Here is a 529855-nt window from a genome sequence, read left to right on the forward strand (position 1 = left end):
AAGTGAGACTGTTCCACCCCACCCCACCCTCCACCCGCTTCGGTCATGAGCATCCAAGGTGTCTTTTCTTTTTAGAGACAGGGTGTCATTCTGTCACCTAGGCTGGAGTACAGTGGTATGATCATAGCTCACTGAAGCCTCGAACTCCTGGCTCAAGCCATCCTCCCACCTCAGCCTCCTGAGTAGCTGGAACCACAGGCACACACCACCATGCCTGTCTCAGGTGCCATTTCTTGAAGCATCTTCCACCTGGGTCTGAGCCTTGCTCCTGGAGTTATCCTTTGGCCAGGGCTGCTGGCACCTGAAGCCACCCTGACCCCTAAACATCCCCCAGACACACTAGTCCTGGCTCTCTCATTCTTCACGATGTCCATCAGGGCAGAGACCAGCCAATGGGAGGTCAGACCCTCCCTCCTCCAGACTCAGCGACATGTATGGGCTATAATTATGTGCCTCTTCACAGATTGTATCTTTTTTCATTTTTGTGTCCCTTAGGATAGGAATTTCTAGCTCTACTTAATAGAAGAGTGTGGGGCCAGTCATAATGGCTCACGCCTGTAATCTCAGCACTTTAAGAGGCCAAGGTAGGCGAATCACTTGAGGTCAGGAGTTCAAGACTAACCAGGCCAACATAGTGAAACCCTGTCTCTATTAAAAATACAAAAATTATCCAGGCTTGGTGGTAGGTACATGTAATTCCAGCTACTTGGGAGGTTGAGGCAGGAGAATTGCTTGAACCTGGGAGGCAGAGGTTGCAGTGAGCCGAGATTGTACCACTGCACTCCAGCCTGGGTGACAGAGCAAGACTCCAACTCAAAATAAATAAATAAAGATGAGTGTGGTAGGCAGAATAAAGTCCCCCAGAGAAGCACACAGCCTGACCCCTGAGACCTGTGAGTGTTTCCCTCTGTGGCAAAAGAAGCTTTGAAGATGAGACTAAGTTAAAGATCTTGAGATAAAGATATTATTCTGGATTATCATAGCGGCCTCTGAATGCAACCACAAGTCTTCTTATAAGCAGGAGGCAGAGGGAGATTTGACAGGAAAGAAGGCGATGAAACAAGGCGCTGCTTTGCTGGCTTTGAAGATGGGGCGAGTGGTCACCAATCAAGGAATGCAAGGAATCCATCATTAGAACCTGGCAAAGGCAAGGAAATGAGTTCTCCCAGAGCCTCCGTGGGATCCTGGTCCCACCAACATCTTGGTTTTAGCCTGATGAAATTGATTTCGCACTTCTGACTTCCAGAATGCTAAGAGAATAAATGAGTGTTGTTTTAAGTCAACAAGTTTCTGGTGATATATTACAGAGGCAATAGGAAGGTAATAAAATGAGGAAACAGAAACATTTAATGACTTGCTTCAAGTCACCCAGCAAGTCAGTGGAGCTGGAATTCACACTCTGACTTTTGGATTTTAAGCCTCATATTCTTTCTGTTATACCATATACCACGCTGCTTCTGAGACTCGGCAGCAATTGAGAGTGTAATAATTGGGGAACAGATAGAATAGGTAAGCAGTGTGTCTGTGTGTGTGTGTGTGTGTGTGTGTGTGTGTGCGCGTGTTAGCAGAGGAAGAGAAAAGGGTAAGAAAGAGAACATGTCATTGACTTGTATTTCTCTCTCAAACTATCCAATGGGAAATTGAGAAACGCCAAATACAAATTATAAAAAGGTATTAAGCTCAACGTTCTGCCTCTGTTTTCTCTGGCCATAGTGCAGTGGGTCAAGTGTTCACCTAGAGTACTGGTCTTACAGGAAGGCATGAAAGAAAACAAATGGGTTGGGCATACTGGCTCACATCTGTAATCCCAGCACTTTGGGAGGCCAAGGAGGGCAGATCACTTGAGATCAGGAGTTCGAGACCAGCTTGGCCAATATGGTGAAACCCCACCTCTACTAAAAATACAAAAATTAGCTGGGAGTGATGGCACATACCCGTAGTCCTAGCTACTCAGGAGGCTGAGACAGGAGAATTGCTTGAATCTTGGAGGTGGTGGTTGCAGTGAGCCAAGATCATACCATTGCACTCCAGCCTGGGAGACAGAGTGAGACTCCATCTCTCAAAACACAAACAACAAAAATTAAAAAATGACTGTCCCTTGTGAGCCTTATCAAATAACAGAAAGCATATAGAATAGATACAAGTCAGGGCTCCGGTCCTGAAGGCTGGGGTTCAATGTCTGCATTTCCTAAAGGAAATCTAGGGCAAGCACATCTCTAATGGACAGGGGTCACTTTTGTGCCAGAGATCAGCCTTGAACTCTTGCTTACTTGGTACATGTTGCATTTTCTCCATTTTTAGCTCCTCAAACCCCTAGAATGGTAAACTGGGAAGGCACCTCACTTAACAAGGAATCTGGGGCCCAGAGAGATTAGGGGTGGTTCAGATGCTACTGGTTATGACCACAATCTGATGGGTCATCATTACTTGAAGGAGAGAGCGGAGCTTCGCTTAACTTCCTTAAAGCTCTCAATGAAAGAACCACAAGTGTCTGTCCCTTTGTTAAGAAAGCAATTGATCATGAAATCCTCCCTGTTGCTGAACTATTCAATGCTTTTTTACATATGAAAACTCCACTCTGGTTAGTTACTGCTTGGACATGATGCCATAGCATTATCTGAGAGGTCACAACACATTTCATGTCCCTGGTCAGAAATAGAAAAACAGAAGCACAAGACCCCGAGTCAGAAGATGACAGCATGCCAGAACTTAGTGTCACCAAGCGTTACTTTCTGTTTTGGGAACCTTTAATGTACCATCCAACAAACACTGGGAAATGTAAGTTGGAAAGGTCCCGCTATTGATTAAATTCCCTCATTGTCTTCCAAAGCTCTCCCCCAAAACTGAAATCCCCTTATCAGCTCTCATAAGAACAATAGAAGGAAACAAGCATTTTCTAAGCCTTTGTTCCTTCTCCTGCCTAACCTCCCAACTCAATCTTCACCCCTGGTTTTAAAGCCACTAACACCTCTACTGCTCCCAGGACTTCTCTCTAGCTGGGACGCCCATCAGCTGCTTTAATTAGAGGACGTAGTGAAGAGCTGTCTGAAGCCCACTTTGGGGAATCAATGTGGAATCAACGTAGAAGATTCTTGATGTCCACGTAGCCATCCTCCACCTAAACAGGGTCCTGCCAACATCATTGTACTGCCTAGCTCACGACAGCACAGTGACAACATGTGCTGGTGATATCTTTCAGGACTTGCACTGGACAAGTCCTCATAGATGTTGAACTCATATTGGACAATAAAGCAGGAGTGTAAACAGCATGGCAGAGGCCATCTAGAGCTACCAGAAATTCTCATTCTCTGAATCAGGGGACTTCGCTTATTTTGTTAATAACATCTGCTGGCAGAGAACTCCCAGGCCAGGGAAGCAGTGGGACTCCCTACAGGAAGGGAAGTCACCGGCAACTAACCATGCATGGTTTAATCTTCACAGTGGCCTTAGACATCATCTTCTACAATCACATCTACATCCTCCCCTTTCTGTTTCAAGTTGTTCTCTTGGGAAACTGTTCACATTTTGAGGAGCTGAAAACATACTACCTTAAATCAGACTAATGTTGAGATTTCCGGGTTTACTTTGAGGAATCCACTGATGGTGACTTGTTTAAAATTCTGCAGCTATTCTATTAGGTCCAATTCGACAGATAGTTACTGAGTGATTGCTGTAGCCAGTTTTTGGTGAGGTGGGAGTCTTCGGGTTGTCTCGGACCTCATGGAGTTCCCTGTCTATCTGGGAAGACAAAGTTAAGAAATAATGAGCGTTGTAAAGTACACTATAAATAGCAAGGAGATGTTAGTCTAGAGGGCCAGCTGCTGCTGTTGCCACTGCAGCAAATTGAAGCCAGAAAGAGAACCAGAGGAAATGCAGAAAATGTGCCTGGAAAAAAATAATAATAATAGCATGGTGGCCACCCACAATGGTGATCAAGGTTTTTTCCAAGTTCTAATGAAACATCTATTCATTTTTATTTTGTGAGATTCAAGCAGTAATGGCTGGGTATATAAAGAATTTCCTGTAGATTAATATGAAACTGGAAGGAGTTGATAGACTTCAGCAGTGATTTGGGCTATTAATCCAAGCCAGTCATTCATTAACCCTCAGGAAGTTTTCTGTGCCAAAGTCATTATTATTATTATACACTAAACCTCAAGCCCCAAATGGGTGTATGGCTACTTTTCTCTCCAGGATCCTGAGTGTTTGAGTCAGCCAGGGAGCCTGAATCATTTCCTGAATTCCTTTCTGGTTCATGGGGAGTTAGATTTTGTACAATGCACTTGCTGCCAAGGGAACCCAGCAGAGAGCCCTTTTGAGAGGTAACTAGCACTCTTGCTTTTTTACATGAGGTCCTAACTCGCTATGGCAGATGTATCCCAATTTTTGTTTTTCTATACTTCTCTAGTATAAATTTTAGCTGGCAACATGGCTGCTGGGCCAAAGACTACATTTCCCAGCCTCCCTTGCAGTAGCTACGGTCATGTGACTGGGTAAAGGCCGCAGAAATTATGCAGGTCACATCTTAATCTTGCCCTCAAAAAATTGATAGTATCACCAACCCCCATAACCAGTCCCTTTCCCCGTTTCCACTGCTGGAGGAGAGAACAAGAACCCAGGCGTCTCCTTAGACACAGAGATGGAAAGCGTGTATTAAGGATCTTGAGCTGCCCCAGGTCAGGGCCTGCTGACCTCCAGACTGTGACATGGGAACATCAACTTCTCTCTTGGTAAGTCACTGTATTTTGGAGTCTCTTTGTTACAGCAGCTAAGACTGTACTCCTACAAACAGTGTGCCTACCAAGCAAACCTGTGGCCCCAGCTCAGGGACCCTTCCATATTACATGTTGACGTATCAAGGCAGTGGCTTTTTTTTTTCTTTGAAACGGCCTCAGGCTGGAGTTCAGTAGCACAATCTTGGCTCATTGCAACCTCTGCTTCCCAGGTTCAAGTGATCCTCCCACCTCAGCCTCCCAAGTAGCTGAGATTACATGCAAATGTCAACCATGCCCAGGTAATTTTTTTCATATTTTTGTAGAGATGGGTGTCTCAAACTCCTGAGTTCTAGTGATCCAACTGCTTCAGCTTCCCAAAGTGCTGGGACTACAAGCATGAGCCACCATGCCCGGCTGCCAGTGGCTCTTTTTAATATTGTCTCATTTAACTATCCCAATAGTCCTGTGTGGTTGTTATTATTGCCGTACTATTTTAAAGATGAGAAAACTGTGGTAGAAATATATCAAAAAACTTGCTCAAGATTCCACAAGCAAGTAGACGATAGAGTGAAGATCCCAACCCAGCAGCGTAACTCCCTGTTACCTCTTCCCTGTCTTGCCATTTCCCTGTCAGAGGACATGGTCACATCAACATTCCCTTTGAGGTCCAGATAAATACGTATCCCGGGTTAAACAAATTCTAGAAAATAGTCTAACTTGGCTCTGCGTGGGTGTAATCCACCAGTCTTACTTTTCTAAAGGCAACATCGATCGGTCACCCTCAAAAGCTCTACCAGGTGGTTCAATAGTTGAGCAGCTCCACACTGATTGAATTCCTATTGTGTTCCCAGGCATTAAGTTTGACACTGGGGACATAAAAATGGATAACACATGGTCCTGGATCTCAAAGAACCAGCCGCCTGATGGAAAATAAAAGAGAGAGAGAGACTTAAATGGATGATTTCAGCATAATGAATGTGACAGGTGATAAGATAAGGCAATGCATCTGGTATCACTGCTTTTCCAAGGCTTCTAAAGAGGTAAAAAATTATCCAGTGGGTATTTGAAGGAGAAAGTAAATAAAAGAAAATCTACCGAGACCTGGGCTATTTGGTTATACATGTTATTTTATCTAATCCTTACCATAAAACTAAGAGGGGTGTAATTTTATCTCTGTTTTATAAATGGGGAAAGTGAAGGGCAACCAGACCTACATTCCCAAGTTCCTACGCTCCACAGGAGAGGCAGCATTGAAATCTAGGTTAGCCTGAGTCCAGAGACCACTTTTTACCAACTGTTCCCAAAATGAAAAAGAAGTTGATCCTCTCTCTTGGGAAATTTTTCTTTCCTTGAGCCTTTGACTGGAACACACAACACCTGGAATTATGAAAACAGCCAAGAGAAAGTACTGGTTCATTATGACATGGTGCTTTCTACCAGTCTCAGGGAAAGTGTCTCTTATCGGCACGGAAAGAAAAGCAAGATTAGAGGCAATTACTGTTTCTTTTTCCTGTTTTGTGGGGAGCTGCTTCTCCCCAACGCTGACGGTATTGATTCTGGGGGGTTCAGTCACAGTGTCTGGCCCCTCAAGTTCTGGCTAATCAGTCCCCCATCCCTCCTGCTAACTCAAAAGCCCAAGGGAGGGGTATGTGTCCAAGTAAGGCCAGCCTGAGCTCATCATGCAACTGCTGGAAGAAGAGAGAAGCTCCTTTTGCCCTTCTGGGCATCAAGCCAGGGAGGCCTGGAGGTGAGGCAGTGTGTTCAATCACAGAAAGAATCAATCATTCATTCAATCAATCAATTTTCCTGAAGTCCTAAGCTGGCTTGGGTTCAGTTTCTTTTACTTGCCAATGAAACCATCCTAGTACTGTGGGAAAGGTCTGAGTACCAAAAGCAAGCTCACAATGTAATTTCAGTACTTACATTTCTTATGTTTATTTCTGATTTTATATATTATATACTTTATGTATACAATATTCATATATGAAGTACTATGATTTTACATATAGAATATTATATTTATATATTTGTGTATTTACATATAGAATATTATATTTATATATTTGTGTATTTATTATATTTATTATATATTCTATTTTTACCTGTTTCTTGTATTTGTTATTTCAGTGCATAGAGTTTTGACTGGGCATGGTGCCTCCCACTTGTAGTCCCAGCACTTTGGGAGGCCAGGGTGGGAGTATCTCTTGAGGCCAGGAGCTCAAGACCAGCTTGGGCAACACAGTAAGACCCTTAGCTCTACAAAAAATTGTAAAAGTTAGCACAGTGGCATGCACCTGTAGTCCCAGGTATTCCAGAGGATACCTTGAGGCCAGAAGTGCAAAGCTGCAGGAGTGCACCACCACACTCCAGCCTGGGAAACAGAGTAAGACCCTGTCTCAAAACAAACAAACAAACAAACAAAAGCTTAAGAGTTTTCTAAGTTCTGAGAATTTCAGGCACCCCACCATTTTCAAATGAAACCACAAAGACAAACGCTAAAGTTAAATATTTGGAATCACCATCTTTTTATGTGGCTCCTCTGGCAGAGGTTTTTCATGCATTTCTTAACTAAGGTCTGGTCCTCATTTTTATTTGGAAGTTGCCAAGGATGCAGACAGTAACTTCTGGCTTAGTCACCAGCCCCACTCTATGAGATGTCAGCTATGCATATTTAAAGAGTTGTTAAATTTATGTTTCCACCTGAATTGCCATCTTTGTCTAAGAAAACCCATGCTATGATAAACTACTTCCATTTTTTCTTCTTCTAAAAGGTATTACTCAAAATGGATGTCCCCAGGATTTCACAGTTTTCTAGACTCTATGACCAAAAGTGGGACTATTTTTCCATCTCTATACGGGGGGCCTGGGCTGAAGTGTAAGCAGGTTTGGGGGTGCCTACTTGGGTGTCGTTAGGGCTTTGGGGTTCCTGCCTCACTCCAGAGCCTTAACATCTGCTTCCTGGGGTCTAAGAGTTCTTGACCATGGAGCAACCTCAGTTAGAGATGCCTTCAGAATGTAATTCTGCCTGCAAGAGGGGACACATGAATAACTCCACAGTAAGAAACAAATAGCTGAGAGCCAATTCTTTCTAATTCTGCAAGGAGAAAGAGTGAAGTGAGAAAAGGTGGGCAGAGGCTGCCTGATCCTGGAAGAAGCAGCCCACGAATGGGGAGTGAGGAGGAGGGATTCTGAAGGAGGAGGTCGAGAGTACAGGAGCTGCCCTCACATCTCAGCCCGGCCAGCCATGGCATAATCCTGCCTGTGGCTTCTACTAGCCACGTGACCTCAGGCAATGCCTTAACTTCTCAGAATCCTCGTCTGGTAGTGGAGACAATCAAACCTACATCACAGGGTGTTGTCTTCCTGAAATCTCTCAAATCAATGGAGGGCTTACCATCAGGGGACAGAAATTTAATCCCTAAGAATATCAGGTAAATATTTGTTGAATGTTAGTCAATGAATGAATGAATGAATGCATGAATAAATAAATAATCACCCCTCCCTCCATTCAGTCAACCAGTCAGCAACCTCCTATCTCACCACATTCTACATTTGAAAACCACCACATTCTACATTCATTCAATAGATTACTTATTGAATGCCTACTATGTACCTGGAAGTCAGAACCCACTCCATAATTTGCCAGGTCTAGCATAAAATGAAAGAGGAGAGTCTTGTCCACAACTTATTAAGGATTTCAAAAAATAAAGAGAGGAGGGCAGGTAGCTGGCCACACTGTCAGCATTTTAGGAGCCAGGGACACAATGGTGACAAGTAAGCAAGCACTCCTACCCTCGTGGAGTTTACATTCTAGCAAGAAGAGATAGACAATAAAACAAATCATTTCGTTTATACAAGAGATATAAATAAATATATCAAAAAAATATAGAGAATGTTAGAGAGTGATTAGTACTAGTGGGGAAATGAATGAGGAAAATGGATAAGGGAGCAGAGGGGTTTTAATGATTCATTGATTTTAATGAGGATGGCCAGAAAGGCTTCACTGAGAAGGAGAATCTGAGTGAGAACTGAAAGAGACAAGGAAGGAGCTGAGCAGATGTCTGGGGAAAGGCTTCCCGACAAAGGGAAGAGAGAGTGCAAAGGCTCTGCCAGGAGCATGCCAGGTATGTCCAAGGAAGAGCACGGGGCTCGGAGTAGCACAAGATAAAGTCAAAGAGGTAGAAGGTCTGGAGGACTCAATCCAACGCTCCTGCAATGATGCAAGTGACATGCAGGGTGGCCTGACGCAGAGTGAGACAGGGAGGTGGTGAGAAGTGAGCAGATTCTGGATGTCTCTGGAAGGCAAGGCCAAAGGATTTGCCAACACACTGAATATGGTGTGTAGGCAATAGAGAGGGGTCAAGAATCGCTCCAAGGTTGGGGGACTGAAGAAAGCCCAAAGAAGAATGAAGCTGCTGCCGCTGGCTGAGAGGAGGTGGTGGTGAGAGGAGCAGCTTTGGGGGCATCACAGGAGATCAGTTTGGGGCACTTTAAGCCTGATGCCTCTCAGTGGTTCAAGTAGAGGTACCGAGGAGACAGAGATAGGAATTTTGGAGTTGGGGGTGGGGACGTCCAAGCAGGAGGTACAAATCTGGGTGTCATCAACAGCAATGCAAGACATTAAAGGTGTCAACCTAAATAATGACAGAGAGAGATGGAATCTCCACAGAAAGAGCTTATTTGGGAATTGCAGGGGATTACAACCAAGGGAACATGTGCTATAATGAATCATAGACGTATCCAAAGAGATTGGGGCTAAAGAAAACTTTTAAAGACAAAAAAAAAAAAAAAAAGGAGAATTTCACATAAGCTGTTTGGAAACAGAGACCACTGATGACAGGAGTTGGCAATGTCTCATTGGTGGAGCTGCCATTGTTGGGCAATTGGCCTTGAGCAAATGGCTTACCTCAAATCCTGCATATTTGAGGAGTTCCTGGCATAGTCCCTGTCATAAGCATATGTGCAGGGATTCCTTGTGACAAGTCCCGTCACAGGCATGTATGCACGTAGGCTTGTTCTTCATGGCCTCCGCCTCCATTTTGTTAGGGTTTGACATTAGTGACTCCATTCTGATATTGATAACCTCCACAAAGGAAAGGACCCCCAGGATCTGCACTCCACCTGGAGAGATGAGACACAAACAGAGGCTTTCTAGCAGTACCAGGCAGTCACAAATGAGTGCAGGCAAAGAGCTAAAAGCAGGCATCAGAAAACGGACTCTGAATGTAGGGAGTGGCACGGGCCAGACCTAGAGGAACGGGGGCAGGCTGTCCAAGAAGAAGCCACAGAAAGAGCTGAGCCTGAGCAGCTGAGCTCAGTGGACCCCAGGGGATCTCACAGAATTCACCTGTCCATTCTACCTGCAGAATAACCTTCAAATCAACCTGTTTCTCTCCAACGCTACTCCAGCAGCCCAGGTTCTTCTGCTGTTGCTGAGACGACCACAGGTGGGCTCCCTTCTACTCTCACTCCCTCCCGAGGCTTCCTCTTCACAGGAGCACCTGTTCTTAGAATGTAAATCACATCTCATCACTCCTTAGTTTAAAACCCACTCATGGTTTCCATAGGCTTAGCATTCTGGCCAAGGAAAATCATGTGAAAACTTTTCAAGGAAGTAGGGCTCCAACGAGCTGTTGAAAATTCATTGGCAGGTGACACTAAGCTTTATTATTCAAGGCAAAAGGAATCATGGAAACCAGTGTTTCTCAAGCTTCTTTTGTCCAAAACCCACAATAATAAATATGTCTATACCCACACACTGAAACAATCATTATCCTGACTATACGCAATTCACTTTTTTAAAAATGCGATTTGTGGAAAGTAGAAAAGTTCCTTTTAAAGTTTCCTTTCTTGTTAAAGAATAAGTGTGCTAATAACTTTGTTAAGCCCTATCCTGTGTAGCTGTTAAACATTCTATGTCCTTGTACTTTAACCAAGATATCTGTGCTGGATAGGCATGTCCCAGGTCTCCAATTGCTTTTACCTGTTTAAAAAAGTTTTAAGTTGTTAGCCAATCAGGTTTTAGTTTAGATTGTGAGGTCTGACTCCAGCCAATGGAGATCAGACTCAGCAGTAAGGACAACCCCAAATGTGTAAGGGATAAATTTTTGTTTTTCCTTTGTTCATTGTACTTTCATGGCACAATGGCTAGCAAGGGTAACCTTCCTGCAGTCCAGGAAGTAAAAATTGTATTGCTGAAAAATCCTTTGTCTCAGTGCTAATTTTTCTTTGCAGCACTGAGCATCTATTTCCAACATCTATTTTCAACACTATTCTATTCTGTTCTTTTCAATTCTGTTAAATTGCAATCCATTCTATTCTGTTGTATATCATTTCATTACAATTTTTTAATGCTGGTCACAATAAACTCAATTGATTTTGCCAGCCATTAATGTGTTGCAATCTTTGTTTTGTTGGTAGTAAAAGGCCAGGAATTAGGATGACCTACAGTGGAATGAGTGACCCAGCCAGGTAAATCAGTCTAGCTAATAACAGCTCGTGTTCATGGAACAATTCCTGTGTGCCAAGCATTTTGCCATTACTTAGATACAATATTACATTTATTCCTCAAAATAAACCCTTAGGTAATGTTATACTTATTTTACAGTTGAAGTTTTCTGAGGTTTAAGAAAGTTAAAGTCCTTTGGACATGATCACCAGGTAAGAAGTAGAATTTGAGTTTAGGTAGTTTGATTCCAGATCCTAAGCTCTGGCCCCACATCAGTCTAGTCATAAGGGACTAGAGAGAAAAAGATGAGACATCAGTTTGGAGCCAGGCATCTAAAGATCTTATATGCCCATCTAAAGGGCATTGATATTTTTTCTTTTATTTTTAGTTGATATGCAATAATTGTGCCTATTTATGGAACACAGAGTGATATTTTGTTACATGTATACAATGTATAATGATCAAATCAGGGTAATTAGCACTTCCATCACCTCGAACATTTATCATTTCTTTGTGTTATGGACAATCAAAATCCTCTCTTTTAGGCCAGGCTCAGTGACTCACATCTGTAATTATAGCACTTTGGGAGATCGAGGTAGGTAGAATGCCTCAGCTCAGGAATTCAAGACACCAGTCTGGCCAACATGGCAAAACCCCATCTCTACCAAAAATACAAAAAGTTAGCCAGGCATGATGGTGCATGCCTGTAATCCCAGCTACAGAGGCATGCGAATCTGAGGTACAAGAGGCTGAGACACAAGAATCACTACAGAGTGGCCAGGCATGGTGGCTCACATCTATAATCTCAGCACTTTGGGAGGCCGAAGTGGGTGGATCATGAGGTCAGGAGATCGAGACCATCCTGACCAACATGGCGAAACCCCATCTATACTAAAAACAAAAATTAGCGGGTATGGTGGCAAGTGTCTATGGTCCCAGCTACTCGGGAGGCCGAGGCAGGGGAATCGCTTGAACCCGGGAGGTGGAGATTGCAGTGAGCCAAGATTGGACCACTGCACTTCAGCCTCGTGACAGAGCAGGACTCCAGCTAAAAAAAAGAATCACTACAGAGCTACAGAGGCATGAGAGGCTGAGGCACAAGAATTGCTTAACCTCAGGAGGCAGGGGTTGCAGTGAGCTGAGATCGCTCCACTTCACTCCAGCCTGAGTGACAGAGTAAGACTCTGTTTCCAAAAAAAAATTCTCTCTTCCAGCTTTTTGAACATGTATATTTAATTATCATTAAGCATATTCACCCTAAAGTGCTATAGAACACTAGAACTTATCCCTCCCATCTTGCTGTCACTTATATCCATTAACCATTCTTTATTTCCTCCCCTAGAGAACTAGAATATTTACGTAAAAAATCATCCAACCACCTTTTATTATTGTTATGAATATTTCAAACATATAATAGCAAGTAACAAAATTAATTCACAGGTATCTACCACTTGTTTCTATTATTTCATCATATTTGCTTTATATGATTTCCTTTTTTAACCTATGCCATATTTAAATTAGCTCTTTGTAGACAGCTTATATTTGAGTCTTCTTTTTTATCCAATCTGACAATCTCTGTTTTTTAAGTGGTATGTTTAGATCGTTTACATTTAATGTAATTATTGATATGGATGAATTTACGTCTATGATTGTATTATGTGGTTTCTGTTTGTCCTCTATGTGTTTTGGTTCTGTTCCATTGTTCCTGTCTTCTTTTGAATTACTTGTTGTTAGCATTTCATTTTAATGTATCTGTTGGCTTTTTTGGCAATATCTCTTTCAATCTCTCTCTCTCTCTCTCTCTCTCTCTCTCTCTCTCTCTCTCTCTCCCCCTCTCTGTGTGTGTGTGTGTGTATAATTGTTCTAGATGTCGCAATATGTATTTCTAGTCTTTTCCAGTCTACTTCAAGTTACTATTTTACAAATTCAAAGTAAAATGTAGGAGCCTGACAAACCCTCCCCCTTTATGTTATAGTTTTCATGTTTATATACATGGAGAACCTTACCAATGTTATGATTTTTGCCTTCAACAGCCATAAATATTTACAGAATTTAAGAGGATAAAAATAGTCTATTTTATTTAGCCCAGTGTTTACCATTTCTGTTGCTCTTCCTTCATTACTGAAGTTTCAAGTTTCCCTCTGGTATCATTTACCTTCAGCCTGTAAGACTCTCTTTGGCATTTATTTTAGAGCAGGTTTAATATCAAAGAATTATCTTACTTTTTCTTAATCTGAGAATGTCTTTATTTTACCATCATTCCTGAAGAATATTTTTTTTTAGATGGAGTTGTGCTCTGTTGCCTAAGGCTGGAGTGCAGTGGTGCAATCTTGTCTCACTATAACCTCCAGCTCCCGGGTTCAAGTGATTCTCCTGCCTCAGCCTCCCGAGTAGCTGGGACTACAGCCACATGCCACCACACCAAGTTAATTTTTGTATTTTTAGTAGAGATAGAGTTTCACCATATTGGTCAGGCTAGAAGCTGGTCTTGAACTCCTGGTCTTGATCCTCCTGCCTTAGCCTCCCAAAGTGCTGGGATTATAGGCATGAGTCACCACACCCAGCCTGAAGGATAGTTTTCCTGAATATAGAATTCTGAGTTTAAAGCTTTTTCTTTAAGCACTTTAAAAATGTTATTCCACTGTCTTCTGGCCTCCATGGTTTCTGGTGAAAAATACTCAGTTCCCCTATATATAATGAGTTAATTATTTCTAGCTGCTTTCAAGATTTTTCCACTGTATCTGGTTTTCAACAGTGTGTGATGTGTCTGGACATAATTTCCTTACAGTTTATTCTGTTTGAGACTTACCAAGCTTCTTAAATCAACAAATTTATGTTTTTCCCAAATGTAAGACATTTTCAGCTATTAATTCTTCAAATACGTGTTTATTTTTTTCTAATCCAATCTCTTTTCTCTTTTCTTTTGGTGCTGCAAGAACAAGAATGTCAGACCTTTTGGTCTTGTACCACAGGCCACTGAGATTCTATTTTTTTCAATTATATTTTTCTCTCTGTCCTTTTGACCAGATAATTTTTATAGATTAATCTTCAAGTTCACTGAATCCTCTGCCATCTCCATTCTGCTATTAAACCCATTCAATTAATTTTTCTTTTCAGATATTATAATTTTCCTTTTCAGAAGTTGTATTGTATTCTTTTAATCGTTTCTATTTCTTTGCCAAACACTTCTTTCTTTCCATCTGAAGGTGTTTACCTCATGGGCTTGGTTACAACAGCTGAAGTATTTGTCTGATAACTTCAGCATCTGGTACCTCTCAAGATAAACATAATTGCCTTTTCCTGTGAAAAATAATCACATTTTCCTGCTTCTTTATGTGTCAAGTAAGTTTGGATTGTATCCTGAACATTTCTAATATTATTGCATGAAACTCTAGATTATGCTTTTAAAATTTCTAAGCATGTTGGTTTCGTTTTGTTTAGCAGACCACCAACCCTAATTGTGTTCAGATGACGGGTTCTGTCCTGCCTTCTGTTTGCAGGGTTCTATTGTCAGGTCAGTTGTGGAAACCTTTGCAGTGCTGTTTTTAGGTCTGTTTTAGGTATATGCAACTTCAGACCGAACCCAAGATTTGTGTTGGTCCATACACAGAATTAAGGAATCCCTCTTCTCCAGCATTTGCCCTACTCCACGGGCCCCCAGTCCCCAGGACATGGACTGGTAGAGGTCCATGGCCTGTTAGGAACAGGCCACACAGCAGAAGGTGAGCTGTGGCAAGCAAGCAAAGCTTCATCTGTATTTACAGACATCCTCACTCACATTACTTCCTGATCCCTGCCACCTGCCAGATAAGCACAGCCATCAGATTCGTAGAGGAGCACAAGCCCTATTGTGAACTGTGCATGTAGGGGATCTAGTTCACTGCTCCTTATAAGAATCTAATTCCTGATGATCTGTCACTGTCTCCCATAACGCCCAGATGGGACTGTCTAGCCGCAAGAAAACAAGCTCAGGGCTCCCACTGATTCTACCTTATGATGAGTTGAGTAATTATTTCATTATATGTTACAATGTAATAACAATAGAAATAAAAGGGAACTATAAAATGTAATGCACTTGAATCATACTGAAACCAACCCCCTACCCCAGTCCATGGAAAAATTGTCTTCCATGAAACCAGTCCCTAGTGCCAAAAAGGTTGGGGACTGCTGCCCTATGATCTAGGTCCCAGGGATCCATTTTCTCAGTCCTCTAGTCAGAAAGACAGGGTTTCTCTCAGGAATTTAGGTCCACAACTAGGCTGCCCTCAGATCAAAATTGGGAAATAAAAGAGGGGGAAAATGAGAAACAGTTCATTCTTCCAGTTTGACTCCCTTCCTCAGTCTGATTATTATGACTTTTTCAAGTCTTAAGTAGTTTCTGCTTTTAAAAGTTTTAGTTGTAATCAGTGGGAGAGAGAGAGGCTGAGAAGTTAGACTCCTTCTAGACCAGGACAGGAAGCTCACCTTTTATTTAAGGTTGTCTTAAGCACCACGGATACCATAGAGGCCCCTAACATGCCCTCCCCCATCCCCTTTTCCTCCTTCCAACAGCAGAAATACCTACATCCTGAATTTAGGGTCTATTGTTCCCATGTATTTTATGGTTTTCTTTGTTTGTTTGTTTGTTTGTTTGTTTGTTTGAGACGGAGTCTCGCCCTGTTGCCAGGCTGGAGTGCAGTGGTGCGACCTTGGCTCAATGCAACCTCTGCCTCCTAGGTTCAAGTGATTCTCCTGCCTCAGCCTCCCAAGTAGCTGAGACTACAGGCACGCACTACCATGCCCACCTCATTTTTGTATTTTTTAGTAGAGATGGGGTTTCACCATGTTGGCCGGGCTGGTCTCGATCTCTTGACCTTGTGACTTGCCCACCTCGGCCTCCCAAAGTGCTGGGATTACAGGCATGAGCCACTGCACACAGCTGTTTTATGGTTTCTATGAAGATAATATCCACGAATATGATACAGTATAGTTTTATAAGTTTTTAAGCTTTACATAAATAGCTTCATGATATAAATATCTAGTACATGGTCAAAATCTGTACATTTTCTGTATCTGCTTAGAAATAATGTATATTCTCTAATTCTTTCAGCGGGGGGCATTGTTGTTGTTTGAGATGAAGTCTCGCTCAGTCACCCAGGCTGGAGCACAGTGTCACGATCTTGGCTCACTGCAATCTCCACCTCCCAGGTTCAAGTGATTCTCATACTTCAGCCTCCCGAGTAGCTGAGATGACAGGTGCCCACCCCCACACCCAGCTAATTTTTGTATTTTTAGTAAAGATGGAGTTTTGCCACGTTGGCCAGGCTGGTCTCAAACTCCTGACCTCAAGAGACCTGCCTGCCTTGAGCTCCCAAAGTTCTGGGATTACAGATGTGAACCACCACACCTGACCTAGTTTCTGATAGTTGGGTGTAAAATTATAAATGTAATTATTGTTCAAGCTTCATATATTGTTTATATGTTCTATAATCATACTAATTTTCTGTCTTCTTGGTTTATCAATGACTATGAGAGGTGTGTTAAAAGCTCTCACTATGAGGATGGACTGGTCTATTTTTCCTCCTAATAGATTTTTGCTGTATATGTTTTAAGATGATCTTGTTAGGTACAATGGAGGTGAATGTATCTTAATGAACAGTTCCTTTTATCATATGTAGTGACTATTTTTCTCTTTAAAGTGCTTTATACTCGTATTAAAAAGTCCATTTTGTCTGTTATTACTATAGCTGAACTAGCTTTCTTTTGATTAGTATTCCCCCGATATGTATTTTCAACCTTTCTGTATCACTCCCATAAACAAGACGCCTACTAGAATACTAGATTGTGTGTGCATGTGTGTGTGTGTTTAACCTATTCTAACAATCTTTTTTTTTTTTTTTTTTTTTTTTTTGAGACGGGGTCTCACTGTGGTGCTCAGGCTGGCCTCAAGCTCCTAGGCTCAGGCAGTCCTCCCACACTATCCTCCCAAGTAGCTGGAACTTCAGGCCATGAGCCGCCATGCCTAGCTTCTGTCTTTTAACTGAATAATTTATTCTATTTATATGTATTATGATTACTCATATGTTTAGGTTTATTACCATTGCTTTATTTCATCCTTCCTATTTACTCTGTCTTTTCTTTGTTTCTTTTCTCTTTTTCTCTTTCTTTTGGTTTGAGTTTTACTGATTTCCCCTTTGTCCTCTAAATTATACATATATATCTTTTAAATTCTGCTCAAGACTAATCAGACTTGATTTTTAGGATTTCAGTCTTAAATCAATTCTAAAAAATTTTTAGCTACTTTCACTTTGACTGCTGCCTCTTCCCCATTATCTATCTTTTTTTTTTTTGAGGTAGAGTCTCGCTCTGTCACCCAGGCTGAAGTGCAATGGCGCTATCTCAGCTCACTGCAACCTCCCCCTCCCACGTTCAAAATGATTCTCCTGTATCAGCCTCCTGAGTAGCTGGGATTATAGGCTCCCACCACCACACCTAGCTAATTTATATATATATATATGTATATATATATATATATATATATATATATATATATGTGTGTGTGTGTGTGTGTGTGTGTGTGTGTATTTATATATATATATATATATATATATATATATATATATTTTTTTTTTTTTTTTTTTTTTTTTGGGTAGAGATGGGGTTTCACCATGTTGCCCAGGCTGGTCTTGAACTCCTGACCACAAGCGACCCACTCGTCTCAGCCTCCCAATATGTTAGGATTATAGGCACCAGCCACCACACCCAGCCCCATTATCTATCTTCTTACATTCTGGAAACCCCATTACATGTATATTAGAGTTTCTTATACTGTCCTATTTGTCTCTTAATCTCTCTTTCATATTTTCCATCTCTTAATCTCTCTAAGCTGCTTTCTATGAAATTTCCTCTACTCTACCTTCCAATTTCCTAATTCTCCTTCAGCTGTCTCTAATCTGTCCATTGAATTTTTAATTTTAATGACTATATACTTTTCATTTTTATTAATATTATTAGATTCTTTTTCAAATCTGCCTCCTCAGTAGTCTTACTCTCTTTATCAATTTTCAATTCCTTTGTAAGTCTTTAATCATATTAAATATATGTATTTCATAGTATATTTGACAGTTCTGTTATCCTAAGTTCTTGAAATATTATCTGACAGTTGCTTTGTCTGCTAACTCTTGCTTATGATGAATTTATTTCTCATATGTTTTGGAATTGGATTGTGAACTCATGTTTAGAAGGACTCTGTTTGTAGCAATCTTGAACTGCCATTGAGGGCATGCTCCTCCAGATAATTTTTTATTGCTTCTGACAGTCATTGCAGGGATACCATCACTGCTTGATACCACTTCTATATTAATGTTTTGTCTTAAGAATTCCCAGGCCAAATGGGTAATATGCATTTGAACCTTGAACCTACATGAAGAATTTACAGTATGTTATGTACTGAATGTTTATGTCCCTCCAAAATTTATATGTTGAAGCCCTAACCCCCAACATAATATATTTGAAAATTGGCTTTGGGGAAGTAATTAAGGTTACATGAGACCATGAAGGTGGGCCTTTCATGATGAGATTAGTGCCCTTATGTGAAGAGACACCGGGGATCTTGCTCACTTGATATCTCTCCTTTCATACCCACAAAGAAGAGATCATGTGAACACATAGCAAGATGGTGGCTACCTAAAAGAAGAACTCTCTTCTACACCAGAAAGAATGCTCACTAAGAACAAAATTGGCTGGTACCTTGATTTTGAACTTCCCAACCTCCAGAACTGTGAGAAATAAATTTCTGTTATTTAAGCTACCCAGTCTATACTATTTTGTTATGGCAGCCTGAACAGACTAATACATAGCAGCATCCAAAAAAATCACAAACCTAGGTATTAACATAATGGAAGTTGTACAAGAGCTCTATCATTCAATTTTGGAAAATTCAACATTATAAAACCATACGCTCTCTACAGTCTAGCATATCTAGAATTTCAGTGTCATTCTAATAAAAATCCCAGCAAGTTTATTGTGAATTTGCATGGAAATTGATGAGCTGATTCTAAATTGTGTATGGAAATGTAAAGGGCCAAAAAGAACTAAGACAATGTTGAAGAAGAACAAAGTTGGAAGACTTTCCCTATTTGATATCAAGACTCATTATAAAATGAAATAATGGTATACAGTAAGATAATGTCACAAAGATAAACAAATAGAACAATGGAGCAGAATTCAGAATCCAGAAACTGACTATGGATACACTGTCACTCGATTCACAGCAAGGATGACAATGCAACACAATAAGAGGGATAATATTATTTTGATAGTAATAGTGTTGGGTTCATTGGCTATCTAGACGTAAAAAAAATTAATATCAGTCTCTATATTTTTTAAAACTATATATACAAAAAAAAGAATTCGAGATGGATTGCAGTTCTAAATTTGAAAAATATAAAAAGAAAGCCTCTAAAAGAAATCATAGGAACATACATGATTTTGGACTAGGCAAATATTTCTTAAATAAGTCACACAAAGTGATAACTATTAAAAACATAAGAGAATTGACCTTTAATAAAATCAAGGACACCTGCTTATCAAAAGCGTTATTAAGAGAGTGAGTCCAGGCTTGGTGGCTCATGCCTGTTATCCCAGCACTTTGGGAGGCCAAGGCAGGTGGATCACCTAAGGTCAGGAGTTTGAGACCAGCCTGGCCAACATAGTGAAACCCCATCTCTACTAAAAATACAAAAAAATTAACTAGGCATGGTAGTGGGCATCCCAGCTACTTGGGAGGCCGAGGCAGGAGAATCACTTGAACCCAGGAGGCAGAGGTTGCAGTGAGTCAAGATCTCACCATTGGACTCCAGCCTGGGCAACACAGTGAGACTCTGTCTCAAAGAAGAATAATTGAAAAAAAAAAGTGAAAAGGCAAGCTAAAGAATGGGAGAAGATATTTGCAATATATTTATGGTCACAAGAATTTCAAGTATATAAAGAAATATAAATAAGTAAGAAAAATACAGATGACCCACTAGAAAAAAATGAGCAAAATACTTGAACAGACACTTTATAAGCACATGTGTCAAATTCCCACAATACATAGGAGAAAGTACCCTCTCGTTCATCAGCCTAGAAATGCAAATCCAACCAGAGTGATTAAAATAAGCCTAAGGAAAAAACAGCACAAATTGCTGGGGCGGATGCAGAGTAATTAGAATGCTCCTACATTGTTGTCATTGCAGTTGGATTTTTTTTTTTTTTTTAAGGCAGGGTCTCACTTTGTTGCCTAGGCTGGAGTGCATTGGCACAATCACAGCTCACTGCAGACTCCATCTCCTGGACTCAAGTGATCCTCCTATCTCAGCTTTCCCCATAGCTGGAAGTACAGGTGCACACCACCAAACCTAGCTAACATTTTAATTTTTTGTAGAGATGGGGTTTCACTATATTACCCAGGATGGTCTCAAACTCCTGGCCTCAAGCGATCCTCCTACCTTGGCTTCCCAAAGTATTGGGATTACAGGTGTGAGCCACAGTGTCTGGCCCATATGCTAAATAATTCTAATTATTTAAAACGAACAACCACTTTGAAAAACTGTTCAGCAGTATTCTCCAAATCTGAGTTTATACATAATTTTTCTCTTAAATATTTGTCCAACATAAATATCTTATGTTCAACAAAAATTCACACACCAGAATGTTCTAAGCAGCACTATTCACCAATATCCAAAAACTCAGAGCCACACAAATGTCCTACATGAACTTTCAAACCCTGGTTACCAAAACCAGCTGGAACACCCCCATCCCTAAAGGATACACCATATTAGTCACGTACTTGAAGCTCTGACTTCCAGTTCCCTCTTCATTTGGCCCCTAGAGATTTGCTTTACTTTCTTATGAGCTCAGTTTTGCACTGAAGAGGCTGCATGTGACTGTTCATTCAGCATGTCAGGAGGTTTTGCAGCACAAGTCACATAGTTCCTGATATGCCTCATCATCTTTCCACGGCCCCATCTAGCTGTGAAGATTATTCCTGGCCCTGGTTTTGCAGACTAAAGATAACATGTGTCGTAAAGGGGAGAGAGCAGAGAGGAAAAGAGAAGATACTTTCACTGAACACCCAAGGGTTAGGGGAGCATGGTTGGGGTGGTGTCTCTTCCCTAGTTCGTCTGCTGAGAGGCTGCAGTGAACCCTGTCCAGGTCCCACTGGAGAACCCATGCCCTGCCTGGAAATCAGCACCCTGGCTGTCCTAAGAGCCCATCTCCAGTTCAATGAGGTTGACAACTATTTCTGGAGCCTCCCATCACCCAGCTGAGCAGCCGTCCACCTCCACCAGGTCTCTGGGTTGCTTTGGGTAGGGCTGGAATCCAGGCTGTCAGACACTCCTGGCTGAGATGTGCTGAGAGGGTTGATCCTGGAGAGTCCCTCCCACCTTCTGCTTTGCGCCTGGCTCCAGGCCCTTCAAGGTCACACCTCTCTCTGACAGAGGAACCCATTTGATCACCAGGTGCTGCTTGCACTTCTTGTGTCCTAATTTTCAAATAGCCCATGAAGCCCCAGGCTACATGTTAACAGGAAGGGAAAATGAGGGCTGTGCGTGGTCCCAGAGTCCGGAATGACAAGTTTTCTGCTGACCACTTCTTTGTGGTTAAGTAAAAAGGCTTTCACATTTGGGGATAGAACTGAGGTTCCTTAGGAGCTACTGTCATCTTCAACCTGTGGCTAAGGAACAAGGGCTGGTGAACAGAGAGATGCTCAGGTCATAACAACAAAAAGAGGTGACAGTTATGAAGTATCCTACATGCCAAGCACAGTACCTAGAGCTTTGCATGGGTTAGCTCATTTAATTCTCCAAACCACCCTAAAGATGTAGATAGACACACACATATATATGTTATAAATAAATACAGGCTGGGTGCTGTGGCTCATGCTTGTAATCCCAGCACTTTGGGAGGCTGAGGCAGGCAGATAACGAGGTCAGGAGTTCAAGACCAGCCTGGCCAACATGGTGAAACCCTGTCTCTACCAGAAAAAAAAAAATACAGAAAATTACCTGGGTGTGGTGGTGCATGCCTGTAATCCCAGCTACTCAGGAGGCTGAGGCAGAAGAATCGCTTGAACCCAGGAGGCGGAGGTTACAGTGAGCTGAGATCACACCACTGCACTCCAGCCTGGGCAACAGAGCGAGACTCTGTTTCAAAATAAATAAGTAAATATTGTAAATTAATGCATAATTATGTATTATATATAACCCCATTTGTGATGATTATAATCATATATAATTACATATACACATATGTTATAAATAAGTATATAATTATATATATTATATATATAATTCCCATTTTTCTGATGAGCCACTGAGACTGCAAGAGGTATGTGACTTGCTCCAAGTGACACAGTTAAGTGACAGAGCCAGGACTGAGCCCCAGAAAATCTGGCTCATGTCCTTGACCACGGTTCTAGACGTGAGTCTTTTGTCCCTGATCCCAGACTCCACATCACCTCTAGTGCATGCCGGATGCTGCTCCTGGTGGACCCTGTCCACGCTTCCTGCTTTGGTGTCTCAGTGGACCCTTCAGTGGGTGTCTCAGCAGGAGGAGCTCACAGGACGCCTCCTTGGCAGGATCTGCAAGAGCCCCTCCTCATTTCCCGCTTCTTGTCCACCAAGGTGACCCTCTCCCTTTCCTTGTAGCTGGAGTCTCCTGCATGCCTTGGCCTTTCTGACTCCTTCCTGTTGACTTTGCCCAGCAGCTACTACAACTATTCTCACGTGGCTCTGACCCACACAAACCTAGACCAATCCCCCTGCTCCCCTCTCTGCCTCCTAAAGAGCGGGGTCCCCAGCTGGACCATAAGGACACGGCTGCCTCGGGCTGAGAGGCAATGGCATGCATTCCACAGGCAATAACCATCTTCAGTGGTTGTGGTTTAAAACTCAGAATAAGAAAGTCACCTTCAAAGAAGGCATGCCGCACATTTCCTGTTTAGGAGCTCAGTCTAGACTAGATGAGGGGCTCACGCCTGTAGTCCCAACACTGGGACACTGAAGCCCAACCCTACCCTGGAGGCTCACCTCTGTGCAGCCTTCCGCCACCCACCCGGAGCCCGCCCTGATTCTCCGCAGGGAGAGTGAGGAATGACAGTTCCCGTCCCTGCTAGGCGGAACCAGATGACATCTTAAAGGCCCTTCCTACAGGGACTCACTCCATCCTGGTAATATCTGTCATTGAATAAGCACCATGGCCCCCCATAGAGGTGAATGACCACATTCGGCCATCCCAGCAACCCGGCCAGACTCTTACTGTGAACATCCTTTTCATAAATGGGGACAGTCACTTGCCAAGATGCCAAAGCGAGTTGGGGGAAGAGAAAGGGTTTGGGTCCAGGTCTGTCAAACCCGAAGGCTGCCCCTGGGACTTCCCCAGCTCGCAAAGCCGGCTGCCTCTTGACAGGAAGTGAGAGGGACAGATAGATGGTGCTCTGGTGGCGTCCTGCCGGGAAGAATGGCCACTTCCAGAGCAACAATGCCACAGCAACAGGCCTTGACAACAGCGGCCTCCCCCCGTGAGCCACAGGGCCCTCTCACCTCTGAAAATCCCCTCCCTCTTCTGCACACGTCCCTACACACAAACACTACCTCGTCACCCAGGAGACCACAGAACAAAGGGAAGGAGAGAGAGGGACAAAATGGGGCATAAATAAGATTCTGGACGGGCAGACAGGAAGAAAACACTTAAAGGCAGAGCACACCGGGATGTAGCAGAAAGGAATATTTGATGCACCGGCTTTTAAGTGAAGCCGACACTCCTGACGTGGGGAGTGAACACAAATGAGTCTGTGTTTTCAACCGCATCGCAGGCACTGCCTTACAACCCCAAACAGTATCCGCGCTTCAGGGGCTGCACTGCGCTGTTTTACACACAGAGTCACCTGGCACAGCTCCTGTCCCTGAGAGGCAAATGAACGTTCTCATGGGAGGAGGAGGAGGTCGAGAGAGGCGAGGGGGAGGGGAGCAAGTGTACTCTGCAGGCCACACTCAGGCGCTGCCATTGCTGGGCACGATGGGCGCTGCCAGCGCGGTTGCTTAGCAACCCAACACCCTTCCAGAAAATCCAGCAGCCTCGCTGGCTTGCAGAAGCAGGCAGGGCTGGTTCAGCATGGCATTGGGCATGGAAAGATAATAATAGGGGTTTTTTTTTTTTCCAGTTATTAATAATCATTCTTCCTGATTTCCCATACAGATCGACATACCTGAGGGGACCCAGAGTCATCCACAACACTGGGGCTGGAAAAAGCCCAGGGTTTTTAAATTGCCTCCCAATCGGCCTCGGAGAGTAGTGGAATTTTACTGGCTGGTCCCATGACGCTCCTTCCAGCCCCGGCCCTCGCCACAACACAAAGGCAGAGCTCCGCGGTGACTCACCAGCATACCTTCGGATCGCTGTTTGTCAGCCCATGTCATGAGTCATGGTTTCTTCAGCCTGCTTTTTTCTGCAAACTGAAACACTTGACATTTTAGAATAGGGTTGGGGGGAGGCTTTTCTTTCTCTTTTCCTTTCTTTTCTTTTTCTTTTTTTCTTTTTTTTTTTTTTTTTAAGCCACTCTGTGGCTTTGTGTGCAAGTGCGGGGGCGTGTGGGAAGAGGTGAGTAATGGATGCACGAACAGGTAAACATGAGCGAGGTTCTCCACGCCGTCAGCCGCCTGGCAACCATCAGTGCTCGAGGAAGCTGTCATTTGGGTCGTGGAGGAATGGGAAGGCCCCTGGGCTATACATCTTGGGAGAGACCAGGCGCTGGACAGCATTCCGCCCTCTGTCCATGGCATGCCAGCAGTGTGACGCTCCCTCTATTCCCACACACAAAGAGGTCGGCTTCATTTTGTGCAGCGTGATAACAGCTTTCAGAAAAATCCGGCAGGAGTTACAAGAAACCAAGCAAACTGCGATGTAAGATGAGAAAAGAGATGTGGAATTGCCACACAGAAACTGTGCCGGGCCAGACAGTTGTTGGTGGGTCCCTGGCTTTGGATTCTGATTCTGACATAAATTGGGTGGCTGATTAGCTCCTGCTTATTTGCATGGCTCAGCACAGGTTTCCTCCCCTCCATGAAGCCCTCAGCCTCTCACATGTATTCACTTAGACAGCACAGCCTTCCCCCAGAGTGTGAACCCCTCAAAGTCAGGCATTATTTTATAAATCTCTACATAGTATCAACCCAGCACATATCGAATACATACTAGATGTTCAGTCATACTCCCTGTCTGTATGGAGAGATGGAGAAACGAAAATTAACTAAATCCAATTAATGTTTTGGAATCCTTATTGGTTCCCATGCTTTACAGGATGGATTCGATCGGCCCTGTCCAGTCCCGGAAAAGGAATGAAGACCTAGGAATGGATGCATCAGAAAATGTTTTGAAGGCTACACAATTCGAAATGCCATGATGCTATAAAGCATTCTTAGAAAAGGAACTCATTGGCTGGGTGCGGTGGTTCATGCCTATAATCCTAGCACTTTGGGAGGCCGAGGTGAGTGGATCACCTGAGGTCAGGAGTTCGAGACCAGCCTGGCCAATAGGGTGAAACCCCATCTCTACTAAAAATACAAAAATTCACTGGCGAGGTGGCAGGCACCTGTAATTCCAGCTACTCGGGAGGCTGAAGCAGGAGAATTGCTTGAACCCAAGAAGCAGAAGTTGCAGTGAGCGGAGATGGCGCCACTGCACTCCAGCCTGGATGACAGAGTGAGACCCTGTCTCAAAAAAAAAAAAGAAAGAAAGAAAGAAAGAAAGAGAAAAGGTAATAATTATCCAAAGTCTCCCCACAGTCAGGGACGAGGACCAATTCTATACATAGGTAAATTAGGGAAGAAGAAAGTTAGAACTAATACAAAATACTTCCCCTGTCAGATTGGGGTAATGTCTGAAATCTCCACAATGTTTGTTCCTTTAGGTTAAGATATTGAAGATTCGTGTCAAAGTGTCAATGTTCTCTAGCCACAGCAATGTCTTAATCCATTATTAACCTCAAGGTGCATTTGCTAAATTTATTAAATCCGCACCCAGAGTGTAAGAGACCTAGGATTGAGACTTCAAGCATGTAATTATGTTTTTACTTTGTATTATGGAAATGTCCAAACGTGTACAAAACTTGGAGTAATAGTATAATCAAGCCCTGTGTGCTCATCAGCTAGCTTCAACGATCGTCATCCGACCACCAACCACGTTTTGTCTACTTCCCCCCAGCACACACACACACTGGATTATTTTGAAACAAATCCAAAACCTCACAGCATTTCATTCTTATATATTTTGCAGTATGTAATTCTAAAATATAAAGACTTACTTTTTGTTTTTTTAGAGACAAGGATTCATCATGTTGCTCAGGCTGGTCTGGAGCTCCTGGCCTCAAGTAATCCTCCCACGTAGCTGGAATTACAGTCCTGAGCCACCACACCCAGCTAAAAACATAAAGACTTTTTAAAAATATAACCACAATACCAGTATCATACAAAAAAACAAACAAACAAACAACAATAACAAAAAAAAAAACAACAATTTTTTTTTTTTGTGGAGTCTTGTTCTTCTCTTTTCTTTTTCTTTTTATTTATTTGTTTGTTTGATTGATTATTTATTTATTTATTTATTTATTTATTTATTTATTTATTTTGAGATGGCGTTCACTCTGTTGCCCAGGCTAGAGTGCAGCGGCACAATCTTGGCTCATTGCAACCTCCACCTCCCGGGTTCAAGCGATTCTCCTGCCTCAGTCCCCCAAATAGGTGAGACTACAGGCGTGCACCACCATGCCTGGCTAATTTTTGTTATTTTTAATAGAGACAGGGTATCACCCTGTTGGCCAGGCTGGTCTCAAATTCCTGACCTCAGGTGATTCACCTGCCTCTGCATCCCATAGTACTGGGATTATAAGCGTGAACTACCACTTCCACCCAACAATTTCTTAATATCATCAAATATCTGGTTGGTAGTCAGCATTCAAATATCCCTGTTAAAATAGTTCAGGGGTTGGTTCCAAGTCTTTGCTATTGTGAAGAGTGCTACAGTAAACATACGTGTGCATGTGTCTTTACAATAGAATGATTTACACTCCTTTGGGTATATAACAGTAATCGGATTGCTGGGTCAAATGGTATTTCTATTTCTAGATCCTTGAAGAATCGCCACACTGTATTCTACAATGGTTGAATTAATTTACACTCCCACAACAGTATAAAAGCATTCCTATTTCTCTACATCCTCACCAGCATCTGTTGTCTCCTGATTTTCTAATGATCACCATTCTAACTGGTGTGATGTGGTATCTCAATGTGGTTTTGATTTGCATTTCTCTAATGACCAGGTATGGATGCAGCAAACCATTACCATGGCATGTGTATACCTGTGTAACAAACCTACATGATCTGCACATGTACCCCAGTACTTACAGCATGATAAATAAATTTTTTAAAATAAATAAAATAAAATAGTTCAGGGGTTCTTTTTAAATGAATGAACTTGAATTGTTAGAGCAGATTTAGGTTCACAGCAAAATTGGGCAGCAAGCACAGCTTCCATATGTTCCCTGTCCCCAGGTATGTACTATCTCCCCCGTCATGGATGTCCCCCACCAGAGGAAGACCTTTGTTACAATCAATGAACCTTCAGCGACACATCATTATCGCCCAATGTCCATAGTTTACATTGGAGTTCTTTCTTGGTGTTGTATACTCCATGGGTTTGGACAAATGTATCATGACATGGATCAACTATTACATCTTACAGAATAGTTTCAGTACCCTAAAAACCCTCCGTGTTCTTCCTGTTGATTCTGTCCTCCCTCCAGCCCCTGACAACCACTGATCTCCATCATTTTGCCTTTTCCAAATGTCATATAGTTGGAATCATATCGTATGTAGCCTTTTCAGATGGGTTATTTCACTTAGTAATCTACATTTAAGTTTCCTCCATGTCTTTTCATGGCTTGACAGCTCATTTCCATTTAGTACTGGTTAATATTCCACTGTCCAGATATACCACAGTGTGTTTATCCGTTCCCCTACGGGAGGACATCTTGGTTGCTTCCAGATTTTGACAATTATGAATAAAGCAGATATAAAATCCTGTGTAGGTTTCTGCGTGGATATGTTTTCAACTCATTTGGATAAATACCAAGGAGTGTAATTGCTGGATAATGATGTAAGAGTATGTTAGTTTTGTAAGAAACTGCCAAAGTGTCTTCCAAAGTGTCTGTATCATTTTGCATTCTCAGCAGCAAAGAATGAGAGTTCTTGTTGTTCCAGTTCCTCATCAGCATTTGGTGTTGCGAGTGTTTGGATTTTGGCCCTTGTAATAGGCATGTAGTTGTATCCTTTGTCATTTTTATTTGCAATTCCCTAACAACAAATGATGTTCACTATCTTTTCAGATGCTTATTTGCCATCTGTGTGTCTTCTTTGGTGACGTGTCTGTTCAGATCTTTTGCTCATTTTTTGAGTGAACTTCTCTTTTTTTTTTTTTTTTTTTTTTAGACAAGGTCTTGTTCTGTTGCCCAGGCTGAAGTGCATGCAGTGGTGTGATCTCAGCTCATTGCAACCTCCGCCACCTAGGCTCAAACAATCCTCCCACCTCAACCTTCTGAGTAGCTGAGACTACAGGTGCACATTACCATGATTTGGAGGGTTTTGTTTGTTTGTTTGTTAGGTAGAGATGGGGTTTCACCACACTGCCTAGGTTGGTCTCGAATGCCTGGACTCAAGTGATCCACCTGCCTTGGCCTCCCAAAGTGATGGGATTACAGGTGTAAGTCACTGCACCTGGCCTGGACTGTTCCTTTTCTTATTGTTAAGCTTCAATAGTACACTGTTGAGGTTAAAGTGGTCAGATTCGGAACATGGCCAGGGCTGGTCTTAAGAGTATGACCAGGGATGGCTGGGCGCGGTGGCTCAAGCCTGTAATCCCAGCACTTTGGGAGGCCAAGGCGGGTGGATCACGAGGTCGAGAGATCGAGACCATCCTGGTCAACATGGTGAAACCCCGTCTCTACTAAAAATACAAAAAATTAGCTGGGCATGGTGGCGCGTGCCTGTAATCCCAGTTACTCAGGAGGCTGAGGCAGGAGAATTGCTTGAACCCAGGAGGCGGAGGTTGCGGTGAGCCGAGATCACGCCATTGCACTCCAGCCTGGGTAACAAGAGCGAAACTCTGTCTCAAAAAAAAAAAAGAGTATGCCCAGGGAAAAACAAGACACGGATTTCGAATTTCACCTGTTTCACCATTTTGTTTTCCTGTTTCACAGTTGTTGATAGTAATTCATGCATGAGGCAGGACACAGATGTGGAATTCAGAATATGGATTTCTCTTCCTATCAGCCAGTGTCACATACTAGCTTTCCCCAGCTGTTATAAAATAACAAAGAGCTGGGTTTTCTTAACCTGAAGGTAGCAGGACTTGATTATTTAATCCCATTGTCAGCTCTGCCTGATCATAGATAAGCTAGATATCTTTGTCTGAGCCTCAGTTTTCTTGTAAAATGGACATAATAATAGAACCTTCCTCATAGAGCTCTTGAGAGATTTAAAGAGAATAACGTATGTAAAGCACTTAGGAAAGCTCTTGGCAGGGCACACTCATAATGAAGATGAACTATTATATTGTTACTTCCCAGTCTCCTTGGAAACCAAAGCTGTGGGCAAGCTGATGCTTGATGAAGATCCTAATGACCCATCATGGCATCTCCTCTGCTTGACAAAACACTAAATCTGAAATGTTTCAAGCTAGTATTCTTGATAGGTTTCAGACCACTGGCATTCAAATCATACCAAACAATTATTTAAAATGTGGATCACCGGCTGGGGGCGGTGGCTCATGCCTGTAATCCCATAACTTTGGGAGGCTGAGGCAAACTAATCGCTTGAGGTCAGGAGTTCGAGACCAGCTGGGCCAACAAGGTGAGATCCCATCTCTATTAAAAATACAAAAATTAGCCGGGCACGGTGGCTCAAGCTTGTAATCCCAGCACTTTGGGAGGCCGAGGCGGGTGGATCACGAGATCAAGAGATCGAGACCATCCTGGTCAACATGGTGAAACCCCGTCTCTACTAAAAATACAAAAAAAATAGCTAGGCGTGGTGGCGCATGCCTGTAATCCCAGCTACTCAGGAGGCTGAGGCAGGAGAATCGCCTGAATCCAGGAAGCGGAAGTTGTGGTGAGCCGAGATCATGCCACTGCACTCCAGCCTGGGCGACTCTGTCTCAAAAGGAAAAATGTGGATCACTAAGCCCTGGGCAATTCTTAAGAGCACTGACATTTGAAAACTTCAGCCTTAAACTTGTCTTACTGGTTGTGGAATAACTGACCCAACCAGAGAGAAACTGTGGTGCCCAAAAGTGACGAGTAGCAGAGAGGACCCAGAACCTGGGATCATGAGGCTAGCAGTGGACCCTCGCCACTTGTGGGATGCAATTAATACGAACTCACTCATGGGACCACAGCTAGCTCAATACATTCCATTAAACTGATTAATGTACAATGTCACTTGTATTATTATTCCAATTCCAAGAACCTAAATATAGAATTCCTACTTGGTGCTTCCAAAAGAAGACCATGTGGTCTAGTGATTTCCATAACAAAGGACGTCACTCATGAGAGTCTCATCCATTCATTCATTACCAAATATTTATTGAGTGTCTGTTCTTTGCCAGGCACCAAGCTGGCAACAAAACAGGGAACAAAGTAGCCACATCTCCTACCCTCTTGAGTAGAGGGCTCTGAAATAGCCACAGACAAAGAAGGGATGGGAGAAATTTAAAACAAAGCTTACAAAATCCAAAAACTAGCAAAGGACCTTAATGGGTACAAGCTCCAATTTCCTCAGTAGAACTGGTGAGGAGGCACAGAGGAGATGAAGCAACCCCACACCCAGCTCAAGCCGGCAGCTAGGAAGGCACCTGCCCCTCAGTTCTCAGCACTCTTCTTATCCTGTTTGTTTTGCAAAGCAGCAAAACAAACAGGGAGTTGCCCTTTCTCTGGGTCACTGGAATGCTCTCTCGAGTTGACAGCAGCAAAATTGTTCCCACTTAACGCAGTCCTATTAAATTTTAACTCTGTATTTTAAGTTAAAGCCATGTTATAAAGCAGTATGCAGAGTGGAATCTCATTTTTGTAAAGAATATGTATGCGGCGTTGTATGTGCATAGAAAAATGCCTGTGTACATGAAAGATTATCAGTAGACTGCCCCTGGGGGCTAGGATTACGAGGGCTTTCAATTTTCTTCTTTATCTTCTTGGAACTGTCTCAGAATTTTCTAAATCTCCAATGAACACAGATCATAGTACTTCTGTGAGAAATTAAAAGATTGTTTCAAAAATAATGTTCGTTTTTTTTTTTTTTTTTGAAGTCAATGTGCTTTGCCTTCTTGACACTAAATCTAGTCTCATGAGAAGTTTCAAGAATCTTCTTGTCCAGATCACACCCAAAAGGTAAACTCAGGAGAAACGCGGCACCAAATAGTGACCTATTGCCAGAACTCCTCTAAGATATTCTCTTTTGTTTTTTTGGTTTTTTGTTTTGTTTTTGAGACAGAGTCTCACCCTCACCAGGCTGGAGTGTTGTGGTGCGATCTCGGCTCACTGCAACCTCCGACTCCCTGGTTCAAGCGATTCTCCTGCCTCAGCCTCCCGAGTAGCTGAGATTACAGGCACACACCACCGCACCCAGCTAGTTATTTTGGTATTTTTAGTAAGAGACAGGGTTTCACCATGTTGGCCAGGATGGTCTCAATCTTCTGACCTCGTGATCTGCCTGCCTCTGCCTCCCAAAGGGCTGGGATTACAGGTGTGAGCCACCGTACCCAGCCTCCTCTAAGATATTCATAGGTGTATCCAGGTAAAGACTAGTTCTGGTTGTAAATGGAATCAACTGATCTACAAATATTCCCAGACCCCTAACACGTACAAGCGAAAGCACTGTGCCCTGTGTCCGGAGGTCGGAGGCGTGATCCTGGTCTCCAAGAAACTTGCAGTTTGGCAACAAAGACATAAACATAGACAAAGTGAATGAACAATACGTTCCCGGAAGTGTGATATCGGGACACATGCTGTGTGCTGGAGTGGCAAAGGGAGTTTGTTTAGGGAGCCATGAGAGCCAAGAAGTGGGCAGGAGGTGAAGGAGGCTCCTGGGGTCTGGACCTGAAGGCAGTGGGGAGCCACTGTGGTTTTTATCAGCAGGGCAGTGACATGATGAGATCTATATTTCAGGAAGATTAGGTCAGTGGAATGTACAATCCTACTGGAGCAGGAAGAGACTAAAGAGAGGGAGGAAAACAGTTGCAATAAAGGCCCAGTGAAAAGAACACTGGGCGTCAGGTCCAGCTCAGCCACCAGGAAGGCCACTCCAAACATGTCACTTCTACTGCCTGGCACCAGCTGCCGCCCCTGACAGGCGAGAGAGTTGGGCTAGAATCTTTAAGGTCCTTGTCAACTGCCAAAATTCTTTGGTTCCATGATCCAGGTAGGAGTGCGAAAGGCCTGAACCAGTGTGCTGACCATGGTGAGGGCAGGAAGGGTTTTATTCCAGCAAATGCCTCACTGAGGGAGCCGTTAAATCATCTTCAACACAGTCCCCAATAAAATGAAATCAGGGTTTCTTTCTCTTCCTCTTATTTTAACCCCATGGGAGGCTTTGCAGCATTTTCTTTTTACTTTTTAAAAAAAATTGAGATGTAGTTTACACATTATAAAATTTGCCCTCTGAAAGTACACAATTTAGTGGTTTTGGTATAGTCACAAAGTTGTGCAACTGTCACCACTAATTCCAGAATATTTATCACCCCAAAAAGAAATGCTGTACCCATTAGCAGTCACTTCCCTTCTCCCTTCCCCAGACAGTGGCAACCACTCATCTGCTTTCTGTCTCAATGGGTTTGTTTATTTGTTGACAAGTCATATAAATGGAATCATACAAGTAGCCTTTTGTGTCTGGCTTCTGTTACTCAGCATCATCTTTTCAAGGTGGTACATGTGTCAGTACTTCATTCCTTTTTATGGCTGAATAATATTCCATTGTATGGATATGCCACAGTTTGTTTTTCAATGCATCCATTGATAAACACATGAGGGGTTTCCACTTCTTTTCAAGTGCAGTGAATCTTATTCTCTGGTTTACTAGTAGAAAGCTGTCACATGAGCTTCCACTATTTGAATTTTTTTTTAAGTAGAATTTCAGGGTGAAGGAGGCTGTGGTCACCTATGGACAGAACAATCCTGTCTTCATCTGCACTAATATTCATTCTGCTAAGTCTAACCACAGATACTACAGGGGTAACTGAAACATTCGTACCTCCAAAAGAATGTGTGACTTTAAGTGAAAATTGTTGAGCACCAAAGCCCATTCCATGGATTTTAAAATGCCACAGGATTAGGGGGTAATCTTTAGCTTTTATGTTCTGCCAGTGAGAGGGCATTGAGTTTGTGGATGCCCAGGCACGACAGAAGCCAAGTCTCAGCTTATGTGTGACTCGCTTTTCATTCTGTAAACAGCATACTCAGACCCTGGCTTATCAGAGTCTCAGCTTGACTTCTTTTCCCACAGTCCAAGCTGTTAATTTCCTCGCTGTAGTTTTAGGCGTTAGAAAAACATGAACTATCACAGAACTGCGATCACAACGTGATTCTAGACGACCTTGCCTTTTCCTGAATCCAACTAAGTCAAAAATAAGGCCAATAGCCGGGCGCGGTGGCTCACGCCTGTAATCCCAGCACTTTGGGAGGCCGAGGCGGGTGGATCACGAGGTCAAGAGATCGAGACCATCCTGGTCAACATGGTGAAACCCCGTCTCTACTAAAAATACAAAAAATTAGCTGGGCATGGTGGCGCGTGCCTGTAATCCCAGCTACTCAGGAGGCCGAGGCAGGAGAATTGCCTGAACCCAGGAGGCGGAGGTTGCGGTGAGCCGAGATCGCGCCATTGCACTCCAGCCTGGGTAACAAGAGCGAAACTCCGTCTCAAAAAAAAAAAATAAGGCCAATAAAACAGTTATACAGTTGACATAAAACCTCTGAGTTCAGACTTTTCTAAATGGGGTGGGGGGGGTGGAATCCAACTCAGCTGTGTGTCTTCTTCTAGACGTGTAATATAATTTTTTTTTTTTCTTTTGAGACAGAGTCTCGCTCTGTTGCTGGGCTGGAGTTCAGTGCTGTGATCTTGGCTCACTGCAAATCCCACCCCCCGGGTTCAAGCGATTCTCCTGCCTCAGTCTCCCAAATAGCTGCAATTTTAGGTGTGTACCACCACGCCTGGCTAACTTTTGTATTTTTAGTACAGATGGGGTTTTGCCATGTCGGCCAGGCTGGTCTTGAACTCCTGACCTCAGGAGTGCTGGGATTACAGATGTGAGCCACCATACCTGGCCTATAATTTTAAAATATATATACCAGCAAAAAGAGTAGAGAGTCTTAACTAAAAGCTTTGTCACACACACACACACACACACACACACGCACACACAGAGTTTGCTAGGTGCATGTGCCAAAAAGAGTAATGAGTTCCATGGTCTCTTGTTATGTAATTGAAAAGATTTAACCATTAAAACCATCAGAATTTGCCAGGCACTGTGGGGAGGAGGGAATAGAGAGTGGTCGCTAATGGGTACGAAGTTCCTTTGGGGCTGACGAAAACGTTCTAGAACTAGATAGCGGTGATGTTGGTACAACCTCATGAATATACTGAAAACCACTGAAATGTACACTTTAAAAGGGTACAGAAATTTTATGGTATCTACCATACCATAAAATTAAAAACAATTTTGAATAATTTGAAAAGTGAAATAATAATGACACATCACAGTATGGTTCAAAGAAAAACTTCAGCCGAATTAAATGTAAAGGAGTTTAATTGAGCAATGAACAAATGTGCGAATCGGGCAGCCCTCAGGATCACAGCAGATTCAGAGACTCCAGGGATGTCTCAGGTCGGAACAAATTTATGGACAAAAAAGCAGGAAGTGATGTACGGAAATCGGAGGTGAGACAGCAAAACAGCTGGGTTGGCGACAGCTCCCCGCTTGCCTTATTTGAACACAATGTGAACACTCAGCAGTGTAGGAATGGTTGAAGTATGGCTGCTGGGATTGGCCAAGATATGCAGCAGTTGCTACAGGTGCATATCCTAAATGAGGGTTTCAATCTTGTCCACCTATTAAGTTAGGTTGCAGTTCATCCGCAAGGACTCAAATATGGAAGTAGGAAGTCCGGGGCTGGGCGCGGTGACTCACGCCTGGAATCCCAGCACTTTGGGAGGCCAAGGCGGGCAGATTACTTGAAGTCAGGAGCTTGTGACCGGCCTGGGCAACATGGTGAAACCCCAATTCTACTAAAAATATAAAAGTTAGCTGGGTGTGATGGTGGGCACCTGTAATCCCAGCTACTCAGGAGGCTGAGGCAGGAGAATCTCTTGAACCCAGAAGGCGGAGACTACAGTAAGCCAAGATTGTGCCACTGCACTCCAGCCTGGGCAACAGAGTGAGACTGTCCAGCAAATCCCCCAAAAAAAGAAGTAGGGAGTCCTTCTCAGGCCATATCCATATTTAGTTTGCCTTAACAGTATTTTTTAAAGAATTAGAAAACATGCCTGGGGTGAGGTAGAGGAGAAGCTCTCTTTCAAAACATTTTGCTACTGAGCGAAAACTAGAGTCAATTTCCCTGTCCTGTCGCTTCTACCCAGATTGGCTGCAGCCTTCCCCTAGCTGTTCCCACTGCAGGGCTCTGGCATCCCCAAAGCCCCAGCTTTCTCTGGTTCAATGGACACCCCAGTCCACACACTGCAGTGGAAGCTCTCTTAACTGCTTTGCCCGCAAGGATGTGTGTTTTGAGAGAACGCTGCCTGGCTCCCAACGTGATTTGGAAATACGCTGCTGGCTGTGTTTTATGCATTTTATCAAGTGTTTTTAACTTTGTACTAGCTGGGACCATGAAGGGCACAGTTTTAGAAGGTCGAAGTTAAATAATAATGTCACAACAGAAAATGTTCAGCAGGGGCCGAGCAGCAATACGGACAACAGTCAGTATTCTTGAACCCTGGAGGCAGCCGCACAGCCAGAGTTCGCACAGTGGCTGCTGGTAGAGTTCAGGGTTGGGTAACACAGCAGTTAAGCCCCGAGTCTTTGGGGACAAGCTAACTGATTGGCCATGTAGTCTTGAGCAAGATCATTCACCTCTCTAAAGCTCAGTTTCCTCATCTGTAAAGTGGGGATGATTTTACCCGTAGGTATCCTATAGGTTTTAGGAGGACTACATGAGTAAATGAACATAAAGTGCTTAGACAGTGCTAAGTAGATGCTGCTGTGAGAATTATTAAGACTTCCTGAACTGTTGTTTTCTTACTTTCTGGAAGGAAGGAAGAAAGGAAGGAAGGAGGGAGGGAGGGAGGGAAGGAAGTGTGTCTGCCACATCTAACAACCTTCAAGGATGCTGGCAACTTCCTAGCTGGGTATATTTTGATTGTCATCTCACTTAGACATGTCACATTTAAACTCAGGCATTTTGGCTAAGGGGCATGGGTCCAGGGACATTCTGGGGAAACTTAGCTGAGATTCCAGGATGAAACCAACAAACCAGGTCTTCACATTCTGCCACTGTTCATTGTCTTTAGGCTTTAAGCAATTTAAGCCCCATTCACAGGTTCTCAGAGATCGGTGCCAGATAGCTCAGAATCACATGAGGAGCTGGTTGAAAATAGGAAATTCCTGGCCCCACCCAGGACTACCTCACCGAGTGTCTCGGGGGAGAATCTGCATTTCGACACACTTCTTGTTGCCTCTTTTGTGAGCTGGAGAATAAAAACTACAGCACTTGAGCCAAACACAGCGGCTCATGCCTGTAATCCCAGCACTTTGGGAAGCTGAGGTGGGAGAACGGCTTGAGCCCAGGGGTTCAAGTCCAGCCTGGACAACTTGGCAAGACCCCATCTCTACAAGGCGTAAAAAAATTAGCCAGATGTGGTGGTGCACACCTGTGGTCCCAGATACTTGGGAGGTTGAGAAGGGAGGATCACTTGAGTCTGGGAGGTTGAGGCTGCAGTGAGCTGTGATCGCACCACTGTACGCCAGCCGGGGTGACAGAGCAGACTCTGACTCAAAAAAAAAAGAGGGTGGGGTAAAAAGAACTGCAGCACGTGGCTGCTTCATTTATTCATTCACGATTTTTGGTTAGCTTTTGAAAGTTTATTTTTCAATTTTATTTAGTCTTTTTTTTTCTACTTATAAAGAAAAAAAAGTCTTCAGCTTGCGGTGCGCCTGGCACTGAGTTTTATGCACCTGCGCTGCAGAGGTCAGTTTCTCACGTCCAAGCGCTGCAATTCTTTCCGCCCTCTTTTATTTTTTGAGTCAGGCTCTGCTGTGTCACCCAGGCTGGAGTACAATGGTGCGATCACAGCTCACTGCAGCCTCAACCTCCCGAACCCAAGTGATCCTCCCACCTCAACCTCCCGAGTATCTGGGACCACAGGTGTGCACCACCGCAACTGGCTAATTTTTCTATTTCTTGTAGAGATGGGTCTTGCCGTGTTGTCCCGTCTGGTCTTGAACACCTGGGCTCAAGCAAGGCTAAATAAAATTGAAAAATAAACTTTCAAAGGCTAACCAAAAATTACGAATCGATAAATGAGGCAGCCACGTGTATCTCATTTCTTCTTTGCTGCTCCTCACCGTGTTGTCCCTGAAGGGGAAACCATTAATATTTATTGAGGGGATTCTTCCTCAGTACAAAAGTAACGTGACTGATGCTTAAAACTCCAAAAACACAGAGAAACACTAAAGAAAAGACAAACAGGCTGAGCGTGGTGGCTCACACCTGCAATCCCGGCACTTTGGAGGCTGAGGCAGGAGGACTACTTGAGGTCAGGAGTTGGAGACCAGCCTGGCCAACATGGAGAAACCCATCTCTACTAAAATTACCGAAGATTAGCTGGGTGTGGCGGTGCCCACCTGTAATCCTAACTACTTGGGAGGCTAGGGCAGGAGAATCGCTTGAACCTGGGAGACGGAGGTTGCAGGGAGCTGGTATGACATCACCGCATTCCAGCCTGAGTGCCACAGCATGACTCCTCAAAAAAAAAAAAAAAAAAAAATACGTTAAATAAGGGGATCATATATAATTGTTAGCTTCAGGGATACTTTAGAATAATGTGTTTAAAACTGTTTCATCTGGAGACTTAATGTATAGCAGAGTGACTATAGATGATAACAATGTATAGTACACTTGAGATTTGCCAACAGAGTAGATCGTAAGTATTCTCACCATACACACGCATGCACAAAAAGGTAGCTACGGGAGGTGAGGAATGTGTTCATTAAGTTGATTGTGGTAAACATCTTGCATTGTTTATATATATCGTCATTATATTCTACACCTTAAATATATTCGATTTTACTTGTCAATTATACCTCAATAAAGCAAGGGGCAATATAAATAATTTTTTTTATTTCACAGGCAAAAGTTTTTTAAAAAACAGTTTCAAAGCTGAGTCCACAGTGTGGATTTTACTTATACAAAATATTTCTGCAAAATGTATCCTGTCATTTGGTTCACTCCAGTCCCATCCCAGAAATCTGTCATACTTTCAGTTCAGGACCCACAGACTCATTGCAACTGGTCAGCTGTCGCTGCCACCATGAGGGAAGGTCCCAAGTCATCAAAGGGGACACTCTGTCCCTATGGTGACCTGTAACCTTCCTTTGGAGTGTCTTCATGTTATTATGAAACATAGCTAAGGCCAGGCGTGGTGGCTCATGCTTGTAATCCCAGCATTGTGGGAGGCCAATGCCAGTGGATCACCTGAGGTGATCCTGACCAACATGGTGAAAACCCGTTTCTACTAAAAATGAAACAATTAGCTAGGTGTGGTGGCCATGCCTGTAATCCCAGCTACTCCGGAGGCTGAGGCACCAGAATTGCATGAATCCAGAAGGTGGAAGTTGCAGTGAGCTGAGATTGTGCCTCTGCACTCCACCCTGGGCAACAGAGTAAACACTTGTCTCAAAAAAAAAAAAAAAAAAAGACAAATAATAATCATCATCGCTCAGAGGCAGCCGCTGTCAACAGTTTTTGAGGTTCTTTATTGCCCTTTGTATAATGTGTATAAATACACGATTATTTCACAAAAACTTCATTCACACACTGGCTACTCTTTTTTGAATATGAGCCTGCTCTTTTTTTCTTTTTTTAACTTAGCAAGGCATTATGAATTTTGTCTCAGGTCAACAAATTCTTCTTCACCATAGTTTTAAACAGCAGCATAGCGTTCCACCGTAAGTATGCTCGGATATTTAATCCCTGTTCAATCACTGAATATTCAAGCTCAACAATTAACTAAAAATAAAATAAGGCAGGGCACAGTGGCTCACGCCTGTAACCCCAGCACTTTGGAAGGCTGAGGTGGGTGGGTCACCTGAGGTCAGGAGTTTGAGACCAGCCTGGTCAACATGGTGAAACCCCGTCTCTACTGGGCGTGGTGGTGGGCGCCTATACTCACGGCTACTCAGGAGGCGGAGACATGAGAATCACTTGAACCTGGGAGGTGGAGGTTGCAGTGGGCCAAAACCATGCTACTGCACTGCAGCTTGAGTGACAGAGTAAGACTCTGTCTCTAAAAAAAAATAGTAAAATAAAATAGACACGACAGACTCTAATTCATAGGCTTCGGTGGGCATGTGTTGTTTTTTGTTTGTTTGTTTGTTTTTGTTTGTTTGTTTTTGAGACTGAGTCTCACTCTGTTGCCACGCTGAAGTGCAGTGGCGTGATCTTGGCTCACTGCAATCTCAGCCTCCTGGGTTCAAGCGATTCTCCTGCCTCAGCTTCCCGAGTAGCTGGGATGACAGGAGCCCACCACCATGCCCAGCTAATTTTTGTATTTTTAGTAGCGACAGGGGTTTCACCATGTTGGCCAGGATGGTCTCGATCTCTTGACCTCGTGTTTTACCTGCCTCAGCCTCCTAAAGTGCTGGGATTATAGGTGTGTAGCCAGGATTGATGGCTACCGTGAAAGACTACTTATGTAATATTCTCAGGAAACCTTTGGAATTGGAATACAAAAAAGGAAAATTTCCAGGCCTGAGGGCATCAGCAAATCTGGATTACATAAACCCTGTTAATTCCAGGGTGAGCAGCGCTGTCACACATCACAAAAGGAAAGACCACTCACTGCTCCTGCTGTCCTTGTCACAAGTGGACTGACTTGATCCAATGCCCCTAAGATGGTGCCAACTACATTTCTGATGAGCAATCACTTTGAGAACTGTACCGTGCGGCTCTGCCAACTGGAATGACTTCTTTTTATCACTTTATTCTCTCTTTCATTGCTTTATTTAGTTGCCAAGCTGTGATGGGAGTTTGCTGTGTCTTTGGGGCTCAGGTGTACCAGGAATTCCTACAAATTAAAAAATATATTCAAGAAAGCTCAGAGTTTGTGAAATTATATGCAATTTAGCTTGATATTAGTCTAATGCCCATCTTGGTTCTTCTTCAATGTATAGCAAAGAAAAGGTGACTCTTGTCAGTTAAAATTGGCTCAGGCCAGGAACAGCGGCACACATCTATAATCCCAGCACTTTGGGAGGCTGAGGCAGGCAGATCACTTGAGATCACCTGGCCAACATGTCAAAACCTCGTCTCTACAAAAAATACAAAAATTAGCTGGGTGTGGTGATGTGAGCCTGTGGTCCCAGCTACATGAGAGGCTGAGGTGGGAGGATGGCTTGAGCCCAGGAGGCAGAGGTTTCAGTGAGCTGAGATCACGCCACTGCACTCCAGCCTGAGCTCAAAAAAAGAAAAACGTTAACATTGATTCAAAGGGACTTGGTGACAGTTCCTTACAGGGTCTGTCTTGGTTGCCTCATTATTCCCTACAATTTCTATCATGATCTCAAATAAGCCACGCATGTTTGTTTAGAGTTCATGCCTGCATGAATGAGCGAATAAATGAAGGCATGAGCTGGGAGATGGCTTTCTACCCCATTTCAAGCTATACAATATAGACGGTCTGAATTACTCTGCTGTCCTACAGATTTGGCCTCGGCTTCCAAAGACCACCCCAGTCATAGCCCCCTGATTCCTTGAAAACTCAAAATAGCCCATGCTTTTATCCAACCCTACAGTTCTATCCACAGAACCATAAAGCCACAGAAATGTGCTACCAGCCCAGTCTCCCCCAGGAGGCGCCTCGCAAAATGAAAAGCATGGCATTCTTTACCATTTTCAGGTCGAGTGGCCATCTGCAAGGTCGCACAAATTCATTGGCTACAGAAACTGTGGCTGCTTTTAAACCCTGGGCCAGAAAAAGCCTCCTTCATTCTCCATTCGCCTCGTCTACACTTCTCCCAGCCTCTCCGTGGGGTCAGCAGTGAACACTTCCCTGTACCAAATTTCACTGCCCCAAACAGAACGCGACCCTGATTCACCAGGCTCCGCAAAGCGAGTGTTCTTTTCCATGCGTTCTTTATGGATAAAAAGAAGCAAAATGATTCCTCTGTCACCAAGTTTTGTCAGCGGTTATTGGGGTGGTGCGTCTCACCGTGGCGTCCAGGAAGATCACATTCTCTCTGGGGCATTTCGAAATCAGACTGCACCACTCTCTGAGTCCTGCCTTCTGGGAGAACTTTCTGACATCTGAATGCGTTTCCTTGCCTTGACTTTTACTTTCGCTTTTGCTCCAGCTAAATAATTACATAAAGAAAAAAATGTATGATTTCTTTTCTTTAACCATCTCATTTCCTTTTTCACACTGAACTCCTACAAAGTGTAGGCCCTTCTCGCATTTTTGTGTGGACCAAACATAAACACTCTTTTTTATGACATAATTCATGTTCAACGCTTGCTTGCTTGCCAATATGCCCTGATTGCTGATTGTTCTTAAATCACTAGTCTGCCTTCCCTTGTAAATCCCCGGGTGAGAACCCACTTCTGACTTGCCTCACTGCGGTCCCCTGCAGGTGCCTCCAAAATGGGGCTGGTGTTGACAATAACCATTGCCCAGCTTTTAGGAAGCGATGATGGAGCTCTGTTGTAGTGCCTGAGCCACAGCTCAAGACGGGAATGAAACAAAGCCTTAACATTCCATAGTGGCAGTCCAGGTGCAATGGCTCATGCCTGTAATCCCAGCACTTTGGGAGGCTGAGGCAGGCAGATCGCTTGAGGCTAGGAGTTCGAGACCAGCACAGCCAACATGGTGAAATCCCCTCTCTACTAAAAAATACAAAAAAATTAGCCGGATGTAGTGGCACGTGTCTGTAGTCCTAGCTACTCTGGAGGCATAGGTAGGAGAAGCTCTTGAACCCAGGAGGCAGAGGTTGCAGTGAGCTGAGATCATGCCTCTGCACTCACTCTAGCGTGGGGGCAGAGCGAAACTCCATCTCAAAAAAAAAAAAAATCCATAATGAATGATCCATGTTTGCATTCATCTTGCCTCTATCGAAAGACAAAATACTGCATTTAGAGGGGACTGCATCCTGGGGTTGAAAGTAACAGCTCTAGTTTGTGTGTGCTGACTCCATCTCCACACTGTGTTAAATGTTTTGTAGGCATTGCATAATTTACATGATATCTACCATCACTATCTCCATTCTCCAGGTGAGGAAACTGAGGCATGGAGGTTAGTGACTTGCCCAAGGCACACAGCTGGTGAAGGGAAGGGCTGGGATTCCAACCCAGGCCCTGGGGCTGTAGAACCTGCTGCCTCTGCAGGAACAGCAGGATCATAACAGACCCCAGGGACCCAGGCCCCCAGGCCCCAAGGCTTGGCTGCAGCTGGAACTACAGAGTGCTTCACGACATCAAAAAAGGGCACCGAGCAGGTCCAGCTGACTATTCCTACATTCATTACTCATCTCAATGTACAATCTATGTTTTGATTAAAATCAACGAACAGAAGAATGTTCTGCTGCTTCTCATTTGTTCGTTCCTACTGTCATGAGCATCTTCCTCAACAAAGCACCCATCTAGTGTCATAACTTCTCCCTGAACTGCCCTATCCCCAAAAGAAAAAGGACTTTGAAGGCTGGGCGCGATGGCTCATGTCTGTAATCCCAGCACTTTGGGAGATCGAGGCAGGCAGATCACAAGTTCCAGAGTTCAAGACCAGCCTGACCAACATGGTAAAATCCCGTCTCTACTAAAAATACAATAATTAGCTGGGTGTGGTGGTGCATGCCTGTAATCCCAGCAACTCAGGAGGCTGAGGCAGGAGAATCATTTGAACTCGGGAGACGGAGGTCGCAGTGAGCCGAGGTCATACTACTGCACTCCAGCCTGGGTGGCAGAGCAAGACTCCATCTCAAAAAGAAAGAAACAGAAGGAAAAGGGACTTTGATAACACAGTTACAGGTCTGCTCCAACCCAGCAGCTCTTCTCTGTGAAGCCTGTGGAGCAAATATCAAAACCTGGGCGAGATGACCCCAACCTGGGTTGCTATGGGAAGTCTGAGGAGTTGGGTGGGCAGGAGCTGTGGAGCTGAAACATTAGGACAGGTTTGTTTCTAGGGTTTCTAAGGGTAGAAACTACTAGAAGGTTTGCAGCCAGGGAACAAGAAACTACCACCATCTGGGCCCCCAAACACCAGGAGCCAGGATTAGAGCATTTGGCAAGGGACCCTTTCATTTGCAAACCTCACAAATACTCTGATTCTTTCTTGCATGTAAGCGAGCACAACAAGGTTTGGAGGTTTCCTTCTCCGAGGTTTGCAGAAGGAAAGCTCTAGAAGGAAATTCATCCCGATGCCAGAGGCGTCCTCACACTGTGAGGTGATGGCGCCCCCTAGTGTGGAGACGAGCCTTCAGCACCTGGACCAAACCGGGAGCGCTGACCTTGAGCGCGAAGCAGGTGGTGGCTTCAAGATGGGCGTGGCTGGCAGTGGGGAGAGGCCTGCCCGCGGTATGTGATCTGTTCCCACGGCTTGGGGTCCTCCTTCTGTCGCCTTCCAGATACAGGAGGTCTATACTGCAGACCCTCCTAAAGCAGCTTTCTCTAAAGATGCAAAAACACAACCAAGCTGTTTTTGATGTGCTATTTGCTGTTTTTCTCTGCAGCAGATGCACCAGATCCTAATGATAAGCAGTTTAAAATATGGACGCAGTACCTGGAGTTCCGTTGTCCATTTCCGTCAACACTTTTTTTGTTGAAAGTCTGATCAGTACCAGCCCAGCGAACTCGGCAGATTGGCATGACTCCCCTAAAGCCCCCTTTGGTGAGGAAGTGCTACGGACCCTTGCTGAAAGCGGTCAAGAGCACGTTCACATCCTTTGGGTTTAAACAGAAAGATTAGTTACATGTAAAAAGCCCATGACCCCAAGACAACAAATGGCTTTGGTCTGCTGGAAAGGATTCATGCACAGTTTTTAAAAATGAACTCAGAAAAGAACAAAAAGAAAGACAAAATTGAAGCAGAATTCACTCCAAGATAAATACTTGAATAATGCAAACATGTCTCAGGTCCTTCGGTGTAACAAAATGTATAGGGGCCAGGCATGGTGGCTCACATCTGTAGTCCCAGCTACTCTGGAGGCTGAGGCAGGAGGATTGCTTCAGCCCAGGGAGGTTGAGGCTGCAAGTAAGCTGTGATGGTGCCACTGCACTCCAGCCTGAGGGATGGAGCAAGATCCTGACTTTAAAAAAAAAAAAAGAAAAAGAAATGTACAGGGAAATTGTTATTACCACCCTTTGCCCTGAACGGATGCCATCCTTATGTGAATTCTGTAGCGCTAAAGAAAATTCCCCCAGGCTGGAGGAGTGTACGTTGAAGCTAATCTTTGGAAGGAATTTAGGAGGTATTCTGATCCAATTCCTTAGTCTTTCGTGGATCTCCTTAACTGGAAGCAATTACCTTTCCTGTCAGAAGTTTTTATCAGAAACCACAGCAGGTGCATCTCCCCTTAAAGAGTCGTAGTAATTAATAAGTGACAGGATCGTGTCATCCTTTTATTCTCATTATAATACTGGCACGTGCACATTGTAGAAAAATACAGAATGTGGTGTTCAATTTTCTCCTCATGTCATTAAGTATTTTTTATGTCATTAAATACTTTTTGAAAAATGTCTTTTTTTTTTTTTTTTTTTTAGACAGGGTCCCATTCTGTTGCTCAGGCTGGAGTGCAGTGGCACAATCACAGCTCACTGCTGCCTTGACCTCCCAGGCTCAAGCAATCCTCCCTCCTTAGCCTCCTGAGTAGCTGGAACTACAGGCATGTGCCACCATTCCTGGCTAATTTTTTTATATTTTTGTAGAGACAAGGTCTCACTATGTTGCCCAGGCTGATCTAGAACTCCTGGGCTCAAGTAATCCTCCTGCCTCGACCTCCCAAAGCACCAAGATTACAGATTTAAGCCACTGCACCCAAGCCTGAAAACCTCATTTTAGTGGCTACATAATATACCATTTGAAAAGCCATTTTCTTATGTTCAGACATGTATTTCTAGTCTTTTGCTGTTTTAAAGTTGAGTGTGGTGAGCATTTTGCAAATTACTATTAGTCCAGATTTCTGACTAATATAGATTGGAAGGGTTCTTTCTGGGTTAAAGAGAAAGTCACTTTTGGCTGAGTATGGTGGCTCATGCCTGTTATCCCAGCACATTGGGAGGTGGAGGGGGGAATATCGCTTAAGCCTAGGATTTCAAAACCAGCCTGGGCAACATAGCAAGACCCTCATCTCTACAAAAAGATACCAGAATTAGCCAGAGGCATCGTGGTGCATGCCTATAGCCCCAGCTACTAGGGAGGCTGAGATGGGAATATACCTGAGCCTGGGAGGTTGAGGCTGTAGTGAGCCATTATTGCGCCACTGCACTGCAGCCTGGGTGACAGAGTGAGACCATTACATACACAAAAAAAGTTCAAGTCAGTTTTGTTTTAAATGAAGTATAAATATGCTTATAAGCATGAATGCATAATTCATATGTAACTTTGATTGCATTAAAGAAAGTACAATACATATATTCTTCCAGTACAGGCCAGAGTGCAATGGCACAATCTAGGCTCACTGCAATCTCAGCCTCCCAGGTTCAAATGATTCTCCTGTCTCAGCCTCCCAAGTAGCTGGGATTACAGGCATGCACCACCACCCCTGGCTACTTTTTGTATTTTCAGTAGAGACAGGGTTTCACCATATTGATTAGTCTGGACTTGAACTCCTGACCTCAAGCAATTCGCCTGCCTCAGCCTCCCAAAGTGCTGGGATTATAGGCGTGAGCCTTTAAGTCACTTTTTTAAAAGCATGCACAGTTGAGAGTCTGATGCCACCACGCTGCTCATTTTTACCACTGCATATGGTTTCTTCGTAGAGAAAATAAAACAGCCAGAAATATTTGTTTCGAGTTGAAGGTCGGTGTAAACAAAAACATTGAGATTCAACATCTGAGTTTTGCCCTGTGGTCTTGGGGAAGTACCCTTGACTCCATTGGCCTCAACTACTTAAATATTAAACTAACTCATTTTTAAATGATTTGAGTTTGTGCAGAGAGAAAGCACCATAACCGCAGAGTGCTAAAGTCTCTTCCCTTCTTTTTCTTTTCTTTCTTTCTTTTTTTTTTTTGAGACATGGTCTCACTCTGCCACCCAGGCTGGAGCACAGGGGTGCAATCTTGGCTCATTGCAAACTCCATCCCTCAGGATTCAAGTGATTCTCCCACTTCAGCCTCCCAAGTATCTGGGACCACAGGCATACAGCCAGCTAATTTGGGGCGGGGGGGTACAGGTATTTCTTGTAAAGATGGGGTTTCACCATGTTGCCCAGGCTGGTCTCAAACTCCTGAGCTCAAGGGATCCAGCCCCCTCAGCCTCACAAAATACTGAGATTGCAGGTGTGAGCCACAGTGCCCAGCCTCTTCCCTTCTTCTATGGGATACAATTCTTTGTCCCTTTCCAAATGCTCTGTTCATGCAGAGCAGAGGGTGTGGCAGTGTCATGGCTGGAAAGTTTCTGCCAGCTCCCTCCACATGGGAGTTTGTACCTGGCACCCTGGCCTGACATGGCAGTGATTTGCCTACAGGTGCTCAGAAATCCAAGAGCAGGCAGGAGGGAGGTGTGGATGCAGGGGCATCGGCTTCAGGGCTTCTGTGTTTCTCCCTTTGCCCACACCATTATAATACACTGGCATCCAAATCCCATCCCAGAAGCACATCCTGAGTGACTCACTATTCATTTAACCATGGAGATGGAAAGAGATTGGACTTGGTGCAGGTGCCTGGGTTTGAGATGCAAATTGCCATTTCCTAGACAAGCTGCCTAAGCAGGATCTGAAACGTTTTCACCATCTATAAAATGGGGGAATACCAAGCCCATCTACATCTTGAGTCATCCTAAAACTCAAAATAAAAATGGAACCATATATGTGCAGCCACTTAACAAATCATAAAATTAGAATGACCATAAACTACTATTTTGGAGATGTGCAAGGGGCAGGAAATTATTCTAGATATGAAAAAAAGTGTATCTAAACATGCTTAGACAATTCAGAATTGTTTAAAATGTCAAAAAGTAGGAGGGCAGGGCACCAGTCACGGTGGCTCACACCTGTAATCCCAGCACTTTGAGAGACCAACGTGGATGGATCACTTGAAGTCAGGAGTTTGAAACCAGGCTGGGCATTTTTCTGCTTCTGTGCAACCTTGCAGTTTACTTATAATTGATTTTGGGTTTTTTTCTTTTTTGCTCTTTAAAATTAGTTTTTGATGCAGTTTTTCAACTTTCTCTCACCAAGTTGTGCCAGTTTTGGAAATCTATTTCAAAATTTTTCTAGACATGAAAAAAAAGATGCTTAGAAGATTCAGAATTGTTTAAAACGGCAAAAAAAAAAAAAAAAAAGAAAAAAGAAAAAAAGATGGAGGGTGCCAATCGAGGTGGCTCACAGCTGTAATCCCAGCACTTTGGGAGGCCAAGGGGAGGATTGCTGGAGCTGAGGAGGTCAAGACCAGCCTGGGCAACATGGCAAAAACCTGTGTCTATAAAATACAAAATTAGCTGGGCGTAGCTGTGTGCACATATAGTCCCAGCCACTCAGGAGGCTGAGGTGGGAGGATCGCTTGAGCCTGGGAGGTTGAGGCTGTAGTGAGCCATGATTGTGCCACTGCATTTTAGCCTGAGCAACAGAATGAGACTCTTTCTCAAAAAATAAGCAACTAAATAAAATAAAATGGCAAAAAAAAAAAAAAAAAAAAAAAACGGAAACCATCTGAATTATGTTCAGAGTCTGGATTTTCCCAAGTGTATTTGACCTTAGAACTTTTGATTTGCGTTACATCTGTTAACACCCACACTTCAGAAAACACAGATTTTGCAGTTTAATTTCTCAAAGAATATGAAGTTTATGAAGCACTGTGTCTTGTACCCTGTTGTAGCTTCAGAAAATAGAACAGCTGACTGCACATAATAGCTGCTCACTAAATTGTGTTAAATAATGTATCGAATACTTTTCATTAGGCTTATTTGAAAATAGTCTCTGAAAATAGTTTGCAAAGTAGAGTGAAACAAGGGTTTTCATGTGCTGCTATGGAAAGTATAAATTGGTTAAAACTTTTGAAAAGCAGCTTGGCCTCATGTATCAGAGGATCTCAGCCAATTCTGGAAATCCATTTGGAAATTTTCTTAAATATGAAAAAAAAAATGACTGGGCATGGTGGTGTGCACCGGTAGTCTCAGCTACTTGGGAGGCTGATGCAGGAGGATTGCCTTAGTCCAGTAGCTCTCAGCTGTAGTGCACTATGCCGATCAGGTGTCCATGCTAAGTTACGCATCAATGTGGTGACGTCCCAGGAGCAGGGGACCACCAGGTTGCCTAAGGAGCGGTGAATCAGCCCAGGTTAGAAACGGAGTAGGTCAAAACTCCCATGCTTAGGCCAGACATTGTAGCTCACACTGGTAATCCCAGCACTTTGGGAGGTCGAAGAGGGCAGATCACCTGAGGCCAGGAGTTCAAGACCAGCCTGGCCAACACGGCAAAACCCCATCTCTACTAAAAATACAAAAAACTAGCTGGATGTGGTGGCAGGCACCTGTAATCCCAGCTACTCTAGAGGCTGAGGTAGAAGAACAGCTTTAACCCAGGAGGCAGAGGCTGCAGTGAGCCGAGATTGCACCGCTGCATTCCATCCTGGGAGACAGAGCAAGACTCCACCTCAAAAATTAAAAATAAAATAAAATTCCCATGCTGATTATTAGTGGGACTCATGCCTGTGAATAGCCACTGTACTCCAGACTAGGCACCATAGCTGACAGACATCATCTCTTTTTTTTTTTAAAAAAAAAGGGAGGGGGCTGGGCGTGGTGGCTCACACCTGTAATCCCAGCACCTCGGGAGGCCAAGGCGGTGGGATTACAGGTGTGAGCCTGAGATCAGGAGTTGGAGACCAACCTGGCCAATCTGGTGAAACCCCATCTCTACTAAAAATGCAAAAAAAATTACCCGGGCATGGTGGCACGTGTCTGTAATCCCCCAGCTACTTGGGAGGTTGAGGCAGGAGAACCACTTGAACCCAGGAGGCAGAGGTTGCAGTGCGCCAAGATTGCACCATTGCACTCCAGTCTGGGCATCAAGAGCAAAACTCTGTCTCAAAAAAGAAAGAAAGAAAACAAATGTATGTCTAAATATGCTTACAAGATTCAGTATTGTTTAAAATGGCAAAAAAAAAAAAAAGAAAACCATCTAAATTATGTTCAAAAATCATAGAAAATTAAGTTGCAGAGTACTCATTTGATGGACTACCCTGCAGGCATTAAAATGACACTTAGAAACTTAGATTTTGGAAATACGCTTATAAGCATGAATGCATAACTCATATGTAATTTTGCGTCATTTTTTTCTTGCATTAACGAAAAAGGCAAAACACCAAATTGTATAAAGATTGTGAATCGTTATGTGTAATAAAAGCAAACAAAATGAAGAACTAACATAACCGGGTGTGGGGGTGTGCACTTGTAGTCCCAGCTACTCCAGAAGCTGAGATGGGAAGACTGCTTGAGCCCAGGAGTTGGAGACAAGCCTGGGCAACATAGTGAGACCCTCATCTCTTAAAAAAAATTTATTAGCCAGACTCGGTAGCAGGTGTCTATATGGCCGAGCTACTGGGGAGGCTAAGGTAGGAGGATCACTCGCACCTAGGAGGTCAAGGTTGCAGTGAGTCATGTTCACACGACTGCACTCCAGCCTAATGGTTTTGTTTTGTTTTGTTTTTTTCTCAAAAAAAAAAAAAAACACACACTAAATGAATGAGTACCATTCTGTCAGGCAATTGTTCTAAATAGTTTACATATATGCTTTTTTATTTCTCCTAACGACCTATAGGCAGACACTATTATAATACTCATTTTATCGATAAGACAACTAAGCACAGAGAAGTTATATAATTGAGCCAAGGTCATGGAACTGATTGGGATTTAGGCCAGGGTAGTTCAGGCTACAGTCTAAGCAAATATTGAGAAACAAGACACCAAAATATTTACGACAGTTGCCTCTGAGTAGAAGAAAAGAGGACAATTACATTCTTCGTCTTTTCCACATTTTAAAAAGTTTTTAATGGGGCAGGTGTGGTGGCTCACACCTGTAATTCCAGCACTTTGGGAATTACAAGACAGGGCGGGGCAGAATCACTTGCTTCCGCTGCCTCTCCAACTCTCCAACCCAGATGCAGAAGTTGCAGTGAGTTGAAATCACGCTGCTGCACTCCAGCATGGGTGACAAAGCGAGACCTTGTCTAAAAAAATTTTAAAAAAAATTAACAATGAGAAAACTGCTCTCTAAAAGAGCAAAATAGTGAATTAATGTGTTTCTTTAATAAATCTGAGCAGAAAATTTTTTTTTAAAGTTGATTACAGAAGCCCCACTATTACAACCAGGAATACTGACCCTTGCTCTGCCAGCCAGTCTCCTCTCTGACAGAGGGGAAAATTCAATGGAGTTTGAATTCTAGAGAATAGGTTGAAGATAGGTTGTTTTTATGCATGCAGAGAAACTATCCAAGGCTGATTTCCAGTTCTCAATTTCAATATCAAATTTGCTCAAACCCCAGCTCTCCGATTTTAGGCTTGATGCTCAGATAGTCACTCTGCCCTCGCCATAATCAAGAATCTAGTCACCAGAATCCCACATACCCTCACCAACCAGCGGCTCAGTTCTATACTCAGGTGAGACGAGGGGGAAAGGAGCAGAATGGAAGGCCGCAGAGATTGTTGCTTTTGCTTGGCCAAACTTTAGTAAGGCTTCTTGTTATATGTAAAATTTTCTGTTCCACAAAAGAAGTAGCACTCGAATATAAATTTCCTCAGCAAGGCAATTTACTTCTATAGAAGCATGCGGTTTTCACAGAAGGAACAATGTCCAGCACACACCTGGACAGGGAGGGGAAGGGGTACTTATTCCTGATGGAGGTCACCACTGCTGCTGTGTCATTCCCTTGTTGCCTAGGGTTAGATCGCACAGTCTAGCCTAACTCCAATTGGCTATTTTAAAAGGAGCAGGGGTACAAGCTGGAGTGGCAGGTGGGTAGTTTGATGGGAAGAATGGTTACAGGCCAGAGGTCAAAGCAGGTGACCGGACTGAGTTGGGACAGAGCAGGGGACCAGGGGAGCAGATGTGAACTAGTGATTAGAACTGGTGGAAATGTTTGTTTACTGAAACTCCAAGGGAGTCAAACTTTAAAATGGAGAATTAAAGAATAAGAGAGCTGAACACACTGACACACTGATTCTTTGAAGAGAAACTTAGGGTTCACTATATCTAACATTCTGAACCTTCTCGTAGGCCTATCTATGCACCTCCTTGTAAAAATCCAGTTTTACCAAAACTGCTAAGTCACTTTAGCCAGAACCCCCAATTCCTGATAACTGATCATCCTGGATATCTGATCAGGGTCCTCATCTTTCACCATCCCCCAGGTGATGTCTGATCACCCTGGCCTGTCTTCTACAAGATTCCTTTAGGTCTGTTTAGCCAGAATCCCCCTTACACTTGTTTCCTCTTGGTAATTTTATATCCACTGACCTTCCCACTGCTTCTTGGCCATTATGGGAATTTATGAGGAGTTGAGCTCAATCTGTCTACTAACTCCAAGACTCAGTTGCACTGGCCCTATATCCATCGCTATGGTCCTGAATAAAGTCTTCCTTACCAACAAGCACCATTGAATAATGTTTTACTTAACAGTGGGCAGTCATGGCCCAGGTAAGAGGGACGTGATGGCTGCTCCTGGAGGGGCAAGGCTCCTGGGGGCTTTTTGTTTTGGTTTGGTTTTGTCTTTGTGTGCAACATGAGAAAAAGCCATTGATGCAGGCTTTAGCATGTTATGAAGGAAGTGTAAAGAAGCCAGTGACGCTGGTAATAACCGTGAAACTGAACAAATGCAACCATATTTACCTAACCGTAAATTTTAAAACTGGGGACAGCAAATCCATTCTACAGCGAGGGCCGCTTAGCCAGTAAGGATTTCATTTTCAGGTGCAGTCGAAGCCCTCTGGCTCCACCCCTAGGGTCTAGCCCTTACCACTGCTAAGAACTACAACTCCCAGCCGGAGAGAGGTCTCTGCGCATGCCGCCTGACGCCCTAAGACCTACACTTCCCAGAGAACCTAGCGGTTACGCTAACGTGCGCGTGCGCCCTTGTGCACCTCTCGCTTCCCACTCTGGTTTGACCTACAGCCGCCCGGGAGAAGATGGCCGCCCCAACAGTGCCCGGGCTCTCCCGGCAGGTGAGCGAAAGGTGGTCCGGAGCGCCAGTGGGAGGATCCCTCCTGGGGTGACCGGTACCAGACCCTCAGCGCGAGGGTGCGATGCTTCGGCTGGGGAAGTCTGGCAGTCTTGAAGGTTGCGGGGCTCGGCGACTGGAGGCGGCTCAGGGCGACCCAGTGTTTGTCCCCCGGGATGCTTACGGGGCAGTAGGTGCAGGGCTACTTGTGCCGTGACCTTGGCGTCCTCCGAGCACAGCCCTGGGAACTGCTAGCCTGAGAGGCGCCGGAGAGAGGGTCTGCGCTTCGCTGGATTCCTGGGAAGTGGCACGGCCTATTCCCTAAATCGGCTTTCTTTGCCATTGTGGTAAAACTTGTCAAGAGATCACTAGTAATGCTAAGGAATATTCGTAAAACACATTTCACAGTTTTGTAAAGAAAATGAGGCCGAAAAGTTTAAATGAGTCTTTGGCTGCTCAGCCAGTAAGAGGTAGAATTGCGATTTGAACCCACGGAGTCACCCAGAAGATGGAGTTTGAAAAAATTTTATGCTCTTTATACTGCATCTCGCCATGGTGCTTTACATATCATGACCCTTTCCTTGCATCTTAGGTAAATTTTATGTAAGCGTTAAAAAGTCTTCATCCTCACAAGCAGTTTTGATAAAACACATTCTATAGCTGAAAGTATTTGAAGGTGACCTGTGATCTGTGACCTGTGCGCTTGCAGTTGATTTTTAAACTGTGAATTTCAGCTCTGTCTTCTGATGAGCAGGAGACCATCTCTCAGATCTAGGGCGTCTTGCCAGATCAAACTCTGCGGCAGTACTCAAAAACTTTATCTTTATTTTCAGATAGCATTTGGATTCCGAGGAAGGTACATCTGTTGCAAATTATCTGCCTAAGGGTGTTGTAATAGAAACGCCAAATTTTTCGTTAAAGATTTTTGAAACATCCACTCCTTGGAAGTTAGTGTTTATCATACAGGTGCACTAGTCTCGGCCCATTCCTAGCAAACTAGGAGGTTAGTGGGGAGGTGATTTCCCAAGCAACTGGAGATAATCCTCACTGGGTAAGTTTACTCCTTAGTAATAAAAAGTAGCTCATCCTCTTGTAATATGTGATGGTACAAAGAGACAAAACTAATGATTTTAAGGTCATTTTAAAAGTTGTTTTGTTGTTACTCAGTTAAATGCAGAAATCCTTCAAGTAATCTTGTTTGATCTATTTTTCTTTATTGCTTTGAAGGTGCGATACTTCAGTACATCTGTGGTCAGACCATTTGCCAAGCTTGTGAGGGTATGTTAATTTATGTTCTTCTGTAATTATAAAGCACATGAAGGTGTGAGTCAAACAGCAGTACAGTTAGGGCATGGATTTTTGGGTAGTTACTATCTAAACGTTTTTGCACATCTTGGTTCCCAGAATGTGAGGTATGCGTAGGGTAGAGAAAGGAATGACGTTGAGTACTTGCTTTGTGACAAGTCTATGTGTAATCTTTAACTATGAGAACTTTTTTTTTAATTGTTTGTTTTTCCATTATCCCTCTAAAATAGGCAAGCTAGCATTTACTTACTCTTTTAATGAAAGAAACAGGTTTAACAAAGTGGCATACCCAAGTTACCACAGAAAGTTATTATAGGAGTTGATACTAAAATCTAGATACCGGACCAGGTGCGCTGGCTCACTCCTGTAATCCCAACACTTTGGGAGGCCGAGGCAGGCAAATCATGAGGTCAGGAGTTCAAGACCAGCCTGACTGACAAGGTGAAACCCCATCTCTACTAAAAATGCAAAAAAATTAGCTAGGCATGGTAGCAGGCGCTTATAATCCCAGCTACTTGAGAGGCAGGAGAATTGCTTGAACCCAGGAGGCAGAGATTGCAGTGAGCCAAAATCACACCACTGCACTCCAGCCCAAGCAACAGTGTGAGACTCCATCTAAAAAAAAAAAAATCAAGGTACCTTGGTTTCTAATGTAATTCTGTTGCAAATCTCCATGTTCCATTCTTGTAAGGACTATTCATACTCTTTACACCCTTTCTCTCCACTAAGCCCCCAAGGAGGCTCACTATTTCTGAGAGTTGCCGGTCCCTTTCTTTTCAAACCAGTAGTCCAGTTGCCCCAGATAAAGAAGACTATTACTGACACATAGTAAATGAAGTACCCCAGGAGGCCTCCAGAAATGACACATGGCTAACAGCTGGTAGCAGCCCTGTTGGAACATGAAGTCTGACTCCATTTCTGTGGGTTATTTGGAAATTCTTTATTTGATTAAAGACAGTTCATGTGTGATAGAGAATTGATTCAACTGTCAGCGAGCAGGAACTTCTCAAAGATGTGCTGGGCCATCTAGCCTACCCACACTTTACCCCTACCAAATCAACAGTTAGCCAATCCTCCCCTTGGAAAAAGATAATATGAGATCTATGTTCTTAATGAACCCACATCAGGTGAAATTTAGGAAAATAATTATTATGTCCTGTCATTACCAGCCCCAAATCTCTCAAATTAAATGATCGAAATCATCTTATCCTTCATGTGAGAGCTTAAAATGTCATAACAGTGTTAGGGAGTAACTGGTCTTCCCATTTTACAAAAGGGGAAACTGAGGCCCTGGGAAAATATACCTAGGGTTACTCAGCTTAGTCTTAAAGCTGGACTGGAACTAAATCTTTCTTATCTAAGCCTGAGCTTTCCCACTACAACCATACAACACCACTAAGAACATGTAGTCATACATCAGTGGTAGAAAAAAAGCCTACAGTTTATTGTGAAAAATAATGCAAGCATTAGGTTTTTTTGTGAATTGTTAAAGGGCTCTGTTAAATTGAACATCAATGGGGAGGCTATGTAAGGGAAAATGTATAGTGTTGATATGAAATGTATAAAAGTATACTTATATGTTTCATAAACACCTGTTTTCCTAGATCTAGCATGCTCAAAACTGTCTTATCAGTGTTCACAATCTACCATACTTGAAACTAAATAGTTACTGAGTTCAAAGGAAACATAAGCTCATCTGAAAATTAAAGTGCAAGTAATGATAAAGGTAGGTAAACCTGGAAGGGACTTTAGAGACTGCCTACTTCAGCCCCTTATTTTACAGTTGAGGAATTGGAGGCTCAAAGATTGAGTGACCTGACCAAGGAAACATCCCTAATTTACTTGCAAATTACTGTTTAGGACAGCTGTTGGAAGACATATTTAAACTGTTTGTGTTAAAGAGATATATTTTTTAAAATATGATTTTGAATTCTGCTCTTTAGTGTATACTATTGTCTTAACTGTTTTTCCTTTTTCCTTCCTCTCCTATCCCACCTTTTTTTTAAAGCCTCCTGTTCAGGTATACGGTGTTGAAGGTCGCTATGCCACGGCTCTTTATTCTGCTGCATCAAAACAGAAAAAGCTGGAGCAAGTAGAAAAGGAGTTGTTGAGAGTAGCAGTAAGTAGCTTTCCTATTCATTACATATTAAGTTCCTCTTTGTGTGTTTTTTCCTTTCATTATTTGACCATGACTCCCTAATGAGGTATCCTACAAGAAAAAGAACTGGGAAAAAGCAATGTAAACATGTTTTTAGTAATAATATTGAGTGTTTATTATTCTGAAACTTATATCGAAAGAACAAACAGATACATAGTATTAGGAACCAAGATTTAGGGCTAAGAAAAGATAGAAATATAAAAATAAAAGATGATAATTTAGGAAAATCGCTATTTCAGAAGAGAATTTAAAAGCCACCTTTAAAAATCTATGATTATGGCTTGGGTCTTTAGAATATATTGTGATTTGGTTTTACTGAGAATTTGTTTTCATGAAACCTTTCTCTCGGGTTCTAAATACCATATTCTATGCTTATTGAATCAGAAGAGTCTCCAGTATGTCTTACAAGTTTTCATTTGGTAGAGATGCCTTTGCAGTTGCCAGAACCCCAGAAGTAACCATGTAGACCTTTTCATTATTTCGGTAAATTTTATTCCCAAAATGTGAGGGAAGAATGACAGGGTGAAGCACGCTGGGCAGCAGCATTGATAAAGGGGCGTGGGCTTCCCATGGTAACAGAGGACTCGGAGGCAAAGACTGTGTGGCTGCTGCAGGATGTTTTTTACTTTTCTTTTTTTTCACGTGCAAAGCAGAATAAATAAACTGTATTAACAGAGGCCTGCGTTGTAACTGAATAGGAGAATGTCTGCTTTTGTTTTCACTGAATTTTCTAGTTAACAACTTTCTACACGTTCTGTTGCTTCCCTCTTTGATTTTCTAGCTGCCACCACTGGCAATATGGTCTGCATTAGAAAAGGTGAGGGATATAGTCTAGCATATAGTCTCTTCAGAGAAATTTTGCTTCTTTCTTGCTTTTAAGATTCTTGATTCTTGGCCAGGCGCGGTGGCACACGCCTATAATCCTAGCACTTTGGGAAGCCAAGGCGGGTGGATTGCCTGAGCTCAGGAGTTCAAGATCAGCCTGGGCAACATGGAGAAACCCTTTCTCTACTAAAATACAAAATATTAGCCGGGCATGGCGATGTGCACCTGTAATCCCAGCTACTTGGGAGGCTGAGGCAGGAGAATTGCTGGAACCCGGGAGGCAGAGGTTGCAGTGAGCTGAGATCACACCACTGCACGCTAGCTTGGGCGATAGAGCAAGACTTTGTCTGAAGAGAGAAAAAAAAAAGATACTTCATTCTTTAATTCATATATCTGTAAGTTTTTACTGTTTATGTTCTATATTTGTCATTGTATATATATTCAATAAGTATTACTATTCTGTACTGTTTATATTTTATTCATTTTTCACTTGAGCATCTGTTGGAACTTTCATCTTCACAGACAGAATAATTTTAGCTCCATATTCCTTCCTTTAACCATTTATCTCTGCTTAGCTGGTGAGATAAACTCTTAATAATTCTCACAGAGCCCAGGGGGTCCAGCCCTATTGTTGGGGACATTTGAGGGAAGGGCCTGCAGGAGCAGTTGGGGTCTCACAGGCATTTTTGGAGGTGATGGTTATTGTCTGCTGCTTGTTGGTGTGCCCATTTTAAACGCAAATAGTCGGGTTTACGATGGAGAGAATGAGTTGGATTGCGGACATTAGAATGGAGTTTGTCTGAAGCCTGAAAGTCAAGACGTGGAGAAAACGGGAGGCAATTACCTTAAGACTCTTTTATAAATGAAAATCAGCAATGTTTTGGCACTAAGAGGGAAGGATAATACAAGCCTCATACTAACCGTCCTCTGGACGATGCAGGAGACACAGATAAACATAAAAAACTAGGTAACCTACATTCCAGAATGCTTTAAATCTATATATGCCTGCATTTTTTTATGGAAAAACGTCATTTCTATGGGGTCACTCAAGTGGAAATGTTAGCATGGGATGATAATATCTGACCAGTATCCTGGGTCAGAGACAGTTAGGATTCTGGCCAGGAGCCTGGGAGGAGGTGCTAGGAGAGTAATTGAAAGGCATAGAGGGGTGAGTTAACTGAAGGTGCTTGACTGGAAACTGCCATTGCTGGTTTGTGGGAACCTGGAATAACATGTTGGAAGCGGCACTTGGTCACTGAATTCAGACATTTGTGACAACGAAACGAGAAGGGGGTTGTTCCCCGTGATGGTTATGCTCCTGTTTTTTTGTCCACTCTGCCTCTCAGACCCTTCGGGGTTGCTGTGGCAGCATCAGAGCTCTCGCAGAATCTGCTGGGTTCCCTGGAGCCCTGTAAGAGGCAGGGCCCCTCCGCGGGAACGGTGAGGAGGCCTCTGCAGTCAGAGCACATTTTTTAGGTCTGCACTCTAGAAACAGCACTGCTAGAAAAGCCAGACTGTTACTCTCTTAAATACGTTAAAATATGCAGTCAAATGAAGTTTTGTCCTGGTTAGTGTTTTATAAATCTTTCTTGAAAAGCAAAAAAATTTAAGAAACTTCACATTTTTAAACTTTTTTGAGGAACATCATTCTATCCTTATAAAATCCTGGTGTAGTCAAGTGTATTCTGAAAGGCAGTCAAAAAATTATTTGATTATCACCTTTTTTTCATATATTCTTTGGCAGTGCCAATTTCATTCATAAGAAAGTGTGTGCATGGCCGGGCACAGTGGCTCATGCCTGTAATCCCAGCACTTTGGGAGGCTGAGGTGGTGGATCACTTAAGGTCAGGAGTTCAAGACCAACCTGGCCAACATGGCAAAACCCCATCTCTACTAAAAATACAAAAATTAGCCAGGCATGGTGGCACGCACCTGTATTCCCAGTTACTCGGAGGGCTGAGGCAAGAGAATCACTTGAACCTAGGAGGCAGAGGTTGCAGTGAGCCAGGATTTCCCCACTGCACTCCAGCCTGGGCAACAAAGTGACACTTTGTCTCCAAAAAAGAAAGTATGTGCATGACACATCCTTCATTTGTGCTCTGAAAAATTTAAGAAATTATTTTTTGAAACTTTCAGCAAATCCTGAAGGAACCCAAAGTGGCTGCTTCTGTTTTGAATCCCTATGTGAAGCATTCCGTTAAAGTGAAAAGCCTAAGTGACATCGTAGCAAAAGAGAGGTTCTCTCCCCTCACGACCAACCTGATCAGTGAGTATGAGAACTTCTTCGTTTGAGGTGTCTTGAAACCGTGATTGGAAATGTGGTCCATGGACCGTGGGCATCAGTATCACTTGGGAGCCTGTTGGCAGTGAAGCATCCCAGGCCTCACAGCAACCTGCTGAATCGGAGTCTGCATCTTAACCAGCTCCTTAAGTGAATTGTTTGCACGTTAAAGTGTGAGGGGCACTGTCTAAAGGATACTGGGACCTAAGCATGTCTAATTGAATATTCAGTAGTTTCAGCCATGGAGGCGGCCAATGTGATACCTACCAAGAAAGCCACAGGTTTGTGGCCTGTGGCTGTACCTTGATCCTTAGAAACATTTGCATTCTCAGATACATTTGGACTGCTTTTCTTTTTCTTTTTCCTTTTTTTCTTTTTTTTTTTTTTTAAGACGCAGTCTTTTTCACTCAGGCTGGAGTGCAGGGGCACAGTCTCAGCTCAGTGTAGCCTCAATCTCCCAGGCTCAAGCCATCTTCCCACCTCAGCCTCCCTAGTAGCTGGGAATACAGCACACACCACCACGCCCAGCTAATTTTTTGTATTTTTTGTAGAGATGGGGTTTCTCCATGTCACCCAGCCTGGTCTTGAACTCCTGGGCTCAAGCCATCTGCCTGCCTTGGCTTCCCAAAGTGCTGGGATTACAGGCGTGAGCCGCTCCGCAGCTGGGGTTGCTTCTCAGATCCTCATAGCCAGCTCAAAAGTTCCAGAGAAAGTGTATTCATGTTACCATCTTTGAATTTGTAGCCAACGTTATAATCTGTAACCTAAATATGAAAATCAGATTGCAAGCTAAGTATAAGAAGTCTGTTGCAGATCTGTATGGGTGAGAACTCCCCTTACCTACTAATTTGAATCCTTGTCAGTATGGTCTCTTCAAAAATTAAATTAAATTAAATTAAATTGGATATGCATTTTAAATAACAAGTTGTATCTTCTCCATTCATTCTTTTTTTTTCTTTTAATTTAGACTGGTGGTGTCCCTCTCTTGTCACCCAGGCTGGAGTGCAGTGGCACAGTCTCGCCTCACTGCAACGTCTGCCTACTGGGCTTAAGTGCTCCTTCTGCCTCAGCCTCCTGAGTAGCTGGGACTATAGGCATGTGCCACCACACCCACCTAATTTTTGTGGGTCTTTTTGTAGAGACAGGGTTTCACCGTGTTACCCAGGCTGGTCTCAAACTCCTGGACTCAAGGGATCTGCCCACCTCAGCCTCCCAAAGTTCTGGGATTACAGGCATGAGCCACTACACTCAGCCTCCATTCACATTCTTAAAGGACATTGAATATACTATGACTTTTAAGAGACGAGATCTTACTCTGTCACCCATGCTGGGGTCAAGCAATCTTCCTGCCTCAGCTGCCTGAGTGGCTGGGGCTATAGACACGTACCACCAAGCCCTAATGTTTTTTGTAGAGACAGGGTCTCACTATGTTGGCCGGTCTTGAACTCATGGCCTCAAGCAATCCTCACACCTCAGCTTCCAGTAGTTGCGATTATAGGCATGCACCACTCAATATGGTGTTCTAAGGCCAGAAATCTAAGTTTGTGTTTGGGGTTAAGTATACAGCTTCACGAATAACTTGTTCAAGTGAGTTTCATGTTACTGAGACACCTTCACTTCGCCAGATTTGCTTGCTGAAAATGGTCGCTTAAACAATACCCAAGGAATTGTTTCTGCCTTTTCTACCATGATGAGTGTCCACCGCGGAGAGGTGCCTTGCACAGTGACCACTGCATCTGTAAGTAACGGGTTGTTGCTGCTGTGTTTGCCCTGATGTTACGTGCGTCGCCTTTTGCAGAAAAGGGAAAAAACAAGGTAAAATCAGGAAATTGGGAAAAGTAACTTGTCAGCTGAGATGTTTGCTTCATTTTTATATCAGCTTCTGTAACCCTTTGCTTTTGAAACGTCAGCATATATCTTACCAGTGCTTCTGTAACCAGAAGCATGAGGCCTGGGTTAAATGTAACAACATAAAAATGTGTTAGAAAAGAGTAGTTTAGACTTACCACTTGAAGTAGTTTACTGAAAGTGCAATGGTACAACCTCGGCTCACTGAAATCTCTGCCTCCTGGGTTCAAGTAATTCTCCTGCCTCAGCCTCCCGAGTAGCTGGGATTACAGGTGCCTACCACCACACCAGGCTAATTTTTTTTTCTTTGAGACAGAGTCTCACTCTGTCACCCAGGCTGGAGTGCCATGGCGTGATCTCAGCTCACTGCAGCCTCTGCCTCCCAGGTTAAAGCAAGTCTTCTGCCTCAGTCTCCTGAAAAACTGGGATTACAGATGCGCGCCACCATACCCAGCTAATTTTATTTATTTTATTTTATTTTATTTTATTTTGAGAAGGAGTCTTGCTCTGTCACCAGTCTGGAGCGCAGTGGTGTGATCTCGGCCCACTGCACCTTCTGCCTCCTGGGTACAAGCGATTCTCCTGCCTTAGCCTCCCAAAGAGCTGGGATTACAGGCACGCACCACCACGCCCAGGTAATTTTTGTATTTTAGTAGAGATGGGGTTTCACCATATTGGCCAGGTTGGTCTCAGTCTCCTGACCTGGTGATCCACCCATCTCAGCCTCCCAAAGTGCTGGGATTACAGGCGTGAGCCAAGGCACCCAACCAATTTTTATATTTTCAGTAGAGACGGTTTCACCATGTTGGTCAAGCTGGTCTCGAACTCCTGACCTCAGGCGATCTGCCCGCCTCAGCCTTCCAAAGTGCTGGGATTATAGGCAGGAGCCACCACACCCAGCCTGAGTTTATTTTTTTGAGACAGAGTCTCACCTTGTCAGCCAGGCTGGAGTGCAGTGGCACAGTCACACCTCACTGCAGCCTCAACCTCCTGGGCTCAGGTGATCCTCCTGCCTCAGCCTCCTGAGTAGCTGGGACTACAGGTATACCCCCACCACACCCAGCTAATTGTTTGGTATTTTTGTAGAGGTGAGATTTTGCTGTGTTCCCCAGGCTTGTCTCAAACTTCTGGGCTCAAGTGATCCACCTGCCTTGGCCACCTACAGTGCTGGGAGTAGAGGTGTAAGCTGCCACACCCGGCCTGAAACTAGAGTTACTAATCTTTCCTCTTTTGTGGTGGCAAATGGGAAGGAATAGAGCAGATGGGCCTTTGTATCTTTTTGACTTGATAGAGTGGGCTATAATGGGCTACCGTTTATTGAACCCTACTCTATGCTGAGTACTTCATTATTTTATACACTATCAAAAGATTCATGTGAGATAGAAGTGTAATTATCCCCATTTTACAGATGAGGAAACTGAATGCAGGGAAATGAAGTCGCTTACCCAAGGTCATTATGAGGTAGGACTAGAATTTGAACACAGGCCTCTTAGAAGTCCATATTCCTTACGCTACACTGCATTGCTCCCTAGAATTACTTTTGTTGTTGTCTTAAATATGTGTTTTCTTCCCTGTGTAGCTCAGTCAAATGTAACATAGCCCACTCTACAGGAAAACAGGAGAGTGTGGTAGATGTACTTGGGATTCATCGCATCTGACCTCATCTAGATTAATAATTCTGTCATTGGCTGGGTGCAGTGGCTCACGCCTATAAATCCCAGCACTTGGGAGGCCAAGGCAGGTGAATCACAAGGTCAAGAGATTGAGACCATAGGTGAAGCCCCATCTCTACCAAAATACAAAAATTGGCCAGGTATGGTGGCTTGCACCTGTAATCCCAGCTACTCAGGAGGCTGAGGCAAGAGAACTGCTTGAACCCAGGAGGCAGAGGTTGCAGTGAGCCGAGATAATGCCACTGCAATCCAGCCTGGCAACAAAGCAAGACCCTGTCTCAAAAAAAAAAAAGTAGTTCTAGCATTGAAAGGACACTCTGCCTTTCCAGTTAGCACCGTTTCAAGGAGAACCATCCTAGTACATCATACTTATTTGCACACTTGTAGGTCAGTAGTTGGTGCCCCCAAAACATGTACCTGGCTACAGTCATTTTAGCTCAGACATAGGCAGGGCTCCCTCTGTGGCCGCACTGGGGATCCCTAACAGTGTGGCACAGGTTAGGCATTCACTTGCCCCCCGGTCAGCCATCGGGAAGTGCTGGTGCAGGACATTCTTCAGTGCATACAAGGACATGATTTTCTTTTTTTTTTTTTTTTTTTTTGAGACTGAGTCTCACTCTCCACCCAGGCTGGAGTGCAGTGGCACAGTCTTGGCTCACTACAACCTCCACCTCCCAGGTTCAAGTGATTCTTATGCCTCAGCCTCCCGGGTAGCTGGGATTTTAGGCACCCTCCTCCATGCCCAGCTAATTTTTTATATTTTCAGTAGAGATGAGGTTTCACCACATTGGCCAGGCTGGTCTCAAACTCTTGACCTCAAACCATCCACCTGCCTCGGCCTCCCAAAGTGCTGGGACCACAGACATGAGCCACCGCACCCGGCCAGAAGGACATGGTTTTCTTTTAAAGGATGCTTATTTTTGCAAAAGATCTTAGAACCAACTGTTACTAATGCTTTTGATGTTGATACCACTGGGTGTATAAGTCTGTACTGTATGGAAAAAATTACACCTTACTGAGTGACAAGGAGCACAGGCTTTAGAAATACACAGACCAATTTCAAATATTGGGGTTAGTCCTCACTTGCTGATGTGACCTCAGGTGAGTTTCCTAACTGCTCTGATCCTCGGTTCCCTCATCTGTAAAATGGGAATCATAACCGCTGGCTCCCGGGGTTGCCCACATTAAGGGAGATAGTAGGTGTGAAATGCCTGGCGTAGTCAGGCACCTGGCAGTTGGTACATGTCTCGGTGGAGGGTGTGTATGTTTCAGAATTCCGTAACCTTGCAGTCTCAGCAAATACTGTTTTGAACTTGAATAGACTTTGGCCGTCACCACCCCATGCCAAAAAAAAAGGATATTGTTAGATCTTTACAAAGAAACAAAATTTTTTTGCTAAAAAATTTCTTTAGGCTCTTGGAGGAGAGGAGGTAGGATTTATGACAAGTTAAAAAAGGTCTTTGCAGCAGGGCATGGTGGCTTGGGCTTGTAATCCCAGCGTTTTGGGAGACTCAACTGGGTGGATCACTTGAGGCCAGGAGTTCAAGACCAGCCTGGCCAACATGGTAAAACCCTGTTTCTACTAAAAGTATAAAAATTAGCCAGGTGTGGTGGCATGCGCCTGTAATCCCAGCTACTTGGAAGGCTGAGGCAGAAGAATCACTTGAACCCGGGAGCCAGAGGCTGCAGTGAGCCGAGATCTCACCACTGTATTCTAGCCTGGGTAACAGAGCAAGACTCGGTCTCCAAAAAAAACAGGGGATGGGAGGTAGAGGGGGCACCTTTGCTTCAACAGCTTTTTTTCATTTTCACCATTATACTACCAGCTAACCAGGAGTAGCAGTTGGGGCTGAGAGGAAAATGCAGTCTGGACATTGAGGGTGCTTGCTCTAAAGTGGATTATGGAGCTGAGCTGAAAAGCCAGCTGCTCCAGGTTCTCTCCCTGGGGTTCAGAGGGTGGAGTTGGCCTGCCAGAGCTCCAGGGAACCGTGGGTGCAGGGAGATGACAGCCAGTGGAGCTCAAGAAACATAAAGATGTAAAACCAGGTGAAAATGGCAACTTTTCACCCAAGGACATGATAGGGACATGTCGTGAGCCTGGGGCTGCACCCAGGAGGGGCCTTATCCTCCTGCATTGATGGGGCTGCATCTTCAAACATTATCGACTTTAGAGCTTTTCCTCCTTCGTTCGACGTTGTTCTGCTAGGACACGGAGCAGAGACAGGGAGTGGCGTTTAGGGGCCGTCCATGAACCACCGAGTGGGAGCTGCCCGGGTGATGCTGTGAGGCAGGACCTTCCCGTGCCCCCTGAACCACCAGCGCAAACAGGGAATGCGTGCTGCTGTGCCGCTCCACGAGGGTCCCGGGTAGCTGGTGGAGGAGCTCACAGGCCTGTCTTGGTGATGTGGGCCTGGTGTGTTTTTACCATGGAAGTTTCTATTTTGCTTTATCTAAATTGAAAGGATGGTTTTTGTCTTTCAGCCTTTAGAAGAAGCCACACTCTCTGAATTAAAAACAGTCCTGAAGAGCTTCCTAAGTCAAGGCCAGATACTGAAATTGGAGGTTAAGGTGGGTTTTAAATTATTTATGGTATGTTTCCTCAGGTTATTTTAAATTTAAAATGGCTACAGAAAGTATTAATGAAATATTAGATCTGATTCTGTACTAATTTTTTTGTAGTTAAAATTTTGTATTTATTTTAAATGTCAATGATTACCTGACTCCATGCAGTGTTACTTTTGCCTTTTCCTAGGTGTGATTATAACATCTCACATTTGTGTGGCACATTTAGCCTTTCAAAGCACTTTTTCATGCGTCTCATTTGATTAGTGTGTTTCCACATTTCCAATCTCTTTTCCTTTGTAGACTGATCCGTCAATCATGGGTGGAATGATTGTGCGCATTGGAGAGAAATATGTTGACATGTCTGCCAAGACCAAGATTCAGAAGCTGAGCAAGGCTATGCGGGAGGTTATCTGAAAGTGGTGTTCTTCTGCCATCAGTGAAAATTCTTAAACTTGGAGCAACAATAAAAAGCTTCCAGAACAGACCATCGTATGTTCACTATCTTTTAAAGTCGAATGTCGAAGGGTTTGCTTTTATGTCTTTCTTTTGGTATCCCCTGAGTATAAAGGTCAAAAAGCCCTTTTGGCCTAGAGAATTTGAGTAGACTATTTTTAGGAATGGATTATTTAGACATGGCACCTAGCACATGGTCACTCAGCAAAGTCTGTCTGGTACTGCCTGCCGAAATCCCATGTTTTCAATGGATTGCTCAGAACTCCTGGTTCCTGCTAGATCGTCGGATCTGTGCTCGCTCCGCCAGTCCAACAGGGAGGCCTCTTTCTAATAAAATAACCTTAGGCCTGACATGAACACACCTTGTCGTAGGCTGCTCTGTAGCTTTCAGGGCCATTTCATATACCTCTTAAGCTTCATGACAGCCTTGTCATACGGGTGGGACAGACATCAGCCCACTTTACAAATGAGGAAAGCGATTGAGGGTCTCAGAGTCACCTGTGTAGACAGCTGGTCGCCAGGCTCTGGAGCCCCTGTTTGTCCCACTGTACGACTGACAGCACGCCCTGACACATTGCTGGAGCAAACAGGCAAAGGTCATCGTAGGTAGGTCCCCTGCCCCTTCCCGTTTTGTCCCTAAGATGTTCCCAATTCTCCTCTTAACCAAAACCAGTTCCCCGGTCAGCTCTCCGCCTACATTTTACCTTTTGGCCTCTAGAGAAAGTAGGAGTTCCCCAGACAACAGCCCACTCAGGCACCTGTTGCCTAGTCACCCTCCAGGAGCTTTGGGCCAACAAACCAATTCTCTTCCCAGAACTGGCCCTGGTTGGGCAGGGACAGGACCATTGCAGCAAGGAAGTGCTAAGGAGCAATTATATGGCCCAAGGCTACTCCCTGCATTCTAGTGCTGGGACCAGCATGCCCTCCACGTGGCACAATACTCCTGGCTCTCGTGCTGGGCTTCAATTCCAGCTTCCTCCTGGCAAAGCTTTTACTACATCACCTAACATAACCAGCAGAGACACTATGTGGCCCCTCAACTTCTCCAGGAACCAGGAGTGCTGAGGCTGCTGGTTGGCCTGAAGTCCGTTCACCTACCTTTTGGGTGGGCCTAGTGCTATCAGCTAAAGACTGTTTTTGAACCTCTGGTAGTACCTTAATGTGATGCTGAGTTGTAGCGAATGGGAGACGAGAGGAAGTGATGTGTGCCTTCCTGGACTGCCCTCATGTCCCTCTGGCTAGATGCAGACAAGATGGCAAGCCATGCCAAGGGCAAAGCCACCCTGCCAGGTCTGACCGCTGCCCTGAGCGGTTAAACATAATGAAGAAATAGACCTCTCACCGAAGCCACGGGACATTGAGCTCCGTCTCCGCAGCTGAGTGCAACCTAGCCACAACCACGTTGCAGGTTCCACCGACGCTGCCTGCTCCTGCCTGCAGTGAGGCCGGCTCTGCACAAGGTGGCGTCATACACAGTCAGCTCCTGCAGACACATGACCGCCAGTGGACAAACTGTCTGCTAGAGCCTCATGCTGCTGAGTCCGCCCAAATCTTTCAAACTCAGCAGCCTTCCTGTTGATCAAATATATAATCTTGGGGAATGATGAGGCGCTTCCTATGTCGCCTTACAGGGTCACCAGAGAGAACCCAGAGATCTGTGTACAATGATCTGTTTTGTTTTGTTTTTTGAGACAGCCTCTGTCACCCAGGCTGGAGTGTGGGGGCGCGACCACGGCTCACTGGGACCTCAACCTCACCCTGGGCTCAAGCCATCCTCCTGCCTCAGCCTCCCGAGTAGCTGGAACTACAGGCGGTACCACCACAGCCAGCTAGTTTTAGTATTTTTAGTAGAGATGGAGTCTTGCCATGATGCTCAGACTGGTTTTTAACTCTGAGGCTCAAGAAATCCACTGGCCTTGGCCTCCCAAAGTGCTGGAATTATAGGCATGAGCCGCTGTACCCAGGCTACAATTATTTTCTTCACAATTTTTTTTTAAATCACAATGAAATTTTTTTGTTTTTTGGGGTTTTTTTGTTTGTTTTTTATTTTTTGGTTTTGAGACAGAGTCTCGTACTGTTGCCCAGGCTGGAGTGCAATGGTGCGATCTCGGCTCACTGCAACCTCCACCTCCCGAGTTCAAGCGATTCTCCTGCCTCAGCCTCCTGAGTAGCTGGGACTACACGGCGCATGCCACCACTTCCAGCTAATTTTTTGTATTTTTTTAGTACAGACGGGTTTCACTATGTTGGCCAGGCTGGTTTCGAACTCCTGACCTCATGATCCGCCCCCGCCTCAGCCTCCCAAAGTGTTGGGATTACAGGCGTGAGCCACTGTGCCCAGCCAAGGTGAAAGTTTTACTGTACCTTGTCTATGACATGTTTTTGATGCAAATTAGCTATTAAATAATACAAGAAGCCAGGCACGGCCTGGGCAACAGAGCAAGACTCCATCTCATAAATAAATACATAAATAGTAAAAGAGTATTTAAAATGCACACACACAGAAATGATACAGAAATGAAGTACATCGCCAGGCGCGGTGGCTCAAGCCTGTAATCCCAGCACTTTGGGAGGCCGAGGCGGGTGGATCATGAGGTCAAGAGATCAAGACCATCCTGATCAACATAGTGAAACCCCGTCTCTACTAAAAATACAAAAAAAATAGCTGGGCGTGGTGGCACATGCCTGTAATCCCAGCTACTCAGGAGGCTGAGGCAGGAGAATTGCCTGAGCCCAGGAGGCGGAGGTTGCAGTGAGCCGAGATGGTGCCATTGCACTCCAGCCTGGGTAACAGGAGTGAAACTCCGTCTCAAAAAAAAAAAAAAGAAATGAAGTACATCAAAACTTTAACCTTTATTTTTGTGTAGAAAAACATCTCCATTAAGTGAGTTTATTTCTTTTTTCTTTCCTTGCTGAATTTTCTGCATTAACAAGTATTAACTTCTGTAATGAGAAGAAAAATTAAATATTTGAGAATAAATATTCCTTAATTATGCTGGCTACTAACCATGGTTAAATAGTTATTAATTACATGTTTTCTACTGGTGATTCAACCTATTCTCTATGCTATGTGAGTGGGGCTTCATCAGACTCAGAGAGAACTAGGTATAGTTTGGGAAAGTTAATTATTGCATTTGTTTTTAATAGCATTTAGCTTTTATTTTTAGGACAGGCTCTCACTCTGTCACCCAGACTGGAGTGCAGTGGCCCAATCATGGCTTACTGCAGCCTTGACCTCCTGGACTCAGGAGAACCTCCTGCCTCAGCCTCCCGAGTAGCTGGGACCACAAGCATGTGCCACCATGCCTGGCTAATTTTTTATTTTTTGTAGAGACAAGGTCTCGCTATGTTGCTCAGGCTGGTCTTGAACTTCTGGTTGCAGGTGATCCTGCCTCAGCCTCCCAAAGCACTGGGATTACAGGTGTGAGCCACCATGTCCAGCCTTAACTTATTTTTAAAACAACCAAGAAAATGGCATAAGATTTTTATGTTTTTCAAAAATGGGACATACTAGTTTCAAAAAGGCAAAGACACACTGCTTTAGGGTCAATTTTTTAAAATGTGCTATGTAACAATTCAGCTAGTGTCCAAGTCAGCTAGAGAATTTAAAGGACTTATTTATAGTCAGTTAAATTAGTGATGAAATAGGTAGGAACGGCCTTAAAACCAGAACAGGAAGAAACAACCAAATAAAATTTAGTGTTGGGTTTTATGGAACTCAGAATTACAAATCACCCAAGTTCTGAACATGTGGAGTTACATGTGGTGTTAGAAATTTCTTCCTGGAGGCCGGGCGCGGTGGCTCAAGCCTGTAATCCCAGCACTTTGGGAGGCCGAGGCGGGTGGATCACGAGGTGAAGAGATCGAGACCATCCTGGTCAACATGGTGAAACCCCGTCTCTACTAAAAATACTAAAAATTAGCTGGGCATGGTGGCACGTGCCTGTAATCTCAGCTACTCAGGAGGCTGAGGCAGGAGAATTGCCTGAACCCAGGAGGCGGAGGTTGCGGTGAGCCGAGATCGCGCCATTGCACTCCAGCCTGGGTAACAAGAGCGAAACTCCGTCTCAAAAAAAAAAAAAAAAAAAGAAAAAAGAAATTTCTTCCTGGAAATCCAGTGTCCCATCCAGTGTCCCTTCTGAATGTCCTTTTTTGTGTGTGTGTGTGTGTGTGTGTGTTTAAGAGGGAGTTTTGCTCTTGTTGCCCAAGCTGGAGAGCAATGGCACAATCTTGGCTCACACAACTTCTGCTTTCTGGGTTCAAGCAATTCTCCTGCCTCAGCCCCCCAAGTAGCTGGGATTACAGGCACCACCACACCTGGCTAATTTTTGTTATTTTTAGTAGAGACAGGGTTTCTCCATGTTGACCAGCCTGGTCTTGAACTCCTGCCCTCAGGTGATCTGCCCGCCTTGGCCTCCCAAAGTGTTGGGATTACAGGCATGAGCCACCACGCCCAGCTCAACGTCTTTATAAGAAAATCAGCTTTTTGCGCCACCTCCCCAACCCCACCCATAGAATTTCTTATGCTGTGCAACACAGAACTTCTATTCTCAGAAATACTTTGTATAGAGAAATCTATTTCTGCGGCGTTAGCTAACATTTATCTGAAGAAGCCATAGGAGAGTTGAAAGGGTTGCTGGTTGGTTTTGTTTTCTAGGTTTATTTTTGCACAATTTTCCTTGCACAGCTACAATCTTATCTGTGGAAAGAGGAAGAGACAGCATTTGCAGGGCTATTCGCTTCCTGTGCTCTCAGAAAAGAGTGAGGCAGAAAGAACCCCAAATAATCCACCATCACAGGCTGGCTTTTCTCATTTTATTCATGAACTATTTGAATTTAAACCACACAGGTCAAAATGACCAAAGAGTTGTTTTTTGTTTCTGTTTTTGTTTTTTTGTAGAGATTGTTCTTTTTAGGTTCAAGATACACAGGAATAGCAATTTGTACTGATGTTGCTACTGGTTTAAAGAAAGATCTCAGTTACCATCATCTGAATCGGTAAAATTAACGTTTCACACATAATAAGTTGCCAAAGGAACACTCAAACAGCAAAAAGGAACCTCAGCTTCTTTCAAACAAACAAACAAAAAAAGAAAATGTTTTGGCCCTGCTTCATCAACCCCTTACACAAATACATACGTCTACAATTTACAAGAGTGTCTAGTAATTCTTAGAATTCCATTAACATTACATATCAGACAATATAGTCTCTCTTTTATGGAAAATTAAACAGTACCATTATTTGGCAACAGAAGTATATTACAATCAACAGCACATCCATCGAGGGGCGGGCCTGGTCCTACCCCTGGGCAGGGCTGCAAGGGGAGCAACATGCCACCAGCATTGGGGCCCCCTTGCCACCAGAAGCACAAAGAGCTCACGTTCTGATGGATTACATTCTTTAAGCAGGCAAAGGCTCCTGGAAGGGTTCGCCAGCACTCCTGGGCAGGGAGGATGCCATGTTCTAGCTTTTTTTGTCCCCAGACTTTTTTGAAACAACCAGGGCCCAAGGGCCAGTTGACTGGCTGACTTATTCCCACTCACAGCCCTCTTGCCACCCCAGCCAGAGGGCATCGTTCTAAGGAAGGAGAGTCAGGGCGTATTTGGGGTGGGTGGACCAGAGCTCCTCTGCTGGCATGCCTTAGGTGGCCTTTCAAGGCTGCGCCTGAACAAAGACATCTCTAAACAGCTCCATCTTTAGGAATAAAGCCAGTTATGGACCACATGGACAGTGCCTCTAAGCGATTTGCAGATTATTCATACACCTCAGTAGACCCCAGGAAGCTTCCAGAAATCACAGCTTCCCACATTCCTGAAGTCAGGAGCCTTACACAGGCCTCTCACAAGAGACTTCAGTTGCTGGTTGACAGCATTAAGATGCATGCAACCTGTTAAAGAAATGTCGAAAACCTAACACATTCTTCAGATGTCATTTCAGACCACAGGCCCTCAACTTTCCAACGATGGTGATCACCCCCAAAAGCAATGTGCTCAGATCACTGAAACCAGCTCTTTTTGTCACTGCAGAATTCCAGGCTGCCAGGGGAGGCTGGACTCCTGGGAATGCTCCCTCCTGAAATCACTTCTGAACGCCTCTCTCAGGGGTTTAGACATTAGGTTTCATGGAATCCTCCTTGGGTGGCCTACAGGGACACTTCTGGTGGCCAAGTACAGAAAGTCTGTGTGCCAGACACAGCCTGGACTCCTGATCCTTTTCTGGGAAGAGAGAGGGGAGAAAAGCATCCTCCCGCTGGGGTCTCCATGGGAACACGGGCATCCAGAAGCCTGCCCCAGAACAGCTTAACCCAGAAACCTAAACCATCCATTCACCCACCCGGCTGTGCAACAGTTGGAGACGGAGAGGATGCGTCAGGAAATTTCATGGAATACACAAATGCTAATTAGGGATAAACTGACTCAATCCAGACAGAGAAGTAGAAAGGGTGACCTGGAAGTCAGAGAGTAGCCCCTCTAGTGGGATAGCTGGGTCAGCCCCAGATTCCTAACAAATCCGCTAGAACCCAAGGCAGACTGTGTGGCATGTGGATCTGATAAAAAAACAGGCTCCCGACTCTCTCATCCTTCCTGACCCAGTGCCCTCTCCAATATGTGATCTGCATAAATCCATTTTAAATGCAACTTACCAAGGCCTCCTGCAAGGCCATGGTTACAGAATACTTTTCATTTGATCACATCACCAGCCATTACACTGAAATTTATCCTATTTCCTGCAGGAAAATGAAATGACTCCTTTGAATTTCTAACATATACAACTTGGATTTTTTAAATATATATATATAAGAAATTTAGTTGAGTTGAACCCAAGTAATCTAATTAAGCATTTTCTACTCTTGGAATAGGTTTTAAATTTTTTTTCTATAGTTTTATCCACTTAAATTAGATTCCTAAAATACTCTCATATACATACAGAAAAATAATCTCTCAATGACAAATCACATTTTACAATAACAAGTTAAATATTTTTGACTATAGAATCTGTGTTAGTTTATGCAACATTTAACAGCATAGCCTCTTACATACCGTATATACATTTAGTCATGGCCATTCCATAAACATACAGCAGAGATTTCATGATGAACATGAAATGAATACCCTTTTTCCCTTTATGTAGTGGGAGTTCGCATTTTTCTTAGCTGGAAACAGCACAAAGTGTAGAAAACTGGAAACTGTGAGCTGATTATCAACCACAGGACGATTGCATTGCAGTTTCTCCTCTGTAAACAGGTATTTACACATAAGTTCACCACCTATACATGTGAGGGTACAAGTCTGACGGAACTAAGGCAATACAACGTGGGGGGCGGGAGCCAACTCCCCTATCTATGCAGGCGGCCAAGGGATAAGAAGCGGCCGTAGAGGGCACAGACTCCGGCTTGCGGGGCTACAGCAGACAAGATCTGAGGTTGATTTCACAGTTCAAAGATACTTGGGCCATTGGCCGTGTATGCTTTAAATGCAGGTCTACAATTAGGTAGCATTAACATAGATCTTGCTAAAATATCTACTTTCCGTCACAGTGAGTGTTTAGCAGATGACACTTTAAGGATGTTGATTTATAAAATGTACCTCAAATGTTCATTCATTAAAACTAATGCTGATGCGCTATTAATGAAATGCCCCTGGAGAACACTCTCAGAACTTCCCGTAGTCCGGAAGATTGCATGACACATGAAAACAAAGCTATAATGTGTTACGTCATTCAAGGTGACTCGATCACATCCAGGTCAGACGAGTCTGCAATTTCTGTTCGACCTTCTGTCAACGTTTTTACTTAGTAAATATAATCCCCTACAGAATCAGGAAACATAAGATTATTGCTCAATGTGTATGGAGATGGAGACCTATTTGCAAAAAAAGCAAGCCGAACTACAAAAGTTTTGGGGCATCCAGCCCAGGGCAAGTAAAAGCTAATGAAAGAAAGCAACAACAGGAATCCCAGCTCCTTGGTCAACTGCCTCCCCGGGCCACAGTATTCTAGAACTTGAGGCTACTTACACGGAGGGTTCTTTTCTCTCCTACCTTCCCCTATTTAAAAGCCATGCATGGGCTCCTAAGGGGAGAGTCTGGCTGGGAAGTCGCAGCCTCTCTGAAGCAGGTCCCTCCCAGACACCAGCAGACCAGATCACGTGGCCCAGCTGGGCAGGGAGGCGCTGGTTCCTGGAACTCCCCTTCTCTCCAGGGGGTGAAGCCTGGAGGAGCAAGCGTCCAGGGACAACGAGCACTTCTATGACCCTCCCTGCTTCTCTCTGAAGGCAGAAGGTTGGAAAAGGCTTGCAGTCCTCCCAGAAAAGGGGAGAGAGGCTACCTGTGGATGACGAAGGCCCACCGGAAGGGTTTTATTTCCAATCACTGAGCTCAACGGTAAAGGCTCACAGCTGCTTGATGCCCTGTGGCACACCCTGAACTGGGAGCCCAGCACGCCTGCCACCACCGGCAACCCCCTCTCCAGCCTTGGGGGGCAGCTGTGAACTAGAGGCTCGGTTCTGCACCCTCTAGCTAGTCCAGGCCATTTGTGCTTTTAGGAAATAAATGCAGACATTTAGAAAAGTATATCCACCCAGCTCACCACAGCCTGTGGGGAGACCTTTCAAAGTAAGAAGACCTAAGACAGAGCCCACCTGCCTCGGGAACCAGCCGAGAACAGCATGGTCAGGGCTGGCCTCATGAGTGTGTGGCCTGGCAGCCACACGGGGCCATGCACTCAGAAGGGACCTGAGCTTGGCTTCATGCTCTCCTGTCACTGTCTAGAAATACTGTATCATCTGAACAAGGGGCGTCGAATTTTCTTTTGCGCTCTATCCACAAACCACACGACTAGTCCTAAGCAGGACAGGACAGTGGCGCAAAGGGTTTTCTGTTTCCCTGTCCAAGCCACAGAGCCATGCATCCCCTCAAGCGTGCCTATGCACGCACGCACTCACACACACATGCGCGCGCACACATACATGCACACACAGACGCACACATGCATGCACACATGCAAACATGCACACACAAACATACACCGTGCATGTACACACATACACAAACACGCAGGGACACACAAACGCACACATGCAAACATACACGCACAATCACACACACAAGCACCCTACACACATACATGTGCAAACATGCCCACACATACACGCACAAACACGCACACACACACAAACACATGCACAAATGCGCACAAAACACCCAACACGCACAAACGCGCACACACAAACACGCACACACATGCACCCACACAAACACGGGCGCACACACCACGCACTGAGCGGCTGCATCTCACCAACAAAAATCCCCTTCCATCTAAAGTTCCAGAGGTCAAATTCTGCAAGTAGAGACTAATCCCGTCCAAGTAGAGCGCACCAGAACTCCTAGAACCCTTGTCAGGCGACGGGGCCTTCTCCGGTTCACTGCCTTGCAGCCCACCCAGCGGACAGACACCGAAACAGATGCAGAAGAGTGGGAAGGCTGAGGACCTCCGTGCAGCTCCCGCCCCAGCGGCAGGGAAGAGCAAGGTCTCACTGGAAACCCCTGGCGCGGCAGACTTGAACCCCAGGCCCGCCACGAGCTTCCTTCCCACCCAGCGTTCGGTCTCTGCCAGGCCCGCATTCCTAGCTCTGAGTCAGTTTTCCTGTCTTCCCCTCCGCCCCACATCACCTTCTGCGATCTACAAGAGCAACTCCTGGCAGCTGCGGTAGTTGGAGCCGGCACCTTGAAATCCGCCAGTGAAAACAGCCAGTTTCCTCCTCCTCCAGGGAGACCCTCCATCCCCGGCGGTGACAGTGCACAGAACGTCAGCCGCTGCTCCTCACCCAGAGCTGCTCCTCACCCAGAACCTTTCTTGGGTTCCTGTCTGCCCGAGGCCCCCATTCTGTTTACAGAAAGGAATGTCAGGTAATAAGAGATTTGAGTGAAAAAAAAAGAGAAATGCAAAGGCGAAGAGAAGCAGTGGCAAAGGAATGTTATTCTTTCAAAAGACAAAAGTACAAAGCCAGAGCTTCTGGAAGAAGAAAATATGCATTCTTACCACTGCCTAAAAAGAAACCTTAGTTTCTGGTTAATCCTCAGGAAATATCGGAGAAACGCTGTTTTGTTTGTTTTTTTTTTTCAAGGCTGACAAAATAAGTCCACTTTTGAACACAGCTTTATTTGGTGGGCTTTGAACACTAAAATATTCATACTAGGCAGATGATACTAACAATATAGGCTGGCATAGAAAATAGAACCGAATCCTATTAAAACACAACTCACAAAACGCCCCTGACGTCCAGTAGGGGAAACTGATCCTGAAATATGACAAGCACACATAGTGTCAAAAACATTATGATGTGGTTGTAATATGGTTCCCCCAGGGCCAGGGTAAAGAGGCTTCCTTTGAATGAAGGAACTGACAGAGGCTACACAGAACTAAAGAAGTTACTGGAAGGTCGATATGAACTTCTTAAAATAAGTGTCGGATGTTATTTTAATGACTTCAAGTTAGTTTGCCATTAAGGGCATAGGCAAAAACCGCAATTACTTTTGCACCAACCTAATGCAATTAAGCTTGGAATGCCACCAAGGCAGACCCATCCGAGCTGGCTCTCAGCTTCTTGGAGGGTGTCCTGGACGAGGATGGGGACTCCCTAAATGAACAGTACATTAACTATTAAGATGTTTCTGAGAGATCACAACCCAGAGATGGATTGTCTCGTGTGCTGGTGTCTGGGATTTAATGCTCCCAAGACAGACAGCTGTTAGATGTTTTCTTTCATGTGGACTAAGCTTCCATGCCTATCAGGAACTGATTTTTTTTTTCCTCTGGCTGCTACTGATATAAAGTTATGTATCTTAGTGGATCTTGATGACCTGCAGACATATCCTGGATCTTACACAGCACAGGATGAGGAAACAGGAGTTCTAGAACTTTCCTCTAGCTCAAATAAACAACTGCTTTCCAAGTACCAAGAAGCAGGATCCTTACTCAGAAAGAGGAAGCTGTAGGGCGTCATTAAGTCGAGCAGCCAATTACTTCCTCCGAGTCAGATCTAACAAGAAGAGGTCTGCATTCATTTTTTTTTTTTTTTTTTTGTTTTTTTTGTGAAGGAGTCTCTCTCTGTCACTCAGGTTAGAGTGCAGTGGCACAATCTCGGCTCACTGCAACCTCTGCCTCCTGAGTTCAAGCGATTCTCCTGTATCAGCCTCCCGAGTAGCTGGGATTACAGATGCCTGTCGCCATGCCCAGCTAATTTTTGCATTTTTAATAGAGATGGTGTTTTGCCATGTTGGCCAGGCTGGTCTCAAACTCCAACTCCTGACCTCAGTTAATCTGCCTGCCTTGGCCCTCCAAAGTGTTGAGATTACAGACGTGAGCCTCCGTGCCTGGCCAGTCTGCATTATTTCTTTGAAGAACCCCGCACAAAGCAATGGTTATTGATCGGGACCATTCAAAATAGAATAAAAATATCCAAGGGCTTGAGGGAAATATTCCCTCTAGAAGGCGGGCCCTGGGCTACTGCAAGCCAGGAAGTACAAGCCACTGTAACAAGGAGAGAAGGTACCGAACCATGTCTTTTTTCAGAGACCAGGCTGGCAGGCACGTGGGAGTGGCAGGGGGTGCAAACTGCAAACTGGCCTCAGACTGCTTCTCCTGGAATGGGCTGACCTGTGGGTCCCCTAGAAGGAGGAAGTTGCAGGGAATACATTCTTTGGCCCCCAGGATGGCTCTAATCAGGCTCCTCTTAAGTTCGTAAAATCACCGGGCAGAAGAGCTGGAGGGAGCTGCCCCACGAGTGGCAGCTGTGCTTTCTTTGCACCCTCAGTCTTTTCTGCTGCTTTACAGTCTCCTCTCCGGAGTGCAGCCTGACGGACAAGGAGAGCCCACCTTCCTCTAGAAGGGGCCCAGGCAGGTAGGCAATTACACTGCAGTTGGGAAAAAAAAAAGCAAGAAAAGAAAATGGCCCTATTTTATCAAGCACTGAACGTCCCTAAAAGGAACGGAGGGTCTGTGTGCAGGAGGCTGCTAGGTCCACGTTTTGGTTCCCGTGTGGCAATTCCTGACCCTACCTCACTAGTGCAGGTTAGGGCTGTTCTAGGAAAGTACCTGCCACTTATGTTCAATACAAGCCTGTTTCTGTCCCTGAGATCTGTCCAGAACATAGGCTGGCCTACCAATCCTCGTCTGAGCTCAGCCTCCCCAGAAATGGATTCATCTTCTGTGTCATTTGAACGAATGAACTGTAAACAAAGAGAAACACAAGCATTTGGTCTCACTGGGCCACTCCAGGGAAAAGAGAGGAATGCATTTCCTAACTAGACACTAAGCAGCCCCTGGGCCATTCCTGGAAGGGGAATCTCTAGCAGGCATTTCAGCACCCCAGGGTGCAAAGAGTAGGAGGCGTTAGTTTTCCCTGATGCCTCTTCTGGTGGCTCAGACTATGCTATCTGAGGGCTTGTCATGCCACTGGTTTCTAGGGCTACCGGTTATGCTTCAGCCTGGTGTGAGCTTAAGCTCTTATATCTAGAAGCAAAACAAAGCCATCCAGGTGCATTTGTTTTCATCTCACCTTCCAGCATAGGATGCTCTAAACTCGTAAACAAGCTCTCTGGACCAAGCAGACCCACTGCTAATTTCACACTCACTTCGAGCCCGAAAGGACCCTGTTATATCCAAAGTACCCCAGATGTTCATGTAAAAGTGCTAGTGTCTCCTATAAAGCACATCACTAACCTTGAAAAGGAGCGGAGAATTGAGAAATCAAGTCAAATCAAATCAAATCAAACCATATTTTATGTTTCCCATGGAAATTCTTAAAGTTGTTACACATACAAAACACAATTTCTTCTTACCAATCAAAAAGGCCCAATCAACTAGAAAAAAACGACTTGCAGGAGATAGAGAAGTCTTTTTCTGCCTACGCAAAGTACTGGCCTTTTCTAAAACATACTCCAGGAGCCCCACCTTTCCAGTAAAGCCAGAAGTGCCTCGTCCATTTCTCCCTTTATCTTCAGCCCCATCAGATTCTAGAACATCCTCGCTCTGTGTGGTCAGTGGCTTTACGGTTGTCCTAGCCAGTTGCCGGAGAGACAGCCAGCCTGCTCAGCCTTGGAAGGCAGCCCTGCTCCTTAGTCCTTCCCTGCTGGTGCCAGCACCTGATCCCTCTGCCACCCAGAGTACACCCCCGGAGGACAAGGTCACCGAGATAAGACATAATGTGGGTGGTCAGTTCACTCATTTTCTGATGGGATTTTTTTTCCCCCAGTTAAATTCAGGTCTACTCTAGATGAAATCAGTTACTTTCACACACTTAGGTCATACTTTAGGTTGTTTAAAGAGCAAAGAAGAAAAAAAATGCCTTCTCTTACATGAATGTTCTTTGGGCACAGAGCTTTTTCCTCTGCTGTCAGAGGACAGGGACATATTATCCAAACAAAGAAGGAAATCTGGCTCTAGCTTCTCAAGCATTCCTGGTGACCTGTACTGAGAAAGGTCCCTCTTTCCACATTATACCAGGCCCGGATCTGAATGAACCACACCTTCAGGCTGTAATGGTCACAGCAAACCTGGTTCCAGGAGATTATGCTGTCCCTCTACCTGCCAGGATGATGCCAGCAGCCAGAGAGGCCCCGCCCCAGAGGGACCAGGATGTGGACTCTCCCTTCTGGAGAGCTGCTGAAGAAGGCGCAGCCCAAAAAGTCCCGGGGTAGTTCAGTTCCCGGAGATGACTGAGGGTCGCTGCGTAAGCCTATGACCAGGACAGCCCCTTCATGGGCTGAAGGACATCAGTGTGTGCAGGAGGAGCTAGCAGTTTGGCTCACAGCAGAGGGACGCTTGCAGGGGTATCTAAAAGACTGGGATCAGGATGCCAGGATGCGGTGGCCTAGAGAACTCCTATATCTAGAAAACAGAGCTAAGAGACAGACTCCTTGTTGGCAAGGGGCATTTAATTTCTATGAAATATAGCCCAGATGATCAAGAAGGTAGAGGTGAAGGAACAGTGAGACCCGAGGGTTTGAGAGTCCATGCATCGCCCATGTTCCTCCATCCCCTTGACATACTGCACGAGTCACAGCTGGATGCGAGGGCCAGCCAGACTCATCCATAAGTATGACTGGTCACATTACAAAGTACACCAGTAAATACAAGGACACGGATCCAGAACTTGCTACACAGCAGGAGCATCTCAAGAATGCTCAACAGAGTCACTTGAGGAAAAAGAGTCACATATTGCTTTCTCATGCTACATTAATTCCAATAATAGGATACTAGGAGTGGGTGACCTGGGACCTAAAAGGACTGTTTGTCATTGTGCATACCACACGCTACCTACATGAACAATGATGACCAACACTAACACACAAATAAAGTCAATGAAGAACAGACCGGACAGAAAACAAGAAGAGATTGGAATGGTGACCGCACTACCCCATTTACACATTCGATACTTTTTTTCTATCATGGTAACATGTCTTTCATAAATACACTGAACAAACTGTATTGGTTATAGAGATAGGAAAGCATGAGTTGCATGTCTGTTTATAGATTTTAAAGTTTCTTAACAACATCAAAAAATATAAACAAAGTATCTTAACCATGTTTTCTGCTGGGAAATGGTAAACAAATGCATGCCTGAAGTTTAATTTGGTCTCTAACATGTTCAGTTGAAAGTTTCTAACTAAAGGGTATATCTGCTTGTTTCAAAAAATACGTATGTCTGTTGTTCTTGATACAAAATTCTACACTATCTTCAATAAATAAATAATAAAGTATTTCTTTAAAGTATGAAATGTAAACTTTGTTTTCCTTTCCAACACACACTTTTTAAAAATTGCTTGAAATATGACCAGGCTGTCATGGGAATTAGAACACTACACATACAGTTCCCAGCAGAGGGGGTACTCTGCCACGAAGCTGATGGTAACTTGGAAAGCACTTTTACAACCCTAATTAAAGTCTAAGGACGGACAATTAAAGAGAACACCATCTACTGCAGGAAAGCTAGACTCCAGTACCTACAGAACATGCAAAGAACATTTCATGACCACAACAAACTAGGATTATGAGAACATGAACGTGCGAACAAAATACGGCCCCCACTTTTCATTAGCAAATCAAGTCACTATCTAACTATCCAGACTATCTCCTGGCATTTCAGGGAAAAAAAAAAAAAATTAAAGAACTCAAACCAAACAGCTCGGCACGTGGTCGTACATTCCTGCCTCTCGCAACAAGCACACTGCTGCGAGGCTGGGGCGGACGGGGTGGAGGGTGGGAAAGTGTCTTAGATCTTCGTCCCAGGATCTGTGGGGCTTGCATGCTCCTAGGGTCTTTCCCCCACCGCATAATGGTTGTCTTCATTTTCTTCCCCAACCTCTAGCTTGACATTTTCCCTTTTCACGCCTTGGGGATCATGGCTTCTGGGGAACGTACCAAAGACAGCTGTTGAAATTTCCCACAACCGTCAGGATTCAGCACATTCAAGCACAGAACAGGTCACCAGCAACTACTGCTGCAGGAAATATCACAGGGCCTCCGAGCCAAAAGAGATTTTTTTCCAACATGGCTGCAGACCGAGACCGTTGTCAAGTGACCTGCAGTGACCTGCAGTGACCTGATCCAGTGCAGGGTGACTTTCTAGATAATGACTTTCTGTGACCATAGTCCAAACATGCTGGCAATCAGAACCGAATCCACACAACGATACACCGGTGTGTTTTCACTGACATATATTAATATGAGGTCTAGAGGGGAAGGAACGGCTGTAACGGCCGGCGCACATGCTGGAACCTTCCATAGACCAGCTCTTCAAAGAGCTAAGCCAGGGCCTGATCAGACCGTCTCACCGAGTGATCAGCTCCAGGCAGCATTTCCCCGTGGGAGAGATGGGATTCTGAAGCAATGACAGGACCGTCATCAGTTTCTAAACGCACACCAAGGACTGGACATTGTAGGCCAAGAAGTCTGCTTGGGGACTGGTAGATGTAAGAAATTAGGAGGGTTATATGAGTTCTCCAAAAATATAGACACTGCATTTATAAATCTATTTTATGGTAACCAGACCCATCCCTCAAGCCCAGGAAGGGGCTAGACTCCCAACTGCACTCTGGTGAGGCCTATGGGATTTCAGCGACCCTAGAAGCCGTAATGAGCCCTGTAGTGAGGACAAAGGAAAACACAGCTGAGTTTCATAAAACAGGAAATTGTTTTGGGGCAGGGAGGATTGTCGAGAATTATTCCTAGGAGCTTTGAGGGTCCTGTCTTTGCCGTCCCATATCCCTGTGACTGAACACCAAACGGTGGTTTCTTAGGAAAGGAACACTATTTTCAGACAGCATGTGCTGCCGTGGGCTGGGACCCTGCTGAGCACATCGAGCCTGCTGCCTACGGCTCATCAAACAACTGCAGGTCCAAGCGGACCACAATCTCTCCCGTGGGGACTTCATGCAGGAGAAGACACTTGGTAACGGGACCCTTGGAGCCCTGGTCTTTCTTGATGTCCGCCACGCGGATCTCCGTCCGGCCCAAAAAATCTGAAAAGAGAACAAACAGACCCTGCTGAGAGAGACCGTTCCCTCTCTTCGAGGCATACGTCTGGCACATTGGGACCTCCTGATGAACTGTTAGAATCTCCCTTCCTCTCTGGGCTCTGATGTAAACCAACACTAGGATTTCCAACTTACTCCCCAGTCGAGTGGGTTGACTTAAAGCCTCTGTTATTAAATCTACACCAAATAAATAGGAAGAGGGCCAACTACTCAGCATCGTGTAGCTGCGATCTGTCTCTTTGAGTGGCTCACAACCCCACTCATTCACTGGAAATTTGTGTCCGAGTGCATGCATTCATCCATCGTGCAGCTGGGGTCTGTGAGACAGACCCCAGCAACAAGGCCTTGCTTTGTCACCTAGGCTGGAGTGTAGTGGCACCATCACAGCTCACTGCAGCCTCCACCTCCCAGGCTCAAGCGATCCTCCTGCCTCAGCCTCCCAAGTACCTGGAACTACAAGTTCCATGTACTACCATGCCTGGCTACATTTTGTATTTTTGTAGAGACAAGGTCCCATTATGTTGCCCAGGCTGGTCTTAGACTACTGGGCTCAAGTGATCCTCCTGCCTCAGCCTCCCAAAGTGTTGGGATTCCAGGCCTGCACCACCATGCCCAGGGGTGATTTTTAGTGGGTTGAGGGAGAGACAGGTAGTTTCTTGGAATCACTGGGCCAAGACTATCCTTTTCCCGGCCCAAGCAGAAAGAGAAGGCTGGTTGAAGAAATGATTCATCCAACACAACTGCATCCATTTGCCTACTTAATAACTGCCACAGAAATGCCACCCAAAGGGACCTGGCCAATTCTGAGGCTCCTGCTGTGGGCTAACATTCTTGTTCCATTAGCCAGTTTCAAACATTGCCAGCATGGCTTTTTTGCCAAGGACTGAAGAACTATGCTGAGGCTCTTAAATACACCCCTCTCCACAGTCACTTGCTTTAGAAAGCAAAAGATGGTAGTGTTTGCCGAGGGCAGCTGGCACAATTCTAGACCAAGCACACTCTGTCCACATGTGATGAGATGCCTCCAGAAGACATCTCCAGGGGAGACAGAGCCTCGTCTTGTGCCAGCCAGCCTCATCTCTTGGGAGGGAAACCCCAGGAATCCTGGCACCAAGTCCCCAGGTACGAAAACATGAACCCGCACAAACTAGCACCAGGGAAGAAGGAATCACCGGGGGGTCGCATTCCACTCACCATCTGGTGAGAACTGGTCCCTCTCAAACACAGTGATGCAGAGGACTTCCTGCTCCAGGTCTCGGATGAAAAACTGGCAGTTGGAGTTCCATTTGGGGTTCAGAGTGTCCTGGATTGTCTTAGTGATGTGGCATTGGGAACCCATGGTCACCTCACAGTACGGGTTGCTCTTCCCTGAAGGGAACAAAAGCCTTTACCCGATGGAAATTCCACCTCATTTTGATCCCCACTCTTTTTTTTTTTTCTTTTTTTTAGATGGAGTCTTGATCCGTTGCCCAGGCTGGAGAGCAGTGGTACGATCTTAGCTCACCACAACCTTCACCTCCTGGGCTCAAGTGATTCTCCTGCCTCAGCCTCCTGAATAGCTAGCGTTATAGGTGCCTGCCACCACGCCCGGCTGTTTTTTTATTTTTAGTAGAGACGGAGTTCTGCCACGTTGGCCATGCTGGTCTTGCACTCCTGACCTCAGGTGATCCACCTGCCTTCGCCTTCCAAAGTGCTGGGATTACAGGTGTGAGCCATCACACCCAGCCAACCCCCCTCTTATTAACTACCACGTTTAGTAAGTGGCAGTTATTTCACCTGGATTTCAATGGAGACTCCAGGTGAAAACCCCCAGAAGTCAGGTTCATCCTTAAACTAAGAACAAATAATTACTTAAGTGGGCTTTGAAACTAGGCCCTTCCTGTCTCCTCACTTTGGCCTTATTCTGCGTCACAGCCACTGTGAATGCCGCCACTCAGATCCCTCAGAGAAGCAGAATGGTAGGAAGGATTTTAAAAAACACAAAACCTCTAGGTCTTTAACAAGTGCTAGTTAAACCAATTCTGGAAGGAGATCGGGGAGTACAGAAATAGCACTTTTGATTTGAAGCTGGGTGGGGGTGTGGGGAACGCAGACCCAACTTCCAACCCTAAAGCAGGAGCCCGGACCAACTCAGAGCCTTACCATGTGATCGACAGGGTTTCAACTCAATGCCTTCAACCACGTTCACCATCAACCTTCCAATGCCTGTTGCCCTCTGGGAACGGACTACGACCGCAGGAAAAACACAAAACGCTTCATTTGCGCATGCAATGCCTTTCCCATCTCTGTGAGCCTCACAATTCATGTCATGTACCTCTCCCTACTCAAAAGTAATTCTCCCCTCCTCTCCTTAAACTCTGGCTTCCTTTCTCCTGGCATTTGCCCTCCATCCCCCATCCGCATCTCACCCCAAGCTCGCTTTCATCTCATCTCACGCCCCTCCTCTAGGTCCAGGGGAATCTTCTATTCTGAGGATTCTCAGCCCAGCCAAATGGCCCTCCCTCCTGCCCAGCTGTGCGGGACACCCCGCAGGGCCATGCATTACCCAGGTACGCTTTCTCCCGCTTCTTTTTCTCAGTCTCTATGTAGAGTTCAGAAGCAGCTTTGATTTTCTGCACCCAGGCAGTCCTTGGACAGAAAAAGACAGAAAGTTGCCAAACAGAAACTCAGGAAAAGGGCTTCAGGTCTGTTCAAACACTGTTGCCAGGACTCTGTTTTCTTTGTTCATTTGATTTTAACAACAAAGGCTCGGGAAAGAGAATCTGATTTTATGTCACGTGACGTTAATACTTACTCCTGCCATCAACAGTAAAGTCATGAAGGCCATTTCCACGGATGACCTCAAGACCTGAATTCACGTTCCCGGGGAAGAAAATACGTGATAGATGCTGTCTTGGAGGCCACATCAGGACGCAACTCCTCTTCCTTCCTTACTGAAGGCCAGCGCATATTTGCCTAACCCAAGCCAGAAGGATCTTGCTTATGAAATCACCCAAAGAAAGAACAAAAGCCACTTCCCAGATTGGGAACCACTTCACATGAAAGAGCAGAATGCCCCGGAGGGAGGCATTTGTGGCTGCTGTTTTCTTCTTCATTTTTTCTGAGAACCATATGCACAAAAGCTTTAGCCAATTTTCTTGCTTGGTGCAAATGTTCTTTGGAATGATGCTGGCCTTGTGTCAAGTTCACCCTTCAGAAAATGATCGGTTTCATCTGGCTCCAGGGCAGAGTCTTGAAGACAGATTGAAGCAAAATACCCAGAGCCCTAGGTTCCAGAATCCCCATTTTAGTGAGCCAAGGTGAGGAAGGGTTTGGGTTTGGGTGGTCCTATTAACTCCGAAATCGCTTTCCTATTGGTTTCTGCCACCTGGGAAGCCAGGGGAAACTTGAGATGCTCCATTTACCTCAAAGAATGCTAAATGTTTCAAAAAGAAAAAACAAACTGCTTTGTGCAGTGGCTCATGCCTGTAGTCCCAGCATTTTGGCATTTTGGGAGGCCAAGGCAGGTGGATCCCTTGAGCCCAGGAGTTTAAGACCAGCCTAGGCAACATGGCGAGACCCCAGCTCCACACACACACACACACAAATACAAAAAATTAGCCAGGCTTGGTAGCACATGCCTGTAGTCCCAGCTACCTGGGAGGCTAGGGTGGGAGGATTACCTGAGCCCAGGAGGTCGAGGCTGCAGTGAGCTATGACTATACCACTACACCCAGCCTGGGTGACAGAGTCAGACCCTGCCTTAAAAAAAAAAAACTCAAGCAAAATTAGTTTCAATCCATGTTATTTTGCAAAGTGCATGCCATGTGTCAGACTTTTGAGAGGCTGTAGAAAAAAGTAATAGCCCCATCCCCACTGCCAGCCAGAGGTTATGGCGTTGCCACTTGGGAAACATTGGCACCTGCCGATTAATCACATGCCCCTTGTGTCTCCCAGAGCCAGGGGGCCCTGGGGCCCAGTGCTGAGGAGGGGCAGGTCTTACCTTTCATTTATGCTTTCTGCCCGGAGGGTATAGACTCGGTCAATGTGGGAAATGTGGAAGATGGGCTCATCTCCAGAAGGATCCGTGGGTAATTTTACTAGAACCTCATTTAGGAAAATAGGCTGGAAAGTAACACACAGGCATTACAGAGCGAGGCTGGGGGTCTGCATGCCCTGGGAAACCATGAGTATGTAAGCACGCTTATGCGAACATGTTCTAGTAAACAAGACTGCAAGTCAGCCTGTGTGTGCATGCTCGTGCGTGTGTTTCAGTAACCTAGACTAAGCATGTGTGCGTGTTTGTGGGTGTGTTCCAGTAAACCAGACTAAGGGGGTGGGGTGTGTTTTCCAGTAAAGAATCCCAGAGGCCAGGCTCGGGGGCTCAGACCTGTTATCCCAGCACTTTGGGAGGCTGAGGTGAGCAGATCACGAGGTCAGGAGTTCAAGACCAGCCTGGCCAACATGGTGAAACCCCATCTCTACTAAAAACACGAAAAAATTAGCCAGGCAAGTTGGCGCAAACATGTAATCCCAGCTACTTAGGAGGAGAATCACTTAAACCTGGGAGGTAGAGGTTGCAGTGAGCCGAGATCATGCCACAACATTCCAGCCTGGCGACAGAGCAAGATTTCATCTCAAAAAAAAAAAAAAAAAAAAAAAAAAAAAAAAAAAAAAAAAATCCCAGAATAATGATTTTGTATTAATATCAACTTTCATGTATTACAAATTATAAGTATGGGTCCTCCCCCATTTTGCAGGTATTTTTTAAGTCCTTCGAAATAAGATCTAGCTGGTGTCTGCTTTTCCCAGAGTGTCCTAAACAGCTGTCTTCATCCACCTTACATCAAGCGAGTCCCTCCAAAGATTTTCACATGAAGTTACTAGTAACTAAACACATAGCTCTTTTCTCCCCAAAATAAAGCTAACTGCTGCTTCTGAGAAAATTCTTCTATAAAAACACTCCCATGCAGACAAATTTAGAAAAACAATGTCCCATGACACGAAGACACACAGAGACATACACGATGAGCGGACCGTATACACAGCTGAGGGGCATTCTTCACTCAGCAACCATTTAGAGAGGCTTTGCTGGAGGGGGAGGGCTCAGACGTTTCAAGCTACCTAGAGAAGTCTGGTGGGGGACTGAGGACTATTTGGAGGTGACAGTGGGCCCTGGGTGCTGTTTTGTATCTCTTCTCCCGAACTTTTTCTTTTTCTTTTTCTTTTTTTTTGAGACAGAGTTTCACTCCATCACCAGGCACCAGGCTGGAGTGCAGTGGCGCAACCTCAGCTCACTGCAACCTCCACCTCCGGGGTTCAAGCAATTCTCCTGCCTCAGCCTCCCGAGTAGCTGAGACTACAGGCGTGCACCACCACGCCCAGCTAATTTTTTTTTTTTTTTTTTTTTTTTTTGAGACGGAGTTTCGCTCTTGTCACCCAGGCTGGAGTGCAATGGCGCGATCTCGGCTCACCGCAACCTCCGCCTCCTGGGTTCAGGCAATTCTCCTGCCTCAGCCTCCTAAGTAGCTGGGATTACAGGCACGCACCACGATGCCCAGCTAGTTTTTCGTATTTTTAGTAGAGACGGGGTTTCACCATGTTGACCAGGATGGTCTCGATCTCTCGACCTCGTGATCCACCCGCCTCGGCCTCCCAAAGTGCTGGGATTACAGGCTTGAGCCACCGTGCCCGGCCAATTTTTTTATATTTTTAGTAGAGACAGGGTTTCACCATGTTGGCCAGGATCCTGCACTTTTTCACACCTGCCTCATCTGTACCCAAGACTTCGCTCCTACAGGCTAAGGCATGCCTTTGTCACGTCCCACGGGACCACAGCAGCCACTTGGCAGCCAATATATGTTCTGCCGATAGCACTGAGTGTGGGAGAAACTGCGGCGGGAGCTGGATTGTCCCCCACTCCGGTTACCCTAAATCGCAGCTCAGCTCCTGGCCTCCTTCTCCACGCCACAGCCCCTGACCCTGCTAAAACTCTAGCTCCTTTTTGGAAACTTCTTCCTCCCTAAACATGTCCACTCCGATAAGGCGATCTAGAATCCAACTTACTGTTTTGTACATTTTATACTGCAGGTTTGATTTGGGGCTGAAGACTTTGTCGGTGCCAGATGACCCCAAGGGCTTGGTGATCTGAGTCAGCAGGAGGAAGTCGTTGAAAAGGAAACCGTACAGCTCCTTGTTGCTCTTGGCCTTGTAGAGCTTCCCACTGTGCAGAAATTTGCGTGGCCCCAAGCAATTGGTCACAGAATTGAACACAAGTTGCTGAGAAAGGAAAACATAACCCAAAGTGTAACCGTTTTGTTTCTGCGCATCTGAGAGCACGGGCTCTGTCGGCATCAGAGGCCAGGCCCCAGCACACTCGGATCTTAGGCAAAAGTCAAGGACGGCTTTGAAGACTTTGGAGCCAAGAAATCAAAGTCAGACCAAGGCACTGTTCAGGGATTTCTGAGTATCAGAAAGAGTCTCAATGATCATTTCTGAGGCTTTTCCTCTAGGGGTATGCTAGTGTCTTAGGGGGGAATTGGTGTTTTTCTCCTTTTCTTTTTTTGAGACAGGGTCTCGCTATGTTGACCAGGCTGGAGTGCCGTGGCGTGATTATAGTTCAGGCAGCCTTGACCTCCCAGGCTCAAGCAATTCTCCCATCTCAGCTCCCTAACCCATGCCTGGCTAATTAAAAAAAAAAAAAATTGGGGGGTCTCGCTGTCCCAACTGGTCTTGAACTTCTGGCCTCAAGCGATCCTTCCACCTCAGGCTCTCAAAATACTGGGATCACAGGTGTGAGCCACTGAGCCTGGCTGCTTCTCTTTTTTATCTCCTGGGGAAATGAGGGAGCAGAAAGAAAAGTGCCCAGCTGGCTCCCACCTTGGGGAACTCCCTGTTCCACGCAGGGTCCGTGCAGGAAGCAACTCCAAGGGGAAGACCCCACACAGGTTCAGACAGTCCTTTGCGCTTCTGGAAAGCAGCAGGAACCCCCTCTCCAATTCCGTGGACAGATGCTACCTTTCAAGGCCCAACTGCAGTCCCGGCCTCTGGCACGTGTGTGACTGCAGAAATCAGTGGCGTTTAGCGACCTCTCAGTGCCAAACAGAACAGGTGCTATAGCGTGCAAACGAAATGTCACCCGACTCACCTGCTTAGCAAACAGGAAGGGAGCAGCTCCCTCCCTCCACTTACTACCCCTCAGAGACACTGCAGGCACAGAAGTGCGGCTCTAACATCTCTCTGGGGTCTGTGACCTCACCCCAGTAGGTTCTGAAGGGGCAGGGGGTACTGAGGTGGAGATGAACCCACACAGGCCCCCCCACCCCCGCTTTTTTTGAGATAGAGTCTTACTCTGTCAACCAGGCTGGAGCGCGATGGCGCGATCTCGGCTCACTGCAACCTCCGCCTCCTGGGTTCAAGTGATTCTCCTGTCTCAGCCTCCAGAGTAGCTGGGATTACAGGCGCTAGCGACTGCATTGGCATTTCTGCCTGGCAGTGCAGGGGCTGCTTGGGTCCCTTGTCTTCAGGATCAAGTCAATATTCCTTTGCATGACCCACAGGCCTCCTCAGCCCCACGGCCCATCATTCCTCTATATTCCTCCCCAGTGCCCTGCTCAGAATCTCAGAATAGTCCTCCACTCCTAATGCCCTGCCCCAATCTTTTTTTTTTTTTTTTTTAAGATAGGGTCTTGCTCTGTTGCCCAGGTCAGAGTGCAGTGGTGCAATCATGGTTCACTGCAGCCTCAAACTCCTGGGCTCAAGCAATCCTCTGCCTCAGCCTCCCAAGTGGCTGAGACTACAGGTTCATGCCACCACACCTGGTTAACTTTCTAAACATTTTTTTGAAGAGACAGGGTCTCACTATGTTGCCCAGGCTGGTCTTGAACTTCTGGCTTCAAGGGATCCTCCCACCTTGGCCTCTCAAAGTGCTGGGATCACAGGCCTGAGCCATGGTACCTGGCCTGTCTCCGAGGCTTCCTCCCCCAACTCCCAGTCAACCATCACCTCCAAGGCCCCCGAGAGTCCCCCATATAACTGTCCCTTGCTCCCATTACATGTCCCCACAGCACATGGCACCCAGCTCTGCCTCCTCACCCCTCACATCTTGTTGTAAATGTTGGTTTAGCCCCAGCTTCCTCCTGGACCATAAGCTCCTTGAGAGTGGGGGTCACATCTTATTTGTTTTTATGTCCTAGGGTTCAGTACTGAGCTGTGGCACATGGGTGGATACTCACTAAGTGCTTATTGAATGAATAAGCCTCCCTGTCCACCTTCAGTTGGTGTGGGATAAGCAAAAGTGTGGAAACAGAACTGTGGAAACTGAAGGGACAGCTGTGGGCTCGCATTTTTCACCCACCCTTTGACCTTGGTGTAGTGAAGGAAACAGGTTTTGAAAATGTGTGGTTTATCAGGCAGAAGTCACACAAGTTTACAACCACAATTCACACAAGGGGTGTGATGCCCAAACCCCTCTAAACTTAGTTTTGGATGATCACAATGACAATCCTCCCAGAAGGAGGACAATTTCAGACAACAAAGATGCCCGCAGGTAGGCCAGGTATGGTGGCCTGTATTCCCAGCACTTTGGGAGGCTGAGGTGGGCAGATCTTCTGAGGTCAGTAGTTCAAGACCAGCCTGGCCAACATGGTGAACCCCCATCTCTACTAAAAATACAAAAATTAGCCAGGAATGGTGGTGCATGCATGTAATCCCAGCTACTCAGGAGCTGAGGCAGAATTGCTTGAACCCAGGAGGCAGAGGTTGCAGGGAGCCAAGACTGCGCACTGCACTCCAGCCTGGGCAACAGAGAAAAATTTTTAAAAAAAAGATGCCCACAGGTAAAGTTCAAGGAACATTTAGTTCACAGTCAAAAATTATAATACATACAAGAAACAAGGTAAGTTTAGCAAGAGCTGGCAGAAACAACAGATAAAACAATAAGACCCATAACTTCAGGCTATGGGTTATGTATCTATCTATATCTATATCTATTTGTTTGTTGTTTTAAGACAAGGTCTACTCTATTGCCCAGGCTAGAGTGCAGTAGCATGATCATAGCTCACTGCAGCCTTGAACTCCTGGGCTCAAACAATCCTCCCACCTCAAGTATCAATCACCACACCCAACCAATTTTTTTTTGTATAGACAGAGTCTCACTCTGTTGCCCACGGTGGTCTTGAACTCAAACTATCCTCCTGCCTCCACTTCCCAAAGCACTGGGATTACAGGAGAGAGCCACTGAACCCGGTCAGGAATATCTATGTTTAAAATGTGTTAAGAAATAAAAAGCCCAGGCATAGTGGCTCACACCTGTAATTCCAGCACTTTGGGAGGCCAAGGTGGGTGGATCACAAAGTCAAGAGATTGAGACCATCCTGGCCAACATGGTGAAACGCTGTCTCTATTAAAAAATACAAAAATTAGCTGGGCATGGTGGCGCACACCTGTAGTCCCAGCTACTTGGGAGGCTGAGGCAGGAGAATTGCTCGAACCCAGGAGGCAGAGGATGCGGTGAGCCGAGATTGCGCCACTGCACTGCAGCCTGGCACCTGGCGACAAAGCAAGATTCTGTCTCAAAAATAAAAATAAAAATAAATAAATAAATAAATAAATAAATAAATAAGAAGCATTAACATTGGAGCAAAAAAACAAGATACAAGAAAGAAAGCAGCACAGCTGGGTGTGGTGGCGTGCACCTGTGGTCGCAGCTACTTGGGATGCTGAACTGGAAGGATCCCTTGAGCCTAGGAGATCCAGGCTTCAGTGATTGCGCCACTGTACTCCAGCAGCCTGGGGGACAGAGCAAGACCCTCCTGTCTCAAAAAGAAGGAAGAAGGGAAGGAAGGAAGGAAAGGAGGGAGGGAGGGAAAAAAGGAAGGATACCAGAAGACAGAGAAAATAAATAGAACTTCTGACAATGGGAAATGATATAATTTAAATTAAAAACTCAGTGGATGGCCAGGAGAGGTGGCTCATGCTTGTTATCCCAGCACTCTGGGAGGATCACCTGAGACCAGGAGTTTGAGACCAGCCTGAACAACATGGTGAAACCCCGTCTCTACTAAAAATATAAAAATTATCCAGGCATGGTGGCGTGTGCCTATAATCCGAGCTACTCAGGAGGCTGAGGCAGGAGAATCTCTTGAACCCAGGAAGTGGAGGTTGCAATGAGTCAAGCTCTCGCCACTGCACTCCAGCCTGGGTGACAGAGTGAGACTCCTTCTCAAATAAAATACATAAATAAATAAATACAAACTCAGTGGATGGATGAAACAGATGAGAAGCAGCTAGAGGGAGGTGAGGGCGCTATCAGCTGGAGAGGGGGGTTCATGCTTTTCCTTGTCCTCCTCCAGGCTGGTGGCCGAGGCTCAGCCGGGGGAGGCCGGGGTCCGGCCTGAGGGCAGCTACCTCAGACAGGCCTTCACACTGCACGTGGGCCTGGATCCACTCCAGCCGGTCCGAGTTCTCCTTCTCCCGCACCCCTTCGTTCACCTGGGAGCAGAGCTCTTCCGCCTTCTCCAGGGCGTGCTTCAAGTGGCTGTGGTCCGGGTGGTTTTCAGGGGTGTTCTCCAGGATCTACACAGGAAAACAAAAGCAACCACCTCCTTTCAGGCAATGTGGGTGCGCTTGTGATCTGGAGTCCTGCAGGACGAGGCCCAGTGGGGCAGGGCACCATCCTCTCATGAACGGTGCCCACTAGAGCAACTGCAGCTCTGAGCACCCACATGGCAATCACGTGGCAGATGACAGCCACTCTTTTTTGGCTCTAGTGGGTGGCCCTGCGGAGCAGTGGATGGTCCCACCCCTGAGGCCTTAGCCCAGCCACACTCCCGCAATGTCCAGGGCAAGCTGTGTGATCTGTCCTGCAAAATGCTAACATCATAGGGTGGACCGTGGGCCACACGCACGCAGACTCACAGGATCACAGCATGTACCTATAACCATGGAGCCAGGGGGGACCTTAGAATTCCTCTTTGAAAACGTTTACTGTTTCACAGAGGAAGAAACGAGTTCCCGAGACCAGGAGCAAAGCCCAGGCATCCTAGCCCCAGTTCCACACTGCTTTCCCACCTGTCCACTCACCTGGGGGAACTTAAAATACAATTCTGGCATTTGATGTGCAGAGTGTTCCATCAACCCACTGATGAGGGTCAAAGAGCCAACAGGTGCCCTTGGGGGGGCAGGACAGGGACAGCGCTGTCTCTGTTTAGCGTGCAGCCTTGGGCATACGAGGAGTGGTGGCTGCAGCAAGGGTGAGGGCACCCGCACAGAGAATGGCTCTTTTCTCGGCCCACACACCTCTGGAACCACATGCAGATGGGTGCATCAGAGCAAGAGTGTGATTTTCTAAGCAGACCATTCGAGTTGGGGGTTAAGAGTGCCAGCTCTGGAGCTGGACCTCCTGAATTTAAATCCCTGCCCCACCGCAGACCAGCCATGATTTGGGCTGGTCACATAAATGTTCTTTGTTTTTGTGATTGTTGTTTTTGTTTTTTTGAGATGGAGTTTTAGTCTCATTGCCCAGGCTGGAGTGCAGTGGTACAGTCTCAGCTCACTGAGACTCTACCTGCTGCGTTCAAGCAATTCTCCTGCCTCAGCCTCCCAAATAGCGGGGATTACAGGCACCCACCACCATGCCCAGCTAATTTTTGTATTTTTAGTAGAGACAGGTTTCACCATGTTGACCAGGGTGGTCTCGAACTCCTGACCTCAGGTGATCCACCTGCCTCGGCCTCCCAAAGTGCTGGAATTACAGGTGTGAGCCACTGCACCCAGTCATAAATCTTCTTTTTTGTCTTGCTCTGTCACCCAGGCAGGAGTGCAGTGGCACAATCTTGGCTCACTGCAATCTCTGCCTCCCAGGTTCAAGCAATCCTCCTGCCGCAGCTTCCTGAGTAGCTGGGACGTCTCTACTAAAAATACAAAAATTAGCCACCACGCCTGGCAGCTAACTTTAGTAGAGATGGGGATTTTGCCATGTTGACCAGACTGATCTCAAACTCCTGGCCTCAAGTGATCTGCCCACCTCAGCCTCCCAAAATGCTGGATTAGAGGCGTGAGCCACCACCACGCCTGGCCCACATAAATATTCTGAGGCTCAGGTTCCTCCCATGAGAATTGGGGAGGTTAATAGCTTCCTTTATAAGGTTGTGCGGAGGACTAAGTGACTTGATACACATGGACCTCTTGGCAAAGCACCTGGCCCTTAGAAAGTGCTTAATAAGCAGGAGTGATTACCATCAGATCTGCAATGGACTTGAAAACAGTCACCACCCTGTGCTGGAGAATGAAGAAAGACCCTAAGCCACCTTTGAAATATCCCAGGAGAATGCTGAGGACATATTTGCCCAAGCCTTGTCCATGTACAAATAATATAAAAGGCCCAGACGCTGAATAGTATCTCATCCCAGAGGCATACCGTGCTTTAAAGTCCTAAGTAGGTGCGCAAATGGAGAAAAACACTAACTGTTTTCTATGTCCTGTGTGTCCACAAATCAATTCCAAGCAACAACCCCAACCTCTGGCACCAATCCTGACTGTACCTTAGAATCCATTTGGAAAATCTGAAGCCTCATCCATGACTAAACCGAAATCCCTGGGGGTGAAACTCAGGCTTAGGGATTTTCTAGAGCTTCCCAGATGTTCTAATATGCAGCCAAGTCTGAGAATGACTACTCTAGGCTAGGAACCCACCCAGCTGGCTTGAGGAAATTCCTTTGTTTTGTTTAGTTTCAAAATCCAAACAGGGTTATCAATTTTTCTAATTATAAAATATTAGACAATGCACAAAATTTAGAAAATTCAAAAAGTTATGAAGAACCTCATCTGAAGAGAACCTCTGTCTAGGTGTTAATTAATATACTCTGCCTACATACATACATACATACACAATTTTTTAAAAATAAAAATTGCTTTGGGAGGCTGAGGTGGGTGGATCACCTGAGGTCTGGAGTTTGAGACCACCCTGGCCAACGTGGTGAAACTCCATCTCTACTAAAAATACACAATTTAGTCAAGCATGGTGGCACACACTTTTAGTCTCAGCTACTCAGGAGGCTGAGGCAGGAGAATCTCTTAAACCCAGATGGTGGACGTTGCAGTGAGCCAAGATCGTGCCACTGCACTCCAGGCTGGGTAGAGTGAGACTCTGTCTCAAAAAAATAAAAAAAATAAAAAGTGGATCATACTACTATTTTGTACACCATACTATTTTTCACACTGCTTTATAGTACAAAGTTCCAAATCCATTTCATACATACTATCATATTTTAGGGTTTTATAATATATCATTATTGGGGCAGACTCCAGTAATGGGCACCTCACTGAACACAATGCATTTAAATAGTTCCCTTACCATAAAACTTTATGTTGTTTCCAACTTCTCAATATTTCTCAAATTAATTCCTTAGAATAAATTCCTAGAGATGGAATTGCTGAGCCAAAGAGAAATTATAGTTGGATCTATACATCGCCTTCCAAAAAAAGGCTGTATCAATTTAACTTCCATCCAGATCCTTGCCAACACTGGGGAACTACAATCTTTTCAACATACGCCCATCTGGCAAGATTCATCAAAGTATCATACATGCCCATTTGGCAAATCAAAGTATTTTCTTCTTTTGTTATATATTTTCATTTATTGCCTGTGAGTTTGAACTTTTTATACATTTAGTACGTAAGTGTTCTCAGTGATAAAGCTAACATTTATATACTGCCTAGTATAAGCCACTTTGCATATGTCAACTCAGCTAATTCTCACATCACTATGCAGTAGGTACTACCAGTATCCCTATTTTACAGACTAGAAACTGAGGCCCAGAGAGGTTATGGAACTTATCGCACACAGCGGTAAGTACCAAGATTCAAATCCAGCCAGCCCAGCTCCAGGCTATGTGCACTTCACTGCTATTACACTACACTGCCTCTCAGCAACTTCTATATTCTTTTTTTTTTTTTTTTTGAGGCAGAGTTTCACTCCGTCACCCAGGCTGGAGTGCAGTGGCTCAATCATAGCTCACTGCAGCCTGACCTTCCAGACTCAAGTGATTCTCCCACCTCAGCCTCCCCTCCTGACATATACCACCATGCCTGGCTAGTTTTTTTTATTTTTATTTTTTGTAGAGATGGGGGTTCACCATGTTGCCCAGGCTGGTATTCAACTCTTGGGCTCAGGCAATCCTTCTGCCTCAGCCTCCCAAAGTGCCAGGACTACAGACGTGAGCCGTCATGCCTGGCCTTTGCCTGTTCTTCTATTAGAGTATTTGTGGTTGTGGTAAGGGTGCTTGATATAGCTACAGATATCTACTTACATTTTAGTAGCTATGCATGTACAGTTAAAAGTATGTTTACCCAGTTTATGCCTGTCATTTGTCTTTTTCTTTTCTTTTTTATTCTTTCTGTCACCGAGGGTGGAGTGCAGTGGCATGATCATAGCTCACTGTAGCCCCAAACTCCTGGGCTCAAGGATCTTCCTGCCTCAGCCTCTAGAGTAGCTGGGACTACACATACATCCCACCATGCCTGGCTGAGCTTTTAGAAAATGTTGTAGAGATAAGGGGGTCTCACTATGTTTCCCAGGCTGGTCTTGCACTCCTGGCCTCAAGCGATCCTCCCACACGGCCTCCCAAAGTGCTGGGATTACAGGCATGTGTTACCATACCCAGCTTGTCATTTGCCTTTAAACTTTGCTCAGTATATTTTGTTGTGAGAAGTTTTTAAGAAAAATTTTAATGCAAATAACATATTAACATATTCTTGGTATGCAAGATTCAATCACTACAGAAATATGTACAGCAAATGTAAAAATTTCCTTCATTTCCCTACCCCTGAGGTAACCACTGCCAACAGACTGAAGGGCATTCCTTCAGATGCCCTTTATATATTTAACAGTTGCATGTAAAGTTTTTCCCCTCCTTTTGCAAAATGCATCATACCATAGAATTGTTTAGTGAGTTTAGTGTTGCTTTTTTCACATAACAGCATTTTCTCAGTGTCTTTCCATGCTGATATATACAGTAGAAGTTGCCCTGTACCTTTTTAAATATTTTCATAGTACAGATCTACCATATTTATTTAACTATTCCCATTAATGAACATCTAGGTTGTTCCCAGAATAAAAGATAGGGGTTTGTTTGTTTGTTTGTTTGTTTGTTTGTTTGTTTGTTTTGAGATAGAATCCTACTCTGTTACCCAGGCTGGAGTGCTGGAGTCTGATCTCAGCTCATTGAAACCTCTGCTTCCTGGGTTGAAGATATTCTCCCGTCTCAGCCTCCCAAGTAGCTGGGATTACAGGTATGCACCATGTAAGGAACATGGCTGTGCTGCAGCCAGGCAGACATAGGTTGAAGTAAACATCCTGCATGACTCAGCGGGATTGGAGTGCAAGTGCACAATTCCATGCATTATATATTCACAGCTTTGTAGCCATAACATGGGAGGCTCATCACCTGGCTCCAAGCCACTATTATGTGTGAGGTGTATAAAGGCAACACTGACACTGTGAAAAAGCTGCTGAATAAAGCCATGTCCCATCTACCTGCTGTCTCTCGAGTGTTCTTTCAGCTCCCTGCCCTATGTCCACACATTCCCCTTGGACCTCAGCTGGGGCTCGATCCTGACACACCATTACTCCCGGCTAATTTTTTCCATGTTTTTAGTCCAGACAGGGTCTCAGCATGTTGGCCAGGCTGGTCTTGAATGCCTGACCTCAAGTGATCCACCTGTCTCAGTCTCCCAAAGTGCTGGGATTACAGGTGTGAGCCACCACACTCCGCCGAAAGTTTGGTTATTTTTTTAGGTTTCTGTGATCTAAATCCTTTAAGTTTCTGTCTTTGAGACCATGCTAAGAATTTTTCCACATCAGTATCATAAAAATATTTAGTCTTAGTACTTTGGCGGATTTCATATGTATCTCATAGATGACCACTTTTCAATTCTTTTCTTAGTTCAGCTGATTTTCAGTTTATTCTTCTGGGTGCTCTGGAAGTACTCAATAGTGTTTCTGCAAATAATGATATTTCCCTTTTTTCCCCCCTCTTTTTAATATTTATGCTGTTCAGTCCTTTTCTTGTTTTAGTTTTTCTCCCATTGGCTAGATCTAGAACACCTATTTTAAAAGCTTGTTTTCCGCTTCAATTTGTAATTAAACATTGGGAGAAAAAAGAGAAGTACTGAGTTAATTAAACAGTAACTGTGGTGTTGGAAGAGAGAAAACAGTAGGTTGAAAGCTTATTTTGAAACTAATTATTTAATTCAGCCAAAGATTCACAGTGTATTTTGTGGAGTTAGCTGGGGCTGGAAAGAGGAGATGGCTTATGTGGGAGGGAGATTTGTCACATGTAAGAAGATGGAGCAAATAAGGAAACACAATGAGGATACTGAGAGCCGGGCTCTTCACAGAGCAGGGAGTTACAAACGCAGAAAGGGGAAGGCTGGAATCGATTCTGCAGTACTAGATTAGAATAGGAGGTATCGGTGTGAATTCATGAGTTCTAATATACATGGATAGATGGATCTAGAAATAAATATAAATATATGTGTATATACATTGGCACATGTAAATATGTGTGCATGAAAAGACATTCATATATTTCCCGGCTCTGCCACTGAGAGGAACACAAAGCAAAAACACCCCAACAACAATGAGCACACCAGTGCCCACATTTGAGTTTCTAAATACCATTCTCTATTAAAAGGAACCAGATCTAAAACCTCTTTCCAGGAGCTACACTCCCTGTGGTTTTATGAGCATAGGCTCAGAGGACTTCTAAGTCTGTTCACTTGTTTTACAGGTGGAGACACTGAAACCTTAATTTGGTTCTTTGTTTTTTTCTTTTGGTATTGGCTTTCTCAAAGTGACAGGAGAAGAACAGTCATCTAATATCAACACAGTGCCTGATATGGTTTGGCTGTGTCTCTACCCAAATCTCATCTTGAATTGTAGTTCCCATAATTCCCACATGTTGTAGGAGAGAACAGGTGGAGATAATTGAATCATTGGAGTGGTTTCCCATCCTGTTACTGTGATAGTGAATGAGTTTTCATGAGATCTTCTGGTTTTATAAGGGGTTTCCCCCTTCGCTGGGCTACGATTCTTCTCCTTCCTGCCATGATGTGAAGAAGGATGTGTTTGCTTCCCCTTCCATCACGATTGTAAGTTTCCTTACAATCAGGCATCCCCAGCCATGTAGAACTGAGTCAATTAAACCTCTTTCCTTATTAATTACCCAGTCTTGGGCAGTCCTTTATAGCAGTGTGAGAATGGGCTAATAGTGTCTCACAATGGCCTTCTGAAGACAGGTTATGGGCATTACGTTTCTTTCTCTTTCCTGCTAAGAAAATCAAGGCCTAGAGGCACTGGGCCTATCTTTGAGAAAGAATCAGCCAGGCACTGTGGCTCACACCTATAATTCTGTAATCCCAGCACTTCGAGAGGCAGAGACAGGCAGATCACCTGAGGTTGGGAGTTTAAGGCCAGCTCGACCAACATGGAGAAACCCTGTCTCTACTAAAAATATAAAATTAGCCGGGTGTGGTGGTGCATGCCTATAATCCCAACTATTTGGGAGACTGAGGCAGGAGAATGGCTTGAACCCAGGAGGTGGAGGTTGCAGTGAGCCAAGATTGTGCCATTGCACTCCAGCCTGAGTGACAAGAGCAAAACCTCATCTTAGAAAGAAAGAAAGAAAGAAAGAATCAAGGGAGAAAGGCAGAGACCACAGACTGTTTCTGTGATTCCATGTTATTTTCTTTTAGAAAAAAATAAAAATAAAAAAATTAAGGACTAAGGGCTCATTTCCTGACTTACAAGGTAGAAGTCACTTGGTCCTTGGTCACACGTCTGAAGACTGTGCAGTATTAGCTCTCGTGGGTTTTTTGTTTTTGTTCTTTTTTTTTTTTTTTTTTTTTTTTGAGACGGAGTTTCGCTCTTGTTACCCAGGCTGGAGTGCAATGGCGCGATCTCGGCTCACCGCAACCTCTGCCTCCTGGGCTCAGGCAATTCTCCTGCCTCAGCCTCCTGAGTAGCTGGGATTACAGGCACGTGCCACCATGCCCAGCTAATTTTTTTTTGTATTTTTAGTAGAGACGGGGTTTCACCATGTTGACCAGGATGGTCTCGATCTCTCGACCTTGTGATCCACCCGCCTCGGCCTCCCAAAGTGCTGGGATTACAGGCTTGAGCCACCGCGCCCGGCCTTGTTATTTTTTGAGACAGAGTCTTGCTCTGTCACCCAGGCTGGAGTGCAGTGGCACAATTTCAGCTCACTGCAATCTCTGCCTCCTGGGTTCAAGAGATTCTCCTGCCTCAGCCTCCTGCATAGCTGGGACTACAGGCGTGTGCCACCATGCCCAGCTAATTTTTTGTGTTTTTAATAGAGATGGGGTTTCACCGTGTGAGCCAGAATGGTCTCGATCTCCTGACCTCATGATCCCCTCTCCTCGGCCTCCCAAAGTGCTGTTTTTTGTTTGTTTGTTTTTAGAGAGAGGCAGGGTCTCGTTATGCTGCCCAGGCTGAGCTTAAACTCCTGGGCTCAAGCGATCGGCCCACCTTGGCCTCCTGAGTGCTGGGATTACAGGCGTGAGCCACCGAGCCCCGCCAGCTCTTTGTGTGGTAAACCAGCTTTTCTGTCTGAGTTACCAGGCAGACCTCTGACGACACCTTGTTGTCTTGTGCTTTCTACATGACAGCTACCAGTATGTTTGCTGGGAAACTCATCCATGGCCCACCCCCTTCAATGTAGAGAAAGCATTCCCCTGCTTGAAAAGGCAAGATGGGTACTTACATTTTTAATGATCAGTGGGTATCTTGTTACCCGTTGCATAGGCTTCAGTATAAAACTAGAGAGTGGCATCCCTTTACACCGAGGGTCCATTGCCAATCTCTGAAATAAGAGATGTTTTTAAATGTACTTAAGAAACTTGCAAAATCCAAAGTTAGTGACATCAATGCTAACGTCAGTGAGGACTCCCCACCCGTTACGTTATCTCATTTATCTGGACGACAACTGAGAGACCTGGGGGTGGAAGGGCCCGACTAGTTACCCTGTCCAGGATGACACACTTTCCAGATGGAGAATGGAGCTCCATTCTCCAGATGTGACTCAGCCAGCAGGGTGAAGCCCTGCATGCCGGACCCAGCATACCTTCCACAGGATGCGTGGTTCCTTACACACAGAGATGAGATTCTGGCTTTAATATTTCATCTGGATGTCTGCAAAAACTTTATAACATTCCCAGGAACAAGAGTCACGAGACTGTACAGTTAGAGGAAAAATTCTCCTTACATCCTAGAGCTGCTGGAAGGGCTGAATCTCATCGTCTATTTTCAGGTGGAGCCTGCACGTGGAGCCTCTGGGAGTCCCAGGTAGGGCTGAGAGAGAGAAGCTGATACATTAGGGGTCAAGACTCCAGTCTCAGGGTCTGGTGACTTTGCTGTCAAAGTCTGTGGTCCAGTTTAATGCCTTAGAAATGGGCAGCTGCATTGACTGGAGCCCTGAGACCTGATAACTGTCAGCACAGGGACCTGCTCCAGCTGTGGACACCATGATTCCAGGAACACCTCACAGCTGGCAATGATGTCCCACATTCCTGCTGGGATGAGGCGGGGAGAGATGAAGAGGAGAGGGCCAGGGAGGGACGAGGAGGCCCCTGCCCTGGGCTGGTGTCAGCACTTCCCTGAAGTTCAAGTGCATCCAACAATGAACTCATCTTGCCCAGGCCCAGAAAGAGCCCAGCCCTTGGCTGAAACCCCAGGCGGTCCATGGCGCCCAGCAGCCCAGCATCTGCTCTCCCACCTCCATCCACCCAAGGCCTCCTTCTTAGCAATCTTTCTCCCCTTGGAATGGCCTCAGAGTGCCCGGTGCCTTGGCTGGCAAGTCTAGGCATTTGACGCTGAGACACACCACGAGGGGCAGAGACAACAAGCCCACGTGAGGCCCTGACCAAGAAGGAGCCACGCTTGTACCTCACCACAGTGATTCCACAAGCACTATCCTAGGGCAGGTGAGTGTGGCCTGTCCCCAAAATGCATGAGATCCAAAGATACGCCTGTTGTTATTATTTTGCTGTTTACTCATCAAAAGGCACCTGTTTCATAGAAGGGATTTTATGCTCTTCCTACTTTTGTTCTCCAGGAGAGATGGGAGCTGTTTGAATGGCCCAGCATGGCCAGCAGAGATCCACCCTGAGCAAGGCCAAGTCCCGGAGCTGCAGGTCTTCCAGGAGCATCCGCGTTACCTCCCCAAACATCCCTTGGTGGACACCCTACTCTCCAGATGCCTGCTACCCCCAAGGAAGAGGGCCTGACATCCCACACTGACTCTCACAGGCTGCCTAGGCTGGAGCCTATCAAGCAGAACCAACTGGGAAAGGAATGAAGGCGCCACCGGGAATCCTGGCCATTCCCTCTGCAGGTGAAGGGCAGAGACCGGCAATGAACTGAAGATGTGGCGATTAAACACAAGAGGAAATCTGAGACCTGCCTGGGCCTTGCAAATGAAATGAGATTTAAATATGCATCCAAATAACACCACTAGCATCTGGAAAACAGATCCCTTGAAGACACTTCAAGCTTCTGAGCCCAGGGCTCGCCCCTCCTCTCCAAGCCCACCCCATCGGTGACAGCCACACTTGCCGGGGAGTGCCAGTCCACTACGGCGCAGGCAAGACCCCAGACCCTGTTGGCCTTGAGCGGGAATGTGCTTGCAGACTTTTGAACTAGCCCTTCACACGTCCAGCTGCCCAGCGATCGCCACTCTGGGGCCCAGTTTCTGCACAGCCTGGATCCTTACTTTGACAAACTCCTTGAAGTCTGGGGCCTCGTCCGTCTTCTGCTGGATCAGGGCAGCCCCGTTGAGCTGGCGGCTGCAGAAGCGGATGTAGGGCTGCATGTGCGGCAGCTGCGCGCTCAGGATGTCACCAATCATCTTCACGGGCATCTTCTCCCCGGACATCTTCTTGCGGACTCTCAGCGCTCTGCACGGAAACACGGGAGGTGAGCCCCCCGCCTTCACGCTGCCTGACAGCAGCACGGCACACTTCTAGGTTGCACAGAAACAGAATGTGTGTGAGGGGCACAGACTCAAGGGCCGCTACAGGATCTATGTGGGAGACGAGGAATGGAGACAGAAACGAGTCTAGGGCTACAGAGAGGTAGCATCAGGGCATTTTTCTTTGGCATTTTTCTGTTTGCTACAATTTTTGTTTTCTTGGAGTTTTTTCTTGAACAACCCAGACAGGTCCCCTGTGTCAATGTCTCGCTATGCAGATTATCGGTGGTGAAAGCCCCTGGCCAGTGTGGCCTGAGCACCCACCCTATTTCCAGGAGGCGCTTCTGCCCAACAGAAGTTGCTACTGCCGGAGGATGGGAAGGCGGTTTGGGACTAAAAACCTACGGACGGCAAGACAACTGCCTTGGCAAAATAATCCCACTAGATTCGGCACAAGCCAGGCATCAATGACCGTTAACTATTCCTGTCGTTCACTGCTTCATTGCTGGAGCTAAGTTAACTGAATTAAGAGAAGTTCAGAAAAGAGATCTATTATTATGACAATGGGCCAATGGACCCCCCCCCCCAAAAAAAAAAATGTATATCCTGGAATCCAGGAGAGGTGCTAATAGGACTGGGAAGTGTTTGTTCTGGAAGACGGGCACAGCACTGAGCTTATACACGGTAAGGACAGCAATGTACTACATGGCAGGACCACAACATGAGGCCATGAGCGTGTTCGGCTCTCCTCGTTGTGATCATGGGTGGATGGATGGGTAGATGGAACAAAATGGTGTGACCTACGGTTTTAACACGAGGCTGGGAGGCTGTCCCTATTTAATTCCTTTGGCTGCCTCCATGGTCATGCAGGAGACGCCTTCGAGGTATGGGGCGGGCTATCAAATTCCAAGGAATCTCTGTAATATTTATAATAGGCTTTAAATACTTCAGATCACTTTCTTTTCTTTCTCCCACATTTTGGCTACAATAAAATCCCTTGGACTGGCAAGCCAGGGAGAGAAACTTAGGGACCCTAAATGATGGGGTGTGAGCAGTCAGCAATTCTATCCGAAGTGGATTCCCTAACCGGCTGCCCAGCACCGGCTGCCTGGGATGTGGGGAGCGGTGGCAGCTTGGTGTTCTCAGAATGGCCCAAGGGCCACTGCCCCATTGAGGGGTTGGTGTGAAATACCCCAACAATGCAGAAATGTGCTCAAGGGTGATGTCGACATTAATTTGAGGGATGAGAGCCCTGAATAGCCGTGTTAGAAATTTGCCATGAATGGAAACAGGAAGAAATTCCATCATTTTCCTATGAGGAGTAGTTTTTTTTTTTAACAAGGGAGTAAAAAGTACTTTCACCCTTTCCTTCTCCTGTTTTGCTTTGTTTGAGACAGAGTCTTATTCTGTGGCCCAGGCTGGAGTACAGTGGTGCAATCCCAGCTCACTGCAACCTCTGCCTCAGTCTCCCGAGTGACTGGAACTACAGGCACCTGCCACCACACCCTGCTAATTTTTGTATTTTTAGTAGAGATAAGGTTTTGCCATGTTGGCCAGGCTGGTCTCGAACTCCTGACCTCAAGTGATCCACCTGCCTTGGCCTTCCAAAGTACTGGGATTACATGTGTGCGCCACCATCCCGGCCTGCTTTTTCTTAAAGGATGAGGGAGACAAGAAAAAAGGAAAAGAAGAAAGATCGTCCACAGACAGTGATTGTCTTGAGGGATTAGTTCCTGGGTTCTGCACACCCACACTTGTAGACTGGAGTTGCCCAACCCGAAGACGGGCCTAAAATTAAGGCCTGATTCACTATGGACTAGGCACCTATTAGGCTCAGCTGTGGGTCTTGATTCAGGATGATCTACTGCATAGGCCAGGCGTCCCCAAACTTTTTACACAGGAGGCCAGTTCACTGTCCCTCAGACCGTTGGAGGGCCGCCACATACTGTGCTCCTCACACTGACCACCAATGAAAGAGGTGCCCCTTCCTGAAGTGCGGCGGGGGGCCGGATAAATGGCCTCAGGGGGCCACATGCGGCCCGCGGGCCGTAGTTTGGGGACACCTGGCATAGGCAAAGACTTATGAGGACTGGAGGGTGTCACAGGCCCAGGGGTCACGTGACTCAGCTGCTGCAGCCACCCCAAGAGTACTCTGCCTTGTGGTGAGCTGATCGGCATTCTCCTAGAAAGATTTAGAGATGAGAGGCCTTGAACTGACTGCAAAAGGCAATCGACTGGCTAATGAACGTTTCAAAGACCATTCAGTGTTTGCTGACACATGAGTGTCCCTAAGCCTCTGAAGTCTGCAGACCACGTGGACAGTCATGGTGCTAGCCTGTGTGAATGCTTCCTATGTGTCAAACACAGCTTTAGATATAGTATTACCCCCACTTCCTGTAGGGGAAACTGAGGCACACAGAAATTGAATGATCTGACCAAAGTCACTGAGCTAATAGGTGGCAGAGGTAACCCAAGAACCCAGGTCTGACTCCAGAGCCAACAGTTGGGACCACAGCCTCAGAGTCCCCAACCCACCTCCTGCCACAGCTGCCCCCCTATCTTCCCAGATGCAGCTGCCCTGCCCCTCCCATCTCACCCTCAGGCCTTTCCCTGCTGGCCCCAGCCTCAGCCTCTGTACTTCCCGCCCCGCTGGGCTTCCCGCCTCTGCCCCATGCCCTCTCTCCTTCCGTCTTCTCATTCTCCCAGACCCACGTCCTTTTCTTCTTCTTTTCCACCGTCTGTCTTTACCACCCAAAACTGATTTTTATTTTTTATTTTTCCTTCATTTTCTGCTTAAACAAGATCAAATGGAATCCATTTTTCTTTAGTTAAAAAGAAGATTCGTCAACTCTGTTAGATACAGTGAACTCCAAGTTTCTCTTCAAAGAGTCAGCGTGTCAGTGTGTTCAGCTCTCTTATTCTTTAATTCTCTATTTTAAAGTTTAACTTCCTTGTAGTTCCAGTAAACAACCTTCTCCACCAGTTCTAATCAGTAGTTCACATCTATTCCCCTGGCCCCCGGCTCTGTCCTGACTCATCCCCATCACCTGCTCCAGTCACCTGCTCCGGTCGCCTTCTTTGACCTAGGTGACCCCTGGCTACCTGCTCTGACCCACCCGTAACTGTCCTTCCTGCCAAAACCACCCACCCCGCCATTCCAGCTTGGACCCCTGCTCTCTTTAAAATAGCCAGTCGGGATTAGTCTAGCTCATGCGGTCTAACCCTCGCCAATAGAGGAACGGCACAGCAGCAGGGACGACCCCCATCAGGCATAAGTACCCCTTTTCCTCCCTTGTCCAAATGTACGGTCCTCCACTGCTTCATCTGTAGCCGCACCCTTCTATAGAAGGAGACTGCCTTGCCGAAAGGATTCATCTTCGAGTGCTATTTCTTTTGCAGCATTGAAATTTTACTTATAACAAATATTTAAGACAACCCCTTTGTTGGGACAAGCTCTCTTTTTTCTTTTCTTTTCTATTTTTCCAGCAAGGAAACAGGAAAGGCTCTTGATAAAAAAAACAGTTCACCAAATCTGGGTTGGCCACTCACCTCACTTCTGCTTCCCTTCTGCTATCATTTCTTTTTTTCTTTTTTCTTTTCTTTTTTTTTTTTTTTTTTTTTTTTTTTTTTTTTGGTGACGCAGCCTTGCTCTGTTGCCTAAGCTGGAGTGCAGTGGTGAGATCTTGGCTCACTGCAGCCTCTGTCTCCTGGGTTCAAGCATCTCCTGCCTCAGACTCCTGAGTAGTTTGTATTACAGGCATGCACCACCATGCCCGGCTAATTTTTTTTTTTTTTTTTTTTTGAGACAGAGTCTCCTCTGTCACCCAGGCTGGAGTGCAGTGGTGCCATTTCAGCTCACTGAAACCTCCACCTCCCAGGTTCAAGTGATGCTCCTGCCTCGGCCTCCCGAGTAGTTGGATCTACAGGTACGTGCCACCACACCCAGACAATTTTTTGTATTTTTAGTAGAGACGAGGTTTCACCATGTTAGCTAGGATGGTCTCGATCTCCTGACCTTATGATCTGCCCACCTTGGCCTCCCAAAGTGCTGGGATTACAGGTGTGAGCCACCACGCCCGGCCTTTTTGTTTGTTTGTTTGTCTTTTTAGTAGAGACGAGGTTTTGCCATATTAACCAAGCTGGTCACCTTCTCCTGACCTCATATGATCTGACTGCTTCAGCCTCCCAAAGTGCTGGGATTACAAGCTAATGCCACCGTGCCCGGCCCTTCTGCTATCATTTCTGACAGCTGCCCTGAGGGGCCTGCTCCAGGCTCTGGATATAAAAAGGTTCTAGATCTTTCTGTCCTACCTTGTCTATGAAAGGCACATTTCTCAGCTCTCAGCTTCCTTGTAAGAGAGGCAGCCATTTGCTCTAACCCTCAATGAGGCATCATTAGTAGGAAGTCCATGGGTCCCAGTTAGCCCTTTTTATTTTCATTTTATTTATTTATGGTTGACTTGCTTGATGACTGCCATGCCCCTTGGCACACCCCAAATACAAGAGGTACAGGATCAGGAGTAGCAGGCATGTGGCTGCTCGCTGGTGTCGTTCCAGCCTTAATGTCTCCTTATCCTCAAACGCCTCCCTCTCTCGGCTGCCAGGACCCTCGAGCTCCCCTCACCACAGTCATTCCTTGGCATGAAGAAATTCTGTCCACGCAGCCACACAAATACAGCACAATGGTCATTGTCCAGTTTGCCATGTGGGTGTTTACAATTCTTTCACATTTTCTGTATGTTTGAGATTTTTTTTCTAGTGAAATGTAGAAAGGAAGAAAAAGAAATCAGGTCCGCAGAAGGCTCCGGTTAAATACAGGATTTTATCTGGAGGATGAAGACATGAGCCAGTGAGTCCAAACTAGCTAATCCGGGAATAAGAAGAATGGGGGTAGAGAACAGGGGCGTTGGGGTGGAAAAGTCCCGGCCGCTCTTGTGCACAATAGCGCCCTGATCGACATTGTGCCCCTGGGACACCCAGTCTTTTGCTCTCAGAATAACCCTGTGCAGTAGGCGGGACAGGCACCGTAACTGCCATCTTAATACCCAATTAAGATTGTGTTTTTAGCAGAGATGGGGTTTTAGGCTGGTCTTGAACTCCCAACTTCAGGTGATCTGCCGGCCTTGGCCTCCCAAAGTGCTGGGATTATAGGCATGAGCCACTGTAATTTCCGTTCTGGGACCTAGGCATCATCCATAGAGCAGCTACCCTCCTGTGTGACTTCAGAGAAATCACTCAGCCTCTCTGATCTTCACTGCTTCAGCCGTCACAGGCCTGTCCCTCCCACCTCCGAGACGGTGGAGCAAGTCAGAGCTCACAGAAAGCAGCGGCACGCAGGCGCAGCCCCGGCACAGCTCAAGAAAGGGGCTGCTGCTTCCCTGACGAGGGTTGAAAGACAACGGAAAGGGGTGCGGAGCTGGAGCCAGCACCAGCTTCCCTCCGGCCAACCCTGGAGTCGGGGAAGCCCTCTCTAAAGGGGACTTGGGAATCTCAGACACATCTCCCGACTCCCCCAGTCCTCACGGAGAGCTGCCTCCCAAAAAAAGGTTTTAATTTACAGGTATATTTTCTTTTCTTTTCTTTTTTTGAGACAGGGTTTCACTCCTGTGGCCCAAGCTGGAGTCCAGTGGTGCGATCTCAGCTACAACCCCTGCCTCGAAGGTTCAAGAGATTCTCTTGCCTCAGCCTCCCTAATAGCTGGGACTACAGGTGCGCACCACCACACACAGCTGATTTTTGTATTTTCAATAGAGACTGGGTTTCACCATGTTGCCCAGGTTGGTCTCAAACTCCTGGCCTCAAGTGATTCTCCCGCCTTGGCCTCCCAAAGCACTGGGATTATAGGCGTGAGCCACCACACCCAGCTATCATCTGTGTAGACGAGAACACTGAGGCCCAGGGATCAAAGGGACCTGCCTGATGACACACAGCCACAGTCAAGAGCGGATGTGAGCCCAAGGGTCTGACACCAGACCTAAGTTGGAAAGGCTTCCACAGCACCAGGAGGCCAGTGGAGTCCAGACCTTCTCTAAAAGCCTGCCTGGGGTCACCTTGGATTATTCATCTTCTAGAGTTCCAGGCCAGCAGACACTAGGCCCCTTTCCTTACGTCCACCTCTCCACACCCCCTCTCACCATCCCTTCATCCACTCCCAAACACACACTCAAGAAAGTAGGGACCTTAAATTACTTTATACGAACAATGCAGAGACCACATTGAGGAAATGGTGGCTTCCCAATGACACACACGAAGATCAGGAACAGAGGCAAGGTTCTGGAAGCCTGCGCTCCATCCTCCGGCCGAGGAAGTGGGTGGGAGGAAGCCTCCCTCCCAGCAGGGAGTATCGCACCCTGGAGGCTGTGGCTTCGTCTGTGTTCTAGCGAGTGATATTACAATGATAGCCAGGTGGATTCCGATTTTGGTTTTTGACTTTTTTTTTTTTTTTTTTTAGACTTAGTCTTGCTCTGTCATCCAGGCTGGAGTGCAGTGGCATGATCTAGACTCACCGCAACCTCTGCCTCCCAAGTTCAAGAAATTCTCCCACCTCAGCCTCCTGCATAGCTGGGATTACAGGCATGCACCCCCACACCTGGCTAATTTTTGTATTTTTAGTAGAGATGGGACTTCACCATGTTGGTCAGGCTGGTCTCAAACTCCTGACCTTGTGATCTGCCTGCCTCAACCTCCCAAAGTGCTGGGATTACAGGTGTGAGCCACCGCACCCGGCCTGTCCCCCATCCTTTCTTTTTAAGAATTGGAAGAGACATTTGTGATGATCAAATCCAACCCCTTCATTTTACAGACAGGAAAACTAAGGCTCAAAAAGGAAAGGCAGTAAGTCAGAATCCAAACCCAGGTCTCTTGACTCCTGGCCCTCCAGCTGCCTCTGCAAACTAAGGTTGGAAGAAAATACAAACAGTCCCGGGCCCGCTTCCCGGAGTGATCCTGAGAAACTGCTGACGTTAGGCAGGGAACAGTTCCACGCCTTTCCATCTGCAGGGCCAAGAGTGCCTCAAAAGTCCAATATTCCCCCACGGGATCCCGCGTCCTGGGGAAGGCGTGGAGAAGCCTGCCCTGTGCCCCAGGATGAAGCCAGCACCACCAGGAGCCAGCCTCAGCCTAGCCCTGGACATTCATCACCACAGAAATTCACTCCACAGCAGGCTCTGGGGTGCCTGGGCGACCTACTCTTGCAATGAGAGTTTCAGGGTGCATTTCCAGAAAGCATGAAGGCACAAAAGGGCGATGGTGCTTGTGAGTGGCAATGAGCAGAAAGAAACACAGGGCGCATGCAGGAAGGACACACAGACCCACAGAGGTGCTAGTGCGTGGGAGCCGAGGAGGCCAAGCCAGGCTGGGGATTAGAGGAGAGGCTTACTTCAGTAGTTTGATATTACACATAATCAGCTCCTTCCAGTTCACAAAAATCATAGCAACCTCTTTTTCTGTCAGCAGCTCAGACTCCATCAGGGGTTTTTGAAAGATCTACAGATGCAGAAAACGAAGCAGTTCAGAAAGCAGTTAGTTTGAAACTCATAGGCGCACACACCCATCGGATGAGAGCAGGAGAGGGCTCCGGTGTCCGCGCCTCGGCTGAGAGGCCCTGAGGTGACCGCCCACTTTCCTGCAGTCTCTGAAGCAGATGGCCCCTCCTCTGACCCGGGGAGGGGGCTGGAGGACGGTCCCCAGCAGGGCCTGCATTGTTTTACAGGGGAAGGAGGCCAGCTGAAGTCTCCAGGGGACAGGTCCTAACTCCACCAGACAAGCAGGGAGACCAGTACCAAGTCACACTCGCAGGCAAGGTGGTCTCACTGCCCACTGGGAGGAGATGGCCCCGTGAGAAAAGCGGGGCTTAAAGATGCCCGTGGCTGTGGGCACTCCCTTCAACCTGGGCATTCCCAGAGGAGCAGCCCAGGCGGCGGGCCCTCTAATAAGTCTGTGGCCACCTCGGTGACTGACTCCATTGCCGTGTCCTCAGCCTCCTGGGCTGACCCTAGACAGAGCCAGCACTTGTGGGCACACCATAAAGGGGGAGGTGCCGCCCTTCTCCTGGGGTCTGTAAAATAAATGAGCCCCTCCCAAACTCTGTGTGGTTGGGCAACTGGCAGTAAATCACAGATCTCAGTAGAACCCCGTGTGGTAGAGCCCCCACCTGCAAGGAGGTCATTTTCTCCCACGGGAGGCAGGAGGCGCTTCTGAAGGCTCTTCAGGGATGGGGACAGCCCATCTTCAACAGAAACTTGGCTGTGTGGCGGCTGGTCCCTGGGAGCCCTATTCCACAGGAGTCCGTGAGCTGATGTTGAACCCAGCATCCACCAGGGCAACCACATACGGTGGTGCATTCTGTGCACTGCACAAAGGGGCCACGTCTAAGGGGGGCCACTTGCATCCTGAACATCCTGAACTGTATATTTCATAACAGTCAAATGCCTTGAGAAAAGGGCACCTTTTGAATTTGCGCCAATGCTTCCTAAGTGTTAACGGTGGTCTCATGGCCACCAACCCACCCTGTACTCCTCCAGCAGCGGCGAGTCCTGCTGTGTCTCTCCCGGATGTCAAGACTATCAGACAAGATGGTTTCAAAACCACCTGGTGTTGTGGTGGTGGGTGTTTTTATACTATCACAGCACTGTTCACACTGCAGGCCCATCCCTACAAATCCGTCTCCTAATACGGCAGCTTCCCACGGATGGGACGAAAAGGCCTGCTGAGAAGCAGGAGTGTGACCGGCCCTGCATCTCCCCGTAGTTCTGTTTGTTTCTTTTTGAGACAGAGTCTTGCTCTGTCGCCCAGGTTAGAGGGCAGTGGCACGACCTCAGCTCACCACACCCTCTGCCTCCCGGGTTCAAGAGATTCTCCTGCCTCAGTCTCCTGAGTAGCTGGGATTACAGGCACATGCCATCATGCCTGGCTAATTTTTGTATTTTTAGTAGACACGGGGTTTTACCATGCTGGTCAGGCTGGTCTCAAACTCCTGACCTTGTGATCCACCCGCTTTGGCCTCCCAAAATGCTGGGATTACAGGCATGAGCCACAGCACCTGGCCCTCCCCATAGTTCTGGAAGGGGTGGCCAGGACCCTTCTGGGAGGACAGATAAGATGAGGCATCACCTCAGGTTGGGGGTTTTGTGGGGGTCTGGGAGGAAACGTTGGCATTCTCGGTGACAGATTTGTAATAAGTGGCAGGAATGACTCGAGACAGCAGCCAGATGGCCGCCATTTTCAGATGCCAACACTGTGGGCTGGGGCCATGTGGCAGGCTCCATGGCACCCCCTCCTTAGTAGCTGAGCTTCGACTGCTCTGAGTAGAGTGTGGACTGCAGACTGTCAGTCCACATGACTCCATCCATCAACTGCTCGGGGACTCACCTGCCCTTGGTGTAAACGATCTCTGTCCCTCCATGAGAATGACTCAATGTCGGCCATAAATAAGCACCGAATCATCTCTGGGGTCAGAATCTCCTACAGCATTTGCTGTCCAGATGCTCCCCACACATCAGAAAGTGTCTTGGGCTCAGAATCAGGACACAGTGGTCCTTGACGGAGCCCTCCGCCCTCCCTCCTTCCCTCCCTCCCTCCTTGCCCCCTGCCGTGCCCCGTGCCCCGTGCCCCACCAGCTCTCTTACCTCTGTGACCAGCTGCAGGTCATTCACATAGTTCTCCTCCGTGACAATGAGCTCGTGGATGTATCCTTGTCGTTTTCTTTCAGTTGGGGTCAACATATCCAAGAGATGTAAGTCTGAACACCCTGGAAAACACAACCATTTGGGAGAATTTAGTGCTAGTCCAGAGAAGCTCATATGACTTCAGATGGAAGATCCTCGAGGCTGCCGGGCCCAAAGCCTCCCTGCAGTCCAGCGGGCCGTGGGCTGAAGTGCGTCTTCCCTAATCATATGGGGAAGCCGTAAACCCCGGTACCTGTGAATGCTACCTTATTTGGAAATAGGGTCTTTATTTAAATAGGTCACATATAATCAAATTCAGATAAAATCATCACAGGGTGGGGGGCTGATGCAATATGACCACCGTCCTTATGAGAAGAAGACACGGAGACAGAGAGGCAGAACCTGGAGAGATGTGTCTCCGACCAAGACACACCCAAGCCTTCAGAGTGAGTTTGGCGCCTGACAACCTTCATTTTACACTTCAGGCCTCCAGAAACATGTGGCAATACGTCCCTGTTGTTTCAAGTCCTCCGGTTTGTGGTCGTTTGTTAGGGCAGCCCCAGAAACTGACTCAGGCAGCACACTCCTGCTTCATCCGAAACACTGAAATAATGTGAAGACAAGCCACACAGCGGCGATCGGCCAAAACTCCCAGGGGCTCACACCATGTCAGGTGGCGAACTGCGTTGAACGCTCAAGTATTATTACACTAGAACTATCCCCATTTTACAGATGAGGACGCTGAGGTGTACACAGGGTGACTCGCCCCAGTTCTCTCAGCTTGGAAGTAGTGATGGCAAGAGCTGAACCCCGAGACTTGGACTGCAGAGACGTGCCGAGGCTGTGGGTTACCTATGTCCAGGTTGGTTTGTGGAGGACGAGGTGGCTGTGCGGAGGCTCTGATGGTCCTGGTGGCCAGGCAGACACAAGGTGCATCCAGACGGCGCTGGGCACACTCTCCTGGACAGGGCTGCTGCTGGGCCTTGGGGCAGCCGAGCTTGCTGCAGACAGGAAATTCCCTTCCACTGCAGAGAGCCTCGCACGTTCCACCACAGAGGTCAAGGCTGCCCGAGGGGAAGGGCTACCCTGCTGCCCTGAAATGGTGCCTGCACTGGAAGTGGGGCTCACTCATGGCTCTGCTCACTTAGCTTGTTATTTGGGGTTTTGTTTGAATGTCTGAGCCTCTTACCCCAGACACACTGGAATGAGGGGTGGGATGCTTGGTTCTTCGGAGCATCCCCTGTGCGGGCCTGGGCCCACCTCTCCCTTTTATCAGAGGTTCTTTATTAACTCACAGAAGCCAGACTTGAAAGATAGATGGGGAGGTAACCCAAATGCAGGTGAGAGGGTCCAGGCTGAGTCCCCTTTACTTCTTTTTCCCATCCCCTCTGTTCCCCTCAAGGGGGCGTAAGGGAGCACAGTGCAAAAACCCTTGCTGGGGACCAGTGGTTGTCCCCAGGCTGGCAGCATCAGCATCACCAGGAGCTCGCCAGAGAGTCCCGTGCTGAAGTGACTCTGGAGTTGGGGGCTGGGTATCAGTGATTTAACAAGCTCTACAGGGGATTTTTGTTTGTAGGCGCACTAATATTCAAGAAGCCTGTTCTGGACTACCAGGGGTTCCTCGAGTTTCCAACTTCCCTTGAGGAAGTTGTCTGGGGTCGTGACTGACCTAGCCTATATGCTAAAAGCTGCTGCAAACTGTACGATCCCTTTGGGGCAAATGGTATCAGAGATTTCTTGGCAAATGCTTTGCTGCTTTAGAGGTTAACTCTTGGATTGTGGTGCTTCCAGCTCTTGCTTTTGTCCCTTCTCTGGGCCAACTGTCCTTTCTGGATTCTGTAGCTTCTTTTGCTGGGCCGGGAACATCCCAGGACCAGCAGGAGGATGCTGGAAAAGCAGCAGAAATGAGCCATCATTATATTAGCACCCTCAACCTCACTTACTGTTCCCTGCCCAAGGTCAAGCAGAATTCCCCAGGGCTGCAAGGTGAGCTCATGCCTTTGCACAGGGCTGCAGGTGTGCCTGAGCTCGCACCTTTGCACAGGGCTGCAGGTGGGCCTGAGCTCGCGCCTTTGCACGGGGCTGCAGGTGGGCCTGAGCTCGCGCCTTTGCACAGGGCTGCAGGTGGGCCTGAGCTTGAACCTTTGCACAGGGCTGCAGATGGGCCTGAGCTCGCGCCTTTGCACAGGGTTACAGGTGTGTCTGAGCTTTCACCACCCTCTGCTCAGCCGCAGGTTTGACCCAACTGTTTTTCCTGTCTCAGGGCATAGATTGTCTTTTATTGAAACAGCTGCGCCAACAATGAACGCTCAGGAAGGAGGCGGGCCACGGGGCTCCCTCATTCAGTACAGCTGTATGCTGTGTGAGCTTGGTTTTGTGGGAAGCTGAGTGATGTTTCTGAGTTCTTTGACTTTTATTGGAAAGGTCACCCAAGAAACACTTGAGTTTGAGGGGAAACATATCTTGTTCCTGCCCTCTTTTTCCCCCACTCTCCTGTGAGTGAGTGAAAGGACCCAGGCCTCAGGCCATTCCTTGTGAAACGGCTGAATGCAGCCCTTGCATTAGGCAACTTGGATGCCCTCTCACTGAAGCAAAGCCCCTGGAGCGGTCAGGACGTTCCCTTCTGCGGGGAGATTACAATATTGGCACAGAGCATTAGCTCTAAAAGTCACTGCACAAACACAGGGCAGTGACATTTGCCGCCACACAAACATCAGGCCAGTAGTGGCCACTGATTGGGCCAGTTTTCCAAATGTCCCTTTGAGAATGCCCCACAGTTCCCTTGAAGAATCTGAGGGATGTTATGGGTTCTTGGCTGCAGCAAATACACGTGTACAACACACACATTTAGGGCACACTTTTATCGGGGTCACAGGCCCACTTCAAGACTGTTCATAGATTTCAATCATTCATTGGGCAAATATTTACTGATGTCCTACTGTGAGTCTAGCACAAACCACTCAAGGTGCTGGGGATTCAGGACTGAGCAGGAGAGGCTCCTGCCTTCTGGGGTACAGCTAAGAACCTTAGGGTCCAGTGGTCCTCAACAGGGGGTGGTATTGCCCCACCCTCCGCTGAAGGTGGTACTGCTCCCCACCATGTTGAGATCGGTACTGTCCCCAAGGCCGACCTCAATGTGGTGAGGTTTGAGGGTTGTACTGCACCCCACTCCAGCCCCAGGGCTGAAAGTGTTCTTGTCACAGTGGAATATAGCAGGCTGGTCAGGACTGCTGAATGATCCACAACATGCAGGACACAGAACTGCCCACCCCAAATGCCAACAGAGGTGCACCCTGTTAAGAAACACTGGCATTACTTGAAACTGACAACCCGACCAGAGTTACGGGCTGCAGCACGGAGGTACGAGGGGCCAGCAGACATGCATCGAATGATGAGGAATCAGAAGAAAGGATCTATGAGGAAAGGTCGTGGCTGGCTTTGGGTTTCAGAGGTTCTTCTGTGTCTTCAAGTTTTTCACGGTGTAGGTTGTGAAGAAGCTCAGAGCCAGAGCAACAGCAGAAGCTTCAGGGCAAATTTGGGCCACCTGGCCGGGCATGGTGGCTCACAGCTGGAATCCCAGCACTCTGGAAGACCCAGGCGGGCGGATCATCTGAGGTCAGGGGTTTGAGACTAGCCTGACCAACATGGTGAAACCCCATCTCTACTAAAAATAGAAAAAATTAGCTGGGCATGGTGGCAGGCACCTGTAATCCCACCTACTCAAGAGGCTGAGACAGGAGAATCACTTGAACCTGGGAGGTGGAGGTTGCAGTGAGTGAGCCAAGATCGTGCCACTGCACTCCAGCTAGGCATCAGAGCAAGACCGTGTCTCAAAAAAAGAAAAAACAATTGGGTCATTTGTCCAAGATTCCTAGGAGTCCGGGGCCAGCTGGGGACAAGCTGGAGGAGCTACTGTGTGGCCTCCGGATCCAGGTAGCATTGGCCTCTGGCCCAAACATTTTGCAAGGCCCAAGTCAGAGCTGATGGAGCTTGGAGGTCAGGGGAAGCATTGGGCAAGTCTGGGCTGCTTGCACCCCAAATTCCCCCCCTTGCAGGTCCACCTACCAGCCTGCCTGAAGACAGGGGGATGGCCCCGATGGCCTCTGCAGAACGCAATGAAAAGCAAAGGTTTTGTGGGGATTCTTCTCTACATTATGTGCCAACGATGTTGGCTTGGAATCATCTTGGTAGCCATCAAATTGACCCACGGGAGGCTGTTTTAAAACTTCTTGCTGGTGAATGCCAGACCAAGAGAACAATTAAAGACTTGAAATAGGCACTTTGAACTCAATAATAACCTCCTTTGAAAATTTAATATTTAGAAAAACAAGTGAGTTTTAAAATTCCGTTATTCAAAGCAGGGTAAATGGAAAAGACATTTCAAATAAAAGCGTTTTCTTTAGGGGCGGAGGGACGTGGCCGTTCTCTCCTTTGGGTCCTGAGATAAATATGGTTTCTGGCCCCCTTTCCCAGGGAAAAACGAGAGGAGAAAGCACAGCAAATGGTTTTCCATGAACATCTCAGTGTGACGGAGGGATTCTCAAAACTAACTGAAATCCACACACAGCTGAAATAATATTGCAAATGACTTGAGGCGGTTACAAATAATCCCCCATTACAGCCCACATAAAATTCCTAATCTATGTGCCATCCCTTAGAATGCTGTGTAGTTAGACACATTTACGAAATGGAGAGACATGTGATGGCCTCTGGAAGGATTTTTTGAGTCTAGGCCCTGGAGAAAAGCATGGGGGAAAAAATCTTATCAATAAAAGGTCATCTTGCTTCCCTCAACTGATATTCATATGAACAGCATTATTTCAAGAACTTGTTTTATTGCAGAAGCAATACAGAAACACATGCTGATTATAAAATTTCAAGGGCTACAGAGCATTTAGGGTAAAAAGTGCACCTCACCCCTCTCCGTACCTCCAATTATTGTACCTTTCCCAGCAAGGAGCAGAATGTTGAAAACCAAGCCAGCCCCCACAGCAAGTTGCCCATTGAGCAAAGCAAATACACAGACCTTGTTCCTGTATGAAAGGGGCCAAAATATATAATAAGCTGTTCCATAAATAAGTATTAAGTTCCTCTGAAGTCCAAGAGACACAGAAATAAGCAAGATACTGTCCTTGTCCTCAAGGAAACTCACAACCTTGGGGGAGATGCAATAGGAAAATTTAATTTAAAATATTAATAGCAAGCAGCTGGGCTTGGTGGCTTATGCCTGTAATCTCAGTACTTTGGAAGGCAGAGGTGGGTGGATTTCTTGAGCCCAGGAGTTTATGGCCAGCCTGGGCAACATAGTGAGACTCCATAGCTACAAAAAATTTCAAAATTAGCCATGCATGGTGGTACGTGCCTATAGTCCCAGCTACTCAGGAGGCTGAGGCAGGAGGATTACCTGAGCCCAGGAGGTGGAGGCTGCAGTGAGCTCTGATCACGCCACTGCACTCCAGCCTGGGCAACAGCAAGAATCCGTCTCAAAAAAAAAAAAAAGAAAGAAAGACAGAAATGAGAGAAAAAAAAAAAAGAAATTAAACAGCAAGCGTTAAAAGAAGAGCCCAGGCTAGGCACAGGCAGCACTTTGGGAGGCTGAAGCAGGTGGACCACTTCAGGTCAGGCGTTCCAGATCAGCCTGGTCAACATGGTGAAACCTCGTCTCTACTAAAAATACAAAAATTAGCTGAGTGTGGTGGTGAGTGCCTGCAATACCAGCTACTTGGAAGGCTGAGGCAGGAGAATCCATTGAACCTAAGAGGTGGAAGTTGCAGTGAGCCAAGATCACACCACTGCACTCCAGCCTGGGTGACAGGGTGAGACTCTGTCTCAAAAAAAAAAAAGAGAGAGAGAGAGAGATCCCGTGGGCTATGCTGATGGTGGAGACAGTAGGACCTCAGAAAGGAGCAATTCATGCTGAGGGGAGGCTTCCTCAAGGGTCCCGCCTGAGGCTGGGTCTCCAAATGGCTGGGAGGTCAAGGCCATATATAAACGAGTATAGGAACCATCAAGAGCAAGCCTTCACCCAGGCGCCAGGTCAGCGCAGAGACACTGCGGGAGATAGGTGGGAAGGAGGGAAGAGCCAGATGATGGGGTGACAGGGATGGTGATGCCGGAATAAGAGTTCAGAAACAACATGCGGGAGGACCAGGAGAGAGCAATAAGCAAGCTCGGGAGATGGCTTTCATCTCTAAGGGAAAGGGTCTACCAGCGTCTCTGGGGACGCTCAGCCCAAATCCTCTGGCTAAATGGCCCTGAATCAGCAGGATCTCTGCTACTTGGGCTCCTGGAGGTCTCATCTATACTGCAGGCTTCTCCCCACGGCCTGAGTCTCTCCTTCCAGGTGAGCCCATGCTCCTGAGGGCTGCACTGGATTCTTGTGGGAAAATCAATCTAACTGCACTCCCTTCAATGTCCGGGGCCTCTCCTGTAGGTGTGGGGCGGCCTATCATGTAGGAAAAGCAGATGAAGCCACGTGGCTATGACGTGAAGAAAGTTCTCTGGCCAAACACTCTGTCCCTTTTCCTGCAGCTGATGTCTGAAACCCCAGCGTTATCCAAGCCACGAAGTTGTGTACTCTTGCCGTGAACCAGCAGCCACGCTCGGCCCTGGGGTTCTGAGAGGGAGGCAGGCCAGGTCCTTGTCCTTTGGGAGCCTGCTGGTTGCTAGACTTGGATCTAGCAATCTGGGCCAAATTGGATCCTTGCTGGGTTGCAGGCACTTCGCAAAGGGCATCACCAGAAGCGGTTATAAGTCCTTGAGACCGTGGACTTGCAAATCCTCAAGATGTGATTTTTATGGGGGTCTGGAGAAGCCAGTGGGCACAGAGGTGGGAGGGGAAGGAATGTCCTCGTTGGCACCAGAGACCCTCGTGGGTCCAGCAGAGCTCAGGCATCCCACCTCAGCCTGTCCTGGTGACCCACCATGCCCCACGTAGGTGAATCCTCGGGAGGCTTCCACTCAGATGTAACCCAGAAGCTTAAATGTGACCACGTAATTCCAAATAAGCTTTGTTTTCTTCCGAGGAGGGGAATCCAGTCCACATGGGTTGCCAGGCAGTTCAGTGATTGCTGAGGAGTGATGAAGATAAAATTCTTCTCAGGGATAAATCATCTCTTAATTTTCCACAAATATGCACATTTCAGGGAGTGAAAGGGCCTATCATTTCATGGCCTTATAATGGGCACTGGAATTCCTGGCATAGCGTTACCTCCCCATGGTATGCATGCTTCAGCTCATTCCAGGTCCCTTTTATGTCCCAGCCTGGGTTTTCTTTCTTCCTGACTGACGTCTCCCACTGTGCCCTCTCCTGTAGTATTCTAGGTGTCCTGAGTAGCTCCTGTTAATAACTTTTTGGGTACAAAGGCAGATTGATTTGTTATAATGAAAGTACAAATACATTGTTACTGGAATATGAAGGAGGAGTCTGCTGTTTTTTTATTTTTATTTTTAATTTTTGTGGGTACATCGTAGGTGTATATATTTATGGGGCACGTGAGCTATTTTGATATAGGTATGCAATGCATAATAATCACATCATGGAGAAGGGGGTATCTGTCCTCTGAAGCATTTATCCTTTGTGTTACAAATAATCCAATTACAATCTTTTAGTTATTTTTAAATGTACAATTAAATTACTATTGACTATAGTTCCTCTGCTGTGCTATCAAACACTAGGTCTTCTTTTTTTTTTTTTTTTTTTTGAGACAGAGTCTTGTTCTGTTGCTCAAGCTGGAGTGCAGTGGCACGATCTTGGCTCACTGCAGCCTCCACCTCCGGATCAAGCAATTCTCCTGCCTCAGCCTTCCGAGTAGCTGGGATTACAGGCATGCACCACCAGGCCCGGCTAATTTTTGTATTTTTAATAGAGATGGGGTTTCACTATGTTAGCCAGGCTGGTCTCAAACTCCTAGCCTCAAGTGATCCATCTGCCTTGGCCTCCCAAAGTGTTGGGATTATGGACGTGAGCCATTGCGCTTGTGCCCAGCCAAATACTAGATTTTTTTTTTTTTTTTTTTTTGGTAGACAGAGTCTCACTCTGTTGCCCAGGCTAGCGTGCAGTGGCACAATCTCAGCTCACTGCAACTTCCACCTCCTAAGTTCAAGTAATTCTCCTGTCTCAGCATCCTGAGTAGCTGAGACCACAGGCACATGCTACCATGCCCAGCTGCTTTTTGTATTTTTAGTGGAATCAGGGTTTCACCATGTTGGCCAGGCTGGTCTCGAATTCCTAACCTTAGGTGATCAGCCTGTCTTGGCCTCCCAAAATGCTAGGACTACAGGTGTGAACTGCTGTGCCTGGCCAAATACTAGGTCTTATTCAAGGGGCCTGTCATTTGGTAAGAGGGATTTGAAAATATTTAGCAGAGGAGGAGGAATCTGAGTTGGACTTCAGCAGGCTAAATATATTTTATATATAGAGAGGGGTGGGGACATGCAATGGTGAGGAATTCAAATGGAGGGAGGAAGAATGGGAGTAAATAGAATTCAGAGTCGGGGTGTGGAGACCTGGGAGCAGCTGCGGAGGAGGGAAGCAGGCTCTGTGTGATGGCAAGTCATGGGCGTTAATGTGGAATGCCACTCGAACTCACAATGCTGGGTGCTGCGCATGTGCGAACTCATTGAATCCTCACCAGGAATCCTATGTGGTAGCTACACTGTTGTTATCCCCCATTGAGCAGACGAGAAAACTGAGGCACGGGGAGGGTAAGTCAGTTGATAAATGGCAGGAGTCTGACCCCAGAGCTCAATGCTCTTCCCTGAGACCTCTTCCTTCTCGCTCAGTCTGCTCAGGCGGCCAAAACAAAGACCACAGACCCAGCAACTAAAACATGTATTTTCTCACAGTTCTAAAGATACAAGGTCCAAGATCAAGGTGACAAAGTCCAAGATCAAGGCTGGTTCCTCCCGTGGGCTCTCTCCTTGGCAGGGTCTGTCCTCTGTGTATGCAAATCTTCAGCGAATGTGTGTCCATATTTCCCTTCTTATTAAGGGCACCCATCAGATGGAATCAGAGCTCACCCTAACAGCCTCATGTTCACTTCAGCACCTCTTTAAAGAATTTATCTACAAACAAAGTCACATTCAGATATCCTGGGAGTCAGGGCCCCAACATGTGAATCTGACGGCACGGTGCAGCCCTAACTGGTGGGCAAGTTCAGTCGAGGAGGCTCTGGCTGCAGAGCTGGGAAGGTCTTGGCTGGATTTCAGGGGATCAGTGTGCCAGCTGTGTGTGGCATGGTTGGGGCTGTGGCCCTGGAATCTGGCCACACACTAGGGTCACTCAAGGAGTTTTTTAAAATCTCAGTGTCCCTGCTGACCAACTAAACTAGACTGGGTAGAGTGGGGCCCAGGCACCTGCTGCCTGCAAAGCTCCCACGTGGTTCCAATGTGCAGCCAGGAGATCAGAGGAAAGATGGCCTGGAAATTAAGACACCTGGCACGAAAGGGAGCAGAATTTGGAAATTGATCTGTCCAGGCCCAGAGAGCATGAAAGCTGCCACAACTGTGGAGCTGAACCCAGCCCATGGCAGGCCACTCAAGCCATCATTCAAGAGGCTTGATGGCTGTAACCACAGAACACCATCTCTCTGAGGCCATCGGTGATGAGCCAGAGACCATCTGACACTCTGCTCTTGGGGCCCCCTGAAGCTGCACCTCAGGCCACACTGCCACCACTCACCTCCAGCCCTAGGGCTGTGGCTTCAAAGACCACTCTCTCTGCTCAATGCCCTCATTTTATGAATGGAACAGCAGATCCCAGAGATGTATGGTGACCTTCCCCATCAAGAAGCAAATCTTTGCTGGTGATACGTCAGGAAATGGAATCATGAGGAAACCACCAGCTTTTCAAAGGGCAGGCCTGAGGGTGGGCGATACGCTTTTCTCTCTCAGTAGATTCCTGCAAGATCAGGCTGAGAGGATGTGCCTGTCCTTGGAACCCAGGGCCGGCGGGGGCTGGCAGTGGCCAGTCTAGGTCAAGGCAACCAGGCCTTCTCTGAAAATGACCCTTGGCTGACCTGTCCCTGGACAGCCCCAGCCCACGGGAAGCTCTGGAGGCCAGACCAGCTCTGAACTGTCTAGAGGGGCAGGTGAACTCATCTCAATGGAACTTTCTTCAGAAGGGTCTACCCACACACAGCCTGTTCCCTGGGGCTGGTCTCTCCTAACTCAGCAAACTGATCCTGTAGAGACTCAAGAGGCAACCTCAGCCATGATATTTCCTGCTTATTCACAGCGGCTGCATAGATCCGCAGGGGCCCCGCTCTTGTGGGGCTTCCGTTCTGGTGGGGGAGACAGAAAAGCAAGTACATACATAAACAGACAACACTGAAGACGGTTATAGGAACGATGAAGAGCAATCCTTACGCTTCATAAGCTCACTTCTGGTTTCAGGGTCTCTTCATGAGAATTTATTTTGTAAACAATGCCGCCCCGTCTGCCATACCCTTTCCTCCTGGGGAGGGAAAGCCAAGCACAGGTTTTGTGTTGGGTTCCAGGCAACATGCAGCAGAGAGCATGAACACTGATGTGTCCTGCCTCGCGCAGCCTAGCTGGGGAGGAAGGACCAAGCCTGTGGAACAGGCAGGTAGAAGGGCAACCCAGGACTGTCTGCCACGGCGCTTCCTGAGCAGCTGGCAAGTGAGGCACCAGGGGGGTATGCGCGTGTGGGAGGTGGGCCCTGCCCTCTGCTTTGTAATCAGGGGGAGGCTGGGAGCCCTGCAGTAAGTCAGCTCTGCAAGGAAAGGAACTATCGCTGCTCATTAGTGTTGTTACCATGGAGGTTTTAATGGGGATGTAACAAACCACAAGATTTGGGCCCTGCCTCCACGGAGCTCACAGTCTAACTGGGGAGGTAAGAGTATCTGTGTATTATCGTATCAGCCTTTCTATTTAGTCATCTTTCTGTGTGATAAGGAATTCAGGAAAGAGCTGAGTTGTTACAAGCTAATGGAGCAGGAGAGGTGGCAGAGAAATCAGGAGAGGTGAAGGCAGGTGGGCAGGAGAGGCAGGGAGGTGGGGCAAAGGCATCTGCAGCTGGGGCATACCTGTGGCTTTAATGAGACTCAAGAATCCTGGGGTGGTGGTGGAGGCTGACACAATGGAGGGAAGGTTCTGGGTTGGTAAGACTGGACAGCAGAGTGGGGCTAGATGATGAAGGAAGTCCCTGGACCCAAGCACCGCCTCCCTATTGGACAGGTGGGCACATAAGAGCCCTGGGAAGTAGTCGAGGGGTTGAGTCATGCAGTCTCTGAGGCTGGGGGAGCTCCTTGCCCACACTGCCTGCCTGCACCCCCATCACTTCCTGCTGACATGGGCCCAGGAGGCCACAGTGGGCCCCAGGTGTGGGTTCTGGCTCTCTCTGCGGAGGGACTTCCATGATGAAAATGGATCTTTCCATAAAGTGGTTTGGGGGGGGGCGGTCAAAGGAGGTGTTTGCAACAGGCCCATTTGGAAAGCCCTGGGGGCCACAAAAGCCTGACTTTCATGACGGGTCAGAACGATGATTCAAAGGTGGCAGAGAAAGAACACTGAGCGGACTCTTGGAGAGCAGCTGTTACCAGCCAGTCCAGGTTCCCCTCTGCAAGCACAGGAAGAGTGCATGGGTTAGGGAAGGCGTTCTCAAGGAGGTGACAACAGAGCCGTGCTAAAATTCAGCACAAATAGGAATCAATGAGGAGAGGGAAGGCAAGAGGGCTGGAGAAAAGGGAAGATCAGGCAGGGCTTGAAGACCAAGTAGATTTGGGTCTTTTATCGTGGAGGACTGGGAAGCCCCTGGATGATTTTCTTGCTCCATTACCCAGGCTAGAGTGCAATGGCACAATCTCAGCTCACTGCAACCTCCGCCTCCTGGGTTCAAGCAATTCTTCTGCCTCAGCCTCCTGAGTAGCTGGAACTACAGATGCACACCATCACGCCTGGCTGATTTTTGTATTTTTAGTAGAGCCAGAATTTCACCATATTGGCCAGGCTGATCTTGAACTCCTGACCTCATGATCCTCTGCCTTGGGTTCCCAAAGTGCTGGGATTACAGGTATGAGCCAATGCACCTGCCCCACCCCCTAGATGATTTTAAGCAGAAGAAGCAATGCTTTTAGAATAGCTCTCTGCCTGTAGTGTGGGGGAAGCTGGAAGGAGAGAGTGGGTGCAGCCAGACCAGGTGGAAAACTCAGCCCTCCTTCTGCGAGGGGCAGAGCAGCTCCTTCAGCCCTGGCCTTTGCACTTGCTGTCCCTTGGGCTGAGAAAGCTCCTCCCATTGATCTTTGCACGTGCCTCCTCTGCAACCAGGCCTCCATCCCCGTGTCACCTCTTCAGAGGGCCTTCCTGGCCCCCAGTCACACTCTGTGCCACCTTATCCTTCACTAGCTGGAACCACCACTCAGTTCTCTGCTGCTCGTTGGCTGCTCCTGAAAACTCCAGGCATCTCCTCAGCTTGTATTCTGCTGAGCACGGCCCCATCACCAGGCTGGTTCCATATACCTCGGCCACAACTCTCAGGAGGCAGTGGGAGAGGGAAACAGAGTGGGCTGGGCCCCTCCTGGGCTCCCAGGCCACACAGCAGGAGACGGGGAAGGAAGACAGGATGCAGGAGGGAAGGGGAGGCAGAGAGGACCGGCGGATGTACTTCTATCCCTAGAGGATGGGATGGAGCAAGGCATCCTACTGGATTCCAAGTCAGTGGAGGCTGTTACTGAGGATTCGGCCGTGTGGGGCTTTGGCACGGGGCCTCAGGACTCCAAGGTAACGCTGCAGAGAGGAAAGAGGCATCCCTGGCCTGGTCCCCTCTGCTGGAGGCCTGACAAACAGAGCGGAACCGCGGGGTCTGGATCTTGAGAGGCATCTCGGGGTGCACGCGGTGGGCAGGGAGGGAGTTAAGCATGCCGGGGGCAGTTGGTCTGGAAACGGCATCGGGGGGCAGCACCCCCCGGCAGCCCATGTCCCTTATCTAAGCTGGATGATGGCTTTAAAAATCCAGCAGCCGGCATATCTAGGGGGCTGAACGTTCCATTCTTTGCTGGCAAGAGAACACAAGGCCACAGAATGCCGTGATGAGAAATAAAGGACCCAGTGACTCAATGCATTTGTGACAGGTTTATTGTGGAGCGCTGCATGGGCCTGCCAACACAGTCCAGACGTGACATTTAAAAGCCCTGCACATTCCATTTTCCCTGGTGGCCTCCCCACCGTCGACCGTGTGAAACACAGGCAGCTTGTCCACATCAACCAAGAGTCGGCTGAGTAGGCTCTGGTCTTTCGTCCAGAGAACGTCTCTGCGCATTTGAGGAGAGCAGTGAAGGTGTTTAAAAAGCCACTTGCTTCCACCGGTGGACCTCCTGCTAACGGAGCAGGGGGGCCAGGGTTTGTGCACAGATTGGTGGGGCCAGTCTTGCAATGAGACATCTGAAAGTTTTTAGGGAAGCTGTCCAATTTTTTTTCTCTGAAATTCCTAATCTATAAAATCCATGTTTAAAAAGTCTTTTTTTTTTTTTTTTTTTTGTAGATGGTTTCCCCCACTGCCGCCAGGCTGGAGTGCAGTGGCTCCATCTTGGCTCACTGCAACCTCCGCCTCCCGGGTTCAAGTGATTCTCCTGGCTCAGCTTCCCAAGTAGCTGGGACTACAGGTGTGTGCCACCACGCCCAGCTAATTTTTGTATTTTTAGTAGAAACGGGGGTTTCACCACGTTGGCCAGGATGGTCTCGATCTCTTGACCTCATGATCTACCTGCCTTGGCCTCCCAAAGTGCTAGGATTACAGGTGTGAGTCACCAGGCCCGGCCTCTAAAATGTCTTAAAAATGCACATAACCTACCTGCTGTTTTGGTTTAATGAAATAAGCCACTTGATTGGATCTCGTGATGCTCACTGACCAGGCACAAATGCCTTTCTCTCCAATAAAAGCAAGAGCAACAAAGCTATTATTCTCTACTAGATGTCATCATTATCTCTCCATATGTAAATGAGGAAACTGAAGCAATTACAGAACTCATCCAAGATCACACCACTAGTAAGCGGCAGAGCTGGGATTTGAACTCGTGCTCTGAGCCACCATCATGGATTGCTGCTTAGCCTCCATAAGGTCCCCGGATGCAGTTATGTTGATGCCCCCTCTGAATCACTGTCTTCCTATAGGAAAGTGGTTTACAGGAAAACAGAATGTTGCAAAATTATGAGAGGAATGGAGTAAGGTATTAGGCTGAACTTGCAGAGAAGCCGTGTTGTTATATACAGCTCCATGTTTTTCCGGAGGCAAGGAATGAAAATTGAAAAGCTACAGCAACATATGTTCTTACGTTTGGCTCAGACTGAGGGTGTCTTAGGCAAGCCTGAGCCTTTGGCAAACTCCCCCAGTGGAGGCGAGAAAGACAAAGGGCTGAGGTGGGTCAGCATTGAGCTTGCGGGTTGAAAATGTGTTGGAATCCTTACCAATGGCTCCAAACTCCCATGGCAACCCCAGCAGTGAGGGAATCGCATGAGGGAAGAGGGGCCCCTTCCCCATCTTTCCAAAGATGTAGCCACTGGTTCTGTGGAGGTGGGAGCTCTGGAGCTGTGGACACGTGTGCATATATCTGTGCATCAAATGGTACACCTAGAACAAGGATTTGCTAGAGACTTTGAAAAGCTGACTTGAGGGCCGGACGTGGTGGCTCAGGCCTGTAATTGCAGCACAGGCGAATCATGAGGTCAGGAGTTCGAGACTAGCCTGGTCAACCTGGTGAAACCCTGTCTCTTCTAAAAATACAAAAATCCGCCAGGTGTGGTTGTCCGTGCCCGTAATCCCAGCTACTCGGGAGGCTGAGGAAGAATTGCTTGAACCGGGGAGGCGGAGGTTGCAGGGCAACGGAGTGAGACTCTGTCTTAAAAAGAAAAAAAAAAGAAAAGCCGACTTGAGAACATCACTGTTTCCCAAGACCCTCAGTGCCCTCAGCTCCAGGTGCCGGCCTTGTGCTCAGTGTTCTCTAAGATACAGACTTCACTGAATAATCCTCAGAGCATAGCTCTGCACTCCACCCCCAGCCCAGGCTTTTCCCCACTTTCTGGGTAGGGCCTGGGAAGCAACGCAGTGGGTCAGCGTGCAAGAGTGTGTGGTGACAGGTATCAGAAGGGGAGAGGACAGCATGGGAAACATGAGGGGAAAGCAGGGGCATCGGGGGTTTCTCCTCACTAAGGGAAACAGCTTTCTTGATGAAAAATGGCAGATCAAAAGTGTTCTCCTCTCTCCTGGGTCAGAGTTCAGAGAAACTGTAACAAGAGAAGGAACTGTTCAGCTCTTAAAGACATGATAGGCTGCGTCAAAATAAGGAACGTTTCTTTTGAGGCTTGCAACATCAGTCAGAAGCGATGTGCCAAGCAGATTGGAAATAGCAGCTGGCAGCCTCTGCCAGGATCTTCTATAGAACAGTATCTATCTATCTGTCTTCTGGCTGTACCCTGAACTCACCATTTGGCTTACTGTTACTAAGCTACAGATGAAGGCATTTAAGTTACCTGAAAGTTGCTGCTCACTGCCCCCTCTCTCTTACATACACACACACACACACACACACACACACACACACACGACATCATAAAACAGTAACATGGTAGCTGGCTGCTTCTAAGAGGTAGTATGCCCAACAGCAATGTGCATGGACACTGTGTGTGTGTGTGTATATATATATATCTTACAGCTGATGCTCTTTTATTTTTCTTTTTTTTGAGACAGAGTTTCACTCTTGTTGCCCAGGCTGGAGTGCAATGGTACGATCTTGGCTCACTGCAACCTCCGCTTCCCAGATTCAAGCAATTCTCCTGCCTCAGCCTCCCAAGTAGCTGGGATTACAGGCATGCACCACCATGCCCAGCTAATTTTGTATTTTTAGTAGAGACAGGGTTTCTCCATGTTGGTCAGGCTGGTCTCTAACTCCTGACCTCAGGCAATCTACCCGCCTCAGCCTCTCAAAGTGCTGGGATTACAGGCGTAAGCCACCATGCCCAGGCCAGGTGCTCACTTTTTATTAAAAAAAAAACATTTTTGTGAATCAGGTCACACAACTTAAAAATGCCTGGGGAGGCATTTACTTTAAAGAATAGACTTTTCCTAAGAGGCTATGGAACCCTCTGAAAGGGAATAGCTATCTAGACATCAGGACACACTTTGGAAGCCTGGATTTTCCTATGTGGGGTTTTCTCAAAGAAGGGCCCCAGAGAACTCTGGCTGAAGCGAACCATTCACATAAGACTCCTGTGATCTTGGACTGCATCATGTTTCCCTATCCTACCAAACCCAAAACACCAGGCATTTCAAAGGAGCTATTTTTCCTTGCATTTTTGGGACCATTGGCATCCAATGCCGTTTCCATATTATCTTGGGTATTTTTGGAACTAAAGACAATGAATAGGATTAATGAAGCAGGACTGTGATTTCCTGTGCCCGTTCCCCAACTGTTACCTGGGTGGGTGCTGCCCCTGCTCTGTGCTGGAGTAGAGACGTGGCCCAGATAATGGTCCCTGGTCCTCAACCTCCTTCTTAGAACAAATGAGCAAGACTCCAGGAGCAGCCCCTTCAAGGGCACTGTTGCTTTTGGGAAGCTCACATCTAAAGGAAAAGGAAACTAGAGAGACAGCATGGTCTTGTGGGTGATGTGGAATGTGTCGTAAGCTGAGACTAGTGTTTTCTATAGGGCTACTTTATTTCACTCACTCACTCATATAGTGCTACTTTATTTCACTCACTCACTCAATAGGTTGTTTTTTTTTAACCTAACCTACCATGTGCCATGTGATGATACATTATACTAGTTTGAATCATACAGATTGCTGTTTTTATAGGTAAGAATTGACAATTTCATATGGTTAAATCTAGTATTTGGAGGGTTTTCCGAAGCTAGTGTTAGGTTTTCTTCTGATGGCATCAATGAAGGCATAGATAACTCAATCATTGCTATTTGCTATGGTGGCCTAGGTCTGCCCGGGTTTCCTTCCAGGAACAGGACAGATACCAGTTTCTACCATGCATGTAATGGTGTGGTATTTTGTGACTTAACACAGGGCTGCGTTACTGCTTTAGATCAGCTTCTCCCAGATGCCTCTTTTTTTTTTTTTGAAAGAAAGTCTCGCTGTTACCCAGGCTGGGGTGCAGTGTAACGATCTTGGCTCACTGCAACCTCCGCCTCCTGGGTTCAAGTGATTCTCCTGCCTCAGCCTCCCGAGTAGCTGGGATTACAGATGCCCACCATCACTCTGGGCTAATTTTTGGATTTTTAGTAGAGACGGGGTTTCACCATGTTGGCCAGGCTGGTCTCAAACTCCTAACTTTAGGTGACCCACTGCCTCACCCTCCCAAAGTACTGGGATTACAAGTGTGAGCCACTGTGCCTGGCCCCAGATGCCCTTTTCTACAGAGGCAGTCTGAGGCCTGGGCCACTTGGGGAGCCCAACCACCACACTCCCCAACTCTGCAAGCCCTGCTCTGCAGTGTGGAGAGGCAGCCTGCCAGAGGAGAGTGATCTGTAAGTGCATAATGAGGACAATCTCGTTCGAACCCCATCTTGTCTAATGCCATTGCAGCAAAGTACCAAAGTTCACTTGCAAATATATTTACATAGACCAATATGAAATTAAATGATTTAATAATCAGTTAAAAAGAAACAAAACAGGCTAGGCATGGTGGCTCATGCCTGTAATCCCAGCACTTTGGGAGGAAAAGGTGGGTGGATCACCTGAGATCAGGAGTTCAAGACCAGCCTGGCCAACATGGCGAAACCCCATCTCTACTAAAAATGCAAAAATTAGGCCGGGCATGGTGGGTCACGCCTGTAATCCCAGCACTTTGGGAGGCGGGCAGAACACCTGAGGTCAGAAATTCCAGACCAGCCTGGCCAACATGGTGAAACCTGTCTCTACCAAAAATACAAAAATTAGCCGGACGTGGTGGTACATGCCTATAATCCCAGCTACTCAGGAGGCTGAGGCAGGAAAATCACTTGAACCTGGGAGGTGGAGGTTGCAGTGAGCTGAGATCGCACCACTGCACTCCAGCCTGGTGACAGCGAGACTCTGTCTCAAAAAATAAGAATAAAAAACAAATAGCTAAAGAACAACAAATAAACCAAAACCTGACACCTTTAGACTCTGGGGCCAAAGGAGATACCTAGTATCCCTTCACTAATTTATTAGAAGAAAGATGTTTTCTTTCCCTTGTACTCAATTTTTTGTTGACCAGATTCTCTGTGAATATGACTAGTTTAATCTAGTACCAAAGAGCAGAGTACGGGAGATAATAAAAAAGAATAAGATTCTGAAATATAAAACCAAGGTTTTGAGATACTTTTGATGCTACAGATATATGAGCTTATTAAGTGATTAAATTTATTCACAGGAGTTTCTGGAGCAGCCTTTCTGGTGGTGAATAACCAGGTGAACATTAACCACAGTGGCCACTGGGGTGAGACTTGCACTTCGCAACCTCAGCTCTGGCGACAGCTGGGGCCAGATCATTCTCTGTTGTGGGGGACTGTCCTGTAGGATGATGAGCAGCATCCCTGACTCAACCCATGAGTACCAGCAGCACTCCCACTGGCTGAGAATCATGGGGTCCAATGGATACTCTAAAACCAAATGCAAACGGAATGATGTGTGAGGGAAAAGCGCAGCTTCCTGGGGAACAACCTGTGTCAGCTTCGCAAAGCCGGAAGCAAGCATAGAGGAACGGCGCACAGTGAGGGCGCGAGGCCTCTGAGTGAATGAGGTGGAATGTTATGGAGTAGTACCCACCTTGACAACTGCATCCCTTCCAGCCAAACTCAAGACTGGACAACCAACACTGGCTTACACAGCTGAAGGGGTCCTGGGGAAGAGATGGGGCTTGCAGACTCAACCGTTGCTTGCAAAGGGGGTGGCCTGGGGGACAGTGAGAAGGATCTCTCCACCCACCTCTGGGCCTTGGCATTCCTGACAGCTCCATCCATCTACAATAGCCATGCCTCTTCCCTCGCTCCAGCTGGCGCCTTACTCCTCAGGGCTCAGCTCAAACAGCACTCTCCCCACTCCCACCACAATGTTCTCTGATCCTTTCCCTGCGGCCGCCCTCCCTGGGCCCCGCCAGTCTGCTCAGTGGTGCCTGCCATCCAAACTTCTCATGCAGAACTTGTCACCTTGTCACACACATACCGTGTATATGTATGTGGATTGCAGGAGTTTGGTTTTCTGTTTGTTCCTCCCATGAAACTATGAACTCCATGAAGACAGAGATCCTGTTTCCATGGAGTGCCACGTTCCTCCCAGAAGCCAATGGGGCACCCAACACATGGTAGACATCCCCCCAAAATATCTGCTGAATTGATGAAGGAAACCACTTTTCCACAGAATGGCAGGAGAGCTCCAGTAAGTGAAGTTCATGAGGATGGAATCAAGCATGCAGTCATTGCAGCAAACAATGTAGCATCAATGTGTAAGCTGGTGTATTTCTGCCAAGTGTGCCAGGCGAAAGCTGATCCCAGACAACAGTGTGGGACATGTGCAAGGTTCTGTCTTTACCCACGTATTTTTGGGGGTGTTCACCAGTACAGTATGATACATCTTTTGGACAAATAAGTTTGTACCCTGAGCTGAATCACACACCCTCAATGTGTCAACAACTTACATCAAAAGCCTGGTGAGACAGTTAACGACTAAACTGGGTGGTAGAGTTCAATGCTTTGAAACTTGTATTATAAGGAATGATCATTTGCATATTGATCAGGGAGGGTGGAGAGCAAGGGGAGAGGGAGACTGCTCAACAAAGACTCGTGAGCCTCTGAGTATGTCTGTATTTCAAAGCACACACGATTGACACGGGGCAGCAGGCCACTGCTGACATCTAGTCTGCTTGGTTCCTCACCACCACTGCCAGCTTCCAACATCAAGAACACAGAGACATTTCCGTCTAACTTTTATATGAAGAATTTAATTATCTATACACGTAACTAATTCAAAAGGTTGTATTACAGTTGTTAAAGCCGCAGGTTTATATATTTATATATTTTACATTCATATCCGTGAAAATACTGAAGCGCAACCGAACGAGGAGGAGCGGTCCTCGCTCTCTGCACCGTGTGAAGGGAGAACCTCTACACGACCGCCAGTGCAGTCTCCCGAGAGCGCCGGGCAAACGCGAGGGGAGTGCGTGTTACACAGTCTTTAGGAGGATAGCTAGATTGTGCTTGAGGCTCCCCCTACCCCATTTTCTGCGCTGTGAGCAGCAGGCATTTTTATTGAGAGCTTCCAGCTAGTGTTTAAAAGACAAACAGGGCTTCGGCTACAGCATATCCAACACACAAACAGACCATGAGCTCCATTTCATATTAATCTGTAGAAATTCCACAGTCTAGTTAAAAAATGTAAACATTGGAAATTAATTGCAAGGAGACTTCTATACATTCTTTCTTGTCAAGAAAATTACTTGTTCAAAATAGGTCATTCCATGAAAAATAATTGGAATAAAACTTCCTGTAACAGAGACTAAAAAGAGATTGTGGATGCCGTCGATCGTAACGACCTCAACGGCGTTGTCTACTGATTTTATGCTATGCAAACACGCAAAATTAAAAACCCCAAACAAAACACCAACTCAACCAGATAAATCTGAGACCAAACAAAAACAGAGTGCTTTCTCATGTGGCTACAAGGTCACTGTGCAAAATAAACTTAAATGCAATATGATTAGAGCATCGTACAAGGTAATAGCTTTGCCATGGAAAGAACTAATTTCTTATGTACAGGATGTATTACATGCTCAACAAGGTACAACTGATACACACAAACAAGCACAAACACCTTCGCTTTAATTGGGCTCATTCTATATGTCTTTAAAACAGAGATACTGAACTCCTCTGCACTTCTATAGTAAGGGGGAAAAGCCCCAAACTACACAGTTTAGTTGGTAACACTGGACAAAATAAAAAAAATACATCAAGTCTCAGATTTATGGACATTTGGAACAATTTTTAATAGCACATGCAGCATTCCTTGATAGTGGGTCTTTTTGCAAAACCAAAATAGCAAAGAAGTCATTTATTTTGTTTATTAAAAGGCTAAAATATATATTTAAAAATAATTTTAAAACTATTGAAAGCACCTGTGCAAAGGTGGGGGAAAGTCAATTTGAGTAACTAGGAAAGCCACAAAAGGACCCACTACCCTGTGTGTTTTTGTAATTTTTGCTCCTATCTCTGCAAGTAATAACTCAAACATTGCGATCACATGCAACTAAGGTAAAATGAGGTAAACTGCTCTGCAGTGAGTTCTTCTACTCAGAAGGCAGTAGGTGATCATGCTGGAAGTCACATGATCAAGGCTGCATCTCCCATCATCCCTCTGGGCAGTGATATGGGATAGTGGGTCTCTTTGAGGACTTTCAAGCCTGAGGGGGGGATGGACAACATATGATTCCTAGAAAAAGGAGGAAAACAACACATAAGCAAAACAAAACAATGAGCAAAATTCAAGCTAGGAAAATGAGTCAGGCATGTAAACAGCATGGTGCCAAAATGATTTAAAAAAAAAAAAAAAAAAAAGGAAAAAGGAGGGAGGGGAGGGAGGGGACATGCTACAGAAGGAATGAAAATTAAAGAAAAAAAAAACCCACAAGATAAACTCTTGCATTACAGAAGGTCTTCAAAGAGACGATTGCGAATGCAGCAATGGTCTAGCTTTAAGTTCTGCAAACAAAGCTCAGCAGAATCAGAGCAATGCTGCATGTTTTACCGGAAGATACCAGAGAGGCGAGGCAACAGAGCCACCAGGGCACTTACATTGCTGGCTTGGGTCCGTGTCTGTGGTCAGCTTCACATAATTGGATGGGAAGAGCCCCACTTGTCCATTGACTTCTCCTTTCCACCAGTCGGGGTCCTCCTTGTTAAGGACATTGATGATCTGGCCCTTGTTGAAGGCCAGCTCGTCGTCATTCTGCGCGATGTAGTCATACATCCCAATCACCTGGCACACTGCAGGAGACAGGGCTGGGTGAGTGGCAGCACACTTGCCGGAGAAAGCGCAACAGGCACCACGCAGCCATTCAACATTCCCAGCTACTATTTCTATCCTTTCAGAAAAGGATGACAGTAGGTGGAACTGTTCTATCAGGCTTTTACAGTGTGGGCAATAGAGGAAGACAAAGAATTAAAAACCAAGACAACAGCAAAACGTTCACACTAAGCCTTTAGCTTTTTTTTTTTTTTTTTTTTTTTTTTGAGACAGAGCCTTGCTCAGTCGTCTAGGCTGGAGTGCAGCAGCGCAACCTTGGCTCACTGCAACCTCCGCCTCCCACGATTTAAGTGATTCTCCTGCCTCAGCCTCCCGAGTAGCTGGGACTATAGGCACATGCCACCAAGCCCAGTTAATTTTTTGTATTTTTAGTAGAAATGTGGTTTGATATGTTAGCCAGGATGGTTTCAATCTCCTGACCTCGTGATCTGCCTGCCTTGGCCTCCCAAAGTGCTGGGATTATAGACATGAGCTACCACGCCTGGCCAAGTCTTTAGTTTTTATAATATCATCCTCTTTTTCATGTTTACTTGTCAGCAGAAAATGTACAGTGCTAATTGAGGGCTTCCGTTTTGAGTGCAGTGGAACTCCTTTCTACTGCTGACTCCAGACAGTCTGGCCTATAACCCCATCCCATCTTCCGCTGCACAGGATAGCTGTGTATCATGGGGAATTTACTATATCATCTTTCTTTTTTGGTTTAAAGTGGAAGGTAATTTATTAGGTCAAATTATCTCTGACCTCCAAGAATTCCAAATCTTAGTGAAAATGAAAACCAGTGTTTTTTTAAATTTATTTGAGACACAGCCTTGCTCTGTTGCCCAGGCTGGAGTGCAGTGGTGTGATCTCGGCTCACTGCAACCTCCGCTTCCGGGGTTCAAGTGATTCTCCTGCCTTGCCCTCTCAAGTAGCTGGGATTACAGGCATGAGCCAACACACTTGACTAATTTTTGCATTTTTAGTAGAAATGGGGTTTCAACATTTTGGCCAGGCTGGTTTGGAACTACTGGCCTCAAGAGATCTGTCCGCCTCGACCTCCTAAAGTACTGGGATTACAGGTACAAGACACCACACCCGGCCTAAAACCAATGTTTTAAAAGACTGTTCTGCTATATCTTTGCATCTCAAAATGATGTCTTGAAAGAAATCTCCACCCTCAAGAACAATTTTACTTTGCCGGTTTTCTCTCAAGCCTCTGGAGGTAAAATGGTTCTCATTCTTTGGCACTTCTACTTCAGATGAGTCTGCACCATCAGGTCACAGTCCCTATTAATCTTTCTTAACCAACCTATATATATAGGTTTAGGCTTTTCAAATTCTCCAGCAAATTCAATCATTTCAGCAAATGATTTCACATGTCCTGAGGAAGGAGCTGTACACGAAGTGGAGGGTACTGACACATCTCCCCGGGGGACAGCAGACCCTGTGAGAACCAAACTCCTCAGCCTGCACGAGGCCACAGCTCAAGCAAAGAGGCCCAGTGGGGACTGGGGCTCATCACAAAGTTTGCCCATCCCTTAGTTGCTTGAGAAGTCTGCCAGGTTTCAATCTTATCTCACCGGGTACATATAACACAGACATTAAACCATAAGGTATTGAAACAAAAATTCTACGCTTTCTACAAAAGCCAACCAAGAATGGTTTGAAGACCTAATGCAGAAATCTGCTCCCCGACCTCACCTCTCTCAGATCTTACTGAAGCATCTAACTTGGTTCCTTCATTCAGAAAATAGCCTACTAGGCCGACTGCTGTGCTCTGTTCTTTTCCAGTCCTCCAGGAAAGTGCGCATAATATCCTGCCCACCCAGAGAAGTCCCTCTCTGCCCATAGTGAATGTCACAGGGGAGCTATTTTAGTCACATCACAGCCCCCAACCCCCGAGGTCCCCAGCTCCATCTCCTGACCTACTGAGACCCCAGCCATTTATTTTTGGGTGTCACTTTCTGTGGCCTCACCCCCTAGCCTAAACCCCAATTTAAATGGCTGGAAGGAAATCAAGAGGAAAATCTGGCCTTAATGCCACAGCATTCATGACTCCTGCAGGAAGAGCATTCCAACAAGGGTTCTGTTGTATCCAGCACAGAAAAGCCACTTAGATATTTGGTCCTTTCGAAAGACATATTCCATATCACATTAGTTGGTGTCAGTCCAAGCAAGTACAAGAAGTGCTTTAAAGCACATGTGAAAAACAACCTAAGATATTTAAAGAGAAAATCAAGTGGAAAAACTCAAGTGACATGCAGACCATTTTCCAGTTAGACACTGGAAATGCCTTACCTGCTGCTAATGCTGTTGACTTAGGTGGCTCTGTTGGAGTGATTTTGCTCGTCCCAGGGCTTAGAAGTTTTACATAATTAGCTGGGAACCAGCCTATTTGGCGCTTTTTCCCACGGGCCTAGTAAGAAAATAATTATATCAAACATTTTTAAAGGTTCATCTTTTGTAATAGATTTCACTTTGTAACAAAGCACTTATGTGAAGCTCACATATAACTGAAAAACAAATGACACTAACAGTAAAATCTACGGATTACTAGGTCACAGATGTAAAACACCACAGCTAAAATTCAAACTGTGGCAGTCATTGGTCAGCAAAGCCCAGAATGCTTTTGCGTGCTCTAGACTGTGTGGATCACAAAATCGGGATATGCCATGGATTGTCTAGGATAGGAAATTCTGCTCATGTAATGCCAGCACTCAGCTGTTTATTTCAGGTAATGTAAACATCATGGTTAATGCCAACACTGTATATGGGTTTTAGGAATAATAATATAATAATAATAATAATAATAATGGCCATCAATACTCAACTGAGTACTTTTTGTAAGCCAGGCCCTGTGCATTTATGCACACAATTCCAGAAGGATTATTATAATAATACTATTATTATTCTAATTTCCAAATGAAAAGTTGAGTGACAGCCCCAAGGACACAGGCAATTAGTGGCAAGCCAAGATGCACTCATGTGTCTGTACTCTCCTTTATGGGTAATTTACATCCTTAGATGCAAGATGACATACATGCAGTGTAACACAGAACACAAGGAGACTAAACATTATTTTCACAAACGTGTAGGCCCATGTGATGGGTAAAGCCACATTTTTCAACGTCATTCCTTTCTCATTTAATTCAATCTGATTCAACATAAGACTCATCTATGGAGTGTTTCTGTGCTATGTGGTTAGAGAGGGACAGTAGATGACATGGGGAGTTTATAACGAAGTTGGTGAGGTAGGGCTTGCAGTTATGACACAATCCCATGAAAAGACTCAGGTTAGGGATCATGAGGTGGGCTTTGACTACCCTTCTGTACACCACCAAGAAAAGAGAACCCAAAACTTCTTGTGCATATACACGCATGCATGTGTACACACACACACACACACACACACACCACACACACACACACACACACACGTCTAGAAACAAGGCTCTGATCAAAACAGCTACCTCTGGTAACAAGGGTGGGAGGGAGACATATCTATCCCCTTGTACCATTTGAATTTTAAACCATGTGACTATAATTACCTGTTCCCAAAATACAGAAATAAAACTAAAAGAAAACTTCTATCACATCACCTCTGCCCTCCTACCTGCCAATTTCTCAAGGACAACTCTGGGTCACTTTTAGAACACAGGGCAGGTTTCCGTTTCCTTGAGGTCTGATAGATTTCATGCCCTTGGCTCAAGGACTACAGCTTTTATGTTCACAGTGAACCTGCTGATGACTGAAGCCATCTGTTTACAGGTTTCCACATGCTTATCTACCAAGTGTACCATCATTCAGCTCGCAGTGACACCACTCTTTCCCACACTCCTGCAGCTGCATGAGGGCAGAACACAGACCTCACTGGTGTTTCTTCATTTCTGGATCCACACTGAGAGTCACTCTGGTGACAGCACCAGGAACTTTCTCAGGCCGTGGCAACTCAGCCACCTTATCGTAGATCCTAAGAACCATTCAAACTCTCACTTAAGCACAGTGCTAGAGGTGTGGGGACTGGAAAATATGGTTGCTGTCTCCAACGGGCTTGTCAGCTACATGTAGAAATAAGAAATGTGCACGAAAAGCAAAGTATATAAAATACTAAAGAGTGGTGCAGGCATGGCACCACCACTGGAGCTCAGGGGAGGGAGACGGTGCTTCTGGTTGGGATGGTCACAGAGAGCTTCCAGAAGTGGTATCTGCAGCTCTTGTGGAATTGCAGAGGTAGGAGTCAGTTGGTTCCTGGGGAGAAATGTCATGAACAAGGGCAGTGAGGCACAAGAACAGGGGGTGCTGTTGTTTCAAAGGCTGGAGTAGAGACGTCATTGCTCAGTGCTAAGACGTGAGGCTGCACTGGGGAGAGGGGCCCCGCAGGCGAGGAGGAAAGGCAATGGGAGTCTCCCAGGTCTCCAAAACAGGACGGGAACATGCTGATGGCAGGGCCAATGGGTGACACAGCACAACTCTAAGCAAGAAGTGGGACCTGAGGGTCTAAGGAGGCCTCTCCCTCCCCAGCACAGGAGCAGGCATGCTGACAAAAAGGAGTGGATTTCTAGGGCTTCAGAGGTCAGATTCCTGAACCAGTGAGTAGTATCTGGCCAGCACTTCCAGAAAGGACGTTTATGGGCGTCCACCAGCGAGCTCCCCAGGGGAAGATCTGACTTTGGCTACACTTCAGGTTGCGCCTTCTATTCTGGCCAAGACGTGTTTCTTACATGTTCAGCTCTCTAGTGCGGCTCTTCCTGTCCTGGCCTCAGGCTTGCCTCCACAGAGTGGACAGGGGACTGTGTGAGACCCAAGGCCTTCCCAAGCAGGGCCTTCCTCCTTCCTGCTCCTGCTGTTCCAGCTCCCCATTCCTCAGCACCCCAAGGGTCTGTCTTCTGAGGCTAGCCCACTGTACAGCAATGGTTTCCTGCCTCTCTTCTCCCTCAAACTTACCTAGTTCCACATGGTCCTGCTCATGGGCAAACACCAGCTGATTTGGGAAGTCAGTCTACAGGCCCACTAATGGGCACCAAAGGGTTCCCACAGGCCCCTTCCTCACAAAGCATTCCAGAAATCATTCCTTCCTATATCCGGCCCAGCCTTACTGAAGCCCCCTGTGTTACGCAGCAGAAACCTACATTCAACAAAGGCTAGACAGACCGATGGCTGCAGGGAAATTTAGCCCTTCCACAGGCCCCAGGCAGGCAACCAGGGAGCAAGCCCCATCCTTCACTGAGCTATGAAGTGGGTGCCCAGGTGCCCGCCTGGCTGTTTGAGGTTCATCTTTCCTTTGGATTGGGGAGGATGTGGGGAGGAAGACACGTTCGCTGTACAGAAATCGGCTGGCTTACCTCTCAAGTAACTGCTATGCAACTTCTTAAAGGCAATTTTTAATTTAGAAATGATTTCAAACTCACAAAAAAGTGGCAAGAAAAGCACACAGAACACCCGTAGGCCCTTTACCCGAATTCACCTACTGTCAACACTCAATGCCAGCTGCTCCCTCATCTGTGTGCTTTCTCTCTCCCTCCCCACTCCCTCCTCTGTAAGCTCTTTTTCTGAATCATCTGATTGCAAGTTGCTTACATCTTAACTCTTTACCCCTAAATACTTCAACATGTATCTCCTAAAAATAAGAATATTCTCTTATATGACCACAGTACAGTAATCACTTTCAGTAAATTTAACAGTGGCACGACAATTTTGTCTAATCTAAGTGTCCATAACTTGATTTTGCCCGTTATCCCAATAATGTCCTTTCCAGCGTGGTTTCCTTTCACACAGGACTGAGTCTATACTGCAGTCAGTCCTCGTGCCTCTTTTTTTTTTTGAGACGGAGTTTCGCTCTTGTTACCCAGGCTGGAGTGCAATGGCGCGATCTCGGCTCACCGCAACCTCCGCCTCCTGGGCTCAGGCAATTCTCCTGCCTCAGCTTCCTGAGTAGCTGGGATTACAGGCACGCGCCACCACGCCCAGCTAATTTTTTGTATTTTTAGTAGAGACGGGGTTTCACCACGTTGACCAGGATGGTCTCGATCTCTCGACCTCGTGATCCACCCGCCTCGGCCTCCCAAAGTGCTGGGATTACAGGCTTGAGCCACCGTGCCCGGCCCCCCCTCGTGCCTCTTTAGTCCCCTTTCGACAGGTTTTGTCTTTTATGATCCTGACATTTTTTAATGTCCCACCCTGTACAGCTGCACACACATGACGTCCACGGATCTCCCCGCTGCTGATCATTCTGATCACCTGATTCAGGTGCTGTCGTAGTTCTCCACTCAATAATGACTGTGTTTCCCTGAAAATCACAAGCAATCTGTGGGGGTCACTTCAAGACCATGCACATTTTCTGCTCCTACTGAAAATTTCCTGTAGATTTGGCATCCATCAATGATTCTAACAAGTTTTACCATGAGAGCTGTGTAACAGTAATCTTTTTAAAGCATCTTTGTCTCTGGAAATGAGACTTATAGTAGGTATCTGGAATGGTAAAATGTATTAACAAGAAGATATGATTAATACACACACACACACGCACACACACACGCATGCACATACATGCACACAGGGGAACTAAAAACACTATAATGTATGGCTGTGGCTTTGAATGCAAAGAAACCTGCCACTGTGCCACACCTTCTAATACCACTGATGAAAAGCTCCACTCTCTAATGCCAAGACACTTAAGGATGATGCTATGCAGGCATCCCTTGTCATATGAGTTCTCAGTCTGCCAAGAGTAACTCTCTCAACTCAGGAATGGAACAGATATGTTTTCATATGAGATCCTAGCTCTCAGAAATCTGTTATCGGCTGCCTGAAGCTTAGGAACTAAACAAATACAGAAAATGTGGCATCTCTTATTACCCAAATACAGAATTTAGGCAGTGAGGGGTGATTTGTACTTTATAATAAAATTGAGATTTTGCATATTGAAACTTGGATAGAGAACTGTAAATAAGTAGAAAAGACACTAACTTGCAGCTCTCCTTCCCACCATCCACCTGGGTTCTTTTTTCGGATCAAAATCAGCTGACCAGGGGCAAGAGTGAGCTGCTCGGGGCCGGTGGCGGTGTATGAGGCAATAACCTGGGCAATTTCTGAAAAACAAGATCAAACATTGCGGTGCGCTGTTAGAGTCAGCAGGAGAAAAGGCCAAGAAGATGCAGGCGCCTCCCAGGTTCACAGATGAACATCATCAAAACCAATGTATTGGGCTGGATTTCTACCCAAAGAGTAAGGCTCCCTGAATCACGCCTTTTCCCAGAGCTATCAGGCAGACACAGCATTCAAGAGCTTGGCTGATCCTCAAGCCCTCAGTGGGCAGCAGGCTCCCTGGTCATCTCACGAAACTTACTTACCAACTTCCCTCCATAAGGTCTGCTCCTTGCCCACTCCTGGCACCTTCTGTCATATCCTTCCCATAATTACTTCAAATGCCCTGAGGCTAAGGGCGGGGCCTCATTCGCCACCCACCCCAGCACAGTAGCACTCAATGACTAAACTGCGAAAGTGACTAAAGGACTCAATAGCTTTTCCAGCTGCCAAGTACAGTAGAAAGAGAAAGGCTATTTTTCTCCGAAACTGCTGGGAGCCTGGCAGGAGCTTATTTCTATGTTGTTGCTACAGATTCTCACTCCCAATAACACAGCCGCCTTCTTTATGGCTCACATGTTAACAGTGATCCCTGAGTATCAGGTGCGAACTGTGACAGGGCAAATTTCTTTCTTTTTATTTCATGTTATAGGAGGGACCTGGAGTTAAGAAGGGAATTTTATGCAAAACCAATGCAGCACAGGGAAAAAAATGTAAACAGTTCTGTACCTTTCCTTAATGTTAAAAGTCCCATGGGAAAAATTCCAGCAGTACCACAAACCAGGCTCTGAAACACACACTTCCCTTTGCCCAGGAGATTTTGAGTATGAAAAGACAGAATCCTTCTCTGCCTGAGTTCTGGCACATCTGCAGCTACTGCCTTCTGAACTTCTAGAAGCAATACAGAACAAACTGTTCTACTCCTCTACCCTTGCTCTCCAAGTGTGGTTTGTGAAAGAAAGGAGAAAAGAAGGAAAGGAGGACAGAAAATAAAATGAAGAAAGAGGGAATGAAGTAAAGAATGGAAAGGAAGAACGCAAAAAGGTCCCATGTTCTGACGGGATTTTCTACTTCTCCACTCACTCCAGGGAATGAGTAAGACTCTGGCCCTTAAGCAAGCCGCTCTCATCCCGTATGTTATCAGGGGTCCGCCATCAGGACAGAAGCACTCGGGAGATCACACTGCAGGCCTGGCTCTGCCTGATGCTTTGGAAAGCTTGGGGCAAGCAAGAAAAGGCCAGAGCACAGTCTACTGCCCCAGCTTAGGCTCTGACTGAGAGCTCCAGCTGGGAGGCCTACGCTGGGATGAGGACTCTCCTGCAACACACCAAAGACTAGCTCTTGACTCCAAGAGTTTATGATTTGGAGAAAGACCAAACTAGTGCCCTATTTGGCACTGGATGTTCTTGCTCCTCATGGGACCTGGCATATGCAGCCAGCGATCTGCCCCAACATTATCTGCAGTCTTTCGTATTCTTTCTTGCTAGTTTCAGTACAAAGTAAAGCCTACCTGCGCATCATCTATGAAATATCTGGACCCTCTGGAATGACAAACGTCCAAAACTTAGAAAACTTGCAGTTAAGACAGAGATTTGATGGGGTGGTCCAATGTATCCCCATACACTGATTGTATTTATCTGACTAAAATAAAATCCTAGACTATGTGAAACCTCTCTTCCTTTTTCTTGCCATGTAAGTCCAGTTGGAGCTGAGCACCAGACAGACAAGCAAATCCATCGCTTGGCATTTCAGTAACTGTTTCAACCTATAATTTCCTAAGGATATGTTAGCAAAAAAGCTCCAATGACCTAGACCAGGAAGACATGCCATAGAAACCTTATTATTTCACATCCGCTTCTTTCTTCTCTTTTTTGTGCTACTATTTATAGCACATGTGATTTTATTGAAATCAACTAAAACGCTTTGGATTCAGAGGTGTGACTATAATTTTGAACCTTCAATGTGTACCGAGGAGAACCATCTGATGGTTTCTAAATTAATGGGACCTACACTCAGATAATATCTGTTGCTCCTCTAATCTTCTCCACTGTTTTGTGTCCTGGGAATGCATTGTTTGGAAATGAAAAGGGGCTAACCAAGCCTAACAGGAAGACTGAGAAGCAGCTGAGCCCAGAATCCTACAGCTCCATGTATTATAACTTCTCAGCATCTCGCCTGAATTCTTTCTTTCTTTTTTTTTTTATTCGGATGGAGTCTTGTTCTGCTGCCCGGCTGGAGTGCAGTGGTGCAACCTCGGCTCACTGCCACCTTGACCCCCTGAGTTCAAGCGATTCTCCTGCCTCAGCCTCCCGAGTAGCTGCGATTACAGATGTATGCCACTATGCCTGGCTAATTTTTGTTTTTGGTAGAGACTGGGATTCCCCATGTTGGCCAGGCTGGTCATGAGGACTCTCCTCCAACGCACCAAAGACCAGCTCTTGATTCCAAGAGTTTACGGTTTGGAGAAAATGATCCACCTGCCTTGGCCTCCAAAATTGCTGGGATTACAGGCGTGAACCACTGTGCCTGGCCTCACCTGAATTATTTCTCGACAGCCCAAGAGAACACTCTGTCAGGTAACGGCTCCACTCCTTACATGTGAAGTAACAGACAAATCTCATAACCAAGTAAAATTATTAATGGATTCCAAGGAGAGGACTTACTCTCCGCACTCTCAGGAAAGATTCTTTTTATTTTAGGATCTATTCCTAATTGACAAAGATGGGGAGCAACTATCAATTACATTCAAAACATTGAAAAGTAAGCATCAGGATTTGTAACTTACCAGGTTTTTTTCCTAAACTCCCTGTTTTCCCAGCAGTTCCAGAGCCCTTAAAACAGAGCAAAAGGTCTCATTTGCATGCTGAAGTTTTGATCATGCAGCTTAAAAAACGATTAATGATGATACAAACCCACTTGAGCCCCGAAGCCCCGCTTTTCATTCTGGGAAAACATAGCACTGCATCACCTGACACAAGGATATAGATCAGGAAAACATGGGACAAAGTAAGTACTTCCAAACACGTGGCTTTTACTCATTTCTGTAAGAGGAAGAAACAGCAGAGTATGGGGCCCTGTAAGAGCCCAGAGGGCTCCAGTATTGACCATGCCGAGCGCAGGCATTTCTTGGACCTGGTCGAATCTAACAGGCATCTCCAAACTAGGAAGACTGTTAGTCTGCATCCTAAACACTAAGCTCGGGCTTGTTACCATGTGGTTAATTATGACATATTTCACACATAAAAAATAGAGGGAATAGAACTCATGAGCCTACCACCCAGATTTAACACATTAAAATATTAACATTTTGCTATATTTGCTTTAGGAGCTTTCTTCTTTAAAAAACTAACACAGTACAGGGAGGGACAACTGGAACCGCTCTCTTCCCCCATCCTATTCACCCCTCTCTATCCAAAGAGGCAGTGGCTTTCCTGTGTGGCCTTTCCACCCAATTTCACAGTGTTTATACACTGAAATTTCTCTATCAATGCATAGAGGCAGAGCATATTTCTTCCCAACTATCAAGAGTTTAAAAAGTGCTCTGGGGTTGAATTCCTCTCTGGGATACTCATGGAATTTTAAACCAGCCGAGTAAGCCAAGAACAGAGACCACGAGAGGGAGGACAGGAGCCAGAATGGAATCTGTTGTTACAAAGTGCTTTATTCTAAATTAATTTATGCTCGAGTCTATCTTGCAGTAAATTAAGTATTCCAATTAAAACAAAACAAAAGGCTTAATAAACTAAACATGAGTTACTGAAAGAATAAAAATATGCCATTTATCTACCAGGAACACAACTTACAGTCTCTTTATTTTGCTTACTGAAATTTAAGAACCATTTAGCAGGAAAAGTTTAGGTTAAATTTTTAATTGATTCTGCTTTCTTTATTAACAAACAAAGTTATACAATGGCAATCTCTCGCTGTTTTTTAATAGGCTGCGTATCAAAAAAAGGAATGACAATGAAACAAGATTCCAGTGGCCAGTTACATGCCTAGTACAGGCTTAGAATCTACTCCCTACATTCCATAAAAAGAACAAAGCAATTGGCAGTACTCAACAGTCGAGTTCAAGTAGTTTCAATGTACTCTCTTTGTAAAACCACAGCCAGCCCAGCGAGCTGGGATGGATCCAGAAGGCCATGTTCTGTCCTCTGTGTACCTGTAAAGCCTCCCAGACTGTGTGCCCCAGACCTGCCCATACAGAGAAGGGAAGCAGCATGGGACAATCCTCCCCATGCCTAGACTTCAATTCTGGTATCTGAAGCTGGGTCTGGTGTTAAGTTTGGTCGAATATTTTGCTTTTACACTGAATTCTGTATCCAACTATGACAAAAGAGCCAAGTTTTTAGATTTTTTTCATTATTGAATAGTATAGCTAAATGTGTATATAATCTTTTTAGTACTGCTAGTTCTTCTGTGGCTAATAATTTAAGACTGTGGTTAAGAAAGTACCTTACAACTCCACTTACCTTAAAAAAAAAAATCACTGTATGTTTTTCTAAAGTTTACCTTGGATGGTTTTATTAAAGTAGAAAACTGTAATTTCTTAAAATATGTTCCAAGTAATGGCTTTTATATTTTAATTGATCCAAAAGATAAGGTCACTTTGAGTTTTTATGCATGGTAGTAGACACTGAGTTGGTTTTTAGTGTTTTACTCAACTCCCCTGAAATATCATCTGTATGACTCTCACTGGACTCAACGTGCTAGCCTGGAGAAGAACTTAATTCTGTCTCCAGGTCTGAAAAGTCCAATATGCCAGCTGTCTCACGGGGCAAAATTATTTTCTCCCAGACTTCTGCCAAATTCTCCAAGGGTGGGCAGACTTATGTAAATCCATCCATTGGAATTCCACCTAGCTGTTCTCAAGGCCGCGGCAAGAAAAACCAAAAAGCAAAACAATGCCACCCCTTAAAAAAACAAAATCCAATCAAACAAAATCATTTCTGGGAGCTGCAGGAGAGGTTAGCAGGCCGAGGGCAGGACTACTGGAGCAGTACACCAGGCCCAGCCTCGCCCCCAGAGCAGCTCCGAGCTCATGGAAGAGCCCAGGATACACCACTGGCATTTGAAATAGAGAACTTTGTCCACCTGCTTACTCCTGAGAAAGTAACCCCTACAGGTTCCCTGCCAGCCTTTTCTCTATCAGTACCTAGGAGGTATGAGGAGAAAAAGAAAGTAACTATGAATTGACTGTCAATGCTTAAAAAAAAAAAAAAAAAAAAGTCAATTCTTGTTGGTTTTTTAAAATGTGCATTGGATCTGTTAAATGACTACATTTATACCTGAAACTTTCCACTAATGTGCAAGGGGCTCCGACAAGACAGACTCCCATACTCTGTGGTAGGTCCACCCCACCATCCCATTAAACTTGCACTGTCTTGAGACCATAGTTTATGCGATCAAATTTTTAGGGCTCTATTTAACAACAGTAGGAACATTTCCAATTTATATGGATAACGGCACTTAAATTCAGTCCTGATCAACGGAGATTCTAAGTCCTAGCCAAAGTGTACCCATCTCTTAGATCTTGTCTTTCTACTGTATGGGCAAAAATAGAAATTCTAAAAACTTTCTAATATCCAATATTCTGGGGCCAGTATCACCAGATACTTCTATTTATACAGGCAAAATTGCTATCTTTCTTGGGGCATTTAAAAATCAATGACCATAATTATCTAATCAAGAAAGTTTACTCCAAAGCATAAGTCAATTACATGCAGAAACAGAGATTAATACTGAACATTATCTTCCCAGCTGATTAGGATCAGCCCCGTCACACTCAGCTTCCACTTAGCCCTGATGTGTTCTGCTTGAGGGAGGCCAGTGCTTACCCTACAGCGCCAAATGACAAGATCAAACAATGACAGGTCACACTGGATTTACTGTCACATTCCAGAACTTAGCAAAACACAACGAAGCTCCACTGTCAAATATCATGTGACTCCCCGCAAAGAGAATCGCCACACAGAAAGGGAGATGAAACAGTTAATGTGGGTTTACCTCTGAATCTTTAAGCCTCACATAGTTAGAAGGGAAGACTCCGGACTTGTCGCCCACTGTTCCTGTCCACCAGTCACCATCTTTCTTGGTAACCAAAATCACATCCCCTTGCTGAAAGGTTAAATCTCCTTGCTCAGAACTCTCGTAAGTGTACATGGCAATAAATTCTGGTGGGGAGAAATATTGAGATACGGAGAGAGCTTGATTGTTTAAAGAAATCCCAGATAGCTTTGCAAAAGCAAGTTTATGAATAAGGAAGTTAGGACAAGATCCATTCAAGAGAAGGGCTAGTTGCAGATTAAATACAGAGCTGCAGAATGCCCAGGGCTCCATATTCCCCCAGTGTATATAAAAGTTCAGTAGCTGCAGACAGGGAGACAATTCCTGGGAAGACCCAGGTATAGGAACAAAAAACCCGACTGCACGTTTACTAACACCTATTTATAAGTGATCTACCATTTGGCACCATGATTTCTTATTGAATGAAAATGGTTTTATATTTAGTTTTAATTAACAGTTACATAGTACCTACTCTGTGCTGAACACTGGGTCAGATGCATTCATAAGCAGCCTCTTGGTAAGCATATTAAGTATCTGTATTTCGGTTTTGAAGGTACCACATCACAGTTTTAGAAAATTGTTAGATAGGATATATTCTCCATGTAAATTAAACAAGACATACTTTTCATTATTCAACTGCCCAAAAACTTATGTCCTATATAGAATATGATAGGAAGCTGTTAGAACACAAAATGAGTTACACATATTATTTAGTTAAAAATGGGCATCTAGTTGTCATTTAAGGGCACAAACAGGTAGAGAGGACTGATAATAAAAGAAATGCCTATCCAATCCCAGAAAGCCTTTCAACAAGTTAAAAAGAAAAATCAGTTTATCACATTTTATTATTCATGTAATTTAGTCTTAAAAGATAACAACTAGTGTTCTTTCATGTCTTGAATTTGAAGGGTGTACATTACAGAAGAAACTTTCCTTTTTGATTATATGAAGAACTTTGCATCACTCTTGGTTGATTTTATTAAGGCTTAGAACCGAATCACACTCTCAGAAAGCTCACCAGACACAAAATCCTAGATGGAGGTTCTAAGTAAAGATTTACAGAAAGATGCACATGTTTCTTATTTCTACTTTTTCTCCATTTTATCCTAGGCCTTTGTATGTATTTTTTTAAAGCAACAGAAAAAAATCACCATTTACCCAAAAAGTTCATTTTTATAATGGACAATGTATATTTCTCTCTAAATGATATTCCTTTAATGTCAAGCCTTGAGTTGAGTAGGAGGCTGGAATTTTGTATGGAGAACTCCTCCAGTTAATTATCAGAGCCTCTGCAGGAGGTACGAATGAAAACTAAAACAGACAAAAACACAAAAACCTCTAACCCCTGTGCTCACATGGGTAGCCCCCGGAGCAACAAGGGGCCTCCTTCAGCGCCACTGTTGACCTGTCAGCCCCGAGGCCAGCAGCAATTGCTGGTGGAGAGCGCTGGGCCCCATGGCAGACACAGGTCATTCAAACATCCCAGGGAAAACAGAAGACTCTCTGTCTTTAGCTCCGAGGCGCTCGTAACACATACCTCCACAGTGAAAATTGGAAAAATGATTTCCCACACAAGGAAATCAAAGTTTGGTGGCTTTAATAGGGTCATTCTTTTTTCATTAATAGATTCATTTTTCTGATTTCTCCATACTCTGACCCTTCCCTTTTGATTTTGCTCCCTGTTACTGTTCTTTAGATCACATTTGGCCATTTAAGATGGGATTCTCGGCAATCAATACTTTCCCCAGTGATTCCTCAACTTCAAAGTCACTTTCTTTAAAATGGATCCAAATTTTGAAGTAACTTTCCAAATGCTTAAGAAACTTTAGAAACGTGAACTCTGGCTGAACTTGGTACTGCAGTATAAAATATGAAACATAAAGGAGACTGGAAAGACTGAGGCTGGCCTTGCCCTGCTTTGCACTAAGGCATCTGCGAGTGGCTTTAGGGGGACAATGAAACCCAGAGATGTGATGATGTATAGGCAGAGGTTCCTCTTCAGCTACCCTTCTCATGAGACATTTCACAGAAGGCACTGGCCATCCCCAAGCCAACATTTTAAGAGCGACCCCAACCGATCATGTATTTTATCTGGTTTACAGTTTACTTTAAATTTGATTATATTCAATGTGGTATTAATAAGAGGCTCATTAATATATGTAAATAGCTTTTCTCAGAATTTCTAAGGCTAATGTCCTCCCAACCCTTCACAAAGCCAGTAACCTTTCCAAATATTTCTAATACCTAAGTCATTTCAAAATGGCTGTAATAAATACAAACTAAGATCGGAATTTAACTCTATTCTGTTAACCAATTTTAAGTATATGTGTGGTTCATTTGTGACCTATTTATTGAGGCCTCAGTACATGTTTCAAAACAAATAAATAAACATTCCTCCACACTACTATTGGATGAGGATGCTCATACTTTATGTGGCTTTATCAGTAATCCAGGGAATGAAGCAAAAATAAAATAAAAGCAGTAGACATTTACTGTGCTTTGTTCTAAAAGCCTTCTGCATGTTATCTCTTTATCCTTGTAATAATTTCCTATCTCAAGGGGTAGTTATCATGCCCAATTTACAAACAAGGAAGCTAAGGCATAAACAAAATAGTATGGTTACTAGATGGGAGAGTCAAGATAAAAACTCCAGCCCTCCACTGAGTCTTGACTGGATATCATACACTGAAGTTTTTTTGGTGCACTGTGTTTAAAGGAGCTTTTTGCCTTGTTACTCTACCAGTGCATAATAAAGTCATTAAGACAATGAGAATGTATAAAGGGAACTCTGCTAATCATCGTTTTCATGGTAATAGTAAAAATTAGGTCCTCGATTTGTTTATAGTGATAAGGTTTTATAGCTATGCTATGAGCTAAAAAAAAATTTTACTTTTAAAAATCCTCTTGAAAAAAGAACACTGTTATTGTGAGTCTGAAATGCCATTATGCCTTAATCCTTGCTGTCTCCACCTAAAACAGCTGTTTTAATAATTCTATTTTTCATTAGGCAAGGTTTCTAAGGAATGCAACAATCTCATTATGGCAAACAAATTAAATAAAACTTTCTATTCTCATGTAATGTATTCAAGGAATTCATAAAGAATTATGATAGAACTGGTTAGTTACGGCATCAGTTAACACTGCTCAGACATTTACACAGAAAACCCATCTAACTCAAGGAGTACTCTCCAGTTACGATATGATGATGACTGTATTGAATATAAAAAAGACATAAGATTTTTACCATGAGGGTCTGAATTATATAGGTTTTGGTCAGTTGGCATCTATATAATATTTAAGATTATGTCACTAAGCGGAGATTGGGAAAGAAAGCAATTATTTGCGTAATAAATGCTCAAAATGATTTTTTTAGGCCTAAATTGTCTGGTTTGGTTGTTTTCATAGAGCAAAGAAACTGAGTTTCAGTTTCATTTGGGACAGTACAGATGGCATTCATGTCACTGTGAGAACTCTACTGGTCTGTGCAGTTTTAAGATGAAATACTTATCTATATAAGTCAGATGAGACTAGACTATGTTAGGTGAAGCAATGACCACAATTTAGCTACAGAGAGGCTCGGAAAACTTGATTCTTAGTAAACTGAATGGGTCTCTTTTAAAAGTCAAAGGGCTCATAATAAAATATAATTAGAAAATTCAGTTTTTGATGATTAATATGTCTGACAGTATTTTCCATAAAGTATTCTGATTTTGTAAAAAGATAAACTTTTGTTTTTCTTTAGTTTAATATATTGGTCATAAGTGTAGTCTATCTTAAGATAAAATTCAATCTCATTTCAAACATTTACACAATGTCCTTGATCCTTTTGCAGAACATAATACAACTCAGACCCTCACCTTCTCCTGAAAAGGTCGGCTTGGCTGCTGGAGAGGCTACTCGCTTTAGACTAGCTGGACTCTCTGAAGAACCAGACTCCACGCTGCAACAAGGGAAGAAGAGAGTATTTTATTTTTTGTCTTAAAATAAAATAGTACAAATGACACTGATTTTTCTGTTAAAACTGTTTGAATTTTAAAACTATAAATAATCCACAGCTGAAATAGTTGTACTTAGCTAGGTTAAAAACACATAACAAGGTACTACAGAAGCATGACTCTAAGCTTGCATTCTTCTTCTTCTTAAGAGATAGGGTCTTGCTATGTTGCCCAGGCTGGAGTGCAGTGGCTATTCACAGGCGCAATCCCACTACTGATCAGCACAGGAGTTTTGACCTGCTCCATTTCCTACCTGAGCCATTCACCTCTCCTTAGGCAACCTGGTGGTCCCTTGCTCCCTGGAGGTCACCATATTGATGCCAAACTTAGTGTGGACACCCGATCAGCAGAGCGCACTACAGCCCAGAACTCCTAGGCTCAAGCGATCCTTCCACCTCAGCCTCCCGAGTAGCTGGGACTACAGACACGCGCCACTGTGCCCAGCGCTCGCATTCTTAATTTTCAGCACTTTGCTATACTGGACACACAGCCTATGTACTAGTTTATTTCAAGGGATGATTGATTGAGAGATGCTCATTGAATAATTTTGCTATTTTCATCTTCCGAAAGCTCATAATTTGTTTTGAACATCAATATGGTTAAAGGAATTAAACAACAACCTTAAGGTTCCATGCTGTAAGAACCTAATGAAAAAGACAATTAAGTCCTTCTGATCATTTCCCCAAATGCTTTGGGTTTCTAAATATTCACATATATCTGGTACAGTGCTGATAATAAGCATAAAGAGAGTCATAATCTCCAACTAATGCACAAGAGTGTTCCAGGTATCAGAGCTGAATTCCTTCTTGTGTAAGGCAATGAAAAACAAGACACATAGGTTTCCATAAGGGTAGAAAAAATGCGCTTAATCTGTAAGAGGCTCCCTTTTTGTACTCCGTATTTTCAAACTTTTGCAGTTAAAAGATCTAGAAGACAAACTAATCCTGTAACTCCTGTGAATCTTAACTAGCGCAAACAGTAATTTAATGCCTAATACTGTTTTCATTAAATACAAGCAGATAAATACAAAAATACCTTGTAGATTTCCTTATGGGCCCTGAAATGAGTTTGACGTAAGACTTGGGGAACCAACCCTTCTGACCTTGAACTTCTCCAAACCACCACATGTCTTGCTGTTCCAGGACGGTGATGACATCATTTTTGTTAAAATTTAAATGGTTGTCTTTTTTGGCTCTCCAAGGATACAGGGCTTGAGCTTGTAGACCCTCCACCTTTTCACCCTTGTGTGGAATAACATAAAAGACCTCTTGTTATGTTGTGGTTTGTTATCAATTAGGGCAGACGTGAACATGGCACCTCTCCAACAAGCACAGGCCAGACAAGCACACACGGTCACAAACGGCCCTGAGGCAGCACAGCAGGAGTGCTGGATGCTTCACTGTTTCCCAACAATTGTTTACTTCCAAAAGTGGAGGCAAAAACCTGCCAGTCTCTTCACAAAGTCATTGTCTGACCATCTAGAACTCTCTATTTCAACAAGCCAGGCGGTCACAATTATTCTGTTGCATCTGGCTATGTGCCTTTTATATTTTGGTTCTATTTTCACTGTCAAGTTGCCCAGGACACCTCCACATTTCCAATCTGACTGGTATTTTTAGTGGAGGATTAACACTGGAGCAGAAATTTTATGAGTTTTCATGAGATCATTAACTGGCATTTTAGTTTAGGTGGACAAGGGAAATAGGCCCTGTGCTGGATTATGCTTGTTTTAGTTCCTTTTTAGAGAAAACAGGGATTTGGTTAGCATAAATTCATTGTAATTGCCATTTATTGTACATCTACATGCACTGCCCCATGAGACCACAAAAATGAAAAAAAACAGTCTCTGCTTCCCCCAAATAATTTAGGGAAAAGCACTTTATTAACCATAAAATTCTATAAAGATGGACAGTATGGTATCATTAGCAAGTAACTCACAAATAATGGGGAAGAAAGAGTTAAAAACAACCAAATATACCATCTGGCAGAATGAAATGTACTAAAAAGGAGTTCCTACTATTCATTGCAGGAATGAAGAGAAAAGAGGGATGAATTCTGCCTGGGGCCATAAGGGTAAATTTCACAGAAGGGTCAGCATCTGAGATGGGCCATGAAGGATGAGAAGGACTTTGACAGCTAGGGCTTCGGAGGAAGGATACTCCAGGCCGAGGGCACAGCATGGGCAAAGGCCTCGAGGTGGAACACTGCAGGGGATCCGGGAAGAGAAGCACAATCCGGGGCTGCGTGTGGCCTAGTCTCATGGAGGGGTGGAGGAGGAGGTCAGGCTGGAAAGGCAGGGTGAGGCATTTATTATCTTTTAAGAAGCTACAGCATTAAACCATTACAATATCTTAAAGCATTTAGTAAAAAAAATGAAACGTCAACTCTCAATCACATATGTGAATAGAAAAGAACAAAGGATAATGCCTAGAGATAAATACTTCTGAACCAATTTGTACTTGCCTTTTAAGTTATTTCTATTAGCTGACATTAAGTTATGATTCTGTCTGATAAACAGAGAATTTACAACAGGTCAATTAGTTTTAGCATCTATGTGCTAACCTCTAATCCTGGTCTTCATGTGAGCTTGCCCTCTTAAACTCACAACATCCCTATCCTATTTCCTTCCATTTAGCTGTACATTCACTCCTTGAAGTCCCTCAGAGCTGAGGAGGTTTCCCTGGATTTCGAACACCCACTAAGACTGTATATTCCTGACCTTGGATTTTTCCCTCTCGCAGCGGCCTGCTGCCTGCATAGCTCCTCATCCCACAGCCCGTCTGCACTGTCTAATCCTCTTGGCCACTTCACTGATTTCTCTAAGCATGGACCCCAGGGTCAGCCTTTCAACTGTGCCCTCACTGGTACTTCAGAATCTCTCCCGAGAAATCTTCCCCATGTCTGCTTTGTCAACCTTTTCACACTGATGGGACCTAATGATCCCAGCCTGGGCTGGATGTGGACTCTGGGTATGAATCCCAGGTCTGTCGCTTACTAATTTTCTGACTTTGGCAACTGTTTAATCTCTCTCAATCTCCATTTCTACATCTGTAAAGTAGAGATGATACTTTCCCCAAAAACCTATTAAAGTTTAGCAATCCCATGGTAATATAAGATGTGTGTAGGTGGGGAGGGGAAGAAGTTTAGTAAGATCCATGCACAGTATTGCTATGATAGAAATAACAGTAGTGAACTATATTACTATTATTATTCCTAGTCCCAAGCTGTGAAGTATTGCTAGAGAAAGCTGAGGCAATGTGCAATGACCTACGACAGACTCAGGTTAAAATAAGCCTGGCAATTCTTAATTCTTTTGTTTTTTTCTTTTCTTTTTTTGAGATGGAGTCTTGCTCTGTCACCCAGAACGGAGTGCAGTGGTGCAATCTCAGCTCACCGCAACCTCCACTTCCTGGGTTCAAGTGATTCTCCTGCCTCACCCTCCTACCAGAGTAGCTGGGATTACAGGTGCCTACCACCACACCCAGCTGATTCTTGTATTTTTTTTTTTTTTTTTTCTCAGTAGAGACGAGCTTTCACCATGTTGGCCAGGCTGGTCACAAACTCCTGATCTCAGGTGATCTGCTCGCCTCCCAAAGTGCTGCCATAACAGGCATGAGCCACCACACCAGCCCAATTCTTCATTGTTGTCAGATCCCTCATGTGCCTGCTCCCAAACCTCTTCTATGCTCCACAGCCGCCTGGGGCTCCCTCCTCACTGAGAACAGTATCATGCAGCCCAGCCTCGACATCTTTCTTGGCTTTATGTTCTCCAATCTCTCTTCACCCTTCCTCACCCAGAAGAAAGCGACTCTTGTCTTTTCTGTGCCTTTACCATTGTCTGCCTTGTACCAATTATATCTTCTGATAATTCACTTTTCTATATCCATCTCCACTGGCAACATGGCTGGTTCTTGCTTTCCCAGACCGCTCCACGCTGCTCCTTCTCTGTCCTTTTGCAGACCTTTCCACTTCCTTGCTGCTCGTTTCCTTTTACGCCCCAGCAGTGTGGTTTCATCCTTCTCCTTCTCAGGTCACAAAGCTCTAGCTGTCACAATGAATGGTCTCTTCTTTGCCCTGACCACAATACTTAATATTAACATAAGCAACCTCCCCTTCCCCACCTCCACTTTCTGGAACAACCTCCCTACCCTGTCACTGAGTCACTGTTAACTAAGCATGTGACATGTGCTAAATGCTGAGCTGGGACAGATGCAAAGGAAAGTACCATTTCCTGCTGAGTAGCTCCTGTTCTTCTTCCAGGCTACAGAACACACACGTGCCTGTGGATTTGCTATTTTCTCCCTGTATTCTCTCTCCTTGGACGACCTCACACATTTCCTGAGATCTGATAAGGTTCTCTATGAGAATGGCTTCAATCTATAATCCCAGTCTCGCCCTCTCTTCCACCCTCCAGATTGATGTTCCAACAGCCTGCCAGACAGGGTCCCACAATCACCTTCAACTCAACACATCTAAAACCCAACTCTCCCTTTAACTACACATTCATTTCACTCTCTGCCTTCCTCCTTTCTTTTAAAGTGGACCATTTTCCTCGATTCCAGTCCTCTTCCCTTTCCTTCGGCTCCCACAGGCATTGTGACTCCAACCTCTTCACTCTCCTCTGCAGTCTCTCGCACGTGCTCTCCTCTTCTGCTTCCACCAGCACCTCCCTACTTGGTGACCATCAACTCGGCTGGGTCCAGGCCTGCCCTGGGTCGCAGCTAGGTGACAGCAGCAGCCCCGACTGGTGGCACTGCCTGCCGGCCCCCCACTCTAATCTTCCTACATACCACACTTCCAGATGGATCTTCCTAGAGCCTGTGTTTCATCTGGGTGTGGATCAGAAACGATCCTGGAGCCCCCAGTGCCTCCCAGATGGGCACTTGCTGTTTGGCTTGATTATTTCCAGAAATTTCATTATTTTATCGTTATTGTATGAAGCAAAAGAGAACGATTCAGAATAACTACCTTTGTCCTTTCAGCATTATTCTTTCTGAGGAGAGCATTTCAGAGCTTCCCATTAACCTTTACTCGGTCTACCTTTTCTAATAAAAACTCAATGGTCTAGACAAACGGAGTGGGCCATGATTTTCCTTAAACAGATTCTGACTGTCTGCCTTAAACCCTTTCTCCCAGAATTTTCTGTCTGATATGCTGGCCCTCTCCATTTTCTAGTAAGATCTTACCCACTGGTCAAGATGCAGCTCAAATGCCACTTCAGCAATAAAGCTTCCTTGATCAACCCAGGCAGGAGAAGTCAACTATGCCCCACCCCCACACCCAAACTCCCAACTATTCACAGCAGATTTCTGGCTCCTGAACTGGATTCCCATACTGACAGCCAACCCAGACACATATAATGAGGCTTGCTTCTAAATGACACTGCCAACAAGCATTTGCTGAAGTCGCTGGCACTAGATAGCATGCTAAGTCTTCACACTCTCACTGGCTGCCTTTACCTGGCCTAGCACAGGAGATGGGGAGGAACCAGTGGCTGTGGCTGGAGTAAAGGCGGACCTCTGCCTTAGCTGGCCGGCACTTGGAACGGTGAGAGAGGGCTGGGTTGCCCATGCATCCCAGTTATCCGTTTCTGGTTTCTCATTTGCGCTGGTGGGCCACCTGGAGGGAAAAGCACAACACCATGAATAGCAAGCACTCTCTAATATGCCAGCTTTTTACCCACAGTATAGTGCCAAAAAAAAAAAAAAGAGAGAGAGAGAAAGAAAGATGGCAAGCGAAGAGCCTGTGCAACACAAACCCACTATATTTATGTGGCTTTCTACAGTTAAAGAACAAGGAGGAGGCTAAGCACAATGGCTCATGCCTATAATCCCAGCACTGTGGGAGGCCAAGGTGGGCGGGTCACCTGAAGTCAAGAGTTCGAGACCAGCTAGGCCAACATGGTGAAACCCCGTCTCTACTAAAAATACAAAAATTAGCTGGGCATGGTGGTGAATGCCTGTAGTCTCAGCTACTCAGGAAGCTGAGGCAGGAGAATCACTTGAACCTGGGAGGTAGACATTGCAGGGTGCCAAGATCACACAACTGCACTCCAGACTGGGTAACAGACTGAGACTCTTATCTCGGGGTTAAAAAAAAAAAAGAAGAAGAAGAAGCAGCAGCAGAACAAAGAGGAGAGAAAAAGGCATTAGGCTTAGGTTTGAGTCTGAGCTTCACATATTAGTAATAACCCCCTCAGGCAAATTATAATACATTTTCTCAATTTTGATTTCCTCAGTGATAAAATAGGAACAATACTGTGCCACTTAAGATTAGATGTGAGGGTCACATGAAATAGTGACTAGGGAAACACTCTGTAACTGTAAAGCACCAGAGAAATATCCTCACGTGATCATTATCAGTTGTAATAACAATAGTTAAATGAGAAAAAAGAAGCTACATGTCACCTACAGAGCGGGAGCTTCTCAACACCACTTCTCTGACCCATGCATACTATAGTAAGCACCTGGTCACATGCCTGGATGCCATGCAATTACATGTGGCATCCTGACAGCAACCAGTTGTCCTGGATGTTGGGGACAGTTCTAGTTTTGTGATTTTAATAATTTTAGATAAACAGGCTGGGCATGGTGGTTGATACCTCTAATCCCAGAGCTTTGGGAGGCCAAGGCGGGAGAATCACTTGAGTTTGGGAGTTCAAGACCAGTCTGAGAAACATATTGAGACCTAATCACTACAAATAATTTAAAAATTAGCTGGGCATGGCAGCATGAACCTGTAGTCCCAGCTATTTGGGAGGCTGGGGCAGGAGGACTGCTTGAGCCCAGGAGGTCAAGGCTGTTGTTGTGAGCCATGGTTGTGCTACTGCACTCCAGCCTGGGTGATGAAGTGAGACCCTGTCTCAAAATAATAATAAATAATTTTAGATAAACATATCTGTGTGAGTGCAGATCTAAAGGTAATTTACTTGTTACATCTTTGTAAGATATACAAACAAATCTGAAAATCAAAGTAATTCCTGATTTTTTATTTAGAAAATAAGATGCCCAAAATTATAGCAAGAGAACTGCATACCATACATTTATTGAGGAAGAGTCATTCTGATTTGATCCATAGCAAAAAAAAAAAAAAAAAAAAAAAAATCCTGTAAAGTATGCTATTACCTGTAGTCTTCTATTTTAGCCTAAGCTTTAGTTTTCGGAACTTTTCAGTCGAGATCAAAAGAGGAAGGGAAAGCTTCAATTTGGAAGTCAAGCTAATGGAAGGTTATTGGTTTTTTTAAAAGCAGAGATTAGATGGGGGGGAACCTTCTTTAGCACCTTCACCTTATTTCACGTAAAAATAAAGTATGAAAAACTTGCTATTCCTTACATCCTTCCCTCCACTTCCTCCTGCCCTGGGTAATTATTCTTTCTTCCCTCTATTTGTTCCATCTGATCCTTCTCCAGCAATACATCCAGATTCCTTGCCTTTGATTTGTTTCTTCTGAAAGATGATTAGACTTGAAAAAAAACTTCAAATACTTCTTATTCAAATCACTCATACTTGGGTCCTAGTATAAAATATTTTTAGACAATTGCTCATCTAGGTCATGGCCCTATAAACTGGAAGTCTGGACAGCGATTTCATCTATCATTTCAAACCTCTGCTTACACGCAGTTTTTAAAATGCCACTTCCTGATGAACCAGGGCACAGAACTAACCGTGGCCAAGCGCAAACACTTCTTCATTCTACTGTACATTTGTGTAAGATTAATGAAAGTGGAAAGCTTTAAAGGAAACAGCTTTCTATCTTATTCAGAACCACATGACTGAATTCAATTTTTGCTTCTGCCTGGCAAGAAAAAGTGCTATTTGCATGCAGGAAATGACTCTCAAAATTTGCTGACTGACATGGATGTCAAAACAGATTATCAGGAAACTATATTTCTCCATTCCTCTACAAGAGTGATAGATACAAATACAATATTGAACAAAACAAGATCATAGGCAAATATTTTGTAAAAGCCAGCTCCCTTTCATAGAGGGACAACCCAAGACTATGAAAATACTTAGAGGGGGAAAAAAAGATGATCAAATTGGGATTTCAAAAATCACCAGGAAGAGCCCACTAACACGTACGTGGTGCTGAAGTCGGCCCAGTTATTGGGGGTCGTGGAGGGTTCTGAAGAGGTTATTGCCAAAGGGGCAGGGGTCTCACGCAAGGCCAGTTTGGGGGCAGGGGCAGATGCTGAATCAGTCACTGGTTTCACTGGAGCAGGAACCTCATTTTCTGGGATTTTCTCTGCATAGTTTGCAGGGAACCATCCTGTCTTTCCTTTTAATTCTCCTCCAAGCCATCCGGGTTCTCCAGTTTGGCTTTCATCCACCTGTGGAAAAAGTCAAAACTTCAATTTAAGTGGAACTAAATCAACCCCTGAATAGACCCAGCACCCTGCTACAGCAAAGTCCCAAGCCTCTGCCCTCTTTAGACTGACATATGGCATAGGAATTTCTTCATTTTAGTCCAGGTGTCTGGGAAAAGAGTCTCCAAGCAGTAATGCTGAAAAAAATGCACTATAATTCAAGTTCTTACTCTCTGTACTTTTTTGAAAAGCCTTTCCCCATGCTTTCCTAATAATGGCAGTTGAGACAAAGTGCCTGGAGTCCTCAGGCATGTAATTTAAATGTTTTGATTTGGGAAGTGACCTGACAGGCTTCATCACTCAGAAAGTCACGTAATTATTAAAAATAATTTGACTTGGGTTTATTATTTCAAGTTGAAAGAAAAGGGTTCAATCAATATAAATTCAGTACTCTGAAAACCTCCAATAACTAAGTAGTATTTATTCAGTATAGGGACAAGGAAGATTTAAAAAGAACAAGGATTTGCTTCCATGGGAAGCAACGCTGACTGCTGCTGTGTTTAGTCATTTAAAAGCTCCACAGACACATGATGAGAAAATTAAGGATGTCATTATTCGCAGCAATAATCAATTGTATTAAGTAGTTTTTTTTTGCACAAATTTAACTTGCATATTCTACAAAAGTGCACATGAGAATACAGAATCATACTGTTCAAAAATTTCACAGAGGCTATCACACCAAATGCTTTTAAGCTTTGCATTTTAATTCTGACTCAAATGGATCATCCAAAATGGCCAAAACGATTCTATTTTTCTTTATAAGTTGCCCCTACTATCTGATGAGCAACAGGAGAATGACTTTGGAGGACAATCACATTTGCTATTAGAAAACTTATTTTCAGCCGGGCGCAGTGGTTCATGCCTGTAATCCCAGCACTTTGGGAAGCTGAGGCAGGTGGATCACCTGAGGTCAAGAGTTTGAGACCAGCCTGGGCAACATAGCGAAACCCTGTCTCTACTAAAAATAAATAAATAAATAAATATATAAGAAAGTTAGCCAGGTTTGGTGGCAGGTGCCTGTAATCCCAGCTACTTGGGAGGATGAGGCAGGAGAATCGCTTGAACCCAGAAGGTAGAGGTTGCAGTGAGCTGAGATTGCACCACTGCACTCCAGCCTGGGCGACAACGAGACTCCATCTCAAAACAAAACAAAAAGCTTATTTTCATTACTATAATTTTTATAAGGATCTTATCTTATGAAACCATATATCTTATTTTTATGCCTTCATATGCTGCCTAAGGAGTAAAACATCAAACACTTCATTGGACATTAAAGTTGCTGTTTAGAATTCAGACATGGGTAGGCAGGGTGATACACAACAATGATTTTGGAAAAATCTGACAAAAATATCAGTTGTCTAACCCATTCAAGTATTCAGTAAAAACTAATTAAAAATAAAGCAAAAAATGATTACATTAAACAAACATCTATCCGTATGTTCTAAGTGGAGAGTAAGTAACAGGGTTCAATATTTATTAGCTTATTTGAATAAAAAAATCCTTGGGGCAGAGGTGGAGAAAACAGAATACAAGGCAAGATTTACTACTGAATTCTACCTGTTATTTACAAAATAGTCAGCAAGTAGGTGATGCCTACTTGCTCCACTTTAGGGAATTTATTGTCACATATAAGAGCAATGTTTAAAGCTGAGAATTCTCCAAACAACCGAAAAAGGAGTTCCCTCGGATAAAATGCAGTAGCACTTCCAAAGGTTGAATTTCTGGCTTGACAGTTCTGTCATTCCCACTCACACTTACACCCACTGAACACACTAGCCACTTTCCAGTCATTGTTTTGTTCGTACTGTTCTTTTTCTGGGCAGTCCCAACTGTTTCTCTAGATGAGGACTTAAGATAAATTCTCCCCCATTTGGATCTTCTTTTATGCTAAACTAAAATGGCTAGATGCTGGTGATACACTCTAACTTTAGAACTGCTCCACACTAGAAACATAGCTGTCTCTATCCAAGCCAGGTCCTGCCAGGCGTCTTAGTAGACTCAGTAGTCAAGATCAGTCACCTTGGTTCTAGGACCAAAGGTGCTGTCAGGCAGGAGTGGGTTAGGAGCTTGAGCCAAACACACGATTACTTAGTATCAAGACTGCAAAGTGTAACCATCAAGAATAGGGCTCTGCAGTTGACCATCTCAATTTAAGTGCTAGTTCTACAATCTATTAACTGGTTGACTTTGGGCAAGTTTAATCTCTTGACAACTCAGTTTCTTCATCTGTAAAATGGGGATAATAAAAATACCTGACTTTTATATAATGCTCATTGTGACAATGGACAAATATTTACACCAATGCCTGACATACAAGAAGTGTTAAGATTTTTTTTTTTTTTTTTTTTTTTTTTTTTTTTGGAGTTGGAGTCTCACTCTTGTCACCCAGGCTGGAGTGCAGTGGCACGATCTCGGCTCACTGCAACCTCTGCCTCCTGGGTTCAAGCAATTCTCCTGCCTCAGCCACCCAAGTAGCTGGGATTACAGGCACCTGCCACCACACCCGGCTCATTTTTGTATTTTTAGTAGAGACAGAGTTTTACCATGTTGGCCAGGCTGGTCTCAAACTCCTGACCTCAGGTGATCTGCCCATCTTGGCCTCCCAAAGTGCTGGGATTACAGACACCTGACATCACGCCCAGCTAATTTTTATGTTTTTAGTAGAGATGGGGTTTCACCATGTTGGCCAGGCTGGTCCTGAACTCCTGACCTTAGGTGATCTGCCCGCCTTGGCCTCCCAAAGTGCTGGGATTACAGACACCCACTGCCACACCTAGCTGGATTTTTTTTTTTAAGTCATTTCTCTTGTTGTCCAGCTCTGATTTTGTGCTGTAGTTCTCTTACTTGGGCTTCTGTCCTGTTCTAAAAGCCTCGTTTGACTTTACCTTCACTCGAGGTAACAATCTGTTTCTTTGCACAGGAGTGCCCTGCTCCTTCTAGGTTGACCTTGCCATAGCAATCCATTCGGGGCTCAAGTCAATCCCTTGACTGACGGGAACTCCTACCCATCTGCTCATTTTGAACCTCCTCAAAGGTCAGCTGCTTTGCTAAATTATGTCCCCTGATCTATTGTCACTCCCTTGAAACAATGGGTCATGGCTGGTTAATAAGACTTTTAGGTCAGGTGTGGTGGCTCACTCCTGTAATTCCAGCACTTTGGTAGGCCGAGGTGGGCAACAAGATGAAACCCTGTCTCTAAGACAAATACAAAAATTAGTCGGGTGTGGTGGTGCATGCCTGTAATCCCAGCTACTCAGAAGGCTGAGGCAGGAGAATAGCTTGAACCTGGGAGGCGGAGGTTAGAGTGAGCCAAGTTCGCACCACTGCACTCCAGCCTGGGTGATAGAGCCAGTCCCCGTGTCAAAGAAAAAAAAAAAAAAAGATAAAAAGACTTTCGGTGGACATCTGGAATGGGATCTGAAACCCTGCAGAAATGTCCTCCCCCTCCAGTAAACTGATAACACCAGCCTGTCCCCACATATGATAGAACGCATGCTGGTGCAGTGTAAACTTAAGAGTGAAGGAGGGGCCATATCAACCTCTTATCTCTACAAGCAAGAGCTTCTACCATCCCCAAGGCCAACAGTGAAATCAGTATTTCACTTTTAAGCAAAGAAATCCACTGGTCTCAAACCCCCCCCCCCAAAACAATAGTCTCAATTAGTTTAATTTACTCTTATAAGAATATGTTAATTTTAATAAATTATTACATTTTAAGATTCAGGGGATGTAAAAGACATTCATTCTTAACACCTAAATTAAATTAACCACTTAGAAAGAGCACAAAAGTCAGCATATGAAAATGAGAAATATTTCTTCCTGGATTTGGAAAACTATCCAAAATGCCAATCCAATTTTGGAAAACATAAGATTATGGCAGACCAAGAAGTAGGAACACAAACGGCTTTGTAATATGACTGGTTCCAATGTGGACTTTTACACAATGTACAATTTACCCACTGGGGGCTATACAGGAGATTTTATTATCAACAATTTTGGTTTCAATACAATTTCATTTATCAGTCACACTGTAACACCCGAGTGTATTTGGGAGTAATTCTAGTGAAACATCATTAAAGTGAAGTACAAACACCAGATACTGTTCACATTTCTGGGACTATGTTACAGAGCTAGTCTACAAAATGTTAGCAATTACACACTGCATACTGCAGCTCACTGATGCAACAGTCAAATACACACAGCAGCCACTGCAGGTTCGAGTCCATTTGGCTAAAGCCTGACAATATTAAACTTCTTTTCTCAATTTTTATATGTTCAATGGCTGCTGTCTTCATTAGGTAAGATTATTATTTCTAAAATCTCTGACCTTGTCACAAAGGAGGGAAGGAGAAATTCCTTTTTCCCTCAAAGATAACATGATAAACAAGTGTAGCAAACAGGTTTAGCCTGTGTATTCAGACCAGCTGACAGTGGCTGCATAGGATGTGTTGAGGAGTGCAGGTAGCAAAACATTTTTCATGGATTTGTTGGTTTTGAAATGTAAGATTTCTCCCCAGATTCCTAGATAAGGATATTAAAACTTTTTCTAAAGCTCCAACCTGGAGGCTGGCAAATTTTTCCTCTGTTCCAACTACTCAAATCTGCCATGATAGCACAAAAGCAGCTGTGTAGACAATATTTGAATGAAGGAGCCCGGCCATGTTCCAATAAAACTTTATTACAAAACAGGCAGTAATTGAGCTGGATTTAAGCCAACCCTGTAATCACGTGTATACTGGTCCCTCAAAACTGCAGTGACATTACGGCCAATCATTACTAAATGAGTTCTGTTCAGATGTTTAATCTATGGAAATCTATGGCAGGTAGAGGAAAAAGGTATTGCTGGCTACATTTTTTAAAATGTCTGTCAAGAGAAGAAAAGGAAAAAGTAAGAGTTAAAAATTGTTACAAGAGTAACACTAAGACAATTTCCAGAATGAACTGACTGGCTAATGACTGATAACTACTAAAGAAGTCCATTCCTTTTTGGATGTTTTTGTGAGGATATTTTCTAGAACTGATTTAGGATTAGTCCTGACAGGAAAAAAGAGAATAGGTTAGATTAGTGGTTCCCGAAATTGACTCTTAACACAGGCGTCCCCAAACTGCGGCCCCCTGAGGCCATTTATCCAGCCCCCCGCCGCACTTCAGGAAGGGGCACCTCTTTCATTGGTGGTCAGTGAGAGGAGCACAGTATGTGGCGGCCCTCTAACAGTCTGAGGGACAGTGAACTGGCCGCCTGTGTAAAAAGTTTGGGGACGCCTGCCCAAACAGAACCACCTGGCCAGGCTTTCAAATAGTGTATATGCAGTAAAGTTCCCAGAATCTCTGGGGGTGAGCCCTGGGATGGGTTATTTTTTGGAAGCTCCCTCAGCAATCTGGATGTGTTCAGGCCTGCATCCATCCAAGGAGAAGCATTTAAACCAAGCTTGTCCAAACTACAGCCCACAGGCTACATGTGACCCCGGACAGCTTTTAATGCAGCTCAACACAAATTCGTAAACTTTCTTAAAACATTATGAGATTTTTTGGTGATTTTTTTTAAAGCTCATGAGCTAGTGTTAGTGCATTTTATGTGTGATCCAAGACCAATCTTCTTGCAATGTGGCCCAGGAAAGCCAAAAGATTGCACACTCCTGAATTAGATGCTCAGCCTGTGTCCTCAAGATCTCAACAAAACAGCAGTGAGCCTAGGTCTTCTCGTTTCTTATACTCTACTAACATGTTACAGATGTCAAATTTGATTTTCACCCCCCAAGTATTGGAACTTCCCAATCAAGAGAGGCCATATATTTTCTAAGCATCTAAGCCTTAGTCATCAAGGTCAAATTCAATCTCGCTATAGAGATATTCTCTATATCTCTATATCATCGCTTTACACTGATTCCTCTCTTTTAAATTTCTAGCAGAGTTAGTGAATATTTATTGAGAACTTCATCGAATATTGGCCTTTTCATGTGTTTCTCTAGATTTTTTCTAAAAAGATCTTAAGCATATGAATGACAGACATGATAATTTTCTATGAACAACAACACTGAAAATAATGCTATATACAAGATATCACATTAAATTTTTGTTAACCATGAGAAGTTATATTTTTGGATAGAACCAAGCTAAGTTTTTCTAAAAGCAAAATATTTTGAAGGCTTAGACTGCCTACATTAAAAAAGAAAACACCATTACACTGTTGGACTTTAAAAATCTAACATATTATAGTAAGGTATATCCCAAAGAACTTTGAGGAATTTGAGAATCTGATGACTGTGCCCACAAAAGTAAAAGCGAACCCCTGATTTTTCAACCTAGAGATACTGAAAGTAACGTTCTACTACATGTTGCATGCTCATCTTCTGTTAATTGCAAAACTCACAAAATTTAAAAGATGCAAACCTGTTGCTATTAGATGTCAATATCTATCTTTTTGTATTAATTGTTACCCTCACAAAGATAACACAGCTGGAATGGCACTTGGAGTATCAAAATGCATTTTGTAGCACAAAATCAAAACACTGCTATCCCTTCCTCAAGCCAATGAATGATGCCTAGTAGTACACTTTACATTTCATTACATGTTTGGGAGGTCTGAGATAAAATAAACACCATTACAGTCCTGGGTAGATATTCTCTGCTATACTTGTCCTTGAAGTTGAATTTATGTTTAGTGTTTTATTAAAAATTACAACTTAGATACATTTATTGAAAATAATATAGAAGTCTATAAAATTCAACATGAAAGTCCCTTCTTTACTGTCCAGTGGCAACCACTGTTAACAGCTGGATACACTATATTTCAAAATTATTAACTATACATAAACACATAAATACATATATAGTTTTATTTCTAACCAAAATGCAATTATGCTGCACACATTTGTCTGCTTTTTTGATGGAAAACTTATTTGTATATGTGATCTATATAAGTTTTAATCTTCAGTATTTTTTTAGCTATATCATAATTTATTTAAACCATCCCTTTACTGATGGACACTGGGTTGTTTATTTGCTTTTACCAACACCACTGCAGTGAACATCTATGTACACACATGTTTGTGCATGTGCCCAAAAGAGGAAGGAGAGGGATGAGAGGAAGGAGAAAAATATTTCTGGGGCAGAGGGAATGAGAATTTTAAATCTAAACAGGCACCGCCAAACTGCCTTCCAAATCACTTAACCAACTTATACAACCATGCTAACAATGTACATTATATCCACTGTCCTACACTCTTGACAAAGCTGGATATTACTGGACTGTTAAACTTGCTCATTTGATAAAGGAACAATGCTATTTTGTTTTTTAACTTGCATTTTTCTGATCACCCAAGACGCTAAGCATCTTTTCATGTGTTTTTTAAATAACTGAATTTTTATTTCATCTGTGAACATGCCTTCCCACCCTCTGCCAATTGTTTAAGGCTTGTGGGCCTCATTCAAAGTTAACTGTCTGGAGTCTTTATGTAACAGGGGTAACCCTTTATGTAACTCTTGGTCTCATATATTTTGAAATATAGACATTTTAATTTTTGTATATTGTCAACTGTCCATTTTTGCGTCTTACGACTTCAGTTTTTATAGCTTAAAAGGCCTTTCTTAGCCAGAAAATTATTCCAAAAGTCTCCTCAAAAAATTTTTTTCCCAGAATTTTATCTTTTATGCTTAATCTACTTGGAACTCCTTTTGGTCTATGGCCTGAGATGGAGACTTGACCTAATCCCTGACCAAACACAGAGCATTCAAGTTAGTCCTTAAAAGGAATCCAGCAAAAAGAAACCCAGTACATAAACTGAGAAGACTTACTTTTTTAAAAAAAGACACAACCTACTACACAGACTCAAACACATTTTTACTGCCACGACAACACCCAGAGATATGTGTACTTACACAGAATTCAAGTGACTTAAAAGAACAAAACATTGAATCAGATGCAGACTTCCTGACAGTTAGGCAACACTTACCCATTCCCCTTTAACCTCCACCAGGAAAGCAAAGGTTTGAAAGCAAGGCAAAATATATGTTTAATGACATGCTTTACTCTTACAGCATATCTAAACTCTACGCATCTCATCAAGCTGGTGGTTAACTAGCCAATTTTAGGAAAAGGTTTCAATAGGCCTAGGATTACAGGTAAAGCCCAAATATGTTCCCATAAAACAGCAACGCTTTCTCATTAAGATATAGATCACCTGTAACATTTCCTTATCATAACATTTCATAACATTCCCTTATTTTAAGAAAAGAGCAAGCTGCTCCTCTGCACCTTGTGTTCCAACAATATCCAGTTCCAGAAATATTAGCCTGTTTTTCTTTAAGCATTAAAAAAAATTGTCATGAGGTCCTCACTGATGTGACATTGTATTTTCAGAAATTTTCGATTCCTATTATACGGTGTTTATATATTTTATAATTAATCTGCTTTACAGGAGACACTACTTCAAATATGAGGAAGTATGAGTAAAGTAGCTTCAGGCTATTAGAAACCATGGTGTAGGAAAGAGCAGGTGGTGAAGTCAGAAGAAAGCTGACAAACACACCCTACTGGCTCAAATTACCGTGTGTGTGTACAGAGTGGCGTGCCCAAACTACCAGTTCTTTCTGTAAAGAATGAGTAAGGCTGGCACCCAGCATGTTTAAGACATTCAGTAACTGTGTGTTGAATGAAGCCACAGAGTATATTTGAAGAAGTTTTTTATTATTGTTAAGGTGATTTTAACTTTTAAAGATTTGGAAACTGGGCAACATAGGGAGACCCTGTCTCTACAAAAAATAAAAAAAGAAAAATTAGCTGGGTATGGTGGCACATGCCTCTGAGCTACTCAAGAGGCTGAGGCAGGAGGATCACTTGAGCCTGGGAGGTGGAGGTTGCAGTGAGCCACGATCATGCCACTGTACTCCAGCCTAGGTGACAGAGTGAGACCCTATCTCAAAAACAAAACAAAACAATTAAAGAAAAAATAATTTGGGACCTTTGGCCTTGCTTCTTCTAGCCCATGGTAATTACAGAGAAAGCAGCTATTAGAGAAAGAAAAAAAGAGGACAGAGGGATTGATTTATCTAAGTACCAAACATATTGTTCTTTCCATGTATTTTAGCCTATTAAAGATCCATCCTATACACAGAGATATGAAGTGTACACGGCAAGATGAATGCATGAGTAATATTATAATGACCTGTACAACACCCTTTATACTTCAAAGACATACAGTCCTTGGGCAAAAAATATGTTTGTCTCAATTGTTAACTTTCATAGTTCTTTAAAAATTCTAGGCCAGGCGTGGTGGCTCATGCCTGTAATTTCAGCACTTTGGGAGGCTGAGGTAGGAGGATCCTTTGAGCCCAGGAATTCAAGACCAGCCAGGGCAACACAGAGAAACCCTGACTCTACAAAAAACACAAATATTAGCTGGGCATGGTGGCGCATGCCGGTGCTTCCAGCACTTGGGAGGATGAGGTGAGAGGATCGCTTTGCTTGAGCCCAGGAGGCAGACGTTGCAGTGAGCTATTACCGTGCTACTGCACTCCAGGCTGGGTGACAGAGCGAGAACCTGTGTCAACAACAACAACGAAATCTAAATTATCTTTTAAAGTAATGCTAAGAGTAATGCAAAGCTGACTATTTCTAAGACTCTAAAGTGAGTAACAAGAACAAGGAACTATTATTTTCTTTTAGAAAATAATTTAGATCAACCATGTTATCTAATTTTCTTTCTTAAACTGGTTCCTATAGTTTTAGTCACATCATAAGATTATTATTACAGTTAAAGGAAAGAAACAGTAACAGCAAAATTCTAACTATCTTCTGTTACAGAGTAGGAAAGCAGATTAACTGTATAATTCATTACTCTTTTTACATAATTCAAAGTTTGCATAATTAAAGGGAAAAAAGATGATTTGATGAAAGATACAAAAGTTATCATTGCAATTATGAGAATGATGATAGAGTGTTTTGCACTTATAACTATTTCTTAAAGATTCCTGGCCTCCTCCCACCTTGGAGGATCCGTGTGTGTGTGTGTGTGTGTGTGTGTGTGTGTGTGTGTGTGTATGTGTGTGTGTGTGTGTGTATACACATATATAATTGTATATACATCATATATAAAATATATTATATATTTATAATCATAGTATATAAGTAGTAATCTAAACTCTGAAATTATCATTTATAGATTTTAAAATAAGAACACTTTGTCTTTACCAACTCAATTTTAAAGTAATGTTAGAATACGTTTTTTTAAATACCACTTTTCATTTTAATAGAAAAGAAAAAAGATTGAGCTTCTATTATACTTTAAAAATCTAGATGCTGGATTACTGGGTTTCATACTCACTGACAATCTCACAATTGTCTAATAAAGTGCAAAAAGAGGACAGAGGCTAATCTTCAACAGAAACGACCCTCTCAGTGGAGTCTTTCTTACCATGACTATGTCTCCTGGCTGGATAGTGATTTCATCATGGCTTCTGGATTCAAAGGGGTACAGGGCTCGGTAATATACCACTTTTACATTTTCCTGTGCAGAAATGGTAAGTGGACCTTTTTCTGTTCAAAAAAAGGTGGGGGGACAAAAATAAATAATTACAGAGAACACAAATGTATGACAATAAGCCAAACAACTAACATCTCCTGTACTGCCTATCTCAACCTCTGAACTGTTTCCCTTCATTCAAGGAATTTATGAAACACACACTGAATGCCAAAGGGAAGCCAAATCTGACATCAGCAACTCAAACCCAGAAAGTTCATTAGTGACTCTCTCTAAAACAGAGGTCATTCCAAGGCTGAGTGCAGCAAGGCTGCCTAAAGGTCCCTTGTCTCTGCCTCTTGGCTTGGGCTCTAGCAGTCCAGATCTGTAAAGCATCAATACCCCCCTTCTCCCTACCCAGCGTGTTGAGTACAATGCAGCAGTTAGGATATGACCCAAAATCTGAATCAGCCAAGAAGCAAATTTGTTTGCGAGGGAACAGAGGCACCAGTTTCCATACTGAAACATGAAAATGCAGATGTTTTAGGCTCTTAACATGGTCATATAAAACCTAAGTGCTGATTTCAGTTATACTGATAATCCCCGATGAAGAAAGTCTTCTCTACATTTCCTGGGGAAATAATGAGTCTAAGGATGAACTCTAGATGAAAATAATTCAGATTTTAAATAAAATAAAATTTTAAAAAATGCACATGAGCAGAGGTTATTTCGGATTCTGGTTAGCAACAACTAATAACAGACCTCTGGGCATTTTTACTCAAGAGCTACAAGTATGTTGACATATACCTATCTTATCTGAAAAGCAATGAGGAGAAAGTATTATCTCCATATGATTTTGAACTGTATGATATGCAAGATTTCCTACTGACTGAAAGGGAAAAGTAAATCCTCGTTTTATAATAGGATGACACATAAAGAACTTAAACTAATTGCCTAAGATCAACAGTGAAATTATTTTCAGATTAAAAAAAACTATCAAAAAATAAATTTGCCCCTCCTATGACATGGTTGCTACTGTGTAGATCTGATGACCTGCCAGTCTTTCCCCTGGACTATGTGCATCTGAAGGCAGTAAGGCACCTAATGCAACTCCATACTTCACGCCCATCTCTGCCCACTATGCAGCTGGGAACCACTAAACCTTTATAGAATAGCTTGAGTGTTTTTCCTTTCTTTTTGTTGTGTATACTGCAGCACTAAAAAAGCACACCGATGACCAAGCAAAATTGGTATAATTTACCACACAAAGAAAAAGCAATGACTTGCTTCTGCTGAGTATTATTTGCAAAACTGTACAATCACACAACCACACAAGAATCTTAAAATACATTCTGGCTTACATCCGGTATTATAAAGGATAGCTTTTTCTAGCTATTCCAATTAGATCAGTCTTTCATTTATCTCTTTTCTTGGTCTTCCATTTATTTATTTATTTTTTAAGGCAAATTAGGCCAGGTGTGGTGGCTCAGGCTTGTAATTTCAGTACTCTGGAAGACCAAGGTGGGAAGACTGCCTGAGGCTAGGAGTTCAAGACCAACTTGGGCAACAAAGTGAGACTGCATCTCTTTTTTTTATTTTCTTCTGGAGAATATACCAAGTAAGAGATCCCATCTCTTAAAAAAAAAAAAAAATTAGCTGGGCATGGTGGTGCACGCCTATAGTCCCAACTACTTGGGGGGCTAAGGCAGGAGGATTGCTTGAACCCAAGAGTTTGAGGCTGCAGTGAGCTATGACTGTGTCACTGCACTCTAGCCTCAGTGCCAAGAGTGAGACCCTGTCTCAAAGAAAAAAGAAAACTTAAAAAAAAGAGAGGGAAATTATATTCAAAGGGCAAAACATTGACACTTTTCAAAAAATAAAAGCAGTTTTATGCAATGCAGACCAAAGACAGTGAATCCCACATCAGTGGAGGCAAGAGTGGAAGGTGCCACCTTCTGTTGCAGAAACAGCTCAGAAATTCCAGGGAGGGAAATAACAAGCCAGAGAAACAGCAGGTTCTTTTTGCAGCATAGGTTAAGACCAATGGAACTTCGCGTCACTTTTGTTAACTCCGTGGATGTCAGTGTATTGTGGGCCAGAGGCTGGCATGGTGGTGGGAGAATTACAAGATCTCAAATGACCCTGGGGAAAGAAGAGCTGCCATGCTCAAAATAAGAGACTGATGTTCTCATCTGTTAATGTAGCCAAGGCAGGTTCTGACAAGATATAGGCATTTCTCAGGAGGATCTGGGAGAGAAGACGACTTATTTTCTACAATTGTTTTTGGCTTCTAATACCTGCAGTGGACCAGGGTGTCTGGACAGCTGGCTTAGCTGGTTCTTGATGCTGATGGAAAAGCCGACCCAGCTTGTCTTGTGCTTCCTGTTTGCATTTGTCCTCGCCATCCTTCTTTTTGACACTCTCTTCCCTTTTCAGTTTTTCTTCCTCGTGGAGTTTTCTTGGTCGCTGATGCTCATCCTCCTGCTGCACATGCTCCAGCCACTGCTTGTCCCTTTCCTGAGCTCGTCTGCCAACAAACACGCTTAATTACAGCAAGGAAGCAACCCTAAGTTAACACTACTGTTGCCTCTTTTCACAAAAAAAAGCTCCATCCAGTAAATGAGATGGTAAACATCAATGAAACTTATTCTTCAGATGGGCAACTGAATTAGGGCTCCAATTCTGAGTGAGAAGAAATCACATTATTTAGGAAAACACAGAGAAAATTTCTGATGTATTTTACCAAGTGGTTGCAAGAATAAGAAAAATACTTCTTAATAATAAAGCTGGTATTAAACTGCCAAAACAAACAAACAAGGCCATAAAACAGAGAGAACATAACTTCTATAAAAATAAACTACACCCAACACTGTAAATGAAAATATCACTTAAAATTAGTCCATGATCAATCAGATCACTAACATTTCCCCCCAGCTAAGGGCACAACACATTTATATCACACACATTGCTCCCAAAACCTGAAGCTGAAAGCAAGAAACGGTTTTATTGATTTCAACTACTTTGATTGTGTTTTTCAAAGTAGCTACCACAAAATATGTAATTGGAATTAAACCTAGGCCTTGAGATTTTTGATGGCCTCAACCTGAAACCCACAGTAAAAGACTGAGAATGATTTTTCTCATTCCTTAATACTTTATAAAGGCAGAAAATATTTAAATGAAATTAATATGTAAAACCAAATGACATAACTAGCTCTTCATATATTAACTCCTTTAACCTGCCAATCAGGTAGGTAGGTCCTAGTATTACTCCCATTTACAAATGAGGAAGCCGGGGCAGAGATACTACATGACTCGTCCATGTCACACAGCCATATGTGCCTGGTCCCAGAGTCTCCGCCCTGAACTGCCGTCCTGTGACAAGGCTGATGCACACAGGTCACTGGCTGGAATTAGGAACCTACCATGGAAACTAATTTAAACAAACTACTTTTATTCTCCATTGTCAAAAAATTACATTGATTTATACTCTGTATAAATGTGAAATTTTAATGCAGAAGTCTTTTAAACTTAAATCTTAAACATTTTATTTGCAACTTGTAAAATGTCTTTTAAGAAAGCATTAAAACATTTTTTGGAGGGATAGGACGTTGCTATTCATGACAACAAAAAACCATAATAAAATTATTTCATATTTTCTACCAATAAAGGTCACCATACATAGTGTATAACCATTGAATTTCTGAAGTTAATTTGTAGTACTTTTTATCTATATAATTGGAATATATTACATATTGTATTTTTATTATACTACTTTCTGTATTATGCTATTTTATCTATTTTTCTATATTTTATGTTTATTTCTACTCTGTGGGAACATAGCAGTTCAGTATAGTGTGAATAATAAAAACATTTTATAAACTGTGGAGGTAAGAAAAGGATGGAGTTAATCAATATATCCAAAGAGGAGATCTTTAGTCTGACCCCCAACAAAACCATAAAACAATCCTGTAAATTGGTCTGAGAGCCCAGATACCTCCCCACTGGCACTAAAAAACAAAAATACAAACGAAATAAACAGAAGACTCTGTATATCCATAAGAAAGTATTCACAGCTCTGGGCAGGTTAACTGAACTCAGCCTACTACAGTCAATGACTTGCCTCAAGTATCTGTTTCTTCATCTTTTTAATCAAATTTCAATTACCAACTTTTATAATCTATAGCCTGTCATTGGGACATTTGGTCATTTTTGTTTTGTGGAGTCTAAAATTAACTGACATTTAAAAGGCAAATACCCAGTAACAAAATCAGACAAAAAATTCTACAATTTACTACAGAAAGTTACACATAAAAATAAAAATATCACAAACACGAATCTTCAAACAAAAACAGGTCTGTATCCGATGCACTAAGCAGCAGTGGCAAAATTTCCCCTTTTGTACTAAAGTTTAATTTGCAATTGAAAAACAGAAGGGAAACAGAGGGACCCACGTTGACCCTGCCAGAGAAGCCCTGTGTGGGGCGCTAGCTCAGTGGCTTGGATTTCAAACCAGGCATTCCCACCCGTTACTAAAAGGCTGTGAACTGGAAAGGTTATTTTGGCCATTCGCATGCAAATGAGCACACCAAGTGTCCCAATTTCCTCGTATAATTCCATTTATCCACATAGTAGTAGCTTGAGGGAGCTCTGGGAACTAACCAAAAACTTCAGGGGGTACTGATATACGCAAAGATTTAGATATACACGTGTCTGTGTTTGCACTCACACTTCACATGCACACGAAAGACTGAAGGTTCTTTCTGATGCAGTAACTACTTGGAGAAGCCAGGCAAAGAATAGCAAATCCTCAAAGTTCCTTCCAGATGTGCGCATAAACCACAGAAGACTCACCTTTGGGCTTCTTCTTTTTGTTTTTCTAATTCTATGATCTTTCGCTCTTGTTCTTTCTGTTTCAGTCGTTCTGCCTCCAGGGACTTTTGCTTCTGGAGTTGCTGCTTACTATGTATTTCTCTTAGTTCCTACAAATAATCAAGAAACATTTCATGTAGCAACATGAGTGACAGGTACATCAACTGTTTATCAGCATGCAACATTTCATAGTGGGAAGCCTAGGACACTTAGGAGGTCATGTTTAGAGTTGGAAAAAGTCAACTTGGAAAACTAAAATCACACCACATTTTGACATGACTGATTTCCAAAGGCCACTCAAGATTACATTCTAGTAAGCCATACACATTATACCATTTTCCATGATCTGCTCTAGAAGCAACCTGCTAGAAAAGGGCAGCAGAGGAGCTATACTGCTAAAGGCTCAGCAAGTATAATGGAATATAACCAGTTCCGAGACATGGCGATGATCATGATAATGCTGATTATCAATCAACACCAACCTCTACTGGCTTTGAAAATACACACACCTCTTCATTCACTACTCTCCATTCAAACCTCACCTCCTCCTTTCACTAAGCTGCCTTAGATCAAACGAACATCTTTTTGCTCCCTGATTTCAATTCTTGCCCCCAGGGTCATTTTTCTTCAAATTACACCTCTTCCAGAGCATCTTTTCCAACTAAATCTATGCTTCAAGTTGCTAACTGCCCCAAACTCAACCAGCAATCAGGCTGAAAGTAAAATGATGATGACTACCTTGGATCCAATTTCCTCACTTGAAACTAGCTGCAGGAATAGCAGTAATTTCCTTAGCAGGCTACTGAAAATAAATTGCATTCTATATTTAAAGTACTCGAGTCAGAAGTTTAAACACCTGAAAATATGAAGAACAAGGAAACGTCTGCTGAGGAAGAAACTCTTTGATTCCATAGGAGTCAAATGGTCACCAATAGACTGAGTCACTGAAATTCATCTTACTTCTTTTCCCTTTCCCTAAGTTCCTGTTCCACATGCCAGGTCTGCTGCCATAGGGAACAGTCCAATTTGTGCTTTACAAAGGTACCTTTTCCTGCTGTGTCCTACCTGGATGTTCCCAGCGTCATCTGCCAGGGTCCCCACTGAAACCCCTTCCTCCCTTCTTTTCCCTCCTCCCGACTCCCTTCCTTTCCCTCTTTCTTCCCTTCTTCTGCCTTTTCCCCTTCTCCTTTTCCTCCAGTGCCTCCTTCTTCCTAATTCCACCCCCCCAATCTCTCTTTATCTCATTTTTCCCTTTTAAAGTCTTACTTGGGCCAACAATAAATCAGATGAGTCAAAGTGCCCAGTAGAGCCAAGGTATCTTTCCAGTTGATTTCTCAGTCTAACTGGGGCTGGTCCTCCCAGTAGCTGGCCCAGGGATCTCTATAGGGAGATTTAAGGACTAAGATTTGCCCTGTCTTCTATCACCTTTCTCACTGGCAATACTAGACGGGCAAGTTTCTTCCAGGCCCTAAAACTCCTACCTTTAGATTCATTCGAGATTCAATAACAAAGATAGAGCGTTTGTCTGTAGAAGGTCAGTGTTAAAATGAACTTGTAGGCCGGGCGCAGTGGCTCAAGCCTGTAATCCCAGCACTTTGGGAGGCTGAGGCGGGTGGATCACGAGGTTAAGAGATCGAGACCATCCTGGTCAACATGGTGAAACCCCGTCTCTACTAAAAATACTAAAAATTAGCTGGGCATGGTGGTGCATGCCTGTAATCCCAGCTACTAGGAGGCTGAGGCAGGAGAATTGCCTGAACCCAGGAGGCGGAGATTGCGGTGAGCCGAGATCGCGCCATTGCACTCCAGCCTGGGTAACAAGAGTGAAACTCCGTCTCAAAAAAAAAAAAAAAAAAAGAACTTGTTATTGGAAAATAATCCTAAGGATTAGGCTAACCCTTTCTTACTTATTTTGCTAAGGTTGAAGTTAAAATGCATATACAGGCTGGGCACAGTGGCTCATGCCTGTAATCCCAGCACTTTGGGAGGCCGAGGCAGGTGGATCATCTGAGATCAGGAGTTTGAGACCAGCGTGACCAACATGAGGAAACCCTGTCTCCTCTAAAAATACAAAATTAGCCAGGCATGGTGGCACATGCCTGTAATCTCAGCTACTTGGGAGGCTGAGGCTAAGACTGGAAAGCAATGATGAAGCCTCACAGTGATTGGTAAGTGCTAACTGACATCAAAAAATCAACCCTAGGGAGAAAGAAATCCATTTTTCATCATCTTTCTCACTGCCATATCAAGGGATGTAAAACTTAATTTTAATGTGCTAAAAAAATCAGCAGTATTGGTGTTCATAGTAACCTGGAATCAAGAACAAATAGTAATCAGTAATAACATGAATGAAAATTTCATTTTCAATTCTATCACATTCTTAAATAGGTTCAGTAAAAATAATTTACAGCAAAAGACTATACTTAAAAGGTACAGAACTAGGAATCAAGAAACCAGGATTCTAATCTCAAGTCCTTGACATGAGCTGGCAGATGAATCAGAATAGATGACCTTTAGGTGTTCTTCTAGTTTTGGGATCTGTTAGATCTTAGATGTTGTTCATCACATAAGTATTTATTTATTTCAGTGTCTGTTTTATTTAGAATTTTATTCTTAACTGCAAGAATAAGTGAAAAAAGCATAACCAAAATAACCCTGAGCTGAAATTAAATACGGAAGAGTAAGAAATGATGGAAGAAAATGACATTTTAGTTTGATGTTCAGAAATCTGATTATATATTTTTAAAAGTCCTTATTTCATCAGGAAAAATATATGCATAAGTAGAGTGATATTCAAAATATTCAACAACAGGTACTGAACAACCAGAATGGACACTGGCCATGAGGTATCAACATACTATAATAGATAGCCTGTAAGTACAAATAAAGATTTTTCATTTTTCCCCAAGAATTACACTGCACAGTTCCTTTCTATACTAGGCTCTTGTAACTGTATATGGATTTGCAGATCATTGATTACCAGATGGAAGTAAAGCTAGTAATACATTAGGAGGCACTATAAAATTGAAAAGCTTATAAGAAAAAGTGATTTTGAAGAATCTACAGAAAAAAATCCTACCTATGACACAGTTTCGAAAATAATTTTTCAATGTATCAAATACATGAAAAAAGATACTTAAAAATTTTTAAACACACTTGTTTTCAAGTATAGCTGCATTATGGGATGGGTTGAACCAATCTTTGGAACTGATTATATAATTGCAGCTTCAAGTATCTCCAAGAAGTGGAGCTTGCAGGAACCATAAATAAGTTAACAGAAGGCGCTGGCACTTTATGATCCAGATTTCAAGATGGCAAAGTTTTTCTATCATTTCTTCACCCAAGTCGAACACTGCTGAGATACACAGTTGTAAGGAAATCAATGTGCTTGCCCATTGGCAGGCATTCTGGGTCTTCTCTTTTCTTGGATTTAGGAATTTACTATGGCATGAATCAAAATAAGCAGAACAAGCATGATTTCTAAGTTGATAAGCTTTTTAAAAAGTTGAACTTCCAAGAAGGTAATCTACAGAATGAAGGAATAATACTCTAAAAAATGAGTGAATGACTCTTCTTCCTTTGCCACAACCAAGTCCTTAGAGAACACCCAATCTTTTCACATAGGGGCGTAGATGGCTACACTATTCTCTCATTCTTTCAACACTGTTAAAGAGACTTAAGTACAATTATAGTTATTAAGAAGTATCCTTTTAATCCTTCCAGAAAAAAAAATAATTCAAAGTGACAAACAAATATGATGTCATTAAATTCTTTATCTAGGAAATGAGCAAACTATTCAGGGAAATGGCTAAGGAAAATTTTACCACATTGTAAGTATCAACTTTTCCTGGTAGGCAACTTGATTAAAATGACCCTCAAATTCTATTAAATCCACGTGGAATTTGTCACAGTTATTTCACTATTGTAACAGAAAGAAACAAATGAGAAATTACCATGAATCAAAAGTTAGTATCTCACTTGGTTCTTCCTAAAATTAATTGATTTTTTTTCTAAAATGAACAAGTCTATAAAAACATGTTTCTTGCCTGGATAATAATCTAGCAATATAGTATGGAGTGTATAACTTTGTTGATTTTTCTTCTATAAATTCTATTCAAGTGTATGATATGTTTTACACTAGGTACAGTATGTAATTTGATATTATCTTCTAATAAAACATAGTTACAGTACTTTCTTAATAAATAAGAAATTCGGTAGTCAAGAAGTTTTAGCTGCATGTAACAAATAAATACTTATGTGGGAAAAAATTAAAACTATAAAATGTGTAGTATATTACTAAACATATATATATTAATGTTTTTTTTTTAAGTAAAAAACAAAATATGCAAAATTATGATGATACAGAGCAGAGTTTCTTAACCAGGTTCTGTGAATAAGCTTCAGCCCTGTGGATGCTATGTAGCATGCAGACTTGGGGTATATGGGCATTTTTTCTGGTAGAGAAATCTCACAACAGCTTTTATTAGTCTCAAGGGGTCTTTGATCAAACCCAGCTTATGAATCACAATAAAAAATTATTAGCATATCAAGATTCTGTTTTGTGTTAGTTAAGATAAATGAAAATCAACTTGCTTTTAATTTTCTTCCCTAGACCAAAGAGGGGAAAGTCACTTACTTCCCCTAAAGAGCTAAGATATTTGAACCATAAAATATCTTTGGACATGCTAGGCACAGAGCCAAAGTATTTCAAAAGCAGTATGTCTGAGAAACTGAATACCCAAGAAGATCCAACTATTTTTCCCCTGAGAAATGTGGCTCAAGTTTACTGAAGATGGCTGTTCTACCGCTATGTTGAAAGGCACAGAATCACTTGATTTAATAACTGACTGTTTCTCCTTCATCTGGTCTTAGACACACTTAAAAATAGGTGTATTATGTCAAACAATATTACTTGAAATACAAAGTAGCATGCACCTGAACATTTTGTATAGCGTTCCTTTTCACAAACATTACTTTGCATAAATGTTTATGAAGAGAAAAACAATTAACTAGCAACATGGGCCTATGAAAGGATACTAGCAGTTAATAGAAATTTATTTGCTGATTTAGATATTTAACTTTTTTGAAGGATTATTTTGCTTTTGGTTCACCTCAGGTTGTCTCTTGGAAATGAGAGACAAAAACAAGCATACCTTAATTACTTAAAATTCATGAACTTAACACCATAAATCAAGATAAAATTGTTTAGTTCACATAGAATATTTATAATAATCTTCATACTGTTAATATTAAATTGACCTCATGAAAAAACTGATGTAGCTACCAGCATCAGAAATTTCAGGTGTTTATCTATAACATATCCATAAAAAGTCTGAAGCAGAAGTGCTTTTCTGTAAATAAACATTATTTCACACCAAGGGATGATAATATGTAGTACACAATATCAAAATTTATAAAAGGTCTTTGGAGTTTTAAAATACAATAACGTTTCCAAATTAAGTGGTTTTGAAACAAATCAAGAGCTATTAAAGAAAGCCAGTTAACAAACCCCATGAGGTGAGAACTGCGTCTGTATGGAAAATTTTGAGTAACAATTTCAGAACACAGAAACTATACTCAAATCAAGGTAAACTGACAGTCCATTTATCACAAAGTTATATATTCAGTCATTTAAAAATTTTATTTATTTACAGACGGGGTCTCACTGCGTTGTCCAGACTGGAGTATAGTGGATATTCACAGACAAAATCATAGCCTCAAACTTCTGGCTTCAAATGATCTTCCCACGTTGGCCTCCTGAGGTATATGCCATTGTACCAGGCTATGTTTATTCATTCTTTTTTTTTTTTTTTGAGACGGAGTTTTGCTCTTGTTACCCAGGCTGGAGTGCAATGGTGTGATCTCGGCTCACCGCAACCTCCGCCTCCTGGGTTCAGGCAATTCTCCTGCCTCAGCCTCCCAAGTAGCTGGGATTACAGGCACGCGCCACCACGCCCAGCTAATTTTTTGTATTTTTTTTTAGTAGAGATGGGGTTTCACCATGTTGACCAGGATGGTCTCAATCTCTCGACCTCGTGATCCACCCGCCTCGGCCTCCCAAAGTGCTGGGATTATAGGCTTGAGCCACCGTGCCCGGCCTATTCATTCTTGATGTACTAAAAGTGAGAGGACTATACAGAAAGAGACATACTGATTGGTTATTTATTTATTTTTTGAGATGGAGGCTCACTCTGTTGCCCAGGCTAGAGTGCAGGGGCGTGATCTTGGCTCACTGCAACCTCTGTCTCCCAGGTTCAAGTGATTCTCCTGCCTCAGCCTCTTGAGTAGCTGGGATTACAGGCGTATGCCACCACACCCAGCTAATTTTTGCATTTTTAGTAGAGATGGGGTTTTGCCATGTTGGACAGGTGGTCTCAAACTCCTGACCTCAAGTGATCCACCCACCTTGGCTTCCCAAAGTGCTGGGATTACAGGCATGAGCCACAGTGCCTAGCCTGATTAGTTATTTGAATTCTGAAATGGGGTATGCTAATGTTTGAAAACATGTTCAAATATTTAAATTTGAAATAAGTATTTAACAAAATAATAAGCATATTTCCCATGGCACAAAATGGTAGTCAACGTATCACAAGTGCCAAGGGATAGTGGAGCAGGATGTGTGTGTGGAAGGAGGTCGGGAGAAGAGCTAGAAGCTCCTATCCTCTCTGAAATAGGAATAGGTAATTAGACACCCTCTACCATGAGGCTCTGGGAAGTACCCTTGGGAAGTATTACCAGAAAGAGAAAACTGATTACAGTTTGTCCTGAAAATCTCAATTTCCCTCAAAGTGTCTGCTTTAGTCACAAGCAACATTCCATTGAGAGAAGTATTTTTTCAAAAGAAAGGGTTCTTCTTAACTCTTTCCGAAATCACCTTTTATTAAATTTTGATGACTTCAGAAAGAAGAAAACCCAACATTATAACTAAAATACTCAATCAAGCAGCCTACTGGTATGGCACAGAATCTGACAGAATGAGAGTTAGAGGATTTTATTACTTCTAGACAGAAGAGGTCTTTTCCAAAGAATCATACAGGTAAAAATAAAATTTTAGCTTGAACAAAATGAAAGAAGCAAACATTATTCTACCAATTATGAGAAAGCAACATTGCTACCTGAATCCATACTGATTTATCTCGCTGTCTCTGTGCCTCCTCTTTCCAAGTGTTTCTCCTTCCCTTACTGTTTCCCTTCACAAGCATTCTTTTTACTGACTTCTTACTCTGTTCTGCAGTTCTTTCTCCAGCTCTTTTCCTTTCTCCCCTGGTTGCTAAACATTTTGCCTTTCACTGCCTTCATAATGAATGAGCCTCCCATGAAAGCAAGTGTCTGAAACCAAGAGTATAAAGGCTTTAGTTAAGCAAGGAACCTCATTTACTACAACTGGCCTTCTCATTTCAACATCAATTCAGTTCTTAGGAGCAATTTTTAGAATAGGTAGCATTATGGGGAGAATTTATATTTCTAAAAGCCCCTTGTGTCCAATTTAAGAAGCCCGAATTTCCCAAGTATACTAAGGAATATAAATCTTACTTGTAAATTAGTCCTAAATACTCAAATTTTCTAAGATATAAAGTGTTATACACATTTGGAATAGCATACTGACCACAGTATGTCCCCCATGATGGAAATATGCACATGACCCAAAAAATAACTGAACACTTTCACATTTGCAGATAAGGAGCAAATTCAATGATCTAAAATGCTTGTTAAAAAGACAAGACTACAGTATACAGTACCTTGTCCAGCTTGTAATTCAGTTTACACCACCATACACAACACACACACACACACACACACACACACACACACACACACAACTTGTCAACAGGAAAGAATCAATCATACTCTATGATTAATAATAACTAATCATTAACGTTTACAAAGAAGGCTTAGTACTTCATGGTAAATGCTATCTTAAGACACTGAGCACTCATCTGCGCAGGGGAAACTGAAGCACAGAGCTGGAGATGGTTCATCATTCTTAGTCTGAGAAAGATGTGCATTGCCTGAGTAGGGCATAGAGACCTTTAGAAAGAAGTCTAAGTGGATGACGCAGCCCAGGAGAACTGCCAGGCACTGCAACACTGCCTCCTCCATTGCCACTGACTGGAAGAAAGAAATGCTCAAATGTAAACAGCCATTCACATTAGGACTTGTCCAGTACACACTGACTAGACAGGAACCAACAAGTACTCAACTTTCCAACATAAAACATAAAATCTAGCCTCACTGAGTGTTGGATTCTCTTTATTTGACCTCTTAGAGGAGCCTAGAAAACTACAAGCTGTACTCTGTACTGCTGCTCCATGTTAGAGCTAAGACATTAAAATACGAAACATTAGGCCATCAGTGCCAAGAAAAACTGCTACAGTAACTACTGACATTGCTAAGATCGAGGTAAAATCAGGTGCTACTGTCCAAAAAGTCCTGGCAGTAATGTTGTTTGAATCATAATTTTATACCTATAGGTAAGCACCGTGTGTAAGAAAAACAACTAGCCTTTTGGTACATAGAATCTCCAAAAAAGTTGGGAGTTTTATCTGTAAACTGAATTAAAAGAAAAAGTCATAGATAATAATTTTAAATTGTTTTTTCTAGAACATGGATTTGAGAAGACTACTTATTTCTTAATTCTTACTAAGATATTTGTTATATATAGAACACATTTTAAAAGCCGAAATCTATGGTAAATAAATTTTATCCACTGAATTAAAACTATTTTAAGACATACTAATTCATGCTAGCAATAATCACTAATAAAATTAATTATTCCTGGTTAATTCACTGGTTAAGTATTTCATTTGATCATCAAAACCCTAAAATTTATCATGCATATCAAGGACAGTCTAAGTACAAAGGCTGCCAATGGGGGAATTGGTAGCACAAGAGCTTCAGCATCTCAGGGTGCTATCATAAGATTCCTGTTTCCTTTCTCAAGTAATTATTGGTTTGGGGTGGTAAATAAATAGATATTTACATCTTAAGATCTTTTTTGTAATACATAAATGTGACACCTACAAGGTAAATATCTATTAAAATGCATGGAAAAACAGCCTTTTTGAAAACAAAAATGAGCCTTCAACTTTCATGGATTAGGGAGAAACTTAAAGGTCCATGACTTCGAATGTGGAGCCATTTAACAGAAGACCACAATTATAAGCATGCTTTATGCTTTCAGTAAGTTGCTTCCTATATGAAACAAATACCTGTTAACCTGACTACCATTAACTCTTTCCTCTTTGTCTTGAGAATTTCTATCCTTGCTTATCAGATTTTGGATAGGGAAGGAAGGAATTTAATTTTTCCTGAACTGAAGAAACGGGGAGAAACCCACAAAAGACAAACTAATCTGAGCAAGATATTCTGGAAGAAAGAACTCAATCAGATTGTTAAAAGAAAAGGGAAGTATAATCGTATTTAGTTTTTCCACTAAATACGCTTCTTATACTTCCTACTCACTGCCTTGTAACTCAGAATCTCGGTTGAATCAGGGTATGATTATTCCCTGTATTACCTTTATACTTAAGAAACTGGACATGTCTCTGAAAGTGCATCAAAGTAAGTGGATGACTTTTGCAATTTACCCGAAATAATGAGAATTGGTTTTTGCTAAGTTATCCTTATTTGTGGAGCCAGACATTTAGTATCCTGATCAACTAAGTCAAAAATTCTGTACTCTATAAGGTACTTCTACAGTGTTACTGTACTAATCTATAATGAGGGAATTGCATTTCCTTCTTCCAGGTGAACAATCTACATGGGCATGAAATACAAAAGAACATGAAGCCCTAATTTCTTTTCTGTACTCTCCAGCTGGCTTCCTTTAGGGATAGGTTTAGGATACAGAAAATTCACACCATCAGGTTAGTTGTGTGAAATGACATATCCCAGAAGGTAGAAGTAATTTTTGCATCATCACTGTCGATGCTCTAAAGGCACTGCTGATCAAGAGGGGCACTGAAGAAATCCCAAGCATCAAGAGGCTGGCTCTTCCTGGTCTAACTCCTCATCCAAGAAAGCACAGTTGCTAATAGACACATGCTCTAAAGTCAGAAAAAAAGTACTTCATTTTCCAGTGTGGCTACAACAAAGAAAAGTGGGCAAGTGACAATTAAGAGATTAAATGATAAATCCATCTCTGAGTTGTTGCAATCAAATTCTGAGACTTTTGATTCTCTGATTTAACTGTTTGTTTTGGCTTTACCAGGTTTGAGAGGAACAGTAGAAATAATAACCATAACACAACATATTCACTAAGTCCTCCAAATGCATGTTAAATAACAAAACAATAGAGTTACACTGGCCTGTGATTTGGGGTGTGTGTGTGTGTGTGTGTGTCTGTGTGTATTTTTTTTTTTTTTTTTTTGGAGACAGGGTGTCACTCTGTTGCCCAGGCTGGAATGCAGTGGCACAATCATGGCTCACTGCAGCCTGGACCTCCTGGATTCAAGTGATTCTTCCACCTCAGCTTCCCAGGTCGCTGGGACTACAGGTATACACAACCATACCTGACAAATTTTTTTTTTGGAGAGGCAGGGTTTCACCATTTTGCCCAGGCTGGTCTCGAATTCCTGAGTTCAAGTGATCCATCTGCCTCTCAAAGTGCTAGGACTACAGGCACGTACCACCGTACCTGGCCTGACCTGTGATTTTTAAACTCATATTAATTTAAATTTAAAGCTAATAAGAGAAAGTCAAAATTAAAATTAAAAAAAAAAAACAGAAGAAATATTCTTATTTAAAAATAAGTACATTTGGAAAAACGCTAGTGGAAAAGTGGGCTAAAATTAGCCTTTATTTAAGAAACTCTGTGACCCTGAAAGCAGCCATATAGTCAATTAAACACAGTAGGAGTGACTCGCCCCATAGTAAGGCTGTTCTCTTTAGTAATGGCAACAGCAATTCAATCACCAAAGTTATTTAATCTACAGATCTAGACATTTATCAAAAGTCTCTCACTAGAGTATCATTTTCTAGTACCTGAACCTTGTTCTGAGGAGTCAAATTTCTAAAAAAAGAATCTTAATGTGAAGGCACAAATCTGGACTACTGCCTGGGTTCAGAAGATAGCTTAATATTTAACAGTTTATATTCCAAGAGACTATTAAAAAACACTGTAGGCTACGCAACAGTGCTATTTTTTTTTCCTTATAAAAGAGACAAGTGACAATGAAAGTTAATATGAGCATTTTAATTGTACTTATTCTTTTTTTTTTTTTAATTGTACTTATTCTTGAAATGGTTAACTTACAGCTATACTTCCAATACTGACATACCACATAATCATTTATGCATGAATACAGAACATATATAGTGTACATACATACGCACACAGTGTAAGCATAAATGCAAAGTGAAGAAAAACACTAAGCTGGCTCAAATAATATTTCCCCTTAAGAGCTATTTCTTGAAATTGTACAATTAAGAAAAGATCATTATCTAATATTCTGAAAGAACAGCACAAATACCTCAAACTCAGATGTCTAGACAATTTGGCCTAGAATCTCAATCCAAAGATCAACTATTATAAAAGTTTCAAATATGCTTTCTAATTTTTAATTTTGTTTTTAGAATTAAAGAACAGGAGTTTTACTTCTTCCTACTGCCAAAAGCTGAATTGGACAGAGTCAAGTATAAAAAATTTTAAGTTAGGAAAGGAAAACAAATATTTGGAGAGGAAAAAAGTGAAACATCCAATTTCTTATAAGAATATAATTAATAAAAATGCTAATATCTATATACATCTAAAGTAGTATATAATTGTTTATAAGAAATGAACTGCTTGTGTTCTGATTTTATTATGAGAATTAACATTCTTAAGATGATACAGTTGTAAAGTTAAATCAGAAACACCAAATATGAAAGAGGCTATGATCTAACCATTTTACATTTCCTCAGAATTTTGGCATTTTCCCAATTTTACCGTGCAAATGTGACAAAACCATACACCACTTCTGCCACGGAGACAAAAGCAATTACTCCACTAAAACAGTAAGATTTAAAAATGCGAGGTAACAAAATAAAGATCTACATTTAAGCACAATCTTAAAGATAAGAAGTGGCAGAAAAATTCTTAGTTTTAAAAAAGAAAACAATTCCTTTTAGTAGTATTCAAAGAACATAAGAAAGATAAAGCTTTTAGAATCAACTTGATGTGATTATAAACAACAAAAGAATGGAAATGTGTCAAAATATGATTCAAGTTAAAACAGATGTCATGCTGGGGCCACTCAGTCAGCCCTAATTTATAAATGCCAAATTCCTTTTTACATTTTCAAGGAGAAAAGTGCAATTTAGATTGTATAATGTTCATCCATAAATGTGAAGGCTTTCACAATGGTATAATAAATTTTTCTGCCTGGAATTAAACAGCAGCTAATCATTTGGACAGTTAAAAAAAATTAAAGGGTAAAACATGCATATAGGCACACACAGAATAGTTACCTTCAGCTGATTATTGAAAATATCAATCTCCTGTAGTTTTGATCTAGTTTCTTTCTCCACTTCATCCAGTTGGTCTCGCAGCTGCTGCCGAGCTATTTCTTTTGCTTCTAAGGCTCTTTTAAGTGTAACAAGTGAATCTCCTATTTTATAAAAACATTGCAAAGATAATAAAACTTTAATTTGCAGCGAGGAAAATTTTTTTTTTTAATGTTTTCATTTCACTTAAGGAAATTCTTGCTGTTTAAAAAAAAAGGCTAGGCGCAGTGGCCTATAATCCCAGCACTTTGGGAGGCTGAAGTGGGCGGATCACCTGAGGTCAGGAGTTTGAGACCAGCCTGGCCAACATAGTGAAACTCTATCTCTACTAAAAATATAAAAATTAGCTGAGTGTGGTGGCACACACCTGTAGCCCCCAGTTACTTTGAGGCTGAGGCAGGAGAATCTTGAACCAAGGAGGGAGAGGTTACAGTGAACAGAGGTCATGCCACTGCACTTCAGCCTGGGCGACAGAGTGAGACTTCGTCTCAAAAAAAAAAAAAAAAGGGAAAAGAAAAAGAAAAAGTCAGCTTTAAAAATAAAACACCTACTGTGCAAACTGTTCTGCTGAACTTGTTTTAATTGGTCATTGAGTATCTGTTTTTCTGGAATAAGTCTTCCAAGCATTTGCTGAGATTCCTGGGAGGGAAGGAGGAAAACAGTAATGAATGACAGGGAAGGCTACCATGTCTACATTAAGATCCAGGCAGAGCTCAAATCAGTTTTCACAGTCCTCAAAGACTCATCCCAAATCCTGTATGGTAGACCTGCATTTAATCGTTAGTTAAGCGTGGCGCCTATATTGTTTGCCAAATGCATTTCCCTAAAATAAAGTAAGATAGTTACGGCTTCCCTGATATTTCTTATATTTTTGTTGACTTACTAGGTATTTATGAGCTTTAAAAAATGTACATTAGGTACCACTCCACAGAGATAAATTCAAGTAATGAGCTTCCAATAGCACTGGGATCAAATGCAAATGCAGTGATCCTACTGTTTGTAAACAAACTCAGTGGTTTAAATAGGAGTTATCCTACTACTCTATTCTGAACTTTGATACTTACTAAGGCTGAACTTAGGTTTATCGTATACATGAAGTTGGAAAGAAATAAAAGATTTTTAACAACTAGAATCTTAGCTGCTGTATATATTTTTTCCACCACACTGGATGGAATTTTAAATGGGTACACAAAAGTTTTGAAGCAACCACTTTTTAATTGACACAGGAAAAAAGTTAAGCCACTGCACAGGCTGTTTGGAATTTTTGAGGTTAACTTGCCAAGCACAGTATTTGCTTAAATTTAGCCAAAAATATCCTGTAGAGTTTCTGTACATTTCAGTAAAATGGTAGCTATAATAAGGAATATCTGACTTTTATTTTTACCTTGATAAAAAAATGAGTTCTATGTATTGACTTTTTGTTTGAAAAACTAAAAATGCCTTAATTAAAATTTTTTATCAGAAGCTAAAAACCAGGCTCTTTTGGAATAACCACCTTAAGATACAGACTGGCTTGTGAGGAATAAATCTCTGTAATGCATGTAATGTAAATGGTAGAAAGAGTTAACGCAATACCAAGAATTTAGAAGCATCTTCTCCTATGAATAATTCATACCAGAGAAAAAAAATTGTGACAAAACAGAATACACAAAATCAGATCTGACTTATCTCCAAAGCAAGTAACAGCTAATCCCTGCACAGAAAGGGAACCAATACCTCATTACCTACTACGTACCTTTCTTTCTTCAGAAAATGTTTTATTTTTCACTTCACTATGTTTTTGGAAACATTGATTTTTATTATGTTATCAATAAGCAAACATTCTAAGCATCAATCTTAAATAATAAAACTTGTACTTGGTCACATAGTATTAGGTAGGTGATAATACTTAGATAAACCATGGCCTTCGCCCTTAAATTTTCCAGGGAAGCATTTTATGAAACTTTACCTCAAGTGTTAATGAAAGACACATAAAGAGAGTTAACATATAGAAAAATAGACTTAGGCCGAGGTGGGCAGATCACGTGAAGTCAGGAGTTCAAGACCAGCCTGGTCAACATGGTGAAAGCCCATCTCTACAAAAAGTACAAAATTAGCCAGGTGTAGTGGCACTTGCCTGTAATCCCAGCTACTCAGGAGGCTGAGGCAGGAGAATAACTTGAACTTGGGAGGTGGAGGTTGCAGTGAGCTGAGATCCTACCACTGCACTCCAGCCTAGGCAACAGTGAGACTTTGCCTCAAAAAAAAAGAAGGAAAGGGAAAGGGAAAGGGAGAAAGAAAGAAAGAACAGACAGAAGAAAGAAAGAAAGGAAGAAGAGAAGAGAAGAAAAACATACTTCAAAAAGGTGTATGCATTTTATAGTATGTTAAAACAATTTCCAATAATCAACTTCTGGTACTTTTTATTTTCCAAATCTCAAACTTCAACTTTATAAGGACTTTCTTAGGACGTTAAAGCACATGAAATAATAACTGAACAAAAATAAAAGGAAAATAGACAAATCGACAATGACCAGAATTTCAACATTCTCTCAGTAACTAATAAAAGTAGTCACAAAATCAGTCAAGACAGAGGAGACTTGAAGACCACCATGAATCAACTTGATCTGACACTTGGGGGACACTGTACCTAATTACAACAGAGTACATATTTTTTTCAAGTGCCCATAGAACATTCCCAAAGACAGATCATATGCTGAGCCATAAACCTCAATAAATGTGAAAGATTTAGAAGAAATTACAAAGAAAAATTTTAAAAGATTTTGAATTGAATAAGTATGAAAATGCAACATATTAAAAATAGGTGGGATATGACAATGTCAGTATTTAGAAGGAAATGTAAAGCTTAAAATGTTTGTATCAAAAATGAAGAAAGGTCCAAAATCAATTATCTAAACTTCCTTCTTAGGAAGCTTGAGAAAAGAAAATTAAACCCCAAATAAGTAAATGGAAGAAACAAGAGAAAAAGAACATAAACAGGAAACAGTCATACCACAGAAAAAAAATCAATAAAGCTAAGAGCTTATTAAAAATAAATAAATAAAGCCAATAACTTATTTTTTAAAAATCGATAAACTCCAGGTAGACTGATCAAGAAAAGGAGGAGAAGGAGAGAGAGAATAGGAGAAAGAGAAGAAGGGGTTGTAGGGAAGAAGGAAGAGGAGGAGGAAGGAAGCACGGAGACAGCGCGAGATGGCACAAATTACCATTATCAGCAATGAAAGAAGGGGCATCTCTACAGATACCTCAGACTTGCACAGAATAAGAGGACATTATACAAATAAATTTAATAATTTCGGTGATATAAACAAATTCATTGACAGATACAAATAAAACAGATTCGGCCGGGCGCAGTGGCTCACACCTGTAATCCCAGCACTTTGGGAGGTCGAGGCGGGCAGATCACAAGGTTGAGAGATTGAGACCATCCTGGCCAATGTGGTGAAACACTGTCTCTACTAAAAAAAAAACAAAAATTAGCTGGGCATGGTGGCATGAGCCTGTAGTCCCAGCTACTCAGGAGGCTGAGGCAGGAGAATTGCTTGAACCTGAGAGGCGGAGGTTGCAGCGAGCCAAGATCGAGCCACTGCACTCCAGCCTGGCAACAGAGGGAGACTCCGTCTCTCAAAAAACAAAACAAAACAAAACAAAAAAGATTCAAAGAAAAGAAGAAAATCAGAATAGTCCTACACCTACTGAATAAATTTTTTTTCTTTTTTCTTCACAGCAATATCTAGACTATTGAATAAATTTTATAATTAAGTCTTACCACAAAGAATACAGGCCCAGAAGGCTTCACTGGTGAATGCCACCAAAATTTAAGAAGAAATGCTAATTCAACACAAACATTTTTAGAAAATAGAGGAGGAAGGAATACTTTCCAACTCATTTTCTGAAGCCAGCATTACCCTGATATCAAAACTAAACAAGGATATTACAAGAAAACAAAAAACCATTATCTCTATTGAACTCAAATAACAAGATCCTTAATAATATAGTAGGAAATGGAATGTGGTAAAATATTTTAATAAAGGGTAATATAGCATGACCAAGTGTAGTTTATCCCAAGAATGGATGGCTGATTTAACATTCAAATTGTAATCCATGTAAATCATTGTATAAACAAAATAAGAAAGAAAAAACACATACTTATCACAACAGGTGCAGGAAAAAACATATGATCTAATTCAATACCTGTTCATTATAAAAACCCTCAGCAAAAAGGGAAGTCTATTAACCTGATAAAAGGTGTTTACAAGAACCCTGGTTAAAACCATACTCAATGGTGAGATGGCTTTCCTTCAGAGGAGGAACGAGGCTCTTCCCACTTGAGAGAAGTTCAACTGATAACTGAATAAATATGTTCAGCTGATTTTCAACAAACTACCAAGGTAACTCAATGGGAGAAAAGCCAGTGTTTCTAATAAATGGTGCTAGAGCGACTGAGTATCAGTACGTAAAAAAAATACAGTATGGGAGGTTCTGGTCGACAAAGACACATTAGGAAAGTTAGGCAATCACAGATATAAGGTCAATATACAACAATAAATTCTACTTCCATTTACTGGCACCAAACAACTGAAAACTAAAATAAAAATATGCAATATAAAATAGCATCAAAAGCCATAAAACACTTAGGGATAAACTTCACAAAGTATCTGTAAGAGTTGGACACAAAACAATGCTGAAAGAAATTTATAACAACCTAAATAGAGATTTATGCCATAGATTTACTATTGCTAAGATATCAGATCTTCCCAAAATGATTTATAAATTCAATGGAATTCCAACAAAATTCCAAGCATTTTTGTAAAAACGGATAAGCTGATTCTAAAACTTATATGGAAATGTTAAAGACCTAGAATAACTAACTGAAAACAATTCTGAAAAAGAAGAGTAACAGAGAATTCATATCACTTGAATTCAACCATTAGGTATCAACAGAGTGAGAGAAAGGTAAAGGACAGATAGCTCAAAAGAACAGAACAGAGTCCAGAATAGACCATTATAAATATATTCAACTGATTTTCAACAAGCTACCAAGGTAACTCAATGGGAGAAATGCCAGTGTTTTTAATAAACGGTGCTAGAACAACTAACAGTATGTAAAAAAATAAAACTCAACCATTACCTTATACTACATGCAAAAATCAACTTGAAATGGCTCACGGACCTAAACATAAGATATAACTATGAAACTTAAAAGACAAAATTTATAAAAACTTATAAAACTTATTTTTTAAATTAAAAAAGTAAAAACTTCTGGAAGAAAATAAAATATTTGCAATCATGGGGTAGTCAAAGATTTCTCATAGAACATAAAAAGCATAAACACCGATAGAAAAAAAAATGGTAAACTGAGTTTATCAAAATTTAAAACTTCTGCCCTTTAAAAAATACCATTACAAAAATTAAACTTAAGCCACAGATTGGGAGAAAATATTTGCAAAATATGTACCTGACAAACGACTTGTTAAGAATATAAAAAAAACTTTTACAAGTAAATAATTAGACAAATAGCCCAATAAAAAATGGGCAAAAGCTTTGTTCAGACTCTTCAACAAAGATATATATACAGTAAAAGATACTCGCCAATAAACATGTAAGATAATGCCCAACATCATTAGCCTTCAGGAAAACACAAATTAATAATCAAAATGTAAAATGGTATAAACTCTTTGCAAACAGTCTGACAGCACTTTCTTTTCATTTTTCTCTTTTTTTCCTCTTCTCTCTCTGTCTCCCCCTCCCTCCCTTTTTTTTTTTTTGGACAGGGTCTTGTTCTGTGGCCCAGGTTGTCAGTGGCTCAATCATAGCTCACTGCAGCCTCAATCTCCTAGGCTCAAGTGGTTCTCCTGCCTCAGATGTCCGAGTAGCTGGTATTACAGGTGAATGCCCCCATGCCAGCTAATTTTTAATTTTTTTTTTGTAGAAATGGGGTCTCACTATGTTGCCCAGGCTAATCTCAAACTTATGCACTCAAGTGATCCTCCTACCTTGGCCTCTCAAAGTATGAGGATTACAGGTGTGAGCTACTGCACTCAGCTTGACAGTTCCTTATGGGGTTAAGTATACACTTATAAGACACAGTAGTTCCGCTCCTAAAAGTTTACCCAAGAGTAATAAACCATTTCCACATAAAGACTTGTACATAAATGCTCACTGCAGTTTTATTCATAAAAGTTCCACACTGGAAAAACTTGAATATCAACCAATAGGTGAATGGACATATAAGGAAATACTACTCAGTGATGAAAAGAAACAAAGGAGTCATTTACTCAAAAACACGGATACATCTCAAAAACATCATGCTGAGAAAAAGAAGCCTGACATGAAAAGGTCACAAACAAATACGATAATCTGAAGACAATATTTACATGAATTTGATGCCCCTATAGTTCAGCACTTGATACCAAACCAAGTGATATTATAACAACTTTGGATAGGCCTTGAAATTTAGAACTACTACTAATAATACTCTGTGTGTCTCCAACTATTTACTATACATATAGCTCTCATTTGACCCCCTAAAATACGTAAGTATACTTATTTATTGTAATTATCACAGTAAAGCCAAAGTGCTGTTGGTGGACTACAGGTTCTGTGTGATCCAGCTCCAGGCTGCTCTAGTAAGTAGTATCCTGGCATCTCAAGAGTCCTGCTATGGCCTCAGGACTTTGGCACTCCTATTTCCCTGCCTAGATCTTGCTCTGCCAGATAGCCACATGGCTTAGCCTATCATTAATTTCAAGTCTCTGCTCAAATGTCACCATCCAGAAAGATCTGTCTTGACTACCTTAGTTAAAACCACAACCTTTTCTATCCCCAGGACTCTCTATTCCCTTCCCTACTCACTCTCCGTAGTACTTTTCATCTTCTAATACAGTACATGCTTTATTTTGTTAATCTCTGTTCCTCCTGCAAACAGAGGGTAAGCTCCCAGAAGGCAGAGTGTCTGTCCCTGCTGTTCACTGCTATAGCCTCAGAAGCTGCGAGAGCACCTGGCTTGCAGCAGTGCTCAGTAAACCTTCGCTGAGTTTGTCTCTTTGACAGGCTAAGTTTCACACAAGGACCCTGTCTACCTCATTTTTGCTTCCCAGTGCCTAGTACAAGATAGTTGCTTAATGTTTACTGAATAAATAAATCAAATGAATTAGAGAAAAGTATGTCAGTTAAATAGCTTTTGAAAAGAGGCATATTTCCTCACCTGTAGTTGTTGCTGTAGATGGGTGATTTCGGCAATTCTCAACTCTCTAGATTTGTTTGTGCTCTCAATTTCTTGCCTCTGGGTGGTCAATCGACATCTGATATCTTGAAGTTTCCCTTCTAGTTGATGCTTTTTATCATTCTTTAACAAATGATAGATAATAAAAATTATTACTGTTTTTAATGGTTCCATCTTAGTATATTTCCAAAGTATAACCAAACTTCACTCACTAGAGCTTCTAGTTCAAATTCCAAAGTCTTTTTCTTTGCTTTCAGTACAACTATGTCCTCTTGTTCTTTGTTTCTTTGATTTAGTAGCTCTTGCCTTCGATTCCGTTCCCACTCAAGTTGTCGTTGCCTTTCAAGTTCCCGTTTTGCAGCCTGTGACATTTACAAAGAGACAAATTATTAATTTTTCAGTTCTTACATTACACAATGTCTCTTCAGAAAAGTGGCATCTAGTAAGTCTTTCCTTTTAGGGATGAAATGTTAAACACTGTAAGAAATCACATTACAAAGCCAAAAATAATTTATAAAAATGCAGTATTCCTTCTATGGAAATAAATGGAATATATAGAACTAGCTATTATATTTACATAAGAAGAGAACTGACAGAATCATTTTTCCATTAGAATTCCATTCTTTATGTCTTCAAGAATGCTTGATGTGCTAACTAAAAGTTCTCCTTCTTATTTACTGACACACCAAGAAGGAAAATTTCACCTAGTAAAATCAAACTAAAACACACCTGAACAAAAACAAACAAGACTTGATTTTATTCCACCAAAGGAGAAATTATTACTTAATTCATTTTAAAAGTCTGTGACTCCCCTCTTCATAATTATTCATTTCCTTTTTACCACAAAAGCTTTAGCTCTCTCCAACACCAACTCTGAGGATTGTTAGGTAGAGTACATATCAGAGCACCTGACAGTCTTATCAGAATTGCCTCTGACTCATGGATCTTCCAACTACACCTGGCAATGTACACCTGGTAAATGTCTATTAATAATTTTGAATAAATACTCTAGAATATCTTTTTGTTGAATGTTGAAGAAAAGTTTGCCTATCTTTGCTTGTTCATTCTGAAAATTAAAATTTTGTTAGTATCTGTCTGAACAAAGGGGAGTTAATGGCTAAAAGTTTTCTTTCTTTTGAGACAGGGTCTTGCTCCGTTACCCAGGCTAGGATGCACTGGCTTCCAACTCCTGGCCTCAAGTGATCTTTCCTCCTTATTCTCCCAAAGTGCTGGAACTACAGGCTTGAGGCATGGCACTCAGGTTATTTTTTTACAACGAAAAATTCCTCATTTTTAATTTCATTCACATGAGAGACCCATGTGTTGCTTCTGCAGTAACATACTAAAACTGGAAAGAGAGAGAAGATTGGCTTAGCCCCTTTCCAGGTATGAGGCTAAATTTATGAAGCCTTCCACAGAAAATAGGATGCCTCAGAAATATTTTTAAAAGAGTTTAAAAAGAAGGTTGCAGAACAATGTAATTGGTATGACACAATTACAGTGGTGTTTAAAAAATTATACAAACTGGCTGGGCATGGTGGCTCATGCCTGTAATCCAGGACTTTGGGAGGCCAAGGTGGGCAGATCACAAGGTCAGGAGCCCAGCCTGGTCAACATGGTGAAACCCCATCTCTACTAAAAATACACACAAACACACACACACACACACACACACACACACACACACACACACACACAAATTAGCCAGGTGTGGTGGCGTGCGCCTGTAATCCCAGCTACTTGGGAGGCTGAGGCAGGAGAATCGCTTGAACCTAGGAGGTGGAGGTTGCAGTGAGCTGATACTGTCCCACTGCACTCCAGCCTGGGCGAAAGTGCAAGACTCTGTCTCAAAAAATATATATATGTATACACATAATCCTTACACTCGCCACCATAAAAACATTTATATATTTTTATTTTTTTAATTTTTTTATTTTTTGAGACAGCATTTCGCTCGTTACCCAGGCTGGAGTGCAATGGTGTGATCTCGGCTCACTGCAACCTCCGCCTCCTGGGTTCAGGCAATTCTCCTGCCTCAGCTTCCTTAGAAGCTGGGATTACAGGCACGCACCACCATGCCCAGCTAATTTTTTATATATATATATTTTTTAGTAGAGACAGGTTTCACGATGTTGACCAAGATGGTCTCGATCTCTTGACCTCGTGATCCATCCGCCTCAGCCTCCCAAAGTGCTGGGATTACAGGCTTGAGCCACGGCACCCGGCCCTATATTTTTATATAGATTTATACAGAAAAAACAGTCCGGAAAAACACCGTTAACAGTGGTTTGTTACAAAACTGTATCATCAAAAACTTGTACATTAATGTTCATAACAGCATTGTTTGTAATAGCCACAACGACCATCAACTGATGAATTAAAACACGTGAATTAAATGGTATATCCACATAATGAAATATTACTCAGCCACAAACAGGAATAAAGGACTGATTCATTTTACAACGTAGATGAACCTTGAAAACATTATGCTAAGTGAAAGTCAGAAGCAAAAGGCCACATATTGATGACTCCTTTTATAAAAAAATGTCCTGAATAGGTAAATCTAGAAAGATAGAAAGTAAATTAATTTTAGACAAGAGCTGGAGGGAGAAAGAAATGGGGAGTAGCTGCTTAATGGGTAAAAGCTGGGGTGATGAAAATGTTCTGGAATTAGACCAGGACAATGGTTGCATAACTTTGGGAATACACTAAAACCACTGAATTATAAAAAGAAAGACAAAGATGGCATGAATAGATCACTTGGATAATTCTGAAAGGGGGTGATCACACACTAACTCAGGGTGGCTCCACTCTGGCCTGCTTACCTCTCGCCTCTCAATTTCCTTCCTCCTCTCCTCCTCTCTCTGCCGTTCTAGCTCCCGCTGCTTTTCCAGTTGCTTCTCCAGCTCCAGTTGTCTTTTGCGCTCTTGCTCTTGGCGCTCACGTTCTTTCCTCTCCTGCTCCGCCCTCTCCAGCTGAGCCAGGCGCTCCTGCTCTTTGCGCTGCTGCTCCAGGAGAGCTTGCCTTCGTTTCTCCAGTTCCAGGTTGCCACGTTCAAAGTTCTCCCGCTTCTTATCTTCAAACGTTACTTCAGACAGGGAACAGAGCAACTATGAAAACTCATGATCTTCAACACACTCTTTTCAAAGGAAAACTCACTAGTGTATTTGAAACATGTAGTACAAACCCAGGCCCAGAAATCTCTAAGCTTCTGTGCCCTTGTTAATGAGCACAACGAAAATGCCCTTTGCACAACCTCTCTGCTTACATCCTCTCTCCTCCATGCCAAACACTGTTTCTAAAAGATCCTTCCCTAGCAGTTCTGTATCACCACCCAGACTCCTTTCTTTCCCTGTTACTCCATCCTTTCCCTTCTTCCCATGAGCTTGCCCTAGCAATTAACCCCCACTCTCTTGGACCATGAGTCTCTGCCTCTCTCCCTCCTTCCCATTGCCTTACAACGGTGCTGATGAATCCTCTAATCTAACACAATTTCTCAAAGCAGAGCAAAAAGTGAGTGTTCCGCTTTTCAAACTGAAGAACAAGCTATGCCCTGATCCTTATGGAGATCACAGTCAGTCAACAATTTTTTCTAACTCATTATTCAGTTTCCTTCTTTGACACATCAATTATAAATTTAGAATAATTACTCAGTTCTATCATTTTTTTCTCTAATACTTTGTTTATGTCCATTTTATTTCTTCATTTTCTATAATCCCATCATTACTATCCTCAGCAGTGTCTATTTCATTTCCATGTTGGCCTCACGCAATCCTCCTTGGTACCAATCCCAACCAGGAGAGCGCTCATTGCTGGCCTGTGCAGGATGCCAAGCCTTGGGACATGTCTATCTAGGAACCATCGCTTCTCACTCTGCCTTGAGACCTGTAGCTGTGAGCATCCTTCTTTGGCTTCTTCCCACATTCCTGTTTGGACTTCACTGCTTTTGACAGACTTTCTTCACGTACTGTAGTCAGTGATTAGAGATCAAAGAGCACAAGTATGTTTTGGTTTTCTTGCTCCTATACGTTTGGTGATTTCAGAGGAGGCAATATCCTGTACTCTGATATCTTAAAATTCAAAGTCCCAGCCAGGTGCAGTGACTCACACCTGTAATCCCAGTACTCTGGGAAGCCAAGTCGAGCAAATCACTTGAGGTCTGGAGTTTGATACCAGCCTGGCCAACATGGTAAAACCCCGTATCTACTAAAAATACAAAAAAATTAGCCGGGCTTGGTGACAGGCACCTATAATCCCAGCTACTTGGGAGGCTGAGGCAGGAGAATTGCTTGAACCCAGGAGGCTGACGTTGCGGTGAGCTGAGATCATACCACTGCACTCCAGTCTGGGTGAGAAAAGCAGACTCCATCTCAAAAGAAAAAAATTCAAAGTCCCTCTACCACAGAAAGGGATGATGTAATGATACATGCTGCAAAGTAGATGAATCTTAAAAATATTGTGCCAAGTGAAAGAAGTCAGACATAAAAGGTCATATATGCTTCCGTTTGTATGAAATATCCACAATAGGTAAATCCCAGAAAGCAGATTGGTGGTTGCCAGGGGCTGGAGGGATGAAAGGATGGGGAGCGATGGATATGGAGTTTTATTTCGGGGTAAGTATCCTGGGAAAAGATAGAGGTTGTGGCTGCAAGACACTGTGAGTGCACGAAATGCCACTGTTAGGAACTGAATGTTTGTGTCCCCCCACCAAAATTCATACATTGAAGCCCTAATTACCCTAATGTGATATTTGGAGATGGAGCCTTTGTAGGGTTAAGATTAGTAGTAAGGGTGGGGGCCCTTATGATGAATTAATATCCTTATAAAAAGATGGGGTCAGAGATGCGGAGGGGGGAGAGACAGAGAGACAGAGAGAGAGAGAGAGAAAGAGAGAGAGAGATATCTGTCTCTTTCTGCATACACAAACCAAGGAAAAGCCATGTAAGCAAAAGAAGTGAAAGGCTGCTGTCTGCATGTAGGAAGAGGGCCCTCACCAGGAACCAAATCTGTATACCTTGATCTTGGACTTTCAACCTCCAGAATGGTAAGAGATAAATTCCCACTGTTTAAGCCACTAGTCTATGTTATTTTCTTATGGCAGTCCAAGCAGATTAAGACAGCCACTGAACTGTACATTTTATATTATGTAAATTTCATCTCAATTTTAAAAACTCTCCAAGTCTCTATACATCTTTTTAATTCCAGCATCTGGCGATATTCCTAGTACGTAGGAGGCATATAATAAACGGCTGTTGAAAGAATTAATGCACAAATGAAATCTCTGATAATGTTGCTTCCTGTTCAAAATTTTAAATGAATGTCTACTAAAAACAGAAAAGGAAAATTCTGCATTCCAAGCATTCCTGTCCTATCTGCCATTGAGACTTCATTCGTATTGTTATAAAAACCTGAAATATTCCTCACTTCCACTTGTGGTGACTCTACTCATCTTCAAGTCTCAACTCAACTGTGACCTCTTCCACAGACATTTAATTCCTCATGTCTTTCCCACTCTACACCAACCAACCATAAGTGAGATCTGTTGTGCATCTGTAACACTCTCCAGGAATTCATCCCACTCAAGTACTGCTTAAGTGACTGCTTACATGAGTGTCTTAAATCCTCTGATATATTTTAATGTTTCTAGAGAGTATGAACCACGTATTATTAACATGTAGAGTCTTTGCTCAACACGCAGCCTTGCACGTAGAATACGTGCAATAAGTATTTCATCATTGAACAGAAGGTAATTTAGTTTAGACAGTAAACTGGGACAGCAAGTGTTCTTACCAGACCAATTAACTGCTGAAAATGACACCGACAAAGTATTTATCATGAAAACACTCCATAATAAATTTCATTTGCTTCTTAGTTATCTTTATAATCTCATTAATAATTCATAGCCACCTTAGACTATTTTAATAGTATGTTGGATTTATCATTGTAAATGAGGACTATTTAAAATAGGTTCAGGCCAGGTGCAGTGACTCTCGCCTGTAATCCCAACCCTTTGGGAAGCCGAGGTGGGTGGATCCCTTGAGTTCAGGAGTTCGAAACCAGCTTGGCCAAATGATGAAACCCTGTCTCTACTGGAAATACAAAAATTAGCCAGGCATGGTGACACATTCCTGTAATCCCAACTACTCCAGAGGCTGAGGCAGGAGAATCACTTGAACATGGGAGATGGAGGATGCAGTGAGCCTGGACTGCGCCACTGCACTCTTGACAAAGTGAGACTCCATCTCAAAAAAATAAAATAAATTAAATTAAATAGGTTCAATAAATTAAATTTAAAATAGGATCCTGTGATTAAGGAGTTTCCAATTCTCTTATAACAACACGAGAAAGTAACAGTAGGTGATTTCACTTTCTATTTCTGCACTGATGGTATTAAGCAATCACCTTAATACTCATCAATTTTTGATGCTGTATACTCTATGGATATGATTTACATAATTTTTGTTTAGCAGTTTATAATCAGATTTCAAGTTAAAAGTTAGAACAATAGTGCATTAGCAGAGTGCATAATGTTCTTATTTCTCTATCCAGACCCACATCCAAAAGCTCAATTAACAATGTCTCTGACTAAGGTCAGTTAAGGAACAAGGTAAAAATGTCAAAAGCTAAATTTACGTTTACCTCTATCTTTGTCTTAGAGATAGGAAATCTCTCATTTAGTTTAATCTAAATGATTTAACTCAATATAAAGGTTGCCTTACCAGGTAATTTCTTTTCTAATTGTTGCTGTTCATCTTCTAAAACTGGTTCCTCTGGTAGCCTCTGATCTACAGATGTTGAGCTTATGACAGATATACCACTGCCAGATCGAACTCTTCTGCAATTGCGGGGAAAAAGAAAAAGATAAATGGATTCACATTTTTCTTTGTCTGGGTGGAGTTGGACAAATTATAAAGAAGAATTTTTAAAGATTTTACCATACCATGGAGCAAACTTCATTTATAGTAAGGAAAAGATAAAGATTTTGTCTTCTCTATTTACAAAGAGCTTTTTAATGAATATTTGAATGTCACCAGACTCTGAGTGCCAAGCTTGTTTAAGAATCACCAGCAAAATTGGGATAATTCCAAAGGATGAAAGTAGTTAATACTCATAAAGTGGTAAGAACAATGCCTGGGACAGGATGAGCACTAAGCAGGAGCTGCTATTTCCACTGGCCTCTCAAGTGACCTTAAGCTCCTCCAAGGGAACTGCAGCAGCTCAGCTCGCTGGGAGCGACTCTCTTCCCTTTCCAGTCTCTCCGTTTCATCCCTTAAGAAACACATGCCATGCCTGTACTTTATAGTTCATAAAACAAATCACTTCGTTTACTAACTTTTTTCACTTTAAACTTTTAACTTTGCTGTGTTTAAACAGTCTCCCAATCCTTTTTATGCATTTACTATCAGCTTGTAATGCTGCAGTTGTGGGATTTCACAGGTAAAATGCCTCATCTACCTGTTGCTTCCTACACAGTCACAGTTTCCTCAGCTTGCTCCTAAACGTGTATGCTGACAGTAATGGCTCTATTTGTTTTCATCTAAAGGGGGTTTTGGCCAGGTGCAGGGGCTCACACCTATAATCCCAGCACTTTGGGAGGCCAAGGCGGGCAGACACCTGTAATCCCAGCTACTCAGGAGGCTGAGGCAGGAGAATTGCTTGAACCCAGGAGGTGGAGGTTGTGGTGAGCAGAGACTGCACCAATGTACTCTAGCCTGGGCAACCAGAGCAAAACTCCACCTCAAAAAAAATTTAAAATAAAGGGGATTTTGCCCCAGTCTTTCCTGCAGCTTGAGGACTCAGGACAGAAATCCTAATCTTTGTTTTTTTCATTCTTCTTCATACTTCTAAGATCTCATATTCAGTTTTATGTTCAAAGCCAGGAGACAGAACTGTCCTGGACAGTGTGTGCGTGCATGCATGGTTGTTAAGTGGGGATGCCAGTCATAATACTGGACCTCAGGAGACTCTCTTGACATCTTTACTGAGACTGTGTCTCAGTCCAGGATAATTTTCTTTAATTGCCTTCCTGATTATAATTTCTACATTGCTAGCAGCTTTTGTTACTACTTAAATGTGTAGGATTCACAGGTGTGATCTCCTTGTTTTATTCTCTATGCATAGGCTCATGCAGTTTCTCTTTCACTGCTGGCATCTGTTGCAAAAATTTCTGGTAAGCATTGATGATACAGGCTGGTACAAAATTGATGTTTTATTTCACTGTTTCACTAATATACAAGCACTATGAAGAACAGGATGGGCCCAAGATTAACACAGACCTAGATAAGAGTCTCTAGAATTCAGATATTTAGTTTCCTTGTCAAGGATGAAAATTAGGTAAGATACATAGTCAAGCCAAGTTTGGAATTCATATACTCTGCACACAATTTCTTATTAGAGCCAATGTTCCTTACCTAAAGGAAGGTGGAATGTATTCTGGAGGCAGGACAGGTGGCAGTGGTTGGCCAGACATAGCTACATCAATGAGGTGCATAGCCAGGATAAATTCTTCTGCTGTAAGTTTTCCATCTTGATCAATGTCAGAAAGATTCCTATTCAACAAAAAGTTCATTGTAATCCACTTTCATGAAAATTCATGCTTTTTACTATTCATGAATGATTTTAAAAGTTCTGTTTTCTTATTCTGACCACAGGCCAACTGAGTCTCTCTGTCCCTCAGTTTATCAAAATAGTACCTATTTCATACTGTTGCAAAGATAAAATTACACATAGTTGGAAGAGTGTTCCTCATTCAACAAATGCTATGATTATAATGATACTCTTTCTCAACCTTTGCAAATCCTTTTAAAATATAACACACTCATATTCCAGGTATCTTTTTTAAGAGATGAGCTCTCACTCTGTTACCCAGGCTGACGTGCAATGACATAATCATAGTTCACTGCAGCCTCAAACTCTGGGCTTAAGTGATCCTCCTGCCTCAGCCTCCTAAATAGTGGGATCACAAGGGGTGTGCCACCATGCCTAGCTAATTTTTAAATATTTTGTAGAGATGGGGGGGTCTCACTGTGTTGCCCAGGCTGGTCTTTATCTCCTGGCCTCAAGTGAAACTACCAAAGCGCTGGGATTACAGGCATGAGCCACCACACCCAGTTCTATATGTTGTTAAATGCTCTGCTCTAGACCAGGAAATGACAAACTAGCAGTAAAGGGTCAGCAAATATTTTATGGTTTATAAGACATACAATCTCTATCAAAATGAATTCTGTCATTTTGGCAGAAAAGCAGCCATAGACAACATGTAAATGAATGGGCATGGCTGTTTGTACAATAAAAACTTCCTTCCCAAAAACAGATGAAGGCCAGATTCAGCCCACTGGGCGTAGCTGGTCACCTGTTAATCTAGGCCTACAGGGTGGATCTTTATGAACTCCAGCCACAGAGTCAAAGTGTTTCCTCTTCCTCAATCTCACGGTTCAATTTTCATCATTCTTCATAATGAACTTGCCCAAGTAGCTAATTATAGTAAACATTTTCCTAGCAAGTCCAAGAATGTCATTTTAATTAATAATTTCTAGACAATCAAAAGAAGATACATGACAACACATCCGTTTCCTAAAATGTCAACAGAACAAATCCAATGGGAAACTGGCTTTGCCAATGCCAACAATTAAGAAACCTTCTTAATTCTGAAATTTCTTTAGGTGCTATAAACTTTTTTTATTGTTATAATTTCCATAAAGTAGCATGCACACTTTCTAGGGTATAATTCTGAGAGTTCTGACAAACACGAACCACAACATACACAAATAGTGTCCACTCTACCTAAAAGTCCAGGTCTCTTTGTAGCAACTCCCTCCTTTGTGCCCAGCCCCTGGCACTGCTGATCTCTTTTTCATTCCTCTAGTTTTGCCCTTTCCAGATGCCAGGCACCCATTTTTAAAAAGAAAAGAAATGCAAATGAAATAAAATGAAACCCCTGCCCACTTTTCCTTATTCTCTGTGCCTGGATGTGTCCCACCGTTAGCCAGTCCTAGGTAAACCAGATAGAAGGTGGCTGAAATTCTTACTTGTTCTTCACCACACTTGCCTAAATTATGATTATAAGCATTTAATTGTAATCCTAGCACTTTGGGAAGCGAGGCAGGAGGATCACAAGGTCAAGAGATCAAGACCACCTGGCCAACACTATTTCTACTAAAAATAAAAAAATTAGCTAGGTGTGGTGGTGCACACCTATAGTCCCAGCTACTCAGGAGGCTGAGGCAGGAGAATGGCTTGAACTTGGGAGGCAGAGGTGCAGTGAGCCGAGATCATGTCACTGCACTCCAGCCTGGTGACAGAGTGAGACTCTGTTCCAAAAAAACAAAACAAAACAAAAAAAAACACCTTTTTAAGTGTGTAGAAGCAGAATATAACATTATAACAGGAGAAGCCTCAAGTGTTTTTCTCAAAGGAGTTAAGTTATAAATGAGAAATTTAAAATAAACATTTCAATATAATCTGGTATCATGAGAAGAACCTAATAAATTGTCAATCAACCTCCATTAATGTTAGCTCTCAAATTTATATTTCAGAGGGCCCTAGAACACTGTTGAATACCCTGATTTAAAGAGCTCTGGGTGTGTCAGAGATATAAGGTATTTATTAATTGGTCTAGTCTGCCACCAAAGGCAAGCTCTTTCATACAAAAGGAAGCTGCATTAGAGCTTTATCATTTGTGGAACAACCATATCAATGTGTCCTGCAAAAATATGACAAACTTTGCAGTGAGCATTGTAGACAAAGTTTATTTTCCAGGGGCAATCAACAACACATAGCTATAAGATGCACACTTCTTAAGAACCCATTCTAGTTAACATTTAAATGTAAGGAAGCCTGTAGGACCGAGGTAATGCTCATCGATAGCTATTCAAAATCATTACATAATAGAGACATTATGTGCCTCTGCAGAAAGTACACAGAGACCTCTCTGGCACAGTCTTGTCAAAAACAAAACAAAAACAAAAAAAAATCAAATCTGATCTACAGTTCTCAACCAGGGATGATTTTGTACCCCAAGGGACATCTGTCAAAGTCCGGAGACATTTCTGATTGTCATGCTGGGTGCAGAGCTCATGCTACTGGCATCTAGCATCTAGTGAGCTGTGGCCGGAGATGCTACAGGACATCCTTCCACAACAAAGATTTATCGGGCCCAAAATGTCAACGGTGCTGGGGTTGAGAAACTTTGCTCTAGATCTAATTACAAATTTACAGGAAATACAGAAACAAATCAGATAATCCCACAGCAATGTAATCTTCAAAAGTTAAGCCATTAAGAAACTACAGGACGAATGATCTGGTTTGTTTTTAATGGAGGTTTTTTTTTTTGGGGGGGGGGGTGGCATGGGGGACTTGGGAAAAGAAACGGAGAACAAGGGGAAATTTATAGATTAAAGGAGACATAAAAGATGGAACAATCAAGTATTGCAAAGTACAGGCTTATTTCAGTCCTGATATGAACAAATAAACTATAAAAACATTTTGAGGCAACCTAAGAAATCTGAACATTACCTGATTAACTTAATGATGACTACTAAATAATTTAGGTGAGCTATTGGTATTATGGCTATGCTAAAAAGAAAATTAGTCGGGCATGGTGGCTCACACCTGTAATCCCAGCACTTTGGGAGGCTGAGGCAGGTAGAGGTCACGAGTTCAAGATGACCCTGGCCAATATGGTGAAACCCTGTCTCTACCAAAAATACAAAATTTAGTCAGGCGTGGTGGTGCATGCCTGTAATCCCAGATACTAAGGAGTCTGAGGCATAGCTTGAACCTTGGAGGTGGAGGTTGCAGTGAGCTGAGATGGTGCCACTGTATTCCAGCCTGCGTGAAAAAGTGGGACTCCATCTCAAAAATACATATATAAATAAAAAATTAAAAAAAGAGAAAATCCTTCTCTTTGGAAGATACAAGCTAATATATTTGCAGAAGATCTGGCTTAAGATTATCAAAGAAAGAAGGAAGAGGCAAGATTGGTTATGAGTTGAGAATTGTTAAGTTGTACTATCACTTCTTCAGAATTTGTTGTATTAATCTGCTTTTATATTTTTCAAAATCGAGAGGGGGAAATGGTATTATGAAGAGGTAATCATTACAACCCATTGAAAATTAGGCAAATTCTATATATTCCCACAAGAAAATGGTATTAATCTAAAAACCCATGAGGCCGCACCAATCTGAGTAGGTTTCCACTTTATCCAAACCAAAGAACTTTTCATTCCTTACCATATTGAAGCCAGCTGAGCCTGTGGTAAACTTGATTGCATAAGAATAGTTCTTGCTTGGGGACCTAAACAGGAACCAGGAAAAGGACATACAGATGAGTCAGCAAATACTCACTGTGCAGGAGGACCAGGGTTCTTCAGCCTATACGGACTACTACATGACCTCATGCAATCACAGTGCTTTAAATAACATTTGCTATTACCACAGGGCTTTGTAAAATGGAAGTTAAACCCCAAAGAAAGGGGAGAAACCCAGAGCACCGCATCTGACACACACTCAATACATTTTTGTTAAATGGATGTTTGATAAAGAATGACTGTGAAAGATTTAGTTTCCAAATATAACCTGACCTTTTGTCCAGATCAGGCATCCCCAAACTTTTTACACAGGGGGCCAGTTCACTGTCCCTCAGACCGTTGGAGGGCCGCCACATACTGTGCTCCTCTCACTGACCACCAATGAAGAGGTGCCCCTTCCTGAAGTGCGGTGGGGGGCCGGATAAATGGCCTCAGGGGGCCGCATGCGGCCCCCAGGCCGTAGTTTGGGGACACCTGGTCCAGATCATCATCTTTATTTGTATTGGGCTTTATTTACAAAGTTGAAACTTATTCTCTTTAACATCTTTTGCCACTGCTACCATTTGCTGCCTCTGTCCTGCTCAACTTGAGGCAAATTCAGAATAGAGGAGGAAGAGACCTCAGAGAGCTCTCTGGGAAATGGTTTCACCAGACTTAAAGAGAGAGAGAGAGGAAAAAAAAAAAAAAGATTGCACAAATGGCTGATACCCAGGATTAGAATACATTTCCAGCCGGGTGTGGTTGCTTACGCCTGTAATGCCAGGTTTTGGGAGGCTCAGGCAGGCAGATCACTTGAGCTCAGGAGTTCATGATCAGATGGCAAAACCCCATCTCCACCAAAAATACAAAAAATTAGCTGGTGTGAGCCTGTGGTAGCAGCTAACCAGGAGGCTGAGGTAGGAGGATCACTTGTGCCCCAGAGGCAGAGGCTGCAGTGAGCTGAGATGTCACTGCACTCCATCCTGGGCAAGAGTGATACACTATCTTAATTAAAAACAACAACGACAAAAACACATTTCCTATGTTAGCCAAGAAAAAAAAAAAGAAAGAATTTCTGGAATTTCAACTCTTCTCTCAAAATAAGCTCTCATTTGCACAGTAGGAGATTCTGTTTAAATAAACTAGTGTCAGGGAGGGAGAGATAAATATGTGTCCCTTTCCAGCACTGCCTTTCAGGGTGCGGTCCTAGGAAGACTGATGGACAGAGGAATGGAACCTGTGGCAATTTTGTTGGGAAGATTCTGACGTATATGCTTCTGCTTTCTGCTATTTCATTTTTCAAATGTCACCTCATCAAAAAACAAAAAAGTGGAGTGATTTTGCATGGCCAGCAGTAGAGGTTAGGGAACCAACAAGCTGTGGGCTCTAGTCCTGGCTTAGTCTAGACTGCTGAGTGACTGGGGAAGGTAGTCTGGAACCCAGTTTGCTCATTTCAGATATGCAGGTCTATGATCCATTGGGGCAGTGGGCTTAGCACCATGTTAGCAAATGAAAGGTGCTCCAATGGCAGGTAACATTACTGACAATAGTATAATTTTTATTTACATATAATATCCTGGCAGAAAACCACACATATGAATAGATACATGTGGATATATACATGTGCACATATACACAGCTGAATTAATTTTCCAAATTGAAAATACTCAAACACTATGGAGGTCATGAAAGACAATATAATCACACCCCAGATACCCCTCTTTGCATCTCTTTTAGTATCACCTAGCACCAAGGTAGCCTAACTTCTACCTGGATAGTTTGTCTGCTGTTCCACCTGGCTTATCTTGCTCAATATATTTTCGTGTATCGTTGTAGAACATTAATCTTCACTGCTATGTAGTATATCATTGTGTCATTACATCCCAATTTATTGTCCATTCTGTTTTCTTTCTTTTTTGTTTGAGATGGAGTCTTGCTCTGTTATCCAGTTCTGGAGTATAGTGGTGCCATCTTGGCTCACTGCAACCTCTACCACCTGGATTCAAGTGATTCTCCTGTCTCAGTCTCCTGCGTAGCTGGGACTACAGGCATGCACCACCATACCCAGCTAATTTTTGTATTTCTTTTTTTTTCAGCAGAGATGGGGTTTCCCCATGTTGGCCAGGCTGGTCTCCAACTCCTGACCTCAAGTGATCTACCCACCTTGGCCTCCCAAAGTGCTGGGACTACAGGTATGACCCACCATGCCTGGCCTGTTCAGTCTACTGTTGGCAAGCATTCAGGTAGTTTTCAATTAGGGATACTATTAATAGTGAGCATTCTAACTTTTGGTGAAAATATAAACACATTCCTGCTGGATGTGTGTGTGGATGTGAGCATGTGTGTATTGGGAGCATCTAAGAATAAAAAACAATCTACTGAATTAATATGAACATTGTAAAGACTGTGGTATAATGGAATGAGCAAAGTTCAGGAATGACTTTCTTTAGTCTGTAACATTGTAGCTAGACTGTTGGTAACAAAGTAGAATTAACAAAGCTTTAGTGCAGGCGTCCCCAAACTTTTTACACAGGGGGCCAGTTCACTGTCCCTCAGACCGTTGGAGGGCTGCCACATACTGTGCTCCTCTCACTGACCACCAATGAAAGAGGTGCTCCTTCCTGAAGTGCAGCGGGGGGTGGGGGGGGGGGGGAGGCTGGATAAATGGCCTCAGGGGGCCGCATGCAGCCCCCAGGCCGTAGTTTGGGGACACCTGCTTTAGTGGATGACTTAATTTACACTTGTAACAACTGCCCTTACTCCAGAACAATATAAAAGAAAGTTAATATTTTATCTATTCCACATAAAAAGCCTAACAAAAAATATGAAGAACTAGCTATACACCTGGATATCAGGAGACTTGGATTCTAGTCCTGACTCCCTAATGGCATTAACAAAACTACTTTAGCTCTTTAAAATGAAGTTCTTCCATCTATCAAATAAAGAAAACAATCTACAACAGAGATTGGCAAACTATAGCCCTTAGGCCAGATCTGGCCCACTGCCTTGTTTTCATAGACAGAGTTTTATTAAAACAGCTATACCTATTCATTTAAGGCTGTTGTCATGCTACAATGGCAAAGCTGAATAGTTGCAGCAGAGAACATATGACCTACAAGCCTAAAATATTTATTGTGCTGTTCTTCACAGAAAACATTTGCTGATCCCCACACTAAAGATCACAATTATCTCTTGTAATTCTAATATTTGTCTATATAAGTACTAAATCAATGTTGCAAAACATAAAAAACAGATCAGCAACAGCTAAGATAGCATCTTGGTACATCTGGGCAACATACAGTTGAGCTTGGAGTGCACAGAACTTCTATGGAAACCTATGTACATAAAGGGCTATTGGTTTTGGAATACTGGCTTATAAGGAAACATGAGAATAAAACCAGAAATCCCAAGAACACAAACTCCAATTCTGGCATCCATGTTTGGGCAGGGAAGTATGGCTGGAAAGGAGAGAGTGACAACATGAAATGAGCTTTCTTTGAAACAATGACTAAGACCTTAGCTCTTCTGATTAATAAATTAATTACCAAATAGCATATTTATTGTTTCAGAATGCAACAATAAAATAACCTTTGAGAAGAGGGGGTAGCATTAACAGGACTACCAAAGTTCTAGAGCTTCTTACATAACCTTAATTAAAGAATGGGCCAGGCGCGGTGGCTCACGCCTGTAATCCCAGCACTTTGGGAGGCCGAGGCAGGTGGATCACGAGGTTAAGAGAGCGAGACCATTCTGGTCAACATGGTGAAACCCCGTCTCTACTAAAAATACAAAACATTAGCTGGGCATGGTGGCGTGTGCCTGTAATCCCAGCTACTCAGGAGGCTGAGGCAGGAGAATTGCCTGAACCCAGGAGACGGAGGTTGCGGTGAGCCAAGATGGCACCATTGCACTCCAGCCTGGGTAACAAGAGCAAAACTCCGTCTCAAAAAAAAAAAAAAAAAAAAAAAAGAATGAGCCTTGTCTATTTTATAAGGCTGGGTCTTTAAAGGGCATGCAACAGTATACCTATCAAACTGTAAAGGAAGAACAGAATGTCCAACAGGATGCATTAGCCAAATCGACCCAGATAGTCAGTGAGGTAAATAGTGCGACTGCTAAGGCCAGGTGTAGTGGCTCACACCTATAATCCCACCACTCCGGGAGGCAGAGGTGGGCAGATTAGTTGAGCTCAGGAGTTCAAGATCAGCCTCGGCAACATGACAAAACCCCATTTCCACAAAAAATTAACTAGGCATGCTGGCACATGCCTATCATCTCAGCTACTTGGGAGGCTGAAGTGGGAGGATCCCCCAAGCCTTGGGAAGTCAAGGCAGCAGTGAACCGTGATCATGCCACTGCACTCCAGCCTCAGCACCTGTAACAATCCCAGCACTTTGGGAGGCCAAGGTGGTAGGACTCCTTGAGGTTAGGAGTTCAAAACCAGCCTGGACAACATAGCAAGATCCCACCTCTCTTTTTTTTAAATTAGCCGGCTGTGGTGGTGCATGCATGTCTGTAGTCCCTGCTACTCAGGAGGCTAAGGTGAGTGGATTGCTTGAGCCCAGGAGTTCAAGGCTGCAGTGGGCTACTATCACACCATAACACTCCAGTCTGGGTGACAAAGCAAGTCTCTGTCACAAAAAAAGAAAAAAAGAAGTGCTTTTTAGTTCTTAAAAACAAAAACACACACACACAAAAAGTAAGAAGGATGACAAACAAGAGATTACAAATATAAATTATGTATTTCACTTGGGCCACATTATACACTGAAACCTTTTCTCAACTTTCTTGCTATTTTGCTGCTTCTTCTGCTGAACGAACTGCTTCGGGGATTCCGACTTCAAAAAATTATCTGTATAACTGTGATCAAGACAATGACCTTTATTTTTTATTTTTATTTTTATTTTTATTTTTTTGAGACAGAGTTTCGCTCTTGTTACGCAGGCTGGAGTGCAATGGCGCGATCTCGGCTCACCGCAACCTCTGCCTCCTGGGTTCAGGCAATTCTCCTGCCTCAGCCTCCTGAGTAGCTGGGATTACAGGCATGCGCCACCATGCCCAGCTAATGTTTTGTATTTTTAGTAGAGACGGGGTTTCACCATGTTGACCAGGATGGTCTCGATCTCTTGACCTCGTGATCCACCCGCCTCGGCCTCCCAAAGTGCTGGGATTACAGGTTTGAGCCACTGTGCCTGGCCGACCTTTATATTCTATCCACCTCAACAAATCAGCTGTTTCCATCAACAGTCTAATTTAGTGTAAAACATACTTTACACTGATTCCTAAGTACATAAAGGGAAAATGAATTAAATTTCCTTTGTTTATTCCCATTTTACAATTCACTATAATAAATTATTCTACTTGACATGACTATACAAAGGTCTGGTTCAAAAGTAAAGTTCCCACCTTAAATTCTTGCTGGATCAAAGTAGCAATAAGTATCAGATGTTAAACAATATCAAAATCTGCTTTCTTTCCAGTATATTTCAAATTTTACTTTCTGCCTCAGATATTTAAAAGTTCTAAATGTTCAAGTGCCTGGGTCATTATATTTGGAATGGAGATACTGCATTTCATTCATAAAACACACATCCTACCAAGAAAGAGAAAATTTCTCAATCAATGTCTCAATTGAATACTATTTTAATCAACTCACAGCAAACATCAACATTTTCAAGAAATATTTTCAGATTCATTGGCGATGTTCTGGGTTTGTATGGAACACTGGTTTGTCAAACAAACCATGTAAAACAGTACTTAAAAATATACTATTAAATATACCTGTAGTGGGCCAGGCACAATGGCTCACACCTGTAATCCCAGCACTTTTGGAGACTGAGGTGGGTGGATCACCTGAGGTTAGGAGTTTGAGACCAGCGTGACCAACATGGTGAAACCCTGTCTCTACTAAAAACAAAATCAGCCAGGCGTGGTGGCTCACGCCTGTAATCCCAGCACTTTGGGAGGCCGAGGCGGGTGGATCACGAGGTCAAGAGATCGAGACCATCCTGGTCAACATGGTGAAACCCTGTCTCTACTAAAAATACAAAAAGTAGCTGGGCATGGTGGCGCATGACTGTAATCCCAGCTACTCAGGAGGCTGAGGCAGGAGAATTGCCTGAACCCAGGAGGTGGAGGTTGCGGTGAGCCGTGATCATGCCATTGCACTCCAGCCTGGGTAACAAGAGCAAAACTCCGTCTCAAAAAAAAAAAAAAAAAGAAAAAAGAAAAAACACAAAATCAGCCAGGCATGGTGGTGCATGCCTGTAATCCCAGTTACTTGGGAGGCTGGGGCAGGACACTCATTTGAACATGGGAGGTGGAGGCTGCAGTGAGCTAAGATTTTGCCATTGCACTCCAGCCTGGGCAACAAGAGTGAAAATCCATCTTAAAAAAAAAAAATACAGTTTCTGCATTAGCTAGGCTGGTTTTTCATACCATGTATAACAGTGCCAGCTACTGTTTTATGAGGAAGTATGAAACATCAAGAATCTCTGTGTATTTACTATTCACCCATTCAAACATGAATACATGCTTACTTGAGGTGACTGCTGAGATCCTTAAAGAGGCCAGGGTTCAAGATTAGATTAGAAACCTTCAAAATCTCATCCAACTCTGGCATTTTAAGATATAAGATACAATTTTTCTTTTGGAAATAAAAATTGCAATTTTAAGATTTAGCAAGAAAAAAATAGTACGAATCAGTTCTTAAAAGTGTTTTGGATTATAATCCTCTCCTCACCCTACCCACCATCCAGGAAACCTATTTTTTTCCCTTCCTTTCATATTTGTTAGATGGCAGTTAGTTTTATCCTTTAACATTTAATATTCATATCAGAAGTTTCTATTTTCTTTTATTAAAGTTATGCTTTTCTTTATAACTTTCTTTTTGTGTGTTTAAGATGGAATCTCACTCTGTTGCCCAGGCTGGAGTGCGTGATCTCGGCTCACCGCCACCTCCACCTCTCAGGTTCAAGCGATTCTCCTGCCTCAGCCTCCCAAGTAACTGGAATTACAGGTGCCTGTCACTACATCCAGCTAATTTTTGTATTTTTTGTAGAGATGAGGTTTCACCATGTTGGCCGGGCTGGTCTCAAACTCCTGACCTCAGGTTTTCCATCCACCTTGGCCTCCCAAAGTGCTGGGATTACAGGCATAAGCCACCATGCTCAGCCTTCTTTATAACTTTCTAGCAAGTATTTAATCCTTCATGAGAAAAATTTTGAACAGTATGCTAAAATGCCTGTCTACCCTTCCAATGTAGATAACACAATCATTCTTCTTTTAAAAAAATCCACTGAGATTGTCTAAGTTAATTCTGGCCTTTTATATTACTAGTTACTAGATAAACAAATATCCAAAGTGGTGAGTCCTAGCTAGGCAGGGACAGAGCCATGTTCCCAACTCCCTGCTTTTACCCTGCCTGCTGCCTCCAACTCTGACCTGGTGAACACACAGCTTCAAGTTTGTCAGGTTCAATGCTGGACTTCAGAAGTTGAAGCTGGCTTTTGTTCAAAGAAGTGTTTCTTTGCTAGTGCCCTGATTTGCATATCAGTAGCTTTCAGTGTACAGGAGGATTCCTGGTCTATGTTCCATTTTACCACGAAGCAATGGGGCATGAGAAAATGATATAACTATGTAAGGAGCTATCAGTGGCTAAGGACACGAGATAACAGACAATGAAAACACTGCTAAGAAATAAGCACATAAACATTTGAAAAATACCCATGACCCAATATCTAGAAATAGTTTGCACTGAAAACAAAGATCATATTTCACAAATTTTTATTTGTAAATACCTGTTAAGTGTCCACTCATAGTTTTGTCATGACTATTGAATAACTGCCTGTATTTCAGTCTTGATGACTGAGGAACAGCCCATTCTGCCACTGGAGGGACACTGTGGGGAAAAGAAAAAGGAGAGAAAGAGGATTATCCATAAGGAGTAGTCTCATAAAGTTTCCTAAAGACAGTAAACTAAGAACTTATCTAGATAACCATATCTAACTTTAACATTTTATTCATTTTATTATCATTATTTCTGACTTTTTTTTTTTTTGCTGTATTTCCCATTTTTAAGGTCACAAATATTTCTCTCAAAATAGGTAATTATTTTTCCAGAATCATGGATAAACACAATAGACCAAGCAGCTGTTTCAAGTTGTATATATAATTTAATAATTTAAAGATTCTATAAAAGTATGAAAAACCTCTTGTAACTGAGGCAATATAATCATATCCAGGCTATTCTAATTTCTAAAATACGTCTTTTTTGGTTAAAAAGCAATGCTAGCCGGGCGCGGTGGCTTACACCTGTAATCCCAGCACTTTGGGAGGCCGAGACGGGTGGATCACGAGGTCAAGAGATCGAGACCATCCTGGTCAACATGGTGAAACCCCGTCTCTACTAAAAATACAAAAATTAGCTGGGCATGGTGGCACATGCCTGCAGTCCCAGCTACTCGGGAGGCTGAGGCAGGAGAATTGCTTGAACCCAGGAGAAGGAGGTTGCAGTGAGCTGAGATCGTGCCATTGCACTCCAGCCTGGGTAACAACAGTGAAACTCTGTCTTAAAAAAAAAAAAAAAAAGCAATGCTAAAAGTAAACCAGTAACTGTCCTTAAAGGTACTAATTCTCTAAAACTGTTGAACTTTCTATACATGAATATATAGGACCCATTTCTTAATGAAGTGAAATTACTCCATTCTGATAAGTTTAAATTCTGACCCACTGGACAGTTTCCCAGAGACAGGGCAGAACATTTCCAGGGTCACGACACATAAGCAGAGTGGTAATGGACAGAGCTTCACTTTCTAGACTACGATCCAGTACTAATCTCTCCTTGCCAATGTGCCACAATCCTGACCTGGCCTAAGGACACATCTGCCACTAGTTAGTCTGGGTCTACACTCCCTTAGTGATTAGTTCCTCAGATGCCAATGTCCACACAAATATCACGTTGGTACCAATAGCTTGTTAAGCCTCCAATGTCTAAATTAAACACAATGACTGAGCTGACAGTAAAAATGGCATTTCCCTTCCAGGACAAATTACAACTAATGCTCCGTTTGCAATTTCCATTCATTTCAACAAAAATATCTATTTCAAACATGTAAAAGCAAAATCTTACTTAGCTGTGTTATCTAGGCACTTATACCTATTATATATAGTTCAAGAATAGGAAATAACTCCCAAACAAGTACTTATATAAATTCACCTTTTTTCCATTTTTATGAATTTCTTTTTTTTTTTTTTTTTTTGAGACGGAGTTTCGCTCTTGTTACCCAGGCTGGAGTGCAATGGCGCGATCTCGGCTCACCGCAACCTCCGCCTCCTGGGTTCAGGCAATTCTCCTGCCTCAGCCTCCTGAGTAGCTGGGATTACAGGCATGTGCCACCATGCCCAGCTCATTTTTTGTATTTTTAGTAGAGACGGGGTTTCACCATGTTGACCAGGATGGTCTCGATCTCTCGACCTCGTGATCCACCCGCCTCGGCCTCCCAAAGTGCTGGGATTACAGGCTTGAGCCACCACGCCCGGCCCATTTTTATGAATTTCTTAATAAAAAAACACTTACCATGATTTATTCTGCTGTGGGTACTTCTGCACCAACTCTCTCATGTTAAACTAACTAGTATTTTTGCTGATTCCAACTCCTGCCTATTTGTCAAGAAGCTAACTATCTAGCTCCTACATGCCAGGAATGTTGGGTGTTACACACAGAAGTTGTTCCAGATTACACTTATCACATCAGAGTTTTCTGCCAAATTCCTGAGAATTTAAATAGACTAAAAACTCATTACGATGTACCCAAAAGTTCAATATTGCATTGCAAAAATTGGCCAGAAATATGTTATTAAAAAGGTGACTATTAACATAAAAAAAAGTTTTTTTAATAGCACTAACGTGCCTAATACTGACTGTGTATTCATTCTAATTTCACAAATCAATAAGCCAAGATTTCAAAATCTCTTCTGCAAAGTCATAGTAAACTCAAAACTACAGCATGGTATGGGAGACATTTTTTTTAAAAAAAGGAACTTAGTGTAAGATGATACAGGTTTAAATATCAGGTCAACCATGCACTAAGCTGTAAACTATGGGTGAGGACTAGAGCTTCTCTGGGTACGCTTCCTCAAGTATGATTTTGAGACATTATCTACTGCACAGGTCGTTGTGGGGCTGAACAGGATTAATAATATGCTGGGAAAGTAGATGTCCAATACATATTCAAGCATCTTAAGAGTAAAACCTCAATTAAACGGAACACAAATAAATACCTGTATCCTACAATTAAATTAAGATTTTTTTTTTTTTTTTTTTGGAGACGGAGTTTCGCTCTTGTTACCCAGGCTGGAGTGCAATGGCACGATCTCGGCTCACCACAACCTCCACCTCCTGGGTTCAGGCAATTCTCCTGCCTCAGCCTCCTGAGTAGCTGGGATTACAGGCACACATCCCCATGCCCAGCTAATTTTTTGTATTTTTAGTAGAGACAGGGTTTCACCTTGTTGACCAGGATGGTCTCGATCTCTTGACCTCGTGATCCACCCGCCTTGGCCTCCCAAAGTGCTGGGATTACAGGCTTGAGCCACCGCGCCCGGCCCTAAATTAAGATTTTTAAAGAAAACTTGCATAGTTAAGAATATATGCCTTAAAATCAGACATAACTCAGTTTGACTCAGCTCTGTCATTTATGAGTTATGTTCTGTTGGATGAGTTACATAATGTTTCTGAGCTTGTCCCTCATCTATAACAGAGAGTAACAGAATCATCTCATGGGGAAGAATGAGTTAATGTATATAAAGCTTTTGGCACAGTGCTTTTCAGTTTATGGATTTTCTTTAAATCATTTTTAAAAGCTAATAAATTCATCACTAAATTATATTCAACATGCTCTTCTCTTGAAAGTGGGAAAATGGTCCAGGCATGGTGGCTCACACCTGTAATCCCAGCACTTTGACAGGCTAAGGGTGGGCCAAGGTCAGGAGTTCAAGACCGGCCTGACCAACATGGTGAAACCCCATCTCTAGTAAAAATACAAAAATGAACCAGATGTGGTGGCGGGCACCTGTAATCCCAGCTACTCAGGAGGCTGAGGCAGGAGAACTGCTGGAACCCAGGAGGCAGAGGTTGCAGTGAGCCGAGATCATGCCACTGCATTCCAGCCTGGGTGACAGAGCAAGACTCCATCTCTCAAAGAAAAAAGGGAAAATGGGGAAATGACTTGATTCACTTAGTTTCTAATGAGAGGACTGATGCAAGAAAAGATAAATTCCAAAAACTTTTTTTTAAAGGCAGGGTCAGGATCTTGCTCAGTCACTCAAGCAAGAGTACAGTGGCCTGATCACAGCTTACTGCACCCTTGATCACCCTGGCTTTAGCCATCCTCCCATCTCATTGAAAAAAAAATTTTTTTGGCCGAGCGCAGTGGCTCAAGACTGTAATCCCAGCACTTTGGGAGGCCAAGACGGTTGGATCATGAGGTCAAGAGATCGAGACCATCCTGGTCAACATGGTGAAACCCCGTCTCTACTAAAAATAGAAAAAATCAGCTGGGCATGGTGGCGCGTGCCTGTAATCCCAGCTACTCAGGAGGCTGAGGCAGGAGAATTGCCTGAACCCGGGAGGCAGAGGTTGCGGTGAGCCGAGATCGCGTCATTGCACTCCAGCCTGGGTAACAAGAGCAAAACTCCGTCTCAATTAAAAAAAAAAAATTTTTTTTTTTTTTTTGAGACAGAGCCTCGCCAGGCGCCAGGCTGGAGTGCAGTGGCGTGATCTCGGCTTACCGCAACCTCTGCCTCCCGGGTTCAAGCAATTCTCCTGCCTCAGCCTCCCGAGTAGCTGGGACTACAGGCGCACGCCACCACATCCAGCTAATTTTTGTATTTTTCAGTAGAGATGGGATTTCACCATGTTGGCCAGGATGGTCTTCATCTCTTAACCTCGTGATCCGCCTGCCTCGGCCTCCCAAAGTACTGGGATTACAGGCGTGAGCCACGGCGCCTGGCCGATTCATTTTTAAATTTTTGTATAGACAAGGTCTCCCTATGCTGCCCAGGCAGATCTCAAACTCATGGGCTCCAGCTATCCTCCTTCCGTGGCCTCTCAAAGTGCTGGCATTATAAGCGTGAGCCAACATGCCCGGCCTAAAAGTTTTGAGACAGCTTAAAAGAGATTTTAATTTCTCATTTTAGTATAGCAGTATACAAGGCCAAAAAATATGAGTAAAATAAAATAAAAATATGAAAGGTAACCATCGAAACAAAGGTTGGCCAAAACATAAGCAATAAGATCATGTCAATTTTAATAAAATTGAGCCACGCATTTGATTAATGTGAATTGTCTACTATCTGGATAATTTATTTCATAATAAATGGTCTTTAATAGGATTTTACTAATTACCCATATAAACTCCATAGGATTATCTGATAAAGAATTAAAAATATGGCCAACTATGACTCCAATCTTCATATAAAAATTTTACACATAAACTTGTAAATCATAAATATATAAAGTAGTTCATTTGCTTTTCTTCTCTTACACCCAGATTTTTAAATTTTACTGTTTTTAAACATTTTATTACTATCCATTTGCTATACTCTTTTAAAAAAAAATACATAAAGCCTTTAAGGAAATGTTATGTCCTTGATTTCTCTCATCTCTGCAATAAATTAATGATAAAAGCTAGTGACACTATCCAGAAATTAAGAAAATTATTACTAGCACTCTACAAAAGCCTGCAAAAAAGAAGATAACAACAACACAAAGAATATAGATGATTCTTGGTCAAATTTATTATTTAATCAGGTAATGGATTTAACCAAACCTCCCATTTAAAAACAGGCAAACTTACCTGGCCACGTCAAATGACTGTGCCTTTTGTAACTTAGTGTTTAGTTGTGACCCTGGACCAGATCTACTAAAGGAAGAACTCTTTGGCAATGTGGCTGCTGTAAAAATAAATGTTGAATAATTTTAACTCTACAAAGATAAGAAATTGTCCCCAATTTACAAAAATTAAAATGCACAGTCAACAAATCTGAAGCAGAAATAACTCCCCTTTTCTTGCCAGTCGAGACTGAAAATGAGCTTTTCCCTCCATAATCTCTGTCATCCTGCCAAAAAGGTTTCCAGATTTTACTTGTTCTACTGAAAAATCACCTTACTACTAGTAACACTGGTTTCCATAAAATTTTATTCTTTATTAAACATTTAGCATCACATTTTATAGGACCTGTTCCAATAGTTAAAGAGGTAACAGCTTAAATATATAAAGTGGCATTTTCTTAACTGCAGTGAAGGAGCTGAAGTATTAGTTCCTCAGAGGAACTAATGTAAGAGCCGAGAAGTCACATGTAGTCTTGGCCAGATAATATGTGATGGTAGGGAAGGTCAGCTTTTGTGTCTGATTCTCACTGGGGTTGGTTAGTTGTGTATCAGAAAAAAAACAGTCTATGCCTTAGCCACATTCCCCCACCCTTGCCTGATGGCAAATGGCTTGCAACATTTGCCATTAACCACAAAAGAATAGAAGGCTCAAGAGTGTGGATTTGCTGATACCCTGGAAAAGCAACTGCATATACTTTCTGGGCTACCATGATGTCTACTGTCATGGTCATAAATGCAAGATGAACTACAAGTGGCAAGAAAAATTTAAAAAGAGGGTACATTTAGTTTCTTTGGCCATAACTTAAAGATATATTCTGAAATATGGAAATGTTTCAAGTATGATGCTAAAACCCATGTCATCAATACTGAATTTACTTAGATGTAGTCAAAGTACTTTAAAAATAATACTTTCCATATTGATATGAATTAAGATGTTAGACCAAGGCTATCTACATCTACAGTTTTATGCTTTATTTTAACTAAAGGAAAAAAGACTAAATGAAGTCTCAAAGTGAAATTAATTAAACCAGAAACTCTTAAATCCTTTCCTTCAATTAAGCAAGCATGTAATACCAAGAAATAGTATGAAGGAAGTGTTCTTTTTTATTCTTTCCCACCACCCCCAACATAACTCTATTCCTAGGGGATTGGCTTGCTTATTAGCAATTCATAGTGGACAAAGAAAAGTAGCAACTGATACATAAAAATAGAAAATATTTTCAAATACAGTTCAACTTCAATTGCTCTTCTCAGCCCTTGAAAGGAAATTACATTTGTGGCTTTCACTGCTGAGCTCACCTTTGTCCACAGTGGTACCCAGAAATCTGTAATTCTCTTCAACTCTCTCCACACTAACATATCCCATTTAAAACAGTGAAAAAAATGTGAAATTAAGTGAAAAAAATAAAGACATTTTCCTCTGGACTAAAGTATCATTTAAATATAACCAGAAAATGAAGAGAAAAGATTTTAATAATGAACAGTAAAATACAAGTAGTAAAAATTCAGCCAATGGTTTCAGCAGGTCACATACCAGGATGAGCAAATGCAGGCAGAGGTTGTATAACAGGGGGAGCCCCGTTAGCCAGAGGGGGCACAGCTGCTGTAGGAACAGAAGATACTAGGGGTGGAGACATTCCAACAACTGGAATGGATCCCATTGGCACTGGAGCAACAGCTGTAAGCGGTGGCATGCTGGCAATACCTCCCATACCTATGAAGAAAAAAAGGCCCAACATAGTTCACATTCAATCACACTTCAACATTCAACAGTAATTAACCCAGCACTGCTTACAGAAGAAAATCACTTTCTAGCTGTAATGTATTCCAATTAAAATAAGGCTTCAAATTAATCATTTTAAAGAGTATGAAAAATTATGTCAAGGATCACATCAAAAGGACTCAAGACTCAACCTGAAGACAAATGAAACAAGATGAGAATCAAAAAGAATAATAACTGCAGTGGACTTAACAGGTCAAATATAATTAAATCCATGAGTTCAAAATGATATTTAAAAATAAACAAAATCCTGCCTGGTGCAGTGGCTCACACCTGTAATCCCAGCACTTTGGGAGGCCGAGGCGGGCAGATCACAAGGTCAGGAGTTCGAGACCATCCTGGCTAACACGGTGAAACCCTGTCTCCGCGGATCACGAGGTCAAGAGATTGAGACCATCCTGGTCAACATGGTGAAACCCCGTCTCTACTAAAATTACAAAAAATTAGCTGGGCATCGTGGCGCGTGCCTGTAATCCCAGCTACTCAGGAGGCTGAGGCAGGAGAATTGCCTGAACCCAGGAGGCGGAGGTTGCGGTGAGCCGAGATCGCGCCATTGCACTCCAGCCTGGGTAACAAGAGCGAAACTCCGTCTCAAAAAAAAAAAAAAAAAATGTTTTAAAGTAGCCAGGTGTGGTGATGCATGCCTATAATCCCAGCTACTCTGGAGGCTGAGGCAGGAGAATCCCTTGAATCTAGGAGGAAGAGGTTACAGTGAGCCAAGATCACGCCAGTGTACTCTAGCCTGGGCTACCGAGCAAGACTCCATCTCCCAAAAAACCCCCAAAAAACAAAAACCCTAACTGGTCAAAAAAGGAGGATGCTAAGACAATCAATTTATTATTACTTTGAAAACCAGTAAATAAAAGGTAGAAAAATCAAACTGCAATCTGCCTTTCCTATATTTACTATACCAGGGTAACCAGATGTTTGACGGGGAAAGCAACTTTATTTACTTACTTACTTATTTTCTTTTTTCTTTTCCTTTTTCTTTTTCTTTTCTTTCTTTTTTTTTTTTTTGGAGACAGAGTCTCTCTCTGTCACCCAGGCTAGAGTGCAGTGGCGGGATCTTGGCTCACTGCAGCCTCCACCTCCCGGGTTCAAGTGACTCTCCAGCCTCAGCCTCCCAAGTAACTGGGATTACAGATGCCTGCCACCATGCCCAGCTATTTTTATATTTTCAGTAGAGACAGGGTTTCACCATGTTGGCCAGGCTGGTCTTGAACTCCTGACCTCAGTTAATCCACTCTCCCTGGCCTCCCAAAGTACTGGGATTACAGGCATGAGCCACCATGCCTGGCCCTGGAAGCATCTTTATATAAAAATATTCTAGCCAATAAAGAAGAAATGATAAAACAAAAATAAATGATTCCAGCTGGGCACAGTAGCTTATGTCTGTAATCTCACTACTTTGGAAGGCCAAGGCAGGAGGATCTCTGGAGGGCGGGCATCTAAGAACAGACTGGGTAACATAGCAAAATTCCACCTCTACAAAAACTTTTAAAAATTAGCCAGGCATGGTGGTACACACCTATAGTCCTAGCTACATGGAAGGCTGAGGTGGAAGGATCATTTATGCCCAAGAGGTTGAGACTAAAGTGAGCCACAATCACACCACAGTACTCCAGACTGGGCAACACAGTGATAACCCCTGTCTCAAAAAAAAAAAAAAAAAAAAAAGTAAAAATCTTCCTTTCTCTTTTATTTCTCTGTCCCAACTTTAATACCTTCTTTCACATTGAGTAAATAAATTTTGGTGTTTAAATGCCCCCTACTATTTTTAAAAAATATTTTTGTTTGAGACAGGATCTCACTCTATTGCCCAGGCTAGAGTGAAATGGCACAATCACCTTCACCTTCTGGGCTGAAGCAACCATCCCAGCTCAGTCTCCCAAGTTGCCAGGACCACAGGTATGTATCCCTACACCCAGCTTTTACATATACATACATACATACATATATATATATATATATATATATATATATATATATATATATATAAATTATATATTATTTATTTATTTATATTTATATTTATTTATTTGGTAGAGATGAGGTCTTGCTATGTTGCTAGGTCTGATCTCGAACTTCTAGGCTCAAGTGATCATCCTGCCTCAGCTTCCCAAAGTGCTGGAATTACAGGTGCTGAGTCACAACACCTTTTACTATTTTTTTAAAAGTAATTTTCTTTTCAACCTGAGAAAGCTAATTGAAAAAATTAATTATTACTACATAATAGTAATTAAAACATTTCTTTTTTTTTCCTTTTATTATTACAGATAATGTCTCACTCTCACCCAGGCTGGAGAACAGTCCTGTGATCACAGCTCACTGTAAACTTCAACTCCTAGCTCAAGGGATTCTTTGCCTCAGCCTCCCAAGTAGCTGGTACTACAAACATGCACTACCACACTCAGCTAATTTTTATTTTTTTAGAAACAGGGTCTTGCTATGTTACTCAGTCTGGTCTCAGACTCTTGGCCTCAAACCTTCCACAGTGCTGGGATTACAGGGGTAAGCCACTGTATCCATGCAAAAGTAATATTCTATGTGGTTGTTGGAGGGATTAAAATCTCCAAATTAAATTTATCATAATCAACTTCTAATGGCAGAATACAGAAACTTTACACAAATATAGCTCAATTTTCTTTTTCCTCTTCTATGCTATTACTGTCACACACAATATAATCTTATATGTTATAAGCTCAATAGTTATTACTTTATACAATCTTATATCTTTTACACTTGAGAGAAAAGAAGAAAAATAGATTCACATGGTCTTTTTAATTAACCTACTCGTATACTATGCTCTTTATTTCTTTCCATATATTAAAGTTACCACCTTTTGTCATTTCATTTCATCCTGAACATCTTCCTTTAGTATTTCTTCTAAGGTAGGTCTACTAGCAATAAATTCTCTGAGTCTTTATTTGAAAGGGTCATTATTTCACCTTCATTTTTAAAGGATAGTTTTGCTGAATATAGAATTTTGGGCTGACTTTTTTTTCTTGCAACATTTTGAATATTCCACTGCCTCTGGCCTCCATTATTTTCAATTATTTTCAAGTCTGCTGTTATTAGTATCCATGCCCCCCTATCCATGATGAGTTGCTTTTCTCTTACTGCTTCCAAGGTTTTATCCCTGTGTTCAGCTTTTGTAGTTTATATGTCTGGGTGTAGATCTCTCTGTATTTACCCTACTTGAGGTGCGCTGAGCTTTAGACTGTGTGGACTATTGCTTTTGACCAAATGTGGTATTTGGCTTTCATTCTTCAAATATTTTTTCTGTGCCTTTCTCTCATGATCCTCCGCCTAAGACTCCCATGATATGCGTATTGGTGAACTTGGTCATGTTCCACAAGTCTCTGAAACTTTGTTATTTCTTTTCAATCTTTATGTTCTATGTTCTTCAGATTGAATAATTTCTATTGATTGATCTTCAGCTTCACTGACTCTGTCTTCTACTATCTTGAATCTGCTATTCAGACCCTATGGTACATTTTTCACTTTAGTTATTGAACTTTATGGGTTTTTTTTTTTGTTTGTTTTTTGTTTTTTTTTGAGATAGAGTTTTGCTTTTGTTGCCCAGTCTGGAGTGCAATGGCACAATCTTGGCGCTCACTGCAACCTCTGCCTCTTGGGTTCAAGTGATTCTACTGCCTCAGCCTCCCAAGTAGCTAGGATTACAGGCATAAACTACTAAGTATTTTGTATTTTTAGTAAAGATGGGGTTTCTCCATGTTGGTCAGACTGGTCTCAAACTCCCGACCTCAGGTGATCTGCCCACCTTGGCCTCCCAAAGTGCTGGAATTACAGGCGTGAGTCACCACAGCTGGCCTTTGTTTACGTTGTGAGACGAGACCTTGCTCTGACATCCAGGCTGGAGTGCAGTGACGTGATTTTGGCTCACTGCAGCCCCTACCTCCTAGGTTCAAGCGATTCTCTTGCCTCAGCCTCCTGAGTAGCTGGGATTACAGGCCCAGCTAATTTTTGTATTTTTAGTAGAGACGGGGTTTCGCCATGTTGGCTAGGCTGGTCTCCAACTCCTAACCTCAGGTGATCCATCCACCTCAGCCTCCCAAAAAGCTGGAATTACAAGCATGCCCCTGTGGCCAGCCTTAGCTTTGAACTTTTCAAGTCAGTTATTGTACTTTTCTAGAATTTCAGTTTTCCTCTTTTTGTTATTTCTATTGTTTTTTGGAGAGTGTCTGTTTGTTGATTCATCTTCATGCTTTCCTTTAGTTCTTCAGTTCTTTGAACATAATTGCTGCTTTGAAGCCTTTGTCTGCTAAGTGAATCAACGGCTGGATCAGAGATAGTTTCTCTTGACTGCTTCTTTTCTTGAGGATGAGGTAATACTTCCCTATAATTTTTTTAATGTCTCAAATTTAGTTGAAAATGGACATTCAGATAATATATTGCAGGTACTCTGCAATATACTCTGGCTCTGATTTTCCCTATGAAGGTTGTTGTTTCCATCTTTATTTAGTAACTTGCAAGGCTAAATTGGAAAACTATCTTCCCATGTTGTATAACTCCTGATGGATCTGCTCAGTTGTGTTGTTAAAATTTTCTTTTTAATTTTTAAGCCTGGCTTTTTAGGGATTGCACCTGCATCTTTGTAGCATAGCAATCAGCCAATGACAGGACAGAAGTTGTGCTCAAACACCTCAAGTCAGTCAGGCTTCCTTTCTCTGCCAATCTGTCAGCACAAAAATGCATTCAAAATTCAGACCATTTTAAAGCCCGCCCAAACTTTTACATTTCATAGGGCCTTTCTGCATATTTTCTATTCATGCACACAGTCTGAAAAGCTAATCAGGAGTCTGCAGATGATTTGGGCCCACCCTGGTCTGAGCGGCACATGTGCACAGCCTCAGCCAAGAACATACTTACCGGTACCATGACCACAAGTTCAGACTAACAGAGGTGTTGGCCCTACCTATTCCTCTGTGGCCAAAATTGTCATTTCCACTGACGAAGTTGCTGGGCACAGGCATGACTTCCCACTCCCAAAGCAAGTAAGCCCCGTTCAATCAAAGTAGTAAGACTGCTAGTATTTGCAACCTGCCCCTCCATGTTGCCAAGCTGAAGTGCTGGGGGATAGAAAAATGCCCAGGAAAGAATGCCACAGACTTGTGCTGCTCACACTGTTCATACGTGAAGCTCAGCAGCTTTTAAGGTATAAATGATTCTCAGACATTATATACCTTTGGCTGATTTCCAGAGCACTGAAATGGTTATTCTGTCAATTCTGTCCTGTCTTATAGCTGCCCCTGAGGGAAGAATTTGCTCAACTCAGGCATGGTTCGAAATCACACTGCTAAAAGGTCCTTTAATCTATAGGCCCCTCTCCATCCTTTTCATTTCCTTTTCTGTTGAAAGACCCAGGCCATGTGACATGTGGGATTTCCCAGTCTGAATGTTGCTGACTGCATTCTCATGGTGCAGTTCAACATTTCCCTCTATCTTCTGTATTTCCTGCAAATAGGCAGTTACATCCAAACACTGGATCAAGCTGAGGTTGGGTCTCTTTGGCAAGACTATAGGAAGCACACAAAATGTAGCTGTCTTTTTGTGATCTTGGCAGTCATTGATGCTTAATGCCTATATTTATTCATTTACAGGGAGTTGAAAATAGTAATGTTCTAATTCTACCATGTCTTTGTCATTTACTAGCCGCAATACTTTTATTAAGAGGTGCTTCTGGCTGGGCGCGGTGGCTCAAGCCTGTAATCCCAGCACTTTGGGAGGCCGAGGCGGGTGGATCACGAGGTCGAGAGATCGAGACCATCCTGGTTAACATAGTGAAACCCCGTCTCTACTAAAAATACAAAAAACTAGCTGGGCGTGGTGGCGTGTGCCTGTAATCCCAGCTACTCAGGAGGCTGAGGCAGGAGAATTGCTTGAACCCAGGAGGCGGAGGTTGCGGTGAGCCGAGATCGCGCCATTGCACTCCAGCCTGGGTAACAAGAGCAAAACTCCGTCCCCCCCAAAAAAAAAAAAAAAAAAAAAAAAAGAGGTGCTTCTAATGAGGGTATATTAGCTGGCTATTCACTTGTACAGCCCATATAGGAAAGGTATAATAAATGCTTGATTCTTTCCCTTAGCCTGTTTTCAAGATAATGAAGTCATTTATTAAGATCTTCCTAAGGTAAGTTACTCTTCTTAAATACATATCTTATTGAGTCATAAATTTATAAATATTTATTGAGTTTTAATTCATGGCACATTATCATTCTTGAAATTCAAACTGTCCTCTTTGGCCAATCAAGTCTCTTTGGGTTAGCTTCTGAGAATTTCTGATATCTTCCTACTACTCTTTGATAGCTTCCTTGCTGACCAGTATTACAAGATGAGTCCTTCAAGCTCTTCAGGCACATTTCATATCTAGACCTGGATTCAGCCATTTCTCTAGGAAATTCTGGTTTCTTTTAGTGAGGAATGATATTTCAAGTTCGCAGTCTGGGCGCTAAGGATGCTCAATGCTGATTATTGTTTCTAGTTTTTTCAGTGAACAGAACCAGGAGACAAACACATGAACAGATAGATAAAGAGAATGGGGCTGTGGTGACAGAGGCCTTCTAAGTTCATATTAATATTTTTGATTTGAAAATTCAAATCCAAGTCTATACAGCTTTTTCTTTACATTTGATACTCTCTATTACATTTGTATTTCCTTTCTTTCACAGCAAAAATACAGATTTTTCAAAGATATAGAAAATGACAGAATTAGACTATTCCATAATTACTCATTTGTTTATATCACATATCTCAGACAACAGTTTCAGAATAACAATACTAATACTAATTTCTGAAAGCATTAAATCATTTTATTTTGCATGCAGTCCTGTCCCTCTTAAAGTTTTATTGTATCCATGTTGTCAGTGCATGGGAATTACATCCAATACTCTCTCCTCCTCAGCCTTCATTCAGTCTTAGGTCTACAGCTAACTATATATTTAGTGCTCACCACCAGTCCTTATGCTGACCTATCTCTGGCTGTTTCAAGCACATTCTCTAATAGATTCCTTGAGAAAGGCTCATGTTAGTATACCCTGAGTCCTTATAAATTGATAACAGTTTGTCTGTTTTTTCTACTTGAAAGTCAGTTTCTCTGGACATAAAATTCTTGGCTTATTCTTTCTCTGAAAATTCTAAATATGTTACTCCATTTTCTTCTAGCAGAAAGCACTGCTGTCGAAAAATCTAAAGATAATCTAATTCTCCCCCTTGTAAGTCATATGCTTTCTTTTTCTACATGCCTATATACTTTTTCCTTTAACTGGAATATATCTTAGTGTTGGACTTTTCAGACTGATATTCTTGGCCACATGATATCCTTTTAAATATAGTTGAGAATCTCTTATTTTAAGAAAGTTGTCTTGAATTCATTTTTATCATTTGTTGTATTCCCTTGGTCTAGCTTTCTTCCACAGGGACTCCTACTGCCCATACATTCAATCTTCTTTATCTTAAATATGTGTTACTGCTTCTCAAAGTTCTTTTTATATCTTTTTCATTTCCTTTTATTTATTTATTTGTTTTGGAGACAGAGTCTCACTCTATCCCCCAAGCTGGAGTGCAGTGGCGTGATCTTGGCTCACTGTAACCTCTGCCTCTCAGGTTCAAGCAATTCTCCTGCCTCAGCCGCTCGAATAGCTGGGATTACAGGCGCCTGCCACCATGCCCAGCTAATTTTTGTATCTTTAGTAGAGATGGAGTTTCACCGCGTTGGCCAGGCTAGTCTTGAACTCCTGACGTCAGGTGATCCACCCACCTCAGCCTCCTAAAGTGCTGGGATTACAGGCATGAACCATTGTGCCTGGCCTCATTTCCTTCTAATTTAAAATTATTTCCTCTTATTAATTTCTATTTTTCTTCAGTTAGTATCCCTTGTGTTGCTTTTAGTTGCATTCTCATTTCTTGAATGAATTTTTCTTTTATTTCTCATTCTTTGTCACCTTATTTCTGAGACTTAAAAATTCTGATTCAAGTCTTGTACCATTTTCTTGTTCTCTTTGAGCTGCTTTTAAACTAGTGATTTACTGGTTGCTTTTACTGTCCACAGGGGTGTTATTTCTCCCTTTATTCTCCTTTTTTCTAATAATAACTTCGTGTTGTTTGACATTGCTCGACACTTTCTGCAGTGGATTTGACCTTGCTTGATACTTTCTGTTGCTCTTTCTTATGTGAGCCTTACTTCCTAGGAATTCCAGTCTCCGTCCTCCTCCCCTGCTTTTCTCTGGAACTTTTCTTTCCTTTGTATCCATGTCCCTCTACTGCTCAATTTTGATTCCACTCCCAGTCATTTCTCCTGAGTACGAAGCCATGTCCCAAATGGAAGGCTTGTTGGGCCAGTCTTGAGAGTTCATAGAGGCTGGACTGCTCCAAATCTCTCAGGTCCTTTGTACTCACTCAGTACTGCAGAGAGCATAACCTTTTCCCATTTCTATTGCTAGCTGCTCTCAGACTGGTTAGTTGAAATTTCTTGCAATACCTGTTAGCTATTTTGGGGTTTTTCTATTCTCAAGTGCACCAGATACCCGAATTCTTCCCTCTTCCTCCTGCACTCTTACAAATGTACTCAATTCTGTTCTGTTTGTATTTCTTTTTTAACTAAGAGCATGTATTACCTTTATAAGATCTAAAAAATAGAGCCGGGTGCAGTGGTTCATACCTGTAATCCCAGCACTTTGCGGGGCAGACGCGGGTGGATCACCAGGTCAGGAGTTTGAGACCAGCCTGGCCAACATGGTGAAATCTCATCTCTACTCAAAATACAAAAATTAGCCTGGTGTGGTGGCATGTGCCTGTAATCCCAGCTACTGGGAAGACTGAGGCAGGAGAATTGCTTGAATCCAGGAAGCAGACGTTGCAGTGACCTGAGATTGCACCACTGCACTCCAGCATGGAAGACACAGCAAGACTCCATCTCAAAAAAAAAAAGATTATTAAAAATAGTGTTGTTGAGTACAGTGGTCATCCCTGGGTAATAGAATAGTAATTTTTACTTTTTAAGTCTTTTTGCATTGTTGACGTACAATTAGCATCTATTACTTATACAATAAGAAAATCAGACTACTTTCATTTTTAAAAACAATGTTTATAAGACACTGAAAATCCAACAAAGAGAAGGAAAAAAAATCTAACTTGGGCTTTATTTTATTTTATTTTATTTTTTTGGAGACGGAGTTTCGCTCTTGTTACCCAGGCTGGAGTGCAATGGCGCGATCTCGGCTCACCGCAACCTCCGCCTCCTGGGTTCAGGCAATTCTCCTGCCTCAGCCTCCTGAGTAGCTGGGATTACAGGCACGTGCCATCATGCCCAGCTAATTTTTTGTATTTTTAGTAGAGACGGGGTTTCACCATGTTGACCGGGATGGTCTCGATCTCTTGACCTTGTGATCCACCCGCCTCGGCTTCCCAAAGTGCTGGGATTACAGGCGTGAGCCACCGCACCCAGCCTAACTTGGGCTTTATCGAGTAAAAGTTTATTAATCACAGTCATCTAGATGTGTGGTTTACAGTTCACATACATACTATCAAGCACATTACCCCACATCTCATTTGGAATCTGATTAACTTTACATATCCACACATAGCAATATGTATCAGGTAGACCTTGTCAGTTTTAGAATTCCAAAATTTTCTAGATTATTTGATAACTATATTTTTAATGTGTTTTTCTTTTAGAAAATTTTTTGTTTTTCTTTTGATAACTATATTGAATTATACTCCAAATCATGGTTTTTGTTTATGTAAGAATGTCAAATTACTCAAGCAATAACTAAGAACAGACAGAAACAAACTAAAAAGTTTTCATGAGCTATTATTCAGACTTTCAAAAGGCTTAACACAGCATATTGTACAACCAGTTAACCTTCAAGATACTTCCCCGCCGCTGTGTTGCAGACTCCTAACCTAAAAGGAGGCTAACCTCAACAAGACACTGAGGAAAAAGACAATTTAAAAAATACTGTTTAATCACCAGATTGGTAAAAAAGACCTTTTAAGCTTCCAAATTTGTTAAAATCTTCTCTTACATAATAATTTTTCCATTTTACGGAAATGGGAAAATTTCTTATCTATCTATCTATCTATCTATCTATCTATCTATCTATCTACATTTAAAAAAAAAAAAGGAAATAAGATCTCACTATGTTGCCCAGGCTGGTCTTGAATTAGAAGCCTCAAGCAATCCTCTGGCCTCAGCCTCCCAAAATGCTGTGATTATAGGTGTGAGCCACTGTGCCTGGCCTACTGTGCTTTAAAAAGTCACTGCAAAAAGACTATCATCCTTTTGACAACTGACTACCTTTTCTGAATGAATAACTTTCTAAATAAATATATCTACCAGAAACTGTATTATGGCTGCCATCACCACTTACTGTAATAAGTCCGCATTCTTGGAATTCTCTCCCCTCTTCCAAGCCTCCAATCAGGCTTTTGACCACATCACTCTACTGAAACTGCTTGTCAAGGTCACTGACAAGCTCATCATATGAAATCTAATCACAACTGTTTTGCCATATTCTTACTCAGTCTCTCAAAAGCAGCTCAAACAACGGAGACTCTCTCCTTCTTGGAACACTTCTTCTTGGAAGTAGGACTACAACCTTCTGCCATTTCACTCTTGTTAGTTTGGTTTCTGGCTCCTTCCCTTTTGCCTGGTCTTTAAATGTCACATCACACCAAGGCCTGGGTCTACACCATCTGCTCCATATAGCTAAGCTTCCCCCTAAGATATCCTCTCCATATCCAAACTGCCCTAGAGCTGACTGATCCTTCCTCTGAGCTCCAGTCATCCCTGTCTCCTTAACATCCCAATTTGGAAATCTAATAGAACGTTCAAAATCACCAAAATGCTTAATTTCTCCTCTAAAACCATTCCTCTTCCTGTTATTCCCATCTCAGTATGCAGTTATGCCATCCATCTAGTTATTCATGCGAAAAGCCTTAATTCTCTTTTTTCATTTCTTATTTCCAATCTATTGACAAGTCCTTTTTACTTTTTCTCCAAAACACAGGCTCTAATGAATCTAATCTGTCCTCCACATTGATTTTTCACCACCAGATATAAATCACCGTTACTTCTTGCCCATGGCAAAAGCCTCCTAACTGATCTCCAGGATTCCATTCTTGTCCCCCTACATTCCAGTCTTCAGATAACACAGCTAAGTCCTATCAACCATGTCACTCTTCTACTTAAACACACTGTTCCTTGCTTGCTTGCTTTTCCTTATGGTCTACCCATGCTTCAGCTACAATGTCCCTCGCACACCTTCCAAACCCCAAGCTGGTTTTTGCCTTAGGACTTTTACAATGGCAGTTCCTTTAGCCTGAAAAGCCTTTCCCCTGGGTCTTCACGTGGCTCTCATCATCTACATCAGATCACTCATCTGCTCAAATATTCTTCCCTGGCCATCCTGTTCCACTGCTTGCTCGCCTGCTCGCGCTCTCTCCTCCCACCTGTTACCCTGTTTCAGTGAACTGACTGCACTTATTCTGACCCAAAAGTATTTATTTCCTTGCTCCCTACAATTTGAAAATAAGATCCACAAAGAAGAATCACTTGAACCCGGGAGGTGAAGGTTGCAGTGAGCCAAGACTGCACCACTGCACTCCAACCTGTGCAAAACGAATGAGACTGCATCTCAAAAATAAATAAATAAAAAGAATGTCTGGCACAGTGGCTCACACCTATAATTCCAGTACTTTGGGAGGCTGAAGAGATCAGATCACAAGGTCAGGAAATCGGGCCCATCCTAGCTAACATGGTGAAACCCTGTCTATACTAAAAATAAAAAAAAAAAGCCAGGCATGGTGGCACACACCTGTAGTCCCAGCTACTCGGGAGGCTGAGGCAGGAGAATCACTTGAACCTGGGAGGCAGAGGTTGCTGTGAGCCAGTATCAGCCACTGCACTCCAGCCTGGGTGACAGAGCAAGACTGTCTCAAAAGAAAAAACAAAAAACAAGAAAAGAAAGTAACATCCATCACAACGGTAGGAACCATGAGGTCTTGCTGGCCAGCATGTTCCAGCAACTAGGACACACAGTAGGGGCTTACAAAACACCAGTTTAATCCAATAATACCATGTACTCTGGCAAAACAAAAACCAAGCAAAAGAAAAATAGACTTCTCCTGTGTAAGTTGGGTCCAGAACCAAAGAAGAATTATGCTGAATGCAAACACAAATGGTGAAAGAAAGTACCACGTCTACTCACAGAATTTCCTAGAATACAAAATTCTACTTTGAGTGCCCTCAGGCAAGTCACTGTATCACTGCACCCCATTTCTCTCTCTTCTCTATGGGGGAGTTGAACAAAATTATTGTTCAGACCCCAGCCTGAGCCTTAATTCAACCAGTGTTAACAACTACATTAAAAATAGGTGAGACTGGGTGCTGTGTTTTATGCTGTATTCTCAAGATGGGAGGATTACTTGAGATTAGAAGTTGGAGGCCAGTATGGGCAACACAGCAGGACTGTATCTACAAAAAAAATTTTTTTAATTAGTTCAGTATGGCGGTGCATGACTGTAGTTCCAGCTACACAGGAGGCTGAAGCAGGAGAAACGCTTGAGCCTAGGAATTAGAGGCTGCAGTGAGCTATGATCATGCTACTGCACTCCAGTCGGGGCAACGTAGTAAGATCTGTCGCAAAACAAAACCAAACACATGCACTCAAGGAACTCTGCAAGAGTGACACGCCATGTTACCCAGTTGGTTTGGTGATAATGAAGGCAGGGAGACAGTAATTTTAAAAAACCTAAAGCCTTTCGATAAACTGTAGCTTTGGACAGGTTCTACCTCCTTTGTTACAAATAAAGCCTTAAGCAAAATGTTTAATTTTTTAGAATCCCAGTTCCCTCATTTATATAACAGGGCTAATAAATTCTGCATACATTTGAGGGATATCATTGTGATCAAATAAAATATTATATGTGAAGGCACATACTATATGTAAGGGCAAGGAAATGCAGAGTCAAGTTTTTGTTTTGTTTTTTGAGATAGGGTCTGGCTCTGCCACCCAGGTTGGAGTGCAGTAGCACAATCTCAGCTCACTGCAATCTCCACCTCTTGGGCTCAAGCCATCCTCCTCTCCCAGTCTTCCAAGCAGCTAGTACTACAGGCGAACACCACCATACCCGGCTAATCTTTTTATTTTTTTGTAGAGATGGGGTTTTGCCATGTTGCCCAGCTTGGTCTCAAACTCTGTAACTCAAGCGATCTACCCACCTCGGCCTCTCAAAGGGCTGAGATTATACGTGTGAGCCACCGCACCTGACCAATAATTTTAAATATTAATGAGAAAACAGGCCGAGTGTGGTGGCTCATGCCTGTAATCCCAGCACTTTAGGAGGCTGAGGCAGGTGGATCACCTGAGGTCACAAGTTCAAGACCAGCCTGAACAACATGGTGAAACCCTATCTCTACTAAAAATACAAAAATTAGCTGGGTGTGGTGGCATGCACCTGAAGTCCCAGCTACTCGGGAGGCTGAGACAGGAGAATTGCTTGAACCCAGGAGGTAGAGGTTGCACTGAGCCGAGATCATGTCACTGTACTCCAGCCTGGCAACTGAGCAAGACTCTGTCACAAGAAAAAAATAATAACAATAGTAATAAATTATTTTATTCTCAAATGGCTGAATGAACTGTAAAAAATATATGTATATTGCCCTAGATTGAGCTGAGAAGTGGAACTAGCAAACACTAGCAAAGACTAGATCTTTGAGTAAACTTGGGCAAACTTGATCAGGATCATGTACTAGTAACTTCTCCTATGTCCTGATATCCTTCATGGTTTAGCCTCTTCAAAATCATTTATGGAGAACATCGATGTGATGAGAACGAGGTGAGGAAAGACAGGAAGTCTGGAGGAAGAGCAATGGGCTGCTTAGCAGATTATTAGAGCAGAAATTCTGGCAGATTTCCCTTCCTAACAGTAGCAGGTTACTTAATGACTGTCAAACCTCAGCAGGAAGGTCACTACCTCCTGAAACTAAATCAGCAATAGCTCCATAGTTGGAATTCTGATGGCAGAGTGGAATAAGAGGAAATAAATTAAATGTTATAGGAAAAATTACTAACCCCCGGTTTGAGAGAAAAAGAAGAAATGGGATGCCTCCAGTCATCTGACCTTTTCTCCACTATGAGATTTCTTCTTGCAGCATTGGAAGAAAGCCAATAGAAAACCAAACACCGTTTTTTTTGTTTGTTTGTTTGTTTGTTTTGTTTTGTTTTTAAGACAGGGTATCACTTTGTCACCCAGGCTGGGATGCAGTAGTGTGATCTTGGCTCACTGCACACTTGACCTCTTGTGCTCACGTGATCCTCCAGCCTCAGCTTCCCAAGTAGCTGAGACTACAGGCACATGCCGCATTGCCTGGTTAATTTTTAAATTTTCAATAGAGACAACAACTTGTTATGTTGCCAGGCTGGTCTCTAACACCTGGGCTCAAGCAATCCTCCTGCCTTGGCCTCCCAAAGTGTTAGGATTACAGGCATGAGCCACTGTGTTCAGCCCCAAACACCCTTTAGCTGTTTTAACACCTGGGTCCTGACCAAAGATTGGCTACAGAGGCCTTCAGAGATTTAGAGCAAGTTCCACTTAAATTAGCTGGTTAACTAAAGGCTAAACACTGTGAGCAGACACTGGACAAGATAAACAATGGCCCCAGACATGTAGAGGCTGATGCAGTGTTCACATCTGCTCTTCTTACCTTTGCTAATACATGGATTTTTCTTTCTTTTCTCAAACCACAATTTGCCTCAAGATCTTCCCCAAACCCTTTCCCTTACAAAAACCAGCCTTGTGGCTAAATCTTACTCAAAGAAAGGCAATACATTGTTTTTCATAGGAAACCTAATAAGTAAAACTAGAGTATTTCTGTATCTTAACTTATCATAGTATCTGAGACACCCTGAATTACTGTTGACTGCCCCCTTCCAAATCTATTTCACTTTATCATTTATCACCAGCTGTCTGAGGATGAAGAGAGGAAAAGAAACTCTAGCCACAATTTTCATGTTTTGTTTTAAACTGTTAAAGAACCTCCCCATGAAGATGTTAGATTTGATTACTGTGATGTCCAATCAATCTAAATAATTAAAGTCCAGAATGAGAACAGAAAGCAGAACTGTTGATCTCAGTCAACTAATTAACCAATTAACTTATTTTAAAAAATACCTGTTTAAAAGATAATTTTTTATGGAATTACGTTTGTTTGTTTGAGACAGAGTCTTGCTCTGTCGCCCAGGCTGGAGTACAGTGACGCGATCTTGGCTCAGTGCAGCTTCCATCTCCCGGGTTCGAGCGATTCTCCTGCCTCGGCCTCCTGAGTATCTGGGACACACACCACCATACCCAGCTAATTTTTTATATTTAGTAGAGATGGGGTTTCGTCATGTTGGTGAAAGTGCTGGGATTACAGGCATGAGCCACCATGCCCAGCTGGAATTATGTTTTTAATCAGGATAAAAATGTTTATTTTTCCTCTATTCCATTTTGTTCTAAGAATTTAATGTGACCAAGTGACTCAATACTGTGATTCAAAATATATATTTCTAGATACCATAATCCAAAGAAATTGTTTATGCACAAGGAGAAACAGACATTATGGAAACTGAAAACCAAAAGAAGTATGCAACAACCTGAAAGAGCAACAGAAGAGCAGGAAAAAAAAAAAAAAAAAAAACAGAAGCTACAGCAGCGGACTGCAAGCTTGTTCCTTTTCCCCTGACTGACAGCCTGCACCTCTGCTTTCATTATGATTACTTTACATGCTAGGGTTCAAATGTGAACATGCTCCTTCTCCTCAGCACTATCTTCCTGCACAGGGCCATCATTTTTTCAGACAGAATTACCTCCTAGATTTTCAGAATGTTATAAACTATGATGGGAAAAAAAGGAAAACATTTATTTTTAAAATATATAACAAAATGCACAAAACCAATTCATTTTCAGACTTACCAAATGCTGGTGCACTAGAAATAGCAACTGGTTGCTGTTTCATGACAGGGGGAAGTGCAGAGGGTAGCTGATATCCCTGTAGCTTGAGTTTTATAAGTTTCATAGCTATGGAAAACTCCACTTGATCCATTCTTCCATCATTATTCATGTCAGCTAGTGCCCTGCAAACCGACAGCATGGACTGAGAACAACTGTGACCATAAAAGAACCTTTCCAAAACCACCACTCCCACCAAGCGAAAACAAAATAATTAGCACCCTTACCCCTAGGGAGAACAACAGAAAACATTAACTGTTTACCAAGCTTCAGGGAATAGCCTGTAAATACTGGCAAAGTTTTATATAAACATAAAATATCTTTCACTCTGCTACTTTACCAGGTAACTTTCAGCCCCAGTGTGAGGATTTGTTCTTTAGACATCGAAAGGGGTTTCTTTCTGAAGTGATGAAAACATTCTACAGTTAGATGATAGTGACTGTTGCACAACTCTGAATAAACTGAAACCAATGAATTTGACACTTTAAATGACTAAATTTTATTATATGAATTCTTTCAGAATAAAGCTATTAGAAAAGAAAAAGATTTAGAAACAGAGAATGTTACTGCTAGAGATACTTAGATTGTAGTAACTTCTCTATGGAGTTCTGAAAACCTCAGCGTGGGAACACGACATGACCTACCTATGCTATGCTAGGGTTACTAAACTATAATGCTACTATACCTCTAAAGCTCTTGAAACTAACTTTTCTTTAGAATTGTGCTCCATATCACTCAACAATATTGTAACTCAGCTTACAAAATGTGTTTGCTATTTGAAATGGTGCTCAAATATACGTGGTCCAAGTACAACCCATAATGAGCTTTAATGTAAAGTATTTTCTTTCAAAGAAGAGTAAGCAAAAGGACTCACTTCTTGGCCTTTTGCTAAGATCAAGTGTAGAAGGCCAAGCAAAAGAAATGAAAGTTTGTCCTTGTAAATGGAAATGACATTATGTCAAACTGTGCATATTCATGATTTAACCTCTTCTGCATAAAAAAGCCTTATTCGGATTTTATTTCTTTTAATCTAGATGGTAAAAGCATAAGGATTTATTTTTTTTAATCAATGTTACAAAAAATGTATTTGAAAGATCTAAAGACAACAGTTCATTTAAAATACCATGACTAGCCGTTTTTTAGACTGAGCCATATCCAGATAGTGTTCACAAAAAAAATTAAGTTACACAGAATTTCATCATGCATAGCCAGAGTTAAAGAAAGAAAATGTGAGGGTGGGCAGGGGAATAGCAAAAAAAAAAAAAAAAAAAAGAGAAAGAATGAATGAATGAATGAAAGAAAACCTAACACAATAAAAAGCATGGCATAAGAAAAAGATAAAAAATCTCTAAAAGTGATCAAGACTATAAAAGTCGGCACAATCATTCAGAAAATAAAGATCATAAAGCAGGAAATGGAGCCCTGTGGTTCCGGAAACCTTTTTGCCTGCTGGGAGTTCTCCACTTCGGTAGTCAAGGGCCCTTCAGCAAACCATGCCAGTGGAAATTGAATTCCTCTCAATACTTGTGAACCTGAGCATCACTTTTCATTTTGTTGTTATTTGAATTGCCATGTCTATGAACGGTTTATTCAAATCCTTTGCCAAATTTTCTATATACTGCATGTCTTTTTGTTGTCAATTTATAAAAGCTCACAGAGTATCACAAATTAACTGTTTATCTGCAGATGGCTGAAAGATATTTAAAAATTCATTTTGTTGATTTATGTATATTTACAGCATAGAAATTCTATATTTTCCTATGTAAAATATTCTTTCTTCATATGATTAGATGGTTTTTAGTCCTTGATTTTCTAACATTATACTATTTTATTACATTTTAATCCTTAAACCAATAATTGTGTGGGATGGGGGAATTATCCCAGGGTTCAACCGTATTTCTTCATGTATTCCTAGCTTTTCCAGTAACAGTTATTAATTAATCCATCTTCTTGTCACTGAACTAAAATAAATTTTTATCATGTATTAAATATTCCTATGAAGTGGGAACTATTTCTGGATTATCTGTTCTGACTGACGATTTCCAGGTCAACATTACAATGATCTACCTGATTTATACTGGCTCTCTGGTATACTGTGATTTAAGGTCTGGGAAAGTTTTTTTTTTTCTTGGTTATTCACGGATGTTTATTTTCCTATGAACTTTTAGATAATTTTATCTATTATACAAACAGCCTTAACCGGGATCCAAAAACTGCCCCAGAAGGGGATTTTTGGAGAGTTGATTAAACCAAAAATGCTTTTGCAGCAATAATTTTCCTAACCAAAGAAAAGAGACTCTTTCCATTTGTTCAAATATACTAATATTTCCTTTAATAAAATTGTATCACTTTTTTCATATAAGTAATATACTTTTCTTGCTAAATGTATTCTGAAGAATTTTATCATTTTTGCCAGAATTTTAGATGAAACATTCACCATTTCCATTTTTTAGGTGCTTATTTCAAGCACAGAGAACATTTTTTATTTCAAAAAATTATTTAGGCTGTATTTAGTTATCCTACCAGACTCCTAGGAGTCTTATTAATTTTTAAAACTAAAATCTCTTGGGTTTACTAAGCATACAATCACATAACTAGAAAAAAATGAACATTATCTTTCTTTTCCAATATTTAAGCCAATCTTTTTATTTATTTATTTATTTATTTTTTGAGACAGCCTCACTCTGTCAACAAGGCTGGAAGGCAGTGGCTCGATCTTTGCTCACTGCAACCTCTACCTCTGGGTTCAAGTGATTCTTCTGCCTCAGCCTCCAGAGTAGCTGACATTACAGGCGCCCACCACCACACCCAGCTAATTTTTGTATTTTTAGTACAGACGGGGTTTCACCATGTTGACCAGGCTGGTCTCCAGCTCCTGACCTTATCGTCGGCCAGCCTTGGCCTCCCAAAGTGCTGGGATTACAGGTGTGAGCCACTGCACCCAGCTAGGCCAATCTTTTTTATTGATCTTATTGCCTCTAAGGCATTACTGAATGCCTTCTTGCTCAGTTCTGAATTTAAATGAAATAGATTTACTAGAATTAATAGTTTAATAGATTTCATTGTTTTGAATGACATCCAATAGTGATTTCTGGAAAGTAATGTAAACTAAAAACAAAATTCCAAGCCCCCCAAGCATCTGAATGGACCCTTCATCTCAGCCAAAGGCATCCCAACGTTAACATAAAAATCTAGTTTACACCATGATGTGAAGGGGGAATAGTACATGCCTGATTATACCTTCCTCTCTTTGGGAATTCAGGCCCAGCTGACCAGCATTAGCATTAACACAGGCCTTAAGAATGATAAAACAGGCTCTTAAAGTCTGATAAGAAACATTTACAACCTACTTTCTCTGAAGTCTACTACCTGGAGGCTTCAACCACAAAACTTTGTTCTCCAAAATCGCTTATGATAACCCAGACATTTCTTTCTATTGAATCCAGCTCTTCGGATAATAACTCTTTCAGGCAGTGGCTCATGCTTGTAATTCCAGCACTTTGGGAGGCCAAGGCGGATCACTGGAGGTTGGGAGTTCAAGACCAGCCTGACCAAAATGGAGAAACCCCAACTCTACTAAAAATACAAAACTTAGCCAGGTGTGGTGGTGCATGCCTACACTCCCAGCTACTCAGGAGGCTGAGGCAGGAGAATTACTTAAACCTGGGACGCAGAGGTTGTGGTAAGCCACGATCGAGCCATTGCACTCCAGCCCAGGCAACAAGAGCCAAACTCCATCTCAAAAGTAAAAAATTAAACACACACACACACACACACACAAATTCTTTCAATGAAATGCCAATAAAAAAATCTTGAATCCACCTATGACCTGGAAGCCTTGTTTCCAAGTGTCCCATTGTTCCAGACCAAAATAATGTACATTTTACATGTATTGATTGATGTTTCATGTCTCCCTAAAATGTGTAAAACCACATTGTATACTGACCACCCTGGGCAAATGTTCTCAAGATCTCCTGAGGGCTGTGTTACAGGCTATCGGTCATTCACAGCTGGCTCAGAATAAATCTTTTCAAGTATTTTACAGTTTGACTCTTTTCATCAATAGCAATCTCAGATATTTAAGTAGTTTCTACTTATTAGAAACGGTTACTGTATTTTTCATCAGGTGCCTAATCTGTAATTGCCGATCTGATTACAAGTTTTCTGCTTCCTTTTAGATGCGGAAATAATGACTAGTAGTGTTGATAGACTTTCTAGATTCTGAACCAATCTTGCACCTCTGGCATAAAGTTGGTCATGGTGTATTCTTTTCATACATTGTGGAATTCTATTTGCTAAGATTTTTATTTTTTATTTTTTGCATTTATGTTCATAATTGAAACTGGTTTCTGGTTGCTTTATTTTTGTACTACCTTTCAGGTTTTATAAAGGAAATTAAATAAAATGAAATGGTGAACTTCCTTCTTTGCTAAGTATTTTTTCAAAGACATTCAATTATTTAAAATGGTTTGGGGCAATAGTTCCCATTAACCAAAATCAACATCAACATGCATACTAAAACCAATCAGCCAGGCAGGTCCCCTCCCCCTATTCCCCACAACACTGCCCAATATGGTCTCTGGTGAGAAACAGGAATATCCAATGTGATATAATGAGCAGATTATCGGAGAAGACTTTAGGTAATGGCTTAATTAGACTCTAAAGGCTTCCTACAGAAGTGTTTCCATGGGTGAGAAGAAACGTAATCATGAGGTTCTAGGGACTTGACTTTAAACCACACACCACAATCCCAACATTTAGTTGAGAATGTCATGATACTCAAAACATGCTTTTCTCAATTAATGTTATGGAAATATGGCAGTTACAGCTGGGAGTGGTGGCTTATGCCTGTAATCCCCAGTACTCTGGGAAGCTGAGGCAGGCGGATCATGAGGTCAGGAGATTGAGATCATCCTGGCTAACATGGTGAAACCCTGTCTCTACTCAATATACAAAAAATTAGCCAGGCATGGATGCAGTGGCTTACACCTGTAATCCTAGCACTTTGGGAAGCTGAGGTGGGTGGATCACCTGAGGTCAAGAGTTTGAGACCAACCTGACCAACATGGTGAAACCCCGTCTCTACTAAAAATACAAAAATTAGCTGGGCTTGGTAGTGGGCACCTGTAATCCCAGCTACTCAAGGGGCTGAGACAGAAGAATCGCTTGAACCTGGGAGATAGAGGTGGTGGTGAGGCAAGATTGCAGTGAACCCAAATCGTGCCACCGCCCAGCCTGGGTGACAGAGCAAGACTTTGTCTCAAAAAAAAAGTAATCCAGAGGCTGTTTGGAGACTAGAATCTACAGGGGCAAATGTGAAAGAGAGAATCCAGTCCAGATACTTGAACAGTGGGCCCAGGTGAGATGACAGGTTAGGATAGTAACAGTAGAGACAGAAAGAAGTGGCCAGATTAGGGGTAAGGTCTGTAAATGGAGTCATGCTGATGGACTGGGTGTGCAGGGTGAAGAAAAGAGAGAAATCAAGTGTAGTTACCAGGTGTTGGTTTGGGGAGCCAGATAGATAGTTGCTATCTCAGTTCAATGCCATAAATTTGAGATGATAAAGACTTAGGAATGAGGGATGGAGGAGAGGGGATCAAGAGTCCAGGACACCTTCTTCTTCTTCTTCTTTTTTTTTTTTTTTTGTATGAGTTTAGCAAATTGATCTTGTTGGGACTGAAGGCCCTTCTGACACATACTCAGAAGTGTCTTAAAAGAGTACAAACTATTAATGTATGGCTGTTTGCCCTGACCCACCCATTCTGAACCAGATCATAGAGTTGATCTAATCCTTGCCTTCATGTATCTGGCTCCCTTCTTTCCTCTCAGGGCCTATTTCCAGGTAGTGTTCCCTCACTCCCCCTTTTCTTTCCATTTCTGCAGCCCTCCATCTCAGATTTCAAAGCCCTCATCCAGTCTCTTTCCCCCTATCTGTCTTTCCTTCCTGTATATTCTGGCTCCTGTCTATTCCCTCTGCTTTTATTCTCCTCCCTTGCACTTCAATTGCCAAAAGGATATCTGCCAACCTCCTTCCAGCTCCTTATTAATAAGACAATTTCTAGGAAGATGTATCATCTTTGGCCATGGTTGTAATTTGGCATTACACACACTAACTTGACTCCATCCTCTAAGAATTCAGATTTTCTTATATTAATTGGAAGTCAGCTAGGAGAGACAAGAAGTCCCCAAAGCATTAACAGATTACAGTTCAAAAGCTCACAAATTAGTTAACTGGAATACAGTTTCAAACATAATAAAGGTTTCTAACATATACTACCCACCCATCAGTTCATATCACTCAAATATTTGAAACAAAGTCCAGAATAAAGTAAGTAAAGCTCAGAGACAGAAACTAGACATAGTTCCCAATTCTCAATCCAAACCTCTCTTCTTTGCTGGGTACAGTGGCTAATGCCTATAATCCCAGCATTCTGGGAGACTGAGGCGGGCAGACTGCTTGAGTCTAGGAGTTCAAGACCAGTCTCTCGGCAACATGGCAAAACCCCATCTCTACGTTAAAAAAATTAGCTGGGTGTAGTGGTGCATGCTGGTAGTCTTAGCTACTCAGGAGGGTGAGGTGGGAGGATTGTTTGAGCCCAGAAGGTTGAGGGTGCAGTGAGCTATGATCACACCACTGCACTCCAGCCTGGGTGACAGAGTAAGATCTTGTCTCAAAAACAAACGAAAAATTATCTTCTTCCCCAGATGACTGATACAGGACTGCCTAAAACTTCAGAGTGAAACTCACTCCTCTCTCTACCAAAAGGAATAAGGACTTACCCTGAGACCCTACCAGAAAAATCACAGAAAAACACAAGATTAGCATAGGGGTTACAGGGGGCTGCTTCTTTAGATCAGCTACTCTTACTTGAAATTTTAAAAACCTAGGCTTGGCCAGATGCGGTGGCTCACGCCTGTAATCCCAGTACTTTGGGAGGCTGAGGCGGACAGATCACTTGAGGTCAGGAGTTCGAGACCAGCCTGGCCAACATGGTGAAACCCCATCTCTACTAAAAATACAAAAATTAGGTGGGCATGGTGGTGGGTGCCTGTAATCCCAGCTACTTGGGAGGCCGAGGCAGGAGAATCACTTGAACCTGGGAGGCAGAGGTTGCAGTGAGCCGAGATAGTGCCACTGTACTACAGCCTGGGTGACAGAGCAAGACTCTGTCTCAAAACAAACAAACAAAACAAACAACAACAACAAAAAAAACTCCTAGGCTTTAAGAGATCAAGTACTGCCTAGGGTTACTATGTGAATAAATATCAATCAGCTCAGTTCAAAGACAGATCTTGTTAAACTCATACTTTGCACTGCATTATCTCATCATCTGGGCAGGCTATCAGTGGTTCATGAAATTTCCAACGACGTTTCAAAGATATTTCTTTTGGGAAAAGAGATTTATGACATTTTTTGATAGTAAAATATGCCATCACAAACTTATTTAGCAAAATGTCAGACAAAAATCAAAGACAAAAAAAATACTTTTTTGATTCAATCTAAGACTGCCAAATTACCATCTTTAATGAAAATGGTCACTATAAAAACCTGACTTTAGGCCACTAAGGTAAAAATAGTTTCGAAAGTTAAGACAACTACAACTGTTTTTAGAAAAGTTAAGACAATTGTTTTTACTTTTTAGAGACAGGGTCTTGCTCTGTCACCCAGGCTAGGAGGCACAATCATAGCTGACTGCAGCCTCAAACTCCAGGGCTCAAGCCATCTTCCCACTTCAGCCTGCCTAGCAGCTAAGACTACAGGCATGCACCACCATGCCCAGTTAACTCAAAATAATTATTTTTCGTAAAGATGAGGGCTCGTTATGTTGCCCAGGTTGGTCTCAAACACCTGGGCTCAAGCAATCCTCCTACCTTGGCCTCCCAAAGAGCTGAGATTACACCCAGCCAAATGTTACTTTTTTCAGTTAAGACAGTTGTCATTTCCAGGCATGGTGGTCACACCTATAATCCCAGCACTTTGGGAGGTAAGGCAGGAGGATGGCTTGAGTCCAGGAGTTCGAGACCAGCATGGGCAACACAGCAAGATCCCATCTCTTAACAGTCCCTGGCCTGTAGTAGAAATCTGATAAATAATGTTTTAATGTTGAAAGAATAAATGAATTTTCAAAAATTGAGAATGCGACATAAAAGCATAATCCAGTAGAGGAAGTGAAATATGGGAAAGAAGGTTCCAGTGAGAGGTCCTGATGGTGTGAAACATGATCATGTATGAGATGCAAAACAGAGGAAGCTTACTACAACTCACACAGGTGCCACAGGTCTCTTGCGTCTAAAACCTTGACGTTTAACTGACAGAACAGCACTTCTGTGCTCACTTGTGCATGACTTCTTACTTATGGGCTGTTTCTCCATCTGAGACTTTTACTTTACTAAAATATAATTCCAAAATCGCTTGGCTATCTGAGTTTTCTAGCTCTAATAGATCAGAAGTTAGAATCAGAATGGCTTCATAGGAGCAAGCACACTAGGTTTAAAGAGACAGTCTAACAGCCAATATGCTGACAACCAGGAAAAAGAAAATAAAGCAGACCCAAAAAAAGCACAGGGATCTGGTATCATTTCATTTCATTTCAAATATATCCAAATACACACACACATATATATATCCCATGAAAGTTCTGCTATTTCAGGACAGAGTTACTGATTTTCATGATGACATTTCATCAAGAAAAGCTTAGATTGTGTTCTGTAGACTCTGCTTAAAAGAAACAAAAAGCTCTGTCAACCTTTATTAATTCCCATAAGATTATAAATTAAAAGGCTTGGTCACTTAAGAGGACAAAGTAATTAGCTGAAAAATTTAGTTATGTGGAATACCCAGTCCCTGGAGATGATACCTTTTGGGGCTTTATTTTGAGGGCCTATTATGTGCCATGAGCCACAGTAAGCCCTTGGTTTTTCTGCTAATCTTCTCAACAACTCTCACAAAACTATATGCATTCCTATTTTCTAGATTAGAAAACTGAGGTCAAAGAGAGTAACTGTATCTCCAAAGCAGAGACACTGAAAATGGTACAGCTGGGATTCAAACTCAGGTGTACGACTAGAAATCATGTGCTCTTTCTTTATAGCAAGCTGCCTTCATATCGCTTACTTAGGGAAGTGAAGTATTAAGCACACTTAGTGAAAAAATGAGGCATCTTACAGGACAACAGAAGTCAGCATGGCTCTCCAAAGCCATGATCCTAGAATCCAAAACTGTATTTGCTACCGTTTTTATTATACTCTCTGTATTTTCTGTGGCTTAAGAGATTGAATGTCTATTTGCAATAGTCAAAGAATTCAACATTATCTATTGATATTACGTATTCACCATGCACTAACTCTCAAATATTTCCTTTACCTTTTATTCTTCAATGAAATATAAAAAATCATTCCAGTATAAAGCAAGAAATGTGGGCCATCCAAATAAATATGGGTGATATGGATGAAGCCAAAAACTAGTGAGAGAACACCAAAATTTAGATGTCTTTGTGGAAATTTAACTATTTGACAGTGTTGTCATTCAAATGTCACCATTTTGTTTTAGTTCCATATTAGAAAGACACTTTTCAGACATAATTTTCTGGTAAGAAGTAACAAGGTATTTCAGGCTAGAGATATATGTTCTCCTTTTATAACATAAGAAATCATACTACCAAAAAGAACTAAACAATATTTTATTTTGCCACCTGCTTATGTAAAATTCCAACTTACCATATCTGTGCTAAAACAGGTTGAGGTAACCCAGATTGAAAAAAAAAGTTTCTAGCTTGATCACCTGTAAATTAAATAGAAAATTAAAGTTTCAGAAAAAAAAAAAAAAAAAAAAAAAGCTGACAGAAATCCTCTAATAGCAAAATTACAAAATTTAAAAAGAGGCTGGTTATATTATAAATACAGACTTGAGTGTGTTATAAAACTCCAAGGATAAGCCCATAGGCAACGGTAAAAGAATCCAACAGCACTGACTTTAGAATTTAACACTTTAAAAAATCATCTCAAAAAGGGCCTACCATTTGCTGGCATAGATTTTCCACTTTAATTAATCTGCTATTAACTAAGATATTAACAGCTACCCATTGTGCAAAAGCACATTTACAGGAATCCTTAGGAAACTGATGAACCATACTTTCACTTCATTGCCATTCCCAATACCTATACTTCAAATTCTGGGTACTTCTGATATAATTATGAAGAATAAGTAAAAATGACTAAGAATTACACCTGAGGTCAGGTGTTCAAGACCAGCCCGGCCAACACGGTAAGACCCTATCTCTATTAAAAATACAAAAAATTAGCTGGGCATAGTAGCGGGTGCCTGTAATCCCAGCTAATCAGGAGGCTGAGGCAGAAGAATCACTTGAACCCAGAAGGTGAAGGTTGCAGTGAGCCAAGATCACACCACTGCACTTCAGCCTAGACAACAAGAGCGAAACTCCATCTCAAAACAAAAACAAAAACAAAAACAAAAAAAATAAAGAATCACATCCATTATGAACAGGTAATAAAAGAGAATAACGGTACAAACACACACACAAAAAACCAATTCCCCAGGCAATAAAGATCCTATTTTTTCTAAAGTGAATTCTTAAAAAACAATCAAACAAGAAAATTAGTTTGTTTATTTATTTTTTTTGAGACGGAGTTTCGCTCCTGTTACCCAGGCTGGAGTGCAATGGCGCGATCTCGGCTCACCGCAGCCTCCGCCTCCTGGGTTCAGGCAATTCTCCTGCCTCAGCCTCCAAAGTAGCTGAGATTACAGGCACCTGCCACCACACCCAGCTAATTTTTTATTTTAAGTAGTGGCGGGGTTTCACCATGTTTGCCAGGCTGGTTTGGAACTCCTGACCTCAAGTGATCTGCCTGCCTCAGCCTCCCAAAGTGCTGGGATTAGAGGTGTGAGCCACTGGTCCCTTGCTCTTAATCAGTTTCCACAAATTATATGCACAAAACAAGTGGTTTGACATGCACCAAAAATTGCAAACAAAGTATGAATCCATCATGTGTAAAACAACTGTAAAAAGACAGGCTGCTCAAGGTTAAGGCAAAATAGGTAAATGTCTCTCCTTGGTTATATTTGCCCACCTTGGCTTTATATAACAGTTTCCACAGACATCTGCACTACTGATAAGTAAGAATGATAAAATGCTGACTCTGATTACCAGTAATAAATCCAGATATTGGCTTTAAACTATGGAACTGCTGATCATGCTTCGCTCTTTCCTCTACAGTTATGGCCCAGATATCCAGGCTGCCTAAAATCCAAAGAAAAGACAAACAAATTATTCAGTGAGAAAAGGAAAACAAAATGCTCTCACACACTATTTCCACAGCACTTCAAGATTCTGTCAATGTATTATAAAGGCCTGATAAATTCACATCTGCTTGTCCTTGGAAGTTTTGCATATAAAGTTAGAAAATTAAGTATAAAACAGGACACAAAATGTAAGAAACAGAAAGAGAGAGAGAGAATGAGAGAGAAAGAAAAGAAGAGGCACACATTCCTTTTTTTAGAAACTTGTCCTATAATCCCATAGTTAGCAAGATTATAGCAAATTAATCATTTACTTACATAAACCCAAGCAACAGAATAAATTAACCTAAACTTAAAACTGCACTCTCAAGTGCCTTAAATGCCACAGGCAAAAAGCTATGAAAGAAGAAGTTGAGTGTGATTAATATCCATAAAAATCTTTTGGGGAGTGATTAAAATAATAGATTGTGGTGATGGTTGCACAATTCTATAAATTAACTAAAAATTATCATACAGTTAAAGCTAGCAAATTTTATGGAATATAAATTACATTTCACTAAAGCTGTTTTAAAAACTGGGTATCTCAGTGAGCAGGAAGCAGAGTTAAAAAAAAAAGTGGGGGTGGGGGATGTCCTGATATGAAATAATAGCCAAAAAGAATGGGTTTTAGGTTTTCCTTCAGTTTCAGCTCTTAGACTTACTAGATGTCCACTTACGACCAAGATCTTGCTGACTTTAGTCCTAGGTCTTCTCAAACTGACTAAAATAATTCTAGATTATATACAGGGAAAACTTTCAAAAGCTCGGACACTTTCCACAAAACTGGGAATACATGATATGTATGTTTCACACAAGATGTGAATGTGCCCAGCACACAAGCAAAAACGTCCAAACATTGCATCTCTCCTCTCTACAGGGTCTGGTATGACACTGACAGATACAGTAGGAACCTAGAACAGTATTTACTGTGGGGATGAAGTGGTGTCCAAGACGGAGATGACCCCCTCCCTCACAGGCCTCACAGTTCTAAAATTTCTAGAAGAAATTTTTACTGCCCTGTCAGAATTCATCCCTAGAACTATAAACAAAAACCAAAAATTGCAGTTATTAAGAAGGGGAACAAAAATAAAACAGAATAACTAATAATTTCGAAAAGTTTACAGATCTCTGTACCAGAATCGCATTGAGACTTTTACTCTCTTCAATGATGAGATTAGACAGCTTTCAAGAGTAACCCATTAATATGGATTTTTAATAGGTATTTTTAATTAGTATTTTTGTTTAAAAAATAACTTAAAAAAAATTTGGCTATAAGCAAGAACATTTAACAATTTCTTAGTGACCTTAGAAAAAATTACCCAAAAAACACATTTTATGCAGTCTGATATGTTTCAAACTTTAGTTTATCTAACTAGAGTAAAACCAAAAAAAAAATGTCAAGCTTCAAATCCAGGCTTTGAAAAAGTGTAAATGACCCCATCACTTCAACAAATAACTTGCTGATAAAAAAACAGAGGAGTGGGGGCAAATTCACTAAGAGACTTGGGAAAAATATGACCTAATTTCAATGGTTATACCTTATTTGGGTCCCAATTTAAACAAACAAACCATCACAAGAAATGTCTCAAGACTATCGAGGAAATGTATAAAGACTATAAGGTACAGACTAGATATAGCAAGCATTTTACAGGTGTGATAATATGGTATTGCAAAACCTTTTTTTGTTTTTTGAGATGGAGTCTTGGCTCTGTTGCCCAGGCTGGAGTGCAGTGGCACGATCTCAGCTCACTGCAACCTCCACCTCCCAGGTTCAAGCGATTCTCCTGCCTCAGCCTCTCAGGTAGCTGGGACTACAAGCACCCACCACCATGCCCGGCTAATTTTTGTATTTTTAGTAGAGACGGGGTTTCACCATGTTGGCCAGGCTGGTCTTGAACTCCTGACCTCAGGTGATCCACCCACCTCAGCCTCCCAAAGTACTGGGATTACATGCGTGAGCCACCTCGCTCAGCCCAGTATTATAAATTTTTGTAGGTGTTATAATGGTACTGAAGTTACATCTTTAAACATTTTCTTATCTTTTAGGTACACATACTAAAATATTTATAGATGAAATGATATGATGCCTGGGAGATGCTCCAAAAGAATCCAGATGAAACAATATTGGGCATGAGTTGATAATTAATGAAACTATATGATGGAATATATGAAGGCTGCTTATATTATTTTTTCTACTTTTAATTTTAAATTTGCCATAATATCAAGTTTTTAAAATCTGGTTCCAAAGTACATTAAAAAAGGAAATTTCTGAAAACTTACCACCAAAAGGTGTTGGAAACTGAGCCATGGTTCTGTTACTTTTACCTTGCTAATCGACGCCTGTAATTGAAATGCAACATTTAAGTTTATGAAAACTTTATTCCTGTATAATCATAAACACACCAACATGCTGTCTTAAATGGTCAGAAGACAAATACTAGAGTTAGAGCATAGCTCTACAATTAAGGAATTCATTCATTTGTGTGTTACTTTTTAAATATACAGTTGTCCCTCATTATCCTAGGAAGACTGGTTCTAAGACCTCCTATGGATAAAACAAAAATCCATAGATCCTCAAGTCCCTGATATAAAATGGCACAGTATTTGCATATAAACTAAGCACATCCTCTTGTATACTTTAATCTCTAGATTACTTACAATACTTAATATAATATAAATGCTATGTAAACAACTGTTATACTATATTGCTTAAAAGTCTGTACATATTTAGTACAAACACAATTTTTTCCCCCGTATGTTTTCAATCTGTTGTAGGTTAAACCCTGAACTTCGTGTAACCCATGGATACAGAGGGCTGACTGTGCCTTTTTCTTAACCATCTATAAATACCAGTGCATCTAGTTGATGGTTATAATCACAGCTTCTTTTCATTGAGCACTTAGTACATGCTACACATTTTACTAGGTAATTTATAGGTCTTATCTCTTCTACTCTTCATCACAGCCCTGTGAGAAAGGTTACCATTATTACCATCCCCATATCATGGATCAGGAAAATGAAAATCAGAGAGGGTAAGTGATTACAGCAATCCCATTCATTTGGTGACCAAAGGCTGTGGAATTAGCAGGACTCCGCAGTGTTTTTAAAGACTGTAAACAACACATATTCCACTAACACCTGTCCCAGAATACCAAACACAAATCTAATGCTCCAAAAATCTCCATCAGGTATTATTTATTCATGAACAGCCAATGTGAAAAAAAGCCAGTCCTTTCTCCAGCTAAAAACAAAAATCTAGATTTAGTGAATATTTTCCCCTATGTTTAATTTAATTTTGACAGAGTAAATGCACAGTTAAAAATGAATACTAGCTGGGCACAGTGGCTCACATCTGTAATCCCAGCACTTTCAGAGACTGAGTTGGGCAGATTATTTGAGTCCAGGAGTTCAGGATCAGCCTGGGCATCATGGCAAAACCCTGTTACTACTAAAAATACAAAAAGTGGTTGCACAAGCCTGTAGTCCCAGCTACTCAGGAGGCAGAGGTGGCAGAATAACCTGAGCTCAGGAGATCAAGGCTGCAGTGAGCTGAGACGGTGGTGTCACTGTACTCCAGCTTGAGCAATGGAAGTGAGACTCTGCCTCAAAAAACAAACAAACGAAAAAGAATAAATAATGAGTACTAAATATTGACAGATATAAAATCTTAGACAAATTTAGATTTTTTTTAAATGAGTCTCTTGCCCTAATATACCACAATTTCATCTTTCAATCTGTCCACAGAAGTTCTTTCCCCCATCACATTTTTAAATTTCTAAAAGCACTTTCTTGTTCTCTATGCCTACTCTGTTCTTTTTTTTTTTTAAATGGCACTTTAATTTCCTCTGATTATTTTATTTTGCTTTCAGTTTTCTTCTGTTTCTTGGATCATTAGATTCCTCTAGGTTCCTTTTTTTGTTCATTGGCTCACTAACTGGTTTGAGTCTCTTTCCCCACCCCACCCCCTTTTTTTTTTGAGACAGAGTCTCGCTCTGTTGCCCAGGCTGGATTGCAATGGCATAATCTCGGCTCACTGCAACCCCCACCTCCCAGGTTCAAGCAGTTCTCCTGCCTCAGCCTCCTGAGCTGGGATTACAGGCACCTGCCACCACGCCTGGCTAATTTTTCTATTTTCAGTAGAGACAGGTTTTCACCATGTTGGTCAGGCTGGTCTTGAACTCCTGACCTCATGCTTACCTGCCTCGGCCATCTCTTTCACTTTTAAGGCTTTCCTCATATATCTAGTGATCCCTGGATGCATCTCCATATTTAACAATGAGGCACTAAAAGACTGCCCAAGCTCAGTGTGAGTGTCAGGTTTGTTGACTAATGGGCTTCTATGTAAAATCTTCAGGTATACTGAGTCACCTTTTGATTGGGAGACCTCCAGATGTTCAGTATGCGGAGATTCTTTCACAGAAGCTGTTAAGTTTTGCCAGATAGAAAGAACTGTTGGGTGAGATGTGAAGGGATCAACTCACCTGAGTGCTGCCTTGGGGAGCAGTGAAGAAGGGAAAAAGAGGTAGGACCCTACACTTCAGTGTGCAGTCCTGTACAGGATCACTTGACCTTCAATCCCATACTTCACCTAGTCTGGAGCACTTCTGGTTCTGGTGCTCCTCACATTTCCCCAGCAAACAGGGGATTGAAATCTGTACCCATCTGCTGAGGTATAGAAGAGGAAGGCCTAGAAGATCTAGATATGGACTTTTAAGGAATTGCCACTGTGAGCTGTAAAACTGACTTCTGCCTTTTGGAATATAGGGAGCCTCCAAGTACAGGAATTCCCTCAAGCTATCCCTGGGGCATGTTGATTTACATCTCTGTAATTGACCTCTGTAGGTCCTCAGGTGGTATCTTCCCCTGTGAACTCAGTTACTACTCCCTCCATTCACTTTCAGGTTTTGTAGAAATTGTTAAAATCTTTGGTCATTGTCTCCTTTACTATTATCTTTCTCCTTATGAATTAAGATTTGTTTATGTATTTTATTATTTTATTTTATTTTTTTGAGACAGAGTCTTGCTCTGTTGCCCAGGCGGGAGTGCAGTGGCACAATCTTGGCTCACTGCAACTTCCACCTCTTGGGTTCAAGTGATTCTCCTGCCTCTGCCTCCCAAGTGACTGGGATTAGAGGTGCCACCCCCCTATCTGCTTAGCTATGAATTAACATTTTAAGCTTCCTTTGAGATTATTGCAGACTTCAGGGAAGGAAATGAGAAAACAAGTACGGGACCGTAGTTAACCAGAGGTCTGGAAATCTAGTTGTGAACTGGACTACTACTACTCACTGTAGATTCCCTTTAGAAACTGCAGCTGCCCTTCATTTCCTCCTCAGTTTCTCAGTCAATATATTATATAAGCAATCTTGATAATTTTCTTAAAAATTTTTCATGTGTTTTATCTCACTTAATCCTCACAATGTTCTTTTGGAATCAACATGTCATACATCTTTTTGAAGAGCTTCTCAAAAAAGGTAAGTTCTGGATTTTAAATGCATAGTAAAACAGATACTCAACATATGAGAATATATTCTTTTCATTCAGTTTTTTTGTTTTGTTTTGATTTTAGAGATGGAGTTTCGCCATGTTGCCCAGGCTGGTCTTGAACTCCTGAGCTCAGGCAATCCACCCGCCTCGGACTCCCAAAGTGCTAGGATTACAGGTGTGAGCCACCGCGCTCACCCCATTCAGTTTTACTTTCAGTTTTTACTTTGCTGGAAAATAAGGAGGTAATTGGTTTCTCTTCTTTGTAACCAGCTACTTTACCACATTTTCTTATTAGTGCCAATAGTCTCACATATAGATCTAGATTTCCTAGATCTGTATCTTCTGAAAACAAAGAATTTAGCCTTACACTACTAGCCCAAAGCAATAACACTAAACTATACAAAACAGTTAGTTGTGATAGCAATAATTTTTATACTACCTTAAGATTTTCACTGTGATAGTTTTGGTATTTCATATTTTAATAGGTTGGTTTGTTGTTATATTTTAGTAAAGATTATTTACCATGTTTATGTAGTTTCCTTCTATTCCTACTTTTTATAATTTTATTAAGAAATGGCGGCTAATTTTTTTCTGAAGTTTTCTTTAAACATCTAATGAGATAATAATGAATTTCTCCTTTACTTACATTCTGAATTATAATAATATATGTGCTAATATTAAATTATCCTAGAATTTGTACAATAGACCTAATTCATATATGTATGTTATTCCTGAACTACACAACTAGGTTTGATTTGCTAATATTTTCTTTAAACCTTTTGGCTAAGAAAATGTTATATATAATACTGTGCAACAAATGGCAAAGCCAGAGGAAATTCATGCATTTCTACCTCCCTATAAATCTCGAAAATTATCTTCAGAAGCAATTATTATTATTATTATTATTTTGAGACGGAGTTTCGCTCTCGTTACCCAGGCTGGAGTGCAATGGCGCGATCTCAGCTCACTGCAACCTCCGCCTCCCGGGTTCAGGCAATTCTCCTGCCTCAGCCTCCTGCATAGCTGGGATTACAGGCACGCGCCACCACCAGAAACAATGATTGTATGAAGTCAGCATTAGCTTAATACTAAACTATGATACTGGAGGCATTAAAAAGAGACCATTTTTACTTACAGATATACATATAATGTAACTATAATATTTGAGGACAATGAGAAGTAGGCAAAAGTAGGAAGATCTTGGAGGCTAGTAAACCATTTCTGTTTTGTAGTCTTTTCTCTACAACTCTGCCCCACGGGTGGGTCCCAGTTAGGGAGCCAGGGAGCAACACAGTGAAGCACAGGTGCAGAGACTAAAACTCCAACAGAAACACAGTCTTTGTGGTTAAAGGAACTAATAAAAAAGGCCCGTTTGGGCTATAAAGTGTGGAAAACCAGAGAGGAAAAAGCTCTGGAGGAAACAGGGACCTCTCATTGTGTGAATGAACTCCCACTAGCCTCAGGCTCACACCTGAGCTATAGATATGCAGGGCAGACTCAAAGTAACACAGCAATTTTCTTGAAAACTGAACTAAGAAAGGAGCTCATGTCCACAGACAGCACAGAGAATCTGTAGTCTGGTATATAACCAAGGTAGATCTAACCACGTTAGATACCTGCTGAAATAAACAGCATTCTGCAGAGGATTACAACAGCACACAACACCTATACAACATGAAACTCACTATGTTCAGGATATAATCCAAAACCACTGCACATACAAAGAAGTAGGAAAATCTGACAAATGCTAAAAAAACAACAACAACAAACTGCAATCAACAGATGCCAACTCTAAGACAATAAAAATGTTGAAATTATCAAAGACTCTAGAACAGCTATTACCCCTGTTTTCCATGAGGCAAACACAAACACAAATTAATGGAAAGATACAAGTTATCAGCAGAGAAAGAAAAACTAGTTTAAAAATAATTAAATGAAAAATTTATAGAGAAACTTAGATCTTTAAGAATCAAGGCAGAGCAAAAGAAAGGGTAAACATCTGAGTAAATATAAAATTATTTTTCCTATTAAGCTCTTTAAAATATGTGGACTTTTGAAAGCAAATATTGTAACATTGTGTAGCAGGGTTTCAACATAAATATAACACATATGACAACTATAACAATGTCTGTGGGGGGAGAGTAAAGGGACTTATATGGCTGCAAGCCTTCTACATTCTACATAAAGCGATAAAATAATAACTCTTAAGTTGATTATAAAAGGTTAAATATATTTAGCACCTGGAGCAACTACTTACACACACACACACACACACAAACACACACACACACACACACACCCCTCACAGAAAAAGATATGGCCAGAAAGGTAAGAGACAAATGAAAATGGAATGTTAAAACTTCAAAGATGTTAAGAAAAAAGAAACAGAAAAGAAAAAAAAAAAAAAAAAAAAAAACAGAAAGAACAAACAAAACCAATAATAGTAAGATGGCAGGTCTAAAATTCCAACAACCAATAATTACATTAAATGCTAATATTCTAAACAATACAGAAAAAAAACTTGGAAAAAGAATGTAAACCAAAAGTAAGTAGAAGAAAGGAAATAACAAAGATATGGCAGGATGTGTGTGTGTGTGTGTGTGTGTGTGTGTGTGTGTGTATATATATCTATAAAGACAATAGAGACAATTACAAAATCAAACTCTGCTTCTTTGAAAAAATTTTTACAAACCTCAAGCTAGACACAGAGAGAGAAAAAAAATAATAGAAATAAGGGGCATCCCCATCAATCCTACAAACATTTAAAAAATAAGCAATAGTAAAAATAGCCTTATGCCAACAAATTTGACAATGTAGATAAAAGAAACAGACTTATTGGAAAATAAAGCTTACTAAAATTGATATGAGAATCTGAATATCCCTTATTTATTTAAAAACACTAATTTTATAATTAAAAACCATCCCTGGCTGGGTACGGTGGCTCACACCTATAATCCCAGCACTGTGGGAGGCTGAGACGGGCGGATCTCAAGGTCAAGAGACAGATCAAGACCATCCTGGCCAACATGGTGAAACCCCATCTCTACTAAAATACAAAAATTAGCTGGGTGTGGTAGCGCAAACCCGTAGTCCCAGCTACTCAGGAGGCTGAAGCAGGAGAATCGATTGACCTGGGAGGCAGAGGATGCACTGAGCCAAGATTCCGCCACCGTACTCCAGCCTGGCAACAGAGTGAGACAACCTTCCCCAAAAAGAAAGCCACAGTTTGTTTCACTGGTGAGTCCTTTCAAAGAAGAAATAATACAAAAATTATGCAAAGTTTCTCAAACAAAAAGGAGATCACTGCCCACCTCACTTTTTGAGGTCATACAACTGTAACACCAAAACCTCACAGACATTATAAATAAATAAATACATAAATAATAGAACAAGATCCCTAAAGAATATAGATACAAAAATCATCACAAAAATTAAAAATTGAATGCTTTTATATAAAAATGATACTAAAATATAACCAAGTAGTTTATCCTAGAAATGCAAGGTTAGTTTAAACATCTGGAAACCAATTAATGTAACATACCATATTATCAGAATAAAGCAGAAAGCCCATCTGATCATGTCAATAGATTTTTTTTTAAAGCTTTTGACAAAAACTCAACATCCACTCATGATTTAAAAAAAAAAAAAAAACCTCAGTAAACTAGAATTAGTCGGAAACTTCTACAAACAGATACAGGGCATCCATGAAAAACCTACATCTAACATCACAGTTAAAGACTGAATTTTTCAACCTGAGATCAGGAAGAAGGCAAGGATACCTGGTTTTACCATTTCTTTTTTTTTTTTTTTTTTGATACAGAGTCTCACTCTTCCCTAGGCTGGAGTGCAGTGGCGTAATCTTGGCTCACTGCAATCTCCGCCTCCCGGGTTCAAGCAATTCTCCTGCCTCAGCCTCCTGAGCAGCTGGGACTACAGGCACACGCCACCACGCCCAGCTAATTTTTTGTATTTTTAGTAGAGACAGGGTTTCACCATGTTGGCCAGGATGGTCTCGATCTCTTGACCTCGTGATCCGCCCACCTCGGCCTCCCAAAGTGCTGGGATTACAGGCTTGAGCCACCACACCCGGCCTGGTTTTACCATTTCTATTCAACATTGATGTGCAGGAAAGTTATAAGGCAAGAATAACTACAGACAAAAAATAGGCATAAAGATTGGAAAAGAAAAATTACCATCTCCTTATTTATAGATATCACTGTTTATATAGAAAATCCCAGAGAATCTAGAAAACAATGACTATAATCCATAAGTGAATTTAACAAAACTACAGGATAAAAGGTTAATGTATTAAAATCAGCTGAATTCTTAAATACTAGCAAGCAATAAATTGGAAAGTAAGTAGAATTAAGAAAAACAACTGTTTTATAATAGCATCAAAAATGTAAAATTTCTAAGTGTAAATTTAATAAAAGACAGGCCGGGTGCAGTGGTTCAAGCCTATAATCCCAGCACCCTGAGAGGCCAAGGCAGTGAATCACCTGAGATCAGGAGTTCGAGACCAGCCTGACCAACACGGTGAAACCCCGTCAATACTGAAAATACAAAATCGGCCAGGCATGTAATTCCAGCTACTGGGGAGGCTGAGGGATGAAAATCACTTGAATCCAGCCTGTGCAACAAGAGTGAAACTCCATCTCAAAACAAAAACAAAAACGAATTACAAAAAAACCCCACATACAAGGCTTCTACACTTAGAACTCAAAATATTGCTAAGAAAACTTAAAGAAGATCTAAGTAAATGGTACTAAGTTCATGGGTTGGAAGATTAAATATTGTAAAAACGGCCCTTCTCTCCAAGTCTGTATATTCAATGCAACCCCAATCAAAATTGCAGCAGCCTTTCTGGCAGAAATTGGCAAGCTGGCATTAAAGACCTAGAATAACCAGAGCAGATTTTTAAAAGAACAAAGTTGAAAGATTTATCCCGATTTCAAGATTTACTATAAAACAACAGTAGTCAAGGCCTTTTGGGATTGGTGTAAAGTGACAGATCAATAAAACAGAAGAGTTCAGAAACAGACCTACATGTTTGGTTAACTGATTTTTGGCAAAGTTGTAAAGACAAATCACTAGAGGAAAAGTCTTTCAACAAAGTGGATCAACTGGATATCCACAGGTAGAGAGAAAAACATACACTGACACTTTACATAATACACAAAAATTAATTCAAAAAGGGTCCCAGGCCTAAATGTAAAACTATCTATGCTTCATATAAAAATCTAAAAAGATGGGAGAATATCTTCCTGAACTTAGACTAGACAATTTCTCAAAACACAAAGAAGCATGATTTATAAAAGAAAAATTAGTAAACTGGGCTTCAAAGTAAAAAAAAAAAAAAGTTCTTCAAAAGATAACCATTATGAAAACAAAAAAGCAAACCACAGAAAGAAAACACTTGTAATACATACATTAGATAAAGGACTTGTATCCACAATATATAAAGAACTCCTGGCCGGGCACGGTGGCTCACACCTGTAATCCGAGGTGGGTGGATCACGAGGTCAAGAGATCAAGACCATCCTGGTCAACATGGTGAAAGCCTGTCTCTACTAAAAATACAAAAAATTAGCTGGGCATGGTAGCGCGTGCCTGTAATCCCAGCTACTTGGGAGGCTGAGGCAGGAGAATTGCCTGAACCCAGGAGGCGGAGGTTGCGGTGAGCCGAGATCGCGCCATTGCACTCCAGCCTGGGTAACAAGAGTGAAACTCCGTCTCAAAAAAAAAAAAAAAAAAAAAAGAACTCCTACAATTTAAAAATAAAACAGCTCAGTGAGGAAATGGCTAAAACGTAAAATAACTTCTAGAAATGGCCAATAAACCATGAAAAGACATTCAACATTATTAAACATAAGGAAAATGCAAACTAAAATCACCTGACATGCCACTGTATTTCCACAAGAATGGTTAATGAGAAAAAATGACCATATCTAGTGTTGGTAAGGATGTGGAACAGCTCTACACATTGCTGGTAGGAATGTAAAATCATACAAACTTTTAAAAATATAGTTTTCTTAAAACATTACACAGCTACCATTCCACCCACCGACTCTACTTCTAGGTATTTAGCTAAGAGAAATGAAAATTTATGTTCACACAAAGATTTCTACACAAATATTTATATCAAGCTTTATTTTTAAGAGCTAAAAACTGAAACCCAATTGTCAATAAACTGATCAATGAATAAATAAATGGTGATCTATCCATACAATGAAATGCTACTTAGCAATAAAAAGGAACCAACTATTACACATGCAACAACATGCATGAATCTCCAAATTATTATGCTAAGTGAGAAAAGTCAGGTTTAAAAAGTATGTGTGATTCCACTTTCAGAGAAATTCTAGAAAATGTAAACTAATTATGGTGACAAAAACCCCCTTGCCTGAAGAAAGGAGGAGAGGAAAGGATATAACACAGAGAGCAGGCTCTTGGGAATGATATTTCAGATATATGCTTATGTCAAAACTAACCAAACTGTACACTTTAAATACATGCATTTTAAATGCAGTGGCTCACATCTGTAATCCCGGTGCTTTGGGATGTCAAGGTGGGAGCATCACTTTAGGCCACAAGTTCAGGACTACCCTGGACAACATAGATAGACCCCACCCCCCCTTCAAGAAATAAAAAATAAATTGAAAAAGCATAAAAACAAGTATATGCATTTAGTACACTTCAATTACATATTAATAGAGTTGAAAGGAGGGCCACAAGCCACAAAGAAAACACTAAGAGTCAAAAGTACAGCATCCCTAACAGTTCACTGCAAACTAGAATATCTATGTTGGTGGAATTCACATCTCTCCTCCAAGATAGGTAGTAATTCTTGATACGCCTCAACAAAGATTTTATCTTTTAAAAAGTATCTCAAATTTGGCCAGGTGTGGTGGCTCATGCCTGCAATCCTAGCCTGCCCATACGATGAAGCCCCAGCACTACCAAAAATATAAAAATTAGCTGGGAATGGTTGCAGTGAGCCAAGATCACACCACTGTATTCCAGCCTGGGTGACAGGGCAAGACTCCGTCTAAAAAAAACAAAAAACTCAAATGTAGGCTCAAGTTAAAAACTGAAATGAAGCTGGGCACAGTGGCTCACACCTGTAATCCCAGCTACTCAGGAGGCTGAGGCAGGAGGATCGCTTGAATGAAGGAGGCAGAGGTTGCAGTGAACCGAAGCCACTGCACTCCAGCCTGCAAGACAGAGCAAGACTCCATCTCAAAAAAAAAAAAAAGTTTTTCTTAATGAAGCGGGGTAGTGTGAAGCACTGTCTATGTCGAAACCAAAATGCTTTACTGGAAAATATGAATTCCTCATTTTACGTTCAATATATCCAATATTTTTTTAAATGAATGTCTTTTATTAAAATTCTAAGATCAGTGATTTTCCAAATACTTTTATTACCAAGTAACAAATGCATGTAACAGCTATACTCTGATTTTAAATTCATATATGTGGGGGAAATGTCAGGAAAGTATAGAATATGAGGTATTCTTTAAAATGCCATCAATTAAAAACTTGGCAAGGCATGGTGGCTCATGCCTGTAATCCAAGCACTTTGGGAGGCTGAGACGGGCAAATAACTTGAGGTCAGGAGTTCCAGACCAGCCTGGCCAGTATGGCGAAATCCCTTCTCTACTAAAAATACAAAAATTAGCCAGCATGGTGGCACCTCTCTGTAATCCCAGCTACTTGGGAGGCTGAAGAAGAGAATCACTTGAACCCAGGAGGCGGAGGTTGCAGTGAGCTGAGATCGCACCACTGCACTCCAGCCTGGGCGACAGTTAAGTATATGAACAAAATTCAAATATAAAAGATGACATGAAACTTCACAGACATCAGTGTTTGATTTGTATGAGTAAATATACATACTTCAAGAGGCAAGTTATAAAGTCGTCCAATATGAGGCTTTCAGAAAAAAAGTAAAACTGCTTTTACTGCCATTAACTCACTAAATATATAGTCAAAATGAAACATCAATGTAGAATAGGAGAAATGAACTTCAGTGCCTCAATTTCTAAAGTAAGAGCATTTGACTATTTTATTAAGGTCTTTCCATTTAAATTTCTGGAATATATTTGAGATTTAGCAAAATTTTCAAATGTTAAGAGAACTGAAAATATGTAGTAAAGTTTTAACTTTTGAGTGGGAGCACCAGCACATTAAATATTTTTCACATTCTTCTCATTTATGATCAGATTATCATTTCTATTTAGAGCTTATTTTAAAATAAACCTTAATATCTTTTCTACATCTTACTAATTTACTCAGAAAAAACTTTTATTTCCAATGTACAGTACAAAGCTATATTGATCCAATATAAAAACAACAGGCTGGTTCAGTCATTTTTATCTCCTCATTAAAGCATTTTAAGATTGTCTTAACAACTGATTTCGAGGTCCTTATCTCATTCAAAGGACAACTTAGCCTTACTCCCAGAATCAAAGATAATAGTCTACAATAACATTAGGCCAAAATAATGAAGTCAACTTTGGTGACGATTTTACTGGCATGATCCTTAATAATAATAGTTTATAATAACTAATGGAAAGTTTAAGTGCTTATAAGTACAACTGACCTGTATTATCTAATTTAATCCTATTAACCCTATAGGTTAAATAATATTAGTATTCCCTCTTACAGATATGGAAACTAAAGCACAGTTTACACAGTTTATTAAACAATGGAAGAGAGAGTCAATCTGAATTCAGAGCCCATATCATAACCTCATACGTTTAGGAATAAGAACTTCACCAAAGAAGCACGAAGTAGTTAGCCTGGTAAACTAACCAGGGTGAAGCTGAGGGTGAGGGGGACACTGTTCCATGTAATAAAGGCACTGGAAAATGAAAGAAGAAAGAGAAACCAATTTTTTTTTAATGTCATAGCAGATCACAGAAACAGAATGGGGGAATTAAGATTAATATAGAGCTGACACGTAAATCCAATGAGCTTCTACTTCTTACAAAAAGGAAAAGCTTTCTGAAGTGTGAAGATTTACCATGTAGAAGCTGGAAGTCACATATTTTTAAAAAATCTAACAGAAAGCCTAGAGCAGTTAAGAAAAGAAAAAGGTGAATGAAATTAGTTCTATCCCTATGAGGGGACCTCAGTAGCATAAGGTAGGTCACCTACACTGAAAACAAATACAGAAGCATATCTAGAGAAAAGCAAGGAAAAGCATTCTTCTCTCTGAGGTGCCTGGCCCTGTGGCCTAGGAAGCAAGGAAGCAGAAGGGTTACCCCAGGAGTGTGGGAAGCTCAGCCCCAGGCGGAGACAGCACCTCAGGGCTAAGGGCCTAGAGTTCTTCCAGGGAGGAGACAACACAGCAAGAAGGGCAGCACCAAGTAGGCAAATAGGCATGGTCCCATTTACTAGTTGCCATTTCTTCCCCCTGAAATACTTCTAGTTTACAACAGTGCCTAAATCACGATTGCTCACACTTTCCCCATTTAATGAAAAAGGTTATAGGTGACCACTGTGGGTAATTTAGAAAACTGAAAAGATAGGAAAAAAAAAAAAAAAATCCATGATTCCACTATCCGAAGGCAACCTCTATTAACAGCTTGGTATTTATATTTCCTTTTAGTCTCTTCCCAATGAAAGTAAATTGTTTCCTTCTTTTGCACACTTTACACAAAATACACGCTTTCAGCAAGTTATTCAAACCTTTATAAAAATATTGCTCAACCTAGATATTTTATTGAGACTCCTTATTTAGGTCCCCCCACCCAAAAAAAAAAAAAAAAATAGAAAAACAGAGAATAAATACTAAGCAATGAAAAAAACAGGTAAAGAGTTTCTTCAAGTTTGGGTACTTTTAGAATTCTTAAACCAAAGCTAGAATATGTTTGAGAAGTCTTTAATCTTTCTTCATTTCAGCTTCAGAAAAAAGAGCTAATTACACCAAGTCAAAAGAAAAAATACTGATGATCCTTAATTTTGGTATTTACATTAAAATCCCTAATGTTGATATAGATAAGTAGAAGACCTCTAATAAACGTGTATTTATAAAACAGAATGACCATCCTTAAAACAATATTTATTAAAACGTCATTTTGCATGATAAAAAAGTATACTGGCCAGGTGTGGTGGCTCACGCCTATAATCTCAGCACTTTGGGAGACTGAGTCATGCAGATCATGAGGTCAGGAGTTAAAGACTAGCCTGACCAACATGGTGAAACCCATTTCTACTAAAAATACAAAAATTAGCTGGGCGTGGTGGCACTTGCCTGTAATCCCAGCTACTCAGGAAACTGAGGCAGGAGAATCACTTGAACCAGGGAGGTGGAGGTTGCAATGAGTGGAGATCACGCCAGAGCACTCCAGCCTGGGCAAAAGAGTGAGACTCCACCTCAAAAAAAAAAAAAAAAAAAGTATACTGAAACAAATTTGTTATTTCAGTTACAAAGTTTTGCTATCATAAATACTGAAAGATTATTCAGAAAATATGCAACAATTCCAAAAAAATTAAAATAAAAACAAAATATACACAATTAGGGATTCTAGGTTCTAGCATATAAATAATAAGTTTAGTAGTTAAAAAGGCAAAATTTAACCACGTGGAATAAAATTTCTAAAGTCTAAATTACTGGCATAATTTTAACTTCATATCAAATAATTAAACAGTAGTTGGTCTTTTAAAACAAGTACATCTTGTGCTGTTCTTTCAACTTTCCTGAATGTTGGAAAATTTTCAAATTTTCTTTGACTGGGCATAGTGGCTCACGTCTTCATCCCAGCACTTAGGGAAGACAAGACAGGCAAATCACCTGAGGTCAGGATGTGAAGACCAGCCTGGCCAACATGGCGAAACCCAGTCTCTAATAAAAATACAAAACTTAGCCTTGTGTGGTGGTCAGTGCCTTGTAGTCCCAGCTACTCGGGAGGCTGAGGCAGGAGAATCGCTTGAACCCAGAAGGCAGAGGCTGCAGTGAGCCAAGATTGCACCACTGCACTCCAGCCTGGGCAACAGAGAGAGACTCCATCTCAAAAAAAAAAAAAAGTTAAAAATCTGAAAATTTTTTTTCTATTTTTTTTTTAAGAGGCTGGAGTGCAATGTCGCAATCTCAGCTCATTGCAGTCTCCACCTCCCTCGGGCAAGCCATTCTCCTGACTCAGCCTCTCAAGTAACTGGGATTACAGGTGTGTGCCACCACGCTTGGCTAATTTTTTTTTAAAAGAAGAGACAGGGTTTCACCATGTTGGCCAGGCTGGTCCCAAACTCCTGGCCACTAAAATGGTCCACCCACCTATGCCTCTTAAAGTGCTGTGATTACAGGCGTGAGTCACCATGCCCAGCCAAATTTTGTAAAAATTAAAGGGAGAAAAGGGATGTTAAAAATAACAAGTATGCAAGATGAAATAAGGTAATTCAAACGTATTTACAGGCCAGGCACAGTGGCTCACACCCGCAATCCCACACTTGTGAAGGCCAAAGCGGTAGACCACTTGAGTCCAGATCAATTTCCCACAATGGTCACAGAAGTTCAAGGCCAGCCTGGGTGATGTGGCAAAATCCCACCTCTACAAAAAATACAAAAATACTAGCTGGATGTGGTGGCACGTGCCTATAGTCCCAGCTACTCAAGAGGCTGAGGTGAGAGGATTGCTTGAAGCCGGGCCTAAGCAAGCCCAATCTATTTTTAAATGTTCCATTATATACAAAATGCCCTTTCTACCAACAGTAGGTTCTTAACTATTGAGACCAGCTATGCTTTGGTTGTGACTCCAGCAGTATGGATTGGTGGCACTGCATGAGCCAAGATCATACCACGGTACATCAGTCTGGGCAAAAGAGTGAGACCGCATCTCAAAAAAAAAAAAAAAAATCACAGGAAAAAGAATCTTCTACATGTACTACTAATATGTAGTCCAGATAATCAGCAGATTTCTAAAACACCAAAATAGGCTAATCTAGGCTTAATGACCTAAAGACTAAAAGGTGATTAGGAACATACATCATCTGTTTTTCACTTAATTATTAACCATTCCCTCACAAAAACCTTATAATCCTCTTATATAAATGAATAAACTGGGCCCAAACAATTAGTGACAGGCAAAGTTTACAGGAGGGGAGAGTGGAGGCCCAGGCTGTTCAGCGTAAGATGCCACCAATCCATGCTGCTGGAGTCACAACCAAAGCACGCCTGCTCTCAGTAGTTAAGAACCTACTATTGGTAGAAAGGGTGTTTTGTATATAATGGAACATTTATAAATGGATTAGGCTTGCTTTCTCCCTCCTATTGTCCTTAAAGTCACAGTGTTTCAGCAGCTCCCAACTGTGAACAACTACATCTGTCTCCCTCCCCACCAAAGTAAGACAAGATGGCTAGAAGGTATTAGAGGCCAGAGGAGTAAGGACAGCAGAGACCTGTTCATCCTCATACTTAAACAATTCAGGGCCAGGCGCATTGGTTCACCTGAGGTCAGGAATTCAAGATCAACCTGGCCAATATGGCAAAACCCCATCTCTACTAAAAATACAAAAATTAGCCAGGCATGGTGGCAGACACCTGCAATCTCAGCTACTTGGGAGCCTGAGGCAGGAGAATCGCTTGAACCCAGAAGGCGGAGGTTGCAGTGAGCTGAGATCATGCCATTGCACTCCAGCATGAGTGACAGCAAGACTCTGTCTCAAAAAAAAAAAAAAAAAAAATTCAGGCAGGGTGGGTGGCCCAGACCTGTAATTCCAGCACTTTGGGAGGTTGAGGCAGGAGGATCTCTTGAGGCCAGGAATTCAAGACCAGCTTGGGCAACATAGCAAGATGCTGTCGCTACAAAAAGCAAATTTAAAAATTGGTTGTGGTGGTGCATGCCTATATAGTCCCAGCTACTTGGGGAAGCTGAAGCAGGAAAATCCTTTGGCTCCAGGAGTTCCAGGTTGTAGTGACCTATAATGGCACCACTGCACTGCAGTCTGGGCAGCAGAGTCAGACCCTGTCTCTAAAAGAATTAAACTCCTTTTGGGCTTACCTATTTATTCTATAATTTTCTGAGACAGGATCTGGCTCTGTCACCCAGGCTGGAGAGCAGTGGTGCAATATCAGTTCGCTGCAATCTCCACCTCCTGGGCTTAGGCCATCTTACCTCAGCCTCCCAAGTACAGCTGGGATTATGGGTGTGTGCCACCACACCTGGCTAATTTTTTGTATTTTTATAGAGTCGGGGTTTCACCACGTTGCCCAGACTGGCCTTGAACTCCTAAGCTCAAACAATCCACCTACCTCGGCCTCCCAAAATGCTGGGATTACAGGCATGAGCCAACTGTGCCCAGCCGGTTGGACTTGCATTTTAAAAGGCCTGTTTATAAACCCACTTCATGGTGTCCCTTCCCAATCTTCAGACTCATTTATTTGAAATAGATTTTTATTATGGTACTAAGGTAATAAATTAATTCATCTTTTATAAAGAAATATTTTTAAAATTTTGTTTTAAAGTTGCTCAAAAGGTTGAATTTCAGCTTGAAGAAACTATAGGATAGTAAGATATAGGATACAAGAGTAAAACTGGTAGAAATGTGGCATCAATGAAATATTGAGGGGAAAGAAATGTCCAAATGTGGGAGAAAAATAAAAATGGGCATATTTTAAATATCTCGAAGGATATAAAAGCATTCTCAGGAACATAAAAAATTTTCAATATACTCTACCCATATCAAATATTATCTGATATTTGAGAGTTGTTAGTATTTGATTTTGGGTATTAATCTGTTTCTGATCTAGAATAAAAATTAAATCACAAAAAAATACTGTCTCTGCATATTTCCCTTTTAGAGGCTTTGCATCTATAAAAATTCAAAATTGGAAAATATTAAAGAAAAATACAAGGAAATCTTTCTCTTTTTAAAATAATCTGCAATGAATGAATACAACCAGAAGAGCCTATGTCCCTGTTCTATAAGTGAGTCTTATACCAGATTCCCTTCTTGAGATGACTCTGAGCAGGAAATAAATGAAAAGGAGAAAGTTGCCCTGTAAGATTACACATAAAGGCAAGAGGTACACAAAGCTCTATTGAAATACAGAGAAAAGGTACTGAAAGCCAGACAAAAAATGGACAAAGGAACTGACAAATCCCAAACATATAGCCAACCTGATCAATGCCCTATTGTCACGTCTGAAGCCCTGAGCCTCAAATATGGCTTCTGTATGTGCTATTTGAAGTAGAAGAACAAGATGACCTAAAAGGGATATGCAGCTTGTTCACAAGTAATATTTTAAAACTGCATGAAGGATAAAGAAGCTGATAAAAGTGAGAATCTTATTACTAAAACTGAAAAGGTTAGACATTGTCCACATTCTCTCTGACAAACTATCATGATCACTCAAGTTGTCCTCTAAAGAGGGAAAAGACATTCCTCCCAGAATTTCTGTTGTTAGGGGGAGTGGCAGCAGGGGATGGGAGGTGAAAAGGGGACGCTCAGGAACGGCCAGTGTTCAGCAATCACTGTCAGGTACAGCTGTCAGCACATCACTTGGCATTTCGGACGATTTGTCCCTTTACTACTGCTGTAGTTTCCACAAAGAGAAATGTCTGGGTATCTAACCTAGAGAGCTTCAAAAGGCAGATTTTAACCTCAGATCTTCTAAATCATCCTACTTTAATATTGAGAGGAGGAGAGAATTCATCAGGGAGCTAATAAAACCAAAACCTAGCTACAACATAAAGATGAAAAATAAGGAACAGCAATGAGAGGCAGGAAAGGAATTCCTGTTTAAGAGATAAATGAAATGAATAGTTCCATCTTCGAAGCTCTTTTTTTTTCCACTTCCAGACCACCAACTAACTGCAAAGTAACATCTGAAAATGTTTATCCATAGTTTAATGTTAACCATTATTACCCATAGTTTGTCTATTTGTTTGGAAAAATCAGATTGCAGAGCCCTACAGCTGCAGATAGGAGAGCCATTCATAAAGCTTCAATAAAGTGAAGGACTTTATTTCTTCTAGAAGTTTCTATTTTCTACTGGGCCATCAAGAATAAAACATTATATCAAGTTTCTGAAAGCTGAAAAAGTAATTCCTGGGAAAAAACATAACTCAAAACTAAATAGCAAACAATACTTTTAAGAACCACTGATAGAAGTTAAGACTGTTTTGGCCAGGCACAGTGGCTCATGCCTGCAATAGCAGCACTTTGGGAGGCTGAGGCAGGTGGATCACTGGAGGTCAGGAGCTTGAGACCAACCTGACCAACATGGTGAAACCCCATCTCAACTAAAAATACAAAAATTAGCTGAGTGTGGTGGCAGGCACCTGTAGTCCCAGCTACTCAGGAGGCTGAGGCAAGAGAATTGCTTGAACCCGGGAGACAGAGGTTGCAGTGAGCCTGAGATGGTGCCACAAAACTCCAGCCTGGGCAACAAAAGCAAGACTCCATCTTAAGAGAGTGTTTCAAATCAAAATTTTATATTAAATCTAAGTTATGGAATAGTTTCAAATTGACAGTCAAATTAATGAGATTATATATGTTTAAACTATTTTCAACTCACATACTTTCCAGTACCCTCTCAAATATAAATTAATAAATGATGAAAAAAGTTAAAATTTCACAAGTAATTGCAAACACTTATTTTGGCACAAGAAAAAATGTAAAACCAAGTCAAAGGAGAATAAAATGTTGTCATCTGTGTAATGTAGATATATATAGTCACTGAAGAAGAGACAATCTAGGCTGGGCACAGTGGCTCACACCTGTAATCCCAGCACTTTGGAAGGCTGAGGCAGGCAGATCACCTGAGGTCAAGAGTTTGAGATCAGTCTGGCCAACATGGTGAAACCTCATCTCTACTAAAAATATAAAAAAAAAAAAAAAAAAAAAAAAATCCTACCTGGGTGTGGTGGCGCATGCCTCAGGAGGCCGAGGCAGGAGAATCACTTCAATCAGGGAGCCAGAGGTTGCAGTGAGCAGAGATCACACGACTGCACTGCAGCCTGGGCAACAGAAAGAGACTCCGTCTCCAAAAATAAAATAAAATAAAATAAAATAATAAATCTGAAAATTGTCTTCCAAAACTTCCAAATAAAAACTGAAGTTTCAACACATTGCAAACTCTTACATAAAGGAAAACATTAAAATAAATAAACTTCCATGTTGTAGCATAAGAACTGAAATCACACTTAGTCTTAAGATAGCACAGTGTACTAATTTACTACTTTCACTTTTATCTCTGGTAATTAAATTGCATACCTCTAAATACAGCCAGCAACCAAGTTTCATATTATCAGCTCATCTGCACGAACAGTGGTTAAAGATAGGCAGAGAAAAGTTTGAGACATATATGGCCCTTCAGCTTTAGGAAAGAAGAAGCTACATAGAAAGCACTAATTGTGTTAAGTAACACTGCAACACTGAAAAGGGCAAGAAAGTAGAAAAGCCTACTGCCAGATTTTTAAGTCTGCTTCAACAAAATAGTGCAACAGCTGCAAAAGGATGAATTAAACATGGGCTGAAAGACAGTAGTAAAAGAAATGAAATATGCATATACTGTATAAAAACCATGCGCCAGTAACTATAAAATACGTTTAAACATATTCATCAAAATTAAATTAGCTACATGTAAGCCTTGATAACAAGTAAGTAACTGAGAATCCAGTGAATACTTCACATGTCTGACATCTTCACAGCTGTAGTACCACAATGGACAGCAAAGACAATAAGACTTTACTGTCCAATACAACTGACTCCTTTTTCCAGTTAGTTAGTGGAAAACTCAATGGAGAGATGTTTTAATCACTTACAGTCTTTGCTAAGGACTATTAAGTATTTGCCCAATCAGGAGATCAAGGCAATCTGCACAGGTACATATTGATAAATCTGATCCGCATATACATGCGGACTGCCTCCTGCTACAGCTGAAGATTATTTACCAGTGTGTAAAGAATGGGAGAAGTTCAAGGAAAAAAAAAAAAAAAGCCTTACTGCAACATCAGTGAAAAGTCACTGGGCATCCCCAATGAGCGCAAAGGACAATGCAGTCATTAACAGAAAGCAACTGTGCTCTGCTAAGTGACCTAAGGGACTTCCATGCACAAGATTTATCACTACCAGAAGTTTTAGAACTAAAAACCATTCAATAACATTAGCATCACTAAAACACACTAAATAGACTGCAGCCAACAGAAGGGCATCAGACAGATGACTCAAATATTTAATCTCACTTCACTTGATTGAGGTGCACTGAAATATATCCAAGCCTGAGAAATGGGAGAAAAGCTGAAAAGAATCCTGTTGCCAGTCATCTTTCCTGGGGATTCCGCTCCATTTCTTTACATGGATCTGGCTGCACCATTAAAGTACAAAAATGGAAGTTTCCATTAAAAAATCACAAACACACTACAATCCAAAATAAAAGAAAAAGAAGAAAATCCTAGATTTCCTCAATTTCTTATTTTCTTCAGAAAGGTTCCCCTTCTACTCATAATATTAAAAACTTTCTAAAGGCCCACTTATACTCAAAATGTGTTTGGTTTATAATCTAATTTATCCAGAATTCCAGTTTATGGATGGTCTGCACATTCAAATTTGACTGTGTTTTAGTTTCACTCTTGCAAAATCCAGCAGAGTATTAAGCTTTAAAGTTCCAAATAACATGGAGAAGATTTTGAAAAGATAAAATTGTTATTGAAGAAAAGTTTAGGCATTCAATATGTATTTCACTAACATTTCCCTAACAAAGCTTTTCCTATTTCCTTGACATTCTAACTTTTAAAATGGATTTTTTTTTTTTTTTTTTTTGCGACAGAGTCTCGCTCTTTTGCCCAGGCTGGAGTGCAGTGGCATGATCTAGGCTCACTGCAAACTCCACCTTCCAGGTTCGCAACCTCCACCTCCCAGGTTCAAGTGATTCTCCTGCCTCAGCCTCCCAAGTAGCCAGGGTTATATGTGCATGTCACCACACACGGCTGATTTTTGTATTTTTAGTAGAGAGAGGGTTTCACCATGTTGGCCAGGCTGATCTCGAACTCCTGACCTCAGGTGATCCACCCACTTCGGCCTCCCAAAGTGCTGGGATTACAAACGTGAGCCACACACCCCACCTAAAATGGATCTTAAAAAGTTTTTGTCGGCCGGGCATGGTGGCTCAAGCCTGTTATCCCAGCACTTTGGGAGGCCGAGGTGGGTGGATCACGAGGTCGAGAGATCGAGACCATCCTGGTCAACATGGTGAAACCCCGTCTCTACTAAAAATACAAAAAATTAGCTGGGCATGGTGGCGCGTGCCTGTAATCCCAGCTACTCAGGAGGCTGAGGCAGGAGAATTGCCTGAACCCAGGAGGCGGAGGTTGCCGTGAGCCGAGATCACGCCATTGCACTCCAGCCTGGGTAACAAGAGCGAAACTCTGCCTCAAAAAAAAAAAAAAAAGTTTTTGTCAAAGGGAAATTTTACTTAAAGCCAGTTTACTTCAGGTCAACCTAGATCAGAAAGTTTACCACAAGGAAAGAAGTAAGGCCTCAAAACAAATTAGTTTAATGCAGATTTCTAATATTAATACCATCAGAGCAAAGAGACCCTGTCTCACATCGATGGTGGAAGGGCAAACTGTTACAACTCCTTTGGAAAGCATCTCACGGGATAAGTATCAAGAGTAGAAAAAATGTGGCTGGGTGCAGTGGCTCCTGCCTGTAATCCCAGCACTTTGGGGAGCCAAGGCAGAAGGAATGCTGGAGGCCAGAAGTTTGAGACTAGCCTGGGCAAGATGGTAAGATTCTGTCTCTACAAATAAAAATAATTAATTAAAAAATCAGCTGGGGATGATGGCATACATCCACAGGCCTAGGAACTACTCAGGCAGGAGGAGTTGAGGCTAGGAGTTGAGGCTGCAGAGAACTATGACTGCACCACTGCATTGCAGCCTGAGTGAAAGACCCTGTCTCTCTTTTTGTTTGTTTTTTTGAGACAGTCTCACCATCACCCAGGTTGGAGTGCAAGGTGCGATCTCGGCTCAGTGCAACCTCCGCCTCCCAGGTTCATGCAATTCTCCTGTTTCAGCCTCCAGAGTCGCTGGAATTACAGGTGCTACCACCATGCCCAGCTAATTTTTATATTTTTAGTAGAGAAGGGATTTCACCATGTTGGCCAATTTCTAACTACTGAATTCAGGTGATCCGCCCGCCTTGGTATCCCAAAGTGCTGGGATTAAGGCGTGAGCCACAGTTTCTGGCCAGACACTATCTCTTAAAAAATGGAAAACAAATTTAAAAAAAAAGGAAAAATGTTTTTTCCAGTTTACCCAATAACTCAACTCCTGCAAATCTGCCATAAGAAAATAATCCAATATACAAAGATATATATCCAAAGGCATTCATCATGACTTTATTTTTAACAATTAAAAACTGAAATAATCTTAACTGTTCAAGAGTATAGGAATAGTTAGGTGAATTATGATCTACCCAGCCAGGCATGGTGGCTCACACCTATAATCCCAGCACTTTGGGTGCCCAAAGTGGGAGCACTCCTTGAGCCCAGGAGTTTCACACCAGCCCAGGCAGTAAAGTGTTTTTTTTTTTTTAATAAATAATAACAAAAATAAAACCAAAACATTAGCTAGGTATGGTGGCACATGCCTGTAGTTCCAGCTACTTGGGAGGCCAAGGTGGAAGGATCGCTTAAGCCCAGGAATTGGAGGCTGCAGTGAGCTAATGATTGTCTCCAAAAAAGATATAACCACACAATGAAATATATGACAATTAAAACTATAGAACTTCATATGAGGTATTTGTCCACCATGATTTTTTTAAGACACAGAAAGAAAATAGATCAAAAACTGGTAAGTTGAATAAGGTGCTGTAAATATTCTCACTTATATCTAAAACTCCTACTATGATACAGTTACTCCTTTCGCATACATTGTATCAGATAAGATAAACCTGTAGCCTTCCACAGGACTGTGAAAGCTCAGACAAAAAAGCTACAAACCCTGACTAAGAGAGTAAGAAATCACTGCAGAATAGAAGTGTGTATTATTTAAATTAGAAGTACTATAAAGACACAAGTGGGAACAGCATTGTAGGCAAAAAAATTGCAAGAAGGGTATAAGCAAAACACTCTATGAAAATACAAAATGTAACCAAGACTAGTCCTGAAGAGAAGAGCAGCTATGTTTCTGTTCTAATTTTTATTTTTCTAAGAAAACTGAATAAAAATCACATAAAAAATTGTCATACTTCACATATTACCATTTAGAAAACAGCTGATTCATAAAGTTTACAGGGTTCACCTATATTTGAAGAGTTTTCACAGAAATAGATTACTGGGCTGGGCGAGGTGGCTCACGCCTATAATCCCAGCACTTTGGGAGGCAGAGACAGGTGGATCATGTGATGTCAGGAGTTCGAGACAAGCCTGGCCAATATAGTGAAACCCCGTCTCTACTAAAACTATAAAAATTAGCCAGAGTGTGGTGGCACATGCCTGTAATTCCAGCTACTCAGGAGGTTGAGGCAGGAGAATCACTTGAACCTGGGAGGCAGAGGTTGCAGTAAGCCAAGGTCATGCCACTGCACTCCAGCCTGGATGACAGAGCAAAAACGCCATCTCCAAAAAAGTAGATTACTGACAATGTTTAAAATTATCTTTTGGCTGGGCGCAGTGGCTCATGCCTGTTATCCAAGCACTTTGGGAAGCCAAGGTGGGTGGATCACAAGGTCCGGAGATCAAGACCATCCTGTACAACATGGTGAAACCCTGGCTTTACTAAATACAAAAAATAAGCCGGGCATGGCAGTATGTGCCCATAATCCCAGCTACTCAGGAAGCTGAGGCGGGGAATCACTTGAACCAGGGAGGCAGAGATTGCATGAGCCAAGATCACACCACTGCACTCCAGCCTGGGCAACAGAGTGAGACTTCGTCTCAAAACAAAACAAAACAAAACATCTTTTATGTTCAAACATCTGAAATCCTAATTTTCGTATTTCCTTCCTTCTGTGACTATATTTAATGGGTGAGATTCCATTAAATATAGAAAGGTTTAGTCAAATTTAGAAATTTGACGTAAGTTATTCTGTTGTATAAAGAAACTAAAAATGTATATAAATGAGATACTTACACATCTATTTCAAATTTCAAGAAAGCTACTATAAATGTAAATGTTACCCAGTGCTGTAACCTGAGTATGTTGCTCCAGTAGAAATCACAGGCTGACAGCACTGAGGGCAGCAATACCAGGAGTCATTTTAAAGCAGAGGCAAACTCCCACTGATGCTCACAGCAGGTGAGCAAAAGCGAATTGAGTCATCACAAGCAGGGTCCAGATGATCAACAGTTTAAAGTTATCAAACAGAAAGCATGCCAGCTAAAATCCCGGTAGGGTACTTACTAGTATGGATCTTGTGAGTTGCTTAGCCTCTTTCTAAGCTTTAGATTCTTTGTCTATAAATGTATTAATAGCACCTAAGTCAAAAGTCTACTAACAGTAACAAAGACCCTCTCCTTACCAAACTCAGGCTCCTCTGAGCCCTCCTCAACTAAGCCACAACCTCCTTCAATCCCCTCCTGTCTTCAGCCTGCCTAGCTCAGTTTTACAAAGAATCCTGCTAAGTCAGTTTAGTGAGAATCACCCCATCTGAGATACCTGATCACCTTTGATATTTGATCAAATTTCTTACCCCACCTTTGATGTGTAAATTCTAGGCCTGCCTTTGGCAAGAATCTTGTTAGGTCAGTGCCATGGGCTGAATGTGTCCTCTCAAAATATATACTTTGAAGCAACAGCCTGCAAGGTCATGGTATTTGGAGAGCGAGACTTTGGGAGATAAAGTCATGAGAATGGAGTCTTCGTGAATGGGATTGGTACCCTTATAAGAACAGACACCAGAGAGATGATCTCTCTTTCTGTCAGCAGGAAGATGACTATCAGCACACCACAAAGAGGGCCCTCACCAGGAACTAAAAATCTGTCAGCATCTTGATCTGATACTTACCAGCCTCCAGAACCATGAGAAATAAATTTCGATTTTTTAAGGCATCCAGTCCATGGTAGGTTGCTACAGCAGCCCAAGAGAACTAAGACAGTTTTATAAGAATCTCCTGACCTCAGTGTCTTTCAGCAATTTTCCATCCACTGACCATACTCTGCTACTTGACTATATATCTCCAGTTGTACTTGCTGGATTCATAATTGAGCTGGATCTCTCCCCACCATTTCAACAGTCTTGAATAAAGTCTTCCTATTTTAACAAGCATCAGAGTAATTTTTTAACAAGGATAATTAAATGAGTTTTAACGTAAGTAAAACACTTACTTAGAAGTGTCCTAGGTAGAGTAAAAAGTTTAAAAATGTTTTTTTCAGTCACCATCATCATCTAGTAAATGTAACAAATTAATGTGTGTTACATTGCTCAGCATAAATCAATATTGACTGTTTATTATATGACAGTTACTGTGATGAACGTAAAGGTCCAAAAAAAGACACAGGTCCTACCTCAAAGAGCTCAACAGGAACAGAAAAGTAAACAATTCTGGCACAGTGTGTTTCATACAACAACACAGAGCAGGCCAAAGGACAAAGGAAGCAGAGAAGAGAAACTGATTAACTGAGCATGCAGGAAAGGCCACCAGTCTACAAAGAATGAAGAGAAGGTCACACAACTGCTTTCCAGGTGAGAGCAATTACTCAGGAGGGATCAAACAATCCCAAGGGCAAGGATGTGGGAGTAGCAGCAGAACTTGCCCATGGCCCCACTGGCCCACTGGGATGATGGAGCCACTGAAAGATTTTCAGCAGAAATGAGCCTTTTATTTATTTGCCTTTTATTTATTCATTTATTGAGATGGAGTCTTGCTCTGTCACCCAGGCTGGAGTGCAATGGTACGATCTCAGCTCGCTGCAACCTGTCTCCCAGGTTCTTCTACCTCAGCCTCCCGAGTAGCTGGAATTAGAGGCACCTGCCACCATGCCCGGCTAATTTTTGTTTATGAGACAGAATCTTGCTCTGTCGCCCAGGCTAGAGTGCAGCATCGTGATCTTGGCTCACTACAACCTCCACTTCCCTAGTTCAAGCGATTCTCCTGCCTCACCCTCCTGAATAGCTGGGACTACAGGCATGCACCACCACAGCCAGCTAGTACTTTTGGTAGAGATGAGGTTTCATCATGTTGGCTAGACTGGTCTGAAACTTCTGACCTCAAGTGATCCGCCTGCCTCAGCCTCCCAAAGTGCAATTAAGAGTGTGAGCCACTGCACCCAGGCTTACTTTTTAGAGACAGGCCCTTGATACCAGGCTGGAGTACAGTGATGAGATCATAGTTCACTGCAGTCTCAAACTCCTGAGCAGAAGCGATCCTCCCACATTAGCCTCTAGGGTAGCTGGGACTAGAGGTATGTGTCACTAGCCTACTAATTTTTATTTATTGTTATTTTTTGTAGAAACAGGATCTTGCTACCAGGCTGGCCTAAAACTCCTGGCCTCAAGTGATCCTCCCACCTCAGCTCCCAAAAGTGCTGGGATTACAGGCATGGGCCACTGCACCAGGCTCAGATTTACCTTTTAGAATGCTCCCTCTGGGGCTACATAGATACTGCATTTGGGAAGGTGACGGCTTAAACCTGAAAAGAGACACATTATGTAACTGTCAAGAGACTGTAGACACTGTTCATCAACAAGTTCAAAACTGAAAAAAGAGCCTGGGCGCAGTGGCACTCCAGCCCGGGCAACAAGAAACACTGTCTCAAAAAAAAAAAAAATTGAAAAGAGAAAAATTGAGCACTGGTAATTTGTAGAAACATACCAAAGGAATGATATTCTAAATCAGTAAGTCTATATTAGGCAATCCTGAATATTCGATTTACTATAGAATTTCTACAGATTAATAACTATGGAGATTAACTAAGACTAATGAACTGGTCGGGCACAATGGCTCACGCCTTAATCCCAGCACTCTGGGAGGCCAAGGTGGGTGGATCACCTGACGTCAGGTGTTCAAGACCTGGCTGGCCAACATGGTGAAACCCCATCTCTACTAAAAGTACAAAAATTAGCCGGGCACAGTATTGGGTACCTGTAATCCCAGCAACTAGGAAGGCTGAGACAGGAGAACTGCTTGAACCTAGGAGGCACAGGTTGCAGTGAACCGAGATCGTGCCATCGCACTCCAGCCTGGGTGACGAAAGCGAAACTCCAGCTCAAAAAAAAGGACTAGTAAACTATTCTTAGAGAACTGAATTTATCCTTTGAAGAACACTACCCAAGCTCCCTCTCTGTCTTCCCCCTTTCTTGCCATTCTAAACTTGGACCACAGGTCCTGTTTGGACCCGAGAATGGTCTCAGTGGATTTTTTTCTGTTGTTCTCTCTGAATGCTCTAAGCCTAGAACTAGATCTATTGGAAACTAATGTTCACTGTTTGTCAGACAAGACTGGTCCCCTGAGAGCAAGAACTGTATTCCCAGCATCTCTTAAACATGGTTTGGCCTATAAAAGGCACACAAACCATGTGTATTCAATGAACATATTTTAGAATTAATAAATTAAGTGCTGAGTAGTCCCTGTGATCACCCTTCCATCTTCAATGGTCACTTGGTCCTCATCTACATAAACTCAGAACTAAACAAGGAGTCTTTTCAATTCAGATTCCTGCTAAAGTGTAGTCCTACAAATGTTTGGGAATAAATTTTAATTCCCCAAAGAGACAAACACTAAAACAAAGAAGAAATAATTATTTTGATCTTGATCCCACATATGTACCAAGAAATACAACATAAATGAGCCCTTAGTTTCCTAAACTTCATGGTATTCTATTAGCCATGTAAGTTTCAAGTCAGTACCAGCATTCTAATAGAAATACATGAAATAACAGTTCAACTAAGAAGGCTAATGCTTAAACACATGCCTTTTCAAGAAAAACAAAAAGCAATCAAAACAGTGATGATTTTTTTGGAAACTTTATATTGTAAAATAGGCAAAGCAGCTTTTTGAAATCTTAGATTTTGGAAGCCACAATCAAAATTCTTGGGAGGTTCCTCTATCTGTACAAAGCACGTTTTCCTAGAAACAGTCTTTGTATATTCAGCCTGAAAAATCAAACAAACTCAGCTTAACATCAAAAGATTTCTTGTTTATTTTGTTTACTCAGTCTCAAAGTATGTATGACTCTTTGTTAAGGAACTTTGAAAGGCAAGGGGATTGTCGATGAATGCCAATTCAAGTTGTATGATATGACGGCCATTTTCAAACACCCCAGAAGCTATGAACAACTGTCCCTAACTATGTATTTGGAATGCTGTCCTGAGAATGTAATTTCATTTGTTCCTGAACCCTGGTTCATTTAAACTTAGCATGTTTGAGTAGGTCAACTTAACATAGACCACCTGAGATAAAGAGGAATGCTGTTCCCTAAAAAACTACCACCCAAATCCTTAGGCCTTCAGATAGTCTTATTATGTAAAATTCATGCTGATAACCATCCTAATTTGGCTAGAATTTTTTTTTTTTTTTTTTTGAGGCAGAGTTTTGCTCTTGTCTCCCAGGCAATGGCACGATCTTGGCTCACTGCAACCTCTACCTCACGGGTTCGAGCAATTCTCTTGCCTCAGTCTCCCAAGTAGCTGGGATTAAAGGTACAGACCACCATGCCAGATAATTTTTGTATTTTTAGTAAAGACAGGGTTTCACTATATTGGCCAGGCTAGTCTCAAAACTCCTGACCTCAGGTGATCTGCCCGCCTCGGCCTCCCAAAGTGCAGGCATTATATATAGGCATGAGCTACCATGCCCAGCGGAAGCTTGAAAATTCTTTCACTATTAGTTATCAGGTTGTCCAAAAGAAAAAGACCATTCTGTAAAATAGATATGAAGCATGTCCAAATTGTGTTGAAATATCAACCACATTGCCCAATGACAAACAAAACCACCCGAACCAGATAAAGAGAACGATTTCATCCATAAACACATAATGGGAATGCAGAAAAACTGAGGAGTCTGTAGCTCCAGTCTCAGATCTGTTCACACATTCATTCTACAGTTCTCTAATTTATGCCAGGTAACATGAAGGACCTCATTTTGACTTTATTAGATGGCACCAATCTTCCCTGGAGTCGTTAGACAAGTAGATCATCCATCTTGAAATGTGAGATATAAAATGGAAGGGGGAAATGAGACAAAAATTGAGCTCAAGACAGCCAGGCAATAGATGGACTGATTCAGACTGGCCAGTCACACAGAGAGTGAAATGTGTCACTGTAAACAGTAACTCTACCCTGAAAGTGGAGAGGCCAGACAGATACACAGGCAAGCACTTAGCACAGTTCAATTACCTTGCCATTAACTTACCCATCAGCCAGACTCATCACTTGCACTAAAAATAGGACATAAACGCTTTTCTAGCATTCCAGCTATAAAAACCTTAAGAACAAATTTCAAAACATTTATCAGAAAAATATACCAGGAAAGGAGAAAAAACAATATATATATTTCTAGTGCCAAAAACACAAATTGAGAAAAATGACAACATAACACCTTGCTTTTATATAGCACCTATCTGTAAAGAAGCTTAAATACTTTTGCAAATTAAAAAAAAAAATCTAATTATAGTAATTCTAACAACATTCCTATGAAATACGGAACGTAAATATATAATTACTTATGTTTAGCTATTGAAGAAAAGTAGACACATATTTCCCACTCACTGCTAATGAATGACATTCCTGATCTAGCTCAGTCCAGCACTTTCAAGCATACCATGGACCCAAGTCATCAATTTACCTTCCAAGTTGTAATAAAGCAAAACATAAACGTGAACCCCACAGTTTTCTATGTTTAAGAACTAAACTCTAAAGAATGCACAAACAAGTACGGCAAAATTGGCTTCAGCTTTAGAAGGAAAGTAAGTATTCAGTCTGATGAATTTACTTTTTTTGGAAGTAAAATTGAGAAACAGTTATTATGATTATCATTAAAACCACTTGAAATGTAGAAATTATAGGAAGAATGAAAACTCAATTTCCCACACTCACCCATAATAACTGACAGCTTTATGCCTCCCTTAAAGGACAAAAGGAATTCAGTTTAAAGTGCAAGGTCAAAGTATTCAAAAAAACACGCTGGCCTGAGAAACTAAGAGGTTTAACAACAAAGAATGAGTCAACCAATACTCGCAGATCTTGAGTACTAGGGGAAAAAAAATTCTTAAATTTCCTTTAAAAATTTCTTTTTTTTATTAAGACTCAAAAAGGAATTAATTTGTCCCACTGACAACTAGGAAAAAGGATCACCTCTGAGTGTTTTTAAGAGCTATTATGAGGTAGTTTTAAAAGTTGGTTTATCATTACAGTGTTAAAGGGGTACTACCTAAATATACCCAATACATCTAATGCCTTTCAAAGCCAACTCTTGGTGAAATAATTCTTTCTTTCCTTCAATACTATTTAGATAAGGCACCACCAAAGCAGTACATGATGACTGAACCTGAACTTGCTACAGGAATTTCCAAACAGATAGGAACTTGCAAATATGTCCCTAATTAAAAAGACAAGGGAAACTTGAAGAAAGTCTCTGATTCCCTGAACATTGAGTATCCAGTGAAAACATAAACTCCTTTCTTAAAACACACAATCTTCAATGCAGACACTGTCTCCTTAAAATTTTATTCAGCCCTTAGCACCTCTGCCAAGAGTAAATGGCTCCTACTGTCATTATCAAGAGTAACTTGCTTTAATAAAAGGAAGTGATGTCTAGAATTTACTTCAAAATAATCTGAAGCGGAGGGTGGAAAGGTGGAAACAAGATTAGCTGAGAGTTAACAGTTACAGTAGCGGGGTAATGGATACTACTCTCCTTTCTCTTGTAGATGTTGGAATTTTTAGATGTTGAAATTTTTCATAATAAAAGGTTAGAGAGAAAGAAAACAAAGCTAGTTTTAGAAAGTAAATCCTTCTTTGCTTGCCAATTTCTTTGAGAGTTACTTAAAAAGAATTAACAAGGACTATAATGCAGCAATTTAATCTCTTAAATTCTTTAAAAGTTATAGAACAATTACAATTCTCTTCAGTTCTGTAGTTCACACAAGTGGAAGAAGCTGAATTAGGAAATTACCTGACTCTAGATTCGTTTTCTCTTTTATATATCATGAGAATTAAACCTGATTTAAAAGAATAACTGATCATTTTATCCTTCATCGTAATAACAGATCCTCTTTCTGAGATAATTAAAGGAAATTATAAGTACCCTAGAAAAACTGTTTCTACCCCCAAAATACGGGCTTTAAGTAAAGCTTAACAAATTTTTAACTATTTCTTATATCAGTTTCTACAAGCTAAACTTAGATTAAATTAACTTTTAAACATATTAACTTAACCATAATAAATGTTCTCATAAATCATGCTATTCCACATTTTAAAAATTTCATTCTTTTGGATTATGCTAAGAATTACAACATAAAAGAAACCAACCCCTTGACTGTCTTTTAGTGTGAATTGGTACTCAGATGAGTGCCATCAAGATCAATTTAGTCTCCAGCAATGAGTTCAGACATTTGACAATTAAGATTAATGTCTGACCTGTGAGCTGACCTTAGTGGTCACCTTCCTTAAAGCAGATGCATGGCAGATTAGACAAGTAGTCATATGGAAACAAAGTTATTACTTCTTTAAGAAGTTATCGGCATTCTACTTACACAGAATTAACCAAAATGCTTCAACAGAACAGGAAAAATAAAAATAAAACATAGCATGGGAAACAAAGATTAATTCACAGGGTTCACATGAGTTTCTAACAGATGTTACATGGTGGGTTCATTCTGCTCCTTTTTTCCCTTTCCTCTGTTTTACTGGTGGCTTTACTTAGAGGTATCTGCTTCAATAGCAAACAGGCACATTATTTAAGTTCTCATTCTTGCACACATTCCTAACCTGCTTGGCAGAGTGGGTATTTCTAAAACAGATAGCAACTACAAATATTAAAATAGAGAAATTCATCAAAATGCAAATAAAAACTGGTCACTGAGCTCTCTCAGTCTACATTTAGTATTTCAAATATTTGGAAATTGCATTAAGTACAAGAGTTATTCAAAAGAGTTTAAAAGAGTTTAATAAATAGTTAATCATGTCATCTATATCCTGATCAGATCTCTGTAAACTGGACACAAAAGGTACCTTTTAGTAACATATTTATAAGGAATTTAATCTGTTAATTGCAGGAGACAAACCAGATCTCAGATCTATACTGAGAAAAACAAATATGTCACACATTCACCTCAGCAGCGTGGATTTCCAGTACTGTGAAGAGCCAGATGACTTAAGACTCAGCCACGTTTCCACAGCTTGGAGAAAGATGATTAATGATGCCAAACAACAAAGCATGAGGAACTTGTACAATGGCTTGCTTACACAAGATCAGCTGCTAGCTAAAAAATGCTTCAACCTTTGATAAACAGGGCCCTTAAGGGACAGGTTTAAGCAGGGGCTTGGTTCCTGAATGACTCATATTAAGCTTATCTAGTACATCGGTCACAAAAAGATAGTAAGACTAACATCAACTTATTATCAAGCTCTTGACTTTTAGATCATTCAAATGACTACAAATCCCAAAATACAAGAAGATTATCTCTGAGCAAAAGAAAGAGGGGAAAAAAAAAGTCAGAGCCTGATTTCCCAGGAGCTGATTATTCAGTCTGAGAATCTCCAAGGCACCTTATTATCTCAAGCCAGCTGTCTACCCTTCATCATTCTGGTCCCTTTCACTCTTGCCATGTTGGGAGGGAAGAGAAGAAGAGTGTAACTTTTCAGTTAAGTGAATATAGTTCATATATTTGGAGGAGGAAATTCGAGAACAAGAAAAGAAAACAAGGGTTAATTTAAAATTAATCTTATAAAATACTTGTCTATTTCATCTATGACCTTTACAGATTATTGACTGGCAACATTACAAGTTAAGCAATAGATACAACTTAAAGTACAAAAGTAAGTGATCCTAGTGTGACAATAAACATAAACAATGTTCAGACACTATTAAAAAAAAAAAAAAAGAGGCCAGGCACAGTGGCTCAAGCCTGTAATCCCAGCACTTTGGGAGGCCAAGGTGAGTGGATCATCCTGGTCAGGAGTTTGAGATCAGCCTGGCCAACATGGCGAAACCCCATCTCTACTAAAAATACAAAAATTAGCCAAGAGTGGTGGCGGGCATCTCCAGCTACTTGAGAGGCTGACGCACGAGCATCGCTTGAACTCAGGAGGCAGAGGTCACAGTGAGCCAAGATTGCGCCATGGCACTCTAGCCTGGGCAACAGAGTCAGACTCCATCTCAAAAATACAAAAGAAAAAGGAAAGGAAAAAGAAAAGGAAAGGAAGAAAGGAAAGAAAGAAGAAAGAAAGGAAGGAAGGAAGGGAGGGAGGGAGGGAGGGAGGGAGGGAGGGAGGGGAAAGAAAGAAAAGGAAAAGGAAAGAAAGAAAGAAAATACACAGGAGGACATATAATAAAACACTAGTAGTTGTCCTGTGTAGCCAAATAGAACATGACCTCTACTTGCTTGTATTTAATGCATATTTTATATTTTTCCTGTATTTTTTCTTTTTAAAGCACATGATCTTTTGGTATGGTGAAATGACCCCCAAGAAAGCACTTTTCATTTTAAATATAAAAGGTGCTATTATGGGTACTGCTCTATAAAACTGGTTCCAAGCTAAGCAAAGCCACAGCATATCATATGAAGAGAATCTGTTTACTTTCTTTCTTTTTTTTTTTTTTTTTTGAGACAGAGTCTCACTCTGTCATCCAGGCTGGAGTGCAATGGCGTAATCTCAGCTCACTGCAACCTCTGCCTCCCAGGTTCAAGTGATTCTCCTGCCTCAGAATCCATTTACTTTCTTGTTATTGTTAGAAATCTTTGTTCAGTAATTCAACAAACATTTATTAAGCAGCTACCATGCATTAGATCCACTGTCTGCAGAGATGCCAGATAAGACATAACTAGTAAACTCTCATTCTCATAATGCTCGATAGCATAGGCTGCAGGCTGCAGAGCTCCCTGCCTGCCCCAACCTCTCAGCTTCAATAACCCTCAAAGAAACCTGGGAAACCTTTTTAAATATCACTGCATCCAAACACATAGTACTATTATCCAAATATTTGCTGCTCTTCCTTATCAGATCCTTTCCTATCTGCCTGTCCCTGAGGGGAAATATTTTTTCGCTCACTGAGGCACTGCATGACCATGTGACTTGCTTTTGGCCAAGGAAGTGTGAGCAGAAATGGCACATGCCACTTTTGAGGTTCTCCCATGGCATGAAGCCCACAGAGGGCCTTAACGTGAGAAACAAACTTTTGTTGTTGTAAACTACTGAGACTTGGAGACTGTTACCTCAATGTAATTTAGCAAAACCTGATTAATTCATATACCCCTGACTAAATTTTGATACATTAGAGAACATTAAATAACCTGTGACCAAGGGTACAAATAATTAATCTCTTTTCTAGCTGTGCCCACTCTAGTTTACAACTTAATGTTGTAAGTGGTAGAGGAGAATAATTTGGTCCGCAAACCGTGCAGTCATTAACTTACTGATTGCTTTGCTGTGTTTTTTCTCCAAAAGTCTAGGTAGGACCTTGCTGACCTTGAGACATTCAGAAACTTCCATAAAAAAAAAACGCAGAAAATATGGCACCAGGCCAGGTGCAGCAGCTCACACTTGCAATCCCAGCACTTTGACAGGCTAAGGCAGGTGGATCACTTTAGGTCAGGAGTTCGAGGCCAGCCTGGCCAACACAGTGAAACCCTGTCTCTATAAAAACACAAAAATTAGCCGGCTGTAGAGGTGTGTGCCTGTAGTCCCAGCTACTCGAGAGGCTAAGGTATGAGAATTACTTGAACTCAGCAGGCAGAGGTTGCAGTGAGTGATTGTACCACTACACTTCAGCCTGGGCAACAGAGTGAGACCCTGTCTAAAAAAAAGAAAGAAAATATGACACCAATGAAAACATTCCTAAGCACTATCCTTAGAGAAAGAACAAAAACAAAAAGAAAATATTCCACAGGACACAAGAAAACAAATGTCCAGAGGAACAAAACCCACTGCTTCCCTTTGAAATAAATTAACTAGAAGCTCAGCTTCTGAGTAGCTCAGGTTACAGGCGCTCGCCACCACACCAGGCTAATTTTTTGTATTTTAGTAGAGACAGGATTCTACCATGTTGGCTACCCATCATACTGGCCAGGATGGTCTTGATCTCCTGACCTTGTGATCCCCACCACCACCTCGGCCTCCCAAAGTGCTGGGATTACAGGCATGAACTACCGTGCCTAGCCGGAAGTTATTTTTCTTCATTAGAAGATATTTGCTTTAGAAACAATAAAATGCAAAAGAACACTGTATCTATTACATAGGAATAAGGTGTTATGAAAAATAGAGCAGGCCATGCTAACTGGAAATGCACCTAAAATAAAAAGATAAAGGATGACTAAGGATCAAAACACACAAAAAGGAAGGACTGCCTAATTTAACAAGCATTTCAAGGCAAAAACTGTAAACATGATAAAAAATAAATTTTATTTTCATAAAACATATAAACCACAATGAAAGCAATGGTTGTAAAACTTTGTACTCCCAATAACATCACCTGAAAATACACAAGCAAAACCTAAAGGCAATTTCTTGGTATTTACTAGTTAAAATGCAGAAAGCAATAACTTAAAATACAACTGAGATGTGTTTCTTTTTCTTTTTTTTTTTTGACATGGAGTCTTGCACTGTTGCCTGAGCTGAAGTTTAGTGGAACAATCTCGGCTCACTGCAACCTCTGCCTCCTGGATTCAAGCGATTCTCATGCCTCAGCCTCCTGAGGAGCTGGGATTACAGATGCCCACCACCACACCCAGCTAATTTTTTGTTTTAGTAGATAAGGGGTTTCACCATGTTGGTCAGGATTGTCTTGCACTCTGATCTCATGATTCGCCCACCTGGGCCTCCCACAACTGAGATGTGTTTCTAATTAACTGAGTAGCCAAAACTAAAATACTGAAACTGTCCTAGAACAGATGTCACAAAGTCAACAAATATCTGGGGAGCAGCAAGCTGTACACATCAGAGTACACATACAGTGAAGAGTTGCAATGGAAGCACAGACATCATCAACTGGAGTGTTTACAGTGTCACAGGGAATAAGAGAACACAAATGCTACCTCTGTGTGCATCTATATATATATATCTATATATATATATATATATAGATATATATATATAGATGCACACACACACACACACACACACACACATCAAGGGGAATAACACACCTAAAACATAAATATTTACATAAGGTTATACAAATGGTTTGGCCTGTGATTCAGGAAGCACTCTTTAAGAAGGGTAAATATAAGATGATGTAATCTCATAATCTTTCCAATTATAGGATAAAACAATCTATGGTATGCAATTCAACATGTAAAGGAAAAGTACTCTTGGGTGGAACTGTTAAAAATCATTAAGGCCGGGCGCGGTGGCTCAAGCCTGTGATCCCAGCACTTTGGGAGGCCGAGGCGGGTGGATCACGAGGTCAGGAGATCGAGACCATCCTGGTCAACACGGTGAAACCCCGTCTCTACTAAAAATACAAAAATTAGCTGGGCATGGTGGCGCACGCCTGTAGTCCCAGCTACTAGGGAGGCTGAGGCAGGAGAATTGCTTGAACTCAGGAGGCGGAGGCTGCGGTGAGCCGAGATCGCGCCATTGCACTCCAGCCTGGGTAACAAGAGCGAAACTCCGTCTCAAAAAAAAAAAAAAAATCATTATGCTAAGCTATATTCATGCTTATTCCTTCAGGTTAAAAATCAGGAACCATACCACCAATATATCACAAAATAGATGGAACACTCTGACAGAATGTCAAATTAAAATATTTGCTTCCGTGAAACCCTTTCTCTACTAAAAATACAGATATTAGCTGGGTGTCGTGGCGCATGCCTGTAATCCCAGCTACTCGGGCAGCTGAAGCAGGAGAATCACTTGAATCCGGGAGGGAGAGCCTGCAGTGATTGCGCCACTGCATTCCAGTCAGGATGACAGAGGGAGACTCGGACTCAAAAAAATAAAAAATAAAAACTTTAGGCCAGGCGCGGTGGCTCAAGCCTGTAATCCCAGCACTTTGGGAGGCTGAGGCGGGTGGATCACGAGGCCAAGAGATCGAGACCATCCTGGTCAACATGGTGAAACCCCGTCTCTACTAAAAATACAAAAAATTAGCTGGGCATGGTGGCGTGTGCCTGTAATCCCAGCTACTCAGGAGGCTGAGGAAGGAGAATTGCCTGAACCCAGGAGGCGGAGGTTGCGGTGAGCCGAGATCGCGCCATTGCACTCCAGCCTGGGTAACAAGAGCGAAACTCTGTCTCAAAAAAAAAAATAAAAATAAAAATAAAAAAATAAAAACTTTGTTTCCTCATATATCCTTAGAATAAATCCTTATCTTCTAAGAAAATCGTTTTCAGACTTTTGTCAACCAAGAAAACTTTCTGTAAACAAAACCTCCCACCAAAACTCAAGATATAAAAGCTGAACTTCTGTGAATAAAGTGTGAATGGAGGCCGTGGGGTGGGAGCAGTTCCACAAATGGTCACGTGTTACCTACCACCAAATGACATAAGCCAAGCATGGGGCCAAGTGCTAGGGATTCAGAAGTGAAGAGAACGTCCTCCGGGAGCTTACATTTTCAAACGGGAAGACAGCTAACAAACAAATAAAGATGATTATTTCATATACAGAACCCCACTCTAAAGAAAATAAACAAGGGTAACAAGATAGACGGTGACTAGGGCGGGTGTTTGGGGATTCTTCATGTGCCTCAGGGTTTCTCTCTGAGAAGACATCAGAGGTAGTTTCTGGTTAGTTCTAGAAGAGGTTTAGCCAGTATAAAGACCAAAAGAAAGAAAAGAACCTGTCCAAAGGACAGAAAGAGGCAAGTCTGGCTAGTGCAAAGTAGACAAGAGGAGTGCAGAAGGAAGAAACCGGAGAAGCACAGAGGCCAAATTGCATAAGAAGGCTTGGATTTTGTTTTAAGTGTAATGGGAAGTCTTTGAAAGTTTTTTGTTTTTTTTTTTTTTTGAGACGGAGTTTCGCTCTTGTTACCCAGGCTGGAGTGCAATGGCGCGATCTCGGCTCACCGCAACCTCCGCCTCCTGGGTTCAGGCAATTCTCCTGCCTCAGCCTCCTGAGTAGCTGGGACTACAGGCATGCGCCACCATGCCCAGCTAATTTTTTGTATTTCTAGTAGAGACGGGGTTTCACCACGTTGACCAGGATGGTCTTGATCTCTTGACCTCGTGATCCACCTGCCTCGGCCTCCCAAAGTGCTGGGATTACAGGCATGAGCCACCACGCCCGGCCTGAAAGGTTTTAATCAAGGGAATAACATGATCTTATTTACACTGTAGAAGCTACTGTGTGAAACAGATTGCAGGGAAAGACAAAGTGTACCAAGAAAACGTCCAGGAGACCACAACAGACACCCACATGAGAGACGGTGGTGGCCTAGACTAATGTTTTCACAGGGGAAATGATTAGGAGTGGTCAAATTCAGGATATATTTTAGAAAGTCTACAAGACTTCATAATGGAGTAGATACAAGGTGGTGGAACAGAGCAGAATCAAAGATAGCTTTGAAGTTTCTGGCCTGCCTAACTGGGTGTTTGATAGCACCACTTACTAAGATGAGAAAGGACTGGGGTGTGCACATTAGGGTGGGGACAGTATCAAGAATTCTGCTTTGGGCTGGTGGCTCAAGCCTGTAAATCTCAGCACTTTGGGAGGCCAACACAAATGGATCACTTGACACCAGGAGTTTGAGAGCAGCCAACATGAAAAAACCTTGTCTCTACTAAAAATACAAAAATTAGCTGGACATGGTGGCGGCACACAACTGTAATCCTAGCTACTTGGGAGGCTGAGGCAAGAGAATCCTTTGAACCAAGGAGGTGAGGGTTGCAGTGAGCCACTGTACTCCAGCCTGGGTGATAAGTGAGACTCTGCCTTTAAAAAAAATAATAATAATAATTCTTCTTTGGCTATATTAATTTTGAACAGCTTATTATTAGATGCCCAAGAAGACCTGCCTACTAGACAGCTGCCCATCTAAGCCTGTAGTTCTCGAGAGAAGTTGGAGCTGGAAATACCCATACACTTGCTCAGCTCTCCCCTCTCGCAACCTCCACTTCCATGGCAAACTCTTTAAGCCCTCTCAGAATTCCCAATGCTCCTTGGAACAGTGTGACACTTAGTGGCTTTTTCTAACTTGATACTTAAATTTGCCTAATGTTTGCACAGTGCAACCAAAGTAATTAAATATTTTAAAATGTAAATTACATTTGGCCACACTAAAATAAATTTATTTCCCTACATCAAAAAAAACTACAGATGGTTTAAAGACCCTAGTGAAGAAATGATGAAAGTGTGGCAGAGGCCAGGCATGGTGCCTCACGCCTATACTCCCAACACTTTGGGAGGCTGAAGTAGGAGGTTCACTTGAGTCCAGGAGTTGAAGACCAGCCTGGGAAACTTGGCAAAACTCCACCTTTAAAAACATTTTTTAAAAAAGAAAAAGAGTGGTAGAAGAAAATGCAGGTTAACATTTGTAAAATATTGAAGTGACAGAGGATATTCTCATTTGACACCATGAGCAGAAATCCTTAAAAATGGAAAATCATAGTGGATGGCATTTCTATGAAACACTTAAACACTTATATGAAAGAAAAAAAATTCCACAAGTTATTTTAAAAGCAAATGAAAATTTGGAAACAAATATCTGAAGCATATGACATAAGGAATTAACGTCCCTAAGTATGAAGAGTTCATATAAATCAAGAAAAAAGATTAACCCCAAAAGAAAATGTGACAAGAGCAGAAATTCAAAAGAAGAACTGACACATGAAAAGAAGTGCTAACCTTCTTATCAGTAAAAGAAGTGAATGAAAAGATACATTTTCATCTATCAGGCTGGCAGTTACTAAACTGGCAATGAGCATAGACTTGAGGTCTGGGTACAGGTGTGGAGCTATTAGTGGAAACAGAAAATCTCTATTCCCTTCCTGGAGATCCGGTAATACATATCAAGACTTCTACATGCCCTTCGACCTACATAATTCGCGTCAGGAAATTCGTTCTAGTGGAGAAATGAGAAATGGGAGTAGCTGGTGGCTGAAAAGCATTAGGTACAAATATGTTTTCCAGAGTATGATACTCTATGCCTTAAAAAGATGCTTCAGAATTACATCTAATGATATAATGAGCATACACTACTTGGATGATAAAAACTTTATTTCATGGCAAAACAAAAACGAAAGTCTTACACATAAAAGAGATACTGAATGGACATTGCCAAAAAGTCAGAAGATACTTTGGGGAAATTTTTCCTCTTTTAAAATAGAAATGTATCTGTATTTATGACACTTTCCATTATGAACATGCATTACTCTTATAATAAAAAAGGTACAATCGACTTTTGAAAATTAAATTATTTCCAAATCTCTTTTCCTATCTTAATTTTAAGGAGCACTGCAACTATCATACAATATTTTCAAAAGTTGATGTCTATTTTCCTTCTTTTCAGATTCCAAAACCAGTTTTTCTTTACTGCTTTATCTTCGGAGAGCACAAAGGGATCCTGTTCCCAAACACACTGGGCCCCATTTCTCCTCCATATTATTACTTTTAGTTGTCTTCCACACTTTAGCCCAGTAGTTTTCAAAGTCTGGTCCCCAGACTAACAGCACCAGCATTAATGGGGAACTTGTTAGAAATGCCAACTGCTGGATCCCGTCCCAGGTCCAGTGAATGCATGCTACATTTGAGAACCACTGTTTCACAGCCTATACGCTGTGGGCCTTCAGAATCCAAACTCTCTTGAAAAGTCAAATTGTATTTCAAAGTAATTTTCAATAGTAACACATTAAACCATTCAAAGACACTGAGCTGCTAAATCTCTAACAGCTGAAAAACTTTTGAAAGAAAAGAATCCACAGTAAAAGAAAATCGTACCTGTAGAGATGCCTCAAAGGTACCAGTGAGTCCTAGAGACATGGCGAGCCTTCAACAGTTCTGAGGTAAATACACCTGGCTGCCTCAAGGAACACATTAAATGCAAACTCATTTAATTACATATGTCAAAGGCAGAGCTATACAATCAAACATTCAACCAGATTCCTGAGTAATAACAGCATTCAAGCCCGATCTAGAAGAAATACAACAATCAAGTGTGCTGAAAACTTCAGAAAGTTTATCCTGAACTAATAAATAATCCCATTTGGGGAAAGATGTACCAAAGTTTGATGCAATAATTAACATAGCTGTTCACCTCAGATGGAGGTTTAACCATGGTAAACATAAAACGAAGTTTATTCACAGTCCAACACCAATAACAAATTTTCTGCCACATTTGTTTGTTCAAATAAACTAATGAACCGGGTCCTCAGCTGGTGCTGTGTGATGAAAAGGTGACATCCTGGCTGCTCTTGAGAAGCCTGCAGTCCAGTTAGAAATGAGCTGAGGACAAAGAGCTGGGATTACCTCCACTGTGTGTACATATACACAGTGAAATGGTTACTACAGTCAGAACTAATGTTATCTCCTCACATAGCTCTGTGTGTGTGTGTGTGTGTGTGTGTGTGTGTGTGTATGTGTGTGTGTAAGGGCACTTGAAATCTACTCTCAGCACATTTCCCAATACAATAATATTAGCCAGAGTCATCATGCTACATATGAGATCTCTAGTTTTATTCATCCTAGGTAACTGCAGCTTTGTACCCTTTGACCTACATCTCCCACTTATGCTGCCCCTGATAACCACTGGGCCACTCTGTTCTTAGGTATTTGGCTTTATTTCAGATTCCATATATAAGTGAGATCTTGCAATATTTTTCTTTTCTTTCTCTAGTTTATTTCACTTAGCACCATGCCCTCCAGTTTCATCTATGTTGTCACAAACGGAAGAATCACCTTTTTTATGGCTGAATAATATTCCACTGTAGGTATATGCCCCAATTTCTTTATTCATCTGGCAACAGACACTTATTAAATGGCTTCCATATCTTGTCTACTGGGAATAATCCCACAAGGAACATGGGACTAGAGATATCTTCCCAAGGTGCTGATTTCATTTCCTTTGGGTATATACCAGAAAACGGATTGCTGGGTCATAGAGTAGTTCTATTTTTAATGTTCTGAGGAATTTCCATATTGTTTTCCATAACTGCTTTTCTATTTTTTTTTTTTTTTTAGATGGAGTTTCATTCACTCTTGTTGCCCAGGCTGGAGTGCAATGTTGCAATCTCAGCTCACCGCAATCTGCCTCCCGGGTTCAAGCAATTCTCCTGCCACAGCCTCCCAAGTAGCTGGGATTACAGGCATGTGCCACCATGCCTGGCTAATCTTGTATTTTTAGTAGAGACAGAGTTTCTCCATGTTGGTCAGACTGGTCTCAAACCCCCAACCTGAGGTGATCCACCCGCCTTGGCCTCCCAAAGTGCTAGGATTGCAGGCATGAACCACTGCACCCGGCCTCCATAACTGCTTTACACCAATTTACATTCCCACCAACAGTGGATAAGGGTTCCCTTTTCTCCATATCCTGACCAATTCTTATTATCTCAGTCTTTTTTATAATGGCCATCCTAACACGTTGGAGGTGATATCTCATCATGGTTTCATTTGTACTTCCCTACGTAGCACCAGTTTTAATATTAAGAGAAATATGAGTATACATTGTTTGCATCTTACATGAGATTGTTCTAATTATATTATCAAATCAAGATTAAAATGGTTTTGTTATTATTTTTAAAAAGAAGTGAATTAGGCAAAATTAAGTAGTATCAGGACAATTTCTTTTTAAATTTTTAAATGATCCCATTTTTGAATGGAAAAAAACTACAGAAGAAGAAAAAAGGACAAGATGGATATACAACAAAACATTAACAGTAATATTCGGTGGTGAGTCAAGTAATTAATTATTATTATAAGTTATTTTTAAAATGATCACCCAACTTAAAAAAAAAAAACAGCCAAAATTCCATTTATCAGTAGTTCTTAACAGATATGTATCATTCCCTAATGGATGTCTGAAAACCTGTGGGGTATTTTTGCTGGGCTCATTCGTCGGGAGGCACTGCTGGCATTTATTTAACAGGCTGTGCAGAACAGTCCCATATGAGGAATTGTCCCATGTGACTTTTGAATGTTTCTCTAGATATTCAAAATAAGTGTAGGTGTAGGAGAAAACCCCATGTATAATAATCTGAACCTAAAACTAAATTCCATTTCATATAGAATTATGAGACTTTCTGGAAGTTTTATTACACATTCAATTTGCTAGGAATATAATCACCATATAAATCAAAAGACTGTTTTGTGTTTTACCAAAAGTTGCTTACAATTTTAGAGAAAATGTCACTAACTCTAAAGCCCTTCTTGATATCTGAGTCACCAAGTAATGTACCTCTACCAGTATGCATTTGCAGCCACTGCATTCTCAGTGAGCACCTGATCTAGTGAGCAGCTGCTCCTAGTGTAGAGACAGCACTGACACACTGAACTACTATCATATTAGTATGTTACTTTCATTTTTTTCTTTATAAAAAAAGTAGGGCATTACATTGGTGTTTTTGAAATTATGTGTGTCGGTAGGTTGCATGAATTTATTTGAATTCTGATGAACTCTGATGAATATATATCATAGAATAAAGGAAGCATTACCAAAGACTTACTACAAAAAAAGAGTGTTGTTGTCTGATAGGGTTGAGACCTGGATGACTCAGGGCATGTATGCACTGGATGAGAAACCCGCTGCCTTTTCTTCAGCCAGACATGAAGGAGGTCAGCAATGCAAAAGTCAACCACAGCCATTCTCCTGACTACATTTTGTTGTTGTTTTGAAAAAATCGATTTTCATTAAAAAGCTATGTATGCTAACTTGAAATGGGTTTACTTTTCATTTTAAATAAACTAATAACTAAATAATAAGTTAGGAAATAAATAATTTCTCAGACTTTGTTTTGTTTTCTGAGACGGTGTCTTGCTCTATAATGCAGGCTAGAGTGTCATGATGCAATCACGACTCACTGCAGCCTCCAACTCCTGAGCTGAAGCAATCCTCCCACCTTAGCCTCCTAAATAACTGGAACCACAGACACATGTCAACACCCCTGGCTAATTTTTTTACTTTTTGGTAGAGGCAAGGTTTCACTATGTTGTCCAAGCTGGTTTTGTACTCCTGGAATCAAGTGATTCTATCACCTGGGCTTCTCAAATTATTGGGATTACAGGCATGAGCCACTGTGCCTGGCCTCTCAGTTTTAATCAAAAAGTTTGACGACTACTGCTCTAATGGAAAAAGATATGGACAGAGGGCAAAATTGGCTGGACAGAGACCAGGTGTGAGGCTAGGGCAGCACCTGAGTGAGAGTGAGGGAAGTTCCAGAACTCAGCCAGATCAATAGTGCACAATGAAAACAGAAGTTTAAGGGGGAGAAGGGAATGCAGAATAAAGTATAAGCTTCCAGGTTGGGCACATGAATAGATAATGAAGCCACTCAGAGAGATCTCAACACCAACACATGTTATTTTCTGAGATTAAAAAAAAAGACATTAAAAAGTTTTCTACCCACAAACATATAAAAACTTAAATGAAAAAAGTATTGGCACAATGACCCTTTTTCATGCAGATATAATACCAATTTGGGCCAGGCATGATGGCTCACGCCTGTAATCAATCCCAGCACTTTGGGAGGTTGAGATGGGTTGATCACTTGAGGCCAGGAGTTCGAGAACAGCCTGGCCAACGTGATAAAACCCCATCTCTACTAAAAATACAAAAATTAGCTGGATGTGGTGGTGCAGACCTGTAATCCCAGCTACTCGCTGTAATCCCAGCTACTTGGGTGGCTGAGGCATGAGAATTGCTTGAACCCAGGAGGTGGAGATTGCAGTGAGCAGAGATCACACCATCAAACTCCAGCCTGGGCAACAGAGAAAGACTGTCTCAAAAAATAATAAAATAGCCGGGCGCGGTGGCTCAAGCCTGTAATCCCAGCACTTTGGGAGGCCGAGGCGGGTGGATCACGACGTCAAGAGATCGAGACCATCCCGGTCAACTTGGTGAAACCCCGTCTCTACTAAAAATACAAAAAATTAGCTGGGCATGGTGGCGTGTGCCTGTAATCTCAGCTACTCAGGAGGCTGAGGCAGGAGAATTGCCTGAACCCAGGAGGCGGAGGTTGCGGTGAGCCGAGATCGCACCATTGCACTCCAGCCTGGGTAACAAGAGTGAAACTCCGTCTCAAAAAAAAAAAATAAATAAATAAAAATAATAATAATAAAATAAAATAAAATAAAATACCTTCTCTTTCTGCTTCTGGAATACATAAACCAGAATGTTTGGAAGGAGTTTTGAACCTGTGGCCTCCACAGGTGGAAAGGAGCCCTGAAGGAGGGCATGCACGTGCCACAACCCCTTCAGCCGCCTAGGCATCTCTACAATCCCATACAAATTTTCAAGTATTCAGCTTCAAAAACCTTTTAGGTCAGAGGTATTCAAAGTAGCAGGAAGGAAGGGCCATCTACTGCCCTTTCACACATTTCCCTGGAATTCCTGTGCCAAGTGCTAGGTCACTCAACCTGGCAAAGCTCTAAGCTTGTACTGTTCCACTGGGAAGGTTTGGGGCTGCTATGCACAGAGAACTAAGGACAGTGACAGATGTGGCCATAGAGTAAAGAAAATCTCTTGGGCCAGGCGCGGTGGCTCAAGCCTGTAATCCCAGCACTTTGGGAGGCCGAGGCGGGTGGATCACGAGGTTGAAAGATCAAGACCATCCTGGTCAACATGGTGAAACCCTGTCTCTACTAAAAATACAAAAAAACTAGCTGGGCGTGGTGGCGCATGCCTGTAATCCCAGCTACTTAGGAGGCTGAGGCAGGAGAACTGCCTGAGACCAGGAGGCGGAGGTTGCGGTGAGCCGAGATCGCGCCATTGCACTCCAGCCCGGGTAACAAGAGCGAAACTCTGTCTCAAAAAAAAAAAAAAAAAGAAAAGAAAAGAAAACCTCTTGAGGTAAGAGCCTTTAACTGAAAGTACAAGTGGAGAGAAAGTACCAGAAGGCCTAATTTTTAATACCAATGAGGCTGCTCCTTCATCCAATGCCTGGAGAGCATCCCTAGTCCCCATCACTGCTTCCTATTTTACCCCAGCAAGGGTCATGGACCTACAAAGGGATCTGCAGTAGTAAGACTGAAAATAAGAAGAGCAAAAGGGAAGTAGGCAGGGACATCCTTCAGCCCCAATGCAGATCTCTTGGCAACACTCCCCGTTTCTAGCTGTGGCTGGAGGCACTGGCTTACTCCTCATGGCAGAGAGCCCATTCTAACCTCAGTGATGACACGCCTTGGGAGGGCCCACACCACAGTGATGTGACCCTCTTAAGGAGGTTGACAAATTGTGTTTTAGTAACATGAATCCTAAAGACTCCAATTTGTACCACTTATCTTTTGAATACCATCTCCCTCTTCAACTTTTTCTTTCATTTCTAGTTGGTAGTAAAAACCCTCAGAAAAGTTCAAACGCAGTAAGTGCTAGACTCAAGTAAAGAGGTCAGGAGAAAACTGTGATAATGCATCTTGCTCCAAAGGGCTTCAGAAGGGGAAGAGACCCTATTATTAAAGCCATAAGTGGAGCCAATCTCTAGAAAGGAAAGGTCCAATTTTCAAACTGTACCAGAAATATCCTAGGCAGGTCTGGCCCCTATAGCGGCCCATCCTCCTAACCTTGCTCCCTGTCTCTCCTCTAACCATCTGCTTGTTGGAGGCCCTGCCTTAGGCACCAGAACCCAACCCGCCTCACAATCACTGCCACCACTATCAGTGCAGTACTACAATGCCAGCCTCCCAAATGGGAACTTCACACATACATTCCCAGGGAGCTATTATTAAACAATGTACATAAGGAGAGGTATTATATAGATATAGATCACATACTGGGAACAGGGCAGACTCAGGAAACAGACTTTGTGGATCCAAACACTAGATCTGCCACTTACTAGCTGTCGGATAAGTTACTTAACCATTTTGTACCCTGGCTATAAAATCCAAGTATCAGTACCTATTCTGCAGAGATACTGGATTAGAAAATAGAAAACTATAGACTTAACCAATACCTGACATCCTCTTTTTAAACCAGAAACCTACCATGTCCCAAAAAGAACACTTTGGTTCCAAATCTAGCAACCTCTGAGCAATAAAGACAATAAAAGCTAAGCAGCCAAAAGAGTCATCTGGCTTACAATTTATTTTCCTTCTATTTTCAAAAATACATAATACAGGTAGTTCATTTTTTTTTTTTTATTGGCACATATATTTTTACTAAGACATTTTGTTCTCAAACTTTTTGGCCTCAGGACTCTTTTATACACTTAAAAATCATTGAGGATCCCAAAAAGCTAACTTTAGAGAATTGTAAAAAAAAAAAAAGACATATACAAGTATTTAAACCAATAGCCAATAAAGAGATTACACTGTCATATATTATACAGTGTTTAGAAAACTACACTGTACACTTGTGGAGACAAAGAGTAAAAAAAAGCAAATAGGCTGAGTGTGGTGGCTTATGCCTGTAATCTCAGAATTTGGGAGGCCAAGGTGGGAAGGGTGAATCACTTGAGCCCAGGAGTTAGAGACCAGCACAAGCAATGTGTGGCAAAACCCATCTCTATGAAAAATTTAAAAAACTACCTGGGCATGGTGACATGTAAAACAATGCCTCCCTGTAGTACCAGCTTGGGTGGCTGAGAGGCAGGAGGATCACTTATACCCAGAAATTAAAGGCTGCAGTGAGTTGATTGCACCACTGCACTCTAGGCTGGCGACAGAGCAAAACCCCATCTCAAAAAATAAAAATAAATAAAATAAAATTGTAAAAAGCAATTAACTCTCAACTATTATTATGAAAATAATCTGAACCTGTAAACCCTTTGAAAAGGTCATAAGGAGCCCAAGGGCTCCATACTACACTTTAAGAACATTTGCACAAAGTGAAGACATATTTAAAACTCTCAAGGCTTACATTTTTTTCCCTTTTCTAGATTTACAAGAGAATAAAACAACTATGATACATTTCATTGAACTATATATAAACCGCAAATAATCTTATCCTAAAATTACAATAAAATGTTTTAAGAAAGCAATTTGGCAAAATAACAACCAAGGTAAACCCAAAATACATGCCATGTCAAATTGTTTTCTTTTAATTGCAGCATAATACAAATAACATAAAATTTACCATTTTACCAGTTTTAAAGTATGCAATTCAGTGACATCTCATACAGTCATGCTGTACAACCACCACCATATCTAATTCCAGAACATTTTCATCACTCCAAAAAGAAATCACATGCTCTGCCCCAAACAACTATTCATCTCCTTACTGTTTCCATAGATTTGCCTATTCTGGGTATTTCATATAAATGGAACCATATAGGCCAGGCAAAGTGGCTTACGCCTGTATTCCCAGCATTTTGGGAGGCCAAGGCAGGTAGATCACTTGTGATCAGGAGTTTGAGACCAGCATGTTCTCTACTAAAAATACAAAAAAAAATCAGCTGGAGCCGGACGTAGTGGCTCATGTCTGTAATCCCAGCACTTGGGAGGCCGAGGCGGGTGGATCACAAGGTCAAGAGATCGAGACCATCCTGGCCAATATTGTGAAACCCCGCCTCTACTAAAAATACAAAAATTAGCCAGGCATTTGGCATGCACCTGTAGTCCCAGCTACTCAGAAGGCTGAGGCGGAAGAATTGCTTGAACCCGGGAGGAAGAGGTTGCAGTGAGCCAAGACTGCACTACTGTGCTCCAGCCTAGCAACAGAGCAAGACTCCGTCTCAAAAAAAAAAAAAAAAAAAAAAAAATCAGCTGGGCATGGCAGCGGGCGCCTGTAACCCCAGCTACTCGGGAGGCTGAGGCATGAGAATCGCTTGAGAGGTTGCAGTGAGCTGACATCATGCCACTGCACTCCAGCCTGCGCAATGAAGTGAGACTCAGTCCCAAAAAAAGGAAGAAAAAGGAACCATAAAGTATATTGCCTGCTGTGTCTAGCTTCTTTCACTTAGCATGTTTTCAAGGTACACCTATATTATACATGTTTTCATGTTTATTGTACATGTTTTCAAGGTATATCTATACTGTACCATGTATTATTAGTTTCTTTTTATGGCTGAATCATATTCCACTATATGAATATACCACATTGTCCACTGATGCACAAAAGTTGATGGACATTTGGGTCGTTTCTACCTTTTGGTTATTGTAACTAATGCTGCTATGAACGATTATGTACAAGTTTTTGTTTGAACACCTGTTTTCTTTTGGTATATAGCTAGGAATGGAATTGCTAAGCCATATAACTCTGTATTTATCTAACTGAGGAGCTGAAAAATTATTTTTACACAGCAGTGGCAACATGTTACATTCACATCAACAATGTATGGAGGATTCCAGTTTTTTCAAATCCTTACCAACACTTACTTTCCTTTTTTTTAAAAAAATAGTAGTCATATTAATGGTTGTAAAGTGGTTATCTCATAGTTTTGATTTCCACTTCCCTAATGTCTAACAATTTTGAGTATCTATCTGTTCATGTACTGGTTGGCCATTTGATATTTTCTTTGGAAAAATTTCTACTCATGTCTTTGCCCACTTTTTAATGAGATTATCTTGCATTATGTGTAATGTTTTTTCGTATAAGTAGATGACAGCGATTTAAGCCTATCATACATCTCTTCCTCTCATCTCTTCAAAGCTTAAAACAAATGACGAAGCCTCTAGATGATGGAAAGAGCGACTGAGAAATTAAGAGAGGTCATAATCAACTGGCAACAAAAGTATACATAATAACTTCATTTTTTGTCTTAAATTATAAATTCCAGGCTTGGATCACAGATAATAATAATAGTCATTTCTTATACACTGTTTACTATTTAGTGAGGCACTGTGCTACCTGTTTTAGCAACCTCACAACAATCTTATGACATAGGAACTGTGATCGACCCCATTCTATAGATGAGGAAACTGTGGCACAGAACAGTTAAATAGCTGGCCTATGGTTACACAGTTAGTAACTGTTATTTGTCCCCATCAAATCTCAGGTTGAAATTTGGTCCCTATTGCAGCAGTGTATGGAGGTGGAGCTTAATGGGAGGTGTTTTCAGGTCATGGGGTGGATCCTTCATGAATAGATTAAGGTCCTCCTAATGAGTGAGTGAGTTCTCACTCTTAGTTCTCACAGGAGCTGGCTGTTGAGAACCTGCCACTTCTCTCACCACGTGACCTCTGCACTCTTTAGCTCCCCTAAGCACAGCAGTGGCACCATGTTACATTCACACCAACAATGTCTGAGGATTCTAGTTTCTTCACATCCATATCACACTCAGAAGTCCACACTGAGTGGAAGCAACCTGAGGACCTCACCAGATGCCCAATCTTGACTTTCCTAGCCATCAGAATCATGGCCCAAATAAACCCTTTTTCTTTATAAATTACCCAGCCTCAGGTATTCTGTTACAGCAACACAAAGTGGGCTAAGATAATACCTGAGCAGCTTGGCTCTAGAATCCCTTTGCTTATGCTGCCTGCCTCTCAACCATGAAATAACAAGCCTTGTCCAGCTGCCTCACTGAGGAATTTTTAAGAAAATGCTGGCCGGGCGCGGTGGCTCAAGTCTGTAATCACAGCACTTTGGGAGGCCGAGGCGGGTGGATCACAAAGTCTACAGATCAAGACCATTCTGGTCAACATGGTGAAACCCCATCTCTACTAAAAATACAAAACATTAGCTGGGCATGGTGGTGCATACCTGTAATCCCAGCTACTCAGGAGGTTGAGGCAGGAGAATTGCCTGAACCCAGGAGGCGGAGGTTGCGGTCAGCCAAGATCGCGCCATTGTACTCCAGCCTGGGTAACAAGAATGAAACTCCATCTCAAAAAAAAAAAAAAAAAAAAAAAAGACAATGCTAGTAGCTACATCGCTGATAAATCACTTGCAAGTTCCAATCCCCACTGTCTACAAAATCTTTTAAGCAACTCTTGGTTTTAGAATTTGCTTTTAAATTGGGTTAGATACGTCACAAAGAAGTAAACCCAGGCTGGGCGTGGTGGCTCAAGCCTGTAATCCCAGCACTTTGGGAGCCTGAGGCGGGTAGATCACGAGGTCAAGAGATCGAGACCATCCTGGTCAACATGGTGAAACCCTGTCTCTACTAAAAATACAAAAATTAGCTGGGCATGGTGGCGCGTGCCTGTAATCCCAGCTACTCAGGAGGCTGAGGCAGGAGAATTGCCTGAACCCAGGAGGCGGAGGCTGTGGTGAGCCGAGATCGCGCCATTGCACTCCAGCCTGGGTAACAAGAGTGAAACTCCGTCTCAAAAAAAAAAAAAAAACAAAAAAAAGAAGTAAGCCCAATATCAGATGGGTGAATGTCATTTTATCATCCTGATTCAGATCTTTTCTACCATTTTTGAACCTGACAAAACAATATTCAGGATATTGAACAGTCTATTACCAAGAGCATCTGAATTACATCTTGACTGTAATCATAAAAGGTTGTTACAGTTGCCAGCAAAGCTAAAGCCTAACAGCCCATCTAACTAAAGCCTATAATTTACACTATAATTTTTTAACAGCTAATGGCTTTGTAAACTAAATCCAAAAAAAAAATCTCATAAGAAGAAATTTGAAAGGTAATGTATCTCATAATATAACCAGTATGAACATCACGTTACAGTTTACATATCTCATTTCTGAGCAGTAATTACAGGCATAACTTCCTGGTATATCCAGCAATTGCTACAACTGCCTGAAGAGTTATGAGACATTAGAATTTGAAGGAACTTCAGTACATATCCAAAACAGGGCTTTACAAATAATTCCTGCTCCTTCTAGAACTGCAAGGTAGACTAATGTCTGAGATATGTCTATACTGATAAAAGCTCATTTATACCAAATCTTATTTTATAATGTTATAATTCTAAGGTCTTTTAGGCTGACTGATGGCGCCATGGATGTCATGGCGACCACCATGACCTGCACGGTACACCTCTGGATGTCCTCCTGGAATTAGAAAATCTGAAGTAACTGGAAGACCATCAAAAGAGGAAGAATGAAGAATGATCAACCCTTGCAGCACTTAATTAACTTGAGACATTCTTCTATTGTTCCTTATTCCCACCTCAATTGATAAGGGAATTGGACTTTGTAACCGACCTTGGTCAACCTCCTGACTCCAGACCCTACAACCTCCTCCCAGCTTGCAAGAAACCGCCCTAAACTGTAACTTCGGTAACTCTTTCGACTGCCTGTCTCAAACCCTGTAAAACCAACTCCTATCCCCAATGCCCTTCACTGACTCTCTTTTCGGACTCAGCCTGCCTGCACTTGGGTGAATAAACAGCCCTGTTACTCACACAAAGCCTGTTTGGAGGAATCTCTTCAGTCAGTGTGTGTGTTTTAACAGTAATACTCTTATTTATGTGGTAAATCAATAATTTTTTATTTAAGTTTAGCTACTCACTATGCCATTTATATTTTCTTTTCCTTTTTTTTTTTTTTTTCCCTCTTGAAATTGAGTCTCACTCTGTCACCAAGGCTGGAATGCAATGGCATGATCTCAGATAACTGCAACCTCCGCCTCCCAGGTTTCTCCTGCCTCAGCCTCCTAAGTAGCTGGGATTACAGGCACGTGCCACCATGTCTGGTTAATTTTTGTATTTTTAGTGGAGATGGGGTATCACCATGTTGACCAAGCTGGTCTCGAACTCCTGACCTCAGGTAATCCACCTGCCTCAACCTCCCAAAGTGCTGCAATTACAGGCATGAGCCACCACACCTAGTCATCATTATGTTTTCATTACTACAAATGGCAGCAAATTTGAGATCCTCATCTGTAACATAAGGATCTTGCTATTCAGCTCATAAAATTGTAAAAAAACAAATTTTAGATGGCATATGTGAAAGACCTACAGAATCCCTGAAACATGACAGGCACTCAGTACTCATTCCTGTGTACATGCAGAAGCATGTGTGGCATGAGGGGCAGTGTGGGTCAAATAATACCAGAAAGTATATTCTATATGAGCCAAGTGTAACTCCAACCTGTCCTTTATGTAAAGGCTATTTAACTGATGAACTCAGCAGCATAAAACCCAGTACCTAGATAGTCCCAAGAAACCTTCCTGATTAGGCAAATGGGTATCATTCAAATACCTGTATGACTAGGTACTCATTAGGCACTTATGTGGTACACCAAACAATAACGTCCAAGAAAATCGCTGTGCAATCATTTGAGTTGTGAGCTAAACTAGCCTTTTTTTTTTTTTTAATGGAATTCAATTTTTATTTGGTAAAACAACAACAAAAAACTATGATTATTCAGATTTGGGTATTTGGCACAATGTCTCAAAAATGAAGAAAGCCTGATGCTGTAAGAAAAACAACTGATGCGGCCGGGCGCGGTGGCTCAAGCCTGTAATCCCAGCACTTTGGGAGGCCGAGGCGGGTGGATCACAAGGTCAAGAGATGGAGACCATCTTGGTCAACATGGTGAAACCCCGTCTCTACTAAAAATACAAAAAAAATAGCTGGGCATGGTGGTGCGTGCCTGTAATCCCAGCTACTCAGGAGGCTGAGGCAGGAGAATTGCCTGAACCCAGGAGGCGGAGGTTGCGGTGAGCCGAGATCGCGCCATTGCACTCCAGCCTGGGTAACAAGAACAAAACTCGTCTCAAAAAAAAAAAAAAAACAACTGATGGTACTTGCTCTTAATGATAAAATTTGAGTTCGGGTGAAAATTAGAATTTTGGAAAACCTGTTTCTGCCATTATGAGCTAAAATGCTTCTCAACATTTAAAGAATTTTCTAATAAGATGGGTGGTGATAATAAATGTGATTATGTGATATTATTTAATAAAATGTGTTAACATTTTAAGATCTATGTAACTCAGTGACCCAAGATTCTCCAAATGATCAATACCTGATGTTACAAAATCAAACAGGGTTAAAGTAGCCATTCAAAGTAGAGGATGAATCAACAGATTTTATCGTAACAGAGGAAGAAAAGTTCATTTATATGACTTCAGACTCTACAATGCAACCAATCCTTAAGAAACTACCCAGTGTCAGGCCGGGCGCGGTGGCTCAAGCCTGTAATCCCAGCACTTTGGGAGGCCAAGGCAGGCAGATCACCTGAAGTCAGGAGTTCGAGACCAGCCTGACCAATATGGAGAAAGCCCGTCTCTACTAAAAATACAAAAATTAGCCAGACATGGTGGCACATGCCTATAATTCCAGCTATCTGGGAGGCTGAGGCAGGAGAACCACCTGAACCCAGGAGGCAGAGGTTGTGGTGAGTCAAGATCATGCCATTGCATTCCAGCCTGGGCAACAAGAGTGAAACTCTGTCTCAAAAAAAAAAAAAAAAAGAATCTGGCTCTGTTGCCCAGGCTGAAATGATGCACTGGCACAATTATAGGTCACTATAACCTCAAATTCCTAGGCTCAAGCAATCCTCCTGCCTCGGCCTCCCTAGTACCTGAGTCTACTACAAGAGTACACCACCATGCCCAGCTAATTCTTAAAATTTGAATAGATATGGGAGTCTCACTTTGTTGCCTAGGATGGTCTCAAACTCCTGGCCTTGAACAACTCCCTCACCTTTGCCTCTCAAAGTGCTGGGATTACAGGCAAGGGCCACTGAGCCCTGCCTATATATGCGGATTTAACTGTGTTGGATGGGGATCAATACCCCAACCCCTCCGTTGTTCAAAGATCAACCATACACTTTATGATGTTTGCACAATGACAAAATCACCTATCAGAACATCATCATTACATGATGCAGGATTAGAACCCTGAAAAAAAGACACAGCTCCAGGTAGAGACAGATAATAGAGTGAAATGATTTTCGTGGAAGACAATGAAAGGTCAAAAGAGGGTATAAAAGCCCTAGCAACATTTTAAGGATAAGAAGCCCTCAAGGGGGATTGGAAAGTTATAAGCAGGGAGGGAGGGAAGGAGGGAAGGAAGGAGGGAGGGAGGGAAGGAGGGAAGGAAGGAAGGAAGGAAGGAAGGAAACGAAGGAAAGAAGGAAAGGAAGGAAGGAAATTAAAAGGGTGACAAGCATTCACTGCTGTTTTGGAAGTTCCATGCCAATAAACAAATACAAGTTATGGTGGCTCATGCCTATAATCTCAGCGCTTTGGGATGCTGAGACAGGAGAATTGCTTGAGCCCAGGAGTTCAAGACCAGCTCGGGCAGTACAGCAAGACATCATCTCAAAAAAAAGAAAGAAATGCAAGTTAAAAATAAATTATAACCTCTAGGAATGAAAACGGTCTTTTATAAACATGATGGTCTATATGAAAAACCCAAGAGAATTTTTTAAAAAGCATAAAAGACTTAGAAGGTTGAGATTCTGTCTTGGTTCAAGGCTACATACCTAGAGCAATGCCAGGCACATACAGCGTATGCTCAAACATTCACTGAACAACTAACTAAACTCAGAACTTCCCAGTCACAGTCGGAAGCGGGCTCACAGCTGTCATCCCAGCACTTTGGGAGGCCAAAGAGGGCAGATCATCTGAGGTCAGGAGTTTGATATCGGCCTGGTCAACATGGCAAAACCCCATCTCTACTGAAAATATAAAATTTAGCCAGGTATGTGACACACACCTGCAGTCCCAGCTACTCAGGAGGCTGAGGCAGGAGAATCACTTGAATTGGAGAGGTGGAGGTTGCAGTGAGCCAAGATCATGCCCCTGTGCTCCAGCCTGGGCAACAAAACAAGATTCTGTCTCAAAAAAAAAAAAAACACAAAAGGGCTGGGGGGGTGGTTCATGCCTGTAATACCAGCACTTTGGGAGGCAGAGGCAGGCCAACATAGTGAAACCTCATCTCTACTAAAATACAAAATTAGCTGGGCATGGTGGTGCACACCCGTAGTTCCAGTTACTCAGGAAGCTGAGGCAGGAGAATTGCTTGAAACGGGGAGGTGGAGGTTGCAGTGAGCTGAGATCGCACCACTGCACTCCAGCCTGGTACCTGGTGAAAAAGGGAGACTCTTAAAAAACAAAAGAAAAGAAAAAAAACACACACACACACAAAAGAACTTCCCGGCCGGGCACAATGGCTCACATCTGTAATTCCAGCACTTTGGGAGGCCAGAGCAGGTGGATCATGAGGTCAGGAGTTCAAGACCAGCCTGGCCAAGATGGTGAAACCCCGTCTCTACTAAAAATACAAAAATTAGCCAGGTGTGGTGGTGGGCACCTGTAATCCCAGTTACTCAGGAGGCTGAGGCAGAGAACTGCTTGAATCCAGGAGGTAGAGGCTGCAGTGAGCCACAATCATACCACAGCACTCTAGCCTGAGCAACAGAGACTCCGTCTAAAAAAAAAAAAAAAAAAAAAAAAAGAACTTTCCAATCACAGTACTTAAAATGGATTATAGTTGTGCCAAAGATACTGATGTCCTCAGTTTTGGGGAATGATACCTACAACTGGTACTAATTATTTCTACGAATACAGTATTAAAATTATCTGATAGCACAAATATTGAGAAGCATTGAATGCAAGACCAAAACACTGCTGGAACTTAAAGAGTTCCAGCAAGATAGGCTAGTTACCAAATAAATTTGAATAAGGCCAATAGGCATTTAATAATCATTCACATTCATTGACAATACAGAAAATAACGCAAGTTAAAACAAATAAAATCGGCTACCATGTTTTTGGAGACAGTTTTACCCAGTCTTGGTAAAAGAACAGGAAACAGGTACCTTTTACATGATAGGAGGAATCTATCTGAAGGCAGTATGCTGCCAAGGCTTTGCAAACATCTTTTGGTCCAAGAATTTTACCTGTCTTCATTAAAAAGCAAAAAGACAAAGAATCTACAGGTCCAGCAATAAGTGACTGATTACATACATGATAATGTAGCAAAAAAGGCTGGAAATTAAGTGACAAACACAGGCTGTAAAACTGTATGTACCTGAGGTTACAAACTGGCAAGGCAACACAGACTGAATTCAGCCCTCAGATATGCTCTAACCCCCAGTGTGTTAACGAAACAAAGTGTAGCCCACATAAAAATCAAAGATTTCATATTAAATCCACATTCTCTTAAATAACTAGAAGGTGTAGTAACACCAGGACACATCCTTCCAGAACCACAAAGGTCTGGGTTGACGGCCCTGGACTGTCCTTCTGATAAGACTGCTTTCATGGTCCCTAACAGGCCTTCAAGTCTTCTAGGCTGAGCAGCTTCACACCAGGCACCTGCTGGGTAATTTGAGCATGTTGACCTTCACAGGGTATTAACAGTCATTATCACTGGATGGTAAGATCTTGGTAGGCTTTGTCTTCTTTCCTTACACCCGTTTTCAAAAGTTTTCTTCAATAAACATGTATTCCTTTTGTAGTAGGAAAAAACATGTTATTTTTTAAATTACCAAATCACAACTGTAATATCACTTCATCTTCCAAGATCAAAACAACTAAAGATAACAGATAATGACTGTGGTTTAAAACTAATTGAACTAAGAAGTAATGTAAGGTTACAATTACTGCAGGATTTCCCTCCCTTTGTTACTAATTAAAACTCCAGATTGGACAGACAACAGCAGCTTTTTACAAAATAGATCTTTCCCAAAGAGAACAAACAGTTTCTATAGACAAAGCATAAGCCAACTATTTTAAGGATTCATTTCCATACATTTACGACTTCTCTCATTAAGAAAAGGAAACAGAAAAATCTCTATCAGAAATCTATATTCATAACCTCAATTTGTTTATAAAGCTAAATAATTATTTCACACTGCTTTTTTCATTTCATCAATAATAATAGTAATTTTATGGGGTTCTCTTTTCCTCAAAGAACTCCAGAACGTTTATACAAATTACCATTCACCTCAAACATCCCTGAGACCTCACAAACTAAACCATATTATCCTCCTCACAAAGATAAAGTAGAAGGCTAGGCAGAAACATCAACATCCATAGACAGTTGGATGTGGAGTCAATGCAATGCTCCTCTCTATCCCTCCTCCAATCCACTCCCACATGATATCCAGAGGGAGCTTTTTAAACAAAAGCACATCATGGGACTCCTCTGCTTGAAACTTACAGTAGCTTCCTACTCCCCAGATATTCTGAATCAAGTCCCAGGTGGACCTCTCTTTCACTCCTCACCTGTCTCTCTTGTCCCCAGCACTAGCTCAGAGCCCTCTGGCCTCCAGTCTTGAAGGGCCTCAAATACTCCTTTATTTATTTATTTATTTTGATATGGAGTCTTGCTCTGTTGCCAGGCTGAAGTGCAGTGGCTCGATCTCGGCTCACTAAAACCTCGGCCTCCCGGGTTCAAGCGATTCTCCTGCCTCAGCCTCTCAAATAGCTGGGACTAAAGGCCCATGCTACCACCCCCAGCTAATTTTCATATTTTTAGTAGAGACGGGGTTTCACCATGTTGGCCAGGATGGTTTCAATCTCTTGACCTCACGATCCCACTGCCTTGGCCTCCCAAAGTGCTGGGACTACAGGCATAAGCCACCACACTCCTTTATTTAATAAACCAACAAATAACCCTTGCATGTCTGCCAGACAGCAGGCACTGCTCTAGGGCTAGGGGCTAATCCCCTGGACAACAGTGATATACTCCCTGCCCTCACAGAGCTAACATCCTGGTAACCCTAATACCAAGTTTCTTCCTCCTCTAATCATTTAAATAATAACAATTGTAATAACTGTATCTCAAGGGGTCTAAAAATAAGCAGTGCTACCTGTAACATAGACCTATTTTCATCTAATGACTGTCTTTAATTTTAGCTCTTTATATTAAGCACAGGAAAGAGGAGAAATAGAGGCAGAGGAAACTACTATTCATTGAAATCTGCAATATACCAAGAATGGCACTCATTTTGTTGTCAATTTTTCAAGGTTTCTCTTGTTACTAGCTATATAGCTTTTATTCATCAGTGGCCAAAATCCAATACCCCAATTCTGCAAGAATGGGGCAGCTGAGTTTCAAATAACTTCAGAAACTGAAAGACAACTTGGTTTTAAAATCTACTATCTTAAGTTCACAGCAGAAATGAATTGGTTTTTATAAAACACTGGATTCACAATGGATGCTCTTATAAATAATACACTGGAATGATGTATGTGTTTACACAACATTTTGTCTGTGCTAGAAGAATAAAACTGCTCAGGAAATTTGCCTTGCAGAGAAGTAATTAGCCCTACACACACAGACACACACAAGCACACAAAACGAATGGCTCCAATGGCACCTTATTTCAGTGTTTCTATGGGAAGAGTCAGTGTCTTTCTAAACTAGGTAGGTTAAAGCCTGGCACATCAGTCGACCTCTTCCACATCCATAAACCATATCCGTGTCTTGCAAATGCATGCCACCAGACACCAGAACGATTTGCAGACATAATGCAAGGAGGAACAGGTCAAATGCTGACCAGTGCAACAGAGGAGCAAAAGCACTGTCCTCTTGTATTAAAGAGAGGATATTTAATTTTAACCACCAAGGGTAAAACTCTGACCACTTGCTATGTTGCTATGACCTTGTTCTTTTCTTCTTTCTTTTTCTTTTTCTTTTTTTTTTTTTTTTGAGACAGAGGTTTGCTCTACCGCCAAGGGTGGAGTGCAATGGCATACCAGCTCACTGCAACCTCTGCCTCCCGGGTTCAAGCAGTTCTCCTGCCTCAGCCTCCTGAATAGCTGGGTTACAGGCACATACTACTATGCCCAAGTGTAAGACACCGCATCTGGCCAGACCTAGTTATTTTCACATTCAGATTTAGTTGAATCCAAAACTCTGCCACATCCCTCAGTTCAACTCCTGGCTCCACCACTCAACAAAGAGCCAAGCACACTACCACAGGGCTTCAGCAGCCCCTACACCACAATAGGGTTTGGTGACCAACAATAACAACAATAGGTTTTGGTGACCAACTGAAAACTGAGCTAGGCAGCACAGAAAAACTCAGTCCAGTGAGCTGAAGCCGAAACAATTTCACCAATGTTCTCTCTGGGCCGTAAGCTAATAAAGCAAGCTACCTATTGTTAATTTTACTAGAAAAACACTGAAAGAGCAGTGATGAATTCAAATAGATGAACTTGCTTAAAATTCACTTTCTTGGCTGGTGCAGTGGCTCACACCTATAATCCCAGCACTTTTGGGGGCATAGGCAGCCAGATCGCAAGATGAGGAGTTCAAGACCAGCCTGACCAACATGGTAAAACCCGTCTTTACTAAAAATACAAAAATTAGCTGGGCATGGTGGTGGGCAACTGTAATCCCAGCTACTCAGGAGGCCGAGGTAGGAGATTCATTTTAACCTGAGAGGCGGAGGTTCCAGCGAGCCAAGACTGTGCCACTACACTCCAGCCTGGGTGACATAGCAAGACTCCATCTCAAACAAACAAACAAACAAACAAACAAACAAAACTACTATAGAGCCATAAAACGGAGTATTATTTGGTTACTAAAATTGTTATAATTGACAATATACATAGGGAAAGACACTCATGACAGCATGTTAAACAGAAAAAAAGCAGGTTACAACAATATGTAGGGCAGGATCCCACTTTTGTTGCCAGAAGTTGTGTATGAATAGCCACATGCACCCACACAGAAGTATTTGAAGAAATATATATATGCAGGTAGTAGACTTAACAGGGTTGTTTGTTTTGTTTTGTTTTTGAGACGGAGTCTGGCTCTGTCACCAGGCTGGAGTGTAGTGGCACAATCTCGGCTCACTGTAACCTTCACCTCCCAGATTCAAGCCATTCTCCTGCCTCAGCCTCCCCAGTAGCTGGGACCATAGGCATGTGCTACCATACCCAGCTAATTTTTGTATTTTTAGTAGAGGCAGGGTTTCACCACGTTGGCCAGGATGGTCTCTGCCTCTTTTCTTCAGGATCCGCCCGCCTCAGCTTCCCGAAGTGCTAGGATTACAGGTGTGAGCCACCGCGCCTGGCCAACTGATGGGTATTTTATAGTTTTCTACCTTTTATTTTTCTGTATTTCAATTTTTCTACCACAAAACATACAATTATCTTTTCAAATATAAAGAATATTTGTTGCTTATCATAAACTGCATTATTTCAACCTAAAAGTGATCATGAGGTTTAATATTTATTTTCAAAACTTAGAGTTACTCATATATATTTGGTAGTTTATTAAATACTTTTAATGTTTAGTCTAGTCATTCAATTAAAAAATTATACAGGCTGGGCATGGTGGCTCACACCTATAATCCCAGTACTTTGGGAGGCCAAGGTGGGTGGATCATGAGGTCAGGAGTTCAAGACCAGCCTGGCCAACATGCTGAAACCGTTTCTACTAAAAATACAAAAAATTAGCCGGGCATGGTGGTATGTGCATATAATCCCAGCTACTTGGGAGGCTGAGGCAGGAGAATCACTTGAACCCAGGAGGAAGAGGTTGCAGTAAGTCAAAATCGCTCCACAGCACTCCCGCTTGGTCAGCAGAGTGAGAATCCATCTCAAAAAAAAAAAAGAAAAAAATTATACATAGTACCAAAAAGTTAGCAAAATAAACATTTTCCTTTTTCTTTTCTTTTTTTTTTTTTTTTTTTTTGAGATAAGGCCTTGCTGTGTCACCCAGGCTGGAGTGCAGTGGCGCAATCATAGCTCACTGCAGCCTTGATCTCCTGGGTTCAAGTGATTCTCCCACCTCAGCCTCCGAAGTAGCTGGGACTACAGGCACACATCACCAAAGAAACTTCTTTTTTAAGCAACAGATTTCTACTTAACTACCATAAAGTACAGTAATACAACACTTAAATGGGTTAGCTTTTGAGTCTTATATATTTTTATACATCCCAATTCTTTATCTTCACTATAACTACCATTTATTAAGTGGATGTGTCTCAAAAACTTGTGTAAGTAAGCACTTAGAAATAGCTGAACTTTATTATTACTATTCCTATTTTCGGCTGAGAAATGAGGCATTGAGAGGTTAGATCAAACTCAGCAACTATGTGTAGTCAAACACAATATTCTCCAGAGTCTGCGCTTTTAACTACATAATATCTATGGTGCCCTGTGAACTCTTGAAAATAAGGGGTAAAGGTCAAATTTTATTAACATGAAAAGTGACACTGGAAAACATAACAACTTTCTGTATTTGTTAGAAACCAATTTTTATAGCAGCATGTTGGAATTATGGTTTATAAAATGGTATTTCAATATAAGACAATATACCAAATGTAAGTATAACTTAAGATGTACAACTACACTGTGACTTCGATTTACATTTGGAGTCTCTAAGCAAATGCTTTGCTATGAATCTTCTTTCTGGCTAATTGCCTTGAGCACACTACCCCTGGGAAAGGTCTCTCCTTTCTAAACTAACCAAACTTACAGGAGTCACTGGGGTATGGTGCTTGTGGCTCCTAATTTAAAAAATAAGTGACTACTAAGTTATAGATTAATTTGACAAGTAAACTTTTAAAAGATTGGCCTGGCCAGGTGCAATGGCTCACACCTGTAATCCCAGCACTTTGGGAGGCCAAAGCAGGTGGATCAGAAGTTCAGTCAGGATTTCAAAGCGTGAGGTTAGGAGTTCAAGACCAGTCTGGCCAAAATGGTGAAACCCAGTCTCTACTAAACATACAAAAAAATTAGCCGGGAATGGTGGTGGGCATCTGTAATCCCAGCTACCTGGGAAGCTGAAGCAGAGAATTGCTTGAACCCGGAAGGTGAAGGTTGCAGTGAGCTGAGATCATGCCACTGCATTCCAGCCTGGGCAACAGAGTGACATTCCACCTCAAAAACACCAAACAAACAAACAAACCAAAACGATTGGCCTCACTGCAATGTAGTTCATGTATTCACTCAACAAACATTTAATTGATTCTGCCAGGCACTGTTTTAGGCCCTAGTGGTAAAGTGGTGAACCAAAGTCTCTGCCTTCTGAAAGGTACATGACAAGTACAATTATGCAGCTGAAGGTCATGGTCAATTGTTTTTTATTAGCAGCCTAAGGTATAAAACTTAACCTGCCTCTTGAAAAACTTTCTATCCGGGCCAGGCGCAGTGGCTCACACCTGTAATCGCAGCACACTGGGAGGCCAAGGCAGGCGGGTCACGTGGTCAAGAGATCGAGACCATCCTGGCCAACATGGTGAAACCCCCGTCTCTACTAAAAATACAAAAATTAGCTGGGCATGGTGGCACACACCTGTAGTCCCAGCTACTCGGGAGGCTGAGGCAGGAGAACTGCTTGAACCTGGGAGGCAGAGGTTGCAGTGACCCGAGATCACGCCACTGCACTCCAGCTTGGTGCCTGGCAACAGAGCGAGACTCTGTCTCAAAAAAAAAAAAAAAAAGAAAGAAAAGAAAAACTTTCTATCCACTTCAGGAGCTGGTCTCAGGACATGCTCAGCAAGAAGGAAGCCATTGGTTTCCAACTTCCCTATGCAGGAGAAATTCCTGGAGAAAGCATTAAAAGTACCAACACCAGGGTCCCACATCCAGCTGTCTGATTCTGAGGTGAGGTGACAGAGACCTGTATTTATTTTTATGTTATTTATTTACTTACTTTTTGGACACAGGCTCTCTGTTGTCTAGGCTATAGTGCAGTAGGACAATCGTGGCTCACTGCAGCCTCGATCTCCTGGGCTCAAGTGAACCAGATCCTCCCACCCCAGCCTCTAGAAGAGCTGGGAATATAGGCACAAGTCACTATGCCCAGCGTATTTTTTTTTTTATTTTATTTTTTTAGAGGCAAGGTTTCTCTATGTCGTCCAAGGTGGTCTCAAATTCCTGGGCCCAAGCTAGCCTCCTATTTCAGTCTCCCAAAGTGTTGGGATTCCAGGCTTGAGCTACCATGCCCAAAACCTATATTTTTAACAAGTGCCTCCATTAACGCTGATGTAAATGATCGGTGGTCCACACTTCGAGAAACCCAACCAGTAAGTGGAGCCATTCAGGAGGAAGTGATCATTTAGAAGGCAATAGCTCTATGGCAGAATAATCTGAGGTGTGTAATATAACCCCAACTCTCATGTCATTAATTCTCTACAACTCACAAATTTTAGCAAATTTAAAAGACGATTTAGAATGGGGAATTTAGACGAGGCACAGTGGCTCATCCCTGTAATCCTAGCTTTTTGGGAGGCCTAGTAACAAGGTGGGAGAATCCTTTAAGGCAGGCTTTTTAGACCAGCCTGAGCAACATAGAGAGACCATGTCTCTAGAAACAAATTTAAAAACTACCTGGGCATGGTGACATGCACCTGTGGTCCCAGATACACCAGAAGCTGAGACAGGAAGATCACTGGAGCCCAGAGGCTGCAGTGTGCCATGATTGCGCCACTACACTCCAGCCTGAGTGACACAGCCAGACCCTGTCTTAAAAAAATAAAAAATAAAGTAAATCAGTTTACCCTCAGCTCCTCCTTAATCTCTTATAGGAGCTTTGATAGATTGTCCCAATCTAAGCATTTGGGGAAAAGATAAACTTGAGCAGAAGTTCTACTACCAATATTAAAGATAAGCTTTAAGAAAAAGAAAATTGCTAGTCAGCTGTCAAGAAAAAAAAAAAATGCCAAGAAAGACAAACATTTCACAGAACTAACTTGCTACCCTATTTTATGCCCTATTTCACAATGCTTAGTATCTGAGCAATCCACAGGGTTCCAAAGTACATTAAAAATTTGTTCATTTCCTCTCTTACTCAGGCAGAATAATAATGGAGATTTCTGAAGGTACCATGTGCCTCAGCAATTTCAACAGATACATTCTTAGATACAGAAATATCATTTCTTAAAAAAGATCATACTATCAGAAATTATCTTTACTGGATTACTTAAAGGTGTCTGAAGTAATTTTTAACACCATCATCAAATTAGTGTCCCTCACTCCTTAATTTATATGACTTAAAAGTCCCTGGATTCTTTACAAATCCACCTGCAGAAAGGATTTTTCTTTCATATGCATGTATTTTTTAATGCTTTTACTTACAAGGAAGCTCCCATCAAAATAATGTTTCCAGCAAACCAGTAAAAGAAATTTTAAACAGAAACGTATTTTGTTCTCAAAGATAAAGTAAGAAATAATAACTACGAAGGGTGTTTAAGCTTCTGCACTCTCAGCCTTAAAGTCATCTAAAAATAAAGATATCCCAAAAAATACATTCCACCTATTCATATTTTGGGGGTTTGGAGTGGCACCACGCAAACCAGCTGGCCTGCTGGGTCCTGGCCCCAGTTCCTGCCCTCACATCCTGTCCGCCACATAATCCATGAGATCTCTGTGCCTTTCTCTTCATCCGTTCCACGGGATTAGCAAAACTGCCTCCCCGCTGACAGAACTGAGAATTTCTAGCGGCACATTCGTTCGCATGGGATTTGCTGTTATTATCCACCCTCTCATTGGGCCTGTTTTTATTATCTGTACGTTTTGATCAAGAGGGAACAGCAAGAGAAGAATGCCAACAGACAGGCACAAAGAAACGCATCTGGCCGGAGCCTGCATATATTTAAATTTCCAGGTTGCTGCTGCCCTCAGAATAGCACTGATGATGGCAAAGTTCTAGAGGAAACTTTCATATTGAAGAGGCTATAAAAATCTCCATCGCCTCCAACTCCACAGAGAAGCCGCTAATCTATTTCTTCCAAAGCAAAGCCTTCTTGAGTCTGAATCACAACAAAAGATTGCCCATAGGAAATGTAACCTCCGAAGTTGTTTTCTAATCCCAAAGCAAGCAGAAGCGCACGAAGGCGCGGCCGACTCCTCGCCGGTTTCCTTTTCTTGGGAATTCTGACGGCATTCCCTCGTGCAAGCAAGCGGCCGCAATTGTGCCTTGGGTCCACACCACAAAACCGTGTCGGTGCGTAAGAAGGGAAGGGACGCGGCGGACCCGGGGACGCGCTCACAGGGCGCAGGAGCCGCTCTCCGTTAAATGCCTTCAGGGGCGGCCCCGCGGCGCGCCCTGGGGCCGAACGGCATTGCCTGCCCTTCACTGACCCAGGATTCTGCAGGCTCGCGAGCGAGGGGCCGAGGAAGGAGCCGGGGCTCCAGGCAGAGGCGGCGCCGCTCCCGCCAGCGCGGGTCCCCGGGAGGCCAGCGGGAGGCGAGGCCGGGCCGCCCCTCGCCGGTGGCCGAGGGCAGCGAGGTCAGCCCGGGAAGGAGCGGCGGCCTGGGGTCTCCGCGGGAGGAGAGAGCCCGCTCGGCGACGGGGCCGCGGCGCCCATTCATCCCCACGCCGGTCCCGCGGCCGCCACGCCACCGCCCGCCGCGGCCCCCGGCCTCCCGGTGCTGGTCCTCCCGCCGGCCCGCCGCCGCCCCGAGGACGGGAAGGACGAGGCGGAGGGGCGGCCGCCGCCGTCTCCCGGGCGCACGGCGAGGGGCGAAGGCCGGCCAGGGGGCACAAGCGCCGGGCGCAAGACGAACGCCCCGGGCGGCCATCGCGCTGACCCCCGCGCCGACCCCCGCCCCCGCCGCCGCCCGCGGTCCAGGCCGCCACCGTGCAGCCCGCTCCTCACCTCATCTCCGGGCGGGTCCGCGCTGCCGCCCCAGGAACAAATCAGTGCCGCTCACGCGCCGCGAGGAGGGGACGCAGGAGCCGCAGCCCCGCAAATCATCCCCGCCCGCCTCTCCGTCCGTCCCGGAGCCCGCTCGGGGTTCTTCCTCGCGAGCCGCCGTACTACGGAGCAACCAAGCTGCGCTCCCTCCCCTGGCGCCTCCACTCCTCTCTACCTCCTTCGCTCCCTCGCTCCCGCCTATCTCCTCATCTCCCCTCCGCTGCCTCCCCCGCCCCCATCTACCCCCGGCTCCGCCCACAAGTGGGTGGGAAAACCTCCTGCCAATCGGAAGAAGAGGTTCGCACCTTCTCACCGCCCCCTACCGCTGGCCCCGCCCACCGAGCAAACCCAAGGAGGGAGAGCCAAAGAAATGTAAGACAACAGAGTGACAAGCCAAATGAGCCAATCAGCAGGCGTTGAGAGGGGAGCGAGATTAGCACTCCTCTCCCCCCGACGTAGGCGTAACCGGAGATTTCTTGTATGATGTTGCCCTATCGTGGTTTATGGAGATTTTGCTCCATGATTTCCGTGCATCTGCTCGTTTCCGTGAGAGACGCTAGATAGGATGCACTTAACTAACTTAATTGTTGGAGGTTTTAAAAGAGAGAATAATGTGGAAAGGAAAAGAGAGGCGAAGCACAACCCTAAGCGGTTGGCAGGGGCTGTGGTTGGAATGAGGAAGGGTGTGGTCTTCAGTTAGAATTTGCATGAAACGGAACCCATCCAGGCGATTCCAACTTCGCCCATTTATTGGTAGCCCTTGAGGCGGTGCCTCGCCTCTTCCCCCGCCCCCGAGCGGAACCTGCCGGGAGTTGTAGTTTCGAGACCGGTTGCCATGGCGTCCTCGACAGCCTCCCGTGTCCGACCCCGCCCTTCAGGAGTGACGAACGACCTGACCAATGGGAGCGGGGGGCGGGCTCTCTGCGGAAGGACTTGAAGGTGGCGGTGGCGAAGGTGCAGGCCGTTGGGGCGGCTAAGAGACAGGTGAGCCCCAGGAAACGCGTTCTGTGTCTTGAGAAACGGGGCTTTAAGCGAAAGGTGGAGAGATGCCCCACGGAACCGTGCAGCCCTGGGGAGGATGGTGGTTCGCGTCGAACCCCAACCGGAGACTCGTTCGGGCCCAGGCCTAGCTTAGCTGAGGTCGCTGAGGGGCGGGTAAGACTAGATTTGAGGGATAGTTTCCTGGACTTTGACGGGTTTTGACTGTAGGTCTTATCTCAGTTTGCATCTCCCTCTACTTTTATGGAGACAGAGGTCTGGGATTGCCCTTCCACTTAATCTCCCAGGTTGAGTCTTTCTCTACTGTTGCTTGTTTCTAGAATTTGAGTGTCTTTTTCTTCCTCTGTTACTTCTCAGCCACTTCTTTCTTCCTCATCCCTTTGCTGTATTCGGAAAGCAGTTAGTAGTTATTTGCTGTATGTGGCTTTCGAGCCAGATCTGCCCTCTTCATTCCGCTAAACAGCGGAATAATCTGGAGCGAGATGTAAGCATTGCCTTGGAATAGGTCTGGGTACAAGCCCGAACATCTGCGTTTCTAGGAAGCTCCCAGGTGCGACTGTCCGCGTTATGAGCATCAAGGTTTTACCTAAACTCTGTACAGTACAAATATACTGCGAGCCCCTTATGTCATTTTAAGTTTCAGGGTAGCTACATTTAAAAAGTGAAAAGAAACTCGTGAAATTAATTTTAATTATATTCTTCATTTAGCCCAGTATATCCGAGACATTACCATTTCATCGCTTCTTCAAATATTTTAAAATTGAGATTTTACGTTCTTCGTATTAAATCTTTGAAATCTGATGTGTATTTTCCACTTCCAGCACATCTCAATTCCAACTAGACACAGTTGGAATGCTCAATAGCCACCTGTGTTAGTGGCTGCTACCGTAGCCCACTGCAGAAATTAAAAGGTGTGAAAAGTAAGGTTGCATTGACCAAAACCCTTTGCAACTCTGTGAGATGGGCTTCAGAACTGCTTTAGAGATTCTCTGTAATAGAAATATCCCCAATTTACAGAAATAATAGTTAAAATAGTCAGCATTTCTGAAAGTATGATGTTGCCCTGAGTGCTTTGCATGTACTATTTAATACTTACGGCAACCCTTTGAGATAACTGCTATTATTATCTAAGATATGGGATCTTGGGCCCAGAAAGGTTAAAATTAAGTAACCCAAGGTCATACAGCTGATAATTAGGAGAGCCAGGTTTCAAACTCGAGGCAGTTATGACTTCTAAATCTGACCCAGCAGCCACTGAATTTTACACTGCCGTGTAAAATTACTACTTTTTATTACTAATTTCCCTTCATTGATGCCTCTGTTCCAGCTTATAGCAGGGGATAAGATGTTTAGATTTGAAACTGAGAGAGTTTCCCATACAAGATCAAGCTGCCAGCCTTGTGCAGTGAAATATCTCTAAGATAGCTATACTCTTTTTGTAGACCCAGTGAGTAGTAATACACTGAGCTCAGGAGAGTTTTAAGAGTAGAAGAGCAAAAAATACACATATGAGGCAGGGCGTGGTGGCTCACACGCGTAATCACAGCACTTTGGGAGGCCAAGGCAGGTGGATCACTTGAGGCCCGGAGTGCAAAACCAGCCTGACTAACATGGTAAAACCCTGTCTCTACTAAAAATACAAAAGTTAGCTGGGCATGGTGGTGCACACTTATAATCCCAGCTATTAAGGAGGCTGAGGCAGGAGAATTGCTTGAACATGGGAGGCAGAGCTTACAATGAGCCGAGATCGTGGCCACTACACTCTAGCCTTGGCAACACCCTGTCTCAAAAAACAAACAAACAAACAAAAAAACGCATATCTACATATGCTAAAATATGGTATTTTACAAAAAAATTTCTTCCATTTTATACATAGTAAAGACACGAAATTTTCTCTTAATTTTTGAATTAGTAAATATTTAATAATCAAAGTTAGAATTCATATTTTTCATTTGAAGCAAGAAGTGGTTTCTCCACCATCCTCTAGTGAACTGGAAAATTAAGCATTTACAAGCTTTGGTAATGTTAGTAGGTGAAAAAGAAAATCAGTTAAATGGATTGCAGGGGAGCTAGTAACTGCCCTGTGGTAGAGTTGTGGAAGGATCCTTCAGTTGGTTATTTTGGTCATCACCAGGGACCTCCACCTGCCTTGTCCCAGAGTGACATGCTTAAGCCAGTGTAAAGGGAAGATTCATTCATCACACTATTTGCTCCCTTGTTCCTCAAGTAGTACATTATGGGAAAATATGATGCTCATTCAAAAACATAAATGAAAGTTAAGTTTCTGTTGTTCTGGATCATACTATATTAAGTAACCCTACATTGTATAGTAACTGGACCATAGATTTTCAGCTCTTTGGGATAATGACCATCCCATGTCTCCAGCCCCCAAAGATATGGGTGGGGAATTGCTCATGTAAGAAACCCTGGACTCTTAAGTGAAAATGCAGTCTGAAAATCAACAGATAATAAAATAAAGCCCTCATGTGGGTAGGGACATCATCAGAAATTCTTTTTTTTTTTTTTTTTTTTGAGATGGAGTCTTGCTCTGTTGCCCAGGCTGGAGTGCAGTGGCACGATCTCAGTTCACTGCAACCTCCACCTCCCAGGTTCAAGCAGTACTCTGTCTCAGCTTCCCAAATAGCTGGGATTACAGACACCCACCACCACACCCAGGTAATTTTTATATTTTTAGTAAGGACCCATACCTGGCTAATTTTTGTATTTTTAGTAAGGACAGGGTTTCACCGTCTTGGCCAGGCTGGTCTTGAACTCCTTACTTTGTGATCCACCTGCCTTGGCCTCCCTAAGTGCTGGGATTACAGGTGTGAGCCACCGTCCCCGGCCAAATTCTTTTGAAATCCAAGAGTTCTTTGTTGAGAGCCACTGTGCTAGCTAGGCAAAAAAGAAACAACTTCCTTTTCTGCTTCTTTATCTATCTTTAGATCTCAGGTTGCATAAGATGTAGACATTATGCCACACATGTATAAATTCAATTGAATATATATCAAGATTGTCACAATTAGAAGATAATTTAATGGTCATCTGATACACCTGTCCCACTCAATTGATGCTTAAATCTCCTTTATAAAGCCACTGTAATATGTACTCAGCCTCTGTTTCAGTTCCTCTAGTGGTAGAGACCACCTAATGTTGTGCATTCTCCACTTAGTTTTAAATTATAGTGCCTAAAGTTCTTATATTATCAGCTGGAATTGCTTTCCAAGGTTTAGCCAGGTATAAGCCACTGTCACAGTGTCTCCTATGCCCGTCTATATAATAGGCACAAAAGAGCACTGTAGTTGTACATAGCAAAACACCTGTGGACTCTTTGCTTGTGCAAAGTGTCCTTTGAGTATACAGATTCTAGAGACTGTTTTGCCTGTGCAAGTTAGAGATGTCCTCAACTGTTATGACCATGCATTCACTACACTCTTTAAGAAACAAACCTGACCCATTAGGACTACCATCCTCCATACCCTGCAGAGTACAGTATTTGAGCCAAACCTCCAGCTAGTTGCTTTGATTATACTGACTATATTCTTTTTAGCCAAGTATTTGGGCACATTTCTTTTTCCAATGTGTAGATTTGTATGAAAAGTCTCATAGATTAATGCAAACATTGTCGAAATGTAATATTAATTCACCTCTTCCCAATGATCTGAAATATAATTGAAGATTTCCCCCTAACAATCCAGCTAGTATTATAATGCTGTGCACAGGTCCTAACAATGGATAGGGAATCGGGTACTGGATACTCAGACATCCCAAGAGAGCCTGGGATGGTGACCAGGTTGAGCATACAGGGCCACATTGCAGAGTTGACTTCATCTGTTTTTCTGTTGTCTAGCTGCTTGACAATATATCTTTGCTTTCCTTAAAAGAAAAATGAGGCCAGGCGTGGTGGCTCACGCCTGTAATCGCAGCACTTTTGGAGGCTGAGGCAGGTCAATCACCTGAGGTCAGGAGTTTGAGACCAGCCTGACCAACAAGGAGAAACCCCATCTCTACTAAAAATACAACAAATTAGCGAGGTGTGGTGGCGCATGCCTGTAATCCCAGCTACTCAGGAAGTTGGGGCAAGAGAAACGCTTGAACCCAGGAGGCAGAGTTGCAGTGAGCCAAGATCGCACCATTGCTCTCCAGCCTGAGCAACAAGAGTGAAACTCCATCTCAAAACAAAAACAGGTTTGTTAGAAACATTATAGCTGAACTCTGAGCCTGAAGTGGCCATAGTATTACAAAGTTTGTGTTGGGGATTAATAAAAATTTGAGCATGTAAGAAGAGGAATTTGGACTTCCAGGAATTAAATTAGCCATAGGGGAATGGATGGGTTGAATGAGGAAGAAAAATGAAAGCATTTGTCAGCCTGTCGCCATAGCCCAAGCCTGAGGCATTGAGGTATTCGCACATCACCAGTGTGAAGGTGATGGGATGGATCTAAGGTATTCCTGATGACTGGAGAGTACAGCAAATTCTTATTTGGGGGGAAAGATGAGTCCAGCTTTGTGTCTGTTGAATTTCAGGTTGGTCTGATGCTCAGATCACTTTTGGCCTGAAAGTGTAGGTAAGGAATGATATGTAGAGGTTTTTTTTTTTTTTTTTTTTTTTTGAGACGGAGTTTCGCTCTTGTTACCCAGGCTGGAGTGCAATGGCGCGATCTCGGCTCACCGCAACCTCCGCCTCCTGGGTTCAGGCAATTCTCCTGCCTCAGCCTCCTGAGGAGCTGGGATTACAGGCACGTGCCACCATGCCCAGCTAATTTTTTGTATTTTTAGTAGAGACGGGGTTTCACCATGTTGACCGGGATGGTCTCGATCTCTTGACCTCGTGATCCACCCGCCTCGGCCTCCCAAAGTGCTGGGATTACAGGCTTGAGCCACTGTGCCCGGCTGTAGAGGTTTTATTTACAATTATTAATAGATAAGCTTCTTGGGGGGATTGAGTGTAACGGAAGAGCAAGTGGAGTTCGTGTTGCTATTATAAGAAGGATGAAACCATTTGAAATTACTTCCCATTGATTTTTTAGAAACCCCTTAGCAGATCAATACCTTTATTAACTACTTTCCTGAAGTGTTTGTAGTCAGGTGTTTAATTTATGCAAAGTTCTCATTCTGCTTTTGCTAAAAACTATTTAAAATTGGTATTATCTTCTTAATTTTTGTTTCTGCAGATTTTTAGTAAGTTTACTGTGTGGCCATTATAAAAATTTATAGTACTACTAGCACAATCCTCAGTTTGTGTATTAATTCAAATATTTAAAAATTCTCATATACCTGTAAAAATATAAATCCTTATGCTTTTATTTATTTATTTATTTAATAAGATAGGGTTTCACCATGATGGCCAATCTGGTCTTGAACTCCTGACCTCAGGTGATCCACCCACCTTGGCCTCCCAAAGTGTCAGGATTACAGGCGTGAGTCACCGCGCCTGGCCTATTTATTTATTTTTTTTTTAGAGATGGCATTTCACCAGGTTGGCCAGACTGGTCTTGAACTCCTGACCTCGTGATCCACCTGCCTCAGCCTCCCAAAGTGCTGGGATTACAGGCGTGTGCCACCGCACCCGGCCCCTATCCTTATACTTTTCACAGGCTACATCAGCCTGTTTAATAAACAGGTTTATTAAAAAGTTTTATATTTTTAAGAGACAGGGTTTTGCTCTGTTTCAAGGCTGGAATACAGTGGTGATCATAGCTCACAGCAGCCTCCAACGCCTAGATAGGACTACAGGTGAGCATCACTACACCAGGCTTATTTATTTATTTATTTTATTTTAAGAGACAGGGTCTTGCTTTGTTGCCCAGACTTTCGAACTCCTGGGCTCAAGCAGTCCTCCTGCCTCAGCCTCCCAAAGTGTTGGGATGACAGGTATGAGCCACCACCCCTGGCCAAAAAGCTTTATAATGTACTCTTTTGAATCGTAAAATTGATAGTGGAACTTACAGTTTTGAAGTTACATGACTTTTCTTAGAAATTTCATAAATATTATATATATTGTACTTATTTATTGAGACGGAGTCTCACTCTGTCGCCAGGCTGGAGTGCAGTGGCATGCTCTCGGCTCACTGCAACCTCTGCCTCCCAGGTTCAAGCGATTTCCTGCCTCGGACTCCCAAGTAGCTGGGACTATAGGCACACACCACCGCCCCCAGCTAATTTTTGTATATTTAATAGAGACAGGGTTTCACCATGTTGGCCAGGATGGTCTCGATCTCTTGACCTTGTGATCCACCTGCCTCCGCCTCCCAAAGTGCTGGGATTACAGGCATGAACCAACACACCTAGCCTATATATTTTTATTTTTATTTTTATTTTATACAATGTTTTATTCTTTATGTCCTATGTGCAAATGTCTTTTAAGTCAATACAAATTTTATTAAATAACATGAGACTGACAGAGTGTGAGACCAAAAACAAAAAATAAAATGAAATCAAATTTTATTGAATAATAGAGTAAGTGTTTTATATAATCTGCCTAGGAAACCATGTGGGCCTTCAGTACCATTCGTTCTACCATTTTCTTAGTACTAGGAACTCAGTATTCCTTTTTTGGACTCGCAAGACAAGTATTTCCTCAATTTTCTTCTGGCTGCTTTTGTAAAAAACACCTCTTTTTTTACTTTGTAATTTTATGGATATTTTTGTTCCCATACAATTTTTAATTGGACCAACAAAACACTACTTTTTTCCACTAACCAGGGCAATTTTCTCCTAACTTAAAAAAACTATGTAGCATGATGTGACTAAAAATATTGCCATTATTATATATAGGCAATATTTTTATATTATATATTATATATTAGGAAATACTAGGGGTGCAAACAGGTAGTTATCTTCCAGGGTCTTTGAAACTGGGCACAGTCTAAGGTCCACGTGACTGCTTATCTGGGTGATATGCCATGTAATTCAAGATTCAAAGGGCAGAGAAAACAGCACCTTCCAGTATCACAAAGCAAGATGCTTTGAAATCAAGGTGTTGATATGTGATTGTTTCACTTCTCAAAAAGGCAATTCTAGTAACTCCAGACTGAGTAGGAACAGAGATTTTTTTTATTTAATAATAATGGATATAGATTTTCACAGGTTGGGAAAGCCCACTAGTTAGTAAATAAATAAAGCAAGGTTTTGTTAATATGTAATGAAATCTGGAAGCATGGAACAGATGCAGTGATTGTCACTGGGGATGATTCCGGAGAGGGGGTAGAACTTGGACTTTATTTACTTAGCAGAATCGGTGAAGTACAGCATTCTGTCAGAGAACAGGCCATACCTGGGAGCTCTGAGACAGGGGGTAACCATATGAGATGAAGTCATACTGACTAGATAGGCAGAGGGTATGTGCTTGGATGTTGTGGAGCAGTAAGGTAGAGTAGGGAAAGTGAGTATGCATTTTAGAGAGCCTTCAAAAGTGGGCAAAAGAGATTAGATTTAATGCTGGAGGGAATACGTAACTGCTGTAACTATGCTTGGGTTCTCCCCAGCCCCAAACAAAAACATTGACACAAATAAAGACCTTTTGCAACCAAAGGGTTAGAATTAATCATTTGACCTAGCTTAATCCTGCTTTTATATACTTCATTGATACATGCTACATACATAATTCCTATATATATCTTAAATGTGTACTCATTTCTGTTAGTTCCAGCATCGGATTATCACATCTGAGAAACCAGCAATCATTGTTCAACTACACTCTGTAAAAACTCTTTACATGTTTAGATCCAAGTAGATCCACTAGCATTCAACACAGAGGGCTGGCTTTATGGGCATGTGGCCTATGCAGTCTCACTGACCTCACACAGAAGAGATGTGCTTGATTTCATGCTCTGCTATCTTGAAATTTTGATAATTTCTAGACAAGGCTTTCCACATTTTCATTTTGCACTAGGCCCTGCAAATTATGTATCCAGAACTATCAACAAGTACTTAGTAATGATCTTAAAAATATTCCACTTTGACTGATATATCTAATGTTAGCAGCTCAGTAGGAAATGATTAAATGCCATGGTTAGGAGTAGTGACTTTGGATTCAGTAGCACCTGGTTTATATCCCAGTTCTGGCCCAGCTGGTGCTGTGAGACATCAACTATGTGCTTAAGCTAAGATTCATTTTCCTCATTCATAGAATAAATGAAATAATAGTACTTTCACCAAAAAGTATATACAAGGATGTTTTTTAGCAGAACCATTCATAAGAGCCCCAAACTGGAAACACTTCAAGTGCCTATTTATAGGGGAATGGATAAATAGCAATTTGTTTATACAGTGGAGTACTATATAACAATGTGAATGAACGGACTACAACTACAAGCAACAGCATGAGTGAGACTCACAAACCTAATATAGAAAGAAAGAAAAGACATTAAAGCGTATAAGTTTATTTATATGAAGTTCAGAAGCAGACAAAAATCTGTGCTGTTAAAATTTAGGATATTGGGTCTCCTTAGGAGGAGAGGGGGACACAGGGAACTTGTGGAGGTCTCGTGATAATGTGTCCTCTGCTATGACATGGGCATAGCCACACTAAAATTCAACAAGTTATATGCTGTGGGACTTGTGCACTTTCCTGTATTTTATACTTCTATAAAATTTGCATTTAAAAAAATAGTCTTACTGTACAATTGCTCTGAAAATTAAAGGAACAATTTGTAATCCTTAGAGATGCTTCAAGAAATTCACAATATAAATTTAAATACTCCCAATAAATAATTTATAGACTGAAACAGAAGAATTAGGGCCACAATTTCAACCAGTGTATTGGCTGTTCACTTTGTCATTTTTTATGATCTTTAAGACTTTGAAAGCCTTTGGTAAACATTGGTAATTAAAGGAAAATTTAATAAAAGGTAAATAAAATTGAGCTTCTCTGTCCATCATAAGGTTTCTTGTAAGTAATCTTTTTTTATTGTATAGGAAAGTAAAATGAAGCATGTTTGCCTTTGTAGTAAAAGGTTGAACTGTAAACCCATTCTCAGTAAGACAGGTACCCAGAAGTTGTTGCATATTCTCTTATTTGATCACTTTGTGAAAGATTTTTTAAATTTACTTATTTGAAGTCTACATTTATAGTTGTCATTTTATCCTTTGCCAGCACTGTTTTTCCATTTTTGCTTTCATTTATTCTGGAAGACTTGTTATTTTATTTCATGTATATATGTTTATTTTTAGGTCACTATGAAAGGCTTATATTTCCAGCAGAGTTCCACAGATGAAGAAATAACATTTGTATTTCAAGAAAGGGTAAGAAAAAATGTTTAATCATTAAAGTAAACGAGATAGTGTATCTTTATATGCCATAAACCCACTTGTAAATGACATGTTATTTTGAGTGGGACTTAATGAACAAAAATTACTTAAACGAAACTCCTCAAATTACAATACTTTCCTTTAAATTCTATGTGAAAATGGTGGTTCATATTGTAGTGTAACAAAAATTTTTTGTTTCATTTTGTTTTTAATTGACACATAATTGTATATATTATTGGGCACAGTGTGATATTTTGATTCATGTATAAATATGTAATGATCTAATCAGGGTAATTAGCATATCCATCACTAAAATACTTGCCATTTTGTTGTGTCATTCAAAATATTCTCTTCTAGCTATTTTGAAATATGCAGTACATTGTTAACTATAGTCAGTCTACCATACAATAGAAGACCAGAACCTATTCCTCCCATCTATCTGTAACTTTGTACCTGTTGACCAACCTCTCTCCCAGCTCCCACCCCTTTAATCTCCCCAGCCTCTGGTAACCATTATTGGAATTTCTACATCTATGAAATCAACTTTTTTAGATTCCACATTTGAGTGACATCATGTAGTATTTGTTTTTCTGTGCTTATTTCACTTAGCACAATGTTCTCTAGATTCATTCACATTTTCACAAATGACAGGATTTTATTTTTTTTATGGCTGAATAGTATTCCATTGGGTATATATACCACATTTTCTTTATCCATTCATTTGTTGATGGACACATAGGTTGATTCCATATCTTGGCTATTGTGAATAGTGCTGCAGTAAACATAGATGTATAGATATCATTTTGACATATTTCTTTCATTTCCTTTGGATGGATGTATACCCAGGAGAGGGATTGATGGATTACATGATAGTTCTGTTTTTTTTTTAAGTTGAGACAGAGTCTCACTCTGCCGCCCAGGCTGGAGTACAGTGGTGCGGATCTCAGCTCACTGCAACCTCTGCCTCCCAGGTTCAAGTGATTCTCCTGCCTCAGCCTCCCGAGTAGTTGGGATTACAGGCGTGCACCAGCATATCTGGCTCATTTTTGTATTTTTAGTAGAGACAGGGTTTCTCTGTGTTGGCCAGCCTGGTCTCAAACCCCTGACCTCAGGTGATCCACCTGCCTTAGCCTCCCAAAGTGCTAGGAATACAGGCGTGAGCCACCACACCCAACCTGGTAGTTCTATTTTTAATTTTTTTTTTTTTTTTTTTTTTTTTTTTTTTGAGACGGAGTTTTGCTCTTGTTACCCAGGCTGGAGTGCAATGGCGCGATCTCGGCTCACTGCAACCTCCTCCTCCTGGGTTCAGGCAATTCTCCTGCCTCAGCCTCCTGAGTAGCTCTGATTACAGGCATGTGCCACCATGCCCAGCTACTTTTTTTTGTATTTTTAGTAGAGACGGGGTTTCACCATATTGACCAGGACGGTCTCAATCTCTTGACCTCGTGATCCACCCGCCTCGGCCTCCCAAAGTGCTGGGATTACAGGCTTGAGCCACCGCGCCCGGCCTATTTTTAATTTTTTGAGGAGCATCCATATTTTTGTCTATAATGGCTATACTAATTTACATGACCACCAGTGGTGTGTAAGAGTTCCCATTCTCCACATCCTCACCAACATTTGTTATTTTTTGTCTTTTTGATAATAGCCATTCTAATGGGGATCAGGGGATATCTTCTTGTGGGTTTGATTTCTATTTCACTGATGGCCATGGTCGAGTGCCATTTATCCCAGGGATGCAAGGATAATTCAACATTAGCAAATTGATAATATGTGATATATCACATTAACAGAATGAAGGACAAAAACTCTCTATCATCTCTATAGATACAGAAAAACCATATAATAAAATTCAGCATCTCTTCATGATAAAAACCCTACAAAAATTAGGTATAGAATGAATAGACCTAAATACGTATATTAGGTATATTCAATAAAATAAAAGCCATGTAAAACAAACATGCAGCTAACAACATACTAAACAGGAAAAAGTTGGAAGCTTTTCTTCTAAAATCTGGAACAAGACAAAGATGCCCACTTTCACTACTTCTTTTCAACATAGTACTGGAAGTCCTAGTCAGAGCAGTTAGGCAATAGAAAGAAAGAAAGAGCATTCAAATTGGAAAGAAGAAAGTCAAACCATCCCTGTTTGCAGATGACGTGATCTTATGTATAGAAAACCACAGAATCCACCAAAAAACTATTGGAACTAATTAACAAATGCAGTGAAGTTGCAGGATACAAAATAAAAAATCAGTAGCCATTCTTTTTTGTTGTTGCTATTGTTTTGTTTTTTTGAGACAGGGTCTTGTTCTGTTTCCCGCACTGGAGTACAGTGATGCAGTCTGGGCTCACTGCACCCTCCCCCGCCACCAGCTCCCACCCTAGGCTCCTGAGTAACAGGGATTATGGGCATGAGCCCCTATACCTGTCGAACTAACTTTTTTTTTTTTTTTGGTAGAGGCAGGTTTTGCCACATTGCCCAGGCTGGTCTCGAATTCCTGGGCTCAAGCTATCCTTTTGCCTCTGCCTCCCAAAGTGCTGGAATTATAGGCGTGAGCCACCATGCGCAGCCAAATAGCAGTTCTCTATACCAACAGCAAATTATCTGAAAAGGAAATTGAAAGGGTAGGCACCTGTAATTCCAGCACTTTGGGAGACCAAGTGTGGAAGGACTTGAGCCCAAGAGTTCAAGATTGGCCTGGGCAATACAGGGAGACCTCATTTCTATAAAAAATTTTTTTTTTAGTTAGCCAGGCATGGTGACTCATACTTGTAGTCCCAGCTACTTGGGAGGCTAAGATGGAAAGATCACTTGAGCCCAGGAGGTCAAGGCTATAGTGAGCTGTGATCTTGACACTGCTCTTCAGCCTGAGCAACAGAGCAAGACCATGTCTAAAAAAAAAAAAGAAAGAAAGAAATTAAGAAGGCAATCCCATTTATAATAGCTACAAAAAATAAAATACCCAGGAATAAATTTAACCAAGGAAGTAAAATACCTCTACAATGAAAACTATAAAGTATTGATGGAATAAATTGAAGAGAACAGTAATAAGTAGAAAAATAGTCTATGTTCATTCATTGGAAGAATTAATATTATTAAAATGTCCTTTCTATCCAAAGCATCTACAGACTTGATTCAATCTCTATCAAAATGCCAGTGGCATTTTTCACAGAAACAGAAAAATAATCCTAAAAATCGTATGGAACCACAAAAACTCTTTAAATAGCGAAAGCCATCTTGACCAAAATAATAAAGCTATAGGCATTACACTACCTTACATTAAAAAATATTTTTAAAAGAAATTGCTGCAAGAGTTTTTAGTTCTTCAAGTTGGTGGTATAAAAGGCATTAGGAAGACAGAACAAAATAGTCATACATGTTGCAAAAGTAACCCAGTTTATTCTGAATACCACAGTAATGCAAATTTTCAGAAAGTAGCCTTGTCTCAGAAAAGACCTTGTCTCATATGTGAAATGGAAAAGGTAGAAAAATATTGTTTTCCATACAAATTTCAGAGATGGCCAAAGTTACCTCATTTACTAAGTTTTCAGTGATTGCTAGTTTTTTATTACTTTAAGCATTGGTAGTAGAATTTTCATATACAGTATTGATGATTATTAGAAAGATTTGTGAGCGGTGGCTCAAGCCTGTAATCCCAGCACTTTGGGAGGCTGAGGCGGGTGGATCACGAGGTCAAGAGATCAAGACCAACCTGGTCAACATGGTGAAACCCCATCTCTACTAAAAATACAAAAAATTAGCTGGGCATGGTGGCACGTGCCTGTAATCCCAGCTACTCAGGAGGCTGAGGCAGGAGAATTGCCTGAACCCAGGAGGCGGAGGTTGTGAGCCGAGATCGCGCCATTGCACTCCAGCCTGGGTAACAAGAGCGAAACTCCGTCTCAAAAAAAAAAAAAAAAAAAAAAAAATTTGTGGCAAGCCAAAAACATTCTTTATAAATTTAGGGATTAAAAGTAAGTGCTATATGTAAAACAGTATTTCATAATAATAATGGGAGTTTGGATCATGAACACAATCCAGTTTTCTTTCTTGTCTTTCATTAACTCTTAAAACATTTGAGCTGGGCACAGTGGTGCACGTCTGTAATCCCAGCACTTTGGGAGACTGAAACAGGAGGATCACTTGAGCCCAGGAGTTTAAGACCAGCCTGGGCAATAAAATGAGGCACCCATTTCTTTCTTTTTTTTTTTTTTTTTAATTAAAACCGGGGAAAGCGAGAACGCAGTCCCCCACAACCGCAAATTATGCAGTCGAGTTTCCCACATTTGGGGAAATCGCAGGGGTCAGCACATCCAGAGTGCAATGGATAAGCCTCGCCCTGGGAAAACCACCTTTGTGATCATGGTATCCCCCCTGAGACACCTATTTCTACTAAAAAATAAATTAGCTAGGCTTGGCAGCACCCACCTGTGTATGTCAAGACTGCAGTGAGCTCTTTGCACCGCTGCACTCCAGCCTTGGTGATAGAGCAAGACCCTGTCTCAAAAAGACAAAAACAGTTAGGCCAGGAGTCTATGTTTCAGAAAGCTTGGCTTCTATCATTGATCAGGAAGAGGTCTGCGGTTGATTAGCTCTTGGGAAGAAACATCTCCAGGTTTACACTATCATGAATAAAATTCACAAACTCATCAATATTATTGAACATCTTCCATCTTCATATTGTTACCAAGTTTTGTCAAATCTGAGATTTAAAAAGATGTGCTAGATTGTGTTCATGACAAACAAAACACAGTAATCCCTTTGATACATCATAGGAAGGGCTATAAAAATGGCTATCCTTGGTCAGCTTTTGATCTAATCTTGGGCATATCAGGGGCAGAGGACACTGATTTAATTACTAGTACCAGGAACAGTTGTTTAGAGGAGGTGATATTTAATAATACAGGTAGATAACATTGAATGTCTGAAATGTCTGAATTTGGACTCTTTCAGCCTTTTAATTTCTTTTTTTCTTTTCTTTTTTTTTTTTTTGAGACAGGCTCTAACTCTGTCACTCAGGCTGAAGTGCAGTGGCACAGTTATCAACTCACTGCAACCTCCACCTCTTGAGTTCAAGTGATTCTCCTGGCTCAGCCTCCCAAGTAGCTGGGACTACAGGTGTACGGCACCTTGCCCAGCTATTTTCTGTATTTTTAGTAGAGACAGTTTTCACCATGTTGGCCAAGCTGGTCTCAAACTCCTGACCTCAAGTGATCTACTTGCCTTGGCCTCCCAAAGTGCTGAGATTACAGGCATGAGACACCGTGCCTGGCCTTGTCTTTGAATTTCCATCTAGAAGTGGAATCTGAAGGATAATTAGGTTCAATTGCATATGTTGACCCCAGAATCCCATGGTGCATGATGAAATGTCCAAGGCACATGTTAAAGAAGAGTTTAATAAAGGACTATATAGAATTTCACTGGCTGGCTTGGCGCAGTGGCTCATGCCTGTAATCCCAGCACTTTGGGAAGCCAAGATGGGCAGATCAGGATTAAAGCATGAGACATAGTGCCCAGGCTTAAATTTTCTTAATGCTTTATAAGTGGCTATTCTTGGCCAGCTTTTGATCTAATCTTGGGCATATCACGGGTAGAGGAGACTAATTTAATTATTTAAATTAGGAGTTTAAGGTCAGGAGTTCAAGACCAACCTGGGCAACATGGCAAAATTCACCTCTACTAAAAATACAAAAATAATTAGCCAGGCATAGTGACTCATGCCTGTAATCCTAGCTACTCAGGAGGCTGAGGCAGGAGAATCACTTGAACCCAGGAGGCAGAACTTGCAGTAGCTGAGATCGCACCACTCCACTCTAGCCTGGGTGACAGAGAGAGACTCTATCTCAAGGAAAAAAATAAATAAATAAAAAATAATTTCACTGGCTCACTGGCTGGGCACAATGGCTCACATCTGTAATTACAGCACTTTGGGAGGCCGAGACAGGAGGATTATTTTAGCCCAGGAGTTTGAGACCAACCTGGGCAACTCAGCAAGACACCATCTCTATTTTTTTTTATTATATTTTTAAAAAAGAATTTCACGGCTGGGCATGGTGGCTCACGCCCGTAATCCAAGCACTTTGGAGGCCAAGGCGGGCGGATCACCTGAAGTCGGGAGTTCAAGACCGGCCTGACCAACATGGTGAAACCCCGTCTTTAAAAAAAAAAAAAATGAATAAATAAAGAATTTCACTTACAGCGTTAAGAAAATTTAAGGGGTAGGCACTGTGTCTTATGACTTTAACCCTAGCACTTTGGGAGGCTGAGGCAGGAGGATTGCTTGAGCCCAGGACTTAGAGACCAGCCTGGGCAACGTAGCAGTATCCCATTCCTACAAAAAAATTAAAAATCAGCTGGGTGTGGCGGTGCATGCCTGTAACCCCAGCTACTCAGAAGGCTGAGGCAGGAGCATTGCTTAAGCCCTGGAGGTGGAGGCTGCAGTAAGCTGTTATCACTCCACTGCACTCCAGCCTGGAGACAGAATGAGAACCTGTCTCAAAACAAAATGAACAAACAAATTCTAATAATTAGTAAAGGCTATATGTTATGTGTATATGTGTTTAAGGATATCCCTGTAAATGTGAAGATCTGATGTTCTGAGATTATTTAGGTTGAAATAAAGGAGTACAGTATTTGCTGCTTTACTTTCTTATCCTAACTTTATTGTCTACACATATATCCATATTGTTTTCTGAGTGCTTTTTAAAATACATATTCTAAAGGTTTTTTTAAAATTGTACCCCCATATTTTATTTATTTTGTATTATGTATTTTTCTATAATTCATTGTAATTGTTAAAATTTGCTATGAGATTTGGGGTCTGTTTAATTATATGTGAAAATGTTCACAGCATTAAGACCTGTTCTCATAGGAATGTGTAAAATAACATTATTTTATTATCATTTGGTTCTAGGAAAATCTTCTCATTACAGAGGACAACTTTGTGAAACTTCAAGTTAAAGCTTGCGCTCTGAGCCAGATAAATACAAAGGTATTGGTGCTTTTATTATGGCCCAAAGTAAAATGAAAATTTCTTAGTGTATTTATTGTATATATATATATATATATATATATATATATATATATACACACATATATATATACACACATATATATACACATATATATATACACATATATATATATATACACATATATACACATATATATATACACATATATATATACACATATATATATATAAAAAATGATAACTGACCTCCAAATGTGAAAAATTTATTATCTTCATTTTTATTAATTTTTTAAATTTGAGGCAGAGTTTCGCTCTTGTCGCCCAGGCTGGAATGCAGTGGTGTGACCTCTGCCCACTGCACTGTCCACTTCCTGGTTTCAAGCAATACTCCTGTCTAAGCCTCCCGAGTAACTGGAATTACAGGGTTGCGCCACCACACCCAGCTAATTTTTGTATTTTTTTTTTCAGTAGAAACAGGGTTTCACTGTGTTGGCCAGGCTGGTCTCAAACTCTTGACCTCAGGTGATCCGCCCATCTCGGCCTTTCAAAGTGCTGGGATTCCAGGTGTGAGCCACCGTGCCCGGCCTATCATCTTTAGAAGAATAGAACAGCTAGGGGAAAAAATGTAGTATGCTTTTGCATATTTCCATGTAAGAGACATTATTAGTCTGATTTAAGTTATGTATTTTATATGAAAATATAAATATTTTATAAGAAAATAGAAATATTTAATGTAAATATTTTATAATATTTTATAAACTCCTTTACACTGCAAAAACTGAGTTTATAATTAACAAAGCCGATTATTAAGGAAGAAATAAATAATAAAATAGAAACTAGAAACCTAATCAGTTTATTAGCTACCAATTAATTAATTGGTAGCTAATATTAATTAGTAGCTAATAACAGAGATATTAATTTCTAATTAGTATCATTAGTTATGGTTCACATTCTTCTTGTCATTTCTTTTTGTCTCGCTTTCTCATAAACATACATCTCTATCTCACACTACCCTGCAGTAATCTTTCATTATTGACCATGAAATACATAGAACGTTTTCAGTGGTAAATAAACTGTGGTTAAATATGCCGTGATAAATTGAACAGGTCCATTTACTCTGTTTGTTTAAGATTAATGCCATAGTTTATATGACTCGTAACTTACTGGATTATAATGTCATCATAATTTTTAGGAACCTAAAAGTCCTCTTTGATAAAGTCACACTTAGGAAATTACAGACCAGGTATAGGCTTTCATTGGGCAACTCTGTAACATGAGCATGCCTTGAGAAAGCCATTAGTGGAATTCTCTGAAGTCTTTTCACAGGAATACTAGTTCTAGACCTTGTCTTCAGATTTTTGTCTTCAGATGTTTTTATTAAAACTGAAAGATCCATTAAAATCCAAGTCTAGGAAATAATTTCCTTATCTAACAGAAATAAATGGTAAATTATGATAAAATCAATTGAATGAAATATTACACATCTGTTAAGCATAATGGTTATGAAAACTGTGTAGATAATGTAAGAAAATGCTTGCCGGGCATAGTGACTCATGCCTGTAATCCCAGCACCTTGGGAGACCAAGGAGGGCAATCACAAGGTCAGGAGTTGGAAACCAGCCTGACCAACATGGTGAAACCCCGTCTCTACTAAAAATACAAAAATGAGCTGGGTGTGGTGGCGCACACCTATAATCCCAGCTACTCAGGAGTCTGAGGCAGGAGAATCACTTGAACCCAGGAGGCGGAGGTTGCAGCGAGCCGAGATTATGCCACTGCACTCCGGCCTGGGCAACAGAGAAAGACTCTCAAAAAAGGAAAAGAAAAAAAAACTTCGTATGGTAAGTGAAGGAGCCCAGATGCAATTGCCAAAACCATGGCTATAACTCCATACAAATGTGCATAAAAGAAACACTGTAAAGCATCCAGTACTTCTATAAGAATGTGATATGGGGCCAGGGGTATGGCTCACGCCTGTAATCCCAGCACTTTGGGAGGCCGATGCAGGTGGATCATGAGGTAAGAAGTTCAAGACCAACCTGGCCGACATAGTGAAACCCCATCTCTACTAAAACTACAAGAAATTAGCCGGGCATGGTGGTGGGTGCCTGTAATCCCAGCTGCTCAGGAGGCTAGGCAGGAGAATCCCTTGAACCCAGGAGACGGAGGTTGCAGTGAGCCGAGATTAGACCACTGCACTCCAGCCTGGGTGGCAGCTCAAGACTCCATCTCAAAAAAAAAAAAAAAAAAAAGAATGTCATATGAACATCTTAGGAGAAGTATAATGTTCCACATTGAAAAAGAAACTTCTGACAAGTATACATACAGGAGATCACAAAATTGAAAAATATAGAAGATAATTATTTCAATTTTTTTTTTACTTACTGTTCTTAAAATACTGTGGTATCTACAAATACATTCAGCATCTCTAGTGTTCAAGAGCTTAAACCACAGGCTTATCTTAGTACACCCTGTTACTTTAAAAGACAGTACTTATAATTAATTTGGTCACAATCTAATAAAATATCAATCTCTTAAAAATTTAGCTTTAACCAAAATAAACTCCATTCACCATGAATCTGAAATTCTATGGCAGATTACCTGTTTGTATCCATCACATCTTCTCATCCACTCCCTAACCCAAGGCTTTTGAGACTCAGGTGATTTTAAAGGGTATAGGATTGGAGAATCCTTTGTTCTCATTGGCCATACCCCTTTATTCAACACTGTTCCTTCCAGACTACTCTCTCCTCACCTGAATAAGATGACTGATAAATAGTGTTAAGCAAACCAAGAAATGTTTTGGCCATAATTTCCCTTCATACTTGGCAGAGTAAAGATGTTAAACAATGGATGTAAATGGTAATTTGAATAATACTGTTCATTCCTAAGTCCTGCATATCAACTAAAGCCTCAGCATATTCTTGGTTTTGTACCCTTTAGAGAAACCTATTTTGTGAAGTTATTTGCTTTGTCTGAATTCCAAAAATTGAACCCATATTTGCTCTTTCTGTGATTTGACTTTTGCTCTCACTTTCCTCATACATGATAGAGTCCAGGATTTCTTCTGACAGTAGTATGTTAACAGCCTTTGTCATGATTTAGCTTCTGGCAGAAATGAAGATGGAAAAGGATTTCTTTCCTGTTGGGAGAGAAATCGCTGGAATTGTATTAGATGGTAAGTATACAGATGGGAGTATCCGTATTTATTTTCTAAGGTAAAAGAAATTAAATGGTAGCTAATTGGTTTACTGGTACATAAAATTATACACACCCTTTCAAATTTAAATTTATACAAATATGTTGTCCTTTTTATTTATTTTTTTCACAAATAAGACTTTTTATTTGCCACTATTATAAGTCTGCACTTTAAACAGATTCTTGGACTGGTGGTTCATACCCATCAGCTCGTTCAACTTTAGCCCTTGTCTCATCGCCAGTAGCTTTTCCAGAACTACTGCCTTTACCATGAAGCTCCATGAGTTTTCCCAGTTCAAACCTGGGCTGCTTCTGCATTTTTGCTTTTCTAACAAAGACATTATGGAGAGGATAAATAGATTGGCAAGCTATTTCTATGTCTTTTCCAGTGCTGTCTGAAATCAGTTTACTTACCACTTCTTTCATGTCATTTGTCTGCACCTCTCGGGTCATGATTCCCATCATCATCTTCCAGATTTGGCAGACCTGCTGGTGCTGAGCATAAAAGGTGTCTTGTATCTGATCGTTGTGTTTTTTAGTAAGACCAACACAGAACAGACGAAGCAAGTAACCATCAGTAGTCTTGACATCAACATGAGCTTCAGTCATTGTCTGCCGTTTTTTTGACCATGGAACACATTTTGTCATGGATAAGATCCATGCCATGGAAGTTAGTCTGGCAGTTTTTGCCCTGAACATCTTCAGTAATCAGCTTGAATTTCCTAAATGCAACTTCATCATTCTGCAGATCAGCAAGAATAACTTCAAACACATGACCCTTGAGGCCATCACATGCAATTTTGGTTCCATGGGTCCTGGTGACTAGTGTCTTTCCAATATTTCTTATATTGAACATAGTGGATGCTTTCACATCATACCAAGCTTCCTTAGAAAATGGATCAACCACTTTCTTCCTGGCTCCCTTTTTGCCACCTTTTGTAAGGCGCTTGTTCTTGCCAACCACCATGGTGCTACTCAGAGAGCCAAAAGGCCTTTTTTATTTTTATTTTTTTTGAGAGATAGGGTCTCTCTATGTTGCCTAGCCTGATACTATAGTTACAGCCTTAACTCCTGGGCTCAAGCCATCCTACTCCCTCAGCTTCCCCAGTAGCTGCGTTTACAGCAAACTTGTCCAACCAGCATGTGGCCCAGGACAGCTTTGAAGGCAGCCCAACACAAATTTGTAAATTTTCTTAAATATTATGTGATTTTTTTTTTTTTTAGCTCATCAGCTATCATTAGTGTTAGCATATTTTATGTGTTGCTCATGTGGCCCAGGGAAGCCAAAAGATTGGACACCCCAGGTCTACAGGTACACAACATTATACCTGCCTTTATCTGGCTTCTTTTTTTTCCCTTCAAGGCAGAGCCTCACTCTATCACCCAGGCTGGAGTGCAGTGGCACAGTCTCCACTCACTGCAACCTCCACCTCCCGGGTTGAAGCGATTGTACCTCAGCCTCCCAAGTAGCTGGGATTACAGACACTCGTTACCACGCCTGGCTAATTTTTGTATTTTTTGGTAGAGATGGGGTTTCATCATGTTGGCCAGACTGATCTCAAACTCCTGACCTCAAGTGATCTGCCCACACCAGCCTCCCAAAGTGCTGGGATTACAGACATGAGCCACTGTGCCTGCGCTTTTTTTTTTTTTAATTGAAAAGAAAAATAGGAGTTAGTTGGTATTTTATACCTGAAGAGCTTATTACAGCTTAGTAAATATTTAGGGGTTATATATTTAAATCCACAAGTAATCATATATTGAAGAGAATGACCAATATTGTCTTTTTGTGATGAAATAATTATCATAATATACAGAACAGTAAGCCTTATATCAAGTATTTGATACAGTTTGTTTCTAAATATGCCTGTACTTAATATTCACAACAGGTGGTTCATGATTAATGTGTTTGCTCTTACCTTCTATGTGAATGAATAAATGTGTTAAGGTATGTTAGACTATATTTGAGTTTTACCTGTGGTTTTAACATATAATATATTTGATACTCTATATTATCTTCCTACTTAGCTAAATGATAATTGTTTCCTTTTTTGCAGACTGTAAAAAAATAAATATAATAACTAGATGATCATTTATTCATTCTACATTTAAGGAGCAATTGCTGAGTGCTTATGATATAAGTGAAATGAAGTTCTTGCCTTTGAAAGTTCACTCTCTAGGGCAGAGACAAATATACACGTGAGCAGATTATTATGAAAGCTCCAAAGAAAGCCGCTTAACTCAGCCAGAAAAAACAGGAAAGGCATCTTGGAGTAAGATGTCCAAATAATAAGGGGCAGGCAGGTGGAGAATCACACCCAGGAGGGAGGATATTATGAGCAAAGACAACGAAGCAAGTGAAAATTGGATGTATATAAGAATTACAAAGAGTTTGGTATTGTTAGAGCAAAATAAAGGCCTGGGCAGGCGTCAAGGGCATGGTAGTTGGTAGCAGAGAAACATTTTGTCAAGAAAATTCTCCTGGGCTGGGCGTGGTGGCTCACACCTGTAATCCCAGCACTTTGGGAAGCAGAGGTGAAGAGGATCGCTTGAGCCCAGGAATTTGAGACAACAGAGCAAGACCCTGCCTCAAAAAAAAAAAAAAAAAATTCTCCTTCAAATATTGCAGAATAAAAGATATTGCACAAAATACTTTAATGGTGATATTGAACACTAATTCCTACCTTCCAAAAATGAAGCAGGCGGATAGGCAAGGGCCCTTTGACCCTTATTTATCAGATTGTATTTTAGGGAGATCATTAGAGTAACTGTATGAAGGAAGAGTAGATGTGAGGCAAACAAGTGTCTATAGGCAAGAGGACTTGTTGGGTTGTGGACCAGGAGGCAAAGAGACCAAAGTCCATAACCTTGACAGTGTTGGCAGAGGTGGAAAAGAGGGACTGATTTAAGACATATTGAGGAAGTAAAGTCAGCAGGACCTAGTAATTCATTGGAACTGGGAAATTAGAAACAGATCAGAACCAGGAATGGCTTATAGAATTCTGGTTCAGGCTTGAATTGGTATCAACATTGGATAAAGGAAGGTGATCCGATTTGGAGGAATATGATGAGTTCAGATTTATACTTGTTGAGTTCAAGGTACTTATGTGACATCTCACTGGCAATATCTAGTAAGCAATTAAATGAGTTAAAGCTCAAGGATGAGAGCATATATTTGAAAAATATTGGCATGTAGGTTGTGTTTGAAATAATAGAGTTAATGAGTTCTCCAAGGGAGAGAATTGAAAAGGAGGAGAGATGTAAACAAAGAACCCTTGGGAATGCAGTGTTTGAGGCTCAATTAAAAGAGGAGTATGAAAGAAACCAAGAAAAAAAGAGTCAGAGTGAAGGAGGACAGGGATCAGCAGTAGAAGGGAAAGAGAGAAGTACAGTGAATCAGAAGCCAAAAGGACTGGGGGATGATGGCACAGGAGGGAGCAAAGAAGAAGCAAACTGCAAAAGGAAGTCTTGAAAGTGGAAATACCAGACTTCGAATTACTTGCTAGTGGCAACAAATGCATTCTGGGGTCATACTGATGTCAGAGCCAGTCGAAGGGGCCACTTCCAGATTCAGGTTGCCATCTTACTTCACTGCTTCACCTCAGTTTCCTCGTCTGTTAAATAGGAATAATAATACCTACCTTATTGGTATATTGTGAAGTTTAAATGTATAAACACACTACATTGCTGAGTACAAGGAGGCATTCAACAATGTTTGGGTTTTTTTTCCTCCCCTTTCTTCTTGTAACTCTTTGAATAAAATGACTCAAGTGAATTGACTGAAAGTCGAGGCTTTTTCTCTACATATGCAGAGAAAATGTAACTATATCATTTCCATAAAGTTCCAGAAAACTTCTTGGTACCAACTTGAGTTTATTTATCAATTCAAAATAATTTTAATGTCACTTGTCTCAGAATTCCCTGTTGTATGAGATTCTGGAATTAAAAGATTGGGCTAGCCACAGAAAGGAGTAGAAAATAATGTAATTATCATAGAAGCTATAGAATGGATTCTCTTCCTTTACTCCTTCTTCCTTAAAGTCAGCTAAATAGAGGCCGGGCACAGTGGCTTACACCTATAATCCCAGCACTTTGGGAGACCAAGGCAGGTGGATCACTTGAGGTCAGGACTTCAAGACTAGTCTGGCCAACATGGTGAAACCCCATCTCTACTAAAAATAAAAAATTAGCCAGGCATGGTGGTGCATGCCTGTAGTCCCAGCTACTTGGGAGGCTGTGGCATGAGAATCGTTTGAACCCGGGAGGCAGAGGTTGCAGTGAGCTGAGATCGTGCCACCGCACTCCAGCCTGGGCTACAAGAGTGAAACTCCGTCTCAAAAAAAAAAACAAAGAAAAAAAAAAAAAGAAAAGTCAGCTAAATAGGCAAAGAGACACATACTTCTCCCTCATCTCAACAATTGCCTGGCCCAGATATCTAGAGAATTCAGATTTGAAGTGCTCTATATCCTGTAGTCCTTATAGACCATCAAAATGTTACTAACATTTTTGGCCTTTTTTCTGAGTAAAAATAAAATCAGTCATGTTACAAACTCACAGATTTTAAACATGTATTTTAATAAAGAATTATGTTTAATAAACTTGTAATATTAACTATTAATTTTCTTCGCTCTTTAGTTGGAAGCAAGGTGTCATTCTTTCAACCAGACGATGAAGTAGTCGGTAAGTTATAGCTGATAGTCTTATTTCAAATCATCTATTTTCCTGTCATCTCTTTTTTCTATAAAACTATTAATGTTCACTGTGATCTTGCTTCATATAGAAATACTTTACTGGTTTTTGGAATTTACTCTCAAATTTCTATTGATGATTAAAAATTGGGACCTTGATTGCAATAGCAGAACATTTAAAATTTTTCAATATTTAGCTGTAGAACAATTTTTTTTTTTTTTTTTTGAAATGGAGTTTTGCTCTTTTCACCCAAGCTGGAGTGCAATGGCGTAATCTCAGCTCACTGCAACCTCTGCCTCCCAGATTCAAGCAATTCTTTTGTCTCAGTCTCCCAAGTAGCTGGGATTACAGGTGCGCACCATCATGCCTGGCTAATTTTTTGTATTTTTAGTAGAAACAGGTTTTACTATGTTAGCCAGGCTGTTCTTGATCTCCTGACCTCAGGTGATCCACCCACCTCGGTCTCCCAAAGTGCTGGGATTACAGGTGTGAGCCACTGCACCCAGCCAGCTGCAGAACAATTTTACAGATAAAATGATAATCACAGTTGCTGTAGTGCTTAGTGTAGCCTTTTTCTGACAGATCCTTAGTCTATGGCCAGACTGAAGTCTTTAGGGAGAAGGAAAGTCACAAGTCGTGTGCTTGAAGGCTGCTGACTGACTGAGCCATATAGAAACTCATGCACCATTTCAACTGAGATCATACGGAGCTTTTCTATTACCACTCTTGTAAAATTAAAATTGACTTGAAACATTTAATTTTTTGGTTTTTCAAAAATCAACAATAATTTTGCAGTTTTGCAACCTGTATCCTAGACAGTCACACAAACATAGGGTATGACTTTTATAGTAGTCTTTGAAGTTTCCATTTCTCTGTGGAAGACATAAAGTTAGAAAATATTATTTATGTAATATGTGTTATATAGGGCCATATAATATATATTACGTGGTGGTTCACACCTATAATCCTAGCACTTTGGCAGGCCAAGACAGGGAGATCACTTGAGCTCAGTAGTTCAAGACCAGCCTGGGCAACATTGCAAAAGCTCGACACTACAAAAAAAAAATCAAAAATTAGCCAGGCATAGTGGCACACACCTGTAGTCCCAACTACTCAGGAGGCTAAGGTGGGAGGATTGCCTGAGCCTGGAAGTTTTAGGATGCAGTGAGCCTTTATCATGCCACTATACTCCAGCCTGGGTGACAGAGCGAGACCTAGTCCCCAAAAAATAGAAAAAGAAAATATTTAACCTTATAGCATGCTTGAAATTCTTAAAGGATAGATTTGTAAGAAAGTTTTTATCAGCGTTTTATAGTATTGCCTTTGACTCAAGTATTATCCTGGAGAACTGGTGATTTCTTTCTCATCTTTTTATTCTGCTCAGGAAATCAGTAACACTCTGTATTATTCAAGATTCTTTTTGTAAGAGACCAAAAATAAAATCAAAACTAGCTTAGAAGAAAAGTGGGATTTTATTAGAAGGATACTCTGGCCAGACATGGTGGCACATGCCTGTAATCCCAGCACTTTGGGAGGCTGAGGTGGGCAGATCATGACGTCAGCAGTTAGAGACCAGCCTGGCCAAAATGGTTAAACCCCATCTTTACTAAATATACAAAAATTAGCAGGGCATAGTGATGTGTGCCTATAATCCCAGCTACTCGGGAGGCTGAAACAGGAGAACCCGGAAGGCGGAGGTTGCAGTGGGCCGAGATTGTGCCACTGCCCTCCTGCCTGGGTGACAGAGTGAGACTCCGTCTCAAAAAAAAAGAGAAACATACTTAGGTGTGTTATGGAACCAAACTATAGGAAGGTAGCCATGCATAAAGGACAATTTTGTTTGTTTGTTTGTTTGTTTGTTTGAGACAGAGTCTCGCTCTTGTCACCCTTGCTGAAATGCAGTGGTGTAATCGTGGCTCATTGCAGCCTCAAACTCTTGGACTCAAGCAATTCTCCTGCCTCAGCCTCCCCAGTGGCAGGTACTACAGATGCAAGTATGCACTAATTTTTTTTTTTTTTTTGGAGACAGAGTCTCACCCTGTTGCCCTGCTGGAGTGCAGTGGCACAATCTTGGCTCACTGCAACCTCCACCTCCCGGGTTAAAGCGATTCTTCTGCCCCAGGCTCTGGAGTAGCTGGGACTATGGGCATACACTACCATGCCCAGCTAATTTTTGTATTTTTAATAGAGACGGGATTTCACCATATTGGCCAGGCTGGTCTCAAATTCCTGACCTCATGATCCACCCACCTCAGCATCCCAAAGTACTAGGATTACAAGCATGAGCCACCGCACCCAGCCGACACCCAACTAATTTATAAATTTTCTTTCTTTTGTAGAGATGAGATCTCACTGTGTTGACCAGGCTGGCTTTGAAGTCCTGGCCTCAAGTGATCCTCCTTCCTTGGCCCCTCCTAAGTGTTGGGATTACAAGTATGAACCACCATGTCCAACCCATCAGGAACAATTTTTTCTTTTTTTTGAGATGGAGTCTCACACTGTCGCCCAGGCTGGAGTGCAGTGGCACAATCTCGGCTCACTGCAGCCTCCGCCTCCCAGGTTCAAGTGATTCTCCTGTCTCAGCCTCCCAAGTAGCTGGGATTACAGGCGCCCGCCACCATGCCCAGCTAATTTTTTGTATCTTTAGTAGAGAAAGGATTTCTCTGTGTTGGCCAGGCTGCTCTTGAACTCCTGACCTCATGATTCACCCACCTCAGCCTCCCAAAGTGCTGAGATTACAGGTATGAGCCACTGCACCCCACCCATCAGGGACAATTTTAACAAGGAATTCCAGATGCTCCTGAGGCTCTGACTTACTTCTATAGTAATACTGGCCTCTCATTAGGAATGAATTTTTGACTTATTTCCCTTAAATTTCTTGTTTTGATTTTTAGGAATTTTGCCTCTGGATTCTGAAGACCCTGGATTTTGTGAAGTTGTTAGAGTACATGAGCATTACTTGGGTATGTAGCAGTTCAGTACTTTGGAGCTCACATAAGTCTTACTTCATTGACATATGGTTTAATAACATTTTAATTTCTTTGAATCTACTGTGAGTGTTGTACTTAATAAAGTATCATTAGCCAGTCATGTGTATAAAAAATGTTGGCTAGTCATATGAATACTTCTTATGACTTATAATTAGTATTCATAAAATTCTTATTCAGACTCAACAATATCTAGGCCTTTAAGTTTTACTAACATTGCTCATAGTAAGATCTTTGAAAAGTGGTTTCTCGGCTGGGCACAGTGGCTCACGCCTGTAATCCCAGCACTTTGGGAGGCTGAGGTGGGTGAATCACTTGAGGTAAGGAGTTTGAGACCAGCCAACCAACGTGGTGAAACCCTGTCACTACTAAAAATACAAAATTAGCTGGGCATGGTGGCACACACCTGTAATTCCAGCTACTTGGGAGGCTGAGGCAGGAGAATCACTTGAACCTGGGAGGGGGTGTTGCAGGGAGCAGAGATGGCACCACTGCACTCCAGCCTGGGTGACAGAGTGAGACTCCATCTCAAAAAAAAAAAAAAAAAAAAAAAAATCTGACTATCTCAAAGGGCGGGAAGGATGTGGAATGATGGATCCTTTCATGCACTGGAGTGTAAGTTAGTACAAATGTGTTAGAAAATAATTCAGAGTTATCTAATAAATCTAATAATGTATATACACTAGACCTAGTTATTTCACTCATAGTTATGAAGCCTATGAAAATTTGATGTGCACTAGGAGACATACTGCATAAGACTTCATAGCAGCATTGTTTGTAATAATGAAAAAAACTGGAAATGGCTCAAATGTCCATCACCAAGCAAATGGATAATTGAAGATATTCATAGAATGAATTTCTAGTTAGCAGTGAAAATGAATAAGATCTAAACATATCAAAGTGGATGATTCTCACAAACAGTATTAGGTGTAAAAAGAAGTTGCAGAAGAATACAAACGGTCCCATAACATTTATTTATATTAAGTTCAAAAATGTACAAAATTAAGGATATTTAACGATATAAAGAAAAGGTACAGGATGGAAAGTTGGGTGGAAGTTACCTGTGTGAGCAGGGAAGGAGGATGTGGTCAGTAGATATCTGAGGACTCCAGTGGTATAGCCAGTGTGTGTTTCTTATGCTGGGATTCATTATGTTGTTCTTCATACCATATCCATAGGTGCAAATACATTCTTTTATGTTTTGAACTGTTGAATTAAACTTTCTCCTAGGTTCTTAAATAATGTGATCTCTAATCAGACTTTTTGGGGACAGAGGCCAATTTGAATTTTGGTCTTCCAGAAACAATAATGTTACTCAGTTAAGTCCATACGGTAACTTGAGCTAGGCTAACAAATTTTTGGCATTTCACTTCTAAAATTATTAAAATAATTTTTATTTAAATTAATATTCACTTTATCTAAAACTTCTATTACTCTGTTGTTCTATTAATAATTAATTTGCAAAAGACACTTTATTAGAGATCTGAGGCCTGTGCCTAGTGGTATGTACATTAAGCCTAGAAAAGGAGCCAAGTACTGTATGTGTCTTCCTTTGAAAGATAAAGATCTCTTTTACATACCATGCAGTAAAAGTCTCTAATCCATTGCTATCCTGAAATTGTGCGGTTTGAAAATTGAGTACTGCCACTGGCTTCTTTACAGTAAACTATCCTATTTTTTGGCCTCTGAGTTTCCTTGGATGGTTGGCCCTTATTGCCCTGTTCTTTTGAGAATGTTGTGAATATGGAGTCAAGCCTGGGTTGCCACACTTTTTTCATTGAATAACCAAAACTAAATTGCTATAGAAGATGAACTATTAAAAACAACAAAGCCGGGCGCGGTGGCTCAAGCCTGTAATCCCAGCACTTTGGGAGGCCGAGGCGGGTGGATCACGAGGTCGAGAGATCGAGACCATCCTGGTCAACACAGTGAAACCCCGTCTCTACTAAAAATACAAAAAACTAGCTGGGCGTGGTGGCGCGTGCCTGTAATCCCAGCTACTTAGGAGGCTGAGGCAAGAGAATTGCCTGAGCCCAGGAGGCAGAGGTTGCGGTGAGCCGAGATCGTGCCATTGCACTCCAGCCTGGGTAACAAGAGCGAAACTCCGTCTCAAATAAAAAATTAAAAAAAAAAAACAACAACAACAACAAAAGGGCCGGGCGCGGTGGCTCAAGCTTGTAATCCCAGCACTTTGGGAGGCCGAGGCGGGTGGATCACGAGGTCAAGAGATCGAGACCATCCTGGTCAACATGGTGAAACCCCGTCTCTACTAAAAATACAAAAAATTAGCTGGGCATGGTGGCGCGTGCCTGTAGTCCCAGCTACTCAGGAGGCTGAGGCAGGAGAATTGCCTGAACCCAGGAGGCGGAGGTTGCGGTGAGCCGAGATCGTGCCATTGCACTCCAGCCTGAGTAACAAGAGCGAAACTCCGTCTCAAAAAAAAAAAAAAAAAAAAAAAACAAGGCTCATTCCTTTAGGCACTAGTGAACACTGGAGAATTATGACATGGACCAGAAGGAGAAAAGCAAACTAGAGCATCAGTTTTCTAGCTGTAAGGTTTAACCTAAGACAGACAAACCACACAAATGACCTTTTTCTTCTAACTTATTTATAAATCAAGAGGATGAGGCTGGGCGCGGTGGCTCATGCCTGTAATCCTAGCACTTTGGGAGGCCGAGGCAGGCAGATTACTTGAGGTCAAGAGTTCAAGACCAGCCTGGCCAACATGGTGAAACTCCATTTCTACAAAAAATGTGAAAATCAGCTGGGCATCGTGGAGGGCGCCTGTAATCCCAGTTACTCAGGATGCTGAGGCAGGAGAATCACTTGAACCCAAGAGGTGGAGACTACAATGAGCAGAGATCACACCACTGCACCCCAGCCTGGCAATAGAGCAAGACTCCATCTCAAAACAATAAATAAAAATAAATCAGGAGGATGGATTAAAGTCCAGAAATCCACCAAAGTATATAGAGAAAACAATTGCAGATATTCCTTGAAGAAGAAAACACAACAAAATGTTTCTTTAAAAGAAGTATGGACAGGTGTGGTGGCTCACGCCTGTAATCCCAGCACTTTGGGAGGCTGAGGCGGATGGAACTCCTGAGGTCAGGAGTTTGAGACCAGCCTGGCCAACATGGCAAAACCCCGTCTCTACTAAAGACAGAAAAAGTTGGCTGGGTGTGGTGGTCATGTGCCTGTAGTCCCAGCTACTCAAGACACTGAGTCACAAGACTTGCTTGAACCCAGGAGGCAGGGTTGTGGTAAGCCAAAATTGTGCCACTGCACCCCAGCCTGAGTGACAGAGCGAGACTCTATCTCAAAAATATAAAATAAAATAACTACTTTAAGGCTGGGTGTGGTGGCTCACGCCTGTAATCCCAGCATTTTGGGAGGTCAAGGTAGAAGGATTGCTTGAGCCCAGGAGTTCAAGACCAGCCTTGGCAACATAACAAGACCTTGTCTCTACCAGTAAATAAAATCTTGTAAAAAAAAAAAAAAAAAAAAAAGAAGAAGAAGAAGAAAGACTTTAAGAATGGGCAACATAGTAAGACCATCTCAACAAAAAGTTTTTGTTGCGGTTGTTGTTGATTTTTAATGCTAGGCCAAGCACAGTAGCTCACACCTATAATACCAGTACTTTGGGAAGCCAAGGCAGAGCCGATCACTTGAGCTCAGGAGTAGACTAGCCTGGGCAACATGGTTGAAACCCCATCTCTATGAGACATAAAAAAAAAAATTTTTAAACTAGGTATGGTGCTGCACGCCTGTAGTCCCAGCTGCTTGCAAGGCTGAGGAGGAAGAATCACTTGAACCTGGGAGGTTGAAGCTACTGTTAGCTGTATTTGCACCACTACAGTCCAACCCATCTTTTAAAAAAGTAAAAAAAAAAAGTAGTACTTTTGGACCACTTACACAGCAAAAAAAAACAGCATTGTGCAGACACAGCCTACAGATTAGGAGAAAATGTTGATAAGCTGTACGTCTGCTAAGGGGCTAATATAGTCATATATAAGGAGCTCAGACAATTCAAGAAGAAAAAAACAATTAGAAAATGGTCAAAGGACCTGAATAGATATTTCTCAAAAGAAGACATAAAAATGGCCAACAGATATATGAAAAAATACTCAACATCAGTAATCATTAGGGAAATGTCAATTAAAATCACAAAGAAATATCATCCCATACCTGTCAGAATAACTGTTGTCAAAAAGATGAAAGATAAGTATTGGTGAGACTGTGGAGAAAAGGGAAACTATGTATGCTATTGGTGAGAATGTAAATTACTATAGTCATTATGGAAAATATATGGATGTTCCTCAAAAATCAAAACACAGAATTACCATATGATTCAGCAGTCCTCCTTCTGGGTATTTTCCCAGAAGCTTTGAAATCAGATGTCTGTGCTCCATGTTCATTGCAGCACTATTCACAACAGCCAAGTTATGGACTCAACCCAAATGCCCATCAATAGATAAATGAATGATATGGTATAGATATACACAATGGAATACTGTTCAACCTTTAAAAAGCAGGAAATTGTGTCATTTCTGACAACACGGATGGAAATGGGGAACGCTATGCTGAGTGAAATAAGCCAGGCACAGAAAGACAGATACAGCATGTTCTCACTTCTTTTCGGAATCTAAAACAAGCTCATAGAGACAGAGAATAGAAGGGTAGCTACAGAGGCTGCAGGGTGGGGAGAGTGGAGTGATGATGGACAAAGGGCATAAAATCTCAGTTAAACAGGATGAATATGTTTTTATTTTTAATTGAACATGGTGAATATAGTTAGTATTGTACGATGAGTATAATTAATAATGGAGTATTGGCCGGGCGCGGTGGCTCAAGCCTGTAATCCCAGCACTTTGGGAGGCCAAGGCAGGTGGATCACGAGGTCGAGAGATCAAGACCATCCAGGTCAACATGGTGAAACCCCGTCTCTACTAAAATACAAAAAATTAGTTGGGCATGGTGGCGCGTGCCTGTAATCCCAGCTACTCAGGAGGCTGAGGCAGGAGAATTGCCTGAACCCAGGAGGCGGAGGTTGCAGTGAGCCGAGATCACGCCATTGCACTCCAGCCTGGGTAACAAGAGTGAAACTCCGTCTCAAAAAAAAAAAAAAATGGAGTATTGTACAGCATGGTGAATATAGAATATTGTACATTTCAAAATTGCTAAGAGTAAATTTCAAATGTTTTCATCATAAAATATATTAAGTATTTGAGATGATGGATATGTTAACTGGCTTGATTTAATTATTCCACATTGTATTTGTAAATCATAGCATCACTTTGTACCCCATAAATTTATACAATTAATGTCAATTTACAATGTAGGAAAAAAACGATGATGACTTACAATGTGACCTTTAGATTGGAACCTAGGCACGCTGACTACATCTATAAATGAGGACACTCAACTAAATAACCTCTTATCTCTCTTGTAGCTCCAACCTTTCGTAAAAGGGATTAATTTCAGTTTTACACCAAGTTTGCAGGGGGAAATTTTCAGTTCACCACAGCTCTATTTTAGTTCCTATTACTTGTCTGGTGACTTTTGTTTGTTTGTTTGTTTGTTTGTTTTGGAGATGGAGTCTCACACTGTCACCCAGCCTGGAGTGCAGTAGTGCAATCTCAGCTCACTACAACCTCCATCTCCTGGGTTCACTCAATTCTGCCTGAGCCTCCCTAGTGGCTGGGATTACAGGTGCACACCACCACACCTGGCTTTTTTTTTTTTGTAGGGACAGGGTTTCACTATGTTGGTCAGACTGGTCTCAAACTCCTGACCTTGTGATCCGCCCACCTCAGCCTTCCAAAATGCTGGGATTACAGGCGTGAGCCATGCCCAGCCGATTATTTCATATATATAAATTGTGGTTTTTTAATTTGTCTTTGGTGTTTTGTTTTCTGTTTGTTGGTTTATTTTTTGTTTGTTGGTTTATTTTTGAGACAGGGTCTCACTCTGTAGTCCAGGCTGTGGTGCAGTGCAATAATCACGATTCACTGCAGCCTCAAACTCCTGGGCTCAAGCAATCCTCCTACCTCAGCCTCCCAAGTAGCTGGGACTATAGGCATGCACCACCATGCCTAGCTAACTTTTTTTTGTAGAGGTGAGTCTCGCTACGTTGCCCAGGCTGGTCTTGAACTCCTGAGCTCAAGTAATCTTCCCGCCTTGGACTCCCAAAGTGCTGGCATAACAGGTATGAGCCACCATTCCTGGCCTTTGTGATTGTTTATTGAGTGCTCAGCACTCAGTCACTTTCAACTCAAATGAGTCTGTTCATTTGCTAAACCAAAGAACTATGTTTCAAACATTCCCCCAAAACATGGTATTTCTCCTGTTTCTCAACCTTGACAATAGAGTTAAAGAGTAATTTTTCCAACTCTTTCCTACTTTTCAGTTCTTAAGCAATTCTGTCAAGCCTAAAACTAATTTTCATTTAAAATTTGGCATGCATTTTCAGCATTGTTGTTTTTATTCCTTTGGACCTAAACTAGAAAGCAATCAAATTATAATTCTTGGATGCTGAAATATGGCTCTCATTTATTTGTGTAGTTTGGTTTTTTTGTTTGTGGGTTTTTTGTTAGTTTTTTGTTTTGTTTTGTTTTGAGATGGCGTTTTGCTCTTGTTGTTCAGGCTGAAGTGCAGTAGTGCAATCTCGGCTCACTACAACCTCTGCCTCCCAGGTTCAAGTGGTTCTCAAACCTGCCTCAGCCTCCCGAGTAGCTGGGATTACAGGCATGCACCACCACACCGGGCTAATTTTTTGTATTTTTAGTAGAGCTGGAGTTTCTCCATGTTGGTCAGGCTGGTCTCGAACTCCCAACCTCAGGTGATCCACCCAGCCTCCCAAAGTTCTAGGATTACAGGTGTGAGCCACCACACCTGGCCTTATTTTTTAAGTTTTTATAGCATAATAAACACCTGTGGACCTCCAACACAAAATCAAGTATGTTGACATTAACCCACATCTAACCATGCAATTTTAGAACTGTTAAAATCTTAAATATAATTTTACTGCAGTTAGCAGGGGGTTTTTTTGTTGTTGTTTTTGTTTGTTTGTTTGTTTTTTGTTTTTTGAGACAGAGTCTCGTGCACAGTCCAGAGTGCAATCGTGTGATCTCAGCTCACTGCAACCTCCACCTCCTGGGTACAAGCAGTTCTCCTGGCTCAGCCTCTCCTGAGTAGCTGGGATTACAGGTGCCTGCCACCATACCTGGCTAATTTTTGTATTTTTGGTAGAGATGGGGTTTCACCATGTTGGCCAGCTGGTCTCAAACTCCTGACCTCAGGTGATTTTGCCTGCCTTGACCTCCCAAAGTTCTGGGATTACAGGTGTGTGGCACCGCGCCAGCCATAGTTAGCATTTCTTTAAGGACTGCATGATTGAGTTTTTAATAAAAATATGGTAGTCTCAATCCTTATGACGGAATATGTTCCCAATAAGTAAATTATATGTTGATTGAGCATGCACTGTTGGAATAAAATGTGTTTAAAAGTTATATGTTCACCTTCTAAGCTATGTGGCCTTAGACAAATTAATCAGTTACTCTGAACCCTATTTCATAATCTGTAAAATTGGGAGAAAAGCGATCTTAAAGAGTTTCCTAAGGAAGTGTGTGCCATCATCTAGTGGTTAATGTGTTTTTACAGTTTTAATTCTCGGCTCTTGTCTGAGCATTTTAACATGCATACTTGAATGCTCCACTTCCCCCACTAGATGGTACTAGTGTGTTGCTAAATGCAGTGCTGGCTGCTCTGGCTAGTTTGCGTGAATCATTACCATTAGGGGAAACATTTGAAAGAGCTGGTGGAAGGCCGGGCGCGGTGGCTCAAGCCTGTAATCCCAGCACTTTGGGAGGCCGAGGCGGGTGGATCACGAGGTCGAAAGATCGAGACCATCCTGGTCAACATGGTGAAACCCCGTCTCTACTAAAAATACAAAAAAACAGCCGGGCGCGGTGGCTCAAGCCTGTAATCCCAGCACTTTGGGAGGCCGAGGCGGGTGGATCACGAGGTCGAGAGATCGAGACCATCCTGGTCAACATGGTGAAACCCCGTCTCTACTAAAAGTGCAAAAAATTAGCTGGGCATGGTGGCACGTGCCTGTAATCCCAGCTACTCAGGAGGCTGAGGCAGGAGAATTGCCTGAGCCCAGGAGGCGGAGGTTGCGGTGAGCCGAGATCGCGCCATTGCACTCCAGCCTGGGTAACAAGGGCGAAACTCCGTCTCAAAAAAAAAAAAAAAAAAAAAAAAAAAAAAACAAAAAAACTAGCTGGGCATGGTGGTGCATGCCTGTAATCCCAGCTACTCAGGAGGCTGAGGCAGGAGAATTGCCTGAGCCCAGGAGGCGGAGGTTGCGGTGAGCCGAGATCGCGCCATTGCACTCCAGCCTGGGTAACAAGAGCGAAACTCCGTCTCAAAAAAAAAAAAAAAGAAAGAGCTGGTGAAGACTGTGAAAGTGTTATAAAGTTGATTTTAGGTGAAATGAGAAAGAATTTCTTTTGCTTTGGAAAAATCACATAAGTTTACAACATAAACACACAACAAAAAATTAAATAGTAAAACAGGTTGGGGAATAGTTTAATGGTCAGATCATGCAGAGCTTTTTAAACTATATTAGTTTGCATTTGGTTCCAAGTGCAGTAGGAAGCCATTGATAAATTTTAAGCAGAGAATTGTTAGGATGTCATTTATCTTTTTAAAAATATCATTCTAGTGCTTCTATTTTTGAAAGATACTGTTAAAGAGATTGAAAATAGCATAAACTTGAAAATAATATTTACAGCACATAAACAAATGACTTATCTAGACTATATGTAGAATTCCTATAAATCTCTAAATAAGAAAAAGACAAGACAATAGAAAACTGATAAACACTTGAAAAAGGAATTAACAAAAGAAATTCCAGATGGCCAGCAAACATGGAAAGATGCTCAACCTCTTTTAGTAGTCAGGGAAAGCAAATGAAAATCATAGTAAGAAACTATTACATACCTACATGATTGGTAAAAATTTGTTAATGTGATCATTCCAAGAGTTGACGAGGACATTCACAGCAACAGGACACTACTGTGGAAAAGTAAATTGATACAGTCACTTTGGAAAGGTGTAGTTATGGAACAGATAATAAACCCAGAGTAGAAATTCAGGATTTCTACTCCGAATTAACTATCCTAGGAAAACCATGCACAGTGTAACAGTATCTTTCATACAAGAACACACTTAGCAGTATTGTTTGTAACTGACAAAAACTGGAGACAACACAAATGTTCATCAGCTAGACATGAATAAGCAAATGGAGGTGTTTTTAATATATTGGAATACCATAAAACAGCAAAATGAAAGTGCTCCAACAGTCTCATCCACAGAAGGGATGTCTTAAAAACATAATGTGGAGCATAAAAAGCAAGGTAGAGGGCCGCGCGCGGTGGCTCAAGCCTGTAATCCCAGCACTTTGGGAGGCCGAGGCGGGTGGATCACAAGGTCAAGAGATCGAGACAAACCTTGGTCAACAAGGTGAAACCCCGTCTCTACTAAAAATACAAAAAATTAGCTGGGCATGGTGGTGCATGCCTGTAATCCCAGCTACTCAGGAGGCTGAGACAGGAGAATTGCCTGAACCCAGGAGGCAGAGGTTGCGGTGAGCCGAGATCATGCCATTGCACTCCAGCCTGGGTAACAAGAGCGAAACTCCGTCTCAAAAAAAAAAAAAAAGCAAGGTAGAAAAGAATGCATATGGTATCATTCCATTCAGATGAGGTCTAAAGCCTTGGCAATGTGAAACTGTATTATTTAAGAATGCATACTTGAGTGATAAATGAAAGGACAAATAAGAAACTGCATGAGAATGGTGGTGACCTCTAAGAGGCTGCTGGGGTGACGGGTGTGCTCTTTCTCTCCCAGTATGGTAGTTAACTTTGCATATGTCCTTTATATTTATTCATCCAACTATACTTTATATTTTATATACTTTTTCTGCATGTTTTTTTATTTCACAATATTAAAAATACACACATACTCCTAGGTGGAGAATGGATTATTCATGGGCAATAATGGAAAGTAATGTAGGTGAGAGAGAATGGGAGCAGAGGATTGGACCAGGGCCACAGTGGTAGTAGAGATGGAGAGAAATAGATCCAGGAGGCAGGACTCATGGGACTTGCTAACAGACTGTTTCTTCTTGTTCTTTATGATAGTTCATAAACCAGAAAAGGTCACATGGACAGAAGCAGCAGGAACCATTCGAGATGGAGTGCGTGCCTATACAGCTCTGCATTATCTTTCTCATCTCTCTGCTGGGAAATCAGTGCTGATAATGGATGGAGCAAGTGTAGGTGCTAATGGTTTTGTTAAGAAACAGACCAACAGCCAGGCACAGTGGCTCACGCCTATAATCCCAGATCTTTTGGGAGGCCAAGGCGGTCGAATCACGAGGTCAGGAGATCAAGACCATCCTGGCGAAACCCCGTCTGTACTAAAAATACCAAAAGTTAGCTGGGCATGGTGGCAGGCACCTGTCATCCTAGCTATTCAGGAAACTGAGGCAGGAGAATCACTTGAACCTAGGAGGCGGAGGTTGCAGTGAGCCAAGATTGTGCCACTGCACTCCAGCCTGGCAACAGAGCAAGACTCAGTCTGGAAAAGAAGAAAGAACGAAAGAAAGCAGCATACAGTAAACTTAGGGAATTTAGCAACGAGCCACCCATTTGCTAATATAATTATTTGCCAGTATCTTATTAATTGACTTTTATTCCAGCATCCTATTTTGTTATAATAAGCAGCTTTTATCAATAGATGATCAACGTTAGATTTAGTGTGATTTGTTTATTACTTTGAATCTACTGGTACATTAAAAACCAGACAATCCATTTTTATTCATTCTTATTGCACAAACTAAGATACCACATGAGCCTTTGAAGTCATTGTCCAGAGCTCCCTACCAGTTTTGTAGCCTATTTCCCACCCTTACAATTATGTTGATCAAGTATTGGCATTTTATAGATAGATGGATCACACCAAAGATCAACATGTCCTAATTTAAACATATTACATATATTAAAAAATAGTTTAAGACACTAAAAGAATACATAAAATATTATAATCTAAAAATGTTAAGAAAAACTTGAAATGAACTTACAGTTTTATTTTCTAACTGGCTTGTGATGAAAATGCTTTTTTCCTGCTTCTCTTAGAAGAAAAGGCTGAACCGTCTTCAGCATTGGCCTCAGCCTGATGTCCAACATCAGGATAGTAGTGTTTCCCCGAACTTACCCCATAGGTCTGAACAGGATGGAGCTTTTGAAGTGTTTTGATCTTCAAAGAGAGGTAGCTGGACTCCCATATATACTACACAATTAGCTTAGACCATCACATTGACAAGACTCAGTTTTCTCTTTGCGAGGCCATGTGTCTGAATGTGGCTTTTCATCCTTGCAATTATGTGCTGTGGTCAGACTGGGTGACAGCAGGTGATGTGCAGCTTTTCCACTGGCCCTTGAAAAGAAGAAAGTCACCCAAACATTTCCCCTACTAAACTTGACCAAAACTTTGTTCTTTTTCTATTAGATAACATTTTAAAATATACTAAAGTAACACTAAAGAATTGTTCTTTATTAAATAGTCTAAAGAAATCAATTAGAAATGGCCTCTGCCCTAAAACCATATACCCACTGCATATTTTCTTCTACACAGGCATTTGGTACCATAGCTATTCAGTTAGCACATCATAGAGGAGCCAAAGTGATTTCAACAGCATGCAGCCTTGAAGATAAGCAGTGCCTTGAAAGATTCAGACCTCCCATAGGTGGGTAATACTACTCAGCACAGACTTTAAAACAGAAAATTCTGAAGGAAAATCACCTTTAAAAATGTGCTTGGAAAACCAAGTACAAAATCTCTGGCCAGGCACAGTGGCTTATGACTATAATCCCAGCGCTTTGGAAGGCCAAGGTGGGAGGATCACTTGAGCCCAGGAGTTTGAGACCAGCCTGAGCAACATAGGAAGACCTCATCTCTGTATAATATTTAAAAAAAAAAAAAAAAAAATTTATAAAATCCCAAATGAAAGTCAGTTTAAAAATGCAGGGAATATGTGTGTTGTCTCCCAATTTACTTCTTTTTTTTTTTTTGAGACACGGTCTCACTCTGTCACCCAGCTGGAGTACAGTGGCACAATCATGGCTCACTGCAGCATGGACCTTGCCAGACTCAGGTGATCCTGCCATCTCAGCCTCCTGAGTAGCTGGGACTACAGACATATGCCATCACACCTGGCTAATTTTTTGTATTTTTTGTAGAGACAGGTTTAGCCATGTTGCCTAGGCTGGTCTCAAACTTCTGAGCTCAAGCATTGCACCCACCTCGACCTCCCAAAGTGCTAGAATTACAGGCATGAGCCACAATACCCAGCCTAACTTTACTTAAGAGATAGTTTTAATTTCAATTATTTGTTTTTTAAAACTTACGTTTTTCAGTGTTTTTTTCCTCTTTGCCCCATTGTTATCAGCAATTTACTCAACTTTGAATTAGGTGAACTTCAATGCAGTTTAGAAACACCTGATGCAGGCTGGGTGTCAAAGAACTAGAGACAAGCCTCAGAGAGCTGGCTTGTCCAAGGATATATACCTTGTAAAGGACTGGAATGAGATTTGAGCCCAGGCCTGTCTTGACATTAAAGCTCACATTATTTCCATTGTTACATTATGCTTGTGACAGAGATAACCAAGAAATAGAAGAAAGGTAATACAGGGGCTGGAGAAAGGAGGAGAAAAGGAAAAAGAAGAGATTTGAAAATAGAATGGAGAAAAAGAGCATGGGCTGGGCTCAGTGACTTGCACCTGTAATCCCAACACTTTAGGAGGCCAAGGCTTGTGGATCACTTGAGGTCAGAAGTTTAAGACCAGCCTGACCAACATGGTGAAACACTGTCTCTATTAAAAATACGAAACTTAGGCCAGGTGCGGTGGCTCACGCCTATAATCCCAGCACTTTGGGAGGCCAAGGTAGGCAGATCACCTGAGGTTGGGAGTTTGAGACCAGCCTGACCAACATGGAGAAACCCCATCTCTGTTAAAAATACAAAATTAGCCAGGCATGGTGGTGCATGCCTGTAATCCCAGCTACTCAAGAGGCTGAGACCGGAGAATCGCTTGAACCTGGGAGGCGGAGGTTATGGCGAGCCAAGATTGCGCCATTACACACCAGCCTGGACAACAAGAGCGAAACTCTCTCAAAAAAAAAAAAAAATTAAAAAAGTAGGCTGGACATGGTGGCTCATGCCTGTAATCTCAGCACGGTGAAACCCTGTCTCTACTAAAAGAAACTCTTAGCTGTGTGTGGTGGCACGTGCCTGTAGTCCCAGCTCCTCTGGAGGTTGAGGCAGGAGAATCCCTTAAACCCGAGAGGCGGAGGTTCCAGTGAGCCAAGATTGCGCCACTGCACTCCATCCTGGACAACAGAGCGAGACTCCGCCTCAAAAAAAAAAAAATGCAAAAATTAGCTGGACATGTTGGTGGGTGCCTATGATCCCAGCTCCTCAGGAGGCTGAGGCAGGAGGATTGCTTTAACTCGGGAGGTAGAGGTTGCGGTGAGCCGAGATCGTGCCATTGCACTCCAGCCTGGGTAACCAAAGTGAAACTCCGTCTCAAAAAAAAAAAAAAAAAAAGGCATGAATGAAGGGAGAATTTCTTATTGGTTAATTTGCCCTTCCTAGATTGCTTTGTCCCCTTTTCCTTTTGTTCCCTTACTCCTTTCCAAATCCTAGATTACTCTATTGAACTATATCTCTAATTTGAGCAGCTCTAAGAGGAATTCTCTTCAACAAGAAGGTATGAAAAGATACAGAAAGGAAATCAAACATTTTATTAGTTGCCAGTTCAAAACTGAGAATTATTTTTAATTCTCTCAATAATTTATTAATATGATATTACTAATATACTTTAATGCAGCCAGTTAAAATCAATTTAATTTTTACTGACTGCTAAAAATCATGTTCCTTTTCCTTAGCTTTAAGATTTTTCTTCATTTGGGAGAGTAAGAAGAGAGGGGGATTTCTATGACTGAGAAAGGATGAAACAGCCTCTAGTAGATAATTACCATGTTTTACAAATACAGACAGTCTCCAGCTGACAGTGTTTGGATTTAGGATTTTTTTTAAATGTTATGATGGGTTTATTGGGGTATTAAGTGTGTTTTTGACTTACAGTGGACTTATTAGGATGTAGCCCATTGTAAAGATAAAGATCATCTGTATATTTTTATGCTTTTTAGCTTTAATGACTATTAAATATGAACATACTTGAGAAACTACTTAATCTAGCTGAGTATGGTGGCTCACACCTATAATCCCAGGGCTTTGGAATGTCAAGGCAGAGGATCACATGAGGCCAAGAGTTCAAAAATAGTGTAGGCAACATAGCAAGACCCTGTCCCTACAAAAAATTAAAAAATTAGCCAGGCATGGTAGCATGTACCTGTAGTCCTAGCTACTTGGGAGGCTAAGGCAGGAGGATTGCTTGAACTTGGGAGTTCAAGTCTACAGTGGGCTGTGATCCTGCCACTGTACTCCATCCTGGGCAATGGAGTGAGACCCTGTCTGAAAAAAAAAACAACTTCCAGTTTATGTCTTATTATATATGTACCTCTGTGTTTTCAGATTCCTAATTCTGGCAAAATATCCTATAGCTGTAGAGAATAGTGCTCTGTGTCAACAGACCAGCCTTGGGTCAAAAACCGTACCCACAAATGTTCACATTTTAATTTTTTTGTTTTTTTTTTTTGAGATGGAGTCTCGCTCTGTAGCCCAGGCTGGAGTGCAGTGGCACAATCTCAGCTCACTGCAACCTCTGCCTCCTGGGTCCCAGTTCAAGCAGTTCTCCTGCCTCAGCCTACCAAGTAATTGGGATTACAGGCACGCATCACCATGCCCAGCTAATTTTTGTATTTTTAGTAGAAACAGGGTTTCAGCATGTTAGCCAGGCTGGTCTTGAACTCCTGACCTTGTGATCCATCCACCTCAGCCTCCCAAAGTGCTGGGATTACAGGTGTGAGCCACCACACCCCGCCACATTTTAAATTTTTTTTTTTTTTTTTTTTTTTTTTTGGGAGACAGAATCTTGCTCTGTCGCCAGGCTGGAGTGCAGTGTCACAATCTCGGCTCACTGCAATGTCCACCTCCTGGGTTCAAGCAGTTCTCCTGCTTCAGCCTCCCGAGTAGCTGAGACTACAGCACCACCACCCCCAGCTAATTTTTGTATTTTTTAGTAGAGACGGGGTTTCACCATGTTGGCCAGGATGGTCTCGATCTCTTGACCTCGTGATCCGCCTGCCTCAGCCTCCCAAAGTGCTGGGATTACAGGCGTGAGCCACCACGCCCAGCCACATTTTAATTTTACTGAATATACAAGTCTCTTCATTTAGACTGCTATATCCCATATTGGATTACATGAGAAAAAGTATAATTTAAATTGACTTTTTCCCTTTAAATTCAGTAATTGTTTGAATTGCTTAATTCACTTCAGAAAATAGATATTTATTTGCTTTTCTTTTTCTTTTTCCCTGATTTGTTTGTGTTGATCACATAGAGAACAGTACAATTGCCTGATTTCCTGTCCTTTACAGCCCGAGTGATTGATGTGTCTAATGGGAAAGTTCATGTTGCTGAAAGCTGTTTGGAAGAAACAGGTGGCCTGGGAGTAGATATTGTTCTAGATGCTGGAGGTAGGTACTTTATGAAATTAGTAGTCTGTAACTAAAGACTTTTTAATTGAAAAAATTTTAATTTTAATTGGAACTTCTTCACGTTATTCCCATTATAAGCACTGTGTGTAAGAGAGAACATTCTTATCTTTTACCAGTGTAGACCAGGGGTGCCCCTTTTTGACTTCCCTGGCCACATTGGAAGAATTGTGATCTTAGGCCACACATAAAGTACACTAACGATATCTGATGAGCTTAAAAAAAAAATCTTAAAAATGTCTTATACTGTCTTAAGAAAGTTTACGAATTTGTGTTGGGTCTCATTTAAAGCCATCGTAGGCAGGATGTGGGTTGGACAAGCTTCGTGTAGACATTAGAGTCGTGAATGACATACTGCTACAAGAAATCTAGAAACATGACCTCCTAGGCCAGGCATAGTGGCTCACGCTTATAATCCCAGCACTTTGGGAGGCCAAGGCAGGCAGATCACAAGGTCAGGAGATCAAGATCATCCTGGCCAACATGGTGAAACCCCATGTCTACTAAAAATACAAAAATTAGCTGGTTGTGGTGGTGCACACCTGTAGTCCCAGCTACTTGGGAGGCTGAAGCAGGAGAATTGCTTGAAAAGGGGAGGCAGAGGTTGCAGTGAGCCAAGATCCTGCCACTGCACTCCAGCCTCCAACCAAGCGAGCGTCAGTCTAAAAAAAAAAAGATATTAAAAAAACATGACCTCCTCAGTGGTTCCCAGATAACACATCATCACTGCAATGCCTTTTCAGTGCCATCTGCTGTGTAGCTGCCCTCTATTGGAAAGTTGACTTCCACAGTCTTTATTTGGAAAATACCCAAGTTCCAGTTTCACTTTTCTTGAATGTTTTTGGTTTACCCGGTATCTATTTATCACTTACTCTGAACACACGTAATAGCATGACTCCTAAAGGATAGGTTTCACAAGCATGCAAAGTGCTTCTATTTATACTTTTTAGTAGGATTTATCTTCTAATGTGAGAAGCATGGATGAATATGGTTCTGACTATCATGTGGTTTTCTGAAACCAGTATTTTCTAAGATTTGAAAATAGCCGGGCGCGGTGGCTCAAGCCTGTAATCCCAGCACTTTGGGAGGCCGAGGCGGGTGGATCACAAGGTCAAGAGATCGAGACCATCCTGGTCAACATGGTGAAACCCCGTCTCTACTAAAAATACAAAAAAAAAAATTAGCTGGGCATGGTGGCGCGTGCCTGTAATCCCAGCTACTCAGGAGGCTGAGGCAGGAGAATTGCCTGAACCCAGGAGGCGGAGGTTGTGGTGAGCCGAGATCGCGCCATTGCACTCCAGCCTGGGTAACAAGAGCGAAACTCCGTCTCAAAAAAAAAAAAAAAAAAAAAAAGAAAATAGTTCTGGAAAATCTGTCAGTGGAAGTAAATACATACTTTTTTGCATCATTTTATCACATGGACATTTCAGTAATTATGTTAAGACAGTCTTGAGTCTATGAGTTTTTTAATCCGGAATCAACTCATCTCACTATAGTAAGCTGCCAGTGTTAATTATCAGATTTGGTTATGTGTTACATTACCTTGCCTGGTTTTCAAATAAAGATAGACTTTTTATTTTTATTTATTTCTATAATAAATAGATTTAAAATAAATTGTTAAATGTAGAATAAATTTTATGATTCATTTGATCTAACAAGTAGATTTTAAAGTATCAGAATACATTGTGTGTTGCCTTTTTTCAGAAAAATGTTTCCTCATTCCTACATTAAAAAATAAAGAGAGGCCAGGCACAGTGGCTCAAGCCTATAATCCCAACACTTTGGAAGGCGAAGGCAGGTGGATCACAAGGTCAGGAGATCGAGATCATCCTGACTAACACAGTGAAACTCTGTCTCTGCTAGAATACAAAAAATTAGCCGGGTGTGGTAGCACATGCCTGTAGTACCAGCTACTCAAGAGGCTGAGGCAGAAGAGTCGCTTGAACCCGAGATTGCACCCCTGCACTCCAGCCTGGGCAACAGAGTGAGACTTCATCTCAAAAAAATAAAAAATAGGCCGGGTGCGGTGGCTCACGCCTATAATCCCAGCACTTTGGGAGGCCGAGGCGGGTGGATCACGAGGTCAAGAGATCGAGACCATCCTGGTCAACATGGTGAAACCCCGTCTCTACTAAAAATACAAAAAATTAGCTGGGCATGGTGGCGCGTGCCTGTAATCCCAGCTACTCAGGAGGCTGAGGCAGGAGAATTGCCTGAACCCAGGAGGCGGAGGTTGTGGTGAGCCGAGATCGCGCCATTGCACTCCAGCCTGGGCAACAAGAGCGAAACTCCGTCTCAAAAAATAAATAAATAAATAAATAAATAAATAATAAAATGAAATGAAAAAGTAAAGAGAGTGCTGGACACAGTGGCCTGCCCCTGTAGTTCCAGCTACTCATGAGGCTGAGGCTAGCGGATTGCTGGAGTTCAGGCCAGCCTGAGCAACATAGTAAGACTGTCTCTAAATAAATAAGAACTTGTTTGAAGAATAAATTTTTGTCAGATTATTATAAAATATATTTCTTCTTTCTCTCATTTTTTCTTTTTAACTATTCCCTTGCAAGTGAGATTATATAGTAAAGATGATGAACCAGATGTAAAATTACAACTACTACCACATAAACATGATATCATCACACTTCTTGGTGTTGGAGGCCATTGGATAACAACAGAAGAAAACCTTCAGGTATTATCAGAAACCATAAAGCATTAGTATCACCCCAAAGGGGTGTAATTAACAAACAATAATGCCTAAGTTATTTGAGGCAAGGTATGACTAAATTAGTATAAAATCTGGGCCAGGGATGGTGGCTCATGCCTATAATCCCAGCACTTTGGGAGGCTGAGGTGGGCGGATCACCTGGGGCCAGGACTTCAAGACCAGTCTGGCCAATATGGTGAAACCCCATCTCTACAAAAAATAGAAAAATTAGCCAGGCATAGTGCTGCAGGCTTATATTCCCAGGTCCTCAGGAGGCTGAGGGCTGAGGCACAAGAATTACCTGAACCCAGGAGGCAGACGTAGTGAGCTGAGATTGCGCCACTGCACAGCAGCCTGGGTGACAGAGAAACTCTGTCTCAAAAAAATAAAGAAAAAAATCTGAATCATAAAGAAATTTAGGCCAGGCACGGTGGTTCACACCTGTGATCTCAGCACTTTGGGAGGCCAAGGTGGGCAGATCACAAGGTCAAGAGATCGAGACCATCCTGGCCAACGTGGTGAAACCCGGCCTCTACTAAAAATACAAAAAAATTAGCTGGGCATGGTGGTGTGCGCCTGTAGTCCCAGCTACTCGGGAGGCTGAGGCAGGAGAATTGCTTGAACCCAGGAGGCGGAGGGTGCACTGAACCGAGATCATGCCACTGCACTCCAGCCTGGCACCTGGCAACAGAGTGAAACTCTGTCTCAAAGTAAATAAATACATAAAAATAAAGAAATTTAGCTTTTTTCCATATTTTATATCAAAAAGAAATTAGGCTTTTTTACTTTAGCAACATGTTGCCCAGAATATTGAAATACTGCCTAGTAGAGATCCTTTCAACGACACTGGAATGTAATTTTATTTAGTGATTTAGACATAGTAACTTATGAATTTTTTTTTTTTTTTGAGACGGAGTTTCGCTCGGGACCCAGGCTGGAGTGCACTGGCGCGACCTCAGCTCACCGCAACCTCCGCCTCCTGGGTTCAGGCAATTCTCCTGCCTCAGCCTCCCGAGTAGCTGGGACTACAGGCATGCGCCACCATGCCCAGCTAATTTTTTGTATTTTTAGTAGAGACGGGGTTTCACCATGTTGACCAGGATGGTCTCGATCTCTTGACCTCGTGATCCACCCGCCTCAGCCTCCCAAAGTGCTGGGATTACAGGCTTGAGCCACTGCGCCCGGCTATGAATTTTTAATAGTATTTCAGATAGCATTTTTTTCTCAGTAACATAAACTTAGCAAAATATTTCTGTATAAAATTATCACAACTTCCTAATTATTCAAACTGGAATTACTATGTATGTTTATGTATGTTATCTCTCAAGGTTATAATTTTCAGCATTCCAATTAAATATTTACATGATGGCTGATATGCATACCATTAATTCTCATATACCCGTCTTCATTGATTTTACAATACCCTCATAAAGAATGCCAGAAAAGACACACATACACCCCTTCCACTTCATCACCAGAATTCTAGATTAGCCTTGCATCTGCCATGTACCTATCACCTTGCTGTTTCATTGTTTTGGACCATGAAATAGAAAATATTATCGTTTACATGTTATTAAAGTTCATGTGCATATTTTTTGTGATTTGGACATCATTTAATTTGTGTAGAAGTTTTTCTGGCTCAAGATACCAATTATCCTTCTGCTGTTAAACTCACAATAACTAATTAGTCTTTGTTTTATTCTATCCAAGTTGGATCCTCCAGATAGCCATTGCCTTTTCCTCAAGGGAGCAACGGTAGCTTTCCTGAATGATGAAGTTTGGAATTTGTCAAATGTACAACAGGGAAAATACCTTTATATCCTTTTTATTGACTGATTGAGTTTCTGGCTTGAAACCTTGTACTGTACCAAGTTCTTGCATTACAATAATAGGAAATAACAACAGGAGTTAAGTTTCCTTGAGTGTTCCAAGTGCCTTGCAAGTATTAATTTAAACAACCTTTTGAGATGTAAGTACTGTTATCCCCATTTCACAGGCAAAGAAACAGAAGCGTAGAGATGCTGATATAGAATCAAGGATGCAGCAAGTGATGGAACAAGAATCACACTTAGGCAGTCTCTCTCCTTTCTGAATAGGAGATAAGCCATAAGAATAAGTGGAAGATTTTATTTTTAACTTGATGTGAGGGAAATTACACATTGCCTTGAAAGGTTGCACACTTACTCCTATGATGGTGCCATTGCGCAGAACATTTCAGAATACTTATCTAAATTAAAGAGTTTGTGGAGTGTTTTATAAATATCAATGCTAGGAAATCTTTATCAAATGAAGATGGGTTTGACTTTTTGAAACAAAAGTCATTCAGAGATAAGTCTCATGTGATTGAAGCCAAATTATTCCAGTTGAGAAAAAATAAAAAGTTTGGAATATGCAAACAATTTCAAAAAGAAAGGCCTAGGCCGGGCGCGGTGGCTCAAGCCTGTAATCCCAGCACTTTGGGAGGCCGAGGCGGATGGATCACGAGGTCAAGAGATCGAGACCATCCTGGTCAACATGGTAAAACCCCATCTCTACTAAAAATACAAAAAAATTAGCTGGGCATGGTGGCGCGTGCCTGTAGTCCCAGCTACTCAGGAGGCTGAGGCAGGAGAATTGCCTGAACCCAGGAGGCGGAGGTTGCGGTGAGCCGAGATCGCGCCATTGCACTCCAGCCTGGGTAACAAGAGCAAAACTCCATCTCAAAAAAAAAAAAAAAAAAAGAAAGAAAGGCCTAAACCTCTTTAGAGTCAACTTTAGAATTCCTTTTATTTCTAAGACTGGTTTAGAGGCAGCAGCACTTGGTAAACATTTTAACGTATTGGATAAAAAAATATGTTATCATTGTTTGACAGAGCATATGTGTATGTCTAAAGAAAGATTTACATAGCTTTATATTTGTCTCTACTGAATATCATACTTTATATATCTTGAATAGGTTTAACATATATGTGTCATATGTATAAAGGCCAGTTCCCTCTGGGAGCAATGACAGACTTTATTCAGAGCTTTAAAATAGTTATGTAATTACTATACTGAATGCATTGAGTTTTAAGGAGTAGATTTCAAAACCCCTTCATGTAGTGAATGTATGAGTTTAAAGTTATTTCGGATTAAGTATTTCCTGTTAAATTGGAAAATTAGATTTAACTTTCTAAAAGGATTTTTAATTAATTTCATTCTTTTAAAAGGTATATGTCCAGGCCAGGCACCGTGGCTCATGCCTGTAATCCCAGCACTTTGAGAGACCAAGGTGGGTGGATCACCTGGGGTCAGGAGTTCAAGACCAGCCTGACCAACATGAAGACACCCTGTCTCTACTAAAATTACAAAATTAGCCAGGTGTGGTGGTGCATGCCTGTAATCCCAGCTACTCGGGAGGCTGAGGCAGGAGAATCCCTTGAACCCAGGAGGTGGAGGTTGTGGTGAGCCAAGATTGCACCATTGCACTCCAGCCTGGGCCTCAAAAAAAAAAAGAAAGTTACATGTCCAATAACCTTGTAATTATTACGAATAACATGGAAAGATGCTACAGTGGAGAATACCTATTAAAAGTAACATTAGTTAACATTAGAATACCATGTTTAATTTTGAGTCTTATTTTTTTTTTTGAGACATAGTCTCACTTTGTTGCCAGGCTGGAATGCAGTAGTGCGATCTCTGCTCACTGCAACCTCCAACTCCCTGGTTCAAGTGATTTCCTACCTCAGCCTTCTGAGTAGCTGGGATTACATGCATCTACCACCACGCCCAGCTAATTTTTGTGTTTTTAGTAGAGACAGGGTTTCACCATGTTGGCCAAGATGGTCTCAATCTCCTGACCTCGTGATCCACCCGCCTCAGCCTCCCAAAGTGCTGGGATTACAGGTATGAGCCACCAAGCCCCAGCCATTTTTGAATCTTACATGGTAGAAACTAGACTGACTGACTGCTTTGCTTATAGTATATAACTTAATTCTCTCACACCCCCTCTCTGAATAAGAAAGCAATTTTAACCAATTTACAAATCCCTGAACCAATATGAAATATGACATGTATATATGAAATGACGTATATATGAAATGACATGTATATATGAAATGCTGTACATTTTCAAAAATCAGAAATACATGCTACATACACGCATGCACACAGGTAAGAATATCATTAGCAGAAGTAGGAAGATAACTTGCAGGGATGTGAAATAGTATATTTATATTCTTTAGTTTCCTTTTGAAAATATTTTTAAATTACTTACCATATTTTCTAATTTGCATTTTCTTTCTTCTTTTTTTTTTTTTTTTGTGAGGCATAGTCTTGTTCTGTCACCAAGCAAGGCTGGAGTGAAGTAGAATGAAGTGGTGTAAACTCGGCCCACTGCAACCTCTGCCTCCCAGGTTCAAGCAGCTCTCCTGTCTCAGCCTCCCAAGTAGCTGAGACTACAGGTGCATGTCACCACACCCAGCTAACTTTTGTATTTTTAGTAGAGGCAGAGTTTCACCATACTGGTCAGGCTGGTCTCGAACTTCTGACCTCAGGTGATCCACCTGCCTCAGCCTCCCAAAGTGCTGAAATTACAGGTGTGAGCCACCTCGTGCAGCCCTAATTTGCATTTTCTAAAGTCCTGATTCAGAATACAGTCTTCACTTGTGCAGACCCTCCTCATTCAGTTTATACAAGCTGAGTTGCTGCTTGTGATTTAACATTTCCTTCCAACTATGTGATTCTTGGCCATAAATAATTCAGAAGTACTGGCAATTAAATAGAATCTTGATCCCAGTATTATAATTTCAGTTAAATTAGCAAGGTAGTTTTTTTTTTTTTCTGTGATTTTTACATCATTTTCTGATTATCTTAGTGCTACACAGTCAGCCCCTTGTATCCAATGGTTCCGCATCCAGGGATTCAACCAACCAAAGTTCAAAAATATTTGGGAGGCTGGGGCAGGAGGATGACTTCAGCTCAGAAGTTTGAGACCAACCTGGGCAACATAGGGAGATCCTGTCTATACAAAAATAAAAATAAATTAACCTGGTGTGGTGAATCATTGTGGTCCCAGCTACTTGGGAGGCTGAGGGTCACCAGAGCCTGAGAAGTTGAGGCTGCAGTGAGCCACAATCATGCCACTGCACTCTAGCCTGGGCCACAGAGGGAGACCTGTCTCAAAAACAAAACAAAACAAAACAAAACAAAACAAAAAAGTCCAGGCATGGTGGCTCATGCCTGTAATCCCAGCACTTTGGTGGCAGATCACGAGGTTAGGAGATCAAGACCATCCTGGCCAACATGGTGAAAACCCGTCTCTACCAAAATACGAAAAAATTAGCCGGGTGTGGTGGTGCAAACCTGTGGTCCCAGCTACTTGGGAGGCTGAGGCAGGGGAATCGCTTGAACCTGGGAGGTGGAGGTTGCAGTGGTCCGAGATAGCACCACTGCACTTCAGCATGATGACAGAGAAAGACTCCATCTCAAAAAAAAACTCTGAAAAAGTAATAATACAACAATAAAAAAATACAAATATAGTATAACCACTATCTACATAGTATTTACATTGCATTAGGTATTATAATATAGAGATGATTTATTGTATAATGGAAATGTGCCTAGGTTATATCCAAATACTATACCATTTTCTTTTTTCTTCTTTTTTTTTTTTTTTTTGGACAGGGTCTTGCTCTGGTTGCTCTGGCTGGAGGGCAGTGCTCATTCCAGCTCACGGTAACCTCAAACTTGTGTGCTCAAGGGATCCTCCTGCCGCAGCCTCCCCAGTAGCTGGGGTACAGGCACATGCCATCATGCCTGGCTAATTTTTAAATTTTTTGTAGAGAGCATCGTTGCCCAAGCTGGTGCACTATTTTCTGTAGGGGAGTTTGAGTATCTGGAGATTTTGGTCTTCATGGGGGTCCTGGAACCAATCTCTCATGGATGCTGAGGGATGACTGTATATCATACACATAGTTTACCGGCTTCTGCAAACAAATTTTGAGCCTCTTACCAACCAGCCTAGTGAACAAGCATACATTTAAATTAAAATTTGTAAGTGCTAAAATTGTTTTTAACTAAAAATTCCATACATAGTACAGAAATGAAAACTAGACACTATTTCATTCCTATCTATTTGGATAATAGTGGTGAGCACTTAAGCACCAGGCTTGACTTGCTGCTTTTGTTACTTGTTCTTGGAAATTTAGGGTCTATTACACCACCAGCTCTCAAATCATTTCCCTGTTGTAGAGCTAAACTTGACGGCCTACAGAATTTCTCTAACTTAACATTTTGAATCTCTGGGAGTGCAAAACTTGGGGAAAAAAAAGCAAGTGGCCTACCTGGCAGCTTCTGCTTATTAAATGGTTTTATTTAATTCTCTCTCCTTTACATTGCCACCTTAACAATCCTGCCAGCTACGTATCTTAAAGGATGTGATGGAAAAGTTATCAACTGGTGTTTTCAGGTACGCTGAAGTAACCAAAGCATTGTTCTTGTTTTCTATTTTCAAGGAGCCAAGGCAGGCAGTTCCAGTTTTGTTTTAGCTCTTGCCATATATCTGTTGCCTCCATATTTTATTATTAGGTTGGTGCAAACATAATTGCAGTTTTTGCTGTTGAAGCAACTGCAATTACTTTTGCACTGACCTTATTTCATTTAGATAAATAGCTGCACTTTAATACTTATCAAAGTATATCTGGTGGCACACCAGTAAGTATTCCCAGAGAAGGAAGTGGCTTGTGAGTTTTCCTCACTCCATTCCATAGTGTACCTTACCCTTTGCTTTTCCTCATTGCCCGTTCCAAAGCAACTTGAAATAACCAATAGCTTGAAGGAGAGAAAAGCGTGGCATATTTGTTTAAGTTGAATCTGTTTATCACTTACAAAAGAGGGAGTAAGCCGGGCGTGGTGGCTCGTGCCTGTAATCCCAGCACTTTGGGAGGCTGAAGCAGGTGGATCACCTAAGGTGTTCGAGACCAGCCTTGCCAACATGGCAAAACCCTGTCTCTACTAAACAATCAGCTGACCACGGTGGCAAACACCTGTAATCCTAGCTACTGGGGAGGCTGAGGCAGGAGAACTGCTTGAAACCAGGAGGTGGAGGTTGCAGTGAGCCGAGATGCCATTACATTCCAGCCTGGACAACAAGGGTAAAGCTCCGTTCCCTCCCCCAAAAAAAATGAGGGAGTAGATTTTTTTTTTCTTAATAACTACTTTTAACTTGGAAACACTAATTAACAAATTTGTTTGAATTACTTAAAGTAATAGATTTGAGGCTGGGTTCGGTGTGGCTCACACCTGTAATCCCAGCACTTTGGGATGCCAAGGTGGTCGGATCACTTGAGGCCAGGAGTTCAAGACTAGCCTGGCCAACATGGTGAAACCCATCGCTACTAAAAATATATAAATTAGCTGATTTTTATATCAGCTTGATTATCATACTTCAGCCTCTGAGTAATTCCAGCTACTCAGGAGGCTGAAGTATAAGCATCATTTGAACCTGGGAGGCAGAGGTTGCAATGAGCTGAGATCGTGCCACTTCACTTCAGCCTGGGTGACAGAGCCAGACTCTGTCTCAAAAAATTAAGTAAATAATAAAGTTAATAGATTTAAGCACTAGCAATTGTCATATGCCATCCTGTTTGTTCTGCATCTTTAACTAGACCTGACATTTCTAATTTCATTCTTTCTCAGACCTCAGTTGGATGAACCCATTCCACTGTATGAGGCAAAAGTTTCCATGGAAGCTGTTCAGAAAAATCAAGGAAGAAAAAAGCAAGTTGTTCAGTTTTAATTTTCTTCTTTCTCAGACCTCAGTTGGATGAACGTATTCCAGTATTTGAAGCCAGAATTTTCTTTGGAAATTGTTGAGAAATCCAAGGAAGATAAAAGCAAGTTCCATTTTTAAGCACGTTTCCCCTGTTAAGACAAGATGCTCAGTTGACACATTGAAAAGTATTTGAAAAATTGTTGTGTAAATGATCAAGATAATTCTTTAATTAACATCTTAAGGGAATTTTCTAAAAACCTTTTCATTGTTTCTATATATTTTGCCCCTGCGAAAAAATTCCTTCCATGAAGAAAACCGCTGCTATCAGCAAAAGCCACGCTACTCTATTGATAAAGCTGTTGCAGGCCTTTGCTAAACTATCCAAATAACGTATTAATTTTGTATCAGCTCCGTTCTCAACACCTTCCTTTATTAACAAGTCTTTGCTGTTATAATTTAAGAATTTGAGTATATTTTGAAGTCTTAAAGGACCTAGCCCATAGCCCTTAAGTTTTGTGTTGTCAAATATTCATTCACTCCAGCTTTCCCCAGGATCAAAGAAGAGGATCACATTAACTTGCCAGTAGCAGCTGCCTGGAAGGCTGAGATGACCAGTCACTGGGACCGGGAAGGGAGGGTTGTTGGGAGGCCGCGATGGTACAGGAAGCGTGCTGAGGTCTTAACTTGAGTTCCCTATTTGGGAGTTGAGGAAGGGTGGCCTAGTGCCCTCTCCTCGCCTCTTGAGAGCAGTAGCCGCTGCCCTCCAAAGTTTCTGGAAGCAGCAGCCCATCACCGCAGCTCAAGTTTGTTCCCTTTTCAGCCAAGCTCCAAACCCCGGACTGATCACATCCCTGCCGCGGGCTTATTTAGAGTTCAGCTATTTCGGTGCCCCACAGAGTAGTACGCATCGGCGCCCTGGATCGCACGCTTTCCAGAAGCGTCGCTGAACCTGGCGACTGGACTTTGGCCGAGGACCCTGCAGGAACGCCAGGGCAGGGTCACCGCGGGGCCAGTGGGTGGTGGCGGCCACGCGGCTGCGTAGCGGGTCTCGCGGGCTACCGCCGCGCATGCTCTGCTAAGAACCCGTGGGGGCGGGGCCGCGTCGGGGGCCGGAGCTCGGCGCGGCGCCACGTCGGGGGCGGGCCCGGCGCGCGCGGGAAGTGTCTGCCGGGCGGCCAGCAGTCCTCAGCCGCCGCGCGTCATGGCCCTTTCCGTGCCCGGCTACTCACCGGGCTTCCAAAAGCCGCCGGAGGTAGTGCGGCTCCGACGGAAAAGGGCCCGGAGCCGTGGGGCTGCTGCCTCCCCGCCCCGTGAGCTGCCGGAGCCGGCAGCCCGCCGAGCCGCCCTGGCGGCCGGGCTGCCCCTTCGCCCTTTCCCTGCCGCTGGGGGCAGAGGCGGCGGCGGCCCGGCAGCGGCCCGGAGGAACCCCTTCGCCCGCCTGGACAATCGACCGCAGGTCGCCGCGGGGCACCCCGACGGGCCTGCCCGCGACCAGCCGGAGGCGCCGGGCCGGGTGAGTGTCTTGGAGCCTGGCCGCTGACGGGCTCTTGTCTTTCGCGGGTTGAGCCAACTGTGAATCGGGGATGGAAAGTCCTCGCCTTCGAGGCAAGGAAATGGGCGCGAACACTTCGGCCGTCCGTAGCCGTAGGGTGCCCCGCGCTGGGAGCCGCAGCTCCGCGAGGCCGGGTTTGTGGGAAGAGCGCGCGCCCGGCTGCCCCTCTGCGGGCTGTGCCCACGGGACGCGTTCCCGAGGAAAGTCAGGGGCGCCGGGGGGCAGCGCGGAGCCCCTTGGAGGGGACTTAGAGGTGTGTTGGAAGAAAGCTCGAAAAACCCTGAGAGCCCCCATCTTGTAAGGACGCTGTTGGATGGGGCAGGTGACGAGCCCTGCAGGCTTCCCCCGTGATTCAGGGCCTCCCTCCTCTCACGCACTCCACGTTATTCTGGGGATTGGGGAATGTTAAGGATTCGTGGGGGCAGAATTCACTAGCATTTGTCTTACCCTAAGCCTTTTGGATCTTTCGGTGTGAAAAACCGTCTCTTGTTCCCCTCAATGTTGGTACTAAAGTTCAGACACAAAACTGGAGTGAAACTCATAGCTTAGATGGGGTGTCTGTGAGTTTGGGTGCTGTTGCATTTATTGAGAAACGTGTATGCCAGGTGAGGCTCCGTACATAATTAACGCAAACTTCAGCATCCTTTACATTTTAAAAGGACAATATTTTTAACCTCAGTTTTTAGATTCTAATCAAGAAAATGATGTGTTATGGGAAGAGAAGTTTCCTGAAAGAACAACTGTTACTGAATTACCCCAGGTAATACTTTTTAAATATCATTAGAATGTTTGTATAAACTTTTTTTTTTTCCTAGCTAGGATTTGAGTCTATTTCTAAAAATAAATTTATACTTCTCAGAAGCATTTTGCTTAGAAATTAATTTTACAGAGAGGCTTGATCATCCGTACCAGGGATGAAAATACGACATCAGCTAAGGTAAAGGAGTTCGTTTGATACGATGATGATAACTGTAAAGGTAGCCGGCGCTAAAATAGGCCTGATAGACGTGGGGTTTTTTTACCCTCTAACAGTTTTTAACACTCTTTGGGCAGTTGACTTCTCCAGCTCATCACTCAAAGCCAGCTGTCCTGGCCCACTTCCCCAGGTTGTGGCATAGCACTGAACCTCGTTGCTCCCCTCCCCTAACACGCACACGCACACAAACGTTTCCATTCCCCAACTACTACTGTTGTGCTGTGTAGTTTGAGAGATGCAGTTTGTTCTAATGGGAGCAGGCTAGAAGAGTTCACAAGATCCAGTTTATCTTGTAAATAAGTGACCTTACTATGTTCTGTCAAAGATAGTTCCCCCTTCTCTGATATTTTATTGTGTTATAAAAGAATCCTTGACTGGGCACGGTGGCTCATGCCTGTAACCCAGCAATTTGGGAGGCCGAGGCAGGTGGATCACCTGAGATCAGAAGTTCAAGAACAGCCTGGCCAACATGGTGAAACCCCATCTCTGCTAAAAATACAAAAAAAAATAGCTGGGCGCTGTGGCGCGTGCCTGTAATCCCAGCCACTCGGGAGGCTGAGGCAGGAGAATTGCTTGAACCCAGGAGGTGGAGGTTGCGGTGAGCCAAGGTCGTGCCTCCAGCCTGGCGCCTGGTGATGAAGTGAGACTCTGTCTCCAAAAAAAAAAAAAAAAAAAAAAAAAATATCCTTGTGTTGTGGAGAACGTTGACCTGAAAGCACAGCAGACAGGTTGAGGGGAAACATTTGAGGTCAGGAAATGTTTCTTTTTTTTTTTTTTTGAGACGGAGTTTCGCTCGTTACCCAGGCTGGAGTGCAATGGCGCGATCTCGGCTCACCACAACCTCCGCCTCCTGGGTTCAGGCAATTCTCCTGCCTCAGCCTCCTGAGTAGCTGGGATTACAGGCACGCGCCACCATGCCCAGCTAATTTTTTGTATTTTTAGTAGAGACGGGGTTTCACCATGTTGACCAGGATGGTCTCGATCTCTTGACCTCGTGATCCACCCGCCTCGGCCTCCCAAAGTGCTGGGATTACAGGCTTGAGCCACCGTGCCCGGCCGCAGGAAATGTTTCTTAAATATGGACTTTGTTAGCCCTGGATGCAGTTTCAGAGGCTTAAAAGATCGAAAATGTTTAACCACTTGGAATATTTCTACTTTAATGCAAGCATCTATACTACCATAAAGAACTGTATAAACTAGACAGTAAAATATGCCCTCCACCCCCATCCCCCAAAGCAGCAAATTTCTGCTTCCCACAGGTAACCACTGTTAAAAGTTTAGTGTGACTCCTTTCAGGCTTTTTTTTTTTTTTTTTTTTTTTTTACAGTGTGTGATGTATTTTTCATGTTATTATACAGTTTAAATAATTTTGACTTTTCAGTGATAATGAGTATGTTAGCTTATAAAAATCTTTAGGTTAAAGGTTTTTTTCTTGGTACTTGACTAATTTTTGCATTCTTTGTTTTCTAAAGACTCCACATGTATCATTCTCCGAGTCTGATATTCCATCCTCAAAAAGTACTGAGTTACCTGTGGACTGGAGTATTAAAACCCGACTCCTTTTCACCTCTTCTGAACCCTTTACCTGGGCAGATCATTTGAAAGCACAGGAAGAGGCTCAAGGTCTTGTCCAGCATTGTAGGGCAATAGAAGTTACATTGCCTAAAAGTATACAGGTAATTCTGAAATAAAATAGTTATGTGTTAAAATAACAAAGTAAGTGTGAAATGCTCTCCTTTGCAAAATAGCAGAGATACTGCCTTCCATTAAGTTTTTCTTTCGACATTTAAAGATACAAAGACTTAGGAAGTTCTGTCTTTCCCAAATGGTGCTTGTGGTGCTTTCATACCTTTTTTTTTTTTTTTTTTTAAGTCAGATTGAGTAACAGCTCATAAATTTAGAGACTTGTCCTGCAAATTAATCAGTGTTGCAGGCAATCATTGTTTATTTTTCTCTACGGCTTTTTGAGGAAGAAATACAAAGAAGTGGAAAGTAATTGGGTAGGAGTGCAAGGACTGATGGATTTACTGATTTTCTTACCTGTGTAATGGTCTTTTATAAATTTAGTGGAGTTTGTGAGTTCTAGAATGGTTTTAGAGAAATACATTTTGATTATTTTAAAGCATCAACTCAAACTAGGAAGTTGGGCACAATAGCCCATGCCTGTAATCTCAGCACTTTGGGAGAGTGAGGTGGGAGGATTACTTGAGACCAGTCTGAGCAATGTAGTGAGACCCCTATCTCCACAAAAAAAAAAAAAAAAAAAAAATTTAAATTAGCTGAGCATGGCAGTGGGTGCCTGTAGTTCCAGCTACTTGGGAGGCTGAGTTGGGAGATCATTTAAGCCTGGAAGGTCAAGACTGCATGAGCTGATTGCGCCACTGTACTTTAGCCTTGGTGACAGAATGAGACTGTCTCAAAATCTTTTTTTTTTTTTTTTTTTTTTTTTTTTGAGACGGAGTTTCGCTCTTGTTACCCAGGCTGGAGTGCAATGGCACGATCTCGGCTCACTGCAACCTCCGCCTCCTGGGTTCAGGCAATTCTCCTGCCTCAGCCTCTTGAGTAGCTGGGATTACAGGCACGCGCCACCATGCCCAGCTAATTTTTTGTATTTTTAGTAGAGACGGGGTTTCACCATGTTGACCAGGATGGTCTTGATCTCTTGACCTCGTGATCCACCCACCTCGGCCTCCCAAAGTGAAAATCTTTTTTTTTAATCTCAATCTCAAACTAGGTTAAAAAGGATTATCCTCAAAGAGGTCTTGGTATATACCTCTTTTCAATAAATAAGATGATTTGTGATTTCTTGTATCAGTGTTTACTGACTACTTTTAAAATGGCATTTTGGAGAGAGGGTTGGACATAGTGTTACTTACACACACATGCCCACCCCTACTCCTCATGATAAAAAAGGTAGTCATTGTCCTTAAGGGTGGTAGAGACAGGCACCTGTTCCCATCTGTGTTTAAATGCTCTGATGATATGGTTTAATATTACATCTGGCCCAAATAAAGATAAACTATGTTTTAGTTCCTGTAACAGTTACTAATGCGTTTCTGTAGTAAGCAGTAAAGATTCTTAGACCTAAGTGTTTAGCTATTCAGTGCATCTTTAATGAAATTCTATATTTCTCAAGGGGCAAAACTGCCCACTGTCACCTCTGGATTTTAGGATCCCAAACTCTCCACTGAGCTCCGTTGTACCTTCCAGCAGAGCCTTGTCTATTGGCTCCACCCTGCTTTGTCTTGGCTTCCACTGTTCCCTCGTATTGGCGCTGATAGAAAAATGACTGGAAAGACAAGTCCTTGGTCAAATGATACAACCCTGCAGCATGTTTTAATGAGTGACTGGTAAGATTAGTAAGAAAAGCCGTGTAATTCAATAGTGAATTTTCATTTTAGCAGTATTCTCTGTTTATCATATTTGTGACTGAATAGATTAATGGCAGAAGGATATCTGTGTTCTTGTGAATTTTATCTGAACCTATTAACATTTAAAGTGTTTACTTTTTTTTTTTTAAGCTGCTATTCATTCTTTACCCAGTTGTAGAATGTATATAAGTGTTTGTTAAAAATATACAGACAGACCTAATTCTTTAATGCTATTTCTTGTCAGTGTCTGCTTCCTTTCTTATCAGCGGCTTAGAGAAAGTCAGCAAGCAATTCTCAATTAAGTTTTGTTTAAAGAAAAAATAACTGTTTAAGTCGTATACATTGTTAGTTAAAGTATTGAGAAATCATCAGCAAGTCCCTATAACCATTTTCAGTCCTTTAGAGCTAAGTCATATGTAACCACAAAACTTCAAACCAGTATCTAAAATATTTGTGTTGTGTTTTAGAACAGGTCTCAAACTAGATTATACAGAATTAAATTATAAACATTGCATTAAGTGTTTAATAATACCTAACAAAAATTTTCTCACTTCATAGGTCTGTGAGCTTTACTTCTCTGTATAATCTGCTGAAGACAAAACTTTGCCCCTATTTCTATGTTTGTACCTATCAGTTTACTGTCCTGTTCCGAGCAGCAGGATTAGCTGGAAATGACTTAATCACAGCTCTTATATCTCCTACAACTCGAGGCTTAAGAGAAGCTATGAGAAATGAAGGTAATGTTTAGGTTTAAAATAAGGATACTATAATATATAGTAACTCTATTTTAGCCTAAAAGCTATTTAAATTTAAAATGCCTTTTACCAGTTGGTTAGCAACACTAAGAAACATGTGATTTATTTCTGGTTTCCCCCCTCCCCCTACAATTATTTAATCCAGCAGTCCCCAAACTTTTTGGCACTAGGGACCAGTTTCATAGATGAGGGGAGGATGGTGTCGGGATGAAACTGTTCCACATCAGACCATCATTCTCCTAAGGAGTGCACAACCTAGATGTCTCACATGCACAGAATAGGCTTCTCACCCCTGTGAGAATCTAATGCAACCACTGATGTGACAGGAGGTGGAACTCAGGCAGTAATGATCCATCACCAGTCGCTCACCTGCTGTGCAGACCAGTTTCTAACAGGGCACAGGCCAGTACCAATTCACAGTCCTGGGATTGGGGACCCCTGATTTAAACTGTTCCTTATACATAGTTTTCCCTTCTCTGATCTCTAAAAGAAAACACATATCGGGCCAGATAGTCACTACATACAGTCTTCTAGAAATTCTTCTATAGTACCAGCTACTCCTTTAATAACATAATTTTCTTTTTTTTCTTTTTTTTTTTTTTTTTTTTGAGACGGAGTTTCGCTCTTGTTACCCAGGCTGCAGTGCAATGGCGCATTCTCGGCTCACCGCAACCTCCGCCTCCTGGGTTCAAGCAATTCTCCTATCTCAGCCTCCCAAGTAGCTGGGATTACAGGCATGTGCCACCAGGTCCAGCTAATTTTTTGCATTTTTAGTAGAGACAGGGTTTCACCATGTTAGCCAAGATGGTCTCGATCTCTTGACCTTGTGATCCACCCTCCTTGGCCTCCCGAAATGCTGGGATTACAGGCGTGAGCCACCGCGTCCGGCCCTAATAACATAATTTTCAAGCTGAGTCAACCCATTAGTGGATCATGAAATCTATTTAGTGGACCCAGTCAGTACTTTTTCAAAAAGTGAACTAGAATACAATATAATTTATGAAAGAGTATCACATGTATGTGTTGTTTCCCGTACCTCTTTCAAGGAGATACGTTTTTATGTGTGTATGTACTGTGTCAAGAAAGCTTGAAAACTACTGCCTTAATAGATAATCTGTAAAAACTTACACTTCATATTTTGTACACTCGAAAAGTACAGCATGCCTGTTAAATACTTATAATGAAAACTCAGTTACATTTTTTTCCCTCATTTAGGTATTGAATTTTCTCTGCCTTTAATAAAAGAAAGTGGCCATAAAAAGGAGACAGCATCTGGAACAAGCTTGGAATATGGGGAGTATGTTATTTAAATAACTTTTTATGTCATCCAGTGACTTACAGACCCGTGAAATAGATTTGTACAGGAGCAGCTTTGTGAAATAGAGACTCTAACTACAGCAATTTCCTAGGGAGCAAGCCATCAGTGATGAGGACGAAGAGGAAAGTTTTTCTTGGCTGGAAGAGATGGGAGTGCAAGATGAAATTAAAAAGCCAGACATACTTTCTATCAAGCTGTATCCTTTCAGTTGCTGTTAACTAGAATTAATTTTCATTGAAAGACGTTAGTGAGAAGTTTAACATTGGCAGTTTTATATGACTATAATCTTTTTTTTTTTTTTTTGAGATGGAGTTTCAAAAAATCGCGCCATTGCACTCCAGCTCTTCTTACGCAGGCTGGAGTGCAATGGCGCGATCTCGGCTCACAACCTCCGCCTCCTGGGTTCAGGCAATTCTCCTGCCTCAGCCTCCTGAGTAGCTGGGATTACAGGCACGCGCCACTATGCCCAGCTAATTTTTTGTATTTGTAATAGAGACGGGGTTTCACCATGTTGACCAGGATGGTCTCGATCTCTTGACCTCGTGATCCACCCATCTGGGCCTCCCAAAGTGCTGGGATTACAGGCGTGAGCCACTGCGCCCGGCCGACTATAATCTTAAATTATCTTCAGATTATATTAAAACTAATTTTCCATTGTAATATTTAATAACAAGCCCCTGAGTATCAATAAATGGTGAACTATGAAACCCTCAAAACATTCAATTGTGATTGTGGGAGAATAGGTGTGTTTTAACTAGAGAAGAAATTAGGTGCCAGTTTGTAGCAAATTTAGATTGTTAACATTTTGATTGAAATATATGCCTTAATGATTGAGTAAAGAGAGGTAGCAAGAGTGTTTGCGTTTTATTATGGAGATAAGGGGTCTCAGGTGATTCAGAATCGAGATAACTGCTTTCCACAGTAGGTGGGGTTCGCTTTTGCAATTTCCTTGATTGTCATCTTCAGTCGTAAAGAGAAACATGAAGTACAAATGGATCACAGACCTGAGTCTGTTGTGTTGGTGAAAGGAATCAACACCTTTACATTGCTCAATTTTTTGATCAACTGTAAGAGTTTAGTTGCTACCTCAGGTCCACAGGCAGGACTTCCTCCAACCCTCTTATCCCCTGTTGCTTTCCGAGGTGCCACAATGCAAATGCTTAAGGTAATAAAAATCTCCATAACCTAGCTTTTAAGAAGTACTTTACTTTGATAGGATAAATTCTTTTTTTTTTTTTTTTTTTTTTTTTTGAGACAGAGTTTCACTCTTGTTACCCAGGCTGGAGTGCAGTGGCGCGATCTCGGCTCACCGCAACCTCCGCCTCCTGGGTTCAGGCAATTCTCCTGCCTCAGCCTCCTGAGTAGCTGGGATTACAGGCACGCGCCATCATGCCCAGCTAATTTTTTTGTATTTTTAGTAGAGATGGGGTTTCACCATGTTGACCAGGATGGTCTTGATCTCTTGACCTCGTGATCCACCCGCCTCGGCCTCCCAAAGTGCTGGGATTACAGGCTTGAGCCACCGCGCCCGGCCTGATAGGATAAATTCTTGATTAAAAAAACTTCTAGCATTTTTGCTTGGTACATATTTTGCTTTTGCTTTCCTCCCATTAAGAAAACAAAAAAAACTTTTGACATAAGACGGTTACATCAAAGAAATTATGTGAAAATATATAAATTATATAAAATCTTTTTGTTTTTTTTTTAATGGAGTCTTGCTCTGCTATCCTAGCTAGACAGAATGTAGTGGGGTAATCTCAGCTCAATGCAACCTCTGCTCCCCTGTTCAAATGACTCTTGTGCCGTGCCTTAGCTTCCTGAGTAGCTGGGATTACAGGCACACACCACACCCAGCTTTTTGTTTTGTTTTTTCTTGTTTGTTTTTGGAGAGGGAGTCTCGCTCTGTCAGCAGGCTGGAGTGCAGTGGTGCGATCTCGACTCACTGCAACCTCTGACTCCCAGGTTCAAGGGATTCTCCTGCCTCAGCCTCCCAAATAGCAGGGATTACAGGCAGGTGCCACCACGACCAGCTAATTTTTGTATTTTTAGTAGAGATGGAGTTTCACCATGTTGACCAGGCTGGTCTCCAACTCCTGACCTCAAGTGATCCACCCACCTTGGCCTCCCAAAGTGCTGGGATTATAGGCATGAGCCACCATGCCTGGCCAAAAATTTTCTTACTGAGTAAAGTAACAGTTGGCAATAAAATAACTGGGAACAAAAGTGTTGTGTTAATTTCCTTTTTTGCCACTTAAGAAATAGTTGCTTGATTCCATTTTCATTTCACTAGTGAAAGGACATGGCCACGAATGTTATGTTAAATTATAGCAGGTCTCAAAAACTGGGGCATACATAAGTAAAAGTCAAATTATGCATGTAAATACAAAGTACATGCTAAATGTTAGCAATAGAATTGAATGGATTTTAAATTTTTGTTTTTCCAGTAGTCTGAATTGACAGCGTTATTACTAAATCAGATAAAATACTGTATGAAAAAATGGTATTCTCTGGAATATACTTCAACTGAAAAATCTCATAATATGGAGAGGATGCTGAAAATTTGCCAAGTATTTTTACTCTCATTAACATTGTTTTGATGTCTTGGGAAATACTTTTGTTCCGTAACGGTTAAAGAGAGGAAACCCCAAATGGAAACGTATTAAACACATTTTTAGCTAGAAAAAAAGTTGAAAGATGACCATTTTCCTTTTCTTTAAATTTTCATGAAGGCACGAAGTGTAAATGTGAAGACACAAGCTCTTTCTGGATACAGAGACCAATTTAGTTTGGAGATTACAGGTCCTATCATGCCTCATTGCCTGCATTCACTGACCATGCTGCTCAAATCTTCACAGAGTGGGGCTTTCTCTGCGCTACTATATCCACATGAACCAACTGCTGTATTTAACATCTGCCTGCCAGTGGACAAAGTACTTAATACAGTAAGTAGACATCTATGAGCAGACCGTTTTAGTTGTAGTTTCCTCAAACTAGCTGGAAGGGAGTCATTTATGCTGAGTCACTTTTGTGTTTCAAGTAATTAAACTTATTTAATTCAATTTTGAATTACTAGAGGAAGGAATAATGTCCATAAATTGTTGAATTAACTTTCATGAATTGAGTCCAAGTACAAGTTTTTTCTTTTTTGAGACAGTCTTGCTGTGTTGCCCAGGCTGGAGTGCAGCAGCCCGATCTTGGCTCACTGCAACCTCAGCCACCTGGGTTCAAGCAGTTCTCCTGCCCCAGCCTCCCATGTAGCTGGGATTACAGGAATGCCACCATATCCAGCTATTTTTTGTATTTTAAGTAGAGACAGAGGGGGTGGGTTTCACCATGTTGGCCAGGCTGGTCTTGAACTTCTAACTTCAGGTGATCTGCCACCTTGCCCTCCCAAAGTGTTAGGATTATAGGTTTGAGCCAAGGCACCTGGCGTCAGTCCAAGTACAATTTTAACAGTGACTAAGGAACTTCCCATTTCCAAAAGGGGAAATTTTATTTTCATGGTCCTCTTGGATCCAAAACTCAGTAGTACCTGATGCCTTTATAGTTTTAAGGAAACATCATTCACTATAGGTATTTAACGATATTTGCCTTTGATTTTGAATATAAGGATTTTTGCCTCTAAAATTGTCTCATGCATTTCAGTTAGCTAGACTTATAAAAATAACCGTTAGTATTTTGGGATTTTGTCACTACAAAAATTCTTAGGTCTTCTGTTGATAGGGTGAATCACATGAATGAGCCATTTATTTGTCAGTCTCCGTAGTAATTATTTAAAACTTGTGTGTTTCAAGACTAATATGCTTTTCACTGACTTTCATACAAATTTCCACAGGAGGTTGTTCATACGGAGCTTACTAACTGTGGTTTGCACCCTAAGACTCTGGAGCAACTTAGTGAAATACCGTTACTTGGGAAATCATCTTTACGGAATGTGGTGATGAGAGACTACATTTATAATTGGAGATCCTGAACACCAAAGTAAGCCTAAAAGGAATCTTTGAGGAAAAAAGCCTTCTAGCAAGGATATTCAAGATTCTTGAAGTTAAAGGAATATACTTTAAAATACTGAAATGTTCATAAATATTTTTATTACAGTAGCATTTTAAATTAGTGTTTTCTGCTTTTACTATTTTGAAGTTTTTAGATATAAAGATGAAAAACTCAGATCACTCAAATGAGGTGTCTATATCCCTACAACCTAATTGTATAGTGAGTAGAAAACTGAATTAATGTTTCCTTGCAACAGGAAATTGAGACTAAACACACAGCAGTTATCTCGTGGCCTTGTGACAAAGGCATCAAGGCAAAAATATGTTACTTTACCATTTACCTAAGATTGTTAGTAGATTCTTGTTTTATAAAGGTAGAAAATAAATGCAGACATCTCTACTAACCTAGCTGACTGCTGATGCTTCTACCTTAACATTTTTCCTACTGATTTATAATTTTTATTTTCACATATACTAAAATTTTTTTAATGCATGTTAATTCAGGTAAAAAGGCATTTTGTATTCCACATAGAATAGTGTTAAGAATTGTGAAGTATGCTGAGCTGTCATGGCAAAGTAGTATTTAATGTGCGTGTGCATGTGCACGTGCGTGTGCGTGTGCAGGTGGGGATTGTATAATTCACATTTTTTAAAAATAAAAGTGCTTAGAAATCAAAAGCATTGGGTAAAGAAATAATAGTATCTAAGTATTTGTTCACTTTATAATCCAGAAAATAAAACACCACATTTATTCCAGAGAAGTTTGTATTTGGGCCTTAAGCTTTTGAAAATAAAGTTTAGAGACATAGCATATGAATACCACCGTAATACACATGAAATATTCTATCGGACCCTAAAAATTAACATAAACTTTAACTTTCTCAGAGTCAACAAAATAGTGGCTGATTGCCAGTTTTATTAGATAAGTTGGTTACAGCATTTTAATTATCATTTTACGTCTATCTAGGTGTAGCTGAAATTCAAAATGCACATCAAAGTAAAACTATATCACAACTCAATGCCATACTAAATGTACTTGGCCTCTGCAATAGAATTCTAGTCAGACTTCATTTTTGACTCCCTTCTTATGACCCAAGTGGCTTTAACAGGAATGCAGGACTTAGTGCTGATCATCACACAACATACCACTTTCTTTTTATAACCTCTACAGAATTTTGAGGGGAGATGGTGGCATTAGCCCTGTGGGACAGATCTTGCTTGATTACCTCAATAACACTGGCCCAGTATCTGTCCAGCAGAACCCATTGTGAAATAGTACAAGGTGCACAGCCCTTCATTGATTACAGGCAAGTGTTACAGCAGCCTAGCCATAAGGAAGGGGAGTTACATCATAGTACAAAATACAGTATAAAAGCGTTATTTAACATTCCACACTGAAGATTACTGATGCCTTCAAACAATCGTTTGGATGTTAGCCACTTAAACAAATACATCACTAAGGTAAACAATATAAACATACCAAAACCCTGTATGGTTAAATACAATTTCCATGGTACAAAAATCAAAGCCTGGAGATGTTTTTACAGATTGCTTTTTACACAATGTCTTAAATTGCCAAATATTTACAACATTAAAGAGGAAATACATTGTGATGCAGAGTAAAATTATCTGAAATGATTATTATAAAACCTCAATCTATCTACGTGAGGCACTCCTGAAGCAAGTGGCATTAGCCATGAGGTCCTTTGGTACAAGGCCCATTGCTTGAAGAACCACAGTAGCTGCTGTGGCTTTAGCATGCTTCTTATTAGGGCTGGCAAAGCTGGGCTGGTAAGCGCTTCCATTTATCAATACCTATTCAAGAAAAACATACAATTGGGCTGGTAAGGGCTTCCATTTCTCAATACCTATTCAAGAAAAACATACAATAAGAACAGCATCAAACTTTAATATCTATTAGCTTTGTATTTTTTTACTAAATGCTAGAAAATAATTTACAATAATATAAAACCCATACTATGTAAGTCAAATTACAATTTCAACCCAGAAGCAGCAAATCATTTGGGAAAGGGACTGCAAATTAAGAGCAGATCTCCAAATTGAGAAAAAGACTGATAAAATTATTAAATTAGTTCCCCACATTCAACTAGAAAATAAGAACTGTTTACTAGATTTTGCCCATTTTTTCCCAATTTTTTAAAAAACAGGACATTGATAAGTCATATTAAAGCACCCTTGAGTGTTTAAAAACCCCACCATTTAACTACAAGTAATAAACCCCCACCCATGAACAGAATCTTAATCCTGTGATCATGTTTACCCCTCACCCTCTAAGTCACCATATTAATAAACATATACAATTAGTGCAGAAATTCATATTTACCCTAAAGAGAAAATGTTTGCGATGATCAGGACCACTATCATGGACCAACAGAAATTCAGGTGGTTGCCACCTTCTCTTATTACAGATTTCCATCAAAGCAGACACAGGATGTTTGCCTGCAGGGGGGAAAAATACCCAGTTTTAAATTATTTCCACCAACTTCTGCAACAAATGATTCAAGATGGGATTAGGGTAAGAGGAAATTCAAAAATGTGCTCTCACCTGACAGATCTTTCATTGCAGCAGAGAAGTTCCCAGACCTCTTTTGTGCTCTTTCCCCTACTGCAACAAGACCTTTAAAAAAAAAAAAAAACAACTGTTGACTGAATCTTAAAGCACCATTTTAAATTATAATACCAAAAAAACAAAGATCCCACTGTAGGAGTCTGAACCTCAAAATCTGTGCCTTCAGATAAAATAAACAGATTCTTACACTACACTTGATTTCTCTACCAATCTTCTATTTGTTCTCTTTTTCTGTTTCAGCATATAGATTTACATTTTATATTCATAAACCTTGGTGTGAGAAATTATAACAAATAGCAAATGTAAACAGAAAACAAAAATTTAAATATGGCTGGGCACAGTGGCCCATGCCTGCAATCCCAGCTACTCGGGAGGCTAAGGCAGAAGAATCACTTGAACCCAGGAGGCAGAGGCTGCAGTGAGCCGAGACTATACCACTGCACTCCTGAGCGACAAGAGCAAAATTATCTTTAAAAAAATATATACGGCCGGGTGCGGTGGCTCAAGCCTGTAATCCCAGCACTTTGGGAGGCCGAGGCGGGTGGATCACGAGGTCAAGAGATCGAGACCATCCTGGTCAGCGTGGTGAAACCCCGTCTCTACTAAAAATACAAAAAATTAGCTGGGCATGGTGGCGTGTGCCTGTAATCCCAGCTACTCAGGAGGCTGAGGCAGGAGAATTGCTTGAACCCAGGAGGCGGAGGTTGCGGTGAGCCGAGATCGCGCCATCGCACTCCAGCCTGGGTAACAAGAGCGACACTCTGTCTCAAAAAAAAAAAAAAAAAAAAAAAAAATATTATATACACAAAAATACACATTCAAACTAAGTGCCAACAGTACCAACATTCCCAAGTCTGTTTCTGTGTTAGCTTAAAAAGTAATGGTCATGGCCGGGCACGGTGGCTCACGCCTGTAATCCCAACACTTTGGTAGGCTGAGGCGGGTGGATCACCTGAGGTGATCACTCAGGAGTTTGAAACCAGCCTGTCTAACATGGTGAAAGCCCATCTCTACTAAAGAAGCAAAAATTAGCCGGGCATGGTGGTGGATGCCTGTAATCCCAGCTACTTGGGAGGCTGGAGCAGGAGAACTGCTTGAACCCAGGAGGTGGAGGTTGCAGTGAGCCAAGATTGTGCCACTGACAGCCTCGGGTGATGAGTGAAACTCTGTCTCAAAAAAGAAAAAAAGGAATGGTTATTTATTAGAAGTGATTTCTCAAGATTTACTGTCTCTTAAAAAAAAAAGATGCTAAGTTAAGACTCTTCCAAAAAAGGTTAGGATTTTAAGCCACCAAAAAGGGTTTGAAAAAGGCAGTTGTCTCCAAATAAAACCAGGTCCCTTTTTTCCTAGCAAACTCTCTTCTAACAAATGTAAGATATTCTCAAAATATGAACATGACCTTTCTACATAACCTCCCTCTCCATAGGCTTATTACAAAGGGGATTAGCTATATTGCTAAACCTAAACACTGCTTTCCCAATCCCATATACAGGCTGAGAAATCCTTATCCAAAATGCTTGGTAACAGAAGTGTGTTGGATGATTCCAGGTTTTCAAATATTTGCATTATATTTTACTGGTCAAGCATCCCAAATCTGAAGAACTGAAATCCAAAATGCATTTCCTTTGAGCGTATCAGTACTCAAAAAGTTTTCAGTTTTAGAGCATTTTAGGTTTCTAGATGTGGGATGCTCATCTTGTATATTACAAGAAATTTTTCAACCTTTGCTAAATAATTCCATGCTCGTATAAGCTTTTTTCCAAACCTATCCTGGGAAATGAGCGGTTCTCCAAGAGCTTACGGTCAGGCCATGTCCCACAATTCCAAGGAAAACGCTTCCTGAAACTGTGCAATACTTAACCAAAGTATTTGGTGCAAAGCTGGTTCATTTCCAAATTCATTAACACAGATTAACTGTTGAAGTTAATTTCAACTTACCGTTTGATTACAAAGATGAAAATAGAAAATAAATCCCAGTTTTACATTTGCCAATTTTCATAAATGAGGCTTAAATGAGGTATAAAAACCATACTGAGCTGGCAGCCTCTTGCAATTCCACTTACATTATTCCAAGGGAAGAAGTTATTTCATACATACCAATTAGGTACTTAACAACTACATACAAGTGACATAGATGACACAGTGCTGCCCTGCCCAGGTATCTGAAGGTAACAGGAAAATACAGTCAATGCTAACATTTCCAAGATGCCTTAACACAAGGCAACAGGAAGAAGTAACATTATTGTCAGCAGTTGGTCTACTATATACTCTTAACCCGACCCAACTACTGAGCTTGAGGGGGAGAAAAAAAAAAAAAGCAAACAGCGTTTGTGAAATCTAGGACTAAACACTGTAATAGGAAATAATGAAGATGGGCTAAAATGTCTGACAAAAAATAAACCAAACTCTAGAAATAAGAATAGTCCCTTGTCAAGATAAAAGAAAATGGAAATCCTGTTTTTTAAACAGGAAATCTAGTTAAATTTGGAGGTGTAATATTATAATTAGATATACATACATTTCCATATTTAGCAACTAGCATAACAAAAGTTTCCTTTTAAAAGTTAAAACTGGTGTCCCCAGCCATAGTTATATATATAAAAAACTACTTTGGGAACCCCAGAAGAGGTTAAAGTTTTTTCTGACAAATGGCTGCATATATACAAGATGCCTTCAGCTCAGGATCACTGGGTTTAAAAGGTAATGTTAAAGGAGGTGTTAATAAACATTCCAAAAAAGAACTTGTTACCTTTTCGGTCTGTCTTAAAATCAACTAGGATGGGTTCCTTATTGCCTTCTTTGTTTTTTCCTAATCCTTCTCCTTCTCTCCAGCCCATTTTTCTCATCAAAACGGCTCCCATTCCTCCAGTTACCGGGGCTGCTCTTAAGAACTGATCCTATCCAAAGAAAGAAAGGTAAAATGTCCCCATTTTACAGTTAGAACTTGGTGACAAATTCATTGTTTACTTTCTAAAAAGAGGAATCTTATTTTACTTCTAGACCTGTTACAGCAATTAAATGTAAATTCTTCTATACTTTATACATACTGTAGTGTGTATGTTCTGATTATTTTCACATTAATGTAATAGTATTTTGAAAGTCAAATAAGACAAGTAAATGGCAGTTTTGAAACAGTAGCCCTTGTGCCCCACAAAAAAAAAAAAAAATTAGAACACTCCTGTTTTCGTCCACTATTTAGGTTCACTCGTATCTCTTCTTAGCTTGCAAAATAAAAAGAAGGCAGTGTTAAAACAATCAATAATATTAATTGTCCCAGGTGTACCTAGTTTATGAATAAAGCCCAGAAATCACTTAGAAATAATTTAGACACTGAAGAAGTATACTGTTGTCATCCAAAGTTTTCTTCCCCATTCTACTATAAAGCAAGTATAAATATTTTACTTAGAAAATCCCTAAAGCAGCAAAAAAAAAAAAAAAAAAAAACCCACAAAACTTTAAATTTACACAGTAACAAATACAAAACAATCACATAAAATATCCTGTAAGTATGCCAAAATGAATTTGAATTCTTTTAAAACCTGGCTTGATGTTAAGACTTTTAAAAACTCCTTAAATGTTTACATACCTAGGCCTCGGTAGCAGCAGTGTTGTGAATAGTACGGCTGGCACTGACCGGGGCAAGAAGACAGCTACAAGGATTTGGCCCTGAAACAAGTTTCCATACAGAGGGGTGAAAGTTCACAGGTTATTCTGTGAACAATCATCTCTCTCGTATCCAACCCACTGAACCATAATTTCCATCAAAGCAGCAAACCACTTAATGTCCTAAGATGCACAAGTAGATACATTAGCATGGTCAGCAGTTCATTATTTTTACAGGTTAAGAAATATTCAATGCCTCTTATTAAAGGGCTTCCATGTACATATAACAAACAGTATTAAATTCTACTGTTGATCTTTATGGCATTTTTTAAAAATCTGAAACATATCTCCAAATCATGCTTTATTTCCCCCTTGTTATTAAATTTTGTTTTTATGTTCTCTAGCTAATATACATAAATATACATATAGCGTAAGTCATTAACTTATCAACAGAGAGAGTAAAAACTTTGGTAGCTCAGGAAACAGTATGTATTAACATCTCCTATATTGATAAGTTAATACTAAATGTAAAAAAAAAAAAAAACGTTTGTATGCAGTAGTAAAACGGTATCATCTTTTGTTTCCCAGCTTAATAATTAAGTGCTGGGGAGAAAACATGCCAATGATGTGTGCCTAGACATTAAGTTCATCAAGGTGCTCTGATGGAAGGAGGCAGCTGTGGAGGTAAAAAACATACCCCTGGTTCAGTTCCTTAATTGGTGCAGGCCATGCAGTGTAGATGTATAAAGAGAAAGCTGATGCTTGGATATTAACTGCCTTTATGCTACACACCTAGAATGTCTTTTACTTACTTCCAGGTTCATCCGTCCCTCTTTTCCAGGGAACACTCCTAAAAAAAAGGGCAACTGTGCAGAGTACAATATAAATCCCCAAATAACCCAGGTTTCCAATTTTGTTTCCATTCCCTAGTATCGTCATCTGTTTCTTCATTCCAATGTGTATGCAGTTTATTAAAAAGCTAATTAATTTAATGAGACCACAATAATAAACTGTATTTATAGGTCACATCCAAATCATTGCATTCCAGAAAATAAGTTCTTTTAAACCACTACTTTAAATGTTTTACTGATGAATGAGAATACTGATAAAACTCTGCTTTTTTTAACCTAAAAATATACTGCAACAAACTATGAAAGAACATAGAGAAATGTTGGTATTCCATGTGTTTAACACATAATGAGAATGCTGGACTTTACTAAAGAAGAAAAGCCAAAATGATCATTTGGACAGGTTTTTCTAAACACAACTTAAAATTTAATGAACAGGGATGATACATGCTAAATTTTCATGTTGTGGCCCATTTTTAATTTTAAAAAGTTTCTCTTTTAGTTGATACTAGCATCAAATATTCTTCAGTAATTCTATACAAATGAATCTTTTCCTATAAATGCTGCTTTTATCTATAATTTAAAATTTGGTCTGATGAACGTATCTTTTTCTCATAATTGATCAAAATGATTTGCTTTCCAAAGTATATCTTACATAAAATATAAAGACAAAGTCTTTTTTAAAGGTGCTATTAAACATTTTAAAATTACTTAAAGTCTGTTAACTGCCTACAAGACTACAAATACCGGAAGTAATTATTTTAGGGGAAAACCAATAGAATCAGAAAAAGATTCACTTTTTAAAAGTTATTTCAGTTATTAACATATTTAGAAGTATATAAACATATATATAGATCAGCACATCATTAGATAAATACCAAAATTTTTAATTGAAGCATGTTTTGATGTCTCTACCTAGCAGTGTACATGACTGTGTATTATGTGCCAATTTTAATACCTATAAGCTTTATTTCTAACTTCCTGAAATATTGGTTGAGTTCAGCTTCAAGACTAAATAGTATTAAAGAATTAAAACTAAAGCCATTTTTTCAATTCTATAAATCACTTTCATAATAACTGTAATATAAAAGTCCAAGGTAATTCCAATCTTTAAAATATTTTGCTACATTTTGACACTTTTTCCTAAAACCAACCCTCAGCAAACTACAGAAATTGTAATTTCTTAATGAATGTGACTGTGTACTCACTTACACATCAGTGCAACTACTGTCCTAAAAAAGCAGGCATGAGTGTACATGATGTTTCATATTAATTTGTTAATAAGATCAACAAAGATAACAAAACTGATAAAAAGTTACAAGATTAAAATACCCAAAGCAACCTCTATCTCATTTTTCAGAAATTCAGCTCATTCACTGGCACTCATAGCAATTCTCTATAGATAACCATAACATTGCTTGTTACCACTAGACACCTGGGAGACGGAAATTCCAAAGAGTTACTTGCCCACGATCACACAAGCAGTCAGGAGTACAACAGGATAAAGAAACATTCCCAATCCATTAGACCACGCAGCCTCCCAGTTTCAGCACTGCTATGCTGCCAGTACTCCTGTAACAAATTTCCCATCACCCATCCAACCAACTTTTGTCCCTTCACCAGAATGCATTTCTTCAGAATGCCCTTCTTAGCCACCTAAGACTCCCTCAATGATGAGGCAGCCGTAAGTGGAGTTCACAGGTCTCACTGCAGAATCTGAAACCAGGTACACCTACATCTTCGTAGCATGAGGTGTCCATCCTCTCCCTTGATTTTAGGTCTTACATGAAATTAGTGGTTCTCAAATTGAGTGTGGATCACCAGAGGCCACTAGGGCCTAAATGGTGGTCCACAGATTAATCTCCATCCCATCCCCTTCACCACAGCCCACCCTACTCCAGCCATCCTCCCTCAGCCTTCCAATCCCAAGGCAAGATCACAACATGCAGAGCTAATACTAGGGCCTCCCAACGACTGGCTGTAACCAGCAGCCGACAAGCAAAGGGACCTGGGGCTACAAGTCACAAGAGGAGTGAGGAACAGGGGCCAAGAGATCTTAGAAGAAGGCACAGGCACTAACAAAAGGGGTGGGGTGTGAGGACAAAAGAATAGAGGAATGGAAAATTAAGGTGGTAGAGGGCTCTTGGGGGCAGTGATCCACCAAAAATAAACCTGTAATAAAGTATCCCATGATGAAGAAAAATTTGAGAACCACTGCTTTGAAATGATTAGGTTAGTAGTCCAGCAGGAACTGTGGAATATTCTGCACAGCACCTGATACGCTGTTATTGTTCAAAATATAGTTAAATAAAATCACCCCTTCAAAAGCAGCAGCAGCAGTATTTTAAATAACCGTATAAATGAGTGGCTCTTGAGCCATATTTATACATTTGCCATTTTCTGATGAATCCAGTCCATCTTCAGTGTCCACCCTGGAGCATATACACATAGCAAATTTACTCAGGAACTTTGGTTAGAGTCACTGGTCTTTTCATGCAGTTTTAATAAATAGTTTCCAATAAATTTAAACATTTTGTTCAACACTTTCGTATGTATGTATACTGTGTACCTTTTTAATCCAGGCTTGGGCACCGGTATTGGCCAACTGTTCTTGGGTCAAAACCTGTACTCCCGTACTTCCTGTGAACTGGCCAGGAATAGAGTTCAGCTGAGCCCAGGCATCAATCTGAAAAAAAAGTAGTAGTCTCAGTTAACTATATAAAATTCCCTGATTAAAAACATCACTGGTAATAATTTAATTCATGAAGTAAAAATGGCTGAAAAGCAGACTTAAATATTTGAATCCATACACACTTAACATTAAATATGGCTTAATTTTCTAAAGCAGTTTGACAACATTTAGTAAATCCTAGTAAGATTGTGAAATGTATCTAAAAGCATAGCTACTAAAAGGCACAGCTGTTACTACTCATTCTTCAAACTATCACAGATACACTAAAAATGTAAAAGGCTCATATGGCAATGGGTACCCACCCTCCATTCCTATCTCATAAAATGTATTGTAATACATGTCATGACAGCCTGGATTCTTAATTACTTCCTTTGAGACATTATAAATACAGAGTAAATTCATGACACATGTTTAAGGAGTATTTATAGGAAACAGTATACTTGAATACATGAAACAACTTTTGTTTTTATTTTTTTCTTTTTTTATCTGTTTTTACATGAGATTAATTTTGAGACCAAGTTCTGCGGTTGTTACCCAGGCTGGAGTGCAATGGCATAAAGCCGGCTCACTGCATCCTCTGCCTCTGGGGTTCAAATGATTCTCCTGCCTCAGCCTCCCAAGTAACTGGGATTACAGGCATGTGCCACCATGCCAAGCTAATTTTGTATTTTTAGTAGAGCAGGGTTTCTCCCTATTGTTCAGGCTGGTCTCAAACTCCTGACCTGAAGTGATTCGCCCACCTTGGCCTCCCAAAGTGCTGGGATTACAGGCATAAGCCACCACACCCGGCTATAAAACTTACTACAAAAGCCTGTACACTACATCAGTCGCCAACATTTGTTGTGATAAAGAATCAACTGTCATTCACACAAATCAGATTTACTAAACATGTTGTACTGTCAGCAATGTATTTCCTATCTGAACACGTACTTACAGTAAAAGTGAAACGAAGAGACTGTCCATTGTTAAACGCATAGACTTCAGATTCATAGTGTTTGGGTTTGAACCCCAGATCCCCCACTAATTAGTTGTGTGACCGTGGATAACACCTAACCACTCTTTTTTGTTGTTGTTTTTGAGGTGGAGTCTCACTCTGTTGCCCAGGCTGGAGTGCAGTGGCACCATCTCGGCTCACAGCAACCTTCCGCCTCCTGGGTTCAAGCGATTCTCCTGACTCAGCCTCCCGAGTAGCTGGGATTACAGGCATGCACCACCACACCCGGCTAATTTTTGTAGCTGTAGTAGAAATGGGGTTTCACCACTTTGGCCTCAAACTCCTGACCTTAGATGATCCACCTGCCTCGGCCTCCCAAAGTGCTGGCATTACAGGCACGAGCCACCGCACCCAGCCTTAACTACTCTTTACACTTCAGTTTTCTCAGCTGAAATACGGCAACTGTTGATACCTATACATTTCATAGCGTTGTAGGCACTTTGTTGTTTTTATATACCAGATTGTAAACTGTGAGGGCAGGGAAATTCTTCTATTTTTTTTCACTCATGAAACAGTTCCTGCCACATAGTAAAGAATAAACATTTGCTGAATAAAAGATCAGGCCTCAAACCACTTTCATTTAAAATAAGACGGCTAATTAAGGTAAATGATGTTACAACTCAACCATGTAGTTAGCAAAATTTTCATTTAGCCATTAAAACTGGTACACTGATGTGAGTTAGCTGAAGGTAAATTTAAAAAACAACAAAAACAAAAAACTGCTACATACCCTTTCCTGAGCTCTATTTAACATGCTCATGGCTTCAAGGTCAAACGCATTCTCACTGAGTCTCTTCTGAGCAAGTGCCCGTTCACTCATTGCTGTAGAGATGTCCACAGGCTAAGAAGGAAAACACAGATAATTATCTCAAATTACCAGAGTCCCCTAAAATGAAAAATACTCATATCTTTAGTTGTTACATGTTGAAAATAAAATAATCATCTTACATACTAATAATCTTGGAAAATAGGGAAGAGACTCAAAAAGAGAAACTAATCTTGGAAAACAGAAGATTAAGATAAATTACAAAGTATCACACAGGCAGCAGAACTGAACCCAAAATCTGACTGAATTTACTAAATTTTCTACTATATATGTGTATCAAACTATAATCATAGGAAGTTCCATAAGAACTTAAAACTCTCTACCCTTCATGAATGAAAGCCATTTATAGTAAACTGCAAACTTAGTGGTAAAGGTTATTACATTCCTTAGCAGTTTTCATTTTACTCATTGGCATAACCTTCAGAAGCATTAACAGAATTCTTGAATAAGCAAGTATCAAACCATTATGATCACTCCTTTACTAATCAGCATATCTTTTACATCTTGCAGTTGTGGATACTTTGGTCTTAAGAACCCAATTTCTTTGAACAAAATATTCAGGCTGTAAGTAAGTGAACCATGTTTTCAGTTTATCCACAGTTATTACCAAAGTTATAGTATTTCTGTGGAAGTCCATAATAACATCAACTGAAATGCTTTTAGCGCTTTTAAGTGTCTCAAGTCCTAGGTCTTTCTTCTCAAAGCTCATATTCTACCTTTTAAAATCTTATAGCAAGCAGAAGTTAATTTTAAAAAAGTAATCTTTGGAGCCAATTCTTAATTTGTCAGATTTGTGAAAGGTTTAACCACAGAAGGAAAAACCCAACAAGATAAGTATTTGGCTTTTTGTTATTGTTGTTCTAAAATTAAAAGTTCAAATTGATTTTTATCAACTTAACTTTTTGGTTTTGGTTCTTTTAACGTTATTAGTATTTCCTAGTTATCTCACACAAGAAAATTCATTTTTATAAAATGCTTTATCTGACATAGAAGCTGTTTTCATATACAAAGAATAAGTAGACACTGCATGAATATGAGAAAGTCAGTAAATAGTTGACAGCTAAGGATTTTCTTTACAAGTAGAGGCTAGCTGTAATTAAGACTGTGTATCATGTATAAAGACTTCTTTTAAGAATAAGGCCTAAGTAGAGAAGGCTGTATGACTATGAGAGTAATTCTATGAGCATGCATAAGGATTCACAAATCTTTCTTTTCTTACCTTCAGAATCCCTAATCCTCCATAATTATTGTTTTTGTTTTGTTTTTAATCCTCCGTAATTCTTAGTTACCTTGATGATGAACTAATATTTCTTTAGCTAAATCAAGGTTTTACTCTAAGAAAGTAAAAGATATGCCTTCTTAAAATGAAAACAAAATTAAACGATTCATTCTGTAACTATTAGATTATTATATATATAAATCTTTCTAGCCGGGCACCGTGGCTCACGCCTGTAATCCCAGCACTTTGGGAGGCTGAGGTGGGCGGATCACCTGAGGTCAGGAGTTCGAGACCAGCCTGACCAATATGGTGAAACTCCATCTTTAAAAAATATATATATTAAAAATAAAAATAAAAAAATCTTTCTAGGGACCTATAAACAGTCTAATAAACAACTGCAGAATGCATCTTTCAAATTGAATCTGTGGAATTTCGTTGTCAATATAAGTAAATCATCACACAGCTTTAGAATACTTCTAAGACCTATTAAAAATATGAATCTGGGCCGGGCGCGGTGGCTCAAGCCTGTAATCCCAGTACTTTGGGAGGCCGAGGCGGGTGGATCACGAGGTCAAGAGATCGAGACCATCCTGGTCAACATGGTGAAACCCTGTCTCTACTAAAAATACAAACAATTAGCTGGGCATGGTGGTGCATGCCTGTAATCCCAGCTACTCAGGAGGCTGAGGCAGGAGAATTGCTTGAACACAGGAGGTGGAGGTTGCAGTGAGCCGAGATCACGCCATTGCACTCCAGCCTGGGTAACAAGAGTGAAACTCCGTCTCAAAAAAAAAAAAAAAAAAGAAAAAGAAAGAAAATATGAATCTAAGCAAAATGAAACTGCAACACTAAGGAACTTACTATCTTTGTTCATCTTTCACTTTTTAAGTCTGTTTGACTCCTGGGACTTTAAATGGGAAATGCAGATATTTCAAGTAAAAATTCATGTCCCCTAAGCCTACCTTACATGGTTTGTCAGGTAGGATTATCAAGGTAATTTTCGAAGGCACACCTCAATGCTGTCTCATTAACCTTCTCACATTTACTTTGCTTTTCCTAGCAGTCTCTAAAAATCTAAGTGTTAGGGTGCTTAGACATAAATAACAGGCTTTTATTCTGAAAAGGCTAAAATCTGAGAAGATACTGGGGAAAATGCGTCTACCCACTTAACTCTCCTGAGTCCTAATTTCCAACTATAAATTAGCTACAAATCTATTCATATGGCTCTAAAAAATAACTTTTCTAGAATAAAACTAATTCTTTCCAAGTGGAAAGCAAACTATTATACCTGTAGAAGTTTTACTTTTTTAGCCTTCATTAAGCAGGTAAGCTAAATGCCTCACCATTTATCCCCAGAATGAAACTCTTCGAATCTTAGTGTTGCATATTAAATTCACATGACTCTGAAAGGAATTTTATTATAGCAACCTTGATATGTAAATAAAATTTCATAAAATTTCATTTATTTTTCAACACACTTACCAAGGGAATTGCAAGTTCATGGCAAAAATTTATTACCAAATAGTAATTTGACTATTAGTTTCATATTTTTACCTATTTATTTTGAGACAGAGTTTCACCCTTACTGACCAAGTTGGAGTGCAATGGCATGATCTCAGCTCACTGCAACCTCTGCCTCCCGGGTTCAAGCGATTCTCCTGCCTCAGCCTCCTGAGTAGCTGGGATTACAGGCACACGCCACCACGCCCAGCTAATTTTGTACTTTTAGTAGAAACAGGGTTTCTCCGTGTTGGTCAGGCTGTTCTCGAACTCCCAACCTCAGATGATCCACCAGCCTCAGCCTCCCAAAGTTCTGGGATTATAAGCATGAGCCACCACACCCGGCCATATTTTTATTTTTACATGTGAAAACATATACTCAAAATAGAATGTATCAAAATTATCTTAACCTTTTAAGGATCCTCAAAAGTTTCTATCAAAAAGCCTGTTTTCAGCCTTTCAAGGTAACTCAAGTCATACAAAAAGGCATGAAAAGCCAACTACAATCCCCAAAGCAGCAAGTTATAAGGGTCAGACCCAATGTTACTTATCAGTATTGAAACACTCATAATACTGCAGCTACCCTTTAGAGCAGCACTGTTCAGTAAAACTTCCTGCAGTGATCACTACTGAGCACTTGAAATGTAACCAGTGTGATTAAAAACCTGATTTTTCAGTGGCTGGTAACTGCTGGACAACAGAGCTTTAGAATCTTAACTATGCTTTAATATTCAGAAACTGGAAATGTAAGAAAGGCACCAAAAATGATAACAAAAGGCTCTTCCAAAAACTGGGAAAAAAAGAATCTTAAATCTGTAGAATACTATTACCAAGCTGTCATTGACAAGCCTTAGTTTCTACCAATACACTACAGATTAGCATGTTACCTAATGTATAAAAATGATTCTGTAATAATATTGTAGGTAGGATAATGGGGAAGCTATTTACTGACTTTTCACCTTTGCTCTAAGGTGAAATTTACATAAAAAGTGTCCTGAAATATAATTCTCAGGTTAATAAAAACTGCCCAAATTCTTTACTCTCTCCCCCTCAGCAACAAAGCAGACAACTACTACCTATAAAACCTACAAGGGTGTCTGAGGCATAATGAAATTACATAATGCAATGGCACCATGTAACATGCATTTCATGACCTATATTATATATATAAGTGGGCCTTTTACATTTTTCTCATTTAGAAAATTCTTCTAAATCAATTTACTCCTTTTGTTAACACAACTGTTGACATAAAAAGAACAAGTATCTTAAGAGACTTCTTAGAACATAAGTAAAAGGATATAAAAGGGATAAAAAGGGATAAAAATAATTGTTAGGATGGGATGAGTCAGATAAGGAAACACCTATAACCAGAAAATTATTTTCTATATTGGTAATTACAGATATCTCAAAAAAAAGACATAAAAGGAAAACTTTAATAGACCAAAAGTAAAAGCATTTGGTCTGTATAGAAACATGATTTTAGACTATTTAGCAAATATTAAAATATAAAGAGGCTAATACATAAAAGAGCAAAACAAGAACTACAAAAATAAAAGCCACAGAACGTCCCAGTTATTATGTGTTTGACTGGCTTTAAAAAGTGAACTACGTATCTTTTTATTGTATCATACAAAATTCTCCAGTGTATAACAGACTAAATGAAGTACAAGCGGAAAACAAATAGATAACCTACTAAATCGTTCAGAGAAATTCAGCGTTAACCACATAGGAGAATCTAGGAAGAATTAATAACAAGGCTGTGTATTACACATTCTAGCAGTGCCAGGACCTACATGTGTTTAACTTCCAATTAAAATTTTCATTTTACTACAGGAAGTTTTCCTATACATTTAGAACTTATAAATTAAAGAATGTTTAATTCCATTGGGATGTGGAAGTATTATTTGATAATACAAACCAGCAAACTACTTAAGATAATGATGATCTTAACATCTCAGCATTCACTAGACCTTAACAATACTACCTCTGGACCCCTAAAACATTTGATGGATACTACACCCATGAAAACTCCACACTAATGAGTTATTACTCCACTTATGTCAAAGATTACATCCTAATCTTCTACCCAATAAACCTCTGCTAACTTTATTACCAAGAATTAATGCCCCTGAGGACTATTTTTAAAGTATTAGTTATCCAACATTTTTATTTCACTGTTTATAAATCAAATTCACACAAATATGGTGAAAGTTCTGTAGTCACTCCTTACTGAGGATGCTGCTGGCTGGTGTCTGAGTATGAAGACGATGCTATGGCAGTACCGCACACAGTCTGATGAGTTGTTTTTCCATAAGAAATGAATTTATGCTGCTCCATCCACAATGTCTATCCATTCATACTCATGTCAAAGAGCATTCATATGCAAGACAATTGGTGGGATTAAGGATTATAGCAAAGCTAATTCAACCCTCTTAGGGAGCTAAAATCTGTGATCTTTGCCTAAATGTTTTATGCTCAAAAACAAAGAACCACAAACTCCATTTATATTTATTAAAATGAAAAAGACTGGTAGATAAAAATAAAACATACTATTCAGTTGAAAGGGTGACCATTTAAAAGAGCTATCTCCTTTTACTCTAGAAGCCTTCATTTCAAACTCTAACAAGGAATCAAAAGGGTCAATGCTCCCATAAAATGTTACCGAAAGTATTTCACATTTTGTATGTATCTAAATAATAAACATTGGTAATTGAATAAATAATAAATTCATGACTTTCACCTTCTATAAAGTTTAAATTGTGACATTTTCCTCTACATGTTTTAGCATTATTGCCAGGTAAAAGTGCAGAGACATGAAAGCAAAAGGCAATCCTGTCTCTTTGCCCTAGTATGTTGGGATTCTTGTTTAGAATTAATCTGTATGTTCCTTTGAGTCTAATCTTCTAAGTAGCTTAAAGAGGTTTTATATCAAATAGTTATATATATCATCCCAAAGCAGACATCATCTGCTTTATTCATTGAGCCCTTTGAAAAGAATTGTTAAATAATTTTACCTTCTAGGATTCTTCTTTGGTAAGAAAAAATTTTTAACAAAAAAATAATGTCACCATTATTTGAGTACCTTTCTCTATCAACTTTTTCCACCATATTTCTTAAGAATAATTATCCTCAACCTTCAATTAAAATCTGACAACTTTTGATGACAAACAAGGCTAAGGCACCGCACTCAGTGTTAAGATTGAAAATGGCTGAGTACTAAATTTCAGAGAGTCTCTCTCTCTCTCTCTCTCTCTCTCTCTCTCTCTCTCTCAAAAAGGTGTAAGCATCAGGCGTTTCTAAACACTTTCCCGTAGTTGAACTGAAGAAATTCAAAACGGTTATGCTCACTTATCTTCTCAGAAGATCCCTTGGAATTCTGCAGTTATTTTGTTAAGTCTTCACTTCATTGGAAAATATCTGTCACACAGACTCTCTCCCTATTTTTTCCCCAACTCCTTGTTAACTGCTAACTCTCCAAGAAATTAACTAGTAAAAGCATACATATTAGGATTTCTAAGTAAGTTTGTTCAGCCCCCTTGCATGGTTTATATTCAGCTACTACAAGAAGATTAAGTCAGCTGCAAATGTCAGTTAACCTTTCTCTCTTGAGATATGCAGGTAGCCTGATTTGGGGATTAACAATTCAAATGGTCTCACTAAAATATTATCCAAACCAACTATCCCCACCCCGCCCGACCTTAACTGATGATGGGACAACTTGCTTCACTTGTTGAATTCCATGGGAATACAGATTATCACCAGTAACTGAAAAGTTACACTGGCTAGTTATCATGTCCAACTTCACTGTATAGAAGTTGTTCCCTCAAAATGCTGCAGGTCGAACAAACAAAAAGTGAAAATGTCACCTGTGAATGGCTTGGGGAAAAAAGTACTACTATCAAAAAGTTTCTGATTTGGGTTCTGTTCACTTTCTGATTTTATAAACAGGATTTATTTGTAGAATTGGAAGTGTTTACTGGAAGATGATGATATGGCCAAGCCAAAGAAGGGAACCTGCAGTGAAGAGTACAGGTGTCTCTTGACCTACATATCCCAGAACTGTAAGAAAAATGTCCAGATGGGCATCAGATATCTAGTCCAGTCCCTGGACAAAAATCTGGGCTTTGGAAACCAAGGGCAAGAGGTGATGACAACTAATCTATAGTATTTAAAATTCCCACCCCCCTATTAAGACTCCACCCTCCCACATCCCCCAAGCGTGATTTTGCACAACAAGTTAAATAAAAGTAAACTGTTTATTAAAAGATACAGCAAAGGTACAGATACAGAGATACATACAAAGATACATATATATATATTTACATATATATACAGTCTTGCTGTTTTCATGTGCACTATATTTAGCAGCACATTATTTAATCAGGCGGCATTTTAATGGGGTTGTTTTGACACTTGGCATTATTAAGATACAACTATAGCCCCACGGAAATTTCAAGGTGTGAATTCCACTTCTCCGACTTTTAATAGTAGCAAAGGGGAAGGAGAAGGGAATGGAGTACCAAGGCTGAGCATTAGGTTAAACACAAGAATTTAAAAGGGCCAAGGTAGCAAAGGGAAGGAAAAATAATAACTAAAGGCTATCTGACAAACAACCCAGAGAAACAGTAAGAAACCATCATTAAGGGCAACGGGCTATGTACCCAAGATGCTCACATCAGCCTACAATGACCTTTTCCAATCCAGTTCTTGTGTTGAACCTGAGGATCTGCCCCTCTCCACTCAATCCCTCCACCCAATAAATTTGCTACCACCAAAATCTAGAGCTATAGAGCCTTGAAGCAAATCGGGAAGCTAAATAGTTGTACCTTGGACTACCTTCCCACAAGTGCAGGGAGGGCCCAATGTTGGGTAGGGATGTGATAACACTGTTCTCTGCAATTCGATGCTTTTCACTTTGTGGCTTGGTTCCACAAAGTGAATTGCATCGAGTTACTGTCAAATGAGAAGCTGCGGGTTGTTTCATCTGTCGTCTAACCCGGCCCTGCCGTTTAACCCGGCCCTAAGAAGAGTGAAACAGAATCCAAATCAGATATAAAATAACAATGAAATGGCAGATTCAGGTATAAAAAAGGAAAAATACATAATATTCCTCCTACTTACCTCAGAGGGCAAATTGCTGCTGAAAACATTATCATCATCTTTGTTTTCTTCACCATTTTTCTCTACAGGAACCCATTCTCCATAAACACTATCCGCTTCTTTTTTCCGATGTTGAGATCCAGATGATACAGGGAATTCTTTTGTTAATGTTACCTGGCTTTTTGGTGGAGTTGGCTTTGCTGCAGCAATCTACAAAATAAAATGTTTATTAAAGCTCCATATAGTATAATCTGAAGGAAATTATACTGTCCATTATTTCTCTCAGTATTTAAAACAAAAATTAATAAACCAAATTCCACTTGGTTTCATTTAAATAATTCCATAAGTTACACTGTTTTACCAATCCATAAGCACTAATACTCACATTTAGATTGAAAAAAATGGGTTTGGGTTCACTGAGTTTAAAGGGATGATGATAAAAAGGAGGTTCTTCTTCCTCTTCATCCGAAACATGAGGTTTATTCACTATTACATCATCATCTTCTTTACTCTGTGCGATCTGTTTACATTTCTTTAAAAGTAAAAACAAACAAAAGATAAATCTTACGCTTTATATAGAACATGTAATTTCTTAGAATCAAAACCATATAAAAGCAACTTTCAAAAGTTAAACAAGATTCATGATAGGTTATAGATATGTGACTTGGCATATTAACTACTATTTTACACACTCTGGCTGGTCAGTCAATAACATTTATTGAGCACCTACTATGTGCAGAGAGAGCACTGTACTGGGCACTGTCTGGGGAATACAAAAAAAAAAAAAAAAAAAAGAAGAAGAAGACATGGTCCCTGCTCTCAAGGAGCTTACAATCTAGTACAAGAGAAGGAATACATATACATGAAATAATTGAATGCTTTTACAGAGCAACACAATAACAAGTGCAAACTGATATAATACAAAGTGAGTACATAAGTGCTAAAAGAACAAAGGCTTAAGAGAGAATAGAGTCAGGCAGAGTTAAGAGAATCAAGGAATATTCCCTGAAGATTTCTAAGCCAGAATTTCATAGTGAAGAATAAAGACTGGTAAGAAAAGGAAAAGTCATCCTAGTCTGGTGGTGGTAAAAGGGTGAGAAGAAACTTAGAGGGGACAAGAAGGCTGAAGATGGGGCTAAAAACAGGAAAATACTAAGTGTCCAAAGCATTTTGGATAAGGAGCTTGAATTAGGTAAGTAAGCAATAGAAGCTTTTACAAGGTCCTTAGTTTTTTTTACAAAAGTTATAATTCATATTTTAATAAATCTAAGTGAGAAAACAGATTCAGAAGCTTTACATTTTCCCAAATGTATGGCAAAACAAAAGACCTGAAATATTTGCAACAGGATTAGATAGCAACATGTCTCTCCATAAATGTTTTGTGGGTTGAGTTTAAAGAGAACTTAAGAAAGGAAAATAAGGCATGATGGAGAGGGTGCAATTGATGAGGTCTGATACATAAAGCAAAGTCAATTCCTTCTGAGATGCAAAGGAACAGACTCCATTACCTGGCTTTATAAAAAGGTCAAGAGTAAATCTGGGTAGACCTGTCTCTATACAAGCAGTAAATTTAATGACATCTATTATTAATTGAAAATATTACAATAGGATAAAAAGCTCATTTCGCCAAAAACACAGAGTATATTAAGCTTGTAACCAAGGGGAACAGAATATATTGACAGTGGCAGGCTGGCATAAGGCTAGCCAATAACAAGTTTCAATATATGAAACAGTGTGGTATTTCTGGATCCTAGCAGCAATATTTCAGCATCTCCCCCCTCCCACCCACACCAAAAAAATAGTAATAATAATAAAACAAAGCCCCAAAAAAGCCTCAATTGAAAAGATCAAACTTTTAAAAACAAAAATAGGTGTGTTTAAAATATATATGTTACTGCCAAAACCCGAACCGCAGGAAGAACTGATAATGGCCGGCCATTATCGCTAATGGCTGGTACCAAACAGCCAAAACCCGAAATGTTGATGCGAAAGAAGTTCCTTTCAGGCAATGGCCAGCTATTCTTATTAATTTCCAAGCTCCGGTGGCAAAAGATCATTTCTGAAGATTGTCTGTGTCTTTGCGTATATGCAGTATACTCGTGGCGATCAGTGAACACGTCGTGAATGGAAACGAAACTGTAGGCGAGCTTCTGCGTGTTGCTCACTCAACACCTCCTCCATTCAAACGAACCGTCCCACTCCTCAGTCAGTTTGGCTTCTAAAACTGGAAAGCAAAAGTAATGGGAAGTAACTTTTAGCTAGCGGAGCTTAGCCATCCCGGATAATGGCCTGCTAAACAGAGCTTCTGCCGCTGCCACATCTGTATTTCGGGTTTTGGCCACTCGGTGCCAGCCATTATCAGTTCTCCCCACAATTCGGGTTTTGGCACGCTCCAGAGTCAACATCACTGGAATAATCCATTTAAGAATGAAAACAAATTCTGTCTAGCTTACCTCCGTTAGTTCTTCTATAGTAGCTCCTCCTGACTTTTTAGCAACTTTCTCTTCTATAGTAGGTGGAGGTGCAGGCTTCAGGTTTGGCGGTAAAGGGACACCAGCCTTAGCACACATGGCAGCTGCATTAGCTTTGGCTATTTCAAGTAATTGAGCCTTATCTGCAAGAAGAAAAATATAAGCTGCAGTTTTCCTAAAAGGCTGTACATTTTATATTTCCAAAAGTCTAACATGCTAACAAAACTAAAGGCATCATAGGTCCATCAAAGAACTTGGGTATCTAATAAAAAAGAAAAGAAAAAAATAAAGGAAAAAAACTACAGGCATCAATATTCTGCTCTAAAGTTATAGCTGTGATCAAACCACTATGGTTCAAAGTTTTTAAGCAGTGGCCTCATTCAAAGAATTAAGTCCACATACTGAGCTTCCCATTCGAATACTACAAAAAACAGGTTTCTACACAACTATAATCATCACCCTACTACACATATTCTAAGATACAAACCTGCTAAAGCCAACTTAAATCACTCTCTGTACCACCTCTTATTTTTTTATTGGAGACAGAGTCTCGCTCTGTCACCCAGGCTGGAGGGCAGTGGTGCCATCTTGACTCTACAACCGCCTCCCAGGTTCAAGCAAATTTTCCTGCCTCAGCCTCCCAAGTAGCTGGGTCTACAGGTGCGTGCCGCCACACCTGGCTAATTTTTTATTTTTAGTAGACACGGGATTTCACAGTGTTGGCCAGGCTGGTCTTCGACTCCTGAAATCAGGTGATTGCCATCTCAGCTTCCCAAAGGGCTGGGATTGCAGGCATGAGCCACAGTGCCCAGCCTATAGGCCACCTCTTCTAATAAGTTGTCATTACGTCCGAATTAACATTCCTTTTCCCACTGTGTTCCTAAAGCACCTTATCTCTATCAGTATTATAGTAATGACATTGTGCCGTTTCTTAGACAGTGTTACTATTTGGTAAAAGAGACATGTATGCATTTTACTCATATCTCCACCAACTTGAGATCACTTGAGGAGTTACATACTGTTCCTCTGCTTTGAATAAAAACAAAATACTTCTGTTGAACTGAATGCAGATTCTCCCTTTTTACTCTCAACCTCTTTTTCTTCAGACAATCCTGGCCTAGAAATGTCCAATATACTGGGATAACGATAAAATTATCCATACTTATTGTAGGTAATCATGCTTATCAATCAAGTTTTAATCATCTCTGCACACTATTTAAAATCAGGGGAAATTAGAGCACTTATTTTTAAAGTAAAGCAGAACAGATTATTAAAAATCACTCTGATCTGAATATTTAACTTTATTTACCTGGTATTAACTACCCAATTAAATAACCCCCACATGCCAAACTCCCTACTCACTTCCATTACCAACTATACTAATCAGAATTACCTTCGCCAACATTTAACAGTCCAGTAATGCCATTTTAAGATATGTTAACTTACTAAAAAAGGAACACTGTAATTCTAGGCTTATTTCCAAGGATGCATGTTAGAACACATACAATTATCAATCTGAGCATATACTTAGCTTGTTTTTAATTTAGCTATAGTTCTACATCTGCTTCTGCTTCCCATCTTTAGCTATGGCAACATAACTGAAACAAAATAAAACATTCAAGTGTGGAAATACATTGGTTCTATTATACTCCAAAGCAGATCTTTTTAACTCCAATTACGATACACTGATCCTGGTTATTTCCTAAATACAGGCCAACTTAATCATAAAAACTTAAAAACAAAAACACCCTATACCAATAACTAAATATTTCACTTGACTCAAAATCAGAAAAAAGTAAGGTTTAGAACATTGTTACAATGCCACTAAATTTTAAAATAATGACTCACCCAAATCTGTCAGACGTTTGGGTGATCTGCCTCTCTCAGAAGACCGGGATCTTTTACGACGGATGGGAGATCTGCTAAACCTTCTTCTCAAGGGTGTTCTTGATCGCCTTAATCTGACTGGTGATATACTGAAGCTTCGTCTTCTTACCACAGACCTTGATCTTCTCCGGCGGCTGGGGGTGCGGCTCCGGCGGCTGGGGGTGCGACTCCGGCGGCTGGGGGTGCGGCTCCGACGGCTGGGGGTGCGGCTCCGGCGGCTGGGGGTGCGGCTCCGGCGGCTGGGGGTGCGGCTCCGGCGGCTGGGGGAAATGCTAAAGCTCCTTCTTCTACCCACAGATCTAGACCTTCGTCGACGACTTGGAGTATGACTCCGACTCCGACGACTTGGGGTTCGACTTCGAGCTCTGACTGTCTTTCGGTTATCCCTGGAGCTTGATCTTTTTCTTTTTCTTTCCTTAGACCTGGATCTGTGCTTTGGGGATCTTTTGCGCTTCTCCTTTGATACAGATCGTCTTCCTCTAGACTTTGATCTTGATCTGCTGCTCCTCCTTCTACGTCTAGAACGTGACCGTGAACGTGTTTGAGAGCGATGAGACTTGGACTTAGATGATCTCTTCCTTGCTCTAGAACGAGATTCACTGGTACGCTTGCGTGATTTGTGTTCAGAAGATTTGGAACGCTTACTTCGAGATCTTAATGAAGAGTCTCTTTTCTTCTCCTTCTCACCCTTGTCACGGTTCTTATTTTTCTTGCTTTTTTCATGAGTGTCCTTAACTTTTACAAAAATTTCATAATCATCTTTTTCCTCTGAAGACGACTCAGAAGCTCTTTCTGGCATACTAATTACAACTGGACTGGCAGCAGATTTGTCACGTCCAACCTCACTTGCAAGTAAAGGTCCTTCAATGCCAGCTCTAAGGCTTGTAAGACGTTCCATGTCCTTAGGAAGTAATGGTCTCACTAAATCTGCTTCATTAATATCCTCAATATTGGCAGAAAATCCTGAATCAGACACTGTCTCTTTAGGAGGGAGAGGTGCTTCTTTTTCTCCTCCAATACTTTCTTTAGGGCTGAGGAGAGCTGCTAATGTCTGGTCACTCTCTTTTACAGGTAATGGTTCTTCTGTATCCTTACTAACAATGTTATTATTAGATGGTAAATCAAGATGAATATCTTTGGCAGGCAAAGGCCCTTCAATATCAGCTTCACTACCACCACTAGGACTGGTGGAAATTACCATGTCATGTTCAGTATCTTGAGTAGTTAAAGATACTTCAACATCATATTTATTAACTGAACTGAGAGTAGATGCTGTGATAAATTCAATACCCTTAGTAGTTCCTGTTGCGTCAGGTTCCTGAGCAAGAGGATCAGTAGAGGATGAAGTTTCTCCTGCATCAGCTTCACTAACACCAGGGTAGGTATCCAATACTGTGCACTGTTTAGTCTCACAGGTGGGCAAAATTTTCTCTTCACCAATTTCCCCAGCAGGACTAGTGCTAACAGCACACACTGTATCATGTTCCATCTCTTTAGCAATTAAATGACTATTTATATTAAGGTCTATACTTATACCATGTTCACTTTCATAAGAGTCACTTTTCAGGTGTCCCTCAGCATGTGGCTCTTCACCTGAATGCAATGGAATCTCCTGCATGCCCACCTCTGGAACAAGATTTTGATCACCAGAGGGTAGATTCATTCCTTTCATAACATGTGATGACATGATACTAGACTCCAGTATCATTGGTGTGGACTCTATAGCCACTTCAGTCGGTATTACTTTAGTCTGCTCGGAGACAGTGACAGCAGGCTCTGAAACCATCACAGTAGATTCCTGGACAGAAACAGATGGTTCTGAAACAATCATAGCAGGCTGAAGGACTGACACCATTGGTTCCAGGACAGGCACAGAAGGCTCCAGGGCAGAAACAACTGGCACAGGAATGGTAATATATTCTGGCTCAGCCACAACAGGAGGCTCCGGGACAGTCACAACCGAAGGCTCCAGGACAGTCACAGTTGAAGACTCCAGGACGGTCACAGTCGAAGACTCCAGGACAGTCACAGCTGAAGACTCCAGGACAGTCACAGCTGAAGACTCTGGGACAGCCATGGCTGCCGGCTCCAGAATGCTCTCTGCCAGCTCTGGAGTAGTTACTGCTGGCTCCAACAAGGATGTAGATACCTCCAAAGCAACATGTCCTGAAGTTCTCATAGAATCAAATGTTTCTGCTGTCTCTGACATAACAGGAGGCTCTGATGTTAACATAGTTGGTTCAGCTGACATTGTGGAAGTATTGGATGCCATACAAGTCACTGGTCTCTCTGGAACAACTTCATGTTCTTCTTCTACTACTGCAGACTCTGCAGGTGTTGATGTAATTGAAGATTCTGGCTCTGGCGGTGGTTCTGGAACAGTCACAGCAGCCTCTGATACTAACACTGAGGGATCTGATGCTGACACTGAATAATCAGTAGGCACTGCTGAAGGCTCTGAAATCTCACTTTGACTCACAGGAGGCTCAGGTTGTGATACAGACTCTTCAGAAGGTAATGATGGCACCCCTGTAGACCAAGTATTTTCAGCTGTTAATGCTGACTGCTCAGTGGGCAATGCTGGACCCTCTGGTGGTTCCTCAGGAGGCAATGGTGGTGTCATTGGTGGCTCCTCAGGTGGCAACGGTGGCATTGTTGGGGGCTCTTCAGGAGGCAAAGGTGGCACCATATATGCCTCTGTATATGTGTCAGTGTAAGAATCAGTATAAGAATCAGCAGCCATAGACATCATTGAACGATCAGCAGTATAAGATGACATCATAGATCGGTCAGCTGCAGAGTACGATGACATCATAGACCGGTCAGCAGCAGAGTATGACGACATCATAGATCGGTCGGCACCCATTGACATCATAGATCGATCAGCCATTGGGGACATCATGGAGCGCTCATAAGCTGACATCATGGAGCGTTCATAAGCGGACATCATAGAGCGCTCAGCCATAGGGGACATCATAGAGCGCTCATAGGCTGACATCATAGAGCGCTCGTAGGCTGACATCATAGAGCGCTCAGCCATAGGGGACATCATAGACCGCTCGTAAGACATCATAGAGCGTTCGTAAGATGACATCATGGAACGTTCTGCAGCATAGGACATCATCATAGAACGTCTAGATGCTAACATCAGGGGTCTAGGTGCTAACCTATATGGCCTGGGTGCTATTCTATAGGACCTGGGTGCTATCCTATAGGGTCTAGGTGACATCCTGTAGGGATCAGGAGTTAGTCTGTAGGGATCGTGGCCTAATCTATAAGGGTCCTGTCCTAACCTGTAAGCATCATGACCTAATCTATAGGGGTCATGGCCCAACCTATAGGGATCCTGAGCTAACCTATAAGGATCCTGAGCTAACCTATAGGGATCAGGAGATTTTGAACCCAACATAGCAGAATCTTGGGTACTAGATGCTAACATCTGGGCATCCATGGTACCAGACGCTAACATCTGAGCATCCATGGTGCCAGAAGCTAACATTTGAGAGTCCATAGTGCCAGATGCTAACATCTGGGAATCCATAGAGCTGGTTGCTAACATCTGGGAGTCCATGGTGCTGGTTGCTAACATCTGGGAGTCCATGGAGCTAGTTGCTAACATCTGGGAGTCCATGGAGCTGGTTGCTAACATCTGGGAGTCCATGGAGCTGGTTGCTAACATCTGGGAGTCCATGGAGCTGGTTGCTAACATCTGGGAGTCCATGGAGCTGGTTGCTAACATCTGGGAGTCCATAGTGCTAGTTGCTAACATTTGGGAGTCCATGGAGCTAGTTGCTAACATCTGGGAGTCCATGGTACTACTGGCTAACATCTGGGAGTCCATGGTGCTAGATGCTAACATCTGGGAGTCCATGGTGTTGGATGCTAGCATCTGGGAGTCCATGGTGTTGGACGCTAGCATTTGGGAATCCATGGTGTTGGATGCTAATATATGGGTCTCCATGGTGTTAGAAGCTAATATATGGGATTCTGGGGCCATCAAGGGATCCACTCCTACTGTTACAGAAGTCTCCCCCACTAATGTAGTAGGCAGCTCCTGTGCTACCGTATTATAGGATTCCAGCGCTGTCGTCGAGGGCACCTCCAGGGACTGCGACACGGTCATCGTTGACAGCTCCGATGTTGTCACCACAGACTGAACAGAGATCTCCAGCGCCACAGTTGCCACAGGCTGCCCTGGCAACTCTGGCGCCCCAGGCTGCCCTGGCAACTCCAGCACCCCTGTTGCCAGAGGCTGCCCCAAAAGCTCCAGTGCTCCAGCTGCCCCAGACTGCCCCGAGAACTCCAGTGCCCCAGCTGCCATGAGCGGCCCAGGCAACTCTAGTGCCCCAGTTGCCACAGGCTGCCCCGACAACTCCAGTGCCCTAGTTGCCGAAGGCAGCCCTGGCAACTCTGGCACCCCAGTCACCGAAGGCTGCCCCGGCAACTCCAGCGCTGTCGTTGCCACTGGCTGTCCTGGCAACTCCAGCACCATCGTTGCCTCAGGCTGCCCCAGCAACCCTGTTGCCGTTGTCACCTCAGGATGCCCAGGATGTTCCACCGTTGTCATCCCCACGGGCTGCTCCAACTCTGTCGTCGTCACAGGTTGTTCGGTCAACTCCATTGCTACAGTTACCGCAGGCTGCTCTGGCAACTCTACTGCTGCTGTCACCAAAGGCAGCCCTGGCAACTCCTGTGCCATCACAGGTGGCTCTGATACCTCCTGTGGTGGCTCTAACCCCATGGATGGTGCTGGAAGCCCTGGCAATTCCTGCGACAACTGTGGCACTGGTGTCACAGAGGGCCCTGGCAACTCAGGCACTGCTGTCGCAGGGGGCCCTGGCAACTCAGGCACTGGGGTAGAAAGGGGCCCTGGCAACTCTGGCACCGGGGTAGCAGAGGGCCCAGGTAACTCCAGCACTGGAGTCACAGGGGGCCCCTGCAACTCCAGCATGGAGGTCGCAGGTGGCCCCGGCAACTCCATCGCTGAGGCCACCGACGACTCCTGCAGCTCCAACGCTGTGGTCTTAGGCAGCTCCGGCAACTCCTGCGGTCTTGTCATGGATGAATCTGCAATCTCCGATGGTGCGTCTACAGGCTGCTCTGGCAATCTTAGCGCTTCAATTGCAGATGACTCTGGAAAATCCATTGTTGTTGATGTGCTTGGCTCAGGGTACACCTCAGTAGGTGTCTCTGAAGATACCACAAGGGTTTCTGAAGGCTCTAACACTTTTGCTATTGGGGGCTCTACCAACATGATCTTTGATGGCTCTAGAGACGTGCTCTCCACAGATTTCAGCACAGACTTCATCTGATACTCCACTGACATTGTTACGAATGGCTCAGATGACTTCGACACCACTGTTGTAGTAGGCACTGGTGCTGTTGCAAAGGAATCCAGAATCTTTGTCATGGCTGGTTCTGGCATTACTGCCACAGACTGCTCTGAGATTACTGATGTAGATGCAACTGACAGTTCTGAAGTTTTTGTAGCTGGCTTCAGAGTTTCTAAGACGTGTGGCTCTGATACCTCCATTGATACTAAAGGAGGTTCTAGCACAACTGCAGGGGATTCATTGGTCTCAGATAGGCCAAACGCTCTTGTAGGAAGCTCCAGCACCATAGCTGAAGGTTCAGAATCAAACTTGAGAAAGGAATCAGATTCTAAATCTATGTTCCCATCATGATGAGACTTTGTCTTTGACTCAGATTCTTCTGGTTGTCTTTTATATTTTTTTTCCTTTTCTTTCTTCTTTTTCTTCTTTTTGTTTTTGTGCTTTTTATGCTTCTTTGACTTTTTAGTGGGAATTTCATCAGTAGGATCTGTTTGTACAGATACGCATCTACTTTTCCTGGAGGCCTCTTTCAAGTCTGAAAGTAATAGAAATAATTTTGTCAGATATTTCCCAAAGTAGAGTTAGATTAAATCACAAAGCCCATATTTACATTCCATGTTAAAACACCACAGTATTGGCAGGGCGCAGTGGCTCATGTCTGTAATCTCAGCACTTTGGGAGGCCAAGGCAGGTGGATCATGAAGTCAGGAATTCAAAACCAGCCTCATCAGCATGGTGAAACCCCGTCTCTACTAAAAATACAAAAATTAGCTGGGCATGGTGACACACGCCTGTAATCCCAGCTATTCAAGAGGCTGAGGCAAGATAATCGTTTGAACTCAGGCGGTAGAGGCTGCAGTGAGCTGGTATCTCGCCACTGCACTCCAGCCTGGGAGACAGAATAAGACTCTGTCTCAAAAACAAAAAAACCCCACAGTATAAACACCTCATGTTACATGAATCGTTACCAAATAAACTATTTTTCATAAACCAGTTAACTTGGAGACTGCTACTTTTCTGATACTTCTACAACTCATAGTTTAAAAATAAATTATTAGTTTAACATCAAAACTTATTTTGAATTACATTAAGATGTTTTACTAAATTCTATTAAAATTATTTCTTCCACTCTCAAATTATAGCAAAATTAAACTACTTTTATCACTGAATATATTTCATATTAGTTGCTATAGTTCCCATTAAAAATACCCACATAGCCGGGCGCGGTGGCTCAAGCCTGTAATCCCAGCACTTTGGGAGGCCGAGGCGGGTGGATCACGAGGTCGAGAGATCGAGACCATCCTGGTCAACATGGTGAAACCCCGTCTCTACTAAAAGTGCAAAAAATTAGCTGGGCATGGTGGCACGTGCCTGTAATCCCAGCTACTCAGGAGGCTGAGGCAGGAGAATTGCCTGAGCCCAGGAGGCGGAGGTTGCGGTGAGCCGAGATCGCGCCATTGCACTCCAGCCTGGGTAACAAGGGCGAAACTCAGTCTCAAAAAAAAAAAAAAAAAAAAAAAAAAAATACCCACATAAAATCATTTTTGTGATTATTAACCCTTGTATATTCAGAAAGCAACATGGCACTGACTCTGGAACAGACTGTCACTTTGGAATCCTTAATCAGTTCATCACTTACTAGGATAATGGCCGTGGCCAAATTACTGACACACTTGTGTCTTCTAGAGTTAGAGGATAAGTGAGTTAAAACATGCAAAGTACATCAAACAATGCCTGACACAGAATAAGCTTTCGGCAGAGGTTAGTGATTGCTTCTATAGAGTACAAAAATATCTGAACAACAAATATAAAGCATTCATAGAGAACCCTAAATTTTACCTTATCACACCTATGTTACATTCTAATAAAAATAACATTCTCCCCCAATACTATTATAAAACCACTAAGAAATAAACTTTTTAAATATTTCTATTTCAGAAAAGAACAGTGATTTTTTTTTTTTTTTTAAGACAGTCCTTCTCTATCACCAGGCTGGAGTGCAGTGGCATAATCCAGCTCACTGCCAATTTCCGTTTTCCAGTTTCAAGCAATTCTCCTGCCTCAGCCTCCCAAGTAGCTGGGACTACAGACATGCACCACCACGCCCAACTAATTTTTTTATTTTTAGTAGAGACGGGGTTTCGCCATGTTGGCCAGAAAGGTCTCAATCTCTTGACCTCGTGATCCACCCACCTCGGCCTCCCAAAGTGCTGGGATCACAGGTGTGAGCCACAGCACCAGGCCAGAACAGTGATTTTAAAGAAGGAATTCTTACTCTTTAATTTGTAACTTAAGGTTTGAATTTGTATACCCTAAAGAGATAGGAGTTGATATTCAACTTTACAACCAGACAGGATTTACTCACTCTAATGCCAATAAAAAATTAGATAAATCTTAGGAATCCAAAAAAAAAACTCATCAGAAATCTAAGCCGTTAAGACTACCGGGAAAAATAAATCAACATCTGACATAGGCCGAAGCAAAACTAATCACTTCTATTGTTTCATAATACAAAATGTTAGCTAAGTTATACTTTAATCAGCGTTGTCAGAGCCATGAATTTAAGCATAGCTAAAGTCTGTGATAGTCATGAATCTAAACACAGCTAAAGCTCTCCCCACTCCACAAAAAAAGAGGACAAACCAACTATATTACAAACTTGATTCCAGAACTAAATCAAGGTAATGACTTATTTTTGTGGCTAAATCCTCCACTTCTAAACATGAATTATTTAATCATTCCCAAAAATGCTAAATATTCAAGCAATGATTCCTCTCTCTCCATCCACTGGAGTTTGTGAGATTGATGTTTTTACACAACTGCTTAATAAAAATCCATACTCCAATTCTTTTTTTTTTTCATACTCCAATTCTTGATACTAAGAAACTGAATCAAATAAACTGACACTAAGTCAAAGATAAAAATTATGCAAACAAGTACATCGACGTTTGTGTCTCAGTGGAAGTATATTTCCAAAGGATAATTTAAACAAGAAAGTCTTCATTAAATCAATTAAACAAAAGCTTAAATTTACTGACGTTTTTAGTTTTTTTTTTTGAGACAGAGTTTCACTTTTGTTGCCCAGGCTAGAGTGCAATGGCACAATCTCAGCTCATTGCAACCTTCGCCTCCTGGGTTCAAGAGATTCTCCCGCCTCAGCCTCCCAAGTAGCTGGGATTACAGGCACCCACCATCATGCCCAGCTAATTTTTGTATTTTCAGCACAGATGGGGTTTCAACATGTTGGCCAGGCTAGTCTCAAGCTCCTGACCTCAGGCAATTTGCCCACCTCAACCTCCCAAAGTGATGGGATTACAGGCGGAGCCATCACACCCTGCCTTAAGTTTTTAATTTAATAAACATCTTAAATACTGCAGTCAAAAATTAATACTATTAACCTCCAAATTTCAAAAATATCTTAAAAGAAAAAGTTTTGATACAGTTAATTATCTCCAACTTACCTGGCTTATATCGAAGTTCTGTATCTAAGACCCCAGAAAGTACTTCCTCTATCTTTTGCACTATTTCTTCATTTGGTAGACTCCTGGCAGAGGCAGCTGCGTCACCCGCCTGGTTTCCTTCAATGGGTGTATTTGTTTCACCATTGAGCTGGCCTTCATTCCTTCCGCTTGACATGAAAAGTTATCAAAATTCATTAATATTTTGTCATAAATAAAAAAATTAATAATCCAATTAATCAAAATAATCATGTTGTACTGCACTGTCACACGTTTTACCTTTTTCCTACTTCACATATTCACCACTAATAATGCTTCCTTAACATGATTACTTATAGGAACATTTCATTTTTACACACAGTTTTCAGAACTATGAAAATTAAGAAAGTCTTTAAAACAGGTTTCTAAGCATACTCTTTTTTTAAACAACATAATTTCAGAAATCTAACTTGAGGCTTTTGGGTTACCCACATTTCTCTCAGAAGAGAAAAATTAGTAAGAGCCCAGTCACAAATCTAAAAACATGTGGCCTAACATTATGGTAGAAGCCACGGCTACATTAAAGCCACACCTGTGCATAAATCACAATCACCATCAATAGTAGAGAGGAACACAGAAATTAGCCACAGGCACACTGAATAAGAAAGGTAACCCATAACCTCTATCCAGAATCACACTGTTACTGAAATGCCACTAAGATTAAAAAGGAAAATAACATATAATTTTTACACAATTATCAAGAATCCTGGTTTAAAAAACTGACATAAAACAAGAGGCATTTATACCAACAGTAAAAGCATAGATGGTTTAACACATTTTCCATCCACAGAGCCAGAGAAATTTTTAAATAGGTAAGAACATGTCATTCACCCAGTAATTTTTACTATTTTTGTGTCAATGTGCAAAATTTTGAAAAATCAAATAATTTCAGCAACAGTCTGATTTTAATTTAAATTTCAGCTAAATGAAAACACATCAATTATGCTCCACTACCTGATAAAACCCTGAATGATCAAAAACCAAAAAAATTCAGTAGTTACCTAAATGTTATTAAGGAACATTTGGTTTTCTAATACAATGAACTGTATATTTAACATTTATTGACTACTAGCTACTGTCACACTGTTCTACATTAATTCACTTATTTAATCCTAACAAAACTCTGAGATCAACACTATTATTCTTTTTTTATAAATGAAAAAACTTAGATGAAGGTCACACAGCTACTAAGAGGTGAAGCTGGTACTCAAACCAGAGGCCATATTCTTACACACCATCTATAACAAAAGTTCGGTAACTTTTTGTTTTAACTACCTAAATGTCAGCCTCATTACTCTAATTTATGTGAAAACAGATGAAAAAAAAAAAAACAGCTCACTGAAATGACAACTAATCAAAAACTTGTTTGCAGACTGATAATGCATTATGCGTTGTTTGAAGAGAAGCTGAATAGTCCTCTAGTAACAAACCGCTTCGTCTAATATTTTTAGAGACTCTTTCTGCAGCACTTTATTTTACAACTTTCCTAAGCACTTACACGTACATAATTATCAGAAATTTAAAAATCAAAAAAGTAATTACGATTTTAAAAGTTAATCTACAAGGAAGTAACTGGTTTCATCTTAAAGCTACTAATTGTTAACTGCAATTAACGAAAAGCAATGAAAATTTCAAACCACCTAAATATGCAACAGTACATTCCTACAATGGGATTCTATGCAGCCATGAAGAAGTCCACTGAGACTGAGGGACAAATTCGTTCACAACGTTATTAGCTGGAAAAACGATCAATATAAACAAGAAGATCACGTTATCACACAACGCAAGGCGGAAAAAAAAAAGAAATGACATGAGAGTATCAATAACCATTTTTTTCTTTTTCATGTCTTCTAAATTTTCTACAATAAAGCACTCATTTTCTAAAGGAAACATCAGCTTTTACAAGCTATAAAAACACAGCTTGTTACTAAGCAAACTACTACTTATTGCATCCAGCGATTTGTCAGGAAAATTATATTCTCTTAGCTCGGGTCTCTTCTCATCCTAAACTACTACTAGCAATATCATAGAAATTTACAAAGCAATGTGAGTGGCTGTATTTCCAATTAAAAAACAACATTCTGCAAAAGTGATAATTCTAGCAACAATACATCATTGCCCTAATAATCCTGTATTACTAAGGGCACTTAAAACTGGTTTTCGCCCCATTTTCAAGTTCACGTACTACTCTTGCTCTCAACTTTTAAAATACAGTTAAAAACACTTGAACTCGGAACATTTACGTTTCAAGATCTCTTTCCTACTTTTGAACTTTTGAACAAAACAAATACTGAAAGACAACAGCTGAACAATATGACACACTATTTTCCTTTCTGAGTAAACACCTATTTAACAATCTCTTCGCCTACAAATATCGTGAAGCCAAGCGCAAATTACGTAAAGTCTACCAGCAATGACAAAAATAGCGTGTAATTTGGGGCAGGGGTAGCAAGAAAAATAGACATACAAAGGGTCCACTTTCTTTTTCTATAATTAATCACTACCATTTCAAAGTCCCTTTCCATCATCACCTCGAGTATTTTAACAAAGTAGCAAATATTAGTTTAAGCTGTTTTAACTGAAACATTTAAGCATTAGAACGGCTGTCTGAGAGATACAGGACACTAGGCCCGGAATAATCTAATTAATAGATCCAGACCCCCAAACGGTCTGAAGCTCGCAAGAATCAAGCGGATTTAAGATTACCCAAGAAACGGCCGTTGGAGACCCTTTCCGGTCATAGGCACCGGCCGGCGAAATCCGCGGAGGCAGAGAGGGGGAGGGGATACGCGGCAGCGGAGGAGGAGCTGCAGAAGGAACTAGGCCCGTCCCTAGTAGACAACCGGGCCTACGGCAGGGGGGAACCAAACAGGAGAGAAGGATGAGCATCTTAACTCAGTTCTAAAACATGGAGTCTGGGGTTACCTCGGCATAGGCGAAGTTCCTCGGGGAGGTGAAGGAAGGGAGCGGCTGAGGGGGAGCGATGGGGGGGGGGCGGCCCGGAAAATGGATCCCAGGCCCAGGCGGGGCCCTAGCGGGGCCTGAGCCGAGAACGACATCGTCTCCGAAGAAAGGTGCCAAAGAAGGCTAGGTGGGGCCCTAACCGTCCGCTGGAAGCAGAAGGACTCTGGGAGGCGTTTACCTGGAAAGCTCCTGTTGAATTTCCCGGAATTTACTGACCACGAAAGACCTAAAAATCTGCTCGATGTTGGTCGCCATGGCGTCTGCTCCGTTCTCTCAACTCCTCCTCGCTAGTCCTCCAGCCTCCCAGCATGCCTCGGGAGGAGGCGCAGCGGCCAATTCGGTTTCTCGCTTTCCTGATTGGCTCCAAAGGGAACGCCCGGACCGGCCCGCTCCACCGAGGGACCAATCAGTGAGCACGGCGCTGCTCTCCTCTGCTGTTTCTGAGCGGCTGGGGTAGAGGTGCTGACGTTTGCGCCGCGCACGACTATGTCCGCCATGTTAGTGTCTGACGCAGGCGCCATTACAGGAGCCGTCTCTCTTGAGGCGGCTGTGTCCAAGTTACCAGTCCCCAGCAGTGTCTGGTAGCCGTAGGAGGCTCCGTAAGCGCCTGAGATTAAAGGCCAGGAGAAAGGAGAGCAAGAAGGGCAACCCGCTGTTTGACAGAGAGCCTCCAACCGTTTGCAGGTGGCGCCAAGTTCCGCTTCGACAAGGAAATGCATCCGGGAAAGAATTATTCAGCCCCCGCCCCCAGGGTTGTGAGGAAGAACTGGCTGTTGCCCTGTCTCCCGCCGTGCATCCTATAACCAGCCTCATTTTTTAAGCATTAGGCCGGATGTCCTAAGCGACAGGCATTCAAAGCCTGGTACATTTTAGTCTCATCAGGTGTCAGACGTGTCACCAGATTTTTCCACAGTAGCTGGTCAGCCCTGACTCGTGAGCAGCGCACAATTGGCTAAGCATGGATTTAGCACTTTGGTGCTCCCTCCACTCGGAGTTCCTGGAAACACCGCGTGCACCCCATGTCGCTGTCACGTTATAAACGTGCTAGGGCTTTGGTGTCGGCTGGGGAGCAGGCAGGCCTCGCCCAGGGCGGGAGGGAATCAGACTAGATTCTCCCCGCGGAGACCCAAAACCGCGCGGACCAATGGGGCGGGGCGGGGAGGGGCGGCGCCGCGCTCGTCCCGCTCCGGTTCCGGTGGGCCAACTTCCGGCGAGTGGGCGAGCTGGAGCCTGGTGGTCACCCGGTGTCGGTGCGTAGAGCTTCCTCCGCTTTTACACAGAGCGGGCTTAGGCTTTGGTTTGGAGATTTAAGATCGGGAACTGAGCGAAACTCTAGAAACTGGTTTATAGACATTTTGGCCTTGTTTGTAAGTGCGGTGGGTGTGGGTTGGCCACGTGCTTTTTTCACTTAATGTTAGCTGAAGTTTGTTTGCACTTTCACTTTTGTTGCTTTCTAAGATGTGAAGGCTTTTTGTGTCTTTATGCATTTTTAGGACATAACCCTAAATTGGCGTACTTTGTCAGGATTTCTCTTTATGCACCCAATGTCTCTAGTAGATTACTTGGTTAACTTTTGTAATTGGTTTCTGTTTTCTTTTATTCTCGAAATTCTCTGATACGGCTTTACTTAGCTGTCATACTCTCTTTATGTTACCCATTCTGATGAATGAGGCCCAAGGTTAGTGAAGTCCCCCAGTGTCTCTGCTAACGTGTGGCAGGGTCTCTACCCAGGCCAAGGTGCTGTGACTCTGGAGCCCAGACGTCCTCACCAGTGGGTGGTAATGCTATTTTCAGTGATCCACTAGAGTAAACAGGAGAATTCTCCCACGCTAATGCTTTATTCAAACTAAAGATGTAATATTTGCTCTAGATTTAAAGATGTTTATTTCCGGCTGGATGCGATGTAATCCCAGCACTTTGAGAGGCCAAGGTGTGTGGAATACTGGAGGTCAGGAGTTCGAGACCATCCTGACCAACATAGTGGAACCCCATCTCTACTAAAAATACAAAAATCAGCCAGGCATTGCGGCGCACACCTGTAATCCCAGCTACTCGGGAGACTGAGGCAGGGGAAGAGCTTGAACCCGGGAGGCGGAGGTTGCAGTGAGTAGAGATCGTGCCATTGCACTCCAGCCAGGACGACCGAGCGAGACTCTGTCTCAAAAAAAGAAAAAAAAAAATACTTATTCCGTTTATTTTAGATACACATGACAAGTAAAATGTGTTTTTCCATTACGCTAAAATAGCTTTTCCTTCCGAGACTGTAATTTAGCGGAGTTTTTTCTTTTCCTTTCTCAAATTTTTAATGATAATCGTTTCAATTAATTGTTAGAGAATCTGAAGCACAATTGCTTCAGAGTCTAAAACATACACATTTCATAACTAAGGCTTAGTGATTATTAAATCTTTTTAAAGTGAAGCCCAGAGAAGGTAGATTATCAGGTAAAGAGCTGATAGTCACCGTTTCACTCTAACCTCTCTCTCTAGGCCAGTCTGCCTTCTCTTTAAAATACCTCCCTTACCCTTGTGACCACAGTCATATTTCTCAAATTTTGAATCCCAGTTTTTCAAAAATGAATCATTTAATAAAAATGTCATTTGTATGAATACAAATAATTATTTATATTTACAAATTTGGGTTTCTTTTTTTTTTTTTTTTTTTTTTTTAAATAAAGACAGGGTTTCACCATGTTAGTCAGGCTGGTCCTGAACTCCCAACCTCAGGTGATCCGCCCGCCTTGGCCTCCAAGGTGCTTGGATTACAGGCGTGAGCCACCACACCTGGTTTTTCTTTTTTTTTTTTTGAGATGGAGTCTTGCTCTGTCTGTTGCCCAGGCTGAAGTGTAGTGGCATGATCCTGGCTCACTGGGACCTCTGTCTACCAGCTTCAAGCAATTCTCCTGCCTCAGCCTCCTGAGTAGCTGGGATTATAGGCACCCACCACCAAGCCCAGCTAATTTTTATATTTTAGTAGAGACAAGGTTTCTACATGTTGGTCAAGGCTGGTCTCAAACTCCTGACCTCAAGTGATCCACCCGCCTCTGCCTTCCAAAGTGCTGGAATTAACAGGCGTGAGCCACCATGCCCAGCTCTGGATTTCTAAAATGTGCATCCTAAGATATCAACTGTGGTTTTCTTTCTGCAGGTTTCATTTTCCTTTGGAATTTCTGCTTTGCAGACAGAGCAATGGCAGCCCAAGTACTTGTAATTGGCAGTGGAGGAAGGGAACATACGCTGGCCTGGAAACTTGCACAGTCTAATCATGTCCAACGCGTATTGGTTGCTCCAGGAAATGCGGGCACTGCCTGCTCTGAAAAGATTTCAAATACCGGTAATTATGTTTTAAAGTGGAGAGTAATAGTTATTATTTGTTAATGGTAAACCGTCAACCATGTCTGTGCTTTATAATAAAGATAGATTGCTATTCAGGGTTAAGTTCTTTCCTTGACCTTCAAATTTATTTGGTAATTTGAATGCTTGCCATATGTTATAAATTTAAAGTAATCTATTGATTAGAATATGGCATTTTCTTAACTGAAACTGTTTTAAACCTGGTGAAACACAGCCATTGGAAAAGTAGTAAGTGCCTAATACAGATTAAAGGCATTTTGATATGTACTTTTTAAAAGAAAAGTTTAGCATTGCTATTAAATGTAACTTCTGGCCATGTGCAGTGGCTCACGCCTATAACCCCAGCGTTTTGGGAAGCCAAGGCAGAAGGACCTTGAGCCCCAGGAGTTTGAGACCAGCCTGGGCAACGTAGTGAGACCCAATCTCTAAAAAAAAAAATACAATAATTTAGCTAGGCATGGTTGCGCACACCTGTGGTGCCAGCTACTTGGGATGCTGAGGTAGGAGGATTGCTTGCGCCCAGGAGATCGAGGCTGTGGTGAGCTCTGATCTTGCCACTACACTGCAGCCGGGGCAAAAGAGCGAGATGAGAGCTTGTCTAAAAAAAACAAAGTTTATAGCAGTTGTAACTCTAATAGATCTCAACCCTTATCTCTCTCTCTCTCTTTTTTTTTTTTTTTTGAGACAGCCTCACTCTGTCACCCAGACTGAAGTACAGTGGCACGATCTCAGCTCACCGCAACCTCTGGCTCCCAGGTTGAAGCATTTCTTCTGTCTCAGCCTCCCAAGTACCTGGGACTACAGGCATGTGGTGCCACACCTGGCTAATTTTTTGTATATTTAGAAGAGATAGGGTTTTATGTTGGCCAGGCTGGTCTCTAACTTCTGACCTCAGGTAGTCTGCCCACCTCAGCCTCCCCAAGTGCTGGAATTACAGGCATGAGGCACTGTGCCCGGCCTCCACCCTTATCTCTTAATTGGCAAAAATGAAAAAAACGGTCAGTTCATATACTACATAAAGCTTGTCAGCAGCTTCAGAAACTCCTCAGTATTCTAATAATACTTAGAAGAAAACTCATTACAAAGCCCTTTGTGCAGTCTGTCTTCTGGCTGCCCTTCCTTCCTGATCTTATATATGTCTTTCTCTCTTTTCAGTATACCCTATCCATGCTGTTCTACCAATTTCCCAAGCAGAAGCTTGCTGCCTTGGACTTTGTATTTGTTCCCACCCCTTACCGTGACTGTCTGTCTCATCATTCAGAACTCCACTTATATAGCAGCCTCCTTAATTATATCTTTCCTACAGTTTCTTACTAAAAGCAAGTGTCCATCTGCATTTCATTTGTTTATGATCATGAATGTGTTTATTTTTACTTCGCTATTGTGTCTCTCCTATGTTCTTTTCCCCCACTAGAATATAACCTATAACGTAAGCTCCATGAGGGAAAGGAACTTGTCTGACTTGTTTTGCATGGTGTGCACAGTGCCTAGTTCCCTATGTGGCACATAATATCTATGGAAAGAAGAGCATGGACCCAACAAGCCATAACTGGGAGAAGATAATGGCATGTATATAAGACCAAAAAGAATAAGAAAAAGGCAAATTAGAAAATTCCTCCTTAGGCTGGGCGCAATGGCTCACGCCTGTAATCCCAGCACTTTGAGAGGCCGAGGTGGGTGGATCAGAGATCAGGAGATGAGGCCATCCTGGCCAACATGATGAAATCCCATCTCCACGAAAATGCAGTAAATTAGCCGGGTGTAGTGGCGAGTGCCTGTAGTCCCAGCTACTCAAGAGGCTGAGGCAGGGGATTCACTTGAACCCTGGTGGCTGAGGTTGCAGTGAGCCGAGATTGCACCACTGGACTCCAGCTTGGCAACAGAGCAAGACTCCATCTCAAAAAAAGAAAAAGAAAAGAAAATACCTCCTTTTCGTGGATCTTAGTTCTGGGGGTGAGGTATGTCTGTTTATTAGAGACTGGGACAGTCTGTACAATTAAGGTCATCCAGGCAAGTCCATCAAAATCTCTTCATATTGTCATGAGACCACTACAAGTAGTCTTGAAGACTATTAAAGAGACCTCTTCCTCTTGTTGCCCTCTGATATACTGATTTAGTTGACCCCGCTCAGCTAGTTGTATCGGGAGCCACTAACCCAAAGTGCATGGTACTCCATCCTGATCACATTCAGGCAGTTGCTACAGATTGAGGAACCTACCTTTTCTGGATTTGGACCCTATACAGTAGTCACCGGCTTACCCACAGTTTCAGTTACCCACAGTCAGCTGTAGTCCAAAAATATTAAATTGAAAATTTCAGAAACAGCCGGGCGCGGTGGCTCAAGCCTGTAATCCCAGCACTTTGGGAGGCTGAGGCGGGTGGATCACGAGGTCAAGAGATCGAGACCATCCCGGTCAACATAGTGAAACCCCGTCTCAACTAAAAATACAAAAAATTAGCTGGGCATGGTGGCACGTGCCTGTAATCCCAGCCACTCAGGAGGCTGAGGCAGGAGAATTGCCTGAACCCAGGAGAACCCAGGAGGCGGAGGTTGCGGTGAGCCGAGATCGAGCCATTGCACTCCAGCCTGGGTAACGAGCAAAACTCCGTCTCAAAAAAAAAAAAAAAGAAAAAAGAAAATTTCAGAAACAACTCATACATTTTACATTACAAGGCAATCTAGCATAGCGTGATTAAATTTTGTGCTCTCCAGCCTGAGATGTGAATCTTTGTCCAGCATATCTATGTTGTTACCTAGTAGCCATGTTACCAGTACATGTGCTCAGGTGGTGTTACTTAATAATGGCCCCAAAGTTGATGCTGGCATATAGTTATAATTGTTCTATTTTAGTATTAGTGATAACCTCTTACTGTGCTTAAATTTGTAAATTAAACTTTATCAGGTATTTATGTATAGGAAAAAGCATAATATATATGGGATTCAGCACTGTAGTTTCAGGCATCTGCTAGAGGTGTTAGAATGTGTCTTCCAAGGATAATGAGGGACAACTGTACATCACAAATACCGCTTCTTACACCCTGTACCAAAGGCAGAGTGATTTCAGACTTGGGCTGATTTAGGAATGGTGGTCCAGATACAGTGAAGCAGGAGAGCACCTGTATATCCAAACCATGTTCAGTATGTGTTTGATTCTACTGCTAGTTACTTAAAACTTCATAGAAGAAAATTTACCTGACTTTTAGGTTGGAGAAGAGAGGTTCCTCTTGAAAGCATCATTCAGTTCTTAGCTTAAACAATTCTGCCCCAAAGAACTCCCTCCTGACTCAACCAGAAATAGCCTCTCAATTCACTTTATATCAAATTCACTTAATTTGTTTCTATTTGCTATTTTTTTGTTTGTATATTTATTATGCAGCATTCCTACAGCATATTGTAAACATATTATGTATAAGGACCTGGCTTGTGTTGACATCTTAATACCCATGCTAAGTACAGTACTTAGCACATAGTGGATTTTCAGTACAATTGAATGAATGACATTAAAAGACCAGTTTCTGAGTATATCTTATGGTATGTTTTTATTTTAATATACGATCAATATTAGTAACATGAAGAATATAATGAACCAGATGTTACTTTATGGCTGTTTGGGAAGTTTATTGGTATTTTCATTTACCTGTCTGCAATGAAAACAGAGAACTGAGCTTTGTTGGTTAGCCTAATGCACTTTCCTCTGAATTTCACATGTTGAAACTGTCACCTCTACCAGTGTAAAAAAAACCAACAGATAACAAGCATACGGAAGTATAGAACTTAGTTTTGAGTGAGACACTTAATTTATTTCAGCAGCATTGTAAATGTAGTGTGTTCGTTTTTTCTGTTTACAGCTGTCTCGATCAGTGACCACACTGCCCTTGCTCAATTCTGCAAAGATGAGAAAATTGAATTTGTAGTTGTTGGACCAGAAGCACCTCTGGCTGCTGGTAAAGTTCATTTCTATGTATTGTTACAGCATATTCAATGCCAAAAGGAGCTTAGGGATCATCTAATCCAATTCATTTTACAAATGAGAATTTGTAACATTACATTGGAAAAAGACTTTCACTCTCAAATTTATAGAGTCTAGATTATTTTTTTGCCAAGCATCAGTTATATGATGAGTTAGAGATCAAATTTGCAGCCATGGGAAACATTTTGTATGTCTTCATTCTGCTGTATTCTGGTGTCTGTTTAATAATCTATATATGCAAATGTAACAACTAGACTTGAATAACATGTTAGGAGCATTTTATTTCTATCCAGCAGACAACGTGAAAAAGTTAGTTATCCTCTGCCACCAGTCATCTGCCTTGTCTAGTTATAGTCTGATACTAATTCATCTTCAAGCTGAAAAGCCCCTGAGGAGACCTTTGTTCACCTGATACTACTGTTTTCATCAATAGGGATTGTTGGGAACCTGATGTCTGCAGGAGTGAGATGCTTTGGACCAACAGCAGAAGCAGCTCAGTTAGAGTCCAGCAAAAAGTTTGCCAAAGAGTTTATGGACAGACATGGAATCCCAACTGCACAATGGAAGGCTTTCACAAAACCTGAAGAGGCCTGCAGCTTCATTATGAGGTAGGTAGGTGGCTGCCTATGAAGGACTGTTGTTTTGTTGTGGTATTTAAATATACAGGTCAATGGCCAGACGTGTGACTCACCTGGAATCCCAGCACTTTGGGAGGCCAAGGCAGGTGAATCACTTGAACGATTAGAGACCACCCTGGGTAACATGGTGAAACCCTGTGTCTACAAAAAATACCAAAAAAAAAAATAGCCAGGCATTGTGGTGTGTACCTGTAGTCCTAGCTACTTTAAAGACCGAGGTGGGAGGATCACTTGAACCCAGGAGGCAGAGGCTGCACTGAGCCAAGATCGTGCCACTGCACTGCAGCCTAAGTGACAGAGTGAGACCCTGTCTCAAAAAAATTAAATATATATATATATATATATATATATATATATATATATATGAGACTTCCATGTTGAAAATGCAATGCTAGGTCCTTAGGCTGTCACAAGATTATAGTAAGATAATTAGAGAAAAAACTTTCTCTGCCAGGTGCGGTGGCTCACACCTTTAATCCCAATACTTTGGGAGGCTGAGGCGGATGGATCACAAGGTCAAGAGATCCTGGCCAACATGGTGAAACCTCATCTTTACTAAAACACAAAAATTAGCTGGGCATGGTGGCGTGCGCCTGTAGTCCCAGCTACTCATGAGTCTGAGGCAGGAGAATGACTTGAACCCGGGAGGCAGAGATTGCAGTGAGCTGAGATCGTACTGCTACACTCCAGCCTGGAGACAGAGCGAGACTCCGTCTCAAAAAAAAAAAAAAAAAAAAAATCCTCAATAAATATGTGTGTTGTCTTTTTCCAGATCCAAAATAAAATGGGATTCTTTGCATATAGAGTTTATATGATCTTGTGGCCTTGTAGGAAGATGACATTTTTAATAAAATCTACGTAGTTCCTCGGCAAAGAATGCACTCAGTTCTGCAGTTCTGCGCTCTTTTCACAGCCGTGTTTTTGGTTTTTGGGGTTCCCCCCCAACCCCCACTGAGACAGGGTCTATCTCTGTCACCCAGCTGAAGTGCAGTGACGGGATCTTGGCTCACTGCAACCTCTGCCTCCTGGACTCAAGCTATCCTCCCACCTCAGCCTCCCAAGTAGCCAGGATAACAGGCACATACCACCATGCCTAGCTAGTTTTTGTATTTTTTGTAGAGACAGTGTTAGAGACAGTGTTATACCATGTTTCCCAGGCTGGTCTCAAACTCTTCAGCTCAAGAGATCCACCTGCCTCTGCCTCCCAAAGTGCTGGGATTACAGGCATGAGCCACAGCACTAGGTCTCACAGCCAGATTGACAAACACGGTGGCATCTTATGACATAAAGAATATTGATTTTTTTATGATCAATAATTTGCCACAGTGAGTCATCATCACTTGGTCATCTGCCACCACTATTGGAATTTTAAATTTCAAGATTAAGCATCCTTTATTCTCTATTATATGGAAAGCATTGAGCAATTAATGAGTGTTAGTAGACACATGCCTTTGCCTTTTTTTTGTTGACACTTCGGGTACCTGATATGTTTTCCTTTCAGTTGGGTCAGTTTCATTTTTTATTCATTCTCCATCCTACAGGGTTTCTTAAACACTGAATATTATTATTTCCTAGTAGCCAGATGCCTTAGGTAAGTAACAGTTTTGTTACTTACTTTGGGTAAGTCTCCTTCCAGATCCCCAGGCCCACTTGATAATTTCTAATGTATGCTTACAGAAATGATCTATGCTGTTGATATACACCTGCATTTTCTACTTGGATGAGAGTACTATTTGCTACTTTGTATCTTAGAGATTATACCATATTTACTCTATACATCTGTTTATTCTTCCAAAGATATTGCCTGTGTAATCGCATGATAAATGAAAAAAGCAAAATTATAGGTACTATATGATTGCAACTATAAAAGAATATAGGGGGAAAAATTCCTGGTGGGAAGTATGTCAAAATAGTGTTGGAATGATAAGTAATTTTTTTCGTTCTGCTTTTCAGTTTTTACTATAGCATATCATTACAAAATCCCACAGCATTTTAAAATTTTAAGTTGTGTTGGTTTATTGGATATTGAAGATTGCTCTGTCTTCATAGTGCAGACTTCCCTGCTTTGGTTGTGAAGGCCAGTGGCCTTGCGGCTGGAAAAGGGGTGATTGTTGCAAAGACCAAAGAAGAGGCCTGCAAAGCTGTACAGGAGATCATGCAGGTAGGCCGAGTCTTCTGAAAAAATTTACTTTTCTATTCATACTGCATAAATACCCTTTTTTAAGTTTAAAAAATGTTCCTCACTGCTGGGTGCTGTGGCTCATGCCTATAATCCCAGCATTTTGGGAGGCCAAGGCGAGCAGATCACTGGAGGTCGGGAGTTAGAGACCAGCATGACCAACATGATAAAACCCTGTCTCTACTAAAAACACAAAATTAGCTGGGTGTGGTGGTGCATAACTGTAATCCCAGGTACTTGTGAGGCTGAGGCAGGAGAATCATTTGAACCCAGGAGGCAGAGGTTGCAGTGAGCCGAGATCACACCACTGCATTCCGACCTAGGCAGCAAGAGCAAAACTCCATCTAAAAAAAAAAAATTGTTCCTCACAATAAGGAAAACCTATTTTGCAGGCACATGGGTTAAGTTATTTTTTATAATTCCATGTATTATAATCCATTTCTATAAAATAGTTATTAGGGATTTACACTGATAACTAAACCATGATGGTATTCTTTTGAAGTAAATTCTAATATCCTTTGTTGTCTGCCACTGAAAGATAGAAAAACCTCAGGCTATAGAATATATAAATAAATAATCAAGCCATCCATGAGGGCAAAAGTTATTTGTCCCTCGTGTTAGGTCTAGGAGAAGTAAACTAATGAATGAATATACTTTGTCTTTCATGATCAGTCCTTGTGGGTTTTCTGTCCTTGTAGAAATCTATTTTCACAGGCATGCTTTACTATAGTTATTAAAACGTGTAATTATAATCGGAAGTAAGGATTAAGAGGCGATAATGAAAAAATCTGTTTTTCCCATACATTATTTGAAACTGGATCACCAGATCCTCAGGAGAATATTAGAGATGTGTTCATTCCATCTGTACCGGTGTTAGCTATACTATTGCCACATTAAAAATAGGAAACATTTATATGTTCCTTTTGAGTCTTTCTGAAAGAAAAGAGAAATTGCATTACTCACTGATTCATAATACAAATGCTGGATAATGCTATAAGTCAACTAAGTAAATATCAAAGCTTACCAAACCTCTTTTTTTTAAACTTACAATTAGGAGAAGACCTTTGGGGTAGCTGGAGAAACAATTGTCATTGAAGAACTTCTTGACGGAGAAGAGGTGTCTGTATGTATATTCATCTTTTTGGCGTTTATAGCGTTATAAGAAGCTGTCATCTAACTGGGCACGGTGGATCACAAGGTCAGGAGTTCAAGACCAGCCTGACCAAGATTGTGAAACCCTGTCTCTACTAAAAATACAAAAATTACCCAGGCATGGTGGCTCACGCCTGTAATCCCAGCTACTTGAGAGGCTGAGGCAGGAGAATCGCTTAAACGTGGGAGGCGGAGGTTGCAGTGAGCTGAGATCATGCCACTGCACTCCAGCCTGGGAGACAGAGTGAGACTCCCTCTCAAAAAGAAAAGATGCCGTCTTACTTGCCTTCAGCCAGTGATTTTTTTAAAAAAAGAAAAAGAAAAAGCTGTCATCTGACCTACATACCCCAGAAAAGACTTGATATATTCTGGTTGCTTTATCTAAAAATATAAACCCAGCAGTTAAAAGGAATTTGTATACTTTTATTATTGGGATACAAATGAAAAAAAAAATGATCCTCTGTTAGTCATTCCTAGTGTATTAGTGGGGGCACTTGAACTTACATCACACTCTATTGAGGTTCTGGATTAATTCAAACATTCATGCTTTTTCTTTCACAGAAAGTTTATTGCTTAATAAATAGTGAAGTAAAGTCACCTTAAATCCAGTTTGGCTTTTTGTTTTTGTTTTTGTTTGTTTTGAGACAGAGTCTGGCTGGAATACAGTGGTGCTATCTCGGCTCACTACAACCTCCAACTCCTGGCTTCAAGCAGTTCTCCTGCCTCAGCTTCCCAGGTAGCTGGGATTACAGGCGTCTGCCACCTCGCCCAGCTAATTTTTGTATATTTGGTAGAGATGGGGTTTCACTATGTTGGCCAGGCTGGTCTTGAACTGATCTTGTGATCTACCTGCCTTGACCTTCCAAAGTGCTGGGATTACAGGCATGAGCCACCGCACCCAGCCTAAATCAAGTTTTAATGCCTAGAAGCTTAAAGCGGAGGAAAGGTTGAAGTCTTTTCCTTTGAGAGTTGCTTGGTTTTTCCCTAACTTATCTCAAAAATCACAAATCCTTCAGAAGTTGATTATGTTATGATTCTTGATGTATGTAGCTTAATATTATTGATTTAGTTCATTTTTCTCTTTAAAAAAAAAAAAAAAAGCAAACTTTTCCTCAAAGAAGAATTAAGGGACATAGAGTTTGCCTTACTAAATTATTTTTTTACTTTTTGGCATTTAACGTAAATGGACTATTTTGTTTTCTTTATAGTGTCTATGTTTCACTGATGGCAAGACTGTGGCCCCCATGCCCCCAGCACAGGACCATAAGCGATTACTGGAGGGAGATGGCGGCCCTAACACAGGGGGAATGGGAGCATATTGTCCGGCACCTCAGGTACTTCCCAAAGACTCTGCTCATGGCTTGTAGTAGTTTTTTGGTTTTCTCAGAGAGCTCTTAGATGATACTTTTCTATTTTGTTTTGTTTTCTGTTTGTTGCTATAAATTATGTTCCTAATCAGCAATTAAAAGTGTCTTTTCTGGTCTTTAAAACTAACTTTTCCTAAAAGCCTTTGAAGAACTAAAATAAGCCAATCTAAAGTATAGTATGGATTGAATAGATCCTCCTATTCCCTCTTCTCTATACCCAATTTTTAACACATATGAGCCTATTGTGGTCTTAGATTGATCTTTGGCTAACTCCATGGTTCACCACAAAAGTGTTGTGTGTGTGTGTATATCTGTGTATGTGTGATATGAATTGAGAACCAAGTCAGATCAGAATTTGTTCTGATCTTTCTACTTTGTAATAGACAGCACATTTCCAAACAATCCCTACACAATTTTTATAAGGAATCTGCATCGTTGGCATGTATTATAAGTAGGTTAACAGTCCAAAAACTCACCTATTCTTTTGATTGATGATAGTCATAATTGTGCTAATAGAGTCCCCCTTTATATATTTTTGATCTTTTATTTATTTTAAAATCTTAAAAATAAACCAAATTTCATTTTTTAAAAGATTTTATAAGTATAGGCCAGGCACAGAGGTTCATACCTGTAATCCCAACACTTGTATTAAAACTACCATTTGGGCTAGGCATGGTGGCTCACGCCTGTAATCCAAGCACTTTTGAGGCCAAGGCAGGTGGATTACCTGAGATTGGGGGTTCAAGACCAGCCTGACCAACATGGTGAAACCCTGTCTTAATTTAAAAAAAAAAAAAAAAAGCCGGGCGCGGTGGCTCAAGTCTGTAATCCCAGCACTTTGGGAGGCTAAGGCGGGTGGATCACGAGGTCAGGAGATCGAGACCATCCTGGTCAACACGGTGAAACCCCGTCTCTACTAAAAATACAAAAAATTAGCTGGGCATGGTGGCGCATGCCTGTAATCCCAGCTACTCAGGAGGCTGAGGCAGGAGAATTGCTTGAACCCAGGAGGCGGAGGTTGCGGTGAGCCGAGAGCGCGCCATTGCACTCCAGCCTGGGTAGCAAGAGCGAAACTCCGTCTCAAAAAAAAAAAAAAAAGGTGGGGGGGCGGGCCGGGCACGGTGGCTCATGCCTATAATCCTGGCACTTTGGGAGGCCAAGACAGGTGGATCATGAGATCAGGAGTTCAAGACCAGCCTGGCCAAGATGGTGAAACCCTGTCTCTATTTAAAAAAACAAAAAACAAAAAAACTACCATTTGATAACAGTGGATTCTAAGACCTATTTCTGGTTCTGATTTTTACAATTAAATTCATAAGCCCAGATTCTTACATATATAGGCTTATGAAATATGTAGCATATACTGTAAGTAGAAGAATACAAAGAAGCCTTAGGGTACGAGAGAACTTCTTTCATTTTTATTATTATGTTTCGGGAAATTATTTTTGGCTAGTTCTTTTAAGGGTGTGCATATTTCCCTTCCTATGCATATTTTTGAAAATCATAATGCTAAAATACCTGCTTGATAGTGTCATTGTGAGGATTCAGAAACTTTAAATTCTTTTAATTCAAAGTGCTCAGCCTGTTTCAGATAGTAAAAAAAACGTGAGTTATCCTCCTCATCTCCTTCCATTGTCCCCTGTAATACTACTTAGACGTCCTAAAGTACTGCTTACATTCAAGTGTTTTTGCACATTCTCTAGGTTTCTAATGATCTGCTACTAAAAATTAAAAATACTATTCTTCAGAGGACAGTAGATGGCATGCAGCAAGAGGGTACTCCATATACAGGTAGGCACACCCACATCGCTACTGACATTACTTGTAGAGTCACTTTCCACTTTCGATAAAACTTGTTTTCCATCCTCTTTTTTCACCACTTTTTTAACATTTATGCTTTTTCCAAATCTTTGATTATTAGAAGTTTATGTGATAGATTTTATATTTGTAATACAGTGTCTTCATTACAGATTTCCTTTCTCTCTCTTTTTTTTTGCTTTTCTTTTTAAATGAAGGTATTCTCTATGCTGGAATAATGCTGACCAAGGATGGCCCAAAAGTTCTAGAGTTTAATTGCCGTTTTGGTGATCCAGAGTGCCAAGTGGGTAAAAATATGAAAGTATTACTTTGTAGAAGATATATGTTATTTTAATCTTGGAATTTATCAGCCTGGAAATAATTACTTTGGGAAATTCATGCAAGTTCTGCTAGTACCCCAGTGAATAAAATGTTTAAGGAAAACTAAAATTTATCTCACCTGCCATGTGGATTATGTTTTTCCAGGTAATCCTCCCACTTCTTAAAAGTGATCTTTATGAAGTGATTCAGTCTACCTTAGATGGCCTGCTCTGCACATCTCTGCCTGTTTGGCTAGAAAACCACACTGCCCTAACTGTCGTCATGGCAAGTAAAGGTTATCCTGGAGACTACACCAAGGGTGTAGAGATAACAGGTGAATGTCAGGGATCAGGAGGTTGGAGTACAAGGTGACTAGTGGCAGTGCCACAGCAGACCTCCCTCCCACACTAAAGCTTGCTCTTGATAAGAATGTGAAGCCATCAGAAACCTTTCAGAGGGTCTTAACATAACCGGGTTGCTTATTGGATATGCGTGTTCAAATATCCACAAATACTGTATTCAAAGAACTGTTGATTTCCCTTCCTGTGCAAGGAAGACATAAGTGGCAGAACCACATCTCCAGAGTGTCACCCAGTGCAGCCTTCCGCTTCCATCTGCCTAGAGCCTGGGTAATAATGAGATTCTGTGAGAATCAGAGGAACATTAGTATAAAGTATATCAATAAGATACATCATAGAGGTGAAGTCTGAATTATCGCAATGCGTATGGCCCTGTGTGGCTTGACCCCCAGTTTACAGTGCACCCCCATACTCACTTGGATGGTAAAATTCAAACAGTTTCAAAAGTGTATCCTTCTATTTTTTTTTCTCTGTCTTCTCAGTAGGTGAAACATCTAGTTAAATGATCTTAAATCTAAGTTCCATTGCCATAAGTGCAAAGGCAGACCTCTGTGACCCTGAGCAGGCTGTAGTTTGGCTACTCCCAGTGCTCCAATAGTGTATTTGGGTTTTTTGTTTGTTTGTTTTTTAAGATAGAGTCTATTTCTGTCACCCAGGCTGGAATGGAGTGGTGCGATCTCAGATCACTGTAACCTATGCCTCCTGGGTTCAAGCAATTCTTCTGGCTCAGCCTCTGAGTAACTGGGATTATAGGTGTGTACCACCAGGCCCAGCTAATTTTTGTATTTTTAATAGAGACAGGATTTCATCCTCTTGGCCAGGGTGGTCTTGAACTCCTGGTCTCAAGTGATCCGCCCACGTCAACCTCCCAAAGTACTGGGATCACAGGCATGAGCTGCCGCACCCGGCCTCCAGTAGTGTATTTCATTCAAAAACCCCATCAACTGTCTTACCCAGACACAGAGTCCATTGCCTTGTGAATCCCATGTATGGCAGATAGACAGTTAGGAATTGGTTGCTTTTGGATATGGACAAAGAAGGAAATGGGCCAGCACTAAGATCCCTTGCATTGGTGAAATTTCCCTAAGATTTAAGTAACAAGTATAATAGTTCTACCAGAGCAATATTGGGTTTTACCATTACTGGCAGGCAAAGTAGCCATTCAGAATCACTAAATGGCTTTGTGTTATAAAAACACTCAGGGAAGATGTGTATTAACAAACTACCAAATAAGACTCTGAGAAGAGAAATGGAGATGGGAAAAAAAGACCACCAGAAGAAATAAAATAGTTTTCTAAAAATTAAGAAAAAGTGTTATCTTTTTTTTTTTTTTGAGACAGAGTTTTGCTCTTGCTACCCAGGCTGGAGTGCAATGGCACAATCTCGGCTCACCGCAACCTCCTCCTCCCGGGTTCAGGCAATTCTCCTGCCTCAGCCTCCTGAGTAGCTGGGATTACAGGCACGCGCCACCATGCCCAGCTAATTTTTTTTGTATTTTTAGTAGAGACGGGGTTTCACCGTGTTGACCAGGATGGTCTCGATCTCTTGACCTCATGATCCACCCGTCTCAGCCTCCCAAAGTGCTGGGATTACAGGCATGAGCCACTGCGCCCGGCCAAAAAAAGTGTTATCTTTATGTAAACTGTCCCCTTCGTCACTTTAAAATTTAGAAAATATAATCTAATAATGTTTTAAGTATAAAGCTTTATCTGAGGCTGGGTGTGGTGGCTCACGCCTGTAATCCCAGCACTTTGGGAGTCCAAGGTGGGCAAATCACCTGAGGTCAGAAGTTTGAGACCAGCCTAGCCAACATGGTAAAACCCCATCTCTAAAAATATATATATATGTAATACGTGTTATATATTATATACTTATATGTATTTATACATATATATTTATAAATATATATGTGTGTGTGTGTGTATATATGGCTGTATCTCAGACTACAAGGAAGTAGCAGGAATTTGGGGCTGACCCCAAAACTTAATTTAAGCCAAATTTCTCTTAAAATCGTACAAGTGTTATGTTAGTGAAAAGATTACTTATGTTTTGCATTGTACTGACCATACTGGTTATATTGAAAAGAAAGAAACTTAAGTCTCATGGTTTATGGCAAAAAAATTTTAAAAATAAAAAAGAAAGAAGCAGCTTTAATTGAGTAACTGTGATAAAAAGAAGTTCCTTTACAGGCCCTCGTGGTGGCTCACGCCTGTAATCCTAACACTTTGGGAGGCCAAGGCGGGCAGATCACTTGAGGTCAGGAGTTCAAGACCAGCCTGGCCAACATAGTGAAACCCCGTCTCTACTAAAAATACCAAAAAATTTAGCCAGGCGTGGTGGTGCACCTATAATACTAGCTCCTCGGGAGGCTGAGCTGGGAGGATTGCTTAAACCCAGGAGGCAGAGGTTGCAGAGAGCGAGATCACACCACTGCACACTCAAGCCTGGGTGACAGGGCAAGACTCCATCTCAAAAAAAAAGGAAGTTACCTTACTTTTAAGGAAAAGATTGATGTGCTCAAATACAGGATTTTTCTTTCCTCATTAAACAATTGCTTGTATAATGAGATTTACAATAACACAAGAATTCATGCTGTCATCCTAAAATAGCAGACAGTTCTTAGGAGACAGGTTTATTTACTATTTATATTGCACTAAGACCTGTATGGGCCAGGCATGGTGGCTCACACCTTTATCCCAACACTTTGGAAGGCTGAGGGCGGCGGATCATGAGGTCAAGAGATTGAGACCATCCTGGCCAACATGGTGAAACCCCATCTCTACTACAAAAATTAGCTGGATGTGGTGGCCTGTGCCTGTAGTCCCAACTACTCTGGAGGCTGAGGCAGAAGAATCGCTTTAACCCAGGAGGCAGAGGTTACAGTGAGTTGAAATCGAGCCACTGCACTCCAGCCTGGCGACAAAGCAAGACTGTCTCAAAAAAAAAAAAAAAAAAATAGACCTGTCTGATAGGGAAGGTTCTTTTAAAGGAGATAAAGATCTTTTATTTTTAATTTTTAAGTATTTATTTTGAGACAGGGTCTCACTCTGCTGCTGGGGCTGGAACAGTGGCGCAATCAAACCTCACTGAAGCCTTGAACTCCCAAATTCAAGTGATCCTCCCACCTCAGCCGGTGTGTGCCACTGCACTTGGCTGTTTTATTATTGATTGATTGATTGATTGATTGATATAGAGGCAAGGTCTTGCTCTGTTGCCCAGGCTGATCTTGAACTCATGGACTCAAGCAATCTTCCTCACCCCAGCCTCCCAGAATGCTGGGATTATGGGCATGAGCCACCACACCTAGCCAAGTTTAAAAAAAAACAACAAAGTTGTAGAAATTGTAAATCACTTCACAATGTGAAATACTGTTGTTATTTCAAATCATATGTGAAATATGCTCTCTTCCAGGATTTCCTGAGGCTCAAGCTCAAGGACTAGAGGTGTTCCATGCAGGCACTGCCCTCAAAAATGGCAAAGTAGTAACTCAGGGGGGTAGAGTTCTTGCAGTCACAGCCATCCGGGAAAATCTCGTATCAGCCCTCGAGGAAGCCAAGAAAGGACTAGCTGCTATAAAGTTTGAGGGAGCAATTTATAGGAAAGACATCGGCTTTCGTGCCATAGCTTTCCTCCAGCAGCCCAGGTAAAACTCTTAGCAAGTTAGCTTAGTGCCATTTCAGAAACTGGCCTAAATGGCTATATAGAACATTTCATTAACCCTATCATAAGCCATTCAGTATTCTTTTCTGCCTATGGGACTGATACGATCTTGGTTTGTATTTTGTTTGAATCAAAACTGGTTATAGCAATATTCAAATAAAATGGGAAAAACTTCATAATAGCTTAAGTTTGAAAAGTTGAGCAAAATCACAGTAGTATTGATTTTCATTGATTTTGTATTTTTTTATTTTGTTTTTTTAATTTTTTGAGACAGGGTCTCACTCTGTCACCCAAGCTGGAGCGCAGTTCTCGTGCCTCAGCCTTCCAAGTAGCTGGGACTACAGGCCCAGGCCACCACACCTGGCTAATTTCTTTGTATTTTTTTGTAGTGATGGGACTTCACCATGTTGCCCAGGCTAGTCTCAAATTCCTGGGCTCAAGTGATCCTTCTGCTGTGGCCTCCCAAATTATAGGCACGAGCCACTGCACTTGGCCTGATACTGATTTTTATTCACATAGTTAGTGTTGTATTCGAAACATAGTTCCTGGTTTTATCAAAGAACTTAAGATGAAAATAGTGATCACCTAACTTTGTAATTTGATTTGGTTATACTGTAAAATTTGACAGTCTCATTTTATCACTGTGTTTATATCTATTACTAAAATATTTTTTGACCTCTTACTGATTCATTGTTGGTATGTACAAACTATTCATTTGTAAAATCAATAAAATATTCGTTGGAGATGTGTGTGTTTTGATTTTTTTTTTTTTTTTTTTTTTTTTGGAGACAGAGTTTTGCTTTTGTTGCCCAGGCTAGAGTGCAGTGGAACAATCTTGGCTTATTGCAACCTCCGCCTCCTGGGTTCAATCGATTCTCCTGCCTCAGCCTCCCGAGTAGCTGGGATTACAGGTGCCTGCCACCACACCCAGCTAATTTTTGTAGTAGAGATGGGGTTTCACCATGTTGGCCAGGCTGGTCTCAAACTGCTGGCCTCAGGTGATCCGCCCACTTAGCCTCCCAAAGTGTTGGGATTATAGGCGAGAGCCACCATGCCTGACCTGATTTCTTAAGAATATATCACATTTACAATTGTTCTTGAAGTTCATTTACAGATAATGAATGTATTTTAAGACAAAATGAAAATTTTTTACCAACTTAATTCAAGCTATACTGCTACCAAGAGGCAATTTTTTTAAAGTTTAAATACAGATTTTTGAAGAATCAAGAACATAAAAATGCCATGCTAAAAATTTTTCATTTAAAAGTGACTAGATTCCACTGAAATGACCTATTTCAGAGGACTGCAGTCTTAATTCTAGTCTGAATTATTTAAGTTACAAAGATGAAGAAATTGAGATGCCACAGTGTTAGTTGCTCCCAGATCTTTACATCAGTCTTTGTTTCTTATCTGAGAGTGACCCTGAGCTGCTGGCTTTATTTGAGTTAACTGTCAATGCTCTCAACTCCAATTGTATTCTGGCAGCTTTTTTTTTTTTTGGTGGTGGTGGGTGGTTTTTTAATTTTTTTTTTTTTTTTTTTTTTTTTTTTGAGATGGAGTTTCGCTCTTGTTACCCAGGCTGGAGTGCAATGATGCGATCTCGGCTCACCGCAACCTCCGCCTCCTGGGCTCAGGCAATTCTCCTGCCTCAGCCTCCTGAGTAGCTGGGATTACAGGCATGCGCCACCATGCCCAGCTAATTTTTTGTATTTTTAGTAGAGACGGGGTTTCACCATGTTGACCAGGTTGGTCTCGATCTCTCGACCTCGTGATCCACCCACCTCGGCCTCCCAAAGTGCTGGGATTACAGGCTTGAGCCATAAAAATTTCATTTTTTATGCTTTCTTTTTTTTTTTTTTTTTTTTTGAGACGGAGTTTCACTCTTGTTACCCAGGCTGGAGTGCAATGGCGCGATCTCGGCTCACCGCAACCTCAACCAGGCTTGAGCCACCGCACCCGGCTTTTTATGCTTTCTTAAAAGGCACATATAAAATATAAAAGCAAAGCAGCTTGTTTTTCATAAAAGATTTCATGTGTCACTGCATCCTAGCAGGCCAGAGTTCTCATTTTTGCAAGTCAAGACTAGAATCTGCAGTATCATTCACAGATTTGATCTCTAAATGTACTGCTCCTACTTGTAGGTCCTATGCAGAAAGAAATGATGCACCTGCTTTCACTTTTGTCATGGTGTTTCTCACTGTCCTCAGCTATTAGGTCAGATATAGTTACATATTCTTGCAATTAAGAACTCAAGTTTATTTAGGGATACTTGTGTACAGTGTTTTCAACCCTGATTTTTACCTTTTTGACTTGGTTTAGGCATTTCTCTCTAGTTTATACCAAAATTGGACTGAGAAAGGTGGCAAAATACCAGTATATCTACTTTTACGTAGATGGTTGCCAGGGTCTTGGGGGAGTGCGGGGTGGGGAGTTACTTATTTATTGAGACGGAGTTTCACTCTTTTTACCCAGACTGGAGTGCAATGGCACAATCTTGGCTCACCGCAACCTCCACCTCCTGGGTTCAACAATTCTGTCTCAGCCTCCTAAGTAGCTGGGACTAGGTGTGCGCCACCATGCCCAGCTAATTTTTGTATTTTTAGTAGAGATGGGGTTTCACCTTGTTGACCTGGATGGTCTCGATCTCTTGACCTCATGATCCACCCATCTCGGCCTCCCAAAGTGCTGGGATTATAGGCATGAGCCACTGTGCCCGGCCTTGTGGGGAGTTATTTAATGGGGACAGGGTTTCAGTTTTACAAGATAAAGGGTTATGAAGATGGATGATGGTGCTGGGTGCACAGCATGAATGTGTTCAATACCATTGAACTGTTCACTTAAAAATAGTTAAGATGCTGAATTTTATGTTGTGTATATTTTACCATAATATGAAAAAAAAAGTTTTAAAAAAATCAGTATATTTAGCAGCATGAGAGAAGTACTTCTGGGAGAAGTAGATGATTAAGTTAGAACAGTGGTTCTCAGAGATGATGTGATCAAATCAACTGGGGAAATTGTTCAAACTCATATCCATTCCCAGGGACTGCCCTGGACCAGTTAAATCAGAATCTGTATAGATGGGGCCCAGGTACTGACTTTAAAAATCTTAAGCACTTTCATTTACTATGACTCATCAGGGAAAAACAATTAAGCACTTTAGGGGATGTGAAAATCACTTGGGATATCTTTGCTTTAAATAATGTCTTAGGATTAAAATAATTTTCCCTGGTGTTTGGGTGATGACTTCAGTTTTTGCTTTTAATTCTTTAGGGGCTTAACTTACAAGGGATCTGGAGTAGACATTGTAGCTGGAAATATGCTGGTCAAGAAAATTCAGCCTTTAGCAAAAGCTACTTCCAGATCAGGTACGTGATCCTACACTTTGCTAATTCATTAACTTTGACATACATTGTGAATGGATTTGGGTTTTGTATTTAACTGAGGAAATTTTTCCAAAGTAATGCTTGGTTACTGTAAGTTTTGCCCTGCTTAAACCAAACCCAGTCTTCTGTTTTCTTGTCTTTAATATTAAGGAAAGCATTTCTCATCTATGATACTAATCTTGGCTCACTGCAACCTCTGCCTCCCGGTTCAAGCCATTCTCCTGACTCAGCCTCCCAAGGAGCTGGGATTACAGGTGATTGCCACCACACCTGGCTAATTTTTGCAGTTTTAGTAGAGATGGTGTTTCACCATGTTGGCCAGGCTAGTCTCGAACTCCTGACCTCAGGTGATCCACCCGCCTCACCCTCCCAAAGTGCTAGGATTACAGGATGAGCCACCACACTTGGCCTTTTTTTTTTTTTTTTTTTTTTTGGAGGTGGAGTGTTGCTCTGTCACCCAGGCTGGAGTGCAATGGCACCATCTGGACTCACTGCAACTGGTTTCAAGTGATTCTCCCACCTCAGCCTCCGAGTAGCTGGGATTACAGGCATCTGCCATCATGCCTGACTGATTTTTGTATTTTTGTGGAGACATGGTTTCACCATGTTGGCTATGCTGGTCTTAAACTCCTAACCTCAGGTGATCTGCTCATCTCAGCCTCCCAAATGCTGGGATAACAGGTGTGAGCCACTGCTTCCAGCTGGTCTTTACTATTTAATTACTGTCTTAATCATTTCTGGAGCACATGGTGCAATCTCTCATAGGAAGGACATCTCTTGTTTCAACCATTCTTATGAAGAAGTGGTATATATATATATATATATATATATATATGTGTGTGTGTGTGTGTGTGTGTGCGTATATACATATATATACCTATATATATGCATGTTTAACCTATTAACATGTTGCATGTTAATCTATTAAATAATTACATTCTCCCCAGTTGATTTGATAATATCATCTCTGAGAACAACTTTTTGGGGGGTTTTTTTTGAAATGGAGTCTCACTCCTGTCACGCAGGCTGGAGTGCAGTGACATGATCTCGGCTCACTGCAACCTCTGCCTCCCGGATTCACGTGATTCTCCTTCCCCAGCCTCCCAAGTAGCTGGGATTACAGACATGTGCTGCCATGCCCAGCTAATTTTTGTATTTTTAGTAGAGATGGGGTTTTGCCATGTTGGCCAGGCTGGTCTTAAACTCCTGACCTTAGGTGATTCACCTACCTTGGCCTCCCAAAGTGTTAGGATTACAGGCGTGAGCCACCACGCCTGGCCTCTGAGAACAGCTGTTCTAACCCAGTCATCTATTTCTTCCAGAAATACTTTTCACAGGCTGCTAACTATACTGATTTTTTTAAAACTAGTAGACATTTAAACAATTACATGTTTAATCTATTAAAATGTAGCAAGTAATTAACTTCCTTTCCAACAGGCTGTAACGTTGATCTTGGAGGTTTTGCTGGTCTTTTTGATTTAAAAGCAGCTGGTTTCAAGGATCCCCTTCTGGCCTCTGGAACAGATGGCGTTGGAACTAAACTAAAGGTAATCAGACACCTTTGTGAATAAAGGGCTTTTATGAAAGATAAGAGGAAATTTACTGTTTATCAAATATACATTTTTCTTCTCTTGACATATATGAACTAAAAAAAACTACCAAATCATGTAAAATGGCTAAAATATCTGTACATTTCTAATAACAAATTATCATTTAGGTTATATTTGATGGAACGGTATTTTAGAAGATAAAAGGGGATACTTTTAGACCAAGTAGCTTGTCAGAATTTAGTGTTCTTTTGTTTTTAGGTGTTAAGAGTGGCTAGCCAAATGGATAAAATACAATTTGGAACTTATTCCCTAATGTGGGTGTTTATATTGTTCTTATATAGATTGCCCAGCTGTGCAATAAACATGATACCATTGGTCAGGATTTGGTAGCAATGTGTGTGAATGATATTCTGGCACAAGGAGCAGAGCCCCTCTTCTTCCTTGATTACTTTTCCTGTGGAAAACTTGACCTCAATGTAACTGAAGCTGTTATTGCTGGAATTGCTAAAGCCTGTGGAAAAGCTGGATGTGCTCTCCTTGGTATGATCAACCATTTTAATCAATAACATGTCATTCTTCTTACTGTCTTTTAGCTCTATGTAAAAATGTGTTCGGTGCCAACATAGCTAGCAAGAGAAACTGTATCACAGGATGCAGCAAATGAAATACAGATAAAACTATCTGAATTAAATTTTGAGCGTGCTACCTTCAAAGCCCTACTCAACGATTTGTCCGCTAGACCTGTACTCCTAAACTGTCATGCATGCCTTATCTTTCTTCCCAATTTTTGGCCACCTTTTACATCCCCATCAGTCTCAGTAGCCTCCTCAACAAACAGGTCTAGGAGTTATTTCCTCCTTATTGGCCCTTTGATGGAGGCAGATGGATTCCTGGCTTTCCAAATCTTAACGAAAGCCAAATTTTCCCACAGAAGTGACATAAATAATAACATATGCATAAGTTTTATAGAAGTATGTTTAACTATACATTAAATGTTTGAGCAAAATGAATCTGTAGGTTGATCAAGGAACAAAACAACTGCTTTTATTTTTATTTAAAAAAAAAAAAAAGACATGGTCCGTGGTCTCTCTCTGTCACCCAGGTTGGAGTGTAGTGGTTCAGTCACAGCTCACTGCAGCCTCGACTTCCTGGGGGCTCAAGAGATCCTCCTGCCTCAGCCTCCCAAGTAGTTGGGAACTACAGGCATGTGTCACCATACTTAGCTAATTTTTGTACTTTTTGTAGAGAGGGGTTTTGCCATGTTGCCCAGGCTGGTCTTGAATTCCTGGGCTCAAAGTATCTGCCCATTGCAGCCTCCCAATGAAACAGCCTCTTTTATATGACCATTTAAACCAGAAATCTTGCCATCTTACATCCCCACATGTGTGTACCTAATCTCAGCTGTTCTACCCAAGATTCCTTGAGCACCAACCCTAGTCACCAACATGACCCTTTTACACTCTGAAAAGATGAAAGAAACAACCAAATTGCAGGCACAAGTGTGTGTCGATGGAAAATAAACAGAAAGGTGGTTCAGCTACAGCAGATGATAAGAATTTCAGTTCTCCTAAGGAAGTTAAGGGTAAACAATATCTCTGGAATTGAAGAGGTGAGTATGTTTACAAATGAAGGACCAGTGATCCACTTTAACAACCCTAAAGTTCAGGTATCTCTGGGGCAGTGAACACTTTCACCATTACAGGCCGTGCTGAGACAAAGCAGCTGACAGTGCTACCAGCACCTTAAAGCAGCTTGGTGCAGACAGTCTGACTAGTTTAAGGGGACTGACTGAAGCTCTGCCAGTCCGTGGATGGAAAAGCACTGCTTGCTACTGGAGGGGATGATGATGATGAAGTTCCAGATCTTGTGAAGAGTTTTGATGAAGCTTCCAAGAATGAGGCAAACTGAATTAACTTCTGAAGAAGAAAAAAACGTGAAGAAGTAACTAGGAGATGCTATTTTACATAATAACTGCTTTTTAAAATTGTTTATGAATCTGATAAAATCTAGATCTCTAATATTTTAAGACCCATACCCCTTGGACACTGCAGCTCTTCAGTTTTTACTTATATACAATTTATTCTTTTTTTTTTTTTTTTTTTTTTTTTTATTCTTTTGAGACAGTCTTGCTCTGTGGCCTAGGCTGGATGGAGTATAGTGGCATGATCTCAGCTCACTGCAAGATCTGCCTCCCGAGTTCAAGCATTTCTCCTGCCTCAGCCTCCCAGGTAGCTGGGATTACAGGCATAGGCCAGCACACCCAGCTAATTTTTGTGTTTTTAGTAGAGACAGGGTTTCGCCATGTTGGCCAGGATGATCTCGAACTCCTGACCTCATGTGATCCACCTGCCTCGGCCTTCCAAAGTGTTGGGATTACCGGTGTGAGCCACCATGCCCAGCCCATGATTTTTTCTTTGTGGCTAATTAAGCTAAAGAAGTCTGGGAATAAAGTTTGAAACAAACAAAAATTGCCTTTCAACCACCATTTAGAACACAGCTTCTAATTTGGAGTCTGCCTATACCTTTTATCTTGACATGATATAAGTAAAATGTTATACTTTTTTTTTTTTCTAGGCAAGTACAGTAGTGAGAAGTGGGGAAAGAGTAGAACAAGGAGTTCAATCTATAACTGACTGTGAACAATCAATTGAGATAACTCAGTACCTTTGGACCAGCCAAAATGTTATATTTTTTAAAATGGGGTATTTGGAGTTGGGCAGTCCTGGTTAAGTCACTTATTTAAGGCTATACCATCACCTGAAAAATGGACTGATTATAAAGACCAAATATATATGAAAACAGTTTTGAAACTAAGCAAGCTATAGAAATGATGTTATATTCAACTGAGCATTCATTCTGTGAAAGGCGTGGTGTTTGGAGGCTGCATATATACTGGTAGAGGTGTTACCTTATCTTATTCTTTGTGGAAATGAGAGCTATTTCCCCTGAAATCATGCTTGGTGGAAAGTTCTGTCAGACAGCTAATAGTACATTTTATTAGATGTTTGCAGGATGTAGTCACGTGTTAACTGTTCATGTTAAGAGTAGCCTGTGCCACTGTTTCCTAGACAGATTTATAAATACTCTGTGATTTTTTGCTCTTGTCTTATCCCACCAGGAGGTGAAACAGCAGAAATGCCTGACATGTATCCCCCTGGAGAGTATGACCTAGCTGGATTTGCCGTTGGTGCCATGGAGCGAGATCAGAAACTCCCTCACCTGGAAATAATCACTGAGGGTGATGTTGTTGTTGGAATAGCTTCATCTGGTCTTCACAGCAATGGATTTAGCCTTGTGAGGAAAATTGTGGCAAAATCTTCCCTTCAGTACTCCTCTCCAGCACCTGATGGTTGTGGTGACCAGACTTTAGGTAACCTCCCTTATGTTTACACTGTCCTGCTTGGAAATGTCTGGGCAACCATTTAGTGGTTTTAGTCTCTCATTACTTAGAGCTAAAAGGAAATGAATTACCTTAGTTTGCTTCTTGGTCATTTTTGTAGAACTGGTGTCATTCTCCATTTCAGAGTTGCTTTTTATGTTTTGGTTTTCTATTCATAGGCTAAGTTTTTTGTCTTCTCTTTCCAATGTACAGGGGAGTTACTTCTCACGCCAACCAGAATCTACAGCCATTCACTGTTACCTGTCTTACGTTCAGGACATGTCAAAGCCTTTGCCCATATTACTGGTGGAGGATTACTAGAGAACATCCCCAGAGTCCTCCCTGAGAAATTTGGGGTAGATTTAGGTAAGGTCACTAAGACAAACTTCTGTTCAGAAAATTGCTAAGAAAAAAAGGCATTGTGGGAGAAAACTCTATGGGTAGTTAGTGCACACATGATTACACATGGAAAATTCTCAGTCATAGGGGGTTTGGGGAGGGAAAAACTGGTTGACCCTTTTCTATCTCCTTTTCCTTCGTTATCTGTATTTATAGGACATAAAGTATTGTCATGTAATTGGCTTATATAAAGTTGAAGTACTCTTAAGCAGATCCTCCAAGGGGGTAACTTCAAGCTCTATCCAGATGGAGCCCTACATGCCAGGAACGGAAATGGTAGCTATTAAGTAATCCACATGCAAGATGAAAAGACCTACACCAAGGCATAGAGAAGGGAGGCGCGTTAGAGAATCATTTTACGCTTAGAAATAAAAAAAGTCTCAGGTTTCTAGTTAAGCAGGTGAGTAGGTGATAACATCAGTAACATGGGAAGAGTAAGTTTGCAGTAGGAAGTTTTTGAAATCGTCCGTGTGTTTATTCCAAAGTGACTATGAGCAGAAGTTGAAGTCAGGCTGAAGATAAATTGGTTGGTTGTATGCACATAGTAATAGTTATAGCCAAGAGAATGAAGGAGACCAAAAGGTTGTTTCTCAGAGTGACTGAAAAGAACAGTTCAAAGGAGAGGTAAATCATGTAAAAGTATTATCATCAAACCCAAGGTAGGAGTTTTTTTTTTTTTTCCTTTTTTTGAGACAGAGTCTCACTCCATAGCCCAGGCTGGAGTATGATGGTATGATCTCAGCTCACTGCAACTTCTACCTGCCATGTTCAAGCGATTCTCCTGCCTCAGTCTCCTGAGTAGCTAGGATTACAGGCACCAGCCATCATGCCCGACTAATTTTTATATTTTTAGTAGAGACAGGGTTTCACCATATTGGCCAGGCTGGTCTCAAACTCTTGACCTCAAGTGATCTGCCCACCTTGGCCTCCCAAAGTGCTGGGATTACAGGCATGAGCCGCCGAGCCCCAAGATAGGATTTTAACATGACACTGGTCCACAGTGTCAGGTACAGCACAGAGATCTAGGATAAGCACCAGAAAGAGACCAGTGTATTTCAGAGTTAGGCCAAAAGGCAGCTTGCTGGACATGGATACCATCCACCAGATTGTTGTGGCAGAGTAGTGGAGACGGTGGTTAAAGATTCCTGTTTGAAGAAACATACTGGTAAAAGAAAAAGTAGAATAATTTTATGCATATGGCAAAAGTGAGGGACAGTCTTCCCTCCCTGTTTTTATAGGATAAAGAGGCAAAGAAATGAACTCTTTCAGCATTGGTTTGAAGGAGTAGAAACTGAGGGAGTTCACATGAAATAACCTCCCTGTGAAGATGTGAAATAACCTCCCTGTGAAGTATTAGTGAGATGAGCAGGCCTGGGGGTGGGAGCATGAGAGGAGTGGTTAAAGCAGTCAAGGTCGTAAATAGAAGTGAGACAGCTAGCAAGACTGAAGGCACAAATGAAGCTAAAGCTGCTTACGTAGTTTTTCTCCGAGAGTAAAAGCATGTATAGCCTTGAAGCAAGAACAGGAAAAAATAGATTGGTTGGGTTGATCCAGCTGGATTAAGCAGGTATTGGGGTCATTGACGGGGGATAAGCAGTCAGAGATAGAGGTGAGTAGATTTGGTGAGCTAACGAGAGAGTCAGAGCATGTGTGAAGCTCAGAGAGAACTGAAGAGTCAGAGGTAGGTTGTGTGCCAAGTGAGGAAATTGGCAAGGGAAGCAAAACAGACAGGCCAGGCTAAATGGGAGTCTTTTTCAGGTCCATGGACTGAGCATAGTAAGGAGCTGAAGGGTTCGTAGAAGTGGTTTAAGACATTCCTCGGCCGGGCGCGGTGGCTCAAGCCTGTAATCCCAGCACTTTGGGAGGCCGAGGCGGGTGGATCACAAGGTCGAGAGATCGAGACCAACCTGGTCAACATGGTGAAACCCCGTCTCTACTAAAAATATAAAAATTAGCTGGGCATGGTGGCACGTGCCTGTAATCCCAGCTACTCAGGAGGCTGAGGCAGGAGAATTGCCTGAACCCAGGAGGCGGAGGTTGCGGTGAGCCGAGATCGCGCCATTGCACTCCAGCCTGGGTGACAAGAGCAAAACTCCGTCTCAAAAAAAAAAAAAAAAAAAAAAAAAAGACATTCCTTAAGTAGACATGCTTTCTGGTGAGCATAAACAAGAACCTTAAGAAGTAGTTCCTTCATCATCCTTTTCAAATAATTAAAAACAGTGGCCTGCTGGTAAATGGTAAAAGGAGGCAGGACTGATTTGTGTATTTCCCACTTCCTGTGTTGTAAATACTCCCATGATAGCTGCTTTAAAAATGGCTATTTAACAGCCTGTGCAAGCTGGCTCTAGCACACCACTAGTTAAAAACAACATAGTAGTCACCTCATTAAGAAACTGAAAGGGGCCGGGCGCGGTGGCTCAAGCCTGTAATCCCAGCACTTTGGGAGGCCGAGGCGGGTGGATCACGAGGTCAAGAGATCGAGACCATCCTGGTCAACATGGTGAAACCCCGTCCCTACCAAAAATACAAAAAATTAGCTGGGCATGGTGGCGCGTGCCTGTAATCCCAGCTACTCAGGAGGCTGAGGCAGGAGAATTGCCTGAACCCAGGAGGCGGAGGTTGCGGTGAGCCGAGATCGCGCCATTGCACTCCAGCCTGGGTAACAAGAGCGAAACTCCCTCTCATAAAAAAAAAAAAAAAAAGAAAAAAAGAAAAAGAAACTGAAAGGCCGGGCGCGGTGGCTCAAGCCTGTAATCCCAGCACTTTGGGAGGCCGAGGCAGGTGGGTCATGAGGTCAAGAGATCGAGACCATCCTGGTCAACATGGTGAAACCCCGTCTCTACTAAAAATACAAAAATTAGCTGGGCATGGTGGTGCACACCTGTAGTCCCAGCTACTCGGGAGGCTGAGGCAGGAGAATTGCTTGAACCCAGGAGGCGGAAGTTGCAGTGAGCCAAGATCACCCCATTGCACTCCAGCCTGGGTAACAAGAGTGAAACTCCGCCTCAAAAAAAAAAAAAAAAAAAAATACAAAAAATGAGCCAGGCATGGTAGTATGCATATGTAGACTCTTAGTCTGTCAGCTACTCTGGAGGTTGAGGCAGGAGAATCACTTGAACCCAGGAGGCAGAGGTTGCAGTGAGCCAAGATTGCACCACTGCACTCCAACCTGGGCAATAGAGTGACACTGTGTCTCAAAAAAAAAAAAAAAAAGAAAGAAAGAAACTGAAAGTTGATATGGCTGTATTCCTGAAAGCAGTTACATTTTGAGTTACACAAATATCTGTATTCCAATAAAAGCCATTGCACAATTCCTTGCATCAGCCTTTAAAGTTTCTTCTAGTAATCATACTTTGACAACATATTTAAGTAAGGACTTTTGGGTTTTTTTTTGTTTGTTTTTTATTGAGACAGAATCTTGCTCTGTCACCCAGGCTGGAGTTCAGTGGTGCGATCACTGCTCACTGTAGCCCCAGTCCTCCCACCTCAGCCTCCTGAGTAGCTGGGACCATAGGTACATGCCACCACACTTGGCTATTTTTTGTATTTTTAATAGGGCTTCACCACGTTGCCTAGGCTCATCTCAAATTCCTTGGCTCAAAGCAATCTGCCCATCTCGGCCTCCCAAAGTGCTAGGATTAGTGGCATGAGCTACCACACCCAGTTAGGACTTTCTCACATTAAAATTACAACTTATATTATTCACAAAGTACTTGTTCATTTGTAGAAACTAGACTCTTAGTCTGTCAGTGTTTTTTCTATAAATACTTTGTAAAACTTTGCTAAAACAAGATCATAGTTTGGTAATCTGCTACTTGCCCTGCCATTTAATATATCATCATTATCTAATTGTCTTAATAGCATCATTGTTTATAACAAGTATTCCATTTTATAGATATACCACTGTTTAGTTTTAAGTTGCTATTGACTTTTTTTTTTTTTTTTTTTTTTTGAGACGGAGTTTCGCTCTTGTTACCCAGGCTGGAGTGCAATGGCGCGATCTTGGCTCACCGCAACCTCCGCCTCCTGGGCTCAGGCAATTCTCCTGCCTCAGCCTCCTGAGTAGCTGGGATTACAGGCACGCGCCACCACGCCCAGCTAGTTTTTTGTATTTTTAGTAGAGACGGGGTTTCACCATGTTAACCAAGATGGTCTCGATCTCTCGACCTCGTGATCCACCCGCCTCGGCCTCCCAAAGTGCTGGGATTACAGGCTTGAGCCACCACGCCTGGCCGCTATTGACTTTTAACTAGTGAGAGCACAGTGAACAATGTAGTTACTAAATCTTTTGAGCTCAACTATTAAGAATGGACATTTCCTGGCTAGTATAAATGGAATTGAATCTGAGAGTCATAGACATGTGATTCATTTTTAAAATTTTATCAACTCCAGGCTGGGCACGGTGGTTCATCCCTGTAATCCTAGCACTTTGAAAGGCTGAGGTGGGTGGATCCCCCTGAGGTCAGGAGTTCGAGACCAGCCTGGCCAGCATGGCGAAACCCTGTCTCTACTAAATATACAAAAAGAGAAAAAAAGAAAATAGCCAAGTGTGGTGGCACATGCCTGTAATCCCAGCTACTCGATAGGCTGAAAATCACTTGAACCCAGGAGGCGGAAGTTTCATTGAGCCCAGATCACACCATTGCACTCCAGCCTAAGTGACAAAGAGAGACTGTCTCAAAATATATATATATATCAACTCCAAAGTATTAAAACACTGATGATTAACTGAGCATGATGGGTTATGCCTATAATCCCAGCGCTTTGGGAGGCCAAGGCAGAAAAATTACATGAGCCCAGGAGTTCAAGACTGGGCTGGGCAACATGGTGAGACCCTGTCTCTACAGAAAAAAAAAAAAATTTAAATAGCCAGGCATGGTGTTGTGTGCCTGCAGTCCCCGCTACTCAGGAGGGTGAAGTGAGAGGATTGCTTGAGCCTGGGAGGTCAAGGTTACAGTGAGCCATGTTCATGCCACTGCACTCCAGCCTGGGCAACAGAGCCAGATCCTGTCTCAAAAAAAAAAAAATCCAGTAAATATACCAAATAAATAGGCGTAACTGATCATAAACCTTATTATTTAATAAGAAGCTTAATTCACATTGGCTTCCCTTTCCTTAGAGCATCATAAGTAATTTAATTCAGTATTTAAAAAAAAAAAGAACAGATCCCATAATTGTAGATTACAAAGAACTATCCAAATTCTTTTATTATTCAGGAATGTCGTGTGTATATAGGCCTTTACCTAAAAATTTTTATTAAGAGATTTTTGTTGTATTATTTGTGACCAGAGAGAATTTTTTTTTTTTAAGATGGAGTGTCACTCTGTTGCCAGGCTGGAGTGCGGTGGTGCAATCTTGGCTCACTGTAACCTCCGCTCCTGGTTAAAGTGATTCTCCTGCCTCAGTTTCCCGAGTAGCTGGGACTATAGGCATGCACCATCATGCCCAGCTAATTTTTGCATTTTCAGTAGAGATAGGGTTTCACCATGTTGGCCGGGATGGTCTCAATCTCTTGACTTCGTGATCCATCTGCCTTGGCCTCCCAAAGTGCTGGAATTACAAGTATGAGCCACCACACCCAGCCAAGAGAATGTATTCTTTATGTTTTTTTTTGTTTTGGTTTTTTTTTTTTTTAGACAGAGTCTTGCTCAGCCACCCAGGCTGGAATACAGTGGCGTGATCTTGACTCACTGCAACTTCCATCTCCCAGGTTTAAGCGATTCTCCTGCCTCAGGCTCCTTAGTAGCTGAGATTACAGGCATGCACTACCATGCCCACCTAATTTTTGTATTTTCAGTAGACAGGGTTTCACCATGTTAGTCAAGCTGGTCTCAAACTCCTGACCTTGTGATCTGCCTGCCTTGGCCACCCAAAGTGCTGGGATTACAGGCATTAGCCACCATGCCTGGCCAAAAATTCTTATAGCAGACCTAAGAAGTCTAAATTTTAAAATGAATGTGAGGGACAGGGTGTTGATCTACCTTCCATTAGCATACCTTTTCTTGAATAATGTATGCATTTTCTCTAAACATGCAGGTAAGCTATCTAGTTTTGCATTGTACTTTGGATGCATTTTGGTCATTAGGAAGACCCAGCCAAACATTCACAAAAGGATGGTATACATGGCGGCTGGGTGCGATGGCTTATGCCTCTAATCCCAGCACTTTTGGGGGCCAAGGCAGGCGGATCACCTGAGGTCAGGAGTTTGAGACCAGCCTGGCCAACATGGTAAAACACCATCTCTTTACCAACACGGTAAAACACAAAAATTAGCTAGGCATGGTAATCCAGCTGGGACTATGCCCATAGTCCCAGCTACTCAGGAGGCTAAGGCAGGAGAATCACTTGAACCCGGGGGGTGGAAGCTGTAGTGAGCCGATATCTGGCCACTGCACTCCAGCCTGGGCAATAGTATGAGACTGTCTCAAAAAAAAAAAAGAAGGATAGTATACTGGCCTTTGCTGAAACTCAGCTACTAGCTCATCTAATCCGTTAAGGAATGTCTAAGTCTAGTTAGTTAATGTAGCACAAAACCTCACTCAATTGTGAGTACTGGCCAAGTATGTCAACAAAAAAATGTTCTTAATATCTAAGGCACAAATGAATTTCAAATAAAAAGTTCTCAGGGGTGGTTTCTAGTTTTGCCCTACGTAAAATAGCAGAGCCTGATTATAGTTTCCAGTCTTTGAATATGTGCACGTTTTTGTACTTTGTGTGAGGTGGTGAGATAATCAAACAATTCATGTCTGTTTTCAGATGCTCAGACCTGGAGGATCCCCAGGGTCTTCTCTTGGTTACAGCAGGAAGGACACCTCTCCGAGGAAGAGATGGCCAGAACATTTAACTGTGGGATTGGCGCTGCCATCGTGGTATCAAAGGAGCAGACAGAGCAGATTCTGAGGGATATCCAGCAGCAAAAGGAAGAAGCCTGGGTGATTGGCAGCGTAGTTGCACGAGCTGAAGGTACTTGCTCTTTATTCATTTGTAGACATATAATTTTAGCTATACCTCAGCCTTGCCTCACAAGCTTTCTGCCCACCTTTTAGTGGAGCCATAGCTATGGCAATAATCTTTACACAGATGTAACATGACAGCACCCACCCCAGGGATACCACATATCTCTTCATTTCTGCCTCAGAACTTGGAGAATTCACGCATACACAGCCACACCCCACAGGATCACTTCCCAAAGTAATCTCCCTGCATACAGGACCTTGTGGCTTTGCTGTGTCACTCATCTCGATTCAAGGAATAGCAAGCGAGCACCCTGACAAGTGCTGTATCAGTCAGGACTCTGCTAGAAGTGCTAGAACTTGGCAGAGGGGCAGAAAATCCACTCAGATTCGCTAACAAAGATGTCACATGCTTGCTTCGGCAGCATATATACTAAAATTGAAATGATCCATAGAAGAGTCACAAAAATAAAAAATAGAAAAAAAAAATCAGGCTGGGCACGGTGGCTCACGCCTGTAATCCCAGCACTTTGGGAGACCGAGGCGGGTGGATCACGAGGTCAAGAGATTGAGACCATCCTGGTCAACATGGTGAAATCCCGTCTCTACTAAAAAATACAAAAAACGCCGGGCACGGTGGCTCAAGCCTGTAATCCCAGCACTTTGGGAGGCTGAGGCGGGCGGATCACAAGGTCAAGAGATCAAGACCAACCTGGTCAACATGGTGAAACCCCGTCTCTACTAAAAAAAAATACAAAAAATTAGCTGGGCATGGTGGGGCGTGCCTGTAATCCAGCTACTCAGGAGGCTGAGGCAGGAGAATTGCCTGAACCTGGGTGGCGGAGGTTGCGGTGAGCCGAGATCGCGCCATTGCACTCCAGCCTGGGTAACAAAAAAAAAAAAACACGAAACTCCGTCTCAAAAAAAAAAAATACAAAAAATTAGCTGGGCATGGTGGCACGTGCCTGTAATCCAGCTACTCAGGAGGCTGAGGCAGGAGAATTGCCTGAACCTGGGTGGCGGAGGTTGCGGTGAGCCGAGATCGCGCCATTGCACTCCAGCCTGGGTAACAAGAGCGGAAACTCCGTCTCAAAATAAATAAATAAAAATTACAAAAAAATCAGACCTTGTTGACTTTACCGGTGTCTGCCTTTCTTTCCTCTATTGTGAAGGATTCATTTTCAAGTGGGTCAGAAAGATTGCATCCTTCAGCTCACGTTACAATAAGAAAGAGACACTCTTCTCTTTCTTAACATCCCATATCAATTCTTTAAATAGCTTTGCTGGGTCACATGCTTACCCACGAGACCAGGAGGTCATGGCACTACTGTGAGTGGTTTCACTGGGAAGACTTGGGGAGTATGGGCAGAATACTGGCAGGCAATAATAGATCCACTGTGTGCTTCAAGATAGTAATCTGCAGCTCTTAGTTGAAGTAATTACATATGTTCACCTTTTGGAAGTTTTTATGAATGACTAGTGTTAAGTGCTACAAACGTGTTGTTCATTTTAGTCCTTGCATTATCTTATGTTCAGAATAAAATATACCCTTTTCATAAAATATTTTTCTTTCCATTATTCCTGTTAATTCACAATTGTTATTTATGGATTTGCTTGAAATGAAGGTTCCCCCTGTGTGAAAGTCAAGAATCTGATTGAAAGCATGCAAATAAATGGGTCAGTGTTGAAGAATGGTTTCCCGAAAAATCATTTCTCTGTTGAACAAAAAAAGGCCAGAGTGGCTGTCTTAATATCCGGAACAGGTGAGATGTGGCTGCTTCTTCACTGTAGAGCTGTTGAATGCCCCTTCTTTCCTCCCTGCACTCTTTCAGATTGTAAGGGTACTCTTGGCAGAGTCTGGGGGCTGGGGAGAATCATGAAGCTTGTCTTTGCCTTTTCAGCATTCTTAGTCTTTCTACTTTTTTGACACAAAGTCTCACTCTTTTGCCCAGGCTGGAGTGCTGTGGTGCAATCTTGGCTTACTGCAAACTCCTCCCAGGTTCAAGCAGTTCTTCTGCCTCAGCCTCCCAAGTAGTTGGGATTAAAGGTGCCTGCCACCATGCCCAACTAATTTTTTTGTATTTAGTAGGGATGGAGTTTTGCCATGTTGGCCAGGCTGGTCTCGAACTCCTGACCTCAGGGTGATCCACCCGCATCGGCCTCCCAAAGTGCTGGGATTGCAGGCGTGAACCACTGTACCCGGCCTCTTTCAGTTATTTTAAAATGTATTAATAAGTTATTGTTGACTCTAGTCACCCTCTTATGCTAGTAAAACACTAAATTTTGCTTGTTCTAACTATATTTTTGTGCCCATTAGCTATCCCCTCTCCTCCTCTCTCCTACTACCCTTCCTAGCCTCTGGTAACTGTCATTGCACTATCATCATGAGTTCAATTGTTTTAATTTTTAGCTTCCACAAATAAGTGAGAACATGTGAGATCTATCTTTCTGTGCCTGACTTACAGTGACCTCTGGTTCCATCCATGTTGTTGCAAATGACAGGATCTTGTTCTTTTTTATGGCTGAATAGTACTCCATCGTATAATGTACCACATTTTCTTTATCCATTCATCTGTGGATAAACATTTAAGTTGCTTCCGAATCTTGGCTATGGAGGATAAATGTGAAACTGCAGATAACTCTTTGATATTCTGATTGTTTTTCTTTTGGGTATATACCTAGCAGTGAGATTGCTGGATCATATGGTAGCTCTTTTTTTTAGTTTTTGAGGACCCTCCAAACTGTTCTCCATAGTAATTGAACTAATTTACATTAGCAATAGTGTGTGAGGGTTCCCTTTTCTACATATCCTAGCCAGCATGTGACTGCCTGTCTTTTGGATAAAATCCATTTTAACTGGGGCAAGACAATATGTCATTATAGTTTTGGTTTGCATTTCTCTGATGATCAGTGATGTTGAGCACCTTTTTATATACCTGTTTGCCATTTGTGTGTTTTCTTTTAAGAAATGTCTATTCCAAAAAAAAAAAAGAAAAGAAAAGAAAATGTCTATTCAGATCTTTTGCCCTTTTTTTTTTTCTTGAGACGGAGTTTCGCTCTTGTTACCCAGGCTGGAGTGCAATGGCGCGATCTCGGCTCACCGCAACCTCCGCCTCCTGGGTTCAGGCAATTCTCCTGCCTCAGCCTCCTGAGTAGCTGGGATTACAGGCACGCGCCACCATGCCCAGCTAGTTTTTTGTATTTTTAGTAGAGACGGGGTTTCACCATGTTGACCAGGATGGTCTCGATCTCTCAACCTCGTGATCCACCCGCCTCAGCCTCCCAAAGTGCTGGGATTACAGGCTTGAGCCACCACGCCCGGCATCTTTTGCCCATTTTTAATTGGAGTATTAGATTTTTTCCCTTATTGAGTTGTTTGAACTCCTTATATTATTAATCCCTTGTCAGATGAGTAGTTTGCAAATATTTTTTCCCATTCTATGGGTTGTCCCCTCACTTTGTTGATTGTTTCCATTGCTATACAGCTTTTTCCATATTTACTTTAGTTGCCTGTGCAAAGAAGGAGAAAGGGAATTTAAAAGCCTCACATATCACCAATCTTTTTCCAAGACATTTATTCAGAAAACTTGACCATCTCCTATTCAAAATAGCACATACCTTTTTTTTTCTCTCCTAAAAATTATGCATTTATTTACGCAACCTTTATATGAACAATCCCTTTGCGATCCCAAACCTGGCAGAGAGTGAAAAGAGACAAACAGAACCTTCTCCAAAATGGTAGTCCTCACAACAGAGGTGAGACATGTAAAATGGCAGCTCTTCAGAGGAGTGTGTGCACACCCAGTGGGTAGGCAGCCCCTAGCTTCGGAGTGTGGCCAGCCGGACTCCATGGCCTCCAGAGCTGCTTCCTCCTCCTCATCCTCTGAGGCAGCCATGGCTCCTGAAGGTTCTGGCCCTGGAAGGGCATCAGTCACTTTACTGGGTGCTTTGCCCAAGGCCCCTGCTGTAATTTCAAATAGAATTTTGTCAATTTTCATTTCTGCTTCTTCCTCCATTTCTTCCTGATTATCCATGCTTTCAAAAGTATCCTCTAGGCCGGGCGCGGTGGCTCAAGCCTGTAATCCCAGCACTCTGGGAGGCCGAGGCGGGTGGATCACAAGGTCGAGAGATCGAGACCATCCTGGTCAACATGGTGAAACCCCATCTCTACTAAAAATACAAAAAATTAGCTGGGCATGGTGGCACGTGCCTGTAATCCCAGCTACTCAGGAGGCTGAGGCAGGAGAATTGCCTGAACCCAAGAGGCGGAGGTTTCGGTGAGCCGAGATCGCGCCATTGCACTCCAGCCTGGGCAACAAGAGTGAAACTCCGTCTCAAAAAAAGAAAAAAAAAAAAAAAGTATCCTCTAACATCTCCTCTATGATCCCAGCCTTCATCATTTCTTTGGACAGTTCCCTCCTGGTGACCTGAATTTCTGGAATCTTCACAAGACTTTGCATCGCCTTCATCACTTTTGTGCTCTTCTGCAGGGAACCAGCCACTCACAAGACTGTGAGCTGGTTCTTCATCCCCATGAGCACCAAGTTCATGTGCGCTTCGGATGCATACAGCTTGCTCACGGCCTTCCTTGACCTGATCATCTCCTTGGCCAGAACTATACAGACATCCTTCTGGCTGCTCTTGGCTGCATCTTTCACAGATCGTTTCACTTTTTCTTCTTTTTGGATATCCCTTACTTGCCTGTCAACAACTCTCATTTCCTTTCTTATCTGCAGTGACCACTTACTGACCAGTTCTTTGGGTGGCTTCTCCTGGGTTTTTCCAAACAGCCCCACGGCAAACTGAACTCGTCTTGCTCCTTCCGGCTTTCTATTCCCCGCGCCCAGGCAGGTCATGGCAGCCGCCTGGGCGGGGCCCGTGGAGAGGAAGTGAGTCCCAACGACCAGAGTAAGCGCGTACCTTTTTATAAGAAGTGTGAGGCTGGGTGCAGTGGTTCACGCCTCCAATCCCAGCACTTTGGAAGGCCGAGGCAGGCAGATCACCTGAGGTCAGAAGTTCGAGACCAGCCTGGCCAACATGTTGAAAGCCCCATCTCTACTAAAAATACAAAAATTAGGGCGGGCGTGGTGGCTCACGCCTGTAATCCAAGTTTGCCGTGTGGCTCACGCCTGTAATCCAAGCACTTTGGAGGCCAAGACAGGTGGATCACCTGAGGTCGGGATTTCAAGACCAGCCTGACCAACATGTTGAAACCCCATCTTAAAAAAAAAAAAAAAAAAAAATTACAAAAATTAGCCAGGCATGTTGGTGAGCTCCTGTAATCCCAGCTACTTGGTAGGCTGAGGCAGGAGAATCGAACCCAGGAGGCGGAGGTTGCAGTAAGCCAAGATCATGCCACTGCACTCCCAGCCTAGACGATAGAGACTGTGTCCCCCAAAAAAGAAAAGAAAAAAAAAAGAAAAGAAAAAGTGTGAGCTCACTGGTGTTTTTCTCCCTTCTTAGGATCGAACCTGCAAGCACTCATAGACAGTACTCGGGAACCAAATAGCTCTGCACAAATTGATGTTGTTATCTCCAACAAAGCCGCAGTGGCTGGGTTAGATAAAGCAGAAAGAGCTGGTATTCCCACCAGAGTAAGTTACTTGAGAAAGTATCTTTCCTGTGGGCCGTATTTAAGCTCGTAATCTGCCCTCACAGGACCCAGGTCTGTGGGGCACTTGTTCTTTGCACTTAGGCATTTTGGGTGGGTGCTGGGGTTGCCTTCTCCTTCATCCTGTCCCTCTCTTAATAATCTATCAGGTATATCTTTACAAGGAAGTGAAGTATGTTAAACTATTTTTGTTAATTAATTGAAAAAGCTGTGCTTATCTTTTTGTATTACAGGTAATTAATCATAAACTGTATAAAAATCGTGTAGAATTTGACAACGCAATTGACCTAGTCCTTGAAGAGTTCTCCATAGACATAGTCTGTCTTGCAGGATTCATGAGAATTCTTTCTGGCCCCTTTGTCAGAAAGTGGAATGGTAAGCAAAAATTATTTGACATCACATTGAGAAATCAGTTGCAAATGGTATCCAGAACAGTTAACATGCCAAACAATCCCAGTAGTGAACTATTGACTGTGATATTTTGTTAATACTTTAACACAGGTCACAATTTAATATCCTTTGTTTTACTGTAGAGAATGACCCAATGATGATTTATTAACCTGTTCTGTATCCATTTTTTTTTTTGGCTTGCTGTAATTAATCACTTTTTCTAATGTAGCTTAGTTTTATTTCACATTGCTGTAAAGATAATATTTCATCTTCTGAATAAATATTCAGAAGACTTTCCTTGTTTAGAAGCAAAAGAGAGTGATTCTGTATATCCCAAACTGAAGAGTCCATCCTCTCTTGGGAAGCAAAGACCATTGCCAGAAGTTGGCAAAGAAGAGATTATTGCCAGAAAACACATACTTACGTTACTGCCCCCTCCCCAAAAGCCTTGACTGCATCCTATTTGTGTGTGTTTCCACACAGTTGGTCAATAAATATATTTTCCCTCCGAAGAGTTTATGTATTCTTAGGTAAATGTAGTTAGAGCAGTTGCAGTGTAATATAAAATATACAATGCCTTTGGTGACATAAGCCATACAGAACTAATCTAGCATCTGTCTGGTGGACAGGTCACTTTGTGGTTAGAAGTCAAGCACATGGCCGGGCACAGTGGCTCAAGCCTGTAATCCCAGCACTTTGGGAAGCCGAGGCGGGTGGATCACGAGGTCGAGAGTTTGAGACCATCCTGGTCATCATGGTGAAACCCCGTCTCTACTAAAAATACAAAAAATCAGCTGAGCATGGTGGCACGTGCCTGTAATCCCAGCTACTCAGGAGGCTGAGGCAGGAGAATTGCTTGAACCCAGGAGGCGGAGGTTGCAGTGAGCCGAGATCGTGCCATTGCACTCCAGCCTGGGTAACAAGAGCGAAACTCCGTCTCAAAAAAAAAAAAAAAAGAAGTCAAGCACATAAACACTATGTAAGAACCTCTTACTTCTTTTTAATAGTATGTGCCAGCAACAAGCTGGTATTCAGCTTAAACTCCCCACTTTCCTGTCACCATGGGTACCTATTCAGAGCACCCCAGTGTGTACTTCGCTGTGCAGGGCAGGTGCTTGCTGCTCTCGGGGCCTTCTTAGATGAGAACTTACTTTTACCTCATTTCTGTGTTTGGCAAAGGAAACACCCAGCCCAGAAATCCAACTCCTGTTTGACTTCTGATCTAGATAGGAAAATATATTCCTTCAATAGAATACCCAGGATTTTTAAATTCTGACCACTATGCCCTTTTCACTTTTAGGAAAAATGCTCAATATCCACCCATCCTTGCTCCCTTCTTTTAAGGGTTCAAATGCCCATGAGCAAGCCCTGGAAACCGGAGTCACAGTTACTGGGTGCACTGTACACTTTGTAGCTGTGAGTATGTCTTTTTCTACCAATCTAATATTAGTGTTCAGATGTCAATTACACTGGTTAGAAGGTAATGTTTAAAACTTTTGCTTACTTTTCCAGGAAGATGTAGATGCTGGACAAATTATTTTGCAAGAAGCTGTTCCCGTGAAGAGGGGTGACACTGTCACAACTCTTTCTGAAAGAGTAAAGTTAGCAGAACACAAAATATTCCCAGCAGCCCTCCAGCTGGTGGCCAGTGGAACTGTGCAGCTTGGAGAAAACGGCAAGATCTGTTGGGTTAAAGAGGAATGAAGCGGGGGCCAGTTTCGAAAGAATTATTTGCTGTTTGCATGGTAGTTTTTTTATCATGGACTTAGCCCAAAAGAAAAAACTGCTAAAAGACAAAAAAGACTTCACCCTTACCTCGTCGATTTTTTTTTTTTTTAATAAACACAGACTCATTAAAAACAAGACTAGTTAGTGCAGCATATCTGAGACATACACGTATCTTGGTCTTTTTTATGTCCTTTTTCTGACCATCACCACCTTTGTTTTTCTTTGTTTGTTTTGATACTGCCTGACAACATGAGGGATCACCTCCATTTTTGTAAGTTATGTTTTCTAATCTTTGATCATATGCTTTTAAGCCATGGCTGCTGGATGTATCTGAGTTAAAATGGGGAAAATAAACTTGAAAAGAAGCCCAAGTATATCACCTAGGCTCCCTTTATAATCTTAGTTATATATTCCAACGTGTAAAAGTTGCCCAACCTCCTTCTGATCAACGTCAAGTGACTATCCCTTCTCCAAGTCTAACAAGGCATTATCTCTTCCTTATATTGTGTATCTGCTTTGAGATTTTTCTGATCATGGTCATAATCTAGTGTGTGAAGATTTCTGGATCGCTCCCATTTCTGAAGGATAGTTAGTATCCTTTATGCTTTGAAGTATCATTAAACATTCCTCTAATTATTGACAGTTTCTTTAATACCCAGATTTTAGCTTCAGTAAAGTTTAGTTATCCCGAGGTTTATAAAGATCCATACTTCCCTTGTAAGTCACTAGAGGATTAGAGGGAGAATTGGTGGCTTCTAGATTCAAGCATAAAACTTTACACGTTTTTCATCCACTCTCTCTCTATTCCCTCGTTGATAAAGTAGACAAATGCCATTTATAAAGTTGTTTTAATAACTAATTTTTTTTTTTGAGACGGAGTTTCGCTCTTGTTACCCAGGCTGGAGTGCAATGGCGCGATCTCGGCTCACCGCAACCTCCGCCTCCTGGGCTCAGGCAATTCTCCTACTTCAGTCTCCTAAGTAGCTGGGATTACAGGTATGCGCCACCACGCCCAGCTAGTTTTTTGTATTTTTTTAGTAGAGACGGGGTTTCACCATGTTGACCAGGATGGTCTCGATCTCTCGACCTCGTGATCCACCCGCCTCGGCCTCCCAAAGTGCTGGGATTACAGGCTTGAGCCACCGTGCCCGGCCTATTTTTTTTTTTTTTTTTTTGAGACAGAACTTTACTCTTATTGCCCAGGCTGGAGCGCAATGATGCAATCTCTTCTCACTGCAACCTCCATCTCCCAGGTTCAAGCAACATAGTGAAACCCTGTCTCTAATAAACATAAAAAAATTAGCTGGGTGTGGTGGCAGGTGCCTGTAATCCTAGCTCAGCTCCTTAGCAGGCTGAGGCAGGAGAATAGCTTGAACAATTTTATTTCTTTTTTTGAGACAGAGTCTTGCTCTGTTGTCTAGGCTGGAGTACAGTGACACAGTCTTGGCTCACTGCAACCTCTACCTCCAGGGTTCAAATGATTCTCCTGCCTCAGCCTCCCTACTAGCTAGGATTACAAGTGCATACCACCATGCCCAGCTAATTTTTGTATTTTTAGTAGACACAGGGTTTCACTATGTTGGCCAGGATGGTCTGGAACTCCCAACCTCAGGTGATCTGCCCACCTCAGCCTTCCAAAGTGCTGGGATTACAGGCATGAGCCACCGTGCCTGGCAATTTTTTGTATTTTTAGTAGAAATGGGGTTTTGCCATGGTGGCCAGGCTGTCCCCAACTCCTGATCTCAAGTGATCCACCTGCCTCTGCCTCCCAAAGTGCTGGGATTACAGGCATGAGCCACCGCGCCTAGCCTCTTTTGGCTTTTTTAAAACCAAAATTATGCCGGGCGCGGTGGCTCAAGCCTGTAATCCCAGCACTTTGGGAGGCCGAGGCGGGTGGATCGTGAGGTCAAGAGATCGAGACCATCCTGGTCAACATGGTGAAACCCTGTCTCTACTAAAAAATACAAAAAATTAGCTAGGCATGGTGGCGCATGCCTGTAATCCCAGCTACTCAGGAGGCTGAGGCAGGAGAATTGCCTGAACCCAGGAGGCGGAGGTTGCGGTGAGCCGAGATTGCGCCATTGCACTCCAGCCTGGGTAACGAGCGAAACTCCATCTCAAAAATAAATAAATAAATAAAACCAAAATTGTATTATCTCTCAAAGTGTGTTTCAGCAACTCTAATGCATACATTTGCCTCCTCCACTGTTTAAAAGAGATCATCTCTTGACAGCCGTTCTTTCACAAGCCATGTAAATTTTACATTTACCGAAATGTTAGACCATTTCCCTTTATCTGGAGCCAAATGTTAATTAACAGTTAAAAACTGACTCATAAATGGAGACAATGCAAATGTTCATCACAAAATGAACTGGTACATAAAATGCGGTATATACATATAATGGAATACTATTCAATTACAAAAACGAATGAAATAGGACAGGCACAGTGGCTCATCCCTTTAATCCCAGCAGTTTGGGAGACCGAGACTGGCGGATCACGAGGTCAGAGATCGAGACCATCCTGGCCAACATGGTGAAACCCCATCTCTACTAAAAGTACAAAAAATTAGCTGGGCATGGTGTGTGGTGGTGTATGCCTGTAGTCCCAGCTACTCGGAGGCTGAAGCAGGAGTAATGCTTGAAACCAGAAGACGGAAGTTGCAGTGAGCCGGGATGGCACCACTGCACTCCAGCCTGGTGATAGAGTGAGACTCTCTCAAAAAAAAAAAAAAAAAAAAAGAAAGAAAAGGAATGAAACGCTAACGCATGCTACAATGTGGATGAACCTTGAAACATTATGCTAAGTGAAAGAATCCAGTCACAAATGACCACATGCAGCCAGGCATGGTGGCTCACACCTGTAATCAATCCCAGCATTTTGGGGGGCCCAGGTAGGAGGATCAGTTGAGCCCAGGAGTTCAGCACCAGCCTGAACAACATAGTGAGACCCTCATCACTACAAAATAAAAACGAAAAATTAGATATTGCAACACACCTGTAGAATTAGCTACTTGGGAGGCTGAGGATTGCTTGAGCCCAGGAGGTTGAAGCTTCAGTGAGCTGTGATTGCACAACTGTACTTCAGCCTTAGTGAAACATTGTCTCAAAAAAAAAAAAAGAAAATGACCACATATTATACAATTCTATTTGTATAAAATGGAATCCCAGGCTGGGTGCAGTAGCTTACACCTGTAATCCCAGCACTTTGGGAGGCTGAGGAGGGAGGATTGCTTGAGTCCAGGAGTTCCAGACCAGCTTAGACAACATAGCAAAAAGCCATTTCTACAAAAAAACAATATTTTAAAAGCAGCCAGATGTGGCTGGGCCCAGTGGCTCAGGTCTGTATTCCAGCACCTAGGGAGGACAAGTTGGGTGGATCACCTGTGGTCAGGAGTTTGAGACCAGCCAGGCCAAGATGGCGAAACGCCATCTCTACTAAAAATACAAAAATTAGCCTGGCATGGTGGCTCTTGCTGGTCATCCCAGCTGCTCTGGAGGCTGAGGCAGGAGAACCACTTGAACCTGGAAGGCGGACGTTGCATTGAGCCGGGATCGCACCACTGCATTCTGGCCTGGATGACAGAGTGAGATCTTGTCTCAAAAAACAGCAGGCGTAGTAGCTCACACATGTAATCCTAGTGCTTTCAGAGGCCAAGGTAGGGGGATCACTTGAGGTCAGGAATTTAAGACTTACCTGGCCAACATACTGAAACTCTGTCTCTACTAAAAATACAAAAATTAGCTGGGCATGATGACACATGCTTGTAGTCCCAGCTCCTTGAGAGACTGAGGCAGGAGAATCACTTAAGCCCTGGAAGTGGAGGTTTTAGTGAGTTGAGATCACACCACTGCACTCTAGCCTGGGTGACAGAGGGAGACTCCGTCTCAAAAAAAAAACAAAAAATAGCCAAATGTGGTGGCATACACGTGATCCCAGCTACTTGGGAGGCTGAGGTGGGAGGATCAGTTGAGCACCGGAGATTGAGTGCAAGTGAGCTGAGATCAGCCACTACACTTCAGCCTGGTCTCTAAAAACTAATAATACTAACAGGCTGGGCATCATGGCTCACGCCTGTAATCCCAACACTTTGGGAGGCCATGGCAGGCTGATCATTTGAGGTCAGGAGTTTGAGACCTGCCTGGCCAAAATGGTGAAATCCTGTCTCTACTAAAAATAAATTAGCTAGGCATGGTGGCAGATGCCTGTAATCCCAGCTACTTGAGAGGCTGAGGCAGGAGAATTGCTAGAACCTGGGAGATGGAGGTTGCAGTGAGCTGAGATCCCGCCACTGCACTCCAGCCTGAGTGACAGAGACTCCTTCTAAAAAAAAAAAAAAAAAAACCTAATAATAAGAAGTAACATTTAATAAGGAAATGTCCAGAATAGGCAAATCCAGAAGACAGATAATAGATTCATTGTTGCCTATGGCTGGAGGGTGGATAGAGGTATTTGAGGTGATAACGAAAGGGTAAAGGAGTTTTTGTTTAAGTGATGAAAGTGTTCTAGAATTGATTGTGGTGATAGTTGCACAGCCACAAGAATGTACTGAAAGCCACTGAATTGTACATGTCAATCCTGATTGTATGGCACATGACTTATATATCTAAACTGTTTCCCAAAAAAAGACCCAACTCCTCCTCTGTCACTCAAATACACACACACACACACACACACACACATTTTTTTTTTTTTTGAGACAGTTTAATTCTGTCATCCAGGCTGGAGTGCAGTGGCGTGATCTCAGCTCACTGCAAACTCTGCGTCCGGGTTCAAGTAATCCTCCTGCCTCAGCCTCCCTGAATAGCTGAGATTACAGGCATTCTCCACGATGCCCAGCTAATTTTTATATTTTTAGTAGATACGGGGTTTTGCTATGTTGGTCAGACTGGTCCCCAACGCCTGACCTCAAGCAATTTGCCCACCTTGGCCTACAAACGTGCTGGGATTACAGGCATGAGCCCACCGCGCCCAGCCTAAAAAAAAAAAAAAAATTGGCCGGGTGCGGTGGCTCACGCCTGTAATCCCAGCACTTTGGGAGGCCAAGGCGGGTGGATCACGAGGTCGAGAGTTCGAGACCATCCTGGTCAACATGGTGAAACCCCGTCTCTACTAAAATACAAAAGAAAAAAATTAGCTGGGCATGGTGGCATGTGCCTGTAATCCCAGCTACTCAGGAGGCTGAGGCAGGAGAATTGCCTGAACCCGGGAGGCGGAGGTTGCGGTGAGCCGAGATCGCGCCATTGCACTCCAGCCTGGGCAACAAGAGCGAAACTCCGTCTCAAAAAAATCATTTATTTATTTTTTTTATTTTTATTTTTTTTTTGAGACAGTGTTTCACTCTTGTTACCCAGGCTCGAGTGCAATGGCGCGATCTCGGCTCACCGCAACCTCCGCCTCCCAGGTTCAGGCAATTCTCCTGCCTCAGCCTCCTGAGTAGCTGGGATTACAGGCACGTGCCACCATGCCCAGCTCATGTTTTTGTATTTTTTTAGTAGAGACGGGGTTTCACCATGTTGACCAGGATGGTCTCGAACTCTCGACCTCGTGATCCACCCGCCTTGGCCTCCCAAAGTGCTGGGATTACAGGCGTGAGCCACCACGCCCAGCCAAAAAAATCATTTTTTAAATAAAAAATTTGATTCATAGTTTCTAAAACACAACAAGAGTACATTGAACATACTTCACGTTCAGAACATGAAGTCTTTTAAACGAATAGAGGTAGAACTTCCAGGCTTTGTAACAGAAATCATATTATAGACTCTGAGTAGCAAGACTAATCCTCAGATCCCCCATCTGTTAACCTGATAATCATCATGTGTAAGCCAGTTTAAGAAGCTAACTCCTCAGCCCGCCTGTATTCTCAGCATTGTAATAAAGAGGTGAAGATTTTAATATTCCAAGTTAATTTTGCTTTATAAAAATGAAAGTTTCATGAATTGAAATATCTGTGGACACTGAAACCCAAACAACAATTTTTTTCTTTTTTTTTTTTTTGAGATGAAGTCCCACTCTGTCACCTAGGCTGGAGGGCAGTGACATGATCTCAGCTCCCTGCAACCTCCGCCTCCCCGGTTCAAGCGATTCTCCTGCCTCAGCCTCCTGAGTAGCTGGGACTACAGGCACCCGCCCCCAGCAAATAAAAAAAAATGCCCAGCAAATTTTTGTATTTTCAGTAGAGACGGGGTTTCACCATGTTGGCCAGGCTGGTCTGGAATTCCTGACCTCAGCTGATCCGCCCGCTTCAGCCTCCCAAAATGCTGGATCAAAGACACCTGCTGTGTTGGTTTGCTGGGGCTGGTGTGACAAAACATCACAGACTGGGGCTTCAGCAACAGGAGACCACTATAGTCCTGGAGACTGGAAGTCCAAGATCAAGGTGTCTGCAGGGTGGGTTTCTCCTGAGGCCTCTCCTTGGCTGGCAGAGGGCCACCTTCTCTGTGTGTCCTCACAGGGACTTTCCTCTGTGTGTGCACAACCCTGGTGTCTTTTGGTGGCCAAATTTCCTCCTTTCATAAGGATGCCAGTCAGATTGGATTATCACCCACCTTAACAGCCTCATTTTAACTTAATCACTTCTTTAAATAACTTATCTCCAAATGCAGTCACACTCTAAAGAACTGGGGGTTAGGCTGGGCGAGGTGGCTCACGCCTGTAATCCCAGCACTTTGGGAGGCAGAGGCAGGTGGATCACAAGGTCAAGAGATTGAGATGTCTTGGCCAAAATAGTGAAACCCAGTCTCTCCTAAAAACACAAAAATTAGCTGGGCGTGGTGGCGTGCACGTGTAGTCCCAGCTTCTTAGGAGGCTGAGGTAGGAGAATCGCTTGAACCTGGGAGGCAGAGGTTGCAGTGAACCAAGATCGGGCCACTGCATTCCAGCCTGGGTGACAGAGCAAGACTCTGTCTTAAAAAAAAAAAAAAGAACTGGAAGTTAGGGCTTCAACATGAATTTTGGGAGGCACAATTCAGCCCAAAGAGTGGAGAAGTCAACAGGTCATCTGGAGGGAGGCATCTTTTTTCTTTTTTTTTTGAGATGGAGTTTCGCTCTTGTTACCCAGGCTGGAGTGCAATGGCGTGATATTGGCTCACCACAACCTCCGCCTCCTGGGTTCAGGCAATTCTCCTGCCTCAGCCTCCTGAGTAGCTGGGATTACAGGCACGCACCACCATGCCCAGCTAATTTTTTGTATTTTTAGTAGAGACGGGGTTTCACCATGTTGACCAGGATGATCTCGATCTCTTGACCTTGTGATCCACCCGCCTCGGCCTCCCAAAGTGCTGGGATTACTGGCGTGAGCCACCGCGCCCGGCTGGAGGGAGGCATCTTAACTACCCACCTCCTTGTGCAAATGCATAATCAAAGTAACTAGTGTTTTCCCCACCAGCTCTGTGGACTAGAAGGATGGAGAGCAGTAATTCCATTTGACATGGATCACTTGAATTCAGAAGTTCGAGACCACACTGGCCAACATGGTGAAACCCTGTCTCGAATAAAAATTCAAAATTTAGCCAGGCATGGTGGCACACACCTGTAATCCCAGCTACTTGGGAAGCTGAGGCAGGAGAATCACGTAAACCTGGGAGGTGAAGGCTGCAGTGAGCTGAGATCGATCTCACCATTGCACTCCAGCCTGGGTGACAGAGCAAGACTCCATCTCAAAAAAAAAAAAAAAAAAAAAAAAAAAAAAAAAGGAAAGAAGGTACAAAGCAGAAAGAAAAAAGGAAGGTAGTAGGCACTGGGCAGAGTGGCTTATGCCTACAGTTCCAGAACTTTCGGGGGCTGACGCTGGAGGATCACTTCAGCCCAGAAGTTCGAGACCAGCCTGGGAACACAGTGAGACAACCATCTTCTCAAAACATCAAAACAATTAGCCAGGCACGGTGGCACATGCCTCTAGTCCCAGCTACTCAGAAGGCTGAGGTGGGAGGATCACTTGAGCCCAGGAGTTTGAGGCTGCAGTGAGCCATGATCATGCCACTGCACTGAAGCCTGGGTGACAGTGAGACCCTGCCCCTTAAGAAAAAAAAACAAAAGGTAACAGTAGCTTAAAACCATAGCCAAGGGCCGGGCGCGGTGGCTCAAGCCTGTAATCCCAGCACTTTGGGAGGCCGAGGCGGATGGATCACGAGGTCAAGAGATCGAGACCATCCTGGTCAACATGGTGAAATCCCGTCTCTACTAAAAAAAAAATTAAAAAAATTAGCTGGGCATGGTGGCGCGTGCCTGTAATCCCAGCTACTCAGGAGGCTGAGGCAGGAGAATTGCCTGAACCCAGGAGGCAGAGGTTGTGGTGAGCCAAGATCACGCCATTGCACTCCAGCCTGGGTAACAAGAGTGAAACTCCGCCTCAAAAAACAAACAAAAAAACCATAGCCAAGGAAGCTAAAGTCAGTAAATGTTTGTTTAGAAACTAATGATAACATTATCTAACATGGGGGTGGGGAGTTGGGGAGAGAGCATGGGGAGAAATGCCAGATATAGGTGAAGGGAAGGAAGGCAGCGAATCACACTGCCATGTGTGTACCTATGCAACAATCTTGCATGTTCTTCACATGTACCCCAAAACCTAAAATGCAATTAAAAAAAAATTATTGGCCGGGCGCAGAGGCTCATGCCTGTAATCCTAGCACTTTGGGAGGCCGAGGTGGGTGGATCACCTGAAGTCAGGAGTTCAAGACCAGCCCGGCCATCATGGTGAAACCTCATCTTTAAAAAAAAAAAAAAAAAAATTATTAACATTATCTTAACATGTCTTTGAGCTGTTTTTCAGAAACACAGACCCCCAGCAAATGAATCCAATGGCCTGTAAACCTCAGATAAGGGGAAACTGAAGACTGAACTCTGACCACTGTTCTCTGTTCTAAAATTCTTCCTAAGGGCCCTGGAGGAGCTCACACCCACAAAACACAGCTAATGTTCTTTTTTTTCTTCTTACAGAGTCTTGCTCTGCCACCCATGCTGGAGTCCAATGGCGCAATCTTGGCTCACTGCAGGATTCACTTCCCTGGTTCAATTGATTCTCCTCCCTCAGCCTCTCAAGTAGCTGGGATTACCGGCACCCGCCACCATGCCCAGCTAATTTTGTTATGTTTTCAGTAGAGACAGGATTTCATCATGTTAGCCAGGCTGGTCTCAAATGCCTGACCTCAGGTGATCTGCCCACCTTGGCCTCCCAAAATGCTGAGATTACAGGTATAAACCACCGCCTGTAGTGAGGCTTTTTTTTTTTAAACAAAGCTTTTTTTCCTTAACCAGTTGAATCCACCTGTTGACAGCTGTTGTGAGACCTCCGTTGTTTTTTTCTTAATTTAAAATTATTTATTTGGGGGGGGGGGTTGGGGGATGGAGTCTTGCACTCTCGCCCAGGCTGGAGTCAGTGGCATGATCTTGGCTCGCTGCAACTTCTGCCTCTCGGGTTCAAGTGATTCTCATCCCGAGTAGCTGGGATTACAGGCGCGCGCCACTACACCTGGCTAATTTTTGTATTTTTAGTACAGACAGAGTTTCACCATGCTGGCCAGAATGGTCTCGAACTCCTGACTTCGTGATCCGCCCGCCTTGTCCTTCCAAAGTGCTGAGATTACAGGCAAGAGCCACCGCGCCCAGCCTAAAATAATTAATTATCCAGAGACATATAGAAAGGAGATGCAGCATAGGGCAATTTATTGCAAAGAAAAAATATTTTGTTTGTTTGTTTTAAGACGGAGTTTCACCATGTTGGTCAGGCTGGTCTTGAACTCCTGACCTCAGGTGATCCACCCGCCTTGGCCTCCAAAGTGCTTGGATTGCAGGCATGAGCCACTGCGCCCGGCCACAAAAAATATTTTGAAAGTGAGGTGTAGAATGGACAGTACACCCTGAGAGAGGATTCAGGGCGGGCTGCTCATAAGGATGAGACAGGAAAGACCAGCACGGGGGAGCCTCCCTTTATGGGAGCCTTACATTGTTATTCACAGGGGCGGGAAGAGATGTTACTACTAAGCATGTTCTGGGTGGTCCTTTGTGTGCACATGTGCAGTAGCTGTACATGCTTGTTCATATATGGCATGTCTCATTAGCACTTTTTTTTTTTTTTTGAGATGGAGTCTCACTCTGTCACCCAGGCTGGAGAGCAGTGGCAAGATCTCCACTCACTGCAACCTCCACCTCCTGGGTTCAAGCAGTTCTCCTGCCTTAGCCTCTCAAATAGCTGGGACTACAGGTGCACGCCATGACGCCTGGCTATTTTATTTTTTATTAGTAGAGACGGGGTTCCACCGTGTGGTCCAGGTTGGTAGCTAACTCCTGAGCTCAGGCAATCCACGTGCCTCAGCCTCCCAAATGCTGGGATTACAGGCCTGAGCCACCGTCATTAGTATCTTAAATCTCCACCCAGATATGTGGTTTTTACCATTATAATGAGCAAAGGGGTCAGTCTGAGGACAGGTAAAATCCTGTCCTGCATGCTCCCTACAGGGGACGTTCCCTGCTGGAGACAGCATTGCTTAAATGAGCTGGACCACAATAGCAAGTCTGGGATGTATTGTGTTGACTGGGTAATCACTATGGTTGCAGCATCCCGAGGACATGGTCACTTCCTTAACTACCTATCCAGCCTCACGCCCATGACCTGTAAGCCTCTACTTCAAGATATCCACCTCTTTATGTCAAACCAATGTATAACCGCCGTGTATTGATTTGTGACTGCTTATAACTTCTGCTTCCCCACCTTTAAAAACCCGTTCTTGGCCGGGTGAGGTGGATCACGCCTGTAATCTAAGCACTTTGGGAGACCGAGGCAGGTGAATCACCTGATCACCTGAGATCAGGAGTTCATGACCAGCTTTGCCAACATGGCAAAACTCCGTCTCTACTAAAAAATACAAAAATTCTGTAATCCCAGCACTTTGGGAGGCCGAGGCGGGTGGATCACGAGGTCAAGAGATCGAGACCATCCTGGTCAACATGGTGAAACCCCGTCCTACTAATACTAAAAATTAGCTGGGCATGGCAGTGCGTGCCTGTAATCCCAGCTACTCAGGAGGCTGAGGCAGGAGAATTGCTTGAATCCAGGAGGTGGAGGCTGCGGTGAGCCGAGGTCGCGCCATTGCACTCCAGCCTGGGTAACAAGAGCGAAACTCCGCCTCAAAAAAAAAAAACAAAAACAAACAAAAAAAAAACTTAGCTGGGCATGGTGGTGGGCACCTGTAATCCCAGCTACTCAGGAGGCTGAAGCAGGAGAATCACTTGAACCGGAGAGGCGGAGGTTGCAGTGAGCCGAGATCGCGCCGCTGCACTCCAGACCGGGGGAAGAGAGCAAGACTGTCTCAAACAAAAAAACAAACAAACAACGAATATGCCTGCCTCTCTGGGTGCCATCTCAACCCCCTTTTCACTCTCTTTAATTAAGGAAAAGTTTGACAAACTCGGTCTCCGATAATAATACAAAAAAAATTAGCCGGGCGTAGTAGTGAGCGCCTGTAATCCCAGCTACTTGGGAGGCTGAGGCAGGAGAATCGCTTGAACCCGGGAGTCAGAGATTGCAGTGAGCCGAGATCGCGTCACCGCACTCCAGCCTGTGGGGCAGAGCACGACTCTGTCCAAAAAAAAAAAAAAAAAAAAAAAAGTGAATGAGAATATACATAAAGCACTTAGCACAGTGCCCTACTATTTCCTATAGTTTACTATGTATTGCATCTCTCATTTTGCAGGTATCTTGCCTATGGTGCAAGCAGAAGAAACAAGATTTTCTTTTTCTTTTTCTTTTAAATTATTCTCCTTCCCCTCGAGAAACAAGATTTTCAATCCAAATCTGAAAACTCCCAAGCCTCTGCCTTTTTCTTTTTATCCCTTTTCTTTTTCCTTTTTAAAATACTTGCTTCCTGCACAGAGAGGGGAAATGCTCAGCCCCCAAGTCAGTGGTTGAATTTGAACCCAGAAGATCCCTCTTTTGGTTTTGTCCCCGGTCCTGTCGGCAGCCCCTCAACAGTACTTGGTGAATTAATAAAAGGGCAGGTTTGTAAGCCTCACGTATCTGCGCAGGTTGCCCCTTCTGTGACCCCGAAGAAGCTTGCTCAGGTCCCGTTCCGGGGAAACAACCTTGCCTTCCCCTGCCCCCAAAAAGTTACCATCGCCTTCCGAGCCACAGCTCCACACGCCACCAACTCGGTCTTTGCCTCGTTTTCGACGCCCCCTAAGTCCCTCCCGAGAGGCGCAGGCGCACATCGCTCCTTCTGGCGAACTACATCTCCCACAATCCCAATCGGCCGGACCACCTCTGCTCGGGGCGCGGGAGGAGGCGGAGGCGGAGCTGGTCGTCCCGGGCCCGGACGAAGCCTCCCAAGGTGCCCTGCCTGGGCCCTCCGGGGGGAAGTTCATTAGACCAGAGATTGTCCGTTTCCTTGGTAAGGCGGGTCGCCTGTCCCAATCAGGTACGATTCTGCCTTCTGTACCCCCGGGGCCCCTCAGTGTAAAGTGGCAGATGGTATTATCTCGGCGGAGACACCGGCGGAGGGCCGCGGTACAGACACCCGGCGTGACGGGCGGACTGTGCACGCATGCGCAGAGGTGCGGCATGAGGGTGGGAGCCGTGGAACCCCTACCTCTGGCCTGCGCAGGTGAGGAGGGGGCGGGGCAGGATCGGACCGACCGACCTCCCTGCCATGATAACCACCTTTGCAGCCAGCTCCCAAAGCCGTTGGCCCGATTGTCCAGAAAATAGGGGGTCTCGGGATCTCCGTTTTAGCGTTTATATATCACACTTCCAATTAAGCCACTTCCAATATTTTTTGGCCGTTGTCAGTGTACGAGTCTTCCTCCTCTTCGAGACCATGTTATTGCAATAGCAGCAAACGTCTTGAGAGTCCTCACCATTCATCGTGGTTTTCCTGGCCTGTGGCAGCTCCTTCCTAGCGAGCTATGGAGCTTAAAGTCTTTTGGACACTTGAGTCTATTCAATGCAGTATCAGACCAGGTATGTACCTTGTCCATAAGTCTTCTTATGAGAAGACTCCTTGAGAGGGTGCAGACGCCGTGCAGTTTATAACCGACTGGAGGTATAGACAGTTAAGCAAGTCTCCTTTTTCTGTGCCCACCCCTACCTGCTTACACCTTGTTATGGGACTTGGCTAAATTGCTTAACCTTCCGGAGCTACGTTTTCTCATTAAATGAGAAGATTGGATTAGATGACCTCTAAGAACTTTCCACTTGTAAAATATGTGGTTAGTGAGGAGTAGAATCCAGATTATATCACGATATGTTTTTTGTCGTTGTTCTTGTTTTGAGACAGAGTGTCTCTCTGTCGCCCAGGTTGGAGTGTAGTGGCGTGATCTCACTGCAACCTCCACCTCCCGGGTTCAAGCGATTCTCTTGCCTCAGCCTCCTGAGTAGCTGGGACTGCAAGCACCCAGTTAATTTTTATATGTTTAGTAGAGACAGGGTTTCGCCATGTTTACCAGGCTGATGTCGAACTCCTGACCTCAGGTGATCCACCCGCCTCTGCTTCCTGAAGTGCTGGGACTACAGGTGTGTGCTACCGTGCCTGGCCCCACAATATGTTAACATTAAACTTCATCAGCTTCCATTTTTCTGCCAACATCAGTAAGAATGCATCTGGGCTGGTGTGGTAGCTCAGGCCTGTAATCCCAGCACTTTGGGAGGCTGAGGTGGGCGGGTCTCCTTAGGAGTTCGAGACCAGCCTGGCCAACATGATGAAACCCCATCTGTACTAAATATACAAAAATTAGCCAGGGTTGGTGTCATGCACCTGTAATCCCAGTTACTTGGGAGGCTGAGCCAGGAGTATTGCTTAAACCTGGGAGATGGAGGTTGCAGTGAGCTGAGATTGTGCCATTGCATTCCAGCCTAGGCAACAGAGTGAGACTCTATCTAAAAAAAAAAAAAAAAAAAAAAAAAAAAAGAATTCGGCCAGACACAGGGGCTCACCCCTATAATCCCAGCACTTTGGGAGGCAGAGACTGGCAGATCATTTGAGCTCAGGAGTTGGAGACCAGTGTGGACAACATGACAAAATCCCATCCCTACAAAAGTACAAAAATTAGCCAGGTGTGGTGGTATACACCCGTAGTCCCAGCTACAGGAGAGACAGAGGTGGGAGGATCACTTGAGCCCAGGAGGTCAAGGCTGCAGTGAGTCGTGATTGTGCCACTGCACTCCAGCATGGGCAACAAAGCAAGACACTGTCTTAAAAAAAAAAAAAAAAAAAAAAGGAAAAAGGATTGTTGACAGCAGCGTTAGAAAGAACTGTCTGTTGTAAATTCATGCCCTGACTTATACCTTATTGCTGAAAATAAGAAATTAACTGATAACACAACTTTGTTCAACCTATATTTGTTGTCATTTTATAGATCATTTCTAGGAAGAACTCTGAGTACAATAATGAACACAGTGTACGTGATGATGGCTCAAATCTTAAGATCTCACCTGATAAAGGCTACAGTGATTCCTAATCGAGTGAAAATGCTTTCTTATATTGGTATCATTAGAAATAGAATGATGTCAACCCATAAATCTAAAAAGAAGATCAGAGAATATTATAGGCTGCTGAATGTGAAGGAAGGATGCTCTGCAGATGACGTCAGGGAATCTTTTCGTAAGCTTGCCAAGCAGTATCATCCTGACAGTAGCTCTAATACTGCTGATTCTGCAACATTTATAAGAATTGAAGAAGCTTATAGAAAGGTGCTTTCACATGTGATAGAACAAACAAATGCCAGACAGAATGAAGGTGAAGAAGAAGAAGATGCAGAAAAATTCAAATATAAAACACCCCAACACCGGCATTATTTAAGTTTTGAAGGTATTGGTTTTGGGACGCCAAGTCAACGAGAGAAGCAGTACAGGCAATTTAGGGCAGACCGTGCTACTGAACAAGTGATGGAGTATCAAAAGCAGAAACTACAAAGCCAGTATTTTCCTGATAGTGTAACTGTTAAAAATATAAGACAGAGCAAAGAACAAAAGATAACTCAAGCTATAGAGCGTTTAGTGGAGGACCTCATTCAAGAATCCATGGCAAAAGGAGACTTTGACAATCTCAGTGGGAAAGGAAAACCTCTGAAAAAGTTTTCTGACTGTTCTTACATCGATCCCATGACTCACAACCTGAACCGAATATTGATCGATAATGGATACCAACCAGAATGGATCCTAATGCAAAAGGAAATAAATGATACTATTGAGCAACTCAGAGAGGCAATTTTAGTGTCTAGGAAAAAACTTGGGAATCCAATGACCCCAACTGAACAGAAGCAATGGAACCATGTTTGTGAGCAGTTTCAAGAAAACATCAGAAAATTAAACAAGCGAATTAATGATTTTAATTTAATTGTTCCCATCCTGACCAGGCAAAAAGTCCATTTTGATGCTCAGAAAGAAATTATCAGAGCCCAGAAAATATATGAGACCCTTATAAAAACAAAAGACGTCACAGATAGAAACTCAAATAACATTGATCAAGGACAAGAAGAGAAAACGCCTGGAATTAAGAAAGGTTTTTTAAACTGGATGAATTTATGGAAATTTATTAAAATATGATCATTTTGATAATTACTATCATAAATCATTCTTAGTTCCACTGATACCAACATGGAAAATGAGATTTATGCTATAATACAAGAATTTAAGAACTGTGCCATTGTACTTTTCACAAAACTAATCACATACCCAATGACCTGTGAGTGAGAAACCTATCGGGTTTGTCCTGAGGATGTAGCAAAAAAAGAAATGAACTAAAACTTCTAAAGAAGTCCATTCCAGTGTTTAAATGTCAGTCATCCAGTGAAATGGGCTAGGATCAGTTTTCTGATTTAGGAATCATACATGTATTCTGAAAGTGTTAGTGCAGTTTTGGGCTGTAATAACTAACTTAAAAGCAGTTATTGTTGCCATTTTCAAACATAGGTACTTAAACAACAACATGGAAACCGAAAAATATGTTATCAAAAGTCGCAAAACTGACGTGTAATGAAATTTAACCAATTAAACCTCCAAATGATGTATATATATATATATTTTTAACAAGTTTGCTGTACTTAAACTCCTGAGCTTATTAAGGCTCAAAACTGTTCCAAGACTTTTGGGACACCCTCCATATGGGTGGAAATATTAAGATCAGGAAATTAGCCTACTGAAATTACTGCACTTTTCTTTTTATGAGGGCCTTCTCTGTGGGTACTCAATGAAAAACACCAAACATCTAGGTTCTACTTTTTCCTGTCTAACTTGATGGTTTTCTTGGCTGCGGAAATCAGTGAAGCTAGTTGATTTAGTAATTCTAGAAATAAACCCCAGTGCCCATTTTGTCACCCAGGCTGGAGTTCAATGGCATGATCTCAGCCCACTGCAACATCCACCTCCTGGGTTCAAGGAATTCTGCCTCAGCCTCCCAAGTAGATGAGATTAGAGGCGCCCCCCGCCACCCCCAACTACCATGCCCAGCTAATTTTTATATTTTATTAGTAGAGACAAGGTTTCACCAATTTGGCCAGGCTGGTCTCAAACTCCTGACCTCAGGCGATCCACCCACCTTAGCCTCCCAAAGTGTTGGGATTACAGGCATGAGCCGCTGTGCCTGGCCCAGTGTCCACTTTAAAAAAAAAAAAAAAAAAAAGTATGAGTGTATTTCTCACTTTTTAGGAGGGGATAAAAATCCTTGGGGGCAGTAGCAATGTAAGATTTCACTTCTAGCTTCATCTTTTATCAGAAATTGAAATGTTAGATTTCCATAAATCTACCCTAAGCCTCCTGTGTCCTCTTGATTCAGACTCCCCAGTGGCTTTACAGCCATACGACAATTGTAACTTACTGCCTTACGGACCCAGTTTCCTGTCTTAGGGACCCTTTAATACACAAAAACAAGATGTCTGAATTACATGCATCTGCATCTTTGACAAATGCTGAGGTTGATACTCATGAGATAGTTGTGTCTCATCCACTTTCAGAAAATCTGACTGTTTCAGGTTTGGATGATTGCTTTTGTCACACAGAAGTGGCAACTAGAAGAATGTGGAATGTGGTCACAGGAGCTGGAGTGTTTCCTTCTTTAATTCAGGTACTCACCACCTGCATTTTGGAAGAATGTGTTATTTTGTAAAATGTGTGAGAGTTAAAACAACAAATAAAACTACACCTTCAAAAGGAAATTTTGGGCCTTTCTGCTTAGATACTGCAGCATTAATTAGTATAATAAGTGATTATTTTATTTAATGAGTTGTCATTTGGCTTCTACAATGATAGTATCACTGTAAATAAAAGTGAACAATATGAAATGTAGCTTAATAATAAGAGCTATAGTTCCAAAAACATTTTAGAAGGCAGTAATTTTGTGACTCTTGTTAAATGTGGGAAATAGGCCAGGCACAGTGGCTCACACCTGTAATCCTAGCACTTTGGGAAGCCGAGGTCACAAGGTGGATCACAAGGTCAGGAGTTGTAGACCAGCCTGACCAATGTGGTGAAACCCCATCTCTACTAAAAATACAAAAATCAGCCGGGCATGGTGGCGGGCGCCTTGGGAGGCTGAGGCAGGAGAATTGCTTGAACCCGGGAGGCAGAGGTTGCAGTGAGCCGAGATCCAGCCTGGGCAATGAAAGAGAGACTCCATCTCAAAGAAAAAAAAAAGTTGGGAATTAGATGTAAGAGGCCTAACTGCATTACAGCAACATAGATGAACAAAACCATTTTTAATATTGGTCAATGCGAAGGTTACCAGAAAATGTCAGTAAATTCTTAGTTTCTGCACAGTGCACTTTATGTTTGTAAATGTTGTCTATGTTAATAAAGTTATTGTGATGATTATTCAATGGCCCTTTGTTGTAATGGTAATAATAATTTGGGCTAGCCACCTAACTAAATGTTTTTTAAAAATCTTTTTGGCTGGGCGCGGTGGCTCAAGCCTGTAATCCCAGTACTTTGGGAGGCCAAAGCGGATGGATCACAAGGTCAAGAGATCGAGACCATCCTGGTCAGCATGGTGAAACCCCGTCTCTACTAAAAATACAAAACATTAGCTGGGCATGGTGGTGCGTGCCTGTAATCCCAGCTACTCAAGAGGTTGAGGCAGGAGAATTGCCTGAACCCAGGAGGCAGAGGTTGTGGTGAGCCGAAATTGTGCTATTGCACTCCAGCCTGGGTAACAAGAGTGAAACTCCGTCTCAAAAAAAAAAAAAAAAAATCTTTTTGGCCGGGCACAGTGGCTCACACCTGTAATCCCAGCACTTTGGTAGGCCAAAGCGGGTGGATCATGAGATCAAGAGATCGAGCCCATCCTGGCCAACATGGTGAAACCCCATCTCTACTAAAAATAGAAAAAATTAGCCAGATGTGGTGGCACATGACTTTAATCCCAGCTACCTAGAAGGCTGAGACAAGATCGCTTGAACCCAGGAGGTGGAAGTTACAGTGGGCCGAGAATGAGCCATTGCACTCTAGCCTGGGCAACAAGAGCCAAACTCCATCTCAAAAAAAAAAAAATCTTTTTGATTGACCAGGCACGGTGGCTTATGCCTGTAATCCCTACATTTTGAGAGGCTGAGGCATGAGGATCATTTGAGCCGAGGAGTTTGAGACCAACCTGGGAAACATGGTGAAACTCTGTCTCTACCAAAAAAAAAAAAAAAAAAAAAAAAAAAAAAAAAAAAAAATTAGGTGTGGTAGCAGATGCTTGTAGTCCCAGCTACTTGGGAGCCTGAGGTGGGAGGATTGCTTGAGCCCAGGAGGTCAAAGCTGCAGTGAGCAGTGATCCCACCACTACGTTCCAGTGGCACAATCTTGGCTCACTACAACCTCTGCTTCCCATGCCTCCCAGGTTCAAGCAATTCTGTCTCCGTTTCTTGAGCTGCCACCACCTTACTATACCAGTAAAGTAGAACCTCTGTGATGAACCAACACATGGCCTCCCATCAGTCATTCTGAAACCTCGTCTCCCAAGGACAAATCTCATTGGCAGAACCCAGGTCACGTGCCGATTCTGAGCATATTTAAGAAAATTAGGGATTTTCTTTCCTCCCCAGACCAACTTAAAAGGTCTGGCTTCTTGCGAGGAATCACATTTGTCCCAGATGAATGATGCATGCTACTGTTAGTATGGGCCATCCGAAAGATGACAGGCTGGCTGGACGTGGTGGCTCACAACTGTAATCCTAGTGCTTTGGGAGGCCCAGGCAGACGGATCGCGAGGTCAGGAGTTTGAGACCAGCCTGGCCAACATGGTGAAACCCCATCTCTACTAAAAATATGGAAATTAGCTGGGTGTGCTGGCAGGCACCTGTAATCTCAGCTACTCGGGAGGCTGAAGTAGGAGAATCATTTGAACCCAGAAGGCAGAGGTTGCAGTGAGCTGAGATTGCACCATTGCACTCTAACCTGAGCCAGGTACAGTGGCTCACGCCTGTAATCCCAACACAACACTCTGGGAAGTCAAGTGGGGAGGATCCCTTGAGCCAAGGAGTTTGAGACCAACCTGGGCAACGTGGTGAAACCCCATCTCTACAAAAATTAGCCAGGTGTGATGGCACAAGCCTGTAGTCCTAGCTACTTGGGAGGCTGAGGTGGGAGAGTTACTTGAGCCCAGAAGGTTGAGGCTACAGTGAGCTGTGATCATGTCACTGGACTCCAGCCTAGGTGACAGAGAGAGACCCTGTCTCATTAAAATATCTCTGCACACTGCAACCTTTGCCTCCTGGCTTCAAGTGATTCTCCAGCCTCAGCCTCCCAATTAGCTGCGATTACAGATGTGTGCCACCATGCCCTTCTAATTTTTTTTTCCTTGAGACGGAGTCTCGCTCTGTTGCCGGGCTGGAGTAAAGTGGTGCAATTTCAGCTCACTGCAACCTGTGCCTCCCAGGTTCAAGCAATTCTCCTGCCTCAGCCTCCTGAGTAGCTGGGACTACAGGTGCATACCACCATGCCCACCTAGTTTTTGTATTTTTAGTATAGATGGGCTTTCACCATGTTGGTCAGGATGATCTCGATCTCAATCTCTTGATCTCGTAATCTGCCTGCCTCAGCCTCCCAAAGCGCCACCGCGCCCAGCCATTTTTTTTTTTTTTTTTTTTTTTTTTTTTTTTTTTGAGATGGAGTCTCCCTCTGATGCGCAGGCTGGGAGTGCAGTGGCACGACTTTGCTCACTGCACCCTCCATCTCCTGGGATGAAGCGACGCTGCTGCCTCAGCTTCCTGAGTAGCTGGAACTACAGGGGCACACCTGGCTAATTTTTGTATTTTTAGTAGAGACAGCATTTCACCATATTGGCCAAGCTGGTCTCGAACTCCTGACCTTGTGATCCACCTAACTCAGCCACCTAAATTACTGGGATTACAGGTGTAAGCCACCATGCTTGGTTGCCCTTCTAAGCTTCTGTATTTTTAGTGGAGTCAGGTTTTCACCATGTTGGCCAGTTTGGTCTTGAACTCCTGACCTTAAGTGATCTGCCCACCTGCTGGGAGTAGAGGCATGAGCAACCGACTGTGCCCGGCCCGATTTTTGTCTTTTTTATAGAAACAGTGTTTCACCATGTTGCCTAGGCTGGTCTCGGACTCCTGAGCTCAAATGATCTGCCTGCCTTGGATTCCCAAGGTGCTGGAATTGATTCTTTTTAATTTAGAACCAAAAATTACTCAATTAGTGAGCGTAGCAGCAAGCCTCCAGGATAACCCCCAATGATCCCCACCTTCTGGTATTCATGTTTTTGTGTATTGCCCTCTCATTGTATCAGGGTTCATTTTTGTGACCACAGAATACAACAGAAGTAATGGTATGGTGCTTCGGAAGCTAGAAGCTTCCTTCTTTCTCACCGGCTTGGATCACTTACTCTGGGTGAAGCCGGTTTCCAGTTTGGAGGCAGCCCTGTGGAGCGGCCTATGTGGCTGGAAACTCATGCCTGCAGCCAACAGCCATGCTGGCTTTAGTGGAAGCAGAGCCCCAGTGCCATCTGTAAGCCTTCAGATGACCACAGCCCTAGCTGACAGCTTGACTGGTAGCTCTTGATAGAACCTAAGCCAGAAAAACCCACCTAAGCTGCTCCCAGACTCCTGACCCTTAGAAAAAGTGGGAGCTAATAAGTAAAGGTTTGATGTTTTAAGCTGCTAAGTTTTGGGATAATTTGCTAAACAGCTAGAGATAATGAATACAGTAGACATACATGGAACTCAGTAATCTCACTGATTTTATCTTTTTTTTTTTTTTTTAAGACAGGGTTTCACCATGTTGGCCAGGCTGGTCTTGAACTCCTGACCTCAGGTGATCTGCCTGCCTCAGCCTCCCAAAGTGCTGAGATTACAGGCGTGAGCCACCACACCCGGCCGATTTTATCAAGAATGCATTGTTTTAAAAATATTTCATATGTGCTACCTTTCTAGTATAACTTTCTAGTAATAGTCTATATTGTAAAAATTACATGTTGAAATGATTTTTTTTTTTTTTTTTTTGAGATGAAGTATTGTCCAGTCACCCAGGCTGGAGTGCAGTGGCATGAGCATCACTCACTTGACCTCCCAGGCTGAAATGATCCTCCTACCTCAGCCTCCTCAGTAGCTGGGACCACAGTCGTGCACCACCATGCCTGGCTAATTTTTTAAAATTTTTGGCCAGGCACTGTGGCTCACACCTGTAATCCCAGCACTGTGGGAGGCCAAGGCAGGCGGATCACCTGAAGTTCGGAGTTCGAGACCACCCTGGCCAACATGGTGAAACCCTATCTCTACTAAAAATAAAAATTATCTGGGCATGGAGGAGTGCACCTGTAGTCCCAGCTACTCAGGAGGCTGAGGCAGGAAAATCACTTAAACCTGGGAGGCAGAGGTAGCAGTGAGCTGAGACTGCATCATGGCACTCTAGCCTGGATGACAGAAAAAGACTTCATCTCGAAAAAAAGGTAGAGATGGGATCTCTCTATGTTGCCAAGGTTGGTCTTGAATGCCTGGGCTTGAGCAGTCCTCCTACCTCAGCCTCCCAAAGTGCTGGCATTACAGGCCATGATCTGGCCTGAAATTATTTATTAATTTTGGAGTCACTTAATGTCTTTTCATCTTACCTTATACTGTCCCCAGCTGCCTTCTACGTAACATCTGTATGACTTCTCATATTACTGTATCTTTTGCTGACTCATCCTCTGTTCCCTGCTACCCATTGAAGTATTTGTCTCCATATCAGCCTTTTTACTTAATTATTTATTTTTGAGACAGAGTTTCACTCTTGCCACCCAGGCTGGAGTGCGATGGCATGATCTCAGCTCACTGCAACCTCTGACTCCTGGATTCAAGTGATTCTCTTGCCTCAGCCTCCTGAATAACTTTGGTTACAGGCATCTGCCACCACCCCTGGCTAATTTTTTTTTTTTTTTTTTTTTTTTTTTTGAGATGGAGTCTTGCTATGTTGCGGGGCTGGAGTGCAGTGGCGTGATCTCGGCTCACTGCAACTTCTGCCTCCTAGGTTCAAGTGATTCTCCTGCCTCAGCTCCTGAGTAGCTGGGACTGCAGGCGCACACCACCACACCCAACTAATTTTTGTATTTTTAGTAGAGACAGGGTTTCAACACATTGGCCATGCCAGGATGGGCTCAATCTCTTGACCTCATGATCCACCTGCCGTGGCCTCCCAAAGTGTTAGGATTACAGGTGTGAACCACCACTCCTGGCCTAATTTTTCTATTTTTATTAGAGACAAGATTTCACCACGTTGGCCAGGCTGGTCGTGAACTTCTGACCTCAAGTGATCTGCATATCTTGACCTCCCAAAGTGTTGGGATTACAGGCATGAGCCACAGTGCCCAGCCATCTACATGAGCCTTTTAAACACTGGTCTCTGAATGTATCCCTGACATGGATTACGTGTGATATTTCAACATCACCTTTTCCTGTATTATAATATAGATTATTATTTTAACATGATGCTTATAAAAAGTGCTCAATTAACGAGACACAGTGGCTCATGCTTGTACACTCAGCACTTTGGGAGGCCAAGGTGGAAAGATCACTTGAGCCCAGGAGTTTGAGACCAGGTTGGCAATATAGTGAGACCTTGTCTCAAAAAAAGAAAAAAGGCCTGATTTATTTGAGAGAGTATCATACTTCCCATTTTCCCCATATGTCTATTTAAATGAAGTTTTCTTTTCTTTTCTTTTCTTTTTTTGAGACAGAGTCTCGCTCTGTCGCCAGGCTGGAGTGCAATGGCACGATCCCGGCTCACTGCAACTTCCATTTTTCGGTTTCAAGCAATTCTCCTGCCTCAGCCTCCAGAGTAGCTGGGACTACAGGCAGCACCGCCATGCCCGGCTAATTCTTTTGTATTTTTTAGCAGAGTCAGGGTTTCACCATCTTGGTCAGGGTGGTCTCGATCTCTTGACCTCATGATCCACCAGCCTCGGCCTCCCAAAATGCTGAGATTACAGGCGTGAGTCACCGCGCCCAGTCCTGAAGTTTTCTTTTATTAAATCATATAGGTCTGTTGTGTCATTACTATTCTAAAACTATGTTTCCACCTGTATCTCAGTACTTTCATTTTTCCTGTACTTTTTTCTTTTTATAAAACAAGCTCTCACTCTGTCACCCAGGCTGGAGTGCAATGGCGCAATTATGGCTTACTGAAGACTCCACCTCCCAGGTTCAAGTGATCCCCCGACCTCAGCCTCCCCAGTAGCTGGGACTACAGGCTTGAGATACTATGCCCAGCTAATTAAAAAAAATTTAGGGGGGGCCAGGCGTGGTGGCTCACGCCTGTAATCCAAGCACTTTGGAGGCCAAGGTGGCAGATCACCTGAGGTCGGGAGTTCAAGACCAGCCTGACAAATATGGTGAAACCCCGTCTTTAAAATAAATAAATTTAATTTTTTTTTTTTTTGGTAGAGATGGAGTTCCACAATGTTTCCCATACTAGTCTTAAACTCCTGGGCTCAAGTGATCCTCTCATTTCAGCCTCTTGAGTAGCTGGGAGGGACTACAGGGTTGAGCCACCATACCCAGCTAATTAAAAACAACTTTTTTTTTTTTTTTTTTTTTGGGAAACAGAGTTTTACCCTGTTGCCCAGGCTGGAGTGGAGTCATGCAATTTTGGCTCACTGCAACTTCTGCCTACTGAGTTCAAGTGATTCTCCTGCCTCAGCCTCCCAAATGCCTGGGATTACAGGCACCTGCCACCACACCTGGCTAATTTTTGTATTTTTAGTAGAGATGGGGTTTAGTCATGTTGGCCAGTTTGGTCTTGAACTCCTGACCTCAGGGGATCGCCTGCCTTGGCCTCCCAAAGTGCTGGGATTACAAGTGTGAGCCACCATGCCTGGCCAAAAAAATTTTTTTTGTAGAGACGGGATCCCACAATGTTGCCCAGACTGGTTTCAAACTCCTGGGCTCAAATGATCCTCCCACCTCTGTGTTCCAAAGTGTTGGGATTACAGGCATGAACCACTGTGCCCAGCCTTCCCTCACTTCTGATTTCCTACTTCCCTTAAACCCAAACTTATTCAAGTAGATAAAAGAATTTGACCCCATCATCATGTCCTCTAGTGTAATCCTGCCTGATCACTTACATTTTTTTTTTTTTTTTTTTTGAGACGGAGTTTCACTCTTGTTACCCAGGCTGGAGTGCAATGGTGCGATCTCGGCTCACCGCAACCTCCGCCTCCTGGGTTCAAGCAATTCTCCTGCCTCAGCCTCCTGAGTAGCTGGGATTACAGGCACGTGCCACCATGCCCAGCTAATTTTTTGTATCTTTAGTAGAGACAGGGTTTCACCATGTTGACCAGGATGGTCTCGATCTCTCGACCTTGTGATCCACCCGCCTCAGCCTCCCAAAGTGCTGGGATTACAGGCTTGAGCCACCGTGCCCGGCCCGATCACTTACATATTAAAGCATCATTAAAATTGTAAATTATTTATTTTCTGCTTCTATTATATTTCGAGTATTAGAATACTTAGATTTAAAAAATTATATGGGCCAGGTGCAGTGGCTCTGGAGCCTCTTTAATAAGGGTACTAATCCCATTCATGAGGGTATCATCCTTATGACCTAACCACCTCCTAATACCATCACCTTGGAGGTTAGAATTTCAACATGGAAATTATTTTTATTTTTTTATTTCTTAAAAAATTGTGCAGGTATGTAGTTGGTGTATTTAACTGATGAAGTATATGAGATACTTTGATATAGGCATGCAATAAATAGTAATCACATAATGGAAAATGAAGTATCCATACCCTCAAGCAGTTATTCTTTGTATTACAATCTAATTATACTCTTTTGTTTAAAAAATGTACAATTGGCCGGGCGCGGTGGTTCAAGCCTGTAATCCCAGCACTTTGGGAGGCTGAGGCGGGTGGATCACAAGGTCGAGAGATCGAGACCATCCTGGTCAACATGGTGAAACCCTGTCTCTACTAAAGATACAAAAAATTAGCTGGGCATGGTGGGGTGTGCCTGTAATCCCAGCTACTCAGGAGGCTGAGGCAGGAGAATTGCTTGAACCCAGGAGGCGGAGGTTGCGGTGAGCCGAGATCGCACCATTGCACTCCAGCCTGGGTAACAGGAGCGAAACTCCGTCTCAAATAAAAAAAAAAATGTACAATTAAATTATTATTGACTATAGTCACCCTGTTGTTCTACCAAGGCCATTATACATTCTTTCTATTTTTTTGTACCTGAAATGGTTTTGCTCTGTGTCCCCATCTGAATCTCGTCTCCACAGGAGATTGTAATGTAATCCTCACGTGCTGAGCAAGGTACCTGGTGGGAGGTGACTGGATCATGTGGGCAGTTTTCCCCATTCTGTTCTTGTGCTAGTGAGGGAGTTCTCACAAGATCTGATGGTTTTAAAAGCGGCCGTTTCCCCTGCAGGCATTCTCTCTCCTGCTGTCTTGTGAAGAAGGTATCTGCTGCCCCTTTGCCTTATACCATGATTGTAGGTTTCCTAAGGCCTTCCTAGCCCTGTGCAACTGTGAGTCAATTAAACCTCTTTTGTTTATATGTTACCCAGTCTCAGGTAATATTTTTATAGCAGTGTGAAAATGAACTAATATAGTACTCCAACATAAGAGTTTTGAGGAGACATAATCATTCAAACCATAAGACCCACGATACCTCTGATCCTCCAGTTCCATAAGCCACAGAATCCTCCTCATTATTTTTTATTATTATTTTTTTAGACAGAGTTTCGCTCTTGTTACCCAGGCTGGAATGCAATGGCGCGATCTCAGCTCACCACAACCTCCGCCTCCCGGGTTCAGGCAATTCTCCTGCCTCAGCCTCCTGAGTAGCTGGGATTACAGGCATGCGCCACCATGCCCAGCTAATTTTTTGTATTTTTAGTAAAGACGGTGTTTCACCATGTTGACCAGGATGGTCTCGATCTCTTGACCTCATGATCCACCCGCCTCGGCCTCCCAAAGTGCTGGGATTACAGGCGTGAGCCACTGTGCCCGGCCCTCCTCCTCATTATTTAAGCCAGTTTGAGATGTTTTCTGTTACTTATAACTCAAAGAGACCAACTGACAAATGTATCCACTGTCTTCAGAGTGTAGATGTGGAAAGAAGTGTTTCCTCTCCTGCTGGAGTCAAATTACTTTAGAGGCTTTGGTTTCTTGTTTCCCATCTAAAGATCAGTCTTTTCTCCTAAATGACTGACACTGAATATCCATCCTTTCAGGAGAGAGTCCATTTCAGACCCATAGGAAGTATGACCTTAGTCTCAAGACACCTCTGTCAAAATACAACAGTTCTAATAGCTGCCTGAGTTATTCAGATGAAGTCTTTTTCTTATACAACCAGATAAGCATATGGAGAAAGAGAGACAATGTTTTGGGAAGTACCTGTTTATGCAGCATGTTTTGGCCTTTCAGATAGTTCCCATGGTACACATTTGGCTTGTACACTCAAAAGATGGAAGTGAATACCACTCTATCAGAGTAAGTTCATGAAGCAGCCCTGAGAGAGAACAATCTAGAACCCATGGGGTGTAGCGTGAATGACAGCTTGGATTGTTCCTTCTCTCAATAGACTTGTACCAACTGGACTGCATTTTCTCTGTCTAGTTTTAGGTGAAGTCGATCTTTCAGAACCTGTCCTGGCCCAAATCTGAAAATGGTCCTGAAGTCACAATGACTCCAGAATCTAGCCTCTCTGAAGTGCTTAGGTAACAGGAATTTAACAAAACATGTGCTTCAGCAGCTACGTGGTGGAATACCAACTGAATCAGAAAATGTGTGGTTTTTTTAAAAGGCTGATTTACAATTCTACTAAAGACTTAAATCAGTACATTTGGAATTATTATTATTTTTTTTTTTTTGAGACGGAGTTTCGCTCTTGTTACCCAGGCTGGAGTGCAATGGCGTGATCTTGGCTCACCGCAACCTCCGCCTCCTGGGTTCAGGCAATTCTCCTGCCTCAGCCTCCTGAGTAGCTGGGATTACAGGCACGTGCCACCATGCCCAGCTAGTTTTTTGTATTTTTCGTAGAGACGGGGTTTCACCATGTTGACCAGGATGGTCTTGATCTCTTGACCTCGTGATCCACCCGCCTTGGCATCCCAAAGTGCTGGGATTACAGGCTTGAGCCACCGTGCCCGGCACATTCGGAATTCTGACAGTGAAATGTCGACATCAGCAGCTTAATCCCAATATCTTTCAAATGCCCATTTTTTTTTTCTTTTTTTTGAGACACAGTCTTGTTCTGTAGCCCAGGCTGGAGTGCAGTGGCATGATTTTGGTTCACTGCAACCTCTGCCTCTTGGATTCAAGTGATTCTCCTGCCTTAGCCTCCTGAGTAGTTGGGATTACAGGCACACACCACCATAGCCAGTTAATTTTTTTTTTCTCTTTTTAGTAGAGACAGGGTTTCACCATGTTGGCCAGGCTGGTCTTGAACTCCTGACCTCAGGTGATCCACCTGCCTTGGGCTCCCAAAATGCTGAGATTCCAGGTGTGAGCCACTGTGCTCTGCCAAATGTCCATATTTTGAAAGCACAACTAAATACATGTTTGACTCTTTGGGGAATAGAGGTTTATAGACTGAGAGAAGCAAATTGTGCTGTGGTTTGAATTTGTCCCCAGAATGTTAGTGTGTTTGAAACTTTTTTTTTTAAGAGATGGGGTTTTACCATGTTGGCCAGGCTGGTCTCGAACTCCTGACCTCAAGTGATCCACCTGCCTCAGCCTCTGAAAGTGCTGGGATTACAGGTGTGAGCCATCTCGCCAGGGTTGTGTTTGAAACTTAATTACTATTGTAATAGTGTTGAGAGGTAGAACATTTAAGAGGTGATTGGGTCATGAGGGCTCCATCCTTGTGAATGAATTAATGCTGTTAGTGGGTTTGTTATTTTGGGATTGGGCTCTTGGTAAAGGGATAGCTTCAGCCTGATTTTCTTTTCTGTCTTGTATGCTTGTTCGTCCGTCTGTCTTGTTTTCTACCATGCAAGAACACAGCATGAAAGTCCTCACAAGATGCTAGCACCATGCCCTTAAGAGTTCTCAGCCTACAGAAAGGTGAACCAAATAAAACACTATTGTTTACAAATTACCTTTTCTGTGTTATTCTGTTATAGCAGTAGAAAATGACTTCAGACAAGTTGCATTAGCATAAGTCTCCACTAATAAAAAAGAAACTTAAAGCATGTATATCCCAAAGGTAGGTGAACAGTAAAGTCCTCCTTCATATATGGAGGTAATCATTTTCTTTTCTTTTCTTTTTTTTGACACGGAGTTTCGCTCTTGTTACCCAGGTGGAGTGCAATGGTGCGATCTTGGCTCACTGCAACCTCCACCTCCTGGGTTCAAGCAATTCTCCAGCCTCAGCCTACCGAGTAGCTGGGACTACAGGCACTCGCCACCATGTCCAGCTAATTTTTGTATTTTTAGTAGAGACGGGGTTTCACTATGTGGACCAGGAAGGTCTTGATCTCTTGACCTCGTGATCCACCCGCCTCAGCCTCCCAAAGTGCTGGGATTATAGGCGTGAGCCACCGCGCCCAGCCTGGAGGTAATCATTTTCATATAGATATTATTCTGTAACAAAGCTTTAAAAAAACCCTGGGAAACCTTAAAATATTAGTATGAGATGGCCTGTCTGTGCCAGGGCAGCACGTGGTCCATGCTGAGTTACAGAGACACTCGGGCTGTACCCTCAGGATCACCGATTGGGAGACAGCAGCACCAGTGGCGGCAGAGACCCATGACATCAAGCCCTTTGGAAAGTGGAACACCAGTGATGTGTGGATGAATAACATTTCCCTGCAACATTACACTGCAGTGAAGAAGAAGTATGCCAAGTACCTGGCTCACAGTGCTGTGCGATATGCCGCCAAACGCTTCTGCAAAGCTCAGTGCCCCATATGTAGCGCCTCACTAACTCCATGATGATGCATGGCCACAGCAACGGCAAGAAGCATCATCAAGCATGCCTTCGATTTCATCCACCTGCTCACAGGCGGGAACTCTCTGCAGGTCCGGGTGAACGCCATCATCAATGGTGGTCCCTGGGAGGGATCCACCGAATCGGGGGAGCAGGGACTGTGAGACAACAGGCTGTGCACGTGTCCCCACTGCACCGTGTGAATCAGGCCATCCGGCTGCTGCGCATAGGCGCTCGTTGAGGCTGCCTTCTGGAACATGAAGACCACTGCTGAGTGCCTGGCAGAAGAGCTTATCAGTGCCACCAAGAGTTCCTCTGACTCCTATGGCATCAAGAAGAAGGACAAGCTGGAGTGTGTGGCCAAGTCTAACCTCTGATTTTCCCAGCTGCTGCCCTTTGGGACAGTCCCCCCCCCACCAAAAAAAAGTGATGAGATTTGAAATTTAATTGTCTCCTAATATCTAGTCTTCCTTCCCTAGTTCTGAAACCCTATTTTCCAGCCTTCTTTGCAATTTTGTGTAGTCAAATGACTAAGTTTTTTTTTGTTTACTTATTCAAAGCTATTGCAAATCAAAAATGACTAAGCTTTTACCAGCAGAATGAAAGCAAAAATGGTACATGCCACCCCTACCCCCTTCAAAAGGGTTTTTTATTTTTTTATTTTTTTAAAGCTGGAGTTTCACTCTTGTTGCCCAGGCTGGAGTGCAATGGCAGGATCTCAGCTCATCACAACCTCCACCTCCCACGTTCAAGTGATTCTCCTGCCTCAGCCTCCCGAGTAGCTAAGATTACCACCACCACGCCCGGCTAATTTTGTATTTTTAGTAGAGACAGGGTTTCTCCATGTTCCTCAGACTGGTCTTGAACTCCTGACCTCAGGTGATCTGCCTGCCTCAGCCTCCTAAAGTGCTGGGATTACAGGTGTGAGCCACCTCACCTGGCCTCAAAATGTTCCTAAAGAGAGGAGTGTTCCCTCTGTATCTTCTCTTCTGGTGGAATGCCAGCATTGTGACATATTTCAAAAGTAACTTATTCAGCACGTATTTATTGAAAGTAACTTATTCAGCACACCTAGATCCTAGCACATGTAGAAGGGTTATAGGAGAACATTATCCAGGACGGATGGCATTTTTTTGTGATAATTCCATGATACAAAACCTTTAACTTCATTATACCTCAGGGAAAATGCTTTTTAGATTTCCATTGATAATACCTCTACTTGGCTGGGCACGGTGGCTCATGACTGTAATCCCAGCATTTTGGGAGGCGGAAGCGGATGGATCACCTGAGGTTAGGAGATAGAGATCAGCCTGGTGAAATCTCGTCTCTACTAAAAATACAAAAATTAGCCAAGCACGGTGGTATGCCCCTGTGATCTCAGCTACTCGGAAGGCTGAGGTGGGAGGATCTATTGAGCCTGGGAGGTAGAGACTGCAGTGAGCCAAGATCACGCCACTGCACTCCAGCCTGGACAACAGAACAAGATCCTTTCTCCAAACAAACAAACCACCCAAAAAACAAACCTCGATTTCCCCTCAAACAACTAAACGGTTATAGGCATTTCTGTAGGAAATCTAGACGGGGCTTCCAAAGGCTGTTAAAGTTATGCTGAAAATCCAAGAGCCTGAAAGGGATCTGACTATAAGAAAGACAAAAATCTGGGTGAATAGACGGGAGAGTGCCGAGGGAAATCAGAAGACTAGTTTAATTGTGCCGATAACCTCGGGTAACCAGCACTCGATGGGTAGCCCTGGTTGACTAACTCCAACTTTCTGGGTCTCCATTTCTGAATTGAGGGGATTAGAAAAAGGCATCTCTAAAGACCCTCCGTTCCGAGAACCCTCCCGGAGCACCTTCCCCACTCTGGGCAGCTCGCAGACAAGGCCGATCGGTCACAGGCGAAGGGAGAGACACCCGGTCCGCCGGGTCTCCAGCTCCTTCCCTACGTGATCCACGGTACGGCACTTGAAGTCGGCGGGCAAAAACGCAGCAGGGGGAGCCCAGCGGCGGCCGCCCACCCGCGGGGGACAGGAGGGGCCCGTCCTACCCTGCTCGGAACCGTAGGTAGCTGGGTCTGGAGCCCGGCTCCGGGAGGCCCGCACAGCAGCGGTCCCCACCCCGCCCCTCGGAGCCCGCCCTGCCTCCGGCCGGCCACTTGCTGCACGCCGATTGGTCGCTGAGGAGCGCCCGGCGCCCCGCCGCGCCCAGCCAACGCCCTCTCCCCGCCCCCTCGCGCCCCGCCCCGCCCCCGGCTGGACACTTGCTGCGCTCCGATTGGTTGCTGCGGTGCTCACGGCTCCTGGCCCCGCCTCACCGGCGCCCCAGCCAACGCCGGCTTCCAGCTGCCGGCTCCCGAGGCTGAGGTGCAGCGGGAGGACGCTGGCCAGGCTGTGGCGCAGCCGTCTCCTTCCTGCGCGCGCGCCTGAAGTCGGCGTGGGCGTTTGAGAAAGGCTGGGTGAGTCCTGTCGGCGGGTCTCCGGCGCCGGGCTACGGAAGGGGGCTCGGGCCCGCCGCCTGCACGTAAGGAGGCGCAGTCGTCGGGCTCGATCCGGCCCGGCCTTCGGGGGCTGTGGCGCCGCCCAGCCGGGTTATCCCCGCGCCGGCGCCTGCCTGCAGACTCCGGCCCCTACCCGCGTCCCCTCGGGCCGACCAGTGGTCGTGGCGCGGCCGCGACCCGGAAGCAGCCCGGGGAGGCCGCCGCGCCGCGCTGTTGCGCTGTCAGGTTGTGTTCCTGGGGAGGGCTGGAGAGGCTCCATCTCGTGCCTTTCACCTTCTCGGGCGGCGGGCACGGAAGTTACGGTTTTCGGGACGCCCTGCTGCGGCCGCGACGGCCTCCCGAGGCCGGAGCGAGGGGTCGGGGACGGCTCCAGCTCTTCTGCGCCCCTCCCGTTTGCCCCTAACCGTTGCTAGGAAGCTGCCCATATTTTCTGCACTTTTCTGATTTCATCCTTACGAGAGGCGGGAGGGGAAAGGGAAGAGGAACCACATTCTTTTGAGAATTACACGCCTTGAGCTCCGTCCTTTTAAATAAGTAGGAGCAGAGCATTGTCACTGTAGCAGTGTTGGTCGCTGGTAGGACCGTTTTGTTTTTTAGCCAGTAAGTTGGTTAAAGGTGCTTAACGCAGTAAGTTAGAAAGTGCTGAAATTCGTAAGTAAATACATGACCTTTCAAAACCAAAGCCGTGAGACGGCCTGGGCTCGGCTGCTCCCCGCTGCGCGTGCGGGGTGGGGGTGGGGGTGTCGGGGGCGCGCGGAGGGGCCAGGGGCGTAGGCCTGGAACGGGACGGGGTGGGAAGTGGGATCGGCATCGTTGCGCTGGAAGACCTTTCTCTTTTCGGATGGTCCCACCTACCCTCTCAGACTCTTCACCCTGCCTGCACTGTACATGTCTTGACACTTCAGAGGCTCTGAACTCTCACGCCGGTCACACTTCTTTTTCATCATCATTTTGTCTTTTGTCTTTGAAACCTACATACATTTCAAACGTAGATAGAGCGAACCTTAAACTTTGTTATTATTATTTTTTTTTAACTGAGGATAGTGGTGTCAGACTTTGTTCTTGAAATGAAAACCAAAAGTTATCTTGAATATTGATGACGCTGGATAATCAGGTTTAATTAGAGTGAGGTGCGGACTGCTGATGTCACCAGAAAAGCAGGTTTAATTAGAGTGAGGTGAGGATGTATATTTCTTCTTCCAGAGACAGCCTCCCCACTCACCACCTCAATCCCTCCTCTGTCAACTAGGATTACAGCAGCCTTACACCGGCTAGTCTTTTATGAATTCTGAATTCAATTCTGAGGACCAAGGTAAATAATTTATCTTCTACTTCTTATTTCCAGACACGGTCTCACTCTGTCGACCAGGCTGCAGTACAGTGGCCCGATCTCGGCTTACTGCAACCTCTGCCTTCAGGGTTAAAGGGATTTTACAGCCTCAGCCTCCATTCCTGGCTAATTTTTATATTTTTAGTAGAGAGGGGGTTTCACTATGTTGGCCAAGCTAGTATTGAACTTCTGACCTCAAGTGATTCGCCCACCTCAGCCTCCCAAATTGCTGGAATTACAAGTGTTAGCCACCATGCCTGGCCAATTCTAGATGTTTCTCAATTTGGGACTGAAATTTTATTATTTTTAATTTAAATGTATTTTTTTTTTTTTTTTTTTTTTAGATGGAATCTTGCTCTGTCACCCAGGCTGGAATGCAGTGGAGTGATCTTGGCTCACTGCAACCTCTGCCTCCCAAATTCAAGTGATTCTCCTTCCTCAGCCTCCCGAGTAGCTGGGACTACAGGCATGCACCACCATGCCCTGCTAATTTTTGTATTTTTGGTAGAGATGGGGTTTCACTATGTTGGCCAGGCTGGTCTTGAACTCCCGATGTCGTGATCTACCTGCCTCAGCCTCCCAAAGTGCTGGGATTATAGGCATGAGCCACTGCGCTCAGCCTCATTTTGTAATTATAAGGTCAAATGATTAAGAAAAGGACAGGCACTTAGATGAAAGTTTTCAGGAAAAGATGAGCTGAACAGAATGGCTTCAGCTCTCTCAACTGTTTACAGGGGGCCTTTTGGAGGAAGTTTGTGGGCTGTGTTATGAGTCCTAGGAAAGGAGGATCACCTCAGTCAGGTTATCTGGAAGGTTCTAGTGGACCAAGTATTGGAAAGACTACAAATAAAAGGTCAGAAGGAGTGGACTTCGCTGCATTTTCTGCTTCTTAGTGCACTGTGGCCTACCTGTAGTTAACAGGGCAGGACCTCTCTGTGAGGGAAGTGAGTGTCCTCTGCTGACAAAGGCTGTACTCCTTGCAGGAGAACAGGAACTGCATCAGCATATGCTCAAGATCAAGCCAAGCCCCACTGATCGGCTTGATCTACAGATAGGCTCTGGGCCAAGTTTCTGGAGCATTCAGTCCTCAGGTTAAAAAGCTGCTATATTCCAATGGATTTCTTAAAAAATTGTTTTTTGTAAAGGCACAACCCCCCACCGCCCCACAAAAAACTGCTATAGCAGCTAGGACATTATCTCCTGAGTTATACTGCTTGAGTCTGGCCTGATTATCTGCTGCTTCTGGGGCACAGCTGGATTCTCTTTAGCTCTTCTGTGCAGGATCTTCCTGTATCCTGTATTCTCTTTTTTTATTTCACTCTCCCTGGTGAAGCTCAAACGACCATAGCTTCTTGACAAGAAGAGTTACATTTTTTGGAAACCTTGCGTGTCTGAATATTTTTTGTTGTTTAAATAGAGATGGGGGCCGGGCGCGGTGGCTCAAGCCTGTAATCCCAGCACTTTGGGAGGCCAAGGTGGATGGATCACGAGGTCAAGAGATCGAGACCATCCTGGTCAACATGGTGAAACCCTGTCTCTCCTGAAAATACAAAAAATTAGCTGGGCATGGTGGCGCGTGCCTGTAATCCCAGCGACTCAGGAGGCTGAGGCAGGAGAATTGCCTGAACCCAGAGGCGGAGGTTGCGGTGAGCCGAGATCGCACCATTGCGCTCCAGCGTGGGTAACAAGAGTGAAACTCCGTCTAAAAAAAAAAAAAAAAAAAAAAAAGAGACGGGGTTTTGCCAACACTTTGGGAGGCTAAGGCAGGCAGATCATTTGAGGTCCGGAGTTACCAGCCTGACCAACATGGTGAAACCCTGTCTCTCCTGAAAATGCAAAAAAATTAGCCAGGTGTGGTCGTGTGCACCTATAATCCCAGCTACTTCGGAGGCTGAGGCAGGACAATCACTTGAACCCAGGAGGTGGAGGTTGCAGTGAGCCGAGAACATGCCACTGCACTCCAGCCTGGGTGACAGAGTGAGACTCTGTCTCAAAACTAACTAACTAACTAACTAAATAAATAAATGACAAATTCTGAATTAAATACGCTATTTGGGACACTGATGCTTATGGAGATTACTTAGACCATGTTTGTATGTTTAAAAATGTATTTATTTTCTTTTGCTTTTTGTAAGCGTTCCTTGGTTTTCTAAATTGCATTTTTGAAAATAGAATTTTGACCTTTGAATCACTTAAAATGCCCTCTAAAAAGGTCTCGTATTTCTTTTTGTAAAGAGTTGCCTCTCATAATAGGAATAATTGCTATCTAATATATTATAGGACTTGTGGGTCAGACATGTAATCCATTCATCCAGTTCAATAATCTTGTTGGTGTTTTTTTTTTTCCACCTTTGGTACCAGGATCAGTTTTGTGGGATAACATACCTTGACCTCCAAAATTTTTCTGCCAGGCATGGTGGTTCATACCTATAATCCTGGAAAGATCACTTGAACCCAGGAGTTTGAGAAGAGCCTAGGCAACATAGAGAGATCTCCATCTCTACAACAAGTTTAAAAAGTAGCCGGGCATAGTGGCATGTGCCTGTGGTCCCAGCTACTTGAGAGGCTAAGATGGGAGGATTGCTTAAGCCTGGAAGGTTGAGGCTGTACTGAATTGTTATAGCACCACTGCACTCCAGCCTGGGCAACAGAGCAAGAACCTATCTCAAAAAAAAAAAAAAAAAAAAAAAAAAAAAAAAAAAAAAACCAATAATAATTTAAAGTTTACTAAAAGCAGTTACAGACATGTTATACTGTACAAGATGTCACTCAGCAAGCAAGAAGAATAGGCAAATTTTTGTGTTAATTATAATAAACTTTGTATTTTAAAAAGTAATTCATGCTTAGTACAGCAAACTTTGAAAATGTACAAACAAACAAAAAGCAAAACAAACACATGATCCTACCACCTACAAACATGATAATATTATGAAAGTACTGGTGTTTGACCCTCTTTGTCCTTCCAGAGTTTTTAATATATGTGTGTGTTTATACACAAATACTGTTAAATCTTTTTTCCTAAACGAAATGAGAGTGTAGATACACTTTTATAATCTGCTTTTTTTCACTTAATATTAGTCATTACCATTTGCTTTTGCCATTAAATATTTTTCAAAAATAGATTTTTTTTTCTTTGTTGCCAGGCTAGAGTGCAGTGGTGTGATCTCCGCTCACTGCAACCTCCGACTCCCTGGTTCAAGCAATTTTCTTGCCTCAGCCTCCTGAGTAGCTGGGATTACAGGCACACACCACCACGTCCAGCCAATTTTTTTTGTATTTTTGGTGGTGACAGCTAATTTTTTTTTTTTTTTTTTTTTTTTGAGACGGAGTTTCGCTCTTGTTACCCAGGCTGGAGTGCAATGGCACGATCTCGGCTCACCGCAACCTCCGCCTCCTGGGTTCAGGCAATTCTCCTGCCTCAGCCTCCTGAGTAGCTGGGATTACAGGCATGCGCCACCATGCCCAGCTAATTTTTTGTATTTTTAGTAGAGACGGGGTTTCACCATGTTGACCAGGTTGGTCTCGATCTCTCGACCTTGTGATCCACCCGCCTCAGCCTCCCAAAGTGCTGGGATTACAGGCTTGAGCCACCGCGCCCGGCGACAGCTAACTTTTTATATTTTTAGCAGAGATGGGGTTTCACCATGTTGGCCAGGGTGGTTTCAATGTCTTGACCTCGTGATCCGCCCGCTCTTGGCCTCCCAAAGTGCTGGGATTACAGGTGTGAGCCACCTCGCCTGGCCATCAATCTTTTTAAGTTTCACTATTATGGTAGGTATGAGATAATGTTTCATTAATTTGCATTTCCCTGTTGACTAATGATGTTGAACATCATTTTAAGGGCTTATTGGTCATAAATTGTTCAAGTTTCATATACTTTTTATTGCCTATATTTTATCTTTTTATTATTAATGTTTAGGAGTTCTTTATATATTCAAGGACAAGTCCTTTGCCAGATATTTGTTTTGCAAATATTGTCTCCCAGTCTGTGTTTTCAGTGTTTGGACCTTCTGTAATATATTTATTGTACTTTTGTAGATTAACAATTGGATTCATTACTTTAAATTTAGAGATATTTTACCTAAAACCATATTTTAAGGGTATTATTTGAAAACATAACTGACATACTGTTTAGAAAGAAATTTATCTTTGTGGACATTCTATACAGTGTTCTAATTTTTGCTTTAAATTGTTGTCTTTTTTTTCTTTTTTCTTTTTTTTGGTGATGGAGTTTTGCTTTTGTTGCCTAGGCTGGAGTGCAGTGGCACAAGCTCAGTTCACTGTGACCTCCACCTCCTGGGTCCCAGCGATTGTCTTGCCTCAGCCTCCTGAGTAGCTGAGATTATATAAATGCCCACCACCATGCCTGGCTAATTTTTTGTATTTTTAGTAAAGATGGGGTTTCACCAAGTTGTCCAGGCTGGTCTGACCTCAGGTAATCTACCCACTCCCGACCTCAGGTAATTCACCCACCTTGGCCTCCCAAAGTGCTGCCATCACACCTGGCCTCTTCATTCCTATTGTAGGTCTCAGTTTCATCTGGTACCATTCCCTTTAGCTTAAAGAATTCCCTTTAGCACTTCTTTTCATGCAGATTTGGTGATTAATTGTCTCAGTTTTTGTTTACCTGGAAGTACCTTTATTTTACTCTTACTAAAAAAAAAAAAAAAAAAAAAAGGTTGGGAATGGTGGCACATACCTGTAATTTCAGCATTTTGGGAGGCTAAGGCAGGCAGATTGCTTGAGTTCAGGAGTTTGAGACCAGCCTGGACAACTTGGTGAAACCCTGTTTCTCTTAAAAAGACAAAAAACAACCCCCTCCCTCCGCCAAAGAAAAGTTTGTTGAGATACAGTATATATACTCTAACATTCACCTGTTTTAAGTGTATAGTTGAATGATTTTTAGTATTTATGGAGCTGTGCAGTCATTGCCACAATCTAGTTTTAGAATCTTGTGGCCTTTTGCAGTCACTTGATATCTTTCTCCTCCCCATCCCCAGACAGCCACTAATCTACTTCATGTCTATAGATTTGTCTATTCTGGATGTTTCTTGTAAATGGAACCATACAATATGTGGTCTTCTGTCTTTTACTTAGTCGGTTTTTGAGGTTTGTTCATGTTGTAGCTTCTGTCAGTAGGAACCTCATTTGTTTTTGTTGCTGATTTGGTATTTCATTGTATGGCTGTGCTGTGTTTTGTTTATCCATCTGTTGATGTATGTTTGGTCTTCCACTCCTTGGAAATTATGAATAATGCTGCTTTGAACAAGTTATTGTGAAGATATGTTTTCATTTCTCTTAAGTAGTTAGATAGGAGTAGAATTGCTTTCACCTTGTTTTTTTGAGACAGGGTCTCACTCAGTCACCCATCATAGCTCATTGTAACCTTGCACTTCTGGGCACAAGTGATCCTTCCATCTTAGCCTCCAGCCTCCTGAGTAGCTGGGATTACAGGTGCATACCACCATGTTTGGCTATCCTCATTTTTGGAGAATATTTTTGTTGGGTATAGAATTCAGGATTGAATTTTTTTTTTCTTTCTTTTCTGAGACAGGGTCTTACTTTGTCACCCAGGCCGGAGTGGTATGATCTTGGCTCACTGTAACATCCACCTCCTGGGTTCAAGTGATTCTCATACCTCAGCCTCCCAAGTAGCTGGATCTACAGGCAAGCACCATCATGCCCAATTAATTTTTGTATTTGTAGTGGAGATGTAGAGATGGGGTTTCTCCATGTTGGCCAGGCTAGTCTTGAACTCCTGGCCTCAAGCATTCTGCCCACCTCAGTGTCCAAAGTGTTGGGATTACAGGCGTGAGCCACCGCACCTGGTCTGATTTTTTTTTTTTTCTTAAAGCATTATTAACAATGTCATTCCTCTCTTTTCTGGCTTCCATTGTTCTGATTACAAGTCAGCCATCATTTGTATTGTTCTATCTCTGTATATGTTGTATTTATTTTTTTTCTCCATAAAGTTGTTTCAAGAGTTTCTCTTTATCTCTGCTTTTCAGCAGTTTGATTATGATGTTTTCTTTGTATTTATCCTCCTTAGAGTTTGCCAAGTTTTTTAGATTTGTAAGTTAATATTTTTCACTAAATTTGAGAAATTTTCATCTGTTTTTCTTTTTTTTTTGAGGCAGAGTTTCATTCTTGTTTTCCAGGCTAGAGTGCAGTGAATGGTGTGATCTCAGTTCACTGCAACCTCTGCCCCCCAGGTTCAAGTGATTGTCCTGCCTCAGCCTCCCAAGTAGCTGGGATTACAGGCATGCGCCACCACACCTGGCTGATTTTGTATTTTTAGCGTGACAGGTTTCACCATGTTGGCCAGACTGGTCTTGAACTCCTGACCTCAGGTGATCCCAGCCAACTAAAGTGCTGGGATTACAGGCATGAGCCACCACACCCAGAGCATCTGTTATTTTTTCACAACTTTTTTTCTTTCTCATTCTGTCTCTTCTTCTTCTGGGACTTTAATTACATGTATTTTAGATCACTTAGTATTGTTCCTCAAGTCTCTACACTAGATAATTTCTTTTGATGTTTCAGTTTATTGTTCCTTTCTTCTACTGTCTCAATCTTCAATTAAGTTCGTTTAGTTAATTTTTAAACTCAAACATTGTAATTTGCAGCTCTAGAATTTCCATTTGAATCTTTTTACATTTTAATTTGTTTTTTAGAAACAGGGTCTCACCATGTTGTCTGGGCTGGGCATGAAGTCCTGGCCTCAAGCAGTCTCCCTGTCTCAGCCTTCTAAGTAACTGGGATTGCAGATGCAAGCCATCATATTGGCTGCTGATTCTTTTTTTAAAAAATAGTTTCCTTTTCACTGCTAAGATGCCACACTGGTTCTGTTATTTTGACCATGTTTTCCTTTAAGTCCTTGAGTATGATTACTATAATGGGTGCTTTGAAGTCCTTGTCTGCTGATTTCAATATGTGAGTCATTTTGGGTTTATTTCTATTGACTGTTCTTTTTCCTCCTTAAAAATAGAACACATTTTCCCGCTTCTTTGCATGTCTAGTAGTTTTTTTAGTATATATTGGACATTGTGAATAATATGAATTGATTTAGTTATCTTCATCTGAAAAGTGTTGCTTTTTGTTGTAACAGGCAGTTAAAATATTGGCTGATTACCTTAAAATTGTGGAGACTTGGTTTTATATTTTGTTAGGATATGTCCCTACAGTGTTTACTGATCCTCCCTGACCTGGTGGAACTCAAATTCTAAAATGTCTCTCTTATATTTAAGTGTTTGGGGCTCTCTTTGTGACTTACTCCTTTTGAAGATTTTCCCCCTCAATTTCCAGCTGCTCTGGTGGTACTGAACTCCATCTTCTGGCATCTCAAGCCAAGAGAACTGTGGCTTTTTGCTTGCATTTTAGCTGCTTTGTTCCAAGGGGACTCCCTGGGCTGGTAGTGGGAGGTTAAAGGGGTTCCTCAGGGGAACAGCTGATCTCACTTACTGTGTTTTCTTTCTTTTTTTTTCTTTTTTTAGATGGAGTTTTGCTCTGTTGCCCAGGCTGGAATGCAGTGGTGCAATCTAGGCTCACTGCAACCTCCGCCTCCCGGGATCAAACGATTCTATCTCAGCCTCCAGACTAGCTGGGATGACAGGCGCACACCACCACACCCGGCTGAATTTTTTTGTTTGCTTTTTTTTTTGAGACGGAGTTTTCGCTCTTGTTACCCAGGCTGGAGTGCAATGGCGCGATCTCGGCTCACTGCAACCTCCGCCTCCTGGGTTCAAGCAATTCTCCTGCCTCGGCCTCCTGAATAGCTGGGACTACAGGCACGTGCCACCATGCCCAGCTAATTTTTTGTATCTTTAGTAGAGACGGGGTTTCACCGTGTTGACCAGGATGGTCTTGATCTCTCGACCTTGTGATCCACCCACCTCGGCCTCCCAAAGTGCTGGGATTACAGGCTTGAGCCACCGTGCCCGGCCTGCTTTTGTTTTTTGAGACGGAGTCTCACTTTGTCACCCAGGCTGAAGTGCAGTGGCACAATCTTGGCTCACTGCCACCTTTGCCTCCTGTGTTCAAATGCTTCTCCTGCCTCAGTTTTTTGTATTTTTAGTAGAGATGGGGTTTCACCATGTTGGCCAGGCTGGTCACAAACTCCTCACTTCAAGTGATCCACCCACCTCAGCCTCCCAAAGTGCTGGGAGTACAGGCCTGAGCCACCACGCGCCCAGCTGTGTTTTCTTTCTTTCTTTCTTTCTTTTTTTTGTTGAGGCGGGGTTTTGCTCTTGTCGCCCAGGCTAGAGTGCAATGGCACGATCTCAGCCCACTGCAGTCTTCACCTCCTAGATTCAACTGGTTCTCCTGCCTCAGATTTTTGTATTATTAGTAGAGATGGGATTTCACCGTGTTGGCCATGCTACTCTCGAACTCTTGACCTCAGCTGATTCACCTGCCTCGGCCTCCCAAAGTGCTGGGATTGTAGGCATGAGCCACCGTGCCCAGCCGTGTTTTCTTTCTTACAAGGGTGAAGTTTCCTCCAATTTCTGCTTGCTTTTCAGCCCTCTCCAGTGCTTTCAAATGGTTTTTTTTTCTTTCTAGGATTTATGGTTGCCTTTAAACATTTCATCTGGACACAGTATCTTTATGTTTTTAAAATAGTATGTTACACTCTTATAGTTATTTAGGCACATGGTTTTTCTCCTTCTAGTTATATATTACATTACATGAATCTATGTATTACAGATTAACGCCAAGACCCTGTGGCTCAAAACAGTCATTTTATTGTTTATTAGATTTTATGGGTCAGGAATTTGGAAGGAGCACAGCCAGGATGATGTAACTCTGTTCTATGTATCTGGTGCCTTACCTGGGAAGGCTCAAACTTTGGGGGAGATGCTATAGCTGCATAGCAGTCACCTAAGAGTGTCTTTACTCACGTGTCTGGCAATTAATGCTAGCTGTTGGCTGGGACCTCAAGTGGAACTGTGGGACAGAACACCTATAAATGGTCTCCTCACAGCATGGTAGCCCAAGCATTAGTGTTCCAGAGACCCAGGCAGATGCTCCATTGCCTTCTGTGACCTGATCTTGGAAGTTGCATGGCAGAAGTTACATAGCATCACTCTGTACTGGTCAGCTAGTCTTTATTGTTGACCCAAATTCAAGGGTATGACATAAATCTACCTCTCAATGGAAGCAGCATCAAATATTTTAGACATGTTTATTTCATTTATTTATTTTTGTGACAGAGTCTTGCTCTGTTGCCCAGGTTGGAGTGAAGTGGCATGATCTTGGCTCACTGCAATCTCTGCCTTCCAGATTCAAGCAATTCTTGTGCCTCAGCCTCCTGTCTCTACTAAAAATACATGTGTCATCATGTATTTTTAGTAGAGACAGGGTTTCATTATATTCGCCAGGCTGGTCTCGAACTCCTGGCCTCAAGTAATGTGCCCACTTCAGCCTCCCAAAGTGCTGAGATTACAGGCATGAGCCACCGTGCCTAGCTCGTAGACGTGTTTTAAAACCATGGTGTTCATTTATCAAATAGCAGCCTCCCCCATGTGTCCTAGCATAGTCCTATATACATCTCAATTAGGTACTTGTTGAAGTATTGAATTTTTCTTTTCTTTCTTTTTTTTTTTTTTTTTTTAGAGACGGAGTTTTCGCTCTTGTTACCCAGGCTGGAGTGCAATGGCACAATCTCGGCCCACCGCAACCTCTGCCTCCTGGGTTCAGGCAATTCTCCTGCTCAGCCTCCTGAGTAGCTGGGATTATAGGCACGCGCCACCATGCCCACCTAATTTTTTGTATTTCTAGTAGAGACGGGGTTTCACCATGTTGACCAGGATGATCTCGATCTCGACCTCGTGATCCACCTGCCTCGGCCTCCCAAAGTGCTGGGATTACAGGCTTGAGCCACCACGCCTGGCCTGAATTTTTCTTAACTACAGTAGAATAGGACCTAAAGTAAAGTTGTGTATAAAGCTTTAAGAAAGGAGTAAGATATTAGACTGTTAGAAAACATTTTCTTAGGTTGATTAGCTTTTGTCTCTCTGTTTGTAGGATACAGCATTTAATGAAAAATTTATGCTTAAGAAGTAAAAATGGCAGGCTTCCTAGATAATTTTCGTTGGCCAGAATGTGAATGTATTGACTGGAGTGAGAGAAGAAATGCTGTGGCGTCTGTTGTAGCAGGTATATTGGTAAGTGAGAAAGACTGGTTGGTGACATTTATGCCTTATCTTTTGCTCTGGAAATTAATGTTGATTTCTTTGAACTGAGAATGGCTTTCCAGAACTATTTATTTCACTACTGTTTTGTATAGATAATTATCAGAGTTCTAGATACTATTGCCGAACAGAATATGGTAGGCCCTGGATTCATTTTGACTTTGTAAACGTATATTTAATATCTTTTCCTCAGTTCCAGTGATAATATAATTATTATAGGCAATGGCATTTTAAACTTAGTGATACAATATGTGATACAGTTTTGCATGCAGTACTTTAAGATCCTTAAATCCTCAGAATTTGATGTAACCCAAAATTATTGTTGTGACTTATTGAAGGTTAGACAACAGTGATGGTACTCTGCAGTTAATGGTAACAACCTTTGGCTACATTAGAACCGAAGCCCTGCAGCAACTTTAGGGAAGAAATGCCATCTCTGTTTCCTCAGCTGCAACACTGGCGAACATAAGAGGAAGACATTTGTGAAGGAAACTGTTGTTTAATTTTCTTTCCACAATTTTTAAAACTTTTTACTATTAAAAATGACAAGCATAAAACAAAAAGAGAGAATGATATAAAGGTTCCATCTCCTCTTTTATTCCATGTACCTATCATCCAGCTTTAAAAAAAAACAAAAAAAAACACCCAAAATCAGGACCTATCTTGCTTTATAATTCCATCAACCACTCCCTGTCCGCACTGCTTTTTTTTTTTTTTTTTTTTTTTTTAAGAGATGAGGTCTTTCTTGCTATGTTGTCCAGACTGGAATACAGTGGCTGTTTACAGGTGTGATTACAGTGTACTACAGCTTCAAATTCATGGCCTCAAGCAATCTTCCTGGTTCAGTCTCCCAACTAGCTGGGACTACAGATTCACACTACCATTCCTGGCTCCCACTGTGTTTTTTGGAAGCAAATTTCTTTATCTGTTTATATTTTAAAAATTCATCTCTTTCAGTGTACAGTTCTACACCCAAAGTCCAATAGAAAAACAAAATGAAATAAAGCAGAGCAAGAACTAATGATCATGGTGAAGCAATCTGCTCACTGCAGCCTCTGCCTCTGACTTCCCAGGTTTAAGCAATTCTTGTGCCTAAACATCCCAAGTAGCTGGGAGCCCAGCTAATTTTTGTATTTGTATTTGAAGTTTTTTGAGACAAGTCTCTTTCTGTCGCCCAGGCTGGAGTGCAGTGGCATGATCTCAGCTCACTGCAGCCTCCGCCTCCCAGGTTCAAGCAATTTTCCTGTCTCAGCCTCCTGAGCAGCTGGGATTACAGGAACCCACCGCCCCACACAGCTAATTTTTGTATGTTTAGTAGACTCTCCAACTCCTGGCCTCAGGTGAGCCATTCTGCCTGGCCTTGTATTTTTAGTAGACATGAAGTTTCGACATATTGGCCAGGCCGATCTCAAACTCCTGACATCAAGTAATCCACCCGCCTTGGCCTCCCAAAGTGCTAGGATTACAGGTGTGAGCCACTGGTGCCTGGCCTGCATGCAGAATTCTTTTTAATGTTTGTAAGTTTTTCCTGCTCTTTATGGTCATTTACCTGTACTTATTTGTCTAAGAAATTATTTAGCAACTTGTCTACTTTGTTTGTTCAGCTTAATTTACATAGAAACATTGCATTCTACAAACTCATGTTCAGTTATACAATATTTAATTAAATTACATAATTAAAACTAGCAGGCTTAAGTAGTTTTGGAGACTTGATAACTGAGTCTTGGTAAGAATACAACTCATTTGTGGGAGCAAAAGTGCTTGGGCATATTAAAAGGAATGTTCTCTAGAAGGAATGGAACACATCAGGTCATTAGGGAGTCGGTTATGTTGGAGGTTAGTAAAGAGAGTTTCTACTGCATGTAGCAATGGTGGATGAAAGAAGCAGATAATCCATTTCCAAATAATACGTATGTCTGTGTGCACTGAGAGTAGAACTTCAGAATCTTATATAGATTTGAGTAGTGATGTTCACCTCATCTGCTATAAAGCATAAGGGTAAGATGGCTCATGCCTGTAATCCTAGTGCTTTGGGAGACTGAGGTAGGAGGATCACTTGAGACCAGGAGTTTGAGACCAGCTTGGACAGCATAATGGGACCCTGTCTCGACAAAAAAAAAAAAAAAAAAGATTTTAAATGAGCCAGAGTGTTGGCATGAGCCTGTAATCCTAGTTGCTCAGGAGACTCAGGTGAGAGGATTGCTTGAGTCCAGGAGTTTGAGGTTGCAGTTAGTTTAAGTTCGCACCACTGCATTCCAGCCTGGCTACAGAGGGAGACCCGGTCTCTTAAAAAACAAAACAATAAACAGTAAATAAACAAAGGATTCTTATTTTTTACATTTTAGCATCCATATTTCAAAGTAGAAATATTTGAGTTTTATGTGATTTTTTTTTTTTTTTGAGACAGAGTCTCGCTCTGTCACCCAAGCTGGAGTGGAGTGGCACAATGTTGGCCCACTGCAGCCTTCGCCTCCCGGGTTCAAGTGATTCTCCTGCCTCAGCCTCCCCAGTAGCTGGGACTACAGGCACACTCCACCATGCCTGGCTAGTTTTTGTGTTTTTAGTAGAGACAGGGTTTCACCGTGATGTCCAGGCTGGTCTCGAATTCCTGACCTCAGTTGATTCACCTGTGTCGGCTCCCAAAGTGCTGGGATTATAGGCATGAGCCTCTGGCCCTGGCCCATTTATATGATCTGTAGGACAAAAGGAATGTTAAAAAGCAGGTATTATGCTAGCAAGAGTTTTAGTGTTTCAATGACTTGGGCTGTGTTTTAAGTTTTTTACAGGCTGGTGGATAATGATTGATGCAGCTGTGGTGTATCCGAAGCCAGAACAGTTGAACCATGCCTTTCACACATGTGGTGTATTTTCCACATTGGCTTTCTTCATGTAAGTATAAAGATAATTCTCTATTCAAGATGATTTTTCTAAAAATATTTTCCCCTTAATGTGCAGTGCTTTCTTGAATAACTTTTTAATTTAATTGATAGATTCTTTTTAAACACAATACATACATAATTCCCATTTTACTACGATTTTTTTTTTTTTTTTAAAGACGGGTTTCACCATATTGGTCAAGCTAGTCTTGAACTCCCGACCTCAGGTGGTCCGCCTGCCTTGGCCTCCAAAGTGCTTGGATTACAGGCATGAGCCACTATGCCCAGCCTATTATGATTTTTTTTTTAACCAAGAATGAGTGTTGGATTTGGTTTTAGCATCTATAAAGATTATCTTATGATTTTTTTTCTCATATTTTAAAAATCTGGTCAGTTACGTATTTTCAGTTCCCAGATTTTTAAAAAAATATTTTAATACCTCTTAATATCAGGATGCATCTTACGGCCAGTGGCATCTTAGAATTATAATTGATAATATTTTTATTTCTTGTCAGTATTAAGTAATGGTGTATCTTAAAATTGATGGCCTCTGAGATTTAATGAAACGTTACATTTCTGCATTTTTTTAATGGTAAATCATCCCTAGGTGTTGTAATACACTCAACTTTTACCTTGGAGTATTATTATTATTTTTTTTTTTGAGACAGAGTTTCGCCCTTGTTACCCAGGCTGGAGTGCAATGGCACGATCTCGGCTCACCGCAACCTCCGCCTCCTGGGTTCAAGCAATCCTCCTGCCTTAGCCTCCTGAGTAGCTGGGATTACAGGCACGTGCCACCATGCCCAGCTAATTTTTTGTATCTTTAGTAGAGACGGGGTTTCACCATGTTGACCAGGATGGTCTCGATCTCTCAACCTTGTGATCCACCCGCCTCGGCCTCCCAAAGTGCTGGGATTACAGGCTTGAGCCACCGTGCCCGGCCCTATATTATTATTATTATTTTTTTTTGAGACCAAGTCTCGCTCTGTTGCCACGCTGGAATGCTGTGGTGCCATCTCAACTCACTGCAGCCTCTGCCTCCTGGGTTCAAGTGATATTCCTGCCTCAGCCTCCCGAGTAGCTGGGACTACAGGAGCGTGCCACTAAGCCCATCTAAATTTTTTGGTATTTTTAGTAGAGATGGGGTTTTACCATGTTGGCCAGGATGGTCTTGATCTCCTGACCTCATGATCTGCCTGCCTCGGCCTCCCAGTGCAGGGATTACAGGTGTGAATCACCACGCCTGGCTGGAGTATTATTATTATTATTATTATTATTATTATTATTACTTTTGAGACGGAGTTTCGCTCTTGTTACCCAGGCTGGAGTGCAATGTCACGGTCTTGGTTCACCGCAACCTCCACCTCCTGGGTTCAGGCAATTCTCCTTCCTCAGCCTCCTGAGTAGCTGGGATTACAGGTACGCGTCACCATGCCCAGCTAATTTTTTGTATTTTTAGTAGAGACGGGGTTTCACCATGTTGACCAGAATGGTCTCGATCTTTTGACCTTGTGATCCACCCGCCTCGGCCTCCCAAATTGCTGGGATTACAGGCTTGAGCCACTGCGCCTGGCCTATTATTATTTTTTAGTGTGCTACTTGACTGTGTTTGCCAGTGTTTGAGGAAAAGGCAAGATTGACCTCAGAGGGATTTGTTGGTGGGTTTTGTTTTTTATTAAATTATTTTTAGGTTTATATTATTTCATAAAAGAGCTTGGAAGCTTTTTTTGTTTGTTTGTAGAAGTGATTTATTTAGAGATAGAGAAACAGGAGGAAAGAGAAAGAAACAGCTAACTCTCATACTGAGTGGGAGAATCCAGAAGGATGGAATCCAGGAGAGGAAAGCAGCTTCCACACTGAGTGGAAGGGAGTAGAGGGAGATGGAGTTTAGGAGGGGAAAACAGGCTTCGATGAGAGAGTGTGGAAGGGGACTCCAGAGGGAAAATCTAGGATGGAGAAAAACAGCTTCCGCAAGAGTGTTCGTAGAAGGGAATCCAAACATGGAGTCCCAGAAACTTTTTTTTTGAGACGGAGTCTCGCTTTGTTGCCAGGCTGGAGTGCTGTGGCCCTTGAAATAGAGAAATCTTGGTTCGTTGCAACCTCTGACTCCCTGGTTCAAGTGATTTTCCTGCCTCAGCCTCCTGAGTAGCTGGGATTACAGGCATGTACCACCATACCCGGCCAGTTTTTGTATTTTTAGTAGAGATAGGTTTCACTATTTTGGCCAGGATGGTCCTGATGTCCTGACCTCGTGATCCACCCACCTCAGCCTCCCAAAGTGCTGGGATTACAGGCATGAGCCACCACTCCCAGCCGGAAGCTTTTTATGGATGTCTTTTAAGAAAAAGACATTAAAAAAAAAATTAAACATTAAGATTACATAATTTCCTTATACTGTCAGGAGTTTTTTTTTTTTTTTTTTTTTTTTTTTTGAGACAGGGTCTCACTCTGTTGCCCAGGCCTGGGCTGGTGTGCAGTTATGTGATCTTGGCTTACCGCATCCTCCACTGCCAGGTTCAAGTGACTCAAATGATTCTCCTGCCTCAGCCTCCCGAGAAGCTGGGATTACAGAAACCCACCACTATGCCCAGATGCTAATGTTTTTGTATTTTTAGTAGAGACGAGGTTTCACCATGTTGGCCAGCCTGGTCTTGAATTCCGGACCTTGTAATTTGCCCGCCTTGGGATTACACGTGTGAGCCACCCTGCCCGACCAGGAGTTTTTAAAAGGTTATATTATGGAAAATGAAACTACTTATATCCATTCTGGCTGCTAAAAAGCAATTCCTGCTGCAACTAATGTACCTTGCTCTAACAAAAGTGGAAGGGGAAGCTGAATAAAGTGGGCTTATTTATTATACATAAACTGCATTTTCTCTGAGCTTAAGAAATGGATCATAGAAAATCACCTGACTTTTAACACAAAGAGAAATTGTTTAACTCTTGATCATAATGAGAACCTTAAAATGGTATAACACTGAGTCATTCACATATAAATGTGAAATAGACAAAGAAACCAGAAACCTGGCCCCTCTTGTATAATCTCTAGGGACAAATGATAGAAATCTAAAATAAATGTATTTTCTGGGTGTACTTTATAAAAATAAGATTAATGTAACATTTCTGTCCATTAGCATTTTTATTAGGTTAAAAAATATGTTAAATTATTCAGATATGGACTTTAGTTATGAAATAATCTGTTTTCCTTCTAAGTGATATGTAAATATTTGAGTATTTTAACAGCAAATACTGAAATCCGTTTGACGATTTTGTACTGTTTCTAGGATAAATGCTGTCTCCAATGCTCAGGTGAGAGGTGATAGCTATGAAAGTGGCTGTTTAGGAAGAACAGGTAAAGATTTTGAACTTTTAATGTGTGTTAGCAAAATATAAATTTATCAGTAGAAAAAAAGCCTCTGTTGTGAGTCTTTATTCAGGACTGGTAATAATTATATAGGATATTTTCTATTTGCTTTAAACAAAGTTTTGGTGTTATTCATATCCTTAAGAAAGTTAAAGTTATTGCTAGAAGTTACTGTTTTTGTCGTGTTATACTGCCAGTGATATTGATAAACAAATATTGCTGTTCAAATGGATCTTGGACTCCAGTACTAATGATGGATTTATTCTTATCCCAATTGTTGACCAATAATATTACTTAGAAGATGGCTGACTATGATTATTGCCAGGAAAATAATGAACACATTAGGGGATCAAACCTAGGACTACAGTGTCTTTACAATCACTCCTGATCACCTGAGTAGCTACCCACAGACTGCAACCAAATTGTTGAGAAGAAAGATGCTATTTGTCTACACATAAATTATTTTTTTGTAATTTGAATTCTTTTGAATTGTCATCTGATTGTATTTTTTTTAAAGTTATGTTGTAATATGAAGAAATTAAGGTACAGTGGACTTATAACTTGTCCAGAGTCACAGAGCCAGTAAGTGTTGGAGCTGGGAGTGAATACTGACAGTCTGGCTCCAGAGCCCGTCCTTTTAGCCACCATGCTGTGCTTGTTTCTCATCGAGAACTATTTTTCTTTTTGTTAGCTTAATTGAATATAATTCAAGTACAATAAAATTCACTTATTTATTTATTTACTTTTGAGATGGAGTCTTGCTCTGTCGCCAGGCTGGAGTGCAGTGGTGCAATCTTGGCTCGCTGCAGCCTCCACCTCCTGGGTTCAAGTACCTCCCACCTCAGCCTCCTGAGTAGCTGGGACTAAAGGCTCGAGCCACCACACCCAGCTAATTTTTGTATTTTTAGTAGAGATGGGGTTTCACCACATTGGCCAGGATGGTCTTGATCTCTTGACCTTGTGATCCACCTGCCTTGGCCTCCCAAAGTGCTGTGATTACAGGCGTGAGCCACTGTGCCCAGCCTATTTATTTATTTTGAGATGGAGTCTTGCTCTGTCACCCAGGTTGGAGTGCAGTGGTACGATCTTGGCTCCCTGCAACCTCCACCTCCCGAGTTCAAGCGATTCTCCTGCCTCAGCCTCCCAAGTAGCTGGGACTACAGGTGGTGTGCCACCACGCCCAGTTAATTTTTTGCTATTTTTAGTAGAGATGGGGTTTCACTGTGTTAACCAGGATGGCCTCCATCCTGACCTTGTGATCTGCCCACCTTGGCCTCCCAAAGTGCTGGTATTACAGGCATGAGCCACTACTCCTGGCCTTGTTAATTAATTATTTTATTATTATTATTATTATTATTATTTTTTGAGACGGAGTTTCACTCTTGTTACCCAGGCTGGAGTGCAATGGCGCGATCTCGGCTCACTGCAACCTCCACCTCCTGGGTTCAGGCAGTTCTCCTGCCTCAGCCTCCTGAGTAGCTGGGATTATAGGCACGCACCACCATGCCCAGCTAATTTTTTGTATTTTTAGTAGAGACGGGGTTTCACCATGTTGACCAGGTTGGTCTCGATCTCTCGACCTTGTGATCCACCCGCCTCGGCCTCCCAAAGTGCTAGGATTACAGGCTTGAGCCACCGCGCCCGGCCAATTATTTTATTATTATTAATGTTTTTTTCTTTTCTTTTTTTTTGTATTATTATTTTTGAAACAGAATGTTATTCTGTCACCCAGGCTGGAGTGCAGTGGCACGATCCTGGCTCACTGCAGCCTCCACAGTCTGAGCTCAAGTGATCCTCCCACCTCGACTATCCAAGTAGCTGGAATTACAGGCACATGCTGCTGCGCCCAGCTCATTTATTTCTATTTTTTGTAGAGACAGGTTTTGCCATGTCTCTACAGATCACACCGCCATCACACTTGGCTGATTTTTTGTACTTTTAGTAGAGATGGGGTTTTACCATGTTGCCCAGGTTGGTTTCGAACTCCTGAGCTCAGGTAATCCGCCCACCTTTGCCTCACAAATTTCTGGGATTACAGGTGTGAGCCACCATTCCCAGCCTTTAAGAATTTTTTAATAGTTATTAGATAAAAAATATGATTGAATATAATTTAGAGGTTGTATTTCTCCAAAGAACTAAACATTACTGTTTATTTCTGAAGATCTGCTTAGTATTGTAGTAAAATTTAGATAACATAGAGGCCTGTTTCTCTCAAATATCAGCTGTTGTAACCATGATGAGCTTTGATCAGTGCTTCTTCCTTATCTGGTGTCTAAAATGAATCTATTCACTGGTAACAAAATATTTTCAACTGAGGCAAATTTAGTTTTCTGTTATGGAAGTTGGCTAGGATTTTATTTTTACTTCAGCAGAGCGTTGTTCTTCCACAGGTGATGGGACTGTCAATATACCTGTGAATAGGGTCTGGTGCAAGTGTTAACCTGCTTTCCTAAAAATGTGTTGAATCTACTCAAGTGTCCAGATGATTACATTATTGAGATCTAGAATTTTGTTCAATGCATGGTTGAAGAGATGCTTCTGATTTTGTACTTTTCAAGAATCTGTGGTACAGATTGGCTGCCTCAGCCATAAAAAGGCATGAATATACTCCTAAAGAATGGCCATTATTTGTACCATATTGAGTAATGGTGTGATTTTAGAAGCTTACCATTGATTAAAAAGGGACATATTAGTCCTTATTCACTTGAAATCTCTCATTCCTATGTGGTGATGGCTGTCTAGAATATATATGCTACTTTTAATAGAGCAATTACTTTTATAATATATACAACAGGGTAATTTTTTAGTTAGGGCATTCATTTCTCTAGTAAGTAAAAAGGTAACTTTCTTTTTTTCTTTCCATGCATGGTTTAACTTCTTTTAGTTTTGTATTTTATCATCATTAATTTAACTTACAGCAGATTTATATAAATATATGACTGTCTTACATATGTATAATATATATTAGGCTAACAGGGTTCCTAGTATTATATATGTCTGAGACATTAGAGAGCTGAAAAAATGAGCAAAATCATAAAGCCTCTTCTCCACACAGGTGCTCGAGTTTGGCTTTTCATTGGTTTCATGTTGATGTTTGGGTCACTTATTGCTTCCATGTGGATTCTTTTTGGTGCATATGTTACTCAAAGTAAGTATGTAATCTTCCTGTATTTTATAGGAGAGATTCAGATATGTCTTTTATATTTGGCTTATTCTACCTTGAGTACAATTTAGTCTAATGATTCAGCTAGAGTGAAGATACTACTCTGTGTGAAGATACATTAGTTGTTTAATAAAACTTGTCAGTGGGAACACTTAGTGCAGTAGGATAGTCCTGTTTAGGAAATCCAAGCCACTGACAAAGCTGTACCTCTCAGCTGTCTCCAGACTTTCTGCTTTCCTTCCTTACCTTAGACAGCCAGGCTTTTATGCTAGAGGCCCATTTCCTTGCAGTAGAAAAAATGAGAAGCCAGTACTGGTGTACAGTCCCTTATATACAATTCTAAAATCCACAAAATGCTGAAAACCAAGTTATTTATAACTAGTTTGGCAGCAAAACCTGACCTAAACTGACATGGGGCTCACTATGGTCTTTATCCCATTTTGTGTAAGTATTCAGATGTTTTATTATAGGAATGAATATGGATATATTGGATTATAGGATATTTGTCCATACCCAGCTGGTGATGCTATGTAATATATATGCTTTCCCTTGCTGTTCTTAAATCTGAAGAACTCTGGATTACAAAATATATCTTGCCCCAGGGATTTCAGATAAGGGGTGTAGACCCCTAATCCAATAATTTATGGATTATCAGTGGATAATCTTTCTTTTCATTAACACCTTCTCTCTCCAACCTAATCCTGTAATTTTTTTTTTTTTTTTTTGGAGACGGAGTCTTGCTTTGTTGCCCAGGCTGCAGTGCAGTGGCATGATCTCAGCTCATTACAACCACTGCCTCCTAGGTTCCATTAATTCTCCTGTCTCAGCCTCTCAAGTAGCTGGGATTATAGGTGCATGCCACCATGCCCGGCTAATTTTTGAATTTTTTTTTTAGTAGAGACAGAGTTTCACCATGTTAGCCAGGCTGGTCTCGAACTCCTGACCTAAAGTGATCGGCCCACCTTGGCCTCCCAAAGTGCTGGGATTACAGGTGTGAGCCACCAGGCATGGCCGGTCCTGTAGTTTTTAAGTCACAGGTACGAGGGGAGTTTTTTAAGTGCAAGACTGAAGACATATATGTGTACCCTTCATACAGTGTACCCTTTGTACATGTATGTGTACCCTTCACACATATGTATCCTACATATATGTGTATCCTTCCTTCATACCCTTCTTACAATACCCTTCATATTGTATCTAGTATATCCATATTTATTCCTACAATAAAACATCTGAATACTTACACTAAATGGGGTAAAGACCATAGTGAGCCCCAAGTTAGTTTAGGTCAGGTTTTGCTGCCAAATTAGTTATAAACAGTTGATGGAGTGGGACGAGCTCTTATTATCACCATTCTGAGTTTTCTGGCTGTGCCATGTGCCATAGCTTTCCATTCATGGTAGTGTTGAAAAACAACCCAGTTTCAAAAGTGTCTCTGGAAGCGTTGGAAGACTGTTTCACTGGCCCTCTTCCTTTGCTCCGAAGATAGGAGTCAGTTTCAGAGAACACAATTTATTCATCCTCTGGCTCCTCTGCCTCTGGAATCTTTCTTTGGTTAACTGTCACATCTCCTTGTCCTGACCCACAGCTGATTTTTGAATACTTTTTATAGTATCATTTAAGTCTCATAGTTTGATCAGTATAAGATCTTTGGAATACCTTTGCTTTTCCTTTGTCTTTCACTTGGTACAAAATAAGTCAGATTACAAGAGGACAGTGGTTGGCTAATGCTTAGATAACATGGCTCATCAACTGTATCTAAAATGTGTTTTTTAGTTAATTAAAAATACTGCTAGAGCACACAGTTGTGGTATGAAGCTTATCTCAAGGAAAATGCTTTTTAAAAAATAGCTTCATTGAGATGTAATTTGCATACCATATAATTCAGCCATTTAAAGTATTCAGTTCAGTGTTTTTAGTATTTTCACAGAATTGTGCTACCATCACCAGAATCCAATTTGAGAATATTGTTAATCACTCCCATACCCATTAGCAGTCACTACCCATTACTCCCTTCCCCTAGCCCTAGTCAGCCACTAATGTACTTTCTGTCTCTATAGATATATCTATTTCATATACATGGAATCTTATAGGAAAGTATTTTTGTTGTTGTTGTTGTTGTTGTTGTTTGTTTGTTTGAGATGGAGTCTGCCTCTGTTGCCCAGGCTGGAGTGCAGTGGCGTGATCTTGGCTCACTGCAACCTCTGCCTCCCAGGTTCAAGCAGTTCTTTTATCTTAGCCTCCCATGTAGCTGGGACTGCAGGTGCATGCCACCATGCCCGGATAATTTTTCTACTTATAGTAGAGATGGGGTTTCACCATATTGGTCAGGCTGGTTTCGAAGTCCTGACCTCAGGTGATCCACCCACCTTGGCCTCCCAAAGTGCTGGATTACAGGTGTGAGCCACTGTGCCCAACTGCAAAGTGTGTTTTAGATGCATTTTATCCCTGACTCTAAGAAGGATGGGCTGCTGTCACTGATTTCTTAAAAGATTTCCATAGTTCAGATAAATTAACAATTTGAGCAAAGAACGATTCATGAATCGAGTAGCACTCAGAACCAAGAAGAATTTCAGAGAGCTTCACCCAGCAGCATGAGCAGCTGTAGGCTGAACAGAAAGCAAAGTCAAGAATTTAGATTGTCTTGTTATAGCAACAGAAAATGGACTTAAAAAAATAATAATAATAAAAAAGAAAGAAAAAAATTTAGATTGTCTATAGCTATGTGTCTTATTTATGCATGGTCTCATCAGTTGGCTGCTTGGGATTGGCTAAAGCTTAGCTGTTTGTGATTGGCTAAAATTCAGCTATTTATTACAAAATACATCCTTAGGTTTCAGTTTGTTTTCAGAAGTTAGGTTGGGGGTCATACAGGAACTCAGAGAAGAGAGATAGCCTCAGGTTAGTGGCCTCCTGCTTATTTACTTTAGCAGTTGAAGTGATGCGTGAACTTTACAGTTTCTATAGTGAAAACAGGAATAAATTGCCATTTCCGTAAAGTATGTAGGGAAATGGTGTTTGCAAAGGCTGTACTCTTGTTGACTGTATCTTTTTTTTTTTTTGAGACAGAGTTTTGCTCTTGTTGCCCAGGCTGGAATGCAATGGCACAATCTTAGTTCACTGCAACCTCTGCCTCCTAGGTTCAAGCAATTCTCCTGCCTCAGCCTCCTAAGTAGCTGAGATTACAGGTGCCTGCCACCATGCCCAGCTAATTTTTGTATTTTTAGTAGAGACAGGGTTTCACCATGTTGGCCAAGCTGATCTTGAATTTCTGAACTCAGAGGATCCACCCACCTTGGCCTCCCAAAGTGTTGGGATTACAGGTGTGAACCACCGAGCCCAGTCGATTGTATCTTAATATTTAAAGAGCTAGTACATATTGATAAATTTCTTTTTTTCTTTTCTTTTTTTTTTTTTTTTTTGAGATGGAGTTTCGCTCTTGTTACCCAGACTGGAGTGCAATGGCACGATCTTGGCTCACTGCAACCTCCGCCTCCTGGGTTCAGGCAATTCTCCTGCCTCAGCCTCCTGAGTAGCTGGGATTACAGGCAAGCGCCACCATGCCCAGCTAATTTTTTGTATTTTTAGTAGAGACGGGGTTTCACCATGTTGACCAGGATGGTCTCGATCTCTTGACCTTGTGATCCACCTGCCTCGGCCTCCCAAAGTGCTGGGATTACAGGTTTGAGCCACCGCACCCGGCCCCAATAAATTTCTTGATTGTGAATTTCATCTTCCTGTTTCAACAGCATTGCTCATTTAAATATACTTTTCTTTTTTTTTAAGATGGAGTTTCGCCCTATTGCCCTCCTTAGGCTAGAGTGCAGTGGTGCAGTCTTGGTCTACTGCAACCTCCACCTCGTGGGTTCAAGCCATTATCCTGCCTCAGCCTCCCATGTAGCTTCGATTACAGGCACCTGCCATCATGCCCAGCTAATTCTGTATTTTTAGTAGAGACAGGGTTTCACCATGTTGGCCAGGCTGGTCTCAAACTCCTGACTTCAAGTGATCCACCTGCCTTGGCCTCCCTAAGTGTTGGAATTACAAGCGTGAGCCACCATGCCTGGCCTAAATATACTTTTCTATTTGTAAAGAAAATATGACTTTATTTCAGAGAGCATTTCTAGCGCGTTTCAAGTCTTTTACTGTGCAGATTTGCTTGAACTATTAATATTCATAATAATAGCTAACTTTTATATACTACTTTACAGGATACTGGTCTAAGCACTATACAGAGTCACTCATCTAATTCTTACACTCTAGAGTCGGTGCTATTACAATGCCCATTTTACAGGTGAGGAAATGAAGATATGCTGTGGTTAAATTATTTGCCCAAGGTCATATATTTAGTCAGTGGTATAGATAGGATTCAAACTTGTGTCTGGCTCAAACTTGGAGCACTTAACCATGCTTCTGTATTGTTTGCTGTGATATCAAGAGCTCAGAATTGAACCAGTTTCTTCATCCTGTCCAGTATTTTTTAATCAATATTTATAGTTTTACAAAAGTTAATCATTCACAGAAATTTAAGTAATTTCCATTTTCTTTTCTCTTCCTATAAAGATAGTAACTCCTGGATAGATTGAGTGAAAGAGAATGATGATAAATTGTAACTATGTTGTTTATATCTGACACATTTGCATAATAAAACTCCTGGATTGAGAGCCAGGCCCTGTGGTGTGTGCTTGTAGTCCCAGCTACTTGGGAGGCTGAGGCAGGAGGATCACTTGAGCCCAGGAGTTTGGGCTGTAGTGTGCTGTGATTGTGGCTGTTAGTAGCTGCTGCACTCCAGTCTGGGCAATGTAGTGAGGCCCCATTTCTTTAAAAACTAAAATAAGCCTCTTGAATTCATGAAAGAAGATAACAGACTGATTAAAAGTTAAGAATTTAATTTATATATTTTTACGATTTTGTATTTCAATATTGGCCATAGGAGGCAAAGGAACAAGTTACTGCTTTCTCAGCAGTTTTGATGTAGCTAGAACCAGCAATTACTTTAGACAAAAATAAAACTTGATAAGTTCGTTGACTTTTATCCAGAGTAAGAGTAGTTTTTTGTTTGGGGGGAATTAAGTTGGCATTTTCTTCTTTCAATTTCATTATAGATGTCTTAGAGTTAATGAATAATAGCAGTATGTTGTAATATACAAAATGTGTCATGAAAGGCACTGATACTTTATTACTGCTGTTTGCCTATCTAACCTTCTAATCTGTTTTACTTTATATATGTAGATACTGATGTTTATCCGGGACTAGCTGTGTTTTTTCAAAATGCACTTATATTTTTTAGGTAAGTTGTCTTATTTCTTAACCACACCTGTAACATTTACAGAAATGTCAGCTTAATTAAGGCAGCATATACATGGAGCACGTATAAATCTCATGGATTGGTTACAATGATAGAACTTATTTTATTTTTATTTTTTATTTTCATTTTTTTAAAGACAGGGTTTCACCATGTTGGCCAGACTGGTCTCAAACTTCTGACCTCAGGTGATCCATCTGCCTCGGCCTCCCAAAGTGCTGGGATTTTTTTTTTTTTTTTTTTTTTTTAGACGGAGTTTCGCTCTTGTTACCCAGGCTGGAGTGCAATGGCATGATCTCGGCTCACCGCAACCTCTGCCTCCTGGGTTCAGGCAATTCTCCTGCCTCAGCCTCCTGAGTAGCTGGGATTACAGGCACGAGCCACCATGCCCAGCTGATTTTTTGTATTTTTAGTAGAGACGGGGTTTCACCTTGTTGACCAAGATGGTCTCGATCTCTTGACCTTGTGATCCACCCGCCTCGGCCTCCCAAAGTGCTGGGATTACAGGCTTGAGCCACCGTGCCCGGCAGTGCTGGGATTTTTAAAAGGTGAAAATTCCACTGTTACGTAAGAGTAGACATAGGCCTTTTAACTAGGGGTCTTGTTGTATACCAAGACTTTAGCTGGATGCTTTATATATTTTATGGTTTTTTTTTTGAAGCGGTGTCTTGCTCTGTCACCCAGGCTGAAGTGCACTGGCATGATCTTGGCTCAGTACAACCTCTGCCTCCCAGGTTCAAACAGTTCTCTGCCTCAGCCTCCCAAGTAACTGGGCTTACAGGTGCCTGCCCACCACGCCCGGCTAATTTTTTTTGTAGTTTTAATAGAGATGGGGTTTCACCATCTTGGCCAGGCTGGTTTTGAACTCCTGACCTCATGATTCACCTGCCTTGGCCTCCCAAAGTGCCAGGATTACAGGTGTGAGCCATTGTGCCCGGCCTTCTTTTACCTTTTAAGTTCCCATTTAGGCCAAGTTCAGTGGCTCATGCCAGTAATCCCAGCACTTTGGGAGGCTAAGGTGGCTGGATTGCTTGAGCCTAGGAGTTCAAGATCAGCCTGGGCAACATGGCAAAACCCTGTCTCTACAAGAAAATATAAAAATTAGCTAGGTGTGGTTACATCTGTGGTCCCAGCTACTCAGGAGGCTGAGGTGGGAGAATTGCTTGAACCTGGGAGGTAGAGGCTGCAGTGAGGCAATATTGCACCACTGCCCTCCAGCCTGGGCAATAGACTGAGACACTGTCTCAAATAAATAAATAAAAGTAAATAAATAAATTCCCATTCATTAAAAATATATGTCAGATGGTGTTCCCGTTTTATTTATTTTTATTTTTATTTATTTATTCATTTTTGAGACAGAGTCTCTCTCTGTAGCCCAAGCTGGAGTGCAGTGGTGCAGTCATGGCTCACTGCCTCGGGGCTCAAGCGATTCTCGTGCCTCAGCCTCCCGAGTAGCTGGGACTACAGGTGCCTGCCACCATGCCCAGCTAATTTTTTGTATTTTAGTAGAGATGAGGTTTCACCATGTTGCCCAGGTGGTATTGCGCTCCTGAGCTCAGATCTGCCTGCCTCTTCCTGTCTCGGCCTCCTGAGGTGCTGGGATTACAGGTGTAAGCCACTGAGCCCAGCATTACTCCCATTTTATAGATGAAGAAATAAGGCTTAGAGCTTGCTTTAGGATGCCTAGCTAGTAAATGAGGAGCTGGGGTTTGAATCCAGAGTGCTGCTTGCATAGCCTATGTTTTGTTAAAAAGCTGTGTCAGGCTCACTGCTTCACTTGACCAGCCTTTTGAAAAACAAAACAGGTAAAGTACCTTTATTAAGAAAAAAGGAAAAACTGGAATTAATAAATGGTGGCCATGTATGGTGGCTCATGCCTGTAATCCCAGCACTTTAGGAGGCCGAAGTAGGTGGATCGCCTGAGGTCAGGGGTTCAAGACCAGCCTGGCCAACATAGTGAAATCCCATCTCTACTAAAAATACAGAAGTTAGCTGGGTGTGGTGGTGCGTGCCTATAATCCCAGCTACTTGGGAGGCTGAAGCAGGAGAATGGCTTGAACCCAGGAGGCTGAGGTTGTAGTGAGCCAAGATCGTGCCATTGTACTCCAGCCTGGGCAACAGAGTGAGACTTCATCTCAAAAAATAAAATAAAATAAATCTCTCCATTGTCACTTTGGAGAATTAAAAGAAATAAATTAATCTTTACTTCTACAGTGTCTAATCTACCATGCCAGCCAATTAATTTTTCATCTGAGACATTGTATTTTCTATCTGTAGAAGCTTGATTGGGTCTTTAAAAATATTTCTGATGTCCTTTAACATGCTTATGCTGTCTTTCACCTTCTTGAACACAGAGTATATTTATAGCTATCTCAGGGTCCTGGTCTAATTGCCTATGCGTTTCTACATCTGTTTCTATTGATTAAGTCTGCTTCTGTTTATTCTTCATTTTGGATCTGTTTTCTATTATTTGGAGCTTTGCATGTAATTTGTTGGGACTGGATCATTTGCTAGTCCTTTAAATGTTTTTGAGCTTTGTTTTGGGATGCAGTTAGGTGACTCAGAAACAATATGATCCTTTTGTGTCTTTTAAGCTTTGTTATAGGCAGGATGAGAGCAGCTGTAGTCCAGGACTAATTTGTCCCTTACTAAAGCAGTCATAGTCAACCTTTGAGTGTTTCAATGCTCTGATGCTCCATGTATTCTGAGGTTTCTGCACTTGACTTGTGAGAACGTGACCTCTCTTCCAGCCTTGTGGTAGCTCTGGGACGTGTTCTCTCCAGTAGTTCTTTCCTTTCCTCGGGTAGTTTCTTCTTATGTATAGACTGATCAATACTCAGCTGCAGACTCAAGGAGCACCTCCTGCATATCTCCTGCGTTCCCTCTGTGTGGCCGTCTGTACGCTGCCTGGCTAACTCTTGCCATGTGGTCTCTTCCAACTCTCAGGAGGAGATGCTGTACCTGGATTTCCTCTTACAGCCTTGACACTCTTGGTTTTGAAAGATGTTTGGCAGTTCTGCTGTCTTATGTGCTGTCAGTCACATGTTTGGCATGTAACTGACAACCTTCAGGGATATAATAAGTTATCATAAAGACATTTTAGGCAGTCTCTAGAGATTAAGTTCGAATTCAGCACTTTGTGGTTGTACGTGAATCTACATACATGAGAGTTGGATGAATAGAAACCTTGTATGCTCACGTAGACTATGACAGCCATGTCAGCTGTGTGCTCTGCCCAGAGGCCAGTACGTTATCAGGCAGCCTGTGTGCTGGGGCTGTTCTAAGCTCCGGGGTACAACCTCTTTTATTTACATCTCTGGTCACTCCTCTGTTTCCATTGCAAGCTGATCCTCCACCCCCTGGCTACTACCTTTTGAAATCTCTTGAAGCTCTGTTCTTGGCGTTAAGAAACTTTGTTATTTTTCGGTCTCTGGGTGAACTCATGTATGCTTAGGACTCCTAGTTATTGCTTATGCGCCAGTGAGTCACAGATGTTCCTTTCCAGGTCTAAACCGTATGTCTAGATTCCTACTTAACATCCCGTCTTGGGTTGCTGACATTGCAAATCCAGAACATTCAGTATGCCCACAGCTCAACGCATGGCCCTGGAGTGTCCCATGTCTCTGCTCCCCTCTTCTTATCCCCACTCTCACTTTGCTGAGTTAATTCCCACTTTTCTTTTGGATCTCAGTTCAGTCACCACTTCTCAGGAAAACCTTTCCTGACCTCTATAACTAGGTCTGATCCTTATGTTGCACTCTTAGGATACTGTGTAGGTCTTGCTTATAGCATTTTTTTTTTTACAGTTGGAATTTTATATTTATTTGATTGTCTTATTATTAGATCCTTAGCTCCATTAGGGAACACGTTTGTCTGGACTCACAGTCTCATCCTAGCACTTAGCCAGGTGCTTGATACATAGCCAGTTCTCGGTATACAATAATTATTTGTTAAAGGAATGAAGAATTGCAGCATGTTCTGTTGTAGGGTGCTTCAGTTATTGTACTTTAGATATGGTAGACTCCTAGGTAAAATGGCCCTAATACCTGTCACTATGAGAAATGTCTCTTTCTCTTTTTTTAATTCATTTTTGTTTTTCTGAGTCATAGAGAAATGCCTCTTTTCCTTACAGGTTTCCTGGTAATAACTTTCCAGGCGTTAAAAAAGAATACAGGCCGGGTGCGATGGCTCACACCTGTAATCCTAGCACTTTGGGAGGCCGAGGTGGATGGATCACCTGAGGTCAGGAGTTCAAGACCAGCCTGGCCATCATGGTGAAACCCCATCTTTAAAAAAAACACAGAAAACAAAACAAAACAAAACAAAAAGAATACAGTTATGCTCAGCCATCATGGTTAACAGACTGCTTTACAAAATAAGCAAATTGAGATCAACACTGCCATGATGTTTAATTTAAAAAATTGATAGGAATCAGTGAAGTACCTGTCAAAGCATATTGAGAAAATGAATTGTGTTGCTTGCTCATCTGTTTTTCCCTCATGATTTGTTTTCCTATCTTTCTAGCACTCTGATCTACAAATTTGGAAGAACTGAAGAGCTATGGACCTGAGATCACTTCTTAAATCACATTCTCCTTTTGTTATATTCTGTTTGTAGATAAGTTTTTTTCTCTCTGAGTACACATTGCCAAATGGAGTAGACTGTACATTAAATGTTTTGTTTCTTTACATTTTTATGTTCTGGGATTTGAAATCGTTTTATGACATTTCGTTCTTTTTCATTGCATAGACTGTTAATATGTATATAATACAAGAGTATATGAATTGGATAATGAGTATCAGTTTTTTATTCCTGAGATTTAGAACTTTATCTGTTCCGTGAGCGGGGGTTATATCATCATGTCATTTTAGAAGTAACCACTTTCTCTCTGGCTGGGCGTGGTGACTCAAACACCTGTAATCCCAGCACTTTGGGATGCCAAGACAGGCAGATTACCTGAGGTCAGGTTTGAGGCCAGCCTGGCCAACATGGCGAAACCCTGTCTACTAAAAATACAAAAATTAGCTGGATGTGGTGGTGGGCGCCTGTAATCCCAGCTACTTGGGAGGCTGAGGCAGGAGAATTGCTGGAACCCTGGGGCGGAATTTGCAGTGAGCTGAGTTTGCACCACTGCACTCTAGCCTGGGTGACAAAGTGAAACTCTGTCTCAAAATAAATAAATAAATAAATAAATAACCACTCTTCTCTCAGTATCTCTAATTTCTCAAGATGTGCAAAAAATATAGCTTCATATATCTGGAATGAGCACTGAGCCATAAAAGGTATTTCAGCAAGTTGTAATTTATTTTGGCCTAAAAATAAGGTTTTTTTTGTAAAGGAAAATGTTTGTTCTTATGTATTGAAGAAGTGTACTTTTATATAATGATTTTTTAAATGCCCAAAGGACTAGTTTGAAAGCTTCTTTTAAAAAGAATTCCTCTAATATGACTTAATGTGAGAAGGGATAATAGATGATCAAATAAACTCAGTTTTTTATGGTTACTGTAAAAAGACTGTGTAAGGCAGCTCAGTACCATGCTTCTCATAAAAGCAGCTTAAATTATCCACTGGGGTTATCTTTTGACAACCTGCCATTATCTGATGTTACACAATTCAATAGCAAGCAAGTTTGAGACAATCGCAGTTTAAAAGCGTGAACCATATAACAAAAAGTGGAACAGTTAAAGCACTTCTTCCCAAAGGAAATTATCAGCTAGTGAAAAATTAGGCATTTCATCTCAGTTACCGACTGCAAGTCTCTCTTCGCTCTAGCTCTCAAGCTTTGGGTGAATGTTCCTGCGAAATATATCTTCAACTTGAAAGTTCATACTCCAATCAAAAACTCCTTTTACTGAGTTTGCAGTACTGTATTTGCACTGTTTGTATTCCTCTGGGCCTTTATTGCTACTTTTGCTTTCCTTTGTTACACAGATTTTGTGTTGCACTTTGTTCTCCAGCGGGGTGTTGTAGAGCCTTGGTTGTATGAATAATACCAGCGGTAGTGTCCACAGCTCACATGCAGGCCCATTTGGCATCACTCCTCTCCTCTCTCTCAGAGGATTTATTGTGCACAGAGTATGAAGCAGTTGTGGAGCGCTGTGCCTTTGTCAAGATACCATCTTGTTTGATGACTTCTTTCTTTGCTGTTTTTCTTCAAAATGTTAGCAAGCTGTGTCATGCCTCTAGCAAATTGTAAGACTAATGATTTGTTTCCACCCTCACAACTTGTTGCAATAAATACTACTTTTCATGCAGTTTAATATTGTTGTTTGTTGGAGAAAATGAACCATAAAAATTGATTTGCTATTCAGTTTTCAGCTGTTCAAGTATACCCAATTAAAGATGCAGTTATGTTTATAAAACAAGAAATAGACTTGTAAGATGCTCATGTGAAGGTTATTGAAGGTTTCCCTGAACACTGACTGGAAATGGTGGCTGTTTTTTTCTATTTTTGACTGTGCCATGAATTATTTTTTTGAGACAAGATTTCACTCTTGCCTAGGCTGGAATGCAATAGTGCAACCACAGCTCACTGCACCTTCACACGCTAGGGCTCAGGCAGTCCTCTCACTTCCACCTTCCAAGTGGCTGGAACTGCAGGTGCGTGTCACCTGCCCAGTTAATTTTAAAAAATTTGTATTTTTGTAGAGAAGGGGTCTCATGCTGTTGAGGCTGGTTGAACTGGTTTCAACACATTCACCTGCCTCAACCTTACAAAGTGCTAGGGTAACTGGCATGAGCCACCACACCAAGCCCTGAATTTGTTTTTTAGCTGTGAGCAAATCACTTAGTTTTCTGTTTCCTCTTTTTTTTTTTTTTGAGACAGAGTTTCGCTCTTCTTACCCAGGCTGGAGTGCAATGGCGTGATCTTGGCTCACCGCAACCTCCGCCTCCTGGGTTCAAGCAATTCTCCTGCCTTAGCCTCGCGAGTAGCTGGGACTACAGGCACGCGCCACCATGCCCAGCTAATTTTTGTATTTTTAGTAGAGACGGGGTTTCACCTTGTTGACCAGGATGGTCTTGATCTCTTGATCTTGCGATCCACCCACCTCGGCCTCCCAAAGTGCTGGGATTACAGGCGTGAGCCACCGTGTCTGGCCTGTTTCCTCATTTTAAAAGAGATTATATTAGTATCCATTCTTACAAATATTATGAGTTAGAAAAAGCAGAATCTTTGGTAATCATCTAAAAATGCATGTCATTCCCTTACTAAAGTTCTTAAGCTGTCACATAGGTTCAGTGGTCATTGAATCTGAATGTGTTTTGTGTGTGGACCAATATCAGAGTATTTCATTTTATTGCTCTATTTCTAAGATCCTTGTATTCCTTGTGCTGTTGCCACTGAGTAAAAAACCAGAGGCTATATGTGTGTGTGTGTGTGTGTGTGTGTGTGTGTGTATGATTATACTTAAAGTTCTGGTTCGGAACTTTAAGTGTAAGTTTAAAGTAAGTATACTTTAAGTTCAGAACGTGCAGTTTGTTACATGGGTATACACGTGCCATGGTGGTTTGCTGCACCCATCAGTCCATCATTTACATTAGGAATTTCTCCTAATGCTATCTCTCCCCTAGCCCCCATACCCCTCGACAGGCCCCAGTGTGTGATGTGCCCCTCCCTGTGTCCATGTGTTCCCATTGTTCAACTCTCACTTATGAGTGAGAACATGCAGTGTTTGGTTTTCTGTTCCTGTGTTAGTTTGCTGAAAACGATGGTTTCCAGCTTCATCCATGTCCCTGCAAAGGGTATGATTCTAAAAAAATGTTTTTCAAGACAGAATATTGCTTTGTTGACCACGCTACAGTGCAGTGGTACAGTCTCAGCTCACTGCAACCTCTGCCTCCTGGGTTCAAGGGCTTTTTCTGCCTCAGTCTCCTGAATAGCTGGGGTTACAGGCTCCTGCTACCATGCCTGGCTAATTTTTTATATTTTTAGTAGAGATGGGATTTCACCATGTTGGCCAGGCTGGTCTCGAACTCTGGACCTCGTGATCCACCTACCTTGGCCTCCCAAAGCACTGGGATTATAGGCATGAGCCACCATGCCCAGTGAACTCATCCATTTTTTATGGCTGCATAGTATTCTATGTGTGTATGTGTGCCACATTTTCTTTATCCAGTCTATCACTGATGGGCATTTGGGTTGGTTCCAAGTCTTTGCTATTGTGAACAGTGCTGCAATAAACATACATGTACATGTGTTTTTGTAGTAGAAGGATTTTTATAATCCTTTGGGTATGTACCCAGTAATGGGATTGCTGGGTCAAATGGTATTTCTGGTTCTAGATCCCTGAGGAATCGTCACACTGTCTTCCACAATGGTTAAACTAATTTACACTCAACAACAGTGTAAAAGTGTTCCTATTTCTCCACATCCTCTCCAGCATCTGTTGTTTCCTGACTTTTTAATTATTGTCATTCTAACTGGCATGAGATGGTATCTCATTGTGGTTTTGATTTGCATTTCTCTAATGACCAGTGATGAGGAGCTTTTTTTCATATGTTTCTTGGCCACGTAATGTCTTCTTTTGAGAAGTGTCTGTTCATATCTTTTGCCCACTTTTGATGGGGTTCTTTTCGTAAATTTGTTTCAGTTCTTTGTGGATTCTAGATACTAGCCCTTTGTCAGATGGATAGATTGCAATTTTTTTCTCCCATTCTGTAGGTTGCTTATTCACTGTGATGATAGTTTCTTTTGCTGTGCAGAAGCTCTTTAGTTTAATTAAATCCCATTTGTCAAGTTTGGCTTTTGTTGCCATTGCTTTTGGTGTTTGAGTCATGAAGTCCTTGCCTACGCCTATGTCCTGAATGGTACTGTCTAGGTTTTCTTCTAGGGTTTTTATGGTT

General features: G+C 42.1%; 8 protein-coding genes, 1 non-coding gene and 3 pseudogenes across 38 annotated transcripts; 7 read left to right on the forward strand and 5 right to left on the reverse strand.

The window, feature by feature from the left end:
* The first annotated feature begins 52747 nt into the window (after nucleotides 1–52747).
* ATP5PO (ATP synthase peripheral stalk subunit OSCP) lies at nucleotides 52748–65989 on the forward strand. Of its 2 annotated transcripts, none has more exons than XM_003927646.3 (7): nucleotides 52748–52856; nucleotides 54080–54130; nucleotides 56166–56276; nucleotides 59277–59406; nucleotides 61047–61159; nucleotides 65424–65510; nucleotides 65808–65989. In XM_003927646.3, exons 1-7 carry the CDS (start codon nucleotides 52821–52823, stop codon nucleotides 65919–65921), a joined length of 642 nt encoding a protein of 213 aa, XP_003927695.1. In that variant the 5' UTR covers nucleotides 52748–52820; the 3' UTR covers nucleotides 65922–65989. The 2 variants fall into 2 exon arrangements, with proteins under 2 accessions (XP_003927695.1, XP_074245414.1); XM_074389313.1 differs by lacking the exon at nucleotides 52748–52856 and adding an exon at nucleotides 55762–55883 and having other exon boundaries at nucleotides 54083–54130.
* Nucleotides 65990–70761: 4772 nt separating this feature from the next.
* On the reverse strand, nucleotides 70762–319179 carry ITSN1 (intersectin 1). 13 transcript variants are annotated; one of them, XM_074389314.1, is made up of 41 exons: nucleotides 318955–319178; nucleotides 253439–253518; nucleotides 252200–252259; nucleotides 249789–249881; nucleotides 248341–248404; nucleotides 238588–238748; nucleotides 222367–222546; nucleotides 220798–220894; nucleotides 215741–215841; nucleotides 207886–207949; nucleotides 204066–204203; nucleotides 202374–202489; nucleotides 198480–198742; nucleotides 195867–196016; nucleotides 195637–195777; nucleotides 188981–189068; nucleotides 188394–188533; nucleotides 175929–176056; nucleotides 173373–173602; nucleotides 171031–171152; nucleotides 168571–168585; nucleotides 160335–160582; nucleotides 157712–157871; nucleotides 153288–153493; nucleotides 152115–152197; nucleotides 148198–148364; nucleotides 144977–145022; nucleotides 142075–142196; nucleotides 137407–137524; nucleotides 134898–135089; nucleotides 113089–113210; nucleotides 110841–110947; nucleotides 103265–103448; nucleotides 101258–101356; nucleotides 92883–93050; nucleotides 88542–88754; nucleotides 86479–86600; nucleotides 85042–85124; nucleotides 84639–84722; nucleotides 83691–83864; nucleotides 70762–82481 (listed from the first exon to the last, which is right to left on the reverse strand). In XM_074389314.1, exons 3-41 carry the CDS (start codon nucleotides 252225–252227, stop codon nucleotides 82333–82335), a joined length of 5166 nt encoding a protein of 1721 aa, XP_074245415.1. In that variant the 5' UTR covers nucleotides 252228–252259; nucleotides 253439–253518; nucleotides 318955–319178; the 3' UTR covers nucleotides 70762–82332. The 13 variants fall into 13 exon arrangements, with proteins under 13 accessions (XP_074245415.1, XP_039336316.1, XP_074245416.1 ...); XM_039480382.2 differs by lacking the exon at nucleotides 253439–253518; XM_074389315.1 differs by lacking the exons at nucleotides 168571–168585; nucleotides 253439–253518.
* A 729-nt stretch (nucleotides 319180–319908) lies between these two features.
* Nucleotides 319909–373528, forward strand: CRYZL1 (crystallin zeta like 1). Of its 2 annotated transcripts, XM_003927649.3 has the most exons (13): nucleotides 319909–319977; nucleotides 329167–329238; nucleotides 336162–336239; nucleotides 339327–339399; nucleotides 344055–344099; nucleotides 347003–347071; nucleotides 357304–357437; nucleotides 358799–358910; nucleotides 362726–362824; nucleotides 365407–365528; nucleotides 367254–367359; nucleotides 371925–371970; nucleotides 373200–373528. In XM_003927649.3, the coding sequence occupies exons 2-13, from the start codon at nucleotides 329173–329175 to the stop codon at nucleotides 373297–373299; spliced, it is 1050 nt and encodes a 349-aa protein (XP_003927698.1). In that variant the 5' UTR covers nucleotides 319909–319977; nucleotides 329167–329172; the 3' UTR covers nucleotides 373300–373528. The 2 variants fall into 2 exon arrangements, with proteins under 2 accessions (XP_003927698.1, XP_010336604.1); XM_010338302.2 differs by lacking the exon at nucleotides 358799–358910 and having other exon boundaries at nucleotides 362689–362824.
* On the reverse strand, nucleotides 333474–333635 carry LOC120368483 (U1 spliceosomal RNA). Its single transcript, XR_005582598.1, has one exon. It is a non-coding gene; the product is annotated as a U1 spliceosomal RNA (small nuclear RNA).
* On the reverse strand, nucleotides 339591–340430 carry LOC101034210 (small ribosomal subunit protein eS1-like; annotated as a pseudogene).
* A 341-nt stretch (nucleotides 373529–373869) lies between the features above and the next one.
* On the forward strand, nucleotides 373870–405411 carry DONSON (DNA replication fork stabilization factor DONSON). Of its 4 annotated transcripts, none has more exons than XM_039480387.2 (10): nucleotides 373870–374788; nucleotides 375507–375587; nucleotides 377276–377479; nucleotides 378975–379153; nucleotides 379733–379911; nucleotides 381145–381226; nucleotides 381339–381443; nucleotides 382214–382412; nucleotides 383977–384189; nucleotides 385083–405411. In XM_039480387.2, exons 1-10 carry the CDS (start codon nucleotides 374477–374479, stop codon nucleotides 385218–385220), a joined length of 1692 nt encoding a protein of 563 aa, XP_039336321.1. In that variant the 5' UTR covers nucleotides 373870–374476; the 3' UTR covers nucleotides 385221–405411. The 4 variants fall into 4 exon arrangements, with proteins under 4 accessions (XP_039336321.1, XP_039336323.1, XP_039336322.1 ...); XM_039480389.2 differs by having other exon boundaries at nucleotides 384103–384189; XM_039480388.2 differs by having other exon boundaries at nucleotides 379017–379153.
* On the reverse strand, nucleotides 386117–421080 carry SON (SON DNA and RNA binding protein). Of its 4 annotated transcripts, XR_005582572.2 has the most exons (13): nucleotides 420942–421080; nucleotides 417764–417930; nucleotides 408931–414837; nucleotides 407065–407225; nucleotides 404997–405143; nucleotides 404633–404821; nucleotides 396697–396807; nucleotides 394850–394966; nucleotides 391416–391495; nucleotides 390579–390726; nucleotides 387806–387877; nucleotides 387584–387699; nucleotides 386117–387054 (listed from the first exon to the last, which is right to left on the reverse strand). XR_005582572.2 is itself a non-coding variant. In XM_039480384.2 (12 exons), exons 1-12 carry the CDS (start codon nucleotides 421016–421018, stop codon nucleotides 387048–387050), a joined length of 7272 nt encoding a protein of 2423 aa, XP_039336318.2. In that variant the 5' UTR covers nucleotides 421019–421080; the 3' UTR covers nucleotides 386117–387047. The 4 variants fall into 4 exon arrangements, 3 of the variants coding, with proteins under 3 accessions (XP_039336318.2, XP_039336319.2, XP_039336320.2); XM_039480384.2 differs by lacking the exon at nucleotides 391416–391495 and having other exon boundaries at nucleotides 386117–387107; XM_039480385.2 differs by lacking the exons at nucleotides 386117–387054; nucleotides 387584–387699; nucleotides 387806–387877; ... (2 more) ...; nucleotides 394850–394966; nucleotides 396697–396807 and adding an exon at nucleotides 403749–404531.
* A 137-nt stretch (nucleotides 421081–421217) lies between these two features.
* GART (phosphoribosylglycinamide formyltransferase, phosphoribosylglycinamide synthetase, phosphoribosylaminoimidazole synthetase) lies at nucleotides 421218–463322 on the forward strand. 3 transcript variants are annotated; one of them, XM_003927648.4, is made up of 22 exons: nucleotides 421218–421447; nucleotides 423909–424094; nucleotides 427964–428059; nucleotides 428519–428693; nucleotides 430773–430884; nucleotides 431957–432025; nucleotides 433263–433388; nucleotides 435125–435212; nucleotides 435437–435522; nucleotides 435705–435873; nucleotides 439310–439541; nucleotides 442829–442923; nucleotides 444379–444488; nucleotides 444833–445031; nucleotides 447610–447861; nucleotides 448084–448236; nucleotides 455026–455232; nucleotides 456848–456985; nucleotides 460686–460816; nucleotides 461067–461208; nucleotides 462524–462639; nucleotides 462736–463322. In XM_003927648.4, exons 2-22 carry the CDS (start codon nucleotides 423950–423952, stop codon nucleotides 462925–462927), a joined length of 3033 nt encoding a protein of 1010 aa, XP_003927697.1. In that variant the 5' UTR covers nucleotides 421218–421447; nucleotides 423909–423949; the 3' UTR covers nucleotides 462928–463322. The 3 variants fall into 3 exon arrangements, with proteins under 3 accessions (XP_003927697.1, XP_003927696.3, XP_010336606.1); XM_003927647.4 differs by lacking the exon at nucleotides 421218–421447 and adding an exon at nucleotides 421469–422013; XM_010338304.3 differs by lacking the exon at nucleotides 421218–421447 and adding an exon at nucleotides 421957–422130.
* Nucleotides 458576–460644, reverse strand: LOC104651348 (charged multivesicular body protein 3-like; annotated as a pseudogene).
* Nucleotides 463323–475211: 11889 nt separating the features above from the next.
* Nucleotides 475212–480751, forward strand: DNAJC28 (DnaJ heat shock protein family (Hsp40) member C28). 5 transcript variants are annotated; one of them, XM_039480391.2, is made up of 3 exons: nucleotides 475212–475550; nucleotides 475736–475906; nucleotides 477301–480751. In XM_039480391.2, the coding sequence occupies exons 2-3, from the start codon at nucleotides 475890–475892 to the stop codon at nucleotides 478487–478489; spliced, it is 1206 nt and encodes a 401-aa protein (XP_039336325.1). In that variant the 5' UTR covers nucleotides 475212–475550; nucleotides 475736–475889; the 3' UTR covers nucleotides 478490–480751. The 5 variants fall into 5 exon arrangements, with proteins under 5 accessions (XP_039336325.1, XP_039336327.1, XP_039336328.1 ...); XM_039480393.2 differs by having other exon boundaries at nucleotides 475212–475364; XM_039480394.2 differs by having other exon boundaries at nucleotides 475212–475337.
* Nucleotides 480752–483709: 2958 nt separating this feature from the next.
* LOC101050649 (small ribosomal subunit protein uS7-like) lies at nucleotides 483710–492675 on the forward strand (annotated as a pseudogene).
* A 1938-nt stretch (nucleotides 492676–494613) lies between these two features.
* TMEM50B (transmembrane protein 50B) lies at nucleotides 494614–527265 on the forward strand. Of its 4 annotated transcripts, none has more exons than XM_010338307.3 (7): nucleotides 494615–494741; nucleotides 506137–506276; nucleotides 509080–509192; nucleotides 512464–512531; nucleotides 515599–515691; nucleotides 520939–520996; nucleotides 525536–527265. In XM_010338307.3, exons 2-7 carry the CDS (start codon nucleotides 506178–506180, stop codon nucleotides 525579–525581), a joined length of 477 nt encoding a protein of 158 aa, XP_010336609.1. In that variant the 5' UTR covers nucleotides 494615–494741; nucleotides 506137–506177; the 3' UTR covers nucleotides 525582–527265. The 4 variants fall into 4 exon arrangements, with proteins under 4 accessions (XP_039336476.1, XP_010336609.1, XP_010336611.1 ...); XM_010338309.3 differs by lacking the exon at nucleotides 494615–494741 and adding an exon at nucleotides 494784–494806; XM_010338308.3 differs by lacking the exon at nucleotides 494615–494741 and adding an exon at nucleotides 494963–495008.
* The last annotated feature ends 2590 nt before the right edge of the window (nucleotides 527266–529855 follow it).

The sequence above is a fragment of the Saimiri boliviensis genome, chromosome 18 (genome assembly GCF_048565385.1).
Source record: "Saimiri boliviensis isolate mSaiBol1 chromosome 18, mSaiBol1.pri, whole genome shotgun sequence".
Classification (NCBI taxonomy): Eukaryota; Metazoa; Chordata; class Mammalia; order Primates; family Cebidae; genus Saimiri; species Saimiri boliviensis.

Bases quoted from the DNA above. Each gene is read 5' to 3' on its own strand.
- ATP5PO (XM_003927646.3), top strand. From the start codon at position 52,821: ATGGCCGCCCCAACAGTGCCCGGGCTCTCCCGGCAG. The intron at 54,131-56,165 runs GTATGTTAATTT...TTTTTTTTAAAG, and splicing joins CATTTGCCAAGCTTGTGAGG to CCTCCTGTTCAGGTATACGG. The intron at 56,277-59,276 runs GTAAGTAGCTTT...TGAAACTTTCAG, and splicing joins AGGAGTTGTTGAGAGTAGCA to CAAATCCTGAAGGAACCCAA.
- ITSN1 (XM_039480382.2), bottom strand. From the start codon at position 252,227: ATGGCTCAGTTTCCAACACCTTTTGGTG. The intron at 157,872-160,334 runs GTACGTGTTAGT...TTTTCCCTCCAG, and splicing joins TGGGCCGACTTCAGCACCAC to GTGGCCCACCAGCGCAAATG. The intron at 110,948-113,088 runs GTAAGAGAGCTG...CTGCATCTGTAG, and splicing joins ACCTGCAGCTGGTCACAGAG to ATCTTTCAAAAACCCCTGAT.
- CRYZL1 (XM_003927649.3), top strand. From the start codon at position 329,173: ATGAAAGGCTTATATTTCCAGCAGAGTTCCACAGATGAAGAAATAACA. The intron at 344,100-347,002 runs GTAAGTTATAGC...TTTGATTTTTAG, and splicing joins ACCAGACGATGAAGTAGTCG to GAATTTTGCCTCTGGATTCT. The intron at 357,438-358,798 runs GTAGGTGCTAAT...TCTTCTACACAG, and splicing joins TGATAATGGATGGAGCAAGT to GCATTTGGTACCATAGCTAT.
- DONSON (XM_039480387.2), top strand. From the start codon at position 374,477: ATGGCCCTTTCCGTGCCCGGCTACTCACCGGGCTTCCAAAAGCCGCCG. The intron at 381,444-382,213 runs GTATCCTTTCAG...TGTCATCTTCAG, and splicing joins GACATACTTTCTATCAAGCT to TCGTAAAGAGAAACATGAAG. The intron at 384,190-385,082 runs GTAAGTAGACAT...AAATTTCCACAG, and splicing joins TGGACAAAGTACTTAATACA to GAGGTTGTTCATACGGAGCT.
- SON (XM_039480384.2), bottom strand. From the start codon at position 421,018: ATGGCGACCAACATCGAGCAGATTTTTAGGTCTTTCGTGGTCAGTAAA. The intron at 404,822-404,996 runs GTGAGTATTAGT...TTTATTTTGTAG, and splicing joins CCATTTTTTTCAATCTAAAT to ATTGCTGCAGCAAAGCCAAC. The intron at 387,878-390,578 runs GTAACAAGTTCT...TTTTTTTTAAAG, and splicing joins TTTTAAGACAGACCGAAAAG to GTCTTGTTGCAGTAGGGGAA.
- GART (XM_003927647.4), top strand. From the start codon at position 421,908: ATGGGGCGGGGCGGGGAGGGGCGGCGCCGCGCTCGTCCCGCTCCGGTT. The intron at 439,542-442,828 runs GTAAAACTCTTA...TTAATTCTTTAG, and splicing joins GCTTTCCTCCAGCAGCCCAG to GGGCTTAACTTACAAGGGAT. The intron at 442,924-444,378 runs GTACGTGATCCT...CCTTTCCAACAG, and splicing joins AAAAGCTACTTCCAGATCAG to GCTGTAACGTTGATCTTGGA.
- TMEM50B (XM_010338307.3), top strand. From the start codon at position 506,178: ATGGCAGGCTTCCTAGATAATTTTCGTTGGCCAGAATGTGAATGTATT. The intron at 512,532-515,598 runs GTAAAGATTTTG...TTCTCCACACAG, and splicing joins TGGCTGTTTAGGAAGAACAG to GTGCTCGAGTTTGGCTTTTC. The intron at 520,997-525,535 runs GTAAGTTGTCTT...CTATCTTTCTAG, and splicing joins AATGCACTTATATTTTTTAG to CACTCTGATCTACAAATTTG.